The 478,029-nt window shown below is 37.8% G+C and overlaps 2 long non-coding RNA genes across 2 annotated transcripts; one reads left to right on the top strand and one right to left on the bottom strand.

Annotated features, from left to right (window-relative positions):
* Positions 1–28,276: 28,276 nt before the first annotated feature.
* Positions 28,277–328,588, top strand: LOC130683817 (uncharacterized). Its single transcript, XR_008997815.1, has 3 exons — positions 28,277–28,421; positions 103,919–103,990; positions 328,275–328,588. It is a non-coding gene; the product is annotated as an uncharacterized LOC130683817 (long non-coding RNA).
* LOC130683816 (uncharacterized) lies at positions 141,997–157,549 on the bottom strand. Its single transcript, XR_008997814.1, has 4 exons — positions 157,395–157,549; positions 151,099–151,183; positions 148,662–148,820; positions 141,997–142,121 (listed from the first exon to the last, which is right to left on the bottom strand). It is a non-coding gene; the product is annotated as an uncharacterized LOC130683816 (long non-coding RNA).
* Positions 328,589–478,029: the final 149,441 nt, after the last annotated feature.

Raw genomic sequence — 478,029 nt, 5'->3', positions numbered from 1 at the left:
CGGGGCGAGCGCGAAGAGGGAGGTGGCACTAGGATGCGGGACCCCAGGTTAACCTGCTCAACTTTTGGTGGGTGCCGCGCCCCGCCGCCCACTGGGAAAGGCCCCGCGCACCCCCTCCTTCCCGCACCTGCACCCCGCACCAAGCCCTTCCCGCCACCTCCTCGCAGGTATCCCGCGCGCACCCGCCGCCGCCGGCCCAGGCCCGCACCCCGACCCCCGGCCGGTCCACCCGCGCGCGCCCCGCCCTGCCTAGGCATCGTGTCCACGCTCCGCTTTAATCTCGCTCAGCAGCACTCCCCAGTTTCGCTGAGGGCATGCCCTTCGTGCTTTAGGGGCCTGTAGTTTTAAAGACTCGGCAAATTAGGAAATTGACCGAGTCCTGCTTCTCCCCGCCCCGGCCCACCTTCTGTTTACTTTGGCCACGTGGGCTGGGAAGGAGAGGGATTGTCACAAATCCTAGACGAATTTCTCACTAGTGACTACTTCTCGCTAGAGTCGGTTGTAAAAATTAAACCTGCGCTTTCGAATGCATGTTTCCTCCCGCTAGAGTCTGTATTTTGAAAACATTTCCACCCTTACAATTAAGTAACGGAGAAATCGACCCATACAGAACTGAATTCCGAATGACCGACGCTCGATTTTTCCTGACTTTAGGGATTCTGTAAACTACGCCCTTGCATTGACAGTTTTTCGTTCTATCGCCACATAGTTTTGCTTCTCCTTTTAATGCTCCTTTTTCTAATCATAAACTTTTTATTTGAAAATAAGATAAAGAGCAAAGTCCATATGAATCAGATCAGATAGTACCTTTGAGATTTGCCCTTTATCTTTAAGAAGTTCTCACCTTACTGATACTTTTAAGTAGATACTTGAGGCACGTCTTTCATGCGATCACTGTATTGTGATCGCAATATTCCTAGATCAACACACTTTTTGGCAACCCATTTTTCCTTGTGATTTCTTTAGAGGTGAAACCTTTCCCCAATTTTATGAAATCGGAATATTTCCTTCTTGAAAAGGATTAAAACGGGAACTCTTTCTATGGGTCACATTGTTACTAAGAAGAACTTTTAATGTATGTTCTGAGAAACATTGTTTATTCCATTTTGAAACAGAGTGGGCTCAGATTTCTGATTTTGCATAGGCTAAGCAAAAATCTCTGATTTTTCCTAAGCATTTTTTCATGTGACAATGAATTTCCCTCTTTTGTAACTATACACCAGTGTGTCATTGAGGACTTGACAATTGTTAATGTACTGTGAGCTGTTTGGGAGGTTCTTCCTAGTATTTCCCCCCCGCGCAAGTCCAGAAAATAAAGTTTTCCAAAGACGATCACATACATTTGGGTAGTGCACACACAGTACGCCAGAATTGTTGAAAGTATGGGCTTTGGAGCGGAACAGACATGAGTAAGTCCTGACGCCGACCCTTACTAACTGTGTGGCCTTGACCATGTTACTTAACTGTGTATCAGTTTCCTCACAGATAAACACCCTCTGAAACAATAGGGATGTTGTGAGGATTAATAATAGGTAAGCACCCAGGTAATAATTAATATTACCAATAATAAACCATCGACTTCCAGGAGTTTTTCTCGATGGACTAGAAATATGTAAGTAATAATGTCTTCTAACATTGAACAATATATGGAAAATATTGTATTCACATGTGTTTGATATAAATACCTGTGCTTTCCCTTAGTTATTTATATTGTAATTGGGAAATAATATTTAGGTCATGTCCTTCTTGCTTTATCTTTTAAACCTGTCTTTCTGTTGTAACAGGTGGCTCTTGTCTATCTGGAATCATACTTGGCTTGCAGTTGGTTTTCTAACAGGCCCTGATCCTTTTCTTGCCAACTTCTTTTTCTGCACCCCACCCCACCCTTAACCACCATGACATTTGTTCATTTAAAAGATAATACATTATTCCTCTTGGCTATTGTGACTTTTCAAGAGCAAAAGGAAGTAAAATTCTGAAGTGAAATATTTTAGTGAGATTCTGTATTGTTGGTTTTTAAAAACTCTCCTTAGCTGCTATTTCTGAGAAAAAATATGGTACACATAATCAGTTGTTTACTGGACATTAGTGCACACTCGTATGGGTAAGTCAGGGCCAGCTTTTACTGTGTGCATTATTGAGACTGTTTCTCCTATGGGTGTGGATAATTGTTTTTAAAAGAATTTGTTGTTTTAACAACAACTGTTATCAAATGCCTTACCACTTTTCTCAAATGAGAAATAGCACTGCTTCAACACAGAGAAATCCTTGTTTCCTTAAAGGAAAAAGAATCACAGAACAAATTCCATGACCTGCTCCTCTGTGTTAGCAAATGGACTTGGTTGGCCTGGGCACCTGCTGTCTAACTCAGTTGCTCAGTCCCTAAACCTCTTAGGGTGGAGGCAGCTTCCTGCCTGCTCTGTCGGTTAAAGAGCTTACAGCAGCAGCCTGCTTTACAATGCAAATACATTATCCTGTACTAACAACAACAGAGGGGATGCATTCTGAATTCCCTCCCCACCTGCAGAACAGGACGTTCTCTTTGAGGACTTGATTTTCTCTTTAACACAGAGAAATTGTTGTGAAACACACCGCTTTGAAAGAATTCTAGTAGTTTAACAAAACATTAAGTCATGGCCCATTATTTCCCATCTCCAAAAATGTATTTCTCAAGTATGACATGATAAAGAGTTTCTGCATGCTTAAAAGACAAGTGACCTTCAAACAGCACAACAGCCATGCTGGGAAGGGGCTTCTTTCTTTGGTCTGGTGACATTAAGGAACACCATACTCAAGTACCTATTTAACATAGGTGGAATGCTAATTTATAAAGAATCTCCAATATATGGAACATTGATTCATAACACATTAATTTATTGACAGCAATTATTAATATTTATCAAAACTATTGTCTAGAGCCAGGGATTATATTATTTGAGGTCTTGATAGATTATAGTATAAAGGTTTTGATTGATTTTTTTAATAGAAAATAGATTCCTAGTTACTTTTTTTTCTGACCTTATTTCATATGGTTAATTTCTCTTTCCAAAATTTGGAAATTTTTAAGAAGAGATACAAATAAGATACTCACGTGCTCAAATCAGGAATCACGGAGTGTATGTACTGATTTAAAGGGGGCAAAGTGAAATGTCAGATGCAACTCAAAGGTCTAATTGTGTTAAAATATTGCCAAAGGTATTATAAGAAGAGCATTAGGATCACTAGTGGGACAAACATCATGGAAATACCTCCAGAAGTACTGTGAATATGTTGCTAATATCAATCTCTTTTCTCCTCAGAAATTTTGACATTTATAATCTCGAAACTACTCTTCCTATTCTCATCCAAATTTGGTAACTCACTTAATATCCCAAAGTTTTTTTTTAAGAGAATGATTTTTCAACTTTAGTAATGAACTTCAATTATGAATACTTTTTAACTATTAGTAATTACCCCAGCACCATTTTACATTTATATAGGATTTTATAGTTTTTAAGGCATTTTTTGTATACTATTACATTGTTATGGTAAAGTTGTACTATTATGTTTAATATTCAAAATCATATCCCGTATTTGGAATGGGGTTTGATGTAATTCCCGTCTTGTAAATATGAAAAGTGAGGTTAAGTGACTTGTTCAAGGTAATACAGCCTGTAGAGATAGGAGCACCTCTTAAAACCAAGGTTTCTGAATACAAGTTCAGGCCTTTTCCATTACACTAAAACTGACATCTTTTCCTACTAGCTTCCTAAATTTTTCTGTCAGTACTGATTGATACAGGAATCTCCCCTTCAAAACTCACAATAATTCTCCTTTATTCTTTGTTATTGCAAACAATCTCAGCACCTACATTTACTTATTCTTAGCACTCCAAAGGATAGTGGCTATGCACCAAGCATTGGAATAATTGTTTTACATTTATTATCTCTTTTAATTAAATGCTTATTGCAACCAAATAAGGAAGTATTATTTTATTGAGAATTAAGGGTAGAATGACTTGGTTGAAATTAAAGAACAAAGAATCAGAATCAAGGTCTAAATAAAGGTTTGTCGGATTCTAAAGCACATGCCCTTGCAAACTACACTATGCTGTTACTCCAGTTTAGCAGATATGTACACTAGGCTTACACCATGATAAGTTTTTCACACTCTTTTTTTTAAGCAATAAAATCAGCACCCCCCATCTCTTCCATATTTATATCTCTACTTGATTTTTCCTGTCATTTGCTTTCTACCCTGTTTCTTTACTTTCCAATTTTATGCTGGGAAGTCGGCATGCCTGAACTCTTTGGAACAATGATTACACTTGTGTAATAAACAAATGTGATACCATAACTCTGTCCACCACCCCCACTACTTTAACACGTCTTGCCCTACTAACAAATTGTTTGCAAAGTAAGTTCTGTTATCTGTTTTCAATGTTAGTGTGATGAAAGAGAATTGCACCCTTGATCTGCTCCTGACTTCCTTGAATTATTTAGGGTGCAATGCCTGCCACCAAACGAGGAAGCTGGCAGGTGGCAAGAGCACCCCCTACTGAAATCATTACTAGAACATAGATCTTTGGGGATAAAACACTCACAGAACGGGAGAGCACTGCATCTTCCCACCGGGAAATGAATTAGAATCACTTGTGGAGGTTTTGAAAAATATACATAACTGGGTTCCCCTCCTCTACCCCCACGAGCCTCTTGGAGATTCTGATTAATGAGGTCTGGGATGGGGCTGGAGGAACAATATTTTTCAAAGATCATGGACAGATGCACAGCTTTGCTTAAAAAAAATCACTGGTGTGGTTTAATGTGTGAAAAGACAATGAATACAATTAATATTACACCTAAATTAATAGCCAGTAGGCATACAGTGTTGTCATTCACAGAAGTCCCATGACCAAAAGTAAATAATGGGTATCTTTCTATAGTCCGATGGAGACCTCACACATTTGCAAAGATCCAGCAGAGCTGTCTATGACTCCTTTGCTGAATTTCAGCTTGATTAAATTCTTCTAAGTTTTCTTGTAACAAGAAAATTCTCCTTTGAGAGAGAAATACATAAGTAGCAGTCAAATAATAACCCAGATTATCAATAGTGAAATAGAAAGATTAGGGGAAATTGTAAGAGATAGGACTGAAACCCTGATACAGTGAGGAGAAAGAAGTATTGGAAGTTGGCTGAGTTTGATATATGAAGACTATTTTTGGATTTTTGTTCTCATTGGAAAATTCTATTGGTTCAGTTCTGTCATATTTTCTTTAAAAATTTCAAACCATTCTTTAATCCAGGCAATTAGACAAATTGATTCTGATTTCTTTCTTCTTCCAAAATAATGGCTGTGCAATAGTTTATGAATGTGTTGTATAGCATCGTGCTGTTAGTGCAATGCTTCCTGGAGGAAGAGCTGTAGAGATTAAACTAATTTTAGGCACCTATGAGTTAAATTATTCCTTTTCTTATAGATACTCTGTGTGGAAAAGGAAGAAAAACAAAGGAAATATGGTAGCCACTATCTGACATCCAGTTGTCTTCAAATATTCTAAGGTGTGTTTTCATATTTTCTAGAGATGTATCAGAAAATCTAATGAGATTTGATTCAATGCCAACTCAGAACCTGTGGGAGCATGAGAGGCCAAGTAGCTTCCTGTTTGTTTTCATATATTTTAGAGTACAATATTATTACTATTGGGCAGAAAACCTCCCGTCACTAATTAGGCATGCCTCTAAATTGAACATGGTTGATTGCCAAGAAATTGTTATGCATTTTACAGTCACTTTTGTCTCCAAGAGAATAAATTATATCCAAGCAGGGACCACAAAATAGGGCTTTCTGAGAGAAAGGTTGGGGTAGAAGGTGAAAAGAACCACCACACACACATTAAATGAGAACATCAAAAACAAATCCTAAAGGAACATTTCACTAGAGGTCCTTAACTTTATTTCTCTGATCACTGACCCTGGTTAGACTTAACCTAGTCAGGGAGAAGTAAGGAAATGAGAACATTGGAGACAGGTGTGTTTAGCATGGGGCCATGTTTGTGAGGTGGGTATGATCTTAGTAGTAATACTGATACATTATAATGATGGAAACTTTCCTGATTCCTCTGAAGTCATAAGATGTCAATAGCCACTCTCTGCAACTGAGCAAGAACTAGAAGGGTCTCTCTAAATTTAAAACACAGGAAAGGGTAAAGTCATAATTTTGATGGGTGAGGGCTGCTGCTAAAGGTAAAAGTAGTATGGACTCATCAAATAAATGTTCAAAAAATTTAGAAAGGGAAACTAATAAGAGCATATTTCTTGGATGTATTAAACCCAGCTTGATACAAATGAATAACACAGCCCAGGACTGTAATCTAGACTCCACTACTGAGAACTTACCAAAATAACTTTAACATTATCTCATTTATGATTTACAATAATCTTGGAAATAAGACAATTATGACCCAATATCTTTTATTTTTTAACGCTAGAGAACATGTGTTTAACACATTAGGGGACATGTCAGAGAGATTAAGTAACTTGCCCAGGGTCACACAGCAGGTGATAAATTCTCAGATTTAAGTCTTCTTCCATTTTCTTTCCAAAGACCAAAGGGAAACAAACTTTCTGGGGGCAGAAAAGAAGCTCTGATCAACTTGCAACATTATATCTTAGGCCAATACATTTTTATTCCTTGCCCATGCTCACACAGAAAGAGGAGAAGGCTGTATTTAGGAGAAGTGTGTAAACTGTTTTGTTTATAAGGAGACCATCATTGTAGTAGGAATTCTGTTCATTCCAAATGTGAGGTGAAAGTTAACCTATTCCTAAAAACATATCTAAGGGAAAGAATAGGAAGTAACTCAAAAGTATAAAAGGTAAAACATAGGAGGTTTTCCTCAATTTTTCTCTTCCCAAGCCACAGAGAAAGATGTTTGATCATGAGCGTGTGGGAGCACACGTGTGCTTTTGAACATATTTAAAGAAACAAAATCTTTGGACAAGAAGACATAGACTCACGTTTTTATAAAAGGCAAATAAATCATTTAAAAGAAAATCCAAAATTAATTGAGACCATTCCCCTTTTATTGAGTAGGGCTGGAGAGGTTGGGGTTGTTGGATTTATTTTAAGTCAGAGTTTCAAACTCACAGATTTTCTAATGAAACCAAACCTCAGAATGAAATTTCATGCACACAATCTAGAATGAGTGAATGGTTTTGCTGTGAACTATTTCATGAAAAGACAAGTTTCATACAATTCTTGCAAAGAGCAATGCTCTCCAACAGGACTGCTTGCCAACCAATAACACTTTACCACATATCCTATATATTTAGGAAAAAAAGCTAATGTAGATTAAATGTAGTATAGAATTTCTAATTCTTGCTGATAATAAATATCTCCTTACATGGTAGCATATACTTTTACTTTTGAATTTTGTAGACTTTGTGCATGGCAGCCTATGTGGAGAGTGTGAATTTTGATAATAGGGCATAAAATTAAAAAGCATGGTTGTAGATGAGAGAAATAATTACAGGTCCGTTTTAGTTGGGACCTTTTGAATTGCTTTGGTCATGAAAGGGTTGTGCTGTGGGTTTGGAAGTTGGGGTGAAGCCTACCAAAGGATTTGTGATGAATGAAAACTGATTTGGTCAGGACACCTTCTCAAAAAATGTTTTCAAAACACTTTGGAAATGAAGAATTGTTAGTTTCACTTTCCATTGCATAAATGGTTGTACAAGTTTAAATTTCTCATTTAACAGAATTTATGGTCAGACTTGAGAGACTGACGTGTCATTGTGTTTCAGTTTTCACATTCTCCACAGGCAGTTTAATCAGGGCTCAACCATAACCGAAGGCATCATTGTGGGGTCTGCTCAGGAAATCCCTAAAACACAGAAGATGCCAACGTGGATGGAAATACCAGCATAGAAAAGAGTGTTATAATGATCACATGTCTGTTCATTCTTGTTTCACATTAGTAGTGGTATTTCCCATGCTCTGCTTTCTCAGCCTTATTCTGTTTAAAATTAAACTTTTGTGGTGATGGCTCACTGCATTATTCTCACTTCACTCTACTTCTTATTTATTCTCTCATTCTGCAATATAATGGTGAACAAGATGTGTCCCCTGCCCTCAACAGAATTTATAGTCAAGTGGGAAAACAGACATATAAGCAGGCAATTATAAAATATCGTAAAAATGTGTGAAGAAAAGTGTGCAGGGGAGCAATAGGAAGGGTGCTTAGCTCGTATTTGCAGGATCACAGAAAAGTTCTCATGAAAGTGACATTTAAACTGAGTTCTTAAGGATGAATAGGAATTATTCAAGCCAAGTAGAAAGTTAGAGAAGAGACTTGGTGGTGGAGAAAAAGACTATATAAAGAGGGACATGGCAAAACATGACATGTTTGAAGAAATAAAACACATTCCAAATGCGTCCTATAGAAAGTCAAGAGGGAGAGTGCCCACTCTCAGGCTGCAGGCCAGGACATGAAGGTTAGTGTAAATCTGGGAAGAAGTCTGGCTCATGGCCTAAGTGCAGTGGGAAATCAATAATGGGTTTTTTAAAAGAAAAAAACGATCAGATTTGGACTTTGGAAATAGTTCTGTGGCTTAGTGGGGAGAAAAGATTGGAAGAACACAAAAGCAGAGTCTAGGATGCCAGTGAGGAGCCAGGGGACATCACTGAGGAGAGATTAGAGTGGTCTGGGTCAGAGATTAGGTAGGAGGAAGGAGAGAAATGGAGAGGCCCATGGGTGTCACAGAGGTCAGAGAAATGGGGCAGAGTAACTGCTTTGAAGCAGAGGTATCTTTTGGCAGGGGCAGGGCTCAAGGAAGCCACCCAGGTTTCTGTCAGTTTGCCAGTGAGGTGGCTGTTGGTGGCTTTCACTGGAGATAGAAATAAACAGGGAGAGAAGAGGACCTGAAAGTAGGAGCATGGGAGTTGTGGGAGAAAAATCCATGATGACAGGGACACTGTGAGGAGAGGTGCAGCATGTGGTTGGGTATCTGAGCCCAGACTCAAGGAGAAAGATTAAGGAGAGTCATAGATCTGTGGATTGTCTGCATAAAGATGGCAGTTGGAGAAGATAACCTTATGCTCTGAGTGAGAAGAGTGGGGCTCTCAGGAAGAAACAGAGGAACACCACCCTTGAGTGGGGAGAGAAACCAGGGAGGTCCCCAAAGGAGGAAAGCAGAGTGTGCGGGGCTGTGAGCGCCAAGTTGCGGACAGGCTCCGTAGAGATCTGACCAGGTTATTCAGCAGGGCCACGTCCTGCTGGGCTGTCGCGTGAGACAAGTAGTGAGAAGTGTGCTGTGGGGGAGGCGCTGGTGTGGTCCGGGCAGAGAGCTTCAGTAAGAGAGTCATGGTGACAGAAGCCAGAGGGCCCGAGGCGGAGGGATAAACAGGAAGCGAGGATGTGTAGATAAGGAGTGCGATGACTATTTAAAGAAGGTCAGCTGAAGAGAGGAGGAAGGAGATAGCAAAGGAGCTCAGAAGGATGTGGGATGGAGGAAAGAATTTTTTGAGATGGGGAAGAGTCCTGCATGTTTACTGATGGGAGAGAGCGAGTTGAGGTGGGTGGTTAAGGGTACAGAGAAGAGAGACACCTTATTGAAAAGGTCCCTGAAGGATGAGGTCGTTTAAAAGATTTTGCTGACAAGCTGAGGTGGATAGGCCTTACAAAGGATTGCGACTACTTTGTTCTGTATAAAGTTTTCTTTACCTTTCTGTGGTTACTGACCCAGGCTAAAGGAGTTCATCGTGCCCTCCCTCCACCATTCCCTCTCCAGAGGGCCCTGTAGACTTCTTCACATGTTTTTTTCATTGATTTAGAGAGAGAGAGAAGAATGGAGTCTGTTAAATGCATTATGAATTAAATGCTGATGTTTTGGACAAGCTGAAGTGTTGTCTGTAAAATAATATAAAATTCTAGAAGTCTGAGTTCCCTTTAAAACACAGAAGGTATGGTAAAACACTACAGGTAGTAAATAAATGAAGGTCTCACAGGGGCAAGAGAATCTCCATGTGTGTGATGTGCAGTGAGGGCTGTGGTTTCTGATCTATGCTTCTTACTGCAGTGACAGTTCTGTGATCCAAGAGTAATCATAAGAATACATACCAAATATTGATTTGGTGCTGGGCACAAACTATATATTATTTTTATATTCTTTTATATTATTATAAGAACCCTGCAAGGTAGATATTATTTTCAGTTTACATAGGCTCAGAGGGAATAAATGAATTTCTACAAAGAGCTAGTAAATGGTTTAGCTAGCACCAGAACCCAGGTGTGTGTATTTCAGAAAGTGAGCCCTTTGCATTGAGTAACATGGTGTTTCTTGCAGAAATAACTAATTGAAAGTTAGTTTTGCTTTGACTTTCCCTCATAGTCATGTGCTGTTACACAACTAAAATATCTTCTCTGTTAGACAATGGTGAGCAGCCAACATAAGGAAAAATTGGCATTGGTGTACAAGGGGGAGAGAGTTGAAAGAAAGCCAGATCCAGAAATATAGGGATTAATGGGAGAAAAAAATCATTCTTTCCAGCCTTATATACTCCTTCATTTGTTCATGCATTTCATTTATTCATCCAATGAATAACATTTTTTAAATTTACAGGGATGTTTTGTCCTCATAGAGCTGCAAGTACACAATACTTATTTGCAATTATGAGAAGTACTACAAGGATAAATTTGGAGGCCATGGGAGAAGAGAAAAGGAAGGCCAAAACTCAGCTTAGAAGTCAACTTAAGGTTTCCTTGAGGAAGTGGCAATTGAGCTGACCTTTAAAAAAAACTAGAAACCAACCAATCAAATGGTGCCTGAGGAGAGGAGTCTTGTTCCAAGAAGAGATTGCACATGGGAAGGTCCAAAAGCAGAAAGGGATGTGGCATAAGGTCTGTGTGGCTGGAGCCCACAAAGCAGAAGAATACAATCCGATGAGGCTGGTAAGGACGGCAGGGACTGGAATGGAGAAGGCCTTGCAGGTCACAATATGTACTGAGTCTTTTTTGGTAATAATCTATTATTTTCACCTGCTTAGGATCCATACCCTCTTTATCAGGGGTCATCACACAAAGATTTATCCTTGAGGAGCCGATCTTCAAACCATGAGGCTCAGGGAGAGCTAGTCAACCTTTAGCTTCAAGGATGGGCACGTGTTACAGTAGCCTTGGCCAGTCAGAACTCCTCTTCCCACAGGAATTGTTAAGTGGTTGGGGGGCACACAACCCATGCCAGGCCAGTCAGAACCAACCAGGTTAACCCTGGATCTTTTGCTGGTATTTTTGGGCAAACATTCTCTCTGCTGGGACTGCTGACACTATGGGATATAAACCTAAAGCTATGGCAGCCAGAAGGGGAAAACTCACTTAATTCACAGGCAGTGCCTCTTCTACAGTGTAGCCCACTGTAGTGCTGGATTATAGCTCCAGGCAAGACTCACTCTGAATTTAGCCAGACTGAAAACTTTCTCCCCGCGGCCAGCAGAGTGCTTAGGTTTTATCCGCTGCATCAGCATGCAGCAAGCCTGCCATCCACAGTCCACCTAGAGCACTGGGTGGAGGTCTTTATATAGCAACACAGACAATAATGGCTTATCGCCACCACCAGCATAAGCATGCCCTGTGGAGTAGGCCAATTATCACATAAGCATGAGAGAGCATTGCACGTGAGCAGTAGGTCAGGCGAGCATCCCGGCAATAGTAACTCCATTTTCCCTGTACCCACATAGAGGAGAGAGAACCTGGGAGATGAAAAGGGGTATCTAGCTGATGTCATTGAACAGATCTACACCAAAACTTTCCAGTTTTGTGAACCAGTAAATTCCTCTTACCAAGCAAGCCTGTTTGGAATATATTGCAATTACTTAGATATGAAAGCCCTGATTATTTATTTATTTTTAATGGTATAAGAACTGAAGTGTGGTAAATAACTGACTCTAAAAATGTGGACTTAGCTGAATCCAGGTAGGAAAGAGGCAGAGAGGACCCCTCTTTTTTTAGCTGAGAAATTAACATAACAGTTGATTCACTTGTTATCTGTAGCATCTTGGGACGAAACACCAGCAATAAATTAGTTCCTTCATGTGAGGTTTAGTGAGGTCCTTTATGAAAGGGACAGCTGCAGTTAAGCTGGTTTGTCTAAGCAGTGAAAACATTCAGAGCAGCCCTTATCTTGAAATCCCAAACAACCAAGAGTCAAAAGCATGTTTAATTTTTTGGAGAAAAGTCAAGTCCTCTGCTCAAATCCAAATTTAGTGCTAGTAAAGGTGGGAAGGGTAAAATGAAACTGGAAAATAAGAACAAAACCAGGAGCCTCACACACCCCTGCTGACAGAACATCAAGGTCAGTTGTTGCCGAGTAAGATCCCTTTGGAATCTAGAATCAACGATTAGGCCTCAATACTAACTGGCTTTTGCTGTTAACTTGCTGAATTTACTGGAAACAAATAGATTGTAGTGTTTACTAAGATTTTAAGGAACTTGGGTTTCCAGAGAAACTCAAACACCCATAAACTCAGGGTTGTGATTGCTCAAGCCCCAGGGTAATACTCAGGATCCTACACCCACTTGGGTGTGATAACCAAAGAGTAAATACTGCTCAATGCCTTTCTCAGCTGGGGCCGAACTGGCCAAATTATAAGAAAAGTCATACTAGATGACAGGCCCAAGAGTAGAAGAGCTTCCCCAGAAATTCACTGGGATCCAGACAAGGAATTCCTGTACTCCAGTCTAGTAAGAGTATATTGCATGTTGCCCCTCCTCTCATTTCCCTTTTATAAGTAGAAGTTTTTATGGTAGTTATTTTCTTTCCTCCTTGTAAATGTATATTATGTTAGTTGGAGATGGTTTAATATATCATTTTACAATAGGTTTCTGAACCATGAGGAATGCACATTAACAAGAGTCTGGACTCAGGCTGGATACAGTAACTGGATAAAACTTGAATGGTGCTGGTACATATGTTTTTTATTCCATATGTATGATTGCTTAATGTAGGCTTGGGGAATTCTCAATTTTTAGGTATAAGAAAAAGATATGTGGCTATTGTACAGCCAAGAGGTGAACTGTAATAAATATCTGTATTTGGGCCTATCCAGAATCCATTTCTTCTAGGACCAAGCTTGGATTTTCCTGGGGAACTGCTTTTTCCCCAACTTTCATAACATGTGATTAGTTGAGTCAGACTTCACTTTCAGCTTCAGAAGGACAACATCAACACAGACCTGGCCAATTAAAACATTGTAAACCTCTGGCTTTAGTGAGTGATTATGGACATCTGAACCACATGTTCATATCTAGGCCAGTTAAATCCAAAGCATTGGGAGAATTCTCGGACTGAGGAAGGGGTATGTTTCTTTCTGATTGGGATTGCTGCAAATATAGAATGTAAGCCTGGAGTTTTTAGCACCATCATAAATGAAGACCCTACCTGACAACAGAGCCAAAACAGAATGAGAGCAGAGAGAGAGTGAGACTCAGTCCTGGTAATATTCTTTGAGCCACTTCATCTAGCTGAACTTAATGATAATCTATGTTTGAAATTTTTCATGATGTGAGTCAACCCTCCCATTCCCACTTCCCACTTTTTTTTGTAGCAATCTAATTTATGTTGGGTTTATTTCTTTCCCAACTGAAAGAGTCTTTAATCCAAGAGCAATAAGAAGTCATGAAATGGATTTAGTCAGGGGAAGGATGTGATCAAATTTGAGATTTTTGAAGAGCAAATTTTGATTGAATAACTCTTCTTGAAGGAAGACTCCTAAAACCTTTTCCCATTTCATTCCTAAAAGAAGTAAGAAGGAGAATCAGTCAGCTGACTGGTTGTACCTATATTTGAATCCAATGTTTCCAGTAAGACTGAACATAATTATGGTTAGGGATCATCGATAAAGGTAGATGAACATTGTATAGACATCATTTCATTTACTCTCCTTCACTATCTACTATTTGATCTCCCTTCACTTTGCATAGAATTCTATATATGTATACTTTTATACAGTTACCAAGCCAGTTAGTATTTCACAGATGAATTGACTAAATTTCTGGTTCATTCTCTGGTTATGAACTGAAAATTTGAGAAGACAGTTGGTAGGACTCCTTTTTCTTTACCAAGACAGAAATATAATAAGCATTTTTCATGAAAAGATGGAAGACAATAGATGCACCAATTGCAATAAATATCTATAACAAGATTAGGAATTATTTATTAGCATTATGTCCCATTCATGTATTTATTAAAACTAATAAGGAATGTTGGGAATTTTCTAATGAAGTTAGAAGTATTCTGTCTTCTGGTACTTTGTAGAAAGTAATATGTTTTTTGTTTTTAAAAAATTCTTCTAATTTTAGTCAATAGGTGAAAGTAAAATAGGTAACTTGTAGATCACATTTTTAAAGGAATTTCATTGCCCTCTACTTCATTTTCTTCCCCTGCTGTAAGCTGGATTGTGGATATGAAGCTATGAGCCAGTGTTCACCATGAGCCATACAAATGAGGCCAACACTTTAGAGGAGGCAGAGAAACAAGGTAGGAGTTGGATCTCCAAATGACCTCCTAGTTTAAAGCCACCTAGCTACCTTGGATCACACATGAGAAATAAATAAACTCTGATCTAAAGCATTGTATTTTGGTGGCTCTTTATTATATCAGTTTAGTATGTACCCTAAATATACACCCACCAAATACAATAATTATTTTTTCTAAATAGTTGTGTGTGTGTATTGTGTTTGCAGCAGATTAGGTGACTGAAAACTAAAGAAAATACAACTTTTCCTTTATTCTCATGATATGGAGGTAGCATCTTCTATGGAGTGGTTTATCAAACTTCAGAATAAATGACTTTCCTGGGAAGTTTATTTAAGAAGATGATTTCTGTTTCTACTCCCAGAGATTCTCATCTTTTAGGACAGGAGTGTGATCCAGGAGTCTGCATTTTTAAACAAGCATCCTGGATAATTGTGATATAAGTGCTCTAAGATCCTTTATGTGTAGAAAAACTGTCAACACTACCTGTGAAAAATTGTGTGTGCTTTATGAAAAGTAGGGATCTTAACAATATCAAGAGATGTTTTTAAATTCAGGATTTTTTGACAGAAAAATTTGAATTTGGCTAACATAAGTAATAATCTTATAAACAGTTATTCTTTTTAAATTAGTTTGAATTAAATTCTATGTAAGGTATACACAGAACTTGAAACATTTAATTCTGAATATTCTAAAAATGGTCTTGAAATATGGTAAAATTATACATAATCATTGAATTATAGGAAGTGACTGAGAACCTGAAATTTACATCAGAAGGATATAAAGCAAGAGATATAATTTTTGCTTCAATATTCATTTCTGTATGGAAGAAATAAGTCTTAAGCTTTAAATTAAGCAAACATAAATTTAAGAATAAAATGACAAGCTTGGTATTTGCTTTGTGGGTGTCTCCATAACTTTCTTGAGCACTAAGAGGTAAGAAAACAGATAAAAAATTTTAAAAAATTTTTTGAAAGAGAAAAAAAATACTAAACTTGGCCTCTTTTCATTTCAATTCCTGAAGTCTAAGAAAGATTTAAGAAAAAATTTTATTTGATCATGCCTTGGAGGAAACCAAAAATCCTCAAACTCTACACTTAGAAACCTTTTCCTCCATTTCTGTTGAATTGTCTTCTACCTCTAATATATACTTGCTTTGAAGAAAGAGCGCCTACTTTTCAGCTGAAGACTTAATCCACTTACTCAAAATTCAAGAAAAATACAAAAAGAGGAAAGTTATGACCTAACACAAATTTTCCTTCAAGGTAACTATGTTCATTTTATGGCAGGAAGCAGGTGACACAACTAGACCAGAGCTACAACAGAGAAACATACCTCTCTTCCAGATAAGTGTGGCTTTAAATACCTGTCTCACTCAAAGCAGGAAACGAGTTGCACTTCACATCTATGCAACCTGAAAATAAAGAGGTGAAACTTTTCACAAATTTTTTTCAGTGGGTTTTTCAGTTAAGCAGTTTACCTTTAATGAACATTAAGTGCTCGCCTCAGGTGTTTTTATTCTGGAGGAAAGAATGCACTTTACATTCTGACATGAACATTATTGCTGAGTATAAATCCTCTCCCCAGAGACTCAAGAATTACTTCGTATCAGTAGATTTCTAGGACCTGAAATCTTATTTAATATAAATATAAATTTTAAAAGTAATTGCCAGATCTGAGGGTGATCTGACCGGCTACGCAGTGTTCCCTTCTGCCCTCACCACTCCATGTGCGTCCCTCCCGAAGCTGCGTGCTGGGTGGGAGACGACGGCCTCCCCCACAGAGGAAGATCGTTCTTCTGGCAAGAGTATAGTAGACGTTGCGCTCCCTTGCTAGAATCTCCAAACAAAGTATCATGGTCCATTTGTAGGGGAACGTTGGGTAGTCAAGCTTCCAAGGTTCTAGATACATCCCAATCAGGCGCTGCATGTGGCAGTCTGCCTTTCTTTCAAAAAAAAAAAAAAGGTAACTACCAATCAACAATATCACATTTCTTGACAATCTGTTATCTATCTGAATTTGGGTAAAATACTATTATCTACTTTGCATAGCAAAGCAGAAATTGAAAAATTAGTATTTACACAAAGTCACAGTGTCACACCACTATGAAGATTAATTGTGTAACATAATGCCAATCATATATTTCTTATTGGTTGAAAACTTTTAGGAAAGATAACTTTGAGATCAGTGAGTCAGCTTTTTAAAGTGCTTTCTGTATGATTTTAAAATAAATGCCTTTGATATAATTTTTTGCTTCACAAGTAAGTAGGACTTTCCTCCCATTCTATGTTAGCACCAATTTCTACCTTCTAGTTGTGAAATCCCATGATGTTATTATCATCAGAAGAATTTAGAAAGTTCTAATGGTATAATACCTACCTTGGTTTCCCATTGCAGTCATCCTGTGTCAAGATACTACCTATACATATATTTTGGTTTGTTACTTACTCTCCATCCCACAATGCTTATGAGCTACAAGATTTCCTTCTTTATAACAGTGTTCTTTTTCTTCTATAATTCTCAACATATTTCACTGAGGAAGAATAACCTAAAAGTATAGATCATTGAATTTTGTAGGTGAAATTTTCTTAATGATTGACTAAGAGATATTTGTATTAACAATTTTGAGAATACTTTGGATTATCATTGGACCTATTCTCAGAAAAGAAATAATCTTCTCAAGACTATTTATTTAACAAGTTCATCTCTTAACATTTTAAACTAATGTTTCCCTTTGGGCAGAAGCAGAAATGGTAAGCATGAAACCTAATTTACTGTTTGACAGTTTGTTATTCAAAACCAGGCTTCTGTGGCCAATTCTAAGTGGCAGAGGTTTGGGGTAACTCTCTTGTGGTTCTATAAATGATTGTCCTAAATACTGAGTTTCTTCGGATGAATCCACATATGCTTCAGTGAAGACCACAGCTTAAAAGTAACCTCCCCACTCCCCATTCTCTTTTAACCAATATATAAGTTAAGTTTAGCCACAAGAAAATTGGCTGCACCCATAATGTCATGGTGCTAGGAACACTTGCCAACTATTTCAAAACATAGAGGGCATTGGCTGGCATAAGTGAGACAAATGGAGTTTAGCTTTGAAAGCTGATTTTGAAAGTGCTTTTGTGTCTACTATGCCTCCTGAAATATCATTCCTCCTGAAATATCCTGAAAACACATTTTGTAATAGTGTGGTTATTACCATGTTGATCTCTGAAAAAAAGACAATCACTCTACTTTTTCATTGAGAAAATGTTCTACTCACATTTGGTTAAGGTCAATGTATGAACCCCAAATACTTTTCATTTCAGCATAGAATTTTCCTATCTGTCCCATGAACAAATTCTTTGGCCAAGAACATCCAGAAAAGCAAATATTTTATGGAGATGTCTGGATTTCTCTAGAGAAGAAAAAATACTTGAAATTTCTGTTTCATAAAAATTTGAAATTATGATCATAGTTTGTGATAAAAGAGACATCCATTTCTGTAGGTCTAAAAGAGTATTCAGAAACTATTTCCAAACAGTTTACCTGAGGGATTACATTGTATAATTGGGTAGCCTTGTTTTCTTCCACAGAGGGGCAAAGAATAAGGTTTCGTATTACAAACACATGCCAAAGATTTTTTTTCTCCAAATCTATACATTATTTACTGCTTAGAAAGATACTTACATATAATTTCCTTCTTGGAACTGGTTAACAGTCCTCAATCAATCTAAGCCTTAGAAATCAATATAAAGCTAATAAAGTCAATACCTATGATATGTATATGGATCTTTTAATTTTGTTTCTAGCCTTCTTTTTGAAACAGGATATTTTGATAGATATATACTCAGAATCGATCATTCCTAGGATAATATTTCCAGAAACATAGCCCTGAAACATTTTAGACAAATCCTGATAAAACAGCTGTGAGTCAGAAAGGGCCCCAGCAGGAAACAGAGGCATACTCAAGTAGGGGTAATTGGAGAGGGGTTTAGTAAAGAGGTATTGTAAGTGTTTGGAGGTTTAATCACAAAGGAGAGCACTACTATCATCTCCACGCTTGAAGGGGCAAGGTGAGAAAAGGTCACCAGAACCCAGAAGGGAGCCATGTGTGGAGCAGGTCCCCTTGAGGGGGAGCTAAGACCTTAGGATGGACAAAGCCAGTCTGAGGTGACCCCCAGGAAAGGAGTCAGGGAAGAAATATCCCAGATTTCCTCTTTGCCCTCTCTCTGATCCATTGACTGCTTAATATGTATGGCAGCTCAGTCACAGAGGCTACTGAACACATGAAATGTGCTTGCAAGCATAAAACAGGCACCAAAGTTTGAAAACTTTGTATAAAAAAGGAATGTAAAAAATCACATTAAAATTTTACATTAATTAAAAACAGGAAGGATTATATTTTGGACATATATTCAATTAAATATTATTAACATTAACATATTAGATATATATGTATCAGTTTATGAATATATATATATCAGTATCTGGAATATATAAAAATAATATATAAAATATATTGTTAGTACTAATTTCACATTTTTCTTTTTGGTTTTTAAAATGTGCTAAAAAATTAAAAATATTTAGAAATTATTAAAATTTAAAAATATATACAGTATCACATTCATATCATATATCATATCATATCACTTATCATATCATATATTTTTCTCTTGCAGACACTGGGATGAAACCATTAAAAGTTAGAAGATACAAGAGTGTGTTGGTGCAGCTAATTACAGGCCCAGCATCTGATAGCAAATAGGATGGAGACAGGATCTGAAGGGACCAATAAAGATATCTGTATGAGGCTATAAATAAAGAAAATTAACGTAAAGAGATAACCTCAGTAAGAAGGTATTTTTCTTGGTGATTTCTATTTTTGGCCTGTGGAATAATTTTGTTAGCAGACTTGTTAGGACATTCCACAGTGAAGTCTAGTATTTATTTATTTTTAAACATCATTGGGGTGAGTCATGGATCAAATAATCTGCTAATTCTTTTAGAATTATGTTTTGACTTTTGTATATGTTCCGTCTTGTTGATAGAAGTATAAATTGAAATTCAATTATGGAAGTATCTTTAGGTCTTTAAGGGACAGTTGCAACAGTCCTGACAAGTAGAAGACATAATAAAAAATTGGTTTTCAGGTTGGTGTTTTGAAAAAAATTGATATAAATTTTGATAAAAAGATTTGGTAAATCTTTTTTTGAAGAACTTGTTTTATTTTAGGTATTCATCTGTTTATTCAACAAATATTATTTGAGCACCTTTTATATTTACCCATTGAGCTTACCGTCTAACATTAAGAGAGAGGTATTACCAGGTGAGCAAGCAAGCAAATAATATGAATTTCATAGAGTTTTGTATATTATGAAGGAAGAAAAACAGGCTAATGTATAAATGACTGAAGTGTAATATTTTTAGACTTTCTTTTTAGACTAGGATAATGAGTTAGTTTTCTATTTCTGTGTACCAAAGTACCACAAACTTAGCAGTTTAAGCATCACCCATTAATTGTCCTATGGCTTGGTAGACCCGATGCCTGACACAGAGCTCAAGATCTCACAAGGCAGAAACCAAGGTATTGGCTGGGATTCATTCTGGTTTTGGGGCTCTGTGGAAAAATATGCTTCCAAACTCATTGCTGTTGTTGGCAGAATTCAGTTTCTTGCAGCTGTAGTGTTACCGGTGTGTTTAGATGTTGGTTCTATCTTCAAAAGAAATAATTCAATCCAGAGACAGAACAATCTTAAGCGACAAGAGTTTATTAAGCAAAGCAAAGTACTCTCAGGAGAAGGGTGGAGAGTGGGCTGTCTGAAAATCAAAAGCAGCCCCACTTTTAGGGTTGGTTTTGATTTCCTCAAAATGGTGGAAAATCCTTCCCTGCATCTTACATCATTTAATCGACATGTTGATTGGCAGTTTCAGGTTATATAACTTTTGTCCTAGTGCACAAGTGCTTACCCGTAAGTGCCCAAGCAAGAAGGGGGTGGCAAAAACCACAATGTAAACTCATTATAATAATGGTATAATGAACCCTGAGGTAATCCCAGGTCACCTCCTGAGTCTTAGTGTGCCTACAGCCAATTTATGTAGGTGGCCTGGAAGCCCCATTGTACTTTTTAACATCTTGTTTGGCTTTGATAAGGCAGGAGGCTGAACCATAAACAGGTGGCGTTTGGGGCGTGTTCCCCACCATGGGTAGGTGCAGGGAGCAGACCTTGTCCAGGACAGGATGGGCCCCGCTCATGTCCACCTAGCTGCCTGACAGTAGGACTGAGGTCTTTGTTTCCTTGCAGGCTGCCAACTGGGGCTACTCTCTCACCCCTCATAGCTTGCCCACATTCTCTGACTTCTCCCATCTGCAGCAGCAATGGCATGTGAAATCCTTCTCACACTTTGAATTTCTGACTTCTGCTAACAGCCAGAGAAAATTACCTATTTTTAAAAGACATATGATTAGGTCAGGTGCACCCTGTTAATCTTCCTATTTTAAGGTAAACAGATTTGGGACCTTGATTCATCTCCAAAATTGCTTCATAGCAGGAGCTAGGTTAGTGTTAGATTGAATAACTGAGGGGAGGCATGTGTGTATACCAGGGCCAGGAATCTGGAGGGGCCTTCTTAGAATTCTGCCAACTGCAGTTGATTAGGAAAGAAAAACCTTCCTGAGGAGCTAAGGCCTGAATGATGGGAAAGAACCAGCCATAGAAAGATTTAAGGGGAAAGCATTATAGTTGGAAAAAATAGCCAGAGACTGTAAGGCAAAGCAGAAATTTACAAATTCAAGAAACAGGGAGCAGGGCTACTTTGCCCTGTGGGAAATTGTAAATAGAGGAGGTCAGAAAAGTAAGCAGCCTTCAGACTCAGAGAAGGAATTTAGAATTTATTCAATTGCAATGTGAAGCGAGGGACACTTTCAAATGACTGAAGTCTTCTGTAGCACCCTCACAAAAATGCACCCTTGGCCAAACTCTGGCGTACAGATTCTTTCCTGGTGATTTGTTATATGAAGTCAGATTCTCGTGTTTTTGTCTTGAGTACAAAAGTCGTCCTTAAAATACATTTCATTGAATTTGTTTTCAGTGTTATGATATGCTACTGATTATAGTTTTATAAAATAGATAAAAATAAACAAATATTGTAGAGAGAACATTAAAAATTAGTCTTTAATTTCCTAATGGTATAGACTTAGATTAAAATGAAGTTCAGTTCAATTAATACTATAAGGATTATTCTTTAGAATCTTTTATGCTAGCATGAGGGAACAAATTAGATTTTTCTCTTGCATGAGAAATGTATTTACTTTATCTAGATGTTGAAATTCATTAATTAAAGAGGCTACTTTATTTGACTTTTGCCACTTGGGTAATTTTCTCTTTTCTGCTCCAATGTGGTGGATCATCTGCATAGTATACCAACAGCCCTGGTATTTTGAGATGAACATTACAAATAGGAATTCCTCAAAAAATTATAAAGGAATACCATCTCAACAATTCTGAAAGCCTCTGGAAACTTATAGAACATCACATTCTAGAAGTCAATAATATCTATATGCATATATATATTATGCCAATGTTTATTTGAAGTGTTAGAGTTTATTTGATAAGGTTATACAGTGAATGCCCTCTTTAGGGCCTTATAGTTTCTATGCTGCCCAAAATTTCTACTCTCTTCCTTTTCTTCTAGGCTCCCACCTCCTGTTTACATTCTTCATGTGTCTTCTTGCTCCATCTTCCTCTTCCTTTTCTCTTATACAACCTCAATCATATCAGGCCTTCATATGATCTTTGAAGTGATCCCACATAGCTAGAAAAATCCTCCCTTTTATCAATACTCTCCCACTAAGCATAAGGCTTTACACTAGGCAAAACTAGGAAAGATTTTCCTTCATGCTCCTTGAATCTTTTGTTTAAGTCCTTGTTGGCTTCCTTTTAGCACCACTACTCTATTAAGTATCCATAGATCTCAGGCTTCCTCTTCCTTTTCCAAAATTAAAGCTCAGATTCAGCTAGATCATACTGGAAACTTCTCAGATATATATAATGTTTAAGCAACTAATGAGTAGTTTCTTATGTGCAGGGAGGGTTTGTATTTTAATATGTGGGTAACTGGTTAATTCAAAGGACAGTGAATGTAACTGTGAAATGTTCAGAGCAATCAGGTTAGATGCCCACCATGCCCAATGTCCCTGAGTTGCCTGCTCAGGAAAGCAGCACCAGGATCTTTGTGCTGAGTCAGACAATAATTTGACCAGGGTAGGCATCTGGTCAACTAAGGCCTACCCATGAAAATGTCAATAACCTGAAAGACTGATTGATACAAAAGGTTCTGCCCCAATCAGGGTGAGATAATTCACTAAGCCAATTAGCTTATTCCTGCCAGAGTTTGTCTGTAGATTTGAGGAAGATTTTTCCAGTGAGGATAAAGAACAGAGTGAACAGGCCAGTCAGGTAAAACAGAGATGCCATAGAAGAAAGACCATAAGGTAGAAAAAGAGAAAATAATTGGTCTTTAAGTGTTTGGGTTACCTATTGCTATATAACAAATTGTCCCCCAACTTAGTGCTTTCAATAACAATTTTTTTTGCTCATGGGTTAGGAATTAAAACGGAGTTTGGTTTTCTGCTCCACCTGGCGTTAGCTGTCTCATTCACTCATCTGCACTCACCTGGTGGTTGAGCTGGACTGTGGTTCCAAGCAAGCATTGCTACATGTGTGGCATGTGGGCACTCCTCCACATGGACTCTCTCCCTCCACATGGATACTTAGGCTTCCTCACAACATGGTAGTCTTTGGGTAGCCATGCTTCTTACATGTGGCTGCCTTCTAAAAGACAGGAGCTTCCCAAGGTGGGGAAAAATCCAGATATATATATAAATATATATATCTGTAAAAATCAGAATATACAGATCTCTGAAGACCAAACCTTGAAAGTTATACAGTCACTTCTACCACATTCTTTTTTGTCAAAGTGTGTGATAGGGCTAGTCTAGATTTAAGGGGAATGGAAATAGATCTCACCTCTTAATAAGAGGTGTGGTAAGAATTTTATGATATCTTTAAGTCACTGTATCAGGGTTATCTGAAAGCCATATGGCTTTCCAGTTCTGAGTCTTTGTACTGTGTAAACAAAAGCTACCAGAAGACAATAGAGTGGGTGTTGTTCAGAGCCACTGAAATCATAACTTGCTGATAATCACTATACTTATTAGTAATATTTGCTTGAATTGTGTCCCATACACTGTATCTCTTTAGTCTAGGGATATAAATACAGACTGTAACTTTCTTTAAATCTCTGCTAGCAATTCTTTCCTATAGGATCCCCTTTAAATGCTTTAAATGTACTAAAAAGCTCTTATTAAACTAATGGAACAATAAAAATATAAAACTAAGAAATATAAAACGGATCTTAATGGAAGATTTCTTTAAAAATTTATGCAGAAAAGAAAAAAGAAGACATCTGGACTGATGGTATGAGGTATAATAGGGTGAATATGTATTGAGAAGATATTACAAGGATTAGACATTTATTTTATTGTGCACCACTAATTGAGTAAGTGCACATGTAATACATATGAGTAAATTCTTTTTTGATCTGTCTGAAATGGTAAGAGCTTTGCAGAATAGTGTTTTTACATTTCATGGGTTACAAATATATTCAGAATGCATATAGCATATGTCTCAGGCACCTGGCCGAGTCAGAGAGGGTGGGAAAGGGCACAGGAGGCACATGCAGTGGCCAAACTGGAAAGGCCTAGGGTGGAAAAGATATCCCTGTTAATTTGTGGGAAATAAACTCCAAGGCATGTGAAGACAAAAGTGAAATTAGGGCTAGAAGACTTCTATCTTGGCCTTTTCTTTTTTACAAGTAATTCTAAAAGAGGTTAAGAAAGTTGCTCAAAGTTTTGAAATTATGTAGGTACAGCCATTTGACTTTATGTGTCTACCACACCGGACATGCAAGTAATAATTCGGACCTTCCAAACATCACCTCTGGTTTTGTCACCATTTATGAGACCTACCCTCTCTTGTGTTTCCTTTTAAGGCAGGCTTTGATGTTAGTTTTAAAACTTGTTCACCTGTATTGAGTCATCTTCCTTCAGACTTTAATATGAAGATCCTGTCTCATTAGGTCTAAGGTGCTGTGGTTCTCACAGGCTCTCAGGTAATACTGATGCTTGTCTAGGACCACACTCTGAATAACCAGGAAGTAGGTTATTGGGGTATCAAAATTTGTCCCTAAAATACCAGTGGAAATCACCAGAAAATTAATATTAGGTATAAATGTCAAATGAATCCTACTTTTCCAGGCTAGCCAAGGAATTATGGATTTATTCAATAAATATTTACCAAAAGCTTACCATAGGCTAGGCATCATTCTAGGAAGAGAAAAAAATGGTTTTTTGTTGTCATTTCAATTATAATAAAGCACCAAATTTGTGCTTATTTAGAAGTCATTTTTGATATGCCTGAGCGGAGTTGCTTTCCAATGCACTTTGGACATAGACTGTATATATTGAGATATATTTTCCAGGAATAGACTCTTTTACTCTATCAGTATATTGTTCAAGTAGGCAGAATTGATAAATACAACTTCAAGTGAAAGGCTGTTACAAAATAAAATATTTCACCAATTAAACAAGTGAAAAAACATATTTACATTCTGCCCACGGGGAAAAACCAGTTTACACTGTAGGGCCCTTGAACTACTTAACTGTGCACAGAGTGCTTTGTGTGGTCCTTTCGCTAGTATCGCTGATTTGCTTCCACAGCTGCCCCATGTGTCTTTTGTGACATAACCCAGGTCAGACTGACATGCTAAATAACTGACATTGCTGAGTGTCAACCCGAAAGAGTGAGCTGAATTATTTCGTACTGCCTTCCCTCACTGCAAGGGCACCAACCTCAACATTTATTAATCCAGTGAGATGCTCACGTTATAATTACTCTGGGGGCTACATCAATCGTCTAATTGTACCCCTGACAGTAAGAGGGTGAACTTGGCTGAGCTTGGAACTCTCTCAACACATCCTTAGGCGGTGCCGTTGGTGGCTTCGGGAGTGAGAAAAAATAGCTGTCATGCTGTTGCAACAGTGATTGCCCCAGCCTCTTTTTTTCAGTTAATGAAGTGTTGAAAGTTCAAGACCTAAGTTACTGGTGAAACTAACAAGAACCAAAAGAATACTACTTGCCAGAATGAAGCATTTAAGATTTAAAGCTTATCCACAACCATGCTATCAGGACTGTGTTTTGTTTGCATTTGCTGATTCATTATGATTCATTTATTCAGAATATCTTTTTATCACATAAAGCGTAAGCTACTTGCGAGCAAAGATAGCCACCCATTTCTCCACTGTGCCGGTGTACAGTCTTGTTTATTGTAAGTGCTCAGAACTGCTTGTGAATAATAACAGGATGCAGTCTTCATAATTCTCTTCTTTATTAGCATCAAATTAATTTATTCCAAAGAGGTTTTCTTGGCCCTCTTCTTGCCTTCCTGATAATGGCTAGATAGGAAAATTAGACCCGTCCCTCAAAGCAGTTTGGATGAATTTCCATCATTCCGCAATTAACTTTTCTACAAAAATAAAGAAGTGCAGGTTACTGAAGGTATTCTGAATGTCTTCTGAGGTAGTCCAAACTCTGAGTGTTGGTACTGGGAATACTGGGAAGGCATCAAAGAAGGGAATTCTTTACAGCATTGGTTTCAGGAGGACCAAAGTTTCCTCTTCAGTTTCCCCTCAATCACATATATTCTGTGGGACTCAAGGAGTAACATATACAGATATAACTTTGCAAAGTCTTTTCTGGAAAATTCTCCCACACCCTGGAATATTATTATATTACCTATTATAATACATTATATGATGATAGAACAATGGTGCCAGGGACGTCTTCAAGGAATATTACCCATGGATATTCCAGCTATAATGGAAATGATTCTAAATATAGAATCAAGCCCTGAAATACTGAAAGATGTGCCTTATTCTGATCACCCCTGGACCCAACTGCTTGTTGTGTAAAAGTGGCAGATTAAAGAGAATCAATAGCAATTTCTGATGTTCACCTAACATCACTGCATGCCATATTCTGTGCTAAGAATTTCATATGCATCAACCCATTTAATCTTCATGATAACTCTATAAGTAGATATCATTTTTGAACCCCTTTATAGATGGGAAAACAGAGGTACAGAGAGATATTAACAAGTTTGTCCAAGGATTCTCAACTAGTACACTAGTATGCACAAAAGAGATTCAAACCCAAATTTACCTAACTCTAGAGCCCTCTTTCTAACCCCTAGTATACTACATGGCCCTTCTAAATCAAGTGTCCTCTAAATGACAAATAGAAATTGAAGTGTTGCCAGTTCTACAATCACACTGTTAAGGTGAAAACCTAAAATAAATGCTCTCATCAAATTGGCATGAACAGTTTTTCTAATCTTGTAAATATTGTTTTCATGTCTTGAAAAGATGTTTTTATATCAGCATAGGCTGAGGAGTAATGAGGGTTTAACATAATTTCATATGGAAAGTCTGCAGCAGAGGTAAAGAAATAATTTATATATATTGACACCCCAAAAGATATATTTAATATATTAGACTCTGCTGCATTCATGCCCTATCTTATTTAGAGAGCAATTAACGTAAGTCTACTCTCATAGTAGTAATGGGAATTTTAAAAGGATCAAACCCAACATCCTGCCTGATTGCAGTCCAACAGATCAACTTCTCCTTGTGTTTCATGACTTTACATAGTTGACTCATAATGTAGATGTAATTTTTAATTCTGTATACTTCATTTGGCAGTATATGTTAGCATTTTTCCTTCTTATTTAGTCTTATGGTTTGCAAAATATTTTATGTACTTAATATTGTGCTTATGCAAACATTTCATCATTGTTGAGTGTTTTCTTTCATTTTCTCTCTTTTAGCATAGTCTCTCTTATGTTGTAAGAGAAGTTCATCTTTTAATTAAAAAAATGCTCTTTTTAGAGATAGACTACCAAATATCTGAAATGATTGTTTTGTTATACATAGCTTGACCTACTTTACTTCCTCCCTCCCTCCCTCCCTCCCTCTCTCCTCCCTCCCTCTCTCCCTTCCTTCCTTCCTTCCTTCCTTCCTTCTCTCCTTCCCTCCTGCCTTCCTGCCTGCCTGCCTTCCTGCCTTTCTCTTCCCTTCCTCTATTACTCCATTCTCTTTCTCCCTTTCTCGTTCTCTCTGTTTCTTTTAAGATAGATTGCAAGAGGTGATCAAAGAAAGAGAATATTTTTGCAACTCTTGAAACTGCCTTCCAAACTATTTACCAAAAATGTTGTACCAATTTATGCTGAAATTAGCAATGTATGTGCCATTCACTTTCATCCTTAACAGAATTGTTCATTATAATTTTAAATGGTAAAATGCTTCCTTATTGCAAAAATTTCACCTTTTTGGGAGGGTTCCTTTTAAAGCTTTTCATTTTTTTATGTTGTAAGAGAAGTTCATCTTTTGATAATTAAAAAAAATGCTCTTTTTAGAGATAAACTACCAAAATCATTCTGTTCTCCTCTGTCCAGATCAGCCCAAGGGATCTGAGACATATGGCGGTATCTGTCAAATTATCCCTCCTTATTTGTCCACTCATACTGCTACCTCAGTCTAGGAAAAGAAATTCCCCAGGGCTATAGCTTTTTTTTTTCCCTCCACCACAGGCTGAATTTGCATTTAGAGGTTCCCATTTCTCTCTCTATTTTACCCAACAGATACCACAAAGTAACTGGCAGTAGAGAACTCGTGTGGCTGTAATTACAAGAAGAACACTAACCTCCAAAGAACTATTGCAGAACTAATCAGTAACTAGTACTGATTTGTGCTTTGCTGAAGTTCAAAGGGAGGAAGAAGAATGAAAGGTGGAGCATAGTGGAACACTCATTTTTTTGTAAGTGATATTACAACTTATTTATTCAAGCTTATGTGTAAATAATGTTTCTTTTTTAATTTTGATAACCTTTTTTATTTTGAAAAATGTCAAAACTACAAATTATAAGAATAACATGATAACACTTATAGATTCTTAATCTACATTCACCAGTTGTCAACATTTTGCCACATTTCCTCTTTCCTTTATATCACATTTTTTTCGTGGACCAGTTGAGAGTAAGCTACATTTTGGTATTTTACTTTATCCCTAAATATTTTAGCATGTATCTCCTAATAGTAAGACATTCTCCTGCACAGCCACAACATTACCACTCAGAAAATTAATTTATCATTGACACAATACTGTTGTCTAATATACAATCCATGTCCAAATTGCCCTTAGTGTCCTAATACTTCAACTTAAAAAAAAATCGAAGATTCTATCAAGAATCATGTATTTTCTTTAGTCTCTAATTTGGAACAGGTTCTCAGTCTTTTTTTTTTTTTTAAAAATCTTTCATGCCATTAACATTTTTGAAGATTCTAGGCCTCTCCCTACTCTGTTTTTTGGAATATGGAAGATGTCTTTCTGACTGTCATACCAATCTGCTTTTGACATCATTTCTTACTGTGTGTCTTCCTTGTATGTCTTTTTTCCCCCCTCATGTCTCTGTACTACCCCTTTATTTATCTAGAAAGCCCCATTCTTCTTTTTCATCAGTGTTTGGGACTTTTTCTGTTCTACATTTATTATTTTTTTTCCTTTCCCCTGCTTAACTAACTTTTCCTTTTGCCTGTAGTCCTGTAGTCACTCACTCATCTGTTTCCTTGAGATAATACTATTTTTAACAATTGTAATTGGCTTGATGTTATTTTTCTGACTGTTTAGAGCTTTTCTTCAAGACAGTTTGCTTCCTGCAAAGACTACTCTGGTTTACAAATATTTTCTATAGTGCAATTTAAATTCTTCTTTAAGAATTACACTTGCTTTCTCTCATCTCCTTCAGCTCTCTTTCTTTTATGTAGGTTTGAACTGAAGACCTTATTTTCCAAGTTGCCTTAACCTAGAAGTTTACTTTTATTAAAATTATGTTCATCGACACAGACTATAGTTTACTATTCTTGACTCTTTGGTAAAAGATGCATTTTGTCATACTTCTGGTTCCAAATTCATAAGATGTTGTCTATTTTGGTTAATACACACTTCAGATTTAAAGTTCAAAGAAAGGAAAATGAGCTTAGTATACCTAAGCAAACATATCTGTTGAAAAATGACTATTATAAAATGTCATTCTGATTATTTCAAGATAATACTATCAAATACAGTCTCATTGGAGAGAATGTAAGACCTGAAGGGGTCTTAGAGGTCATGAATATACTTTACTCAGTTTTCAGATAAGGAAACTAAGAGCCTGAATCATTTCAGGTCCCAGTCGGTTTGTGGCAGAGACAGCCACCATAACTTCTCAGTTCAAAATAATTTTTCACTCCCATTGTGTTTCCACTTAATATTTTCCTAGAAATAATGTTCAGATATATAACAGAAATCATTGCAAAGCCCTTGGGAATGAGTGAGAATGAAATGCTAACAGGGCCAGTCAAAACCTCATTAGCTGATTCCTCTATTGCTTTAATAATATAGTCTTGCTTTGATGGCTGTAGCTACAATCCTAACGATTACTGAATTATTGCACATGCATTCATTCATTTAATCTTCACAATATTCCCCAAAGTTGGCATATTACTGTCATCATCATTAGCGTAACTTGGCTTAGGTTGTTTCTTGACTATGTCAGAATGGGCTGCAAACTCATTCAGTATGTTTTCAGGTTATGCACATAACCATTATCATATAGCACTCTTGGTCTTAAGAGCTTCAAACACAATGCTATTCATTCTCTTTCACAGATGTGGAAACTGAGGCACAGAGATGTTGAGTGATATATTTATTGTTACCCAGTCAATGAGATGCCAATAGCTACCTAAAATATATTTTACCTCAAATTGGAATTTTGTCAATATCACAAAAGTGCTGTATTCTCTATTTTAAGAGGATTGCTGGTGAGATGTCCCACAGGAGTTTTATTTGCCGTTATATTGATTTGTCACGTTGTTTCTCCTTGCCAATGTGAATTGGCAACATGGTTGTCTGTAGGTTACATTCTATCATCTCTGATTGTGGAATTTTCTTTCTTTTTTTAAAAATTTTTGCAGAACTACCAGATACTTGTAACTAATTAGCACTCTCCTTTTAAAATAGAAAACACTAAACTGCATTTATGATTTATTTAGTCATTTTCATTAAAGTGTTAATAATGGCCATATGGCTATTACTATATAAAGATTTTTAGAAAGGACATTAGGACTAGAAATAACCTAAATATGGCCAATAACTATGTGGATAATAGAAAATTGAATTTTGGCTAAGAGTATGATAAATGAACTAAATTGTCAATTGGAGTTGACCTAATAACAGATAAATTTTGAGCTGATGATCTAAGTTCTGAATGTTTCAGACCCCTCTGGAAAGACAAACTATACTATATGGTATTTGATATATGATAAATTACACCATAGTGATCTTCTATTACATTTAAGGCACCTAGGAAATGATACTTAAAAAGTTGAAAGAATTGAGCTGAACTTCATGGGGTTGTGCTTCTATTTGCTTCTTTATTGGTGCTGGTTGACAGAGGAATAATACCTCTACACGAGGAGGAGGGCCTCTTGAGACTAACTGGGGGTGGAGAACTTAAGGCTTGCCTTGAACAAGGTTTGACACCAACACAGACACATAATTTTTCCTGACAATCGCAGAATGGGGATGGTCACTAACATCTTGGAATTATTACTTATACAAAAACCACTTGTATCTCCAATAAAATTCCCCCTCCTGTTTTGGGGGGCAGCCTACACAACAGATAATTACAGCTAGGCCAGATTGTAAGTCAGCCAAAGCCTCATCGCAATAGCATGTCTTGTATGCAAAATAAGAGTCGAACTCAGTAAGTTGCAGAGCTGAGCAAGTTTCTGGGGAAAAAACTTGGATAGAGGGAGGAAGAGAGAGTAATAGGAAAGGGGAACACCAAATATAAACTTTTTTTTGGTGTTCCATATACTACCTAAAATTCCAAAATCTTATATTCCATGTCTATCATAAACCACATTCTATAGGGAGGCTTATGTATGAGTGTAAACATGTAAGGTGATACTGGGAAGATTTATTGTTTAAGAACATCATAATGTGAGTTTGTTATCTCTAGCAAAGACCAGAGATGCACCCTAACACAAGCATTAAGTAGTTTACTGAATTTGAATGAGTGGTGGCTTCAAGTTATCAGAAACTGTTTCCCAAGGGATAGATGATAAGAGACAGCAGTAAAAACCACAGTGACTTAGCACTCAGACTACCAGGGATGAAGGACTCAACATTTGGATGGTCCAGATTTTCAACTGCATGATTTTAACCAGAATTTCTCAGGTTCGCTTGGGAACCTGAACTATGGGTTTAGTGGGGGAAAAAAAGGTTTTAACTCCAATCACCAGATTTACAAATGCATTTGGAACACATTCCATTTTTAATCTGAGTATAAAACTCTTTTCTGTGCATTTATGAAAGACATGTAATATGTTGTTGTCTATCAAAAATAGATATTTTGGGGACTACAGATGCTGTGTCCATTTAGGCCTATGGAAGGGTGTTTATTTAAAAGCACAAGGCTTTCTCTCCTTCCTCTTGGCTAATGCCAAATAATTATATATCTCCCTCCTGACATTTGACTGAATATCTCCCTTTGGACAAAGGGAGACAATTTTCATATTTATGAATTTGCTAAAAGTACATTTTCCAGCTGCCAATAATTTCATGAGGCGACTGTTACTTCAATTTTTAAAAACTTTCCACGTAGAGTTCTGAAAGCCCTCTTAGCCATTCAGATCTCCCCAGACACTCCTTCACTTGACGTTACTACCATCTGGGGTCAGCACTGATTTCTCCAATGTCCTCCCAGAAAGGGGAATCAGTGATCTGCAGGCACACTGACGGAGAGGTGACACAAGATTTATTCCCTGTCATTGGTGACTTCAGTTAACTTCCTGGTATACCTCAATTTGTTTAGATTTTGCAAGTTTATGTCTTTACCCATTAGCTAGTATAAACCAGGTACTCTTATCACTGTTCTAATGGTGTGCCAATGAAGAGAAGGAAGTGGAGTCAGCCTCTGGCTAACTTTCAGGAAGCATCAACAAGTCCATATTCAGAATAAAATATTATTATTTTTTTTGGTGTCTCAAATGGGAACAAGGATTAAGAAACACAGATTACATGTATCACCCTGTAGAACAGGGGCCTAGGACAGGAAATAAGTTCTTGCTTCTTATATTTGGCAAGGAGCTTTTGCAAAATTTCTGAAGCAGAGGACTAGTACTATTTCCCTGATTGTATGAGTGCACCTAGAGCCAGGAAGAAAAGATGTGCCATTTTGGATATTCAGAAAATAAATTTCAGCCTGCACTTGAAACATGCTTATTGGACGACTGTATGCGGAATACAGATGACTTTTGTCATGAGATCCATCTTCCTGGACTACAATAAAAGCTGTTCTTTCTCTGGTTCCCTATTTTCAGAGTTCTCACTAACTTAAGATTCAAATGTATATGGGTCCTACAACTCCACTCTTTCCCATTTTACATATTGTTTTGAAGTATCATCTTGGTACTCATCCAACAAAAGGTGGAGTCTGTTTCTCTTCCCCTGAATCTTGGCTGGCTTGGGGCAGTTTTGTCAACAATTAGTAGGTTTTTAGCTATATTATGGGTTGATCAGAATTTCTTTGATTCACAGAACCTAACCATAGATGTTGTGAGCATATGCATGCCAAGCTCCAAATAGTTGCAGCCACAGATTTGACCACAGGAATTGGACCTGGTTTGATGGATCCAGGGCAGGTAATGGTTCATATAGTTGCTAATGTTTCTCAATCAAGGACATTGGGAACAGAGTATCTGTTATTATGCTGAAAGCTTGGTTTATGAGGAAAAACTAGGAGAAGCAAAAGGAATAGAAGGATCACGGTAGAAGCTGGAGTGGGAGGAAACTATCGCAAACAACAACTGGGGCAATTTATGAAGATACCCAGCAAACAGGTTGTGATGAAGTCTTGGAAACTCAAGTCAAAAGAGAAGTTAGATCAAACTCCAATAAATAGAGTAAGAGGAATAAGAGGAACTGTACTGAAAAAGACAAACCATAGAGATGTGTCCTCAGGAAATGACTAATTGAACCCAAAGCTGTCTGACTGGGGCCTTTTAGTCTTAAAAGAAATTCAATAGAAGGAATGGACTTGTGGGGACTTCAACAATGTTCCTGTATCTTCAATAATTGAGTGTTTTTACTGTTGGTGTGTTTCATTATACATTAAAAAATACAATGAAAAAAAATACATTTCTACATGACTAGTTGTAGTTGAAGACATAGAACTAGTAAATACACACACACACACACACACACACACACACACACACACACACACAGTCCCAAAATATAGACTTAAAAGACAGGTTGTTTTTTTATTCCAAGAGAATATGAGAGAAAAATTGTATAAACTAATCTAAGTCCTGATCCTATTAGTTTACAATTTTCATAGCTCTTAGTAAAAGAAGAGTCATCCAACAAGAGCACAGTGACAGCATGAAATCCTAAACAGAAAGGTGGTGGAATTGGAGGAGTGACGGAAATAAAGGATGACAATACTTCATTCATTCATTTTCTCATTCATCCATTCAGAAATTATTAAGTGGTGCAGTATATTGTCTTATTTTGTTTTTGAAGATGGCTGCAACAACATTTCCCATCTTATGTGTTGCTTTGCTATATAATCTTGCTACTCTTTCATCAAGAGGTGGAGTCTGCTTCTCTTCCCCTTGGATCTTGGCTGGTCTGTGGCAATTTTCTTCAACATATGGGCAGAAATGATACTGTGTAACACTGAGGCTGGGCTTTAAGCAATCCTCAACTGCTACCTTTGTTGCTCAGAACCCAGCCAACATGCTGTGAGGAAGCCCAGATAGCGCCATGGAGAGGCCCATGTGAAGGAGAACCAAATCCCCTGGCTGACAACTGAAGCTGACTCCTGCCTGTCAACTGATAGTCACGTGAATGACTCCATTTTGTATGTTCCAGCTGTCCTGCTAGATGACACTGCATGGAGCAGAAGAACTATCCAGTAAACCCAGAGAATCAAGAGAAATTATAATCTTTGTTGCTCTAACCCACTAAATTTGGGGAAGTCTTGTTATGTAGCAATATATAACCACAAATGCTTACTATGTGCCTATCATTGGGCTAGGTGAAAAAAAAACACTCATACTCTTTCAAGAAACTATTAGAATTAATAGTAGAGTGGAAGAGACCTATTTATTAACTATGATTGACATATATTATGGTGATAAATTCAATAGCGTATTTTATGTGTAGAGATAACACAATGAAGGAGGTGATGAATATATTCTGGGTAATTAGGGAAGTCTAGGAGAAGATAACATTTAGCCAAGGTATTTAACGAGACATTTTAGGTTGAGAGAATTGTATGCACAAGTGTATGGAGGCATGAAGCATATGTCTCTCAGGACACATTTGATGGCCAATAAAAGGAAATCTGAATCAAATTAGGTTAAGCTAAAAAGGAAGAAGTTGGTTCATAGACTAGTAGCATGGGGTAGCCTAGCAACAGGTTTGGCTATACATAGTGTCTCAGGTGAGGTAATCAGTATCCAATTCCTTTCTCTTTATCACTTTGCTTCCTTCGTGTTAACATTATTCTTAGGGCTATGCCCTGTGATCTCCATGTGGCTGCCAGGAGATCCAGAGGTTGCATAATACCTGAGTTTGTGTCTATTAAGAAAGCTTTAGAGTTTCTTTCCCAAGATTCCTGAAAAAATAATTTTATCACGAATCATCTGACTGGAGAGTACCCATTCCTAGAACAGTCACTCTAGCCTAATTGCAAGCACTTAGTCAGGAATGGGTGAGAGGGTGGTCTTCCAGAGAGAATTTAGAATATGGCTTCCAGAAAGGAGAACAGATAGTAGATGCCTACTACAGGGTATTTGGAAGTTTAAGCTACTTGATATTTCTAGAGAGTGAAGTGGCTTAAAGATGAAAAATGATGGGAAATGAGGTAGGAGACACAGGCAGAGAAAGACCGCCCAGGGCCTTATATCTCATGCTAAGGAATTTAGTCCTTAACCTGTAGTCCCATATGGAACCATTAAAAGATTTAAAGAACAGACAACACAACTTGCTTTTTAAAAGTCTGTCTTGGCATTGAAGAAGGTTTGAAAAGAATAAACCTGTAGTCAGGGGGACCTGCAAAGGACAGAGTTCAGTTGGTAGATTCAGTAGGTTTTTGGAAAGTACAGTCAGTTGGAAGTAGGGACTGATTGGATAAGTGGAGGTGAAGGAAGCATCCAGAAGTGTGAACTGTGCTGCAGTTCTGCCAGTCCTGGGAACTTCTGTTGTATTAGAGAAGGTCCGGGGACAGAAGGAAGGAAGATGCCAGGTTAATAATTACTATAAGTTGTAGTCTCTGTTGTTCAAAAGTCCTAGACTATAACTGATTTTTATCTTCGAGCTTTTCCACCACCAATTTTATAGTCCTCTTTAGGCTATATCTCTATAGTCTAAAGCTAGATCTTTATAATTCTCAGCCAACACTTAAGCTGGTCTATCTCTAAAAGCTAGATCTTTATAATTCTCAGCCAACACTTAAGCTGGTTTAGGTTGCTTACTTGGCTGGGTTAAGAGGTCTGGGTCCTTTTTTACTTTGCCCTTGGCTGTAATTTCTCCAATTGGATAAGACCTTTTTATCTCATATGAACACATTGAGCTGACTGTTAACAGGCCCAAGATTTTTCTTTTCTCTGTGAGGAGGAGGACTCAGCCAGGACATAGTTCTGTGTTGAAGGAGAGTCATTGGTACACTGGTACAATAGGAGTAAGTGGTAGATGGATCATATACATATTCATATTCATAAAATTTACTTGTATCTCTAGGCCTGTTGAGGCCTGACTCCCAATATACTATTTCCATTATATGATTGATTGGAGTTATGCAATCAACAGTCAGTTTTCACAAAATTTGATGGCTTTCACAATATCCAGCAAATGTTGTAGAGATTTGATTGTATAAGCACTTGTGCCATGGTAGAAGAGGACTTTAAAACCAGGGGACTCTGTGCTGAGAATCTCCTCTTGAGGTTTTATGAGAGATTCCACAAAACGTCCCTTTTTACCATGATGTTTAACTTTACCACCACTGGGTCTTCTGTGCCTTGTGACCTGAGTGGTGGGGAGGCTTGTAACATAGACTGGACTTACTGCTGTATCCTCTGTTACTCTGATTCCACTAAAAATTTCAGCCTTCTTAGGTACTTTAGTATGAGCTAGAGTAGTATTCTCAAGTGTGGTATATGCTTCCTCCAAAATTCAAGGAGGATTACTATCATAATTTTAATTCTCCCAAAAAATACACAATGAAGAAAAAGGATTCATGTGCAAGTTGTTTGTCTGGAAGATGATCCCAGGATACAATGAAAGGAGAATGGGAAAGTGAGACAAGAATAGGAAGGAATCCAATAAACGGTTTCTTTTCTTTTTTAAAAGCAGCATTATTGAGATATAATTTACACACCACAAAAGTCACCCATTTAAACATGTACTTCAATGGTTTTTAGTATATTTACAGAATTGTGCTATTATCACTATAATACAATATTAGAGCAGTTGCATTACCTAAGAAGAAACGATTCCCATTAGTAGTCACTCCCTATTCTCCACATTCCCCTTTCTACTGCCAAACATAATCCTAGTCAACCACTCAATTGACTTTCTGTCTTTACATATTTGACTGTTAGGGACATTTCATATAAATGAAATTATGCAATATCTGGTTGTTGCTGACTTCTTTTATTTAGCATAAAGTTTTCAAGGGCCATCTAAATTGTAGTATGTATCAGAATTTCATTCCTTTTTATGACAAACAATATTTTGTTGTATGGATATACCATGTATTTTTATCCATTCATTTAGTTGATAGACATTTAAATTGTTCTGCATTTTAACTAATATGAATAATGCTGCTGTGAACATTTGTGTACCAGTTTTTGTGTGGATATATGTTTTCATTTCTCATGGGTCCATACCTAGGAATGGAATTGCTGGGTTATATAGGAACTTTATGGTTAACATTGAACAGTTAACTGCCAAATTGTTTTCCAAAATGATTGCATCATTTTACATTCCTGCCAACAATGTATGAGGGTTACAATTTCTCTAGATTCTTACTGACACTTTTCTATTATCTGATTTCTTGGTTTTAGTCATCCTAGTGAATGTGAAGTGGTATCTTATGGTTTTTGGTTTGCGATTTCCCAATTCTAATGATAATACATGTCTTTTTATGTCCTTATTGACCATTCATGTATATTTTATGGGATGTTTTGCTCTTATTTCATTTATTTATTTTATTTATCTTCTTTACTTTCTTTCAATAACATTTTCTAGTTTTAGTGTATAAGTCTACTCTTCTGTTAAATTTAGTCCATGTATTTTGTTCATTTTGATGCTACTATAAATGGAATTGTTTTTAAATTTTACTTTCAGATCGTTTGTTGAAAGTATAAAGAATTATAACTGATTTTTGTATGTTGACCTTATATCGCACAACTTTCAACTTTATTATTCCTTACAGATTTTTGGTGTGAACTCCTTAGAATTTTCTATATACAAAATCATGTTACTTTCAATTAGAGATAGTTTTACTTCTTCCTATCCAATCTGGGTATGTTTTATTTCTTTTTCTTGTCTGGTTGTCTTGGCTAGAAACTACCAGTACAATGTTGAATGGAAGCAGCAAAAATGGGCATCCTCGTTGTGTTCTTGATTTTAAGGGGGGAAGGTGTCTGGTCTTTTAACACTGGGTATGATGCTAGCAGTAGTGTTTTCATAGATGCTCTTTATCAGGTTGAGGAATTTCTCTTCTATACCAACAACTAGTTTATTGAGTATTTTTATGATGACTGAGTGTTAAATTTTTGTTAAATACATTTTCTGGATCGATTGAGATGATCACAAGGATTTTTGTCTTTTGTTCTATTAATGTGTGTATTATATTAATTGATTTACTGATGTTTAAAAACCTCACACTCCTGGTATAAAACCCATTTGTTAATGATGTATAATCTCTTACTTTTCTTGTGTTTGGTTTGGTAGTATTTTGTTGATGGGAAGTGTTTTTCCTCTGGTATTTTTGAAAAACTTTGTAAAGGATTTGTATTAATTTCTTAAATATTTGGTAGAATTCTGCAGTGAAGCTATCTGGATATGGAATTTTCTCTATGGGCAGTTTTAAAATTACTAACTCAGTCTCTACTTGTTATGGTTCTGTTCAATCTATTTCTTGTTGAGGCACTTTCAGTAATTTGTGTACTTCTAGGAATTTGTTGTTGTAATTTAAGTTATCTAATTTGTTGGCTTACATTTGTTCACAGTATTTCTTTAAAATAATTTAAATTTCTCTAAGATTGGTAGTTATGTCCTCTCTTGCATTCTCCATTTTTGTAATTCTTTATTTTTCTAAGCTAAGTCTTGTCATTTTTATTGATCTTTCAAAGGAGTGACTTTTGGTTTAATTGATTTTCTCTAGTGTTTTTCTACTCTCTATTTCAATGATTACCTTTCTAATTTTTATTATTTCCTTCTTCTTGATTGCTTTAGGTTATTTTTCTCTTTTTCTAGTTTCTTGTGGTGGAAGTTAAGGTTACTGATTTGAGACCTTCCTCCTTTTGAAGTATGGGTGTTTGTAGTTATAAATTTCTTTCCAAGTACTATTTGAGTTTCATCCTATTAAGGTTTAATTTTCAAGCACGTTATCACTGAGGACAAGTGGAGCTTAATCCACTGGGGAACTCTTGGAGGCATTGTGAAACATAGTACTTAGAATTTATCTCACTTAAAGGCTGAGGGAGTCACTGGTTGACTCTTATCAGTCACTAGTTGAGGATTGTTCTTGGGCAGCATTAATTACCTGGTACTTCTGGCCTTCCTAACACTCTGGGAGCTATAAGGAGAGTCCTCAAGCAAAAATCTGTAATGCTGGCAATTAGAAGTCAGGTCTGTATGCACAAAAATGAAAAATAAGGTACCCAGTGTAAGGCACCAACAGCATTTCTTTCACCCATCAAATTTTGTGACTTTGTTAATGGCAGGTTTGTAAGGTGCAATATCTTGTCCTTTACCTTAGAATGTATGAGTACATGTTCCAATGCATGTCATATAATTTGCTTCTTAAAAATCTTCAAAATACATGGCCATGACAGCCCGTGAACTTTTATCTCCATCTTTCTAGCATGGAATGTTTTACTTTAGCAATCCAACTACTTAACTACTTACTGTTCATCATGTCATCATTGTGGTAGACCAGCAAATGTTCTTCAGAATGTTAAGATGGTCTGCCTCCCTTTGTACTACATTTTGACAGAAAACAGAAGAAATAATTTAGCCCTGGGACAAGGCAATTCAGACGTACTGCTGCCCTTTCCACACAAATGTGAATTGCACTGATCATCATTATTGATGGGGATTGAAAAGATAATTCACCAAAGTAGTAGTTACATACAAAGTGCCACCATTTGATCAAGAAGTAATGTTGATCTATTCCAGTAAAGGTACCTCATCTCATATAGACAAGCAACTGTGGCTCTCATTTAGTAATTTCGTGTGATTCAACTATCATCTGCAATACTATTAACTGAACAGAGATATGAGGACCATAATACTTGTGTCCTTTATGTCCTGACTGCAGCCTTAGCCTTGCATTCTCATATGGATTGTGATTATTGCTTCTGCTTGGCTGGGTAGGGGTAATTTCAAAGCCTCACCCTTGGTTTTTCATATAATAATTGTTCTTATTGCACAATTCAGGGAACCATATAAGTGCTTGTTAGCTGGTAAGTATATCCACCCCAGTTACACACTCAGAGATAAGGGAAATAACAGAATGGGTCTATAGACCTATTGTGAGATAACATTTGTTCAGGATTCATCTGATCCTCAAAAGCTCTACTCTAGGGTAGCAGGGCATGAGGTCATGTCACATCTCCTTGTGGTATTTGTGTCAGCCTAGAAGTGTATCTTATACTCTTTTACTCTGGTACACATTTACTCTGGTAAATGTCCAGAGGTCCTTTTGGTAATGAATTGGGGGATGTTTATTATATACAATTGTTGTAGCAACACATACAATATACTTTCCTTAAGGAGATCCTTAAGGATCTTTCTCTAAAGAGGGCCATTGTCCCCTTTAGTGACTGGCTCTTTGTCTGAGAATAGCATCTGATCTTAAAGCTGGTTGAATAATTGTGATTTTCCACTATGGAGGCTTTTACTGGCCTTCTGCTTGCCAACCTTTGATTTTTGTCTGCTGTCAACTGCCTATCTGTCTCACCCATAGGAACACCATGATCAAGGTACTGTAATTGCTATTCTGGATTTGATGCCCATTATAGTAATCACGTCAACCTTGCCTCTGACTATAAAATACTACTACCTGGTCTCTGATTTTTTTTTTTAATTCTATCATCCCCATTGACATATGGGAATGAATTCCACTGTGGCATCATTTCCTTCAATTTACCTTGGCCTACAGAGAAGACCTACCACTGAATTTCTCAAAGATATAATAAAATCTTATAAAAAGTTTATTCCTTATTGACTTGGTAAAGGGAGGGCTGAAAAACATGGTTAGAATGGTTTTATTTCCCACTTTCCTGAGGCTTCCAAGTCCTTCACCAATACTCTGCCAAGTTAGTTCCAGTATCTCCTCTACCTTTATTACTATAGGCCATAATTGTGACCAAACTTCAGGGAGCCAGTCCCAGTTTAGGACTGGGCCCAGATGTTCTTGCCAAGACATTAAATCCTGAGTCATGGAAGAGTATTTCAATGTTACCAAATCTCCTCTATTCAGGTGTATATACTGTCTCCCCAGCTTAACCCTCCCACGTATATTCTTTCAATTCCTGATGGTACACATAAGTCAGAACTTCATCTTCTGTAAAAAGCTATTTCCTTCTGGAGCTATTTCCCTACTCAGCTGAGTCATGACCTTACTTACTGGTTTGGAAACTATAACAGAGAAGCAATGGTGGGTCTTGAGGAAGCAACATTATCTTGCTAAGCATCTGCCTCAGGTGAGGCCTTTATAAAATCTTCAGGTAAGGGAGACTCCTCTCGATTAGCATTGAAGAGATCTGCTTCTGCCAATCTGTGGGATTCAGGAGAACTAGGGCCGGGTGGACAGTGTTCTTGAATGAATCTACCCAATGTTCCAATATTAGGTCTCAGGATTCCACAACTTTTCTAATATGGCCATGTGTTCAGCTTGGGAGACCTCTCAACACTGTACATCCAGTCTTTCCATAAGGTTTAGATATTTGGCCTGACTTTCAGCACACAGACTTCCCTCTGACTGCAGGAGTTGAATGTCTTCCTGAACCCATCTATGGAAGCTTCTGATCTTCACAGTGCACACCAAATTAATAGCTGACCTGAGTCTGGTATTTTATTTCTATCCATATTGTATTATATTATTTCAAGCCTTTTAAGTCATTTAACAACAGCCATTCAATTCCGTATCCTTATAATTACCATTGCCCCATATTGTTCAGTACGATGCCTTTCCCTCCCCTTATACTTCATCACATCCACTACGGGTACGAGCCTTAGTAATTGCATTCTGCAGCATGCTACTCTTACCACCATCTTGTTTATCACCAGTAATTCCATTACTGGAATCATCTAAATGGATACAATCCAGCTACAGAATTTTGAGGGTCCACTCTCCAGAACCATTTCTGGTGCCAAATGCCCTTGTGCTTCCCTAAAAGCAGTTCTGAGATAACAACATGGTATAGGTAGTTTACTCGGGAAGTGATTGCCCAACACATGAGTGGCCAGGTAAGGAGAGTGAGATGGCAAAGCAGGAAGATGCAGGGTAAAGGTACTTTGTTGCAGTCAGTGCTTAGGGAAATAGGGGACTTCTGAGAGGAACAAAGAATGCCTCCAAGAATTAGCCATCTGCAAGACGGTAGTCCGGAACATTTATCTACTGACTCCCCCACTGCAGGCTGCCCTTGTCTAAGTGGGCAAGTCAGCTCCTATGACACTATAGAAGGCCCTCAGGCCACAACACAGAGAGATACATGCAGCAGCAGGCACTTGAGGTGGGAGTTTGGCAACAGGAGCCGAGTTGAAATTGTCCATAATGACTATGGCTGGCTATAATCGAGATGGGCAGGTGAAGACGTAAGGACTTAGGAAGGAAGTGTAGGCTAGAGAAACAGATGTGAAAATTATGTAAAGGTGATATTAAAAACATAAGAGTGAATGAAATCACCAAAAAAGAGGTAGAGAACACAAAAGAACACCTATTTTTAAGAGGATGGGGAAGAGAACTTAGTATTGATCTGAGATGCAAGACAATCAGGAGAGCCTGGTATCATGGAAAAGAAAAGAGAAGAGAAGAGAAGAGAAGAAATTTCTTAAAGGTAAAGGTGGTCATCATTTTCAAATACCATAGAGAAATCCAGTAAAATAAACACTTAGAAGCATTCACAGTATTTATCAATAAGTAGGTGATTTGGACCACTGCCTTTCTAAGTTTCAGTACGTAGTAAGGACAGAAGTCAGATTACAGTGGGTTAATAAATCAGATGAGAGGGAATACAGACACTGACTATGAATTATTTGAAGGTGATTCACAGAGAAGTAGAGGTACAATATTCAGGATTAACAGAAAAGGGGGAAATTCTTTGGGTGGATATTCAGTTTACAAAGTTGTAAATTAGTCACCTTAAAGATGTCTTTTCTTCTTTAAACTAGTTCAGTTCGCTAAGTCTTTATTGAGGGGTTAGTTCTTTAGCCAGTTAATAGGAGTCTCAGCTGCTTTAGGAAATGTCACCCTTCTGTTTATCCCACCACTTCCTCTTGCAAAAGGAGACAGTTGGGTTATGACTTGGTTGTGCTCTACTCTAACCGCGAGAATTCAAGTGAGGACTGGGGTGCTTTAGAGCCTGGAAACAGGAGGAAAAAGTAATTAAAATAAACACAAAGCTTGTTTACATCTTCACAGGAAACTTCCCACGATATATTAAAATAGAAACAAAGAGATCAAATTCACGAAAGGGATGCAAATGTTGAAATTCTTTTAATCCACGGAGGCCAATTTTCTTTACAGTAAAAAGCCTTGAAAAAGAAAATGAGCCAAATGCACTACTGTTTTCCCCGGCCGCCAGCTTTCCAGCATCCGGTCACATTGTTGCACTGATTTTCCCCCTTATTATAGGCAGGCAGGAGCTTGAAATTCCCTGCTGAAGCAGAAGGCGTCTGTGCAGATGCATATCACAGGCAATCGCAGTGTGACTCATGCAGCGAGGCTGGGAATCTTGGGAGTTGAACTGAGGACAAAATGGGAGGGATTTCCCTTCCCTGGGCTGGTCTCCAAGAGCTCACTCTCTACACGCCGCATTTTTAATGTAAGCTTACTGCTTGGTTCGAAAGCCTCCTGGTGAAGGATTACGAGGCTTTTCGGGGAAGTTACTGTTTCTTGCTTCCTTTCTTCCTTAACTAGCTTTCTCAACTTTCATGTTACTGTGCTAGTACTGTGTTTTTTTCTGAGGTTCCCCAGCTTTATATATGAGTTTATGAAAACCTTTATAGCTAAGATTGGTGAGGATGGTAATACTACCTATTATTTGTAGAGCAATTATTATTGGGGAGTCCAAAGAACTACGTGGATCTTTTTGGAACACTTGTTAGGAGTAGGGTTAAAAGCCTGACGCCTGATTGCAGGCAGAGTTGGGTAGGCTGCTTTCCTTCTTCCCCATCCTCCCCCTTCCCTCTCTCCTTTTCTTTCTCTTCCATCCTTTTTCTTCTTAATGCTACTGTATCTGCTCTGATTGCCTACTTTTCTCGCAGGATTATTATGAGATTAAAAAAACACATAGGAAACTATTTTGAATCCCATAAAGCCCTATAGTATTGTTTTTATGATTTTAATGATCACTCCTGTGCTATTTTGGAATGAAGATCAAAGATGTTATCACTGATAGAAACACAGCAACTGACTCATGAATATGCAGCTGAAGTGGAAGTAGTAGTGACCTTGTCATACCATTTTTAACCTAATCTTTGGGTAACAGTAATCATACTTTTGCTTCAATTCTACCTGCATCAGGCCTTGGGTGTCTATCTGTATCTATATATTTGTATCTTTTTAGGATCATTAGTTGTAAATTATATCAAGTTTCTCAAACTGTTTGCTGATCCATTGCTACCATAACCATTTGTAGAGTCTGACTTACACATGACCTTTCTTCTTGGTCTCATTTTTCTTCCCAAACAATTCTCTGTGTATTTACAAAAAGATCTGCTTCTGCCCTGTTTCTGACAGAATGGGCTGGTCTAAAGTTGAGAATTATTCAAGCTTCCTTGAAGCTTTTCTGTGTCTGAGAGATCATAGTAGCTACTTTTATTTCTTTTCTTTTCTTTTCTTTTTTTTTCCCCACTGCCCATAGTATCTACTTTTAATATATTTCTAAACATTGAATGAGCAAGACATTAGTGCCTCAGTATATGATACAATATACTTTTAGAATATTAGGTACTATCAGATATTAGATATAAAGCTGACAATTAATACCCAGTGAGGCTTCTGGAAGATGCTAGAATAGCTCATGTGGACATCTGGGCCATCCATGGTAGGTTCACGCCTTAGGGCCATGTGGAATGTTGGCACATACTTGCTCACTCAGTCTTAGCTGAAGAGTCTGCAGGATGTACAGCCTGCTTTGGGGACGAAGTGCTACAAGAACCTGTTGGCTCTCCAATGGGGACAATATGTATAAACTGAAACAGAAAAGGTCTGCATCATCCCTGAGGCTTTGTGGATTTGTGATTGTCTAAAAACAGGATTACCCCTCCCAACCTCACCTTTATGCTACATAATAAACTATACCTGCAGGTGCTTCTAGATGTCACAGTCTTTACAAAGAAGTTAATTTGTTAACCATCGTGTCCCTTTGGGTTGCTCCTGAGCATGCGTGCTTCTGGTTCTGTGATCTCACTGGCTATGGAATTTTCTCAGTGGAATCAGTGTTTTCTTTGGGATGGAGATTTAAAAAGCCCTTTGGGACAGAGGTTTGATGTTAGAGGAAAAGAGAAAAGTGACTCTCTCTTTCCCCCAGTTTGGGCAGGACCATGACACTTTCTATGGGACTCTGTCACCCTACCCCACCTACATATTAGCTCAAGGTTGTGTTGTTTAATCTCTTTAGGCTCATTGCTAAAGGGATTACAATACCACTTTGAAAAAAATGCCTAAAGGCGTTTAAAGTTACAAATGCTAGATGATTTTATTAAGCTGGAACCGAATCATGGCACTCTTGGCTTTACAACAGAATTTCGTTCAAGGGGTTTTAGTTTCATTGCATGTTGCATGAAGATTATCAACCTTTAAATAATACTTCTTTCATGATTTAATTGTAGTTCAAGACTGATGGGTGTTCAAAATGACACATAGAACTGAACTCTTTATTCCTAGGACTGTAGCTACAGATGCTAATTTAAATCTACAGAGAGAAACAATGGCACATGGCAAACCAAGTTGAGCATCTGGGAGGCCACCTTCTGGGAAGACACTTCCTAATAAAGCTGTGCACCACTCTCTCCTACTCTCAAGACCTAGAGATTGTCGTTTATGACAATAACTTACCATTTATTATTGTTTTCACTTTCCTCCTTCACATTTTTGGATTTTTATTTCTGCTAGCAAAATTTGAAAATTATCTAATTCACTGGACAGCTCTACCCCTGAGGGAAGCATAAACTTGAATAAAAGCTCACTTTCACTTCTGGGCCCTAAAAGTATAGAAGTTTTATCCTTTTGTGGAGAGGTGACAGAAGCTTGTTATAGATTGCCTTTAATGCACTGGACCAGACTACTCTTGGGGATACACTGAGAATTACTAGGGAAGGAAGGAGAAATGGCAAACATAGCCCTATTATAGGAGAAACTTAAACTCTTACAGAACTCACTCCATCCTAGGTACCATTCTTAATTTCTTATTCTGGCTCTCTTTCTCCCTTGTCCTGCCCTTTTCCCTACCTCATCAGCACTAGTATATTTCTGTGCACTTCCCTAAGGTGGCCTTTTATAGCTGACTGTCTGGGTTCATGAAGTACCTACTTACTGTTGGCTAAAGATGTTGTCCGATTAGATATGGTCAGTGATTCTTAAGCAACTAAAGTGAACTGATTGAGCTGTTCACAGTTCTGTTTTCATGGAAAGGGCAAGAATGGTGGAGATAGCATGGTGAATGGAAGTATATGCTACCAGCTTTTCCCAGCAGCTCCTGTGGTGGCGGGAAGATAATACAAGTGATTAGTTCTTAGGCCTTCTGTTGTCACAGACTTGTGCTGTGGTCCTGTCTTTCCTTATCTCTTGCAAGATCTTATTTTTCCTTCTTCCTCTGCTTAAGTATAGTTTTCTTATTGATGGAATTGACACAACCTCACAGTTGAAGACCAATAGTGAGTATTGTGTCTTGTAAAAGTGTGGCTGAAAACCACTGAGGCGCTCTTAAATGTTTAACAACTGGCTCTGCGTAAAAAGCTCTGATCTGCAGTACTGCTGATTCCCTTGGTGTCAATACTCCAGCCGTGACTGATTTCAAGCTACCAATGTGAAGTCACAGAGTGCAGAGTTGGGAAGAGATGTGCATAATTCACTTTCACAAGCTGGTACTAGCTGACTCCAGCCACACACTGAATATATGTAGAACATTTAGAGCATTGTAAATTCTAAATTAATGTGTGTTTTTTTCAATCGTTACTAATTACTACTGAGATTATTATTGTCCTCTCTCTTCCCCTTCCTCTTCTTTTATGAATATATGTGTACATTCAGTATTGTGTTGGAAAACTCTTTTAAAAAAAGTCTAGATTTTCACTATGTGTCAATTTCCATATAAGTATTGATACAACAGGTAATTTCAAGAAACCAGTGAGATAATGCTTGGTTTGCATAATTTCTGAATATTTAACAATGTGCCCTCTCAAGCTGGTAGGAAGTTGCTCCAGCACACACATGTCTTAATTAAGAGCTGGTTTCCAGGGATGTCTGTATTGTCCTCAGGATTTTGTTCACATACATTGGAAGGGTAGGTTGTAATTTTTAGACTCTGTCTAAGTGAACTTTTTCTCTTCTGAATAATGACCTATGAATAAGTGTTTCCTATTTTTTTCCCCAATTCCTTCTTCTTTTCTCAATTTGAGTAATTTTACCTCTTAATTTACAGAAAAGATTTAATAACCAAGTCTTCTATTACATAACTCATCTGACATTTCCTAGAAAGCCTTGTCAGTTTAGGTCTTGCACTTTTAGAACTTAAATATATTTAAAAATTGGATTGCCGTTCTGGTTCTTAATAGTTTGTGACCTTGTAATTGTGGACAGATCTCAAATCAAGGATAATGAGAACTGTTTCAAAGGATAGCTATGAGATATGTGAAAGGATATTACAAATTATAATTTGTATTTAAATATATGGCATGTTCTTATTATCTCAAGAATTAATATTATGGCTGATTCCATATCCACTTGTGCATGGAGGCAGTGGGTGGATGGATGGTATGGATTTTTAGTGTCATAGAACTTGAATGAAGGAAGAGATCATTAAGCTTAGGACAGTTTGGAGAGAAGCTGAGAGTAGAGAAAATAGTTTGAATAAACAGAAAAGAATAGATAGGGCATCCTAGGTAGAAGAAATATATAAGTAAAGTAACAGAAGTGGAAATTAAAACAGTAGTACTCAAAGGGATCATTCATTCAGCACACACTCCCTGGTTGCCATATGCCTGGTACTGCTCTTGGTGCTAAAGCTGTAAAGCAATATGTCAGAATTCTTTATTCATAGGCTCTGAAACCAAGTAAGAGAAGATACGTGAGATTGGAGAAGGTGGTTTGGGAAAAGCATGAACTACATTTTGTTGGGTAAATTGAGGAAATCTGATGAAAGAATATCAAATTGGTAATGATTCAGATACATAATAAGAAGTCACTGTAGAATTGTTAGTTGGTGGGTGACAGAATTAAAATGGCATTTTGCAACCATCAATTTAGTTGAGCTATACAGAATAGATTAGGAGATTAGAGACTGAGGGAGAGAAGAGAATATTGAAATAATTTAAAAATGAGGAGAGCCTGAATAGAGATTGACAACTCTCGGTCCCTGATTGTACATAACAAAGAAAAAGAAGGAATCAGAGGTTTAGAACAGGGGTTTGGCAAATTTGGCAAAAATTCTGTAAAAAGCCAGATAGTAAATATTTTAACTTTGCAGGTCACTTGGTCTCTGTTGCAACCACTCAGTTCTGTCACTGTAGCATGACAGCGACTGTACATAGTACCAAAATAAATGAGCAGAGCTGTGTCCCAGTAAGACGTGCTGTGGCAGAACTTGGCCTACTGACTGTAGTTTTTTGACCTCTGGTTTAGAGGATAGAGAAAATGAGGGTGATTATCTAGGGGAGGCTATTATAAGAAGTTTTGTATATGATAGGTTTAGGTTATGAAGGAGAAATTTAGGTGGAAATATGGAAATTTAGGGTTGGATTTTGGATGAGAGGTCAGCTTGGATTCAGATTTGAGTTATCCATTGTTAAAGTAAGAAAGTAGAGATGCATTAGGGTCAAACCAGGAACACAGAAACCAGAACCAATCTAATGCAATGAATTGATTAAAAAGATAATGAAGGAGCTAGTAGGGATACAAATAGGGAACAGTCCAGAGATTAGAAATAGCATGTGACTAGCATCCTAAACTGTGGCTAGGATAGAGGTGGTGTGGAAACTGAAAAGGAGCCCAGGGGCTGAGTGAGGTAGATTGTTAACCATGATGGCCCCTAGTGAATGACATTTCCCTGTGCCAGGTCCTTTGCAACGTTATATTGCTGCTCTTCTCACCAAGAAACAAAATCTTTTTTTCTATCCCTTTGAATAAGTGTTGGCCTTGCCACTTGCTTTGACCGATAGAATGTGGTCAATGTGACATTTGTGTGAATTCTGCAGCCTACAGCCTTAAGAGGACTTCTGGTTCCAATTTTGCCCTCTTGAAACCCTCAGACCGCAATGCTGTAATGAAGCCCAGGCTGGGCTACTGTCTGAAAGATGAGAAGTCGCGTAGAGAACTCAGCTAACAGCCAAAACGAATTGCCCGACGTGAGAGGCGCCTTCTTGGACATCCAGCTCCAGCCAGGGCATCAGATGGCGTCCAAGGCAGAAGGAGGGAGAGAAATGCCCTGTCTCCTCCCTTCCTTTATCCTCCTGCCTCTCTCTGTGCCTCTTCTCAATCCTTCCAGGGCCTCCACTCCATCTGACTAACTGGAGCTAGCTGAGCTGGGACCCCAGGAAATGTGGCCTGACAAATGAAGTAGGACTAAGGAAACAAGCCCAGGATCAACACAGCAGTTTAAGAAAAGGAAAGTAAGCACAGATTGGGACAGAGAAGCAAAGGGTTTGATCCCCATGTGGCCCTGGAGATGAGAGAGGAACTTGTAAAGTAGCAGAGATGGGTCAGCCAGAGGGACTGGAGAAGCAATACTACAATGGTGGGCTGAAGTAAGAAATGAAAGGATTGTAAGGAGAAGAGGCCTGTTAAATGGTGCAAAATAATGCAGAAACTTCAAAAAGGGTGACTGGCAAAAGTCAATTTTATTTGGTGATACACATTCATTAGTGATCTGTGAGTGGCTTGTAAATGCTGATTAATTTTTCTTTCCCAAATTGTGATTTGAGAATCCTCAAAGGTTTGTGAAAATGTTGTAGGGGATTCATCATTAAAAATGGTAATTACATCTGTTTTGGTTCCTAGCATGTTTACAAAATTCCTTATTTAGATGGTAAGTTTATAAAAGATTAAAAAATATAATACATCTCCATAAAAAAAAACATACAGATTCATTAACAAATAAGTGAATGACCTTTAATTTTGGTTTTGGAAATGTCTAAATTAAATGGTGATATGATTATTTTTTCCTCGCAAAGCTGTTTTGAGAGTGTTTTAAAGCACATTGAGTAGCCATGCACACCAACCGTTGAATGTCAAATGATTCTATTTGTGATTTGGTCACCCAATTGAATACCTCTAGCCATTGTGTTGCTTTTGATTACTATGGAGCTAAACATTCCTTTTATTCTTAAGCACCTTTTAAGTTTAATGATTTGCATGATAATATCCTCTGATAAAGACAAGAAACAAAATGAATACTGAAGTTAAATATAAATTGAATAAAAATGACAATAATTCTCTAGTTTGCTTCAAGATGTCCTGTATAAGGTTCTTAAGTTCCATTAATGTATTGAAAATGTTTATACAACATATAAAAATCTCTAGTACTTCTAAAACCAGGGTTACAAAAAAAAGAAAGCAGAAAGAAAATATATCCAATTAAGCTTTGTTATTAATGCAAAAAAAAAAATAACCTATATTGCTAATGGGACATTTTTTAAAGAAGTGCTGTCTTGGATATTTTTGTCTTGTTATTTAAAAACAAAATGCAGAATACTACATGAATCCATTTATATGAAAAGTCAAATCTAACCATAACAACAGAAAACAGATCAGTGGATTCCTAGGACCAGGAGTGGAAGTGGATAGCAGCAAAAGAGCATTAGGGAATTTTTGGGGATGAGTGAAATGTTCTGTATCTTGATTGCGGAGGTAGTTACATTGCTAAATTCAATGTATTTTACATTTGCAATGGGTGCATTCTATTAAGTGTAGATTAACTCACAACATAGCAGATTTGAAAGAACAATATACAAATTTCACTGGTTTATTTTTTGAAATATTCAACTAGATAATTCCAAAGACAAGGTCACAAAAGCAGATTTTTGTCTGTAAGGGTTAGGACTAGGGTGAGGCAAGCAAGGCTCCCAGGACACTGTGTGAGGAGACCCTCCTGCCAGATGACCACCAGGGTCAGCCTGTGCCCGCACATCCCTGAAATTTTCCCTCCTTAAATTTTGTGTCCTGAGTGCCTCACTTGCCTCATCCTTTTTGATAACTTAATAGAAATTAAAATTTCATTTCATCTGTTTAAATATGCATTTAGTACTCAAATGAAATCTTGTAACATATGTTATAAAGAACCGTCCACCCTCCTTTTCTCTTACTAAAGCACCGACTGGATCCATGCTGGAGTTCCTCTACCTCTTCTCCCTGGTCTGCTGTCTCTGGCTCAGATCCTCCACATTCATCTCTTTGTGCTGCATTCTGGACAAAAACTCCAGTTCTTGCTTCATTGTTCTTAACCGGTGACTCCTCCTGTCCAGTGAGTTTCTAATTTCAGTGATCACTATTGTTTTATGTGCTCAAAATCTGTTTATCACATTTGCCTGGTAATTTTGACATCCTCTTGTATTTCTTTGAAAAAATTAGATAGACATTCTTTACATTTTAAACACAGATAAAAATGTCACCAAATGGCAAAACTTCAGATTTGCTCACTGATGCACCCAATCCCAGGCACTAAAGATAGTTTGACACCAACTAGGAACTCTATAAATGTTTGTTTTAAAACTCATTATTTGTAGTCTTTGCAGGTCAGATTAGGTGGTTTATTGTTTTTGCTTATTCTTGCTAATGGCAACTTGTTTCTGTGGGTATGTTGTGATTTTTTTTTATTTTGGGTGAGCTCATGTTTCTTGGAACTTTATTTGGGAAAACTTTGTGTCCTGGGTTTAAGGTACTTTCCTTTGGAAAGTTTCTGTATTTGCTCTTTCCAGATGCCTTAGAGGCACTTAAAACCATGGGCCACTTACACGGAATCCCCAGACAGGGATTTTTATTGCTTCCACAGGTGGGGTGTATGAGTCCCAAATCTATATGAAGATTAGTTTATGATTAAGAATTCTCATGGGAGAAGTTCTGTTTTTCTTCATACAGGATCTAGTCAGGATTTCTTACCATTTCTCCTAAAGGTAGAAATAGAGGCTTACAAGGGATAAAGTCTCACAGCCAGAAAAGGAGTGAGGATGACTACATAGATGTGTAGGACTCTGAAGCCCATGCCTTTCTATTATACTGCCTGTCTTCAGATGCCTTGGGTTGATGTATGAACCTGACTTCAGCCAACATTCAAGGGCATAAACAAGTTGGAGCTTGAGGGAAGCCAGTCATGTCCAACTGCTAGAGCATAATCAGAGATGGGGGACTGGGATACCAGTGGCAGAAGGTGGCAGGTTCTTTGTAGCTACTGCCTCTGCAAGTGCCCGTAATAGGTCTGGCTGTAGACTGGTGTTGCTTGTTGGTCAGCAGAACAAGCAGCAGGGAGCTAGACATCAGGGAGATCAGGACAACCTGGAACCTCTTTGTCCCTCTCTTCCTTAAGTGACCATGGTGTTCTGAGTATAGTAGCTGCTGCTTTACTTCACCTCCCAAATTGCAAATGTCGCTTATGGCTGACACTAACAGAGACTGTACAAGGAAGGTGATTCTAGGAAATGTAGTTTCAGCTTATCTCATAGAGACAGTAGACAACCACCACAGGATGGGGGAAGATCAGCCTCTTTCTCCATCTCTGACCAGAGGAATTACAGTGCTTACAGACTTTTCGTAAGTGACCACCAGCTGCCTTACCTTCTCACCACACCGCTTATTACCCTGACAGCAAGCATGATAAGTTGCATATCTCTTGCATCAGGTATTAAAAGTATATTTATTTTCTTGTGGTACTGGTTTCAGAAGCAAAAATATACAGTAGTTTTCCATCCAATATTCCTGCAACATTTTTAGGATGCTATTCAAAGATATTTAGTTCTTGTAACAATGGAAAGCTGTGAATTTTGGAGCAGAGATATGGTAATGAATGCTTGCCATTGACTGGTGACTTCATGTACAGCTACACAAACATGTGGGCAACTGATCTATGGAGGGAGAAACATTACTTTGGAAAGTTAATGTGACCACCCTCCCATTCTGTGGGCAAAGGTCATTTGAAACTCTGTAAGCTCTTTGCAGAATAGGCTCCCCTATCAGCCTACCCTCTGCTTTTGAAAAAGCCTCTCAGAGAGATGTGTCTTTAATTCAAAGTCAGCAGGGTTTTATTCAAAGAGCATGTTAATGTGTCTAGAGACTACTTCAGTCAGAGCAGACCTCACTTTCTAAAATGGGGTTATAGGGCCTGTGCATCTCCTTTTCCTCCAGTCCAGAGAATAAGAAGAACATAGCCTACGGTGCATCATCTACCAGTTTTTAGCAATTCTGGGTAAGATTCACTATTTTCAGTAATAACAATAATAGTCATTATTACATTTAATAATATTATGATTGTTATATAGTATAATTGTTACTGCTGGTACAATGATCATTTCTCTTGCTGCTTCTTTTCTTCCTGATGCTCTTAAAATGTTTTACCATTTGCCAAGCTTTTCACAAACATTTTCCCATTTCCTGTTCACAACAGCCCTGTAAGGGAACATTTGACCACTTTATGGGAGGGGAAAACGGAGCTCAGAGGCAGCACGTGACTGCCGGACCCTCAACCCTCAGTGTCAGAGGAGCTGGGCTCAGTGCTGCTGTTCTGCTCCTTCAGATTTTTATCGTTCTGTTTTCAACAAGGCTAATTATTCGTATTTCTGATGTTTGGTCACTTATAAAAGAAAACATGAGCCTTTTCCCAGTAGGAATTATGGCAAAAACACCCATTTTCTCAATATGACCTGCTTAAACAGTGACCGTGTGACAACGACGTCCTAGACAAATGGATGAATTTGTACCATTAGGTCCTCCTCCCTTGAAAGTGATGTTTCAGGATCAATCTTCTAAGTAAAATACATATTCTCAGGAAGCTGATTAAATATGGGAACATTATGACTTCTTCAAATGGCCATCGCACAGAAATGGGTAGGGTATATTTCCTTTTGCCCACACAGAACAGAATAAAAAAATGATTTGTCATGCACTGATAATTACAGTACAAAAGAAATGTGACTATTTTTAAAACATCATTTTTCTCTTTAAGACCCAAAGCTTCCCAACCTCTTATAAAAATCCATTCACCTGATATTAAAAGCTCCATTCCCTGCACCAAACCTCAATTTCTGACCTGAAACGTAATGGCAAGTTCCAAGAAAATGATGCAGCCGCTGCCACAGTCGAAGCCTTTGTTGTCTGCACTTATCCTCACACACAGACATCTCTGAATAGAGAGGCAGGTGCTGTTTGATAAAAACTGGTCCCCACAGTAAATGTGAACTGCAGTCAGAGCACATTTACATTTTTTTATTTTCTGAAGGAAATGTTTGATGAGTTTGGAATCTTGCAATAACCTTTCTCAGTTTAGCGCCCACCTCCCTTCAACATTGACCGATTCTCATATTTTCAAGCTGTTTTTTACTTATACATTCACACAAGTTGTTCAGATGCAAGCATCCCCGTAAATGGCAAAACAATGTCAAAGAAAAAAACCATCCTATGTTTCAAGGATCTAGAATTGAAGGCGATGCTTGCATATTCCCATTTCTTATCATGTGGAAAGATTCTTTGGAGTTGCTCTTTGCAGACACAGCAAATTCATTGACAGGATTAAAAAAATTAGGAGCTGGATTTTAAATGAAAGTGTTGCTGTCTGCATATCAATGCCAGCCACAAATCAGCACAAACAATTGTTCTGTCATTAGCAAAAGTCTGTGAACAGGAGAAGTCCCAATACTTAGCCTTCTGGCACTCTCACTGGATTTGTTTGACTTGATTGCATCCCGTTACATTTACAGTCTGTTTTGTGTTATCAGCACACAGACTGATAGACTTAAGTTCACATTTAGAGAATTTGAGAGCAGTTTTCAAAAAACAAACACTCCCCAAAAGAGTAATATATCAGCAGCATTGACGCACACTGGCAATAAATAATACTTAGCCACTGGAAACAAACAATTGATCCAGTCAGAGAGGAATCTTAGAAGATGGGAGACCTAGATTCTGCTAAGGGTTTTCTTGGTTTTACTTTGTCGCATGTGGAGTTAGCTCTCTTTATGACAGTCCTTTTCAGTAACTAGGCCGTTGTGCATGCTCTGCCCTGCTAGTATAAATGAAGTAGGCAAGAGTTAATATTTTCCAGGTCTTTGGTCCTCTGAGATGAAAGGTACCATAGAAAGGCAAAGACCTATTAAAATTAAAAGTGTGAGTTCCCCATGTTTTCATTTGGCTCAGACACACACAGCAGCTAGCTTTATGCATAGTAAAAGTAATGAGTATAAATTTCTGTTTACTTAGTATTTATCATGTGCTGGCCATGTGCTCAGTGCTTTACATTTGGTCTTCCTTTTCATCCTCACAACAACACTATTATTATTTCTGTTTTACACACAAAGGAACTGTGGTTAGAGAGGTTCAGCCACTTGTCCAAGGTCACACAGCTCCATGACACAGACAGGATTCAGACTAAGGCTGCTCGGTTTCCAAAGCCTGAGCTCTTCACCACATGTGGACGCAGGAAGCCACTGCCAAGGGCCTGTGCTCCCAAGTTACCTTTCATGGTCTGTTCCCCAAATCATGTGAGCTCTTTACTTTTATGCCTCTGATCGGTCATCTGCAGAATGGGGTCCTTGGGGGATGAGTTCCTGGGTTAACGACTCCCAGTTGATTTCTATAATGCACATCTATCTTTTAGCCCAGAAAAAGCTCATGAAACAACTTTGGGTGTTCCACAAACAGAGGAGTTATTAAGGCTTTTGAGAAGGCCCTTCCATTATGAGGTGGGGCCCAGAGAAGAAAGAAGAGGACATGTTTTCCTGGTACTCTACTTTGTTACATCAGTATACCTAGAGAACTAGAAAAGAAAATTGACTGAGTTGTTTGAGATTTCCTCTATGGTCTGACATACATAAATTAAGTACTTAAAATATTCAGGCCTTGTCCTAGTGGGCCAGGGATGGGATGAGTTAGTTACGCTAACTGCCTGCAAGGAGTTTATAATTTAAGTGAAAGAAATAAATCTATGAACAACTAACTATTTAAAACAATTTGTTGTTCACAGGGGTAGGGACAAAAATCATTATAAATTTTAAAATGTATAACATAGGAAGATATTGTTTTTTATGTTGGGAAATAAAATTATTTAAGTGAAAAGAATTCCACAATTTTTGCATGAAGTCCATTTCACAGATAAAGTTGATGATTCTGATAATTAACTGAGTTTCTATGGACAAGTTACTTAACTTCTATAAGCCTCAATTTTCATATAAGAGGTAGATAATAAACTCCTACTGCAGAGTGCTATTGTAAGAATGAAGTAAGAAAATATTTGTTAAGTGCCTAAAATAGTACCTGGCATAAGTCAGCGCTCAATGTATATTTGCCTTATCATAAGCCCTAATTTTCTTCTTTCTGATTAAACAATAGGAGAGATGCATTTTAGTTAGCAACAATGGTTATAAAACAAAATACACTTTGAGGTCTTGTCTGTAAGAGATAAGTGCATCCTGTTTTCTTCTTTGTGCTATTTAAAGTATATAGTGCTTTACACCAACTTTAATGAGAAATACAGGTTGTTACAAATGCAGCATAGAGGCACCCTCCATGTCTACTCCTGCACATGGAATTAGGGACACTACATTTCTCTAAAGAACACTCAGGGTCCCTGCTTATTATTCCCCTGATTTTTTTTCAGTGAACCCATAACAACAGGTAGTAAGAACCATCTCTGTATGGACTCTGAACTAGGTCTTTCCATTTACCTTCAGTTCTAACAATTTTGTGAGCAGAAGATACAGAAATGGAAGGGTTACAGAGTTAAAGGTCATCTGAGCCAGGATTACGAACTTCCAGTTTTTTTTTGTACAGGTGTCATTTCCTCATTGTGGTCTGAAGGCTCTCCCCACTTCTCCCTACTTCTCCCCCTTTATTGCTCACAAGAGTGTCTCCTAATGAATATCTTGCATGGGTAATCCTGTCTTGGTGTCTGCTTCTGAGATGACCAGAATTGGTACAGCTGACACCAAACATGTTCTGATAAATCAGGTGGTAAAATGAGTTTGGGCTCAGCCCACTCACTGACAGGCAGGTGAGAAGGACACCGTCCTGAGAAGACTGTAGGGCACAGACAGTCCCTGGCACAAGATGGCAGTCCGACGGCTGAGCATTTCACCAGTGGTGACTTGCAGAAACATCTCAAAGGAGAACACCCTTGCAGGTCTGGTGATTCAGGCATTTGAAAGATGTTGGTGTTGGGGTGTATAAGGACAGCAGAACTGGCTGGTTATGACTAAGCCATATAGTGATGCTCTACAGTGGGATAATGAGAAACTGAAGTCTGATAACAAACAAATGCTAAGAGTGAGAGTCAGAGAGCCTCTCTGATGGCTTACAAGGAGGCCCTATCTCCTTCAGTATGACAGCAAACAGCTGAAGAGCAGAATGAGAACTTGATAGAATCTTAGAAACTCCAGAGATATTTAGATGCTCAGCCAAGGTAGGTCTGTTCTGGCCCCTGTTTGGGAAAACCTGGGATCTTTACACCTGAGATGGAGACATCTGGATAGATACCTTCAGAGGATTTGGCTCTGTAGACCTCCTTGAATGTTTAAAGTTTACAGAGATAGTTCACTCCTCTGTAGTAGGAGTCAACCATCCCTGCGTGCAGGCTGTGAAGTTTCAGGGAGCTGCCACCAAATCTGTGGAGGCCCAGTGGTCAGAGAAATGGTGGAATATGCCTTCCTATGTAACAGTCAAATTGCTACACCTTACATTTCCCACCACGAGAAAGAAATCACTGCTCCTGAAGTTTCCTCAGGTTCTAGAGGCAGTGCTTAGCACAGCAGCATTCCTGCAGTCCATACCCATGGTCGCACAGAGGCTGTCAACTCTGAGTGGGCGTCAGAGTGGGAAAGGGCTCTGTGGCTAGCCTAGGCTGTGGTGGGGCCTGGGTCCTTGGGCTCCTGGTCCCTCAGACCCTGTGGCGTCAGAGGTGTCAGTGGTGGGAAAAGGTGTAGTTTGGAGTTTATGGCAACCTCTGTAGGGAGAGACTCAAGGCAGGCCTTTGGGTAAGCAGGGCCATGCCACCTGCTTGGAAAATGACATGGTTCTTGGAAAACAGCTCCTGGATGGTCTTAGACCCCATTACAGATGGAACTCTTGACCATGGGCTGCCAATCAAGCTGCTATTATGAACTAATTCTTTCAGACTGGGATAAATACAGATGGGCCTAGAAGTAGTCTGTCCTTAGAAATATATATCCAGAGATGTCACATGCCATGACAGAGCACAGGGAAGCTGCATGGGCCGCTAGCCCTGCCCCTCATGGCACTCACCACAGTCACACCAGTGTTACTCCCTTTGCATGCAGCTATGCCTGAAAGGGGACAGAGGGGCAGACGGAGTCTGAAACACCTGAGCTTGGTCTATAGATGGGCTTAGTATGTGAAAATGGGAAGTGACTGCATTACAAGTACACTTAGCAGAGCTACAACTTACAAATGAAAACTTGACTGTAAAAGTAGACACCTTTTTTACTTAAATATATGTCAAAATTTATAAACGTACCTTTCTTTGAAGTTTTTCCTCTTGACATAATATTTTTAAAACATCAGGAAATTATTTGGGTTGCAGTTATATTTTCTCATACTTTGTCTCTCTGACTACCTAATCTAGGATAATAAGATTTAAAAAAGTTTTTAGTTTTTTACTTAAACATTTCCATCTGCCCAACAACTGGAGTCCATCTGGGATAATGTATTTTTATCGAATTGTATGGGTAGCTCAAACCAGGATCGCTCATCTGCAGAGAAAATAGTTGTTATTTCATAGGTTTCACACATGACCAAATTGATCTGTAGCTGTGAAATGAATAATAGCGTTATCTGACTATAAACTTAAATGAAAGTCTTGGAAATTATGTAGTTGAATATTTTGCATTACTATTGCTATTTTCTCTGGATTTCTCTTTGGGAGGGCCATTATGCCTGAAATTTGTCTCCACTTTTCATCTTCCTATTGAACAATAAAAAGGGCTGTTTTTCAGCCCAGGGTTGGCAAACAGCTCTGGAATGCTCCACAGATGTGGCAGAGCTAGGACAAGTGTGGCACCTTTGAAGGCAGATTCATGAGCTTAAAGTCACCATAGTGCCTTTCCAATTAGTGACTGATTCTGTCCCCAGCAGGGATCATTTCACAAGACAGGACAGAGGATAAGTGGATCACTCTGGGATGCGGTTTTATTTCATCTCTGTCAGCGCAGAGACGTGAAGCAAGCTCTGGTATCTAGGTGACCTGGGTTTGGCTGGGCCTCTCCTCTGTATAAATGCTGTGATGTCTGCAAGTTACTTGATTTGGTGGTGCCTCCATTTCCTTATCTGTAAGAATAGATTTATTTTCTTCCAGCTTCAATTTGAAATTTTTAGAAAACAGATTTTTTATTACAATGAAGGGTGACTGAAAAGAATATTGAACTGCCCCCAAAGGACTTCCTCCTAAAACAGTCTCTTAAAATGGTGTTTGAAGGTTAAACAGATTAAAATATGCATTGTGACTTAATCTTCTGACTAACAATCAGTTGTGCAAAGTCCTCATTATTCTTTATTCTCCCTCCAACAAGATGACATTAAAATGTCCTACTGTAATATTTTTAATTCTTTTCTGGCAGTCAGACCTTGAGAGATATTGATTGTGCTTCAAAAAAGTCAGTTATCTGATCAGATGGCACATGATATCATTTGTACATGATATTTTATATAGAATTTTGCAAAAGATGGATGAAAAAACAGAACTTACCATGTCTGTGGTTCATTCTCTGCCCTTCCCCCATTCTATTGCCAGCTGTGGTCCTGCCTCAAAATTTATCCAACTATTTTTAATCCATTTATATTTCTGAAAATTTTAAAGTAATAAATGTCATAAACTCATACATACTAGTGAAGTAGTAATTCTGGTAGTTGTCTTCAAATTATCTAATTCATTTCACTCCATTTATTTGCCTACATTCCTCACATCCACTGATTTGAGGATACTTTTTAGTCTTTACAGTGGTGACAAATTATCTTCATTTTGAGAATTCACCATGGAAGAATAAGGTTACAGGAGGACTGATGTTTGGCAACCTTGAGAAATTCCAAGAAAAGTCTTGGTGTAAGGTGCAGAGGCTTGTAAGCCTCCAGGAAATACACTATGAATTTCACAACCCTAACACTTACTGCAGGATGTACTCTAGAGTAAGCACTCCATTGGTATTTGCTGAATAAATGAAGGGATTCAATTAGAACAGAAAAAAAGTTTATTTAAGTTTGATGTAGATGGTGACTGTCAGACAAATAATGCTATCTCAAATGTTTCCTAGCTAGCAAGTGTCGTCACACCCCTCTTTTAATTTTGGAGAGTTTTTCATCCCTAGGAACATTATTGTGGATTAAGACCTACAAGCCGTTTCATTGGTTATAAGTGCCTGAAAATATAGTAAGTAGAGCATTCTCAATGGTTACTCTTCCTGCTGGAATTATATTGATGTTATCATTTTATTTTTTGTTTGTTTCTCAGAACAGCATTCCTACCTTGGCACTTAAGCAGAAAGCTTCATGTGTTATGGTTGTTTCACAGTTGATTCCTTCCTTTGACTTCCTGTTTTCACAATTTGCCAGCCAATCAAAGATATCTGTGGTTTTGAAGCATGTGTCAACTGAACAGATATCAAGAATAAAATGCACGTATACATCCCAAAAGACTTGTGTCAGAATCAGTAAGATTGCACAAGGCAGGAACCTCAGATAGCATTTTAACAGAATTAAATTGTCAGAAATTAGTTCATTCATTCTAGTATCTGAGTTTTAATAAATTGTCTTATCTCCTTAGGCCAGTGAACGGTTTCTAATTGGTAAGGGTCCAAGGTAAGGCAAACCAATGCAAGGAAACCTGTATGCCTGGCTTTATACATCAGCAAGATAGCCCTATCGTACATCAACGGACAGGTTTCAGATTGACAACAGGAAAAATGTGACTCAGCTTATACAAAAGGGGAAGTCCCGGCGTTGGGCTCAAACAATGGGCCTGTCATTTTACTGCTTTGTTGAGCTGTCTTCCTTGTTTGAAGATATGCAGAGGCACAGGACTCAGTATTCTTTTCTGGGTCCTACACAGGGGCACTGAATTTGGTATGGAAGGAAAGGTGTTAGTCAATGGTGAGAGCAGAGCAGAGGGAACAATGTGGAACTTGTGGTCAGGCTCGCAAAATGATACCTTACATTCCAGGAATACTTCGCTGGGGTATTGACACAGGACAAGCCCAGCAAAAAACAAAAGCAGCATAAAATCCTTCTTCAACTGATGAGTTTCATGACTGAATAAAACAAAGCAAGCAGTCTGTGAGGGGTATGTTTATTTTCTCCCACATATCTGCAATTCCCACTGCAGAAGAGAAATTCCATTTCAGGTTGGGAACTACCTGCTCACGGATGCAAAAACATTCTATGACATGGTACCAGCCACCTTGTACATGTGATTTACATGTTGTGCTATTCGAATTTGGGAGGATTCCTTACCTAAGGCCAATAAGACTGATGAAAATTTCTTTTTTTCTGACAGCTGAGCTCCAGCACACCACCATAAATCACACTACCAACACCAAATGGGCAGATTGCATGGCAGTGTCAACAGCAGAAACAGCATGCTGTCCACAGAGGCCGCTCCGAGGGGTCTGCGGTCTCTGTGACCTGACCACCATTACCCTTTGTGCTTATAGCTTGTCCTTAGTCCCTGCCTCCAGGCTTCACCTCACTTCACTGTTTCCAGATCTTCTTTATTGACTTTGTGTAGCTCCCATCCGCTTCCTTTCTTGTGGTGCAGTGCTAATATGGTAAATGTGGGTGATCAGGCCTTTCAGTGCCACACAGACTTGCTAACAGGAACCAGTGGCTAGATGTTGCTGGGGTTTCAGAGTTTTATGGGAAAGACAGAGATAGGAACTAATCATAAGTAAGAACATGAGATTTCTTAAGTTTTACCCCTTTAGAAGTCATTGAAAAAATGTTTATTATTTCTACCTGAATTATTTCTAGTATGACAAGCACACTTTATTGTTTTCTTGTGACCTGCAGTCATTATGCTACAGGAACACCCCAACTGGTAATAAAGGATGGCTTCTCACTGCTGCTAGAATCATGTCTTCCTCATTTGTGTGTCCTTGGTACATAATCATGACCCGAAACTTATCAATCACTTAATAAACATATTTAATTGAATGGATATCTTTTCAACTATGTTTTGATTAGCTATGTTGAAAAAACTCCACAGAACAGAGAATTGATATGTTAAGACTGTTGGAAAGCAAGGATTAGAACAACAAAACTGGAATTCTCTCTCCTGGACCAGAAATTAATGTTTTGCCAGCTCTCCTTCAGTTGATACAGAAATTTAGGATGAAGGAAAAAGTGAGTTATAAGAAGTCTTTAGTGGTAGCAAAGAGACTGAATTTTAAATGTTGGATTTAGATGATTTAAACTCATTACAGGGAAGAACATTTAGGAAATAGGAAAAGTTTCGACTTTACACTACCCACAAGATTTCCAGAACCTTCCTTGATCTCAGTTTAGAGTGGAGTTCCCTCTCCTCCCCTGCCTCTACCCCATTCTTGGTCCCACACTGCTTCTCCTTTCTCTGTTCCTATTCTTGGTCTCCCATGTCACACCACAGTAACAACGTGACTAAACCCTTACTCACTGAATTTACTGTGTGAGCGGAAAACAAGTGTTCTGGCAGCTTGACAACTTACCACATCTTCTGAGTCCCAAGGCATCACTGGCTGAGAGTCTCCTATGGATTTGGGAGAAGAAAGTATGATACATCTTTGCTCACATATCTTCTTGGCTAAACCAACACCTCCTTCAAGTCTGGTCAAATTTCACCTTCTTAACAAGGTACACTCTGACTATTCTCTTTAGTGCTGCAAACCACACAACCTCCAACCCTTTATCCTCACACTCCTGGTCTTTCTTACTCTATTTTTCTCTTTTCTATGGCATTTATCATCTTCTAACAAACTAGCATATCTACTTATTATATTTGTTTTCTGTTTCTGCCTCCCACTTGAATGTAAACTCCACAAGGGCAGGGATTTTAGTTTGTTTACTAATGCATTCCAAGCCCCAAGAACTGTGTGTAGCACATAGTAGATACTCAACAAAGAATTGTGGAATGAATGAATGAATGGATGAATATCAATCTGCTGCCCCTTCTTTAGCTAAATTTTTGAGTGGGAAGCTAGAACCTCAATGGAATTTCATAGGGTTCTCTAGAAGAATTGTAACCAAAGTCCTATTATATACTCATACAGGATGACAAACCATAAATAAAACATCAAGGTGAGGTTCAGTTGAATTCAACTCATTAATATTTTTTAAATGCCTGTTCTGGTGCAGGAACTTTCCTGGGCACTGGAGAGACAGATAGGAATAAGCTATTACTTCTGCTTTCAAAGAGTTTACCATGTATTCGACATATTTACAAAAAATGTCCCATAGTACAGTGTGATCATGCTAAAATAGCAATGTCAACAAAGAGCAATGCAATGAGAAGTCCCTTTGAACATAGAACATTCCACAGAATGGTTCTCAGTCCTACTAAGGTAGCCAAAGAGGATCATGGGAGAGGACTGAGGGGCATGAAGCCATCAAGGAGATCTTACATGAACTACCAGCTCCTCACCCTTCATTGGAATGGAGTCTCCTCATTAGGGCCCTTCATGCCTCTGGTATTGCAAGTTGAGCCAGCAAATGGAGTTGGAAAATGAATTGGTTAACTGGAATTCACCTATTGAGTCTCTTGGCTTCTGATTCTCTGGCTGGCAAAAGTATAGGTAGGCCTCCTTCCCTTTTCCATATCAGCTATTATTGGTTTTAGGTCTTATCTGCTCAGCCTGCTCAGTGAGGTTCTAAACAGATCAGTCTCCTTCTGATAGCTTCTGTTACACTTCATCTTTCCTTCTATCATTCTAGAAAAACAGTCCGTTTTGCATTTTCTTGGTATTGCTTTCCTTTTGGTTATCTGTACCTTGATTTATCTTTTCTGAATGAGAAGCAGATGGCAGATGACTCATCAGTACAATCATTATGACTTTCTTTGCTGCTCATAATTTCAGATTCCTGGCCTAAATGTTATTTACCACTTCTGCTTTAGATGAGTCATATGACTTCAGGTGGTGGATTAGAATCACTGCTTTCTTTGCCCTCACCAGTTCTGAGTATCTGCTTTTAGGTCTGATAGGTGTTTAGAACTTATGCTGCTGAGCAGACCCCTCTCAGTGAGAAGCATGGGAGAAGTTTTGTTTTTGCCATATCTTATTTCTATTGCCATATTGATTGTTACCCTAAAATTTAAAAGCCATCCAAAGGCTTCAGGAATAAAAACTTAAAGTATATCTTAAGCACCTACCCCTATTTATTGTGTTTTCTGTGGCTTTGGAAAGTGAGAACCAAATGAGTTATGTCTCTTTGTGAAGCTTTTACTGATTTCTTAAGATAGAGGCTGGAAAACACAAGGGAAAGTACCTAACCATCTGCTTGCAATGTGCTAGTAAGTTCATGTGGTTTAAATTCATTACATACCCAGCTCCTAACACTGGACTACACATATGGTAGATAACTAATAGGTGTTGTGACTCAGTGAATAAAAGAAGACATGGATTGTCCTGCTGAATGACATGAGGAAAAATATGGAAACTGGCAATCCAATTTCTGTATCTGTAAGGAGGAAAAATGAATGCTGATTATCTACTAATGAGAAATATTGTAGGAAAAATTGAGCAACTGAGATTTTTAAGTTCAACAAAATGTGTAAATGTTACATTTCACCAGTTTTGCAAGAAGGGAAAATTGCCTTAGGAGTGCACTGCATAAGTATCATCTACTAAGTATGATTTGAGGGGCTCTGCTTGGATGCCTCCATAACACTGCCTTCTCTCTTAAATGGTCAGTAATTGCCTTCAATCACACTGGTCTTCAAAGTCAAGGAATATCTTCATAGAGGACACACATCAACTAGAGTGAAGAGAGAGTGTTGAGGATTTTCTCAAGTCTTCTATTTTTATAGATGTTTTTTTACCTTGATTAGCACATGGGTATAAAGCTAAGGCAGAATTTCCCAAATTATACTCTGTGGATTCCGGTGCCACCTATACTCTAGGCTCAGTTGTCATTGTTTATTACTATACCCTGCTTAATTTCTCTTCATGGTGTTTATTACTCTCAGAAATCACATATTATTTCAGCCTTTAGAAACTGCCTCCATCACTACAAGTATAAACTCCCAGAGGGCAGGGACTGAAAGATAACTTTATAGATATGAAAATAGTGTTTGATGTATACAAGATACTCCATAAATATTTGAGTAAATGAAGGAATGTCATTATGTGAAAAAAGACTCCTGTGAACAAATTCATTTTCAAAATGCTGGATGAACAAAGATAAATAGGTTTATCTACTGCAGGTCTCATTGGGCATTTTTTTTCCAGACTGTTATGTTTTTATTTTTATTTTTATTGATATACAATCATATTAGTTTCAAGTATACAAAAGTGTGATTCAACAGTTACCCATATTATTAAATCGTCACCCCCACTAGTACAGCTACTATCCAGCAACATAGGAAGATGTTACTCATTGGGCATTTCAATAAAGTAATGTGTATTATGAATCTGAAGAGGGGGGAATTATGCTGTGTTCCCCCTACTTCTTTGATCATAGAACTTCTTTCAGCAGTGTTGTCCTAATGTAATGAGATAAGTACATTCCAGTGGAGAGGCCAAATAGGGGAGATCTTAGAGAGGCTTACTCTGGTGGGAGAAAGGCATTCTGGAGTGCTGGCCTCTAGGCTGGCCCTGAGTAATTAAGATCTGGGGATGAGGGAGACTTGGGGGAAAAATGGTAAAAGTGGGGAAGATTTGGGAAGATAGATTTTGCCCACCTCATTATGCTTCCTATTGTGCCAGATGCAGCTTGGAAATTACAGTTACTGGCCATGAGCCAAATTATGGTTTTGTTTTCCCCATGTAAAGTTTTCCCACATAGAGAAAGGTGAACAGACCATTAATCTAGACTATGATGGCTTTTTCCACAAAGTGAACATACTCATATAACCAGCATTTAGAAAAAAACCAGTATTACCAGAAGCTACCTTTTATCAGTTTTCTTTTGGTATTGTCCTACACTTTTTAATTGTTACCTTATCTGTGTTAGTTTTTCCCATTTGATTTCTTTATATTTAATTAACTATTATTTTTCTATTATTTTGAGATAAACACTTAGAAAAATTGTTTGAAAAAATTAACTAAGGCACATTTTAAAAGTTTAAGAGTTCATTTGAGCAAAAAATTGATATGAAGGGGGCAGTGCCAAACGGGAAGTGGTTAGGAGGGCTCCAGTGACAGGAACTAGGGGAAAGGCTTTCATAGAGACAAACTGGAGGAAAAGCAAGGAAATTATTTGATTGGTTATAGCTCAAGTATTTGCCTTATTTGTGATTGGTTATGCTTAGGTTTTGATATCTTAACCTTGATGCATTTACAGGCTTAGGTTTGCCTTGCTTACATAAACTGCTAAGATATTAGAATCACGGCAGTCTAATGACCTTCTTGTTTAATTAATTTAACAATTGTTTTTTTTAACCCTTTCTTTCCTATTACACTAAGGCTATACATTTCTTTCTAAGTATTTCTAAATCATTATTCCTTAAGTTTTACTGTATCATATTTTTATTATCCTTAGCTAAAATATGTTTAAAATTTTAACTGTGATTTTTTTCTTTGAGCTATGTGTTATTTACTCACCAAAATTTTGGGATTATTAGCTGATAGATTTTTAGCTAAATTCAAGTTGTTAGAGGACATACTCTGAATTATTTCAGTCTTTTGAAATTTCTGACACTTGATTTATAGGGCCAATTTTGCTAAAGGTTACATGCACATATGGAAAGATTGTGTATCCTGAAATTCTTAGGCCCAGTGTTATGTATGTGTCAGTTAAATTTGTCTTTTTTTCTCCTATAAGGTTTTGAAATTAATTGTTGAAATCTCCAACAGTGATTGTGAATATGTCTCCTTCTCTATTTAGGTCTCCAACTCTTACGTTATGTTTATGTTATTAGGTGTATATAAATTAAAAATTTTTATATCTTTCATGAAATACATTTGTTATTTTGAAATGCTTCTCTGTGTATTTAATAACACGTTCACATGTTTACTTTTATGTCAGTATAGCTACATCCACTTTCTCTTATAAGTGTGGTATTATGTACATTTTTTCTATCCTTTTATATTTAATATTTTTTCTATTCTTCTATATTTTATATATTTCTATGTCCCTATAGTTAAGGTTTTTCTGTTTTCAGCAGAATATTTTTTTTCCATCAAGTCTATCAGTCTTTATCTATTTAATTAGAGTTTTTAATCTATTTGTGTTTTAAGTAATATTTTAGATTGTTATCTACCATCCTGCTGTTTGTTTTCTATTCCACATGTTTTATGTTTCTTTTCCTCTCCTTTATTACATTCTTTTTGACTGTTACAATTTGTAATATATATTATTCTTATAACATATTTTATATACCTCACATATATACATTATCTATATCTAACTGTATCTCTATAGCAGTGTCTCTATCTACTGTTCTTACAATAGTTACCTTATAGATTACATGTATTGTGCTTTTGTCACTTTCCAAACAATGTCAGGACAATAGAAAACTTTAATTCAATTTTACCCTTTTCTTGCTTTTTGTGTAATGTTACCATTTTAATTTTACATGTATTTAAAATGCCACAAGACATTATTATGGTTTTGTAAATCAATATACATTCAGATTTACCCATGTTTTCCCTGTGATTTGTTGCTCATCAGTCTTCTCTGCTTTTCTACATTTTCAGTGGGATATTTTTTCTTTTTTTCCTGAGAAATTCTCTTTAGTTTTCATTATAGTATTGGTCCACTGATAACTTTTCTCAGTAATTTTTCAAATTGAATGTATTTATTTCACCTTCACTTTTGAAGTACGTTTTCACTGTGTATGTAATTTTAGTTTGGTAGGTATTTTCTTTCAGTATCTTGAAAATATTGCAGTATTTACTAGCTTCCATAATTTCTGTTGAAAATTTAGCTACTATTCTTACTATTCCTTCTTTAAAGGAAATGTGTCTTTTTTCTCTGATCATTTTTTAGTTTTTTCTCCTTAGCTTTGGCTTTAGCATTTTTCACTCTGATACACTCAGGCATGATTTTATTTACATTTCTTCTGCTTAGTTCATAGAACTTTCTGAATCTGTATTTGATATCTTTCATTAGTTCTGGAAAGTTCTTTGCCATCATCTCTTAAAATATTGTTTCTGTCATATTATTTCTCCTCTGTTCTTATGAGACTCCAATTACATGTCATTCAGAACTTTTCAGTGTGTTCCATATGTCACTTCTGGCTCTCCCCAGACCCAACTGTTTTGCTTTCCATTCTTTGCATGGGTATTTTCTACTGACTTAATTTTCTGGTTTACTGTCTTCTGCTGAGTCTAACATTTCCTTCCCAATTCCTTCTGCAGTACAGGCTGTGATAGGATAGAGGTGGATGCAGAATGTCAGTTCTTTGTAGTTCTATTTTCCGATCCTGTTTGCCTAAGTTCTGGTTGCTTTGATAGCTCCTTAATGCCATCAGATATTATCTGGGGTTCTTAGTTTCTTTAAGCTGCAGGGTGAGTGAGCTAGAGCTACTCCATTAGATCTAGAAGCAGAAGTGTTACCAAATTGAATTTTGTTTACCACTTACTTATTGAACAATGAAGTGCCAGGAAGTATGAAAATGCTTCATATATCCATTCATTTGTTAAACAAATATTTATTGAACAGTAACTAAGTGCCCAATATTTTTTAAGCACATGGCCTACATCACTGAACATTACCATCCAAATGGCTATCCTCATACACCTTCATTTCTGGTGGGTGAGTTTGAAGATAACAAATATAATCATGTTCATTTACAGGGTAAAACCAAGACACAGAGAAGTTTTTTTTTAACTTGCTCAGGGACAAATAGTTAATGTGAGATAAAGCCAGAATTTGCACCCATGTAGCTCTCTCTGACATCCTATTCTGTAATGTTTACCTTTACTTGAGCTTTGCCAGGGTGAGAACATGGCTATTTATATATTTTGAGAATCTGGGGAGCATTGCCTTTATAGACTGAAGGTATTATTCATGAAATAGGAACACTCTTTTATGAAGAATTTGATGTAGATCAGTGTCTGCTCTATTTATGATCACTTTACATGGACCTACTCTGCTTTCAGCACCAAGTGAGGTGGGCAGAAGTTCATGTGGAGGAGTTGCCTCAGTTTGCAGAACTTGTCCTCACTGCTCTTCGGGTGCTCGAGGCAACTCATTATTTCTGACTCTTGTTTTCCCTGATGCTCAAGCTACACCAGAACCCCCAGTAATTGCTGATGACTGAACTTCTCTTTTGGACTCTTAATACACCCCTCAGAACATAATTTTGGCTTCTGCTTTTAGCTCGATATACAACAGGTAAATGTAATAAGTCCAATTCTACCCAGGTTCCCAGTATTATGACTGAATAGCATTGAGCTGGTATTCAAATATTTCAGCGGCTCACTTAGTCCGTAAGTCAAATTCTTTGCACTTGAGTTCCTTTTGGCTCTCTAGACACATGGAGTAAATTGTTTTTTAATCTGGCATTTATTTTCACTTGACTCATTTTTAAAGTCTTCATTTTCTTTCTGTTCATTTATAACTCTATTAGCTTCGAGACACCATTCATTTTCTAAGCAGTACTTCAAACACATTTCATCTATCAGGATTAATTTTGCTAAATGCACCACCAAATAAATACATTATAAACAACTGTAACACTTCATTAATCAAAATGTCAACTTGTGCAGATGTGAAATGTCCCCCCACCCTTAAAATTCTCTTCCTTTGCTTGTGAGTGTTTGTCTGTTTCACTAAAGTATAAAGGTGATATAAAATCCTTTCGTCCTATTAGAATATGCATGCACAATCTGAAGGTGCAATCCATTATAATTAAGGCTAATTAATTATTACATGGTCAAATGAGCAACAAATGCACATGCAAAATCTAAAAAGTTAATTATTTGAAAATTGGTTAATCAATTGTGCATTCAAATGCACATTTGTTTTAGCATGAAGACACTTTGCACTTTTACAAGGATCAGTCTAGATAAAAAACCATTAAAGTAACACATTTTTGGAATATGCTTGTTCTGTAGGGAAAGAAAATACATTAAGATAAAATAGATTAGATTCTTAAAAAAATGAAAACTCAGTAAAGAATCTTCAAAAGAAAGAAAAATATTAGTATGAACATTCATTTGCAGTGAGAAAAAGAAATCAGTCCAGATTACCTATTTTGTGGTACGCATTCAACCTGAACATAATTAAAAGGAAATCTCCACCATGTTAAGTGGCCTGTCACCTGCATAAAGTGCCCTCAAAGGCCAATATTGAGATGGAATTGCTCTCTTTAAAAAAAGAAAAAAAAAACAGAGCTATGTAAGGATATACAAATTCCCAATTAGCTAAATAGTTTAAAGCAAGCTCTTTTCATCTTCAAATGTCACTAACTGCATAACTTATAAAAGGGAGGTGATGGGGCATAGGAGATGGTCACAGTCTCAGTGACAACAAAAACCCTAACAAATGACAGGAAAGACATGAGCAGAATGGTTGCTGAAAAGAACCCATAGTACATGGTATCCATTCTTTTGTACATTCATCAAGGAATCAAATTTGCTGAAAGCAGAGAAAATGTATTGGCTCCTGAATATCAGAAATAAAATTCTGTTGTTCATTTAAGGTGATTTCTACAAGTCCTCTGTGAGAAAAGCAGGAACGAAGTCACTAAGCTGGGAAAGGGTGCATGGTGACATGGCAGAGTAAAAGCCCAGAGCTGAAAACGGGCTTATCCCACTATAGCAATTACTCATTTGGGGCCATAGACAATTAACTTGATATATCAAAGGCATTAGATTAGAGTTGGCTCTGAAAAGCAGTCTCATACTGGACTTTCATGTGATGGGGAATAGAGAGTAATTGAAGGTAACTGGCTCAGAATTATAACTTACTTTAGGCTAAATTTAAAAAAAAAGGATTAATCTGTTTAGGAGAGATTGAAGAGGCATTTGTGACAGGGAGAATTGTTCGAGGTTACTTAGTTAATTGAGGTAAGTATGTCTGAACTTTGATGGAGAAACAGTGAAGCAATAAATATTAGACCTTTCAAAGACTGAATCAACATGACAGGAACAGTAGTTAATGCTCTAAGACTGGAAAAGTGATAGTACCACTGAAAGAAACAGAAAAATTGGAATTAACAGTATATGTTGACTTAAGATGATGTTTAGTTTTGGAGATGATGTTTAGTTTTGGAAACTTTGAGCTTGAAACAACAACAAGGCAACAAGTATATATACAAAAACTAATAGAACTATTCTCATTGCTTTTGGGAGTCAGCTAGATCAGAGCAGATATGCTTAAAAGAAAACGATTGAGGAGGAGAAGTGGTCTAAATAGGAACACTCAGGATACAGAGGGCAGAAGAATGAGATGGAGAAGGTGAAAGAGGAACCGGTAAAAAAGGCAGGAGGAAGACAGAAACATAAGAAGATAATTGGAACAGCACAGAGTCACATCAGCTAGTGGTGGAGATGGTGACGTTTAACAAGTCATCATAATAGTAACGTGTGAGGAAGAACAGAGTGTCTATGTGAGAGTAGTTAATTAAGCTTAAAACCTTAAAAAAAGATCAGTAAGATTAAGGTATAAAATGAGGTCATGGGATTAGGGTTTAGGATAAGTGTCAAGATGTGTTGTCATTAAGCAGAAGGAATTATGGAGAACATAGTAATGAGAAAATTAATTAATTCTTCAGTAAACAATTAACATTGACTAAGCATGCAGTGTGCTCAAGGTACTAGATCAGGGGACATGAGGCATGATTCATATTCTCAAGAGTTTGCATTGTAGATTAGGATATGGAAAGAGTATCATAACATAACACAAGTGATAATACTCAGAAATGCCCTATAACCTCTGTTAACAGTTGATGTGTGGAAAGAGATCAATCCCAGTGAACAGAGAATCATGTCAAAAAGCTTACAAGGTAGCCCTGAGCCTGGACCTAAAAGACATGCACACTTATGTAAATAGATGAAGGGAGAAAAGAAGGCATTCTGGCAGGCAGAGCTGGGTACTGAGAAAGTGCTGTTATGGCAGACAAAATCTAAGGCCTATCCAGTGTTCATTCTCCAAATTCCTATTTTCTGCTTACAGAATATACATTTATCCAGGTAGCACTGGAGAATTCCTGAGCTCAAGTGGAGCAGGGCCTTGTCTCAGCTAAAGGGAATGGACTGTGACTGGTCTGAATGAGTCATATTGTTCTCATGTACCTCTGCCATCTCTTGGTCTGAGGTAGCCAGGTAATTCAGTTTTGCCAACTGGAAATCAGAGAAAATTCACTATATTTTTTAATAAAAAGATTGTCTATTTAGTTGGCCCAGGCTTTTTTCCTTCTGGCTTTTCCTCTCCGTTCTGCTTGAAAATGGACCAATTCCTTAGGAACAGTAGCTAACTTGTAGGCATGTTGACAAGCACTGAAGATAAAAGCCCAGACTACATTGGCCGAGGAGACAGGTAGCAGACAGCTTGAGTCTTTGTCACAGTCACTGAGCAGCTACTCTGGCCTGGAATATCTACCTCCAGATTTCTTGTTTCATGATAAAAGAACAACAACTATTTTTAGCAACTTTTTAATCATTTTTTTGTTACTTGCAGTCAGATAATCATAACAGATTTAGATTTTGAGCATTTATAACAACAGAGCACCGAGTAGAAAAAGGCCAGAAAAGATTTCTGGGAAAATGGCAGACTAGCTCTCTAGACTGACTGTCCTTCTAAAAACAAAATGCTGGGCAAAATGTGGAAAAATACTCTTGGATTGTATTTATTAATTGTAAGAAATAAGAACTTTGCAGGACAGAAACTGTGGTGTATCTAGCTACCCAGGTAAGTGCATAGGGAACACTCAAAACAGGCTTCTTATTTTTTTATTCTATTTTATTTGTTTGAGGGCATTAACCACACCATGAGAACTTGAGCACTGGTTTCTGTGAGACTGTGAATTCAAGGAAAGGAAAAAACATTCTGGAAGCCACCTAAAATGAGAGTCTAATAAGAAATTCCTCACATAAAACTGGGGTTACAAAGGACTCTACACCCAGAATATGTATTGACTAGAAATAAATCTGCTTCTTCCTTCTCTTTGGGAAACTGAGAAAAATGACTGGTCTCAAAAGTTTGTATTTAGTAGAAAAATTTTAAAAAGTTATCCTTTGATATTTGTAACCACACTTCAGTTTTGTGACCCAAATTCATGCTACCTGGACAGCCAAAAATCCTATTTGAGAATTCAGTTTAAAGTGCCCCTAGACACCTGAATAGGAAAAAGACAAATTCGCTCTGGAATAACCTACCTTCAAACCAGGCATTAAAACATTTCCACAGGTAGAGTTCTAAGCCATATGAGCAGTATAATAAAAAATAATCATTGCATGTAAGGAAATAATCTATCTGATGTAAGAATGGAAACAGAAACAGATACTCAAACTTCCTATTTTGGAACTTTCCAGAAATGATGAAAGATACCAATATCATTCAACAAATCCAACAAATTCCAAGCAAGGAAACTTACAAAATTCATATCAAAGTATGTGAATATATTTCAATACATAAAATAGAATTTGAGCAAATTTGAGGAAGTACAAAGCAGAATTTCTAGAAATAAGAAATATTATTAAAATGAAAGATTGGACTGGCTGAATAACAGATTATACATATCTAATAAAATAATTAATAATCAGATAAAACAAACAAACAACTGAAGAGATGGTCTTAGTAGCTCCAAAAGAGAGAGAGATGGAAAATATCAAAGGTAGGCCAAAATATAGAGAGAATAAACAGAAAAGGTCAAGCACATACATGTAGGTATATATATATTTAGTTGAAATTTCTGTTTGAGAAAAGGGAATGAAGCAGAGGAAATATGTGAAGATATTATGGATGAGAACTTTCCAGAAATGATGAAAGATACCAATATCATTCAACAAATTCAACAAATTCCAAGCAAGGAAACTTACAAAATTCACACCTACATGCATCATAGTAAAATTAAAAACATCAAAATCATCCAGAGAATTATTTGCCTTTTGAAAGCACTTTTTGCATGTTACTGATCAATGGTAGAAATGGAATGTGTAACTATATATCTGGAACTGCCCATTCCAAGCTGAGATCTGTCAGACTCTGAAACATGCAATTGGGTGGGCCAGGCAACAGTCCACTGTGAAATGGAGATAGTGCACTTGGACTCAAGGATGGGCTGATGGTAAAAAAGCAAGCTTGACTTCCATCTAAGCTGCCATTATTACACCAGCAACCAAGCCACTTAGCTCGGAGTTTTGGTTATACCCTAGTCATGATAAGATGAGGAGGGAAACAAAGCCCAAGCCTGATTTATGGGTGATTCAGCTTGCTGTGTTGGTGCCCGCCTGAATGAACAGCAACTTCCCCACAGCCGTCAGTGGCTTCAAAACACAGTGATGAGGGCAAGTCCCCCAGCCATCAGAGCTTCGATCATGTGCTTCAGATAAAAGAGTGTGTGGACCTCTGGACAGTGGCTTGTAAGGAGAAGGATTAGATGGTCTGAAACAAAAAGGTATGGATGGATATATAGGAATGGGCATCAAATTTTAAGACTTTTGTATTACTCATTAACCCCTGTCAGGGAGCAGCTACCACAGAAAAGACACTAAAGTAGATAAAATAACAAAGTAGATTAAATAACTTAGTTTATTGATTTCAACAGAATGTCATCAACTACCCATTGGTAGACAAAGTGTCCATGGTGAAAGGAATGGAGGTTCTGCATGGAGGATTCCCACTTAGTAAGACTAATCTTACTACTACCACCATCAAATTTCCAATCTGTCAACAAAATAAACCAACACTGAGTCTACAAAATGGTACCATTCCTTGAGGAGACCAAAAGGCTACATGGTGGCTTGAGAGGGTAAGGTGTGCACACCAAAACATTTCAGATCAGGGCAAGGCATTGGACATGCTAACCCCAGGCCAGCTGTCACACAGTATTTTCAACAAGTAACTCTGTTGGAGCTTCTCGCTCACACCTCATCAATATACTGAATGTTTCTTTTGGGGTTGTCCATCTGCCATGGGTTAGGGTGATTGGCTTGTGGGAAGGAGACATTGACCTCCCTGCTCCAGAAGAGCCCATATTTTAAATTTTAAACCTTCTTCTAATTTAAATTCTGTAAGTTTCCTACTAAGCACTGTTTTAGTTGCATTCCTTAAATTTTATTATCTTATGTTTAATTTTCACTGGATTTAAATATTTTATAATTTCCCTATGATTTCCTCTTCAACACTTAGGTTCTTTAAAATGTGATGCTTAATTTCCAAACAATTTGGGATTTTCTGGTTTCCATTATATTATTATTTATGAGAATAACCCCAGTATAGTAAAAAAGCATATTCTGCAAAATTTAAATGCATTAGAATTTATTTTTACCTGCTTTATTTATAATAAATATTTCTTGTGCACTTAAACATACTTTTCAGATATTGAATATAGTGTTCTATAAATGTAAATATTGGTTTCATAGTGTTTTGTAAGTTTTCTGTAACCTTACTCTTTTTTTTTGTCTTAATCTACCATCTTAATTATTGAGAGTTGTATTATAATCTACAACTATGATTGTATGTAGTGTCTATTTCTTTTAAATTTAAGAATTTTTTCATAAGTTTTAAAAGTATATTATTAGTGTACATTGTACATACACATAAATACTCATATTTAGTTTTTTCATGTGAATTATCTTTTTATCATTATGAAATATCCCTCTTTACATCTGGTAAGATTATTTATTCTGAGGCTACTCTATTTGATATTCATACAACCACAGTCGCTTTTATTTTTCCATTTAGTGTTTGTTTGCATGTTTCTCTCTCCATCCTGTAACTTTTTTGTGGTTTATAACTTTCCATTAAAATTGTGTCTTCTGTAAATAGCATATGATTGGGTCTTGTTTCTTTATATAGTCTGACAATATTTTTTGTTAGAATGTTTAGCCCATTTACATTTAATCCAATTACTCAGTTTGGGTTTCAGTATATCATTTTGCTTTTTTTTTTTTTTCTATTTGTTCCATCTGGGTTTTCTGGTCCCTTTGTCCTTCTTTCCTCCTCATTTTGGATTGAGTCATTTTTGTTAGTATACTTTCAACTTTCTATTGAATTATCATTTACATTATTTTTAGAGGCTAGTATACACACAATATATCTCATGGAAATATTATAGTTAATTGAATTCATATTGTACCATTTCACCAATAATGTAAGACTATTATAAGGAAAATGCCACCTATCCCACCTCCTATTCTTTGTGTGCTTTTTTTTGTCATTTGTCTTAAGTCCCTATGTTTAAAAGTCAAGAATACATCATCATTATTTTTATTTACTTATAACATTCAATAATTTTTTAAGTAAATTTTAATCATTTTTTGTATTGACTCACATATTTATTCTTTTCTGTTCTTTTTTCCTTTCCTGCATACTCAATTTTCCATCTAGGATACTTTCCCTTCAGCCTGAATAACTTCCTTTAATATTTTTTGTAGTGCTTGTCTGCTGGCTACACATTTTATCAGCTTCAGTTTGTCTGAAAATGACTTTATTTCACCTTCATTTTCTAAAGAAAACATTCACTGTGTATACATTTCTAGACTGAGAGGCTCTTTCTTCCCCTTCATGTGTGACTGTTTTTTTTCCCTTGATTGTGCATCATGTTCCTGCTTTGTCCAATGCCTCATAATTTTTTATGTATGTCAGTTATTTTGTATAAAAAATTAGTAGACATTGAAATAGACAATATGACCCCTCCAAAGGATATGGTCATTTTTCTTGTGGGCAACTCTTGTGATCTCTTTGATGTCACTAGTAGTTGGGTCATCTCAATAGTCTTTGCCTATTACATTAATAAGATCCCTATTTGACTTCTCACTTCTGAGAAAGTCTTTGATAGTCCAAGTTATTTTTAAAACCTGCCCAAAGAAATTTGCCTAATGAAATTTTGTTTTTTTCTTACCTGGTTCTATAGTAAAAATTACTCCATTATCCTAAAAACTGGACTCAAAAACATTAAAGCACCTTAAATGTATTCTGTTCATTGTTGCAGTTTGTGGTGACAACATGATAATATTTGGTAATGCTCATGGGCATTTATAATTTTTTTTAACTGTTTGGTGTATACTTTTCTCTCCTGTTTGGAGGGACTGCCCACGGGTGGGCTGTGAAGTCTGGTCCTCTTCGCACTCCCTATCACCACTGCCTGTGAGTCAAGGCATAGGTTCCTGAGCTAGGCTCAGCCAGCTGGATGCGTGCATCCAGATTTTTGAATGTGGAGGTAGTGGAACAAGGAACCAGACATAACATAAAGGTGTTGAGAGCTGAGTGGTGGCAGCACCGTGTCCCCGCAGCAGTGGTTTCCAGCCGGGACAGTCCCAGGGTCAAGACGCTAACTGGACTTCCTACAGCATGGCCTGAGTCTTGGGCCTGCTGCCCTGAATCCTTTGGCTCCTGCCCATTTTCTTCGAGCCTATTTCTCTCTCTAGCCTTCTCCTTAATTCTGTAACCTACCCAATATATTTATTAGTGCATTTCTTTTCAGATTAACTTAGCCATAGCCAGTATTAGTGGCCTACAAACACATTCTCACTGAACTAGGCACCTTCTAAATGCCAGTTGCTTTTCTAGAGGGTGAAATCATAGAGATAAAAAGATATGATTTCTGATCACAGAAAAGTACAGTAGAGTAAGGAGCCAGATATACTGAACAAAAACAATGTCCAATGGCATGTATAAATGTGTAATAGTATGTATAGGAGCTCTAATGGAAGCATGTGTGAGGCGTGGAGGAGAGAGAGGAGAGCCTATGCTTGCCTAGGGAGCTGGGCACTTTCACGCACATAGCAGACAGCAGGCAGGCAGAAGCCTCCCCACAGAACTGTGGGGAAGGGATTCCACGTAGAGGGAATGCATGGGTCTAACGGAGAACTGTGTCAGGCAATCCTGAGACATCACAAAGTGACAGGATAGACACATGGTGGGAGGACAGCAGGAGGGAAGACTGTATGTGTAAATCGATGTCGTGCCAAGGGATTTAAAATTTGGGGACAAGATTAGAATATTATCAGAAAGCTCTTTCTAGACAGGAGAGTGGATGAGAATGAGCCAAGAGGCAAAGAAACCTGTTAAGGTTGTGCTGTTCCAGTAAATTCCAGCTTTTGAAGGACTGGAATAATCTCTCTCTCCACATCTCCTTTGTTTCTTTTGAAAACTCATAAGTATAGTGTCTCAATAGCAGATCTGACTTTTTCAGCTTCCAAATATGAAGAGCTAACAAGTGAATCTTTTTGTCTTTCATGGTCTTTGTTTCATTTGTCACACATATTTCCATTCTATCTCACCCTTTCACATGTTATTGGAAAGCAATAAAAAATTATCTCCTGAATAAGAATGTTAAAACAGAACTTAGAAGTATCTCTCACCGAACTGAAGAGTCGGTGTGTTGATTGTGCCTATTGCTATCACATTGCTAAAGGAATGGGTGAAAGCAGAAATGAGGTAAGGGTAACAATTAGATGCAAATGAGTGAAGAGGTGAAATGTGCATGGGACAAGGAGTTAGAGATGAGATAGGGTATAACTGAAAGCAACAGGATGTCTCAAAAAATTTAATAGAAGATAATGATCAAAGCAGAGAGGTTCCTGCATGCAGAAGGTCACAGACTCAGGCCTAAACTCTGCAAGTAAAGGATTTTTTCTGCCTCCAGTTACCGTGTTCCCTTCCTGTCCTGGGCTAAGCTGTGGCCAGGAGGACAATGAGGAACAACTGTAATGATCTTTTGCTAAAGCCTCTAAGAGAAGCCATGGTATACACTGCGTTTTGATTTCCAGAACAATCCTCAAGTTCTGCTTTAGCACATATTGTAGCTGAAACTTTATGGAAAGAGGAAGTAAGGCTGGTGGTGAGAGTACAAGGGCCAGGAGTGGTAGGAAAGGAGAGAAGGGGAGAGACAAGGAGAGAGAGTGGGGAGGAAGCAGTGAACACAAAGGAGGAGGAAGAGGGAAATAAGGAGAGTCTCACAGGCAGTAAAGAAGAAATCAACTCAAAATAAAATAATAAGTTGACCAACTCGGGCTCCTGACTGGTTTAAGTGGCAGCTGTGGATCGGCCAGGAGTCTAAGCCCTCTTATAGCAATTGTCCTAATCATTGTTAAATGTTTGTTGAATTAAAATTATTTAAATAAACTTTTGGATTTTAAAGAGAGAGAGGAAGGGTAGAGATGTCGAGAAGGAAAAAAGAGAAAATGAGAAAAAGAAAATGTCATTGGTCTAAAATAAGGAAGCACATAACAGATGAGGTAAAAACCAGGAAGTCTGGAAGGCTCAGAGAGGCTGCCCCGCCTGTGCTGTCTGTGACATGTCAAATGTCACAGAAGAAGTGTAGAAATTAAACTTCTCTCTTTAGAAAGCAGAGCTGTATAAGCCTCCACTGTGATGTCAGTTCTTGGGAGTATGCTAGACCAGAGGCACAGTGAGCATTTTGGCTGTGGCTAGTTCTCTGTCTCATGAAATTTAAAAACTCCTGTTTAACTGTATCTTGGTTTAGTAAGAGCAGAGTTGGCTAAAGCTTTAAAATGAACACAGGTACATTTCTGAAATGATATATACCAGAGTGTTAACAGTGGCAACTTGTGGGAACGGGAATGCAGATGAGCAATGCTTTGACCTTTTACTTCACAGATTTTTGTAATTTATGGTGAAGTTAATTTCTAACATATTAAGTGATTTTTCTCTTCCTTTTCTTGCCCATCCTTCCATACTTGAAGATTTTTCTTGAAATTGCAAAATGGGTACATACTGGCTGTAAAAATTTATGGTAATTAATCATTCCCTACTGACAAATGTTTAGGTTTCTAATTATTTGCAATGACGAAACCCTGTTAAGTTTCATGTTTGTATGTTTCATATGCATCTGTATTACTGTAGGACAAATTCATAAAAGTAGAATTGCTGGGTCAAAGTGATTTGCACTTTAATTTCGAGAAGTACTGCCAAAGAGCTTATTGAAATAGTAATTTATACTTCCACAAAAGTGCATGACTGTGCTAATGTTTCCTTACATTCACCAATACTGGATATTATTATTCTTTTTGAATTTGGCCTGTTTTATAAGAAAAATTAATTATTGTTTAAATTGGAATTAATTTTTAGTGAGGTTGGGGATAGCGTCATATGCTTAATGATGGTTAAGTTATTCTTTTTAAAAAAACTGACTTGTAAGAGTTTTCTATCTCAAGTGATGTTTAGCCTCTACCGTACATGTTGAAAATATTTTCTCTTAATTTGTAGTGCCTTTTACCTTTGTTTATGGTATTGTGATTTTATGAAGTCAAATAACTCAGTCTTTTTTCTTTAGGGCTTCTGGGTTTCATATCACTATTAGAAAGAATTATAGAAATATTTTCATCTCACTGCTACCTTACTGATAAATGGTGGGGACTCCAAAACTGGTTCAAAAATTCTTAGGACTAATTTACAGTGCTACAGGTGGTCACATTGACAGAAAATATTAGCCATCTTATAATTATTTAAAACACCTCTCCTATAGAAAATCTTTAATGATTTTCTTTAACGTAAAGTTTCAGTCTAATATAGTCACTGTAAAGCAGGAAAAGATGGTTTGCATTAAAGCAAAATTTAATCTCCATAACAAAGAGCTAAAAATTTATGTTTTATATTTTCATTTTACTTGACCTATAGGGGTTGGCTTTGGGATTCTTTGAAATCCACACTGTAGTCACGTATCTCCTGGATCCAGCTTATACCAGTGCGTTGGATCAAAGCAATGTGATTTTCTTCAGTGGAGATACTGCTAATTAAGTTTCTATCATTCCTCAGTCATCAAAGGAGAATAGCCAATAATTGATTTGGGAAGGGAGGGAAAATCTTATATAAGCTGGCACTGATTTTATTTTATTTTTTATTTTATTGACTCTGTCTCCTGATGATTAACACAGAAATTCCTCTAGCAATTACGGACTCTCTTATAAATGACTGTCTCATAATTTACAGCTTGCCAGGAGCAGCTTCAACTCAAACACATGGGTAATTCACTCTTCTGGCTGATTTCCAGCACATCTCCCCCAACCAGTGCAGACTTTCTCACACGTGTGAAATGCTCCATGCTGAGAATATGTGTTCCGCTTTGCCAGAAAAATTGACCGGCCATGTAGAGAATACTATAAAGGAATTCCATGGGTCAGGTTTCACACTTCGTTTCTAACCACTCTTTTCAGCCCCTACCCCTTCTACTAGTTTTTTTCTCCCCTTCTTTATTTTTTTGAACTGCAGAGTTATAGACAAGCAACTCGGTTAATAAATTTGAATTTTAGTCCTTTTCTATTTGTATTTCCCCTCATCTAGTAGGGATGCTAATGATCTGTGAAATGTCCAAAATATGGGTATTGATAGATAAAAGAAAGAAGAAAAAAATGATTTGCAGACCATATAAATCAGAAATCCTTCCCTGAACAAATAAGCATTTGAACATAGAAACATATTAAAATTTCCCAGTTCTGTCAAGAATACATAATTTGGCTGTAATGTAGGTCTTATCTTTATTAGTAGAGACACTTGTATTATTATTAAATTGGCTTACTTCTTTTCTATTGTGCGTGGCAGCAGTGAGCTGAGGAAAGCAGATGTGCACACTAATACCACTGGGCCTGGGAGAGGGTGGGTTACATTTCCAGGAAGGTCCTATGTTCGTTCACACTGTCTGCACGCCAACCTTTTTCAATGCGTGGTACCTTGCCAAGTTTCCCAAAGTGGACTTGGGGACAGGGTATGGAATAAAGGTGGGAAAGGAGTATAATCAATAGGCAAACTGCAGAAGTTATTGTATCACAAGGGGCTAGCCAGGGAGCCATGGAAATGGGGCCAACGAAGCAGATCTGAAACCAACAGTCAGTTGCTATTCATTCAATTATCATTCATTCACCTATGATGGGCTCTGCTGTGGAGCAAGGTTCTCGGGATGGAGCAGTAAATACAAGAGTACCACTGTACTTCCTACTCTCTTTATAGTCCACTGGGCAGCTGGAGAGGCTAGGAGGAGTATCAGCAACAGCAGAGACAGTCATGGGGACAGAAGGAAGCGTGGTGAGGATTGGGAAAATATGCTTCGGGTAAACGTTCCTTTTATAATGCCCTAGTGTGGCTTTATAAGCTGAGGACACAGAGTCAATGGGCTGAAAGACATGGATTCTTTGAATGAGACACTTAAATTTAGGAGGTGCCACATGTAAATCACATGGATTCCTCTATGACAAGGCAGTATGTGACCCAAGCCATTAGAGATGGAGGAAGTAATTGAAAATTTGCTGAGTGCCACTATGCTGGCTATATCACACTGTCTTCAGTGCCCAGTGTTCCTCCTTTGATAAAGCTACCCTATCCTCAACTGCCAACTCAGAGGAGCAATAATGGGCTGTTTTTTGCATAGGTGTGGCCAGCATTTGGCCTGGCAGTGCACACCTGAACCAATTCAGCTAGTCTATAGCAGGGTAAATAACACAGGATGTAGTCTGGCCTGAAAAGATGGATTGGCCAGTTGGATCATTTTCCATTGGAATTGAGCTTAAAGCCCCCAAAAGAAGAAAGCACTTCGCATTGGGGAGGAACAAGGGAAGCACGATGCAGAGAGCTGAGAGGGACTGTGTGGTCCATGAAGGGAAGAGGAAGCGCAGAATCTGGTGAGCAGAGAAGCTGAGGGCTCGGCCCAGTCCTGGAGCTCAGGGGGTGCCCTGGGCCCCCCTCCTCCATCTAACTTACCAGAGGTGATTCACCATTGCGGGATGTAAGAGGAGGACAGGAGCAGATTTGGGAGAATAGTGCTGGTAAAAACCCGACTTGGTTCAGGCAAGAATGGAAGAAGGAAAATTCAAAGCAGTAAATAGAATCAACTATTCTGAGGAGTTTTGCTGTGAAGCAAAGGAGAGTAATGGGGCAGGGACTTGGGGAAAAAGGGGAGGTCAGGAGAGGATTTTTTTTAACATGGGCAAAACGACATATTTTCACATTGATGGGTAAGACTCAGTAGAGGAAAACGAGAAAGAGAGGATTCAGTACAGTGATAGAGGGGTTTAGAGCCGGGTGATAAATGAAGTCCATCCTTGTCATGGGAGGAAGGCAGAGTGTTTAGGCCACATGCATGTAAATAGGTGACTGTGGCAGTGAGAGCTCGTGGAAGTTCTTTTCTGATTGCCTTTGTTTTCGCAGAGACACTGGAAACAGGGTGAGCAACTTGAGCAGAAAGAAGGGGTAGGAGGTATAGCACCTGTGAGGAGGGAAGGTGTGTGAAATGGTTGAATAAGAAAAAGAAGGGGCCCTAGGGAAACAATGGCAGGGCAGCATGCAGAGCCCACTTGATGGTGAACGATCACGAATCTGTGGAACCAGGTAAGGTCAACAGTCCTCTGGGTCAGGAGTAGACCTAGGCTTGGATTTACTACTAATGGGTTTGGTCAAGAGGCATAGAGAAGGAGCTAGCTTTGGGGGTATGGGAATATGAAAGGGGATGATTACAGTAACTGATTTTAGAATTTAGCCTCATCAGAGTATGTGAGGGGGAGAAAGAAAGTGAGAAGGTAGTTTGGGGGGTGGGGTGGGCCCTGGTGTGGGAGTGAGCAGCTAAGGTAGGACAGAACATGAGATCCCTGGAAGACAGAAGGTCACTGAACAGTTCTCACATTCTATTAAGATCGTCTGTTTATATATATGTCTGTTTCTCCCACTAGATCAGGGCTTCTCAACCTTGGCACTATTGGCATTTTAGAATGGATAATTCTTTACTGGGGGCAGGCAGCTGTTCTGTTTATATTATAGGGTGTTCACCAACATTCCTGACTTCCACCCACTCAATGCCAGTAGCACCGTCCTAATGTGCTTTTGACAGTAGCGCCGTCAAAAGTAGCTCCAGACCTTACCGAATCAGGCTTGGGTGAGAAGCATACCTCTGGACCAGGGGATTCTTGATTGGGGCTCTAACCTTACTCATTATTATATTTCCAATTTTAAAAAAATACTTGGTCACATAGTGAAAACTCAATAGATGTGATAAACTGAAGATTTTTAGTAATAGTGAGTAAGGTGCTGTGTTGAAGCTTTCCAAGACCACCATAGGTTTGGTGATTTGCTAGGAGAATTCGTAAGACTCAGTATGTAGTGATACTCATGGCTATGATTCATTATAGCAAAAGGCACAAAATACAATCAGTGAGTGGAAAAGGCACATGGGGTGAACGGTGGGGGAGACCAGGTGTAAGCTTCAAAGGATCCTCTCCCTGGAGGGACACGGGACATGCTGAATTTCCCAGAAATGAATGTGACAATTCCTTGCTGCTTTTGCCAACAAGGGAAGCTTGTTAAAAACTCAATGCCCAGGGTGTTTAGGGGAGGCTGGTCAGGCAGGCACCCTCTGCCTGGCACCCAGATTCCAGATTCCCAGAAGCAAAGCAGGTGTCCAGTGTAAACCATATTGTATTTACAAGTAGGCACAGTGGATCACTTTTATCTGTCCTGGGAATGGTGGGAATCCCCTGAAATCTAAGTTTCCAAACACCAACCAAGGTCAGCCTTGTAAGCATGTCTTTCAAAGGGTAGAAGTAAGGCCTGCTGAGTTAATGCTTTTCTGCACAGGGGATTTTTATTACACATCACAGAAAGAAACAATACAATATCCACTTGGCCCCTGTTTTCAAAATTCTTAATCCCCTGCCCAAGTGCTTCATTTCCCATCTCTTTTTCTATCCAAATTTGCAAAAGAGAAATGTTTCCCATCCAGCACCACACAGTTCTGCATACTTGATTTCTTTAGAACACAGTTGAGGACTAATGATGCCAGGAGATCCAAATCTTTCTACCCCTCACTCCAAAATGCCAAGAAAAGAAACTATTTTCCATGTTAGTTCATATAGGAATAAAAAAGGGGCTTTTATTTGTGTAATACTTAAGAAACCTTTTATACCTCCTGTCATAGCTGCTTTAGCCTTAGGGCAAAATATACTTAATAAAATAACCTTATTCTTAAAAATAGGGTTTACTGCAGTAAAAACATTAACACTAATTGCCTGCTCTGTTGACAAGATAAGAAACATTGTCCAATTATTTATAGCCCTGGCTCAAAAGAGAATTCATATGGTAATTTACAATATTCATAACTATGAAGATGCGTCAGTAAATGTTATTCCCTATTGGCCATGGCAGAGAACAGAGAGGCTGCAGGAATGAGAAATTCTGAGCTGCTCTTTGAGACTTCACCCTTCATTCAATTAAAATCCCCTCTTAAAGAAGCTCTAATAAAAATAAGAGGGACTGCATCAAACTGCCAAGCTTCTGCATAGCAAAGGAAGTCATCAATGAAATAAAAAATGGCAACCTACCAAATGGGAGAAAATATTTTCAAATCATATTTTTGATAAGGGGATAATATCCAAAATATATACAGGACTCACACAATTCAATAGCAAAAAAACAACCTGATTTAAAAATGGGTAAAGGAAGGGGAGGGCTGTGCAACACAGAGAAGACAAGTAGTGATTCTACAACATCTTACTACGCTGATAGACAGTGACTGTAATGGGGTATGTGGGGGGGACTTGGTGAAGGGGAGAGCCTAGTAAACATAATGTTCTTCATGTAATTGTAGATTAATGATAACAAAAAAAAATGGGTAAAGGGTGAAGAGACTTATTTTTTCAAAGGAGACATACAGATGGCCAGCAGGTACATGAACAGATGTTCAACATAACTAATCATCAGGGAAATGCAAATCAAAGTCACAATGAGATATCACTTCGCACCTGTTGGAATGGCTTTATCAAAAAAGACAAGAAATAACAAGTGTTGACGAGAATGTGGAGAAAAGGGAACCTCTGTACACTATTAGTGGGAATATAAATTGGTGCAGTCACTATGGAAAATAGTATGGAGATTCCTCAAGAAATTAAAAATAGGACTGCCATATGATCTAGCAATACCACTTCTGGGTATTTATCCAAAGGAAGCAAAAACACTAATTAAAAAATATATGTGTCCTCTCCCCCACCATGTTCCTTACAGCATTATTACAATAGCTAAGATATGGAGACAACCTGTGTCCGTTGATGGCTGAATGGGTGAAGATCCTGTGGTATATGTACAGAATGGAATATTATTCAACCCTGAAAAAGAATAAAATCTTGCCATTTTTGACAGCATGGATAGACCTTTGTGGCATTGTAGTAAGTGAAATAAATCAGAGCAAGACATACTGCATGCTCTCAATTACATGTGAAATCTAAACAAACAGAAAATACAACACACCAAGCTTATAGATATAGCGAACAGATAGGTGGCTGTCAGAGGCAGTGGGTAGCAGTGGGCAAAATGGATTAAGGACATCAAAAGATATAAACTTCCAGTTATAAAATAAATAAGTCATGGTATGTAATGTACAACATGGTGATTGTAGTTAACAATGCCTTATTGCATATTTGAAAGTTGCTAAGAGTATATCTTAAAAGTTCTCATCAGAAGAAAAAACATTGCAACTATGTATGATGACAGATGTTAACTAGACTTGTGATCATTTTATAATATATACAAATATATAATCATTATGTTGTATACTTGAAGCTAATAAAATGTTATATGTGAATTATACCTCAATTAAGAAAGCTGAAAACTAAAAAAAAAAAAAAACAAAGACACTAATAAAGTGCAAGTGAGTGATGATGTGTATTTTAGGAAAATTTGGAAATATGCTCAAAATTATAAAAAGATAATTCCTTTGTTAGCTCCACAGTCATTAAGAACATGGAATCTGGTAGACCATGATTAAAGTCCTGGATCCTTCACATAATAGCCATGACCTCGGGGCTAGTGATAATTTCTCTAAGCTTCAATTCCCTTATTTGTAAATAGAGTAGAACCTACTTCCTAGGTTTTGAGTCATAAAGGAAATAATGCATGTAAGCACAGTAGTCCGTCCTTACAGCACTGACCACAGCTCATTCTTGGTAAATTTCAGCTCTTGTTTTAGCAGCACGTTATTTGCTATTGCTGTTTATTTATCCATGCATTCATTCAAAAAATTTTTATTAGATACTAGACCTTCCTCTAGGTCGTAGGAACATATTAGTGAACGCGGCAGTCATGGCTTCTGTCTTCACAGTGCTAATACTCTAACAGGCAATTAAGTATGTGGTTATAACAAGTGATAGCCTACTATAATCACCAAAAGTGCCAAATAATCAGAACTTAACCCACAAATTGCTGACATCAGTGTACTATATACTGAATTTAGGAATCTCTAAATCAGCATACAGGACATATGAATCAATCCCCCTTTGTAAAAAGAGCAGGAAAAAGAATCCTTGAAATGACTGATTATGTATGTTTCTTGGCCATACGAATGATGGATCAGTGGGACAGATGGACACCAGTTTCTTCACAGTGTGTGGCAGGAGAAAGAGTCGTGATACTTTGTACATTTTTCCCTAGGCTCAAAGGTTGGGTTTAATGTGCTACTTTTCGAGGTTTTTGAGAAAATTTCAATTTAAAAAATGTTTTAAGAAAAATCATTTTTCTATATAGGTAGATTATTTAAAAGATTACTATAGAAGTTATAGAAGTCCTCATACAAAATGATGCCTGTCTGACCAAGGTATTGGAGGTAGAGAAGAATAAATAAAAAGAAATTCTAAGGAAGCATTATTGGACCTTGTAACTGGTAAGATGTTGACAATGAGAAAGAGGAGGAGTTGAGGACAGCTCTGAGATTTCCAGCTGACATAATTGGATACACTTAGCTAACTAGAGAACATGAGAGGGATGGGGCGCTCAAAACTGAGGGATTAGGGTTCGACCACAGGCATGTTGACCAGGGCCCATCAGAATCCATCCTTAGGGTTGTCCTAATCAGAGTTGGAGGAGGAAGGCTGAACTCTGATCTGGTGCTGTGGAGCTGGGATGCTGTGAGTCACAGGCACTTAGTCATGTGAACCACGGTCTGGGTGCTCTGGAAGCAGACAGAAATGGAGTTTGGGGTGCAGGTGTTTATTAGGGGTTAACTCCTGGAAAAGGAATAGAGATGATATGTGGTTGGGCAGAAGGAAAAGTGGACTTGTGATTCAGGTTTGACAAAGCCTCAGGCAACCTGGCAGGAAGCTCTGGAGTGGGTAAAGCTCATCAGCATCCTGCATAGGCCCCAAGTGGCTGGCCAGCTTCCTTTAGTCACTATCACCAGGTGCGTGCTACCAGGGGCATGGTGTGACCTCGAGTGGGGCGGCTCTCTGCAGTGAAGGCAGAGCCTACAGGAGCTGACAGCTGGAGGCTGTTAGCTCACTGCATTCCCCATGGTTTGCAGCAAGTCCTTCCTGGAAGGGGGATTTGGCCACTGCATCTCCATGTCCACCACATCCACCATGTGAAAAGCTTGATGGTAATAGGTGAGAATGGGGCCAATACATAGACAAAACCAGAGCTGAGGGATGGCAAAAGAAACCTAATAATAAGCTTGAGTCTATAAACCCAGTTGCACCTAAAGCCAGAACTGCTCCTACCATTCTGAGTTGCTTCAGCCAACAAATTCCCTATTTTGGCTTAGTCATTTTGGCCATGTCAATCAGGGTTGAAAAAGGCCTATTTAAGGCAATCATCAATTCATTTAAAGGAACAGTAAGTGTTAGAGAGAGAGAGAGACCTTAGTTGGGGGAGAGTTGAAGAGGGACTAAGATAGCAGCAATGGTGATGAACAAATGTTCCATGGGAAGTGCTGGCACGCTAGAATGACTGAATTAACACAGGGCCCAAGGAGAGCAGGGATTCTCAAATAACTTCCCAGCATTTGCCTTAGGTCACATGGGAGGGTAGTAAAACTTCATATATAGATAGGGAATAAAGGAGCACTTGGAAAGGGGGGGATTTATGGGTTTAGATTTATAATATACCATTTTTTTCCAAATGCATACCATGAACTTATTAAAACTGCAATGCTAGCTAATAAACTTTCAATGGAAAATATCACAACTGACTGGTGGGAAAGCTTTAAACAGCTGGTCAGCTGAGGCATCTTTCTGATTAGAAGGGCCAATTTGCAAAACTAAATTTAAGTCAGAAATTTGCTTGAGTCAGGGTGAAACAAGTTAAATGATACTTTTTAACTGTCATGAAACTGTGATTCTCATCTTTACTACAAGGATAGATCTGCCAAGAGACATGAATGCTGTGTTAGTTGGCTGGGATACCTCGGCTACTGGACAGTAGTAGCAAAAACCTGGAAAATACTCAACACCTCCCTTTTGATCCCCAAGACGCAATACAGATTTCCTTTTCTGTTTACCATTATTGAGCTTATACTCAATGTTTTAAGAAAGTTACTGACAGTAACTAGCGGGTGGCATTTTTGCCTCATAAGATACATGAAATCACTTTACGAGATGGATTACTGTGAATCTTATTTATGTAAAACTTCATTTACAGACAATGGCTCTCATTGCCCCTTTCCTTGCATTTTGATGTACATCTTCCTCTAATGTCATTACTTTTGTTTTACTATCCAATACAGGTACATGAGTGGTGGAGACAAGCAAAAGGCAAAAATCAGGGAGGAGTCCTTGCTGGTCTAGTGTTTACTTTGTTGGATTCTAAAACCTAGAAAGGAAGCTATGAAAGACTATATACACTTTTTAACTTTCTTCTTTATCACAAATATAAAATTGGCATCTATCCATATGGGAGGAATTAATGTTATATACGATGTCTGTAATATTGGTGATATGTAGTTATTATACAATTGACATTTTTGTGGGTTAGGTGCAGTCCCAACATTGTTCCTGTCTAGAAAAATGCATAAGCCAAAGGCATAAACAAAGAAAAACTGCTGGATAGTTGTGGGCACTAATAATTCTTCATGCCCTGCATCAGATCCTCATTTTGTACCTCTGCTTCCTCCTACTTCAACCTAGTCCTTTCCCTCTTAACTCATAACCCTTTATTTATTATTTCCGCACACTGTCTGAAGGTACATTCTACCCTCACTAGGACTCCAGTCCCTTGACCCTACCTAATTCACCTAAAACATGAATTCTCAATGGGAGCAATGTCACCTCCAAAGGAACAAGTTATTAAATGCAGGCTGGACAAAATCATCTTAGATATTAGAATGGTTTGTGCGTCCCCACAGGATCACAGCATATAAGTGTATGCATATCTGTATATCTCTCATTCAAATTTCATGGGGAAGCAATTAAAAAAATGTCTGAAAAGGCAACTAAGGAATGACAACAAACAAACAAACAAACAAACAAAAGCCCTAAAAAAACTGACCCAGAACAAACAACCTGCCTGAAGGTTCAATCAAACCAGTACTGACTTCTCCACACCCTCCCCTCCCTAGTCCCTGTGATCTTCTGTAATATCTGGTCCAATGTTGTTTAACAGACATTATAGTAATTATTAATTAAATGTCTTACATTCTTTTCTTGTGTGGGCTAAATCTTCAAAATCCAGTTTTTGTTTTATATTTATGGCATATTCAATTTGCATATTCATCTTCATTGAAATTACCTGATCTATTTCTAGATTTCATAAAATTTACAGTTAAAAATCATGGCACCCAAGTGACTCTAAACATATTTTAACATTTCCAGTACCAAATGAAGTATCTGGTATTTTAAGTTTAAATTCCTTAAAATTAAGTGAAGTAAAAATTTCAGTTACTCAGTCACACTAGGCAGATTTTAAGTGCTCAAGAGCCACATGTAGCTAATGGCTACCATTAGGAATGCAGGTTTGTTTTATTATTCCCTAGTCTTCTTTCAATTTTTTTTTCTGGATTGTTGGGTACAGATATGGTGAGGATGTAGAATTGTATGGTGTTAGCTCAGGATGGGTTGGAATGATACCAAAATTCACTTGAGTCCTCACTGTGGTTAGGCCATCCCAGGGTTGATGTCCCATGGACCTCCTTGTGCAAGGATAGCTGCTAATATAGAGGGTCACAACCTCTCTATTCTGACTTCAGGGCAGACATCACAGTGTTCTTTCCACCTGAGCTCAAATGCAGCCTCAGAATATTTTTATAGGCTATTTCAACTACTGTAATTTATCTTGAGACAGTCTTTCAGTTAGCCACAATAAATTTATTGGAATTGCCATAAAAGATGAAAGCATTTTGCATTCCTTGTCTTTGTCATCCCATCATATTCCTTTACAGACATATTTTAAGTGAACATAATGGATTTTAGACTGGGATGTAAAATATTTCATGGGCATTAGAAGGCAAGCACCCATAGCATATGAGTGAAAACCAAATTTCCTGTGGTAAAACAGACTTGGGATCGAATCTACTTGTGCCATTTTCCATCTGTAGAGCCTTGGACAAGTCACCTAACTTCCTTGGCTCTTATTTCCTTATTTTAAAAGTTGGAATAATAACACCTGCTTCACAAGATTATTATATATTTAAAAAATATAGTGCATGGCATGAATTTGGCACAGAGCCTGGCCCATACTAATCATTCAAATTAAATTGTTATCTATCATCTTGACCGAATTAAATACCTTATATCATTAGCTAAATGTTCAGTGTTCATATTCTTTGGCTACTTGATTGGTTTAACTTCTTGGAAGGAAGAATTATGTGTCATTCAACAGTTTTTATCCTTTCAAGAGGTGAGCACAACTCTTAACTGTAGAATTTCAATGACTATGGAGTGAATGAATCAATGTACCTGTGAAGTTATAATTGCTCTCATAATATTTAAAAGATGAATTTGCCAATTCAGGTCAAATAGCTATTAAATGTAGGCTGAGAAAATTTCTGTGATGCCAGATCTCAGCCTAAAGACTAGGTCAGGACAGATTGAAAATTCTATGATCTATGTCAGATCATCTTAGAGTTTGTGCTATTGCTAGTGTTTTAATTGGAGTTCCAGTCAGAGGGAGAATAGGACAACATGGCAAAGACGGAGAGCAGACAGTTTCACAGAGGAATGGTGGCAGACTGAGAAGGCTCACCATCAGAAGATAGGAAAGAGTTAAGTAGGAGCTATTAGGGACAGGGCTGTAGTAGGCAAGGAATACATGTCCCAGTGGGAGAGTACAGCATGGCATGTTTGAGGAACATATGGTTAAAAGCTATCAGCTGGCAATCAATTACTTCCTAGTATATTTGGTATCATGTAGTAGAAATTCAGCTATTGAGATTAATTTGGAATATGACTTTAAATTCTAGAAAGAACTTTGAGGGGTAAGTGGGGAAACCAATTCTAAATTACATAAAATAGTCTGTATATCCAGAGAAAGACTCAATGCAATAGATTAAGCTACCATAAATTTTTATTTGAATTATGGCAAAAGTCTTCTGTATGGCTCCTCCTCTTCCTGTCTTCCCCTTCCTTTCCACTCTCCACATGTGGCCATAATGCAATTTTCAAAATGCAGAAATTTATCCTACTGTTCCCCTAGTTTACATCCTACAAAAGTTTCCAATTGCTCTTAAAGTTCTAACTCTGTGAACATAGCCTATCAGTTCCTGTAAAATCCATTACTTTTTAATTCTCTGACCTCATCTATTATATCACTCAACACTGTAATTTTAAATCCAACCTCCAGTATGACACCTGCCATAGTCTCTCTTACTTCCAGGTTTCTCAAGACTGTTCCTTCTGCCAGATTATTTTACCTCTTTTCTGTGCCAGGATAGCTTTCTTAGCATCCTTTAGTTTTTGGTTAGAAGGCATTTTTTTTCTGGGAAACTCTCTCAAATCTGTCACATTGGGATTAGTGCCCCTATACTTCCTTCCATGTATATCCCACCTCCTCCTTGTACTTGCAAACTCTGTCAAGTTAGGGATCAGGTATATTCTCTCCAGATATATCTCCAGGGCTAACACACACAGTGCTCAATAAATTTGTTGAATCAATAAATACTGGAAACCTGTGTATAAAAATAAAGCTGGTCTCTGGTTCTGGGCAATAATACCATGGGGCAAGCAACTATGCTGAGCTTCAAACTACTGGACAGAGGTTACAAGAGATCTCCTTGATTATTTTCAGAGGTTGGGAACAGGTAAGTTAAGAGGCCTATCTGTGAAGACTGAAGAGATATAAAGAACCAAGCAGATTTTTATAAACATTTTGTATGTTCTAGTTGTGGTTAGAATGGACCCTGAGGGTTGCCCACCCGTGAGTTTTCCTTTTGCAAGCGACTGATAGAATACTAATTACTGTTAACTATGTAAACACTAGCACTACTACTGAAAGAAAAAGGGCACATGATAATTATATCTTATAATTTTCATACTATTCACAATTTCTGAATAGTGAATATTGATGGTCTTTGTCCAATCTTGATTAGTTTATAAAATATTAACTGAATAAGCATTATTTTATCCATTGACTTACAAATGAATTAATGTTTAGAAAGAATATAAAAACCATCTTTTCTTGATCAGAATTACCCAGAGCAATGATCTCCTCTGCTGTACTTGATCCTGCTTCTCTAATGAATTTTACTCTAAAATTCCAATATTTGTATATATGCATATATATAAAGAAAGTGCATTTATAGCCAATTGTTTTTTTCATTTTACTGATGACCTGAATCTTTGAGTAATAGGGCTAATATGAAATATCTTGTCCTATTGCATAAAAACTGAGTAGGGCTTCTTGCATCTGGAAGATATTTATTGTGATCTTGACAAATTGTGTCCCTGTTGTTAAATGTCATATCACTACATTTCAGGGTCATTAAAGACATTTGATTAGTGATATGCTTCCAAGGATTTTGCCAAATTTCTTTCAACTAGTAACAAAGCATTGATTTACTCTTGATTTTCTTTCCTCTTCTAACTTGATGGAGATGATGGGAGTCAACCCATCCCAACTTGAAGAAAGTCTTCTTGTACTTTCTCACAGTACCCTATAGTGTCTCTTTAAAGCATTTGTTAGAATACATTTACTTATTGGTTTATTATATTTTATTAGGTGTTTCACACTGAGTTTTTAAAAAATAAATATAATGAAGGCAGAAACATGTTTGGCTGTCAAATTATACTTTCTGGCATGTAGAGTAGGACCTGGCATGTATCAGGCACTGAAAATCTGTTTTTTTTTTAATTACCAAAATGTGTACTGAACTTTTTAATTTTGTATGTGTTCAGGTTGTCAGAAAACAGAAAACACTCTAGTATTCTGGGTAGGAATAAAGTTAATTCAGAGCATGGGAATTGCTGTGAGAGGGATGTTTTGGAAGCTTGTTTTTCAGCAAATTTGAAAGTTCAGGATTGCCAGAGAGTCACTGTCAGGGATCCTAGCTGTAAGAAGTGCCACAGTGGGATATTCTCAGGAGGATGGCTGGAGCCCCTGGGAACTTCTGCTGATGACCTCAGCTGCCTGTTTGTAGCAGGTGGTTCCTGGGAGAGCACTAAAAGCCAAGGAGTGCTGCCAACAATGACCTCATCTGCTTGCAAACAGCTGCCACTGAGAAAACATGGTTTCTTTGCTTTAAAGTCTATATGACTGTCTCATTGGCAGAATCGAACCCTGAATAAAACCAGGAAAGGGCTTCTGGGTCATGTAGTTCCACAGAATAGATAAGAAGGAGGCCAAAGTTGATAAAAGGCAATTCAGCACACTGAGCCATTAGGAGGGAGTCTCTTATTAGAGTAAGGCTGAACTAGACTCTAAGCTCCGTGATGAGAGGAATTTTTATTTTGTTAAATCGGTCTATCCCCAGCACCTGGGTGCTGATGATAGGGATAGTTAGCTGAGAAATACAGAATCACACTCCCCTTCCACAGGGTAGAGTTGTTTCTGGTAAGTGGCTATGTAGCTACTTGTCCCAGCCTCCCTTGCATCTTGGTAGGACCATGTAACTAGTTCTTGCCAGCGCACTGTGGATAGAAGTGATGTATATCTCTTTTGAGCTGAAGTGGTTAAGCGTTAGGCATTCATTTTCCGTGGCCTTTTTTTATTTTTCCCTGTTGTCAGACTGAGGGTTAAGCATCCAGCAGAGATTTCTGAAAATATCCCAGGTCATGGCAGAGCTAATGTCTTGTCAAAGGGGTTCAGCCCCAAGCAAGTATGTTATGGATTCAATGTGACCAAAGAAATTAACAGCAAAATGTTCTTTGGGGTGAAAGGGTTTAATACCCGGCTTGTTCTCCCGGCAGTAGGTTGAGCACTAGCGTCCTGCCTCCGTGCAGAGCACTAAGCCGAGCTCTCTAGACAGCGTAATAATAGTTTATTGCCTAAAGGTGTGGAAGTGGTAGCCCAGCAACAGACCAGTTACATCATCAGGTGATTTAAGTTCAGTGGGGATCCTGGCCATAGGAACCCCAACTTCCCCACAGCTAATAATGGAAGTATCTGGGATTTTGACATCACATAGATGAGAGCTGATCAGGAATATCTGGTAGGATTTTGTGTTTGAGAACTAAATCATATAGTGTGAAACTAATGACATTTTGGTGGTGGTGATGTAACAGTTGGCCAGTTCTAAGCACTTAAGAAATATTTGATGAATGAATTAATAAAATGGAAAGGTTGCCATGCCCTTTTGTGGATAAAATGAGAGTTCCTGTGGCCAGGATTCTCACCTGGCCCTGGTTGACTAGCCCACTGCACACCTGTGGGCAGTTTGACTCTATATAAAGAGCTCTGCCCAGTGCTCTGGGCACAACATGGTGCCAGGGCTGCAAGGCTGCAGGAGAGCACAGCAGAAGCTGGAGTGGTGGCAGCACCGAGGACAGAGGCCCAGAGGAGGGCAGTGTGGGATGGCTGTGCAGACAGAGGGGCCCAGAGGATGGCTGTGTGGGACAGCTATGCAGACAGAGGGGCCCAGAGGCAGAGACCAGCTTGCTGCATCCAGACTCGCTCTGAGTGAATGGGATTCTAGTGACTGACCTGCCACCTGGAAATAAAGTTGGGTATAACCCTTTCACCCCAAGAATGTTTTACTATCATTATCTTTGGTCACATTGAATCCATAGTGAACTTGTCCAGGGCTGAAACCCATTGGCAAGACACCTTTGCAAAGTCTACTGTACACCCCAACTGATCAGCTTCAAAGTCTGGCAGAGGAACTAACATATGGCTTCTTAGAGCAGTGATTCTACACATTGGAATCACCTGGGAAACTTTAAGAATCCTGCCTTCTGGATTTCCTATCCAGAGATTCTGATTTAATTGGTCTGGGCATGGGGAGTCTTAAAACCTCCCCAAGCATTTCTAATGCTGAGCCAAGATTGAGAATTAGTGAGCAGTTAGGCCAGCCCAGCCCTGGAAGCCTGGGCCTCCCTGCTGAAAATCCTTGTAATTTGTAAGGTAGAATGCATTACCCAGCCACTCCTGCTACTTTCCTTTTACATAACTTCTTCAGTTTCTATTTCTTTCTTTTCTTTCTCTCTTTGAAGAACCCATATCTGTCCAATGAGAAAGAAAGTGGGCCTCAGAAAAGAGTTGTTCTGGGAAATTGGACCTTTTGAGACTGGCTGAACTAGGTAAGGATTCATTCTTTGGCTTGGCTGGCTGGCCAGCTAGGAAGTGAACAGATTAGAGATGTGGAAGATGAATTAGAGAATGAGGAAATATGGTGTAGTGGAAAAAATTAAGTTAAAACACTTGGATTTATTTCTGGCTTTGCCACTAACTATGTGTGACTGATTCTTCTCCCTTATTAGTTAACCTCATCAGCAGGAGAGTAGGGGAGGGAAACCACACTGGAAGGAAGGAAGCAATGCTTGGGTGGGCTCCAGCCTCTTCTTTGACATGTTGGTTTGCAGGAAGATGGAGGAAATCCAGCTTTTCCAACAATTTCCTAGTTTCAGGCAGTGTCATGAAACCTCAAAAAGAAGTCTCTCTGATCCCAGGTTGAAGCTGGGGCTTTCCCATTATCCTCTGACTCCTGACTGACTTTATCCTGGCTCACTTGATTTCCTCTTGTGTATGATTCTTTTACCTCATGGTGATTTACCCTCTAAAGGCACCCTAGCTCCCACCCCTGTGTCTGCTTGGAGTTTGTATAGTTTCTTTCCCACTTCCAGACACCTACACCTTCCTGCTCAACCATTGCTGGTGCTTGGCTGTGTCCAGTTTACCCCTGTGGGGTGCTTTGCCCTAGCTCCCGGGAGTGGAGAGGTCTGCTCCTTTGTCTAAGGTGAAGGGGTGCACTGGGATTGAGAGGGCAGTGGTGCTGTCTTTGTGAGATTTAGTCACCTTAACCATGCCCTACCCCCATCACCCATGGGGATAATTCAGCAAAGGCATAAACCTACTGTCTTGCCAATGGGTTTCAGTCCCAGGAAAGTTCACTATGGTTTCAGTGAGACCGAGGAATGACAATGGAATGTTCTTGGGGTAAAAGGGTTGTGGAGAAAGTGAAGGTTCCTATGGCCAGGATTCTCACCTGGCCCTGGTCGGCTAGCTCACTACGCACATGTGGAAAATATGTTGTTACTGACTCTATATAAAGAGCTCCACCCAGTGCTCTGGGCAACAGTGGCATGGCTGCAGGAAAGCAGACTGGAGTGGTGGCAGCACCAAGGACAGAGACTTGAAATGGCTGCCGGGGCAGAGAGGCCCAGAGGCAGAGATCGGCTTGCTGCTTGCAGATTCTCTCTGAGTGGACAGGATTCTAGTAATTGACCTGCCACTGTGGGAATAAAGTTGGGTATAAACCCTTTCACCCCAAGAATGTTCCATTGTCATTTCTTGGTCTGATTGAGTCCATAGTGAACTTGCCTGGGTCTGAAACCCATTGGTAAGACAAGGTTTATTACCCAACTTGTTCTCCTGGTGATAGGTCGAGCACCAAAATTATGTCTACATGTCCATAATCCTCCTCCATCTCTGCCTGGGTGGAGCTCTTTCCATAGTGACTCAATCAATAACAGCTCGTTGCCTACGGCTATGGAAGCAGTAGCCTAGCAGCAGGCCAGTTGCATCATAAAGTAGTTTAGGGTCAGGTGAGGATCCTGGCCATAGGAACTTCCACTGTCCCCATACCTGTTTTCTCCCTGTGTTTTCTGCACTGACTGGGAGGGGATTTCTCTGGGGAAATAACCCAGTTTGAAACCCCGGATCTCAGGGCACTATGAGAGCAGCAAAAGCATTTCAGAGATTTGGGCCCCTGTTGAGGTCGGCAGGGTGTGTTCCAGGTAAGCGATGGCTGAAGAGGCCTAATGGATCCTCTGTGTTCCCAGTTCCTAATGTTCCATATTGTGGTGGGTGCTCAAGGGCAGGCAGTGGCAGGGACTTTTTCTCACCTCAGCAGGTGGGAAATGATTACAGTTTACTAAGTGGTTCTGAAAATGTACACATTGGATAATCTGGGTGCCTTGCCAATGGGTTTAAGCTCCAGACAAGTTCACTGTGGATTGAGACCGAGGCATGACAATGGAACGTTCTTGGAGTGAAAGGGTTTATACCCAACTTTATTCCCATGGTGGCAGGTCAATCACTAGAATCTTGTCCACTCAGAGAGAGTCTGCATGCAGCAAGCTGATCTCTGCCTCTGGGCCTCTCTGCCTGCACAACCATCTCAGTCTGTCCTCGGCGCTGCCACTACTTCAACCTCTGCTCTCCTGAAGCCATGCAGCAGCCATGCCACTGTGTCGCCCAGAGCACTGGTTGGAGCTCTTTATATAGGGTCAATAACAATGTATTTCCCACTCATGTGTAGGGAGCTAGCTGACAAGGGCCAGGTGAGAATCCTGGCCATAGGAACCTTCATTTTATCTACACTTGGGATCTTCAAAAACTATACACTTGCCTAAGTCCAACAGGTCTGTCAGATTGCATGAGAGTACATGGTGAAGAGAAGCCTGAGAGGAGCATATTTTGTCTGAAAAGATTGCTTCAACAATAATGCTAATAACTAACAGTAAGGCCCACACTGTAGGTGGGGCACTGGGTAAAGGTCTTGGCCTGCAGAAGCTCAGAAGTAACTTGCTGAGATCATAATTTGTAAAGAGTAGAAGCAGAACTTGAATTCAGCTATCTTCAGGCCTTACGTATTCTTAACCACTTCACAAAACATCTTCCAAGAGTGGTGAGCAACTGTCTTATCACCTCCTGAAGATTTATAATGAGATGGAATGGGCAGAGAAAGGAGGTAAGGTCACTTCCTGCCAATGAAAGATGCTTAGACTCTGGAAGGAGGAAGATGGGAAGGCAAAGATGCCAGGGTGGGGCTGAGAGCAGTGGTCCTCCAGGCGTGCCTGCGCCAGTGTATCAGCATCATGTGGACCTTGTTAGAAATGTAAATTCTGGGGCCCCAACCAGAACTACGTCATCAAAATTACTTGGGGGTGGGCTCTGCAGCCAGTCTTAAGTCCTCCAGCTGATGCCCACTAAGGTCTGAGAGCCACGATCTTAGGTCAGCCTGCCTTGCCTGCCCCATCCAGATATGTGAGGAGAAGATTGCTGCCAGGCAGGCTCTGTGACAGGGGCTTAGGAAGAGGGCAAAGGGGCTGCTCTGACCTGGGGAAGGCTTATCAGGGTGTAGAAGACCAGGTCCTAGCTTCAGGGGGCAGGGGAAGATGGCATGCCTCCCACAACTGTCCTCCACACTTGAAGCAATCTCTTCAGACAAAATCGGCTCTCCTCAGGCTCGGGTCTAGCCCATGGGTCGCTTCCTCTTCATGGCCTCCTCAGACAGTTTCTACTCAGCGGTAAGTGCAGGGTTACTGAACTGAAGGGGAAGGAGAGGAGCTGGGGAGGCTCCGGGAGCAGGTGCGGAGGCTGCTGGGGGAAGCAAGCAGCTGGCAGTGGGGGCAGAGTCCCCAGGAGAAGGCCCCTTACCATGCAGGGCACCCGTGCCCCCTCCCTCTCCTCTCTCCCCACTCAGAGAACTGACCTGCTACCTGTGAAGTGGTCAGATGGGAAGCAGACCCGCACCCCCTGGGAAAACTGGCAAAGGTACCAGCAGGTGAAGGGGTAGAGAGGGGGGTGGGGAGCTTGACGAAGGCAGTTGGGATGATTCGGTGAGTTTTGGGCTCCTTGTTTCTCTCTCTCTCTCTCTCTCTCTCTCTCTCTCTCTCTCTCTCTCTCTCTCTCTCTTGTCCTGTTTGATCTGCAGAAAAGAGGGACAGTAGTGAGGCACCTGGAGAAGCAGGAGGAAGCAATTTCTAGGGAAAGTGGGAAACTCAAGCAGTTGCTGACTGTGCTAGACAGGGATGTGGCTGAACTCCTGGGCTGCCCTTTGGACAGTTCCACTGTGGTTGGAAGAGAGAGGAATAAATCTTGGGTCAAGTTCCTTATGGATAAGCAGGTGTTTTTCAAATGCTTATGGAAGGAGTAAGGAGCTGGAAGGGAGGTGGTGTTTTCTCTAGAAACTTAACCCTGTTTAACAGGAGCCTGCTAGGAGACAGGCACTATCTAGAAGGCTTCTGCTTGCGTCTCCAAAGCTGCAGGCTTGCGACTCCTCTTTACTGAAGGACGACCCAGTTTTCCCTTTTCTTTCCCCTGCAAATCACCCTTCCCTCCCCAGAAAGCGCAGGTGGCCATAGTTGTGGACTGTAGTGGCTTTGGGAAACAGTGGAGATGGAGAAAGTTAAGCTTTTATTTACCTTTCAGTGTGGGGAAAGCCCTGCTAACTTTTCTGGGCCGCAATAAAGAATATACTTTTTACTGAATAGTTATAGGCATTGAGGGTGGGTGTATCAGCTTTCAGGGAGGATGAGTCATGGGAGAAAATCTTTTGGGATTAAAAGAAAGTTAAAAGGCATGGGAAGAAGTTCTCTTTCTCTCAAAAAATAGGATGAAATATTTTACATTGGGCAAAGACTAAGAAATAACGGACAAAGTTCATGGACTCTCACCACGACTTCATTCCCTACTCCTCTTCCTTTAACTGCTTATCTTGACTGAGTGAAGAGGAGAAAATCAATGCCCCAGGCAAACGGGGGAGCCTTGAGGGATGAAGGCCTTGGGGAGTTGAGTGAGGAACGTGAATTTAAAGAATCTCTAACACCATCTCTCAGTTTTCACACTTGTAAAGAGAGGGGGATGGAGTGGGGTATGATTACCGAAGGACTTTCGGCAGTGAGTGCGCCGGGCCAGCTTGGCTTGAATGGTGCCCTCCTTTCCCTTCCTGGGTGGGTGGGTCTGTGTTGGTTCAGCTAGCTGGCTCCTTGTTTTCCCAAGGGACAGATCTGTAACTGAAGCTCTAACACTCATTTGAGTTCAGAAAGCTTTCTCCGGCCTCTGGTTTAGTCAGAACCTCTGAACCAGGCCTTTTTAAACTACTGCAGGTTTGTTTCTTTTTACCATCTCTCTGTCTCTGTCTCTGTCTCTCTCTCTCTAACACACACACACACACACACACAGCAGAATTTACTGAGCTGACTGTTCTTGGGCTTCTGCTCTGATTCTGTCCTTGTAGTTGGCCAAAGAGTTGTGCCCTGGACTTCTTCCCTTGCCTGTGGCATTTGTGAAGTTCATGGTACGCAGCATAAGCTCAATGCCTGCATTCTTCTTAAAGAAGTGATAGGTTCGTTTTGGTGCTGCCCGAGTGAGGAGTGAGGTAGGGAGTCAGGGAAATGTTGAAGCAACAGGAGGATTCTCAGTATATCTTCCAGAGAACTGTCCTGTCTCTTCGCCATTTCCAAGGTAAGGATTACACATCTTGATGTATACAGGTCTCTCCATCAATAAAGGAAAGAGACGGGGAGGGGGGAGGGACTATTTTACTCATATTAGTTTTAGTACGTATCATGACCTCCAGTCTTCCCACCTCCGCCCCATTGGGATTTATGTTGGTATATCCTGAGTTTTGTCTACATGTAACACATTTTTAAAAAGTGTATCTGTATCTTTCAAATACTAACATACAAATGTTTTGCAGAACTTTACAATAACTATAATGATATTTACTTGATGGTAGACATGACAACTCTTGGTTGGCAGCCCTGTTTCCGAGTCTGAGAGGCCGTCAGTCTGTGACAGAGCCACAGAGTGACAAATGCTCTGTCCTGCCCGTCATTGAGATGCACTTGGACTAGTTCTGGCCAGTGAGAGGCAGGGAGATATTGTTGGGGAATTCTTGGGAGAGAATTTTTTGGTTAGAAGAGAGATGGGTGTATCAGACTGCTCTCTTTCATCTACCCGTCACTCATGGACTCGTAGAATGATGCCTGTTCTGGTAGCAGCTGTGTAATCATGAGCAGCAGCTCTGAGGATGAAAGCCAGCCTGCCCAGGACACAGAATGGGTGGGTGGGAAATACCTTGAGGAAATTGTTGCAACAGATCACTGAAAACAATCAACTGTTGGATACCCTGTACTTATTATATGAGGCTACAAAACCTTCATATTTAGACCTAGTTTTGGATAAATGTTGTGTCTTGCCTCCTGACTGATAGTTTTTATATCACATCTTACCTATTTTTGAAATCTATATCTTGCTGTGTTGGTTAATTGATGGAAATATTTTTCAAGTAACTTTTTCTAAGAAGGTTGCAAGAGTGGTTGGCATGCAAAAATTTAAGGAAATAAAACTGAGAATATTTTTGCTTTTAAATGTGAGTAACTTGTTTCAGTATAGCATTCCTGGCTCACGATTTTCTCCTTGAAATTTTCATACAAATTGTTCCATTGTTTCCAGTATCTAATGTGCTCATTTAAAAGCACAGGAACAGCCTTAATTTTACCTTTCTCCCACCTAATATTTCACCATGATGAAACAAAGTGTTAATTTTTAATTATTTTTTCTAAGTATATGGTGAGCCTTTTTTATCTGCTTGAGTCTTTTCTCAGTTTAGGAAAATTTTCTTCCAGTATCTTCATATGCACTCTATTTTGCTTTAAGCCATGCACAAAGATGTCCAAAAACATTTATTGATTGAATATCTGTTACCCATATATTAAGCATCTGGTTTATTTTTCATATATTTTATCTATTGCACTTATTTTTTTATTCTAATTCTGAAAGATACCCTGCTGTTTATTTTCTGTGGTTGAATCAAATCTTTGCTGCTTCTAGTGCCATTTAAAATGCCTCTATTCCATTACTTGTTCTCTTATTTTTTTCTCTTAATATTAGTGGTCTTTCATCTCTGGTCTTGTGTACTCTGTCCCTCTCTGGCCTTATTAATTTTCTTTAATTTTCCTATGGGTGGTATAAGTGGCTGTTGACTCTATTTTTATTTTTTTTGCAGATGCGTGCTTGTCTCTATGTGTTCATTCCTGAACTGAAGCATGTCTGTCCTTGCCTCCAATATCCCCAAATAGTGAGTATTTACATGGCTATTGATCTCTTCCTTTTAGAACCTAAGGTGTTTAGCTGAATTAATTCAGTTAAATTTTCATTTATAAGTCTGAGGGGAGTGGGGAGGAAGATAAACACATCCACAGGAGAACATGGTCTCTACTATTTGATTGTTTGAAACTGCTGCCCTGGGGCCATATTTCTTATACTCCAAGTATGCAGTGCTACCAGGGCCAGCCCTACCTTGTTGGTAGAAACAGAATGCTTCCAGTTGAGAAAAGTCTGCTGCTTTGGAGAGAAGCCAGACAGAACATATCCCACTGCAGGCTTTTTCTCTGGTGTGGCCAGGATTCCCCTCCCAATGGGGTAGCCTAGCCTCGCATGTGTTGGTGATAGGACCCCAAGCTGAGTGGTACCCACCTCATCTCTAGCCATGTCCCCTCTAATACAGAGGTATATGGTTTTTTTCCCTTAGGATTTTGTTAGTTCGCTCCTGTGTCCTGGTACCCCTCTGGGGGAAGGGAAACTGTGTGCGTTGTTGATGAGTCCTTCAGGTTAATCTCCCCTTCGTTATGAGCTTTGTTGAGGAGGCAGCTGCACACTGGCAGGTGATCTGGGGGACTCGTGTCCAGGGTCTGTTTTCACCTAATGTGTCTTTCTGTATGTGAGAACTGAAATACTAAGCACTACATTTCCTAGACACTCAGCTAGAGTGCAAAATGTGACAGGTTTATCATTCAGATGCATTTCCATGACCTTCAAAAGAGAGAAGTGAGGTGCTGGCTGCACTGCTTCTGCTAGCAAACACCATCCTGGGGTCTCCAATTCTGTGGGGGTTTCCCAATTATGGGTAGCAGGTTCCAGGTTTTGTGGGTAGGTGCCTGATTTGACAGGTACCATTTTCTTCCTAGCTCAGTTCTGTAGTGTGGTTCTCAGTCATTTCTGTAAACTTAACTTGGAGTCTGTTTGTTCAGTTTCGTAATGACTCTGATCACTATATAATATCATGTAAAAAAAAATATTTCTGCTAAAATTAATCAGATGTGCCCCTGGGATTTGACCAATGTGAACTCTGATGCAGGATGCTTTCCCTATTCTTGTTTTTCCTGTGATTTGGCTCAGTTTCTAAGAAGGAATGTGGATATCTCTTACCATACCACCAACTTTTCTGAAAGTCTAATTATGATATATTTCAGATGAGTTATAAATTTTCAGATATTTATTTAATCAAAGCCATCTCTGTTTTTTCTCTCATTCCCAATTTTGGGAGTTTGCTTAGGAAGATAATATTTTGGAGATTTCATATGCACCCTACATCTTCAATGCCTTGTTGGTAGTATAAGTCCCAGTCATTTTACTATGAACCAGATAACATCATCTTTGTGAATCATTTTCTGCTGGTATAGTTTGCGAAAGGAGATTTAATTTATAACCATTCTGAGTTCTTGATGCTGTGTGTTTTTCTCCTAGTTTCCATTTGAACCTTGTTCATTGAATTTTGGTTCATCTTCCTACTGTAATGAAGTTCAGTGTAATGGCTGGGACAGAAGTAAACAGTCATGTGCTTTCTCTGCCACTATCAGATCTGAGACATAGAAGTGGTGGGAAGGAAGCCTTCCTGTAGGATAAATATTTATGCTGATTTTGAAGAAATTGTAAGCTTTGGCCTGGTGTAAAAGAAGGGGTGACAATGAGTGCTTTATGTACACAAGACAAGGTGTGACAAGTGCAAACTGAATAGAAAAACAGGATGGGCCCTGTAAACTGCAGGCAACACTTGGAGACAGAGTGAGTCGGTGGGGGAAGGGGCAAAAGTCATAGTGGCCAAATTTTAAAAAATGGTTTATGCATTTTATGTAATCTGAATAGAATCCAGCACCCAAGACAGTCCAGTTTCTTTATGGACTGGCCTGTAAGAAAGACAAGTCCGGTCACAAAGGTCACAAGTAGTTTTGATTTTTTTTTTTTTTTTTTTTTACTGAAGTGTGGTTGATATATAATATTATATTGGTTTCAAGTATATAACACAGTGATTTGACAGTTATCTACATAGTAGTTTTGATTTTTTACTTCAGTTTCTCAAAGAACATTAAAATCTCATCCCGTCATCCCTCCAAATCCTATTTTTTTAGCACTTCAAGACAGATCCTGCGTCCTTTCTTCTCCAGTATATTCTTGGCACCCAGCACTCTTCTGTCCCTCCTCTCCTCCCCCTTCCTTATCTCTTTATTAAGTTTATTTAAGGTCTCTAAGTTATTCTCCTTCTCTGGTCCCTTCTTTGCCTAACCTCCTGCTTCTACATCCCAAGAGATCCGTATCAGGCCCTGCCATAGATGGAACTTTCTTTAGAGGGCAGGGAGATGTGGGAACTATGTGTAGCCTTAACAACATGGACATTAGAACTTGGATATTTGGGAAACTGGACATTTTTCTTAAGCCAGTGGCAGGCAGGATGGACCTTTAGTCAAAGATGACATGTACTTGCATTTTAGAATGTTTACTTTCATAGAATTGTTGAGAATAAATAATTCAGTTATATAAACATGGTGAGTGCTTAGCATTTATTAAATTCACATATGCATTGACTCTATCTTAATATAGGATACAGAGGAACTTGGAATTACAGATAACTTTAAACAACCTAGCTAAATATGAGTAGAAAATTAGGAACAAAGAAGAAATGCTCTGCAAAAATAAATGTTATTTATGGTTTCTTTGTTTCAGCTTCAAATTTATCTCAGTTTCCAAGCTTCCAAAGTAGAAAGGGACTGTGAGGGGAGAAGGAATTCATTCCTCAGGAGAAGAAATCTCTTCTAGCCTCAAATCACATGAGAGCTTTTTATGGCTGGGGCACTGGGTAGTAGAGCTATCTGCCTTAGCACCATGCAGCAGTCATAGTAAGGGGTTTCAAAGGTTATTTCTTAGGGGTGCTTTTGAGAATTTGACCCAAAAATAAAGTGTTAAGCTCAATGTTAAAGGTTATAAGGATTAGTATATTGCTTTCTAGAGTGTAAGATTCAGGGACATGCCTTAGATTCCTAGAGCATGAATGGTTTGCCTATTCATTCACTGCCCTGTATCTGTTATTCTCTCAGATTTTTGATAAGAGCCACTATGGAGTAGGACAGACAATATTTTGATCTGAAAGGATTGTAAAGGAGGTGTTTTTTGTTCACTTTTGACATAGAAAAACAGATCTCTATAGAATGACTGGGGAAGCCTGATTCTAAGTCTCACTGCTGTTGAGACATGCTTACAATATGCATCTCGAGGTAGATGCTTTGCTATGTGTATGATCTTTCAGTAACCAATGGAATTTTGTGAAAGTTTGCCAATGACTATGATTTAGGGTATTTGACCCTTTCTCTCCTGAAGGATATCAGGGGCACCCTCTTGGTGTGTAAAGGAGTAGTCAGTAAGGCATAACAGAAAGATATCCTTAAATGGGTGGCATCTAGCAGACAGGTGTGTGGATTATGTATCATGTGTAAGAAGTGCCTGCACATAGTCAATGCACAAGAAATATGAATTCTCCTTTCCTTCTCAAAAAGGTACAAATACACTGAATATACCCATGAAGTCTCTTTCTCACTTTCCTTTCTCACGGGCTGTGTTTTTGTGTATCTACCAAGATCAAGAGAGAAGAAAAGCTTGATGGTTGGAAAGGAAGGATAGTTAGGTTTAGAGAAATAAGGGAAGAATCAGGTGAACTAGAGAAACACGAGCCAAACCTGAGCAATGTGTCCTGATCAAATTCCTGTGAGAAGAGGGTGAAATTAATCAAACCTACTTTTTTGGAAAGGTAACTAGGGATACACAAACTTCCAATCTATTTAGTGTAAAGTGAAGGATGGACAGTTTGGCGAAACTTAGTGATTCAGAAAACAATTACAAGTTTCACATTAATTCATTAGGCTGAAAATGTTTGCTATTTTTATCCACCAGTTCCATAACAGTTCCCCTTTTTCACTATATTACAAAGTTGAAATGTATTTATTTTTAACTTCTAGGTTAACATTCAGTATCAACTAATTAAAAATTCCTTCAGTTCTACACAGGGAGGTAGTGTTTCACAACTATAAAATGGAGAAATTTTCAAAACATATTTTTAATATAAGGATATAGAATGCCTGGTTGCTTTTGTCCCTTTCTTTTGAAATTGGGAATATTCTAAATAGAGTTTTATCTGTATCTTAGAATTGCAAATAGAAAGCCTTGATATTTAAATTTAAATGGTTTAGGAAAAAACAATTAATGAATTCTAGAGCATCGGCCCTGTGATAACAAAGGCATAATATTCTTGAAAAATCATATTCTTAGCAGGAACATTTTCAGGCAAAGCATCTTATTTTTCTCGGGAAGTCATGCTTTTCCCAGCAACCAGTAATTTCATATCAGTATTTTAATTAGTTTTTTTCTTTTTTCCCCACAACCTGTTCTTAGTGGTGGGAAACTTGAACTTGAGACTGTTTTGCAATGTAGATTTTGAAATTAGTATGTCTTTCTCAATGGGGACATCATTTGCATAGGGAATCAAAGTACTAATTCAGTATAGAATTACTGAAGGAGCATTTCACTGTGACATCATAAAAAATTCAAAACGAAAATTATAAGGAAATTGCAAGGGAAGGAAGATGTCTTCAAGTTCAAATCATCCAGAAAAATTAAATAAAGCTACAGAGGTAATTTTCCACCGGTCTAGTAATGACTCCCTGTTGAGTTAAGCTTTAAACTGAATAGATTCAAAAAGCAATGCTTTTTTTAAAAAATAATTTCACTTGCAAAGTTAAAAATCAACTAAAAAAGAAACCAAATGAAGAAAAATTAAACAATTTTTTAAAGTTTTCCGAACTATTCCAGTGTCCTGCCAAGCTTGAGAAATCCTGCTTTCTTCTTGGTAGATGACCTTCAGCTCACTTAGCCAGAGTTCCTGAAAGTGAAGCACTTCTTAATTTCATATTAAGCCAATATTAAACATGAAAAAATGCCTGTATCTTAAAAATTCTTCTGGGAAACAATAGTTTTTAGTTACTATGCCCTTGATTATTCAGTTCTACTCCAGCAATTTTTGGTGAATTACTCCATCTCTTCTGTAAAATCACCCTCTATTTTTCCTACTTCCAATCCCTTCCTAAGTCTTGACTCTGTAACTTTATCATTTTGACAACTATTATTTTCCTCACTCAATTTGCTACCTCACCTCCTTCTTACTTTTTTTTTTTTTTTTTACTTTTGGCCTCTATTTCAGTTTTGATTACCCTGACTCTCTCCATTAAGCACCGTGCTCCATCACAATCTCACAGGTTTTGTTCTGCCCCCTCATTCAAACAGTTGGAGCTGCTGTTCGAGATCATGAAGGTTTGGCTCCTGTTTGGAGAAACTCCCAGTCTTCTGTTCATCATGCCATATCCTTGTCTTTGTGTACATTGCAGTGTGAATTTTGCCTCCTGATAAAATGATAAAAATATCAGTTACTCTTCCCCCAATCAAATGAAAACTAGCCTTTCCAATAGAGGAGGTATTTCAAGAGACTATGGCTTGGTTTTATAAATTTTGCAAGGGCACCCCATAATGACTTCAGAAATCCTATAGGGAGATGAAAGAATCATTTGAAAGTATCCCTTTGGTATTAAAATAATAATATAAACTTTAGGAAGTTTCATATAGAATGAGCATTAAGGCTTAAGTGGTATTTTCTTTAGGGAGTTTTGTGTAGAGTTTGGTTCCATGTGTTTTTGTCCTGCCATATCTAGGTCACTCTGAAAGTGAGTTAGAAAAGAATGTTAACTAATGCCTATAAAAAGAAATAAGCAATTTACAAACATAAAAGTGGGCTGTGTGGCTTGGCCTCAGCACCTTTGGGAAAGACTTAAGGTCATTCACAGTATCAGCAGTGAAGCCAGAATAGGACTTAAATAAGAAAAATCCCAGTAGGAAATGCCCATTAGGAGAGAGGATCAAAAGCCAAGTGGGCAATATTTTCTCCCCTTCTGTTTTGATCGAACTTGATTTGAAATATCATGTTTGCTACTACAGAACACAGAGTTCAGAAAAAAAAATGTAGACCTCCTTAAGAGTTTAGGGGAGAGTAATCAGGAAGATAAGGAGGTCTCTGTGGGTAACAGGTCAACCAATACACCTGCTTGACCTGTAGATAGAGCTTACCAGGGGACCTAAACCTGTTTCCAAATATTTGAAGGGCTCTTGTGTGAAGGATACACATCACTTGTTCTGTAGAAATGAGGAGGGGAGAGGCTAGGGAAACACGGTGTATTTAAAAGGATGTGAAGAAGAAAACATTTATGATATAAAAATCTTGATCATCAAGAAAACATTTCTAATAGTCTAGGATTTTCAACACTTTTACACATGTTTATTTCTTAGTGAGTTGTCACCCAGTTAATTTAGAATTTAATCATGAGCTTTGTATTTCTTTATAGGAAGTTATATAATCTTAGGTTATTTAACCTCTTTTGGACTCAGTTTCCTCATCTTACCACATAGTAAGCCCATGTAAATGTAAGACATTATTTTTATTGTTACCAAGAAAAAACAGAGTGTTAAATCCCTAACATGATTTACTGAGTTTTAGAAAATAATGATTTTAACTATATGGGGGAAATTGTTCTGACAGGAGGATGAATGACTAAAGTAATTTTCCAATATCAAAGCCTTATCTGTACATATGATTATTTGAATGGATTGTCTCCACCCATTCAAATTCATATCTGAAAAAAATATTTCAGATGAAAGTCAGGGATCATTACTTAGGGAAAGGAGGAAGAGAGGCATCTTCTCTTGGAAGGTTATTCCTTTCCTTTCCAATGTGTGGAAATCAAGAAAAAAAAAACCTTTAAATGATTTTTCAGATTCTTTTAAAATGTTTTGTTGCTTTTTTTTATATTAGATTTTTAAAGCTTTGCAAATAATGAGATTTAATACTAAGATTTCCAAGTTAAGAACATCTCTAAAGATATTATGTACAGACTATAGCCAAATAGGTGTAAAAAATTTTAAGAAATAAAGGAAAAAACAAAATACCTTACTAGGTTCTGCAATTTTAGAAACATTGACAATTGTGATAAAACTTGGCAATGTGCACATAAAGAAGTAACTCTTTTTTTTCCTTTTAGAAGTGATTGTCCAAACTAGATATCTTGAATAGGCCTCCTAACTGAAACAACTAAAACACTGAATAAAATGGGGAAAAAGGGTTTTCATAAAAATGGAAATTTCAGAAAATAATAAAGGAAAATATCAGAAATGCTGTGATACAAAATCACTATTAATACATTCATGTACTTTATTTCATATATTATTTCTATGTAGAAAATGTTCTAGAAAGTGGAGTCTCTTCTCACTGTACTACAAGATTAAGACATCGGGCTTAAAGTTTTTAAGTGTTTAGAATTTTTTGTACTTCTCAGAATCTTAATTTGATAAAAATGTTAATGCCATGGTCCCAGAGATCCATATTTAATTGGTCAGGGGTGACACCCAGATTCATTTTTTTTTTTTTTTGTAGATAATCATTTTTTATTGAAGGGTAGTTGACACACAGTATTACATTACATTAGTTTCAGGTGTGCAACACAGTGATTCAACATTTATATATATGATAATTCTAGGTACCAGATATCACCATACCAAGTTGTTACAATATTTTGACTATATTCCTTATGCTATACATTACATCCCGGTTACTTATTTATTTTACAATTGGAAGTGTGTACATTTTTTTTTTTTTTTGTGAGGGCATCTCTCATATTTATTGATCAAATGGTTGTTAACAACAATAAAATTCTGTATAGGGGAGTCAATGCTCAATGCACAATCATTAATCCACCCCAAGCCTAATTTTCGTCAATCTCCAATTTTCTGAAGCATAGCAAACAAGTTCTTACATGGAGAACAAATTCTTACATAGTGAATAAATTACATGGTGAACAGTACAAGGGCAGTCATCACAGAAACTTTCGGTTTTGCTCATGCATTATGAACTATAAACAGTCAGTTCAAATATGAATACTCATTTGATTTTTATACTTGATTTATATGTGGATACCACATTTCTCTCTTTATTATTACTATTTTTAATAAAATGCTGAAGTGGTAGGTAGATACAAGATAAAGGTAGAAAACATAGTTTAGAGTTGTAAGAGAGCAAATGTAGATGATCAGGTGTGTGCCTGTAGACTATGTGTTAATCCAAGCTAGACAAGGGCAATAAAACATCCACGTATGCAGAAGATTTCTCTCAGAACAGGGGGGGTGAGGTTCTAAGCCTCACCTCTGTTGATCCCCAATTTCTCACCTGATGACCCCCCTGCGACTGTGCCTGTCTTAGGTTGTTCCTCTCTTGAGGAATCTTACCCGTCTCTGGCTAACCAGTCATCTTCCGGGGCCATACAGGGAAATGTAAAGTTGGTAAGTGAGAGAGAAGCCTTATTGTTTGAAAAGGTTAGCTTTTTATTTCTTTGCATAATAATGCCCTGTAGCTTCTATGCCCAGCATTTGTCTTGAGGTATCTTTACCACTTGGAAGAATTATGATACTCGGTAAATTTGATATGAGGCACGAATTCTATTTAAGGGTTGTAATTAGGAAGGAAGAAGAAAAGCTATAGAAGTAGCAGGTGGAAGAAAACATGGGAAGATTGATTATTTCTTTGACATATCTTCTTGTAGAGTAACTTCAGCATGTATAGGTTTTAAGCTACTACTTAAGTTGCGCACACACATTAACATAACAGGAGTATAGTTACATAACCAAAGCATATCTGTAATTACCAGCCATCTCCAGTGAAACCAAGAAAACCAGTTAGGCACCTTAGGCATTTGTGAAAACTTATGTATGATATGGTGGATATTGTCCAACTGAACTTGAACAGTCTGAGAGAAATCAGACAAATTAAAACAACCCATTCCTGGGGAATGTTCACATCCCTTATGTTCTTTTAACAGTAAATAGTCTGTAGTTGTAAGATTTTGGAGCACTACAATTTGCACTTCTCCTAATTCTTGGTTGAGTTCCAACAGTATAGATCCAGTCAAATTTGTTGTTTTACTGTATGCACAGGCCAGCTTAGATATCTCCTTCCTCATTCCCATGGCAAGTCCAGAAACTGGTGGGATGAGTGCATCTACACCTGTAGCAGTGCGTGGATCTTTGTTGGGGTTTTTTGATGATGATCTTCTGGCATGATTCTTCCAGAGAGTGCTGATGTTGGAAGTTCTTTTTCATATCGTACCTTAGTTCATTTTCGGGGTAGCCCAATTAGGCTTTGATCCTCTGTATAAACACAAAGAGACCCTTTGCCTACACTTTTATATGCCCTTTATACCCTTGTGTAGAAACTCATTGGAGGTTACCACACAGGAACTGCCTTTTTTTGTTTTTTTTTTGTATCACTAATCTACATTTACATGACGAATATTATGTTTACTAGGCTCTCGCCTATACCAGGTCCCCCCTATAAACCCCTTTACAGTCACTGTCCATCAGCATAGCAAAATGTTGTAGAATCACTACTTGCCTTCTCTGTGTTGTACAACCCTCCTCTTTCTCCCACCCCCCATGCATGCTAATCTTAATACCCCCCTACTTCTCCTCCCCCCTTATCCCTCCCTACCCACCCATCCTCCCAAGTCCCTTTCCCTTTGGTACCTGTTAGTCCATTCTTGAGTTCTGTGATTCTGCTGCTGTTTTGTTCCTTCAGTTTTTCCTTTGTAGTTATATTCCACAGATGAGTGAAATCATTTGGTATTTCTCTTTCTCCGCTTGGCTTGTTTCACTGAGCATAATACCCTCCAGCTCCATCCATGTTGCTGCAAATGATTGGATTTGCCCTTTTCTTATGGCTGAGTAGTATTCCATTGTGTATATGTACCACATCTTCTTTAGCCATTCATCTATCGATGGACATTTAGGTTGCTTCCAATTCTTGGCTATTGTAAATAGTGCTGCGATAAACATAGGGGTGCACTGAACTTTCTCATACTTGATTGCTGCATTCTTAGGGTAAATTCCTAGGAGTGCAATTCCTGGGTCAAATGGTAAGTCTGTTTTGAGCATTTTGATGTACCTCCATACTGCTTTCCACAATGGTTGAACTAACTTACATTCCCACCAGCAGTGTAGGAGGGTTCCCCTTTCTCCACAGCCTCGCCAACATTTGTTGTTGTTTGTCTTTTGGATGGCAGCCATCCTTACTGGTGTGAGGTGATACCTCATTGTAGTTTTAATTTGCATTTCTCTGATAATTAGCGATGTGGAGCATCTTTTCATGTGTCTGTTGGCCATCTGTATTTCTTTTTTGGAGAACTGTCTGTTCAGTTCCTCTGCCCATTTTTTAATTGGGTTATTTGTTTTTTGTTTGTTGAGGCATGTGAGCTCTTTATATATTCTGGACGTCAAGCCTTTATCGAATGTGTCATTTTCAAATATATTCTCCCATACTGTAGGGATCCTTATTGTTCTATTGATGGTGTCTTTTGCTGTACAGAAGCTTTTCAGCTTAATATAGTCCCACTTACTCATTTTTGCTGTTGTTTTCCTTGCCCGGGGAGATATGTTCAAGAAGAGGTCACTCATGTTTATGTCTAAGAGGTTTTTGCCTATGTTTTCTTCCAAGAGTTTAATGGTTTCATGGCTTACATTCAGGTGTTTGATCCATTTTGAGTTTACTTTTGTATATGGGGTTAGACAATGGTCCAGTTTCATTCTCCTACATGTAGCTGTCCAGTTTTGCCAGCACCACCTGTTGAAGAGACTGTCATTTCGCCATTGTATGTCCATGGCTCCTTTATCAAATATTGATTGACCATATATGTCTGGGTTAATGTCTGGATTGTCTAGTCTGTTCCATTGGTCTGTGGCTCTGTTCTTGTGCCAGTAGCAAATTGTCTTGATTACTATGGCTTTATAGTAGAGCTTGAAGTTTTGGGAGTGAGATCCCCCCTACTTTATTCTTCTTTCTCAGCATTGCTTTGGCTATTCGGGGTCTTTGGAGTTTCCATATGAATTTTTGAATTATTTGTTCCATTTCATTGAAGAATGTTGCTGGTAGTTTCATAAGGATTGCATCAAATCTGTATATTGCTTTGGGCAGGATGGCCATTTTGACGATATTAATTCTTCTTGGCCACGAGCATGGGATGAGTTTCCATCTGTTAGTGTCCCCTTTAATTTCTCTTAAGAGTGACTTGTAGTTTTCAGAGTATAAGTCTTTCACTTCTTTGGTTAGGTTTATTCCTAGGTATTTTATTTTTTTTTGTTGCTATTGTGAATGGAGTTGTTTTCCTGATTTCTCTTTCTGTTGGTTCATTGTTAGTGTATAAGAAAGCCACAGATTTCTGTGTATTGATTTTGTATCCTGCAACTTTGCTGTATTCCGATATCAGCTCTAGTAGTTTTGGGGTGGAGTCTTTAGGGATTTTATGTACAGTATCATGTCATCTGCAAATAGTGACAGTTTAACTTCTTCTTTACCAATCTGGATTCCTTGTATTTCTTTGTTTTGTCTGATTGCCGTGGCTAGGACCTCCAGTACTATGTTAAATAACAGTGGGGAGAGTGGGCATCCCTGTCTAGTTCCCGATCTCAGAGGAAATGCTTTCAGCTTCTCACTGTTCAATATAATGTTGGCTGTGGGTTTATCATAGTTGGCCTTTATTATGTTGAGGTACTTGCCCTCTATTCCCATTTCGCTGAGAGTTTTTATCATGAATGGATGTTGAACTTTGTCAAATGCTTTTTCAGCATCTATGGAGATGATCATGTGGTTTTTGTCTTTCTTTTTGTTGATGTGGTGGACGATGTTGATGGACTTTCGAATGTTGTACCATCCTTGCATCCCTGGGATGAATCCCACTTGGTCATGGTGTATGATCCTTTTGATGTATTTTTGAATTCAGTTTGCTAATATTTTGTTGAGTATTTTTGCATCTACGTTCATCAGGGATATTGGTCTGTAGTTTTCTTTTTTGGTGCGGTCTTTGCCTGGTTTTGGTATTAGGGTGATGTTAGCTTCATAGAATGAGTTTGGGAGTACCCCTAGTCCTCTATTTTTTGGAAAACTTTAAGGAGAATGGGTATTATGTCTTCCCTGTATGTCTGATAAAATTACGAGGTAAATCCATCTGGCCCAGGGGTTTTGTTCATTGGTAGTGTTTTGATTACCACTTCAATTTCGTTGCTGGTAATTGGTCTGTTTAGATTTTCTGTTTCTTTCTGGGTCAGTCTTGGAAGGTTGTATTTTTCTAGGAAGTTGTCCATTTCTCCTAGGTTTCCCAGCTTGTTAGCATATAGGTTTTCATAGTACTCTCTAATAATTCTTTGTATTTCTGTGGGGTCCGTCGTGATTTTTCCTTTCTCGTTTCTGATACTGTTGATTTGTGTTGACTCTCTTTTCTTCTTAATAAGTCTGGCTAGAGGATTATCTATGTTGTTTATTTTCTCGAAGAACCAACTCTTGGTTTCTTTGATTTTTGCTATTGTTTTATTCTTCTCAATTTTATCTATTTCTTCTCTGATCTTTATTATGTCCCTCCTTCTGCTGATCTTAGGCTTCATTTGTTCTTCTTTTTCCAATTTCGATAATTGTGACATTAGACCATTCATTTGGGATTGTTCTTCCTTTTTTAAATATGCTTGGATTGCTATATACTTTCCTCTTAAGACTGCTTTTGCTGTGTCCCACAGACGTTGGGGCTTAGTGTTGTTGTTGTCATTTGTTTCCATATATTGCTGGATCTCCATTTTGATTTGGTCATTGATCCCTTGATTATTTAGGAGCATGTTGTTAAGCCTCCATGTGTTTGTGAGTGTCTTTGCTTTCTTTGTACAGTTTATTTCTAGTTTTATTCCTTTGTGGTCTGAAAAGTTGGTTGGTAGGATTTCAATCTTTTGGAATTTTCTGAGGCTCTTTTTGTGGCATAGTATGTGGTCTATTCTGGAGAATGTTCCATGTGCACTTGAGAAGAATGTTTATCCTGTTGCTTTTGGATGTAGAGTTCTATAGATGTCTGTTAGGTCCATCTTCTCTACTGTGTTGTTCAGTGCTTCCATGTCCTTACTTATTTTCTGCCCGGTGGATCTATCCATTGGGGTGAGTGTTGTGTTGAAGTCTCCTAGAATGAATGCATTGCAGTCTATTTCCCCCTTTAGTTCTGTTAGTATTTGTTTCACATATGCTGGTGCTCCTGTGTTGGGTGCATATATATTTAGAATGGTTATATCCTCTTGTTGGACTGAGCCCTTTATCATTATGTAGTGTCCTTCTTTATCTCTTGTTACTTTCTTTGTTTTGAAGTCTATTTTGTCTGATATTAGTACTGCAATCCCTGCTTTCTTCTCGCTGTTGTTTGCCTGAAATATGTTTTTCCATCCCTTACCTTTTAGTCTGTACATGTCTTTGGGTTTGAGGTGAGTTTCTTGTAAGCAGCATATAGATGGGTTTTGCTTTTTTATCCATTCTATTACTCTGTGTCTTTTGATTGGTGCATTCAGCCCATTAACATTTAGGGTGACTATTGAAAGATATGTACTTATTGCCATTGCAGGCTTTAAATTCGTGGTTACCAAAGGTTCAAGGTTAGCCTCTTTAGTATCTTACTGCCTAACTTAGCTCGCTTATTGAGCTGTTCTATACACTGTCTGGAGATTCTTTTCTTCTCTCCCTTCTTGTTCCTCCTCCTCGATTCTTCATATGTTGGGTGTTTTGTGCTGTGCTCTTTCTAGGAGTGCTCCCATCTAGAGCAGTCCCTGTAAGATGTTCTGTAGAGGTGGTTTGTGGGAAGCAAATTCCCTCAGCTTTTGTTTGTCTGGGAATTGTTTAATCCCACCATCATATTTGAATGATAGTCATGCTGGATACAGTATCCTTGGTTCAAGGCCCTTCTGTTTCATTGTATTAAATATATCATGCAATTCTCTTCTTGCCTGTAGGGTTTCTGTGGAGAAGTCTGATGTTAGCCTGATGGGTTTTCCTTTCTAGGTGACCTTTTTCTCTCTAGCTGCCTTTAAAACTCTTTCCTTGTCCTTGATCTCTGCCATTTTAATTATTATGTGTCTTGGTGTTGGCCTCCTTGGATCCTTTCTGTTGGGGGTTCTGTGTATTTTCATGGTCTGTTCGATTATTTCCTCCCCCAGTTTGGGGAAGTTTTCTGCAATTATTTCTTCCAAGATACTTTCCATCCCTTTTCCTCTCTCTTCTTCTTCTGGTACCCCTGTAATATGGATATTGTTCCTTTTGGATTGGTCACACAGTTCTCTTAATATTGTTTCATTCCTGGAGATCCTTTTATCTCTCTCTATTTCAGTTTCTATGCGTTCCTGTTCCCTGGTTTCAATTCCATCAATGGCCTCTTCCATCCTATCCATTCTGCTTATAAACCCTTCCGGAGTTTGTTTCATTTCTGCGATCTCCTTTCTGGCATCTGTGATCTCCCTCCGGACTTCATCCCATATCTCTTGCGTATTTCTCTGCATCTCCGTCAGCATGTTTATGATTCTTATTTTGAATTCTTTGTCAGGAAGACTGGTTAGGTCTGTCTCCTTCTCTTGTGTTGTCTCTGTGATCTTTTTCTGCCTGTAGCTTTGCCTTTTCATGGTGATAGGAATAGTTTGCAGAGCTGGGACGAGTGACGGCTGGGAGAACTTCCCTGCTTGTTGGTTTGTGGCCCTCCTCTCCTGGGAGAACAGCGACCTCTAGTGGCTTGTGCTGCGCAGCTGCACGTAGACAGGGCTTCTGCTTCCTGCCCGGCTGCTATGGAGTTTATCTCCGCTGTTGCTGTGGGTGTGGCCTGGTTCGGGCTGCTGCTCCAAGATGGTGGAGTTGCGTTGGAGGGAGAGCAGCCTGGAGGCTATTTATCTCCGTAAGGGGCCTCCCTGCTCCCTGCATCCCATGGGATTAGGGTGCCCAGAGATCCCCGGATTCCCTACCTCTGGATTAAGTGTCCCGCCCTGCCCCTTTAAGACTTCTGAAAAGCACCTGCCAAAACAAAACAACGACCACAAAAAAAGAAAAACAATTTTAAATTAAAAAAAAAAAAAAAAAGTGGCCGCTCGTTTTTCTTTATTTTCCCGTGCCATCCTCAGGCATCTGCTCATGGTCTTGCTGCCCTGTTTCCCTAGTATTGGGGTCCCTATCCCTTTAAGACTTCCAAAAAGTGCTCGCCAAACCAAAACAGAAAAAAAAAAAAACGTGGTCGCTCTCTTTTCTTATGTCCTCCATCGCCAGGCCTCTGGTGCCCCCTCACTGTTCTTGCTGCCCTGTTTCCCTAGTATCCAGGGCCCCCCACGCACGCACTATGTCTGCACTCTGGTCCAGATGGCTGGGGCTGGGTGTTCGGCAGTCCTGGGCTCCGTCTCCCTCCCGCTCTGCCTATTCTTCTCCCGCCGGGAGCTGGGGGGAGGGGTGCTCAGCTCCCGCCGGGCCTGAGCTTGTATCTTACCCCCTTTGCAAGGTGCTGGGTTCTCTCAGGTGTGAATGTGGTCTGGATATTGTCCTGTGTCCTCTGGTCTTTATTCTAGGAAGAGTTGTCTTTGTTATATTTTCATAGATATATGTGGTTTGGGGAGATTTCTGCTGCTCTAATCATGCTGCCATCTTGGCTCCCCCCTCCCCAGATTCATTTTTAAAGTCCCCCAATCTCTCTAATGTCCTATCAGGGTTGAGAGACATAGCTCAGTAGATTTTGTTGTATTGATAAATGAGCTCCTGTTCAGCTCATTCAGCCTGGATTCCTGAACAGAACTGTACTTCGCTTTCTTATTTGCTATCTTGGGGACTGTATCCATCCCATGAATTTATGTGTCCAATCTCTGCTTATGACTCCCACATCACTGTAGCCCTGTCCTCTCATCCATGCTCGAACCATGTCACTAAATGCTTATTGGGCATTTTCATTTAAATCTTTATCTCCAGTTCCCCCCATATCATCTACCAGTAGCATTAGCAGCCACTCACAGGAAAGCCTGTATTCGCCTTTGACCTTGTCTCCTCCTTCAGCTTTCTTCTCCTCTCTCTGAACATCCCTGCCAGTTTTTTCCTACTATAATGGAACTCTCCAGGCTGTGCCCTATCTTGGGCCTGCCAGTTTAGTCCCAGCTCTTACTAGCTGGCATGGCGATTTTATATGTAACAGATTTCTGGCTTTCTCAAATCCAGGCCTCCTAACCTCCAGTGCATCCGGTTTATGTCCCGTAGGTGAATTTCTTTTAAACATGCTCTAATTTCATTCCCCACCTTCCATTGCTTCCTGTTTTTTTGCCAAATCAAAAGTCTGCATAATTTGGCCCATGCCTTTCCACCCAACATTATTTAATACCATTTGTGCTCTTTTTCTGGCAAGTCTGTCATGTATGCTCCACTGCATGCTTTAATTTGATTAATTCAGTATTTTCCAAAATTGCTGCTTCCTACTGATGACACTTGAGATGCTTTTTGGTGATACATGAATAAACTTTAAATATGCTATTTGTTTAAGTTTAATGAAAACTAGAAAAAAACACATGTACTTCACATCCATGATTTGACAGATATTTAGTGCTTAGACTGAGACTAAAGTAAATACTACTATTTAAATATTTAGAATATATAACATGGAAAAACTGAAGGTGATACCTGAATAACTGACATCCATAAAAGGTTTATGTTATGTTATAAAAGATTTATGTTAGGTTCACCTCCTGGAATATAATGGAATGGATTCTACCCATCCTTTCAAGCCTAATTTAACTTCAAAATTCCCATAAAGTCAACCATGCCAAGTCTGCTGGAGAGATGCAGGAAGATGAAGAAAGAAAACAAAGCCATTGGCTTTGATGCAGAACACAGGGGCAGTGTGAATGCAAGGTTTTAGGGGGTGGTGACAGTGGGACTGATGTGGCTCCAGACACACAGCACTGTTTTGAAGGGTAAAAGGAAAATGCAAGGGTGAGTACTAAAGGTGACCAGATGAACACAAAGGTTGCTCCCAACTGCCATCCAGGCAGGCGGCTCTGTCCTACACGTTGGGCAGGCGCAGGCTGAGGGGACACACCAGAGCTATGGTCTTGCCACCTGTTTTGTCTTCTGAGCTGCCACTGCTCCTTCCTCCTCTCCTGCCATCCTGTACTGGTCTGCATGCTGCTAATGGAGACCAGGCACCAGGAGCTGGTCTGGGGCGGAAAGGGTGTTAGGCACAGAAGGGAGGTGAGAAAATGTGCCCTGGGTTGTTGTAGCTTGTCTGGGCCCTTTTTCTAATGCTTGAAAAACCAGTCTCTACAATACTGTGGGGAGGAAGCCCAAAGCGGCAATTAATATTATTCATCCTCCCCCACTTGGTAAACAGAGGCCTTTCCCATAGTTAAATCATAGGATATTTGTTTTTGGTCCTTGTACTTTCTCCCACAGGAACCTCCTGCAGCCCACACCCCTGGTGAGTGTGCCTGGCTGGGTGTTAATCCCGTAAGCACAGTGCCTTTGAGGCATCCTTCCCTCTCCCTCTGGAATTAGTCAACTGTGAAACAAGGTTTTCACAATAATGTTTGGTGGTTTCACTCTTTATCAAACAAGTGGAAGAAATTCAAGTAGAATTGAGGGTGTGTGTGTGTGTGTGCGTGTGCACATGTATGTGTGTATTAGTGAAAACTGAACCAGGGGTTGGTGTCAGGTTTTACTCTCAACTCCACTTTAATGAGCTGGGTGGTGGTGTGCAGCTCAGGTCTTCATCAGTCACGTGAAGGGTGGACTCGAATACCTCTAGTTCACTCCCAACTCGATGAAAGTGAGGAATGCCCTTCTCTTAACTTTCATTAGTGTTTCTCCTTACTTCTTTTAAAATTCTGTGGACCCACTGCCAGATACACTGGCAGCAAGTGTATCAACTGACTTAAACCTTTCATTTAAGATCAGATCATAGATTTAAACTGCTTACAATATGTGGGATATGGAGGGGAGAAAAGTGACTAGCTTTATCAGCTCCTTGTTTAAGAAGTGGCAACTGTTTTGAGGAGATAGGATTAGAAGGAGGTAAACTGGTGTTTTGAAAAGTGAAGGTAGGCCGCCTGTTTACCAAAGCAGGCACAGCTAACTTAATAATAGTCATCTACAGATGAGCTTTGGAAAAATCTAAACAACCAATTGGACATTTTAAACTGCAATCTGAAGAAATCTGGTGGTTTATCCTTCTGCCTCTGGGAAACTTTATATTTCAACATCTGAAGTTCTACCTCCTGCTGAATACTTCCAGTGTTAGAGTAGTCAGACCTATAATGTGAGCTATTTCTGGACATGTCAGCAGTGATTTCCAGGGAGTTAAAAAGCTCTCTGATTATGTACTATCTGGTGTGAGTGTGTGTGTGTGTGTGAGATGGGAAAAGTTTGCAACTCTCTATTTTCTTTCTCGGGGAAAGCTTATTTAACAAAAGGATTCTCTGGGTGGTCATTCTGCTTGTGCATCTGACAGGTTAGAGTTATGAGATTTTAATGTGTCTCTAATTTCTTCCTGTATTTTCAATCTTGACATGGCATCCTTTATTATAAATCCTTGTCTTCAGGAACCTAAAAGTTGCAAGAGCTCTAAAAATGATCAATCCTGAGACCTCTTTGCCACAGGCCATTTCTGTGTTGATATTCAGAACACACATTATCTTCCCAGGAACATGAGTCAAAAGGGTTAATTTCAAGAATTAGTAGTAACACAGTCTAACATTCTGGCTGAAAAGAAGGGTTTTTCCCTCCTGTAGCAGGCCTCCATTCCCAAGGAAGCTCTTTAATGAAAAATTCTCCAAAAGAAAAATAATCTTAGCATGAGTCCAGGATTATAATTCTTCTTTCCAGATATTCAATATTTCCTCAATATATAAAAACAAATTCGCATCACAAGATGTTTATTTTATTCTCTATTTATCAGAACAACAGCAGTAACCATAGATGCTACTTACTGGGCAGCCACTGAACCCTAAGGGTTTAGCACATTAACCCACGTACACAGAAACCTACGGGATGGTGATCCTTGCTCAGCAGGTGATAAAACTGAGACACCAAGGGGTTAAGCATCCTTTCCAAGGTCATAGAGCTAGTGTGCTCCAGCCTCCCTCATTACAAAGCTTATGCACCTTTCCTTTAATACATGGGATTTTTTAAAAAGCTATTCCAACTTTTCTCCATTTATAAAGAATTCTACAATTATTTAAGGAAGAAATCTGCTTTCTAGTTCTCATTAGAAATGACTTTTTGGAATTGATTTAGCACAATTAGAACAAACTACACACATGCATCCATGATTTGAAAAAAACAGTGTATAGGTTTGGAGCAATGATTTGGTTCTGGTATGATCACTTTTTGGTGTTGAAAGGGACTTTTGAAGTCTCACTGAAACGTCCAGGGTAGGGATTCCTTCTGCCACCGCCTGCAGGGGAACTACCTGAGCTCATTTAGTGATAGACATGCAGAACTTTTCAGGCAGAACTTTCCATTTTTGGACAGCTTGAACAATTAGTAATAATACTTCACATATATATGCTTTTTGCACTTGATGTGTTACTCAGCTTTTTTACACATCTTGCTTCGTTTGTGAAAGAGAGCTTGTTCTTATTGTAAATCCAAGTCTGTTCTCCCATTTATTTCAACTCATAGAAGCAATGGAAACTTACTTTCTTCTTCTTTTTTTTTGTATAAAATATAACTGAGGTAGGGGACAGTGTTGGGTTGAATAATTTCTAATTTAATATTCATGATGTATCTTTTGGCTAAGGTTGTTTTGGTGAACACTTTTTGTAGATTTGACAAAAATAACTGATTTCATCTTGCATGAACCCCTTCTAAAGCTGTTAAACTAAGAACTTTGCTGATGTCACTCTGTATTTCCTCCTCTTTCTTTCCTCCAGCATGAAAAAACAGTAACCTGGAGGCCAGACTCTTTCTGCCCAAAAGCAATAACTCACCACCTTTAGCATCGATGGGTCTGTCTGCAGAGTAAACCTTTGGTAGCTAAGACTGTTGCTTTAGTTTTAGAAACTGAAATTTTGACTTTCAATTTACTTGTTAATGCTAATGTGGGAAAACACACTAAAGAACTTCACAATAGACAGCCTTAATTGCACTTTTTGTGCCCTTTAAAAAATGCACTCTGAGAGCTCGATGACTGGAAAAAACAAACTTTTTTCCCTTCTGATTTTAAAGAGTGCTGTAATTTTTAACTTGGGACTTCTGTGTATAGATAAGATATATCCTTGTTTTTTCCACTTTCTTCATTCTTCTGCATAAGGCGTAAGTGTACAAAAGGGAGTGCACAATCAGATTTCGTTCAGAGAAGGCATATGCAAGATTCACATGGATAAACTCACCTAATTTCACTAGGCTCAGTTCTAATTCTGCATAACTTGAGTCTGTGGAACATGATGTGTGTTCCTCAGTTAAGGAAAAAATCAGCCACACTATTGGTGCACCTTTCTAATTAGGTATCAGTTCCCATATTTGTTATTTGATAGGTGTATTTTACCTCTTGATATGTGGGTAAGTCTGCTCATCACTATTTAACCTTATTTTTTACTGTGCCAGAGAAGATTAGAAGAGTCCTATAGGACTTTATTCAACCAGGTTCATTTCTTCTAAGAATCTCCTCAAAGGGTTTGCAAATTCACATATTTTCTTAAGTATTTTTCTCATTTAGAAATATTGGTTATTCAATACCCATGGATACTCCTTTCTCTTTAAGATAGGTTAACATCAGATCAACTCTGTTTTCTATCCCTTCTTCTAATGATCATGTCCTCTCCAAAATGATTGCTTGTGGCTTGTCTCTGAGAGGAACTTTTAAAAATTACAAAGGGATTCAAGACACTTTTTGTGCATGTTTTTGTGTATTGAATTTGTGTGATAACCACAATTCATTGAGCAATCCTCACTGATCACTGCGTTTTAATCCTCACATCTGAGTTAAATGGCACTATCCTCATTTTACAGATGATAAGACTGGTTAAGTAACATGCCAGTGTTACAAGTTAAGTAATAGCATTGTATTCCAGTGGTGGAGGTATATGTTAAAAGAAAAGGGAATGGTGATGGGGGGTGGGGAGAAGTTCATGTGAGGGGCTGTGAAAAGATTTAACTGTGTTTAGTCTGAACCGTACTGGGTTGGAGGCATATTACTTATCTTCAATTAATTGAATATCAAGGGCAAATCTTTAGTTATTCTTATACAGTTCCAAAGGGAAGAAAAAATGGTGAGTTCTAGTTTTGTTGAAATAAAATGACATGGAGAAAATATGTTGCTAGGAAGCAGAATTCTACCCTCATCCCCACCCCACCCGTAAGGCCCATACATCTGACTGTCCTTAAGAAGGATTTGTCAGTTAGAATTTGCAGAAGATGGATGGATGAGACCATCTCAAAAACTTCCTCCCTGTAAGTAAGTGTTCAATACACACAGAATCATTGTCATTGATGTTATAGACTTTCTTAGTGTTGGACACTGTGCCCGACAAAGAGCTAGACTTTCAAAGAGCAAGACCTTCTCCTTCCAGAGCTTATACTGAGAGTAACATTGGGAGGAGCTAGAAAGTAGAAGAGATAGAAAAGGAGTCATCAGAGAAGCTGCTCAGAAAAAGGACAAGGTTAGAGGGGAAGAGAAGATGTTTCTGACTGTGGCTGGGAGGTGACAGCTTGATTCAGGTTGTATGTGTGCAGTGGTGAATGACACTCCATCCTGCTCACAAGGAGCTTCCAGTCTAGGTGGGTGACGCACAGTTCAGAGGGGAGGAAGGAGCACTGATTAATCCCACCTGGGATTCCCCCCTTGGGAGCTGACACTTCTCTGTGGTGGTTACATTGTGGACTATGAGTTCTTCGGGTCTGTCTGTCTGAGGATGGGGTCCTCAAGCCTGGGATGTGTACAGTGTGGCCATTCTTAGGCAGGTCAGCACTTCATTCAAAATGCTACCATTTTTTGTGAAAATAATAAACCAGGGTCTTTCAGTACATCCTTTCCAAAGTGTAACAACTCAATATTCATATTTTTATTCAGTAGAGACAACAGAGGCACGTATAATAAATGTGACACGTATTCAGTTCATATATTTGCAGTAGACATGCACCTATTTTTTAAAATTATGATAACGAAAAAAATGTAATTTGGCCTCTTTTCAACATTTTCTACCTTTTTGCTTATACACTAACTTAAATATTTCCAATTTTAATTTCCAGTGCTCTGGAATGTGTGACAAATGTACAATGGAGCACGAAAGCAGTACATTTCCCTTTGCTGTTATTTAGTGTTGAGACATGCTTCAGTCAACAGTCCCTGTCTCGTTCCTGAAACAACTTAATATGGTTTTGCACAGTTAATGGTTTTCATCAGCATTCAGCATTGCATTGTTTTCCACCTAAGAAATGGGTTTGGTATTCTGTTTATTCTAGGGTGGGGAATCTTATTATCAAAAAGGTACATACTAAGTTTTAGGAAGAAACTAATTTAAGCCAATCAATAAATTGTTCTCTGTACTTAAAACACTGCACTGCCTCTCCTTTTGTTTAGGAGGTTTTATATCTAATTTCTTAGCTACTGGCCAAGCAGAAAGAAATGACATGTAAGTTTTGGCCCACAGTGGTTAGACTGGCAGGTCTGTGCAGGAACAAGACCTGATGCAGGCGCAGCATGGCCTTGCTGAGCTGGGCCCTCTCTCTGGTCCTCAGTGGCCTCATCGGTGAGCTGGAGGGCTGCTATTAGTTTTCTCTCATTTGCTTCAAGTTCTGATGTTTTATGGTTATCACATTATCTACTTGCCATCATGAAATAGTCTTCACATGTTTGTGAAGGAATGAAGACATACATAGTATCAGCTTGTGAGGAAAGCACCAGAAGGAAGCCTAGTGTAATGGAAAGAGAGCCCAGCCAGAATTAAAAGACCTGGGTCCTAGTTTATCTCTGTTAACAGCTTGCTTTGTGATCTTGGACAAGATGCTTAGTAATCCCTATAATAATTTTCAGTTCTTAGCTTCCATGAGCTCAGTAATGCAGTAAAAGTCAGAATGAAGGCATACAGCTATACCTGATATTATCAGGAAGTAAACTTTGGGCTTGGGGAGACTTAGGGAAACTTGGATTTGATTAGTTTATTTCCCCCCTTTAGTACAAGGTAGGTGTTAAAAATTTTATAGTTTTTTTGGTTACCTTTAACAGGATCTTGAAGTTTGAAAAAGTGGAGGATTATTACTTCTACCCCATAAACCTCTGAGTTTGGAGGTAAGTGAGAAATAGAGCCAGATAGATCAGGATCAAATGATCGACTAATAAGGCTAGATTTGGGTCTGTGTCTTAGATGTTCCCTTAGCAGTGGAAAATTTGATTGTTTCCAACTATTTTACCACAAGTGTGTGCATTAGGATGATCTGCCAGAATTAGGTAAATAAGACATACTCAGAATTACTATCCCATCTTTGAAAAACTTTAGTAGTTGACACAGAGGGAGATGGTTCTCCAAGAAGGTGTTCTGGGCCTGACCCAGGAGTGTTTACCCATGAAATTTAGGATCTGGAGGAGAAGGCCAGTGGCAGTGAGAGGAGGAGGAAGCCAGTACAGATAGATGGCTGGGACCCATGGTCTGGAAAGGGTGGGAGTCTAAATACATAGGCCCACCTCCCCAATTATCTGTGGCTTTCCTCCATGTTTGGGAAGCACAAAGGGGCATGTGGGGAAGCTGGAGAAAGTGTTCTAGAAGCTCTTTCTCATAAAGACCAGACAAGGCAATTTTCCCTTATAGGCCTTTTTTTCTATTTCTGCTTGTGGTGGCAAGTATTTATTAGAAATATGTTTTTTTCTTATTAACACTAATGCTGAATATACACAAGGCAAAACTGGTGTTTATAAACCATTTTACATTCTTTAGTCTGAAACCTTCCTTTCCCGCTCTGTGTCCTGATACAGGGCAAGCAGTTGAATTCTTGTCTAAGAATTCTGTATCAGTGTTTTGGTCTTTTTCCAGTGTCCTTCGGAGAATGAATTAATATGAGGTGTACTCATGGAGGTCAAGGGGCTCTGTAGGTTCCTTGGGATCATACCAAGATCTGTTTCTAGGGGGAAATAACCTAATATATTGTCAATTGCTTTTGCTCTGGTTTTCTCTTTACCAAAGCTTGGAACTGTCATATCTGGTTTTGTATCAGATCATGCAAGATTAACTTACTTGGGTATAGAAGAAATCCCAGGAGCTCTGTTGGTGGTGGTGAAATACATCAGCTTGATGCAGAGGTGACTTAGATAGGGTGTAGCCTAGAAAAGAGAACTGCCCTCATCCTTCCAAGTGCCACTTTACCTGTCTTTGTAATATACCTCCTTACAATCTCCTTAACTCTGTCTTCCTTCCCCTATTAATCTATCAGAAACAATGGGACTAAACTTGTATTAGAGCTGGGCAAGAACACGGAGAGATGTGTATGGCCAGAAAACTATGGAGACAATGGAATAGAAGGGTATCTACAAAAATGAGCAAATTTTGTAAAACTAAAAAAACAAGCAAACTAGGATTCATCACAGCACATTAGACTACAATTCCAGTGCTAAATCTATAGCTCTTAATTTTTGAGACACTGTGAAAATGCACAAGTGGCCTTGTATCATATCAACCGAATGCAAAGGAAAAGCATAAAGCCAGGAGCTTTTCCATGTACGAGAAGAGAAACAGAGAAGACAAAGCCCTGATTTATTGCTATCTTGAGCCTGCCTGCCTGCCGGGCCTAGAATCCTGGCTCATCATGTTATTTTAGGCAAACTGTTTATACACTCAGCCTCAGTTTCATCTCTAAAATGAGGTTAAAAATGATACCTACTGCTCCAACAAACAATGTCCATGGTGGTGTGATTTGGTAAAGTTGGTACAGCCAGAGGAGGGAGGCTTGGAAGGAAGAAGTTTACATGCTCACAGGTCCCAGAGAGGGAATCACTGAGTGCCACCCAGGGCCCCGGGGGATGCGACGGGTCTCGGTCATGTGGCAGAAGACAGGAGGGGGAGGGGAAAACCTGGGTAGAGGTTTCTTGGGGTTTCCATGGGAAAGGTAAGACAGGGCAAGGTACACAGTTCAGGATGGGCCAGTTTGAATAATTTCCATGGACTTCAGGCTATAGGAGTGGTTTCTTTTGATTGGTACCTGACCCTGGGGCCAGAGCAGGGGCTGTACTAGCTTGGGGTGTGAATGTTAGATAAAGAGGTGGTTGTGTCATAGACTCGGGATTGCTCGGTGTGTATATGACACAGGTGCTCCCAGCTGAATCTTTTACTCTCTCTAAGAACTGGGTAGCTCTGGGAGGGGCATCTCTCCCCAGGTCTCTGAGGTCCCCAAACACCAGAGCATGAAAAATACAAAAATATTGAAAATATAGTTAATATAACTGGCCCTATGATCAATGGATGCCAAATAGATACACACAGAGTCTAAGAAAACAATACCTATCTTTTTATGTCATTTAATGGTTCAGTGCTGATGTAGTCATCAGCTCAAGCTGGCCCCATATCCCCAGTGTTACTCTGTGGGTTACTGGGGCATGGAGGAAGGCCCAGCTTTCTCTGCCATAAATAGGCAGGGCCCAGAACAAGTATGGCCTTCTAGAGTACACTGAAGGCTTTGGAAAGTAATTGGGGAGTTTTAAAAATGGCCCAGGGTGAGTGGCATATTGGAGTTGTACAGAATAATTAAACTGAAACAATTCATATATGTACATGATTTTCAAGGAGCTAATTTTATAAAATGTAGGTCAAACTGTATAGAACATTAAATGGACTAAAATTATTTATGAATTTTAACTTTTGGTTGGCACTTTGTTGATATTCACAGAGGAAAACTGGATATAAAAAGGAAATTACTAGTATGATGTTTCCTCTTCCATAAAGACAGAGATCAGTAGTTACTTTGATTGACATGTTTGAGGCAGCCACAGTGTCTGCAATGAGGGTGATATGAACCTTTAGGATGCCATGGGTGTGACACTGAGGGACACATTATACCATCCCTTTCACCCTATCTGTGAACCTGAATTAAATGTTGGGAGTGTTGAACTTGGATCTAGAAGACATTGGTGTGGATTGGTCTCTGCCATGTCATAACTATGTTGACTTTGAGTTATTCCCATTCTGTAAATGGGAGCAACAATGATTTAATAGGATCGTAGTTTTAGGGAGATAGGGTTTCAGGGAGATAATTTTTTTGAAAGTACTGTATTTCCAGGGAGGGCTCATTCTCACTTTCCTAGTTTCTGTTTCTAATCATAAGAGCTGCTTCAAAGACATCTCCTGATTTCTTAGAGTTCACTGGGAAGGTAGATAATTCACGCCTGCCATTAATGGGGACTCAGTTCTTAGATTCTTTCACTGTGTGTGTAAATGGATAAGAGTTCAGGCTTTGCATTCCAACTTCCTCCTCTAAGCCTTAGTTTTCTCACCATTAAAATGAGGATATAATAATAGCATCAACCTCATGGACTGTCATAATAAATGAATTTACACATGTAGAACATTTAGTTCAGTATCTGACACAGAATAATTGCTCAATAAATGGTTGCTATTATTGGTCTCATTTCATGTGCACATGAAATTTGAGCTACATTTTGGGGATTCAGATACAAAAGAATCTATGTCTCATTAGCAGAATCAGAGAGAAAAAAGTAGAAGAATTTAACTGTTAATAAGTAATTATTGTTTGAAAGGGCTGTTCCAAAAACACAAATGAATGCTTTACATCTTTCAGCAAAGCTCTGCTATAGCTAGGGTACTTCTTGAGAAAATATAACACTAATAAAAACCTATTGGCTCTTTGTAATTAATCAAGGAATGTAAGCATTTTTTTTTTTTTAGCAATGAACTTCAATTGTAATAATGGCAACTTCAAGTAATGATAATGAAAATAAGGAAACTATTGTTTCACTGAGATGGAAATTATTTAAGAAAGAAATACTATGATGACTGTTTAGTAATATAAGAACACATCTTTTGTTCACTGTTCACTGGAGAGCTAACAGTTACTAAGAACCAATATTTATACCATGATAAAATGTAGTGAAAACAGTTAGACCATCCTGGCATTTAGTGGTGCTCAAAAATTATTTCTCTCAAGGAGCTTTTAAGTGGTATAAAGAAATAAGACATATGGAGAATAAAATTTAGCACAACAAAGGTTTTTTTTTTTTTTTTTTACAAAACTGTCACATTGGTAGTACCTACAATGAATGCTGGAGAAATCCCATTGGTTCATCATCAAAGAAAGTTTCTAGGGGGAGGTGATTTTAATGTTTGTGTGTGTCACAGAAGTTATGAGATAAAGCCTGGTAATTAGTATAAGCTTGAAGCCAAATAGCTGGAAAAACATGTTCTAGGACATTGCAGATCAAATCATATTTCTATAAAAAGAAACTGCTAGATGTTCAGCTGACAGATCATCAACTATAAAAGGATATTTTAATGGATTTCAACCATTATCTAAACACAGAATCACAGAGCCCAGTGGCATTGTTAATCATCTGTTGTGAACCTGGTGAAAGAAAATTATGCAGAAACATCAGATGAGATGTTTTTCCTTTTCTGGTTTTTAAATTGCAATGTTTGATTTTTTGAGAATTGCTGAAAAAAGAGTAGTTTCTTGGAACAATTGCTTTAAGGAATGTTCGTGCTCTTATTGGAGAAACAAAATGGTGGATGTCCCATTCCAGAGGATGTATATGTATGTGAGGGTGTGTGTGTGTGTGTGTGTGTGTGTGTGTGCATTTTAAAAAAACAGTCTACTTTTTCATTTTAAATTATACTAATCAGTCGATTGTTTCCTGAACTATTTTAAATCAACTGATCTTTTACAAAAATATCGACAAACTGTTATCTTAAAGGCTTTTGAAAGTTTTAAGAAATTGTGGCTATTCATTATAATGTGGATGGTTACAAAGTAAATAAAATCAGCTTTCCAATATGCCACATTCTTATAAAGAAAATAAAAAGAGAAAATATTCTATTTACATATACAAAATAGCATCTAATATCTAGAATTATCTGAACAACAAATGTTAAGGAACTGGATTAATAAAATTACAACATTCCACTCAGTAGTTTGACAAAAAGATTTGAGATCATGACAGAAGATTTGAATAAATTGAGAGACATATCTTAGAAAGAGTAGACTTAATTTTTAAAAAGGTCAATTTGGTTTAAATTTATTCTATGCACAGGGTGTTATCAATCAAAATCCCCTATTTTTGTGGGGAGAGAGTGGTGACAAAAAGATTCTAAATTTCATTTTGTATAGCTGAAGGAATTCTTAAAAAAAACAAAAATACTAATGAGGAACATTGCCTAGCTGGGTGTTAAAAGTATCATAAAATTGCTGAAATTAAAACAGTGTGGTACTGGCTGATAAATAGATGCTTAAGAGACAAATTAAAATGTCCATCCTTAGACACAAATGTATATATAGAAATTTAGCATTTGAGAAAACTAGAATCTTGAATCAATGAGGAAAATAAGCATTAATGAAAAATGTACAAAATGTAACATTTGGCGAAAAAATTCCTCTCCTACAGTGTTCTTTACATTATTTATACTTATTTTTAAAAAACCTATAAAAGTAAAAGAAGAAAATATGAGCGGATTTTAGAGATAATAATGGGGTAGAAAAATCCTTTCTAATTATGACATGAAAGCCAGAGACAATAAAAAATAAGATTGATAAACTTTATAAAAAATTATGTGCTGCCATATGGAATAAACACTCCAAGGAGACCAAAAGATAGCTGGCTAGTAGGATAAGTATTTTCCACATACATGGTAGACAAAGTTGTATGCTCCTTCATACAAAAAATCTCTTACAAATTAATAAGAATGGATACGCCAATAGAAAAAATGGGCAAAATACAAAAATTTAGCATACACCAGAAACTCTTTGTTCAAGAAAATTAGTGGAAGACCTGTATCAAAAGAGTAGGAGAACCGACATTAAACTTAAGAGATAAATGTACAAAAAGAATTCTCACTAGTGGAATAACAAAACTTCTGCCAAGGGGCAAACGTATTTCGAACTTTCTACATTGTTTACGTAAATACCTGTGCTATGCACAGAATGTGATCTTCACTAAAGCTCTTTTGAAATTAAAATTTTTTTACAACTTAAAAGGGGTATTTATTGGTTCCCATAATTGGAAATCCCAGAGAGTGTCCTAGCTTCAGGGTGGTTGGATTCAGGGGCACCAAGCTGATCATCAGGACTCAAGTCTCTTGTTTTTTGGCTCGGCTTTCCTTGGCTCTGGCTCCATTCTCTTATCGACTTGTTGTGGGACCTGTTGGTTCAGGATTTTCATCCTACAAAATTAAGCAGCCTCAGTAAAGAGAGCCTCTCCTCCTCCACAGTTGAGCTGAGTATCCCTACATTGACTTGACTCACATGACCATTCCTAAATCGATCGCTAGCGTGAAGGAGATGGACTCTGCTGATTGATGAGTTTGACTTACATGTCTACTCATGAAGCCAAAATTGGGATTAGACCATCTGAACCACATGGACTGAAAATAGAAACAGCTGGTTCTAAGAGACATCAGGCAGTTGTTATAAGGAGATGGAATGGATGCTGGGCAAATTATTAAACTTTATTTTGAGATAATTGTACATCCATATGCAGTTGTAAGAAATAAGATGTAGAGATCTCTCAACCCAATTTTCCCAAATACTCCCATATTGCAAAATTATAGTACAATATCAAAACTAGGATATTGACATGAATAGTGAAAATACAAAATGTTTCCATCACCCCAGGGATTCCTTACTTGTCCTTTTATACCCATACCCAGTTCCCCTCTGCCCTTCCCCCATCCTAAACACTGGCAACCCACCAATCTGTTCTCCATTCCTGTAATTCTGTCACTTCAAGAATGTTTTTAAACAGAATCATATGGCTTGTAACCTTTTGGGACTGGCTTTTTCGTTCAGTACAGTTTTCTGGTTCAGGTGTTGTATCAATACTGTTCTTGTTGCTCAGTGGTATTTCATGGTGGGAATGTACTGCTGTTTGTTTAATCATTTACCTGTTTAAGGACATCTGGATTGTTGCCAGTTTTTGGCTCCTAGACATAAAGCTTCTATGAACATTAGTATATAGGTTTTGTGTGACCATATGTTTTAATTTCTCTTAGATAAATGCTGAGGAATAAAAGTAGTTTCAAATGAAGACTATACCATCCAAAAGGGCTTCTACACACCTTTAAAAAGAGTTGCTTAAGGGTGTTCTTCCATTGTCTTAGCTGAAGGTTTGTTTATGAAAATAGTAAGTGAGCAAAAAGATGAAGTATTTGGTATAGTTGCAGATAGAGTGGAAGAACAGGTAAAAAGACAATGGGGGATCATTGTGCTTTAATAATTCCTTAGGTGAAAAAGCAGAGGCAATTTCAAGCAAAAGTCCATGAAGCATAAATACTTCTTTTGAAGTTTTGAAATATGACAAATTTCCTCTGGACTACCTCTGGACTTTTGACTGTACTATTTAAAATAATAGTTCTGTGAATGAGTTTGAAATTCCTTTTTCTTTAATAATTATATGTTCCTTCTAAAAGCAATAGTTTCAAGAATTATGAAAACAACACCTCCTAGGAATTCTTTAAGTAGAAAGATGACATAAGCTTACTTTTATATTTAAAAAATCTTTTATGCCCTACTTTGGTTTTCCTGTAGCAAAGAATGATTCCTTTTTTCTATATTTGAGAATTGTTGTAGTCTGATAATAAATGTTTCTGAGTAGTAATTTATTATAGTAAATTAAGAAACTTACACATCTGCAATTGAGTCATACCATCAAAGAATTTTAAAATACATCTTTATTTGAGCCTAACACTTCCTTAATGTGATCTGACTAAGCTGACTGACAAAGTATATGTAGTGTGCATTTACTTCCATAAAACATTTTTATTATAGGATCTCACACACTTCAAAGACAGAGTAGAAAGTTGTAACAATGTCAGAGAACTTGAATGATACCCATAGCAGTGTTATTATAATTTAATATTCATTGATTGCCAGCAGTGAACCAGGCTTTCTGTAAAACACAGTAGGAGAGCTGGTTCCTGTCCTATGGACAACCACCCTGTATATCAAACTAGTATTGAGGCCTTTTGTTTCTTTGTAAAAACAAAGTACAAAAGTTGTCTTTTGGAATGGATAGAATGATTCAGATTAAATGAAAGGTCAAAATTTAAATTAATTGTAGCACTGTGACTTACAAAGCATAAAGAAAAAGTTTTGATTGATTTGTCTAGTCATGGACCATTTATTTGAATTTAAAAATTCAACCCATTCACATAATTCATTTTATAGTATTTATTAAATGCTATATGCAAAGCTGAGTGGAGAAAAGATAATACAAAGGTAGGAAAGTGTTTGATGTTGGAGACAATGATATATTGCCCTATGGGACTGAACCACAGGCATGAAGCAGGTGTTATCAGAAAGGCTGCTTTTGGCTGCAAGTAACAGAGAATAAGACTAATAGTGGCTTAAATAAAGAAGGGTTATTTTTTCTCACATAACAAGAAGATAGGCAATTGTTGACATTATTTCCATACTCACAATGCTGTCAAAGATATAGGCTCTTTCTAGCTTTCCATTCTGTCGTCCTTCATTTGCTGGCTTCTTCCTCTTCTACTTGGCCCTGTGGTTTTTAATATGGCTACCACAACACCAGGCCTCATATCCATGGCGGAAGAAGAGGGGAGAGGAGAGTCCAGCCACATCTGTCCCTTTTATCAGGAAATGTGATCATTTCTGGTTGCAAAGGAGGGTGGAAAAATAACTATCTGGCAAAGTGAAACAATAGGATGATATTGCCTTAGAATGATCATGACATGGAGATGATCCCCCTGGAGACCAGCACTTACAGGCTGGAGTTCTGAAAACAGAAACAGGGCAAACTGACTGCTGGTGGGCAACTTACAATATCCCACAGGAGAGTTGGAAAATAAAATCAGTGGCAAAAATTCAGAGGCCTTTAAGGTAAGTTTAAGAGTCCAGCTTTATCAGCACAATATTTAATATGACTCTCCAATTAATAGATTGGGTGCTTGTCATAGCCATGGAATGCTTCTAGAGCTTCTAGAGTTAGGTTGTATTGAAATTTTGAGAATTTTCTGGGTATTCTGGTTTTATGTCCTAGAAAAAAAAAATTGTCCAATAGATTTTCAAGAGGGAGACTTTTGAAACCTACTTAGCAAAATAATCAGGAAAATATAGGAAAAGATGAACCCATTATTCATCCACCAGAAGGCAGATTTATCCCAAAGCAGCCTATGTGGCTTCAGAATTCCATTATGATTTGAGGGAGAGAGATGCCAGTGTCCCCTACACCCAAGTGCTGTCAGGTGACTGGCAGGCTGTTTCCCCTCCAGCCCATGTGCTGCCTGCCCTTAGGAGGATTTGTAAATGCTCAGTTGACACATACAGACTCAGTACCTCAAGTCTCAGTCTGGCACAGAAAGAACAATGGTATGTTTTGGGAATGCCATCTGTATATAGAGAATTTGCCTGACTATGTGTCATCATGTTAGGCTTAAAGTGTGCATTTAGTAGCTCTCTTTTAAAATCTAATTTACCATTAAAATACGGATAATCTTTGACCTAATATGGCAGATACGAGGAGATCTTGGTATATAAAATTTTGGAAAAAAAATACCTCTAAAGGAAAGTGTTACAAAGAAAACCTCCTTGAGAGTTTAACCAGGGATGGTAAATGAATGGAGAGGGAGTTACAGATTTTGTGCTGAGGTTGGTTTGGTCTTTGTCTGCATCACTTGGTGCTAATTTTTATTGATTATATAAATTTAAGCTCTGACCTTTTGGAAGCTTGTTTCCTTTTTTGTTGTTGTTGGTTTTAATGAGTTTATAGTAAGTTCTAGAACTTGGTAAGAAATGTAACCACTATTGGCATCATTTTTTTCAAAGCTGAAATCCATAGTGGTTTCCTTATTCACAAATGAAAGGATCTAGGGATGTACAAAGAGAAGAATCAGAGACTTGTTCAAGAAAGAAGCGAGGAGAGATCACTGTGCCTTAACTTGTTGCTATTATACAATGTTCCTTTCCTGTGGGAATATATGAAAATGTGGTGATTCATTAAAACATGTTAACCAGGAAGAAGATTTGTATGGCTACTTCATATCTAGAAGCAAAATTATATAACTGCTGCTAAGACAGATTTAATCAACAGGAACCAAGACTTGAGGCAATGACAGATAACCAGAGATATAAGTACTGGTGACAATGTAGTTAAAAACTAACCTTCAAGGCCATCTAAAAGCATTGTGTCAGGGTGTCTGTATTGTCATTCTCACACAGGGATTTCTGGGAGTGCTGTTCTGCTATATCCATTGGAGATAAGGAACGTCAATAGCTGGGGGCTCATTGCTAATGCAGCAGAGGTCCATAATGTACATTTTTGGAGCAATCATGCAAAGATCTACCTATAAAAATTGTAGCTTGAGGTGAAATCTGTAGGTCATCTCAAAATGTCTGCATATCTAAATTGCATGTTTAAAAACTTTATTTCTTAGACCGAGTTTTTTTTTACTATTACATATATATATATATATATTAAACCTTTTACACACATATATAAACATATACTCTACAGGTATAGGTTGCATTTCCTCTTTGGGTTGACACTTTCAGAAACTGTTTAAGCCCCTAGAATTATATAGTATTTGGCCAAACAGAAAAGGGGTCAGGTCTTCCTACTTCTGACTCTGTGTGCTTTGCAGTACTGCATTCTTTTGGGTACTAGGTGACAAAATAACACAATTCAGCCTTGTTTTACTGACAGACGTGGTTTCAGAAAGTATTGAACTGAATTGCAGAATGTAACCTAGGTGATTAAGACAATTTTGTCCGTGGAAGAACATTTGCATGTGTTCTTTATCTTGTGAGTGGCTTTAATGAGTCTGTCCAGAGGACAGCTTCATGTGATGATACTGCCCACAGGTTTTTCGTGGGGCTGAGTAAGCTGGTTCCATCTTGAAGAGCCCTGGATTGTGTACGATGGGTGTTGGCCCTTTAGAATTATATAACAAACACTGCAAGAATTTTTCAAGTCGCCTTGCACTTGAAACCATGCACAAGAATCAATTCTTACCCTGTGGGAAGGGCTGGGGAAGAGCCTTGTTAGGAATAATGGGTTACAGAGGAACTTGGCTCTCTGGAGTCCATGTGTTGTGCAGGGCAAAGAAGACACGCTTTGCTTATAGATGGAAGAATCTTATGCTAGGATTTCATAATGTGCTAGGGGGACACATGAAATTTCCACCAGGAATAATGAATGTGAAATCTACATTCAGGGAAAAAGTAAGATCAGTTATGGGAGTCTTACATTGCTTGACATGACATGTTCTAATTTATACTTTAGCTCGTCTTCCTTCAAATATGTCTTAAATAGTAAAGCTGTATATAAATGAACCCGTTTATTTTAGATGACAGGTTACAGGAATCCTACCTGCCATTTGCATCATTTTATATGTCTAATTTAGCAGGACAGAAGTGATGTTAGTTTCTGTGATGGGATTAACATTTGGAGGCTCTGCCAGTTACCTGGGGGCAGGCATGCTGTAGCTTCCAGAGCCCTCAGAACTCTCTCCTATCTAAGGGGAGTCAGGCTGGATTTACAGCAGCAGCAGCCAGATCCAAAAAGGAAAACAAACTCCAGACCTGGCTCTCTCTCCATTACAATCTGCCAACCAATGTTATGGTAAAAGAGATGGTTGAAAAGGTGTGTGTGTGTGTAGGGGTGGTTTTGGCTGTCACAGGTGGTATCTTGTATTGGGTGTGTTGACTCTACTTACAGAAAACAGCCATGTCCTGTTTATCAGGTTTCTTTAAAATCCTTTGTCTCTGGGCTGCCTGAAATGGGTTAGCTGTTCTCCTCCTGTGAGTCAACACGTCTCCTTCCTTGAGCATAGCCGACAAGGCAGCCTCCCTTCAAATGTAATCCAACCCCTTAAGGGCAAATATTTTTGCCCTTATTTATGTGGGGAATTACTGGTACTCCTGCTGTAATTTATACAATTATAGGAAGTTTAATGTTATACTTAGCTGTGGGTTTCCATCACAGGAAGTTGTTTGACTAGTTCTAATGCTTCACTCTCAAGTCTGTGGTAATATATTAATTTTTGACTTTAAATTGCAGCTCTCTTGTTTGCTACCACTGTGCTGGGGGCAGATGGCAGATGAGGTAGAAAAATTTTAAGTTGAAAAAAGAATGAGAGCCCTTCAGGCAATTCTGATTTTAGTCTAGCTGAAGTGTGTTATTTCTGTTGTACTTATTTATTTACCTAGCCACTGGGATTCAGCAACTAGCATAGTTTACCAGAAGCCTTAAAAAATATGCGCTGTAAGAATAAAGGTTAGTTTATTTCTCCCTCTCTCCTCTCAGTGTATTAGTTTATAAACAGGCATTTTCAAACACAATTAAAATATAAGTAAAGAAGTAAGTGGCAAATTTTTGTCATACTTTGTTTCAGAATAAAGATCTTTTTTAAATCATAGTAACATGATTTCCTCTTCTGAAGCAATTGATCCACTTTGTTACCAGAATGTCTTCTGCCTAAAAGTGGTTAAAATAAATCATTACATAGTTTCAAGAAAATACAAATAAAATTGAATGTACTATTTGAAGCTTAATCTAAGTGAAAATTCTGCATATGTATGTGTTTGAAGTTCCCATTGATTATTTCACATAAGAGCCATCTGAGTCCTTGGCATTAAACTTTTTGAGTGGACTAAAATGTGGCTACTCTCCAAAGAGCAAAAGTAAATTGAAATTTAAAACCTACACAGGTTTCACCTAGATTTTGTTCTGACCAACTTAGATAAGAAGCTATAGGATAAAGTTCACAAGAATATTCTTTTCTTCATTGAAAAAAAAAAGAACTTCTCTTTGGCACAAATATAAATGACATGTATCTCCAAAGTGATCCAAGGAGAGAGAAGGGAGGGGTTTGTTATTATTATTGTTATTATTATTAATGTTCTCAGGAAGAAATGTTCAGAAATACTTTAAACAGAACCAGTCTGTTTACTACACCAAATATACTTACCTTTTCCCTGCTTAAACCTCTCCTGTAGAGATCAGGAAATGTGTGACATTACCAGGTCCAAACCTTTGTTTGGAGGGGTTTCTGCCTTTTTCTCTGTATGTTCTAACAGCGTATCTCAGCTCTTCTGCCACGCTGAAGTAGAAGTTCCTATGTGATATCTTTGTGGACTGAAAGTATTCGTGTGTTTTTTTCTTTAAACCATAGTATGTTCTGTAATTACTAACTGATATATATAAATTAATAATACCAAATTAACATAATTAGTCATGTTAATAATTATAAGCCAACAATGTTAATTTTTAAAGTAGTAATGCATGCCCAATGCAGATATCTTATAAAGAGAGGTATAGAGAAGCAATGGCTGTGAATAGTCACATGCCTCTTCTTTTTCCAAATTAAATTAAAAGAGGATCAATAATCCAGTATCTGGATTATTGCTCTAGTATCTAACATCTCTTCCTTAGGGTTTTCTCTCTCCTGGGTGTCCATTAGGTTTCCAGATCCAGGCAGGAGAGCCGTGGTGTGAATCCTTTCGCAGTTGGTTTTGCTGCCGTTATTTCCTGCCATAGCTCTGTGGCTATGAGAACTGAACTTCCTCTTTGGGATTATCACCACCCAGTGGTGGGAGACGCTTGCCCTTGTTGCCCTTGTTCCAGGCATGGGCCCATGAGGTAACTGAGTGCTAACTGTGCCTCTTACTGAAGGGTAAGGTTTACTGTTCTTAGTGTCCAGTGACTTGACTGACCCCCGTATTGATTTTCTTTGAAAGGACTCTTGGATAAGATTGTGCTGGAATAAGATTGGTATGGTGTCTGCCTGGTAGGGCCTAAGCCACACCCATCTTTCAACCCTGTGGAATCCACATAGCCATCAGAGGTGTTTCCTTATTAACCTTCCAAGTATAAAAGGCTTCCTCAGGTAACTTGTTCTCCACGGGCAGATATTTTTTTCATGAGGGAAGAGAAGAATGAAACAGGTGGAAGCATGGCATCCCACCTATCTAAGCAAATAAAAATCACCTGATACCATCCATCCCACTCAGGGATAACTGCCATCAGAGTCACTGGGAGAGGCAACACTGGGGGGTGGTCTTCTCAGTGGAGCCCATGTAACTGGCTCCTCTTGAGTTGTACGCTGGACAGCCTTCATGGCTCTGTCCCCTTATTTTCATCCCAAGCAGGGGAACAGGGTGATACCAATCACATTATTCAAGGAAATAAATGAATTATTTCCTTCTAGTCAATTTTTCTATGCACATTTGTAAATATATGCAAGTTTGTGACAGTATTTTTATACAGGTGTCCTGGGCTCAGGTACCCGAGACAAAGGCAGTCAAATGACCCTCCCTAGCATCTCTCTTAGGACACACAGCTTTAGATTCTGCCAAAGGAAAGATGGGCAGCCTTTTTACATAAATGTTACATAGGGACAGGGGGACAGGAGGAAATCTTGGCCTTTAGATACTTGCCCTGTTAAGTTTACAAGTTGCTAAAATCTGGAGGATGGGCTGCGATAATGCTGACCAAGTTCAGATGTCCATGGAGTACAAAGAAATGCAGGTGTATGATCAAGGATACATCAAGAGGGTGTGACTATGTTCTACTAGTGAATAGGAAAATGCATCAAAGGGATGTTGGTTCTGTTTCTGTGAGGAGCTTGACTCAGAATCTCTAAGAGCCCTATATTTTTGGAATGGAAGTGGGTGTGTGAATGGACCTAAAGAATTGCAACTTTGCAACTTCAAGATGGGTTTGACATATGGTATCCTCCCTCATGGTTAAGGACTCCTTTTCCTGGGCCAGAGTCGGAGCTGAAAGTTCTGGCAAAGGTCAGAGTAGATGTCCCATTCAAGCCCATCTCTGTGGGCTATGCTGGCTCAATTGCTAGCCATACTGGTGAGCAAGGACCCCAGGAACACCCAGCATGTGATTCATTTGGGAGGTACCTTCAGATTGTATCAGGCATGGCTGCCAAGCCTTCAGCATTGAAGAGGAAACAGCAGTACAGAAGGAGGTTCTGGAACACGCACTGAGAGAACAGTCATCATGGGGGGCCTCCAGCCTGAGAAGGATCTAGGGCAAAATGAGAGCAAATAAGGGAATCCTTTGGGCAGAATAAGCACTGTAGGAATAATTACACCTATTGGGAAGAAGAATTCAAAAATAGACTGGGAGATTTGGAGCTGTACTTTGAAATTTTACTGCTCAGTTCCCTGTTTTCATACCAAGCAGGGGAACAGGATGATACCAATAACATATTCAGACTCATTTGTCATATGCAAAACTTTATGTTGTATTTCCCAAATCATTTAAAGTTCTCAGAATCATGACTTCATGATAGTGCATCCTATGGAAGTGAGGAGATACAATTTCAAAAGTGCTCAATATGCAACAAATGAGGAGAATAGCCACATCATAGAATCTAGTCCCAAAGGTATGGCTTCAATATACACAGTGAACAAAACATGAGCCTAGAGTCAGAAAGACCTTTGTTCAGATCCTGATTCTCTGGCTGTGTGATTTTGCTCAAATTATTTAAACTTTCAAATCCTCAATTTCTTAATCTCTAAAATGGGGATAATCATACAGGCTTTGAAGGGTGGCCATGAGGATGAAATAGGATAGTATACCTAAATAACAGAATCTAAATAATAATAGGCAGCCAATTCAAGGTAGCTGTTGTTGCGATGTTTTCTGTGTGGATAAGTTAATTCTTTTCATCAGGGTCTGAATGTACTGCACTGATGTAGCAGTTAAATAAAGCACACATTTTGATGATTTTTTAGAAGTCCTTTCTCTTAAATGAAAAGAACTGAAAACAATCTCCTCTTGGGCTACCATCTCTCTCCAAATATCATTGCACAACTGTTGGTTTGCAACACTGCATTGGCTTAAAAAAATAAAATAGAAATGCAACATGTTAAGACAAATATTCTAAGTGAACACATTGCTTTTATAGCTCTAGGGAGTCCATGTGGATGATACCAGAATGGAAAATGTTGCAAGATAAATAACACATTTTAATAATTTTGCTTTTTAAAAATTTAAGTTTGTACATACAGTATTCCCTTTAAGCTGGATTTCTAAATTTGGAAGCAGAGAGAAGAAAAGACAATTATTTGAAAAACCTCTTAGGATAAGGGTATTCATGGTTCTCAGAGCAGAGATGGCCCTTGGCTTGACATCTGCAATCTAGTTCAGGACATGGAGCAGGCTTGTCTTTTATCTAGGTTTTTATTTGTTTTTTTGTTCTTGTTTGCTTGTTCTTAAAAAGACAAATGAATTTAGCATTTGAAATACTGAACAGTATATTTTTATCGATTGAGATATATTAGCATTTGTTTCCAAATTTCACTTAATATATTTAAAAATTATTATTAAAGTGCATATATTCCTGGTAAAAAAAAAATCTGGAAAATGTAGATAAATAAAAAGAAAATACCATAATTCCTTAATCCTGTCAGTCAGAGACAATTACTGCATATATCTGAGTCTTTGTAAGAATGCACTTATACCTGTCTAGTCAGTTTGGGCTGCTTTGGCAAAGGGCCATTGACCAGGTGGCTTATGAACAAATATTTGTTTCTCACAGTTCTGGAGACCAGGCATCTGAGATCAAGGTGCTGGCACTGTCAGGTTCTGGCGAGGGCTGTCTTCTGGGGTGCACATGGTTGACTCTTGTTCTCTTGCATGGTAGAAAGTGAGTGAGCTTCCTCTTAGAAAAGCATTAATCCTATTCACAAGGACACTACTCTCATGACCTAATTACCTCCCAAATACCATCACATTGGGAATCAACATGAGTTTTGGGGCACCCAAACAGTCCGTAGTAACACCTGTACATACATATATTTAATGCAAAAACACAATCACACCTTTGTAATTAACATTTTTCAACCTAGCAATGTACTTTGAACATTTGCCCATATCATTTGATTATTTTTCATTTCATTTTTAATATTGGCAGACTTCCATTGTATGAAGATTTATTTAATTTTTTATCATTAACTTTTTAGCTTTTTTTCCAACTAATTTTCATCAATTATTAATAGTATTTTCACAAACATCATTGTGACGAACTCTTTGCACACATCTGTGATTTTTGTTTAGAAGGCAATTATGGGCAAAAGGTGATATGTAAGAATATTACATGTATTGGATGCATGTTGCAAATTATGCTCCAAAAGAAAGTTACAAAGTGACATTCCTCCCTCTAGTCCTTCAGTTTGTATTTCTCCAAATCCTCAACACTGTTGATTATTTTTAAATGTTTCTAATGAAATACAGTTGATAAAAAATATTATATTGGTTTCAGATGTACAACATAGTGATTTGACAGTTATATACATTACTAAATGCTCATCACAAGTGTTATCATCTGTTGACATACAAAGAAATTACAGTTTTTTTGGCTATATTCCCTATGCTGCACTTCCATCCCTGTGACTAATTTATTTTATAACTTGAAGTTTGTACCTCGTCATCCCCTTCACTTACTTCACTCATCCCCCACCCTCCTCCCTTAGAGTAACCAGCAGCCCTTTCACTGTGTTTGCATATCTTGCTGTTTTGTTTGTTTGCTTTGTTTTTTTAGACTCCACAGATAAGTGAAATCACATGGCATTTGTTTTTCTCTGTCTGACTTACTTCACTAGGTCCATCCATGTTGCCACAAATAGGATTTCTTTGTTTTTTTTGACTGAATAATAAAATAGACCATTGTGTATATGTACCACATCTTTATCCATTCATCTATTGATGGACATTGAGGTTGCTCATAACTTGGCTGTTGTAAATAGTGCTGCCATAAGCCTAGGAGTGCATGTACCTTTTCAAATTAGTGATTTTGTTTTCTTCACTTAAATTCCCGGAAGTGGAATTTTTGGGTTGTATATTATTACAGTTTTTAGTTTTTTTGGGGGGAAACCTCCAGGCTGTTCCATAAAGGCTGCACCAATCTGCAGTCTCCCAGCAGTGTAGGAGTGTTCCCTTTGTCTACATCCTCACCAATACTTGTTATTTCTTTTTTTGGGTATTAGCCATTCTGATTGGTGTGAGGTGGTATCTCGTCAACAAAGCTGATTACTATTTCTCTTAAAAATTTAGATTGATAAGACTAAAATGCATTCATCCTTATTTAATTATTTGTGTGATTGATTCTATTTGTCTATTGCCAGTTTGTGAAGGTATCCTGCATTAATATATGAACGTTAAAGGGTTAAAGTTGAAGCTGAATTAAAAAAAAGGGATTTGCTTTCTTTCCTACTTTCATTATCAAGGCTTCACTTTTCTCAGCCCTTTTTTGTAAAGGCTCACAATTCCTGAAGTGAAGTAGTCATATTTTAAATTGCAAGAAACTGAAAACTGATTCAACTTGGAAGTTCAAAAAGTAGATCATATTTATGACTTGTGCGTTTAGAAAAGGACTTGCTCAAATTTGAAACTCCATAAACATATATTACCTGTACCTTTCATCTACAGGTCAGGTGGAATTTAAAAAGAGGAACTGTAAATATTTTAATTCACTGTTCAGAGTCTTGGAACAGTATGAATGGAAAGGGACTTTAAAGTTCCAGTTCAACAATCTAGTTAGTTCACAAAGGAGGAACTTAAAACTTGGTGTAATCGAAAACCTTTAAACTTCAGAGTTAGAATGTAGGTTCAAATCCTGGTTCTGTCACTTATCAGATGTAAGTAGGAAAATGTACTCAATCTGGAGCTTCAGTTCTGCCATCTCTCAAGCACAGGTAATGTTAACTGGTTCACTGGACTATTGTGATGTCAGTTTTTTCCTGTTCTTTAATGACCTACCTGTGGTCACTGAACTAGTTAATTGTACAGAGGAGATGAGAGCCCTTATCCCTTGATAATTCCTCATATGCTCTGTTCACTATGTTCTTTCCTAGTTAAGGATTTTGAAGCTTGATGTATTAAGGTACATGCTTTTAATTAAAAATAGACTAGAATGCAAAAAAGGTTTGGCAAACACTCTTGTTTAGTTGACCCAAACTTCTGTCAGTGCCTTCCAGCTAAAGACGAACAATAATTCACCTGCAGCTGAACAGGCTGGATTGACTACTGAGTGCAAGGAAGGAGACCACATATCATGGGGGAAACTGGGGTGTTTGAGAGGATTATCATAAGATCAGGACTCATATGAGGTAGATTTTTTGGAAGGGAGGGGAATTAAGGAAGTGGCTTTGTTCTGGATTGGATGCTGTCAGGAACTAGGGATAATTCTATGATTGGATGTTTAAAAAAATCACAGGATAGGGCGTAGTAAATAGAGTGAGATTAAAGCTGTGATTGGGAAAGGAGCGGCAGCATAGGCTTCATCCCATATTCGCCAGTATATGGAAAGAGTATTTTTGTGGTTTGCACAATACTTTTGCTCCTTGTGCCTAGGGAAGATTATGGAGTTAACCTTGTTTTGGGGGGGTTTTGTTTGTTTTTTGCTTCTGCGTGGTCCTTGGTGGTGATCTGGAAGCTTGATTATGGTCAACAGGGAAGACCAAGGTCCATCTGCCAGTACTGCTTCATGTCCTAACAATGTAAGGGCCTATGAGTGTCACGACAGTTTTTGGATGTCAGAAGCTGCTTTCCTTTTCTCTCTGCATCTTCCTTCTCTCTTGCCACCTTTAAGCCAGCAGTGACACTGGGACAAAATGCTAGCTGACCTGGCACAAACATTTTCTGGGAACTTCCTGTTAAAACATTTACTTTCCGATATTGGCACCATCGATCCTCACTGGTCCATCTTCCTCGTCCCCAGTGGAAAAGTGGTACAGCTGTAGGAGCTGCAGCAGCTTTTTTGCAATTATGAGGGAAAGATCAAGGAAATCTCAGAGTCTTTGGCATGATTGATGTACTGAACCAATCCAGCATTAGTAACTCCAGTAATTAGTGAGTAATTTCTCAATATGGGAAAAAAAATGCTCCTTAATTAAACAAAAAAGCCACTCTACCCAGGCTGGTATCTGTAGCTGAAATCATTCCTAAAACATTAGGTATTTACGTTCATTGTTTACTAAACGAAACACTCATCTAGCAGCCAGATTTTTATGGTGGCTCAGAGCATATTCCATTTGGAAACAGAGCTTCACAATACCCTATTTTCTAAAAAATTAGGATTACATTAGGTGGATAAATTATTGTTCTTTCTGCTTCACAAGGTTTGTCATTATTACTTCATTCGGATGCAATTACTCCCTTGGTTTCAGAAACCTGTGTGAAAATGAAAGCTTTAAAAATCTTCCAGAGTAAGCTCAGCAGAAAGAAGTGTGGGCACATTTTTGTAGACTTGATTCTTGAAAGAGTGAATACAACTATAAACATAATTGCTAGATAATTGTGACTTCACCATTGTAATTTCTCTGCTTAGAAAAATGGGTCTCTATAGCCATTGTGATTTGTTAAGCTTAACAATGTATTGGCTGGTTTTAATGATTATTGACTTAAAGGTAGAAAGAACTCTTGTCTTTCCAGGGGGATAATTTCTTGATTACTCTGTACTGCTGTGGTTAGCAGGTTAGACTCCATAGTACAGAATCAGTATCCACTGGAGAACTGATCATGTGTTGGGAGGAGAGGATGAGGACCTGAACTAATTGCTAATTGTATTCAGTGTGCAGGAAAACCAAACCACAAGGCCAGGAGGCATCCAATGCCTGCTAGAAGCTGGATGAGTGTTTTTTAAATAAAAGATATGCAAAATATAATTTGGTTACGGAAATGGTAGCACAGCATGGAAAATATAGTCAATGATTCTGTAACATTTTTCTACATTGATAGATAGTGACCACACTGGACGAGGTGAGGATTTAACAATATGAGTAACTGTTGAAGCACTGTGTTGTACATTTGAAACTAATATAAGATTGTATATCTACCATACTTCAAGAAAAAATTTTTTAAAGGGTAAGCAAAAAGACTCAGGTAAGTTTTATGCATTGACATTTCAGATTTATATATTGAAAATTATGTGCCTATGGTCAGAATAAATTTTAGTCTATTCACCAACTGGTAATTATGTCCAGGTGTTTCTATTCTTATCTCTCTTTTTACCCACATATAGTAGGTGCAAAATAGTTGTTCAAGAAATGGTTGAAAAGTATTCAAATTTGGCTCTGCAATAGTGATAGTAAATTTTTTATCAAAATATTCTCCATAGACAGTAAATTATTTAGCAGGTTACAATTCATATATTACAGATATATAACCGAGTAAAATATATTAATGTCCACTTTGGTGAACATAAAATACACAGATACAGGGAAATTTAATAATTAATGAGGAAGATTCTTGTCCATTTAATTAAATAGAATGTGAATCTTGCATATACTGCTTGACTGTACCAGGAAATACGTCAGTGCATGAAACTGACCAGTGCCTCTCTTTTCCAAGAAAAAACTTAACAGTAAATTACAACAAAACAGTCTTACAATGTAAGTTTAATGTTTTGTACTTGAAATGTTTATAAAAGGACAGATGTTTTCTCTCCAGATCCTATAGGCAGATGAAAAAAATCCATTCAAATGAAATGATTCATATAAATTTAATCCACTGGTGGGTTATTTGCTGCAGGTATATGTTGAAATTATAGGTACTACTCACCTTCAGAATTTTTAGTGAATTTCTGTGATTTACTAAAAGAGGGATATGCAGAATCCTAGTTTTATAGTAGTCATATTCAGCATTATGTAGGCTACTCAGGGTTCCTCTTCACTTTGTATTTTTCCAGGAAAGATGCTCTTTGAAATGAATAGATCCATGCTGGGAAAGATATTGCAAAAGAGGTTTTGAAGCTTATCTGTTTTTTTCTATTTTGGGGTTTTTACAGTGCTATTTTCCTGCAGAATTAAGTTCTGGTGAACTATGTATTTTGAGAGAATGAATGAATGAAAGACCTCTCAGCCTTTATTTAAAACTAAATTTACTAGGAAGGGGCAATTGCAGTTCAGTGAATTAAATACTAACTTGGATGTATCAACTGCAGTAAATAGAGGAGGGAGCCTATAGGGAGTGACCTTATTTTCTGCAGTGATATCTGAGATAACTCTTAAGGGAGAGGTAGGAGTTTTCCAGGTAGACAAGTAATAGAGCAGAGCAGGTAGTTTCATACTGAAGCTGTGATTGGATGGGCCTAAAGTGGATCATGGAGTACTATGGAATCTTGGGAGGAGTTTACTTAGTACATTATGCTAGGGCTCTCAAGGCTTTTGTGTTCCTGCAGAGGGAAATGTCAAGCGATGTTATGTAGGTCATACAGAGTTGGATCATGCAGGCATTGAATGACATGCTGAAGAGTATAGTTTGTGTCCTGGAGTTGCTGTACCTACGCTTCACGGAGTCAGCAGTCCTGGTGACTGGGGGGCGGTGCCTGAGACAGTGTACTTGCTTAATGTGAATTCGTTAGTCAGTGAATGAGGCACCATTAAAGAATTTTGAGAAAAGGAGCAGCCAGTTAAAATGTAAATTTGGGGAACATTACGGACAGCAGTGAGAACAGGGAAGAGAAGGTAATAATTATTTTCTGTTGCTGCTGTTACAAATTACCACAAATTTAGTGGCTTAAAACTACACAAATTTATCATCTTACGGTTCTTTGGATCAAACATCTGATGCAGATCTCAGTGGACTAAAACCAAGACGTTTGCAGGGCCTTCTTCCTTTCTGGAGGCTTTAGAGGAGACCGTTCCTCTCCTTTCCCAGCTTGTAGAGCCTCCTGGCATTCTCAGTTTAAGCCTGTGTCCTCCACCTCCTTCAGCTGCACTGAATCTCCTGGATTCGTCTACCGTCTCTGTATTTCTCTCTAGTTATCATCAGAAAGGTTCTCCAATTTTAAGGGCTCTTGTGATAATATTGAGCCCACGTGGAGAATCCAAGAGAATCTCCCCTGTTGGGGTTCTTGACCTTAATCACATCTGCAAAAGTCAGATAACATATTCACAGGCTCTGGGGAATAGGAGCCTGTTGTTTTGCATGCAAAGGGCCTGGAGTCACTTCGTGGAACTCAGTATAGAAACTAATAAATGAAGCAGTTGTGACAGGGATAAAGCTAGTTCAGGAAACTGTTTTGCTTTCCTTCTTTGGCAAAAAGGTAGGCTACATTTTGTATCTTCTTTGCACTTAGTTGTGACCAATATAACTAAGTTCTGACCAGAGAGAATTATATGGGCTTTTTCCAGGCCTGGCCCGTGCAACACCTCCATTCAATCTTCCCTGTTCTTTTTCCTTCTGCAGGCTGGCTGTAGAGGTATAGGGCAGTGTACTAAAAGGCCCTAAGGGAGTGCAGAGTCTTCAGCTAGAAGCAGCTGGGTTCCTTTGTGGAGTAGAAGAGCCCCATACCAAAGCAAATTGTGCCATGATTTGCATGAGAAATAAACCTTTATTGTGTCAGTGCTGAAATTTGGGAAGTGTTTGCTATAGCAGACAGGCTATGCTAATATTTAAATGTTACCTAGCAGCGGGGTACTGCTGTAAGGACAGGGGGTCACTGACTTAGTGTCTGGCCCTGGGGCGGTGAGGATCCTCCTACAGCGGCTTGGAACACAGCTACTCATGTTATGAAGGGGAAAGTCCTTGGAAAAACTGTTGTCTAGAATAACCTGGAACTCAGGATTTATGTCTAAAAGTCTTACAGCTTTAGAATAGTGATTGTTAACCCTCACTACATATCAAAATCATTCAGAGAATTTTTAAAACTGTCCAAGGTCTGACCCTGCTCCCAGATAATCTAACCTCATTGCTCTATGTGCATGTAGTGGGGGAAGGGGAAGGGGTATTAGTATTAGTCTAACAGTTTTCCAGATGATTCTAATGTTCAGCTAAGCTTGAGAACCAAAGCTGTAGGAGGAAGTCAGCAATTTGTTTTTCTAAAAGGGGCCAAATTAGTGAATATTTTGGTCTTTGGGAGCAATACCGTCTCTGTTGCAAATATTTAGCTCTGCTGTTACAGCATAAAAGCAGCCATAACAACATGTGAACAAACGGATGGAACTGCTCTCCAATACAACTTTATTTACAAAATAAGAAAGCAGCTGAATTTTACCTGCAGACAGGAGTTGGCTGACACCTTCTCTAGGACAACGATTTCAAGCGTTTTTCTTCTCAGGGTGTCTTACCCCTTTTACAAACTGTTCAGGATCACAAAAACTTTTGTTTAGAGGTTATATCTAGCAAGAATTACCATGTTAAAATTAAACCTGGAGAAATACTATTAATTGAAAATAACCATTCATAAATCCATCTTGTTGACCTAAACAGCACATTTTTATAATATTTCAAAAAAATGTGTAGTGAAAAAAATGTTTAGGTTTTTGCAAAACTGTACTGTCTAGCTTGATAGAAGACATCTAGATTCTCATTTGCTTCTTCATTCACTCGGTGTGATATGTTGTTTTAGCTGAAGTATATGAAGTAGGTCTGGCCTCACACATATGCATAGGTATTGTTAGAAGGCCAATCTCCTTCTTTTGAAGGTGTATTTTAATAGCCTTTAGATAATTATGGGTATTCTTTGATACTAAAGAATAACTCAACAAGTGATAATTTCCTGAAAGTTGATTGCAAGGTGGAATTTGAAACCACATCGATGAACTTTTCACATGCTATTACATTAAAATCTATTGGTTTAATTGCACTTTAAAAGAGATCTTATGCCTATGCATGATTTTGTAACTATCTTACATTAGTTAATTAGAAAATAGTATTTCATTGAGTTGTATCATTGGCACACTTCATTATATAAAAAATTTTTTTAAATCACATTTGTAAATATCACCACCGATCTCTTCAGAAAAGTATGGGATTCGGAAGCTGTCAGGCTTATGGTGGTAGATACAAATTCTCCAAAATTCGCATTTTTACTTGAAAACTTAAGTTTTATCATTGGCAACAAATACTGTCAGGGTGTTTGCCTTCAAGTGACAGGCTCACTTCATTTATTTTCAAGAAAGTGACTGCCAAATACCTAAGTCTGAATAACCATATTTTGTTTATCACTTGTTCTCTCAAGTAAAAATGGTGTTCCATGAAAAAGAGACGAGTTCAGTTTGCAATTCAAACAGCCATATATCACTTCTGTTTGAGATAACCATTGCATCCAGGTACACAGCTGAAGGGCTGTGTGTGTTCTGTCCTTCTGGCTCCAGGGAATATTGAAAAGACTTGTACTCAAGGGTTGAGATTTAATGAAGTGAATATTTTTTACTGTTTCATCAAGGGTATTCCTAAGTGGAACTGACTGTTTAAAAAACTGAGTACAAGATGACATGATACAATGTCTAACGATTCCATAAATTATCACAGTTTGGAGATATTTCCTTGATTTGTGCTAAAGTACCAACAGTTTGACCCACCATTGCCTTTCTAGCATCAGTGGAAGTGTCAACCCAGTGAAAAAGGCAGATAAGATCTTAGTATCATTATGAAAGTATTTTTGACCTTGTGGATCCACTCAAAGGGTCTTTGGGGTTCTCAGGTTTGTGCAGACCACATTCGGAGAACCACTGCTTTAGGGAATATGTTTAAAAAGAATCAGTGTTAGTGTGTAATAGCTATTATGGGCTTCCTTGGTAAGGTGTTTCAAGAAGGAGATGAGTTCAGAAAGAACTGGCCAGTTTTCAAACTGAATAGAAAACAATAGAAAGAGTCCAAAGACTTGGGGTGAAAAATGGTTGGAAAGCCCACTGTTTCCAGATCCCAGATGGAGTCACAAGGCATCAATAACATTTCTTAGTTGGACAACATGATTTCGTTCTATGGGAAAGATCAGATTAAGGCTGTGGCTTAACCAATAATCAAAGTAGCTGCCCTTAAAAAGAGACGGAGAGGAAAGACAGACCTGAGAATTACAGATAGGAGCAAATTCAACAGAAGCCTACCCAGTGTTTGAGTAACTTGAATTGTCAAGAAATTCAAAATATTAGGCTAAAAAACCTTTGACAATTTGATCTATCAAATCATCTTTGGACTTTCAAACTTTTGGTAACACTAATTTCAGTTGTGCTGCAAGGGAATAAATAGACAAAACAAACTAAGAGCTGAGGGCCAAGGAGGAAAAGGACAGGGTAATTATTCCCAGAGAGCAGAATTAAAGTTTAATCAAATAATTCATCCCCTGGCTGGAGATCTTCATAAAGCCTGCCAAGCAGGATTTCAGAATAATAATGGACTATGAACACTGTGTCTCCCATTCTTCTCCTCTTTGAATGGAAGTTTTAATTGCATTTACCCATTCCTGGTCTGTTGTATGTAGACCAGGCTCATAACAAAACTCTACCCTCTCTCTCTCTCCCCTCACTTGCCTGCCAGGTACAAGGGGTCCCAAACCACTAGGGGGTAGTGAGGCCACTAGATGGAAGAAGCCTGGTTACCTGAATGGAGCGGATCCTGGGCAGCGACCTGTAGTGGACTGTGACAGGAGCAAGGGAAAAAATTCTGTATTGTGCTACACCACTGAGATTTTTGTTACAACATTTGTACAAATGTACTTTGTTACAGCATTTAGACTACCCTGAGTAATGTAGAGGCTAAACATGAGGAACTGAACTTAGACTGTGACAGAATAAGAAGAAACATATGGTTTAGAGGTAGAATCGATACACTTCTGCAGACTGGGGGGATGTGAGAGCAGAATAAGGAAGAACAAGGAATCTGGAATGAGTCCTAGCTTTTGGTCTGGTCAAAATGGGTGGAAGTTTTGAATGATACTAATAGAACAACCCAATGAAGTCCGACAGGTAGTAGCAATATTGGGGGTAAGAGCTTGGGACAGAGGTCTAGAAAGAAGGCACGCACAGTGCAGTCGGCAGGGTACAGGTGACAATAAGAGCCATGGGAAAGAGCAGTGGTGATGGAGTATGTTGGAAAGACATTCAGAGGGAGAAGAGTGAAGAAGTCATTTAATTAACAGCAGAGAGAGTCGAGTCTGCAGAAGAGAGAGAAAGTGAACACCCAGAAAGGAAGAAAACTGGCAGAAAAGGGTAGGTCACAGCAAGAAAACAGTTTGAAGAATTACAAAATGGCAAAGGGTCAAATACTGCAAAGAGGTCAAATATGATGAGCTAAATATTTATTAGATTTTAAAATTAAGAGGTTATTGGTGATCTTCATGAAGATAATTTCAATGGAGTATTGATATAAAATTCAGATTGTGGTAGGATAAATGTCTTATGGTTTTATGGATGGAAAACAGACTTAAGGTAATAAATTTGGACCGAGGTCCAAGTAAGTGTTAGAGCTCTGCTTTGAACTCTCGCCTATCCATTACCACAACCATGCTTCTCCACTCTTCCAAACTGAATCTGAAAAGTGCACTTAACTAAGATGTTGATGCAGACATGATTTTGATGATACTGCTGCTAAAGAAGCATAAAATAGAAGGCTAATAGAAATCATAAAGATCAGTATTTATTTTCAGAAAGCTGTAGAGAGGCTGCTACTTTTGGACAACATTTTCTGAGAGAGAAGTCCTCCTCATTCCCCCCCCACCAAACTTTCTTTCTCTTAAACTGATTGTATTGATTTTATTAACTAGGAGTTACATTTCATAACACGTATGGGTAATCAGTGTCATATTTTTTAAAGCAGGGTTATTTTGGTTTTAGAACACAGGTTGCATCAACTTACTAAAGTAACTTCTTTCTAAAACTGTGATGTCTCAGTAAGATGACTGATAGAATTTTTTCTCTCTGAAGTCTTATAAAATTTAATTAGCAAGATCAAAGTTGGCAAGAGTTTAGTAGCCACCTTCTTCACGTTTGCCGGATGCCTTGTTTGTAATTTGGTATTTAAAGTATAATCCCCAAACAAGCCCAAAAGAGCCAAATGTTTTTTAGGACATTTAAATTACCTTTTTTTTTCTTTAATAAACATCATGGAAAAACCCTAAATGCTGCCATGGAGTGCCATTTCAAAATAAGCTCCTTAGCAAAATAGATGTAAGCCATGTAGAAATCTGAGGAAGCTCTTATTCTTGAGAGCCAAGGCATCTGCAAATCTTGTGTAGGAAGTCTCACTTACATCCATTTCCTATAAAGAAATTTTGTATGAAATAAAGGAAAGTAATTGGCATCATGTGAATCCATTCATTAAATTTTACTATTTTTGTACAAAGGAACCTTTCTTGGCATGTGCTGATTTCCTCACTGGGAATGCCTGCTAAAATATTTTCATTAAGATGTGTTATTTTTAGTATAAAGAACCTTCAAATCTGGGTCTCAGAACATTCAATTTGGAGTATATGTAAGGTCAAGAATAAATACAGTGAGCATTATTACACATGAACCTTGATACTACCCTTCTTCAGTTACAATTTTTCATAGCATAACTCATTATTATTTATTCCCTTTGCATTTCTATGGCAACTATTTCTGTGGAGTTTATGTATTTGGTATTTGGTTGAAATGCCTCAATAGAACAGAAAATAATTTTTAACTTTTTTGAAGGCTGTGATGAAGAATTGAGAAATGACATGCCTTCTGTGTAAAGCAATTAAAAAATATATCTCTTTATATCTGGACAAATGTATGTACACACACTTTGATGCATGTCCTATTTTAAAGACATTAAGCCCCAACTGATTGCCTATATTCTCTTAAAACAGGGTGGCAGATGATAATCTCTTGAAAATTAGTTAATTGAGAAGAGACAATTTAAAAAGAAAGAAGAAACACCCAGCCCCAGTTGAAAAATCCATGTTTTTTTAAGTTGCACGTGTGGATTTTTGTAAAAAAAAAAATAGAAAAATGTAGCTATGGCATATACCAAGTCCACATGTTACATAAAGGATAGGGTATTAGATATGCTCCATATTTCCAGAGACACTATTTTGTAGTGCACACTGCCCCATAGGAAATTTAAAGAAAACAAAGTCACCTTATGAAAAAAAAAACACCCACTAAACTAAGCTTATTTTTGTTTCCAAACCAAGTTTACTTCTTTGCAGCTTTAAAATATTTTGTTTGCTTGTTCTCATCGAAACTTAAATTGATCTTATTCTAACAAGTAATTCAAAAGATACAGAACTTTCTGCTGATAAAACTGAATATCTGAAGAGTATAGATTGCTAGTAAATGTTTTGCAGAATCCATGATATGCTGGAAGGATAGCATTGCAACTTCTGAAGCCTTTATTAAATATCAAGACAAAAAGTTCATCACATTTTATAAAGACAATAGAAACAAAAACTATGAATTTTAAGTTATGCAGTTCTTAAGTTTTTAAACAATAAACATGTTAGTTTTGTATGCAGATGAAGCAATAAGGCTAAAGCTTTGGTTTTTAAAATTAGAACAGCTATCTTTTATGGTATTATATATAATAAAGGCAAATGAAACAAATATTTGGTAATTTGATGATAACTAATTTTTATTCATTCAGTCATTGAACAAATATAAATTAATTATTTACTCTAAGATATTATAAACTATATCCCTGGATGCAAAATGAAAGTTTAGCCACTCAGTACTTTCTGGGACTTAAGGACTAATTCTTACAGTTATTGAGAAGTAAGGCCATTTGGTGCATATGCTGAATAAAAGAAAAATAGACAAACAAAAAATGTGTCAATGAATTATAGAGACTACTATTTAACAGGGTTGGGACCAAAGGTCATAAGTGCTGTTGGCCACAACTATCTGAAAAGAACCCAGAGTGTTAGGCTGGCCTCTGAATGGTGACTGGGTGCATACCAAGGTTCGGTGGCTTGTTCTTGAGGCGCATCCAAACATCGGAATGCCTGTCTGATGTTATTAGTTAGAGCTTTTTTGTCTATTAACATAGTTTAGAAAAGTGTGACTTGCTATGGAACATTCATGGTTCTGGTTTTATCATTAGAAAAAATAAAGGAAAACCGGCCACATTTTGGATGCACTCCCTTCAGTTCATACGGGGCTAAAGTAACATGACATTAGTTATTTATGAATCATTGTTGACAGCAAGAATTCAGAAATTGAGAGAGAAAATAAGATCATTACAGGCTGTGACATATGAATGATAGTCACTGGGCCAGAGGGGGTGGGAAGAGGCCAAAGAGGACCTCTCTGTGGAGGTAACAGATAAAATATGGTCTGAAGGACCAGAAGTCCTGGGAAGAACCAGGAAAAGAGTCCTGTAGGTAGAGAGAACTGAAAGTGTAGAAATAGGTAAAAGGAGCTTGTTGGTTACGAGCAGGAAAGAAGTTAAGTTTATGAGCTTAAACTCCATTCGAAAGGATTTGCCTTAGGTGATTTCGTATCTCCTGGAGAGTGTCCTGCTATCAGGCAGGAGAGCCTGGGGGATGCTACCAAAACCAACCATCCCAATCTTAGCCACTCCAAACAACTAGATTTATTTCTTACTCACTGTAGGTCCATTGCAGGCTGGACAGGTGTTCTGCTCTGTGTTCTTCTCCCTCTAGGACTCATGCTGGTCACTATCTGGAACACGTCAGTTAACGGTGGCAGAGGAAAAAGAGAATGCATGGCACATCCAATATAGGCTCCTCAAGCATCCACACACATCACTTACGTTGGCATTTCTTTGGCCAAGCAGTGACTCACCTTAGGTCAGCAAGGAAGTGTAACTCTCCAGCGTGTTGGGAGAGGAGTAGAACTGTAAGTGTCACAGCTGAGTGGCAGCAGTGCCTCCTCGGGGGGGGGGGGGGGGGGGCGGGTCAGTGAACAACCTGGAATTGTCTGTACAAGTCGTGAGTGTGTGTGTGTGTGTGTGTGTGTATATGTGCATGTCTCCAGGGAAAAGCTCCATTGCTTTAATCAGATTTTCAAAGAGATCTGTGACACAACAATTAAAAACCACTGGACCAGTTGAAAACTGTCATGTAAACAGATAATTGCTATACAAGGCAATTTGCAGCATGAGCGAGAGGCTGAAACAATTAAGAACTGTGTGTGGGAATGCACACAAGTGCGTGCATGGTGATGAGGAAAAAGTTGAGCAAATGTGTAGCCCAAAGGGGAGAAGCCAGAGAACAGAGAGCAATGGATTTAAAGACACCAAAGGGCTAGGGGAAATGGCTGATGTAATTAGGTGCTGGAAGATGCCAAAGGAGATGGTGTCCAATATTCTCTAGAAGCATCCACTTCAGGAGTTAGATAATTCTTCTCTGATGTAGGAGGGAGCAATGGAAAAGGTGGGTGTCCCTGTGGGTGAGGCTGCAGGTGGAGGGGACAGACAGGACCTCTATTTTGTCTGTGATATAGGGACAACGGCAGGTGTTTAGAATGAGAGGCTAGTAGAACACGCTGGCAGCTTGGAACTGCTGTGAAGTAAATCTGAAACAGAGCCGAAGGGACAGACAAAAGGACCGCCAGTAGCACTGAGGGCCCCACTGATGCTGGAGGACCATAGGTCTGTCACAGCGCCAGTATACAAAGTTAAGGGATTTTTCCTTATCCGTGCTCAGCTGCCTGGAAGTCTTTGGGCTCCTGCCTGGAAGCAGGAGCTGAGCTGAGAAAGTTACCTGTTGGCCTGATCTGGGCAGAGCAGGGGTAGCACCATGTTTTACCCATAATAGGAGGTGCAAGAATGTCTGAACAAGCAAAAGGGACTAATTTTGCTTTTAATTTTTAAAATTAAGTCAGTAATGATGAGAAGCAGCTTTACAAGCACCTAGAGTTCTCCTTTGCAGGTTGTAGTTCTTGCTCCCTATACAACTTGTCTTTGTTTTGAGCTCATAACTGGTATAACCAATAGAACCAGTCTGCTGAGGGGTCAGTGGCATAGCTTACTTACTTCTCATTGCTGCAGTAAAATTAATCATGCCACAGCCATATAAGATTTTATGTGTTCCTAATACTCCCTTATTCCACTAGTAAAATTTGACAGAAGAAAGGTAAAAGAAAAAAATTAGAGCTTTAAAAATATAACGACATACTCAGAGACAGAATTGCTTAGCTAAGCATCTTGCTATTAATTAGTACGTTGTAAATTTTGCTGCCTTGGCTGATACTAAGGCATTGTATTTAGAGGAACCATTAAATGAAGACAAAAGAAAAACATCTGGAGTAGCTTAGTTCCCATGCATACTGCGGTCTGAAATGGCATTGTATTGCATTTCTCACATCCCGGTTGCTGGCCATAGCCCTGAATTTCCCTGATTTCAGCAAGGTTACATCATAAGCACTTAATAAAAATGCTGTCGTTGTTCATAAAGGATGCATATGCATATTGAAGGCAAACACAGCCGTGATAATAATTCTTCTGGTTTACATGTATGACTTTCCTTGAAATCTGTCATGTTACTTTCTGTTTCCTCAGAAAGGAGGTTTTGTCTCTTAATTATCTATTGATGACTGACGGGTGAGGCGAGCATGCCAAGTCTGATCATTTAGAATTATGTTTGAGACTGAAATCAAATGTGACTTTTCACATCCTTCCTCAACAGAAAGAAGTCAGCAGGAGGCAAGCAAGTTAAAATTCTAAAAAGAGATTGTTGCTACAAATGGCTCTTCCCCAAAAGATCCTCTCTCAGAATCTCGGCTGTGGATAACTAGCAGGTTTTATCTCCAGGAACTAAGATAAGTTTCTCTTCACTGCTGGCCTGCCAACATGTAGACTGTCTTCAGCTGAGGCAGTGCTGCCAGAATGAATAGCTGGAGGAGAATCTACTCGACTCTGTATTTATTTTAGAGTATGATAATTTGAGGGAAAGTTAAAATTGTCAGTTTTCCATTACACCCTGAAGCTCCCAGCGCTGGTTATTTCATCAGACCTCGTGGATGTACTTCTGCAGAAAATTGTGTAAACAGATGGAAAAGCCAAGAAGAGGGGGATTAATGTCTTGCCAAAGGCCACACAGTGTGTTCAGAGCAGGACTGGGTGCTTGGATCTCCTGACGTGTCTGGCCGAGGTCTTTGGGCTCCAGTGGGACAGGATGGCCTGGGGATGCTGAGATCACCAAGGGAACATGAACGGAGGGCTGGTCATGCAGAGGGCAAGGACAGCAGATTTTAAATATACACATATTGGTCTGCACCTAGCTGTCCAGAAGCCCAGAGACGGTGAGCACTCTGTGGCCAAGGGCTGTATGTTCATCCCCACAGATGGGACACCCCCACAGGGCCTGGTATAGCAGCAGAAACCCAGTCACTGGGGAATCAATTCTGCTGAGTAAATTCACCTTTAGCTTATTCAGATAATCTCATTTCTCTGCTCAAAATAGAGTGATGCTTCTCATTTCCCTTGAGTAAAAGTCAAGGCCCTGCCTGGGCAGTCTGCTCTTGGCTTCCCGGGCATTTCTGTCTCTGCCTTCCCTCTGCTCTCCCCCACACGCCCTCCTTCCGCTCCTTCTCCACATGTCGCCTTTGTATTGGCTGTTATGATACTTAGACTCTTACTCTACAAACCTAAAAGGCCACCTCCCTTATTTCCTTCAGACTTGGCCCAAACATTGCTATCCATTAAGTCCTATTCCCACGGCCCTTTTCAAAACCACAGCCCTTTTCCCAGCTCCCTGCCCACCCATACTCCTCATCTGCCTTAGCTGCTTTCTTACTTTTATAACACCACCTTCGAAGTCTAATTTGCTATGTTGTTTACTTATTTAGTATGTTCATGTTTTGTTGTCTGTCCTCCTCTTGCTAGGACATTAGCCTACGAGGGCAAGGATCTTTGTCTCTTCTTTGCACTGATATCTCTAGTGTTTCATCCAGTGTCCGACACACAGACGGTGATTTGTAAATAATCATTGAATGAATAAATTAATAAAGCTGATTAGTGAAGCAAGTGAGTGGGTGAGTTGGAGAGTAAAGGCTATGCCACAAAAGCTGGGGCAAAGGTGACTGACTGGATCATCAGTTCTGGCAAATTGATAGAGCTGAGCATACATTTTCATATTCAAAAAGCTCTCACAATTCATGGTGAACTTGGCCAACTTTCAGAGTTAAAGCTACAGACATACACCTGTAACTGTCAACAATGTGTAGTTTACTCCCTGATGAGTTCAGACAAACACATGTGTGCGTTTGTATATCCCAATGTGGGGTATGAGGCCCTCTGCATTAGGATTGCTTGGTAAGTATTAAGGTTCCTGAGCCTTACCCAGTTTACTGAATAACCTCTAAGCATTCCCCAGTTGATTCGAGTGTATCTAAAATTTAGAATTAGCATATAGAAAATCTGTAGAAAATGATCAGACTGTAGTAGAACAGGATCACTCCTACTGTAGTATAATTGTTCCACAGGATGTTGGTAAGACTGCAGTTTAAAAAGTGTTCCTTGAATTAATAAATTAGGATAACATTAAGCTATATTTTTTTGTAATAGGAACTCTCAGAACCTTTAATAAGCTGACATCATTGTGAATTCCCAATAGTAGGATATAGTATGAAGCATCCCCATTTTATTTCATCATAGGTATCTCTTTAGGCATCTCTTATTAACTTTAGGAGGAGGAGAGGTTTTTCTTTAAAGAAAAGGTCTGGGCATTTCTCTTACAGATAATTGCTAAGATTCATTCCTGATTCTAACAATCTATAATTCTCTGTCAGTCTGTTGTCTCTCTTGTTAATCCCCTCCCCACCTCGTTTGTATCTAATTGGGGCTTTTTACACCCTTGAGAAAAAAATATGAATTAGGGTATCTGCATTTCATAGTTCCCAGGACTCGCCCTTGCAAATGAACAAGGTCTTTTGTATTTGTGCTTGTGTGTGTGTTTGTATATTCACACAAGAGAGAATCTATGAAAGCCAGTTCAGAGGGGTTACACAGAGTACCCTACATATGTATAACACCTCAATGATGCCTCTGCTTGTTAAAGTAGAAATCTGGTAGGATAGTAAGTAGGGGTTCTGTCCTTTGTGGATGGGTAATATGTTAGCAGCATGCATGCATACAATATCTCAGTGGGCAGAAGCACATGTGGGGCCCAGGTCTCCAGTATTGATCACCAGTAATCTATTCCTTACATCGCTTTCCATTCCGTTGGCATAGCCCCTGGAAACAAGACAGGAGTGTGCCTGGAATAAACAGCCTTTTCCCCCTTTGAAAGCCACCGAGGTCTACAGCACATTACTTCCTTCTGTGTAATGGAAGTATCCACACATGGGCAATCGCTGTCTACAGACGTAATGAGCCAAGTGGGAGGTAATGAGAAGTGACTGTCACGCCTTCTCTAGAGCCCTGTTCCTCTTGCCACACAATTACACTGTGACCCTAGAGAAACTGAGAAGACTGTAACATTCTCCCCCTTCTTAATGGTCTTGAAATCAGCCCTAGCTTACCAGGGGGAGCTGCAGGGCAGCATTATTCATTTGACAGTACAGAGGATGTCCAAGGAAATATATGATTGCAATATGGCAGGCACTTCTACATGCAATCATACATGGTTCCTCAGTGCTGACTGGGCCTCCTGCCTGAAAGATGCCAGCAGACTGAGATGGTCCTTTCCTGCTTTGCCCTAGCATGTGTTTTTGGGGTGAGAACTGTTACTTGTCTCATAAAAGAGAGTCCAGGGAGTGAGCTGGTGGGCAGAGCTGCATTCTGTTAGAAGAATACATGCTGAGGCTTACAAGAAAAGCTCTTTTAAATTAAAGATGATAAATGCAGTGATAACAGCCCTGGGATGCTGTATTTCTGAGTTTTCTTTCACAGAGAGCACTGATTACAGTGACCATTTCCACTGCCTTGTTCTTGTGGGGGGAGGGAGATGGCAGGGTTGTGGAAAAGGTGGAGGGCTGCCCACAGAGTGAACTTTTAGAGAAAGAGCATACAGAAAGTGCAAAAAGGTGGAAGCCTTTTAAAATTCCTTGCATTGTCTTCATTGTGCTCTTGTAGCTGAGGCTTGCCCTGCTTTGAGGGAAGTCTGCCAGCTGCTTGCTGAATGGTGAATGCGAAGAAGCTGGGCTGCTGTGTTGCTTGGCAGAGAGAGAATAGCAGTGCAGGCTGGCTGCCGGCTGGAGGACCCCATTCTCCTCTCCTTTGCATCTCTGCCTGCAGGAAGCCCCCAGGTGGCATTAGGGAGAATTAGCCTGTAAATCACAGTGCCTGCTAATTTCTCACCACTTCATTAGCTGAGAGTTCTGTGAAAGCGCTCTCCTGCCTTTCACCTCACGTCTGAGGCACTGATGCTTCTCATCAGTAGAAACAGAGATCAGTCGTGTTGTGTGGACATGCCTGTGGCTTTGTGGCTCCCCCGCTCAGAGCATGCTAGTTTATTCTCTGACTCTGCTACTAACAATTACCTCGTGGGATGGCCCTGAAATATCTACTGCAAATCTCCTTTTGGTTTAGACTTAGTTAGCCTTACCAGGAAAAGGTAGAAATCATTCCCTATCCCATCTGTGTCCCAGAATGGGTTTAAAGATATGCCACAAAGAAAGGAAAAATACAATAATACACTATATTTTAAAGAACACTCCCTAAAGGCATTTATAGTAGCTGATACGTTTTGAGACTTACTTTGTGCCAGGTGTGGTTCTCAGCAATGTACAGGTCAATAAGTCCTGTTATTTCTATTTTAAGCAGGAGGGAATTAAGGCACAGAGAGGTTAAGTTTGTTGCCTAGGATACATGGCATTTGGATCCAGGAAGTCTGGATCCAGAGCCCACACTCTAAGTACTAAGGCATTTTGTCTTAATTAGTTAATTGGTTAATTTGTGGATTAATTCAACAAACATTAATGAACACCAGCTATGTGTCATTGTGCCATGTCGAGAGGATTAGAATTTGGCTCTCAATCCTTTGATTTTCATTTCATTGAGTCAGAAGTTACTTGTTGAGCACAGTCTATATCTCCAGGGTTGTGCTCATGTAGATACAAGAGAAATGCAGGCTTGTGAGCTTGCCATTGAGACACATATGGACATCTAGAGCAGGGGCTGATAAACTTTTGTCTATAAAGGGTCAGAGAGTAGATATTTTTGGCAATGAAGTTTCCATGGTTTCTGTCCCAATGAATGCAATAGCATCCATAGACAATATGTAAATGAACAAACATGTCTGTAGTCTAATAAAACTTTTCAAAAATAAGCAACAGGCCGTACAGGTTTACCTGCTATCTGAAAGTTTGCTTTATGCCACTTCACTTCTGCAAAAAGACCTATGTTGGTTAGCACCTGTTTTTGCTAACTGAGAAAGTAGGAAGAAGGGGATTTCCGCTAATACAAAATGGTAATCACTTACATACCTTACACTGTTTTGGCTTATGAAAAGTTTCAAAGGAATGCTCTACTTTCGGATAGTGGGAGGTGCCTGTATTCAGCTTACAGGCTCTCTGCCAAAGAAAATAAAATAGGCCCTAAGAGAACCAGATAGAGTGGTCAGTGTAAGTAGTAGACAGCAGTAGTGTGACTGACAGCAGAACTGGGTGGCATTCCCTGTTCCTGCCTGTGAGGTGCATAAATGAAACTGTCAAGGAGAAAGGAGATCTGTGTAAATTTTACTGATTAGCCAAATGGTCTCTAGAGCATGAACCTTCCATGAAGGACAGGGAACCTATTTCATATGCATCTGTGGAGTTGTTGAGTGGGTTTTATGAACCAGTCTATAGCTCTTACTGTGTGTAGCAGGCAGGCTGGTTGCCTGATGCCCTTTGTCCCTTCTCTCCTTGATGACAGAGTGCCAACTGTGGTCCCAGCATGTGTTCATCTTCAAGCAATTGAGATAATCGCCTTCCCTGATTTCCCCTCCTATGACCCGATCCTGATCAGAAGTTGGGGCTGCCTGCTAGGTGAAGGGAGAAGGGACTTTTGAGAAACCTTTTGCTTTTCTGATCAAAGGGACAGACAAAGCTAGTGCCACACATCTCAAATGTTTTCCTGTCACAGTGTGAGCATGAGGATGCATTGGGAAGCCATCACAGGTCCTTGAAGGAGCAAGCCAACATGCTCTGCATGGGGAACAGAGGGGGGCAGGGAGAAGGGGCTCGAGGCCGCAGAGCTGCTGCACAGGTGCTCGGCTTCTTGCCTCCCATCTCCTTGTTAAGCATTAACTAAGTGTGTTTACTGCTTGAAGTAACTTTTAGTTGAATAACAAATGTGTGTTTTAAAATATTCCAGGAGAACTAACTAGAAGTTACTTCCAGAAGATTCTCATTTTCCTAGATATTTCAGAAAATTGTGCTACTGAGATGAGCATTATTTCTAATACTTTTCACCTTCTTGGTCATCTCCTTTTCCACAATATACTAATTAGAAAACAAAGCATATTATGGAAGAGAATTGGCACATTTTAACTTAAATATGAGAGCAAATATCTTAAGATATGTACAACAAGGGGTTAACAGTAGTTGTCCCTGGGCAGGGTGTTTTTTTGTTTTGCTTTATTTTTCTAACTCTTCTATAAAAAGTATAAACTGAATTTTAAATGGCACACACAAAAGCCAAACTATTTTATTTTTAAGGCAAGCTTCTTTTTTGGCTTACACTATTTTCCTATCCTTACTTTTCCTTTGGCTTTCTAAGCTTATCAATTTTCTTTCATATATTATTTGTTTGTTTTATAAATTCTGTCTTTCTACACCTTTCCATTTTGATGTAGTCTGTAGTAAGATGTTGCAAGTATGAAGTATGTTCTTGAACTATGACTTTTATGTTACTAAGTTTCACCCAACCTTCTTATATACTCATTCATTTAATAAATGTTGAATGGCTATAATGGACCAGCCACTATTCTATATGCTATAGAATTAGGAACAAACATTTGAAGCTTTGTATCCTTCCTTCTTACCCCTTTTTCCTTTGGACTGTCACACTTCTACTCCTTCTGTAGGACCCTATATAAATACTGTTTCCTCCATGAAACCTGAAGTGACCCATTCACTGACCTATTAACTCTTCTGTGTTTCCACGGCACTATTATTTCTACCAATCTTTGGTTATTTTCATATTGATGGTATATTTATTGGTATACTTCCTTGTCCAGACTGTGAATTCCTTAGGGTAAGACTGTGTCATTTTAACCTAGTGTCCAACCCTGTGTCGCTCTTTTAAACAACCATACCACTATCTATAGTTAAGGCCACAGGTGACATAAATTGCATGCTCAGATACATATTCTCTGTGGAGGATGTCCTACACTTGACCTATATCTTATCTTGACTGCCAGTCAATTCTCCCAGACAGCTAAAGCCACTTATTTTTGTCCATCTTATCTTCTCTCCATTCTATAGGGATGCCTCACCCCTGTCTTTTCTAGACCTTCTCAGCTGTGACCACTCTCCAATTTTCTTTTACAAGGAGGCTCAGGTTATGGAGAGGGACCTACAGGCTGATTATATTTTACCCTCAGCAAGCCTTCAATTAATAATATATTTAATAAGTGGTAGATAGGCAAGTGAATGTTCGTAGAAATATACATTAAAAAACTTGACGCTTTTTATAGTAAGCTTGGAGTGAAAGAAAATAAAAAACAACACCACTGTCTTCTGGTGTTATTTACTGAAATGTGGGGAGGCACACAAATGTTGGCCTGAAGAGTCCACGGTGGTGCACGACACCAGTATTCTCCTGGTCACCCAGTCCTGCTGGTCACCCACATTCTTGCTGGGATAGTAACCCTTTGTAAATAACAGGGGAAATAAGGAAAATAAGGAAACACAACTCTTTTTCAACTCAAGTTAGATCAGGAAACTGCAGCGATTTCTGGAATGTCAAGAGTAAAATAAGAAAGGAAGCATTAATCATGCTAGCCCAAAATGAGACTCTGTCACCACCAAAGCTATAACTCTCTAAATGAATTTAACACCTCAGAAAACTTGCACAACTGTGCCAAGTATTTACATGTTCTCCGTGAATGTGGCACCTACCAGCAAGTGGTTTTGGTTGTGAAGCACACCATCTGTGTGATTGCCTACCCCTTGCTAGAGTACTCTGAACTCAGCAGTTGTACAACAGATGCATTTAAATATACAGTATTCCTCCTTGCCTAGTTCAGAATGGGTGTTAGAAACTGAGGGAAAACAACCAGCTTCCTTGAAACTCAAGACTCCGTCTGACATCTTTCCAGGCACCATGCATACCCATACTATATGCAATCCTATATGCATTATCATCACACATTTACAGATACTTAAACAGGTCAGCTTGACCCAGAATATTAGCAGCTGCCTTCACAATCATTAATGAGTCACTCAGTCTGGAAGGTAAACCCAGATCACTGTTTGGTTTTCTTTAAATTGGAGTCTCTGTAGTCATGGGAAAAACAAGTCTCCAGAAGTCAGATTATATGCACTATAGATAGATGGATAAGAATGGTTTCACCATAAATTGTCATTCCCGCATGAGTAGATGTGTCTCTTTGGAAAAATAACACTAAACTAGATAGTTTTTGATGAAAATATGAGATCAATGATGGCAGATTGAATTTCATCCTATCCTTTACATTTTGTTTATTTATATATTCCACAGGCATTCACCAAGTTATTTTAATTGTGGATTAGTTCATCCTAATTGCAGGAATGAGATCCAAAGTTGCATATTAATAAAGACTGTTAAGCCCCACTGAATTAGTCCTCATTCACCTCCAGTCAATGAGGTGACATGCTTTTTCAGGCTGGTCATGAACCATGCTGGGCAAGGGATGGTGTCTTGCCAGTGGGTTTCAGCCCCAGGCAAATTCACTGTAGATTCAATGAGACCAAGGAATGGCAATGGAACCTTCTTGGGGTGAAAGGGTTTACACTTAACTTTATTCCCATGGTGGCAGGTCAATCACTAGAATCCCATCCACTCAGAGCAAGTCTGTATGCAGCAAGCCAGTCTCTGCTCCTGGGCCTCTCTGCCCCTGCAGCCATCTCAGTCCCTGTCCTCAGTGCTGCCACCACTCCAGTCTCATCTCTGCTCTCCTGCAGCCTTGCAGCTGTGCCACTGTGTCGCCCAGAGCACTGGGCAGAGCTCTTTATATAGAGTCAATAACAACATATTGCCCACCCATAGTGAGCTATCTGACCAGGACCAGGTGAGAATCCTGGCTAAGAACCTTCACTTTATCCACAGATGGACATTCCTTTCATAAAAAGACAGCCTTTTCTCTTCGCCCTCTGGCCCCTCTACTGTTTTTCTGGTGGTAATGGTATAAGGAAGGTCTGGTCAACACTGGAAAATAGCATGTTTTAGGAATGAAGTAATATAACCAGAATAATTTTAAGAGGAGAAATTTGTTATTCTATATTTATGTGATAAAATTCCAAGCAGTAAATTTTAACATGACCAGATGAATTGTCATTAATATTCCCCTGCAAACTATGGGTAAGACCTGTATTGTGGCCATGATGATGGAGGACAGTAATGACCTGTGAGTCACTGGAAACCAGTATTTATGGGCAAACTGATGGCTGAGGAAGCCATTCAAGATGAAACCAGCATTATATAAATAAGAAACTGTAGGGGCGGGAAGATCTGTATTATATCACTACCAGCAAATCCCAGCCCACCCTGGCATAATGAGTCATAACGGGGTTGCTACTCTTTTGTCTAGTGGGAAAGATAAGAAAAGCATAATTATTTCTGAATTCAAATTAGGAACTGGCAACAATTTCTAGCATGTCAAGAGTAAAAATAAGAAATGGAAAATTAATCCTGTTAGCAGAAAATGAGGCATTGTCACTATCAAAAGATAATGACTAGATGGTTACCAGGCCTGAACAGGAAGAGATGGAGCCTGGGCACTATATGAAGGATCTTTACCAGCCCCAACTAGACAACAAACAAATATGTAAGTCCATTGTCTCTCTCTGTGATTTTAAATTTTCATCAGCAAATTACTATACCTTCCATGGGACTATGGATTCTTAATAGTTTTAATCAGATTGTTTATATATTCAGTACCTCTGCAAAAAAATATTCTCCCAGGATCTTACACACCCAACAGAGAAGGAGACCTGACCCAAGAGCTAGATGAAGGGCTTTGAGCTCATGCGATAGTCAGTAGGTGAACTGAAAGGATATTTAACAAAATGCAGTAACCAAATTTTGTTGCAGAATTGTAACAGGCAGAGAAGCCAGGTCAGATGACTTATTGGGAATGAAGGAGTGCTCAGAGGCTGGGGATGGTTGGACACTAGTGCAGTTGTCCACAGGAGGTTGCCTCACAAGGGCAAGAAGAGGCTTCAGACCTAGAGGCAAGTGAGAATGCGCTATCTTTAACAGAATTAGTAATATCTGAAGATGTCTTTTTGGGGGGGGGAGAAAAAAATGCATTTGGAATTTTATACTTTGGAATACTTGTTATTTAATTTGAAGTTTAAGAATGATGACACTAGTGAAATGTCTAAAATTTTGCTTACCCTGAAATGCAAAGGTCTTTTGGCTTCAGTTTCTCAGAAACATTAACTAAATTTGAATAATAAGAAACCTTCTTTAGACATTCAGCAGAGTTCTCTCAATCTGCCATTATCTAAGTATTTCCAAATAAGTTAAATCAGTTTCCCAAAACAAATAGGAGAGAAATAGTCTGGCTTTTCTGTAGTTACAGCTGCATCCATTTTCATCTATATTCAGCACAACTTTGAGATCCAACAGAGGACTATTGGTTAAAAGAAAAAACAAAAAAAACAAGGAGTTTTGATGTTTCTAGCTTGTTTCTGCTAAGGAATAAAAAATTCAGACCACAACACCAAGTGATTATTCAGATAGCGCTCCTTCACCCTCGCACTCCCCCAGAATGGAAACGGGCCCAATCAATACTCACACGTGGGTAAAGGAACATTGCTAAGAGTGAAAGAAAGGCATCTTGGGCTGTGTGTATGTGTTGGTGTGTGAGCACAATGCTCCAGGCTCTTACTGAGTGGAAGATGCTGACAGTGGCAAACAGCTCAATATAAAACAAGGGCATAGGAAAAAAAAAGTTATCAGTAGTTACCAAAATGTGACTAATAGTTATGCGGTCATAATGAAGATCCCAGACAGTCTTGGTAATTATAGAATCTCATAGTGATATACAGATATCCTCTCAGTGACATAGATTCTTATAGAATGTTTGTTTTCTTACCATGTTGTGAGTTTTCATATGTGATGACTGATTTAGCAAAATACTAAGTACTGCATGCTGATCAATGTGGCTTAGAGGGCTGGCAGTGAAAGAATTCTCAGGAAGAATCATAATATATTAGGTCATTTTGGATGTTTTTAATTTAGTAATAGACTGACATCAAAATTACAAATTTAATGTTTTGGGGAGAATCCACAATAATAAACTAACTCTTTTTGGAGTGCATGGAGCCTTTTTTCCCAACATTTTTATGTGTCCCCCATGACATGGTTATTAAAAGTAATAAGGCTTTGATGATGAAGAAGTGGAAATACCGAATTTAAGAAATTTTCATAGTTATTTAATGTCAGAGTCAGAAATAATAAGTGGAGCCTCCAGGATCTTTCTACCAGATCCGACTTTCACTCTATTCACTCTGATTCTCAATTAAACTAAAAAAAAATCTTATGTAGTAGGTTACAGTTAACAGATGTAAAATCAAACTCATTTGAACTAAATATAGGGACCCTCGAAAAGATGCAGGCATCCTGCAGTCTAATGTCTATGATCAGCACGCACAGAACATTAGCTTGGGTTCCTCTTCAGTCTTCCTCTTGGACCCAGAGGGAAGCACTCTTCGAGTAGGCTTAAAACAAGAATAAACAAATACTTGAAAACTGAACTCTGCTTACTAAAGACTAATAGCTAACTACGCTGTATCATGGGGAGCTCTGTGGACTAGATACCAGAGGTAATTCTAGACCCATTCTCCCATTATCTATTGTTTCAGGAAAGTCTTCCTTCCTTTACTCCTTCCCTCCTCCCTGTTCTCCTTCCTCTTTTTCTTTGTGAATCTCTTTGTTCTCATCTGACAAAAGATTGGGGATAATAAGGCCTATCACATAGCTAACTCAGAGAGCTAAAGGAGACCTGTAAATACTTTTATACCTTTCCTTCTCTCTCAGCAAATAGTACCATCATCCGCCAGCTCCTCAGCAAAATCTCTGGAGTATTCTAGTTCTTCTCTTCTCGCCGAGCCCCGACTATCTGCTCCCCTCCTCCTCCACTGCCCCCATCCCCATCACAGGCTGTCCAGACTGGTGTCATAACCTCTAACTGGCCTCCCTGCTTGTCTCTTGTCCTTATCCAATATATTCTCTCTCTCGCTAGCAGCTCAAATGGCTTCTTTTAAAAAACAAAAGTAAAATCATGTCATTTCCATATCTTAAAGTGGCTTCCCATTATACTCAGAGTAAGATACAGAATGCTTACCAAGGACTTCAGGCCAGATTGGAGGTGTCCACAAATCCTTGGACACTCCTTAGAAAGGAGGTGTCAGATTGTCCCCACTCTGAATCTGGGCCACAGCCTTAGTGCCTTGTTTGATTAAACAAACAAACAAAAATGGCAGAAGTGGGGTTCTGAGGCTTTCAAGAGACATTTTAAAGAAGGCTTGAAGAGTGAGTCAAGACTTTCTCCAGGGAGAAGCCAGTTTTCATGGGAAGACTACCAGGAGATAGCCACGATGTCACCTTGTGAGGGGAACAGGCCCCTTGGAGAGGCACTTGAATGTGAGATGCCATGTAGAAAAAGAGGCCAGGGAATCCCAGGGCACCAGGCATGAATGAAGAAGTCACCTGGAAAATGTGTTCTCCAGCTTTACGCGTCCCAGCTCATATCATGTGGAAGAACTAATCTCCAAATTTTAAGTAGACTTTAACCTCTGTTTTTTGTTTGGGGGATAATTTCACAGAAATACATACCCCAATAGCTCCTAATGACCTAAAGATGTGGTCTCTGCCTCTTTCCCTAAGCCTACCCCCTTTCCCTTCCCTCTTGCTTTCTGCCCAGCAGCCACCCTAGCTTCCCTGAATGTCAAGCACCTTGGCTCTTGTTGTTCCCTCCTCTCAAACTCTGACCCCCCCATCTTTTCATTATTGTCATTGTCTCCTTGCTGTGGAGCTCAAGACTTGTGTTTTCAGTTAGACCTTCCAGATCACTTAATTTAAATCAGCTTCACTTCCCCAACATCATTTCAGTTTATTATTTCTTTACATTTTTCATAGCATTTAAAACTATCTGAAATTATTTTGTTCATATATTTATTTCCTATTTACTGACTTCTTGCTAACTAGAATGTAAACTTTTGAGACAAGGGGTCTTATCTGTGCTTTTCCCAAATGTATCTTGAGTTCCTTTTATATTCAGTATTTTAAAAATGAAATCATGAAAAATACTTCAACCTGAATGGCTTCATAGTAATGCACAGCACAAACTAATAGCTGAAACTATTGAGTGCTAGAAAAATACAAACTTGGATGTACTCAGACATAAACCAATAAGATACAGAAAATTAGAATTCTCTAGAATTGCCAAGAATTCAAAGTATCCTACAGCATCAGTACCTTTAAATCCACTTGAGTCAATCATCACAATACATCTCCATGCTAATATCTCCTTTAGAAAACTGACAGTTCAGTTGTATGATTTTTTTCTATTTTCCGTTGGCACCTGGCTCAATCTTCAGTTTTTCAGCCTCTGTCCTTTGGTAGTAAAGTGAAAAACAATTCTTTTTGGTTTTCCCACCCTAAAGTCATTGACCACAGAGTCCACAAGAAGGTCAAGTGGATTAATAATTTAGTAGGGCATTGATCCCTTTCAAAGAAGTGAGGATAAGCTACAATCCAATCACGAACATTTGTTTTGCTTTGAGTTGCGTTTAACACCCAGGGATCACTGAAGAAAGCTGCTGCTCATCCATGGTATTCAGGCGAAGCAAGGTGAAAGATAGCATAAAAACCTTAACAAATTTGTAGAGCATATCTACAGGGATTTAAGAGACAAGTTTGATCTGATTTCAATAATCTTATTGGAGTGATAAACTATGTAATTATCGGCATGTATTAGGAGAGCAAGTTTAATATTACTAGAGTATACGTTTTAATGCAGTGAGCTAGAGAAACTCACTGACTAGCAAAGAACTGAAATGTTGAAATGGAAATCCAGGCTTTGAGATTCCTAGAATCTCTGGAACCATCTTGCATCTTTCTCTCCATCTGCCTGTCAACATGACTTTCTGAAATAACTAATCTCAAAGGAATATTTTAGAAAAAAAAATCATGTGGATTTGGTTTTTTATTTTGGTATCAATACATAATTACATGAGCAACATTTGTGGTTACTAGACTCCCCCCATTATCAAGTCCCCCTCATGCCCCATTACAGTCTCTGTTCATCAGCGTGGATTTCTTTTTTACCCCCTAATAAATGCCAATCTTAGGCAGTGTTTTTGTCGGGAGTTTCTTCCAGCTTTAAAAGCCAAAGGAAAGATGAAAATGAGTGTTCAAAAATGTAATTTAAAATGCAAATGGAGATTCTGCAGAAAAGCAGCAAAAGCTAATTGTAGTTTTTCTTCATGCTTGGCTCTGTACATGGTCACCTTCCTCCTGATGGGAATGTCCAGACCACAGCTGCCCCTCCACTCTTTGACCTCTCAAGTAAAATACATTTAACTTAAAAAAAAAAAATCCCAAACCCCAGGTGCAGAAATCAATAGGAACTTAACGCTGTACAGTACTACGTGGAAAGGCAACCGTATGTGACAGTGTGGCTGTTAACTCATGAGAAATCCCCAGAATAGAAACAGTAGTTGCATATTATAAAGAAAGGGCCATGAATCTATATTCTCCCACAGTTTACATAGTATAGATTAAAAAGAAAAATCAACCCCTGAATTAAAGATGCCATTTATTTTTAATGTATCAAGGCTACAAAAATATTCCCTATCTAGATTAACCTGGAGTTCACTCTAAAATATTCAGTTTTAGCTTCATTCTGCATTTATTCTTGTCATACCTGAATACTAGTAGGCTACATGTAATACTGCCTGGGTAAATGTGGTATCTGCAGCAAAACTTTGTTCACTTCTAAACCTTAGGACTTGTTTATGAAAAAGTACAAAGCTGTGGGTCCCAATTTTTTACTGTATCCCCCTGTCTCTTGAGTGGATAGGTGTTATTATTCAATCAGCCTGCTGGTGCAGAACGTGTGGTCTTGCACATGCACATGGGAGAGTCTGCTCCACAGTGTTAGTCCCAGCGAAAAACAATTTATCAAGTAACTCCTAGTAATAGCTTGAGTTAGCCACAGAATTAGGACTTTGAATTTTAAAAAATGATTTTGGGACTCAAGTGGGATCCATTCTCCTTCTGGTAGGTTAATTAGAACCGCAGACCCTATCAACAAAAGAAATTCTATCTTAATCCTTACCCTTCAAGATCAAAACTTCATGAACTCAGTTAATAGAGTTGGTTTGGTTCTCCGTGCCCTTTCCTGCCCCCTAGTGGGAGTGCTGCTGTGCTAGACGACGGTCAGCTTGGATAACTGCATTAACCACACCAGGGCATAACGTGATCCCTGGTGTCCACACATGAGACAAAGACCCGAGGTGTCAGGACTTCTCAGGAAGGGAGGGGTGCACAGCTTCCCCCTGTGCAGGCTTGGCACTTGGGACCCGCAGCGATTGTATTATGTTGCTTTATGCTTTCCTCTATTTCTCCTTCCAAGCTTTACCATCTGGTGTTATCCTGATGGATAGCTCCCGACTCCTTCCAGTAATACATATACTTTATGGCGAAAGGCAGAATCCTTTGTTCAACTCCTCGTTTCTTTGCGTGAAGAATCACATCTACCTGTTCGCATGTCTGTTGTGCTGGGCTTAAGGCACAAAGCACATGAAGAGGAGCAAAAGAAGTTAAAATTCCCTTCTGAACTTTGTGGAAATATCAGTTTAGCCACTCAAAGAATAAGTTTTAAAGCAAGTTTTGCAGTTATCAGTTATATACATATGCCAGTCTTAAAGTTTTACCAACTGAGTCAAACTACCCCCAGGGTTCCGCATGCATAACTACTTCTATTGTCTCTGCACTTTCTTGCTTTTAGTTCTAAATATATTTTTATTAAGGTATCATTGATACAAAATCTTATGAAGGTTTCACATGAGCAACATTGTGGTTACTACATTCACTCATATTATCAAGTTCTCACCCCCCACATACCCCATTGCAGTCACTGTCCATCAGCATAGTAAGATGTTATAGAGTCATTACTTGTCGTCTCTGCTATACTGCCTTCTCTGTGACCTCCCTACATTGTGTGTGCTGATCATAATACACCTTAATCCCCTTCTCCTTCCTTCCCCACCCCCTTTCCCTTTGGTAACCGCTAGTCCCTTCTTGGAGTCTGTGAGTCTGCTGCTATTTTGTTCCTTCAGTTTTGCTTTGTTGTTAGACTCCTCAATTGAGTGAAATCATTTGGTACTTGTCTTTCTCCGCCTGGCTTATTTCACTGAGCATAATACCATCTAGCTTCATCCATATTGTTGCAAATGGTAGGATTTGTTTTCTTCTTATGGCTGAATAATATTCCATTGTGTATATGTACCACATCTTCTTTATCCATTCAACTACTGATGGACACTTAGGTTGCTTCCATGTCTTGGCTATTGTAAGTAGTGCTGCAATAAATATAGGGGTGTATATGTCTTTTTGAATCACAGATCTTGTTTTCTTTGGGTAACTTCCTAGGAGTGGAATGACTAGGTCAAATGGTATTTCTATTTTTAGTTTTTTGAGGAACCTCCATATTGCTTTGCACAATGGTTGAACTAATTTACATTCCCACCAACAGTGTAGGAGGGTTCCCCTTTCTCCGCATCCTTACCAAAGATCTTTTTTTCTCCATTTTTTTCTTTGGGGGAGTGGAGGAAGTGACTCTGAGGTCCCCTCTCCAGAAACCTATGCCAGAGTTCATCTGTGTGATAATAGGGGGAAGAAAATACTTTTATAATACCACTCAAATATATTTCTTTGATAGTTTTTGCATGAATACTACACTTTGTTTTATAAAGTGAAGACTGTAGCCATCCTTTACTGCCTGTCATACAGAAAAGGGGGATATATTCAAACATGATACAGTGACATCAAATTGAAAAAAGAAATTTCAGGTAAATTGGGAGGTAAGGGAAATCAAGATACAGGAGGGTGAGAAGGTCAATAACACAGGAAAATGCTCAGGAAAGTCTAACTCAGGGCTTACGATGTCAGTCCTCTGTCTCTGAAGTGTAGTTTAGTCCCTCTGTCTGATCTTCCTTACCAGTGCTCTGCATTGTCAGTCCCTACCTTTCCCTGATGTATGGGTGCTCCTCCCATCCCCGACCCAGATCTAGAGGTTTGCTCCTTCCTTTCCGCTGGTAGCCAGTCGTCATCATTCCTCATGTGAGCCTAGCAGCTTGAATTTTAAAAAAAGGATCAGTTATTTTGCTAAGCTCCAGGATAGATAAATTAAAAAAAAAAAAAGACCAATTTCCTTTTCTCTATTGCCAGCTAAGGACAAATTTCTATCCAAAGTAAATAATGGATCTCAGATCTTACTTGACTTAGTGTCTCCGTGATTCTCAAGTGCATTTGCATTTCTACGGTTCTCTGAATTCCTTCTTCTTTATCACCCTTGCATTAGATTATTCCCATTTATAGGAAATTGCCTCCTGCTGCTGCCTCTATAGAATGACTATAATAATACTACTAATACAACTACTCCTAATAATGATAGCAAGCAGTACAATATTTCTGTGTGAGACACTATTTCATGTGCTACATATTAACTCATTTATCCTCAAACAACTGTTATTATCAACATTTTACAGGTGAGGAAACTAAAGCACTATTAGATAAACTTGATGAAAATCACATAGCCAGCAAGTTTGGAACTGTGATTTCAGAATGAAGTGGTGTGGGTCCAGAATTAATTTCTTAACCACAGGACATGCCATTTTCTATAATAATTGCTGAAGAAGCTTTTATGTTTACCATTAATAATGTAAAACAATACATTTGCATCAATGTAACTGGGAGAACAGCCTTTATTTACTTTGTGATGCCTTGAAACTGAGATGCCAAGAAAAACACATTCTTTTAAGCCACTAGGATATTGGTATAGGATTGCTGGCCATGCAAGGTGTTAAATAGATAGCTACGTCTGAGGAAATGACTGTATACCACAGGAGCTCTGCTCAGATGTTTCAATCTTCACGAGGATCACGAGGAAACCTGAGGAGGCACACAACCCCTGCAGTGGACCGGGCCCTGCCTTTAGTTGCATGGCCTCTAAGCTCTCTAAGTCTCAGATTCTTTGTCTATAAAAAAGATAATTCTGATTCCTTAGATTGCTGGAGGCTGCATTTGAAACTGAAAGCTGTTACTGCATGCTGTATGAACGAAGGTTTTGCTAGAGTTTTAGAAGAGAAAAATAATGGTAGAGCTGAGTGGTCACTTCACATATAAGCAAATAGAACAAAAAGCATCTGTACTGTAGAGGGATTACCATTTTCATATTGTAAGTAGATGCATACAGTGTATAGGAACAACACTCCTGTGTGTCTCCCATACTCACACAATACTTCTGACATTAATCTGTGGTTTTTTTCACCACAGACCAAACAGGTCTGCCATACTATCTGGGTGTTGTACGATTAAATTTGGTTCTGACAGTCTACCTGGATTTAGCATCGCACACTGTAGGTGGAGGGCTCAGTCCCCCAACAATGCCCCCACTTCAGATGCCGATCGCAAGTCACAGGTGGTCTTTGGTACTTCTGACTGAATGGCTATGAATTAGGTTTCCCATGACCCCCTCTTGAGGTTTGGTAATTTGCTAGAATGACTCATGGAACACAGGGAAAGACTTATATTTACCAGTTTATTATATAAGAATACAGGTGAGTAACCAGTTGAAGAGATGCATAGGGTGAGGCCCAGCTGGGTCCTCAGTGCAGGAGCTTCTGTCCCCATGGATTGGGGTGTGCCATCCTGGCATGTGGATTCCACAACCCAGAAACTCGAAACCCCATACTTTCAGGATTTTTATTAAGCTTCATTTCATAGGCATGATCAATTGTAGTCAGTTTCCAGCCCATTTCCCCTTCTCAAAGGGTGGGGGTGAGGCTGAAAGTCCCAAGCTTCTGATCATGACTTGATCTTTCTGGAGACCAGTACCCATCCTGAAGCCACACAGGAGCCCACCAAGAGCAGACTCATTAGAACAAAAAACATTCCTGTCACTCAGGAGATTCCAAGGGATTTAGGACCACTCTCAGGAACTGGAGTCAAAAACCAAATATTATATCAAAAGATACTCTTATCACCTAGGAAACTGCAAGAGTTTTAGGAACTCAGAACCAAAGTCAGAACCAAAGAAGTGTAGTAATAGGCAGCCCGTGACTCACACAGGGAAGCCATGATGCCATAAAGAACCCAGGCTCACAGATATTTCTGCTCCCGAATCACAGAACCAGTCAGAGACCAATATATGTTTTCAGTTATTTCACACATACCCAGAAGATGTCATCTTTTGTATGTACCAAATGACAATAGTTTCTTGACAGTGGGTGTAAGTGTTCCTGATTATATTTAGAACTGCATTGCATTTTTGAAATGCAGCCTTTAAAAATATAACATGTAACAAAGATTAATAATTACCCACTCCAATATCTGTTTTCCTCTCTCACTTTAGTGACAAACACAGGCATATTGCTGCCTGGAAACCAAAACACACAAATCCGTATTTCTCATCTTCCTTTGCAACTAGGCATGGACATACGATTAAGTTTAGGCAAACGAGATGAAAGTGAAAATACTGTGTTGAAATTATGGCAAGACCATAGAGGGAACCAACTCAAACGGGAGGAGTCCTCTTTGTCCCTCTGTCCTTGCTCTCTTGCCTGCAGTGTGGGTATGACTGGGCTTCCAGCGTGAGCTCCGCGGACTCCGGGCTAACTCAACAATGATTACAGTGACGTGATTCAGGAGCAGAAATATCTGCGAGCCTGGGTTCTTTATGGCATCATGGCTTCCCTGTGTGAGTCACGGGCTGCCTATTATTACACTTCTTTGATGATGAGAATATTAAATGAAAAAAAAAAAAACCAAAGAAATTTAAATCACTGGTGTTTTTAATCTCTATTACCAAACTAATCTTAGATTGTGTACCATAATAATAATTGTCAGTGAAACTAGTCATTTTATGGAGTTTACATTGGATTCAATAAAAGGCCTTATTATCTTGAAGTTATTCCATTAGATGCTGCATGCTTAAGTTTAAAAAAGGCACTGTTCTGCCTTAATATTACTGAAATCAACACAAAGAAATAGTTAAAATATATAGAGTCAGACCTGAGGTTATGTCATCTAACATTTATACCACCAACACTTTGATTTCAGTAAAATAAGCATCATCTATCAAATTAAATTAACTTGCTAACTTAATTTGAATATATCCACAGTTTGGACTGTATCTAATGCATAAATTAATTTTGTTATTAACTTTTTTCCAAGCATAGGAAGTTTGTATGTAAGTAATATTAAATGGAGGCTTCACAATTACTGTTTTCCTTTAAAAGGGAAGAAATGTACTTGTTTGACAAAAAACACTTTTGAGTATAGCAAAAATTACATATTACCTGTAAATTTTTTTCTGGTAAGAAACAAAAAGTCTGAAGACAACAGTTAAAGAAAATAAATCCAGAATCCAGCTTCAAGAGTCTTTAAAAATTTCTGCAGTTATCCAAACCTCTGTACTTTTCCTCCTGCTCCAAATTTAGTTTCTTTTGTCTAACTTACTAAGAAATCTACATTACCACTTTAGTTTAAGCAAAACTACACCTGAGATATGTTTCCTTCATAGTAGTAATGACTTTCGAAATTGTCTCCTTTATCGTCATTGAACTGTCCTTCTTTCCAACTACACCTGGGTTCTTCAAGTCTATGTTCTTAATTCCAGAGCCATTTCTTAGGTAAGAAGAAGAAACACATATTGATTAGTCGTGCGTAGGTGGGGTATTATTATTATTATTATTACTATTAACAAACATAACCATATCGAAACAACTAGGATTCATAGTCAGTGGTGGGGAAGGGCTACTTGTTTCACTAAAGCAAGAGGTGACAGGAGTGGAGGAAATACTCTGATGGAAAGCTTGACAGTCTTTATAACTTTTCTAGAAGGCATAATATAAATCATAGTAGAATAAACACTGGCTTTAGAGACAGAGAGTCTGTGTTTGAAGACTTTGCTGCCTAGTATTGTATGTCTCCTGGTAAGCAATTTGCCCTCCTTGAATCTTAGATGACTTGGGTATGTGGTGGGGATCGCACTGCTTTGGAAAACTGCCAGTATGGGGCTCGTAGTAGGTGTAGAGTTCATGGTAGCTGCTGTTATTACCAGCCTAGATTGTGACTTTTTTATGTTGTGATGAAGACAGGCAATGCGGGCCTACAGGTCTCAAAATGTGAGCGAAACAAAAAGTCAAGAAATGGAGGCAAAGTTAATACCTCAGATGCTGTGCTCTGAATGTTTGTGTACCATCAAAATTCATGTGTGAAATTGTTGAAACCCTTATGCCCAAAGTGATGGTATTAGGATGTAGGTTCTTTGGGAGGTGATTAGGTCACGAGGGTATGGCCTTTAGGAATGAAATGATTGCCCTTAGAAAAGAGACCCCGCAGAGCTCCCTAGTCCCTCACACAGCAAGGGCACAGCAAAAAGGAGGCTGTTTGTGCACCAACACACTTCACGAGGCACTAGATCAGCTGACACCTTGATGTGGACTTCGCAGCCTCTAGAACGGTGAGAAAGGAATTTCTGTTGTGTATAAGCCAACCAGTCTCTGGTACTTGGTCACAGCAGCCTGAACAGACTAAGTCAGCAGGGAATCAACTTAATGTCCTCGTTCCTGTTCCCTGTTTCCAAGAAAGGATTCCAGCCCTGCTCTCCCGTTTATAATCGAGCCCGAGCCAATGCATTCACTGGAAAGGCTGTTTATAACACATAACTATGGCATAAAAAAAAGTGGTATTAACTTCCAATTACAGCTTATAACCTGGGGTGATACTAAAAACATTTAATAGCCAAATAGCTGGGGCACCTGTGTCCCACATTCCAACTAATAGCCCACATCAATCCCTACTTCCTTCCATGAATAGTCACAATGGATTCAGACAATGCCAATGTGTACTTTCTAACTACACAGATGTTTTTTTTATATCAGGAAATGCATGAATAAGAAGGACTGTGATTTGTATGACTTGACTGCTCAATGTGAGCTGCTTGGAGAAATATACCTTGTGAATGTACACACTTCTGCTTGGTTCGTGTTCAAACATTGCTTTCCCTTTTCCTGTCAGCAAGGAAACATTCCCCGTCCCTTAACAAATGGGATAAGAAGTGAAGCTTTAATCCAATACCTCAAAGAGTAATAGCATAGTAATTGGAGCTCTCTCAGCATTTGCACCAAGTATTTTTCAAAGGTACTTAGCAACTTTTACTTTGGAAAATCTTTAATTAAAACATCACAGGGGAGAAGCGAAGGTCGGCACTATGCCCCGGGTCCCTCTAGGCCCTCTGGCCTCGTGCCGGCAGGTGAGCTGGGGGGCCCGGGGACAAGTCGCGGGGGTCTGTCCTGCAGAGACCTAGAACCTTGGCCGGAGCTGCTCTCTGGCCGAACCCAGGCCTTGCCGCAGCGGCGAACCTTTCCCTCCAGCCCCTTCACCCCCATCCTCACCCCCACCAACCTGCGCGACCTCATGGCGGCGGCCGCTCCGAGCCTGGACCCAGCGCGACTGCCCGCGCTCTTGGCCCAACCCCGCGGGGCCTAGGCGAAACCCCTGCCAAGGCGCCGGGTCGTTGGGCGTGGCAGGGCGAGAAGAATGGCGGCCTTTCGAACGCAGCAGAGGTCCGTTAGAGCCTTTGAAGGCCCTCAGAGGCTGGTCTACGTGGACGCAGGCTGCGCCGTCCTTAGGCCTTGGAGCCGCGCAGATCCGGGAACTGGGTGACTGATCCGTCCCAACTGGACGAGATCTCACCTTGTCCAGACAATGACGAACAAAGGCATTAATGGGCCCAGAAGGTGAGCGGAGGCCCCGATCGAAGACCCGTGGAATGGTTAACCAGGACATCGGGCCGTTGGTCCTCGTTCTACTAGACCTTGTTAATGGAAAGACAAAAATGGTAGATTTACGTACCACATTTGGCTAATAGGAAGTGCTCAGCATCCTTTGAGAAGATTTACTGGCCATTTATAGGAGGCCTGTGTATATAATATGAAAAGGCTGCTCTCAACTTTCCCCCCAACCTTTTAAAAGAAAACTTACTACATCTAGGCCGTCTAGGTGTTAAAGAGGTTGCCGACGTATGATAAAGTAGAGTTCGAAAACTACACGTCTTGTAAATGCCCATTTGTTTTTTAAAAAATAATAAAAATGCCTTCTGGAAATGACTTTTTGAAATGCAAGTTAGACCACTTCCAGGAGCTACATCTGGAGCAACACACGTCTGGGTTAGAGGACGTGGAGTAGAAGACTTTGAGGAGGAAGAAAAGAAGGTTCTGTGCCAGACTTCATATTTAGAAGATATTTTTCATATTATAACCATTGTTTTGTGTGTGCATTTTATTCCTCACTACTGTGTATATAGTTGACAATGCTAAATACTCAAAAAGATTTTTCTAAAAATATCTAGTCTTTCTAGATATTCTGAAGTGCCTGATATATGTTAAAAGATAGTAAAAAGAAATTTTGTAAATATTTTTGTTAAAATTCATAGCAAATATGTTTGTTTTGGGGGGAATGGCCAAACCACCTCTTTGAACAGTACACATTGTGTTTATGCACTGGTTCAAGGGAGGAGGGAGAAGTAAGTGCAAAGAGCTCTATTGCCAGTTTGTTTATAGTGAGAATTAACCATTGTTCTTTATGTTTGTGCATTTTGTTTTATTTTACCATGTATATAGTGTATATAATGGACAGATGAGTCCAAATTTTCAACGTCTAGTCTTTCTAGATGTTAAAGAGGTTGCCAAGTGTATGACAAAACATAGAGTTAGTAAACTGATAACATTTTGTACATTTTGTGTTAAAATTCCTAGGAAAGATTGTCTTCTGAAAATTTGAGCATTTTAGCCTGTTGGGTTTGGTGGAGAGAAGGAAATGGTGGCTCCTTGGCTAGAATGTTCATATTTTTAAGACACTTTCAGATTATAACTTAAATGTGTGCAGTTTATTCAAGACTGCTGTGTATATAGTGGACAAACTGAGTCCGTATTTGAAACATCTAGTTCATCTAGATGTTTAGAAGTGCCCGACGTATGTTAAATCTAGAGGTAGTAAAATATCACTTTGTAAATAACCTTTTCTGGTAATATTTATAGGAAATATTGCCCTTTGGGAATGGAACTGTTAAAACGCACCTCTGTGAACAGTCTTGTTCCCTATATTTGTCCAGTGGTTTGGAAGAAGTGGTGGGAGGGGAAAGAACTGCAAAAGGTAATATGCTCACATGTTCATACTTGGACATTTTCAGACAAAATCATTTTTTTGATGTGCATTTTGTTTTCCTTTGTATATAGTGTATATAATTGGACAAATGAGTCCTTTACTTTTGCAACATCTAGTCTCTAGATGTTAAAGAGGTTGCCAGTGTATGACAAAGTAGTTAGTAAAACTAGCACATTTTGTATACTTTGTGTTGAAATTCATAGCAAAGCTTTTTCATAAATGACTTTTAGATAGGAATTTATTCAACCACCTCTAAGCATTACACATGCCTGTACTTGGATTGGTGGTAGAAGGAAGTGAGGTAGGGAAGGGTCCAGGCCAAAATGGTGATACTTAGAAGATACCTCAGATTATAGCCTTTGTTACACATGTGCAATTTTATTTAACAGTGCTGTGTACATAGTGGACAAGTAAGTTCTTACATGACAATATCTAGTCTTTCTAGATATTTAGAAGTGCTTAATATATGTAAAAGTATTAGTAGAATAACACTTATTGTAAATAGCTTTTAAAAACTGATGGGAAATACTGTCTTTGGAAGTGGAATTGTTAAACCACCTCTCTGAACAGTATATTCTCTGTACTTGTTCATCGGGTTGAGGGAGATGGGAGGGAAGAAATTGCAAAACATGTTTTGCTAGTGTGTACTAGAAATTTCAGCTTATCCATTGCCCTGTGTGTGATGTGCATTTCATTTAACTTTACTGTATATATTGTGTATATATTGGACAAATGGGGCCTAATTTTATAGTATCTAGTCTCTAGATATTAAAAAGGTTGCCAATATATGACAAAAGTAGAGTTAGTAAACTAACACATTTTGTATACTTTGTTAAAATTCATTGAAAGGCTGTCTTCCGAAAAGGACTTTTAGAGATGAAATTGTAAAATCATGTCTAAATGATATGTGCCTGTACTCACCCATTGGTGATGGAGAGGAGGAGTTAGGAGAAGTGAAGGGTTCTAGACTAGAATGTTCCTACATAGAAGACACTTTTCAGATATAACCATTGTACACATGTGTAGTTTATTCAACACTACTGTGTATATAGTGGACAAACAAGTCCTTATTTGAAACATCTAGTCATTCTAGATGTTTAGAAGTGCACAAAGTATGTTAAAAGTAGAGGTAGGAAAATAACACATTTTGTAGATACCCTTTTGTTAAAATTCATATGAAATACTGTCTAAATAACACATTTTGTAGATACCCTTTTGTTAAAATTCATATGAAATACTGTGTTTTAGAAATGGAATGATAGAAATTATCAAGCCACCTCTGAGCAGTACACATTGTATCTGGTGGTTTAGGAAGGAAGAAGAATGTGCAAAGGGCTTTATACGAGTATGTTTATAGTTATGCAAGATTAACCCTTGTCCCATATGTCTGCATTTTGTTTTACTAAGTTGTATATATATTGTATATAAAGGACAAAAGTCCTAATTTACAACGTAGTTTTTCTAGACGTTTAAGAGGTTGCCAGTGTATGACAAAAGTAGAGTTAGTAAACATATATGTGTACACTTTGTATTAAAATTCATAGGACTGTTCTGAAAACAGCTTGAGGAAATGTAGTTGTTCACATTCCCTCTAAGCATTACAGGTGCTTGTTATACTTGTCTCTCGGGTTAATAGAGATGAGAAGGGGAAGTTTCAGGCTGGAATGTTCTTATTTAGAAGGTACTTGCAGATTATATGTAGCCTTTGTGTGTAGTTTATTCAAGTTACTACTATGTGTATAGTGGAAAAACTTAAACCCTTATTTGAAACATCTAGTCTTTCTGGATGTTTAGAAGTACACAACATATGTTAAAGTAGGGAATTAAAGTAACACCCTTACAGTAATTTTTCTGTTAATTCATAAGGAATGGTTGTATTGAGGGAATGGAATTGTTAAAGTAGGAGATTGTTAAAAGTGTTAAACAATGGAAACAAACAAACAAACAAACATCACAGGAGGCAAGAGTAACGAAATATCCAACATTCTAAATTAGTTTCAAGATCAGAAGTAATTTAATTAAACATGAACTGGGCAGTTTTTAAAAATATGAAGATGTAGATTTGTGTCTAAAGTTTAGGTTGGAGACAAGCTGATCTGGAAAGTTTCTAAGAGTCTTTCACTCTCAGGCTGAAAAAAGATTTTTAACAAACTCAAACTGTCAGGCCTGGAATGGGAAGAAGTACAGGAAGGTAGAGCCCATTTGCTGAGTAGCACAATCCTCATGGCATTTCTGAAGACAGATCAGTTCCGTCCAAGTCCCTGGGTGGGTAGGACTCCTGGGGGATTGTCTCATGGTGGGCATCATGTTCCCTGTGGTATGTCTCTACACTGAAAATCCACGGAGGCTAGGAGCCTGGGTGGGCTGTGTATTTGAAACCTTTCAAGGGGCTTCAGACCACAAAAGAATAACCTGAAAGTCCACGGAGGGTGTGCCATTCTAGGAAGAGCCAGTACTGGTATGGATGCTGTCTTTGCATTTCATGAATATCGGAAATGCCTTAAAGGCTTTCAAAACCTCTGGGGTCACTGTCCATTGGCTGGATCCTTGCAGAAAAGCTCTCAATGGTAGAGCTGATTCTCAGCCAGAACCCAAGGGTGCAGCCAGAGCTGCCTTTTCTCTGCCAGAGTAGTGAATTAATCACAGGAACTGGCAGAATTCAGCTCTGGGTCAATTGTCAGTACAAACTCTATTACCATGCCCGTCCAGGGTCCTGTGAACTCCCTATTTATATATGCGGTAAATACTGCATATGGACAGCACAAACTGGAAGAAACTGAAGTGCACTTGTGCCAAGAAAATAGCTACACACGCTGCAGAGGTCTCAGCTTTCTGTTACTGCTTCTCCGGTGGTGTGAGCTCTGGCAGGAGCTAAACTCTAAGATGAAGATGGGGTTCTCTGGCCCATGCTGGGCCGCTTCACAGGCCATGTGAGGAAGTTCCAACTGGCAGAAAGCCCACTCCTTTTAATAAAGCCATTGGCACCTTCCTTAGGGGCAAACAGAAATGGGAAAAAGCTGGTCTTCACTGTGCACCAAGGATGTAAAAACTGACATTTGCATAAAAATCTTGAGCTGAATTTATCTGAGCATATCAACCATATATTGCAGAAAAAGTCTAAAGCTTCTTCATCATCATCATCATCAGGAGGGTACAGAGGGCAGAATTAAATAGTACCCTGAAGACTCCTGGGCTCCCGGAGTGGAACCATTATGACTTGGCACCTGTATTGCTAGAACATCTTGCAAGCTGGTACAGTGCCAAAAGAACACATGTGAACAAGAATACCAGCAAGGAGGAAATGTCTGTTTTATCAGTGAGCATCAGATCTATTAGAAGTAGGAAAGAACTGTTCCACCTGCTCTACCAGCAGAGCCATCCAGGCTGCAAGACAGCAGATCACTGGTGCAGAAGTCGGGGGAAAAGGAAAAGATGTACATCTGGCCCTTTAGTAAAGCCTGGTAAATAAGCTTTTACAATGGTAACATGTTTTACCAGCCCACTCTCACAGAGGAGGAAAGCATTGTAAATCAAATCTGTATGCTTTGTTCCTCATCAGACATTGGTTATTATTCTCCTGGGCAAGCAGGGAGAGTGGCTAATTGTGTGGCTGCCTTTTGCATGGATAATTATCCATGCATGGATATTATCCATGAAGGTGGCATACTTTATTTGATAGTTCATAAATTTGCAGATAATAGGTGGAAAAGGAAGTTCAGTGTGTGGCAAGAGAAGACAACTTAGTTTATTTTCACTTATGTGGGATCTTACCATTGTCTCTGGAGAATCTTTTCCTTTCTTTCTTTTTTTTTTTAACATATTTAACATATTCACCACCCCCAAGAGTTTCCTGTTGTGTTCCTTGAGCTCCTTCCCTCCTCCTGTGCCCCATTCACTCCACCCCCTTTCCCTCTTTCCAGGGCAGCCATTCATCTGCCTTTGGTTACTATGGATTACTTTGCATTTTCTGGGATTTTACGTATCTAGAATCACACAATATATACTTCTTTTGTTTAATTTTTTTCACTCATACTGATTTTGGGATTCGTCTGCATGTGTCAATAGCTCGTTCTTTTGTGTTGCACAGTGGTATTCTATTCTATGCATAAAAGACTGTTCATTCACATGGTGGTATTTGGATTGTGTCCAGTTTATTGGCTATTACAGATAGAGCTGTATGAACATTTGTGAACAAGTCTTTATGTGAATAGATGCTTTCATTTAATTTAGGTACATATCTAGGAGTGGAATGACTGAATCATATGGTATGTGTATGTTAAGAAAGTGTCATGTGGTTTTCCAAAGTGGTTGTACCATTTTACCTTTCCATCAGCAGTATATGGGGGTTCCAGTTCTTCCACATTCTTACAGATGTTTGATATACAGTTTTAAATTGTATTAATTTCAAAGATGTGTAGTGGTATCTCACTGTGGTTTTAATTTAAATTTTTTTGTTGACTAATACTGAACATGTTTGTTTTCATCTGTTTATTTGCAATCTGTATGACTTCTTTGGGGGAAGGCAGACTTTTAGCCTATTAAAGTTTTTCTCTTATTACTGAGTTTTGAGAGTTCTCCCCGTATTCTTTGCACAAGTTCTTCATCAAATATATAATTTGTAAGTATGTGTTCCCAGTCTGTGGCTTGCCCTTTTGCACTTTTAATAGCATTTTAAAAGAGCTTTTTAATTTCAATGAAGTCCAATTTATTAATTTGTTCTTGTATGGATCTTGCTTTTGGTATAACACCTAAGAAATCTTTGCCTAAGCCAGGGTCACAAAGATTTTCTCCTACATTTCTTCTTTTTCTTTTCATTGCTTGGTGCCAGGAACAGAAGTGGTAGAGCTGGTTCCTAGTTGTCAAGACACTCGTATTTTTTTGCACTGGGCAGCTCTGAGCATCTGGCTACTCGTAGTTTGGATTTGAAGCATTAGAAAGAAGACAGGAGCAGGAACCTTGAAAACATGTTTAACCTCACATTCTAATGAAGAAAAAAGCCGCTAATTGCTTTTAGAGAACTTGTCAATGAAGGTTTCAGAATACTTAGTAGGTTTTTCCAAGAAACAATAAAAATTTTTTTTTACAGTATTTTGAAATGTTAGCCAGTGGTATTTATTATTTGGGGCAAATGGGAAGAATGTTTTTGGCATCTTATTTATTTATTTTTCCTTTAAGTATAGTTGACACATAACATATTAGCTTCAGGTATACAACATAATATTTGGGGATTTAAATATAGTGCAAAATGATCACCATAATAAGTCTAGTGAACACGTATCACCACACATGGTTAGAATTCTTTTTTTCTTCTGGTGAGGACTTTTAGGGTTTACTCTTTTAGCACTTTCAACTATGCAGCACAGTGTCACTGGCTGTAGTTGCCATAATGTACATTCCCTCCCTGGGATTTATGTAGTTTATAACTGGAAGTTTGTACCTTTCTCCCATTTCTCCCACCCCCTACTCTAGACCTCCAGTGTCCACCAAACTATTCTCTTTATCTATGAGCTTGGTTATTGATTTTTTTTGTTTTTAAATTCCACATGTAAATGAAACTATAGTTTTGTCATTCTCATTTATTTCACTAAGCATAATGATCTCAAGTTCCATCCGTGTTGTCACAAATGGCAAAACTTCACTGTTTTTAGGGCTGAACAGTACTCTAGTGTGTGTATGTGTGTTTCCATTTATCCATTCATCCATTGATGGGCACTTAGGTTGTTTATTCATCCATCAATGATACATAGGTTATTTCCATATCTTAGCTATTGAAAATAATGTTGCAATGACATGGGGGTGCATATATATTTTTTGAGTTAGTGTTCTGTTTTCTTTGGATAAATACCCAGAAGTAGAATTTCTGGACCATGTGTTATTTCTATTTTTTTTTGTGAGGAACGTCCATATTCTTTTCCATGGTGGCTGCACCATTCCTACTAACAGTGCACAGAGTTCCCTTGACTCAAAATCCTCATGAACGCTCATTATTTCTTGTCTTTAGGATAGTAGCCATTCTGACTAGTGTGAGGTGACAACTCATTGTTGTTTTGATTTGCATTTCCCTGATGATTAGTGATATTGAATATCTTTTCATGTGCCTGTTAGCAGGTCTGTGTGTCTTCTTTGGAAAAATGTCTGTTCAGATCCTCTGCCCATTTTTAAGTTGGATTATTTATTTGTTATTGAATTGTTTGAACTCTTTATATATTTTGATTATTAACCCCTTATCAGATATATGGTTTGTAAATATTTTCTCCCATTAAGTAGATTACCTTTTTATTTTGTTGATGGTGTCCTTTGCTGTGCAGAAGCTTTTTAGTTTGATGTAGTCCCACTTACTTATTTTTGCTTTTGTTGCTTTTGCTTTTTGAATCAGGTCTAAAATCTTATGGCCAAGACCAGTGTCAAGTAGTTTACTGCCAATGTTGTCTTCTAGGGGTTTTATGGATTCAGGTATAATGTTCAAGTCTTAAATCTATTTTAAGTTACTTTTTGTGTATGGTGTCAGATAGCAATCTACTTTCATTCTTTTGCTTATGAATGTCTAAGTTTCCCAACACCATTTATTGGAGAGACTGACCATATAAGCATAAATTAACTGACCATATAAGCATCCATTTATTTCTGGGCTTTCTATTCTGTTCCACTGACCTATTACTGATGTTGCTTATTAATTTTGAGACTTTTGGAATCATTTTTCAAAAGACATAGACATTCGGCGTTCTAATGTTTAGGTTTAAATTGATTTTTCTTCACTGAGGAGGATGTCTATCACTAAAACTCATTAAAATAGCTTAAAATGCAGTCAAGAAAGTTGTTTTGCAGAGGTACTATGAAAGCTAGCTGAAGGGTTTGGAATTGCTCACACAGGAGGGAGGGAGAGGGGGCTGAAGTTCTTGCCATAGGCCACTACTAGAGCAGCAGGCAAAGGACATGGCTGGGCTCATACATTTTTAGCAGCTGATATGTTAATGAGACTATTTCCCTTGAAATGAGCTAAATTCTATTAGCATTTGTGGACTTCCAACTGATATCTGGAGCACTTATTGAACTTAAAAAAATGTTTACAGAATCAATTAAAGATAATTTTTAGATTCAACATACATGCTCCCCAAGGACAGTCAACAGTTATATTTATTTGACTTGGGTCATATTATGTCCAAAATGCCAAGAGTTGGCATTTTGATGTCTAAACAATGAGAGAAATGAAATATGGAAAAAGTTGTAATCAAATTCTGTGAAATTTCAAAATTTAAATTTTCCTAATTTTGGGGAAAATAACCTCAACATTCACTGACCAAAAATCCATTCATTAGTTATCAGCAGGTAGCCTGCAAAACTAGGGAAAATAATGTGTTTGGCATATTTGGAAAGTTGGAAAGTAACAACATCATAACCAGGGGGAGGAAATGGAGCTGTTCTTTAGTTTTTGAATCTAAAGTAGCATTATTATCAGAAGAGAATTATAATTTTGGAGTAAAATAGTGAATTTATTAAAGCACTTATCTATTTTGGTTTTGCTTATAACAAAATGCTTATGGCAAGTGGTTTTTCTTTTCCAAATTACTTTTATGTAAATTATCATCTTAAGTTCTCACAACTAATATTACTGCACATAGTAGAGAAATCAGAAACACAGAAAAGTTAACTATTCTCTGCAAGGTAACATTGTCAGCAGAGAAACCAGGATAAGAACACTGTCTTTCTCTAAAAGTATTTCCTCTAGAAGTTGCTGCCACTTTTTAAAAAAAGCACTTCTTTCTGTGAATCAAATATCCAACTGTATCTAATTCTGCTTCCATCAATACCTATCAGTAGATGAAGGTAAAAAATGAATGTCAGTGAACTTGGTGGCAGAAGAATGGGAACATTAAGGAAGCCCCATGTGCTCTCCAGATACCCTATCCTATTTGCAGAAAACAAGATTGTTCTGCATCCCGATGTTTAGGTTTAAGGTTGACCCTCCACTGAGAAGGGTGCCTCCTGCCACAGCTTCTTTCAAGTGAGTTTTCCAAGAGATTCCATGAGGGGAGGCCTATCTGTGACCGCCCCACTGTAGGATGGGCACGTCCCGTGGTCTGTTTCTGAGCCAAGCTGTGTCTTTGAGTATTCTATCTCTTGCAAATGGGAGCTCATGTCCTGATTTAAGAAATACAACTAAATGCCTGTGACACGTGGAGGGTGGCAGGGACAGGAGCTGAGGAAGAAATACAGCTGATGTCTGCTGATGTTGAGAGCCTACCTGTGCTACAGGAGTCTGTACCATGTAACTTCTACAAGGCACCCGAGAAGAACCAGAGCTAATAGAAAGATGGTCGTTATTCCTCAAGAAAAGGAGTGTAGCCTTCTACTTATTCTCTAGGACCTAAAACTACAGAAAAGATATTAATCTAACCTAGAAATTTCCTCATCCATGATAAAACTCTTAAAAGTAATATCATTTTTTCTTTTTGCACAAAATGCCGTTTTTAAACTTTCAGTCTGTTTCAGATGACAAGAGAAACAGCCCTGATTTGGCCTGCAGCACATTTTAATGAATGGCTGATTTATTAGGACATTGTTATAATGAAATACCAACTTTCCTTGAAAACAAGACAGCTCAAAGCCACCCTAATTTTCACCAGTGTGTTACTACATTCTAGGGACGGAGTATATTTCTGACACGTCAAGTCAAATGACATACTTGTTCAAGGCTGTAGCAGATATTGTTGTTTCGAACTCTCCCATTTTTGGAGCAGCATGGTTATTTCAGGATGGTGTGTTACCTTCTCCCTATGTGAATAGCGATGGTAAGAATGTATATCAAAATACCCTCCCTTAGCTGAGTGGTCATCATGTGACTCAAGCCAAACCAATCAGATTCTCTCCTGGGACTGTGAATCATGAATGACACAAGGATGAAAAGTAAGATTTGTGTAAATTTGTTCCGGTGGTGGCATCCTGACAGTAATGTTAGGAGATTCTGCTACCAAACTCCAGCACTCCCCTGCTTTTCTTTTTTTTTTACAAGCCTAGTTTCTCAGTCTTTAATCAATTCTGTGACCTTTTATGCATAATGGTTCACATTGGAGGAGCTCCTAAATGAACTTTGCAGATGTCAGGGACCGATTTCTGAAAGAGGTGATATATAAATTGAGTCTTGAGGGCCAGGATAACTTATCTGGGTAAAGGAGGGTGGAATTGCTCAAATGTAGAGGGATGGAACACATGAGAGAACAGATGACATATTTAGGGAAAGGCAAAATTTTCATGTGACTTGGGAGGGATGTTGACACTGGGGACATGGTCAAGAGTGAGATTATTCCAGGAGTGAGGGATTTCTATATCCTGAGAAAACAGGGAGCTACTGGAGGATTTTCAGCAGGTCAGTGCCAAGAGCTGTATTGCATGTAAAATAGCCTATTGGAAACAATATGGGGAATGGAGTGGGGAGGGTCAAGAATGCATGTGGGAGAATATTATTTTCATCTTGCAGAGATGAGGGTGATTTTGGAAATGCCAGTGGACGTGGGAGAAGTGGATGAACTTAAGAGGCATAAGGAAGTAGAACTGACAAATTTTGATAAAAATTTTTTGTGAAGAGAAGAGTGAGAGGAAGGAAGAGACATTGTTAATCCCTGGGTGTCTACCTCAGGCAGCTATGTTCTTGGAGGTATCCTGAGCTGGAAGTAAAGACACAGCAGGAAGAGCAAGTTTATGGGAGAAGATTCATTTCATTTAGGACATAACAAATTTGATGAACTTATGTGACATTCAACTGGAAACATCCCATTAGCTGTTGCAAACGTGGGTCTTGACTCAGGAGTAAGATTTGAAGAGAAATTAGACATAAATAGATAGAGACAGTCTCCTTGGCAGGTCACTGTTTCTGCATCTTCTCTCTGAGTGAGTATTCTCAAGGTCTCTGCCTTAGGAATTCTTTACTTCTCATGCCACTATAAACACTCTCTGGAAAATCTCCTTGCTTATGGCTTCCACTATGACATGCACATTGATTAAAAACAAGGCAAAACTACAAAATTTACTCATTTTTCCCCTGATATTTCTATCCAACTATATAATAAACACTTCCATTTGGTTATCCTTATTGGTGCCTTCACTCTTACAGATTTCAAAATCGAACTCATTATCTTTTCCTGAATACCTCCCTGAATAACAAGTTAGGAAACTCTTATTTCTTCTACCTCCAGCAGTGGTATCACCACTTGTCATTCAAGTGATCACTGAGAGATGGAGCTCCAGCTCTTATATTAGGGTCCTGTTGCTGCTGTAACATGTTACTACAGACTTAGTGGCTTCAATATTACAAATTTATTATCTTATGGATATGGAGCTCAGAAGTCTGCTACAGTTCTTTTCTGGCTGACGTCAGGTGTCTGCAAGGCTGCCTTCCTTTCTGGGGATGGGAAGAGAGAACCCTTTTCTTTGCCACCTAGAGCTTCTAGAGGTCACTCCCATTCCTTGGGTCATGGCCTCTCCTTCATCTTCAAAGTCAACAACATCAATTCTTCTTAGACTGCTGTCTCTTTTTTCTTCTGGTTTCCTTTCACTTTTAAGAACCCTTGTGATTACATTGGACTCACCCAGATAATCTAGAATAATTGCCCCATTTTACAGTTCACAGATTAGTGCCCTTAATTCCATGTACAAACTGAAGTCCCCTTTGTCATGTGCCATAACATCTTCATAGGTTCTGGAGTTTCATATGTAGACATCTGTGGGGGATCTTTACTCTGCTTACCACTCTCCCCTTCTCTCCCATAGTCCCACACACCCACCCCATCAGCATACCATATCCTGCTCAGTTCTTGATTGCATTTATTATTACCTAATAGGTTATCATAGATTTACTTGTTTACTTTCTGCTTCCCATTGGAATACACATAAAGCATCATAAGGCAGAGACTCTGCATCTAGAGCCATGCCAAAAACATGTTAGGAGCTCCACAAATTTACTTTGAATAAAGAATAATAATTAATTTGTCACTAAAGATTGTAAATTTGATAGCATTTTTCACATACCTATTCCCCTTTATTCAAACCCACTGTCATTTGTGTTATTTCACTCCATGCTCATTTTTTCTTGGGAAGTTTTATGACTTCAGTAATTCCTAGTTTGTGTACACCTTCAGTTTCTGCTCCTCTTTCTAAGTCACAAATTGTTCATGTTAATTCTCTTCTTAAAATGTCAGTGGTTCTTTGGCAAAAGTCATGAGAAGAGGCACAGCCTGCCTCTGCTTGTCTCCTCAGCACATCTCTCTCTACTCTCCATGTTTGTGTTCTAGAGATTCTGGAATACTCATCCCTGTTGTTCCCCCAGCCTAGAATACCTTTCCTTCTCTGACCACCTAGAAAAATTCCTCCCCTTCCTCAAGGATCTGCAGTGAGCACATCTTTCTCCACAAAGCTTTCAGTGGAAAAAAACATCTAAATGAAGTTTTTTACTCCTCCTTTGAGGCCATGCTGTCAGGATCAGCAGAGGACTGCAAGGAGGGGGCCAATAAAACTCAGGCCGTGAACACACATACATAAGGGACATCTGGCATACTTCTTGACCCTAAAGAAAGGTTTAGAGGCTAGGTTTCCCAAGTCTGCTAGTAGGATTAGTCAAAACATTATCCTATTAATGTGACTTTTAAAATGAACCTTATCCCTCCCCAAACCTACACATATACACAGTCTGCATGGATCTTTCAGGTCAGAGGCTTAGAGCATTTCAGATTACATTGTTGATATGCAATATGCATCATTTTATTGCACTAGACATTATGTATAATATAGATAAATAATTTATAAATCACACGTGTCTTTATGGATATTTTTAATACTCTGCTCTGGAGTCAGTTTTTTTTTGGGTTCAAATTTTGGCTTTGTCACTTACTGGCTATATAACCTTGAACAAGTTACCTAGGCTCTTTCAGTCTTAGTTTTGCCATCTGAAAAATGGAAATAATTATAATCCTATTTTACAAAATTTATTGGCAGGATTAAATTAATATGTGTAACATAGCTGAAACAGTATTGAGCCCATGTGTCTGATGAATGTTAGCTATTACTATTCTAGAAGCTGAGTTTTCTGAAGGAAAGTAACCCATTCACTTTGTATCCCCAGAACCAGATTCAAGTTTGACACATAGCATGTGCCCAATAAATAGTTTTTGAGCAATGAATATACACTAGCAGTTCTCAGAAGGTCAGAACATAGTTAATGTATAAACACTGATCTAGACACAAGCCTGGTTGTGAATAGGTTTTGAAAATTTGGATAGCTTACCTCTTTCCCTCTTCCTTTTCCCCCCTCACTCTGTGAATTAGAATTTTGATTTACTTCTCAGATGGAATGTACTCATTATATAAACAAACAAATGAATATTTAGATGGTATTAATTAACTTGAGATTTAATAAACAAGAACTAATTTGTTGAGAATTATCTATTCGGTAAACAATTATTTTATTTGGTAAACATATACGGACTAGTCTGTGTGGGGTCTTCTCCGTGCTGAAGCTTCAATGTTGTGGTCTCCAGAATTAGAACCAGGCACAGTTCTCTGTCTTCAGTGAAGGGCAGAAGCTGGCAGAGGCCGGGCATGGCTGTGTTTCCTCCCCACCACACCTCCAGGGACAGCCTTTCACCAGTCAGTAAAGAGGCACCCGAGTCCGTCGTCCTCTGCCGGGCCCCGCCCTCTCGTCCGCACTGGGACAAACGCCCTCGCCCTTGGGCTTGGTTTCTTCTGGACTCCCCTGCTCGGCTTTCTGACCTTAGTTTGTTGCAGGTCTGGTGTGTCCTCTCTCCCTTGTTTCTTCTGGGTTCTTCACTCTCTTAGATTCCCTTTTCTCCCCCAACAGAAAAGTCCTTGAACAGACATTCAAAGTGACCCTCATAATGTTCCTAAGTTTCAGGCTTTTTCATAAGGTTTTAGAGAAATTTTGGTTCTTGAACCACGATTCTCATGGCCCACTAGTCCTCTTATTGCGTTCATTTCCAAACCTCTGGCATAGAGTCAACATTCATAAGTAAAACCTGGCTTACATGGACCCTGGTTCATCTGTAAGTACTGAATCCTCAGATCCCCAGGACTGAAGTTACCACCAGGCGCCCATTACCGACTTGTATATATTCTTCTGTTGTGCAGAAGATCCACGCAAAGCCTAGGGTAAGGGATCTGATTATATTATTTTCTGTTAGTAATAACTTGTCCTATTATTTAGCACCTTCTAAGTGAAATAATCCCTCTAATATTTAAGTTTGGATGTCTAATATAAGAAATGTCATATATATGGTACCACTTCCGTTGCTTGAGCAGCCCCTCCCTGGTTGGCAAGGTTCAGTAGTTCAACCATCAGTCCATGATGTAACTTCCTTTGCCTCAGTTTCCTCATGTGTAAAAGGGGTGTGATATTAGTACCTAGCTCATAGGCTTACTGCGTGTGTGAAATGAGTTAATAGCATGTGCCGTCCTTAGCACAGTGCTGGCATTTTGTGAGTGAGCAATAAATGATAGTTACTGTTATTCTTCTAATGAATTTTATTATGCTTAGGCTCCAAGTGATAAAAATATTTTAGCTGTATTTCTAATGTATTCCTTTATATAATCTGGATATTACAAGTTCATTATTTTTTTTACCTTAAAATAGTTCTAGATATACAGAAAAGATGCACAGTATGAAGAGTTTCACAGCCAGTTTCCCCCATTGTTAACATCTTACATTTCTAGGGAACCTTTGTTACCTCCAATAAACCAACATTGAGGCGTTACTATTAACTAAGCTATTTATTTCATTATCACTAGTTTTCTCTCAAATCTTTCTTTTTCTGTTTCAAGACCCCATCTGGGAAATGATATTACACTCAATTACCATGTCTCCTTAGGTTCCTCTTGGCTGTGAAGTTTCCCAGATTTTCTTTGTGTTTGATGACCTTGACAGTCTTGAGGGTATTCTGTAGAATGTCCCTCATTTGGGATTTGTCTGATGTTTTTTCTAAGATTAGACTAGAGATTCGTGTTTTGAGAGGAAGACCAGAGGAGTGAGGTGCCTTTCTCATCACACATATTTAGAGCACTTATTATCAACCTGACTTACATCATCATTGATGTTAACCATGATTATCTGGCTTAGATAATGATTGTCATGTTTCACCACCACCAAGTTACTTTTTACAAAATCTTTCCATACTCTGCTCTTTAGAATCAAGTCACTAAGTGCAGCCAACACTCAAGAAATGAGGAGTTCAAGTTCACCTACTTTTGGGGGAGTATCCACATAAAATATGTGGCTGCTTCTGCATGGGAAATTTGTCTTTCTCCCTAATTATTTATTCAATCATTTATTGATGTCAGTATGAACTCATGAATATTTATTTTATAGTTTCAGTTATAAACCATACTGTATTATTTCATTTTTTGCTTAGAATTGTCCAGTTCTGGCCATTGAGAGCTCTTTCAGACTGGCTTCTCTGTCCCTTTGGCAGTCCCCATCCCTTTATTTCTTGAGAGCTTCCTTACTTTCTAGTCCTGCAAGATACCTGGCTTGCCTTGTATTTTTCCTGCCCTAGCCCTACTATTAGCTATTTCTCCCTGGAGCCCTGGCTCCTTTATTGGAGAATGTATTGGAAGCCAACGTCGGGGCTCTGGGTAATTAACTTTTAATTATTTATTTTGCTAATGGTAGCAGGCTTCACTTAAATTTTTTATGTATCTCTTTGCAGTAGTCTATGGGTTCAGTTCTATTTTACAAACTGCCAGAAAAATGTTTTATCCTCAGTGCTTTTTACCTCAAAACAATTTAATAAACACTTGGTTTATATTGTTTGCAATAGTTAAATTCTCTTCTATTTCCTTCTGTTTGGACACCCTGATAATTTTTATATAATACCATGGAATATATCTTTTCCTCCTTCCTCAGTCCTACTCTTCCAAGAGTACCAATTATATAGTCAATTATTTTACAATGCTTCTGTGGTATCCCACCATATCATTGGAATTCACAAATCTTTATAAAAGGCCCTTAAATTTTGATACCTGTATGAAATTTAATGTACAAAATGGAGCCACAATAGATGCAGTGGACACTTCTTAAACAGAAAAGAAATATATCCTGACACACTAAAAATCCTCCAATTTTAAATACCCCAGTGTGGATAAAGTGAAGGTTCCTATGGCCAGGATTCTCAAATGGCCCTGGTTGGCTAGCTCACTACACACATGTGGGCAATATGTTGCTATTGACTCTACATAAAGAGCTCTGCCCAGTGCTCTGGGCGAGACAGTGGCATGGCTGCTGAGGACAGAGATTGAGATGGCTGCGGGGGCAGAGAGGCCCAGAGGCAGAGACCAGCTTGTTGCATGCAGACTCTCTCTGAGTGGGTGGGATTCTAGTGATTGACCTGCCACTGTGGGAATAAAATTGAGTATAAACCCTTTCACCCCAAGAACTTTCCATTGTCATTTCTTTGGCCTCATTGAATCCATAGTGAACTTGTCTGGGGCTGAAACCCACTGGCAAGACACCCAGTAACAAAATGTACCCTCTAAACAATTACTAGTGGAAGACAGTAAAGCCAGTTGAGAGCCCATAGTTGACTAAATGACTCATCAAAGACTCAGAGTCAAAACTCAGAAAAAATAGAATTTAGTACATATCCCAAGCTTTTAGGGTATGTGCAAAATTTTAAAATCACATATGCCAAATCTAAGAATGCCAGTCTTAATTAAATAGAGAAGCAGAACCCTACATCTCATTTGGAGTATATTTAAAAGACAGAAAACACAACCCCTTGTTATTGCCTCCACCTTGATTTTGTCCCCATTTTCCCACAGTTACTAGGAAGTTAAACTGAATGTGACATTGGTAGAGATGGGAGTGAAACAAGATATTGTTTGGAAAATGTCAATAATGTAAATGAGTAGGGATAAAAATTGTGCGTCTTGGGAACATCTAGTTAGAGAGTCTCTCCAAGAAATTTAGCCTAGTTCTGAGGTCTGAGTCTGAGGAGTCATGCAGATGCTCTTCATTCAGGATGTTGTCATATTTTCTTGATTTTAAACAGGTACTCATTTTTTTCTTTCTTCGAGGTTTTTCCAGAAAAGTCTTAGGAAGTATGGAGAGAAAATTAATACAGTAAGAATTTAACTTCATTGCCTGCTCCTGGGAATTCTTTAATTCCTCAGAAAAATCTGAGAGATTTTCCTCTAAAATATACAGCTCTCTATAATGTTTTTTAACAGTTTTCAGAGGCTAACTCTTGCCATTAGCATGTCCAGGGAATCTTTTGTTAAGCTTGTTTATTTTAACAGGTGTTAGAATTTAACATTTGATTCAATATATCTACATTTTTTGAGACTGTAAATTAAGAAAGCATCTGAAATATGCATAAACTTGTTATGTAGAAAGATACAGATACATGGGTAAAATAAAAAAAAGCTTTACAATAAAATTCTCCTTTTTACTTTAGGTTTGAAAGGCTTGATACTTTTCTAATGGTTTTCAGCCAGCTGACTTCAGTCCAGGAGGCTAAAAGCAATATAATAAGAAACCTGCTCTTGTAAAATGTTCAGTCTGTCTGAAACAGGTTTGAGCAGGAAGTGTCTGAGAGAAGCCTGCTCTCCCAGTCTCCCCCCTTGTTCTTTCCAGGAAACTTTCTCAACTGAATATCTGAAACTTCAGTGATTTTTTTTTTCTATTTCCTAAGACTATTAATGGAAAATAGGCAAGAAAGCTTCTCAATACAGCCTCATATATAGCAATTCTTATCTGCTAGCAGCTGCTGATACTGTCAGCATCAGTTCAACACAGCTTTGTCATTCTTTAGAGCCAAGGTTTGATCCTCAAAACTGAGGGATACCAAAAGTATTTTATGCCTTTCTCACTGCTGCAGACCCTATGCACTGGCACTATGCTCGGAGGTATACGGGAAGGACCACATCTATGTCACTCTCGTATCCAGAACCCGAAAAAAATGCCTGTCGTATAGAATGTGTTCATTGAATATGCATTAAATATCTGAATGACTGGCACACAACAAATGTCTGTTTGTGGCATCCAGTTTGGAGAATTCAAACACAAGCCAGGCTTTAGGAACTCTTTACTATCTCATGCCTCCAGGATTTATTCAGTTTTTATCCCAGGAATAACTCAAAGTATTTATTTTTATTAATCTTCAAAATACAGGAAACAGGTAATTCTATAAAAAAATTATTTAGTATCAGATAAAAATAGTAAAGTAGAAGAAAGTCGCATTACATTTTTGAAATGATTATTATAGTATTCTATGGTCATAAAAATTATACTGACAAAAATAATTCTGGTAGTAGTAGTAATAAATAATTTATGTCCTTATTCAAAACTATACATACTGAGGACCATAGTAGATGAGTATGTATGAATATAGAATAATCCAAGGAAATAGGTATCTAATTTGGAGGAATTTAAAAACAAGTGGTTAATTGAAATAGTGTGTGTCAGCTACTGAGCTAAATCTATACATAATATAATGTGATCCTAGTAACAGACCTGGCAGCTAGGATCTACTGGTTCCTGCATTTTGCAATAAGAAATTAAGGATGACTGAACCTTGCCTATGGTCAAGCTAGCAGGAAATAAGGGAAATAGGATCTGCACTTACTATTTTTTGTCATTTTTCTTTGAACTTGTTATCTTTCTTTGAACACTCAACTTTATTATTTGTCCTTCAAGTTTACATTCTAGTTGAGAGTTCAGGGCATACACACAAAGTAATATTGGCCAAACGATACATAAATGACCATAAGTAACTATAACCTAGATTACAAAACTAACAGGAGTGTATGCCCAAATGAAGAGGTAATTCACATTAGAAGTATTTCTTACAGAAAGGTAATTTGAATCCATATGGGCGTCTGTGAAGAATATATTTTGGGGAAGATAAGAGATAGAATGCAACTAGTTATGCTAAGAAGATAAAACTTTACTTTCTGTTTTTATAATCATTTTTTATCAAGATATAATTGACATAATGTATTAGTTTCAGGTATATACCAAAACAGTTCAATATCAGAACAATTAGCACAATGTCTAGTTAATATCCATCACTATATATAGTTTCAAAATTTGTTTTTCTTGTGATGAGAACATTTAAGATCTACTTTCTCAAAAATTTTCAGATATTCAATACATATTCTTTATTTTTAAGTATACTTGACATGCAATATTACATTAGATTCAGATATACACCATAGTGATTTGACAGTTATATACATTATGAAATGTATATTTCATTTCACTTACCATAGTAAGTATAGTTACCATTTGTCAACATACAAAGTTTTTATAATATTCCCTATGCTGTCCTTTTCATCCCTGTGACTTACTTATTTTATAACTGGAATTTTGTACCTCTTTATCCCCTTCACCTATTTCAACTGTCTTTCCACCCTTTCCCCTATGGCAATCACCCATTTGTTCTATGATGGTTGATTTCTGTTTTGTTTATACATTTGTTTTATTTTTTAGATTCCACATATAGGTGAAAACTGATGGTATTTTCTTTTTCTGTCTGACCTATTTCACTTATCATAATGCCCTCTAGGTCCATCCATGTTGTCACAAATGGCAAGATTTTATTCATTTTTATTGCTGAGTAATAGTCCATTGTATATATGTACCACATCTTCTTTATCCATTCACTTATTGATGGACAATTAGGTTGTTGCCATACCTTGCCTATTGTAAATAATGTTGCAATAAACATAAGGGTGCATATATCTTTTTGAAGTAGTTTTTCTGTTTCTTCAGGTAAATACCCATAAATGGAATTACTAGGTCCTATACTATTTCTGTTTTTAATTTTTTGAAGAACCTCCATGCTGTTTTTCATAGCAAGTGTACCATTTTACATTCCTTCCAACAGTGACTGAGGGTTCCCTCTTCTCTACATCCCCGTAAATACTTGTTATTTCTTGACTTTTGGATAGTGGCCATTCTAACTGGCATGAGGTGATACCTCATTTTTGAAATCAGATTATTTGGGTTTTTTTGGTGTTGACTTCTATGAGCTCTTTATATATTTACCCCTTATCAGATGTACCATTTGCAAATACATTCTTCCATTCAGTAGGTTGCCTTTGTTTTGTTGATGGTTTCCTTCACTTTGCAGACCTTTTCAGTTTGTATAGTCCCACTTATTTTTGATTTTGTTTCCCTTGCCTGGGGATACATATCTAGAAAGACATTGTTAATGCTGATGTTCAAGTGTTTACTGCCTATATTTCCTTTCAGAAGTTTTATGTTTTCACATCTTATATTTAAGGCTTTAATCCATTTTGAGTTTATTTTTACATATGGTATGAGACAGCTGCTCCAGTTTCATTCTTTTGCATGCATCTGTTTAGTTTTCCCAACACCATTTATTGAAGCCTATCTTTTCCTCATTGTACGTTAATATTAATTGACCATATTAATTGAACATTTAAGAGTACATTTACTTCTGGGCTCTCTATTCTCTTCCATTGAGCTGTGTGTCTAGTTGTATGCCAGTACCATACTGTTTTGATTATGAGAGCTTTGTAGTATAGCTTGAAATCAGGAAGCATGATGCCTCCAGCTTTGTTGTTCTTTCTTACAATTGCTTTGGCTATTTGGGGTCTTCTGTGGTTCCATACAAATTTTAGGATTATTTGTTCTAGTTCTGTGAAAAATGCCATTGGTATTTTCATAGGGATTGTATTGAATCTGTAGATTGCTTTAAGAAGTATGGACATTTTAAAACAGTATTAGCTCTTCCAATCCATGAACATGGAATATCTTTCCATTATTTGTTTCTTCTTCATCGTCTTTCATCAATATCTTATAATTTCAAAGTATGGGTTTTTTCTTCTTCTTGGTTAAATTGTTTTCCTAGGTATTTTATTCTCTTTGATGCAGTTGTAAATGGGATTGCTTCTTTCTGCTAGTTCATTATTTGCATATAGAAATGCAACAGATTCTGTATATTGATTTTGTATCTTGCAACTTTACTGAATCCATATATTAGTTCTAATTGTTTTTTGGTGGAGTCTTTAGGGTCTTCTATATATAGTATTATGTCATTTGCAAAAGTGACCATTTTAGTTCTTCCTTACCAATTCGGATGTATTTTATTTCTTATTGGTGTGGCTAGATGTCCAGTAAATGTTGAATACAAATGATGAGAGTGGGAAGCTTTGTCTAGTTCCTGACTTTAGAGGAAAAGCTTTCAGCTTTTGCCATTGAATATGATGTTAGCTCTGTGGGTTTGTCATATATGGCCTTTATTATGATGAAGTATGTTCCCTGTATACTCACTTTGTTGAGAGTTTTTTTTATCATGTATGGATACTGAATTTTGTCAAATGCTTTACCTGCATCTCTTGAGATTATCATATGATTTTATCCTTTCTTTTGTTATTGTGGTATGTAACATTAGTTGATTTGTAGATGTGCAACCACCTTGCATCCGTGGAATAAACCCCACTTAGTCATGGTGAATGATCCTTTTAATGTATTTTTTAATTCAGTTTGCTAATATTTTGGTGAGGATTTTTGCATTTATGTTCATCACAGATATTGGTCTATAATTTTCTTTTTCTTAATGTCTTTGTCTGGTTCTGATATTAGGGCAATGCTGGGTGTGAATGAATTTGGAAGCATTCCATCCTCTTCTGGTTCTATTTTGTATGTTTCTTTTTTTTGTTTGTTTTTTGGTGTAGCTTAAGAAGGATAGGTATTAACTGTTCTTTAAAAATGTTTGGTAGAATTCACCTGTGAAACCATCAGGTTTGGATTTGTTGGGAGTTTTTTGATTCCTGATTCAATTTTGTTACTAGTAATTGGTCTGTTCAATTTTCTACTTCTTTTTCCCTTCTTGGCAGATTGCATGTTTCTACAAATTTATTCATTTCTTTTAGGTTGTCCAAGTTGTTGGCATAAAATTTTTCATAGTAATCTCTTATAATTTTTGTATGCCTGTGGTGTTGGTTTTAAATTCTTCTCTTTCATTTCTGATATAATTTATCTAAGTCCTTTCTCTTTTTTTCTTAATTAATCTAACTAAAAGTTTATCAATTTTGTTTATCTTTTCAAAGAATGAGCTCTTAGTTCATTGATGTTTTCTATTGTTTTTTAGTCTTCATTTCATTTCTCCTCTGATTTTTACTATTCCCCTTCTTCTACTAAATTCGGGCTTTTTGTTTTTCTAGTTCTTTTAGGTATAAAATAAGATTGTTTATTTGAGATTTTTCTTGTTTACTGAGATAAGCCTGTTTGATTGTAAACTTCCTTCTTAGTTTTTTCTGTATTGAAAAGATATCAAACCAGTGTGTTTCTATTTTCATTCATCTCCAGGTATTTATTTATTTTTTATTTGATTTGTTCATTGACCCACTGGTTATTCAGTAGAATGTTGTTTAGCTTCCATGTGTTTGGATTTTTTCCAGGTTTTTTTTCTTGTAATTGATTTCTGGTTTCATACAGTTGTGGTTAGGTAAGATGCTTGATAGATTTCAATCTTCTTAAATTTATCTGCTTGTTTTGTGGCTTAATTTGTGATCCATCCTGGAGAATGTTCCCTGTGTACTTGAAAAAAAAATGTGTCTTCTGTCTTTTTTGGGATATATTGTTTTGTCTATATCTATGAAGTCCATTTGGTCTAATATGTCAATAAAAGCCACTGTTTCCTTATTGATTTTCTGCCTAGATGATCTATGTATTGACGTAAGTGAGGCTTTAAAGTCCCCTACTATTACTGGAAATTTATCCCTTTATATCTGTTCATATATGCATTGTAGATTTAGGTTCTTCTATTTTGGGTGCATAGACATTTATAGTTGCTATATGCTCTTGCTGGATTGAACCCTTTGTCATTATTTAACACCCTTACTTGTTACAGTCTTTATTTTACAGCCTATTTTGTCTAAGCATTACTGCCCCAGCTTTTTTTTCCTTCCATTTACATAGATTATTGTTTCCCATCTTTTCACTTTCAGTCTACATGTTTCTTTAGGCCTGAAGTGAGTCTTTTTCAGCAGCATGTAGATGGGTCCTGTTTGTCAATCCATTCAGTCACCCTGTTTCTTTTGTTGCAGCATTTAGACCATTTACATTTACAATAATTACTGGTACATATGTACTTTTTGCCTTTTTGTTAATTATTTTCTGGTTGATTTTATAGTTCTTCTATGTTCCTTCTTACTCTCTTTCTTATGAGTGATGACTTCCTTTAGTGTTATGCTTGGAGTACTTTCTCTTTATTTTTGTATATCTTTATAGATTTTTTTTGTTTGTGGTTGCCATGACATTCATCTACAACATCCTAAGTATATAGCAGTCTATATTAAGTTGATGGTCATTTAAGCTGAATGCATCCTAACAGCACTATATTTTTACTCTCCATCTTCCACAGTTTATGTTTATGATATCAATTTTATACCTTTTTATTCTGTGATTCCCTTAACCAATTTTTTATATATAATAGATTTTATTAATTTTGTCTTTTAACCTTCATATTAACTTTAATGTGATTGACTTCTTTTCTACTACTGCATGTTTGTTTTTACTAGTGAAAATTTTCCTTTCATAATTTTCTTACTTTTAGTTATGGCCTTTCTTTTTCATTTTTGATCATGGGAATGGTAGTACAGCATGAAGAATATAGCCAATGGTTCTGTAGCATCTTTCTGTGTTGAAAGATAGTAATCACACTAGTGGGGTGAGGATTTAATAATAGGAGTAACTGTTGAACCACTGCAGTATATTTGAAACCAATATGAGATTGTATATTAATGATACTTCAATAGAATAAAAAAGTCCCTTTAATATTTGTTGTAAGGCTGGTTTAGAGGTGGTGAACTCTTTTAACTTTTGTTTTTCTGGAAAACTCTAACTGTCCTTCAATTCTGAATGATAACTTTGTTGGGTAGAGTATTCTAGGTTGTGCTTTTTTTTTTTTCCTTTCAGCACTTTGAATATGTCATGCTCTTTATGTCATGCCTTTACTCCCTTCTGTCCTATAGAGTTTCTGCTGTAAGGTGATAGCCTTATAGAGTTCCTCTTGTATATAACTAATTGCTTTTCTCTTGCTGCCTTAAAATTTTTCAGTATCTTTAATCTTTGACATTTAAAATAATCTTTAATAATCTTTTTATAATTTTAATAGTCTTTTAATAATCTTTAATTACTATGTGTCTTGGTATGAACTTCTTTGGTTCATCTTGTTTGGAGTTCTCTGTGCTTCCTGGATAATGACATCTGTTTCCTTCCACAGGTTATGGATGTTTTCAGCTGTTATTTGTTCAAATAAGTTTTCCATCCCTTTTTTCCTCTTTTCTCCTTGGTCTCCTATAATGCAAATGTTAGTACATTTGATGTTGTCTCAGAACTCCCTTACCTATCCTCATTATTTTTTTTCTTTTCACAGTTCAGTTGAGTGCTTTCCATTATTACCCTGTCTTCCAGGTTGCTGATCTGTTCTTCCTGCTTTTGATGGCTTTTGGCTGGAGCTATAATGGGTATGGGTCTTTGGGTCCTACAGTAGTCCATGTATGGGCCACCCTGGCAGGATGTCTGGAGCTGAAGTGGGTGTGGGCCAGGGGATCCTGGGCTACTCTGATCAGTGTGCACCCTGGTGGGATGACTGGAGCCCAGATAGGGACCCAGGAAATCCCTGAGTGCTCCATGCAGGGGATGCTCTGTTGAGCCTACTGTAGTTGAAGCAGGCATGGGCTGGGGAGTCATGGGGCATTTTGCCCAGGGGTCACTGGCAGGACTGCTGGAGCCCAAGCAAGTGTGGACTGAGGGGGCTTCCCAGGGTGCTCTGTGAACTAGGTGCTTTGGTAGGATTGCTGTAGTTAATTGGGAATGGACCAGGCCATTCCAAGGTGCTCCATATAGGGGGGAAGCCTCATCGGGCTGCTGGAAGAGAAGCAGGTGTAGGCCCAGGGGCCCTGGTGTACACTGTAGTGTTGCCACATTGGTGGACTTCTGGAGCTTGGCAGGTTCATTCAGACAGGGAGTCCATACTGGGGGGATGTCTGGAGCTGGTGTAGGCTAGTAGCCCAAGGCTTCTTGAGGTGGCAGGCAGAGTAGTGCCTCTGGACCTTACTCCCATCCATGCTGTCACGTTGGAGGAGGAATGTAAAGAACATACTTGCTAGCACCTTCAATCCCAGAGAGAGTTCCAGCAGTTCCCCCACTGTTTGTAAGACATTTCAGTGTTAATAAATGACCTTTCACTGTCACTGTATTTGCTCTTTAAACCACATTTTTCCACTGTTCTCCAGGGCATGTAAATCTGCATGCTCCTCCCTACCATAGTTCCTAGTGTTGGGGGTGGGGTTCCAATCATTACCACATCTCCATCTCCCAGCCATTCTCTGTGTGATCTCTCCATATTTTGTTTTGCAGAAGTTATTCACTCAGCCATCAGTTCTTCTTCAGGAAGAATCGCTCTATATGCAGGTATAGGTTCAGCGTGTATGCGGGAGGGGTGGAGTCCAGGCTCTTCCTCTGCTGCCATCTTGGCCCCCTCTTGCACTCCCAGTACTGTTTTACTAACTGTAGTTGCCACGCTGCACATTATATCCCTGTGACATATTTACTTTATGACTAGAAGTTTGTACCATCTGACTCCCAAATCTTTACCTTCTCAATTTATAATTCTAGATTTCTGGTCAGATAAGAGTACTAACAACAAAAATAATACCATCTTTTATCTGTATGATATGCAAGAGTTAAGAAAACATAATCCGATTTCAGTTGTAGATTAATAGTCCAAAGTGAGAAAAGATTGGCTCTAATATAAATGAAAAGGAACTAGAAGAATCTTCATCATAAAGGCTTGGAAAATGTAACAGTGAAAAGTACAACATTTAATATATGCTAAAGTAATGGACACTCCACAGTTTTGCCATAAATTCCTTTAGATTTATGAAATTGTGAGAGCCCACAACTCCTTCTCTACCCTACCCCCACCTCACCCAATTCTCACCACATGTACAGTGCTCCTTGTGCCAGAAAGAAAGAAAAAAATATGCCCGCGTTTTAAGTGTGGTTTCCGTAATCGTGGACAGAACTGTGTAGGACATCCACCAACTAACTCCATTACATGGGAATGTATCTTAATTGACTGGCTTCAAGTTAAATCTTTTTCAGTAGGGATTCCTAGTATTTTCAATTTCTATCACTGTCAAAGATGAAACTTCCACTTCCTTATTTTACTATTGTATCTTTCATATTTAAGAATTCAAATTTTATATTTATTTCAGAGGAAGTTAGTATGTTTGTAATAAGGAAAGAAAGTTTCCATTTCATGAGGATTTCTCTTGTCTACTTTTCCCCTTTTCAGAAAAGTATATTAATATTCTAGGCAAAGAATAAAATGAAAAATTTTTTTTAAAGAAAAAAAGCATATGGTGAAGGTATACAGACAGGAACAGAAAAGGCAACAGGGATGTGCTTTTACAATGATGTAAAATGCTACCAAAGCTTCAATAATAGCATTCAGGGATTAATGAATTTGAGTGACCATATAAACTGTGAGTCATAGATTTCTGTATTTCTCTGTAGTAAGTCTTAGCATTTTTATATATTTTGCAATAAAGAGGGGGAAATAAATGTAATCTCTTAAAAGAGCCTCCTGAATTTACAAAATAAGAAGAACAACAAAAATATTAAAAAAGCAATTGTCTAGCCATGTCCTCTGTTAGAGGTAATGAATAAGAAGAGCCTTGTCAAGGCACAAAGCAAGCCATCATTAGAGAGAGGTGATGAGAGAAGAGTAGATCTAAGCCAGGAGAAAATAGTGAATGAGAAGACCAAGGTTTGCCAAGGAATAGACTAGATTTATACTAGGGAAATTATTTGTTTTAATGCATATATCCTGTCTCTGAGTCAACTCTTCTCCTAGTAATCTGGACTAATGTAACAGTGTTTTGTAAGATATTTTAGTGTTCTTCATAGGTGCTAAAAAACAAGTGTGTACTTACATACTTGCTAGTGTGTGGTCCCACGGGATGAGAAGAAAATAAATGAAAGGATTATAAGTCACTTTTGGGCCTGTGTTTTCCAGTAACATTTTATTCCTGACTCTACATACCTAGTGTTATTTACAGAAGAATACAAAACGAAGGCACAGAATCCCTTTTAAACATTAGAATAATTTTTACTTCAGATATGTGGCACATTTAATAAATTTAAATCACACATATTCCATGCTTTACATTTCTTTAAATTTGAGAATGCATAATTAGGTGGCCCTTTCATTGTTGTTACCTATTTAAAAGTAAATAATAAAGTTGAATAACAAGCAAACACAGAAAATAACTTGAATATTTGTTCCTCTCTTGAATTAACTTAAAAACAAAGCTATGCCATGCTTTTGGTCATATTTGTGTTAAACATTTAGGATTTTTTCTAAAAACAGAAAACAAGAAGTAGGATGACAAGTCTCCTTTACCAGAATCTTAAAATATTATCTTTATATTTGGAGAGATTTGGAATCCACGATCAAGATTTCTCTATATTTTGGAATGGAGCCTAGTTTTTCTTAACTGTCAAAACCTTATGGTGAGACTCCACAAATTAGGACAGGCTTGATGGTGAATGGATAAGTCTTCACCTATAATAATAGTACATAATCTGAATTCATTCATTTATTAAAAAAAAATTTAATAGGAATTTTCTAAGTTCCAGACCTTTTTGTCAAGTGCCGAGGACGGAGCAGTCAACAAAGCCAGACTTTGTCCCTGCCCTCTTGGAGCTCGCTGTGTCTGAGGAAAGGCATCCGTTCACCAACAAGTACATGTGACACTATGACTGTGAGAAGTGCTCTGAAGGAGAGCCTCCAGGACAGTCTGTGATGAGGGGGTGTGTGAGAGCTGGGAGTCACGGGCAGCTTCCTCAAGGAAGACGCCTCGCTGGGATCTGCGTCGATTAAGCAGGTAGGTGAGGAGCGGAAACAGGAGAGATGAGAGTACAGAGAGAGGTGGGGCCCAGGTGGGGAAGGTCGGTAGGAGCTCACCACCGAGGTCCTTGAAGGCTACTTGAAAAGTTCATCTTTAGCCCAAGAATGTCTTATAAAACATGGGAAGTCTTATAAAAGTGAGAAGCAGGTAGATGACTTAACTAGACTTTTCATCTTGCATTTGGACAGATTCTCTGGTTGCCCTGTGGAGAATTGGCTGGAGCTAGTCGCGGGGTGGGGTGGGGTGGGGGGTGGGGAAATTGGGTTAGAACATGACAGTTGCAGAAGGAAATTATTTGAGGAAGTCCAGGCAAGACTGGTGTCACCTGTATATGCTAGGTGGCAGAAATGGAAAATGAAGGGATTCAAAAAATCTGTGGGAGACAAAGTTGACATGGCCTGATAATAGAATGGTTCTGTTTGTCTCTCTTGCTGTGTGTGTGTATGTGTATTTCAAAGTAGTCCTTTATAAAACATGCTCAAATAGAGCATTTTTTAGACTAATATTTCCTTTTAAAGCAAATCTTCACTCTTATTTTCCTTACTAGATCTGATGGTCAGGGTTTTCATGTAAATAGAGAATATGGGATGATTGTTTAAAAATGGAAGAGGAATTTTCTCTTTAATGAAATGATTTTGAGTACTAGTTTAAGATAATTATAGAACATGTATTATACTTTTTTTAAACTGAATTATGCCAAGCTTCCCCAAACTGCTAATCAAATAAAACCCCTGAAATAATGACTACGTTATAATAATATATTACAGTTAAAGTGACAATAGAGAAGAATTGGAGTGAAGAATGCTGAATAATGGTCACTTGTGTCTTCCCAGGTGAAGCATGAATGATTCAGGGTCAGCCTGAAGATTGGAAAAGTGAGTGGGTTTAGGAATTGAGGCTTAATGCTACTGGAAGCCTTTGGCTTATTGATTTTTTTTTTCTGTCATAGCATACCATTCTTTTTTTTTTATTTTTTTATTCTTTTTAATGAATTTTACAACTTCTATGATTCTGACATGTGGAGTAGTTAAAAATGTGTCGATTTTAATGACAATTTCTACATATTTTTCACACTCTTAAGTTTTATTCATCCAGCAGTTAAGTGAAAACCCTACAAATATGACATTAATAGCCTGGGCACCCATCTGATGTCTGCCACTGAACACTTCATCTAAGAGAAAAAAATCTTGGGAATTTATATTTGTGCAGTATGGGGCTTATTTATTTAAATAATTGGTGATGGGTTATTTCTGTAGGAGACGGAAGTTATGGAACATGAACATTTAGACTTTTTGGATGACATTTGGATGGAGATTAAATTTCCTTTTGAAAGTAATGGACATTGGGACATGGCAGTGTTTTAAAGGGTGCACCCAGTGGCCACAAAGCGCTGAGACATGTTAAGATTTTGTGGAATGATCGGTGGGGCTTCGGTGGGCTCAGATGACCAGCTCTCATCCCGACCCCTGCTAGGTGTCTGGACACTTCCTAGTGGGCGTGTGTGTGCTGAAGTGTGCCCCTGAGGTGCCAGGCCTCTAACTGCAGCCGGGCTACTGTGCATGACTGCAGAACCTCAACCTGCTCACAGCAGGAGCACATTTTTAAAACACATTAGGAGAGCTTTCCCACTCAGTCTTTCATCCTCTACATCTTTTTTTTTTTTTAATTATATGTCTTTCATTGAAAATGAGCTACAGGAGATCGCATGGCAACCTAGGAAGGTTCCGAGAAATATTTAGCTTTGACTTTAAGTCTGTATAATTTTCCTTTTATTTAAGCAAGCATTTCAGTTGATGTTTTCCATCCTAAATGATAAATTTGGCTTGGGATGTCTTTCTATTACTGTTAAAATATTATGTTTCTTGAACAAATAGGAAACGTAGACGTCATGGCTTGGGGCATTTTGAAATGGCTACCACTGTGACTCAGCCATTTGAGTGAGGCTTCCTATTTGTGTCACCTTTCGGACAGCAGTATTTCTGGGAAACCCAGCTAATTCCTGTTTCCCCTTCCCCTGTTGAAAGGATTACTCATACTTCTTCCCCACTCCTGTGTCCTTGTCTCTGATTAGGTTAATCATAATAATAATCCATGTCATTCATTTCTCTAACAAATGGTATCAGCTTTCCCCCACCTCTTTTATTTCCATATATTGATGTTTGGCCCAGATTCTATTTTTTTTCTAATTCTTCCTTTACCTTGGAATTTTTCTTGCCTCTAAGGAAATAAATATTTATTCAAGACTTTACAAATATATAGTATTACTTATAATGCAATTTGTGTTATGTTTTTAAATTCACAAAGTTTTTAAATTCACAAACACAATTTGTGTAATGTTTTTAAATTCACAAAGTATGGTTGCAGAAATCAGGGTTTAGAGAAATTCAGTAAATAATTTGCCCATGGTTATATTTTTGGAAAATAAAGTGTCAGTATAAAGCTGGGTAATATTGTTATTTAAAAAATATATAGTTCACAAATTTAAAAATTAATAAATGCCTGTTACATATAAGTCAATGTCCTTGGTGTTGGGGATACAGCAGTGAATAAAATGATGAAGTCCTTGATTTCATAGAGTTCACATGCCACAATTGGGTATTTTGATTCAGTGTTTTTTTCAAAACCTGGGTGGACCTCACTTACATAATCAGTTATAAATTCAAAACCTGGGTGGACCTCACTTACATAATCAGTTTATTATGAGTTACTTAATTTATCCTAATCATGGGTATCCCTTTTTTCTTTTTAAGAAAAGGGCTGTCATATTAAGGTGACCACTGAACCATTGTAAATAAAATATGCCCTTTAAATAGTCTTTATATGGAACTAGCACGGAGGTTGCAATTTTTCCATTTGACTGATAGTGTGCATTTTCAGGACGGTTGGTTGAGCTGAGGGGTGCCGTGGCAACCACTAAACAGAGCCAAGCTAAGTGATCTGTACATAGAATGGCCTCCTGGGCTTGGCTAAGCACTGAACCTCATGTGTAGGCCAACTAATAGAGCATGCCAGGAGAACATTACCTAGGTGTTGCTGGAAAGCTTATACCAACTTTGCTGACATTGATACAATTGTTCTGTTAACTTATTCAAGAAATCCTTCTTCTTTTTAACCCCCAACACAGAGCAAGAAGTCCAAGATCTGTGTCATTTTAATATACCCTCAAAATAGCATGACATGTATTCTATGAATTCACTGTTTCATGTCCTGTGATCATTTAGTTGGAAAACAACTTGGTTACTCTAAATATTCTGGGAAAGGTCTTTTGCCCTGAACTGTTTGCTAAGAATTCTTGAGGCTAAGTTTCTCAGTAACGTTCTACTATAAAAAGTTTATGACCCTTATTCATAGTAGAAAATAGCTTAGAAGGAAATCGTCACCAACCTTCAAATTCTTAAAACAAATTTAAGTTTTTTGTATTTTGAAAATAATACTATAGTTTGGGGACTGTCAGTCTATGAAATCTAAGAAATAATAGGGAGGGCCCAAATTTGATGCTAGCTGGATGTTGCCCACAATTTGAACCAAGACAGTGAAAGAAATGCCATGCAGAAAATATGTAAGGTTGTATCATTAGAAGCTTTGATTATCTTGGATTCATGGAGTATTCTGAAAGTATATTTGCAGCTAGTAAGTTATTTTGACACTGGCATTGTCAGATAGAGGTTTCTTTAAAACAAAACCTTAGGCTTGACACATGCAGATGATAAAGGAAGCCTTCCTCTCAGGTCGATTTTGTCAAGAGGGGAAAAAGCTGCAGTTCTACCCAGTTCCAGCAGGGGTCAATATGTTTTCATCATTCTGTACCGAAGGCACAGTGAGCAAGCCGCCAGTGTTGATCCTAATTGGAGTCGACACAAGGATCTCCTATAATCCTCTGACATCCTTTTCAAATAATAATTCTTAGGTGGGTGGTGGGCTGGCGACTGCAATGCCAGAGCAGGCTTCTCTACAATGAAACCTAACTATTGTCAATTATTTTTGATGTATGCTAACTTAAGTCTCCTTCTTACTGGCTTTTCCAACCCACAGAAGGGTATTGCTCCTCCTAATTATTGAGCCACAGTACCCAGGATGGTCAGGACAAGTGTGTTATTTTGGCTTAATGCACCCTCTAAAACCCATTCCCTTCTTTTTCAACGTCCCTGTGCTCTTCCTATACAGCACGAAGAGAGGGCCTATACCTTCAAATACCCTAAGAGTATTTTACTTATAGCCCTAATTGCCATAGTCATTTGACTTTAACTCATTAAATGCCCGCACCTGGAGGCAACTGGAGCTATAATAATGAATGTATGTGATCATAGTTGCACACATATAGCTTCCAATACGTTAATAATTGCGACTAAATCCTCCCCCCATCCCACACACTTACTAATAATTTGTTCAGGGTCTCTGCTGGCCAGTAGGATTCAGGAACAAATTGTCATCCTTCACATACATTTTAAAGACTGGTGGTTGCCTGAGTCTCAAACTGTCATGCAGAAGCTTGAATTCCCTGAGTCAAAGGAAAAAAAACCAACAACGCATGTCCTGCCCCACATTTGTAAGCTCATTTTTTTTTTTTTTAACTCTCCTTGGCCCTGACTGCAGCCCTTTCTGTTGAGCAGGGGGGTGAAGATCTCCATGTAGAGACATTTTCGGAAATCCGGCTCTGGAGAGCTGGGAGGGCGGCGGCAGGAATGCATTAGCGGCTCGGCTGAGGCGGTTAACTGCTTGAGTGCTGCCGTCTGCCCAGGAGAGCGGCGACAACCGCACATCCCGCAGAGCGCGGCCCAAAGCGGGCCTGGAGTGGGATTTTAAAGGGACGCCTCACATCCCTGTGGGCAAGGGAGATGTCTTCTGGCAGGTGAAAAACAGGTTGTAAAGGTGACTGCAGAGGCAGCCAGGCAAAAGCAGCAGGACTGATCTGTCTAGGTTCACAGGGTCTGGGGGGATTTTCCACTTACCCCATAGAGCTCAGAGGTGCCTAACGCCAGATACTCTCTCACGGCCTGAAGCCCCAGGGTCAGATAGCAAGGAATATATTATTCATATATGTAGGTGCATTTTAAATATCTTTTCTGAAAATGTGGAGTTTTTAGTTTTTCCTTGCAGGGATGACCAGTATGCTTTAACGCACCAATAATAAAATAAATCCAGTCATCTCTCTTATTCTTGGCAAATCTTTCTCTAAAGAATATGTTGACATAAGGTAAAACAGGTAAAATTCTTTGATGGGACTGTGTTTATCTCTTTCACTTTAATTCGGTATTTGCTGGAAAAGACAATTTACATCCCTCAAATTCAGGGGACGGTGTGAGGAATAAATGTTGTAAGTTGATGAACGAGGGGGCAGCAGTGATTTCAGCCTGGGCCTGACAGCCACCTGACAGGTGATCTTATGGCTCTGGCAGGTAGTCAGGTAAGCTGGGAGGAATTTTGAGCTCATTCTTGGCTGTTGCAGCAGACAGATTATTTTTTTAAAGGTCATGGTTAGCATGAATGGCAAAATGGTTTAGAAGCATAATAACGTATCTCTTAAAAGGAACATATATTTATTTATTCACGGAATGTTTATTGAGTGTCTACTATATGCCAGGCTCTGATATAAGTCTTGGGGCTATATTGATGAATAAGATAGGCAAGGGCTGTATTCTCATGGAGGTTGCTTACTTCTTGTTAAAATATGCATGCTTTGAAAGTATGTAAGTATACGTTCTAAAAAAACCCTCAGTGTATTTTTATTTCCTCACTTCACACATTTGCTTCTTCATATTTAAAATGTAGGCTGAAACACTCCTTGTATTCTTTGAAGGTGAAAAAAATATATATCTACAGGGTGAACTACAGAGTTTCAGTGACTGCAGAATTGCTTCAAAACCTAAATTGGGAACAGAGTGGATGTAAAATGGTTTACAAATAATTAGCAGATTAGGATGCTTTTTAGTGAGTGCATCCATTCATAAAACTGAGCAAAATGTGTCTGGAGCAGCTGACATCAGAGTTCAAGGTTGCTGGTCTCCTCTGTAGGAGGTCGTGACAACTAAACACAGCCATTTCTTGTTCTCACAGCATGGCTTCAGGCAAACCAAATGGTCTCTGCCCTTGGAATCTGATCTCATGAATTAGGGTAAGTGAGAGGAGGTGTTTTCCAAATTGTGTTTTAAGACTTGTAAGGATTTTAAATCTAACCATAAATTTATAATTAAGCACCAGAGCAAACTTGAAACAGAATCAATAGGTATCTGTCTCATGTATTTATTCAAACATAACACTATGGTCAAAGAATGATCCCCTACCTCCAGTGATGTTTAAAAAATGTTTAAAAACCTGTAATTTTGAAACCTTAATTAAAACCCATAATTTGTAGCTCTACCATATCTTGATTATTATTAGCATGGTACATTTTCTCAAGGCAGCTAAGAAGCAGGGCCACAGACACCTACCAACCCTCTATGAAATGGTCATGCAGCTCTCTTACAAGCTCACCTCGCAGCCTTTATTACCTACTGATCTTGAGAAGAAAACTCCAAGACCAAGATAAGAGCTAGTCTTTTCCCTTCCCCGTTGCTTTGGTTTTGACATTCATTCCCTCTTTGCTTTTCCCTCCAAAATATGTGGTGGCAGATATGTTCCTGTTTATATTTACCTTGAATTAATGAGTAATCATAAACTATTGGGTCTTCCTGCCTTGCAGACTTCCTGAATACAAGAAACACCCCAACATTTCTAGAAGATGCTGAAATTTTCTATTGAACAGTATCGGAAAATCTAGATTTATCTTTGCTTTTGAGAGTTCTGAACTCTTGCAAGAGACTACTGTTTTCCTAAAGCAAATTTTCTGTTTCCAGACTTACTTAAAGCTCCTTGTTACACACTATACCCTTCACATCAAATAGGGTACACACCAATAGAGAAAATGTTATTCCTGCTCTTCAGAGTCCTTCCTGCCACCCTTTCTCTCAGATTGCCTCAACATTTGGGTATTTACTATTCATGAGTGGTTCTCTGTGATTTTCTTGGTTACTGCAAGGGTATTAAAAATCACAAATAGATTTGAAAATAATAGCAGTTGGGTATGTTAGAGGCTTTCAGAAATTACCCAGGCTGATTTTTTTTTCAGAATGCCAATATAAATGTTTAAGGAAATAATCATTGCCGGAAATTATCATGGTAGACAATTTTTAAGATGTTTTTGGTTATCGACTTGGAGCAGGTACATTTTATTCCCCTGTAAGGAAACTCATTTTTATCACACTTAATTCTTTCCTTTTCTCCTAGGTGTGGGATAAAGGTGTTATATGAAAACTGGGTAACCTATTACATCTCATTAACTTTGCAATTACTGCAGTGGGCAATAACTCAGAAGCTTAGGTCGCACCTTGGAATTTCAGTATCTTTGAGGTCTAATTCCTTTCTTACATTGTGCTGTTACTTGACCTTGAGGAAAAAAATTTCATCTTAATTCTTAATACCAAGTGACTTGTTTCCTTTTTTCCTTTAACTGCTAGGAAACTCAAGTTAAATTTAGAAACTGCATATAGTATTTATATGTATCTTTAGGAATGTGTTTTGTGTTTTAACTTTTATAACTCTACTTTGTATCTTTTTTTCTATTTTTTTCCCTGTTGGATTGTGTATGTTTATATAAGCATTCCTAAGTAATTTTAGAAGGAAGTTAGATCATAAATAAGTACATGAAAATTATAGTTTAATTTATCGATTGCTCACTATGCGTTGTACTCTTAGCTAAGCATTTTACATACACTACCATCATGATATTAAAAAATTCAATCTTATGAAGTCGTGGTGTATCATTCAGTAGTAGGAATGCAATAGGCTGCAAGTAGTTGAATATCTAGTGAAGAGTAGCCTAAGTAAAGAGGGGAGTATCTATCTTCATATCCCAAGAAGTCGAGAACTCACTGGTGTTAGGACTAGCATCGCTGAAATTCTATTGTTCTTTCTTTCATGGCTAAAATGGCTATGCTAGCCCTGAATATTATGCCTGTAGTTAATACAGGAGTAGGATGGAAGGGATGGGCCAGTCATGCTAGCTCCTTTCATCATCCTGAAACCTTCAGTCAACTGTACTTATGTCACCTAGTTGTAAGAAATAGATGATAATGAAAGAGAAGGTTTGGCAGTGGATATAGAAAGTATAAATTTAAAAATATTTAACAAGTGTTACTGTACAGACATTGATAAATTAGAATGGACACTGGCTGCAAACAATTGATACAACCTTACCAGTGAGTATCTGTAGAATATCAGCCCTGAGTGCAGAGTTAACCTACACAAAGGGAAATAGTTTATTGTTTGTTTGTTTTAAAAGAAGAAACTAAAATTTAGAAAATCTGAATAGCCCAGAGTCAGAGTGAGTAAATTGGTAAGACCTAGATGTTTATCTAGGGTGATTATTTTAGTTTTTGTTTTTAGCCAATGTGTTACACTGTGTATCTGAAAATAAACACATTTAAAATTGTACATTTGCATGCTTATCAATACCGTTGTAACACTACTCAAACTGGGCTCCCATGGTATTCTCTGAAGTCAGCTTCTAACAGTAGCAGAGTAGCTTGTATTGGACTAGCCCTCTGACAGGTAACAATTGTAAACTTTGGGCAAAACGCACAACAGCATTAACAACAAATATCTGAAGGCCGAAACTGGGGGAGAGTCAACTTTTGAAGATAGTATGCTTCATAAATAAATGTGATACTTAAGTTTGTATAGCTTTAGGTTTGACAAAATTCTCCACTCTGTGAGGCTTGGAAAAGCTGGAACTTAAGCAATAAATTGCATGTTAATGGTTTGAGCAGTCAGATGATGGAATCAGGGCTGCTGGAGCAGGTCAAAAGAAACAAGGAAATCCCAAAGGAGCCACATAAATGGGAAGCCCCCAAATCTGCAAATAAGTCCACTCAAAGTCTTGCCTGACCCTGAGCTGCACATTAGAAGGTAGGGTGAGGGGGTTGTAAAGAATCTGGCAAGAAATAATAGATTGAAGGCTGTAATAATTAGGCAGAGATTTCAGCTGCTGTGCACCACAGTGGCAATATGTTTTGAATTTGAATGCAGCTAAGTCAACTCCCTACTCGAAGTAAAATAAATACTCCTCAAGGAATATTTGGCCAGGTAAATGAGGAATTTTTGAGCCAAACTTGCCTTTTGGAATAGTCCCTTGCCTTGCCAGAAAGGTGCTTTGTGGTACTCTCACTGTCCTCAGTCATGGGCTGAAAGGAGCCTGTGGGAAGCACGGCCTTGTGTGATTGTGGTAGTGGACCAAACAGCAGCCACAGGGCCATCAGCTAATTTGGTCCTTGAAGCAGGTGATCGCAGTGATGCACTGTCATGGTTTCTCAAACCTTCTCTTAATTAATGATAGACCAACTAGATAAATCTCATAAGAATGGAAAGACCAAACCAGTACTAGTAAACAGCTTGACTATTTGATATTTACCACTGTACCCAAAAAATGCAAAAATGTGCATTTTTTTCACATACACATGAAATATTCATAAAAAAAGTATGTGTTGGAACATGAATGTATCTCAATACATTTCAAAGTTTGAAATATTACAGAATAGATTGTGTTTCTGACAATGAAAACATTAAATTAGAAATAATAAGATATCTAGATAGCTCCATTTATTTAGAAATTAAGCAAAAAACTTTTAAAGAATATATAAAGAAATAAATTCACAAATTGGTTCTAAAATTTACATGGCAAGACAAGAGAAGGAGAACAGTTAAAACAGTTTTGAAAAATATGAACAAAATTGGAAGATATACCTGGCCTCAATGTATACATATAATTATAGTATTTAAGAAAGTGTGGTATTGCAATGGAATATTATTCAACCATAAGAAGAAAACAAATTCTACCATTTGCAACAACATGGATGGAGCTAGAGGGTATTATGCTCAGTGAAATAAGCCAGGCAGAGAAAGACAAGTACCAAATGATTTCACTCATTTGTGGAACAATGAAGCAAAACTGAAGGAACAAAACAGCAGCAGACTCACAGACTCCAAGAAGGGACAGCGGTTACCAAAAGGAAGGGGATGGGGAGGGTAAGAGGGGAAGGAGGGAGAAGGGGTTTAAGGGGCATTACGATTAGCACACATTAGATAGGTGGCTCACAGGGAAGGCAGTATAGCATGGAGAAGACAAATAGTAACTCTATAGCATCTTAACTACACTGATGGACAGTGACTGCAATGGGGTGTGCTGGGGGACTTGATAATATGGGTGAATATTGTAACTACAATGTTGCTCATATGAAACCTTCATAAGATTGTATATCGATAATACTTTAATAAAAAAATGTGGTATTAGCATAAGAATAGATAAATCATTAGAAATAACAGAAAGTTCAGAAATAGATCCACACTTTAATGGTTGGTTTTTTTTTTTATTTTTTATTTTTTTGTAGATAATTATTTTTTAGTGAAGGGTAGTTGACACACAGTATTACATTAGTTTCAGGTGTACAACACAGTGATTCAACATTTATATACATGATAATTCTAGGTACCAGCTATCACCATACCAAGCTGTTACAATATTTTGACTATATTCCTTATGCTATACATTACATCCCAGTTACTTATATATTCCACAATTGGAAGTGTGCACTGTTTTTTTTTTTTTGTGAGGGCATCTCTCATATTTATTGATCAAATGGTTGTTAACAACAATAAAATTCTATATAGGGGAGTCAATGCTCAATGCACAATCATTAATCCACCCCAAGCCTAATTTTCTTCAGTCTCCAAACTTCTGAAGGATAATGAACAAGTTCTTACATGGAGAACAAATTCTTACATAGTGAATAAGTTACATTCACTATGAACAGTACAAGGGCAGTCATCACAGAAACTTTCAGTTTTGCTCATGCATTATGAACTATAAACAGTCAGTTCAAATATGAATACTCATTTGATTTTTATACTTGATTTATATGTGGATACCACATTTCTCTCTTTATTATTACTATTTTTAATAAAATGCTGAAGTGGTAGGTAGATACAAGATAAAGGTAGAAAACATAGTTTAGGGTTGTAAGAGAGCAAATGTAGATGATCAGGTGTGTGCCTGTAGACTATGTGTTAATCCAAGCTAGACAAGGGCAATAAAACATCCACATATGCAGAAGATTTCTCTCAGAACAGGGGGGGTGAGGTTCTAAGCCTCACCTCTGTTGATCCCCAGTTTCTCACCTGATGGCCCCCCTGCGACTGTGCCTGTCTTAGGTTGTTCCTCCCTTGCGGAATCTTACCCGTCTCTGGCTAACCAGTCATCTTCCGGGGCCATACAGGGAAATGTAAAGTTGGTAAGTGAGAGAGAAGCCTTACTGTTTGAAATGGTTAGCTTTTTATTTCTTTGCATATTTATGCCCTGTGGTTTCTATGCCCAGCATTTGTCTTGAGGTATCTTTACCACTTGGAAGAATTATGATACTCGGTAAATTTGATATGAGGCACGAATTCTATTTAAGGGTTGTAATTAGGAAGGAAGAAGAAAAGCTATAGAAGTAGCAGGTGGAAGAAAACATGGGAAGATTGATTATTTCTTTGACATATCTTCTTGTAGAGTAACTTCAGCATGGATAGGTTTTAAACTACTAATTAAATTGAGCACACACATTAACATAATAGGAGTATAGTTACATAACCAAAGCATATCTGTAATTACCAGCCATCTCCAGTGAAACCAAGAAAACCAGTTAGGCACCTTAGGCATTTGTGAAAACTTATCTATGATATTGTGGATATTGTCCAACTGAACTTGAACAGTCTGAGAGAATTCAGATATATTAAAACAACCCATTCCTGGGGAATGTTCACATCCCATATGTTCTTTTAACAGTAAATAGTCTGTAGTTGTAAGATTTTGGAGCGCTACAATTTGCACTTCTCCTAATTCTTGGTTGAGTTCCAACAGTATAGATCCAGCCAAATTTGTTGTTTTACTGTCTGCACAGGCCAGCTTAGATATCTCCTTCCTCATTCCCATGGCAAGTCCAGGAACTGGTGGGATGAGTGCATCTGCACCTGTAGCAGTGCGTGGATCTTTGTTGGGGTTTTTTGATGATCATCTTCTGGCATGAGTCTTCCAGAGAGTGCTGATGTTGGAAGTTCTTTTTCATATCATATCTTAGTTCATTTTCAGGGTAGCCCAATTAGGCTTTGATCCTCTGTATAAACACAAACAGACCCTTTGCCTACACTTTTATATGCCCTTTATAGACTGTGGAGAACTCATTGGAGGTCACCACACAGGAACTGCCTTTTTTTTTTTTTTTGTATCATTAATCTACACTTACATGATGAATATTATGTTTACTAGGCTCTACCCTATACCAGGTCCCCCCTATAAACCCCTTTACAGTCACTGTCCATCAGCATAGCAAAATGTTGTAGAATCACTACTTGCCTTCTCTGTGTTGTACAGCCCTCCCCTTTCTCCCACCCCCCCATGCATGCTGATCTTAATACCCCCCCTCTTCTTCCCCCCCCTTATCCCTCACTACCCACCCATCCTCCCCAGTCCCTTTCCCTTTGGTACCTGTTAGACCATTCTTGAGTTCTGTGATTCTGCTGCTGTTTTGTTCCTGCAGTTTTTCCTTTGTACTTATATTCCACAGATGAGTGAAATCATTTGGTATTTCTCTTTCTCCACTTGGCTTGTTTCACTGAGCATAATACTCTCCAGCTCCATCCATGTTGCTGCAAATGGAAGGATTTTCCCTTTTCCTATGGCTGAGTAGTATTCCATTGTGTATATGTACCACATCTTCTTTATCCATTCATCTATCGATGGACATTTAGGTTGCTTCCAATTCTTGGCTATTGTAAATAGTGCTGCGATAAACAGAGGGGTGCATTGGTCTTTCTCAAACTTGATCGCTGCATTCCTAGGGTAAATTAGTAGGAGTGCAATTCCTAGGAAAAATGGTATGTCTGTTTTAAGCATTTTGATGTACCTCCATACTGCTTTCCACAATGGTTGAACTAATTTACATTCCCACCAGCAGTGTAGGAGGGTTCCCCTTTCTCCACAGCATCACCAACATTTGTTGTTTGTCTTTTGGATGGCAGCCATCCTTACTGGTGTGATGTGATACCTCATTGTAGTTTTAATTTGCATTTCTCTGATAATTAGCGATGTGGAGCATCTTTTCATGTGTCTGTTGGCCATCTGTATTTCTTTTTTGGAGAACTGTCTGTTCAGTTCCTCTGCCCATTTTTTAATTGGGTTATTTGTTTTTTGTTTGTTGAGGCGTGTGAGCTCTTTATATATTCTGGATGTCAAGCCTTTATTGGATGTGTCATTTCAAATATATTCTCCCATACTGTAGGGTTCCTTTTTGTTCTATTGATGGTGTCTTTTGCTGTACAGAAGCTTTTCAGCTTAATATAGTCCCACTTGTTCATTTTTGCTGTTGTTTTCCTTGCCCGGGGAGATATGTTCAAGAAGAGGTCACTCATGTTTATGTCTAAGAGGTTTTTGCCTATGTTTTCTTCCAAGAGTTTAATGGTTTCATGACTTACATTCAGGTCTTGATCCATTTTGAGTTTACTTTTGTATATGGGGTTAGACAATGGTCCAGTTTCATTCTCCTACATGTAGCTGTCCAGTTTTGCCAGCACCATCTGTTGAAGAGACTGTCATTTCCCCATTGTATGTCCATGGCTCCTTTATCAAATATTAATTGACCATATATGTCTGGGTTAATGTCTGGATTCTCTAGTCTGTTCCATTGGTCTGTGGCTCTGTTCTTGTGCCAGTACCAAATTGTCTTGATTACTATGGCTTTATAGTAGAGCTTGAAGTTGGGGAGTGAGATCCCCCCTACTTTCTTCTTCTTTCTCAGGATTGCTTTGATTATTCATGGTCTTTGGAGTTTCCATATGAATTTTTGAATTATTTTTCTCCAGTTCATTGAAGAATGTTGCTGATAGTTTCATAGGGATTGCATCAAATCTGTATATTGCTTTGGGCAGGATGGCCATTTTGACGATATTAATTCTTCCTAGCCACGAGCATGGGATTAGTTTCCATCTGTTAGTGTCCCCTTTAATTTCTCTTAAGAGTGACTTGTAGTTTTCAGAGTATAAGTCTTTCACTTCTTTGGTTAGGTTTATTCCTAGGTATTTTATTTTTTTGATGCAATTGTGAATGGAGTTGTTTTCCTGATTCCTCTTTCTGTTGGTTCATTGTTAGTGTATAGGAAAGCTACAGATTTCTGTGTGTTGATTTTGTATCCTGCAACTTTGCTGTATTCTGATATCAGTTCTAGTAGTTTTGGGGTGGAGTCTTTAGGGTTTTTTATGTACAGTATCATGTCATCTGCAAATAGTGACAGTTTAACTTCTTCTTTACCAATCTGGATTCCTTGTATTTCTTTGTTTTGTCTGATTGCCGTGGCTAGGACCTCCAGTACTATGTTAAATAACAGTGGGAAGAGTGGGCATCCCTGTCTAGTTCCCGATCTCAGAGGAAATGCTTTCAGCTTCTCGCTGTTCAATATAATGTTGGCTGTGGGTTTATCATAGATGGCCTTTATTATGTTGAGGTATTTGCCCTCTATTCTATTGCTGAGAGTTTGTATCATGAGTGGGTGTTGAACTTTGTCAAATGCTTTTTCAGCATCTATGGAGATGATCATGTGGTTTTTGTCTTTCTTTTTGTTGATGTGGTGGATGACGTTGATTGACTTTCGAATGTTGTACCATCCTTGCATCCCTGGGATGAATCCCCCTTGGTCATGGTGTATGATCCTCTTGATGTATTTTTGAATTCAGTTTGCTAATATTTTGTTGAGTATTTTTGCATCTACGTTCATCAGGGATATTGGTCTGTAGTTTTCTTTTTTGGTGAGGTCTTTGCCTGGTTTTGGTATTAGGGTGATGTTAGCTTCATAGAATGAGTTTGGGAGTATTCCCTCCTCCTTTATTTTTTGGAAAACTTTAAGGGGAATGGGTATTATGTCTTCCCTGTGTGTCTGATAAAATTCCGAGGTAAATCCATCTGGCCCGGGGGTTTTGTTCTTTGGTAGTTTTTTGATTACTGCTTCAATTTCATTGCTGGTAATTGGTCTGTTTAGATTTTCTGTTTCTTCCTTGGTCAGTCTTGGAAGGTTGTATTTTTCTAGGAAGTTGTCCATTTCTCCTAGGTTTCCCAGCTTGTTAGCATATAGATTTTCATAGTATTCTCTAATAATTCTTTGTATTTCTGTGGGGTCCGTCGTGATTTTTCCTTTCTCATTTCTGATACTGTTGATTTGTGTTGACTCTCTTTTCCTCTTAGTAAGTCTGGCTAGAGGCTTATCTATTTTGTTTATTTTCTCGAAGAACCAGCTCTTGGTTTCATTGATTTTTGCTATTGTTTTATTCTTCTCAATTTTTTTTATTTCTTCTCTGACCTTGATTATGTCCCTCCTTCTGCTGACCTTAGGCCTCATTTGTTCTTCTTTTTCCAATTTCGATAATTGTGACATTAGAACATTCATTTGGGATTGTTCTTCCTTTTTTAAGTATGCTTGGATTGCTATATACTTTCCTCTTAAGACTGCTTTTGCTATGTCCCACAGAAGTTGGGGCTTAGTGTTGTTGTTGTCATTTGTTTCCATATATTGCTGGATCTCCATTTTGATTTGGTCATTCATCCATTGATTATTTAGGTGCATGTTGTTAAGCCTCCATGTGTTTGTGAGCCTCTTTGCTTTCTTTGTACAGTTTATTTCTAGTTTTATGCCTTTGTGGTCTGAAAATTTGGTTGGTAGGATTTCAATCTTTTGGAATTTACTGAGGCTCTTTTTGTGGCCTAGTATGTGGTCTATTCTGGAGAATGTTCCATGTGCACTTGAGAAGAATGTGTATCTTGTTGCTTTTGGATGTAGAGTTCTGTAGATGTCTATTAGGTCCATCTGCTCTTCTGTGTTGTTCAGTGCTTCTGTGTCCTTACTTATTTTCTGACCGGTGGATCTATCCTTTGGGGTGAGTGGTGTGTTGAATTCTCCTAGAATGAATGCATTGCAGTCTATTTCCCCCTTTAGTTCTGTTAGTATTTGTTTCACATTGCTGGGGCTCCTGTGTTGGGTGCATATATATTTAGAATGGTTATATCCTCTTGTTGGACTGAGCCCTTTATCATTATGTAGTGTCCTTCTTTATCTCTTGTTACTTTCTTTGTTTTGAAGTCTATTTTGTCTGATATTACTACTGCAACCCCTGCTTTCTTCTTGCTGTTTTTTGCCTGAAATATGTTTTTCCATCCCTTGACTTTTAGTCTGTACATGTCTTTGGGTTTGAGGTGAGTTTCTTGTAAGCAGCATATAGATGGGTCTTGCTTTTTTATCCATTCTGTTACTCTGTGTCTTTTGATTGGTGCATTCAACCCATTAACATTTAGGGTGACTATTGAAAGATATGTACTTATTGCCATTGCAGGCTTTAGATTCGTGGTTACCAAAGGTTCAAGGTTAGCCTCTTTAGTATCTTACTGCCTAACTTAGCTCGCTTATTGAGCTGTTATATACACTGTCTGGAGATTCTTTTCTTCTCTCCCTTCTTGTTCCTCCTCCTCGATTCTTCATATGTTGGGTGTTTTGTGCTGTGCTCTTTCTAGGAGTGCTCCCATCTAGAGCATTCCCTGTAAGATGTCCTGTAGAGGTGGTTTGTGGGAAGCAAATTCCCTCAGCTTTTGTTTGTCTGGGGATTGTTTAATCCCACCATCATATTTAAATGATAGTCATGCTGGATACAGTATCTTTGGTTCAAGGCCCTTCTGTTTCATTGCATTATATATATCATGCCATCCTCTTCTGGCCTGTAGGGTTTCTGTCGAGAAGTCTGATGTTAGCCTGATGGGTTTTCCTTTCTAGGTGACCTTTTTCTCTCTAGCTGCCTTTAACACTCTTTCCTTGTCCTTGATCTTTGCCATTTTAATTATTATGTGTCTTGGTGTTGTCCTCCTTGGATCCTTTCTGTTGGGGGTTCTGTGTATTTCCTTGTTCTGTTCGATTATTTCCTCCCCCAGTTTGGGGAAGTTTTCAGCAATTATTTCTTCCAAGATACTTTCCATCCCTTTTCCTCTCTCTTCTTCTTCTGGCACCCCTATAATACGGATATTGTTCCTTTTAGATTGGTCACACAGTTCTCTTAATATTGTTTCATTCCTGGAGATCCTTTTATCTCTCTCTCTGTCAGCTTCTATGCATTCCTGTTCTCTGGTTTCAATTCCATCAATGGCCTCTTGCATCCTATCCATTCTGCTTATAAACCCTTCCAGACTTTGTTTCATTTCTGTGATCTCCTTTCTGGCATCTGTGATCTCCCTCCAGACTTCATCCCATTTCTCTTGTGTATTTCTCTGCATCTCTGTCAGCATGTTTATGATTTTTATTCTGAATTCTTTGTCAGCAAGACTGGTTAGGTTTGTCTCCTTCTCTGGTGTTGTCTCTGTGATCGTTGTCTGCCTGTAGTTTTGCCTTTTCATGGTGGTAGGAATAGTTTGCAGAGCTGGAACGAGTGATGGCTGGAAGAACTTCCCTTCTTGTTGGTTTGTGGCCCTCCTCTCCTGGGAGAACAGCGACCTCTAGTGGCTTGTGCTGCGCAGCTGTGCGCAGACAGGGTTTCTGCTTCCTGCCCGGCTGCTATGGAGTTAATCTCCGCTGTTGCTGTGGGCGTGGCCTGGCTCGGGCAGCTGCTCCAAAGTGGTGGAGTTGCGTTGGAGCAGGAGCTGCTGGGAGGCTATTTATCTCCGTAAGGGGCCTCCCTGATCCCTGCAGCCCAGGGGTTAGGGTGCCCAGAGATCCCCGGATTCCCTACCTCTGGATTAAGTGTCCCACCCTGCCCCTTTAAGACTTCCAAAAAGTACATGCCAAAACAAAACAATGACCACAAAAAAAAAAAAATTTTTTTTTAATTAAAAAAATAAAAATAAAAAAATAAAAAATGGCCACTCGTTTTTCTTTATTCTCTGGCACCAGCTTCAGGCATCTGCTCACCCATCTTGCTGCCCTGTTTCCCTAGTATTGGGGTCCCTATCCTTGTAAGACTTCCAAGAAGCACTTGCCAAAACAAAACAGCAAAAAAAAAAAAAATTGGCCGCTCACTTTTCTTTTGTTCTCCAACGCCAGCCTCTGATACCCGCTTGCCGGTCTTGCTGCCCTGTTTCCCTAGTATTGGGTTCCTTGTCCCTTTAAACTTCCACAAAGTGCTCGCCACAACAAAACAGCAAAAAAAAAAAAAGAAAAAAATGGCCGCTCTCTTTTCTTATGTCCTCTGGTACCAGGCCTCAGGCACCCGCTCACCGGTCTTACTGCCCTGTTTCCCTAGTATCCAGGGCCCCCTGGGCATATACTGTGTCTGCGCTCTGGCCCAGATGGTTGGGGCTGGGTGTTCGGCAGTCCTGGGCTCTGTCTCCCTCCCGCTCTGCCTGCTCTTCTCCCGCCGGGAGCTGGGGGGAGGGGCGCTCGGCTCCCGCGGGGCCGGGGCTTGTATCTTACCCCCTTCGCGAGGCGCTGGGTTCTCTCAGGTGCGGATGTGGTCTGGATATTGTCCTGTGTCCTCTGGTCTTTATTCTAGGAAGAGTTGTCTTTGTTATATTTTCATAGATATATGTGGTTTTGGGAGGAGATTTCTGCTGCTCTACTCACACCGCCATCTTGGCTCCACCGGTTGGTTATTTTTTTTAACCAAGGTGCCAAAGAAATTTTATGGTAAAATTGGAAAATATATTCAATGTATGGTCCTTGAACAATTAATAAATGTATAGAAAAAGTGTTGATTACCACCTCATATCATGCATGAGTATTTAGATCAAGCATGGAGTGAAAGAAAGTTCAGGCTTCTACAATTATAGGAGAATAGCCTTAATCTGAAGATAAAGATTTCTTTAAAAGATACAGAAAACACCAATCATAAAAACATTAAAATTTAGACCTCATTAAGTTAGAATTTCTGTTTATCAAAGGATATTATTAAGGAAATTCATAAACCACCAAGTGGAGGAAAATATTTGCAAAACATATTTGCAAAGTATGTGTAGAAGGAATACATAAAGAATTACAAAGTACAGAGCCTTCCCTACTCTGTTACAGCAACCCCATATAACATTGTGGATGAATTTTATGGATGTTATTTAGAATAATAGAAGCCAGAAGCAAAAGACTGAAAAATGAATGATTAGATTTCTGTGAAGTTTTGGAAAAGATAAGACTAATTTAACTTGTAAAAATATCAGGTTGTGATCTCTTGTGGGACAGATGCAGCACTGGTTGGAAAGTCTCATGAGGGAAATTTCTGAGGTAATAGGAATGATAGAGATATGGGTTATGTAGGTGAAAACATTTGTCAAAACATTAAATTGTACATTTAAGGTGTGTGCATTTCATTCTATGTAAATTTTACTTCATGTGAAAAAATACTGCCACAAATATTTTTTCACAGTGTTATGGTAATCAGATCTGAAATTACTGTCTATTTATTCTAAGACTAAGCAAATAAATAAATGTATTGAGGATAATGGAAGCCAGATTTCTTACTATTAAAGAAATTAAAAATATGCAAGGGGAAAAGTCTAGAAGGAACCCTGTAGTGTTGAATTGAATTGGAGGTATTAAACTCATGGTTTTAAATATATGTATATTTAATATATGTGTAAATATGGAGATAGAAATACAGATAAATATGTAGGTACATTATATGTAAATATAATATGTTTATTTCTGATTTCTATCAGCTAGAAGTCTTAGAAGTAAAGAACTTGCTTCAAGACATTTGAAACAATGAGCAAATCTAGCACTAAGATCTTGATTTCTAGATACTGTTCTCCACTAAAAGGGACCAGTGTTCCTTTAAGAAGGCTATTTCTACATGGTTTCTTTGACAGTGTCAGAGTAAATATAAGAATGGCCTCGTAGAGCCAGAGTATAAGGAAATGCTCGAAGAATTATGAAGACATGTGAAGAAGACATAACAACAATTTCAGCTCTGACATGTAAAGACTTCAGAGGTTGTTACTCCTATCCTCATGGCAAAAAAAGCCTGGGAAAACTGAAAATTCAGTGAGTTTTCTTGAACTCATCAGAGAATTTAGGTAACAGGGCAAGCCATTATCCTGAAACCTGCAGAGACCAGGACATCGAGAAAGATATAGCAACCAAGGTCTGTTTATTTGGAATAGAAGCCACTAGAACCATAAATAAGTGCACTTAATCATAATAGGGACACTTAAGTGGCAATTTTGACAAACTGCTGGAGGCTGAGTGTGCACCCTAATGAAAGTAAAAAGCTCCGGGGGCCACACACTTCCCTGAAATTCCCTATCAAGAACCCTGCCCAGTTTTCATGGAGAAAATCAGAGAGAAACTTTAATGGCTCTAGCAGAGAGAAGGGGTGGAATAAACATTATGAAATATGCCAGTGACTTCTTTATAAAGACAAGGTCTATGGAATAGACTTTGCCAGAGTGCAATTATGAATTTTCTTTCAATTGGAGCAAAACAATATTTCATAATCTCATGCTCTCCTGCTTTCTTGTTTCACCATTGTGAAAAGAAACAGCAGAACATACTCAACAGAGGTCAGGCCTAAAAAAAAAGATTAGTAACACTGAAACCAGGCAAGGAGGGCTACACAGGCAGAAAAAGAAACAATACACTGGAGAGACACTTAAGGTTACAGCCCCAAGACAGACCCGCGAGGACACTGAACTTTTACTGGAATATTAGATAATGATTTCCCTCCTCCGTGCCTTACCACCACACCAAAATGTCTCCACCATAAGAACAGTGGATTGCAGTTGAAAGAGTTGCTAAAACCAGTTGCTAAATTCTCTGATGAGTTCAAGGAAACCCAAAGTCAAGAGGGGAGACAAAAACAAACACACTGTAAGAATTGAAGTGTTTGGTACCTGTAGGTATGGCAAACATTAAAAATAGCCCAACTTCTAGGTAGATTAATGTACACTTTCAAACTAAAGAAATATTTACCTCAGTTACTATTACCCAACACAACGTTTAAGTTAAAAAAAAAACAACAACACAAAGCATGCCAAAGTTTTAAGTGACAAAATAGTAATCAGAACCAAAATAAAAAATCAAAATAAGGGGCTAAAAATTAAAAAGTATATTAATAGATTAAGTAAAGAATGACTTTGACAGATTAGTAGACTTCACGTGGCTGAGAAAAGAATAACTGATCAAGAAGATAGGTCAATAGAAACTTCCAAAGTCTAAATGCAATGAGAGAAAAGGAAAAAAAAAGAAAAAGATCTTTCATATACTTAATAAACAATATTAAGTTGTGTAATAAGGAATACTAGAAGGGGAAGAAAGAATGAAGCAGAAAAAACCATTGATGTAATAATGGCTGAGAGTTTTTTGAAAATAATTACAGACACCAAACTACAGATCCAAGAAGCTCAGAGAATGCCAAGTAGTATAATTTATCAAAGCCAAAACCAAAATTTAATAAGCCCCAAACACACTTAGGTATGTCATAAAGTATAGAAAAATAAATACAATATTGGAGGAAGCCAGATGAGCAAAATAATCTTACCTATAGAACAGTATAAAAATTACAGCAGACTTTTGGTCAGAAACCATGCAAGGATAGAAGAGTGGAGTAAAAAATTCTCAGCAACCTAAAATAACATAGACAGTACAATTGTTCTTTGAAAGTGAAGGACATGAAAGACTTTCTCAGAAAAACAGAAACTGAGGGACTTCATATCCAGTAGGTCTAAGCAGTAAGAAATGGTAAAAGGAGTTCTTCAGGCAAAAGAAAAAGGATATAGGAATAAACTTGGATTTACATAAAGAACAAACATCAGAAGGGGAAAAAAAGTAAACTAAAATCTTTTATTAATTTTTTCCTTATTCTTAATTGATCTAAAATAATACAATAATAGTAATGTATTGTTGATAATAACATGGATAATTGAAATGAATGGCAGCAATATCATAAGGGGCAGGAAAGATAAATTGGGAATACTCTGTTTTATCTATGTTACATATGCAATGTTATAGTATTACTTGTGGATTTATATTAGTTTAAAATAGATATTATACATTCTCTGGCAACCATTACATTTTGAAAAATTTATAATTGATATATATTAAGACAGTAGACAAAATGTTCAATTAAAGCTTAGAAGGCAGAACTAGAGGAGGTGAGGGAGGGACAAAGACTAAATTTAATGAATAGAAAACAGCTACTAACATGGTAGATATTAATCCAAGTACACGTATAATCTCTAAATATGAATGTCCTAAATATATCAATTAAAATATATTGTCAGAATGGGTTAAAAAAAAATAAGACCCAACTATGTTGTCTACAACAAACCAATTTTAAATGTAAAGAAACCCAAGTACATTAGAAGTAAAGAAGTAAAGGGATAAAGCTATACCATGCTTACTAAAACCAAAAAGAAAAAGCTTTCAAAAGAAAGTTGGGATAAAAAGCTGGAGTAACTTCTCAACTTTAAACAAATTTGACCTTAGAACAAAGAGGATCATCAAAAATAAAGAGGGAGATGATAGAATAATGAAGGAGTCAATTCTCTAAGAAGACATAACAATCCTAAACATACATGCACCTAGTATCAAGGTACAGGAAGCAAGAATTGGGAAGAGAAATAGACAAATCATACCCATTATTATATTTGGAAAACCAAACACCCTGCTGTCAACGTTCAGTAGATCAAATAGGAAGAAAATCAGCAAGGGTATAATTGACCTAGGCATCACTATCAAGCAACTAGATCTATTTGACATTAATAGAGTATTCCATCCAACAAGACAGAACGAACTTTCTTCTAAGCCCACATAAAGTATTCGTCAAGAGAGACTGCATTCTGGATCATGAAATACACTTTAACAAATTTAAAATAATATAAATCATATCAAGTACATTTTCCAACCACAATGGAATTAAACTAGAAATTATTAAAAGAAAGTTATCTGAAAATCCAAAAATATTAAACCACATGCTTCTAAGCACCACATAGGTCCAAGAAGTATCAAGAAAAAATATAAAAATATTTTCAACTAAATGTGAAAATACTGCTTATTAAAATTTGTATGATGCAATCAAAGCAGTGCTTAGATGGAAAGTTATGGCATGAAATGCATATATTAGAAAATAAGAAAGGTCTACAATCAGTAACTTAAACTTCCACTTAGCAGATTAGAAACGGAAGAGTAAATGAAAAACAAAATGGAAGACAATCATAAAGATTAGGGAAACACCTAAAAATTAAAATGCAAATTAAAATATCATGTAGGATGTTGAATACTCCCAGGATCTAAAACAAACTGTGAGAAAAAGAATCTAACTGCATTAAAAATGTATGAACCAACTTCTCTGAAAGAGCGGAAGAGAAAGGTGCTCACCTAAGAAAATTTGGAACAGAGCAGAGATTGTAAACCTAAAGGAAAAGGGGATGTACTCTAGTTGATAAGGCTGTTTCTCTTGGAGATACAAGTCAACAAATTTAAAGCACTATGCATGTATACTCAAACAGTTAAGTAAATGAATTTTGGATGGTGGGAGATTACATACCTGTAAGGGAAAAAGTTTACCTTGATCCAAGAAACTGTGACACTTTCTCAGACTTTTTTGTTTTTAGTGAACTTGAAAATTGTTGGGATTATTAGTTAGGTATTTTGTAAAATGTCCATCAATTGGGATTCATCCGATATGCACATATGTGTTTACACACAGGCTTTACATACACAAATATTTTGTTTTTTCAGTGGAGACAGTCTAGAAGCAATGATGTCCTCATAGCATGAGCACATCTAACATCAATTTCTTGTCTTCCAATACCATTTTCTAAAAAAAAAAAATCAAGTCTCCTTTGGGAAATAGCAGATCTAGAATTGGGGCAGGAAATGTAGAAAATAAGCCTGGTAAATATTATAGTGTCAGAAAGCAAGGAAATGTTCAAAAGTAAATCCAAACAATAAGGAAGGTGTGTTAAAGAGACATAGGAGTTAAGTGAAAGGGTTTCATTGACCAAAGCTGAACCATTTTTAAACAAAATGTATTCATAGGTTCATATTTACATAAATAAATGGAGCAAATAGACGAATCAGTGTAGAACAAGTTCAAATAATTCATGCACATACTCCATCCTCAAGGAAGTAGAACATTACTCCTATTCTTGAAGTGTGTGCTGAACATAGAGACTTCCTTCCAAAAAGTAAAGTATGGGAAAGGGAAAAAAGAATAACTTTACAGGCAGAAGTCTGACAAACACTACTGCAGCTAGGTGACCAGTTACCAGTACAGTGCTGCCGTGTTGACTGTGGGCACCCTTGATGTGATATGACAGTAATGCTGCTTTCTGTGGTCATCCTCCTAAAAGCTCACAACCTCAGAGTAATATTACAAAAACGTTAGACAAATGCCAATTAATGGATATTTAACAAATACCTGACCAATACTCCTCAAAATTGCCAAGATCATTAAAAACAAGAGAAGTCTGAGAAATTGTCACAGACAACAGGAGCTTAAGTATAGACATGATGACTAAATGTAATGTGTTATCCTGCATGGGGTCCTGGGATATAAAAAAGAACATTAGGCAATAACTAACAAAATCTGGATGAAGTATGAAATTTAGTCAATCTTTAGTTTTGACAAATGCATCATATTGATATTAAATACTAGAGAAACTAGGTATGGGTTATTTGGAAACTCAGTATCTGCACAACTTTTAATTAAAGTTATTTAAAATAATCAGAAAAATAAAAAGGAGTCAGTTTGAAAGTCTTCCCATTGGCCAAGAACAGAACAACTTATTATTAATATAAAAATGATATAGTGGATTATAATCCATTGAATGAAATAAAATCCATGAGTCTTATTGATATAAATGAACAAATAAATCATTGGAAGAAAGGATCTCTTCTTTATAATACCAACTAATAATGCATAAAGAATTATGGAATTAGAATATTATCATGTATTCTGAAATTAGTGATTGGATAAGGAAAATAAAATTTACATAGTCTTAAATATTGCTCCACAAATTATCAGTTAACTACACTGGGGAAATTGTTAACTTTATAATAATTTATAAGTTGAGAAACTATCAGAAATCACCTTAATCAAAGGACCAAAGTTAACATCAGCAGTACTGAGATGAGCACTATCATGTGCCTACTGATATGATGTCATGGGAAGTACTCAGCGTCATGTCTGTGAAATTCTTCCCCAAAATGAATAATGTGAATTTACATAGGAGGAAACATCAGACAAATCAAAACTGAGAGAGATTCTGTAGGAAATTAGTCAGTACTCTTAATAATATCAGAGTAAAAAAACAAACAGGGAAAGGTCAAAGAGCAGTTATAAAGGACACTAAGAAGATATGACAACTAATTGCAGTATAGGGTCCTAGATTGGACCCTGGTCTGGAAAAAAATAGCAATTAGATATGTAATCATGATAAAAGATGAAATTTGAATATAGACTATGAATTAGGTGATAGTATTATATGTTAAATATTCTGATTTTGATTTGTACTGTAGTTATATAAGAGAATGCTCATATTTTTAGGAAACACATGCTGAAGTATTTTCAGATGAAGAGTTACAATGTCTTCAATCTACTCGCAAATGGATCCAAAATATTGTCCATATTTCTGCCTGTCTCTCACTTTCCCATTCTTTCTATCATCCATCCATTCATCCATCCATCCTTCTGGAGGGTGATAAAATGAAAGATGCTAAAATAATAATGAATCCAAGTAAAGAATATATGGAAGTTCACTGTCCATTCTTGAAATCCTTCTGTAAATTTGAAATTAATTCAGAATAAAAAGTCACAAAATAAGGCCTATAGAGACTATGAGCTCTATGTACTTGGTACTTAAAATGTGGTCCACGCCCCAGCAGTATTGTCCTCACCTGTGAGCTTCTTAGGAATGCCCCACCCCTGACCAACTGTGCCAGAATCTTATTATAACATGTCCAGGTGATTTTAATCATGTTGAAGACTAAGCAGCCTGTTCTTTAGAGCTTTGTTTTTGTGAAAGTATTCAGCTCCATCTGCAGGTGCTATAGAAATTTATAGTAGTTGGTTATTCTTTTATTTTAGTAGGCAGGCCCCATGGATATGCCACTCCCATTCCCATATCTTCCCATAACTCAGGTTACTCTAGTGTGCATGGTGGAATGATATATTCAGAAACTTCTCCTTCAACAAAAAACCTGCTTAATATATCTCTTGCCTGTATCCTACCTATTCTCATTCAAGGCTCAGTTTGAATCCACAAATACTTTCCTAGACTCCTTGAACTTCTATAATACTGTCAGCCTTAAAAAGAATATTTTACTTTTTATAAGATGCTATTTTCTTGTTCTGTTCATGAGTTCCAAATAGATTATATGTTTTCTTCTATTACAGAAAGATTTTATGGACTAGTACCTATCCTCAGGTTCTCTGATACAACTCTTTCCCAAGTACGGTGTTTATCCTCTAGCATATATGGAAAAGGACTCATTAGGAATGAGAAAAAATATATTAGAACTTTTGATTATTTATCAAAAATCAAAGAAAGATAATACATTTGATTAATATTTGATAAATAAACAATGTGTATAATTTTTAATTCTATAAAACATATATTGGAGATGCATGCTTCAACATTTTGCTGATGTGAATATGCAATCAAACATGTTTGGAAACCATTGCTTTAGAGACCTATAGAGAATCCTCATTTGATTGATATATTGGGCATCCTAGAACAATCTGACACTGAGTTAAATAAACAGAGATTTTTATGGCTTGGAAAATATAACTGTATTTTTCTCTAAAATCTCTAATCTATTTTTGTATTCATTTTTTAAAATGCTAGCTATTAAAAATAATATCCTAAGTTTAAAATACTGTGAAACCTTATTTGATGAGGTCTTTATTTGTATAGTTCTCTTTAACTAATAAGTATAAAGCAAAACTTCCATGTAAGTATCAAGCCTGAATTCTAAACATCTTTATTAGAAGAAATGGAAATAGCTAATCTTTCAAATATTTGATATTTTACTGTTTTAAAGACATAAACTAACATTCTAGCTCTAATTGTGAGAAGAGAAGTAGTTGGAAAACTGCTAATCCACAATGATGACACACTAATAGGACCTATTTTTCAAAATGTGTGCTATTTAAGTAATTTTCTATGTGGTAAAATACTTGCAAGTCATATTACAGATGAGGGGTTGATCTTCCTACTATATAAAGGATTCCCAAAAATTAATAAAAAGAAGAAAGACCAATTATTCCATTGAGTAAAATGGACAATGATAGGAAAAACCATTCACAGATAAGGAAGTACAAATGACTTAAAAACACGCAGTAGGAGATATATAAATTAAAACCATACTGAAACACTATAAACTATAAAATCTGTAAAAGTTCAAATGCTCAGAACCATTCTGTTGTTGCGTACATTGTATAGAATGTAAATTGGCATGGTCTGTATGAAGGACAACTTGGTTATGGATGTTAACATTAACAGTTTACTTACACATTTTGATCTAGCAATTTCACTTTTGGAAATTTATTCTGGACATGCTTACACATCTTGAAAATCATATACATGTTAGATCACTGAAGTAAGTGTTGAGATTTTCACTGTATAATTTAATATTTTAAAAATCTAATCACATTAAGAAAACTCAAATATGTTATCTATTTTAAGAGATAGCTATTAAAAATGAAAGTATAATATTGTGCTTTTGTGCATCCGTCATTCCAAATAGCTCACGTCTTATTACAAGTGATAGGTTCCTTGAGCTTATGAGTTAAGTTAGTATATCTCAGATGTCTCCACTGCAAAGTTATTATTTTTTCTTTTATAGTTAATAGTCTTTAGTTTGAGAGATACTTTAAGACTAAGCAAATCCTGTCTCCCTTAAACTTTTGCCCTCTAATTTTAGTATCCATTGGTAGATCTTGTTTGCACTAATTCTTAGTGTTATGTTTGACTAATGTTGATTCTCTATTTCTTCTAATTCACTAAGTGGAATGTTATTTTAAGAGCTATATTCTTCCCTATTTATTTACTCAGTTATATTACTACATACTCATGAATATTTAATTCTATGTGTCAAAATCCAATACCATTATTATTTATTTTGTTGCTCAAATTGACCCAAAGTTGGTCCTTATCATTATTTGGTCATTATATTCTAAGTCCTGTTGGCTCTTCTGTTCTCTCAAAAGCCCCATCTTTTTGTGCATTTTCTCACCTTCTTACACTGCCAGCTAGTCTAGGTTTACCTTGTGTTACCTCTGTCCCAGCCTTGAAATCAACCACTTCTTGAAGCATCCCTAGAAGAATGATTTTTGTGGTATTTATGCCAGAAATACATAGTGTTATGCTGACTATGAGAAAACATTAGACAAAGCCATTTTGAGAGAAATTTTTTGAAATAACTGATTAGTATTGCTCAAGTGTCAAGGTCATGAAAGACAAGGAAAGACTGAGGAAAACTCTTACAGACTGGAAGGAAGGCCAGTAAAACATAACTTCATGCAATGTGGGATTCTGGGTAGGATCATGGAACAGAGAAAGAATATTAGTGGAAATATTGCTGAAATTAGAATAAGGTCTGTGTTTAAGTGATGATATTGTAACAATGCTTTTTTTCTGTTTTTGATAATTCCACTTAGTTATGTAAGATGTCAACATTATAAGAAGCATAGTGAGAGATATAAGGAAACCTGTAATATTTTTGAAACTTTTCTGTAAGTCTAAAATTACTTCAAAATAAAAAGTTATAAATATTAAATTAAAAAAAATAAGTTGAATTAGTCTGGAATGCTCTTCAAAATATATTCTCAAGTTTGGAAAACAAAAGTTCACCAATCGTGTATGTGTGGAAATACATGTGTTTGTGGATTATAGTATCTTTGGAAGGACACAAGAAAACTATTAATATTTGTAACCTCAGGAGTTTTGGGAAATAGGGAGTAAAATAATTTTTATTCTTTTTCTTTTTTTTATCATGTACATGCATTAGCTATACAAAATCAGTAACAAAAAATCTAAAGGGCATTATATTGCTAACTAAATTTAGTGATTTACAGGGTTAACATAAAATGTGTAGATTATTACTTAAATATATAATTAAATATATATATAAACATTTTTACCTTATTGAGAATAATTCATGTATTTGAATATCAAAAGTTTACTCATATTTATTTCATCCCTTTAATTTTTAAAATCACCTTTTTACTAGGGATTGGAAATAGCTGTCTTCAGAGGGCTGTAGGTCTTGGACTACACTCAAATGTACTGTAATTTTTAAAAATGCTTGATCACCACTGCTGTAAAATTCTTCTCTCTCTCAATAATTGATCCTTTCTCACATCTGCTATTTTGCCTGGAATATCTTTCTGATTTTTCCCTTACTCGGATATAGCTTTTTTGAAACTCAGTTTAGGTGTAATCTTTTCCAGAAAACTTTTCCTGATCCCTAATCCCAAAATTTGTGTTTGACATCAAATTGTATTTGTATTGTATATGTTGTTTGTATTATATATACCTGTATGTTTGTATTTTATCACATGCTTATCTTTGCCATAACCTCCATTTTATTATAATTATTTATTTTTTAGACTGTATTAGATTATGTGCAATATAAAGGAAGAGACTAGATGTTTTTTCTTTGACCTATTTATAATTCAGAGATTGGCAAACCTTGGTCTAAAATAAGATACTTCTTTTAAAGGATGCAGTTAAAATAAGTCTAAAATATTAATATAGAAATCATATGCTTCCTGCATTGAGCGGATCCACACAGTATTAAGTAGTCTGTATAAAAACAGAGTTAGACCACAAAGTCTGAATTCTGAAAAAATTTCACTAACTTCAAAGGAAACATAGATAATAGCAATTGAAGGAAATTAGAGATGAACTATAAGAACCCACTTTTCTTCCTCCTTCCTTTCATGTTTCTTTTTTTATTGACATATAGTCAATATACAACCTTATATTGGTTTCAGGTATACAACATAATGATTGGGTAGATTATATATTGTGAATGATTACTACAATAAATCTAGTTAGCATCTATAACCATATAGTTACAAATATTCTTTTTGTTTTGATAAGAACTTTTAAGATCTACTCTTTAGTAACTTTCAGATATATACTATGGTGTTTATTACCTATAGTCATCATGCTATATGTTACATTCCCAGGACTTATTTATTTTATAACTAGAAGTTTATGCCTTTTGGCTCCCTTTACCCATTTTGCCCACTCCCCTCACCCCACCTCTGGCAACCACCAATCTGTTCTCTGTATCTGTGAGTTTGTTTGTTTTTTATAAAGATTACACATATTAGTGAGACCCTATGGAATTTGTCTTTCTCTAGGTTGTCTTTCTCTGCCATGTTGTTGCAAATGGCAGGATTTCCTTCTTTTTTATGGCTGAATAATACTTCATAGTGTGTGTGTGTGTATACACACACAATTAAATATTATTTTATAAAAAATATGAAATATACCCACCACATCTTCTTTATATCTGCATTGTTGGTGGGGTTTAAATTCATACATCTATGGAAAACAGTATGTATATATATATGCACACACAATGAAATATTTTATGAAATATGAAATATACACATTGTGTGTGTGTGCATACACACATCTTTATACATTCACCCATTGATGTCGCCCAGGTTGTTTCCATGTCTTTGCTATTATAAATAATGCAGCAATGAACATGGGGTTGCAGATATCTTTTTGAACTAATGCTTTTGTTTTCTTCAGATAAATACCCAAAAGTGGAATTGCTGGATCATATGCTGGTTTTTCATTTCTTGAGGAACCTCCATACTGTTTTCCTTAGTAGATACACAAATTTGCAATGCACCAACAGTGCGCAGGGTTCCCTTTTCTCCACATCCTTGCCAATACTTGTTATGCTTGTCTTTTTGGTAATAGCCATTCCAATAGGTGTTAGGTGATAGCTCATTGTGAAAACCCACTTTATATGCACATGAGGAAAAGACAGAGTTACTTGCTATTTAAGTTGGGTTCTTTTGACTTCAGAAAGCAGATTCAATCAGTAAATAGTTTATTCTCACACATCACTTGGGGTGGTAGGGTTGGGCCCCAGCACACAAATTAGAAGTCACTGGCTGGATGTCTGAACTGCAGCTCTGAATGTAGGTTGGATACCCAGTGTTCTTCCATCTTGGGCTTGACATTTTTATTAAAGCCCAATCCTTACAAACATTCACTGCAGTCCTAGACAAGAGAAACAAACCCTTTCGGAAGTCCCAGGACCATCATATATCTAGAAGGTTAGTTCTAGATTCACTGTAGCACTGGTATCCCAGGTAGATGAAATTTCTGGACATCCTTCCTATGGCTTTGCCATTAACATGACTCAGTGGCTGTCCCGTGTCTTCTTGCTCTTTGTGTCTGTTTCCACTCTCTATTAGCAATAAGTTCCTCCTACTCCGCTCATATGAAAAACAAAAAAACAGAACAAAAACACAACTGTAACTTCTAACTAAACTGCATGATTTACCATAACTCTGGGTTTTAGGATCCCTGTGGCCTCCCTCATGGCTTCTCTTTAGGTATTTTTTAAATCTGTTTCTTAGTACCTCAGTCTTTTTATTTTGGCTGTGCTCATTTAGTGGGTATGGGTGTGGGTGGGTGGTTGGGTCATAAGATGTTTATCTTATGAAATGGTTTCCTTTGGATGGGTTAGAAGTCTGCACTTGATGGGCTCAGCTATGACTGAGAAGGGGGTTGGCAGGTGGAATGGGGCTCCTTGAGTTCTAAGTGTGACTTCCCAAAAGTGACCATCAACACTCTGAAAAGAATTAAGATCACTTAATATAATGGGCACCACTTAGAGAGTAGTTCTTCAGACATTGTTGGTCTTAAAAAGAAAACACCAAAATATGAGTTGGAAATAAGACCAAAATATAATAATTAGATTTTAAAAAGTCAATTTATGTAGATGTTTCACTTGTTTATTCTTATACACACTAAACTGAAAGTTCTGGGGATCAAAAACTGCTTTGGATGTGTTAAGTTTAATATTTTATACTCTATGGACATTCCATCAATACTAAACCAATGTGCTAACAGCTGGAGATATTTCACAAGATGCATTTTTTTCTCTTTTTCTGTTAGTGTTCTCGAGCTTTGCTTAGAATAATTGTTTGACTGAATGTTCTACATTACTCTCTAGAACTCTAAATTTAGTGTCTATGAGAACTTCTGGATATTTAAACATCTGGGCCTCATTTCAAACATTTTTGGATAGTTCTTCATTAATTTTTCTTTGCAATAAAGTGATTTATTATTTTTTAAAGTTATTGTTATTTGAAGAATCATATCTAAAGAGGAAAACCAGGATATTGGTGTTATTTTTCTCTTAATCTTAAGATTTTATTTTTACAATTATTGAAATAATATGTTAAATCATTCCTTTTCCTTCTGCTTTTTCCAAGATCTGGGACATAATTCTTTTTGACAGACCTCACTGTTTCAATGACCTCTCCTTTTTCCCCTCAGTCTGATTTGTCACAAGAAGCATAGATATTGTTTAGGTTGGGTTCACATCTGTAATACAGGATAATTAAGACATTATACAAAAAAACCCTCCATTTTTGTCGAGTCTATACACGTGGCCATGTAGAAGGGGGTTGGATTGGGTGGGTGAAATAGGTAAAGGGAATAGAGGCATAAAACCTCAGTCATAATATATGTTAGTCACAGGGATGAAAGTATAGCATAAAGAATATAGCCAATGGTTCTGTAACATTTTTCTACATCGACGGATAGTAACTACACTATTTGGGGTGAGCATTTAATAATGTAGATCACTATGTTGTATACTTGAAACCCATACAATATTATATATCAATTATACTTCAATAGAAAAAATAAACCTAATTACCTGCCAAAGGGACCACTTTCAAATACCATCACACTGGGGACCAGGGCTTCAACATATGAGCTGGGTGGGGAGGATACAAACATTCAGTTCATAGCATCTTCCATTCACTTTTCTATCTTTCTTGCTTTATAACTGGTTCAAAAAAAAAAGGGAAATGGAGCACTCTTTATTGGACCCCACTGAGCCCAGGAACTGTAGCATTGTAGCATTGTTTCTCTAGGCTATTTCCTCCATTCATCTGTGTAGACAACAAATACTTATTGTCTGTTATATGCCAGGTAATCCCTATGATGATTAACTCTTCAATCTAAGCTTTGCATACTAAAATACAGGCATCAGAGAATTCATGGTTCTGTTCCCACCAGGTTGTAAGATCATGTTGAAGTTGGATTGGGTGGTATTTGGAGTTCATACTATCCTAAATGGATTTCAAAGGGTGCACAGTTATTTTGAAACTACTGTATATGTGTTTTTCATTATAGGGGACCAGTTTATGTATTCTCTTTTCCACCACTCTTTTTAATTCTTCTAGATAAGTAGAATAAATTGTTCTTTAAGCTTCTAATTATTTCCAACATTGTACCCTTGCTTTCAATTAATTTAATTTGTACTTAAAGAATATCTGTAACTACATTTAAGTGAAACAGTTTCCATAGTAACATCATAGATTTTCTAAATTCAAGCTATGATGCAATCAACTAAAATGACTATCATACCCAAATTCTTTCATATTTCATCTGCAGCATTCCTTATTTAAAGCAATTGTATTACACATGGATTTTCCACATCTGAGTTAAACTTGGAAGTAGAGGATGTTTTCCAATTGCTTCTAATTTAGAAATTATTCTTTGATTTCATAGTATTGTGGAATTCACATTGTTGCTGGAGTTGAGATATTAACAGAATAGGTCAGATTATGTACAGTATATCTGTTGTACAGTATATGATGTTGACCTAGTTTTCAATAAAATTATGGAAATTTTCTACCAATGCTGACAGCTTGTGGAATATCACTGTAGTCAAAATATTATGGAAGAATGCATCTCTCACAAGAGATTGACTGTTACTGTGGGATCTATTAACATTACATTATGAAGTAGTTGAGGATCTTGCTCTTGATTTCCTAAAAGAAGCACCCAATCTAACAAGATTGGTTTTTGTATGCATATAAATTTTTGACTTAATTTTTTTTTCCATTAGTAGTTGTGAATGCCTATTCTATATATTTGTATACAATTGATGTTACTCTCTAAAGGGCTCTAATGGTGAAAAACATCCAGATCTTTGCTATTATATTTAGATAAGATATCTATTTGAAAAATTCTAGCCTTTTGACAAGTAAACTCTGGACAGAGCATTTTGTAAATGGATTTTCATTTCTCATATTAAAACCTTTTTTTTTTTAAGCTCACTTTTTCCTTTGTTTCTTACATATGGCCATAGTTAGAAACAAACATGTACAGGATAGAAAATCAAGAGCATCTCTTTGTGGACATAGTTGAGTTATATCCTTGAGGATAAAAGAAAAAGGGAGAGAGGAATAGGAGTCATTTAATCTGTGAACTGCCCAAGATGTGCCATATACTGCTTGGAGGGCCCAGAAAGGTTCAGTATAATCGGAATTTTAGAGGCAATCCTTCATGACATTGCCCAAGATAGATCCAGCTGCTTTTTCCTCTTTACAGTCATTGAAGTTTGTTCCAAGTAATATGAACAGAAGACACATGTCTTCTACTTGTCTCTAATTTCCATAAGGATAGGAAGTTCCAAGAGAGCAGTTGCCACATTTTCAGAGACATCAAGTAAAGAAGGAAATATGCTGGGTTTGGGAAACTTGGAGATTATTGGTGATAGAAGAGATTCAGGTGGGTGGGGGTTGGTGTATTTGTCAGCATTCACTGGAGTAATACATGCCAGTCTATGTATTCTGTGAATAGAGGGTTTAATGTAGCATTAAGGGTCCACAGAATTTATTGGAAGAATTAAAGGGGTGAAGCACAGGGACATTGCCACTGAGGAACCTACTGCTGTTGCCCAGGGGTCAGGAAATTGACACCAAAGATCTCAGCCTGAAACACTGATGTAAATATCATTCTCAAAAGCTTGTCAGATGCTGTTACATGTTTCAACAATCTGTGGAAAGGCCTAGAAATGATCTTATTCTGAAGGGGGTACTGAGAATTTCCCCAAAAACCACGGTGACTGTCTCATCTCTTTACATCTCTTTTATATGTCAACTGCTTCCAGAGAACAGCTGCTTTGGCTTCATTCCAGCCTATTTCTCACCTAAATTTCTCACCTTGATAAACTCTAACCTGGAACCATAGAGAGGAAGGGATTCTGGGAAATGAATTTCACAGGCTTAGATAGGAGAGATAGTGGTGCTGAATTGGCAACAAGCAGTTCAGGACAGAAGTCTATATGAGATGGGTTCCCGTGGCTTAAGAAGTAGGCTACAAAGCAAAGAATTTTTTCTTTCTTTTTTTTTTTTTAACTGAAGAATCATTCATATACAATCTTATGTCAGTTTCAAATATACAACAAGGTGGTTCAACAGTTACCCATATAATTAAATCCTCAGCCCTTCTAGTGCAGTTGGTTATTATCTATCAACGTAGAAATCATTATAGATTCATAGATTCATATAGAAATGTCATAGAATAATTGACTATGAGAATTTTATCTTTTTGAAAGGAAATTGAGGTAGCATGAAGTTAGGTAGTGTTTATTAAAGGCAGACAAAGGATTTAGAGGTTTTCCTCCTTTTAGAGAGGTAATACTTGGCTAGATTTTCAGCAGAAGGGAAGAAGATAATAGAGAAGACAGATTGTAGTATGATAAAGGCAGATGATTGTTAATGAAGTGAGGTCTCTGAGGGAGATGAGAAAGTTGAGACCAAAGCATGGTGAGAGAATTTAGGAAGGACAGGGCTTTTCTATAACTGAAAATAAGACACATGATGCAAAAATAGACAAGTTTCAGAGTGGTGAATTGAGGAAATTGATGGGTGACGATCTATTTTCTCTGTGAAGTAGGAAGTAATTATTGCTGCTGAGAGGGGTCTGATGCAGGTTGCTTTTGAGGAGAGCACATTGGTTTGGAGTGATGCTGAGGGTAATGGGGGCAAGAGTGTCCATGAACAAACGCCTGCTGAGCTGGCGGGGAGCTCAGAGGAGTCCCAGTGCCAATCTGCATGGTTTCTGGATTTTCTCTACTTGCTCTTAACCATCTCTGATGAATTTATAGCTCACTTGAGTTATTTCCTATAATTTCAGTGAGTGCCCTGTACTTACCTTGCCCTTGATACTTACCTGGATGCAGCAGAAATCATCTATCTGTGCCTAGCTTATAGCAGGCATTCAGTAGAATGTGTGTTGAATGGAACTGAACCAAACTGGCCATTAGCAGGAGAGATTTGATCCAGGGTTAGTAATACGAAAAGATTTAGAACTATGGAGATGGTGGGGAGTATCTGTGATAACGTCCCTGAAGTGATTGCTACGAAGTCTAGTTTGGCTAGAAAAGAAGGTGAGGCCAGGAAGGGGGCTAATAGAAGGTATAAAATTGAAGGGAACAAGGGGGAAAAGACTTGAGAGGCTGAAAAACAAATTAGTAGGAATAAAGGAATGAGAAAACTAGAAATATCACTTAACAATAATTGTGGTCAAAGAAAGGATTATTGAAGATATGTTCAGAAGTGTAATACTTCATGATGACAAAGAAAAAGGGTTCAATGATAGCTGTGGAATGGGTAACAGACACTGAAACTGACAATATGAAAAGTAAGAATATGGTACTGGGCAGGGCCACTGCATACAGCTGGCTACTACACTACTCTAGCTCACCTCAGACTCCGCACAGATGGTGACCACTGCGCGGCTCACCAGTGTGACTACCCTCAGGGGCCCAGACCGGAGATTATTTATGTGGACCATGTATTCACACACAGCCTTGGTGAGTATTGCCTCATGGTTCTTAGAGTTACCTAAATGGGAAATTAGGTCACTGTGTAATGGAAGGCTCTCTGGACAGAGCAAAAAGAGAGGTGAAATCCACCTTAGGCAGGTTTTGCAAGAAATAGGAATGTTATCTTGAGAATCAAGGAACATTTTGATTCACAGGAAGGGATAGATGCTTCACAAATGGAGAGAGCATCTGGAACAAAGGCCTAAAAGGAAGAAAATGCTCTGATTGTGTAGAGAATACATTTTGTGCTTTTCAGAGCTGTTCAGAAGATGGACCTTGCCCTGATACACATCATGAAGGTGGCAATGGCAGCATGATGAAAATGGAAATCCTGAGCATGGGAGTCTGTTGACCTCAGGAGAATATATTCCAGCAAAAGGAAGCAATTTTAAGTCTGGAAGGGAGGGTCAGGACATGAAGTTATCTACTTTAAATGGATGAGGAGAAGGTACAAATTAGAGCTAGAAGTTCTCTGCTGTATGTAAGTAAAACTGGTTAAATTAAGAAAGGAAAATGATTAGTTTTCTTAGTTACTAGAGATAATCATTTATCCTTTCCATACATTTTAGCTTTATAACTATGAAAATGTAAGAGAAAAAAATGGGTAGATTGTACCAAATGCTCTCTTAATTTGTTCCATGAAATTATTCTGATATATTCACAAACAGTGTTTACTTCACAGAGACAGTTTTTCCTGCCAATAGTTGTTTTGTATGTATTATGTAATATTATTCATTAAAATTAAAGTATGTAATAAAATTAGCTTTATTACTTTGCTTTACATGGAGTCTTTACTCCAATGACTCCTGAGAGATTAATGAAGTACCACACTAATCCCTATAACATTAAAAAATTCTGTTGGTAGTGATTCTCAGAAACAGTGAACTAGTCACCCACATAAAAGCAGTATTAGTAGAGAAAAGAAGGTGGGTAGCACTCAATGTATAGGGTCTTTTAAATTTCTACCATTGTAGTGATAATTGGCTGCTACAATAAATAAATCTGATAACTTTGACTGAGCACAACAGAAATTTATTTTTAGCTTTTAACCAAAGTCCAGTTGATATGGGAGTGAAGAAGGCCATCATATAAGTGTAGAAATTTCAGAAACCTTTACCATTTCCAATCTATGGCTTCCAAAATTTGATCTGGACCTTGTCATATAGACTATGGATGGTAGAAGTGAGAGAGAGAGAGAGAGAGAGAGAGGGAGAGAGAGAGGGAGAGAACTATGTAGTAGATTTTTATTGGCCTCCACTTTCTGAAGGCCAGAGCATAATCACATGACAACACCTAACTGCAAGAAAGGAAATGTCACCTGCACTAGGAAGAAAGAGAAATGAGTTTCATTAACAGTTTCTGACATAATCACCAATCAGCAGTTCACAAACATCCATGTTTTCTGATGTGAGATTATAAAATATGTCCTGAGTTTCTTTGGCAAATATTGGTATCTTGACATAGGCTACTGTATAACAAAATTTTCTAGGAAATAGGTTCCACAATAGTACTATAGAGGCTCAGCAATATAACCCTCAAGCAAAAATTCCTGATAGCATATATAACTTTGGGCCAAGCATATATGAGTGGGTGTTGCAACTTTAAATCAATCCACAATAATGTGAAAAGAGGAGCAAAAAAGCACCCCCTCTCACTCATCACACATCCATTCAGAACCACATGCAAAAATCCTGAGTACAGAAATAATGTTGGTTCATTGAAGTAGAAGGGGCAGGGCAACTCAGATGTGTTTGGTAGCCCAAGATGAAAGTGGGCTTGGGTTTTTCTTTTATAGACGTATAGTTGACACACAATATCATATTGGTTTCAAATATACAACACAGTGGCTTAACAGGTACACAAGTTATTAAACCCTCACCCCCACTAGTTCAGTTACTGTCAACATAGGAAGAGGTTACAGAACCATTGACTATATTCTCCACGCTGCACTTCCATTCTCATGACCAACTTACATTATGACTGAGAATTTTTGTGCTCCTTTATCCCCTTCATCCTCCCAACCACCCACCTTAACCCCTCCCCAAGGTAACCACCAGTTACTTCTCAGTGTAGTTTATTTAAAATATTTTTTTAATTGTATTTTTTTAATGGAAGTATAATTTATATACAATATCATATTAGTTTCAAGTGTACATTGGTATTTGACATTTATATACATTATAAAATGCTGACTATGATAAGTCTAATTAACATGTTACCATACGAAGCTATTACAGTATTATTGCCTATATTCCCTATGATGTACTTTACATTCCCATGAATTGTGTATAACTGGAAGTTTGTACTTCTTTACAACCTTCACCTATTTTACCCATCCCCACACCCAGCCCTCTGACAAACACCAATTCTCTGTAATTATGAATCTGTTTTCTGTTTTATTTTGTTCATTGATTTTTTTTAGATTCTACACATGTGCAATCATACAAAAACAAAATCAAAATGGATGAAAGACTTAAATGTAAAATTGGAAACCATAAAACTCCTAGAAAGAGAACTCAAGTAGTACACTCTTGGACCCAAGTCTTAGCAAGACCGTTTGAGATTTGTCTCCTCTGCCAAGGGCAACAAAAGCAAAAATAAACAATTGAGACCACATCAAACTAAAAATGGGCTTGGCTTTGATCCAGGAAAGTAGAGACGAGTACATTTTGATTATGAGGAACAAGGAAGTCCTTGGGAGTTATTCCTATGTCTTGGAAGCAGTGATCTCTTAAGGAAAGACACAGCGCCTGGAAGAACTTGTATTAAAACACTATAACAATTTCCAGCTTGCATCATATGGGGGACTGAGTTGTCATGGACTCCCCTTCCATTGTCAAGACCTAGAAAGCATGAGATGAGAGATACAGAATGCAAACACTGATTTTTAAGATATCTGGCTATACGGGTATTTTCAAAACAGCCAGCTTAAGATAGAAACAAAATAAAAATTAAATGCAAAGTACTCTTGCATATGCTCTTCAGGTAGCTTAATACTTGACCTTCAATGCCAGTTCCACATTCATTTCTTACACAAAGCCTTCAAGACAGCCCTCACTTAATTTCAATTGTGTACCTTCAATTTATAGACTTTACTTTTCCTTTTCCTGAAAAAAATAAATAGCAACTAATAAGTGGTGGGTACATATGTTTAAACAAGTATATAATTAATAGCAAACGATCTGCCAAGCCAGTTTACATAGAACAGGGAGTAGCTTTTAAAAATTAATTTATTAAGGTTCTATTTTTGTTTCCATTAGAAAATATAAACTTCTGTTAGATTAAGAAAACCTTATAACAACTGTCCTTTTTTTTTTGTAAAATTTGATGAGATGGACTTGGCTACTGAGCAATTCAATAAAAGTAAAAAATGTCAAGGACATTCATTCACAAGGGTTAAATGATATCAGTAAAATCAGGACAACTTTAGAAAACTAACACAGTGGTATAGAAGTATAAAATAACTCTAATAAAAACATTTTATAATAGCTTCCCCAATTTATTAGCTCAGATTTTAGATGGCAATATTATATGAGTACTTTGGAGATAGAGTGCTCCTCTTGGGGATAACTGAGAACACTCATGCCATGCAGTTGGCATCATTAGTAGATGCTGTTGAGTGGCATTTAGTTCTTTCCCTCACCTAATCCACAAATAAATACTTCTATTGGCTTTTATCTTGTCCGTTTCTTTTCCTAGTCTAATTTTGAATAATATCTTAAAAATGACAAATATTCCAAATGAAAATAACATAAATAAAATATTGGCTTTCACTTTTGATATTTTGATATTTTCAAATTTGATATTTTGCATATTGCCCATCTTATAGGACCATTCTTTTCCAATTATGTTTCCACATTTCCTAGTGAAGTTCACATGAGGGGAAGAAACCTCCTCAATTATCTTTTGAAATTCTGGGAGTAAAATATCTCCTTTAGTATATTCTGTGGCAATTGCTTCCAGCTAGCGCTCTCTATTATTTCTCTATTTATTCTCTCTTGTGCTTGGAAATTTACCGTCTTTAATACTTATTACCATTAACTCTTTAAACATTCCATCTAAATATGAAGCTTCTGTAATTCCAAAAAAAATTTCCCAAATTAAGTCAATGTACTTTAATTAAAATAATATTTATTGGCTTCCAATTTGTGTGGGATATTTAAAATATACGCAAATGAATAAGACATTTGCTGATCCCAAAGAATTTACAGTCTCACTGGAGCTATTTCTAGTTTTTGCTTGCTTTTATACATATCCTTGTAGTTGTTAATGGTTTTATTACCTTAGAATTCCGCATATATGCTTTGCTGCAAAATCTTGTAAATGTTCTTCATGTGGTAATGGCAGAGTTTTTAAAAGCCCATTGCTTTTGGTGGGAAACAGCATACCTTAACACAGATGCTATCAGGGGTCTTTTCCTGCATTTTAGAACGATCTTTACATGATGTTTACTGCCTGTGTCATATTATCAATTTCTGTGCTGCTTTCAGCAGCTAAGGTTAAACACTATTCATTTTCTGTTTCACTGTGGTTTGGCTGTTTAACTCTATCATGCTTTGTATGTGTGCATTATAAGGAATCTACAATACTAAAGAATCTTGAAAATGTGTAGACAGCCTAGAGTTATAGTTTGATAAACATATTGTAATTTATTTTGCTTCTTTTCCCTCTAATTAAGCTTCACTTTTTGGGTTACCCTTCATCAGGTGTACATTCATGTAGTTGTCTGCCTGAAATCCTGTGTGATAGGCAAAAAATACAGAAAGTAAGAGGAAGAGAGGCAAGGAACACAGGGAGAGTGGTCCCTGTGCTAGAGAGGAAATAAAATTAAATTAGATAAACTAGTTTGAATGATAGAACTGAGCACATATTTACACAGAGTTAAAAATACAATATTGCTTTTAACATTTTGAGAAACCCAGACAACTGATCTGGCCATGAGGGAGTAAGATGGTGTAGAATTAGTCTGCTACAAACAAAAAAAAAATGAGACAAAAATAGAAAAAACAAATATTTCAGGAACTGGACAATAGGGAACATAGGACTGAGAAAAGAGGAGCCCAATGAACTCTGTAACTACCCAGGTTTTATAACTTGTAGTTATTTCTAGATTATGGAGCATGAAGGAAAACCCAAGTATGGTCTTCCTAAATTGAGAAGACAGAGGTTGGTATTCAGGAAGACTGAGATGGCTAGAATTCATGGAAGAGAAACCTTGAGATTATGGAACTACACAGAAAAAGAATGTAGAGGAACTTAACTAGCTGCCATGTCTACAGTTCTTAAGGGAATAAAACAAAACTCACTCTTCAAAAATGTAAAATTCATAATATCCAATGTCCAATAAAAACCACTAGATCTATAAATAGGCAGAAAATAGAGACCCATAGAGGACAGTGTTAATTATGGAAGACATGAAAATGTACTACTCAGCTATCTTGTAGCAGGAAATATGATTGAATGACCTTCCCAGTTGCTGTCATTCTATATTGATTAACTCTTGCTTTTGTTCTGAGTGCACCTGGCCCACAGGTTGCTCACAGCCCAGGTGTTTGCATGGTGAGGACACTAATGTGGATCTATTACAGCCATTGGCCTTACCAGACCTTATTATAGAAATATGTTGCATCCAGGGTTTTTCTACCTTCTTATCTTCTCTCCCTACATAGATGTCAAAGCTGCACCATGGTCTAAAGGCTCTCCATACCTTCTATTGCTCTTTTCACCATTAAGTATCTTGCATACCTAGATCCCATCATAGCCTTTGCTTCTCAGTAGATACAAATTAGCATAAGTGGTACAGGAATTGTCCAAATAAACAAATTATAAGATAGGGATTTGGAACTGGCTCATTCACTGAAGCTCAGGCAAAAGGGAAACCATCCTAAATGGTAGGTCGGGCCTACACAGTCCCTGGCACATTGTAGTAGCATTGTCAATTAAGATTTCACCATTGTTGAACTGAGAAAATGTACTGGTGGAGGGAAATGCCCTTGCAGTTCAGTGAGTCATTTAAAGATAGGGAAAGTAATTCCTACAAAGATAGTGAAGTAGGCGGTTCACTGATGAGTTGTATTTGTGCAACAGAGAGGGATAATGAGAAACGGAGGATTGTAAATAAGCAGTTAAATGCTAAGTGTTGAGAGCAGGACTCATTTGTAGCTTTCAAAGAGATCCTTCTCTCCTTCAGTGGAAGAGCAGATTTAACTGAGTAGCAAGACAAAGATTTGATACATACAATTGTAGACTTCCAGAGTTATTGGTTGTTCAGCCAAGGCTGATGTATTGTGCTGATGTCAGGGTCCTGATTGGGAAAGCCTGGGACCCTGAGGCATGGGAGGGGGACAAATGGTTGGCTATCCCTGAGGATAAATTGTGCCCTCTCCATCCTCCCTCAGCCCCTCAGAACTTTAACCCTCCCTCTTCCTAGGAGAAGCTAGTACTTCTGAGATGGATATTGCTGCAGAGGTCTCTCTCCCATAAGGCAGCAGGTGCCCCAGGAAAGGCTGTCCCAGGTTCTCTCTTGCTTTCCATACTGATAGGTACTTTATCAAAAGGGCTGAAGTGAAAGACTGAATAAGTAAAAAATAATTCATTGGGAGCACTTTCTCAGCACATGGGATTTATTACCCTGGCAATGATCTTAGGGGAAAGGGGTAACCTCTTGGGTAGGGCTGCTCTTAAGAAAAGCAATGATCAACATTGAATGAACTGAAAATGTCTGAATTGTCCTGACTTGTTTAAGGGAGGAATAAAGATGCTGAGGTAGTGAGTGTGCTGGATTGGATATGTGAGGCCAGAAGACCATCAAAGGATTAGTTCCTCAGGAGGGCTTTGAGGACACAACCATTCACGAAGGCTACCTGGGATGCGCTGGTGAGAGAGGCACCAGCATCCTTAAGTTCATCAGTGTCCTTTGCAGGACAGGAGTGAAGATAGAAGAGGTAGTCACAGACCTGGGCTCATTACCATGAAGTAATGGAGGCCAGGCCTTGGCACTTAATCGTCAGAAACAAGGAAGTTGCCATTGCCTAAAGCAGCAATCAGCAAGATCAAAGGGGCAGCCAAGAGGACTTCTCCCTGAGGAAATTACAGAGGCAGCTAGTAGAGCATGGTATTCCTTGGGGCAAAATAGTTCTGTAACCAACAAGCATGCCAGCTAACATCTATGACCCAAAAGTCGCAAGAGTGGAGGAACAGTACACTGAGGATGGTCAGCCCAATGAAAAGTTACTACTACTTGCTCAGTTTCTGAACCTGAGCCTATTTTCAGATCCAGAACCTGTTGACTGTAAAGAGTCAATATCAAGAAATACTCTAACTCCACAGCACATGTATGCTGTAATATTCTCACATTCCTTCTCCAGAGGGACCTATGACCATTTACTTGGGTGACCACAGATTAGGGAAAAGGGATGTGCCAGTTTCCTTTTGCTGGCATAACTCACCACAACAAACAGTAACTTAAAATGACATTATGACATTCAGTCATTATTTGACAGTTCTGTAGGTCAGAAGTCCAGCACAGTGTGGCTTTGTTGATTCTGTTTAAGGTCTCATAAGGCCAAAATAGTGTAATACTCCTTTCTGGGAGCTTTCTGGAAAAAAATTATGCTTCATATCATTTAAACTGTTTGAAGAATTGAGTTCTTAATGGTGATAACACTGAGGTCCCCATTTTCTTGATGACTGTCACATAGGAGCCTCTCTCCAGTCTCTAAGGCCACATTTATTCCCCATTACATTGCCCCCTCCATCCTCAATTCAGCAACAGAGTACTGAGTTATTCTCACACTTAAAATGTCTCTTTATCTTCCGATGGATCTCTCTGATGCTAGTGGGGTAAAGGTCTCTGCTTTTAAGGGCTCACATGATTAGATTGGGTCCACCTGGGTAAACCAGACTACTCTCAAAGTCTGTAGCCTTAATTAAATCTACAAAGCCTCTTTTGCCATGTAATGAAATATATTCACAGTTTCTAGGCACTAGAACATGGGTATCTTTGGGGTCCATTCTGCTTACAGTGGAACACACAGATTTTTGAGGACCTGTGGACACAAGGTCTGAGTTGATATTGATGCCTAGATAACTAATGAATCATTATTTCTCTGTTGGAATGGGAGCTCATGGATTCCAGGTATTAAATGGAGTCCTGAGTAAAAATGGCTCATGGTATCTATGCTCCTTGGGTCCACAATGCACCCTGTCTACCAATACATAATTGGAACTGATGCTTGTTAGTTGGAGCAACCCTCACATTGTCTGTAAACTAAGAGTTATCATAATGGGAAACACCAAGTGGGAACTTCTAAAATATAGTTACTGCCCCTTCCCTGTTCCCCTTATTAAGACAGTAAATACAAATAATATAACATCTTAAGGGAATGGCAGAGATTAGTGAGGCCATTAAAGGCCTAAAGACAGAAGGAATAGGGGTCTCGATCATATCTCCTTCAATTTTCCAGTCTTGTACTTACAGACACTGGATGATCCTGGCAAGGGACTGTAGACCAATGTCAACTAAGCAGTAGCCCTTATAACATGTATTCTTCTACTTTGTTTGCTTTTTGCTACCAGAGATTAATAAGATCTTAGGTCCATGGTATATAGCCATTGATTTAGCAGATTCGTTATTTTACATTCCAAGTTGAAAAGTGGGTCTAAAATAGTTTGCATTAATGTATGATTTACAAAAATATTAATTTATAGTTTTGCACTGTGCTATTTTAACACTCTCCACTCCATTACATTCTAGCCTGAAGAGATCTGAACTGTTTGAACAACCTACCAATCTTCATACTGATCCATTAAATTTATGGTATCACACTGATAAGATAGAAGGGGTAAGATGTGGCTAGTGAATTGGAGATCTTGGAAAGATACACATGTACCAGAGATTGGGAAAGAAATCCTCTGTAGTTTCAGGGACCTGCTTCTTCAGTGACAATGTTAAGGGTTCAGTGGTTAGGGTGAAATGATATCCCATCCAAAATAAAAGTCAAATTGCTGTATCTTGAATCATCTCTACCAAAAAGCAAATACAATCCTTGGTACACCTCTCTGTGTCCTATAAGCATCCCAAATATCCTGTAGACACTAAAAGAATAACAATGAATATTTCAAACAATGTTATAACAATAAATTTGAATATCTATATATAATGAGAAAATTCCATGAAAGATCAAAATTATCAAAACTGAATCAGGAAGAAATTGAAAATTCAAATAGTCCTATATCACTTAAAGAAAAATGTATTATTATTCCTATGAAAATCCTCCAGGCCCAGATAGCTTTATTAGCAGTTATAACATCTAGAAGACATTCATGAAGAATTGATGCCATTTCTACACAAAATCATCCTTCCTTGACTCCTTCAGCTGCTGGTAGCTCCAGACATTCTTTGGCTTTCAGCTGAAAATTCAGTCTCTGCCTCTATTGTCACATGGTGTTCTCCCCATGTGCCTGTGCCAAAATTTCTGTCTTCTTAAAGGACACTGGGAGTATTGGATTAGGGCCCCCTCTAATGACCTCGCCTTAACTTGACTAGTTGTGTTATTGACCTTGGGGAAACACAAAGGCTTCTTAGGTGTGATACAGAAAGAATGGACCATAAAGAAAACTTTTTAAATTAGACTTCATGAAAATTAAAAGGTTCTGAAAAGCCAAGTCATAGATGAAGGTAAAATCTTTGCAACAAACATAGCTACAGAGTATTTGCATTCACAATATGTAAAGAATTCTTACAGTTCAATAAGACGAAAAATAATTCAGTAATAGTGGGTAATGTATTTTAAGTCACTTTAAAATAGAGGATATGCAAATAGCCAGAAAACCCATGAAAAGATGTTCAATATCATTCATGTCAAGGAAATGTAATTTAAAAACAATTATGAGTTACCAAAATATTTCTATTAGAGAGACTAAACTTAATAAGGCTGACATTATCTAGTCTTGTAGAGGATGTAATGCAACTGAGACACTCACACACTGCTTGTGGATAACCAAAGTGATACAACTTCTAAGGCACAAATTCACTCGAGAAATGAAAATACAGGTTCACACAAACACCTATACACAGTATTCTTTGCAGCTTTATTCACAGTAGCCCTAAACTGGGTAGAACCCAAATCTATATTATCAGGTTAATGGACAAATAGGGTTATATCCATATAATGGGATGTTATTTTACACTGTCAGTATGTATTGTACAATAACTACCTTATTTAGCTATGAAAGGAATAAATTGCTGGTCTACTCAATACCAAGGATGAAGCTCAAAAACTTTATGCTAAGTCACAGAGCCAGTCCAAAATGGTACATAATTCTTGATTTCATTTTAGGAAATAGAAAGGCACTATACACCATTGTGACATAAACCAGACCAGTGATTGTGTGTGGCCTGGGTGGAGACGGGTCCTGACTGCAAAGAATGTTAGGGAAATTTTTGAAGCAACAAAAAAATTTTATATTTTTATCATTTTGGCAGTTATTTCAGAGTATGCATTTGTCAGAATTCACCACCATGTAAACTTAAAGTGGGATTTTTAAAAAATTTAAACTATGTCTAAGTGAAATTGTTTTTCTAAAACTCTTACAAATCTAATACAAAAATATTCAAGTAACAGTATTAGACTAATGTGGTCAGAGCTGTCTTCCCCATTTTGTCCCAGTAATGAAATGCATAAGGGTATTTTCTCATTATGATTGGGTATAGGCCCTGACAACAATAGATATGGCTTGTTCCTATGGAATATTTTAAAATGTGCCTTTAGTAAAACAAATGTATGTATAACTTCAAAATGTATATATACTTATCTACTTTTTAAAAGTGTGAGCAAAGATTGTCAATATTCTTCAGGTTAGTTCAGTTTTAGTAAACTGAATGAACATGTGTGGAAACAGTTTGTCTCCTGTGAGATTGGGCACAGCTGGTGGTATGAACTGGGAACTGTAGGGTCAATAAGCAAGTCTCTGCTTACATCTGCTGGCAATTATAGCCTTTGGACGTCAGTTTTAGAGCCCTTGCATTGTCATAATGCACCAAGTCCCATCAGTAAGTTAGTCTAAATGGTCATACTTTGATGTCATCTCCTGGCAACCTTATCTTCCCAGGAATCACTCTCTCCCTCTCCTCTTTGTTCTCCCTCTCTACTTCCATTCCCAGGATGTCTGGTCAGTCCATCTAGATGTCTAATTAGTCAAGGACACAGTGGTCGTTCTCTATTTTTACTTCCAACTCATTCTCACTTTTCATTAAAGTACTTTCTTAATGACTGAAAGGCAACTAATACAAAAAATGATCTTCCATGATCATGCACAGTATTTCCAAACACCCACATCTGGACCTTTTCTATAAGCCTTAATGTTTTGTAGCATCACCTCTCATTTATCTGATATGTTTGACTGCTCTCCCTATATTAAGCAAATGAAGAATGCAGAATGAAAAGAATTTAGAAGAACCATGTTAGACGTTGTTATTTCTCCTTTTTGCTTCTTCTCATGTGCCCCACCTTCCAGCCAGCGTTTTATACCTTCTGTTCTTTTTAGGTTCCAAAGTAGACCCCATCAATTTTTTTGTTTCTTCAGTACTCCTCATCTTTGACCCTACCTCACTGCTCTTGCAAATCTTCTGACAACCACCTATGCAATCTGGTTTCCTGGGAAACAAGCTTGCTTATTCCTTGAAAGCTTGAGTTACTCAAATTTACAGTGACTATCATTCTCACCTCTTATAGTCTCTATATATACATTAGATCCAAAAAGGCAAACAATAATTCAAAGTAGTTTCTCCTTACTATACTCCACACACCCATAATTCTAGTTAAAAGCATTTAGAAACAACCATAACCTGTCCTAATATCTTTTTCTTTCTGTTAATGCTTTAAAATCAGAAATGCAGAGTTAGTTACCATTTCTACTTTTTCATTTCTTTCCAAGACAGTTTTCTTTCTTTACATCTGTATCCTCTGAGGAACTGATGATTTGCTTGTGTTCCCTCTTTGCTTCATGAATTTGTTTTCATTAGAGTTTCTTTTTGTTCTCATTAATTCCAGTTTTATTGTCACACAGGGTCTAAAAATATTCTGAGGAAACTATCTCTTTAACCAGATTTCAGGGTTCAGAGTTGATGTCCAATTACATCTTATGCTTCCTGGTTCTATTTTATCAGATCAATACAGCTTATTCTACCTGCTGTTTAGAAAAACTCTAGTTACAGAAGTTGAGAGGGGAAGTCCTTAATTAGCTAACATTTTGTGTTATAATGTGAAAGTGTATCAATCTTTGGCCTGTGGACAGAAAGTCAGATTATAGCACAGTATCTAAACCATTCTGGGAGCTCAGTAATATTTCTTGAGTTGTCATTAGATAGTTTCACTGTGCTCCGTATATTACCTTACTGGTCAGAATAGGGATGCTCTCTAATTTGAAAGAAAGGTCTGTATTGAATAGCTGTTATGTGAGGAAAATTACAGCACACACTTGGGTTTCTATCATGTATCACTGGTCCAAAGATCTAAAAGAGTCCCTTAGCCTGATTTCACCAGGAAACAGAACCAAAGCAAAAGGCTAAAGTGCTGTTATTTTATAAGGAAGAAAATTCCAGGGAAGAGGAGCGAGGAAAGAAAGGAATAATTCAGGGAAGGAGGTAGAACCCAAACAGGGCTGTGGTATGGAGCTGACTAATATCACACCCTTAAGATGCCTATAAATTATATCTCTTGAATATTCCCGGGGACAGAAGGTAGAAAGTAGAAGTACTTTATCCATTACTGGCTCTTGTGAGCCACTGGTAAATTTCATCCCATGACATATTAGCTCCCTCATACTTCCAGGTTGTGCTTGGAGGGTCTGGGAAGCTGAGCAGTCCTGTGGTACCCCCAGCAAGGCAGACTTGGGTTGGGAAACTGGAGCTCCATGGAAGGGGAGGCAGATGGGGTACCTTCCAGGTGCATTTATGTGAATTTGGTCAGATCGTATGGAGTGGGGGAACAAGGATGCCAAGAGGATCTGGAGAGAAGGATTATTGGTGTCTGATACAAGAGGCCTTTATTTCCTTCTGCAAACAGGTTTGATCTAACCGTATTCTCATGGATATGAGGCCTTGTAAACTCAATCTCTGCCCGGCAGATAACTTTTCTTATTGGAATTATCTCCCTATTGGATGCAGCTCATGGAATTTCTGCTACCAATGGCTCATGCATAGGGGACATTCTAAGATGGATGGAGGGTTTGTGGTCCATACCTGTACAGGGGAAAATGTGAGAGCATGCTTGGAAATACAATTCTTTTCTCCTTTGACTGCTTTCTTGGGAGTAATCTTTATAGAGAATTTCTGCCTTGTGACAAAGAGAACTCACAAATGTGAGGGCTGTGTATTGCACACTTGGGAATGGCCAAGAACAACTGGTCATATAGCTGCCAACATTGTAGCTGACAAAAAGGGGACACTCTGAATCAGCACCCCAGAGAGGGTATGTGGAACACTCCAAGAGGGTTAGATACAGGGTGAAAACAATGCTAAGAGACAAGTCCCGGTTCATGGGTCAATAATGATTTCAATTTCTTTTAAAACCTTCAGACATAGATAGAAATTAATTTATTTACTTAAGGTTGCTATATGGTTACCTCATTTTCAGAAAGGAAACATAAGGAACAGAAAAGTTAAACAGGTGAGTTTTCTATTTACTTTACTTTTATCCCAGCACTAGAATAGTTAGTTTCTACCTTTTGGGGGGAGGTAGAACTCCATTCCATAAATGCTTTTTCCAGAAAAATGTACTTTGCACATATAATATGCATATGGATGCACATATACAGATTTACATAAAATTTCAGACCCTTGAAATCTCTTTCTTTAATAAAGGCAGAAACAAAAAGATACTCTTACATGGTGTTGATGAAACTGTGAATAAGAATTAACTAGAAGCAAACCTATTTCCCAAATAGAATTTCATGCTTGCTTTCTAACACATTAGGTAAATTATACATAGCACTATTTATTTTTTCTCATTTTCAAGAAATTACTGAATTTTCAATGCATTTTTTTCTCTTTATGGACAAATTAATGTAGCTCAGAGGAAAACCACAAAATATGAGAAATTCAGGAAAGGCACAAGGTATGATAAAAGGTCAGTAGAGCTGGGAATTTCCCAATCTGGAGAAAAGAAAGCTAAGAGGAGACATCATAGCTTCTGAAAATATGTTAATTTTTCATGAGGTAACCATATAGCAACCTTAAGGGATATTATCCGGAGGACAGAGACCAATTCTCATTAGTCAATGAGAGTAGAACAGGAAGTAATGAGATTAAACTGGAGCTGGGAAATTTAAGTGAAATACAAGAAAACTTTTTAACCATGAACAATTTAGCAATGGTGCAAATTGTCATGGAATATAATGAATTCACCTTTATTAATAATATTCCAAGTAGATCTTGGCAGTCATCCATCAGGAATAAGATAGGAATAACAAAAATCAATCCTACCAACATCCTGGGAATTGATTAGATGATCCAAGTGGGAATACTTCTTAAAAATCCCCACCATGTACAAAAATAGACTCAATGGAAAAGAGTTTTAAAAATATGTAAGAGAAACAAAATATTAATTCTACAAATAATTGTCAGTTTTCTACTGCATTACCAAACTCAATGTTAGTCTCTATGGAGGCAATAGAGATAAATCCTAAAAGCCTTCAAGTTGTTTATTTGCTAGTAAAATTGGTAGCCTCAATTTTTAAAAATTACATATCCTTATCAGGAAAAAATATTTTGAGTACCCAACCCTAATAAAAATACATTAATTTATTTATAAATGTAAATATGTTATATACATTATGAAACAAATGCAATGTAAATTAAAAGGGGTGAAATAAGATGAAAGAAACTTATTTTTTTAATATTTGGTTTATTGTGGTACCTTCATCTATCATTAGCTTACTATTGAAAGCCACAGTCATCAGGCCAGTTTCATATTTAACAATGGCAATTGTTACTTTTCATATCAACTCAAATCATTTCCCCGATAATTTTAAGGCTCTTGGATGACTTCTTGGCACATTGGATTAGACTGTCTTTAGTTTTCCTTGCAGAGTATCCATCAAAGTGTCCACCCTAGCTAGGAGAATTGTCAGCTTTGCTACCTTAGATTGTTTTCTGTGCTTCTATTGTTGGTGTTACTTTCAGTCTGTGATTATTTTACGAGAATACTTTTAAGGCTCCAGACCTTTTGATGAGGTTTGTTTCATTGGGACTAGATAACACAAACAGTAAAGCTGCTTAATTGACCCTTACTGACTATAATATGTATCAGTATTACACAGCAACTGAATGCTTGGAGTTGGGCAGGTCCCTTTCCTCAGGACTGCATGGTCTATAGATAGCTTCTCGCCTTCAAGTCCATGCAATGAGTAATGGTACATCCATCAATCCATATACTGAATAGTGGCAAGGTTTAATTATGCTTATAGGTAAAGTAATAGAAATAGATGGCTGCTTCCAGAATCACAGCAGATGAGATTATTCTAAAAGCCCTTTATTGCAAATCAATAGAGATTTTAAATGAACATACTTTCAGATGCATTGATAAACTTAAAGGAAAATTTTTAAAATCTCTAAGAATTCCCCCATTAATAAATTTAAATCTAGAAAAATGTATTTAGAGAATATGGGTGATAGATAGCTTCTAGTAATAACAGAGTTCATTGCAAACTTACCCTTGTTAAAAGAACTTCTAAAGGACATATGTAATCAAAAAGAAAAATGATCCTAGATGACCTGAAGTGTAAGAAATAATGGCAAGCAAAGATATTGGTAAGTATGTCAACAAACATACACATACATTGTATAGAAATGTAATGATGACACCTAATTGTGAGGTGAGATTAAGGTCAGATAAAAAGCAGGAGAGAGCTAAAATACTGGATCATAACATAAAGCAAATTTGGATGGAGGCAATTAGAGTTAAACTATTAAAGTTGAAAAACTCTAAGATCTTTATATTGTTTGGTGGAGGAATAATAAGGGGGTTTCTTAAATGTTAAGAAAAGAGGTGAGTTTTCAGAAATAATCACCAAGAATATATTACTACCAACAGAGCAAATAGTGTCATGGACTGAAAAGAAAATGAATACAACCAATGTAAAAGAAGAAATGAGAAACGGGTAGTATAAAGAAAGTGGGACAGGTAGAAAACCCAAAATAAGAATAGAAAAATAAAATGGATCAGCAATCACAATAAATGTAAGTGAAAAAACTAAAATCAACTAAAATCACCAATTAAAATACTGATATTTCTAGGTTGCATAAAATGCCAACATCCAGCAAGAGCTGTTTGCCAAGGACCCACCTAAAATATAAAAGTAAGCAAAATATTTTAGTGTTAAAGACAGGAAAAGAGACATATCAGGAGGATGCCCTAAAAAAAAGAAAGAAGAATTTCAGATATTTAAGTCAAAAGCAACATCAAGGATGAAAGGAATGACTAGACAATGATAAATTTTCAATTCACTGGGAACACACGACAATTCTAAATCAGTATAGACCTGATGAAATAGCCTTGAATCTATAAGGCAGAAAACACGCCAGAACTATAAGAAATGGACAAATCCACTCTTAGAATGGGAGATTTAAACACCTCTCACATCATCTGATATCATTTAATCTGAACAACATAATTAACTGTTTCTGTGAATTTATAAGGAGCTCTTCCCTCAACAATTACAGAATATCCAATTCTTCAAACACTGTGAAAAAATAAAGATTTCAAAAGATGCATTCTGTGGACACAAGAAATTAAGTGAGGGGATAAAAGACCTTTCAAATATTTGAGGGAAAAAAAACCTTTATTTATAAATAGCACATGAGATAAGGGATCTTAATGTAAATTTGGAAACACTTAAAACTGGATAACAAAAATACTGTGTGAGTTTGTTGCTTCGTGTCCTCTGCGAAGCAGACCCCAGTAGTTAGATGTCTGAGAGCTGCCATGGCGGGATGCCATTAAAGGGGAAGAGGAAGGGGGCAGCAGAAGGCCACAGCAACCTTCAGACTGTATTGCAGGGCTGATACCTGTAAAAAGAAAAAGAGGAAGGGGGTGGTCAGGGGGGAAGAACTTGAGACTCTTGTACAATTCTGAGAAAGCCTCCACCATGCTGATGGGAATTCCCACACCAAGGCTGTCCATCGGAGCCCCACGTCCCTGCTCTGGTGCTCAGTCATTGACCAGGAGCAGCCTGGGCATATGTGGCCTTGTGAACGCCACAGTGGATCAGAAGTTGAAGCAACTGGAGCTGTCAGTCAACTATGTCCCCACAGCTCATTCTTTTGAAGATCTAAGCAGTGCACCGCATGGCCATCACAATACAAAACACACACACACACCCTTGTGGAAGAGTTAAACAATATTTTGAGGGAAATGTATGGCAGTACATACTCATATATAGAATAAAAACTTAGAATTTATCATCTTCTCATTTACCATAAGAAGTTAGAAAAAAACCAATGAAATAAACCCAAAGAAAATAGAAACAAGGAAATGATAAAGATAGCATAAATTAATGTGACATAAATCCCCAGATCATGGAATACACATGTTAAAAATAATTTATTGAAGGCTTGTAAAATATACAAACCATTGCCAAAATGGATCCAGGAAAAGGAAGGCGTGAAATATTAAGCATAAAAAGGGACATAATCATAGTTACAGTGAACAGTTAAAATGATAAAGGAATAAGATGAACAGTATGAATGATAATAAATATGAAAATAGATAAAATGGATAAAATCACAGAAAAATATGACATACCATTGTGGCTCAAGAAGAATGAGAAAACTAAATAACCCTGACGAGTCTGGAAGTTATATCATTATTTTTAAATCTTCCTGCCAAGAAAACACAAAGTCCAACTAATTTTTAGGTTAGTTCTGCCAAACATTTAAGAGTATGATAATTCCAAATAAATAAAAATTCTAGAAAATATAAGGTGGCAAACATGAAAGTATAAATTATGTAATATGTAACATATATAATACTTACATATAAATATATTGCATGTTTATGAATAGTATAAGCTTTGATACCCAAACCAGACAAAGAATGCCATAGAAAATTACAGTGATCTCTCTCATGCATAAAGATGTTAAAAAATTCTATCATAAGTGTACATCTAAATTAAGAATCTCATAAGTAAAAACAATTCAGAAATTGCATACAGCATGTTATAATTTTAGAAAGTTCAAACTATAAAAGTAATATATTGCTTAGAAATGCCTTCATTCAGTCCTGAATACCTTTAGAATCATGGATTCTTCTGTATGGAAGGGAGGAGAATATAGTCTGGTGGCACATGGCAGAGATTCATGTTATTAGCATCTGTCTTAAGCTGGATGGGGGACTATTTGCAATTATTTTTGTAACATCAAATACTCTGAGAGTTGGAAGGGATCTTTGAAATAAACAAACCTGTTTTCTCATTTTACTCATGAATAAATCAGGCTCAAGATTTCTAAATGTTTTACATATGGTCACAGAAAATCACCTCTCTTACTAATGTTCTCTTTTCATCAAAACACTGATAGAAGCTGAATGATTCTTCTGTCTGAATTTTTCTTTTGGCCCATTTAAACTGTCCTTAGGTGTTAAATCCTTATGCCAAACATTATATAACAATGTTCATTACTTGGCATTCACATTTTAATATTTGTTTCAATCATTTATTTCTAATATAGTATCAGAAATTATTTTTAAATAATAAATTATTAATAACTATCATTTATTAAAAGCTCCTCATGTTTATCACTATGATAACTTCTTTCCACATATTATTGGCTAACTTGATGTATTTTTTTATTAAATTGAGAGTTAAAGTTTAGTCTCAGGGAGTATTTCCCTAACTGTATCATTATCAGCTGTAATAGAGTGATATAATTTGCAGAAAAACTTAGGCAGGGGGTGATCATGAAAGTTTTCCTAGAGGAATAGGATGAGAAGTCAGTTAGATGAGAAAAGAAATTGAAGGTGGCAGAGAAACATGTAGGGCAGAGGCAAGTGAGAGACAGAGAGACAGAGAGATGCTGTATGAGTAATTTGACCCTACAAGTAAGAATAGATTTACCATAGATGTCTAGTGTCCTAAGTAAAATGCAGAAAGAGCAGAAAAGCTGTTGACCTTGAACATAAAATGTAGGTTAGGCTGGGGGAGATCTTTTTGGAAATTTTTGAGGTCCAGTGGTATCAGAAATGCTACTCAGCTCCCCATTCCAAGCCCAGTGCCTTAGTACTTGCTACTACCCCAGAGCTGCAGCATTACTCGAAGGGACCCCTAGAAGGACTAAAGTTTCTTCTATCAGTCTACAGACCAATGTATCTGAGACAGAAATTAAAATGAGTTATAATTCTAACTGCCTGCCTCTGTGGATGGAGTTTCATACCGAGGAAGAGAGTGATTAGCATATGATAGGAAACTGAAGCCATGGAAGACAATGAACGCATGACACATGCGGCAGAGAGTGCCACTGGCAGAAGCCTGAGGGACACCAGCATTTAAAGGAACAGAGGAAGCAAAGCCTGCAACTGAGGTTGGAAGAATATGCGTGGCGTTAAGGGGGAAACCTGGAGAATGGAGTTACCCAAACTAAGGAGAGGCAGAGGATTTCCAGAAGGTGGGGTGAGGTCAGCAGCGTTAAATATTGCTGATAATTTAATGAAGATGAAAATTGCAAAAAGTATCTGGATTTAGTAACTATGAGTTCACCAGTTTCTTTGGAGCTGTTGGGAATAAACACATGCCAGTGTGTAAAGGTGACAACTGAGGGATGAGGAGAAGAGACCAGGGAGCACCATAGTTTCAAGATTTTTGCTTCTGCACAGGTACTAGAGATAAGGTAGCAACTGGAAGCAAATGTGAACAGGAGGAAGAGTTTCCTTTGAAATGAGAGTGGAACATGTGCAGTTCTGATGGGCAGCAGAGAGGGAAGGGCTGAGAGTCACTGATGGAGTGGAGTCTCGGAGAAGGCAGGAAGGGCAGAGACAGAGAGTAAGTGAAGAGACTAACCAGAGACAGGAGGTCTGACTGTAACTGATGACATAATGGAAGGATGAGAGAGCTACTTGCTGATAGAACCTATTTTCTCTGTGAAGAAGGCAAGGTCATCATTGGCTGGGAGCTGGGAGGGGAGGGGAGGGACAGTGGTTCTAACCAGAGGGTCTCCCTTTGCACACTGGAATCAGCTGGAGAGCTGTCACAATTTCCAGTCTCTACCTCAGGCAAATTAAACCAGAATATGAGGGCAGATCCCAGAATCAGCACTTGGAACGACTTTCCAGGTGATTATTACCTGCTACCAAGGCTGAAAACATGGCTCTAAACCCGGCTTTGCCTTAGAATCATTTGGGAGCACATTGAAAATTAGTGGTGACTGGGTCCCACCACCAGAGGATCTGACTTTCTTGGCCCAGGATGAGGTCCAGGTATCAGGATTTTCAGAAAGCTCTCCAGGGTTGAGTCTTACTGTTGTAAATGGTGACCACACAGTGTTGCGGACTCAGTAGAGATGGGATGCCACAGGTTTGTCCCAACACCTGCTGGAGGAACTAAGGCCCTGTGGCCTGCAGCAGGCCCGGTATACAATTGGAAAGCAGGGATAGTTGGATTTGTCCGAGCTCGGGGTTACATTATTTGTTACTCTCTCAGAAGGCAAATGGAGAGATGTGCAGATTCTGACAATAGAAGAATTTGAATGATGGATTAAGAAATGAAAGCTTAACAGGAAAGGAGGTAAAGATACTAGGGTGTCCTTAGGGGAGAAATAAAGGGATCCTGAGGCTGGAGCTTCCTGAGAGGTCAAAGAACAAATGTAGAATAAGCAACTGCATGAAAGAAACTGGTAATGTTTGTGGAGGAAAATCTAAGATCTGTTTTTTAACTTGTCCTTTTTTGTTTGTTGACATCACTGACAGGCTACTACTACTGTTAGTAGTTATGCAAAAATGAATGAACAGATGAGTGTTAGAGATGATCCTCACATAAAATACTATGCCATTTTAGGATCATATGGAATAACCATGGAGTCTTAACATTTCTGGGTGTACTTGGGAAGTGTTGGCTCATACCTGGCCTTGGCAGTTAGAAATGGCTGTTATGACAGGCGCTTGATTCTGATGCTGTTTTAAGAGGTTGGCCTCCTTTAAGATCCTGCCATTTGTGACAGTGAGGATGAACCTAGAGGACATTATGCTAAGTGAAATAAGCCAGACAAAGAAAGAAAGAAAGAAACAAGATCTCACTTATGTGTAGAATCTAAAAATGTTGAAACAGAGAGTAGAACAGCAGTTACTATCAGGGGTGGGGAGGTGGGAGCCATGGGGAGGTGTGGGTGAAAAGGCACAAAGTTGAAGTTATGTAGGATAAATAAGTCTAGGGGTCTCAGGTGCAGCCTGATATAGTTAATAATACTGTGCTAGGTGCTGGAAATCTGCTGAGAATAGATTTCAGGTGCTCTCATCATGCAAAAAACGGTCACTGAGTGAGAAGATGCATTATTTGTCTTGAAGGTAATGATCCTTTCACTGTGAATATGTATGTCAAATCATCATGAGGCCTTAAATATATACAACTCTTTTTTTAAAAATAAAATTTTAAGCAAAAGGAAACAAAACCAAAGTCTCATAGAAATCCCCAAGGCTTGAAATCTCTCTGCAGAGGTCTCGGTGTGCCCTTACACAAGACATTGAGCTGGGCCACACCTCCACTGTGTACCCTGAAATTGACCTTCCTCTTAGGGGTGCCTTACCTTGATGAACTGTCTATGCCGTGCCTGGCTCATGGAAGTATATGGCTGTCTTGTTTACACTTCAGCTCAGATGGTGACACTATTTTTCTCAAAGGCTAACAAAACACACAAAAGTGTGCAAATAATAACAAAGGAAAAAAAACTGCAGAAAATAAAAAAAGTTGCAGTTTCCAAAGCCCAGGTCTCTGATTCTACAATTCAATTCTAAAACTTTGAAGGCATTTGCTGGTCTTGATTCCCACCCTGCCTCTTCCAGGTATTACAGGGTGTATTTAACTTTACTTCCTGCCACCTGGAGAAGTTTATATGGAACTTGAACCTTTTAAAGCACGTCTTAAGCATTTGATGTAATTTCATCTACCATTCTGGGGCTCCCCTGTTTCAGGGGTGTTTCTACTCTTATGGCATCAACGGCAGGGCTATAGTGAGAGGTACCCAAATTTGGAGTAGATACTTCTAATGCCCAGTCACTGGAAAGTATCTTTATCCATTATAGATCAACTGAACATATGTATTATGTAACATTGACTTATATATATTAATAATAACAGCTAATGTTTATTGAGCATGACTATGTGTCAAACATTCTTTTAGGTATTATCACGTAATCTTTATAACAAACAATTATTTTACAGATGAGGACATTGAGGTACATAAATTTCTCAAGGTCATATAGACAGCACATGTTTACATTTTATTTTTGATGTAAAAGTAAAGTATCTATCTTCCTGATAACATGGGTCATTAACCCAGCCTGTTGGCTCCCTCTTCAAACTCAATATGGGAAATAACAAGGTGGTATGAGAAGAGTGGAATTCCCTCATTAACAGAGAAACCTTAAGATGCCTCTGACAAATGTAATGTGGATTCACCCAAGTATAAGCTTAGAAACCAGTGTAGAATGGAGAAGGGTCAAGCATTATAGATCGTGACAGGCTGGGGAAGTGCTTTCTAGATGGGTCCTTTATCCTTTCCCTCATACTTCCCTGAGGAATTTCCCCTGCCCATCATCACAGAAAAGCAGACACAGCAAATCTCTTGGCTGAGGTGCAAAGATACTAGCAAGAGGGAGTGGTATTTGGGGTTTAATACCATTTCTTGTATTCAGTCTGCACATTTGTGAATTATCAACTGTCAGCGCCAGGTCTTCAGTTAAGGGGCTGTCTTCCTATTCTGACCTCTCTGGTCTAACTTACCTTCCCTAGCAGGAAAAGAATCTGCAACAAGGGCTTGGTTGGAAGTAGTTTGTTTGGGGAAGTGATTTCCTGGGGCGCTAACATTCTTGCACTTCAAGCTGTGATTACATTAATACCTAGTGGGTCTCTTTAAACACCACCTTGGAAGTCTTCTGACCCGCCCAGCATGACTTAAATTGATAATTGGCTAATCCGAGGTTGCTTTTTCTTTTTTTAAGAAGTTAACATAAGGGTTGTTAATGAAACATTATCTCCCTTTGACTCCCTGGCTGCTGGCTTCTGAGTGCCTGGCAGCTGCTGTGGAGTCACTGAAGCCCCAGAGCATAAAGCAAGTGTTGTTTGGAGTAGCTGAGATGAGGTGCAGTCAGGATTCATCCTGTATTTCTGGTTACTGTAGTGAAGGCTGGAATACAAAATAGGCCAAGAGAGGCCAGTATGCCCTCCTTTCAAGTGCTCCTTAAATAGAGCCATCCACTCTGCATGCTGCAACAGGTGCCCCAATATACCTGTTCTGTCCCAGAGCATCAGAGCAGAGAAGAACTCGGGGATTTCCCTTCACCTCTGCCTGAGGAGCACCTGGAATGGGGCCGTAGGGCATCAGGCATAGTCCATTTGACTAGTACTAATACATCAAAATAATCCATTGGTCCACATTTTTTTCTCTCCTGCCATTTGGGTTATACCATTGGCAACATCGGCCTAAGTCCTTAGGTGGCAGTTGAGGGAAAGCATGGGCGCATCAAAGGCAAAATAAATGAGATTCTGAGTGTGGATAAAATTGCAGTATTTCCAGAATCTCTCACCTGGCTTTAGTGCATCTCCATATCAACAGGTGTTCCTAAGGAGTGGAGAGAAGTATTTCATCTCCATATCAGTGGGTGATTACCTGGGCGACCAAGGGTTTATCTGAACCTGAGAGGTTGAGGGGAGAATTCACTGGCTTCTGCCAGAGCAGGAGAAAGACAGCCCCTGCACTGCAGTTTGTAAGCAATAAATGGGTTTTAAACTTTATTTCTCCCTTTGACTGATTTAGGTTTTAGAGGTATTTTGTTCCGGGTTTCCTCTCTCCAGAGTTACACTGAGCTAATGTGTTCATAGAATTTCCTTGTTCTCCCTGGACCTGCTTGCACACAATTCATCATACAGTGGGTCACAGCCATTAATACCCAAACTTATGGCTCAGTGGTTGGTATAACATTCAGCTCAGGATGGGCAGCTTTGGTGGTATTTTCACTATGCCTAACAGTCAAGGCCTTCTTCTGCAACTGAGGCTTAGAAGCCAACCAGAAACTGCTTCAAATGGAGAATAGTTCTCTACACTAAGACTCATCTGTTAGAACTTGCCAGATCCCGCATTCAGCATCTGACACAACGAGACTGCCTCTTGTGGTGTGAATCATTGGATCCACTGTGTCCTGTGGCCCACTGGCCAGGGCAGTTCACACTGAAGTTAGAAACTGCTGCCATGCTATCCCTTGCTCTGAAAGCTACTCAAAACTGGCAACCTTTTGTGTCTTCAGATAAATGGTCTTGAGAAGTATTCCCAAGTGCACTGTACATGTCTCCAAAATCCAAATAGGCTTCCTACATGCTGTACTTCTATCTTAGTCATGTTGGTGTAAGGTTCAACAACTTATCTTTTATCTTACAGGATTAGGTTAGGGTTTGGGAATGTCTTGGCTTCCTCCCAACCTTTTGATCCCTAGAATTTTATTGATGTGGCAGGCCCTTAGGTGTATATTTCTCTGGTCTCACGTTAAACAATAATTCATCCTATTACTTCCCTTTCTGAGGCTCCTTCCTCAGTCTTCTGCTAAGGCAGCTCTGACATCTCTATAGTACTTCTTGTAGACCAAGCTTCAAGATGCCATCCCAGAAGCATATGAGGACTGGTTTTAAGTTTGTTTCTAGCATGTTAAATCCTGAAAAATGCATGCTTTGATGTCAATAGATTTTCTCTTATGCAGCTTTATAGTGTAACCTCCTGGTACAAAATGCTACCTCAGGTCTTGGAACGTCACTGATTTTTTTATATCACATTTTTGCCATTGGTATATAAAAGTTATTTAACCCATGTATTCAGTCTCTTTTATAATTCTGTCCTTACAATTAAATCTAGGGCTTAAATTTCAGCAAGTCTGCTCTGTAGACTCAGGAGACAAGAGCTTCTCTAAGTGCTTCCTTGGGATTCTTATGAGTTCATAGCCTCCCCACTGAACTCTGATGCTACCTCAGTGACTGTGATGGTGCAACATGCCAAGGGTTAGCAGGACCTCACTGCGACTGCAGTGATGTGGGGTTTGTTACATCCAGTTACAAAATCCCATCCTGAGGGTCTGATTTCCCAGGCCACTTGTTTCTTAGTCTGTGATCCACCAGCAGAATATAGCTTGAGACAAAGGCTTGTGTTCAGGTGGTTTATTTTGAGAAGTAGTTCCAAGGGACAAGAGTGGTGCATCAGGAAGCATGAAACAAGGAAAAGGGAAAGCCAATAAAGGTTGCCTTCTTGAGCTGGTCACCTCTGATGGAAAATGGGGTTCCTACCAGGACCCTCTGAGAAGCCCTGTGGCATTGCCTCCGAAACATCTACCTGAAGGATGGAAGAGGGGAGCTCATCCATTGGATCTTGTCCTCTGTTGATGGAAGATTTACTCCAGGGCTTTGACTTCCTTGCACTCCCGGGCTACATGTGGGTTTCCTGAGGAGTCCATGTGGTGCAGTGAGAGTGCCCCCGAGCTGCTGATGTGATGACTGGGATGAAAGCTAGGCCAAGACGCACAAAACATGACCCTACTTTTTTCTAACTTTCCTCAATTCTGGTGTTGCATTTTAGATTCTGCTCCAAGGGCCTCACTACTCTGTGTCAGCCATAGAATCATAAAGGAACAGCAGGGAATTTGATAAGGGTTCCATTACACAGATAGTAATACTGATGTACAAAAAGCCTCAAGAATTCTAGCAAAAATTGTTGAGACTTTCAACTTCTTGGAGGTCAGGAGGTCATATAAGTGCTATTATGTGAATGATCTTTACATTCATCCATGTTTTTTGTTCTCTGAGAATAACTTCAGTAATGCTACTGACAGCTATCCAGTACTTCACATTCTGCCAAGCAATTTTGTGCACATCAGTCCATTTAATCCTCGCATGAACCCTATGAAAGCTGTGTTATTGTCACTTCATAGACTAAGCAATAGAAGTTCAGAGATTCAGTCATTGGTCTGCCTATGGTGTCAAAAAATAGAACTCTGTCTTCTGAAATACTGAGATTCTACCTTCTGAATGCATTTATTACAAGCCATGGAAAAATGCTTTATAAATGCTAAAGGAACACACACAAATAAAATCATGTCATTATTGAGCAATCTTTAATCTTTCATGGAAATATGCAGAGCTGAGAGTTTCCCTTCTCACTGATACCACTTTCACTTAAGTCAAATTGTCATCCCTCATCTCCATTCCTTAGACCAAGTTCCCCAATTCTGCTCAGCCACCAGTAAAAGCATTGTCCTCATTTCTAACTTGAAACACTTGCCCACTATTTTTGCCAGCTTGTGGTTACCTATGGAAGGCATTTTATGGACTGAAAATGCCTGGCTTAAGAAACTTTTTCCCCCCAAATATGCATAGCAAAACTGATGGTAACATATGGCCCTATATTTTTTCCTTCTTGCCAGTTCACTAAAATAAATTTACTTTCAATTTACATATTCTTGTCTACATTTCAGAGCTTTAAAATATATTTGTAAGGTCTGTCCTGTCTATCTTTTTCTGAGATTATGCAACAGCTCTGCATGCTGTTTAGGAAATAACAGGAACTTTTGTGATTTTCAGAATCTTTCATCTCCTGAGAAATGTAGAAAAGTTTATGAGATCAGAAAAAGAAAGGCCAGAATGTCCTTCAAAATGTCAAATTGTGCAAAATATATAATTCCCTTTTTCTACAAGTAGATAGTAATATACCTTTGAAGTTTAAAAATAAGCCTACTGCCTATAAAACTAATAAAATTTTGTTAGATATATTTTACCATCCTTATACAATTCCATTTGGACTCTAAACAAAGGCCATGTTATTAAGAATCAAAAATATGAAGGGACTCATGGTGGGAATTTTTAAATGAAGGAGAAACTTATCATGGGTCTTTGAATTTGCTAAAATGGAAATCATATCTTCATTCGGAGACAAGACTACTGTGTCGTTCTGTGAGAAAAGCTGACAGGCGCTAAAAGCGTGTCTCAAACGGCTGGCTTTACTCTTCTGGGTTTCAACCTGAACCATTCTTGAGATTTCTGTCAAAGGAGTGTTAAATATGAGATGAAATATCCTGTAGGCAAGGGTGTTCATGTGCCTGTTGAGTGTGACATGCAGGCTCTCGCCTGCTTTGCCATCCCGCCCCCAAGGTGGAGAGCAGACCTGTGACACCGGGTGTTTAGGAGTGTGACAGGGCTGGGCCATCCACTTCCTGTCCTCAGCATGAGGCTAACCAAGCACCCCTTGCCCATTACTAATGGGTTGTGGGTATGGGGTATGTAAACTTTAAGCATGCTTTGCCCTAAAAAACTTGTAACAGGTAACATAAGGAAGGCTTCTGAAGTCAGGAGTGAAGTGAGACACTAAGACTTTTAGGACAGTGATTCTCCAATGGGAAGTTTTGCCTTTTGCTGGGAGGGGACATTGGCTGTGCTTGGAGACTTTTTTGGTTGTTCTAACTGGGTGAAATGGAAATTATATCTTCATTCAGAGACAAGACTACTGTGTCGTTCTATGAGACTATACATTACTTTCATCTGGTGGTAGAGGCAATGGGTGTTGCTAAACTGCACAGGATAGCCAACCACACCAGAGACCTTGGTTTAGAGATTTGTTTTCTTTTGTTTCTGACAGTTATTTTAAATGTCCCAAAGAGCCATGTTAAAATATAAACACAGTTTGTGACCAAGTAGTATGTACAAAGGCACTCCTTATTTTGGACCATCCCAGAGTTTATCCCATTCCTCCCTTCTTTTGTTAAGTCTCACATCAGTCCTCATATATCCCTGAATCTCTCTCCCTTCCACACACCCATCATATCTCATGCCTGACCCCATCACTAAGCATCATCTCATACTTGACTTGACTTTTAACTGAGGGATTTAAATAGTTGTTTTTTTTTTTTTTTTAAAGAAGCCTAGTTCTTTCCAAAGTGAAATGGCCTCATTAGTGTGCCCACACAGGAGGACTCCTCTGGGCATTTTACCTACGACACCCAGGTGACTTCTGACTTCTTTTCATTCAAGGTATTTTGCATTACAGGGTAAGATAAGTATTCTCTGGCAGGAAATGCATATTGCCATCCTCAAATGTGCTGCAAACATTCATGTCAATATAGGCCATGAGAAGGAGATATAAAAATCATTAATAATGAAAATTATGAGTGATCATTTTAGTTAGAAAGCAAAAGGATATGACAAACCATCCCATATTCCTTTTCTGTAAAATGGAGTAGATTATAATGCTATCAGAGAAGAGAAGTGGAGTGGGATTTAGTCTGAATTTTCAGAAAGGTAGATATCTCTTACATTGGTAAGAACTATGAGAGAGTCATGGTCAAAAAAGGTAGAATTGGTACAAAGAAGAAGAAAAATTATAAGGCTGGATGGTGATCTAAAATTTTACATTCAAATTTAGAGACATGGAAAGACAAGATTAAAGACACAGTGAGGGAGCCGTATTCCTGCATGTGTGCCCAATCATGAAGGTTTAAAAACAGTGTAATTAAGCTTGAGATCTCAAAGACTGTAGCGTGTCTGATTATGGGGAGGAGTCTTATTGTGAAAGATGGAGCAGATGTTCATGCTTATGAGACACGGTGACAGAGATGTCTGACTTTGAGAGATCAATACTCTCTGATTGTAGAGTTTGACATTCCTAGTCTGATAATGAAAAAAGTCCCTCACATGGTATACAGCAGTTTCTGCTCCTCTTGGAAGTAAGCTGCTTTTAGAATGTTATTTCTTTTTAAGGTAGGGAGATAATAAATGGTGACCATATAAAACTATTCCTTTTTAGGCATTTTCACTAGAATATATCATAAAAGAGCTGAGAGAAAGAAAAGAATAATGGGACCTAAGGGTCCATTTTGCTCTGCAAATTCCTTTGGAACGATGTCCTCACCTTCCGATCTCCATGGCAGATCACACACTTTTTTTTTCCTTCCCAAATGAGAGTGTATTACCTATGTTAGGTCTTTTTGATTACCTCCAACTCTACTCCAAACACTTTCCCTCAAGAGGGACAGATAATACATGCATGGTAGCTAATAGAGTCTTTTTTAAATTTTATTTTAAAATTTCTCCAAGCCACTTTTTTTGTAATTATTTACTTCAAACAAATGAGCCCAGCCAATTTGCCAGGGGAGACAAGAAACGCTTCATGTCCTGAGGACTGTCTGTCTTCCACAGAGAGTTGAAATTTGGCATCCCACAGCCCCATCATAGCCAAGAAATTAAAGGATTTTCTATTCCAATAGCTAGCTGCATTCAGAGATATGGTAGCCTAATTGGAATGTGTGTGTACAATCAATAGCACCTAAGACTGATAAGAAATGAGATGTGTCAGAAAATGCTTTCAAAAATTGCTGCAGCTGCTGGGCATCTGCTAGAAAGTAAATAACAAATATATTGACATGCATTTTCCTTAGAAGAGCAGCTGCACTGATCAATACCCTTAGAGGGGCTGCCTGGCCAAGTCAGGAGTTGCATGTGACAGTCTGAGTTGATGCCACATACACTGATGTCCTTGCTGGTCTAATTTGCCAAAGGAGAGCTTGATTTTCCCAAGCTGAATTCACCAGATACCCTTCTAATCTGACACTAAAATTATATGCCACTTGGGGAGTGAAAACGTGTTCCTCTTCTGTATTTTTCATCATGGACATTTCCTGAGTTGAACCATGAGGGTGGCACAAGACTTCTCTGCCCGCACTCTCCCTTTCTGCAAACAGGCAATGAAAATATTTCACAAACAAATTCCCAATCCTAATGAATCATATGAAAGCTGACAAAAGTATGTCATCTTACACTTTGAAAACACAAATCAAAGCAGCTTGTCAATTGTTAAAGTTAATGATTTAGATGTGCAACGCTCTGCTGATATTTTAGTACAGAATTCCATAATTAAACACAGGTTAACACAATCAAAAATAGCAATTGCCTCCTCAGTCTTTAGACCCCATCCTGGAAATGGCTGCTCATCCCATGGTGTTTGGGAACATGGGTATGGCACAACTACAACTATTTTAGACTTAGGAAGGATTTCCCTAGAAGTTCAAGAGGAGATATGTCTGTTAGCACTCAATAAAATTTGCTGTTAAAAACACCGTGTTTATGTTTCTACCTCTTCTGTAGGATGAGCAGGTACTTGCTGTTAGTTATACAGTGATCCCTTCTAATTCATGGTGTCCCTTTTCCCTAATTCAAGCTTTAGGATTTACATAAAAATATCTATTAGTTTATAGATCTAAAGTGTTTCAGGATAATTTTCCTCAAAACAGATTTCCAGAAAGCAAAACCTTTTCTTCATTGATTTTTACTGTACTATTGAAACCATATTTTGATGGGAAAAAAGAAGTCTCCAGAGACTGACTTAAAATATTTTGTAATAGAGAGCATTGATGTGCTGGGATGTTTCCTAGGATGTTTTCAGAGATAGGTAGTTATTTTAACTTTGGACTCTTCTTCAAATCCAGAACCCGGAAGAAAGGCAGAATGGATGGAGACCTGATCGTGGATGTTCTTAATGTTCTTACCCCGTTTTCTCCTCTTGGTCCTTCTTCACCTCCACCCCTTTTCCTTTGCTCCCTTTTAGTGAGGCCTGATCATGCCTCAGGAGTCATAAGGCATATTGGGGGATATAAAGATAAAAGCTATACATCCTGAAAGTGTAGGAAATTCCCAGTATAGTTGAAAAGGCAAGTAGATGAGTAGGTGCTGTCTGTGAGCTTGGTGCTGGATAGCAGTACAAATAGGAGACCATGAGAGTGGAGGCAGGGACACTTAATTTTGCAAGGAGAAAAAGGGACAATTGGGGAAGCTCACAAAAAAGAATGTCTTTGTCTGAATCATCAGTCTTCAAGGTGGAAAGTGTGTGTGTGTGTGTGTGGCAGGGGGGCTTCAGGCAGATTAAGTAGCCTGGACACAGACATGGAGATCTGAGAGCTTTATAGCATTGTTTGGAGAATTTGATGTATCTAGAATTTGCACGTAGGAGTACTAAAGATTCAGGAAAATCTCTTATGGGGCCTAATACTTCTGGGACCACAATGTAACAACTGTTTGTTCTCCATCTCACATGAACATTTAGGATCAATAAGCAGTGACCGTGTTTCGGAATCAAGGCGTGTCCAGGTCCTCTCAACCTTTCCTAAAGATAAAAAGTCAGCATAGCTTCCTTACCATCTGTAAACCCCCCACTAGAAACCTTTTGTTTGTGCTGCTTTCTCCCTTTATGTTCCTACAAAAGAATAGGGGTGCATTTGTTCTGTGGTGTTCTAAATGGGCTAAGGGCTTGTGGCTGCATATGATTACGGGCCAATCGTTTCTGCTCATAATGGCATTCAATCAAAATAATGAAATTTATCAGGCACCCTATCTTAGAAAACAGAATAAATCTGAGGCAAAATTTATATGCTAATGCTTTGGTGTAAAGTATAATTTAGGAGCAGTAAGAATGAAGGGAAAAAAGAAGTGAGGAAGGGACAAAAGGAAAGCAGATGTAATGTGATGTGTTATTGAAGTGGCCACAGCTTCAAAACAAAACACAGACATTTACTTAGTCTTTTGAGATGGCTCCTGAGGACCATATGGAGCTGTGGTTTCTTGTACAGTCTGCACAGGGGAGGGAGAGAGAGGTATTTGTTTTCTGGATCCTTCTGTTTACTGCTCAAAGTGCGTCCCCTAGAGCACTGACCTCTTCCCCCTTCCAGGCTGTGTTGCCAGCATGGGCAGTATGTGGCCATGCTACAGCCCCCAGCTCCAAAAGGAGAGGAATGGGAAACTTAGTAAAACCCAATGTGCCTGGGGAAGAGAGTTTGCTGAGAGGGGAGGAGGAATCTGTGGCATTTTAGAAATGATTGTTTCAGCTGGGAGTAGGATGCTTAAAATGGACAGGAAGGACTGACTGCTCACCTTGCATGATTTACTTAAGTTACCAACCACATGTGACACATATTCAGAACATTTCAAATTTAGTCCTTGGCGAGTAATTGTAAATGAAAATAGCTGGGAGGGATGCAATGCTTCTGGACAGACCTGCTCACAGTAGAACACTGAGAAGACCTGAACCACAGCTCAGTTTCTCTGCTTGTTGTATGGCAAGAGGTCACTTTCGGTTTGATAACTAACGGCAAAACTGTTTATCAGAATTACATTCCCCCTCGTTAGCAGAGGTTCTTCCCACCATCTCATCATAATATGGCCTCTGCTTTTAAATCCCTGTGTACAAATGTTAAAACTTTTAAAACCTAATTCTGAGTTTCAGAAAAGACAGTAACTTTGTAAATGTCATTATAAAAATAGGGTGTTTTCAATGCAGGCTGATCAGTTTCTTCTAGGCATAATTCCTGCAATGTAAGTAGCCAACCCTAAGTATACAGGCTTGGCTATATATTGTGGAACTCAGACTGAACGAGTTATTCTTTTCCTAGTATGACTACTTGAGATAAATAAAAAAAAATATCACTCTTTCATACAAGAATATGAGTTCTTTCAGAATATATATATATACACATACGCATATATGTATATGCGTATGTATACATATATATACATGTATATGAAAGATGTATTTTGAAGTCACCTTTCATTAATATTTTAGTTTTGATTTAGATAGCAAGAATATAATTTCTGCTTTGCAAATTACATTTAAAAGTTCGCTTTTGGGAGACAAGACTGAAAGAAATACCAATACAGACGTGTTTTTAATCTATTTTTAATTTCTGTTTCATTCAAACTTGAAATGTTGATCTATTGTCCTTCTTTGCATTGCATTGAACCTGTTCACTGCTCTGCTCACAAATGCTAATATTTCCCTGACATGCAGAGCCCGGCTTCTGCAGCTTTGGCGCCAGGCATCATCACCTCATTATTCTCTTTGGCTCTGCATTAGAGAAAAGCCACTGACCTCTTACCTGCACCTCCCCATCCAGTTAGTACTTGTGAAAGGGCAACTCATCTCATGGCTTCTGTATACCTGCTGTGTTTCTAAATCACCTGATATTCTTATCTTTTCCATTGCCATCCCAAAATAGAAATATATACATAAAGTACCTTCTTTCGGCTCATTTTCCCCTAGTTATCAAAGTGTCTGTGGTATCTTACCTCCATTTTAAAAATGGCTTCTTTCACAATGTTACTGCTGATGAAGAGAAAATTCTTGGTCTTTATCTTTTAAAAAAAATCTCCCAATTCTGTTTTTTCTTGTTAATAACTACTACTTAGTACTACTTAGAAAATACAGCTATGATATTATATTTTCTATGTGCCTTCAAGGAGGCCTGGTTTTATTCACCCCATTTGCAGTTTTAAATCTGAGTTCTTTGCATGACCAAACTTTTTCTTTTTACATTTAGACAAATTTTGAATATAACATGTCAGAACTGTTTTTAAATGAAGTGTTTGGTCACAGCAACAAATACTGAAGTCTTTCTATTAATGGAAATCTTTCCCAGGGCCCTCACCTTCAGGGACTTTAAAACTGATGGAGGCAAAACATCATTCTAGAACCTGTATTTCCATACAACTTCAAACCAAACAGTTTCCACAGATGATACCAAATTTTACACTTTTTTTGTTGTTGCTCCTCTGAGACTGATTTATATAAGACATTTGCTTTGACCAATGACCCTGAATGAGGATCCTCCTTCCATTTGTCGTCCATACCTCTGACCAGGTTGGAAGATAGGGTCAGAGGGCTGGGTTCCATGGGAAGTGAAAACACCAGTGTGTATAGGTGGCAGGTTTACAGTGTGGGCTCTGTCAGAAGCCAAGCCAAGTAATGATTTTTCTCCATCACAGATAATTATTCTGAGTTCCATTGATCAAAGCAAAGGAGGAACACCAAGAGATTTACATAGCGTTGGCTTTAGGAAACAGCAAAAAGGTCTTTGACCAGTAAGAAGGAAAAGATGCTTTATAAGTGATTCCAAAAGAATTATTTTTGGATGCTGTAATGTTTCTCAAATCAACATATCTCCACATTTGTCATTGAATAACAGGGTAAAGGCAAGCATTAAAGCAGGATTGGGGAGAGCCTGCGGCTTACACGGCAGGAAGGTGTTGTGCACATACACCAGGGGCTTCTACTTCCGATGTCCTTTTGTCCTTAGGTTTCTTCCTCATTCTGCAAAATGCTGGGAAAGATGGAGAGGAGGCAATATCTCTGTGTAAATGAAGTTTTAAAAGATACATATTCAAGTTAAAAAAACTTTAAATTTTAATAAATTAATATCCATTTGTTATGCGTAAAAAAGGGCTAGAGTGTTGGAAAAAAACTCTCCATACAATAGCATATTTTTATTAAGGGCACTGATAGAATCCTTGTATTTGTGTTTGGAGGAGTGTTGGTCATCAAGTAAATTCTCCAGCAAATGACATTATAGAAGAATGGAGGGTCATGTCTATGTTAAACATGAATGAAATAAGAAATGGAAAAAACGCAAAACCGTGCATAATCTAGATTGAAGGGTAGCATTCCAATATTTATCACAGGTTTCCAGGCATTATCTTGTGAAAATGTGAGGGACACTTACTTTCCAAGTGTAAGAGGTATCAGAATTATTTCTTAGGTACTGAGTCATGAACAGTTCTGGAAAAGCCAAGGAAATGGAAAAATGATCTCAGATCTCTTCCTCTCCTTCACCACCTAAAAATTCAAGCCAGCCATCCCCCATCCCCCATTCTGCCATAAGATTTGTCAATTGTATGTTACTTGCCTACTGAAAACCCTTCAGTGGACACCCATTATCTGTCAGATAAAGTATAATTTCTTGATTGGTATATAAGTTATTTTATTATTCATCTCTGAAGGAAATAAATGTTCAGTTTTATCAAGCCACTGTCCCAGTTACACCATGAACTACAAAAATCTGTGTGTTTTAGATGTCCTGAATGTGACTTTCACTAAATTGTTCCCTTAGCTTGAATGGCTTATCACCCTGCTTACTCTTTGTAGGTTTGTGGGACTCCTACTTAGTTTTTGAAAATCAGTTCAGTATCACTCAACCTCTGATAAAGCTGTATGTATTTATCATTGTATATAACCCTGTAGGTACCCATTGTATATATAGTTTCTGTTCTCTGTATCTTCTCATTGTTTTGTTCTCCTCAATCTTGCCATTCTACTTCTTTATGTCTCACACTGTAAACACTTTGAGAGCACACCAAGATTTTATTCATCTTGCACACTAGCATATACCTTGATGTTTGGTGCACAAGAGTTACAAGATGGAAATTGCTATAGGAAGAATGAATGGATGAATTTAGGAAATATAATTAAGCCATAATGGCTTCTGGACACAATTTAAGTTCCTCACACTCAGTGTGGGATCTAGGTCCCAGCCTAAAGGCCAGTTTTGGATTTAGGAACATCTCCAAAGCAGGCTTAGAAGTCTGTTCTTCAGAGGGAAGAGCAAGCTTTACACAAATCTGGAACTGCCTCAGTCGTCAGTGATAGGGACAATAAAGTGGATATTGCTGAGTAAAGTAAAAGTCCTATGTCCCAAACCACTGGTGTTGTCTGCTGTGTTTTTTAAAAGAAATCACTGAATAAATATTTTAAAAGATTACATAATTTTGACTTGGTTAAGTGTTTTAAAGATATATGCATTAAAGTATAAAAGATTGACACTTCAAGGTAGTACTTCTGCAAAATGCTAAACTAACTTTTAAATCTCTGACCTAAATAGATAGTAAGTATAAACTGAGAAGATGGAATAAGTGTGGCTTTAAAATGAAGACAGAGTTTGTAATGAGAAGAACCGAGGAGCATTAGGAGATGACTTATTCATCTTGCATTTTCAGCACCTAGAGCAGGGCTTGATACTTGGTAGATGCTCGATATAGTTTTGTTGAATAATTGAATGACTGAGTGAATGAACAAGCCAGGCAGACAGAAGGAGGGAGACATGAAGAGCTGCTATATTTGGGTGAGTTTTTAGTTGAAGATCACAGAATGAAAAATGCTCTATTCTGATCATGAATAAACAAGAAATACATGAAGTATTAGCAGAAGGAGAGGAGAACAAGCCTAGATTTTTAAAAGCTCTATGTATATGTAATTTACCTTAAAATCTACTGATTTTATTTGGACACTTTGATGGCATTTTATTAAATTTAGAGTTGTTCAGTCAGCAATACAATCTAGTTTTACAACATTTTCATCACCCCCAAAAATTCCCTAATGCCCATTTCAGGCAATTCTCAATCCTATAACCAGCCTCAGACAAACTGTGATCTGCTCTCTGTCTCTATAGTTTTGCTGTTTCTGGAAATTCCACATAAATGTAATCATACCATATATAGTTCTTTGTAGCTCCCTTCGCTTGGTGCAGTGTTTCTGAGGTTTCATGTTGCATGTATTAATGATTCATTCCATGTCCATTGTTGAGTAGCTTTCCATCACATGAACATACCACACTTTGTTTTGCCATTCACTTGTTGATGGACATTTGAACTGTCTCCATTTAAAAAAAAATTTTGAATAATGCTGCTATGAACATTCACATTAAGTCTTTTATTTTGGGAGTAATTACACATACATAGAGCTTTTAGTAAATACGTATTTAACTTTTTAGGAAACTACAATCTGCTTCCCAAAGTACAAAACTCCATCTAACATGAGGTTTCTTTTTGTTGCTGTTATTATTTTTGAAGTTTTTTTTCTTAATATATATTGGTTAAGTAATTAAACTTAACAACTAGAGTCAATTGAATCACTATTTCCAAACTTGTAAATAGGGATGTAAGAGCCACAGTTTTTTTAATTTTTGTTTTTTGCTATTTTTTTACCAAAACAAAAGAGCAAAAATATAAGAAGTCTGAAGTAGCTATAAGTGTGCAAAACTTAAAACCAGAGTCTGTTTTCATTTAATAAGTCTGATAATTTTTACAGTATGAAAATATACCTTGTTTGTATCTTATGTATCTTTTCTTTAAATTGCATTTCAAATATTTTTATATTATTCACATTGTGCACTTAAATTATACTGCCAAAATGTAATTTTTAGAGAAAGGGGATACATGACTATGTAGTCTAATTTATATTAAATTTTAATTATTTGTGATGGAGAAAAATCATTACTAGTAGGACACAGAATCAAGTGCTAAATGATAGTAGTTTTCTCAACCACAAGTAATAATCTATATGAGATGCTCAAAAACATAACAGCATTTTATTGGTAGAATAAGTTTAAGCTTGTGAAACTAGACAATTTTATTATTTCTACTTAATAAGGCTTTAGGTTTAAATAATAGTAGCATAAAGTCACTTTCGAACATTCAATGTAAATGACTTGGGCCAGGGTTTGCAACAAGTAAAGATGAAAATGATTAAACTGCAAAGGAATATTTTTTGGTTAGTCACACAAACTGCACATGATTCATTGTGAGCACTGCATATATAAGGGTACACAAATGGACATACGTCTGAAAAAGAACCATTCATGTTTTCCAGATTTTGAAATCTCTTAATTATATGAAAGTAAAAGCATTGTCGGAGAAAGATATGTTAAAAGCTTCCTGAATAGAATGGCTGCTTTCTGTTTGAGAATCTATTCAGTTACTCGTTGCAGAAGGTTTGCATTTCATTTCTTGTAGTCTTAGTACACATGGTATGAGACAAAAGGGGCTGAAGATAAAAATCAGGCACAAGAAACTAAAAAAGAATAAAAGGAAATGGCTTCTTTGTTTCAATCCCTGGACCACTTTCTTTAAAGCACGTTTTGCCCTGGGAAGCAGAGAGGTGGTGCAAGTGGAGGTGTGAGCCACCCAGCCACCCCTGACCCTGACAGTAAGGAAGGATTAGCCTCCTGTCCTCAGGGTCAAATTCCACCTTGATGTGTGTGAGGCTGCAGCGTCTCTGCAGTGAGTCATTGGACGTCCGGGCTCCGGTGGCCCTCAGAACGTCACATTTGTTCTTTTGTTCTGCTTGTCTTCCGTGTTCCCTTGCTGAGCAGTACAAGTACCAGGAGATGGGTTTTTAACTCTATGCTTCCATTAGACATTCATGTTTCTCTTTACAACCGGAGAACAAACTTCTCCATCCTCAAAGTGCTTTAAGGTGAGTCAGCTAGTTAAAGGAATGAAATCACCACTATTCAAAATGGAACTCACTTATTAAAAAAAAAATAATGGACTACACTATGCATTATGTAAAGCAAGGTCTTTGCTATTTTTAAACCCAGTGATTTAACACTAGGACCAAAATAAACATGGCTCAAAGACTTGGGCAAGAAACTTTACAAAAGAAAGAAGAGAGGCTTAGGGAGATTAATGGAGGTGATTGTCTGCTCCTATCTATAAACATTTCTGAGACTTCTTTGGCATCCCAATATTATGTGAATTATCCCTTCTAAGTGTGCTTACTATATCCTTGTTTATACCTGTATCTGATTCATAACACTTATAGCTATAGCTTTTAATAGTTCCAACCCTACTGGAGTTACAAAGAAGATAGTTTTATTATTTCTCAAATGACCGCCTTCAAATGGTTTTCCCACCCAGTAACATCTTGGGAAAATCCCATGAGCATCTGATCACTTTCCAGTATTACAAAAAGATTAGTTCAAATTTAAAATTAGAACCTCCTATCCAGCCCAGGTGTGGGCAATAATTTGTGTCAGGGTTACAACTTCCTGGCTACTTAGCTCCTCCTCTCACCATTTGGTTTTGTGTTGAAACAGGGAGGAGGGATTTGACACGTGGGGCTGGCGGGGGTGGGGTAGGGGGTGGTGCGAAGGTATTTAGTTTCTCTAAGGGATACTGCTGTAGACCACTGCCAGTCACTGCTCTCTGCTGGCAATCCTCAACTGGTCACAGACAGCATCTGTGTGGCAAAGTGCCCAAATGATTGCACTTCTTTGAAGCCCACATGCGGACTCTTCAGGAGTGTGCTTACATGAGAATCTACTCTGGCTTGATTTCTGACCCCTCTTCAGTATAGTATCCCAGCCCAGTTGCTGGTCTTCTTAGGGTGGTGCCAGCATGAGGGTTAAGCCCAGCTACTTCTTAGGCCATAGGAAAAGTGTGAATTCTTGTTGATCTACCCCTGAGGCAACTGATATAGCACCATGCATCGTTCTAATCACACATCCTATTTCAATTGCCTGATGGATGGCTTCTACCTCACTATGCTGAAATGAGGACAGGAGGGGGAGGGGATTATGGTCATCAGAATTTTCAGAACATTGCTAGTGCCTGGTACAAAGTAGAGTTTCATTAAATAGCTGCCAAATTAGTAGATGAATTAACAAATGCACTTATTTACAATGAAGAAAAATCCCAGGATATTGATGATGTTATTGATAAGGAAAAATTCTAAAATATCCTGAACATTAAATAAGGGCCAGAGAATGAGGGAGAGAGACAAGGGAAGGTCATTAGTCAATAGCCACAGATCATAGCTGACCAGAAACTCCATGTTCCTGGATGAAGTCATTTTAACTATCATCTAGAAGTTCCGCAGAACCACCACAGCCCTCTTGCATGTGACCATTGTCTGATCATCGTCAACAGCCAGTCCACCAGCCTTCTCTATGGACTAACTACACATCCCCAGACTTACCCCACTTCATGTTAGCCAACCTTCCTGACTTGTAGCCAATGTGAATTTAAAGAGCTTTCTGTCCTGGAGTCACCTCATAAATCCTGTTACTTAGTCTGATGGACAAGTTGTTTCTGTGAACTCACCTTGCTGCTGGGGAAGCAGAAACTTCCTGTCCCAGGACTCAGTCTTTTTTCTGGCTAGCCTTCTGTAAAGGCTCAATAAACCCTTTCATTTCAGAGATCTCTTGGTCTCTAGAGTTTTTAATTTCTCATTACAAAGGAAAAATATAAAACAAAATCATTTAGTTGGAGATTGTTAACCAACTCTTTTCCTACTATTTAATCTTTGAAATTCCACCTATGAGATCCTATGCTACTTCAGATGAATTAAGCATTATTTGTGCTCCATTTATAATACTCATCAAATTTTGGAGCAAGTTGCAAGTCATGGAGTCTGTGCGACAGACAGACTTAAGGAAACATCAGCCAAGCAACCGCTTCATTGAAATGTCTTGAGTCAGATAAAAGCAGTCCTCTAGCTCTGGAGAAGCACAAATTGTCCCTGTCAATGGGGTGAGTGGCATTTCTATGGGCCATAGTCCACACCCCATTTTATCTCCTTAATTATTTGAATACAGATTTTTACATGTGAGCTTCCACGCTGTCAGAGCAACCTGTGGTTTTGTTGTGGTTGTTGTGTATTATTTCTTTGTTTTGTCTAGACAAGGGCATATGTAAACATTTAGTAGTAGCAATTTAACTTGATTAGTCACAAAAATTCGTTATTATAATTCCTAACCCTAGTGGTTTAATCTTATTTTTTTAAATAAAAGAAAAACTAGTAAAAATTCATTTCTGTCATATTTTTGCTTTAAGTTTATGTCAATTTTCCCTAATGATCCCTAAATCCTACTCTCCATCCCCAAATTCTTTCTTTGTTAATAAAAAAAACTTACAGACAACCCTTTTTGTGATCAACAACAAACCTTATCAGAAGCCACTCAAATGTCAATGAAAACATCGACAAGGGCTTTGTGGGACCTTACAACATGGTGATTAGCACCACCCAGATTCAAGGCCACACACTCTTATCAGTTCTCACTAGGGGCCTGAGAATGGTAACCAAATCTCACTGCATCTTGGTTTCCTTTATCAAAAAAGTGAGGAAAATAATATAACTTAACACCTGGTTTCATTAAACAGAGCCAAGGACTAAACTAGTTTATCAACAGGTGAGAAGCTTTGGATTATTGACATTTTAGAAAAGATGTATGATTGCTTTAAGCACTGAGTGTTCAAAACCATGAGAAACATCAGTTTCAATTTCATGACCCCAGTTATTTCTTTGTTAGATATCTGAGGCATAAAGAGAGGTTTGCTGACAGACAGATGTGACTCCTCTGCTCAGTCCAAAGATCGTGAATGTGGGAAGTGTCTGCAGGACCCCTGCTGGCTATGCCTTCAGCAGGATACTCCTGGAGGGCTTCTGCTTGCTGAATTTTCTTCTTAGGAAAGCTTTTACAGGTATACCACATTTTTCAAAGAAAAATGAAAATGTGCTATGAGTTTTACTAAAACTCTGAAAAGTTGTCAGACCAGGGATTACTGTCCCCATTTTACAGATAAAGAAAATGAAGCTGAAAGAGGTCAACTGAGGCGTACAATGTCACATAACTATTTCCTAGCCAACTTAGAATTAGAACCCTGTTCTTCTGATTTTCAACCCCACATTTTATTTGCTATGTGTTGGCAGAGAGCCTGAAAGGTTATCATCATGGCAGAAAGAAAGTTAATTCAGCTGCAGATTGATTAACCTAAGGGGAATCCAATCAGTGTTGGTAGAGAGCCAGGAGAAGCACTTTTTCTTCTACACTGATAGTGTTACCAGGACAGCACAGTCTCTCCCATCTGGATCAAAATCAGAATTTCAAATATCAAAGCAAGCTAAATTACTCTTTTCTCTCTGCATTATTATACTGATTTTTGTGGTCATCCCCAGCATCTTTCTGGATTTGTGATTGTGGCTGATGCATCTAATAAAAAGAGTAAATAGTCACATGGTCCAAAACGAAAATGTAAAAGCAGCTTAGAATTTCTGTTAAGTCAATTACCATTCAGGAGGATACTTCTGCTGCAAAACTTCTTCCTTTGAGTGGAATACTGGCTCACATTCAGGAAATGGTATTTTAAGTGTGGCCTTGCCGACTTGAACTGAGAGCTGGTTTTGCTTAACAACCCAAGGGAATCAAAACTGGGAGGGTGAGATTGCATGATTACTCTAAGACTATGAAATATATGTCTTCCTTTCAATGTCCGTAACAAATAAATAGTCGTCAGTTAAAGCCATCTCTCTGCTGCAATTTTGCTCTGTGTTGCCATGATGCCCTTTAAAATTTTTGTTTATGTTCAGTTTTTCTTTGTGAAGAGAAAAGGTTGAGTATTTGTCTTGTATTTGTTGGAAAACATGCGCTACTTTTAGCATAAATATCTGTATTTTTAATTTATTATGATAGGCTATTTTTTTCTCATTATAGCTGAATACCACCCCACATCACTACCCTACATTTCTAAGGCACTTTACAGTCTGCACTTGCACAGTCATGATCGCGACTGAGTCTCACAATGTCCCGTGAAGTAGAACTTGACAAAAGACATTGTTTGCTATTGCAAACCCATATATGAGAAGTGACATTTTACTTTGGGGGAAATCTTATTTTGACATGAGGGTTATATAGTTTATGAATGTGAAAACAACTGGGATAGTCTGTTTATTCATAACTTCCTACTTTTAGGGGGTTTTCCAGAAATGTTTACACTGTCAAAGTTTAGCTAAATTCTATTTCTGAAAAGCAATAAAAAAATGAGTAACAATGACAACTTTATTTAAAGGAATAATTGGGTCAACTTTGTTTTTTCATCGGTATCCTAGAATATTACTCACTTTTTATTTAAAGAAATTACCCCTTATATTTTCTTGCTATGCAAAATAGATTCAAGTGCTATTTTCATTTGGAAATTACCTGTTTATCAACTGGTGCCTTCTTTTCATAGTGATTTTACATAAATAACAGAAAAATGAAGTAATTCTGCAATCTAACCTGTCTCTTTAAGATGTACAAGGGCTGGGAGCAAAGAATCTGCAATATTCTTTATAATTTCATGGGGTCTTCTGAGGAAATGTGCCAATTTTATGGGGACTCACAGGGAAAAATTTTGATTTCATGTGGATCTGAGTGAAAAGGTAAATTTCATGGGATTTCTAAAAATGGCTGGATTTCTCAGGATCCATGAAATCTATGACAGCCATGGAAAAAAATGCACTGCTCTTGTCATGGAATAAATTTTAATGCAGTTTGGCAAAACTTTCTTATACACCTGCTGCGATGTACATGACACATTTTGGGTCTTTTTCACCATTTACCTTTTTGTAGATGGGTGTGAACACTAAAGTAGTACTTTTGTACATAATAACAATGTGATTACTTTGTCAGTTGGTTAGAGCATATGTTGTATGGCTAGTGACACACAAGTGGCTCATGTGGCCACTTCGTGGGGGTCAGGGTCAGGATGGAGGTGCATGGAGTTTGGTGGTCTGAGAGAACTGGGAATCTTGACATCACCTTAGATATCATCCCATGCAGTGGTTCTCCAATGGTGCTCCAAGCTCTAAACATCTGCAACAGAGCCCCCTGGGGAGCTTGTTAAAAGCACAGGCTCCTTGGCCTTACCGCAGCCCAGCTGACCCAAATTCTCAGAGGATAGAGCTTGAGAATCTGCCCTTTAAATTCAGCTCCCTAGGTAATTCTGACCCTGAAGCACACTCTCCTTTGAGAGCCACTGCTCAGATCCAGTCCTCTCCCCAGTTCAGAGCTATCTACTACATTGTTGCTCATGACATCCAGATCTTCTCTAAGACTCCTGCTGTAAGGAGTTGGGGCCTGACAATGTGCTGTTAGCTGGAACTGGGGCTGGGCCATAGGTAAAGCTGTTGGGGAAGATGTCAAAGCCCAAGTCTAGAAGTGTGGCCTATGGAAGCTCAGTAAATACAGCAGCTGTAAATTACTAACTGACTCAGGTGTTCTGTGTTGGTGACAGGCAGTGTTTTCTTGATGAAATCTTTCATTTGCCTTTGTATGTGTTTTCTGAAATTGTAAACAACTCTTGACAAAGTCCCAAAGTAAATAAAATAAAAGACTACTCCAATCTGTGTGGTACCTGCATATATGGTATTATATCATGCAAAATGATGTTAGATTCAAATTCAGATAATTAGGAAAAGATTTTTCACACACTTGAATGTCTAATGAAATGAATACTAGAAAGTAGTGCTGGGCACAGGAACAACCTTCCTTATTCAGAACTATGGTCATTAAAAAATCTCTGGCAACCCTGTACTTTTGTGTTCTAACTACTCCTCATGCCTCCTAATTCTCATGACAGCAAAGCTAGCCAAAATTTCCAAAATGATTTATGGGGTGGTATTGTCTCTTTGAGAACCATTTCACTGTGTTTCTTACTTTTCAGCCACACCGTACACAGATCTTTCTAACATGGAAATCTACTCTTGTAATTCTATTGCTTAAAGTCTTTCCACGTTTCCCCATTCCTTTCAGGGTAAAGTTTAACAATTTAGTTAGGCATGCAGAAACCATTATGATCTGGACACTTCCATCACATGACTCCAGGCATAATAGACTGTTGAAACACCATGCTACTTTATGCCCCACATCTTCAGACATGCAGTTTGTTTTTCTGAGAATATGTTCTGTCTTCATTGTGCTCATCCAAAGCTCAAGGGTCACATTTCTGGTAGGACCTCTTGGGCATATATCATGGATTATATTGCCTCTCCTCTCTATTCTCATAGCAGTAATGTAGGCATAGATTATACTGGGATTATTGGGTTATTCAACCTCTAAATATGAGAACATTGATGTTTCTCTGTACACTATTTATATTTCTTAGCATGACCTACAAAAATCTTCAAGATATGCCTCTACATATCTATCTAGCCATATCATTCTTGATTTTCCACCAACCCTTAGTATTTCAGCCATGTATAAATTTGCCTTATAGTTCCTAGAATTTACCTCATCATAAAGCCTCTACTCTTGGACATGCTGGACTAGCCATTTCTATTCTCGGTATCTGTAAAAACCACTCTCGTTCATTCTATAAGACTCAGCTGAGATTGTCACATTGTTCTCTGAGAATCTATAAAGAGGCATGTGTAATGTTTGGTATGGAGGTTATAGAATTGATGAAGACACAGCCTTTGTTTATAGGGAGCTAGTAGTCCATTTGTAAATCTTCCCTCTCTCCTGAGGCCAGATCAAGAGTCCCGCCTCCGCCTGCTTTCTTGCACAGCACTTATCTCACAGCCTTGCATTAATGGCATGTAAGCTTCTCGAAGAAGGACAATGAGTTACTTTTATTTTTTGTAGGATCGGCACCTGGCAGTGCTTGATAATAGGCACATAAAGATTAGATGAAAACCTGGGATATTTATTAAGTATCAAGACAATCAATACAATATTTTTTAAAAAGTTACTGAGTGGCTGTTTTGAGGATACCTCCTCCATATTTTGAGTCCTGATCCTTATCGAGTACAGTATTTGATCTTCACATAGTTTTCCTTTCCTTCTTACTCATTTCTCAGTAGACTTTTCCTTAGTAACAGCCTAGAGCTCTGACATGCCAGCTCTATAAAGGAGAGGTCAGGGAGAGGAGGTTAACATCTGTACAAATCGCCTTTTGTGGATCCTGGGTGCAAGTGATGGGGGTCAGCTGTAGACTCTCTCCCAAAATTAAATAGCAAAAGGAAATGTTACTTCTTAAAACCCTCCTTCATCCTAGTTACAAAAATTGAAACAGATTGGCAGGACTGGATCCCATGGACTGTATGTTTTCTTAATCTTTCATGGAATGCTTGTTTTTTGGGAAAACATCTGATTTTTTTTTTCTGTATTTGAGTAGGTTTCTGCTAAATATGAAATAAATATATAAATGCTGAAAAAAATGCATATTTATAGTCAATTTCTAAAGCACAAGATCACAAGACAAGCAGATGCCCCTTTCTAAAATAACAAACTAAAAAATGGAATTTCTTATATATTATTAGCTTATTTAGAATGAAATGAAAAAAATCAAGGTCCTTTCTAGCATAACAAATGGCATTGGGAAAAATTGAAGAACTTTTCATTCTGGATTCAGAGGTAAATTGTGCAAAACAGAAACTCATCACCTTCTGTGCAGAAATACACTGAGTATATATTTTGAAAAATATTGCTTTAAGTAGTTATTTTAAATATAAAAGTCCAATACAGTGAAAAATATTTTAAGTTATAATATGTTTACACAATGATTTTTAAACAATCTTATCAAATTTCCTGCCACTAAATATTTTTGTCTCTGAATCATAATATAAATTTGACACATCTTTTACTTTTATAGTAGAAAGCAAGAAAAAAAACTTGCTCAGGTAAGAGATACACAAACACACACAATACCTTAAAACAAAGAAAGAAATGAAAAATGTACCTTGTATCTTGGGCCCATCCTCCTTGCCCACTGGTCTAGACCACTATTCAGAGAGCCAAGAGGAATCGACTTCTGGTCCTGGCTGTACTTTCTTTTAGCCACGCTTGGCAAAGAAATCCTTAATTCTCTGAGCCCAAATTTCCTCATTTATATAAAAGAGAATTTTATTTTGTAAAGTTGTTATTATATCGAAGCAACAAAATGTACTCTGTGTGAAAAAAATAGTCAAAGAGCTGTAAAATACTATATAATAGGAAATTGGATTATAATTATTGTGAATGTCCTATTCTTTACTAATATAACCCCTAATCTTTATTATATCCTTTATCAACACATAACTATTTCTCTTCCAAAAGGACCATGGCATGATTTTTAAGAAAACATTTATTTCACACAGCTTCATAGTTTTGTGTTGTTAATTGTTTTTCTTTCTTGTATGTTTACATCCATTTTATTTTTTCTTCTTAGAATCAGAGTTTCTATTTTACTAACTCCTGGTACAGATTTCACTACTGAATTCTGGGAATATCATCCTAGGCAATCAAAGGAGTTCATTTATGGGCTCCTAACCTCTTGAGCCATGAGCAGAACACAGGGCTAAATTTGGGGTTAAGGCTTAATGAAAACTGCATTTACCTTCTAAACATTGAGTAAAGCATTTAAGATTCAGTGGATGATGGATGTCCTTGTAGTGTCCATCCCTTAAATTCGGTAAGAAAAGAAGAACTCAAATCTCTGGCTTGTAGGAAGAGATAGAAGATACAATGCAAGAAGAACTTTGATTTAAAGAGGAGCTGAAAACACGATTTGCCCGTAGGGAACGTCAGCTCTCCTCTGTCTGATGCTCTTTTCACTCACACACACACAAAATACTGAGAAATTTCAAAGTCACTGGGTTAAAAGAAAACTTTAAAACATCCAGGGTACCTACAAAGCCATCCTTATTCTGCCCTGAGTTATGTAGGGAGCAGCTCGGATCGTCACATACCTAACACAGCCTCAGAGCCCAGCTAGTGCCTGGATTGTCAGGCATCTTGGGTGAAGGCTGAGTGTGCCTTCCGACCACAGCCCTTTGAGGGTAGTAATTGGAACCCCTTTGTATTAGCACCCCTATATTCCCAAATCCCAGACATTTCTGGAGAAACATTTGAAATCTTCATTTCAAGAAAGCAAATGATAAAATGATATTTTCATCATTGGATTCTTTACCACAAATTAGCTGAAAGTATTTTTTTTTTTCTGTGAAGACAGAACATAATGGACTTTCATGTCCCAAGACCACTTGGGTGTGTTACCACATCGTTTAACTGAATTTTCACCAGTGCTAGTGAGTGAGCATCGTAAATGTATTCTACATGGGTAGGAACAGACTCTGGGTGGTTAGATGGCATACTGAAATCACAGAGCTAATATGTAGTAGATCCAAAATTTAAAACCAATTTTGTCTGATTTCAAAGCCCATGCTTTCTCCACTGACTCCTAATGTTTCATAGAAAGGAAAGAAATTGAGATACCTGACCTGGCCAGGGAACAGGGAACATATATGTTCCAGTTCCCTGGTTTCTGAGCAATTCTTCCATAAAATGGTGATAACACCACCATATTACATTTCAGGGTTGTTGAATACAGAGGACACTAATAAATTTCTATCTAACACCAATACAAAACTTAGCATCTCTACCTCTTGCCTATTCACAGTCTTTCTAAAACTTCTGTAAACTCTCCCTCTCAGGATTTCCCTTCCCCTCCACCCATGCTTTGCTCTATGTTAGCATTTCCTTATTGAGACACCTATTTTCCTACCTCATTTGCTGCATGACAATGTGAAATAAATAAAAAGAAGATAAGTAGTTTTAGAGAAAAACAGAGGGAATAATGATAGGTCAGTTTGGGCCTACCTTCTCCTGGATGAAGGTATTTTGGTAATATGACTTCTAATTAAACAAAAACTTCTCATAAAATAGATCAGAAATGAAAAGAAACATCTTGAGCATGCCTCATCACTACTTCCTGGTACACAATTGGCTTCAGTCAGGTTAATTTTAATTCTTTATATTGCTCCTAACAATAAAGTACAGTATTATCTGGCTGTAAGTAAAAGGTAGGCACTTCTGTGGGGGACAGCTACATTTAGACATTCATTTGGTAATATTTACTCAACCTTGTTTTATAACAGAGGACGGTTTGGGGTGCCTGAAAGGTTCAAAGAAATGGAGTAAAAATTACATACCACCAAAGATTTTCCTGTCACTGTCAGCTGTTTCCGAGGAATCTTCAATTAAGCTCCTTTGCCTTTTCATCAGATTTTAAACTCTGTGAAGGCACAGAATCATTTATTAACACAACATGTAAGTTTGAGGCTTTTGCTACCTGTCAGCCTTGTCCTTGGTAATGGCGCTAACAGCAGAAAACAAAACTGATGACTTTTGGTAAGTGGTTAGTATTTGTGTGTGGTGGGGTGTAGGGAGTGCTTGTGCATGTTTATGTGTATATGGAGGAGGGAAACACATAATAAAATACTTATAATGTACAAAATCTATTGGGTGCCATAAATGGATGCCAATGATGATGAGTGTGATAAAGGAAAATAAAACCAAGGTAAGGAGTTAGAGAGTGGCTGACGGGGATGGTAATTCCAATCTTACACTGAATAATCAAAAGAACCTCTGATATTTTATCTTTTGAGCAGAAACTTGAATAAAGCAGAGGAATGAGCCCTGTGGTTACCTGAGTAAGAACATTCCACGCAGACAGAACAGTAGAGACAGGGGCCCTGAAGCCAGAGCATGTCTGACATTTCACAGCAATAGCACAAAGACCAGTTAGCTGGAAAGGAGGAATGCGGGAAGTGATGGCACAGGAGGGAAAGGATTGGACTATATGGGGCCTTCTGGGCCACAGCAAAGGTTTTGGGTGTTACTTTGAATGAAATGGGATGCAGGACACATTAGTGGGTTTTGAGCAGAGGCCTTGCCCTAGATGCTGTGTGCAGAATAGACTGGAGGAGCAAGCATGGAACTTGGTTGCATTTATTTACTGCCTCTGGATAAACTTAGAGGCAACTGAGTGAGATAATACACATAAAGGATAATTAAGTGAGTTAACATACCCTAAGATGAACAAGCAAATCCTCAAGTGTGTTAGCTTGAGAGCCAGCATAATTATGTGGCTTAGAGGAGAGCTTGGGCATTTCACTGTCTGGGTTTAGCCCTAGTTATGTTTCATTCTTGTGTGATTTTGGAAAAGTTTCTTAACACCTGCATGCCTTGAATTTCTCATCTATAAAGTGAGAATAATAATGATGTCTACTTCAGAGAATCATTGTGAGATTAAAACGAGCCTTTGTCAGTAAAATACTTAGAGTACCACCTTGTACACAGTGAACGCTCAATAAAGGTTCTCTGTATCATTGTATAGAATTTATAATTTACAAAGTATTTTCATGTGCACTGTGTCCTGAGTCATGTGGTAAATTATGTAAGTATTGTTAATACCATTTTGTAGACAAGAGGCTTAAGGTTCAGGCAAGGGAAGTGACTTGCCTAGGATCAGCTAACGGAAAGAAGGGGGCTGAGCCTGAGCCTGGATCTCCCACCTCCAAGTACTCTTTTCATTATGCTCTGCAGCATTTGAGTTTTGTCAATCCTCCTAACTCTGAATATTTTATTTTATATATCTCTTAATAAAATCTTTGTATAATGAATGCATATATGCATTAATAAAAGAAATGGTGTGAGAAAGAAGGACCTTTCAGAAAGAAGACAACAAATCTAGGTTGCTAGAACATGAAACATGGATTTAGGAGACTGGATACCGATCAGTTGATGACACATTGCATAATTCTGAGAAAATCTCCTAACATCTTGAGTCCTTGGTTTCTTCATATGCTAAATGAAATCTCAGTATATTCTCATATCTGCTGGCTAGATTCATGAAAATATATGCCAAGATAAAGATGGAAACATTTAGGAAAAATGCTGCATATACCACATGTGTTGTTACTATTAAACTTCTCTAAGAAAATTCAGACCCAGATACTTCTAATATACCTTCTGGGGTGGTTAGTAAGCATTTGCTCAAAGATCTGAATTCTTTCACTTTTCTGGGGGGATGGGTGAGTGTAGATTAAACACTTTTTCTACTGGCTTAAACTCATGGGATTATTTCCAGCTACTCAGAGAAAGTTGTCCAGTCTCACCTTCTCTTTGACTTTTCATAGTAGAAGAAATCACCTGGAATTCCTTCCCAACCATCAGTACTGTGGGAACCTGAACATCCCACCCCAGTGGGAAACAGGTTTTTTAACAAAACTCTTCATCGATTTCACTGAACAACTATTGAATATCTATTATGTACCAGTCACTCCACTAGGGGAGGCAAGAGAAGAGAAGACACCATCCCTAACCTCATGGAGCTCACAATCAAACTGGCAATACAGCGAGATAAGTCATGCAGAGACAGCATGTGATGTAAACTGTAATAGAGACTTTTACAAAGTGCTTTGGGAGAGCAGTTCAAAGTGTGCCTGAGTCTGGTGTCAGGTCGGGAGGATCAAGGAAGATGTGCTGTAAATGATGCTTAAAGAAAGCACTGAAGCATAAGAAAAGGTTTTCCAAGTACATAATTGGAGTGGGAGAAAAAGTATTCCAGCAGAGGAGGGCCTTTGCACTGTTATCAAGGCATAAGAAGGTGTATTGTCCTCAAGGACATCAGAGACTCAGGAAAGGTTGGGTGGAGGTATGAGCTAATAGCCGAGGATAAGACTGAATGTGGAAGCAGACTTTAGAGAACTTGTTTTCTGGTGCTGATGTAGTAAATGGCTTGGTAGAAGCAGAGCAGTAATGTGATCAGATTTGATTTATACAAAACTTTGCTAACAGATGGGCTGGAGAGGAGCAGGAGTGGGTCTGAAATACCAGTGAGGATGCTATTTCAATAGGTCAAGTGAAATATGATCGAAGGAGGAACTAAGGCTGTGAAACTGAGAGACGGAAACTGAATCTAAAAACAAAATTGCAGTAGAATGTATAGAACTGTTGACCAATTGGATAGGGATACTGAAGAACAAAGAAAATCCAAGACTCTCTCCATTTAGGAGTTCTCATTCACAGAGGCAAAACAGACAGAGGAGGAAGTTGGGCAGGTGCTCAAAGGGATTGAAGGTCGTAAGTTACAGTTATGCACATAGTAAGTTTGGAGTGTGTGAGGGACAGTCAGACAATGTATTGTAGAAAATTTCATGGAGGGTTTTAGAACTCAAGCAAAGAGGTGGATTGGAAATACAGATTTGGGGAATTTGGAATGTGTGTGATAAATGATATTTAGAAATCAGAAAAGGAAGCTCAAGGGAACTAGAGTAAAGAGAAAGAATAATGAGAGAATCTTGGAAACACCAGCCTGGAGGTTGAAACACCGACATAGAGCAGGAGAAACCCACGGAGAAAGAAACAAGAAAGAGCACACAGAGATGTGGAAGGCCAGGGAGGAGGCACTAATGTCTCTGAAGCCCAAGAAAGCAACAGTTTGAAGGACAGTGTAAACTCTGCAAGAACACCCCACACTGCAATGTTTGTTGGGGCTCTTAGCAGGTCACCAGTGAGCACTGCCAAAGCAGTTTTAGTGTAAGGCTGAGGCCTGAAGCCCAACTGCAGAGGCTGGGGAGTTACTGAGCAGTGGGGCTATGAAGAAGCAGAGCCCAGGAGTTTGGGCCTTTCCCTCCACCAACCCCACCCCAGTGAGAATTTCTTGGCATAGAGTGACAGGACACAGTTGCAACTAGAGGGGGCACTTTTGGGGAAGATATTTGAGCGTATATATAGACTAAAAGGAAAGAAAGAGATTGACATTTTAGAAGAGAAGAAATGTTGAAGAGACCGGTGTCCTGTGGGTGCAAGAGGGTCAAATGAATCTGAAAGAAGCTTCTTCCTGTGACACTGTGAACTTCCTGGACTGAGGTGACTCAGGCTTACCCTCTCGTGAGGCTTTTTTCTGGATTTTGACAACTTTTAGTATTCAAAGAGAGTGTGATCTAGGGAATATATGCTCCCAGAGAAAAGAAGTACTGGTTTGCCCATTATTACAACACATCTGAACATCAAAATACTTTGTAACAATAATCAAATTATGGAAAAAGTGGTTTGTATGGGTTGCTTTTTGATTTTCTACCCTCCCTCCAGAGGATAAAAGCTAATCAGGTGATTGGAGAAAGGTCAGAGGCTCTATGGGACTGACCAGTTTAGGTAAGCCTTCAATATTATCTGATGTTTATCAAGACTGAACTGAATTCCAGACCTGGAGGTTTGCCCAGTTGCACACCCTGTCTGGTTCATGCTTTTTCCAATAGGCACGTAAGTCAGGATCAGACGGTGGCAGATATCAGGCCATATGCATGTTTATGATATTGCAAACTTGCCATCAAGCTGACTAAGCCACATTAAGCATATAAGAAATGAAAAGTTTAGATGGAAGCTGATGTGTTTAAGATTCCAGGATGTGGCTCTGCCAGATCAGTGTGTTAACTTAATGATGGAGAGTAGCTTGCATTTCAGGAAGGAAGGCAGGCAGCCACGTTGTCCTGACTAATGCATCAATCCCTCCTTGCAGGCACTGACCCTTGTAGGGTGCCCTCCCTAGCCTACCCCCAGAGAGCATTCTTCTGGCTCAGTGTAAAAACACTCAAGATTTGTATATTGCCTTCTGATATCAGTAGCCTTTTCTGCAGGCTGATAGGGTAATTGCTCTACAAATGCGTTGCTTCTGAATTCCCTTTGACACACTGTTCTTTGTTCCTTTCTGTTCATGTCCTCTTTTGCTTTTGAGCCATTTCCTGTCCTTCCATTCTCAATACTCATCAGAGTTTTAGACACCTCACTAATTATGCCTTCTAATCTCTTCCTTTCTAATGAGCATAAAGCTGATTTTTTCCCTTTCTTTACAGTTAAAAACATTGACACCATTTATCACTTTGTTACCATTTCTGTGCCTTTCCAAGTCTCTGATATTTTTGCTTCTAATAATATATGTGAAGCATTGCACAGTATTTCAGTGGTCTACTGTACTGTGATTAGTGTCCTTTGCTAATTTTTGTCAGATCTTTGGTTTCATGTCACCCTTTGTTTTGGATGTTTCAGGTGACATGAGGCAACGGTTTCAAATTTCTGCTCCCTCTTGGCTCTGGAGCTCTCTCTTGGTCTATATACGCTGTCTTAATCTGTCCAGGCTGCTTGAACAAAAATACCATAGACTGAGGAGCTTAAACAAGAAACGTTTATTCCTCACAGTTGTGGAGGCTGAGACGTCCAAGAGTAAGGCACGGGCAGATGCCGCAGCGGGTGAGAGCTCGTCTTTCCGCCGTGTCCTCACATGGCAGACGGGGTGAGAGAGCTCTCTGGGGACTCTTCCGCAAAGGCGCTAATCCCGGTCGTGAGGCACCATCCTTACGGCCCAGTCACCTCCCAAAGGGGAATTCTGGGGGCCACATAATCATTCAGTCCATAACATACAGTTAACAGCTTGTGAGCATTTGAGGCTTGACTCTCTGTAGCTTTTACATGTAATAACTCCTCTCCCTGTATTAACATGTTTCTAGTCTGGCCTCTTACCTAAATCATTCATATTCTCATTTTTAGAACACTTGAGCCATTAATTGTCCCAGACTCAGTGTCCCAGACTCTACCATATGTATCCCATTTGCTCTTTTCCTACACAGCCATCTCTTTATCTAGGCCCCAGGCTGAAAATAAAAGAGGACTTCACTTACCAACATGTGGAGTGTAAGAAAAAAATGTCGAAGCTCTTCTAAAGAGAATTTATAGTTGGAGTGCATTATATCAGTGTTTTTCAAATTGAAGTGCTGTGTCTTTTAATCAGTTTCCCTCTACCCACTAAGTTTACAGGTCCTGCCTACTCTTGTTTCCTTTCTACCTTTATTATCATCCAAGACAATGTGCTAGATGGAAGAGATCTCTAAGGGTTCCAGGTGGTAATCTGGCATAACCAGGGGTCTGTGAGTTCTTCACTCCTGCTGTCCCACCAAGCCTAGCAGACACTAAGAGACTTCGATTTCACCAAGGAATGAGGAAATGTACACAGCAGTTAACCCCAAAGAGATTTACTTCCTGTCAAAAGTATCATGTATTGCAATGCCCTTGGGTCTGGGAGTGGAAGTTTTCTGTGGGGCTTCCTGCTGGAAACACTTGATAAAACCAGGCTCCCTGGGAGGCAGTAACATTTTGCCTTTGTCTCATTTGGGTGAGACAGGAAAAGAAAGAGGTCCAACAAAGGAATATTCTGGGAAGGAAGTCTATTCTCTAATAGTTCCAATTTATATATAGAACCTCGAGGAACCTCATGAATTTTAAAAAGGATATAATTTGGAAGTATGTACATTTTTTATCTTCCAGAGATGTGGTGGTGTCTTTATGTAAAAACTCAAATAAGAACATACTTCTAGGGCAGTAGCTGTAGGGATCTGCTGAAATTATATCTTTCACACTGCAGCAAGCCGCCACAACAGAAGGGGCTGAAGCGGCTGCAGGAAAACTGGGCGGGGCCTGGGGCACCAATTTGTCCATTTAGCCTGTGGGACAGTGAAGGGTTGGTACTATTAATTTGCAAGGCAGAGAAAGTCTGGAGTAGGTAAAGGAAGTTTTTGCAGTGCTGCCCAAAGAAATCCAAGAAACCCATTGTTGCAGGAAAGGAAAATTTCCTCCATAAGTCAGGCCTTTAGGAGGAGTGGAAAGGGACAGAAGATGAGGTGACTTACGCTGCAGTTTGTCCAGGACACCCGAGTACGGCATCCGGAGGATTCCCCTGTGATGGCACCCAGGCTGTGGTCTGGGCCGTGCACCGTGGCAGGATGACAGGATGGTCGCTAATGGGGCAGTGTCAGCCTCAACTAGGAAAGTGGACGTGAAGGAACTGACGCTGGTCCTTACCCATTCATTTCTCCCTAACTGAGGAAATATTATTGTACAGTGATGAAGAGAAACTTAAACTCATTCACATCAATTTAACAAACACTTATTTGGCCCCCTATGTATTTCAAACACTTTGCTAGACACTGGAAATACAGAGGAGCAGCACATGGTTCTACCACCCAGTTTTGGGATGTTTTGCCGATGTGAGGAGATTCTTGATTTTCATGAGGTGATGTGTAAGCCCTCACACAAAAGCCCTCTAATTAAAATGACAAGTTTATCCAAGCTGCTGGTGAAGTGCCATGCGTTCTATTTCCTGTCCAAACACTGTCCACAGATGGTGATCATATGTGATAGAATATATTCAGCCTGTTTAAACCCTTAGAGAAAATTGAGACCCCGAGGCATGTACACTCTGGTTCCTGAATTAGTTGTCTCTTAAGACTGTGTAACTGCATGCCATTGTAGTACAAGAATGAAGGGTCAGCCTGTTTGACTTAGGGGTTTCCAGTGACTTCCTTATGTGTGGGAAGCATTCAAGTTCCAAGGGTACAGAGACAAAACAATTGGAATGACAGCAGCACAAACAGAGACAGTGTCAAGCAGGTGGCAGAAACTGATTGAAATAAAATTGTCAAAGGTAAGGGGGGAATCTTGCTATAGATAATACTGGAATATTTGTCATGTTTTCAGCCACTCTCCTCTATTTCTACTACAAAGAGGTTTTCTTTCTTTCTTTTTTTTTTTTTTTCTTAAAGTTCTTCTTTTTTATTTTTCGTTGAGGAGAAAGGAACATATCCAAGGACATAGAACCCTGTACTGGAGCCAAGGTTGGAGCTCAGATATTTTTGGCTCCTAATTCTCTGCTGAGTCCATTAGGCTATGTCTCCTCTTAGTTCTATTATTTGATTTTCTGTTCTCTGCGTGTTTGTATACTCAAAGTGATAAAACACATTTTTGTTCTTATGTTACTAATGCAGTAGATGTATTTTTCAATTTTGCTGAACTACAGCACTCTAAACATGGCAAATAACTGCTTTCAACAAAATGTTTTCAAGGCATGTCTTGAAATGGGAGTTAAAAATAGGAATGCAAATGCTAATAACAGTATTGATAAAAGAAACTCAGGCTTCAAAAGTGAGAAATTCAATTATAAAAAAAAAAGCAAAAGTATTTAAGGAAAATACAATGTATGAGAGTACTAATGGAAAATTCAGTTCCATGGCATTATAACAAATTAGATAAAGTTTTTTGTAACATAGTTACCTGTAGATCAGCTAAAATAATAGGGGAGTGTTTTCTGTGACTGCCAATTCTCACTGACTCTGCAGCTTACATGCTGAAACTTAGATCACTTTGATATTTGTAAATGACGGAAAATAGGACTAACGAAGTCAAAGGTTTACCTACTGGACTTAGCCTAGGTAGCTTCTTAATATCTGAACACTCGATCATAAACTTTGTCTTCATCTCAAAGCAGTTAATGCTTCACTGATGATGAATTTTAAGCTTACTTAATATACAAATATTTAGCTGCTGGGACAAAGGCAATATTATGTGAAAATATTTTATGTTTCATATGGTCTTTCCCAAAGAAGCTTAAAGCACATATCAGACTGCTGTCATTAATTTTCATAGCCCCTCTGTGGGAAAGAGCAAAAATTAGTCTGTTCATTGTATCATCTACATTGTCAGATCATATACTCTTAAGAAACTCTGTAAAACTTAAGAAAGTTGTTGTGCCCATTTGCATGCTGCTTACAACCTAGGGAAGCCTTATAAGGTAAACCTCATGGATGTCAAAACCATTTATAGCAGAGAAAAGTTAAATTACCTCCAGAGCCAAAAATTCTGTGTTCTCTCTTCTGAACAAATTCCAATGAATAACTGGAATCTTCATATTTTATATTTTGATATAAAGTTGCTTACTCTGGGTCTTTTCACAATGAACAGAGAGCTCAGACCATCCCAAACTTTGTTAAAAATATCTGCACTTTTATCCCTGAAGATTTTGAGTGAGAAGGAGTTTGCATATAGGAGTTTTCATATAGCCTGAACAACTGCCCACATCTGGGGTAGGATGCTCAGGAGAAAGACTAGCCGTTTGAATACATGTAGGTATTTGGAATTATTTTACATGCTGCATATAAATAATATGTATTTAGAAAGACAGTTGGGTGAGGACTAGATCTGAAGCCAGCCTTTTCAAAAATACATATTCTGGAACAGTAGTTACATAAGATGCTCTTAAAATAAAAGGCCAATAAATTTGGTAAACCCTTCATTATTATTCCCTTTTAGATATTAATCATATACAGTAGTATATTAAAGTGTCTGAGACATCTTAAGGAAATATATTTTAACTTTACAAAAACTTCTCAAACTTATTTTAAAACCAAATCATTATTCCTATGGTACCCATGAGGAACATAAGGTTTCTCATGTCCCCAGGAACATAAGGATTTTGTTAAAATAACCAGAATTCATTTCATCTGAATATTTCACAGGTTCAGTGCATCCCCTCTACATTAGGGAGGTATGTAAACTATGGCACTTGAACTCAACAGCATCACAATCTAGAAGAGACCAGGGGGATACCTGAAAGTGTGACAATCAAGGAGCAGTACAAGGAAGAGAATAAACTTCAGAGGATTATGAAAGGCTCTTTTTTTTAGCAAGGAACTCTATTGGTCCCTATATTTTGTTATTATTTTTTATTAAGGTATCATTGATATACATTCTTATGAAAGTTTCATATGAAAAACAATATGGTTACTACATTCACCCATATTATTGAGTCCCCTCTCCCATATCCCATTGAAGTCACTGTCCATCAGTGTAGTAAGATGCCACAGAGTCACTACTTGTCTTCTCTGTGCTACACTGTCTTCCTCATGAACCCCCCCCAACATCATGTGTACTGGTCATAATACCCCTCAATCCCCTTCTCCCTCCCTCCCCACCCACCTTCCCTTGCCCCTCCCCTTTGGTAACTGCTAGTCACTTCTTGGAGTTTGTGAGTCTGCTGCTGTTTTGTTCCTTCAGTTTTGCTTCGTTGATGAGTGGATTAAAAAGATGTGGTACATATACACAATGGAATACTATTCAGCCATAAGAAAGAAACAAATCCTACCATTTGCAACAACATGGATGGAGTTAGAGGGTATTATGATCAGCGAAATAATCCAGGCAGAGAAAGACAAATACCAAATGATTTCCCTCATTTGTGGAGTTTATCTTGTTATTTTTACTACTTTGATATCTCTAGAATCTTCTTGCCTACCCTAATCCCATGATTACCTAACTAAATGGCATCATTTATTACTTTGAGTTATTGAAATAGTCTCTCTGCCTCCCAACTTGAATGAGTTTCTTTAATTTACTCTTTACCTGGAATGGCCCTAAAGCCATTTAATGATATTAAATGGGATCACATCATTTCCTCATTCAATATGTTTCGAAGGTTTTTCATTAACCAAGAATAAGGTGTAAACATCCTTACTTGGCTTGCCCAGCTTTTTGTGGCCTGGCCCCTGTTCAGCTCACCAGACTCAATTCCACCAATTTCCTTCTCACCTGCCCTGATCCAGCTGCTCTAATGATCCTGAGACTTTGGAAAGAACACAGACTGTAGGGCTCACTGGGCTTGGGTTCAAGCCAGACTTCGACATACCATATATGGTAGGTTACTCAAAACTTTCTTGGACTCCATTTTCTCTTTCTCCAATGTTTGCCTGTTATAAAACAGGCTTTAAATCCTTCTTTAGAATTCAGCACAGATATAACTTCCTCTGAGATTTTTCTTAAACTTACAGGAATTAAGTTCCAAGTTTGTTAGAACTGGGTTCAAACTTACTTTCATTATATTTCATTTGTATAACTTTCAGCAAGTAATTTATCAGTTCTTTGGTTTTCTCCTTTGTACAATGAGAATAAATCCCTATCTTGTGAATTTCTGTATTGGGTTATTTTTAAAAAGGACAAATAAATCTACCCCTCCTTTCCCAACACATAAAGGTTCTTTCATTTCTAATTTATCTCTCCATCTCTGTGGTGCTTTTATATTTTCAATGTTAATGGAAAGCTGATCCTTTATTCCTAAATTATGGTTTTATTATTTGTCCCTTTAAGCTCTCCTTGAAAGCTGCGGCCAATGAGCCTGAATCATTTTAATTACTTCTTCCTATATTCCTTTCAGAATAAGAAGACCTTTGTTATGTTAGGTAGAACCAGGACATGAATCAATGTGCATTTGTTTGTTTGTATTTTTCAAATGCAAATGCATGATGCTGTGTAAAACCTGCACCATCAGAGCCCACCTCCCTCAGAAATATCCATGTATAGCAGATGATCTAGTTTTATGTTGGGTATTAGAAAATGAAGTACAAGTCCTGTCTGTATAGAGTGAGAAACACCTCATTTTCTTCTGAAAAATTATTTATTGTGATATAAAAGGTCCTTTTAAGACAAGCTGGCTGGCACTGAAAAAATGCATGGGCATGAGCAGAGTAAATTTCAAAGAGGCACCTTTAAAAAATTACTTCATGATTATTTCTATAAACATGCATAAAATATACATTGATCATTTCCTCTTAAATAATAACAGATATAATGGTATAATGTAGAATTTGCAATCTGTGCTGTTTATATGCTTAATTTTTGTTTTTACCATCCCTCTTCAATATTGCAAACACATCCCTCTACAAAACTCTCCTGACAGAACTTCAAACTCTCTGCATACCATGTGCTTTGAATAATACTATTTGAATGATCATATCAAAAGATGAAAAAATTGATAGCAGCATCTTCCTGGATTTTTAATAATGAGAGGAGTACTTATATTGCCTGGCACAGGCATTTCTTATAACATTTAACAATTGGTCACTAAATGAAATCTACAGTAGGCAATCCACAGTCTCATTTCCATTTGCCTCTCTCTTTTTAAACAGAATTACATTCAATCAGCTTTCATTCTATGGGTTTTAAAATTGTGTAAAAGTGCCTTCTTTTGTTGATACAATATGGGATAGGTCAGCCTTATTCCTCATGGGTTGAGGTGTGGCTGTAACAACCTTTCAGGTTTCCAAGTGTTATACTAGCAACTGATTGCTGATAAGCTGCTATGTCCTGCATAGCCTTATAAAACGGTTAGCTTTCTTTCAAGATTTTTGCAAACCATTTGGACCATGCTCAATGAATTCCTCACTCATCTTGGCTGTTTCACACACACATAGTCCTGAAAGAAATGAGTCACTAATAAGAGTGAACCTTGAACACAGAGTAAAGCTCTGTCGAGGTAGGTATCAAGCCAAATAAATCAGCATTTCCTTGAGCTGGATTGCCTGTGGATGAGGAAGAATAGGCCACACATACACAGAGGCCCTCAAATCTCACTGAACAGAGAGTAGAGGGAAGCTCCAGGGATGGGGAAGTCCTGACACAGTCAATCAAATCGTTCTGGATTGGAAAGGCTGAGAGAAGCTAGGGAGACAGAAAATGCTGTAAAAATGTGTCAAGTTAATTTCACGCTTTTCCACCTTCAACTTTTGCACAAATTAAATTTAATGCTCCTCAGCCTAAGTGGTCTGCATGCAAAATGGTACCACAGTGGTTGGGGCTGATGGAGATAAAAAGGGTTCAGTGTTACTTACAAAATAGTAAGAAAATATTTGTTCTGGGATCATAGTAATTAAAATGTCCCCTCTGCTTCTCTTTAAATATACTGAAACTCTTGCAATTCACACAGCATTAATTTTAAACTATGTTCTTTGATATGATATATCAAGTTAAGGTAACCAACTATTTCAACCTCTCAGTTTTAATTTCAACATAACAGTGAGGGATTTTGCTCTTTAGATAGTTATCTCTGGCACTTTCCTGTTCTTTCGGCTTAAAATCTAAATAGGGCTCATCTTTAGTGAGCATCTCAACATAAATGTTTGAATAAACCTCTGCAGGACAGGGAAATGTGTGTGCATAGCTTACACCACATTGTGGTGATCATTTTGCAATACATACAAATATCAAATCATTTTGCTGTATGCCAGAAATTAATGTTATGTCAGTTATACCTTAAGTAAAAAAGAAATAAAACTTCACATGATAGGGAAATAAATATATTGTGTGTTTGTGTGTGTGTGTGTGTGTGCAACCTGTACTATATTTGGAAAACAGATGCATTTCTAATACTCACTAGAATTGCTGACACCAGTCTTCATCCAGGATGAAACAGATCTAAACAAATCATGCCCACACAAGGCGACCTTCAGCAGCAGCCAATAATTAGTGTTTGACTTGTAAATATTTGTGAGAAAATCATACACAAGTGTCTTTTGCCTCTCCTCTCTTCTTTCCCTGGTCTGGAATATAACATCAATTTACTGAGGAGCTCTGAAGAGGTTTTGGGTTTAAGGAAAAGTCCATTTTCTTCCGGATTCCTCAGGAATGAGGAAACACTAGAAACCCACAGGAAATGTGTAGGTTCTGAGAGCTCTGGGAGAATTTAGGAACAAGGAAGGGACCTGGCAGAGTCATCAGAAATGCATTTTTGCTCATCTTTTGTCTGAGTTACAACTCCTCTTGCACTTTAGCACTCCCAGAACATTGTTTCTCTATTTTACATATTGTATAGGGAATATATATTCTCTCTTTTACATGTGGTCATGCTCCTAATAACTCTTGAGGAAAGCTTTCCCAGCAGCAATCCTGGGTAACAGTTGGGTCATGTGACAGTGACTTAAAGCAAAAGTCAGGAAGTTGCATGTTTGCTGGTTGCCCCCATGGGTTAGGCTCACTTTGCTATGTTACTCTGTTGAGGCAGAAGAGGTGGTGAGAGCTTTTTTTATTTTTTTTATTTTTTCCCAGTCTGGGAATGGATAGAAGGGCATTGGAGGTGCCAGTGGACACTTTGGGCTTCCTGTCATGGTCCCTTCTTCCTGTCACAAGGACACTCCCGGAAGGAGGTGAGAGTCCCTGACACCTGCTGACCCGACTGCAAGGAGGAGGTGGGGGAAGGCGCCACAAGCAGTTAACTTCGGACTGAATGAGACCTCTGTCCCAGATGATGCTTGAAGGCACCTTGATCACTTTTCTTTACCACAGTGTCAGGTACAAGGTCCTCCTGGACAAGATCCTCCCCCTCTCCACCTACTCCCTTGTCACCAGATGGCAGAGCATGCCCCAAACTCCTGTTTGTGGTTCAGCCTCCTGCCTTATCAGAGCCAAACAGGATGTAAAGAGCTTCGTGGGGTTTCTAGGCCACCAACACAGGTTGACCGCAGACACACAAAGACCCAGGAGGTGACCTGGAGCTACCTCAGGCTTCATTATACCATAATTATAATAAATCACATTGTGTTTTGTACCCCCCACCCCCACCGCACTCTGTGGGTTTCTCTTGGGTACTACTTACTGGTAAGTATCTGCATACTAGGAAGGAGGTTATACGACCTGAAACTGTCAATCAACATGTCAATTAAACGTAAGATGTGGGGAGGGACTTTCCACTGTTTTAGAGGAAATGAAAACCATCCCTAACCCTAATAGTAGGGCTGCTTCTGATTTCCAGGCAGCCTGCTCTCCACCTTCCTGGAGTGGGTACTTTTGCTTTGTTTAATAAACTCCTGCAACTTAAGACTCTTCTAAGTCTGTCTCTTGACTGAATTCTTTCGTTCAAGAAGACAGGGACGGGGAAAACACAATGCACTCAACCAGTAACAACAGCATCTCTGTAAAGTATGACATAAATTGCAAAGATTTCATCTTTTCAGTAGGAATTAGAATGAACACACATGCTCTTGCCTTGAGCAATCTTGGGCATTTGTGGAAAATTTTTTTTAATCCAAACAAAATATCTGAGAAATTTTTTTTCCCCTGAATTTCACTTTTTTTCTTTCTTTTTCCCTAAACCACCTTTAAAATCTGCCAGCTAAGTCAATGTCCATGCTTTTCTCTGGTAGACTCCCTCCCCGCATCTACACAACCACTTGGTTTGTGTGATAATTCTCCTTTTTGCTGTCTTCCTTCTCCATCCTCACTGCCGCCTCATGGACTGGTGGCCCCTTAAATCATCTTTTTAAAATGTGCCCAGATACCCCTGTGAAACCTCCTCTGCCTGTCCCAGAGGAGTGACTTGTCTCATCACCTGAGTTCCCGATGCACCATGGAAACCCTTCATTACCACCTGTCTCATCACCCTGTGGTTACCTCTCACATCTGTTTCTCCCATGGGACTGTGATATCCTCCAGGGCATGGCTGTGTCTTCGTCCACTTTGTGTCCAACTAGTACCTGGGCATTCAGTAAATGTTTGATAAGTGAATGATCAAGAGCAGGATTAAAGAGCAGAGAGCAGAAAGCAGCATGAAAGAATTAGAGCAAGCATACAAAGGACAGTATAAAAGCTGTCTGATGTCCTGCAGTCCCTCCCCTCATCCCCTGGGGAAGACAGTGGGCAGTGTCAGTGTGGACAACATGAGGCAGCTTTGAAGAGGAAGCTGGAACTAGTCAACAGGATGCGGTAAAGCAAGTAAAATCACTGATCTGGTGGACTCTGGCTAAGAGGTGGAGGCTGTCATGCACCTGTGTGACAGATGACTGGGGATTTTGAAAGCACTTAGGTGTGCTTGTAACTTGTAGGTACAGTGGTGATCTGCAGTAAGTCACAATAATGATGAGTTACTATCTGTGAAGTACCTGTGATGTGGCAGAAGCCTACTGTGCTGGACACTTTTCTACTTTGCTGCTAGTTGTCTCAAGTACCCTGTATCATTTTCACAATTTTATATATGAAGAAAAAAAAGCTGAGAAAGTTTAAGTACTCCGACCTCAGCCACACAACTAAGTGTTGGAACAATCCAACTGGGCCCCAGTTGTTGAGGCCAGAAGTGACTTCTGCCAGAGATCCACCCCAGCAAATGTTCCTAGAACCCAATTACGCCGTCACCTATGCAGCAGGGGCAGGTTTCCTGATGTGTGGCCAAATCAGGCTCCAGCTGATTCTGAGTCAGTGGACTCCAATGATTTGCTGCTTTTTGCCAGAGCTTCAGAAAGTTCTTAATCATTCGTTAACAGTATTTTACTAGAATTGTGGCCAAAGATTTTATTTTGCCAGATCACCAAGCTTATAACATTCTAGGAGCTTTAGCCTGCAGCATTAATACAATATTCCTGCAGAATTTCATTTAAAATCTTAAGGAGGGACCATTTCTCATGCCTCACATTCTCCTTTTCTTGATGAAAGTCCACTCGAACATCTCTGCGGCCTGTTCCTCTCATGTGAATTCATTCTCAGACTGCCATGTGGCTCTTCCCAGGTTCTTCTCCCACTTCTTTCCTGCCTCCCCACCATTGTTTTTTCTTCTTCTGGTACTTAGGTATCATGGTAAACAAAGCAATACAAAAAAGGAAAAAAAAAAGCTTCCCAAACCCTCAGTCTCTTTTTGGAAAGCTTCCACCACCTTCTTACGTATCTGAAGCTTGAATCTCCCTTCCGGACACATCCTTTCTCCCGGACCCCTCTCTGGAGGCCAGAGTTGATTGCTTCTCAGAGTGAAGAGCCACCGGAGGGAGCTGCCCTCCCTCAAGCTCCTGTCACCACGATTGGGCTCTGCCTCTTCCAGCTTTGTTTACAAATCTCTGTTCCTACTGGCTAATCCTTATTTTTCTTTGTGATTTATATCATCTTCCTTGAAGGCAGGGGCAGGTTTTCTTATCTTTAATGTCTCTTCAGAATTGGCAATTCTATAGATACTCAGCATTTTTTACAAATAGTAAAAATAGTGACAAAATCATTGTTGATTGAGATTCCTTCTTTCTCTCCCACCACCTACGTCTGCTCATTACTTATCTAGTTGTGTTCTGTTATCTTACTTTTTAAAACAGTTTTTATGCTAATTAATTATAGCTTCATGCAGTTAGACCACTTAAAGACCAAAACTTCCCTCAAATTTCTACTTGCACTGAATCTCAGTTTTGGTAGGAAATACTGTCATTATTGTTCAGTTCAAAATTATTACTTCAGTTTCGATTTCTTCTTTAATCAATGAATTTTAGAAGTGTTTTTTTTAATATGTATGTTTTAAAATATATCATTGTTTTTGTTTTATAACGATTCCATTGTAGTCACAGTACACTTTCTCTATGATATATATTCTTTGAAATGGGTACAGAATTACCTAGCATTTTCCGCTCTGCCACTTTTAAAATATGGTTCATGTGTGAATTAATATAAAAATATTCATTCCTTGTCTCCAAGTTTTGGGTCTTCTTTACCTAAGAATAATATGGAAAAGTATGTTGAAACCTCCCATGATGGTGGTATGGTATCTGCTTCTCTCTGTAGTTCTGGTATGTTTCTGTTTTGTATTTTTAAGCTATTTTATGATATGCTACAAGTTTTGAGAACATAGGTCTCAATGTTGAACCTTTTATCATTAAGTTGTATCTCCCTCTTATCTCTCCTAATTCTTTCTTTGGCATAAAATTGAGATAGATACCCTAGCTTTATTTTGGTCAATGTTTGATTTGTATATCTCTTTGCATCTTTTTCCTTTCAACCTCTTAACAGCTTATATTTTAGGTTTGTCTCTTTGGAAACAGCATTAGGCTGAATTTATTCCCCAAGCTGAAAATCCTTCATTCATTTTTTGAAAGGGAGTCAATTCATTCATGTTTTATGTTTGTTGATATTTTACCACAAATGGATGTTGAAATTTATGAAAATTCTTTTTCTCCATGTTCATATGGTTTTCCTTATTTAGTCTCTTCTGTGGTTAATTATATTGTTTGATTATTGAATATTGTACCAGGCTTGAATTCCTGAAAAAAATCTACCTGGTCAGTAAGTATTAAACTTTTATGTATTATTGGATTTAATATGCTCATATTTTGTTGATAATTTTTTAGTCTATGTTCTTGAGGGATATTGACTTATAGTTTTCTTTTCCCATAATACCTGTGTGGTTTGGGAATTAAGATATGCTTGCCTCATAAAATGAGTTGTGAGTTATCATCTCCTCTTCTATTTTCTGGAAGAGATTGTACAGAATTTTTATTGTTCGTTCCTCAAATGCTTAGTAGAATCAACAGTGAATGCATGTTCTGGGTCTTGCTTTTGTTTTGTATTTTTTTTCCAAAGATTTTTAACTACAAGTTCAATTGAATAGGTACAGGTCATCTGTTTCTTCTCTAGCAACTTTTGGTAGCTTGTATCTTTAAAGAAATCTGCTGGTTTCACATTTGTTTTAGAATGTATGCACACAAATTGTTTCTAGTATTTCCTTATATTTTTAAGGAATCTGTAATGATATCACCTCTTTTATTCCTGATATTTGTAATTTTAGTCTTCTCTCTTTTTTATTCTTTTGTTAATCTGGTTAGAGGTTTATCAGTTCTTTTGAATTTTGAAAGTACCAGTTTTTGTTTTCATTGTTTTCTTTCTGTATTTTGTTTTTAATTTCATTGACTTCTGCTATTATCTTTATTATTTACTTGCTTTTGCTTAATTTGTGTTCAGCAAGTTCTTCTTTCTCTAATTAAAGTAGAAAGTTAGACTAACCCCATACACAAAAGTAAACTCAAAATGGATTAAATACCTAAATGTAAGATATGAAACCATAAAACTCTTAGAAGAAAACATAGGCAAAAATATGTTGAACATAAACATGAGCAAGTTTTTCCTGGGAATATCTCCCTGGGCAAGGGAAACAAAATAAAAAATGAACACATGGGACTACATCAAACTAAAAAGCTTCAGTACAGCAAAGGACACCACCAACAAAACAAAAAGGCATCCTACAGTATGGGAGAATATATTCATAAATTATTTATCCACTAAGGGTTAACATCTAAAATATATAAAGAACTCATACAACTCAACACCAAATAAATAAATAAATAAATAGATTACCTGGTTAAAAAACAGGCAGAGGTCCTGAATAGACAGTTTTCCAAAGAAAATCAGATGGCTAATAGGCACATGAAAAGATGCTCCACACAGCTAATCATCAAGGAAATGCAAATAAAAACCACAATGAGAGAGCATCTCACACCTGTTAGAATGGCCACTATCCAGAAGACAGGAAATTACAAGTGCTGGTGAGGATATGGAGAAATGAAAGCCCTTCTACACTATTGGTGGGAATGCAAATTGGTACAACCACTATGAAAAGCAGTATGGAGGTTCCTCAAAAAACTAAGAATAGAAATACCATCTGACCTAGTAACTGCACTTCTAGGAATTTATCCGAAGCAAACAAAATCACTGACTTGAGGAGACATATGCACCCCTATGTTTATTCCCTCATTATTTACAATAGCAAAGATATGGAAGCAAACAAAATGCCCATCAATAGATGAATGGATAAAGAAGATGTGGTACATACACAATGGCATATTATTCTGCTGTATAAAGAAAGTAATCCTTCCATTTGCAACAACATGGATGGCCCTACAGGGTTTTAGGCTAAGTGAAATTAGCCAGACAGAAAAAGACAAATATATATGATTTCACTTTCTTGTAGACTATAAAAACAAAACAAAACAAAATGAACAAAAGAGCACTAGACTCATAGACACTGAGAAGTGACTGGTGGTTATAATAGGATAGAGGTCAGGGCAGGTGGGTGGGGAGGGAGAGGAGAATAAAAGAGCACAAAAATTCTCAATTACAATATAAGCTGGTCATAGGGACAGTAGTACAACATGGAGAATATAGTCAATGATTCTGTAACATCTTCCTATGTTGACAGGTAATTACTCCAGTAGTGGGAATGATTTAATAATATGTATAAATGTTGAACCACTGTATTGTATGCTTGAAACAAATATAAGATTGTATATTAACTATCCTTCAACAGAAAAGTAGAAACTTTGATTGTTGATTGAGAACTTCTTACTTTTCTAATATAGCATTTAATACTATAAATTTCCCTCTAAATATTGCTTTAGCTGTATTCTAAAAATTTTCCTATTTTTATCTTCAGTCAGTTCAAAATATTTTCCAATTTTCCTTGAAATATTCTCTTTGACCCATGGGTTGCTTAGAAGTCCATTATTTGATTTCCAAATACTTGACATTTTTTGTAGTTTTCTGTTATTGACTGCTTCTTTAAATCCCATTATGATCTGAGAAAATACTTTGTATGAATTTCCAATGTGGAACTGAAAAAAAACGAGTGTGTATACCTATTTTTATCCATAATATTGTGCTATTGTTGGTAGAGTACTGAGAACTCTCAAGGTTCCATCACTAGACAAGCTTCTTGTCTCAAATTTCTTTTCAGACTCCTTGCTACAACTATCATATACATTTTAAGAACTCTAAAATCTGTGTCTGCAGCATAGATATCTATTTTTATGTTGGCTTTTGTATCCATTCAAATATTTATTGAACTTCTTTTCTTTGAGGTCACAAATGCTCTTTAAAAAATCATTTGGCACCCAAATAATTAATAAGGAACCCATTCTTCTTATTTAGTGAGTAGTTTTTCCTAATATACCCAGTTGCCCAACCCTTTGAAACATGTGGTCCATCCTTGATGCCTTCCTTACTTATCTCCCATTCCAAAAGGTCATCAAATCTTGCTCATACTGTCTTCATCTCCATAAAAAATTCCTTCTTATTTCTTACTGAAATTTTTTAGTAGTATCCTAATTTTTCCTTTGTCTCCAGACTTGCATGTCATCCAATTTATTTCCATACTAGTATTAATCTATTTGAAACATAAATTTAACAATTGCCATTGTCCATCCCTCCTGAAATTTTTCTATGACTTTTAATTGCCTTAAGGAAGCTAAAAAAGCTAACACCTTAGCCTAGCCCAGTAAGCTTCTTAAAATCCAGCTCCTCTTTTTTTTATCTCAGCTTTATCAGCACCCTTCCATTCTTCTTGCACCTTACATTTTGACCACACTTAACTACTAGCAAAAATATCTCCTACCCTCATCTGAAATAGTTTCATTTCTTATGCATTACTTCTGTTCCATAGATTTATATTTAATCACTGAATATATTGTATTGTAATTGTTTGCTATTTTGTGTATCTCCCCTATTCGATTATGATATCTTTTAGGGTAAGGCATGTAATTTCATCATTTATACATCCCTGCCTACACCCAGCAGAGTATCTGACTCTTAATAAATACTCAATAAATCTTGTTTTGAATGAATGATTTACTGAATGAAAGAAGAAGCAATTGAACCAGGACTGGAAACCGCATATTCTTCTTTTAAATAACACATTCGCTTTTTTTTTAGTAGAACACTAGTTAGCTACTTCTTTACACACCATTTCAATAAAGGACAAGTCTTATTTTATAAATGGCTAAAATGGTGTTTGCTCCTTGGTTTTGCTTTTTTAAACTTTTTGGCTATGGAAGCAATTGTTCCAGTCTTGACTAAGTATTCTACAAAGATACTCAGGTCTAGTCTTTTTCTAGGGTGTACCAGACAGCTACACGCATTGCTCTGCCCTTGCTCCCACAGGAGGTCAACTACCACTTTCATGCCATCTCACAGTCTCATGTTACCCTTGCTATGACATACTCCCATCAGTTTCTCTCTCACCAACTAGAAGAGCTTAGTGTTATTTGCAACTCATGAGGTCCCTCTAGTTCATTTATGAAAGGTCAACTAAAAACTGTCCCCATCAAGGTTAAATAACAAAAGTCTTAATTAACTGATTTGTACTCTTTATTTTGTACATTTCAACTAGATTCTGACTTCTACAACAGTACTTCTAATGTTTGGGGCAGAACTTTGCCAAAAATATTTGAACTATTTTACTACCTTAAATTCAATGTTTCTTCCTTATGTAAGAACATATTTTCACCCTCAAACATCTTTAAGGCATTAGCCAAAATTAAAATCTCCTTATAAGACATTGAATTGATATGGCATGGTGAAGCTATAGAATTTAACATACAGATATCATAGGTTACTCAGGAAGTACAACAAAGTGTGGTTAAATATTCCTTATGTAAGCACAATTAAATATAGTTATATATTCCTCATATATCCTATTAAGGAATTTAGATGATGATTTTATGATATCAAAATTTTGAAATGCTGCCTGTTTAGGTGTACCGGCAAGCATGACTAATGGTAGTTTGTAAAGCATCAGGTAATCCATTAAACATAGAGGTTAGCACATAGTAAGCTATTAACAGATGCTAGCCTTTATAATTATTCTTTCTTATTTAAATTTACTCTTTAGGAAGCTGTAGGAATGAATGCATTAATTTGTGTAAAATTCTTACTTATCTTAGAAAATACTAAAAAAATGAGATTTTGCTGTTGTTTTGCTTCTTGTTAATGATATACTTCTTAGGTTTCTGGATTGTAATCCACTATAATCTAGATTGTGAATATCAAAGGATTATTTGGTCTCAAAAAAGGACTGTTGTGGAAGCCCTGTTTGGAAACTTCCTATTTATTTCTACCTACAACTCAACATTTTCAGCACAAATGTTAGGAAGGATGAGAGTTAAATATTAACTATTGCAATTTCATTTTTTTCCTTCTGTTCCCTTTTCTTATTGAGAAGAGAACTGTGTGCATAATGCCCCCTTCCTGAATGAGGAGGATAAATGGAATAATATATTTTCATTCATTGAACATGTCACATTTCCTCATAGGGATTAAGTTAATTTCTTCTTCAGAATGTCCTCTCCACTGTCACATGGTCCTCCTCTAATTTCAGATGCTCATTCACAGAATAGGGCAATATTCTGCATGGAGTAATAAAAACGAAATGTAACAAAGATGAAAAATCAGATCTGGCATTTAGGAGACAGTTTTAATATGCCACAAATTCTCACATCTTAAGACTGCTGCAGAGTTAATAGGCTTATTGTATGTCCTGTGGAACCATGGTACAGAAATAACTGATAAGGAAACAAATTAGCTAAAAAATATTTAAGACACTGACTTCGTAGTGATTGATTAAAATTTGGTTCACAGAATATTATTTATGACTGATGCAAAACAAGGAGTCAAACCAGTTAAGGTTATTAAAAAGTCCAGAGACATTTACTCCGAAAATCTTGTTTACCATTGCTTTGAACTTAAAATAATTGTTTTCTGTTCACCTGAATTTTCCACTTCATTCACCCTATTCCTCAAACAGAGCACTTCTCATTGTTAACCTTGCTTTGCTCTCTCTTACTCCTGTCCTGCTTCTTTACCCTCTGCTCACTGCATACCCTTTTAGCTGCAGCTTTATTTAATTATCAGTTTAGCACCTTAACTCTTAAGATGGTCATCTGCCCAGAAAACCATCACCTCTCCAGCTCCCTTTACCTAAGGGAATCGCTTTTGCAGATATTCTGTAAACAATTGGATGACAAGTGATAATCCTGGTTCTGACCCTTCAGACTCAATCCCCCACATCTTTTCTTCACCAGGCATGTAATTGACACACCCTGGGCTGTCAGGAGCAATGTAGTACACCAGGGTGAGAGGGCTCGCTAGCTTGTAGGGTGGTCAGGGAACGCCCAGAGCACTTCAGTCAGTGCTGACACTAGTATTTGAAAGGGGCATTGAGAAACAGGAAAGTCATCGGTAAAAGATGTTTGGGATATTCAGGAGTGTTAAGAAAGGTATCATAAGATAGTTGGAAGGAAGTAGGTCCCTTCAATAGGGAAATGAGAAGAGTTCAGAGAGGCCAGGTGTGATGTTTTTCAGTCCTCGCTTGAAGGGATTCAGTCCCTTCTGCATTTCCTCAGAGGTCCAGCACAAGTCAGCAGGTGATTATGCAGCAACCATTGTAACTCAGTACAAGGGAGCAAATCCTATTGATTCTACTTCTGCAATATAGTCTGATCTTTCAACTGCCCTTCTCTAGTCCAAGACACCATCATTATACCAACTGCTTCAGTGACCTTCCATCTGGTGTCTCTGTTCCACTTTCTGCCTCTCGAAACCCTCCTCTAAAGAGCAGCCGGAGAGAGTTTTAAAACATAAATCAGGTTCGGCATTCCCTGCCTAAACCCATTCTAGTGTCCTACTTAAAAGCATAAAATTCAAATGCCTTTCAGTTGTGTATAAGGCCCTTAAAGATCCAGTCCTGGCCTCCCTTTTGCCTTCCTGTTCCCTGTTGCTCCACGTGCTCCAACCATACTGGCCATCTTTCTTCTGTGGGAAGATGCCAAACTCCTTCCCAGTGTCACACCTTGCATTGGCTGTTGACGCTGAAGGATGTCCGCCCTCACATGCTCCCACCGCTGATGCCTTGTTATTCAGCACCAACCCAAATGCCGCCCTCTGAGAGGCTTTACCTTGTTCCTCCTGCTAACGGAACCCTCCCTTGTCATTATATCTTAATTTTTCCCCATAACCCTATTACTCTCTGAAGTTGTCCATTCTACTTATTTCTTTGTTTTCCAACTGCAACATTAGATCCATCTACTATATCCACCATGCCTAAGACAATGGCTAACCTATAAAAGAAAATCACTATAATTTTGTGAGATTTGGTTACTTATCTAGAGTACCTTATACTCTAAGAGTCCATGTTTGTAGGTCTCATTGTTCTTAATTTCATCATATCCAAATCCAACTTCAGTGTGGCTTGTTCCTTAAGTGAATGCTTATTTACATTTAAATATTGTATCTGCAACATATTTAATCTACCACATGATAGCGCAGTAGTTCAAAGTATGATCCTGGAGAGTCTCAGATTGTGTGAATTTCAAATTAGATACTGTTGAACAACATTGTGCTAGTTATTTATACTCTTTATTTTAAACATTTTTATATCCTAATTGGGGATAATAACAGTGCCTCCTCACAGTGTGCTTGGCTGAGTAAGTGAGAAGATATGTGTGTGTGTATATATAGTACTTAACATAGTGCCTGACATATGTTCTCAAATATTAGCTATTAGTGATAGTAGCACTGTTAATGTTTTGTACAATTGTGCAACTGTCAAGCAAGTCCTGTTCATATCAGAATAATTCAATACCAAGGTGAATTGAATAATGACCAAGAATTTAAGTATTTCTTTAAAGTTGTTTAGTCCAGGAAAATAAATGTATACCATTTTTCAGTGCTATCCTTTCTAACCTTACATGTTTACTTTGTTTACTTTGACAAGTGATAAGTTTTCTGATTACTTCAGAGGAGAGGGGAAAAAGAAATATTTGATAAAAAAAGTATTTCCATCTTTTACCTTTAAATAACTCAGAAATTTTCTTGTTCTAAGAGACCTTGGTGCAAAATTAGAATTAGTTGTAATGGTAAACAACTACATTCATATTGTATATATATTCTAAGTTGTTTCACTTGTGTGTATTGTTTTATGATAGAAGAAAGAAAAAAAATTACATTGAAGCTCAATATAAAAGTGAAATAGACAAATTTAAAATACCAGTAACTATGTAATAAACATTATTTAGCAAAAGAAATTAACTCTATATGTTCTTATCTGTATTCATCAGAGCATATAGAAGTCAATATTATTGACATGGAATTATGCATATTCACTAACTGCTACAGTTATTCCTCATTCATATGAATAATTAGAATTAGCCTTTCTTAGAATTAGCTTTATTTTAAGATTTTTAAAAGAGTTTTTGAGAACTAGCACATTTCTAAGGACTAAATACCTTTGATCTATGCTTTTTGATCATGATTCAATGAGACTATGTCTCTTCCTTTTTTTCTTTGTACAGCATATAAAATAGCCAGCCCACAGTTCACAGTTCATGAGTACCCTAACTCTTTTCAAGGACAGCAAAAGTATAGTCCTGTCAAAACGTATCAGTAGCTGTAGACACTCTTCAGCTACCTACAGTTTCATGAATATTCACATTCTCAGTATGTAAATATAATGCTTGGTTGAAACATACATTGGTCTGATCCTATTTAGAAAAGCTCTTTCCTTTAAAGAATGGATGATTAGGAATAGATGACCCTGTACATTGTACTTCTTTAGCAAAATAAGTATGACTTCCCTAGTTAAATTTTCTCTGACTGGTGAAAAAGTAAATCGGAAAATGAACCAAATTATTTCAATATGAACTCAAGGAAACATGTTTTCAGGAATTTCAGCAAGTGCCTATTAGTTAAAAGAAAATGATGTATGGACTGCTAATTTAACTAGGCTGTTAATTCCTCTATGTATAAATATCATTAATTTATCTATAAACGTAGTTACTTATTTTCACATCTGTGTATACATAGTGCTTATTATTACAGAAGCAGGTATGTCACAAAACATACTCTTTCAGTTCAAAGCAAATAAAGCGTGTCTACATCTTTCATTCAACTCTCAGCAACTAAAGCTTAAGTCAAGTATACATTTTCCATAATTTAATGAAACCTTCATCAAAGTGGAATGTCAAGGTGCCAACTGTCTCCTGTTTGGCTTTCTGAAGCTTTATTTATTGATTAAGTGGCTTGCATCTCTACAAGGCCACCATTCACTTTTCTAAGGCCTTGACCAAAGACCATTCAATTGCTTGGCTGTTAAATTTTCAGCCAACAGTGGCTATTTGAATATAATCTATGAAAAGTCCAACCTTCTGATAAATCAGAGGATAGATACTTGACCCTCCCAGAACTCAACCTGGGGGAAACAATTCTTCTCATGCTCAAGGAGTCAAAACAATATCTGAAAAATCCTGCAGGGAGAACAGAATATGCCTCCGTATCGATTATTTAAGCTTTGACTATGGAGTTTTATGTTGAAGATACTGATGAACCATGATTTGCATACAAAATAACACCAATAACCCATCCCAATGGTATCCTGTCAGGTACCAGTCTTTCTAGCAGAAGATATTGCATATATGATGATCCAACCACCCTGGAAGTTTCCTAGATTTGTGAAGGAGTCTGGCAGTGACACCTACCACTTTTGATAAACAGGAAGCTCTTGATGAAATGACTGCTAAGAGGATGTCCCATCGCTCCTTCTTGGCTCCATAGGCATTGCTCCTCTGTCTGTACACTCACTTTGTAGTGTCTTTATTTTGAATAGTGGCAAGATTTGGGATATAATAAACTGAGGCTACAGGATTAGGAAAAAGGAACTGAAGTGTTTTGAGAGTTGATGAGGAGGCCCCAGGGAGGAACATACATCCTGGTCCCTTGTACTAATGATGTAAGCAACAGGCTGAGTCATTTCTTCTAACCCAAGGATCTCAGTGATGCCATTTCAACGTCATACCAGGTAATAAAAGGTATGGGAATGGAACAGAACAGGGAGAACTCAGAAAGAAACAAAAGGATAAAGACTATGGTGTATGCAAAACCCTGAGAAGAAACTTTGGGAATTTTTATTATGATTTCAAACGAATAACATTTATGATTTAGCAAGAACACAACTTACCATGGCTGAAATATTGTAAGAAAGTAAGAAATTTGTATGCTAAGCAATATAAAGGTATACAAATGACAACATAAACAAATTTATGGGAACAGGCAGATAGGGAAGTAGATAGTGGTGGCATAATGACAATGTCATCCATGATAAATAATAATATTAAAGTGCTTATTTGGTAATTTTTTTCATATTGAGAAAACAATTGTCATTTTCTACTGAATTACAGTTAAGAGGTGCAGTCTGGAATGATGAAGCAAGGTGAAACAACTGGTCATAGCTACATGATCCAAACTGGGTGAATAGACACAGATGGCATCAGACACCACTGGCATTTGAATATTTGGGACATCTGTGTCATTAATCATGATTCCTTTTTCTACTAATGCATTATGAAGAAATAAGACTTATTTTCTTTCTAAAAGAAGGCAATCCAAATGGAGATTGTAATTATCTATTGACATTCACATGGAATGTCTGGCATACAACTGGAGAAAAGTAATAGTACATTCAGCTAACTATAAATCTGTGAGCAGATGTATATGCATTAATTTTGATACTTTAGAAACACAATGACAGTCAGATCATGTAGAAGTAATATAGTCAAATACTGGCTTAGGGGTAATCAGAATGATGTATCACCCACCTACCTAAAGCGGTAGAGAGCAATGGTAACCACTGTGCCCAGCAGCTGACTTAGGAAAGGACATGTACATATCGGTAAAGGAAATGCAGGTACCTACTGAGGTACCATGTTCAGGGATAATGGCCAGGATCCAAGTCTGAACTCCCTGTTAACCAATTCTCTTTTAGGGTTTCCAGGGCCTAATCCTGGAGGGTTTTATATATATACCCCACTGTGCTGAAAGTCCCTAGAATATTTTCCTCTGTGATTTTGAGCATATTGATACATATACCAAAAAAAAACAAAACAAAGCATTTTAATCCCACCATCACCAATTAGCATCACCAAACAGAGTGCAATTCTGAACATTGTGTTATATTGGTTGACTAGATCTGGTACCGCCTTATATATATCTTGGTACAGGACTATGTTTGGGAGTGGAAAGGTAGGAGGTATGGGGAGAGGGCCAATGAAACAGTGAGGGTTCTGGATTAAGCTGGAAGAAATTGATTAGTAAAAAGAATTGATATGTAATCAATGTATGTTGCATACTTTGTATACTAGATACTTTGTCACATACTTTACATATTCTATCTCATCAAATAATGAAGCCACTTTAGTCATTTATTCTTATACTACTCTTAAAGCTTCTTTCAAGTCTCTACTGATAATGTCTTCTCTACCCTTTAAGCTGTGGTGAAGGTCACTGGAATTTTTATGTCTGTTGTTTTGAGCATAAAAAAATATTTAATGACCATCATCATCAATTAGTTTTTCCCAAATATTCACAGAAAGAATTAAAGTGATTGAATAGATTCTGTTAAAGTAGTTGAATAGATCAGCACTGTCTTATACGCAGTTATAAATAAAGTTTAATCCTATGCTCTAATTAAGAAAGTAATATATAATAGCATAAAAAAGTGAAATATATAGAAAAGCATAAAGAAGAGAGTAAAAGTCATCCAACTGGTTGACGCTCCCCATGTTTCCCTATTCAGATTCCAAAGAGCATGGCCGGTTCATTTTTATATGCCATATCTCAGTCTAGTTACTGGTTACTCCATGGATTGTTCTTAAATTGCGTTCCACTCTTTGACCACCCAGGTGGGACAAACAGGAAAGGGGTGGTGATGCAGTAAGTCATGTTGAACTCAATGGACTGTGGGTGGTGGAAGTCCTGTGATGAACATTGCTGTCAAAAACAGTTGCACATAAGAATGTAATTGAGCACTAGGGAGACTATAATACTAATCTCACCTCTGCTGCCAACCAGCTCTGGGTCTTCATACAAATCCCTTAACCCTTCTTAAAGCACAGTTCACGCATTTGATAGGGTGATGATTGTATGTCTTTAAGGTTCATTCCAGTTCAAAATATCTACAATTTTTTTACATAGCATTTGATCATCTGAACAAAAAGTAAACTAGTTCTCTGTTTTGTAAAGCTGCTGGCTCTGATGAGTAGTCAGGGAGTATTTTCACCACTTAGCTGGGAACTACCTGAAGCAACATATTTCAAAATATTTAAGTCCTGATGTAGTTTAAAGAACTGATATCAGGAGAAAAAAATATGCAGATGACAGTTCTTTGTTGATTACAAGGTTGTTCAGTTAATAATGTGGTGTAAGAAACCCATTTATTATTTCAGTTATTTCTTTTGAACTCAATAATCAAATGTGCAAGATTCCTCAGGAGAATAATCAGGACAAAATGCTCCTCAAGCTACCAAACTTAATATTTAACTCCAAAATTGGTAATGTCAACAAAAAACTTTTAAGGGCAACTTTTGTATCTGGGGGTGATTAATGCCAGCTGCCATAAAAACAATGCTACTTCTCAGTAATTTAGCAAAGCAAGTGTTTATTGCCAGATCATATCACAGTTTGGATATTTGATGTGTGGGTTTTGAATGATGATGGAAGGATCCTAGCTCTTTCTATCTGTGGCATTACTGTCTTCTAGGCCTTCTTGAAATTTCTCTTCAAGTCTTTTTGCTGTTAACTGGTAACAAGCAAAGAGTGAGAGTGAGTGAGTCCCTACCCTTGGACGGTCTGAAAAAGGTATAGAATACTCTCGCTCACCACAGAACCTGGGAACAAGGGCCTACCCTGACTGCAAGGGAGTCTGGGAAATGAAGTCTTGTTATGTGCCAAGAAGAAGAAGCAGGATTGATAACACCTAGCCAGTTTGCCATAATGGGTGAAATGTGAAATATATGCTAAAATGAAAAGTCAATGGACCTCACAAAATGAAGTTTCTATCTTATGGCTGCACCAATAATAATGAAATTGTCAAAAATAATTTTACTTCTAGAAACAAATTTACTTCATATAGAAATAAAAAATATTTTTAGGGTAGTTTTGGGTAATTCTTACTAATCATGAGAAAACATTAATCAAATTTGCCCCTCATGATTACATTTAGCAGCAGATTTTGGTGATATTTTTCCCAAAGTCATTTTTTTTTTTTTTTAGAAAGTCTTTACAACTGAATTTTATATTTCAGGTAAATTGATTTAAGGAGACTACTAACAACATTGCAATGTCCACAAGGAAGGGAGTTTAAACAGTAGAGATACATATCATAACAAAGGGCTCAGTAAGACAGCCAGGACTTTTACATGCTATTCTGTACACTGAAGTCAGTCACCCTTTTATGGATTTCTCTCCTAGTTTCACAAAAGAAAACTAATAACACACAGCACTTCTTTTATCTTCTGGCTTCATTGATCTTAGTATCATGGCTTATTTCTCAAGGTTCATTTTTCCCTCCTTTACTCCTTTCAGCTCATCCTCCATTCAAAACCCTAGATAGAGTAAAATAGTTGTTTTCTTATTTCTACTTTCCTTTCTGCTTAATGAATTTTTTTCTTAGGGTTTCCAATAGACTGTTTAACATCTTTTCCTTAAGCTATACCTCTGTTCCTAGCATCATTGTGACTTATCAGTTATACTAATCCAATAATTCAGAGTATATTAAAAAATAGAACTTTAATTACTATTCATCAGATGACCTGTACATGTCTTTTCATTCACAGAAAAATCATATTGCTGTTTTGAATACAAAAGCAGTTTATGATCCCATTCAGTTGAGTCATGCTATTCAATGTTAACCAACCGAAGAAACTGGTATCAAAATTCTACTAATTTGCAATGATTTTGATATCTTACAGTGTTTTATTTTGTGGCTGATTGACCAATAGATATATTCAAATTCCTTTACTTTCCTAGATTCAATTATTTGGGGCTTGAAGGTAACATTCTTTTTACTTCAAATGCTTGACAGAATTCTTTTTCTTCAAATGGATAGCAGAAACAGTATCCTGTGTCTTTTTTCCTTCAGAAAACAACCATTGCCTTGTCAGAAAAGCAGAATATAAAGCTGATCCTCCATCATCTTGGTTAGAAAGCCATTTATCAATAAATAGTCCTCTTTGAGTTGTTTTCATTTTGTCACAATAAACTATCAGTAATTCCAAAGAATGTTGCAATTAAAATATCTTCAAAGTCATGGTTGTTATGGATACTGCTAAATACTCTTCATTGTAGAATGGTGCATTATTGTGAGATCTAGTATTTATCAACCTTTGTCCCTATTAAGACCCTATGAGGAAAGACTATTATGAAATTTGCATTTTAAATCTGAGTTCCACAATTCTGAATAATATTAGAATAATTTTCTGATAACAGTTATAGTTCCTAATGAAGTCATTAGAAAACAGTTCCTAATGAAGTCATTTTGAATTTAACTTTTGGTAAAAGAGAAAATCAGTATAATATTTACAAAGTTTCGTGGCACCAGTAAATAGAGCTACCAGCTTATCCCCTCTTGTGTTGGAAATCACTAATGTAACCATTTTTATACTTGATCTACATTAATTGAATACCTGCTAAGTACAAAGCATTATTTATTTTGCCTATAAGAAAGTACTAGGCAATAACACACGCATGCCCACTGTATTTATTTATATTATATCTGTAAATAAGTATGGACAGCCATATGATGAAATGCTAATTAACCATTAAATGATTTTTCAGATTGATACTTCTTAATTTGGTAAATATACACCATACGATTTTAAGTGAAAAACAAACAGGTTCAAATTAATATGCAAAATACGATTTTTAAAAAGTATGATTTAAAGATATATTGGAAGGGTATATATCAAATGTGTATAATAATTATCTCTGGGTGATGGTAATATAGGCAATTATTTGTGGTTTTGGTCTTTTCTTGATTTCTGTTTTAAGCATTTCACATGTAATAAGAGGAAATGATAAATGTAATTTGAAAACAATCTAATCTCAGAAATGGCATGAATAAAAATAAGTATAATACTTTCAAGAACTACAGATCCATTCATTTGTTTAATTCAGCAATTTTATTTAATATTTACTATTTCAACCTTTGGGCAAAATACTGGGGATGCAACCTCTACATTCAAGGAGCCTTTTGATTTGTAGCAAAGTATTAGGGCAATTCAGAGAAAAGACAGAATGGTTGGTTGAAATCCCAGACACCAGGATCTTAACGATACCAGAGAACCATGAGGGTCATTATTCACATGAAAAACTTCATCTCCTTAGAAATGACATCAAAAAAGCATCTGAAAGGCATCACACTGCAAGGCCTAATTTGGGATATTTTTAAAATGATGACTAGACTAATAGAATATCCACTTTTCTGTTTCATAAATAAAATATTTGAAGAGGGGAAAACAATGCATGGAAATATAACTCAAACATTTGCTGTTAATAATGGTGAGTTGTAGTTTATAAACATTGAATTTCTTCTATACTTTAGTACAGCTTCTTGCTTATGGACTATGCCCCCAAGCTTTCAATTTCATTATAAGCTAAAATGACTTCCTTTATTCTAGGCACTGTCCCAGATCAAGAAGGTAATGGAAGCTGGATCAGTTTTAGCTGTCATTGACTCCTCTTTGTGATGGTGTGGATCATAAGAACATTTCCTCCTCAGTGGCCACTGGTAGGCTGGGACGTGCATGAAGAACTGTCTGCTTTATTCCCTTGGTGCAATATTAGGATGCTAATGGAACTTCTAAGCTTTAAAAGTGAAATTTGTTTTCACAGAATAATAATTTATTGTATATCGGCTGATCTTCTATTATTCAAATCCAGTTTATTATCCAGTAGGTGGGAGTTTATCTTTTAAATTTAATCCATAATTTAAAATGTTTCTTGCAGACCTAGAAACTTCTTTGTGTACTTTCTCGAAATAGATTTCTGTATGTCTGCTATGGTGAATGCTTTTAAACAATGCAATTAAGATGTCAAATAAAGTGATTCAAAACTGTAGATGACTTAACTTGAAAACAATTATCATCCCATCCACCTGGATGTTGGCTTGCCAAAAGTTAGGGCCATCCCTAGCTTAGATTATTTTGAATTTCAATGATTTACTAAAATTAATTTCATTTATTTAGTGATTTTTTAAATTGCAATTCAGTTTTGATCTGGGAAGTCTTATTTACACCTTGTCTTGCATGTGATATGATCTGAATTTACTCTTTTGATTCAGATGCATAATCAATATAATTTCCAGGTGCAAATGGATTGTCTTTTGGCCTATCTGCCTAACATGCAGGTCAACAAATTTCTGTCAAAACACACGCAGTTCAATACAAATTGCTACATGTTGCTGTGTGAATAAGGCAGTGATTCATTTAATTTGATACTAAATGCTCTGCAACTGGGCTATTTCTCTATGTTTTTTAAGGTCTACAAAGAACCAGTTAATCAGGTGCCTTAATAAGAACTTCATAAAGGTTATAGTCTTCAGAGGAGATGGTGGAATATGGCTGTGGATAGAAAGAAAAAGACTTGCAAAATTATACCAGAAGATACATGTCTCCAACAGCTAAACAAAAAATTATAAAAATGAATAATCTAGCACATCTGATAGTAGTTCACAAAAATCTCAAAAGTAATGCAGACCTGGTATGCAGAACCTTTATGGATAATAAGGTGTGATGGGGCATGGTTACAAAACAACTCCAAATGAGAAGTGCCACCATGTCAGCATCTTTGGGATTTACCAAGAGTGTTCAGTCAGGCCTGCTATTTTCAGGCTGCTAAAAACATTTCTGCCCTAACTCCTTCAGGCCTTTATCTAACTCTGGTTAAAAATCTAAGTAGAAAAACAATATGATTAGACATTTTGCCATTAGAATGATGGCAAACAAATATTCTGATCAAACATCTTTGCAGCCTGAGAGAATGATAAATTCTATAGTACCACAGTCCATTTTAGGTGATGCTTACAATGCATGTGTGTGAATGTGTGTGTGTGTTTGTATGTGAGTATGTTGTGAAATAGAGATAAAAAAATGTATATCTATCATCTGTCTATCTATCTATCTATCTATCGAGAGAGGGAGGGAGGGAGCGTGGAAAGAAAGTCTAACTGTAAACAATGTGGACTAGGACTAGATTTCTATATTTAAGAATAAACAGAATAACTATCATAACTATCATTCATCTGGGTTTCGAGGAAGGTTTCCATGCAAAGTCAAATTATATTCCTAACTTCTCAGGTTCTGAAAATTCATATTTTAGGGGTTTATTGCTCAGACATAAAATATGGTCTTATATACCAGCAATTTCTACCTCAGTGTGAAGCAATTTGCTCTTTTTCTGCTTTTGAACATTCAGTTAATTTTCATGGAACACTCTTACCTCTACTCTTTTCCCCCATGTCTGCTGATTCCAGCCTGACTCAAGTATCTTTTCCAATTCAAAATCTTCCCTGAATTTTCTAAGTGAAGTTGGTAACTTTCTTCTATGAATCAATTTATACATAGTACCTAACAATAGTTATTGTATTTATCTCATTGGATTGCATTTATTTTGTATCTTTCCCCCATTAGACTATGAGTTACAAAGGGTATACTTTATGCCTTCTGTATCTTAATAATTCTAGCATCTGGCACTTGAGCTTATCAATTGTTCATTGAATGAATACATGACTAAATGAGTTTGTTGTCAGAGAAGGGGAAAGCTTCAAGTACTGAGGGAGCATTCAGAAGCAGAGCAGTGAAAGAAAAAGATACTGCTGTGTGCGCTGAGATAAATTTCACCCACTTCACAACTTGGTTTAAGGCTGACGCTTTGTTCCAGTTACCACCTGGGCTAAGCTTTGTGTACTTAAAGTCAGGCCCTTGATTTGCAACTGGGGCTGCTATTTGTAAAACCCATAGGAGATTCTGACATGTAGAGTCTGCTGAAAGCCTTTTCTTAAGAGCTTTCTGCTTGTTGCAATCACCTATTCTTTTAAGTATAGTGATTCAGCAGTGACATACATTATTAAATGCTCACCAAAACTAATATAGTTGCTATCTGCTCACGTAATAGTACAGAACTATTAACTATATTCTTTATGCTGTACTTTCATCCCCATGACTAATTTATATTATGATTGAGGTTTTGAGCCTCTTTATGCCCTTCGCCTGCCTCGCCCACCCACCCTGGCCCCTCCCCATGGTGACCGTAAGCCACGTCTCAGTGTCCATGAGTCTACTGTGATCACCTGTTCTGATCTGTTTTTCATGGTAATTTCCCAGAAGTCTTCACCAAATTGTGTAGTTATTCCTTGAAAAATTTCTTCTTCAGTGGCCAAATAGAGGGTTTCAAAGTACTGGAGGAGCTAAAAGAAATAATGTTTCATGTAAGAAGAAAAAAAATCTCATTTTAGACTTGTAGACTTCAGAATTTCTGGAGAGAAGTCATTTTCAAGAGCTGTTCCAGTAAATGGCTGTCAGTGTCAATAGCCGCAACTCCTCCATGACATTGACACCACTAGGGTAAAAGTTTCAGGGTTAATTTTAAAATGGGTATTTATAAACATATGAAAATAAACCTGATTTTATTTCTACAAGAATACTTTTTCTGTAATTAAAAACCTGCCTGAGAGAGAGAAGCAATTTCAGCCTACTTGGGTACATTTTATAATGTGCTCTAGAGAACTAAAGAGCAGTTCAAGGTCAGTGTTGGGTTGTCCTTCACTCTCAAAGACACTGCCAAATGCAGACTCCTTCACAGCCCTTGTGTGAAATAAAGTTGTGTGAAATCAGCTCATGATGCTAGATCTTCCTCATTTATCTGCTTTTATTTAGTCAAAGGATGCATTGGTTGAGCCCTTTCCTTAATTTTTGTCTTCTATTGCCCCAGTGTGTGATATTGAGGGGTTTTATCATGGTAAGTTTAGGACTTTTTAACTTATAACTTTAATAGCTTTGTTACTTCTCAGAGATTCATGTAAGTAAATTGGCCTCCCCAGGCAAAATAGAAAGTACTTCTAGACATTTTGCATCATAGCATATACTTTTGCCCAATGCACTGTGTTGGATACACAGAAACCTATAGAACTGGATTAGTTTATAATAGAATGCCAAAAATGTAGTGTTGAAGAGGGAGATGCAGCAGCAAAGTGGAACTTTGTTACCAGGGTAAAATTAAAAAATTGGGAAACCTCCCCCAGTTTTTGACAGATTAATGGATACTGCTGGTTTCTTCCTCTGCATATAATTCTGTAGATGTGACTGAAGTGATGGTATGGTTGATTCTGAGAAAGTAAAGCGAAAATACTGAGAATTTTAAGGAAAACAGAAGCTGGTTGATCTTACTGTATAGAGAGAAAGAACCTAGGGATGAAAGAGTTAGGCACGGGACAACAGAAGCTTGGGGAGGGAATTTTAAATTGTAATTCCTGCTTTTCTTCACATTGCCCTGCATGGATTATTGCCTACATTACAGAGAAAAAAATAGTTCTGCCAGCCCAGCACCAGACAGATGGTGGGAAAATGGCAGAATGTGCTCTTGCCTACTTGGGATGAAGGGTGGATAACAACAGATTCTCAGGCATTTTGGCTGGCTCCTGAGAATTCCCTTCTTCCTGCCATCCCCTCCAGACTAGTAAAGGGAAAGGAGGCTCTTCAAAAGGTGGATTTGCTTACTGTGGGAAGTGGTACAAAGAGTGGCTCATCCCAACTAAAGAGTTAAAAAATCTCAACCTAGAGGTGAATCCCTCCACCCTATACCAGATAAAGGTGAATTTGTGGACCAGAACATAAATATAAACAAAACCTTAAATATAAGACAAGCATAATCAATATTCTCAAAGAGATAAAGGATGAAAATAAGCAGAATAATAAGTTTTAAAGAAAAAAATGAAATTAATAGATGGATCAAAATATGAGAATGAGTACAACTAGGTAACAAATTGGTGTGTTTAAAGATGAAGTTGAATGATTCAGAAAGGTTATAAGGAAGGGATAGAGAAAAAAATGGTAAAACAAGAGTTTAAAGATATGGAGGATGAATGTACAGTGTTAGCCTTCACATTAAAGGTTTTCCAGAAAACCAATCAGAAGTAAAATTTCAGGAAGGAAATATTTGAAGAAATAATGACCTAGAATTTCTAAGAATTAAAGAAAGATAAACGTTGAAAAGTTTCATAGTGCCAAACCCTATAGAGAATTAAAAAATACAAACACATTAGAGTGAATTTTAAATTATCAAAGATCTTTTTTTAAAGTTCCCCAATAGAAAAAGCAGATTATTCAAGAAACAAGAAATGGATCAAAAATGTACTTCTCAATGTTAGTATCTCATATGAAAAATACATATAACATTGTTGCATATATATATTCAACTAACAGTGATTTAATGGCAAAGGAAATATACTTATATATTAGACAAACTAGAACTCAGAAGTTTCATCAAGAAAATTGTTTTTTTTGAAAACAGTCTTTCAGAAATACACCAGTAAATTGTCAAATAAACCTCATATCTAAGAAATATATGGAGTAATGACATGTGGAAATAAGCCAGTTAAGTATTTATGTTGGTAAAACAAGCCTAAAATTCATAAAAGATCTATAAATATCAGAGTTAAAAATGTAGAAAATGCAAATGTGATGGTGGAATAAGAGATGACAGAGTTTAGATGAGATGGGTATTGATAAGCATAGGAAATGAATATAAAGGAAAAAATAATGGCAGATATATATCATTTTATTGGTAAGCCAAAGAAGTAAAATATGTTAATTTTAATGCAAGAAGAAGAAACTTGATATGTCCAAAGAAATAAAATATGTATAGAAACTATATAATAGGAAAAAATATATGAAGATAGAATTAGGTGTAAGCAATAATTGCAATAAATGTAAATGTGTTAAACTTGCTGACAAAACAGACATCCTTAGAATGGATTAGGAAAAACATAATCCAGCACCATCATCTGTTGTTTCTATTGGACCCCAGTGATTCCTTGTGAGTATTGTTTCATAAATTTTTGACTGTGAATTCAAATTCATATTGAAACTTTTTCTGTAGGAATTCTTTGAAGCTTTGGTGGAAGATATATTCAACCAAAGAGATTTGCCTAGGCTCATCTCAGTGCCTGGAGGCACTACTAATTGGGACTGCTTTAAATAGATTGTACTTAAGTTTGTTGGGTCACAAAATCAGTATGGATTTAAGCTACACATCAGAATGAGATGTGTTGTTTGGCTATGAATACGAATACTCAAGGGAGGTTTTTTTGTTTGTTTGTTTTCCAAAACTTTGCACAATGTCATGGCAGAGAATTTCTTTGCTGTTTCATGCTATGGCGTGGTTTTATCTCTGGTACACCCACACTCAGGGTAAGATTTTTTAGGGTCCTAGGATTATGTAGAGATGTCCTATCAGATTTCTCACATTTGGTAAGCCCTAGACTTTGTTTTCTGTGCCTTCTGTACTATGAGGCAGAAAAAAAGAAAGGAAACTAAGATTAAACAAGATTAAGTATATACCCCAAGGTAAACGGTTCCAGTGCTTTCTTAACTATTTAGATAACAATTTTAATTTAGCTTTTGACTTCGAAAAGTTCTTTATGTCTTGAAAGAACAGGGATATATTTATGATTTTAAAAATATTTAACATTTTAGTTGTTTTTTATTTCCAGTATATCTGAGCTACTGTTTTTCTCAGAAATATAAGTCAATTCCTCTAATTTTTTTGTTATAATGTCTAGCATACATGTGTTTCTACAAATTTAATGTTGACATACCATACTATTATTTATTTATTTATTTACTCACTTATTGACGGGATTATAAGAGTTGTCCATGTATATCAAGCATGCTGCTAATTATTAGTCAGGAAGCAGAACTAAAATTCAGTCTAGTTCATTTAATTTTATAAAATTTGTATTAAAAAATTATTGACTGATCATCAACAATGTAATAGTGTCTCTATTAAACTTTCAGAGATGCTCTGATGAATGAGACAGTGTTCACCTTCAAAGAGTGCAAACATTAGCAAAAGAGAGAGACTTCCAGAGATGACATTATATTAAAGAATAAGTAAGATCTTCCCAACTTAGAATGAGTGATGGGAAGAAAAGAGAACTGAAGTTTTTCCCAGGAAATACAAATGTGCAAGACATGTGTGAGGTTTACAGTGAGTAAGTTCTTTATGCCTAACACAGCACGGTATGTATTTCGTGGTATATTTGGGAAGTGAGGCAACAGAGAGAGTATAGGGATTATTGAAAAAACAATTGTATATAAGACTGAGAAAAAAAGCTGAAACTGAGTTTTGCAGCATCATTAATACACTGATATTTAATATATATATATAAACTAACATGTAATTGGTGCTCTGAAAAAGTACACCAGCTGATTCTAAAATACATATGTAAATGCAAGAGACCAAGAATACCAAAGCAATCTTGAAACAGAAGAAAAAAGTTGTAGGACTCATATTTCTCAATTCCAAAAGTTACTACAAAGCTACAGCAACCACATAGTGTGATACTGACATAAAGATAGACATACAGACCAAAGAAATAGAATTGAGGGTCCAGAAATAAATCCTTACATTTATGGTCATTTGATTCCAATAAAGATGTTAAGGCAATTCCATGGGGAAGAGTAGTCTTTACAATAAATAGTGGTGGGAAAACTTGGGTATCAACATGCAAAAGTATGATCTGGACACTTACTTTTACATCATACGCAAAGATTAACTCACAATGGGTCAAAGACCTACATTTAAGTGCTAAAACTATAAAATTCTTAGAAGGAAACAAATGAGTAAAATATTGTGATTTTGGATTACACAAATTTCTTAGCTATGACACCAAAAGCACAAGCAAGAAAAGAAAAAAGTGATAGGTTACACTACATAAAAATGTTAAAATTTGTGCTCAAATGACTATAAAAAGTTGAAAAGAAGATGTTTTCCAAATGCTGTTTCTGAAAAAATAACTGTATATATCAAAACCAGTTACAGCTCAGTTACAAAAAGACAGGTAACCCAATTAACACCAAGCTAAAGGATTTGAATGGATATTTCCTTAAGAAGATAGAACATCCAATGAGCACATTAAAGATACTCAACATTATTCGTCATCACAGAAATATAAATCAAAACTATAATGAGACACCACTCATAACCTACTATAATAGTATAATAAAAAATACCGACAATGAAAAGTTGGTGAGGATGTGAAGAAATTGCAACCCTTATTCATCGCTGGTGGAAATGTTAATTCATGCAGCTACATGGGAAAAGAGTTTGGCAATTCCTTAGGATGTTAAATTTAGTTAACATATTCTACTCTTAAGTATTTACTCAAAAGAGACAGAAACATATGTGTATATCAAAAGTTGAACACAGGTATTCATAGAATTATTCATAATAGCCAAAAGTGGAAACAATCCAAATTCTCAACAACTGACAGAGGATTAAATAACAGATGACCGATCTATACAATGGAATATTATTAGGCAATGAAAAAGAATGAAGTACTGATATGCTACAACATAAAAGGACGTCATAAAACAATATGCTAAGTAAAGGAAACCAGTCATAAAATACCTAGACTAGGTAATTCTACAAAGACAGAAAGTAGATTAGATTAGTGGTTGCCTAGGACTTGGGGTGGGGAGGTTGGGTGAGGATAAATTGGAGGAGAATTATAGTGGGTACAGATTTTTTTTGAGATAATGAAAATATTGTAAAATTAGATTATAGTGATGGTTGTACAACACAGTAAATGTACTAAAAACCACTGAGCTTTGAGTGAATATTATGCTATGTAAATTATATCTCATTAAACTGTTTAAAAGGAGTGCACCCTATTAATTCTTATCACAGATGTGCTGTTGAGATTTAAACAGAAAGGCTTTAAAGGCTTTTAATTTTGTAGAATGTTTCCTAAGGCTGCTCTCAGTTTGAACTTCATACTATTGGGACTTTAATACTATTGTTTAGAAAGATTGGATATGCTGTGTGTCTAGGTTGTTGCTACACTGTACTACAACTCTATCTTCATTCTCAGAACAGTAAAACAAAGGCAATGAATCCATATAAATGAACTTTAAATATATTGACTTGATGGTTATTATTGATTGGACTTTCTTTTGTACTTGAATTTTATTTCTGCTTTTCCTCTAAGATTATGAATGAAAATTAATGACATTTTCCAACTTGACTCTTAAAGAAAAATTGGCCTGCAAAGATTTAAGTTTTGTGACCGATTAGTGCACTGGTCAATCTGGCTTGGAGTGTTTATTGCTAGACAATAGAAAATTTAGATGATAAGTTCATGATAATATAATATACTTAAGTGGTTAAATTAATATTCTTTGTCAAAGACACTAAATTCTCAGTTTTAATTATAGACTAAGATGACAGTTTTATATTGAATAGTCTTTTTATTTTTCTGTTTTAATGCATGCATTTCTAAACAAACAATTTAAAAAATAATTTTAAACTAGGATTTATGATTTCTTTTTTATTATTTTTTATTGAAGTATAGTTGATACACAAGCTTATGTTGGCTTCAAATATGAAACAGCGGTTCAACAGTGACATATATTATTAAATCCTCACCTCAACTAGTGCAGTTACTAGATATCTGTGAACAGAGAAAGATGTTACAGAATCATTGGTTATATTCTCCATGCTGTACTTCCATCTCAGTGACCAAATTACATTATAATTGAGATTTTTGTACCCCTTTACCCGACTTACCCTTCTACCCATCCATCCCAACCCCTTCCCCATGGTAGCCACCAATCATTTCTCAGTGTCTATGATCTCTTCTGTTTCATTTATTTTTTGCATATTGTTTTTTTAATAAGCTCTTACTAATATTGGGTTTCATTTGTTCTTCTTTTCCTAGTTTATTTAGTTGTGAGTTTAAATGTTTTATGTGGAATTGTTCTTGTTTCTTGAGGTTGGCCTATATTGCTATGCTCTTCCCTCTTAGAACCACTTTTGCAGATTCCCACATATTTTGAACTGTTGTATTTTTGTTTTCAATTGTCACCATTTATTGCTTGATTTCTTCATATGTATTGATTATTTAGAAGCTTGTTAGATTCCAAGTGTTTGTGGGGTTTTTTGTTTTCTTTGTGTAACTGATTTCTAGTTTCATACAATTGTGATCTGAAAAGGTGCTTGATACAGTTTCAGTCCTTTTGAATTTATTGAGGCTCTTTTGTATCTAAAATGTGATCTGTTCTGGAAAATGTTCCATGTGCATTTGAGAAAAAATGTTTATCCTGCTGCTTTTTGGTGTAATGTTCTATGTGTATCTCTTAAGTCCATCTGATCTAATGTTGTGCATTGCCTCTGTTTCCTTAATTTTCTGTCTGGATAATCTGTCCATTGATGTAAGTATGGCCTTAAAGTCCCCTAATATGATTGAGTTGTAGTTTATTTCTCCCTTTAGTTCTGTTAGTATTTGTTTTACATATTTCGGTGCTCCTATGTTAGGTGTGTAGATATTTATAATTGTTATATCCTCTTGTTGGACTGACTCCTTTATCACTATGTAATGTCCTTTTTCTCTTGTTATTTTCTTTTTTTTTAAAGTCTATTTTGTCTGATATAGTACTGTTACTTCTGCCTTTTTTTTCTCCCTTTCATTTGCATGAAATATCTTTGAAGCTTAAATTCCATGGCACTCAGATTCTTAAAACAGGACCACTGTCCTAGTTGTTATAAACTGAATGTTTTTGTACCCCCAAATTCATATGTAAAATCCTAACTTCCAATATAACTGGAGAGAAATTAGGTCATGAGGGTGAAACCCTTATAATGAGGTTAGTGCCCTTATGAGAGACCTCAGTGAGCTTTCTAGTCCTCTTTTGGCCATTTGCTGATACAAGGAGAAGTCAGTTGTCTGCAACCCAGTGGAGGATTCTCATTATAACCTGACCATGCAGGCATCCTGATCTCAGAGTTCCAGTCTCCAAAACTGTGAGAAATAATTTTCATTATTTGTAAGCTATCCTGTCTTGATACATAGACAATTTACGATAGCAGCCTGAACTCACTAGGACACTAATCAGTTGCCTTTTACAGAAGTAAAAAATCAGTTTGTAGTTTATGCACACATACACCGAAAGGAATCTACTTAAGGTCAAATAACATGCAAAACCCCTTGTTTCTGAATAGGGTTTGTTCATTTGGAGTGGAAGACTTAAAATAAGATTCTTTTGCCCCAACTGCATTTGATTACTCCAGAAAATGACAATCTTGCTTATAAGATGTTCAGGAAATAAAGCACTCAAAAGGAAAGCTTGAAACTCTTACAAGATTCAGCATGAAATAGAAAACTGTATCCAAAGCGAGCTGCAATTTCCAAGTGCCACATCTCAGGGTGAGAGTCATTGGAATAATACAGCCCATAGTAAATCATACCTCAGATCATGTGTTGTTTATGTAATCTCTTGTCTTGAACTGGTTGTACCCCTAAGCAAACAGAAGCCTTTCTTGGAGGAACATGCGATTATTTTAGTCCTTCAAATATTTCCCAGATAATTTTTCAAATATGATGTCTAGCATGTAGTGAAAAATATCCAGATGAACAAGGAAATACATTCTATGAGTGAAAATCAGAAAACAAACAAATGGAAAACAGATCAATGATGGCCTTAGAACAGAGAATGCCAGTGAGGTACAGTGGTAATAGTGGAGCCTATTCCTCAGCTATAATGAAAATAAAGAGTGAACAAAGTTATGGATTTAGCAACATACTCAGGAGCATGTTAGAAGAAATAGCACTAATTTTTCATACTTATCTTCCAAACCCTAAAAAATGGTTTTTTTCCCCTTTATAGCAAGTGAGGGACTAATTAATTTGACCTAAGTCAAAAAGGGATAAAAAGCTTTCCACCTTTTCTCATTTGACCAGGTCCTCTTTCCTGGAGGCAAGAATTATGCTTCACTCATGAATTCTATCATTGTGAATAAATACAATTTTGAAGCAAATGTTGATTTAAATGAAGTAAAATTGAACTTACATGAGATATTAGTTGAAACCAGTATATAAATAATAATTTTTTTCTTTTCTTCAAGGGTTAGTAGAGATTTTAGGCTAAGGGAGACTCTCAGATAGGATCAAAGCCCACAAGTGATGAAAATAGTTGACAATGATCCCTTTGAAAAAGTTCAAGAACTCCTCATAAATGTAATCGAGACCATGAAAAGGATTAATAGTATTTGTATAGGCGGAAATATTTCCTCTTTCAGTGACTTCTAACATTATTGCTACCAGGGATCATTTTTATTATTATACCCATGACTTTGGGTAGTAAAAATATTTTACTCCTCAAATTGCATTTAAGAAGTAACCCAATTCACTTGTTCATAGTTAAAATAATATATAATTAGACATCAGATTGGCAAAATATAACCAGTAGCCTACAGGGTTGATACAGGTGTAGACATAAGCTTACATTCTAATTTTTCATTCATTCATTCATTTACTTTTTTTCATTCGTTAATTATTTAGTGGTTTTCATGTATTTGAACCTAAACTGGGCTTGTGAATCTATTGTAGTTAAGTACAAGATTCCTAAGAGTGTTTTGATATATTAAAAATAACTCAAAGACTCTACTACAAACTTTGTAGAATGCAATTTTTGGTGAGCCTAATTTTTTCTTTTTCTTTCCTTTTTATAAATTTGAGGTACACACAATAAAATGCACAAATCTTAGTGTACAGCTTGATAAATTTTGCCATGTGTAGATATTCATATAGCCATTGCCTTGACCAAGATACCAAACTCCCTCACAATTTTTTTTCCCTTTACCTATTTCACCCATCTCCCCACTCCCCTCCTCTATGGCAACCACCACTTTGTTCTCTGTATTTATGAGTCAATTTTAGTATAGTTTTTTTTCTTAGATTCCACATATAAATGAAAGCATATAGTATTCATCTTTCTTTGGATGACTTACTTCACTTAGCATACCCTCTAGGTCTGCCCATGTTGTTACTAATGACAAGATCTCATTCTTTTTTTTGTGTGTGTGTGTGTGACTGAGTAATAAGTGCCTAATATTTTATATGGAAAAATAGAGACCTACAGAGGTTAAGTGATTTGTCCCAGATTGTACAGATAACTCATGGCTGTATTAGCACTAGGTACAAGATGAATTATACATATATTAACAATATTTTTAAAAAATTAAAGACAACTTATTTTTAAGCCTATTCTCTTAGAATCTGTCATTACACTGGCTAAAGAATTGCTGCAGAATAGTTAGTACCATGACTTTTAATTGTACCAATCAACAACAGTTTTCTCTCTAAACCCTAATCAGAGAAACACTCCTGGGATTTACTTTCCTTTTTTTTTTATTTGAGGTAGTTGTAGTTGCTTATAAACAGCCTTTGATTGATTGAAAAGATGGGCAGGTAACTCTGTCATCAAGCATGTAGACATAGCCCAAAATAGTTTGAGAAAATACTGAGCAGCTCATCTTTGGCAAGAGATTAAGATGATTGCTGCACAGCCAGTGCTGAACAGAAAAACAAATAAAAGTGACAAAACAGCATTTTTGTTACCTGTTCACAAACCAACCTGAATCATATCTACTTAAAATTTAAAATCAGATGAAATCAGGAATATTCCCTATCCCTGTATGTAGATTACTTTGTAAACATTCAGACACTACACTTTTAATAGACATTGATGGTGTCTTCATTATTTTTTCATCCCAAGATGCACTTATAAATATAAAAACATCATTATTTGAGTTTATAATTACATTAGTTTTAAAATTTTATAAACCACTGAACAGGTGACAAATTGAATAAGTTAAGGAGCTCTGTTGTTAAGAAAAGTATATCGTTGTTATATAACAAAGTATATATATCATAAGAAAATTAGGAAATATCCTTGGTAAAACAAATACTAAAGACTCTGTAAAATTTACCTAGTGTACTTGATAAAAAATGTACTTTTCAGTCTTTCAAAATAGTAAAGTTGTCTTCATAACTGAAATGTGTTTCAAAAAATCCTAAACCAGGAAATTTGTTTCATTTTGTCTTTGCAAAAACGGTCACCTCACTTTTTTTTTTCATATGGTCCATTCATAGGAATATATTCCACATGTCTTAAAAAGGTGAACTTATGGTGAACCATGGTTTTCTAATTGAGCATATATGGGTACAAGAAGATTTTTTTCTTTTCTGTTTTCATAACAAACATTAATGAACATCTTAGGAGTCCAACAAGTAACCTTTTTCTCTTGGGAAAGCTTTGAAGAAATTGTTACTCTAGATTTAGTTTTGACCACCAAGGAAACTTGTTCAGTGATGTGGCAGTAAAAGATATCTTGGGGAAAAAAATATAAGAATTGGAAAAATGCTATAATTAATAGAAAGGGCCTTTGTGGTTTTAATTCATTTAATTATTTAATTCATCTAATTATTTAATATTGATTAAGCACACCTTCAGTACCAAGCCCTATGAAAATTTCTGCAGAAAAAAATAAGGTCCTCACCTTCTAATTTCTTATAGTTAAATGGGGGGTGGTGCATACATAATAATAGGCAGTAACAATATAGTGTGCTGAATTCCACATAGGCTATCATGAGATATCTAGGAGAGGTGCCTAATTTAGGTTTGGAGGATCAGTGAAAGCTTCTCACGGAGATTGTCTCTAAGATCTGATAGACGAATAGAAGTTAGGTAGCAAAAACAGTTAAGAACAGGGAGAGTGTTGCCAATGGAGAGGACTTAAGTGAAAGCTAGGAATCATTATTGTGAGTATATATTAGATCTCCCTACTGCATAGAACAGATGGTGAAATGCAAGCAAATACAGTCAGGAAGCAGATTCATTTACTCCTATTTTGAGTCTGTCCTTGCCATATAGAAAAGTTATTATCAAAGTAGGATGGAGAGAAAAACACCATTAAGAGTGAAGTCCCAGATACAAAATAGTAAGAAGAGATTATAAAAAGTCACCTGGACGTTTTAAATGAATTCTACTTTGCAGCCGTAGACAAACTACCTTCCAAGGTGTTGAAAGGACTTACAGATGTAATTGCAGAATGATTGGCAGCAATATACAGAAATCATAGAAAGGGAGTGGTACCAGGAGATGTGATCTGAGTGAATATCATCCCAATTCTCTCAAAGCATAAAAAGGAAGATTCTAGGGACTATTAGATCAGCATTGTTGATCTATAAAATAGCATTCTACAGTGAATTACTCTAACAAGGAATCAAGCATACCTAGAGAATAGTGAATCTACTGATGGAATCAAATCTAAAAGCAATAAAAACATTCCTGTCAAATTAGCCTTGTTTAGTTTTGTATAGGTTGCAGGAAGGGTGCAATATTTGTATATAGGCAAGGATGTTAATGAGACCACTCAGCATGTCCCTGGGGAATAGTGTAGAAATATGCCTGGATGACAGCAGGGGTCGGTGGATATGTAGTTGGTTCAACAACTACGTGTACTGTGTAATTTGCTGTAAGTTCACAGGGAGGTTTCTCATGGTATGTCTCATGAGTATGTCCTTGGCCACATTTTAAAATTTAATCTGGATGAAGAAACATCAGGCTGGAAGGAGTAAGCTAATATATTGATAGAAACAGAATTCAAAAATGTCTTGGAAGATAGAACAATGTTGAGATACAGCAACAGAAATGCACGTGAAGTTGTGGCCTTTAAAATCAGTTACATAGGAGTTTTCAAAAGTCCATCTCAAAGCAGAATAAAATTCACTTTAGGTTCTTTTTGTTAACCACAAATTCCAAATGTTGCACCTGCTTTAAAAAAAAACATGTGAATTTAAGTTAAGACTGCATTAACAGAGAACAGTTTCCAAAATGCAGGAAGTGGAACTAAGACTAATTTCTAATATTTCAGTGGATTTGGGCTCTAGTCAGACCTATTCTGACTATTACATACAGCTATAGATGCATGCTTTTGCATAGGAGACACAATATTTCCACATCTATCTCACATGCCTTGCTGAGGCCAGCAATAAGGGTTGAGTGGATTTGACTTACCCAAGTTCAAGGGTATACCCAGCCAAGGCCAATCAGGAAATTTCCATCTTCCTTTGCACTGTAATTGGTTTAATTAATCGAGGCCCAAGTTCATCAGTGTGTGGAAGTCACCTGGTTTTAGGGACTGGTTCAGGGATGGCCAATTGATGTAAATCTCGTGTTTTCTTTTTCCCAGAAGTTAATGGGAGGCAGCCTGCCTCTCCTGCTGAATGAGGCATCCTGCAGCACTAATTGATGCTGGCAGGCATCCAGCAACTATGAGGGAAGTCAGTCTGTGGTGAAAGTTAAGAGAGAGAAAGGAGAACAGCAAGCAAGGCAAATGGACTCAGTGCTCTGACCAAACTCTGTCTGAGCTGCCCTGGGCTGGAGTTTTTCGTTATACTTTAAGCCAAATTGAGTTTGGTTTCTTACCACCTTTAACTGAGAGCATTCTAACAGATTCAAGAGCAAAATTCTAAGACTGTTGTCAAAACATAGGGTGGGCCATGCCATGAGAAGGAAGTGTGGAAGACCTGGGGAAGAGGGAAATAGGGGTCATGTGTATTGTTTAGAACTATCTGCCCCAAGGAAGAGAGTGTGCATCCTTGTTATTCCTTGAGATTTCAATGCTAGTACTGTTTCTATGAAGTTGTGGGAAGGCAAATTTTGAGTCAATATGAGACACTGAGAATTACTCTTTCAAAGAACATTTCTAATTTTTAGAGGCATTCCATTGTAGAAAGAGCTGTTTGCCAATTACTGGAAGTGCTAAAGCAAAGAATAATGAACCATCTGTAAGTTCTATTCAGCCCCGGGATTTGATGGTATTTTGTCATTCTTTATTATTTGAATGGGGCTAAGGTAATTACTGGATTAAAGGGGCTTGATTCCTGCCTTGGCTTCCCTACATAACCTGATCGGTGTTTTCTCTGAGTCTGTATCCTCATCTAAAGAGTGAATGGATTAGAACAAATGGTTTCTAAAACTGTTTCTAGCTCTAAAAATTTTGCCACCCAAAGAAAATTACTGGAAGCATGACAGCAAGGCTCTCGGCCTGTTACCTATGAAGGTAACAGTAAAATCTAAAAATGGGAAATTAGAATGCCAACTTCCTATTAATCACATCACTTCTCAAAGTTAGAATGAGGGATTGTCTTGGAAAATACCACCTAGATCTAATTCCTAAAGACATTATAAGCATATTTCAGAAATGAAATCTTCTATTGAGTGAATTATCAAAAATTCAATCAATTAACAAAAATTACAGAGTACTTGTATCTCCAGGCCTGTGCTGGGCACTGTGATAGAGAAAACCTTGCCTGTCTGCTTTGTCTAAGATACAAAGCAAATCATGAGTTTTCAGTGCAGTATATTCTCTGTTATCCAGAGGCAACCTTCCTTAGCTTTTGCTCTTAGTCCTGAATCCAGGATATTGCTAAGATTCTCAAAACAGAAAGAAAAGAGAAGAGAAAAAATAGAATCATTTCAAGTGCTTATTAGGTTCATTTGAAAGTTATAGAATAATCCTTTAAATAAAGGCTGTAAACCTATTTTATACTGCATATACACCCATATGTAATATTATATGGAAATTATATTAAATAGATAAATGGTTTTATACTAACTTTAAAATGTATGAATTTTAGAAAATAAAAATCAGCAAAGAGAAGGTTCATGAACACCCTGGGTGTCGTGTACATCCTACCATGTAAGCGTTTCTGTGCAGGTGCCATGGCATCTGTATAAAATGCAGTTCCTGACTCCTAGGACTTAATGATTGGAAGGACCAAAATGGATGAAGGAGGTTTTGAGTAAGTTTGATGGACATGTATTAATCTACGTGGTACATGCCACGGGTGTCACAGGGACATAGAAAAGAGGGGTAAAAAGGGATGCAGCTTGGAAAGCTAACATGGGGATAGTGGGTCATAGCTGGGCCTTGAAGGATAGGCTAAAATTTAAGGGCAGAAATGGTGAACAATGTTGCTTAGGGAAAGAAAGAGACAGTTGTGAAGACTCTGAAACAATAGATTTTCATTTGGCTGTGAGGACACTGGTACCTTGTTAGAGGAGTGGGGGGCCTCATGGGAAATAAGGATGTGACCAGATTCTGGCATGTCTTAAAAGTCAAAGTAACTAAGACAACACAGGGTATAAAATAGGGAGCTCTAGAATATTCTTGAGCAGGGAGAATGCTTAGGGAGTTATATATTGGCAGTGAACTTTAGCATGATCTGGAAGGTGAAGAGTCTTGCTGGGAAGCTTCTGTAATCCCTCTGTGAGTGATAATGTCAACACATGGGTAGTTAAAATATTAATAACAAGATTAAACTTGTGTAGAAGATATTTTGAAGAATAGAGGAAAAGGAGTTTGATAACTGATTGCACACAGGAAATTCACACCCATTCTCAGTTTGGAATATACACATTTCCCACAGTATAAATGATATCAAGCCATCATCTGAGCTCTTATGTCTATAGCTTGTCTCCCCATAGACTGTAAGCTTCTCGTAAGCTTCTTAGGGACAGCATGCCTTACATCACTAGGGCTCCATTCTGGTAAGGGGATGAGAGGTGGAAAGAGAAAAGAATAAACACTAATACCAAATTTTCCAACCCAAGTAATGAAGGTGTCTCATTTACCTCTCCAATACTTTCACAAGATATGGATGATTGATTTTGTAAGCAAGTGTTATATTTGAACACTAAGTTGTTAAGCTGATGTTAATATTAACTTAAACAGCCCTAAATCAATATTCCAGGACTCAACTAGCATTTTGTAAGAATGGGGTGGGAAGTACAAGAAATTATTTGTTGTTGAGCATACCAAATTATGCAAAAGGTATGTGCATGAAAGTTTGCTTAAGGTACCTTTACCTTTTAAATGTTGTTTCATCTTGTTATCTTGGACAACATGTGCGAACAGCTCAAGCTTACCTCTTTTGGTTTGTACTGTCACCAGAAACATTGGACACCAGGGTATAGTTTGCTCTTTTTATATTATATGTTGCATGTTATGGATGTGGCTTTGGACTAGGTACATGATTAATAATACAAAAGCTCGATATGCTGAGAAATGCAGAATTCATTACAAGAATCCAATAAGAAAGTGAAGATGCTACATCTATTACTTATTTCTACAATCAATCGTGTTGATAGGTGCACAATTACTTTGGGGAGAATAAAATTACTGGGATAGATCCCAGGAGAAAAATGGTGGCTAGGCTGAAAGTTTTTTTAAGAATCAAAACATTGGGTATAGGTTCATTTGGTTTCATTTTCAGAATATATAGTTGGATATCTAAATCATACTGAGAATTATTTGTATTGTAAAATTAAAAAAAAAAGACTAGTTGGAAGTGGGCTTATACTGCCGTCCCTTCTGAAAGGAGGAGAGGCAGAGGACATGTGCCCCAATGCAGGAAGCTGGAGCTTTGGGTGGGCAGAGGATGATCATCTCCCTTTGTGGATTCTTACTGCTCAGGAAACAAAAGGCGAGCTTATCACTTCTGCAGAATTAGGGAGGTGATACTTCAAGTTTGTGAAAGGAGGAGCATAAGGGAAATAGTTGTTTTGAACTGGTAAAGAGAACTGACTAGTGAAATACAGATCATTAGGCGGGGCTGAGGTTTGCCTTCGTAAATTCAAGGTAAGCCTGCCAGCATCCTTCTTCAGGTCTAGTTGCACAGGCTTGCAAGTGTAGGGGAAAAACTAGATTCACCTAGGATTTAAACTGAGTCAGGCCAGAAAGATTGAGGAAGAAAGTGGATAGGAAATAGAGGGTGGATGCAAGGGAGTGATTGAAATAATAATGTCCAGAATCCAAGTGAGTAAGAAAAATATAAGGACATGGTACAGTAGAAAAATTGTAGGAATAGAGGCACTAGAGGTTTGAAGAGGAAATACGGGAAGTGTTGATCACACTGTGGGATATTTGAAACTGAGTTTTGGAATAAAGAGCAATCATTGGCAATCTACTGGGCAATTCCTATTGGTATTCCTATTGGTAATCCTACAGGAAAATGGTAATTACATAATTCATTGGTGGAGGGGATGGCATCTGAGAACCGCGAGGCCTTGGTGTTGAAGGGATCTTCCCCATGTCTATTGAAATCACAGGATTGATGACAGAACTAGTAATGGAAAGAAAAGCCAGTGATATAAGAGCTGAAACCTTCACTGCATGAGATGTGGTGGCTGGAAAGAGTAAAGATAATGGCAAAATGGTGGGAGGCAATATTACATAGTCTTTAAGAGAATGGGCACTGGAGTCCCAACTGCCAGAATTCAAATTCAGACTCTAATATTTTCTAGCTGTTTAACTGTGGACAACTAACCTAACATCTTAATAGCTTAAGTGCATCTGTAAATTGAGGGTAAAAGCATACATAACTCATTGCACTGTGAAGATTAAATCAGGTCAGTGCCTGGCACAGAGTAATCATATCTAAATGCTTATTAGCTTGTGGTATAAACTGAAAGCTGGGGTTATCAAATTGTGTGTGTGTGCATGTGCAGATGTGTGCCCATGAGTAAGCATGTTTTCTATCAGGGAACATATAGGAATCAGCAGTGAAGAGCAAGGCCCAGCAAGACATGAGGTGCTTGAGAGAAAAGAGCTGCCACTTGGGAAGCCTTCAGGGAAGCTGTGACCTTGTGAGGTCAAGTTTCATTGGAGCACAAAGGTATTGAGGATGCTCAACAGTAGCTGAAGATGTGGGGATTAGCTGAAAGTGGACAGTGAGTTCTGGAAGTAAGGATTTAGGGTGAGGTGGAGGAGAGGAGGATGGGGTCAGCATGTAGAGGATGTACAGAGCCATGTAGAGGTAGGGGTCCTCATCATGAAGGATAACTTGGAAGGTCTGAGCTGGTCCTGATGAATAATAACTTTGGTCCTGACTATTCCTTGTGGTGATTGGTCTCACAGAGTTTTTCAGAAGAAGAAAGGTAAAAGTCCTGCAGAAGACTGGCAGAGCTCCTCAGTGGCCCGTGCAGAGGCCAGAGGAGCCATGGCCTAGTAGGGAGGCCAGAATGTTGCCAAGTGTTCCGACAGCTAATTCAGGGCCCCAAGACCAGATCAGAACGTCACCATACATTTCAAAGCACTGTATTTCTCCTTCAAGATATAATGGTAATTACATAATTCATTGCATGTTTATTTACTTAATGCCTGGTCACATTAAGGGATCACAGGGTGGGCAGGAAGTGTGCCTCTTCTACTCAAAGTTTTGCATGTAGTAGACACACTGTATCTAATCCATATCTATGCGTCTATATCTATACCTCTATTTGTATCTATCTCTGTATCACCTGTCTTTGTAAGGAGGTTAATTAAAAACTAAGTTGCCCATATAGATTTATTGGCAATGATTGTATCTAATTTCCAAGTTTTGCTCCCTATGCCAGCTCCTCTCATGTCCATTTAACCCCTGGTGAATCAAGGTTGTTTCTGGAAGAGCAGCCCACTGAGCTGTGGAGCCCCAGTCTGAAAGGGCTTTACTAGCAGCCCCTTTCTGGACTCTCCTCAAGGGAGAAAAAAGACTTGGCCTAAGGAATGAAACAGTCTTGGAAATGTTTTACCTTGATGAGCAGCGTATGATGAGACTAGCAAGAATAAGAGTTCACTTGAGACATCCTTCTCATAGCCTACATCCATGAACAGAGATCTTATTTTTATGTTTCCTGGAATTGAGCAGTGATTATTTCATGGAAGTAGACTTGTTTGTTCCCCAGCTAGATCGTAATGCCCTGGCCACAAGAAGGAGTATCGCTTAGGCTGAGGGCAGTTGAACCTCTTCAAGCCCAAGCCAGTGTTTTCTTACTGTACTATGCGAGCATGTTTAGGAAGTCAGGGTGGTGTCATGTAATCCTACAGGAAAAAGGCCTTCTTGTGCTCAGGGCGCTGTGGCTAATGGGTGAGGAAACAAGGGTGCAGAGCACTGCCACCCTTTAATGGGGCTTTCCTGAATTAATGAGGCCATGTTCTCAGGTCATACGGGATGCGAGCACACACCAGATCATTTACTGCTGCGTCCCGCATAGTGAGTGGTGTTGTTAACGATGGCTAGGGTGTACACTTTAATAATTATTTTTCTCAGTGAGTGGAAATAGTATTTATTTTCTCCTGTCACACTCTCGTAGCTGTGGTAGCATTTACTCTTTTGCATGTGTCTTAGCACAGTTGGCTGAAGCTGACAACGTTCTAGGGCTGAGAAAGCTATGGAGACTTTGCTGAAATGAGCCAGCTTGGTGTATTGTTTTCCTCCTGCTTCATTCACAACCTCTAATTGAATTAACACCCAGTTTAACAGAAGTGTCTGCATTCAAGCTGAAGAAAAGGTAAAAGAGAAGGCCCCACACGTGGAATTCTGTGGGACTGTGAAAGTGCTTTGCAGAGTTGGAGCCCAGTGAAGCTGAAGTAGTGAGGCAGGCTGGACCAGGCTAGAGCAGACACGAGCACAGTTCCAGAGCAAAAGACAGGAAGCCGGGTAAAAAGGGAGGAGGGGACATGGGCAGTAAATGAAGAAGGGGCATTAGCATGAGCTAGAGCTGAAACAACTGTGCACTTGACTCAGTGTCCTGTTCTTTTCATCCTAGACTTGTCTGTTTGTCTGGATGGAGTCTGTGTCCCAAAGTAGTCATTTTTGATGGGGTTAAAAGTGGGATCCTAGGAGCTCTTTACATAAAGAGTTGGTTTAATCCACTCAACTCACCTATTCTTATCCATTTAATACTGTTGCTTCTACAGCTGACAAGACATATGGCAGAGGCTGAAAAAGAAAGCTGATATGTTCTTGGTCTTTCCTCCCACATCTGCCTTTTACCTGCACAAACTGTGCACAAACATAATTCCAAAATGCTTGTGGGGATTTTTTAAATCTGCCATTCAAATGGTTAACATTCCAAAAAATGGTGAGTCGGGCTTAGTCACTTAGACTCATGGATAAATTGTGCTTTAGTTTCTGTGATGACATTGATTCTCATCCCTCTAGGATTCTTGATAGCTTCTGGTCCTCCTGCAGCCATCTTTACCTTTCTCCACATAGCAGAGTGATCTGTCAAAAATGTAAATCACAACTTGGCACTCTCCTACCTAAAAGGCTTTAAAGACTTCTTATTTCTCCTGGAATAGAATCCAAATCCTTACCATGCTCTCCAAAGTGTTGAATAGTCCTGCTTCCAACCTCATCTCTTACTGTTGCATGAAAAACCATTTCCTACCAAAGACCTTCGCACCTACTTGTCCCTGCCTGAAATGTTCATTTTCCCCTGATTATTTTAGTTATCACACTTAGTAATGTTTCTAATTACTTCAATTATACACATGACTACCTTTTGCCTACTTTTTAAATGTTTGTCTCTCCCACTAGAACATAAGCTCAGAAAGACAGGAACTTAGTCCTATCCATTCATTAATATATGCCTAGTGCCTAGTATAGCATTTGAGATATAATAGATACTTATAAAACATTCATAGAATGAGTGGAATCTAGCTTAGAATTTTCAAAGCATTTTCATTGCCATGGAAGAGCCACTTTCTTCTTCAATTCTCTTATTCACAGTTTTTCTTTAGCTTATGATTCCTTATGAAATATACTTTGCCTTTCTAACTCTACATTTATAATTAAATACGGGCCACCTGACATTGTCCTCTTCCTGGTGGGCAATACTCCTGTTTGTATCATTTATTCTCTCACATGTATCCAATAGGCTTCTCTACAGCCTGTACCTTTGTCCTGGAACACTCAGACCAGCCCCAAGACCTGCCTCTGCAGTGGGATCCATGGGATCAGAAGTTCATGGGCCCAAGGGGATGTTCTCGCCCACAGCTTGAGCACTGCTCTCTTGACTTCATTTCTCTACATTAAGACCCTGGAATTCCCTGCTAAGATTGCCCAAACCGGATTCCAACTTCCACAAGACCTCTTTCTTTAAGACCTGATTTAGTGTGTACCATACCTCTTGGCCTGAAGAGTGGCTATTGCCATAAGTGTGGACAGAGCTTCATCAAGCAGGCTGGGTGTCCACATGATTGTATGCAGGGCCAGAAAGACCAAGGGCTAGAGTTGGGACAAGAAGCAGATCTGGCAGTCAGTAATTCTGGAATTGGTCAGACAGATTTGTTCCCTAGAGTAAAGAGGTGCTTGCTTTAGGCATTTATTCCAAGATTTTGGCTGATTTGGTCTATAAACTTAGGATTGGAGTATGGAAGGTGACTAGTCATAGAAAATTGAGATAAAAGAAAAATGAAGAAATTCTGCTATTAATAAGAGGATCTGAAGAGTTACAGAAGCCCTAAAGTAAAAATTAGGTTATCAGGAAGGAGAATACATTATTGTTTGTTTGGACAGAGCATAAGAGTTTTTAGAACACTCCAAGTCTTATATGTTACCTTTTCTCATAAGCCAGGTCTTGAGAAAGTTAAGTCACTTCTTCCTGTTTCTTCAAAGTATTCTCACAGAATTTAATACAGACAAAGAAAGTGAGTTTTAAAATGCTTTATGCCGACCTTCCCAAAGCCCTGCTCAGTTGTACTGATTGCCTCTGTAGCTATAAAATGGCAAAATTTGTGACTTGAAAGCAAAATATAAACATGTTCTGATCATTCCTGAACTTACCTTAGCATTTCATGTTCAGGGAGGGATATTGGCTATGGATCAGTTTTCATGGAACAACCCTTGCTCCCTGCCTGAAGAGACATGAAACTAGTTTTTACTCTGGTCTATAAGAACAGCTACCTAGATTTATATCCACTTCCTCATTTTCTTCTGGTTTATGTCTATGTGCACAGGATTTAAGCAGTATGAAATATATTGTTTCCCTGAAAAAACAAGAATCACAGAAAAATTGAGGACATATAAATAAACTATTAATACATTTACATTTTTCAGAGGGCCATAAAGTGATAAGTCTTATGATTTGGTTATATAGTTAACAGCTATCATTGCATATAACTTTAAATCATCTGACTAGAGATGCAAATATTAATGTATTTCCTTTAACAATTGGATTTGATACTATACAGTTGTAGTTAGAAGTCCTTAGAAGTCTTTTAAGCATAGAGAGAGAAGGTAATCTTAAAAACCTGAATGAAATAAGAAAGGGCAGGACAAATAAGAAAAATAAAAGGGCCAAACAGAGACACATTTGGATTTACTGATAAGGTAATAAAACTAAATAATGTGAATTGTCTTTACCAAGCTGAAGGGATTTGGAGTGTTAAAAGGCCTCCTTCCCATATTAAAACAAAATAAAGCAAACACCTTCCTTTCTCTGTCTGCAAATTCTTAAGAATACCATTGACCTCAGTAGGTTGTATGATCAAGTAGAAAGATACATTTGATAGCCCAAATATAGATTGGGGCAAGGATAATAATGTAGGTCATAGATTTTGCTGATGGAATAAAAATACATAAAAATCTTTAAAATGCATTCATGCACATTCATCTTCAAGTTGAGTGAACTATGAAAATAGTGTATGTGATTTGTAACTTACCTATATCATTTCTTCTAATTTGAGCAATTTTTCAAATTATGAATTATTATTTGTTTATATCATTTTCTTGTAAGATATAGTATTTAACTGCCTTATCTTCAATTAATAAATATAGAGTTCATACAAGTATAGTGAATTCTGTTTATGGCAGGCACATAAATTTAAATATTAAAACCCTGAACATGGGAGAGTTTGGAGAAAAAAGAGATGGTAATGAAAGAGTATCTCTGATAGTATTTCATAAGAAGCATCATAGAGTCCAAAAGTTTTCAGGGAGAGGAGTTATTTTCAGGTGCTATATGTCAATCTGGTACCATGTCTCTACCAAAAATTCAGGTACTTCTGTGAACATAAACATGACAACATAGCACAGATTAGAAAATGTACAAGTGATATCATCCCCAGGAAATAAGCAGCTTCAGCCAGCATTTTGCAGAGCATATTGAAATAAAATACACCTTAAATTTCCGCATTACATGGACCAGGCATAGAACTATAGTAATATACCATTGGTGAAATCAAAAGTTTGAGTACTTCCTGCCAAAGACACTGAAATCAGGCACCATTCAGTATAGACTGACATGACATACACATATAGACTCAGAATGTAAATATTCAGACGAGAGTAATTTTGAGATGCCAGTTCCCTAATGTGTATGGACTGGAAGTTAACGTCAGAATCTTCTACATGTTATTTTTTTTAATACTGAATTTTGAATTCAAAATACTGGCTTTGAGAATCCAGCCAGATAGTTTTTGAAAATCTATCACTCCTGATGAATTGTATATAGTTTTTATAGCTTGTATTTTATGTTAAGACATTATTCACTCTCATGTAGTGTTAATGATTATTTTTATAAACCCTGAAAAAGGTCTAAAAATAGGTATTTATAAAGAGAGCTATTTAAATTTGGTGACCTCACACTAAAAATTGAAGTTAGAGTTCAGGCGCTCAGATCTGAAATACGGGTAAGAATTACTCCAGCTGAATGGTGCTTAAATAGCATAAAATTTATTATTTTCTGGGAAGGTTTTATATAATTCTTGAATGCGTATGATTAAATAGGCTGCAGTCTATGGTTTTTGTACCTAAAATCATTCAGACTTTCCCAGGATGAAATTGCTTTTGCATTCTTAATGAAAATGCATCAAATACAGAGTCACAGAACAAGATAATGACAGACATAACTTGTCCCTAGGCCCGCTCTTCAACCCTTCCTTCCAACCATACCATCTTTTGAGAGGACAGAATTAAAAGTTCTATAGGATACCACTTTGACAGACTGGGTCTAAGAGCTAATTGCTGTATTTCCTAAAGTGCAGTATAAATATTCCTTACCTAGCCTCCTAGGATAGCTCAGTTGATTACGATTGTGGGTACCAGGCAAAATGCAAAGTAAGGCTTAAAAACACTCCATTTCCTGTTCACAATGGAATTTAGTTGCTCAGATAAATCATGTATGTGCTATCAACTCTCTTTTTTGTTGATAATGTGTCAGTAAGAACATATGCAGTTTGAACTCTACAAATGAACATACAATACTATGGATGTAAGATATTAAATTTGAAAAAATCTAAGTGCCAGTCATTCAAAATGCAAGTAGACAGCCTTGTTAAAACACTCGCATTTCGGAGGCGGAGCCAACATGGCGGCGTGAGTAGGACAGTGGGAATCTCCTCCCAAAAACATATATACTTTTGAAAATACAACAAACACAACTAGCCCTAAAAGAGAGACCAGAAGACGCAGGACAGTGGCCAGACTGCAGCTACACCAGCGAGAACCCAGCGACTGGTGAAAGGGGTAAGATACAAGCCCCGGCCCGGCGGGACCCGAGCGCCCCTCCCCCCAGCTCCCGGCGGGAGAACAATAGGCAGAGCGGGAGGGAGACGGAGCCCAGGACTGCCGAACACCCAGCCCCAGCCATCCGGGCCAGAGCGCAGACACAGTACATGCCCAGGGGGCCCTGGATACTGGGGGAACAGGGAGTAAGACCTCTGAGCGGGTGCTGAAGCTGATGCCCCTGTGACAAAGAAAAGCGGGGGCTTTTTGAAAGTCTTAAAGGGACAGGGACTTAACAGCTTGACGGAAACAACCCAGGTCACAGTACAGCAGATGGAAATTACAGGGAAAACCGGGTGCACTAACCCCCTGGGCAACAGCTCTGAGACCCCTCACGGAGGCAAACAGTCAAGCAGCCCCCCCATCCATCACCCCACCGGGCGCTGCGAAAGCAGAGAAGCAGCCTGAGACAAATTCCGCCCACAGAAAGGGAAATTTCTCCCTCCCGGCCAGGCAAGACACAAAGACCCACTCTACACGCAATTACCCAACACAAGCCACTAGGGGTCGCAGTTGCCCCAGTAAAGAAAGGCCAGTAGTAAGTGAAAATTTTGGCCCTCCCAGCTGACAGTCAATAGCACCTGTCAACATGAAAAGGCAAAAAAATATGATCCAGACAAGACTAACCCAGACAGCTTCGGCATCTGCTACATCTTCCCCTGAGAAGGAATCTGGGGAGATAGATTTAGCCAGTCTACCTGAAAAAGAATTCAAAACAAAAGTCATAACCATGCTGATGGACTTGCAGAGAAATATGCAAGAACTAAGGAAGGAGAATTCAGAAATAAAACAAGCTCTGGAAGGACTTCAAAACAGAATGGACGAGATGCAAGAGACCATTAATGGACTAGAAAACAGAGAACAGGAACGCAGAGAAGCTGATGCAGAGAGAGATAAAAGGATCTCCAGGAATGAAAGAATTTTAAGAGAGCTGAGTGATCAATATAAAAGGAATAATATAAGAATCATAGGCATTCCAGAAGAAGTAGAGAGAGAAAAGGGGATAGAAAATGTCTTTGAAGAAATAATTGCTGAAAATTTCCCCAAACTAGGGGAAGAAATGGCCTCTCAGACCACAGAGGTACACAGAACTCCCATGACAAGGGATCCAAGGAGGGCAACACCAAGACACATAATAATTAAAATGGCAAAGATCAAAGACAAGGACAAAGTATTACAAGCAGCCAGAGAGAAAAAAAAGGTTACCTACAAAGGAAAACCCATCAGGCTATCATCAGACTTCTCAACAGAAACCCTACAGGCCAGAAGAGAATGGCATGATATACTTAATGCAATGAAACAGAAGGGCCTCGAACCAAGACTACTATATCCAGCACGAATATCATTTAAATATGAAGGAGGGATTAAACAATTCCCAGACAAGCAAAAGTTGAGGGAATTTGCCTCCCACAAACCACCTCTACAGGGCATCCTACAGGGACTGCTCTAGATGGGAGCACTCCTAAAAAGAGCACACAACAAAACACCCAACATATGAAGAAGGGAGGAGGAGGAATAAGAAGGGAGAGAAATAAAGAATCATCAGATTGTGTTTATAATAGCTCAACAAGCGAGTTAAGTTAGACAGTAAGACAGTAAAGAAGCTAACCCTAAACCTTTGGTAACCACAAACTTAAAGCCTGCAATGGCAATAAATTCATACCTTTCAAAACACTCGCATTTCGCTAAATGCAACATGTTCTCTCATTAACCACTTTGCCTCTGCACAAACTCCCTTGACTTTTCTCCTTGTTCTAATCGCTAATTTCTTCTCACTTGTTAAAACTCAGCTTGGCCATCACATTCTCCAGGCATCCTTCACCCAAATCAGGTAGTCTGGTTTAGATAGTCTGTCTTCCTCTGTGCTTCCATAAATTCCTAAATTTTTGTCTGTCATAAACTATTATCATCCAATATCACATTCATCTCTTAGTTTATCTGCCTTACCAGATAATACTAAGTTTATCTTTTAACTCTGAATTATCAGGGCTTAATGCAGTGCCTAGTAGAAAACAGGTGCTTAATACAATTTTTAGTTGCCTAAAAAGATAATGTTAGTAGAAAAAATGCTACAGCATATGCAAGGATGTTCAAAATGCAGGGGATCAGACTTTTGGTAAAGTTTCTGATGTGTTAAAGGATTATTGTTGGTTAAAATGTCTTATCACTGGTTACCTGGAACAGGTCATTTTTTATGAAACTAATGAATATACAGGCCTACTAAAGAGATATTAAGTGAGCTTGAGGGTTCTCTTAACCAGCAAAGTACTATTGGCCTTAGGACTAAGTTAGCTTAAAAGGGCCTTAAAATGGAAGGCAGTTGATGCAGCTTTGCTGTAACATCATCATCCCAGTAACATGTACTGAGTGCCTACTCTACAGCAGGCCCAGTAAGCATTGTATGTGAATAATTTTTACTTCATCTTCACAATAATCTTATGAAACAAGCACTGTTATTTTACACATACTACAGATGAGAAGACAGAGGCTTTGGGAGAATAAATAACTTTCCCCAAACCACACAGTTAGTAAATGGGTGAGACAGAATTCAAATGGTAGTCTGTCTTCAATGCCCATGACCTTCACGATGGGCTGTCCTGCCTCTGTTACCTGCATCCCGGATGTGTTCATTTCCTTACTCATTGCCACGACCAGGAATTTCTTTCTTCCCCTTCACAACAATGGATCCTATAACTGATAGACTCCCCAAACCCAAATCCAACTTCTTAACCTTTCCCAATGTTCCTCTAGCAAAGAATAATTGATCAAGTTCAGGAAGAATAAGAGGAAAACTTGGTCTTCCTACCTTATGTTCCTACTTGCAATCCTCCAGCTCCTTCAGCTCTGGTATTAAATGTGCAGAAGGGATTGTAGAATTGAAATGGGAGGGAATGGGTGAAGAGGGGAAGTAAACTCCATTCTGGTTCTCCTATCTTCCACCCTAATGCCATCAGGGACACCTCTGCTGAAACACTTCCACTATAAAGTTCAAAAAGAGAGGAGAAAGGATGAGAAAAGGGAATAATAGTACAGAGAATATGAAGTACCATTCACCGTTTTTCTTCCACCTCTACCAAATTCCCCTAATTACCACACTCACTTAACCACTGTGTAAATAAACATATCTACTAAAATATAAGTACATACAAAAGTGCACAAATCATAAATGTAGAACTTGATGAATTTTCACAAAATGAACACACATGTGTAATCACTACTGTCAATAAATAGAATGTTATCAACACATTGTGGTTTTAAATTGCATCTTCCTGACAACTAATGAAAGAATTGCTTCTCATGTTTAAGAGCCAATTTCAATATCTTATTTAGTAAGATGACTCCTCAAGCTTTGCTTCCTTTTTATTGTGTTGTCTTTTCCTTATTAATTTGTAAATTTAAAAAAATAATCTGAGTATAATCCTTTATTAGTTGTATGTATTACAAATACTTTATCCCCCTTATTTTCTTGCCTTTGAATGAGCAGTGTCTCTGATGAACTGAATATTTCTACTTTAATGTTTATTTTTAACTAATTTTAAAAATAATTTTATGTAATCCATTAAATTTTAATGAAATACAGTTTATCAATAATTTTCCTAATAGTTAGTGTATTTTGTGTTTGTTGAAGAAATCTTTGGCTGTTAATAAATTATGAAGGTGATTCTCTTATGTCATCTTCCAGTAGCTGTATTTTCTCTCATGTACACTTAGCTCCCAACATCCTTACTGTCTGATTAGTAAATCAAAAAATGTCATGGAAATCCAACAAATTTTCCAAAGAGATCTATTAGTAATGTATAATTTTCATTTGTTAAATTTTCCCATGATTAATGTCAAATTCATAGTTGTAACATTTATTTATATATCTCTGGATAGGAAGTCCACATGAGGTCACCCTCGATGCTGGGATCTTTAGTTCTGACTTGGAATAATGTATGTTCTTCCCTCCCAAGGGTTCTCAGGCTTCAGAGAGCTTCTTTAAGATGTCCTTCAATGGAAATGTCATTCTTCCTGTAAAATACAGAAATATGTTCTTTCTTCTTTAATAATTTTAGGTGATGATCATCATAGCATTTATGCATGTTATTTGCTAGTTTACTCCAATGAAGTCCACATTCTTGAGTTCCCCTGGGTTAAGTATTCTCTTGGAAAAAATGGAAGAGAAGGGACATCCAGAAAATACTTTTCCCCACCCCCTGTGCATTACTATTGCATATAATTATTGAGCTAAATTTGTGAAAGCTTGGATATATGTTTTTAAAATTAAGACTTTTCAAAAATTTTTATTACATTTTTCTAGAACTGTAACAAAATATTTTACATCTATTTTTTAAGAGTTCAGATTATATGAACTGAAAGAGAAAAGTATTACTTGAAAGAAAATCTCCCCATCTACATCCTCTTCTGCCACAGACAGTCCAGCCTTTGCTATGTTTCAGGTCTGAGGGATTCTTTTCAATTCCAAAACAGAAGATAAAGAAGGAGATAAGAGATCAGATTCTAAAATGTGAAATATTTATTTAAATGTTTAACAGATAACATCAAGTTTCAGTATCACATTATAGTCATTAAAGACAAAAACCAAACACAACTAACTTGTATGTTGCCAGTTGTGCAGGGAAAGGGCTCGTTGATTTAAGATTCTCACACAGGAAGTCAAATGCGCAGAAGTGAAATGGAGAAGGGGATCATTTGTGAAGAAGACTATTGAGCTAACTGTGTTTATATTTAATAGTCAATCTTGAAAGCTGACCCACCAATCCCTTCTCTCCATAAACCACATTTCACATCAAGAAGAGCATTTAATTTCCCCTCCCCTTGAAGCTGGGCTGGGCTTTGATCGATAGAGTGCAGCAGAAAACTAATGACAGCATCTGTTTCTTTACTCTTGAAATGTTCACTTTTGGGGTACTCCCTTTCAGAGACCAGCCATGTAGGACAGTCATATGGAGAAAAACTTAGAGTCCCACTTTTCAGTAATTCTCTACCAGCAGCTAGCAACAGCTGTGAGTCACATGGAGGAGCCACCTTGGACGTTGTAGCCCAGTCAAGCCCCCAAATGACTACAGCCCTGTTTGACGTCATGTGAAGCAGACAGACCATCCAGCTAAGATGAGTTTACTCATAATGGCGACAGACTGTTAAGTTGCTAAGTTTTGGGGTAGGTGGCTATGCAGCAGGGGCTAACTAAAACTGGTATGTGATGGAAATAGTTGACCAGTGTGTGCAACTGGAAAATAAAGTTCAATATAAAAGTAAACATCTTAGGTTGAGGAAGACAAAGGGAAATTAAGATAAATACTGGCCAATATATTTATGATAGTTAAACAAAATAGACTCTTTCTTTTTTTAATATATTTGAAAGCAAAGGAGACGAATTTTGCAAAGAAGCTCCTCATAGTGCAGTTTTATACTGAAGATAGAAAGAAAAATAGAAGAATTTAGTGATACTTCATAAAATTCAAAGTTTCCTTGAAAAGTTTATGTTATTTAAAAAGAGGAAAAGAAAAAAAGAAAAAAAACCTTTAAATGTAGGTTATTAAAAATTGTCAAAACTTATTGAAAAATATTGAAGAGTTGGGGAATAAAAAGGAAAGTAATTCTAGAGAAAAAAGTAACTTTTAGTAATAAGTGAAACAAACTTTTAAGATGTCACCATGTTCTTTTGCTCTCATAATCCTTTTTCACATATAGTGTGGAAGTTACTACATTCAATTTTAACTTATTTGGTTACATGTCTGCCTCATATCACTGAACTATAAAATTTTCAAGCAAGAGACTTGTCCTATTTACTTTTAATTACTGGGCTAATGTGGATATTAATGGATGTTTGTTTAGTGGATGAATGAATGATTTAACATAAACTGATAAACATGCAATTATTTATGAAATGCAAAATCAACCGAGTTAACAGAAACATGCTTTTTGTCAGGAAAGCCTGTTATTTTATACGATGTTCTAGTTGCCTTGTCCTGAGAATCATAGACAGTTGGAAAGCCCTCTTCTAGAGATCCCAAGAGGTTGACTATAATATGGAAGAAAGAATACATATTTTAAAAATTCAATAAATACATACTCTGAAACAAAGTTTTACAACAGTTTTTAGAGTTACAAATGAAGTAATTTTCAATGTCTTCCAATCATTTCAGGTCATTGAGCACCAAGTATATGCTAAGCATTGTGTCTAGAGATGAGAATGTGGATGCTCTATAGTCTCTCTGAAGAGGCTATGGGACATTGGACAAGACTGAAATATAAGGAGGAGAGGGTCAATAAAAGAAGCAAAGTTTTCTAAGTGCCTTCATGTACAAAGGATTATTCTAAAGTCCTTGGATTTTATTATCATTTTAAAAGCTTATACATTGAGTAGTTTATCCCCACTTAGATATAAAAAATTAGCCTGTGATATATTCAGTAACTTTTTCAAGGCAGGCAGAGAATATCTGGAAATCCATTCAATATTTAATATTCAAATCCATTCAGTATTCAATTCATTTAATATTTAGATTTAGATATCCATTTAATATTCAATATTTATAAATTGATTATTTAAAAATTTTTTTTACTTTCTCTTTGGCTCCCAAATTTCAAATCCCAGTACAATGAATTGAAAGTATTGTCCCCTCCTGGTGTGATCCAGGAGTTCTTTCCTCTCACTTTATTTCTATCTTCCCAAAATCAAATTCAAAAGGTGCTTTTGCGGGAGGAGCCAAGATGGCAGCGTGAGTAGGGCAGCAGAAATCTCCCAAAACCATATATATTTTTGAAAATAAAACAAATACAACTATTCCTAAAAGAAAGGCCAGAAGATACAGTACAACAGTCAGACTACATCTACATCTGCGAGAACTCAGCACCTAACGAAGAGGGTAAGATACAAGCCGTGGCCCAGCGGGACCCGAGCCCTCCTGCTACTCCAGCCCACTGGCAGGAGGAGAGAAGTCAGAGCCGGGAGGGAGTGGGAGCCGAGGACTGCTAAATACCCAGCCCTAGTCATCCACACCGGGAGTGCAGACACACAGTGCATGGTGTGCAGGATATTAGGAAAACAGAACAGTAAAACCTGTGAACAGGTCCCTGCAGCCAGTGTCCCAGGGACAAAAGAAAAGTGAGTGCTTTTTGAAAGTCTTAAAGGGACAGGGACTTCACAGCTGGATGGAACTGTCCCAGCACACTCAGCCCAGCAGCTGGGTATCCCAGGGAATTTCAGGTGCCCCAGCCCCCCGGGAGGCAATGCATCTCTGAAGCCCCTCACAGCCATAAACAGCCTCCTGTCAATTCCCCTTCCCACGCAGCCCCACGACAGCAGGGGAGAAGCCTGAGAGCAGCCATGCCCACAGCGGCCACCCAGAGTCTCCTCTGCAGCTGCCCGGGCCAGACTCAGAGGTCCACCTGCGTGCGGCAGCCCAGCACAGACAGAAGAAGACAGGACAGGGCATGAAGGGTTGCCATTCTCGCAGGAGAGCACACCTGGTGCATCTTCCTCTCCCTGCGGGGCACTGGGCTACCCTGACGGCTGCCCCACCTGCAGTAGCTCAGGAAATAAAACCAGAAGCTGCTCCCCATGTGTGGGTAACTGGCACAGGAAGCAGAGAAGGACAAGCCACAGGAAGGGACATTGTTCTCCCAGCTGACACAGGCTCCAACTGCCTACGACTACCTCTATCACCATGAAAAAGCAGAATTTGATCCAGTCCAGAATTACCCAGACAATCCCCAAGAGAGAGCCTGGGTAGATAGATTTAACCAATCATCCTGAAAAAGAATTCAAAATAAAGGTCATAACCATGCTGATGGACCTGCAGAGAAATATGCAAGAGCTAAAGGATCAAGTTAGGAGGGAAAATACAGAAATAAAACAATCTCTGGAAGGACTTAAGAGTAGACTGGATGAGGTGCAAGAGGCCATTAATGGAATAGAAATCAGAGAACAGGAACACAGAGAAGCTGATGCAGAGAGAGATAAAAGGATCTCCAGAAATGAAAGAATATTAAGAGAACTGTGTGACCAAGACAAATGGAATAATATTTGCATTATAGGGGTACCAGAAGAAGAGAGAGAAAAAGGGAAAGAAAGTGTCTTTGAAGAAATAATTGCTGAAAACATCCCCAAACTGGGGGAGGAAACAGTCTCTCAGACCATGGTAGTCCACAGATCTTCTAACACAAGGGACCCAAGGAGGACAACACCAAGACACATAATAATTAAAATGGCAAAGATCAAGGACAAGACAGAGTATTAAAGGCAGCTAGAGAGAGGAAAAAGGTCACCTATAAAGGAAAACCCATCAGACTATCATAAGACTTCTCAACAGAAACTTTACAGGCTAGAAGAAAATGGCAGGATATATTTAATGCAATGAAACAGAAGGGCCTTGAACCAAGAATACTGTATCCATCTCATTTACCATTTATATACCCAGACAAGCAAAAGTTGAGGGAATTTGCCTCCCACAAACCACCTTTATAGGATATTTTAAAGGGCCTGCTCTAGATGGAAGCACTCCTAAGGCTAAATAGATGTCACCAGAGAAAATAAAATCACAGCAAAGAAAGCAGACCAACCAAATACTAACTAAAGGAAAAACATAAAAACAACTACTCACAAAAGCAGTTAAAGGAAAAACAAAAGAGCACAAAATAAAACACCCAACATATAAAGAATGGAGGAGGAGTAATAAGAAGGGAGAGAAATAAAGAATCATCAGACTGTGTTTATAATAGCTTAATAAGTGAGTTAAGTTAGACAGTTAAACAGTAAAGAAGCTACCCTTCAACCTTTGGTAACCATGAATCTAAAGCCTGCAATGGCAATAAGTAAAAATCTTTCAGTAATCACCCTAAATGTAAATGGATGGAATGCACCAATCGAAAGACACAGAGTAATAGAATGGATAAAAAAGCAAGGCCCATCTACATGCGCCTTGCAAGAGATGCACCTCAAACCCAAATACATACACAGACTAAAAGTGAAGGGATGGAAAAAGATATTTCATGCAAACAATAGGGAGAAAAAAGCGGGTGTTGCAGTACTAGTATCAGACAAAATAGACTTCAAAATAAAGAAAGTAACAAGAGATAAAGAAGGACATTACATAATGATAAAGGGGTCAGTCCAACAAGAGGATATAACCATTATAAATATATATGCACCCAATACAGGAGCACCAACATTTGTGAAACAAATATTAACAGAATTAAAGGAGGAAATAGAATGCAATGCATTCATTTTAGGAGACTCCAACACATCACTCACTCCAAAGGATACATACACCAGACAGAAAATAAGTAAGGACACAGAGGCAATGAACAACACACTAGAACAGCTGGACCTAATAGACATCTACAGAACTCTATACCCAAAAGCAGCAGGATACACATTCTTCTCAAGTGCACATGGAACATTTTCCAGAATAGACCACATACTAGGCCACAAAAAACGTCTCAGTAAATTCAAAAAGATTGAAATTTTACCAACCAACTTCTCAGACAACAAAGGTATAAAACTAGAAATAAATTGTACAAAGAAAACAAAAAGGCTCACAAACACATTGAGACTTAACAATGTGCTCCTAAATAATCAATGGATCAATGACCAAATTAAAATGAAGATCCAGCAATATATGGAAACAAATGACAACAACAACACAAAGCCCCAACTTCTGTGGGATGCAGTGAAAGCAGTTTTAAGAGGAAAGTATATAGCAATCCAGGCCTATTTAAAGAAGGAAGAACAATCCCAAATGAATAGTCTAATGTCACAATTATCGAACTTGGAAAAAGAAGAACAAATGAGGCCTAAGGTCAGCAGACGGAGGGACATAATAAAGATCAGAGAAGAAATAAATAAAATTCAGAAGAATAAAACAACAGAAAAAATCAATGAAACCAAGAGCTGTTTCTTTGAGAAAATAAACAAAATAGATAAGCCTCTAGCCAGACTTATTAAGAGAAAAAGAGAATCAACACACATCAACAGAATCAGAAACGAGAAAGGAAAAATCATGATGGACCCCATAGAAATACAAAGAATTATTAGAGAATACTATGAAAACCTATATGCTAACAAGCTGGAACACCTAGAAGAAATGGACAACTTCTTAGAAAAATACAACCTTCCAAGACTGACCAAGGAAGAAACACAAAATCTAAACAAACCAATTACCAGCAAAGAAATTGAAGCAGTAATCAAAAAACTACCCAGGAACAAAACCCCCGGGCCAGATGGATTTATCTCAGAATTTTATCAGACATACAGAGAAGACATAATACCCATTCTCCTTAAAGTTTTCTGAAAAATAGAAGAGGAGGGAGTACTTCCAGACTCATTCTATGAAGCCAGCCATCACCCTAATACCAAAACCAGGCAAGGACCCCACAAAAAATTATAGACCAATATCCCTGATGAAGATATATGCAAAAATACTCAACAAAATATTAGCAAAGTGAATTCAAAAATACCTCGAGGATCATACACCATGACCAAGTGGGGTTCATCTCAGGGATGCAAGGGTGGTACAACATTTGAAAATCCATTAACATCACACACCACATCAACAAAAAGGACAAAAACCACATGATCATCTCCATAGATGCTTAAAAAGCATTCAACAAAATTCAACATCCATTCATGATAAAAACTTTAAACAAAATGGGTATAGAGGGCAAGTATCTCAACATAATAAAGGCCATATATGACAAACCCACAGCCAACATCATACTGAACAGCAAGAAGTGAAAGCTTTTACTCTAAGATTGGGTACAAGACAGGGATGCCCACTCTCCCTACTGTTATTCAACATAGTACTGGAGGTCCTAGCCACGGCAATCAGACAAAACAAAGAAATACAAAGCATCCAGATTGGTAAAGGAGAAGTCAAACTGTCACTATTTGCAGAAGACATGATATTGTACATAAAAAAACGCTAAAGACTCCACTCCAAAACTACTAGAACTAATATTGGAATTCAGCAAAGTTGCAGGATACAAAATTAATACACAGAAATCTGTTGCTTTCCTATACAGTAACGATGAACTAGCAGAAAGAGAAATCAGGAAAACAATTCCATTCACAATTGCATCAAAAAGAATAAAATACCTAGGAATAAACCTAACCAAGAAAGTGAAAGACCTATACCCTGAAAACTACAAGACACTCATAAGAGAAATTAAAGAGGACACTAACAAATGGAAACTCATCGCATGCTCTTGGCTAGGAAGAATTGATATTGTCAAAATGGCCATTCTGCCTAAAGCAATTTGCAGATTCAATGCAGTCCCCATCAAAATACCAACAGCATTCTTCAACGAACTGGAACAAATAGTTCTAAAATTCATATGGAACCACCAAAGACCCCGAATAGCCAAAGCAATCCTGAGAAGGAAGAATGAAGTGTGGAGGATCTCGCTCCCCAACTTCAAGCTCTACTACAAAGCCACAGTAATCAAGATAATTTGGTACTGGCACAAGAGCAGACCCACAGACCAGTGGAACAGAATAGAGACTCCAGATATTATCTCAAACATATATGGTCAATTAATATGTGATAAGGAGCCATGGACATACAATGGTGAACTGACAGCCTCTTCAACAGCTGGTGTTGGCAAAACTGGACAGCTACATGTAAGAGAATGAAACTGGATTATTGTCTAACCCCATACACAAAAGTAAATTCAAAATGGGTCAAAGATCTGAATGTAATTCATGAAACCATAAAACTCTTAGGAAAAAACATTGGCAAAAATCTCTTGGACATAAACATGAGTGACTTCTTCATGAACATATCTCCCCAGGCAAGGGAAACAAAAGCAAAAATGAAAAAGTGGGACTGTATCAAGCTGAAAAGCTTCTGTACAGCAAAGGACACCATCAATAGAACAAAAAGGCATCCCACAGTATGGGAGAATATATTTGTAAATGACAGATCCGATAAAGGGTTGACATCCAAAATATATAAAGAGCTCATGCACCTCAACAAACAAAAAGCAAATAATCCAATTTGAACAGACACTTCTCCAAGGAAGAAATTTAGATGGACAACAGACACATGAAAATATGCTCCACATCGCTAGTCATCAAAGAAATGCAAATTAAAACCACAATGAGATATCACCTCACACCAGTAAGGATGTCTACCATCCAAAAGACAAACAACAACAAATGTTGGCGAGGCTGTGGAGAAAGGGGAACCCTCCTACACTGCTGGTGGGAATGTAAGTTAGTTCAACCATTGTGGAAAGCAGTATGGAGGTTCCTCAAAAGCTCAAAATAGAAATACCATTTGACCCAGGAGTCACTTCTAGGAACTTACCTTAAGAATGCAAGAGCCCAGTTTCAAAAAGACATATACACCCCTATGTTTATTGCAGCACTATTTACAATAGCCAATAAATGGAAGCAACCTAAGTGTTCATCAGTAGATGGATGAATGGATAAAGAAGATGTGGTACATATATACAATGGAATATTATTCAGCCAAAAGAAGAAAACAGATCCTACCATTTGCAACAACATGGATGGAACGAGAGGGTATTATGCTCAGTGAAATAAGCCAGGTGGAGAAAGACAAGTACCAAATGATTTCACTCATCTGTGGAGTATAAGAACAAAGAAAAAAACTGAAGGAACCAAACAGCAGCAGACTCACAGAACCCAAGAATGGACTAACAGTTACCAAAGGGAAAGGGAGTGGGGTGGAAGGGTGGGAAGGGCAGGATAAGGGGGGGAAATAAAAAAAGGGGGCATTATGATTAGCATGTATAATGTGGGGGGTGGCACGGGGAGGGCTGTGCAACACAGAGAAGACAAGTAGTGATTCTGCAGCATCTTACTATGCTGATGGACAGTGACTGTAATGGGGTTTGTAGGGGGGGCTTGGTGGTGGGGGGAGTCTAGTAAACATAATGTTTCTCATGTAATTGTAGATTAATGATACCAAAAAAAGAAAATAAGGTGCTTTTATAAATCCTGTAGACAACACACCACCCCAGGCTCTCTTGTCCCCTCCTGGCATGAGCCAAGAGCTCTTTCCTCTCATTTTATTTCTAAATAAAAGTCTGTACCTTGCTCTCCTAAAAAAAGAAAAATAAAAAGAAAGTATTGACACAAGTCTGTGCAAGGTACTGTGAGGGCAAAGCTCTCCTGGAATGAGGAACCTCTGCATGTAGAGGATGCTGTGGTAAAGTGCCTTCACCCCTGTTCTCTACTGCTCTCTGTTAGTGTGGCTCTTCTGCAGTAGCACAGAATGGCTGAGTTTTTGAAGTCAAGCAGATTTGGGTTATAATTCTGGTAAATGTGGTAGATGTGTGACTTTGGAGAAGTTACCTAATCTACCAAAGCATCTTATTTTCTGTCCATAAACTAGAAAGAGAAAATGGACCTGACAGAATTGTTGTAAGGATCTCACAATGAGGTGTGTAAGTACGTAGTACAGTGCCTGCTAGAAATACACATCTTCTTAGCAAAGGTAGGAGTTAGTCTAATCAATCTGTCAGTATAGCTATTCTAATTCATGGTTGACTGATCTGGTTCAGTGAGTCTGGATAGGTTGTTTTCCCAGGCATCCAAGATTTTAGCATCCAAGTGTATCCAAAATACTCTTGCTAAAATAAAGGGAATCTTGGAGTACTTTTTATGACTTGACCAATGATTACAGCTGTTAGCTTTTGGACACCATCTCTAGAAATGCAGTTTTAGCTGCCCTTTAGAGACCCTGCCCCACGTTCTCTGATGTGTCTCTTTGGCATTTGGAGAGAGGAAATCATTCAGGAATACAGGCTTTGCTTCACTAATGGAGCAGTTTCTCCTCAGCCTTCTCTGCTAGTCACCTTTTGCCTGTGGCTCTAGGGAAGCAAGCAGCACTGGCTCTATTTGCAGTTATGAAAACTAATCCCTGAACAAGTATGTTTCATAACATTAAAAAATAGAGCTGTTGATCAGGGATTTTTAGGCATATCTATTGGTTCATACTTTCACTAAGTGTCTGAGTCTGAACAGAAAAAGTTGATTTTCAGGAGCATGTAAATAAATTTTAAAAAATCAGTGCTTATTTGAACCCCAAACCTGGCCTCATCACAGCCAAAGATGGATCTTCAAAATCGACACATGTGAAGTGTTTACCTTCCATTCTTCTCAGGCAGCAGGACCCTCTAAGGAGGGAGGTCAGAGCTCAGAATTCAACTCCAGATAACAAGGGAGGAATAGGACTGCAGGAGAAAAGACATGAATTCATAAAGAGTAACAGCCAGAGAAGGCCCTTACTAAGTGAGTCGGTAAGGGCATTTCTTAGAAGGCCTTAAGAATATGGAGGAAAAGGAGCAGTTAATCTGAAATACAAAATTGAAAGGCATGGCAGATGCATGATTCTAGTCCTCCAGATAAGATTCCTTCTGAAATTCAAAAGCATCTAAAAGAAGCAGAACAATTGGCTGCTGGGCTCAATATGTAAACATAGTGCTGGTTGACACAGTGAAGATGTTTATTAGAAAAGCTGATGCAATGTCAGGGTGGAAGATCAATGTTTAACCTGATTTCATTGCAATCTATTGGTCTGCCTTGGAATACAGAACGGGAAATTAGCCAACCAGAAAAAGGAACATGTCAGGGGCTTTTTCCAAATCATAGACACTGATACTTGTTCTAATAAAAGAGCCAAGAATTACCTGCATTTCAGTTAATGTATGCTTCTTACATTGTATAGTCACATAATTTTATCAATTTGAAGACTACACTAAAATTTGTATTTCTTTTGATATCCAGGTAAAATAAAAGAATTTTAGAGATTCACTGTGTTCAGTCCTCTGATTTTAGAGCTTAAACCCTAAGTAGCAGAGTTGTTGGTGCATGACTTTCCTGAGGGTATGCAGAAGTGTGTACCTCCTGCCAGAGGTACAATCAGTGCCACCCCTCAGGGCAGCTGTCCACAGAGGTGACCAACTTAAAAACAAGGAGTCAGCCAATTAATGCCCTGGCTCCCATTTTCAGGTGAAGAAAGAGGGGCACAAGCCCATCAAGCCTGCGCTTGATGTCTGAGGTATTCTCCCTCTAAGGATACTTTTATAATTCTTTGAGGTAAAGTATCTTGCAAGCATTATTTAACTAATCCTCATCATACTGTAAAAATAAAGATCATTCTCCATGGTATAGAAATAAAAATTTATCATTGATTGCTGGGCTCAGAGATGAGATAAAACAGCTTTTAGATGCCCCCATATAGTCCCTCTAGCTTCCCTTTTAATTTGGTGATTTGGGAAGCATCTAATGCCGTCATTGTGATCTTTTTCTACAGTAATTATTCAAAGTGATATTTCAGTCTGTATTTAAGAAATTCTCCCTGGAAAAAGAAACTAAGAAAGGATTTTTTCTTCACTGCATTTCAGGAAGAGAAGTACTCAGAAAAAAATGCTGCATGTTTCCTGGGTGTGGGGAAGCCTGTTTGTGGCCCTGGGGAGCGAGGGTGAAGGGTGAGTGATGAATGGGGCGCTGCACAGCAGCAAAGGCGTGGCCTTGTGAAGGCTCTGCAGTGGTGCTGGGCCTGTGGAGCTCAGTCCTGCCTGAGGTACAATCAGTGCCACACCTCAGCGCAGCTGTCCACAGAGGGGACCAACTTCAAAACAAGGAGTCAGCCAATTAATTACATTTTCAGCAATAACCCTAACAATGGGCTGTGGGGGCAGTCCAATCCCGTGATGCTTTCAGGCTGCCACCTGTACATCTGTCTTCCCCATCCACCTGGCACTTGTCGCAGCAGAATTGGTTTAGGCAAGTGGCTCAGTCAGGTAGCAGACAGTAACTGTCTGTCCTTTGTGAGGCTGTCCTCATCACATCTTACTCCTTTTACAGGAATCAACTTACAGTGCAAATTGGGGATTCAGCAATAGCTCTGGCCCTTAGGATAAATAAACAGACCATTCATTCAGTCTTGGGGTTATTCATTTACTAACACTTATTGAGAGACTTCTGTATGCCAGACACACACCAGAGAAGTAAGTATATGAGGAGGACCGAATACATCTATTTATGGTAGAAATTAATGTACATTAATATAGCAACACTGGTGATTATCTGTGTATTTTGGGGCCAATCTACTGGACAGTTTTCTCTTAGACAAAACCATTTTTATGTGGAAAATTAATATTGCTGAGTTCTATTTTCTCCCCAATTGCTTTTGCTACTCCTTCTTCTTTGAATTCTTCAAATTAGTGTTGAATGTGTTTATTTAAAAAAGTCAAACAGAAAGGCAGCACAGAAAACTTATGTAATACCTAAGAGCAGTGAGGGCTGTTACTTTGTGCTGTTGACTAACATCTGACCTATTATTCCTTTAACCAAAGATGGTGAGTTGCTGGTTTGACAAGCATACCTTGATTTCAACTAGATTTCATCAGATTGCAGAGGGCTGTCACTGGGTTCTGCTCCTCAGGATCTTTTGGGGTCTTTTGCCCGTTCATGCTCAGAGGGGAGCATTTAGAGTTTCAGATGAAAACAGCTGAAAAGCACTGAACACTAACTACTCCGAGACCTCTTCTTCTATTTCTTACTCCCTTCATATCATTTTGCTTCTTTTTCTATTGCTCTATTTTTATCTTTTTCCCCCATTGCTATCCTGATGTAGTCTTCTCATCTCTAATTCATATCCATAAATACAAAGCACAAGTAAGTATTTTAAGTGAATGGTGCTTAAAGTTTGTTGTTCTTAATTTTAAAAAGCAGTTGAGATAAATGGTCTGTATTTGTCTCTTGCCCTAGCCTTTTTCTACAAAGAGCAATAAGGAGAACCAGGCGGAGAAGAATGGGAATGTTCGTCAAGTCTACCTGACTCCATGTGTTCGTTTTGCTTCAAATACATTTTATGATGAGTTGGCGTTTTAAAATAAATATCCTCTTACTCTGATGAGAGGAGGAGAACACACTGAAATGTGATTTGAAGCTAACTGTAGATTTGGATGGAGAATGAGTTTCGATGATATAGTAACTTTTTTATTCTTCAAATATTCTTTTCCTAGAAGAAAGAAAATAAAAATAGCCTTTCCTTGCTTCTTTGCTTCCTTCTCTTTCTCCCTCTTCATCCTTTTTCCCCTTCCTTACTTCCTTTTTCTCTTTTCTCTTACATCTTCCAGTGCTGAGTATGTGTCCAGACTGAGCGAGGTCCTGGTGTAAAGTGATGAGCATAACCTATGCCTTCAAAGACCTTATCATGTTGATGGGAAGATCAACAAGGCAAATGCAATTTAAATTCCTAGTTTAAGTGCCCTCAACTAGGATTTCATGAAAGCTCTTTCATAAGAGCAATGCCTAACCTAGACTTGGCAGTGTCCTCTAAATAGAAGTCTGAAGATTGATTAAGCATTAGTTGCGTAAATAGAGATGTGAATTATTGTGATGCATTGGGAACATCCGGAATGAGGCCACAGAGCAATGAGAGAACACAGGACTTTCCAAATGACTTTTCCTGTCAACTTTGCCTCAGCCTAACTATGGAAAATCTTATGAGTTATAGGGGTGTATGTGTGTGTGGGTAGGTGTGTTTTTCTGTCTGGTAGACTATGACGAGACTGATACTTGTCTGGAGAACATAGGATTGTCTGAGAATTTTACTTAGACATGACATTTCTGGAAAGGAGAAAGAAACATTTAGTATATGGATAACATAATAAAAGCTACTGTTTATTGGAAACTTTAAGATGTGATGATCACAGTGCTAAATGATTTATTCTAATTTTAACTTAATTTAGAAAGGCATGATTATTATTATTATTATTTGATTTATATTGGGAGAAGATAAGGCTTTGAAGGCTCAAGCAACCAGTTATTGAATGAACTCAGTAGCCCTGATATAAGGTCATGATAATTCAGACCAAACGGAAGAGAATGGACCACAGGAGTAGGTATTAGAGCTGCCATGAGAGGAGAGCACGCAACACCCAGCTGGGAATGTAGAAAGGCAAATGGATATATGGGCCTGGAGCTCAGTGAGAGGTCCATGTCAGAAGCATGAATTTGACAGTTTAAAAGTCACACTTCCATGCAGCAGTGAGTAACCACTCCTCCAAAAAATGTTAGCTATGATTATTCATTTGTACATTAAGCAAACACTTAATTGCTGCTATGTTATTGGCACTAGAATATTTTCTCTGAGAAATACAATGTTCATTACAAATAGGTCTACTCTTAGGAGCTTAGGGTTCAGTAGGAGAGATGTACTTAATAAGCCAAAATATACAAGACACAGGCACACTATTGAATTTTGGGGTGGGAGTGATTTCTAGCTGTGAAATAATTTATAGAGGGGGAAGCAAATGAGTTTTGGGCCTGCCTAAATGCTAGTATTAGGGGAAGAACATTTTTAGCAGAAGGACCAATGTAATAATAACTTCTAACTTCCAACTTTATATCCTAAGAAATAATAACCTAGTGGTTCAGTTTAGCTTGTCTTGTGGTTATATGAAGATAATCCATGAGAAATATGCTTGAGAGTGAGGTCATGGAGGATATCGATACTTTAAATGGTAGGCAGAGCCACACTGAGAGGTTTGGAGGAAAAAGAAGGAATGACAATAGTAGAGAAGTGCTTATTTAGAAATATTTGGACTATATTTTAAGTGAGTTAGTGTAAAAGGAGACTTCAGTAAGGAAATCCTCATAATAACTTAAAAAGAAATAATAAGGGCCTGACCTGGAATATAGCCAATGAGACTGGAGAGAAGAGGGCATTGAGGGAAATATTAAAAATGTAGATTCAGAAGGTCTAAAAATGTGTCTGGACTGAAAATGGGGTACATGGAGCAATGGGAACAAAACAGTCATCAAGAGCCCCAAAGTTTCAATCTAAGAAAAATAGTCACAGCATTGGCAGAAATAGTGATGATTGGATTCATGTAGAAAAATGCTAAGTTCTGTTTGGTTTATTGGGTTTGAGGTGTAAGTGGATAACCAAGTTGTAGAATTTATTTAACAGATAATTGGAAATATGGGGCAAAAACTTAAGAAGTCAAACATGAAGATATTAACCTAAGTATCAACTATATAAACTGAAGTAATTAGATTTCTGGAATGTCAAGAAAGGAAGTATAAAGAGAAGATAAATAAATTTAAGGACAGAGATGAAGAATAATAATCTTGAGGGGTTAAGAAGGGGTCAAGAAGACAGAAAAGAAATTGGGAAGTAGAAGGAAAGCATTCAAGAGGTAGCACCAGGTGATGAAGGAAGGATAGGGGCACCTTCTAAGGAAATCACGCAGGGAGCTGCTCTGGGAGAGGGGAGTTCACCATTTTGGTATTTGTAGGATACATTAAATTTGATTTGATAATGGAATGACCAGAGATAGGTGCCGAACATCATCAGAAAGAGACTGGCATTGTAGAGGCAGACATGTGAGGCTTGTTTGCAGAAGGATCAGATAATGGTGGGGAAACAGGGTGATAATGAAGGGAGTTAAACTAATTATAGCAGAACATTGAGGCCTGAGCTTACAGACAAAAGGAGGATATGAGTGAATCTTTCTGTGATTGTTTCAGGGATAAATAGGTTTAAAATATAACAGCCTATCTATTGGAGTTCACCAGGCTTATAAGGAACCCATAACAGATATTTAATCTTAAAGACATTTCTGGATCTGTGGATGGTGCTCTGGATCAATAACTATTTAATAAGTATATCTGTTTGCCTCCACTTTTTTTTCCCAATGAATGTTTTCACTCAAGCTTTATTTTCTGGAAAAGTTTTTCTGAGGTCAGCATTCGAGTGCATTGATAGTTCTTCACAATTTTCTATTTTTATTTAATTCACCCCAAACTAGGGTCATTTCCCTGCAGATGAACCAGCCTTGGTTTTTTGAAGCCTGCAGTTATTGAAAATTCAGCTTTCATTTAGTGATGAGGGTACAGAACCTGCACCAATTCCACTGGACAGGTATGGGAAAGACAAGGAATCTACCATATGACAGTGTGAAGTGAAATGGCCACAGAAACAGGAATTTACCTACCCACTCTGGGGACACTTTTCCTCAGTTAATATGAACCACTGGGAATTTTATGGCTTAGAAAAAAACCTGTTCTTTGCTCCCAAGGGATCTTTGAAGGGATCTAAAACCACCTATAAGAATACATAATATTCTATCATACTATATAAGAAGGCTCTGGTTTCATTATACAAATATTTAACAAGATATCTTATAAAAGATACTGGACTGTCTCAAGAAGAGAAAAGCAGAGAGTAGTACCCCTAGACTAGAGGGATATTATTGTCTACTGCTTTGTTAGAACTATGTAAGATGTCAAGCACAGTTGTACCTTCTTCCTGGTTAGGTATGTTCCTTTGGAGCTGTATCAATTGATTTCTGCCCTGTCCCTTTCTACCCCTAACATAAATCTCTTTCCCAAACCCAAAGCTTACCTTGGGACGTGGCATCTGCAGGTCTTAGTCTAAAGCTCCATCTAAATGTCCAACATTCCTGTGAAGGATGGCATGATATTGTGGATGTCTTTATGCATGTATAACTTCTCTGTTTTCTTCAGTCTCCTGCTTCTTTCTTAAGTGACACACATTCCTAAATTTCAACTCTGATCCTCCTGTTGGTTCAGACTCTCCCATTCCCCACATGCAGAGGAAAATTTAAGGTAGGACACATAAAATAGTGAAAAGAGTCAGGAGTGATACATCAGACTGGGATACTTGATTTAGTTTTTTTACTTTGGACAAATTTCAGTCTTCTGAGTCTTAGTTTTTCCCATCTATAAGATAAAAAGGTTGAGTTAGATAATCTCTAAGGACCAAGGCCAGACCGAGACTTGGTGTCACTCATTGCCAAATCATTTGGCAGTGTTTCAGACTGATAATCTTCAAACAATTGTTCAACGTGTATTTAGTAGAGCCAGGGTCAATAAGGTCCATGGCTGCAAAGATCTGTTTTCCCTGCCTGTGGTCCCGGTTTACACTGGAAGCAATGAGATCAATTTACATTTTCCCAGTTTTACAAAGACTCTTGCTCTTGTGAACAGGCCTTTTGCTTCTGTTTTTCATGAACCCTCCCTTTCTCAGCAACCTTACATAGATCTATGCTTAAAAGAGCCCCTTAATATAGCTCTGATGTGGTCCCTTGGTTCTCTGTCATCTACATGAGCCTAATTTAACCAGTGGTGCCCTGTCTTGCCCATATTCTCCTGCCTAAAATACCCTCACTGTTCTCTTCCCTCTTTATCTCAATGTTCCAATGTTTTTTTCACCTATGGACAACTTTCCTCCAACCTCTCAAGACAGAATGAGGTATTCTCAATACTGCTTCCATTTGCTTCTTCAAACTTCTTTGTAAAATTTATATTATGATGTATGTTATTTGTTTGTTCATCTACCTTTATTAAGAAACTATGAGCCTACAGAGGTTAAAAACACTGTATTTGGTTTTGGTGGCCCATAAAACCTGTATTATTCTAGTTTAAAGCCTATATTAGTCAGCTAGTGAGAAAATGATGCTGTGCCTTGTAATAAACCACCTCCAAACTCAGTGGTTTTAATAACAAGTGTTTTCTTTTCATTTGCACATCTGTGGCTCAGCTGGAAAGTGCTGCTTCAGTCTACAGGCTGTGGGTTGGCTTGGGCAGCTCTGGACATTATACCAATCTCTGAATCCCATTGGTTGGAGGGAAAGTGGTTGTTCTTTTTATGCCAATGGCAGGAGAATAGGCACAATTCAAGGCCCTACTTAAGTCATGAGCACTACATCCCATTGTCCCAAGTAAGACAATGGCCAAGTTTAAGGTCAAGGGGCAAAAAATACACTCCCCTCACCCTGAGACCATGAAAAAGATGAGGATGCATAATATACTACAGTCATATAAAAACTTAAGACCAGAATTCAATCAACCATATAGTATTTGACAATATGTTTGTTGTTGAATGTCATTGAATAAATGCATATGCATAATACATTTCAAAATTACAAAAAGGATATAGTTCAATAAGTGGGGAAAGATCAGGGAAAACTGCTCATCTGAGCTGCAAGTTGTACTTTTTGAGGCTCTTCACTGATTAATAAAAGAGAAGTCAAATGACGTGGCCTAGCCATGCCCAGTGGCACCACAAGGCCCTAGAAAACTGCAGTGTCTGTGATGATTCATACCTTAGTCTAGACCTAAGCTCAGACATAAAAGTAGCCTTTTTCAATTCTGAGAACAACTGTCTATGAGGGATGAAAAGAAAGGAGAGGAAACCCCCATATTCTGTGTCAGCCTCTGATGCTAAGTATGGAAGCGATTCCTCTCTATTGTCGCTGTGCTCTGTAGTTTCCCAAGAGCCTTCCCGGCCAAACACACGTTTCCACGGGGGTTCATTAACAAGAAATGATTCTTCCTTTTCTATTAAAGAAAACCTGATGTCTATCTTAAAATGCACAATTCTTTTTATTCTAAAGTGGGAGGGAAGATAGCAGGTCAGTAGGTAAACTGTGAGTTTGGATGGTGGGATAATCTCAGATATAGGACAGCCTATTCATGAGGAAAAATGGCCAAATTAGGGCCTTAATATTTTACATTTATAGAAAGAACATGGGAACCTCCCCAGCAAGGAGTCACGTCACAGATACACGAGGGTCACAGTAAAGTGCTTGTGAGCTTTCCAGGGAGTCAGGGTTCAAGAGAAAGAGCGAGCAGGACCGTAGAGATCTGAGGGAGGCCAGGAAGGCAGCGGCCAGGGGAATCTGGATCAAAGGCAGAAGAGGGGCGCTAAGAAGGAACGCAGAGCTTCCCGAAGTGCTCGCAGGCATCCTGCCAAGTCGGTGTGAGGAGGCAGGTGACAGAGCAGCAGCTGCTTCAGCCGGAAGCCAAGGAGGGCCGCTTATGAAGGAGCAGTTTTTTTCCAGAGAGTAAACGGAGGTGGGAGGCCTTGAACCTGGACAGTGCAGAAAGGCTGGGTGAGAGACTCCGCAGCACCCAGGGCTCCCAGTGCCTGTGCTTTAGAGGGAGGAGAGGACCCGGCAGGTGAGGACGTGCCGCTTTGCAGCCTGTGCTGCTCTGAGCAGTTGGGAGACACACTGGTGATTTTTCCTTCCCTGTGTGTAATCTGCATGTCAACATGTACTGATGTTCTCAAAAGTCATGAACCAAGTGGTTCAAAGTCATAAAAGCCAGAAAAGAAAGAAATGAGGAATGTAATAGACCCCCTTTCTTTCTACCTTCCTTCTTCTTTTCTTATTTGGCCATTATAAAAAAATAAAATAACCATAGTACTTCTTCCTTTCCCTCAGGATTTTTTTGAAAAGTGATTTATAAATTATTTCAAAGCACTTGGAAAGGGTAAATTGCTTAATAACATTCCAAACCAAGCCAGGCACAGCAAACCTGTTGAGAGTTGTGGGAAGTTTCTTTGGTTTTTAAGTCTCAATGAAAATGTGAACCAACTGATACTTTTTCTTTATGTGAACTTTAAGTCAGTATGTGCATAAGTAAATAAAGTCAGGCTATTAGACTTTTTTCCAGACAGAGGAATAGGAATGCTGAATTTCATCTCTATACATTTTGATGTCCTTACTTGCACATCTCTCTCAGCCTCTATATTTAAGTGTTTACTGTTGGGGATGGGGAAGAAAAAATAACAAAAGCAAAACAATAAAAAAGTAAAAAAGCAAAACTGCCCAAAGAAATCTGTAGATCAGCTCTGCTTACCTTCGCTTGTATTCATTTGTTAAATAAAAACGAAAGACATGACAAATGGGTAAGCATCAAACAATCAGTCTGCATACCCATTCTGAATGCTGCCACGTCTGTTCAGTACTGTTGTTCTAGGCATCCTGGAACTGATTCAAGTAAAGCAAGACTGGTCCTTGCACAGCTAACCACTCAGTGGTAAAGACAGAATGAGTATAAGTGGGAGAAAATGAAAAATACCAGAAAGTATGGTATGGTGCTGCTGCATGTGTGTGTGTGTGTGTGTGTGTGTGTGTGTGTAAGCAAATTTCTGATAGAAAACAGACACATAGCTGTTAGTCTTTTCTAACAGTTACATGAGCATAGAATGAAAGGCAAGAGATTCTTATATCAGGACATTATTTTCTAACCATTTCAGCCATGATATTTGAAGTGAAGGTGGCCTAGATTATGGAGATGGGAATATGTGTGTTAAGTGGCAATGGAAATGGAAACATCATATCAAAACAAAAATTGGTAAGATTTTATACATTACTCAGTGGTTTTCAACAGTGACCAGGTTTCGAGAGTATGATGCTTTCCCACATTAATAGCTGAGGAAGTCCAAGTAAAATGTTTTGTCTGCTTTGCTAGACTTCTAGAAATGCCAATTGAGGAAGTATGGTTTGGCTTAAACAATTTTAAACTAGGCATTCCTCTACCTAGAATTTGTCATCTCTTTCAATATATGGACAATGAGAAATAAATGTTAGATATGAAGCTTAAAGTAATTTTGGACCCAGCATTCTGCCTCTCTTGCCCAGTATTTTCTCATTCATCTGCCATGCCACTTCTGCTGTGTCTGGCTTACAGAAATGTCCTTTTTCATCAACATCTCCTGTACATATGGATCTCTATGTTCATGCCCTTCCATTTTTGCTTATGCAAATTGTTATGCCTGGAATGTCCTCTCTTCCCAGCCACAACTAAGTCTGTCAATCCATTTTCAAGGACCAGCTCAGAAACCAACTTCTTATGATCCTTTCTTGATGCATCCTTGCCACTCATTATTTTGGGCAGAAGTGAACATGCTCCTTTCTGGGGACCTAGCACTTTGAACTTATTTCTAGTGCATCACCTACCAGACTCTGCTAAGTCAATATGATCAGTTGTTTATAGAGATTTACCTATTCCCTAGACTTCAGTTCTTTGAGGGCAGGCACTCTTGTTTTTTCAGATTGTATTTCCAGAGCATGGTATTGTTAACTAGGTCTCAGTAAACAATAAAGGACTGCAAATTGAAGAAAATATTTAAAAGTGAGGCATTGCAGTGTAGAGAGGAAAAAAGAGAGACAGGTCATCTCTGATTAGTATTCATACCAGTTTGGAAATTCACTTTCTATTTTAATCTCTCTCTCCTCTTTGAAACTTCAAGATAAAAAAAAAAGAATCTTTCTAGGTCATAGGATGGCAGAGTGGCTGTGACTGCCTTGATGTTTCTTAGAAGAGAATTGATAGGCATGTACCTATAAAAACATTAAAGAAAGGGCATGGGAAGATGGTTTTTCCATTACGTGAATGTTAAAATATAAATCTGTAGAACATGTATCAGTGCATATCTACATTTGGAAAAATAAAAGCACAAAATAAATTTGTACTCAAAAATTGCATTTGTTTCAATATTTAAGCTACCAATTACTTTTCATTCACCCAGATTAATCATTTCCTAGGTCTTTGGATGCCATATCTTCCACCTTACAGCTGCCCAGAGTTTGATAGTTTCACTACTTTTTATACATTAGAATATAAGTGTTGCTAGAAAAATAAATCCAGGAAAATTTGGAATTAGTCAATAAGGGTTTTTCTCAAGAATTTAGTCTGAAAAGATTTGTGGATATAAATGTATTGATTAAACATGATATCCATGGGTTCATCATCTCTTTGGTAATGGCTATAATTTAAATAGCATTTAAGTGCTGTTTTTGCTTTTGAAAATTTTTAAGTTGAGCACTTTTATTTTTCATAATTTTTCATTTCTGGTATGCTAGAAATACTGCATCGCTTGTTTTCTTTTCTTTGTTTTAGTATTTAAAAAATATTTCAAATTCAATTTCTGCTGCTCTGGTGGGCTATTTAGTTCCCAGTAGCAATAACCTTGGGGCGTCATCATAATTGTATCGAACTCTTACACTGTGACAACATATTAGCAGTTTCGGGGGGGACAGCCTTCTATACTTGTATCTGGTCTTACAGTTTATCATGCACACATCCACTTGCCTGCTGACACGGGCCATTCAGTTTCCATGTCTGCTGCCTCTGTGCCATCCAGACTCTTGGTATTGGCTAGAGACCACTGACCACCACAGCTCTTCCTCTCTGGGCCTTGCTGCCTGTCCGGGTGCAGCCAGGAAGCCCCCTGAGGCACTAGGCAGCCAGTCCAGGCCAATAGACTCCTCCTGTCCCCTCCTCCTCCCAACCAGGAGACACCCTTTTTAGTTTGAAAGAATGTTTTCTCTTTTAAGCTTCTTAAAGATATTTACCTCTCCCCATAACTCTCTTTTCCCTCCTGGGCCTAATGTTTGGGAAACAAATGCCAAGAATTATTTTGCAGAAAGTTACCTTTGCTGCTTTCCATTCTGCCATGTTCGTGCCTCCCTGTCGTAAGCAGAGGGTCTCACCTGTTTGCATGAGGAGAAAGAAAAGGTGAAAATAGAAAGAAAAAAATTTATCTCAAAACACTATCTAGCTATAATATATATGAGTTGCTAAGTGGAAGACTGAGTTTATCTTGTTCTCAGAACCACTGATCGCCAGTTGCAGACTCTCCGACACAACCTATATTTCTCTGAAAATGCAACCATTTGGCTCCCATGAAGAAGTTAAGGAAACAAGGAACTGAAATTGCATTAACTTCATTACCTACATTTCTTTAAAATACAACCAATGATGTATGAAAGTATGTAATTATTATGTGAATATAATTTGTTAATTAATATCTCCACTGAGAGCTAATTGGAAAGTTGTTGCTTGGAAAATTTTTATATTACTTTTCACTTTCTTAGGCAACCTATACCTCTCACTATGGAGCATGATTTGGGCCAAAATTATGATGCCTAACTTGGCAAATAGAAAGTTATAAACCTCATGGTCAGTTTTTCATTATGATCGCTTCTCTCTTTCAGGAACTTTAGACTTTGGAAATAAATTATTTTTTTAAAAAAGAAGAAACAAGGCATCACAATTTTGATACCTAAAAGGATGATCATAGTGAAAGTATCTGCCTTAAAAGTATCTCAGAAAAGTACAAGTGATCTCATCATTTACAGACAAGGAAACTCAGCCTGAAAAAGGTTAAATAAATTTTGAGTCATATAATTGTTTGATGTGAATGGAAAAGGAACAAACCCTTCTTATTTGCTAACATTATTAACATTTTAAGGATTATAAAGCACTTCCCCATGCCTTGCATTTTCCACTTAAACTTTGTAATTCTCTAAATTATGCCTTATTTTATCCTCATTCTATATATTAAGACACTGAAAGTCGATAACTAAATAAGCATCTAAAACCCGCCTAGCTATAAAGAGCTACATAGGTCTCTGACTTCAAATACTGTGTTATTTGCAGTAAACCCATCAGGACTTTTCTAGATTATAGATTTTTACCAGACTGTGTAACTGTCCATTTCAAATGCTACTATATAAAATAACAATTATTGGTTTAGACAGTACCTACTTTGGTAACTTCATCTTATACCACATCTACTCTCACACCTCCTTCTTCAGTGAGGCACACAGGATAAGATGGCATGCTCATGCATGACTGGGGTTATGTACAAAACACAGTCTGACTTTACCCTTTTCCGTTCCAATCAAAAAAGTAGCCAGAGTTAGCCACACTGTGGGATTAAACGGTCCAGTGCTCCAGATCTTGGGTCTGCCCAAGCCTTCTGACACTGATTGCGAGAAGCTAGATTCTAATTACAAAGTTAGAGGGAGGACTGCCTACAAGACCACATTAGTACAGTGACTGTACTCAATATTTGTTAAACAGACTTGTAATAATAGTCTTAATGTGGTAGGCATTAAATAACCATTATAGGTTCTTGAAGGGCAGAGTGATACAATGAAAATAGAGTTTAGGGAGGTCCATCTGAGACAGTATGCAAGATGAATTTGAGGAGAATGGTACTAAAGGTCAACAAAGTAAGGAGGCTTTATCAGGAATTGGGGAAAATAGTCCTGACCAGTGACATTTCAAAGGAAGATCTTTATGTAACTTGTACAAACTGGCAATGGTAATTCAGTAGATCAGTATCATCAGTCAGTCACTGGCCAACATCTGCCCTCCCTTGTTTGGGGCATAATTTCAGGATGTGGTAGCTTCTGTTTGACCAAACACCACTCCCTCAACAAAGGGACAGCTATGACTTGTTATCAGCCAACAATCTCAGGAGCTGTCAGACTATATCACATCTGGAAGAGGAGCAGTGGCTGGTCGTGAAGGGCGAGTCACCAATAGCATTTACTACAGTCACCCCTTGAAACACTCACATCCACTTGCTTTTCAGATTTACTCAATCAAGGCAGAACTTCTGACATTTTCGTGTTAGTGACAATTTCTGGGGAAACTTACTATAAGAAGAGTTGGTAGAAAAACTGAAGTTCTCACTACACTGTTTGTTCTGAGTCTAGGACTGACTCTTATCTTCCTCATTCTGCTGGTCTAGGCAGCTTGCCTGGTAGGTTGACCCAGAACCTTGACCCCGAGAGGTCTGATCTTTGGCTGTCTTCTCAGATTATAACTGAGTATGCTTTCCAACTGATGACTTGGGTGTCAAATACAGTCCTTCCTATCCCTACTATGTAACAACAGTCCTACTTCCTCATAATGATCAGCGTCAGTTCTGACTGCCAGAGGTAATGCTTTCTTTTCTTACTAGTTTCCTAGCGCAAGGAGTCCAAAGTGTTCAGATGGTAGTTACAGCATGAATTTCAGTGGACTCTTATTGAGTTCCTTGGTGGAAGCTTCCTTCCCTTGGAGTCAGGAAGAGACAGGAAGCACAAATTCCCTAAGTAGGTACATAGGAAGAATGGTAAGCAGGACCACTCCTACTTCCACTCATTTCCTGGACTTACATATTCAATATATTGGGTATATAGTATCATATAATCACCGCTGATTTGAGGTATATACCACATACCACCTCAACCTTGTCTGATGTCACCTCTAAGCTGTGCCTTACTCAGATAAGTCTTCAGGAGACACTTTCAGCACTTTATCAGAATGGCAGCTTCTGAATATTGTGCTATGTGATGAGAACCAGTATATTCATGATCATGTGACTATTGACATATTTCCTTTGCCATAAAATGAGTCCCTCAGTCCAAACAGTGTTTTGAGAGATCCCATGTCAGTTGCTCAGACATTCTGTGAGTCCTTGGTGGATACTGGTTGTTGCACTCTAGGCAAGAAGACAAACCCATGCCCAGATACATATGGATCAAGGCATTGACACCATACTGCCTCTCTAGAATATAAAGGGCCTGATTTAATCAGATTGCCACAGATTTCTGGTTGGTACCACATGGGGGTTCAGGACTGAATTCTGTTACTGGCAGACTGGATGATTATGAGCAGCAGTAGCTAGATCAGCCTTTGTGAGAAGAAGCCTGTGCTCTTGACCCCGTACATATCTTCCAGTTCTTCCACCATGCTGATTCTATTCATAAGTCTATTGTACAAGCAGTGAGACGGCCAAGGAGAGAGGCTGAGTGACACCTACTGGCCGTCCTGTGGCTCAGTTACTACATGCCTCATCTTCAGCAAATGTTTATTCTGAATATGAGTATGTGGCACAGAGGTCCTAACGCTTTTGCTTTTAACGAAAGGTCCAGCCACTTGCTTCTTTCCTTGAACTGCCTTTTCCTGATCTTGGAATCTTGCTCCTTCTATTGTCCTGACCAGCAAGCTGAGTCATCCACCATTGCCCATGAGACTGTAACCTCAGGGAAGTTTTCTTTCCACTCAAAGTAGATGAACAGACACAATGGCCAAAGATCTGCTTTGTTGGGAGCATATTCCCTCATTGCCGTCATTTGGGGTTATTCTTAAATAGGGCCTATAATGCAACAGCAATGCATTTCTGCTTGTACCCACACAGCAATGCCATTTAGGAACCAAGCTCAGGTGCTTTCCTCTGTGTATGGATACTTGAGTAAATGATCGTAGACCCCTTTAAGAAAGAAAGGAGAAAACACTTCTGAATACATGCTGTAGTATTTCAGGATCCTCCTTCATGAAGGCCTCACCTCTCCTTTGGTTTGTAGGTTTTGGTTTTAGAACTGGCATAAATCTGGAAACTCAGTGAGGGATGATGACTTTCCATTAGGGCAGTGGATCTCAGGCTTTTGCTCATTTATTCTTGATCTCTTTTGATTATATATTAAGCAGCTCTCTTATTGGTGGTCCAGGGGCAGGCAGTCTCTTATCTTTCCTGCCCCTGGAAACACCACTTTCTATAAGCCACCTCAGGAAATTCCTGAAGGTTCACCCACACACCCCACTCCCACTCCCAGTCTAGGTACTGCCCTTCCAATCATGCTGCCATTTAAAGTAATTCTGTTCACTTGCTTCTGAAGTTAAGTGCTCCCACCTAGTCTCTGGTATTCCAGGTTCTATCATCCCACTTGCTACTAGGGAGCCCAGTTCTGTAACAGCATTTCCAACTGTCAGTTTCAGCCTGCAAAAGACAGCCTCTCCTGAGTGTTCCAGTATCCCTGCTCACCAGCATAGTCTTTATCACCTGGCAAAATTTTGTCTGGCATGAAGTGATAGATTGGGTAGCTAATAAAACTGGTTATTTGGAAATTAGATTGAATTTATTCAGCATTTTTCCAGAAAGGGGAAGAGAGAAACCTTGTATATTCCAGTTATTAGAAATGTTTTTTCTGTAGTTAGACAGGAATAATTTATAAAGCTTTTCCCATGACTTGAGGGAAAAATTTCATAATAATATGTAATTTTATTTTCTGTTATTCTAAGTATAGAAAGCATCTTTCTCTTTATTAACTTTGTTTCCAGATACAGGGTAATAAAAGTTAGTGCCCAGAATAGCAGGCATGTGGTTCTATTTTCTGAAGCTCCATGGTGACCCGACAAATTCAGATTTCTAGGCCTGAAAAACTTACTGCCAGCAGCAAAAGGAAGCTATTCAATATAAGATAGAACAGAGCTCTCCATTCCTGACAGTGTTCAGGCAGAGGTAAAGAACCATCTGTTATGGGTGTTATTGAGCAGATTTTTGCATTGGGTGGAAGGAGATGATGCCTTACAAATCACATTTGCCTTACTAGTGGGGCCTATGTTTGACAGGGCTAATTTTAAAGCCACCATAATTGCAACTAGTCTTTGCAAAATTGCATGCTACTGCTAAGTGTTCTGTTTTCTGTTGCTAAATATCTTGATTCCTCTGAAACCTCTTGCCATGGATTCCTGAAATTCAACTTTGACACCCCAGCAGCTTCCTGAGATGTTATGTCTGCATTTTCTGTAGATAATGGTGAATATGAGGGATATCCAGCTATGAGAACCTGCAGCCCAGCTGCTCTCTCCAGCACTGAAGAGCAGCTTGGTGCACTGTTTTCTATAGGAAGAGATCTGTGCAAAAGGTAGATAATAGCTGTAAAACTAAATGATTATTTGCTATGTGGATGTAAGCAGTTGGACAGCATAAATGCCTTGTGCACATACTGAAATTACACATCAAGAAATAGAGTAGCTATTGGTGGCTGAGAAGCAATAGTGAAAGGCTAGGATATAGTGATCAGAGAAGATGCAAAAGTATCAGTAAGCTGGGAGGCAGTCGCTAAGAGCAGGGATTTTAAAGTCAGACAGGTCTTGGTTCCATCCCAGATTCTATCACCAGTCAGCTCTGCAAAGTTAGACAACATAGGTAATAGCTTCAAGGCTGTGTCTTCATCTATTAATGAGGAAAATAAACTTAATATGTTGCTGTGATGATTAAATTAGGTAATAGGCACTTAACAGCATAATAACTATATTGTTATGATTATTAATATATGATTATAACAACTATATTATATATACATACATATATATATATATAAATTCAGAAATATCAGTAATTACAAAGCCTTGAAAATACTAGTTACATCTAAAGTCAGGGGTCTGATTGTACTTTTTAAAGTAAGTGTCAGTAGGTAATCTAGCAGCTTTATTGTTATTATTTATAATCTATACTGTCTTCTTGTAAGTTTATCTCACTAATAATTTTAAATAGAATGTATTATATATATACCACATATATCATATGTATCACATGTCATGTATCATATATATAGATATTTCATATTAGTAGAGATATATACCACAGAAATAAATATATATGGTTAAGTTTATAAAAATAATGACTTTTATCACTTTGAAATCAGCTTCTCAATTATATACATGTCACAACAGACATAAAAAAATGTCATTTGTGCAGCCCACTGGAATCAGTTCGAGTTAACCAAGTTGACTGAGGATACACAGGGGTGGGGAGCTCTGGCTGTTTCAGGCCCCTGGAGGTATTTCATTCTTTTTTAATTTCATTTTGTGGAAAGTATCTTATTATGTTTAAATCTGCAATCCCTACTCATCTTTTTCCCCTGTACATAACTTACTAGTCCTGCTTTCTATTGTAGCAACTCAGAATAACTCTGCTCCCTCTTCTACTTTCATAGTGGATATTTTGTTTGTTTCCCTGGCTGCCCAACTTTTGAACCCTTCCTGAGTTTAGAGAATTCATTGATTTGTGAATCTTGCATGTGGGGTGGGAAGAGACGAGGGCAGAAATATTTATTGTCAGTCTCCCTTAGTTCAACTTTAAATCTGGTGCTAGTGACCCAAGAAAAGATGGACCATGGAGGATGCACGGTAGCAGCAAGCAGTGGTGAGAGAGCTTGCAGGGCTGTTTCCAGGGGCAGCAGTGCAGGAGAGCAGCAGCGGAGTCCAGGGTTCAGAGCTGGGGTGACAACAGTACAGGCCGTGAGGTCGCATGTCCAGGGGGATAGCAGCAGGGTGTGCTCACTGGACCACTTTTGTGGGATGATTTGCAATGGGATTCCAGCTGTACTAAACTTTCCTTGTTCTGACTCATTTTCCAAGCCTGTTTGTAGCATTAGCGGTGGTGTTGTGAGCTACCTAAGACCTTCTTCATAATTCGCTTTCTGCTTAAACCATTCAAAGTCTATTTCTATTGCTCACAACTGGCAGTCCCAGCTAATAGAGCATGACAGCCATTCAAATATATGGAGATGGCTGCTGTGTCTTTCTTAGTCTGCTGGTCTCTCTTTTCCAGAGATAAAAGCAGTTAACACCTATGTCATCAGCAACATGCATTGTTTGCATTCATGTGAAGTCTGATGACTAACAATACACTTTTAAGAAACCTTACAGATTGAGAATTTTGGAATCATTCACAGTCTGGTTGTCTCTGCACAAGGAAGAAAATGGCTGAACTTCTTAAATATAAAATACATACCATATCCTATTTCTGAATGGAGGAGAGCAGATTTTACCTGGAATCTATTCTTTCATGGTTTGCATGCTGTGAATAAGATTAGACTGTAACCTATTGTCATAACAGTGAACAATCAGTTGAGTATGAATGGGAGGAAATTATGGATTAATTGCAGCTCAGAAAGGACATTGCTCATGCATTCTTTACGTAAACTCTAATTTAAAAATAAGGTGCAATATACTGAATGTTTTCTATGTGCCATTCAATAATCTGGGTGCTTTACATAAGATTTCTTACCATTCAAAAGATAATTTTTGTTTATTTAAATCCTATTTTCAGGTAAGAAATCAGGCTCAGAGGGTTTAACTAATTTACCTCAAGGTCTGAATGTTGGTAGGTAGATTGGAACTCCATGTGTTTAAGACTCCAAAGCCCTTCCCTTCTGCCATACTGCTTCCTAAATATTATCAATATTTTCAGTTATTCCTCATATGAAACATCCACTAAAATAGATTATTAGTTCAATATCATATTATCAAACTGAGCTAACTATATGGTTGTGACTACCGTATGCATATGTGGGTATGTATGGGGTATTTTTGTATGTATGCCTATGTGTAACACTAAGATTTTTTAGCCATTCATATGTATGACTGTCAGACATATGTGAGTTCACACTTGTAACTCTTGACCTTTAAACTGAAAATTTTTAAATTGCTCTTGAAAATTCAACAAATCAGTAAAATGGAGCCAGAACATAAGAGCAAAACATTTTTAAAGCCATAGCTTTATACTTAATGTATATTTTTGCAACCACAAGTGCCTTAAATTGCTTCAAAGGAAACCACACTTATTAAGATTGAAAGACATATCTTGAAAGGATAAATTAAGTACTTTAAATAAAGACAGCTTCAGAATTTCAAACAGAGTAAAGCAAAGAATTTCAGAGGAAACAAGTCAATTCTATCTGGCTCTTTTGTATACACCATGACCTTAAATGGACTCAACATCAGAAGACTTGGTCATAATACTGCCATGAATTAAATAAGTGACCTTGGGTAACTTCTTAGGTTCTTTGAACTTCAGCATCCTTATCTGTAAAACTAATAGGTTAAGCTGAATGATTTCTTTCAGCCCTAAATAATTTTATGACTCTCAGAGTCTCTGCATGGAATTAGAGAAACAAACCAATAACTGCTAGTTTTTATATGACCCTATTTGATTTATAAGTCAAAAATACATTGCTGTTATTAGCATGTAATAAAATTAACTTAAAGGTCTCAGCAAAATTTGTTACTATTGAATAGTTAGAGTAAAAGATTTAGTTAATTTTATACAAACAAATCTTTCATTAGCTACTAAATACACTTATTTATGTAATTTATAGATTAAATGTAGACATGCATGTAACATGAAAGATAATTTATAAATAAATATAAATATAAATGTAAATGTAAATATAAATATAAATATACATATACATATAAAATCTACCTGTTAAAAGAATATCTCAGAGAAGAAACTAAAATTTGATCTTTGTTTCTAAAGTCAAAAATTCCATTTCTTTTTGGACAAAATAATATTTGTTCTTTGTAGTAATATTAGAAATACAATTAAAGCAAAATAAAACTTCCGCAGTTCCGTCACTTAGAGATAATCATTACTAATCCATGCTTTCATCTATTTAAAAAATTTTTAAATTCTTTGCTCACAAAAATGGTGAGTGTTGTACATACCATTTCATAATCAACCATATCCATTTTAACAATGTATTTAAATGTCCTCCCATATTAATAAAGTTTATTAGTAAAATCCTCTATCTTGTTTTCAAAATCAGTTGCTAATTCTGTTACTTTGTCCAGGGTCATTCAATCTAAGAGAGCTCTGATCCATTAAGTCAAGTAGAGACATAGACCTAGAGCAAGAAAATGTGCCATGTTTCCTACAACTTACCTTGGCCTCTCTCCAGAGCTTCCTCCTATTGGGGTTATTTTGAGACTGGACAAATGTGAAAATTAAACTTTCCATGTGATTGTGCATTTTTATGGACTTTAGACATCAAATATGACAGTTACATAGTTTGGAAAATCTGATGTAAGTTTTTTAAATTTGGAGTTTACAAAGCCAGTCCCATGGAGCCTTACAAAGTACCCACAGGTATTATATCTAAACACATATCTATATGTGTTCTATATTAGTAAATATGCTTTGTTTAATTTGAAAGGTGTTCTTACAGCAAAACTACATACAAATTAAAATGAGGTTTAAAATAGTATAACAATTATACTATTTTAAATATTGTAATAGCGCCCAATCCAAATTACCTTTGTATGTGAGGTGGTGGGAAGTGACTTTAAACTCAACTGTTGTCCACATTAATGGGCTTAATCTCAAATCTGGATTTTATTAAAAATCCTCTCCCAGACTATTCCTAACTATTTGTTAGATTATGGTTATGAATTATTTCTCTGCTACTATTCTTTGAATTCTCAGAAGTATCTGTAAATTGTATAGGAATTTTCATAGACAATCTTTGATATTTGGAGCTATAGCTTGGAAATGGACTATATATATCCAGATGACAAAAATTTTGGAGCATTTGTAAAACTGGTTTTAGAGTATTCATAAAGTGCCTTTTATTTAACTGCTTTTAGGCTTTTAATAAATCACTTCTCTTCTTTACAATTTACACATATGCAATATCAAAAATAAATTATTTTTTCTTGATAAAATTAGAGTAAAATACAATCCCACCTAAAGCAATCTACAGATTAAATGCAATCCCTATCAAAATACCAACAGCATTCTTCAATTAACTAGAGCAAATAGTTCTAAAATTCATATGGAACCACAAAAGACCCTGAATAGCCAAAGCAATCCTGAGAAGAAAGAATAAAGAGGGGGGAATTGCACTCCCTGACTTCAAGCTCTAAAACAAAGCCACAGTAATCAAGACAATTTGGTACTGGCACAAGAACAGACACACAGACCAGTGGAACAGAAGAGAGCCCAGATATTAACTCAAACATATATGGTCAATTAATATATGATAAAGGAGCCATGGATATACAATGGGGAAATGACTGCCTCTTCAACAGCTGGTGTTGGCAAAACTGGACAGCTACATGTAAGAGAATGAAACTGGATTATTGTTTAACCCCATACACAAAAGTAAACTCAAAATGGATCAAAGACCTGAATGTAAGTCATGAAACCATAAAACTCTTAGGAAAAAACATAGGCAAAAATCTCTTGGACATAAACATGAGCAACTTCTTCATGAACATATCTCCCTGGGCAAGGGAAACAAAAGCAAAAATGAACAAATGGGACTATATCAAACAAAAAAGCTTCTGTACAGCAAAGGATACCATCAGTAGAACAAAAAGACATACAGTATGGGAGAATATATTCATAAATGACATATCCGATAAGGGGTTAACATCCAAATTATATAAAGAGCTCATGCACCTCAACAAACAAAAAGCGAATAATCCAATTAAAAAATGGGAAGAGGATATGAACAGACACTTCTCCAAAGAAGAAATTCAGATAGCCAACAGGCACATGAAAAAATGCTGCACATCACTAATCATCAGAGAAATGCAAATTAAAACCACAATGAGATATCACCTCACACCAGTTATGATGGCCAGCATCAAAAAGACAAACAACAACAAATGTTGGTGAGGATGTGGAGAAAGGGGAACCCTCCTACACTGCTGGTGGGAATGTAAATTAGTTCAACCATTGTGGAAAGCAGTATGGAGATTCCTCAAAAAACTAAAACTAGAAACACCATTTGACCCAGGAATTCCACTCCTAGCAATTTACCCTAAGAATGCAGGAGCCCAGTTTCAAAAAGACATATGTACCCCTATGTTTATTGCAGCACTATTTACAATAGCCAAGAAATGGAAACAACCTAAGTGTCCATCAGTAGATGGATGAATGGATAAAGAAGATGTGGTACATATACACAATGGAATATTATTCAGCCATGAGAAGAAAACAAATCCTACCATTTGCAACAACATGGATGGAGCTAGAGGGTATTATGCTCTGTGAAATAAGCCAGGCAGAGAAAGGCAAGTGTCAAATGATTTCTCTCATCTGTAGAGTATGAGAAAAAAGAAAAAATTGAAGAACAAAACAGCAGCAGACTCACAGAACCCAAGAACGGACTAACAGTTACCAAAGGGAAAGGGACTGGGGAGAATGGGTGGGAAGGGAGGGATAAGGGGGAAAAGGGGCATAATGATTAGCATGCATAATGTAGAGGGGGGAGGATGCAGGGAAGGCAGTATAACACAGAGAAGACAAATAGTGATTCTATAGCATCTTAGTAAGCTGATGGACAGTGACTGCAATGGGGTATGTGGTGGGGACTTGATAATAGAGGGAGTCAAGTAACCATAATGTTGTTCATGTAATTATACATTAATGATAGCAAAATAAAATAATAAAATAAAAGTTTTAAAGCTTTTTTAAAAAATCAGAGTAAAATATGTCCAGTATCTATAAGAAAGAAAGTGTACATTAAATTTGGAAGAGATACGAGGAGGGGGTGGAAGATGGCGGCGTGAGTAGAGCAGCGGAAATCTCCTCCCAAAACAACATATATCTATGAAAATATAACAAAGACAACCCTTACTAGAATAAAGACCAGAGGACACAGGACAATATCCACACCACATCAGCACCTGAGAGAACCCAGCGCCTCGCGAAGGGGGTAAGATACAAGCCCCGGCCCAGCGGGAGCTGAGCACCCCTCCCCCCAGCTCTCGGCGGGAGAAGAATAGGCAGAGCGGGAGGGAGACGGAGCCCAGGACTGCCGAACACCCAGCCCCAGCCATCCGGGCCAGAGCGCAGACACAGTACATGCCCAGGGGGCCCTGGATGCTAGGGAAACAGGGCAGCAAGAACAGTGAGCAGGCACCGGAGGCTGGGTGCCGGAGGACATAAGAAAAGCGCACGACCATTTTTTTTTTTTTTCTTTGGCAAGCGCTTTTTGGAAGTCTTAAAGGGATAGGGACCCCAATACTAGGGAAACAGGGCAGCAAGACCGGTGAGCAGAGGCCTGAGGCTGGAACCGGAGAATAAAGAAAAACGAGTGACCACCTTTTTTTTTTAATTAAAAAAAAAATTTTTTTTTTAAATTTAAATTTTTTTTTTTTTTTTTTTTTTTGTGGTCGTTGTTTTGTTTTGGCGGGTGCTTTTTGGAAGTCTTAGAGGGGCAGGGCGGGACACTTGATCCAGAGGTAGGGAATCTGGGAATCCCTGGGCGCCCTAACCCCTGGGCTGCAGGGAGCAGGGAGGTCCCTTACGGAGATAAATAGCCTCCCAGCCGCTCCTGCACCAACGCAACTCCACCACTTTGGAGTAGCTGACCGAGCCAGGCCACGCCCACAGCAACAGCGGAGATAAACTCCATAGCAGCTGGGCAGGAAGCAGAAACACTGTCTGCACGCAGCTGCGCAGCACAAGCCACTAGAGGTCGCTGTTCTCCCAGGAGAGGAGGGCCACAAACCAACAAGAAAGGAAGTCCTTCCAGCTGTCACTCATCCCAGCTCTGCAAACTATTCCTATCACCATGAAAAGGCAAAGCTACAGGCAAAGATCACAGAGACAACACCAGAGAAGGAGACAGACCTAACCAGTCTTCCTGAAAAATAATTCAAAATAAGAATCATAAACATGCTGACAGAGATGCAGAGAAATACACAAGAGAAATGGGATGAAGTCCGGAGGGAGATCACAGATGCCAGAAAGGAGATCGCAGAAATGAAACAAACTCTGGAAGGGTTTATAAGCAGAATGGATAGAATGCAAGAGGCCATTGATGGAATTGAAATCAGAGAACAGGAACGCATAGAAGCTGACATAGAGAGAGGCAAAAGGATTTCCAGGAATGAAACAATATTAAGAGAACTGTGTGACCAATCTAAAAGGAACAATATCCGTATTATAGGGGTCCCAGAAGAAGAAGAGAGAGGAAAAGAGATGGAAAGTATCTTAGAAGAAATAATTGCTGAAAACTTCCCCAAACTGGGAGAGGAAATAATCGAACAGACCACGGAAATACACAGAACCCCCAACAGAAAGGATCCAAGAAGGACAACACCAAGACACATAATAATTAAAATGGCAAAGATCAAGGACAAGGAAAGAGTGTTAAAGGCATCTAGAGAGAAAAAGGTCACCTATGAAGGGAAACCCATCAGGCTAACATCAGATTTCTCAACAGAAACCCTACAGGCCAGAAGAGAATGGCATGATATATTTAATGCAATGAAACAGAAGAGCCTTGAACCAAGGATACTGTATCCAGCACGACTATCATTCAAATATGACGGTGGGATTAAAAAATTCCCAGACAAACAAAAGCTGAGGGAATTTGCTTTCCACAAACCACCTCTACAGAACATCTTACAGGGACTGCTCTAGATGGGAGCACTCCTAGAAAGAGCACAGCACAAAACACCCAACATATGAAGAATTGAGGAGGAGGAACAAGAAGGGAGAGAAGAAAGAATATCCAGACAGTGTATATAACAGCTCAGTAAGCGAGCTAAGTTAGGCAGTAAGATAATAAAGAGGCTAACCTTGAACCTTTGGTAACCACGAATTCAAAGCCTGCAATGGCAATAAGTACATATCTTTCAATAGTCACCCTAAATGATAATGGGTTGAATGCACCAATCAAAAGACACAGAGTAACAGAATGGATAAAAAAGCAAGACCCATCTATATGCTGCTTACAAGAAACTCACCTCAAACCCAAAGACATGTACAGACTACAAGTCAAGGGATGGAAAAACATATTTCAGGCAAACAACAGTGAGAAGAAAGCAGGGGTTGCAGTACTAATATCAGACAAAATAGACTTCAAAACAAAGAAAGTAACAAGAGATAAAGAAGGACACTACATAATGATAAAGGGCTCAGTCCAACAAGAGGATATAACCATTCTAAATATATATGCACCCAGCACAGGAGCACCAGCACATGTGAAACAAATACTAACAGAACTAAAGGGGGATATAGACTGCAATGCATTCATTCTAGGAGACTTCAATACACCACTCACCCCAAAGGATAGATCCACTGGGCAGAAAATAAGTAAGGACACGGAAGCACTGAACAACACAGTAGAGCAGATGGACCTAATAGACATCTATAGAACTCTACATCCAAAAGCAACAGGATATACATTCTTCTCAAGTGCACATGGAACATTCTCCAGAATAGACCACATACTAGGCCACAAAAAGAGCCTCAGAAAATTCCAAAAGATTGAAATCCTACCAACCAACTTTTCAGACCACAAAGGCATAAAACTAGAAATAAACTGTACAAAGAAAGCAAAGAGGTTCACAAACACATGGAGGCTTAACAACACGCTCCTAAATAATCAATGGATCAATGACCAAATCAAAATGGAGATCTAGCAATATATGGAAACAAATGACAACAACAACACGAAGCCCCAACTTCTGTGGGACACAGCAAAAGCAGTCTTAAGAGGAAAGTATATAGCAATCCAAGCATATTTAAAAAAGGAAGAGCAATCCCAAATGAATGGTCTAATGTCACAATTATCGAAATTGGAAAAAGAAGAACAGATGAGGCCTAAGGTTAGCAGAAGGAGGGACATAAGAAAGATCAGAGAAGAAATAAATAAAATTGAGAAGAATAAAACAATAGCAAAAATCAATGAAACCAAGAGCTGGTTCTTTGAGAAAATAAACAAAATAGATAAGCCTCTAGCCAGATTTATTAAGAAGAAAAGAGAGTCAACACAAATCAACAGTATCAGAAACGAGAAAGGAAAAATCACGACGGACCCCACAGAAATACAAAGAATTATTAGAGAATACTATGTAAACCTATATGCTAACAAGCTGGGAAACCTAGGAGAAATGGACAACTTCCTAGAAAAATACGACCTTCAAAGATTGACCCAGAAAGAAACAGAAAATCTAAACAGACCAATTACCAGCAACGAAATTGAAGCGGTAATCAAAAAACTACCAAAGAACAAAACCCCCGGGCCAGATGGATTTACCTCGGAATTTTATCAGACATACAGGGAAGACATAATACCCATTCTCCTTAAAGTTTTCCAAAAAATAGAGGAGGAGGGGATACTCCCAAACTCATTCAATGAAGCTAACATCACCCTAATACCAAAACCAGGCAAAGACGCCACCAAAAAAGAAAACTACAGACCAATATCCCTGATGAACGTAGATGCAAAAATACTCAACAAAATATTAGCAAACCGAATTTAAAAATACATCAAAAGGATCATACACCACGACCAAGTGGGATTCATCCCAGGGATGCAAGGATGGTACAACATTCGAAAGTCCATCAACATCATCCACCACATCAACAAAAAGAAAGACAAAAACCACATGATCATCTCCATAGATGCTGAAAAAGCATTTGACAAAGTTCAACATCCATTCATGATAAAAATTCTCAGCAAAATGGGAATAGAGGGCAAGTACCTCAACATAATAAAGGCCATCTATGATAAACCCACAGCCAACATTATATTGAACAGCGAGAAGCTGAAAGCATTTCCTCTGAGATCCGGCACTAGACAGGGATGCCCACTCTCTCCACTGTTATTTAGCATAGTACTGGAGGTCCTAGCCATGGCAATTAGACAAAACAAAGAAATACAAGGAATCCAGATTGGTAAAGAAGAAGTTAAACTGTCACTATTTGCAGATGACATGATACTGTACATAAAAAACCCTAAAGACTCCACCCCAAATCTACTAGAACTGATATCGGAATACAGCAAAGTTGCAGGATACAAAATCAACACACAGAAATCTGTGGCTTTCCTATATACTAACAATGAACCAACAGAAAGAGAAATCAGGAAAACAACTCCATTCACAATTGCATCAAAAAAAATAAAATACCTAGGAATAAATCTAACCAAAGAAGTGAAAGACTTATACTCTGAAAACTACAAGTCACTCTTAAGAGAAATTAAAGGGGAAACTAACAGATGGAAACTCATCCCATGCTCGTGGCTAGGAAGAATTAATATCGTCAAAATGGCCATCCTGCCCAAAGCAATATACAGATTTGGTGCAATCCCTATGAAACTACCAGCAACATTCTTCAATGAACTGGAACAAATAATTCAAAAATTCATATGGAAACACCAAAGACCCCGAATAGCCAAAGCAATTCTGAGAAGGAAGAATAAAGTAGGGGGAATCTCACTCCCCAACTTCAAGCTCTACGATAAAGCCATAGTAATCAAGACAATTTCGTACTGGCACAAGAGTAGAGCCACAGACCAATGGAACAGGCTAGAGAATCCAGACATTAACCCAGACATATATGGTCAATTAATATTTGATAAAGGAGCCATGGACATACAATGGCGAAATGACAGTCTCTTCAACAGGTGGTGCTGGCAAAACTGACAGCTACATGTAGGAGAATGAAACTGGACCATTGTCTAACCCCATATACAAAAGTAAACTCAAAATGGATCAAAGACCTGAATGTAAGTCATAAAATCATTAAACTCTTGGAAGAAAACATAGGCAAAAACCTCTTAGACATAAACATGAGTGACCTCTTCTTGAACATATCTCCCCGGGCAAGGAAAACAACAGCAAAAATGAGTAAGTGGGACTATATTAAGCTGAAAAGCTTCTGTACAGCAAAAGACACCATCAATAGAACAAAAAGGATCCCTACAGTATGGGAGAATATATTTGAAAATGACACATCCGATAAAGGCTTGACGTCCAGAATATATAAAGAGCTCACATGCCTCAACAAACAAAAAACAAATAATCCAATTAAAAAATGGGCAGAGGAACTGAACAGAGAGTTCTCCATAAAAGAAATACAGATGGCCAACAGACACATGAAAAGATGCTCCACATCGCTAATTACCAGAGAAATGCAAATTAAAACTACAATGAGGTATCACCTCACACCAGTAAGGATGGCTGCCATCCAAAAGACAAACAACAACAAATGTTGGCGAGGCTGTGGAGAAAGGGGAACCCTCCTACACTGCTGGTGGGAATGTAAGTTAGTTCAACCATTGTGGAAAGCAGTATGGAGGTACATCAAAATGCTCAAAACAGACTTACCATTTGACCCAGGAACTGCACTCCTAGGAATTTACCCTAAGAACGCAGCAATCAAGTATGAGAAAGATGAGTGCACCCCTATGTTTATCGCAGCACTATTTACAATAGCCAAGAATTGGAAGCAACCTAAGTGTCCATCGATAGATGAATGGATAAAGAAGATGTGGTACATATACACAATGGAATACTACTCAGCCATAGGAAAAGGGCAAATCCAATCATTTGCAGCAACATGGATGGAGCTGGAGGGTATTATGCTCAGTGAAACAAGCCAAGCGGAGAAAGAGAAATAACAAATGATTTCACTTATCTGTGGAATATAAGAACAAAGGAAAAACTGAAGGAACAAAACAGCAGCAGAATCACAGAACTCAAGAATGGACTAACAGGTACCAAAGGGAAAGGGACTAGGGAGGATGGGTGGGTAGGGAGGGATAAGGAGGGGGAGAAGTAGGGGGGTATTAAGATTAACATGCATGGGGGGGTAGGAGAAAAGGGAGGGCTGTACAACACAGAGAAGGCAAGTAGTGATTCTACCACATTTTGCTATGCTGATGGACAGTGACTGTAAAGGGGTTTATAGGGGAGACCTGGTATAGGGGAGAGCCTAGTAAACATAATAATCTTCATATAAGTGTAGATTAGTGTTACCAAAAACAAAACAAAACAATATAAAACAAAAAAAAAAGGGCAGTTCCTGTGTGGTAACCTCCAATGATTTCTACACAAGGGTATAAAGGACATATAAAAGTGTAGGCAAAGGGTCTGTTTGCGTTTATACAGAAGATCAAAGCCTAATTGGGCTACCCCGAAAATGAACTAAGATACGATATGAAAGAGAACTTCCAACATCAGCACTCTCTGGAAGACTCATGCCAGAAGATGATCATCAAAAAACCCCAACAAAGATCCACGCACTGCTACAGCTGTAGATGCACTCATCCCACCAGCTCCTGGACTTGCCATGGGAATGAAGGAGATATCTAAGCTGGCCTGTGCATACAGTAAAACAACAAATTTGACTGGATCTATACTGTTGGAACTCAACCAAGAATTAGGAGAAGTGCAAATTGTAGCGCTCCAAAATCTTACAACTACAGACTATTTACTGTTAAAAGAACATAAGGGATGTGAACATTCCCCAGGAATGGGTTGTTTTAATTTGTCTGATTTCTCTCAGACTGTTCAAGTTCAGTTGGACAATATCCACCATATCATAGATAAGTTTTCACAAATGCCTAAGGTGCCTAACTGGTTTTCTTGGTTTCACTGGAGATGGCTGGTAATTACAGATATGCTTTGGTTATGTAACTCTACTCCTATTATGTTAATCTGTGTGCGCAATTTAAGTTGTAGCTTAAAACCTATACATGCTGAAGTTACTCTACAAGAAGATATGTCAAAGAAATAATCAATCTTCCCATGTTTTCTTCCGCCTGCTACTTCTATAGCTTTTCTTCTTCCTTCCTAATTACAACCCTTAAATAGAATTCATGCCTCATATCAAATTTACCGAGTATCATAATTCTTCCAAGTGGTAAAGATACCTCAAGACAAATGCTGGGCATAGAAGCTACAGGGCATAAATATGCAAAGAAATAAAAAGCTAACCATTTCAAACAATAAGGCTTCTCTCTCACTTACCAACTTTACATTTCCCTGTATGGCCCCAGAAGATGACTGGTTAGCCAGAGATGGGTAAGATTCCTCAAGGGAGGAACAACCTAAGACAGGCACAGTCGCAGGGTGGTCATCAGGTGAGAAATTGGGGATCAACAGAGGTGAGGCTTAGAACCTCACCCCCCCATTCTGAGAGAAATCTTCTGCATACGTGGATGCTTTATTGCCCTTGTCTAGCTTGGATTAACACATAGTCTACAGGCACACACCTGATCATCTTACAACACTAAACTATGTTTTCTACCTTTATCTTGTATCTACCTACCACTTCAGCATTTTATTAAAAATAATAATAATAAAGAGAGAAATGTGGTATCCACATATAAATCAAGTATAAAAACCAAATGAGTATTCATATTTGAATTGACTGTTCATAGTTCATAATGCATGAGCAAAACCGAAAGTTTCTGTGATGACTGCCCTTGTACTGTTCACCATGTAACTTATTCACTATGTAAGAATTTGTTCTCCATGTAAGAACTTGTTTGTTATGCCTCAGAAGATTGGAGACTGACGAAAATTAGGCTTGGGGTGGATTAATGATTGTGCATTGAGAATTGACTCCCCTATACAGAATTTTATTGTTGTTAACAACCATTTGATCAATAAATATGAGAGATGCCCTCACAAAAAAAAAAAAAAAAAAAAATGGACAGACTTCCAATGGTAAAATAAATAAGTAACCGGGATGTAATGTATAGCATAAGGAATATAGTCAAGATATTGTAACAGCTTGGTAGGGTGATAGCTGGAACCCAGATTTATGTATATAAATGTTTTATCACTGTGTTGTACACTTGAAACTAATGTAATGTAATACTGTGCGTCACATACCCTTCAATAAAAAATAATTATCTAAAAAAAAAAAAAGTAAACTCGAAATGGATCAAAGACCTGAATCTAAGTCATGAAACCATAAAACTCTTAGAGGAAAACATAGGCAAAAATCTCCATGTTGCAACAACGTGGATGGAGCTGGAGGATATATTGCTCAATGAAATAAGCCAGACAGAGAAAGACAAATATCAAATGATTTCCCTCATTTGTGGAGTATAACAATGAAGCAAAACTGAAGGAACAAAACAGCAGCAGACTCACAGACTCCAAGAAGGGACTAAGCAAAGGGGAGGGGTATGGAGGGGTGGGTGGGGAGCGTGGAGAAGGGGATTGAGGGGTATTATGATTGGCACACATGGTGTGGGGGGATCATGGGGAAGACAGTGTAGCACAAAGAAGGCAAATAGTTACTCTGTGGCATCTTACTACACTGATGGACAGTGATTGCAGTGGGGTATGGGGGGAATTCGATAGTATGGGTGAATGTAGTAACCACATGGTTTTTCATGTGAAACCTTCATAAGAGTGTATATCAATAATACCGTAATAAAAAAACCAATATGTTGAAAGAAAAAAAAAATTTGGAAGAGATACTGGAATGACAAAAGCCTGTGCTGCTTGCTGGAAAGCCAGATTTTGAAGAAGCCAACATACAACTATGAAAGTATCTTTCTAGATTTTGCCTTTTCAGCAGCATTGATAGCCAGGGTTGCAAACAAGAGAGGGATATAACAGAGATGTTGACAATAAGTGAAAAGTGTTCCCTCATAATGGAAACTTTCTATCAGAAACCATGCCTAGATATGTGTCAATATGCCAAATATTTTCATTCCACTAGTTTGGCTTTAGGCTTCCATTCCTTCCATGAGAGACTCTTTTAATTTATCCAAGTATGGTTTTCAAGAATTTTCCTTTGTTTCACAGATATTTATAGGGCTCTGTCATATGTATCACCGCTTTGAAGTAATGCTCATCACATGATCCTTAACCCACTTATTTTTAAGGTTCATCTCTTACATTTCAATAATTGGGTGGGTAGGGAGAGTATTATTTCTATTTCTGTTTTTACATATGTAAGTAGAAATGAATTTTTATTGATTTCCCAAAACTCAGAAAGCAAGTCAAAAGTAGTTCTTGGCCCAGAGTTCCAATTTGTTGAAATCAGCTTGGTGTTCTTAATCATCTGTATGTATTGATCAATTAATATTTTTATTACTGAACTACCTCTTTGAGAATCAAAGTGACACATACACCCTATTTTTATTTTTGTTTGCAAATGGTTAATCAGTTAAGTGTTCAATACATATCATTTTTAAAAATTTAGTATTATTTGATATAATGCACTTCTGGCTTTGAAATCAAACACATAAACTAAGAAATAACATGGCTGACATGAAATATTTTTTTCTTTTCAGTAGAGATCCTACTTTTTGAGTTTAGTAGATGAAATAAGTTGTATTCATATATTTTGATGTTGGGTAGGAAAAACTTTCCTCTGCCCTTCAAGGGTTCTTCCTGCTGGTCTAAGAATTAAATTGACATGAGACAGATAGATAGGAGAAAATCAAATTTAATTTCATACATACAGGAACCCCACATATACGAGGGGTGCAAAGCAGAAAAGCAAAATGAGGTAAATGTGCCATCCTGAGAGGAGCCTAGGCCTGCAAAGAGGAGGAAGGCAAGGCCAGGGCAGTAAGAAGAGCAGGTGTTTGATGATCAGATGTTTGTCCTGCCATACAGATGGGTCATTCAGATAAACTTTATCTCTGGTAAATACTCATTCTGGGAAAGACCCCAATGTAGATTCTTTTCTGTAGTTAAGGGAGGGGCAAAAGTTTCTCTTGAGCCCACAGAATCTGTGTTACCTTCAGCAGTGGCACATTTTAGGGAGTCTCACCCTGAACCTCTGCACAAGCATGGATACCCTGTGATCCAGCAACTAAAATATAAACACTGGCCAGTTTGTGCAGGACTCCATTCCAGCAGCATGGCCAATGAGGTGCTATACATTCAATATTTTTAATGTCATGTTTCCAAGGCCTTTGATAAGTCCCATAGCAGCCCCTTCCTGGCCCCCACCTCCTTATAGACAAATTTCTGTCATGTGCTTTTACTTTTAAAATTGCTTTATTTAGGGATAAAGGTTTGTCTTCTATAATTAGTGATGACTTACTTAATAGGAAATGAACCGGGGACAGGTGGCCTGCCATACACGATGGATCAATGATTTTCAGAAAGGCATGTTTCTCCAAAACGCAGGGCTTGACACATTGTAGGAGGGAAACTAGAAAGACGCTGGGCAAAATTGTGGCAGAGGGAAGGATGGGGAGACTTTGTGATACTAAAAAGCTTCCCATTTCCTGAGAATTCGTCTTGCTGACGGTCACGGGGGTCGAGGGCTGTGAGGACTTACTGTCACTCCACTGAGGACTCAGGTGAGGGTGTGGTGAGTGCAGAAGAAAGTTAAGTAGATGAACGCAGAGCCAGCTTCCTGGCTGGGGCTCTGCTGGAGGTACAGGAAGAGGGGAAATGGGTGTGGATTCGCGTCTTGAACCTCAGTGTAGCTTTAGAACTGGAAGGGAATGATTTTCAGTACTTCTGAAAAAAGGATTTCACTAGTTTCTAATGGGATGACTTAGAAAAATTAGGAAGTATTATTTTCACATTGACCTTCATATGACAACCCCCATGGTGCATTACTCCAGTTCATATTTCCCACTGTGCTCTTTTTTTCTCAATATGATTATAGCTAGATTATAATGTGATTTTTCTCTTTCTTGAATGAACTATTCATACTCCTTTTAGGTCCACAGAGCATCATTTGTTCACTCATGTCCATATTGCTACCATCCTTATTTTTTTAGTAAGCCACAAAAATTTCAGTTCTGTATTATGCCTGTCCAGGTCACTAATGAAAAGGCCAAACAAAAGTGCATATACTTATGAAATTTATGAATACTATTATTATATATTTTTAAAATCACCCAGCTTTCCATTTGCTTTGTTCCATTTCCAGCTTTTTCTCTTTGCCTTATAAGAAAATATAAGAAATTAAATTCCTTAATAAATGCAGTTAGTGTGGTATTGTTTGGTAGAAGAGAAATATTGAAATTCAGAATGAGAGAAAATCTAGCCATGTCTTTTTTCAGTTCACTGTGCTGTCTCATCTCCAAGCCTTTGTAAATATACTCTTAATGTTTATAATATCTTTTCTCACTTCTCCTTCACTTCCCTAACTCCTATAGTTTCCTTCTATACCCTGTCCTCTCCTTGTCTAGCCTGTGGCTATATTATGTAAATGGCTCTGGATACTCAGCTTTCTACTATTTTAGTCCCCATCATGCTGTTGCCACTGCACTGGAAATTATTTGAGGCAGTAATACTTTTTGCATGTACTATTATTAAATCTTACAGTCTGGGTTAGGGAATTCAATAAATATTTGCAGGTAGGAAGGAAGGAAGGAAGGGAGGAAGGAAGGACAGAAAGCAAAGAAAATACAGTTTTTAAGTGATTAATGAACATTAGCTATGTAATGCCATTTGTCCTACAGAATTAACTCTACAGTTCTGTGACTATTTTTATTGGTTCATAGAAACATAGCTGGAGGCTGGTGGATGGAGCAATTGCCTACTCTAAGCACATCCTTAGAAGATGCAACACTCTTACTTTTGATTTTTAAAATACTATGGTGGCAACTGTTAGTCCATTCTTGGGTTCTGTGATTCTGCTGCTGTTTTGTTCCTTCAGTTTTTCTTTGTCTTACAGAGGGGGCATGGGGAGGGCTGTGCAACACAGAGAAGACAAGTAGTGATTCTACAACATCTTACTATGCTGATGGACAGTGACTGTCATGGGGTTTGTGGGGGGGACTTGGTGAAGGGGGGACCCTAGTAAACATAATGTTCTTCATGTAATTGTAGATTAATGATAACAAAATAAAATAGATAAAAATACTATGGTGGCAATGATAGTTCATAAGGCAGTGATGAGAGGCATGGGATGGATCAGTGTGAAATCCAGACTGTGTAACAGGGAGAGAATGACCCCTCTGCCAAATCCCTTCCTTGCTCTACTGTTGTACAAGAGCATGTGTTTAATAATCACAGCTGGGTGATGATGGTGGTGATGAAAGTAGCAATGGGCAATTTCCTACGCCTCTCCTTCCATTTCACATATACACATTCACTTGAGTCTAAGAGTGGTTTGGATTTACTCTCATACTACCTCATTTACTGCTGGATTACAGATGAAATTCCTTATGATAATTAACTTCAGAAATTTAGAAGCAGAATTTATTTCCATTTTTACCTGTGTAGCTTAGCAAGCAAATGCCCTATTTCTGTGAAAATGTCAGTTGTGATTCATTAAGCTAATGTTAATCCTTCACCAGATTTTGTGTTTCTGTACATTACAAGATTAGGATCGGTACTATCTGCTTCACCACCATGATTCAGATTATTGGTAGGTAGATTTCTAAAGATCCCAAGGATTTCTTTTTAGACAACTAGTCCTAGAACAGTTTCCAGCTCGACCGATTTTTCAGTTTCCTGAGCAAGCTACCAGAAACGCTGCTGAAGGCATTTCCTGTTTCCATTGCACTTCCTTCAGATTTCTATGACATACTTAATCTGGGTCTTGTGCCCTGTCAACTTTTAATAGTTCTAATTACCCAACTGTCTGCTCTTGTGTGATCATAAAATCCTTTTAACATTTCACTTTTCCCCTCCAGAAAATGTATCCCGGTCTCCAGGACGTGACCTTCAGCTTCTTTCGTAAATAGGCAGGCAGAGGATTCAACAGGCTCTCAGCAACGCAGCCTCATCTGTCACTGACTTCCCACTCATCCTCTTAATGGCCCTATGGATGCCTTGCTGGGTTGTGTGCTTGTAAAGTCATAAAAGAAGTTTATCCTCTGATTTGGTAATTTCTTGGCCTCTTTTTCTCCCCTGGGTCCTTTTAGACTTCACTTCCAAATGGAAGGGATTTGATTTTTCTATTCCTGTTAAAATTTTGGACCTTGAAAAAGGGAGAGAGTGACTTTTCTTTGCTGCATCATTCTAGAAACATTAGTTTTCCACTTTGATCTTGTAAAATGCTAAACAAATTTACTGCTTATTCATGGGACTGGCATTCTGGGTGATGCTGTGTTTTTAAAAAGCACTTCCCTGCTATTTACCCTGACCTTAATTCAGTGGCTTGTCTCTTTCTGAATTAATGACTATATGCTGTATTTTATTTTCTGTCTTCCTAAATTTCTCTCTTGTCTTTAAACACCTCTGGCTTCTCTTTGGGATTAAATCATACACTTAATGAGATTTAAGTCACTGCTTTCCATATTCTCTCTTCCCTTTGAGTCCTAAATATTATTTAATCCTAAACCTGGCATTCTTTCCTCCCTTTTCAGGTTGATGTACACATTAAATTAGAATGCAGCTTTATACCAGATTCAGCTCTACTTCCTTCATTTGATTTAGTCCTGTCCTATGCATAGGTAATTAAAATTTTCCACTATTACTACCCTGTCCTTTCCTTGCTCTGTGTGTGTGTGTGTGTGTGTGTGCGTGATATTTCATAGCTCATTTCTGCCAAGACAGCCTGTAACATTACTGTTATCACATTTTCAACCATTTATAATACGTAACTCCTGTCCTTCACAGCTTGTTTCAGAGAACTATCATTCAGGAATTATCAAATTTCCCTATAAACAAAGCAAAGATATATAAATAAATTTTTTTATTTCCGCGGATTCTTCCAAACATGAGTGCCTAATACAGAGCAGTCACTAAAGGCTTACAAAAACTCCAGGATTAATCTACTAATATTAACAAGGTTTTGTTAAACAATAATTGGCCACGTTAGGTGTGCAATTACACATGGTGGCCAGGAAATTATTAGGATACACGCACACGCCGACGGTGTGCCGACGACCTTATAAAATGGCCGCATATGTTAAAAGAAGCAGAGTCCTGCGTAAAAAGGAAATTTTGAAAACCTAGGAGCAGTCTGGACTGTTTGCAGCCATCGCTTCCAGGCAACAGGCAAGAGATGTTTACAATCTGGGCTTTCCCCTGCCCCCTCCCCTAGAAGCTTTTCATCTGCCGCTGCCGACAGACCTGGAGCCTGATAATGCCCCTCCTCCCCTCGCTTCCAGCTCCGGAGCCCAGCTGCTAAGGCCTATCTAGCTAATCACCCCTTTACCACCAGGCTCATTTGTGGAAGTTAATGTCATGTTCAGAGAGGACAGTGCTGCAGGGAGAGGAGAGGATTCGATTTCTCCTTTTACCTGGGAGAAAAACAGCATCAGGAATAAGGTGCCTCTTTTGTCCTTGACGCTTGACTCCATTGTCACTCACCTGCTGCTGCTTCAGCGCAGCCCAGGGAAGTGGGAGCACGTCCTCCAGCTGAGAGTAGAACTTAGAATCGGCACCCTTGACCTGAGTCTCACAACAACAGTTTTTCTCAAAGGGTATGCCTGTGTTTTCTGAAATGATAACCAAGCAGAAGTGAACATGATTATAATTTACTTGTTAAAAGCATGCAACCTACATCTGTTTAAGAAATGGTGGGGTGGAAAATTTTAAAGAACAGCAATAATAGACCATCGAATTCTAAAGATAACTCATTTCTCAGGAAACAAGCCCCAATTCTTTTATCTTGTGGTAAGTGAAAGGAAGATATTTGAAAAAGGAAGGACATGGATAAGGAAATCGAGGGAAAGAAACACTGAGGACGGAGGCTGTTAGGTCCAGGTTACCGTTCTAGTTGCCGGGAGACTCCCTCCACCCAGAGCAGGTTTCTGCCGACCAAGAAGAGCAGCTGAATTTTGAACGTGTCAGGTCCGCAGAGGCTGGGTGCCGATCTTTCAGGGATGATGTAGGTGGCCTCCATTTGTCCACCTGAGGGAAAGGTAGAATAGATAATCTCTTAGCATCTTTTCATTCCAACTTTCACTGATTAACAATTCACTCAGTGGACAGTGCACAACCAAATGGAGAGGTCTTACAGTCCACTCGTTATGAATCCACACTCTGAGGGCTGTTGTATTCCACCCCTGGAGCTGTTGCTTCTCAGTCAGGTAAATGCCCTTCTGTGCTTCAGTTTCCTTAACAGTAAAGTGAGGATGATCCCATTTAGACTATGAGGATGATTTCATAGGACAATACGTGCCAGTCCCTTAGAACACAGCAGCCTGGAATAGAGTAAGCAGTCAATACATGTTGACTATTAGAACTAATATCCTTTTGATAAAATTAGGAAAAATCTGGTAATTAAAAAGCATCTTCATGCTATTTGCTATCATAGCGTCACCAAAACAAATTTATTCAGTATTCACTATCACTGGCCCTGACATTTTCCAAATTCTATCAAAATTAGAAGGTGCCATTCGTATGCCAGTGAATCCTTCTTTCCTTCAAATTTGATGAAGAATATTAATAACTAACACTTGTTTAGTGCAAAATGCCTTAGTGAATATGATATTTGATCCTTAAGCCATCTCTTACAATAGTATGATTATTCCCATTTTATAGAATGGGAATTAGGCTCACAGGAGCTCAATAATGCTTCTGATTTTTACAGCTATCAAGTGATAAAGCTGGAGACTCATAAGTCTTCTGATTTTAAATTCAGTGCTTGCCTGACTGCCTATGTGGTGGGTGCATGGGTGGGGATAGATTAAAAGATGATGAAAATGAATGACAAGATGAGAAAAAGAATTGTGTAGAATAAGTTATTTTTGTTTGTATCCTGCATAGCAAGGAAAACGTTGCTGGGAAGAAACCACCACAGACGTTGACATCTCTGAAGTGTTTAGCATCAGGGCCTTAGTTCTATTTAAAGATGCATCAGAAAAAGGCATGACTCTGACTCCTGCCCTTCACCCTCTGCGCCCCCCAGACCAGGGATAAACAGAAGTCTATTCCTTGAAGACTTTTTGTCTTTCTGTCTATCTGAATTTCTCTTGTATTTCAAACATCTACTTACATAATTTCAAGCAAAGCTTTATCAGGAGAACAAAGTAAGAGTCTGGCTAGAAGTTTTCAGCTATGATATTCCAAATACAATGATTTGGTTAAGGCTGTTGGTCATAGAGGGTATGAGACACCTGTACTTTAGAGCCACTTCAGAAAACCATTTCATTTTAATTTCAGAGTATTGACTTTAATCTATAAGGCTTTATTTGACATGTACCCTTGTTACCTTAGAGATAGCTATCTTCCTTTATACCCTCATAGCAACTGTGAGTTACTGAGAAGCATTTGGTCATAATTTTTAACTGCCAAAGGCAGGTGTGCAAGAGAGACTGAGACAGAGATGAGGAGAGAGAAAAATTCCTGTTTTCTTTCTCAGGCAGTCCTCTGTAATACATTTATGAGTTGTTTATCTCTATTTAAGGGGGCTGAACTCAGAGTCTTTCTTAAGGGGGCACTCCAAATGGCCTGAGAGGATCCCAGAAGTCATGGTATATGTTGGCAGTCATCTGACACATACTCTGGACCTTTCACTGGGTCTCGAGGGTAGAGATTTTAGGAGGAGAGGTGGGTTAAAGTTTGGCCCACCACTCTGCTTGAAGACTTCTAAGAACTGGGAGCTTTAGATGATTATGAAACATATCTAGCCTCACCAGGAAAGGTAACTGCAGTGATCTGGGTTAAATGTTGTCCTGTCTTGAAGTTGAGAGGAATTTGTGTCTTCTGTTTCTAAGAATACTGTTAAATTTTTCATTAAAGGAACAATTCCTCATTAAGATGGAAGTTATGAGAGAAAGGGCAGGTTGACATTGCCTGGGGTTTAAGAAGAGGCAGTATCTGGGATAGACACCAGTGGACTTAGCAGGAAAGAAACACTATAAAGCTCTGAAACCAGTGAAGTGATGGAAGCTGAGTAGGACAACAGAGATGATGTAGGATGACAGAGATCATGGAGACAGAATTAGGAGGAATTAGGAGGTATTTAGGATATTTTTATTGTTATTTTTGTAACTGATGTCCATTGCATTGTATAGCTCTAGAATTTACTGGTATTGTTTTATATTAATTTAACAACTAAAATGTTGTTCTGTCAGAACTTGCTATTGGATATGTTGAGCTATTCAAGGACATTGTTTTCTCAGTTGGTAGACTGACTCAAGTGTAATTCTGCTGAAAAATACCTTGCTTCTAAGTGGACAAGGTGTTTCTGCTCCAAGGGTTATAGCACATTTTACCTTCCAATGACTAGAAACCTGGACTGGTTGAAAACCAAAGGTTTAATTTCTGATGTGTCTGTACCAAAGAGACAAATAGCTGAAGGTGGAGAGTACTATGCTGAAAACAGATTAAGTAAAAAGCTCCATTCTGAATGGTAAGACTCCTTTCCTACTTGAATCTAAGAACAGTGGCAACCAGGTTCTCTCTCTCAAATGGGAAAGTAAACCATTTCTTTTGGTGGAAGTTATCCTAGACATAGTGAGTGTTTTAGGTCTTCTGGCAAACGGCCCTTCTGTTGCAAGTCCCTAGTAAATAGCCCAGCCCCTGGATGCAGAGCATCCAAGCAGCTTCTTAGCCCTCAACTGAAGTATGAATGGACAACCAAGCATCCCAGAAATTCAAAGGGGAAAAAAATCCCATAACAGGGAAGATAGAGCACAAATAAACCAATGACAAGAGAGCTTTGAAGAATCATTAAACAGTTCAGAGAGCAGAAAAACTATTTTAATTTTATAAGTAATATCTTCAGATAAGTAGTGAAGCAGCTGCAACCTTGAAATAAGAGGAAGCTGTAAAAAGAAAAAAAGATCTAGAGCCCTCTTGGAAATAACAGCAGAGACAAAGCCTTCATCTGAAGGACTAAATTATGACATTGAGCAAATCTCTCCAAAAGTGGCAAAGGATATAGAAAACCTAGGAAGATAATAAAATTAGGAATTCACTATAGATTAACATTAAAAATGAGTTTAGAGAAAAGACAACCAAAAAAAGTTAAGGAAAGAAAATTTCCAAAAAATTATTTTAAACTATCTTCAAGAATTTAAGGAGGTAGTTTTCAGATTGAAAAAGATTATTAAGAAGATCCCAGAGCATAACCAGGCCAAAAAAGATGATTCTAAAACTTTACAAGGAAAAACAAAAAACAGATTTCATAAAAGGTTTGGGAATCCTAATATAGCACCAGACTTCTCAAAACTAACTCTGGAAAGTAGAAAAAAAAGTAGATATATCTTCAATGTTCTGAGATAATATATGGAATTCTTATACCCAGTTGAAATCTCAATCATTAATATAAGTGTAATAAAGGCAACAGCAGATAGGTAAGGTCTCAAGAAATTTGCCTCCCATTTTCTCTCTCTCAGGAAGTTACTAGAATCTGTGTTTACCAAAAGAAGGGTGTAAATAAAGTAGGAGGCAGATCTGGAGTCCATAAAACTAGGAATTCTTAATAAAAGAGAAGTATGTAGAGAAAAAATATAAATTAAAAAATGAAAAAGAAGACTGGAAAAAGATGTAGATGTAAAAGAAAGAAAAGATTCATAGCTGAACTATGATGCTATTTGCATGGTTTTTATTTTAAAATTGAATATTATTGTAACCAAAAATTATTATATGGCTATTGAGAAGCTGAAGTGAAAAGAGATGTGTGTGTGTGTGTATGTGTACACATAGAAGAGCTGGACGCCCTATAAAGGAGAGAGATTTTCATCATCCAAACTAAGAGGTCAATAGATAATATCTACAACCTCAAAATCAAGACATTCCTGTTTACATTTAGGCATATGCATATGGAAGAAAATACCAAAACAAATAGGTAAAATGATTAAAACCAGTTTCCTTTAAGAAGCTGAGAGTGATTTTTTTGTTTTTTGTTTTTTTTCATGTTGTTATAAACCTTGTGCAATTTTTTGTCTTTTTGTATTCATAAATTCGATGGGAAAAATTCGAAGCAGGAGATTTCCATCGTATTGGAATGAATAGTGAGAAAATAAATCATAGGAAAGGGGAAGACATATACAACTAGTTAGTCCTCAATGTAGACTTAGAGATGTGCCAGAAAGTTGTTAAAGCTGAGAGGCAATGCTAATTAGTAACTAAAGTATGTGGAATATGGCAGGCACTTGGCTTACTATTTGCACATACCTAGGAAGGTGAAAAAGGGGTTAAAAGGGTGAAAAATAATATAAAATGGTCATGAATGCCTCTGCATGGACTGTTCATAATTATTTCATAAAACCTGACTGCTACATTTTGCTTCAACAGAAAATGTAAAAACTAATTAGTAGCTGATTGCTCATCAAAGCGTTTGAGATATTTACTAAGAAAAGTAAGTTTCTGAATTGTCTCCATATTGTTGAAAATGTTCTTTCTATGAATAATTTTCTAATAATTCAATATTGTGGTAGCCAAGTTTTGATCCATATAGAATCCACATTTGCAGCCAACAATATAGAAACTAACCATAAATTTATGAAAATTACTTATAGAAAACAGATATGTTATTTATAAAGGAAGAGGAAGTATCACATTACTTCCTCTTATTGTTCTGATAGAACAAATACCAAGTAAACAACAGTGATTCAGCAGTTATCTACATTATTAGATGCTCACCCCAACTAGTGTAGTTATTCTGTCAACATAGAATGATGTTACAGAATCATTGACTATATTCTCTATGCTATACTTTCATTCTCATGACTGATTAGATTATGACTGAGATTTTGTAAGCTATGTTGTACACTTGAAACCAATATAATATTCAGTATGAACTTCAATAAAAATATTAAAAGATCATAAAAAACAACATAACAAAAAAGCAATATAATAAAACTAATATAATATTCAGTAAAAAAATAGAAAAGATCATTAAAAAACACAAATATCAGTGTGGCAGACTGATAAATGTATTTGGTGTGTATCAGGAAGGGATTTTTATATTCTATTCCTGAAACCCAGGTAGTCCAGTCTTACATGTTTTGACATCTAGCCAACACTTGGTATATGGTGGACACTCAATATCTTCTGAATGAATGCTTAAATAAGTAAGTGAAACAATTTTAGAAGATATTATGAGAAGTCTACAATCACAATTAAAGCAAATCAGAGAGAAAATACCTATATTCTGTTTGAAAAGAGGTCAGACAGATTCTCTGGTCCTCATTTGGTCTCTTAAAAGTCTCACTATCACAAAATATCTTTTAATGTCTCAATTGGACTTCTAATTTTAGAATTTAAGATCATTGCCTCTTGTATACCCACTCATTTTTCTATATAGAAACTGAGCAGAATGGGTCACAGACAGCCCAAAGCCTGGGCAAGCTAGGGGTGGGCATGTCTGGAAAAATTCAGCTGAGATGTGTGCTGTGCTGAGGTTTTACAAACTTCTTGAATCTGGTGAAAAGTCAAGCACACAGCCAGAGTCTCCATAAGACCAAGCCTGTTTCAAAGATGAGACAGAATTCTTGCCCAGGTTAGGCAATACCCAAGTAGAAAGCCTGTTTAATGAGGACTCAAAGGGTCAGGGGCTTGGTTTGTATCTCTGATTTGGTGTGCAGTGTTCTGCTTGGCTTGTATAGCTGTCTTTGTGCAGTAAATTATGTATTCTTTGCCTACATTAAGAGACTTCCATCCTTCGCCTCTGTGTGTTAGTGTCTTCCTAAAATCACAGAATCATCATCTTTTTGACAACCAGGCAATCCTACAAGTAAGAATCTTTAATATATGTGAAGACCCTTCTGTTTAACTTTCTCTTCTCTGGATGGGACGCCTTTTATTAATGAGTTATTTTCAAGCCATCTAGTCATCATTGCTTTCACATACCTGTTACTAACATGTTCAAACTTGTAAAAAGATTCTCGGTATTTTTTCTTAATATTTTTAACCACAACGTTTTCTTCTTTCTCACTATAATCCAGCAGAAAATGCATGACCTTTGACATCAAAGACCTATGTTTAGATTGAAATTTTGCCATATATTCTGGGTTCTTTGGAACTTATTTCACCTCTGAGCCTAATTTTTAAATGAAAATCTTAGTAAATTGGAGAAAAACTTAAAGTGCAGTTATGAGGATTGTTACAATGATGTGAAATGTGTTAAAAAATGTACCTGATACATAATAAGCATTCAATGGAAGTTAATTCTCTTTTATATATCTGTTTATCAATATATGCTAGTTTTAGTATCTAAAGTTCATGCAAAGCATTTATTTTCTTAAATTTTTACCTCAGGATTTAATGTTCAATGATAGAAATAAGACATGATACTTTACCACAGGGGTAGAAAAATGGTCTTATTGAAAAGTATTCAAAAGCACCCTGATGCTCTCTTTCCATTTGTGATGGTTTTGTTTGTGACAATTCAGCTAAGTTGAAATATGTTTCCCAGAATTCTCTTTCCCATGTGGTTCTAAGTTAGAAAATTTATGCAAGAGTTGAAAGACAGAAGTGAAGCAGCAGTTCATATGCTTGAAAGGTCAGCCCAGGACCCCAAAGAGGGCTGCACCTTATACATACACATCACACTCATCTTCAGACCCACTGTCGATGTGCAGCAGCTGCTGGGTCTGCATCTCCTTTTGCCCTTCCCGATGTTCTCCTTCGGTGCTCTGACACCCAAGCTAGGCACATGTGCAACTGCGAGGTCAAGCATGCCTGCTTTATATGGTAATCATGTGGAAAAATTTTCAAGTTAGTTAGCTCTTCTACAAACCCATTATGGTACTATAAATATGGTAATATAATTATTGACCAAAATGTAGATAAACTTAGATCATTGATTTAAATGCAATGAGAGATAGCTGCAGGCTGGGTGAAGTTTGTCTTCTGGCCTCTTCTTTATTCTTTCAGATTCCAATTTGCCTTTGTTTTCATCTACCTCATGCCTAGCTTTTTATCTTAAATGTATAACCTGCTTACATTCCATGACTTCAGCCAATCACCAGACACAGAGACAAAAGTTTATCACAGATGTGATTACCAGCTTCCACAATTCAGTAAGTTCTGTAGTAAATCCCTTACTCCTTATCAGCCACTCCTCATTGCCTAGTTGAATCCTAGCAGATATGCCATAGGTAAGTGGCTCACTTTTCCCCCAAATAGACATTGTTTTGTATTTGCCCAGATGAACTTTTCTATATCCTGAAGCCAGGGAACTCATCATGTTTAATTATTTCATAGCCAATTTTGTGTGAGTTACAAAACATTGTTTGTGTCCAAGTCCCATTCACATCGATTGTCCTTTTTCTCCCTTTCGTAGTCCAGATTCATTGAATCTTTATTATATGCCAGGAACTGTGCTGATTAGCATGAATTATCTAATTTGATTTTCACAGAAATTCTCTGAAGTAGATTACTCTCACTATCTTCTTTAAATATGAAGAAAGAAAATTCAGAGATGGCTGAGTTTGATATTATCTCCATATCACTGGAACATAGTTGGTGGATCATATGAAAAACTACCAATACCTCAGTTAACAGAAAATAAAAAATGTTATTTCTAAAGTTAAGGGACATAGCAAATTGCAGAAGGAACAAATATTAGTAGTTAGGAAGAATATTAGTGAGTTGTGAAATTGTATTGGGTCACACATCACCCATAGAGATAGTAAAGGTTGAGCCAAGAGTCTGAGTCTAGAATCTTGAGTGCTGAACCAATACTCTATACTACCATACATTTTAGCTTTATACTCTTTGAATTAGTTTGCCATTTTCCACAAAAGCCTTCTAGAATTTTGACTGGAATTACATTGAATATATTGATCTATTTGGGGAAAATTGACGTCTTAAAAATATTGAGTCATTCAGTCTATAAATCTATTGTATTTTTCCATTTGATCCCATTTTCTTTACTTTTTCTCACAAACTTTTGTACTTTTAAAGTATAGAGGATTTATGTATCTTTTATTAATTTATTCTAAGTATTCTTGTCATTTAAATTACCCTTCCAAGCCTAAGGAATTAGATATCTTGAATAAAGTTAACGAAACACATGGTGATAGTTGGAATTGAAAAGAGTTACTTTTGAATGGCAAAATTTTCAAGTTGGGTGTGTCCTTTGCAATACTCTTATGGTAATACAAACATAAAGCCCAAAATACAGATAAAATAGATAATTATACCTAATTATACCTTGAATGAGTACACTAAAATACATTATTAGATGATACACCAAACTGAGAATGTTTTGAATTATTTCTTAGTAAGTCACTGGATTTTGGTGCTAAAAGGAAGAGTAAAAATTATCAAATATTACTGGGGACAATGAGAAAAATTCATTCTATAGGCCAATCAATTAAGATTATCAAGATTGCCAACCCAGTGAATGGCCTAAATGGGGTTCTCAGATCAAGGGTGGTGAAGTTTCAAGAGCAATAGGAATAAAGGGTGTTTCATCCTCTCAAAATCTGGAAGGCATTTATGAAGGGTTACCTAGGACATAATACAAACATCTGTCTAAGTGATTGCAAATAAGATAAGTGTTGTGAGGATCTGGTGGCAATTCCAATATAATGACAGGAGTATTATGAGAAGAAAGGAGGTGGTAACTTTCATCATGAGCCTTAATATTCTGTTCATCCAAATTAGTTCCAGCTTAAAAATGGGTAGCTAATGAAAGATATTTTCCAAATTGAATTAAGAACAGCATATACTTGTTCACCAGTATTAAACTAAAAGCTACAGAATAATGATGCACAGTCTTATTATAATTCTAGTATTAAGGAATTAGCACTAAAGAAACAGATGCTCTTCCCATCAGTACCACTTATAAATTCTTGGAACTATCTGTAGGTTGTCTATTTGGGACTCTCAAAATGTGGTATTTTAAATTACTAGACCCAATCTTTCCCTATATGGATGTTTTGCCTTTATTTCATCAAGGGTGGTATATCCTCTTTGCTACTGGACTTTGGGCTTAGCTAGGGACCTGTTTGGTCAACAACATTTAGGAAAAGAAGTGACAAAAGTGCCAGTTCTAGACTAGGGCTTAAGAATCTCAAGCATTTCCATTATTCTCTTTGCACCTCTGTGATAAAAAAAAAAAATCAAAAAAGCTTCCCTATGTAGTTAATTATTCCAAAACTCAGTAGTTTAAAACAACAATAATCTGTTCTCATAGATCTGCAGGTTTGCTGTGGATCAACTAACTACTCTAGACTGGACTCAGCTAGGTGACTCTGCTTCAAGCTGTAGGTATGGTTGGGCTTGGTTCATTCCACTCATTCTGGTTGAAGGGGCAGCAGGAGCCCTATTCTCATGGAAATGGCTAATATACAAAGAGGGCAAGAATAAAAGTAATGCCACTTCAAGTCTAGGCTTAGAATTGGCTCACTGAGCAATGTGAGATACAAGACTGGGGCAGGACCATTTTAGGCAGGACCGCTTTCTCTTGCTCCTGGGTTTCAGTAGTTTTGTCAATCAAATCTCTCAATAATATTGTGGGCCTTATTTATTTTATTTTTTCAGTATACTTCAAGGGCCAAAACACAGTGCCACAATTTTCTCTAATGTGTGCTTCTCTTTCTAATCTTGGACATGATAGGTTTGGTGGGACTATGTCGGTGAACTTTTTCAATGTGACTATCTTCCTATATAAGAAATATTTATTTTTGTGTTAAAAATATTGCTCCAGAGGGTCAAAAACTATTCTACCAAAAAATAGTAATATTCTAAAATATATAACCTGATTCTTTTGTATAATTCAAAATTACTATGTTAAAAATTAAGCTTGCCAGATTTGTATAACTTGTTATCAAAGTTGGTGTTTTATATATCATAAACAGTTTTTAAAAACACAGGCTCTTTTATCTGAAAAGGCTTTTTTTAGATGCCCTCTTTTTATAGTTGGAAGAGATCTCCTAGACACCACCTTCCTTAATATTTTCAGAGATCTTAACAAATGGCATGAGAACCAAACTCTGATTTGTTCTATGCCCCCAGGCTATATACTAATATTGACTTAATCTTTCACACATCCTGTATCTTAATCTGAGAATATTTTACTGGCTGGAGAAGCTGAAGATGAGGAATAATTTAATTTTCAAAGCCAGCAATTTCTGGATTCATAGCATTTTGCTTATAAACTGGTAAATTCTTTTCTGATCTCATCTCTTCCTTATAAAAATAGATTATATGCAACTAAAAGAGACCAGCTCACACTTTTCATATTTTGCTTAGAAACCGTCTTGCCCAAATCTACAAGTTGATGAGATACAACTTTTGTCTTCCAAATTATTAGCAGGTGAAAGTTTAACTAAATATTTTGCCTCTTCATAATATGAGTCATTGTTTTTCCAGATATAATTTTCCAGAAATTTTTCGATTTCCTTACCATTCCCCCAGTCTTCACCCACTTCTCAGTCCTAAATCCAGTGACATGTATTTTCTGTTTTTGTTACAGCTGCACTTCAGGTCCAGTACCAAGTTTGCATCAGTTAGTCATTGCTACTATCAGCTACTATGGGCTGAACAAATAGCCCCAAAGCTCAGAAATTTAAAACAAAATAACCATTTATTCTCAGAGATTTGAGGTTGATATTCTAGCTTGGGCTGGGTGATCCACAGCAAACCTGCAGATCTATGAGAACAGATTATTGTTGTTTTAAACTACTGAGTTTTGGAATAGTCTATTAAACAATGTTGATGTGGCAATATGTATGAGATACATAATGTATCAGGGTTACAAAGGAACAGGAACAAATAGCACCAACAGGAAGGAGTGTATCTGCTAGTGCACCCATCCACTTGCCAGTGAGACTGCCGCTTTATTTTCCAACTCCTTCCCGCTCATCCTAATTCTGCTAAATCCTTTCTGATATTCATATGACCTTAGTTAGAAGTGTCATGTGCCATAGAGGTCTAGAATGAAATAGACCAACAAAGTCCCCTGGGTAAGAAGACACTGTCTATTTTCTATGGCGCATTCTGAATGAATGGTGATGATAGATGTTTTTTCCTATGGACTGAATATTTGTGTCCCCACAAAATTCGTATGTTAAAGTACTAATCTGCAGAGAGATGGTGTTTGCTGCTGGGGCCTTTGGGAAGTAATTAGGTTTGGATGAGGTCATGAGGGCATAACTCCCATGTAAAATTAGTGCTTTTATAAGAAGAGGTAAAGATCAGAGCCCTCTCAGTCTCAAACTTGTAAGAATATATTGAAAAGGTTGCCTTCTACAAACCAGGAATTAGATTCTCACCAGTCAGAAAATTTGCCAGCACCTGATCAATTGCCCAGAAATGTGAGAAATAAATATTTGTTGTTTATATCACCCAGTCTATGGTACTTTGTTATAGTAGTACAGACTAAGACATCCTGTTATTTGGAAATTATTTTAAAATAAGGCAGTAAGGGAGTAGTATCAGCAACATGGCTGAGCAAGAGGTCCCTTATTGTTCTCATCCTCAACAAGTACTTGATATCTATCCATGGATGAAAGTTCCTTTGTGAGAGCTGTGGGATCCGGCACCCACAAGGGAACTGGGGGGGAGTCTTACCCACCCATGCATTGGATGACAGACAAACACTTCAGTCATGGCTGTGGCACCAAAGTGGCCCATGAACTGGCTCCAGCAACTCTTGGCCATGGCCTGGGAATCTCTGGAGAACATTGTCTTAAGCAGTCACCCACAGATGAGAGATCATTTATGGAAGTCCAGGTTTCCAGGGAAGAAGTTCTAGCATACCACTAGAGCAAAACAAAACAAAACAAAAAACAAATTTGGACTTATTGGGGAGGGTAAGAGGAACAGTTTCATTTTACTGACATCACCCCTCCCCTAAGGTACACATCTGTGTCAAGAGAAGTCTTCTCAGACCTTGGTTTCTCCCACATAGGTAAGTAAAACTATATAAATGAAGGCTAGGTTTTCCCAGCTGTGGGATGCTGTCAGTCACTATTTCTTTCCCGACCCAGAATACTGAATTGTAGATGAGTAGATGCTGGGAGAGCTACAGATAAGGCTCTTGAAGAACATTAAAGGAACATAGATCAGACTAGTGCATCACTGGCCTCATCAAGAAAATTATCCAAGAGTTGATGGGATGCCTTGTCTATGGTTCCTCCAATTGTCCAATAGGGACCCCAGCATTCTGCAGGCTTTATTAACATCCCCTTCCCACCCAATGTCAGCTGTCTGTGCCCACTTCTGAAAGCATAAATAATGAACCTAGGCAGATGACTAATGAGGTAGGCACATGAAGAAAACCAGCCTGTATGTGGAGACCAAAGAGATCAAAAAAGTGAGCTGTATCTCTGCCCCTGGGAAAGCAACAAGGAGGCTGTCAGCTGTGTCCTGGTGTGCTACAGGATCCAGAGATGGCATACAAGCTAAAAAATTATGTCACAAGAGGGAGCAAGAAGCATGGAGCAGGCATATCCATAGAAGGTCTGAGAATCCTTGGAAAGGCTGATGGAAGGTATTTCTCTCCAAAGTCAGTGAACAAAGACTAGAGGAAGTGAAACACAACATATTAAAGCTTATGAGATGCAGCAAAAGCAGTACTAAGAGTGAATTTTACAGCAATAAACACATACAGAGAGAAAAAAGAAAGATCTCAAATACACAAGCTAACTTTACACTTCAAGGAAACTTTTCCTTAAAAGAAGAACAAACTAAGCCCAAGGTTAGCATTAGAAAGGAAATAAATATCAAGACAGAAATTAATGAAATAAATACCAGAAAAACAATAGAAAAGACCAACAAAAATTAAGAGCTGTCCTTTGAAAAGATAAACAAAATTGACAAACCCTTAACTAGAAAAAAAGAAGACTCAAAACTAGAAATGAAGGAAAAGACATTATAATTCATTAAAAAAAACAAGGGATCATGAAGACTACAAGGAATAATTATATGCCAACAAACTGGATAACCTAGAAGAAATGGATGTTCCTAGAAACACCCAATCTTCTAAAACTGAATCATGAAGAAATAGAAAATCTAGATTAATTACTAGTAAGGAGATTGCCAGTAATCAAAAATCTCCCAACAAAGAAAAGTCCATATCCAGATGGCTTCACTGATAAATTCTACTAAACATTTAAAGAAGACTTAATACTAATTCTTCTCAAACTCTTCCAATATATTGAAAAGGAAGGAACATTCCCAAACTTGGTTTATGAGATCAGAATTACCCTGATATCAAAGCCAGATAAGGACACTGTAAGAAAAGGAAACTGCAGGCCAATATCCCTGATGAATACAGGTGCAAACATTCTCAAAAAAATATTAGCTACCTAATTCAACAGCACATTAAAATAAGTAAAGTGATCCTGCACCATGACCAAGTAGGATTTATCCTTGGGATGCAAGGTTTTTAACATATGCAAATCAGTAAATATGAGATGCCATACTAATACACTGGAAGATAAAATTCTTATCATCTCAATAGATGTAGAGAATCATTTGACAAAGTATAACATTTTTCATGATAAAAGCTCTCAACAAATTGCACATACCAAGAAAGTACCTGAACATACTAAAGGTCACAAGCCCCCAGCTGTCATCAACTATGAAAAGATGGAAGTTATTCCTCTAAAATCAGGAATACTCAAATACTAAAATACAGCAACCATGTTGCTGATACTACTGCCTTAATGCCTTATTAACAAGGGAACCTACTCTCATCACTGTTATTTAGCATAATAATGGAAATCCTAGCCAGAGCAATCAGGAAAGCAAAAGAAAGACATCCAAATCAGAAAGCTAGAAGTAAAATTGTCTTTGTTTCCAAATGTTATGATCATAGAAAAACGCTCCACCAAACAAACTGTTATAACTAATCAGTGAATTCAGTAAAGTTGCATGATACAATATAAATGTATAGAAATCAGCTATATGCTAACAATGAACAATTTAAAAAAGAAATAAAGAAAATGATTCCACTCAGTGCATCAAAAACAATAGGATACCTAGAAATAAATTTAATGAAGGAGGTGAAAGACCTGTACACTAACAAAAATAAGCTTTGATTTAAAAAATTAAAACACAAATAGATGGAAAGATATACTTGTTCATGGATTGGAAGAAATAATGTAGTTAAAATATCCATTCCACCCAAAGCCATCAGTAGATTCAGTGCATTCCCTAGCAAAATTCCAATCCATTTTTCATAAATTGAAAAAAGAATCCTCAAATTCATATGGAACACAAAAGACCCCAAAAAACCAAAGTAATCATGAGAAAGAAGAACAATGCTGGAGACATCATAGTTCTTGATTTAAAATTACTACAAATCTATTGTAATCAGAACATTGTGGTTTTGGCATAAATTTAGACACAGACCAATGAAACAGAACTGAGAACCCAGAAATAAGTCTTCACTTATATAACCAACTAATATTGGCAAGGGAACCAAGAATACTCAGTGGGGAAAGGATAATCACTTCAGTAAATTACTTGGGGGAAAAACTGGATAATGATATGCAGAAGAATGAAACTGGACCTCTTTCTTACACCGTGCATCTTACACCACTATAACATCAAACACACAAGCAACAAAAGCAAAAAAAAAAAAAAAGGTGTGACTACACCAAATTAAAAACTTATACATAGCAAAGGCAATAATCACCAAAATGAGAAAACAACCTATATAATGGGAGAAAATATTTGTAAGTCAGATATATGATAAAGGGTTTATACCCAAAATAAAAGAGTTTATATCCACAATGAAAGGAACTTATCCAATTCAATAGATAAACAACAACAACACAATGTGATTAAAAAAATAGAGGAACTGAACAGGCATTTTTCCAAAGAAGACATACAATTGAACAACAGGTATATGCAAGCATGTTCAACATCATTAATCATCAGGGAAAAGCAAATCAAAATCACAAGATTTCACTTCATGCCTGTTAAAGTGCTTTTATCAGAAAGACAAGATCACAAGTAATCAGATCCACACAATGTATATTATGGCTGCTCAATTTCATCTGAAATAATCAGAAAACAATACTGTGTAAAGAAAATAAGTTCTTAAAAATTGTGACTACTCAGTATTTGCATGCATACTGTTATGACATATCTATTAATTAGACATACTTGCCATGTCATTTTAATTTATGATATGTAAAACTCTAATACTGATAAGAGTTTTATAAAAATTAGGCACATTTAAGCTCGACACAATTTAAATTATACAAAAGCAATCAAGTCATACATTGTAGAGCATTAATATTGTTATTTGTGATAGCATGCTTTGATTTTGGACCTTCAGGGGCAATTCTTCCTTTTATCACACAACAAAAGCATTTCTTGTGTAAAAATTTAGTCATATTATCTGGAAATCGGTATAAGTTTAGCAAGCATGCACTAAAACACTACCAAAATTCATCCATTTAGGAGTAGGACATATAAGTTCTTCATTACTAATAAGTCAGACTTTTTAAGAGAATTTGATAAAGCTAATACTGGTAAAGTGTCATTGTTATCGCCAGAAGACTGTGCCTTAAATTGAAGCTATGGCAATCTGGCCACATTAGAGCATGTAGCTGGCTGTGCACCACTGAAATGGATCCCTCTAACTTTTTAAAGGAGTGGAAATTCCCTTAGGGTGTCCTTAAAAAATGTAAATTCACTGATGTAAAGACCTCAGAATAAAACCCTTTATTTTACTCTATGGCCTTTTAACACCATCCTTTCCTATACTAAACAAAAGAATAAAGCAAAATGAAACTAAACTGATAGCTTTAGAAAGGAAGAAATGTTTATAGATAATGTAGTGTCATTTTAAGGTCTACTGATGACTACTTGTCCTTTAGAATCATAGAAATTTTTTATGCTTCCATTTGAGAAAAAGAAGCCAAAATATTTATGCTGAGTAAGCTGGTTGTACACACACGTGTGCAAGCACAGGATTACAAGACATACGCAATTCTGTCCTTCACATGAAATGTTTGGTTAAGTTTACTTCAGAGGCCTGGACTACAGTTCTTATTTCATAGCTGTCCATAAGATGATACGTTCGGGGCAAATGAAGCGTTCATTTCAACAGTCTAAGACAGAAGAGAACGGCAGAAGTGAAAAACCACAAAGCATGAGATGGGAGATGAGGCGAACTCATCTTATTCCCTTTCCCAGTCCTTCATGGAAAGTCTGACTCAGAGGGGTCACTGTTTCAGCCAGACGTCAGGGCAAAACCAGATCCTGTATCTCAGGACCACATCATAGCCTCATCCTGGAAAAGTGATTTGGATCCAAATCACTGAAAACAAGGCCTGTGCTGTAATAAAAGTGTCTCAAGGTACAAAAGTATACATAGGAAGTGACAAAAGAATCTTGTATGGATCATGTAGGTTACCATTCATAAAGCAAACCCACAGTTTAGATTAGACATGAGGGTAAAATTCAAAGTAATGCAGTTTTCCCAAGAACAAAGCTTTCAAACCATCATCACCTCCTTTTCTTTGTTGCTGGTCCATCAGTCATCAGAGCTAACAGTTTTAGCAGCCTGAATGCCTCAACAAATTATCACTTCCATTTCATTTCCATGACTACTCTGCCTTTTGGCCAAGTACATAGCTACGGGATAATAAGCTCCTAAATTAATCTGCCCCCCAACACACACACGGATCCTGGTATTTCCTCTCTCTAAAATAAACTAATTTAAATTAGTTATTGCTAAATTTTTGACTTGTCACCACCTTGCTCTAAATCTTTAAGGATACTAGAAAGTATAGTCCAAACTATTTTACTAGCTGTTCAAATCCAGTACAACTTAAAATTTTAAACCTTATGGAGCATGAATAAAAATAATGTCATTATGACCCGTAAAATCAAGGCCTATTTAACAATTTACAAATTGTGTTTATGCACGTAATCTCATTATATCCTCTAAACACTGTAGAAGGGTGGTATTTGCTATAAATATCATTATTACCACGTTTAGGTACCTCAGCATGAGTGGTTTGTGTCTTTCTGTATGTTATGCTGGGATGAGGGAGGAAATGCCATAGGATTGACAAAGAAAAGGAGCAGAGGCAGGCTTTGCAAAGTAGCCTGAGGTCTAGGGCAGAGCTGTACCTGTACTATGTGGTTGAAGGACCCAAGTTCTTGGCATCTCTGAAGGGTGAGAGAAGCAAGTGGTTGGATTCCTCAGGATGAGTTGGCCTCTTCAGAGAAGAAAGTGCCTTTGCTACTGGGGGTGAATAATTTGCTGGAATGAAGTTGATCCTATAAGGTTTTAATGCTTGTGGCTTGGTACTGCTAGCAAGTGGTAGGAGCTGATAATTAAAAGAAGTGGAATTTAAAGGAAGTACAGAAGTACAGAAGTGACTCCCCAGTCTAAGAACCTTTTGTCATTCTCCTGAACCTCCACCAGCCCCGTCTCCTGTTGCATCCTGAGGAAAACACTGCCTGTTCAGATTGGGCCCCATAGCTATCCCTTCCAAACGTCCTGCTCCTTCAAGTCCTCTGACCTTTTTCTTCTGTTACGTAAAGGATTATGATTAGTCTTAGATTATACTTACTCAGGATGCCTAGAGGAGTTTAAGAATACTCTTTAATAGAAATAAGAAAGGATAAAAAAAAAAAAGAAAAGAAAAAGAAAGATGGATAGAAGATATAGGGAAAAGCTTATCTTTTTGTTTTTCATAGGTTATGTCTGCCTTCCCCTGCATGTCTGGCCATTCTTGAAACACACTGATGATTCCTCCCTTAGTCCATAGTCCCAATCCAACTAATTGACTTAATGAACAATATTAATCACTACAAAGCCTCTCCATGGATTAAGGACAAGATTGCAGATGAACCACCTTTGTATCAACTATCCACCTTTGGTCCAATAAATAAGCCCAAACAAGAGCTTTGGCTGAAGGAGAAGATGGCACATGGTAGCCATCATGGCCATCATGAGTGACACGTCCAGTAAATGGCCCCTCCCATATGCCTCTTCTATCCTGTCTATTGGCCCATCTTTCAAGAATCCTTCAAAGAACAGCTGTTTATTTCCTTCATGAGATCTGCTCAAGTCAGCCAGGTCACATCATGGTTCAGTGGCAAGAATATGAGGTTTGACATCACATCTCACAATCATAACAGAAGTCCTATCTAAACTAGGTGCTTCCCAAACTTACGTGTGCACATGTAACCATCACCGAGGAAGCTGCTTTAAACACAAACGTCTGGGCCAGTCCCAGAGACCTGATTCAACAGGCCTGGGGAGGGCTTGGGAATTTGCATTTATGACCAACTCCCAGGTAATGCTCTTGCTGCTTGTCCATGGAGCACTTTTTGCATACATCTACCTTACTTCACTCACCTCCTAGCTATGGGGATTGGACATGTTGTTTAGTTTGGGTGTCTGTAAAATAGGAATGCTGGTAGAATTTCACTGGACTATCATGCAATTTATATGAATCAAAATATATCCCATGTTTGTATACACTGGCAATAAAAATTAATTGGCCCACCTTCCCTTTCTCTAATCTTTCTTACTTATTCAGTCAACAATAATAATTCAGTGTCTACAATATGCACTTCGTTTAAATTAACACTGATTAAAAATAATTTAGATGGTGGTATATTGTGGCCAGCCAGTTAGACTCCAAGTCACTCAGGAGAGGTGGCACACCACCGTCATACTTTGTGCACAGTATGTGCTTCTGGCCCTCTGTGGGGATGCAGTGGGTTGGCCACCAGGGGAGCGAACACCTGAACCAGGAATCACTCTGCAACTTAGACACTACGGGACCGTAGGCAAGTTTTTTAGCCTCTTTCTTCTTCAGTCCCTTCCTCTGTAAATTAGCAATTACAATATTAGCTTCCTCTGAGGTGTGTTGTATTAAATGAGGCAATATGAATAAAGCACTTGGGAAAAGTGTTTTACACATAGTAAGAGCTATATAAGTATTAGTTTTTCTTACTGAGTTCATTTTGCAATGTTTCCCAGGTGAAAAACTGACCATTTTAAAAATTGAATAAAAACTGAATGTTAATATAGTATAGAATGCATTTTTTAAGTTACAATTACTTGTATTTTCCAGTCTTACAAAGTAAAGTTCAGTTTCGAGGTTGACTGGGTTCTTCGTTCACAGACATAAGTTCACAACTTATAAGTTCACATAAGAACGTTTACAACTCATATGCTAACTACTGCTGCATCTTAGAAGTAGTTAAAATATTTAATTCTCCTTCATATTTATGTTAGCTGCACTATCAAAGATGATCTCATCAACCTTATTTTACCCATGGTACACAGCTCCTTTGTTGAACACCTTTTATGAACACATGCTTTCTACAAATTATAAAAAGTAACCTTGGGCTACAACCAAGCAAGAAAACTTGTGTGCGAAGCTCTGAACTATTGAACCAGCTATTACATAAATGTGAGTGGGGCATTCAAATATACCAGCTCAATAAACTTTCCTTCATTGCATTATAACTGTTCACATGTTTCTTCTCCCTGCTAAAATGTAACTCATTTGATCATAAATGTTTACATTTTCCATAAGCCAGGAAGATCATGGATATCACAACAGAAAGAGGACACGTTCTAGGGTCAGACTACTGTGGCTGCTATGGCTGCCAGTCAAGTCTCCTTCAAATCAGCTATGCAAAAGTGGGAAAGCTCCAAGAATGGAAGTAAAATAAACTTGTGAATAGTATCACTTACTGTGAAGTATCATAATAAAGATGACATTTGATAATGTTTGTAAAAGCACTTGGCTCAGAGTAGCTATTCAATTAATAGTAGTTACTATCCTTTTTTGTATTCTTGGCATCTACCATGGTGAGTAATGCAGCGTAGGCACTCGGAAATGTTTCCAGAAATAATCAATGTATAAATTCAGCAGCTTGGTGGTGCTTCGTTCTCAAAGTTGATTCATTCCAGGTCACAATTCCGCGAGTTCAGTAGCAACAAGTTATGAAATCTTGGCTCTCCCAACTTTTCCCTGGAAAATTATGGCAATTTCAGTTCATTAAATAAACAACCTAATTACTCTGTGGGTTAATTTAACCCAAGGACTCAACCACAATGATAAGAAATTCTAACTATACTCTCTTGCCTCTCCCCAAGGTATTTCTCCTGTTCTCTTTTACTTGTCTGTATGGAAGGCAATACTAGATAGTTTGTTTCAGTAGGATAAACATCTGAGGGATCTGAGGGAAACATCTGAGGGAAATCTAAAATAGCAGGAGCTGAAATGAGTACAATTATTGGCTGTGATTCTTTGGAAAATTATTTGAAATATTCCCAGGCCTCAGAATGCCTGTTTATCTAATAGGAATGATAATATTAAACTGTGCTCTCATGAGATTTGTAAGTCTGTCTAACCCTTTTCCTGCCTCTTTCTCTTTAGTCACTACAGCTCATTATTGAAGACATCTTGATTATCCTCATTGCTTCTGTTTAGATAGTCAAAACATCAGCATGATTTCCTCTTTTGTGAGGCTCCCGGTCGGACAGTTTCATATACCTAATGCCTTGCAGATAGACAATGTAAATGGGAGAGAGTCAGCTAAGTGTATGTTAAAGTCTCACACACACACACACACACACACACACACACACACACCTCTTATAGTATGGTACCAGGACTGGAAAACAGCCCCTCCAAGGCAAAATTCATTTGGCCCTAGTCATGTGACTGTGTCCCTCCAAAGGAATGTATGCCAAGATGGCTGAACAAAGAGCTGGCCTTCTCTGCTCTTCCTTCCACATCTGCCGGTTGGATGCAGAGGACTTCAAGGTCCCAGCAGGTGACAGAGTCATTTCCTGGATCACGGTGTAGGAAAACCCTCTGGTCAAAAGTTTACAATTGCACTAAACTATTACATGAATAAGATGTTTCTGTTGTGTTAAGCCACTAAAATTTGGGAGTTTATTTGTTGGAGCACTTAGCATTACCTTAACAAATACAGTAGAGAAACATAGTTTTTCGTGGAATAACTGTGGGCTTCTCTGTACATAACGCTTGAAGAGGCATTATACTAAGAAAGAAGTAATGAACTGTTACATAAGTAGTAGAATTTCTACATTTCCAGCCTTCCAGTTACATGGGGCCTGTAGAGGTGTTTAATTTTGCCTGCAGTCTTTACAATGATTGAATTTGCTGCCAATGTTTTCTAAATAGTAGATTTTACATAAAAATCTGAATACTCAGCTTCTTTTGAAGTTTTGAAGAATTTGACCACACCGTGCGCATATTCCCCCAATGCACCAACTGGCACAGGTGAGCAGCAGGTGAGCAGCACGTTCCCACCATTTCCTGAAACCTTGTCAGTTATTCTTGTATCTCCACTTACAGATTGCATTAGTCAGTCCAACCAGAAATATAGAAACCAAAACTGTCACATGGAAACGAGTGACACAAGTGATGGGGGAGCAGAGAGAATCACAAGGGCGGGTGAAATAAACCAGAGATTGCCACACCAAGAAGTCACTACCATCACTTGGCCAGAGAGTAAAAGGAGATACTGTGATAGGAGCTGAGGGGCCATGGCTTCCTGAAGGACCCTGGAGCCCATAGGCCAGGAGCTGTTGCTGGAGAAGCTGTTAGAGGTAGAGAAATAGCAGGGCAGGAATAACTTGGCTCCCCTCTTTACCTGCCCTCCAGCCCCCTACTGTTGACCTCACCCTGGGCAAAGCCAGCTGGCTCAGAAGCCCCGGAAACAGGTCTTGCAGGAGTGAAGCCCTCTGTGACACAGAGCAGAGCAAGGAAAGGAAGACACAGGTAGCTGAAGGCAAGCAGCCCAGACCTGGATACTCATCTGCTTGATCGTTCCTGTGGTCTGCCTGATCCCTGCCAATCTTTCAGTCGTCGTGTCTGTTACAGCGGAATGGAACACTCTTCAGTTTCTTTCTGGAAGAGTAACAACTTTCCCACTTCTTTTTCTTTCTTATTTCAGTGCAGTAGTATTAATGAAATCACTTTATTAGATTCTTACTTTAAAATGTGTTTTTATGAGGTGAGAATATATTCTCTAACCTTCAGAGTTATGTCAGAGTATGATCAATAACATGTATGATAATGTAGCTACCATTTACTGAATTCTCATTTACTGGATCACACCCTGTATTGTGTGGCTAATTATAACAACAGTATTGCAAATTCAGTATTAGTCCCCTCATTTTATTAAAGAGAAACCTGGATCCCAGGTAAATTAAGGAAATTTCCAAGGCCACATAGCTGACAAATGACAGAATAGATTTCCAACCAAGGTCTACTGGACTACTTCAGACACTGTTTAATTATTTCTGTTATTCAATCTACCTCTCAGAATAATCTTCTTATATTTTCTTCCTGTGGAATTCTGGGTGTATGGTTGTCCTGAATACCCAACAACCACCTGTCTTATTGTTTAGATGTCAGAGTGAAGTAATTGTATAACACAGCTCTTTGGTTATATACTCAGTGGCAAACAAATGGTTGGCTAACAACCTTCCCTAATAGGGTCGAACCACTTTTATGAAAGAAAAATTTGGCTGGAACATTTTGTTAAGGGAAATTTGGTTTCCAATTCAGGATATATTGATAGATTCCTTCCAACACGTTTATTGTTATTGCATAGACATATTATATATCTGGATACTGAGAGATGTAGGAAGCTTCCAAGAGGACATCCCGTTTTGGAGAGAACATAGGCAAGATCTGGGGATGAGACAGATTCCCTATTAGGATTGTAATGTAGCTAAAATAATAGCAGTTTTAATTACCTCAGAAATTAAATATGTGTTACTTTTGCTTTTAACCTCTTCTTATCTATTATTTAAATCACCACTTCAGTGAATGCTAGAGTACCTGGCTTCTCAAAACTCATGAATTCAATAAAGGCTTTGTTTTAGTTCTTCCTGTATTTGATTTTTATATTGTGTTTCACTGTGATGACCATTCTTTCTGGAACTCTTTCCTCTCATTTTTTTCAAACACTATCTGCTTTTGGTTCTCCTCCATCTTGAACACACTTGTTAAAATTCTCTGAAGAGTCTTTTCTCATTCTGCTGGGAGGCAGTACAGTGTAGTGGTTCAGACCACGGGCTCTGGAGTCAAACACCTGGGCATGAATCCTGACCCTCACTTACTAGCTCTCTGACTTTGGGCTGGTTAAAAAACATCCATTTACTAGGCATTTGTTGTATAGAATATGCTAAAAAGTTTAATTTTGATGTCTAAACAGGGGTCTAGATAGCAAATCTATACAAAATTTTAGCACATGCTTAACTTAAGCTTACAAAGCATTTACTTAATGTCTACTTGGGATGCTTTTGGCCCTGTGTAATAGAGATCCTCTTCTGGTAGACTTATAACAGAGGAGGGGCATTTGTGTGTTTGCAAGTCAGCAAGCTCAGGGGTAGCTATGCTGTGCATCAGGGTAGGACCAAGGTTTCTCTGCCGGCTCAGTGGGGTTCCAAGGACCAGGTTCTTTCTGTCTGCTTGGCTGCCCACACTCCTATTCCATTCTCAGATGGCTCCCCAGAACGGCAAGCTTGTTGCCAGTGGTAAGCTGGGCTTTGTGCCTATTCATGTGGCTGGAGGTAGAGAAAGTCAGGAGGAGGTGATGAGAGGTTAGGGAGTAAAGAGAGAAGATACAGAATTCTGGAAGGGATGCCTTTTCCAGAACCCCTGAAAGTCTCTCCTACCCCATCATGGCCCACATTGCCCTAGTATTCCCCACCACTAAAAAGGGGGGAAATTAGCATGATTAGTTACCCTAATCAGTTTGGGAAGTGGGCATGAGATATAGGAAAATTACGATGGTACTGAATTTCTTCATGTATAATGGTAAAAACTTCTGAGGAAACTAGAGATTTGGTTAAATAAATAAATTTTGTGATGGGAATTACTTCATAACCTTATGATTCAGGTTATGTGTTGGGAACTTGTTAGCAGATATTTAGGGTATATTTTCATTTAAGTGATCACTTTTATATGGCCAATGATTGGATTATTTTAATTTTTGGACTGCAGGGGAGATAGACAAAAGCATTGCTCAATTCCCACTCCATGTGTGACTATTCAGAATGGAGGTCAACTTCAAAAAAAAAATAAAAGTATCCAGAACAAAGCTACATCTAGTGTTTACTGTCTGAATATAGAAAGCCCTAGGAAAACTTTGAAGACCTTTAAACCCCTCCAATTGTTGCATCATATTTCAAAAATAATTTGGATTTATAAATTAATTTTATCAGACAATGGGATTGTCAACAATTTTTAAAGAATTATTAATGAATGTGAGAAATGCAGCAGGCAGAATGTATTTGATTTTAGTAATCTGAGACAGACTCTCAAAAGTTAAAATTAGGTTGCATTGAACATTTTCATGCCACCAGAAAACAAAATTGATAGAACTACAAATGAGAAATAATGATGACTAATGATATTCTATTTGAAAGAAATCCCAACCAAGTCACAGGAAATTGATGTTAGGTATAGTCATGTTTAATATCTACATTAATCACCTGGAAATGGGAGTAAGTAATATGCTAATGAAGATACTAATTTGAAGGGTGCTGTTAGCATGCTTAATGACAAGATGGAAAAATGATTTTGGAAGGGTACATGTAAACAAAGATGACCTTTTACTTTAAAATAATCAGATGAATAAAATGGATGTATTTTTTTTAAAGAGTCACTCTATGGAAGAAAAAACAAGGCACAAATAATGTGCAGAAAGAATTTGTCATCTATTTGTAGAAGATATAATTTTAGTATTAATATAATGGAGCCAAAAACTAATACAGTATTTGAAGACTAGCTATGTTAAATTTTCATTTTATAATGAGAGGTAAACATTGTTTCTTTACATAGTTCTGGTAAGACTAACACTTAAATATCGAAACCAACTTGTGTTTATCAATGCACCCACATATAGAAAAAAGGGATTAAATATATCTGAAATGAGATGGACAATAAAGATGATTAAGGAGAGAGATATTTTAAAACATATGTACATGGTTCCGTAACACAGGTTATGATTAAAATCATAAGAAAGGATTATAAAAGAAAGATTAAAATAATTAATCTTACAGTCTGCAAATCCAAGAAAAGGAAGCAAAAGGGACAGTATGTAATCTTCACTGAGGAAAAGTCCAGTTAACCTCCATTCATTCAAAGCTCTAGGCATTCCTTTGAATAATCCAGATTAAGGTTTTCTGGTATTTCATTAAAATAACAACTACAAATGATATCTCTGGTAGAATGGTAAACAAGCAGTTGTATCAAGTTATACAACTATCTACTATGTAATTATTCAGTATATTCTAGGGGCCACTTGAGAAAAGGAAGGTGATGAAATAAGAATCAGTTGTAACAGCATTAACTGCTGAATAGTCGTAGTTGTCCAACAGCAGTCTTGACAATACCACCCTGGCGATATGAGCAGATGGGAGTTTTCCTTGCTGGTTTTTAGGCATGGCTACTGGTTTTTAGGTGGCTACTCCACCGCAGTGTAGATTATCCCTTGGAGTAAAGCCCAAAGGAAACAATAGCATTTTATTTTTCCACTTCTACTCCTATGCTTATTTTACTCTGTAACTGTTTCAAAAAATAATTTTTATTTGGGAGATAGGTATATTTTACATGCTTTTGTTTCATTTTAGTACCGGGAAATATGGGCATCAAATGATGTCAAACAAGTCTGTGCAGTAGTTATACAAGTGAGTCTTGTCCTGTATACATAGGCTACTCACCCTTCTCAGGAAGAATTAATTTGAACAACAACCAAAAACTGGATTCTTATCCAATTTTGGGACAATGAGGTTTTGACATGTTAAGTCTGGGTCAAAAGTAGAATGATCAGTTAAGAAAATAGCTCCAAGTAACTGAAGGGATTACAACATTTATTCTTCTTCACCTACCTCTGTACCCCAGCTGACTTGCTCATGAGCTTTAGATAGATAGAGGGGAACACATGTTAACTCTAGGGTAAAATGGAACTAAATTTGGGCAGCTATAGAACATTGAATACCTGTGTTAAGGAACCGGGTTCATGGGTTTTTAAATATTTAAAAGGAAGAAAAGACAATATTTACTTATTTTTTAATTTAAATATCATTGATAAACAATCTTATGGTTTCACATAAACAACACTGTGGTTTCAACATTCACCCATATTATCAAGTACTCACCCCCCACCATCACAGTCACTGTCTATCAGTGTAGTAAGATGCTACATAGAGTTATTACTTGTCTTCTCTGTGCTGTACTGCCTTCCCTGTGACCTACCTATATTGTGATTGCCAATTATAGTGCCCCTTAATTCCCTTCTCCCTTCCCATACACCCTCCCCAACACCTTCCCTTTGGTAACCAATAGTCCCCTTCTTGGTATCTGTGAGTCTGCTACTGTCCCTTCAGTTTTGCTTTGTTTTTAAACTCCACAAATGAGTGAAGTCATTTGGTATCTGTCTTTCTCCACCTGGCTTATTTTACTGAGCATAATACCCTCTAGATCCATCCATGTTGTTGTAAATGGTAGGATTTATTTTCTTTTTATGGATGAATAATATTCCATTGTGTACATGTACCACCTCTTCTTTATCCATTCATCTATTGATGGACACTTAGGTTGCTTCCATATCTTTGCTATTGTAAATAGTGCTGCAATAAACATAGGGATGCATATGTCTTTTAGAATCATGGATCTTGTTTTCTTTGAGTAAATTCCTAGGACTGGAATTCCTAAGTCAAACAGTATTTCTATTTTTAGTTTTTGGAGTAACCTCCATATTGCTTTCCTCAGAGGTTAAACCAATTTACATTCCTGCCAACAGTGTAGAAGGGTTCCCCTTTCTCTGCATCCTTGCCTGCAATCGTTTCTTGTTTTTTGGATGTTTACCATCCTAACTGGTGTGAGGTGATCTCATTGTGGTTTTAATTTGTGTTTCCCTGATAATTAGCGATGTGGAACAATCTTTTCATGTGCCTGTTGGCCATCTGAATTTCTTCTTTGGAGAAGTGTCTGTTCAGATCCTTCACACATTTTTAATCACATTATTTGTGTTTTGGGTGTTGAGGTGTGTGAGTTCTTTATATATTTGGATGTTAATGCCTTACATGATGAATCATTGATGAATATATTCTCCCATACTGTAAGATGCCTTTTTGTTCTGCTGATGGTGTCCTTTGCTGTACAGAAGCTTTTTAGCTTGATGTAGTCCCACTTGTTCTTTTATGAGTTTATTTCCCTTGCCTGAGGAGATATGTTCAGGAAAAAGTTGCTCATGTTTATATTCAAGAGATTTTTGCCTATGTTTCCTTCTGTGAGTTTTATGGTTTCATGACTTACACTCAGATCTTTGATCCATTTCCAGTTTACTTTTGTGTATGGGGTAAAACGATAATCCAGTTTCATTCTCTTGCATGTAGCTGTCCAGTTTTGCCAACACCAGCTGTTGAAGAGGCTGTCATTTCACCATTGTATGTCCATGGCCCCTTTATCATATATTAATTGACCGTATGTGTGGCTTTATATCTTGGCTCTCTCTTCTATTCCATTGATCTATGGGTCTGTTTTTGTGCCAGTATCAAGTTGTCTTGATTACTATGGCTTTGTAGTAGGGCTTTATTCTTCCTTCTCAGAATTGCTTTGGCTATTTGGGGTCTTTTGTGGTTCCATATGAATTTTAGAACTATTTGTTTGAGTGTGTTGAAGAATGCTGTTGGTATTTTGATAGGGATTGCATTGAATCTGTAGATTGCTTTAGGCAGGATGGCCATTTTGACATTTTAATTCTTCCTATCCATGAGCAAGGGATAGGTTTACATTTACTGGTGTCTTTTTTAATTTCTCTCATGAGTGTCTTATAGTTTTCATGTTTATTCCTTGGTATTTTATTCTTTTTTGATGCAATTGTAAATGGAGTTGTTTTCCTGATTACTCTTTCTGCTAATTAGTTGTTAGTATAAGGGAATGCAAGATTTCTGTTTATTAATTTTGTATCCTAAAGTTTGGTGAATTCAGTTATTCTAACAGATTTTTGGTGGAGTCTTTAGGGTTTTCTATGTATAACATCATATCATCTGCAAATAGTGATTGTTTAACTTCTTCCTTACCAACTTGGATGACTGTTATTTCTTTGTGTTATCTGATAACCATGGCTAGGACCTCCAGTACTATATTGAATGAAAGTGGTGAGAGTGGGCATCCTTGTCTTGTTCCTGAACCTAGAGGAAAAGCTTTTAGCTTTTCACTGTTAAGAGTGATGTTGGCTGTGGGTTTGTCATGTATGACCTTTATTATATTGAGGTACTTGCCCTCTATACCCATTTTGTTGAGAGTTTTTATCATGAATGGATGTTGAATTTTGTCAAATGCTTTCTCAACATCTATGGAGATGATCATGTGATTTTTGTTCTGATTTTTGTTGATATAGTAGATGATGTTGAATATTATACTATCCTTGCATCCCTGCAATAAATCCCACTTGGTCATGATGGATGATCTTTTTGATGTATTTTTGAGTTTAGTTTGCTAATATTTTATTGAGTGTTTTTGCATCTATTTTTATCAGGGATATTGATATGTAATTTTATTTTTTTGTGGTGTTTTTTGCCTGGTTTTGTTATTAGAGTGATGCTGGCTTCATAGAATGAGTTTGAAAGTATTCCTTCCTCTTCTACTTTTTGGAGAACTCTAAGGAGGATGGGTATTAGATCTTCTCTTATTGTCTGATAAAATTCAGCAGTGAAGCCATCTGGTCTAGGAGTTTTGTTCTTGGGTAGTTTTTTGATTACCAATTCAATTTCATTGCTCGTCATTGCTCTGTTTAGATTTTATGTTACTCCCTTGGCCAGTCTTGGAAGGTTGTATTTTTTCTAGAAAGTTGTCCATTTATTCTAGATTATCCAATTTTTTAGCATATAATTTTGCATAGTATTCTCTGATAATTCTTTGTATTTCTGTGGTATCCATAGTAATTTTTCCTTTCTCATTTTTTATTCTGTTTCTGTGTGTAGACTCTCTTTTTTTCTTTATAAGTCTGGCTAGGGGTTTATCTATTTTGTTTATTTACTCAAAGAACCAGTTCCTGGTTTTATTGATTCTTTCTATTGTTTTATTCTTCTCAATTTTATTTATTTCTGCTCTGATCTTTATTATGTCCCTCTTTTTACTGACTTTGGGACTCATTTGTTCTCCTTCCCCTAATTTCATTGTGTGTTTAGGCTCTTCATTTGGAATTGTTCTTGTTTCTTGAGATAAGCCTGTGTTGCAATAAACTTTATTTTTAGAACTGCCTTTGCTGCATCCCACAGGTTTTGGGCTGTTGAGTTGTTGTTTTCTCCTGTCCCATATATTGTTTGATCTCTGTTTTTATTTAGTCCTTGATCCATTGAATATTTAGGAGCATATTGTTAAGCCTCCAGTTAAGTGTTTGTAGGCTTTTTTGTTTTCTTTGCATAGTTACATATTTTTATGGTCTAAGAAGCTGGATGGTACAATTTCAATCTTTTTTAATTTATTGAAGCTCTTTTTATTGCCTACTATGTAATCTATTCTGGAAAATGTTCCATGTACTCTTGAGAAGAATGTGTACCTGCTGCTTTTGGGTGGATTGTTTTGTAGATGTCTGTTAAGTCCATCTGTTCTAATGTATTGTTAAATGCCTCTGTCTCCTTACTTATTTTCTGTCTGGGAGATCTATCTTTTGGTGTGAGTGGTGTGTTAAAGTCCCTTCAAATGATTGTATTGCATTCTATTTTCCCCTTTAATTCTGTTAGTATTTGTTTCACATATGTAGGTGTTTCTGTTTTGGGTGCATAGATGTTTACATGGTTATATCCTCTTGTTGGACTGACCCCTTTATCATTATGTAATAAGACAGTACTGTACTTAAAAACTAGTTTAGAAGATTTCACGAAACTGCTGTGTTAGTTGTCATATAACATTTAGTGACTTATAGTAACCCCTTTAGGGCTGAGTATAATGACTTACAAGGCCTTCCATGGTTTGTCTCTTCCAAATCTTATAGTATCATCCTCTGCCATTCTCTCTCAACACATGCACACACACACACACACACACACACACACACACACACACAATTATCCATGCTAGAAAACTTAGTATTTCCCAAACACATTATTCACATGTTCCCTTTAATCAAAAAAGTTTTCTTCCATTTATCCACCTAGAAAATGTCTGTTGATTCTTCATGATGTATTTCAAATGCCATGTCCTTTGACAAGCCTCAGAGTACCTTTTCTTAACCACCTTCCTTGCTCTCAGAATCAGTCATTATTTCCTTTGCATCCCTACAACACTTACACACATCATTACATTGATAGCAAAATGGCAACCACCACCACCACCCCCACTCCAAGCATCATTTATTAGGTACCTAATATGTGCCTGGCACTATGGTAGGTACTTTCAATGTCTTATCTTTACAATAACACCTGAAAGTAGGTATTATTTTCTCCACGAATAACTAGAGATCTGAAAAAATGGGGAATGTAGCCACAGTCTTATGACAGTTGACAGAACCCCACTTACTCCACTCACTCCAAATTCACATGTTTCCTGTCATTGCTTGCCTCTCTGTGGGTCTCAATTCTTGATCTTATACTTATACTCAGTAATTTTTTTGTTTTTGATATGGCAGTATGTCATTATCTTTAAAAACCAGGCTCTGGAGCCATATTGTTCGGTTTTAATTCCTGGTTCTGACTCTTACTAGTTGAGTGGCCCTGATTGGCTTATTTAGCCCCACAGTGTCTGATTTCATCATCTGTAAAGTGAAGATAAGGCAACACATACTCCATTAGATGGTTTTGAGCATTAGGTGAGTAAATAGATATAATAAATATGATAGCACCTGCCCTGGTATAAATGTACCATACCTCATTACAGTACTCCATACCTGTTAGCTATAATTACTGTTTATATACCTCTCTTTCACATAGACTGAACTCCTCAAAGACAGGAATAATATCTCATTCATCTTTTCATATCTGCCATTTACCACAGTGTCTTACAAATACCAGAAACTCACAATGTAGAATTACACTCGATTTATGCCAATGATGGGTAGGTGTGTGTTGAGGGGGCGAGTCAGAGAAGCAGGGAGGAGAGAGCCATGTACATGACACCAATATATGATTGCTCTGAGTCATTTTTTCCTGATGGGGGAAAAAAAAGAAAGAGCCTGTCAGCCGTGGTGGACTCCAGCAATCCATAATTGCACTCTTCCAGCTGGGAAGCTACAATATATGCTGCAGAACCAATTTCCCCTTGCAAAAGGTACTGAACAGATAGTGAAAATGCTCAAGAGTTAAGAAGGCATGCTAAGGTGTCAGGATCTGCTCACACAGCTGCTACTGATCCCCTGCCCCCTTAACCCAGACCTGCCAGTTCTGTTTTTCATGTTGTGCCTAGACCTGTAGTCCAGAATTGGTGCCTGCAATGTGCAATGGTTAAAAAAAAAAATGCCAGAGGAGGAATATGCTTCAGTGATTGAGGCCGAAGGACACTATAACACTATAATGTGTTCTGCTTTCTTGTTTGCTATTGTTCTGACCCTTTCTATTCTGATATATTCCCTGATTTCTGCCCACTTGTCCAGGATTTCAAACTGCCGGCCTTCTCAGTTCTTCCAAAAATGCCCTGAGTTGTTAGTTCCTGTTGTCTGTCCTCTTGCCTTGGGGCTGACTCCTAAACACACTGACGTGGGATATTTATCTGGGCCTTGTTTCATGCTCAGTAGAACTTCCTTGTCCAAATCCTATGTCCATCCCAGCAACACTGACCAGCCTTGCTGTAATCAAACAAATGTGTGCCTCTTCTCAAGTAATGGACAATTCATACAAAAGCCTTTCCTACAAAAGAAGCTGTATAGAATAAGAGATAACAGTTAAGGGCATAGGAATCAGAATTAGACAGATCTGATCCAGAGTTGCAGTGTTCTCATGTCCTTTTCTATGACCTTGAGAAAATTATATACTTGTCTAAACCTCAGTTCCCTCATCTGTATAATGAGTCACGTAATAACTTTTACCTTGCGGATTGTTAATTTTAAATATTGAATTAATGCATAAAGTAAGTTAGAATTATTATTGTTATTATTAAAAATAGATTCCCAAATCACTGGTTCAGAACTGAGCCCTGGATGAATATAAGCCTCAAAAAATTAAAAATCAAGGTTATTGTCAAAGAAACTTATTTAGACCTAGAAATGACCTGAAATATCCAATCATCTTTAAGAAATGAGGAAATTGTGAACCAGAAGGCAAGATTCATAGTTCTGTCACTAACCAGTTAAAGAAAAATGAATCCCTTTCGCATATTCCAAATGAAGATTTTTTAGCCTAGATTTCATGATTGCAGTTTTGAATGACATCATTCAGTTTATTCACATCTCCATCCATCCACCCATCTACTCACCCATCTGTCCATCCATTCTTTCAGGAAATATTTACTATAGAGCACCTGCTCCAATATCAATGACATGCTTCAGTCTCCTTCCTGAGTCCTGGGAATTTGCCATCATAGTCCCTACCTTCACTGTGCTCTCATTCTTCTTCCTTCCACTGCTTCTCATATCACTCTGAGCTTTTGTTTCTGCCATTAGAAAATGCATTCATGTCTTTGCTACATATCAGAAATAACCCCTTTAGAAAGACATAAGCTGCAGCAAATTTTGAGAAAACAAAGTTCTCTTTGATAGAACTGGATCTCACAGGTAAACCATTTTTATCAAAACATCACTTAGAAGCCTTTAGGTAAACATACTCTTCATGCAAACATAGTGAACTATCTATTATTTCATCTGTTTGTCCTCTCCTGCCTCTCCATCTGTTTGGCTTCATCTCTCTCCCCTTAGTACAGTTAGGTACACACTAGAACCTTCAGCAAATGTAGAAACCTGAAAAGTGTATGTGTGTGTTTTAATGGATTGTAAGCCAGGCAACAGCAGTGGCTATATTTTACACCACTCTTTGACCCTTAGCATTCTGTAGGCTCTCCATAAATATACTGATAATAACAATAAAGGTTCATTGAATAGTTTTAGAAGCTCTTCTGCACAATGGATAATTAATTGTTAACAGCTGAAACAGTGAGCCTTTTGAATTTCACCTTTCATCTAGGATAAGTGGGCTTTGGGATCAGCGGGTGGGTAAGTGCTGTCTGACTGGCAACTGACAGTAACCAGTGTGATTAGAGGAGTTGTCCCTTTCAGCATTTATGCCTCCAAGTGCCCCATTTATGACAACGCTATGCTCACCCAGAAAGCTTTTTGACATCTTGTCTTGCCAATGGGTTTCAGCTCTGGGCAAGTTCACTATGGATTTATTGTGACCAAAGGAATGACAGTAGAATGTTCTTGGAGTGAAAGGGTTATACCCAACTTTATTTCCACGGTGGCAGGTCAGTCACTAAAATCCCATCCACTCAGAACAAGTCTGCATGCAGCAAGCTGGTCTCTGTTTCTGGGCCTCTTTGCCCACACAGCCATCCTCTGGGGCTCTGTCCTCGGCGCTGCCACCACTCCAGCCTCTGCTCTGCTCTCCTGCAGCCTTACAGCTGTGCCACCATGTCGCCCAAAGCACTGGGTGGAGCTCTTTATATAGAGTCAGTAGCAACGTATTGCCCACACGTGTGTAGCGAGCTAGCCAACCAGGGCCAGGTGAGAATCCTGGCCACAGGAACCTTCATTTTATCCACACATCTTAAGAATCCTACCTATTTGGAAGCTGAAAACCTTCAAGGTAAAAATGATGGGGACCTCAGTGGACATTCTAGCTGTGTGGAATCCATTCCCAAGGGACCTGTGGAAGTGTTGGAGAGACAAGCTGCCTGAATCACTTCTGAGCAGCCTTATTTGATACAGTACTGGATAATGAAAAGGTTTCCCCTTTTCTCACAGGATAAAATTAATTTATCTATGCCTTTGTTAAACAAACAAGCAACCCACAGGTATTCTTGGTCTGGCAAAGAATCAATTTGTGAATCAGATGTTCCTCTTAAGCCTCAGCAGAATATTCAGGTGCCTAGCTGCCTTCCTCTCTTCATACTTTCCCAGCATCATCTCTCCAGTAAATCCACCCCATTTTTCAAACCAAAAATTTTGGCATTATCCTTGACTTTTTTCTTATCACCACACCCACTGCAACATCAGATCCTTTTGCCCCTACCTTTAAAATATTTACAGGATCAGACAACTTCTCATCACCACTGCTACCACCTTAGCCAATTATTCTGTGTTAATTCCATAGTTACCTAACCAATTTCCCTGCTCTCTCCTTACCTCCTTCAGTCTATTCTCAACGAAAGAGCTGGAGTGATTCTGTTGAAATGCTGTTAGCTCATTTCATTCACGAGTTAAAAAATCAATTATTGTTTCCCATATCCCCCAGAGTAAATGTCTAATTACTTCTATGGCCAATAGATCCCTACATGATCTGGCCCATGTTACCATTTTGACCTCATTTTCTAGAACTTGCTCTCTCTATTGTTATTCCTTTGACATGTACCAGGCACACTGCTGCCTTAGGAACTTTGCACCTACTGTGTCTTCTACCTGGAGTCCTCTACCCCCAACAACTGTATGGCTCATTCCCTTATCTTCTTTGAGTCTTTACTCAGATATTATCTGAAAGTGAGGCCTTCCCTCCTAATACTATCTGAACTTGTAATCCACTCCATGTAGTTTACCTATCTTCCCGTGTTTTTTCTTTCTTGCACATATCACTATCTACTATGTATTATGCTTATTACCATCTGACCTCTGATGAGAATGTAAAGAACTATGAAAATAGAATATCTGTTTAGTTTGTTGTTTTTTACCTAATGCCAAGAACTGTACCTAAAACATAGAACATACTCTATAAATATTTGTCCAAAAATGGATGAATCACATTATAGGAGCAGTCTGGTTGATTAATTACATTGATATCTCATCCAGTTCATGGCCTTCTGGTATCGCTCTTGTGGCCGGTTATGTTTTCTGAAGATAGTTGCAACATAGCTCTTCTATCATATGTTCTGCAACATAATCTTGCCACTCTCCCATCAAGAGGTAGAATGGGCTCATAACTGTTTCGACTGATGCGGTAAAGAAAAACCCATAGGCTGACAATATATCCCTTTGTTAGGACCTCAGAAAGAGTAACAGATGACTGGAACATATCTCCTGCAGCACACAGTCATCTACAATGTGGCCCTAGCACTCTCCTATGAAGAAATGGAAGCTAATTCCTCTCCCCCTATAAATCTGGGAAGACTTATGTTTTCCTTGACTAATAAAGCATAATGGGATTTTTGCCAAATGACTTCCAAGGCTGTATCCTAACAGGCAATGCAGTTTCCACTTTGGAGCTCTAGGCCTGCAGCCAAACACAGAGACTTGGAAAAGCCACATGTAGGCTCCCAATTTAGCACTTCTAGTCTTTGAACCACCTGAGCCCAGGTCCCAGCTATGTGAATGAATGAGACTTCAGATGATTCTAGCCCTCAGCTGCCAAGTCACTCCCAGATTTCAAGTCTTCCCAGACATGGTAGAGTAGAGACAAACCACTGCATTCTGTCTAAATTCCTGACTCACAGAATCTGCAAGAAACATAAAATGGTTGTTTTAAGCCACTATATTTTGGGATACGTTTGCCACAATAATACCTGGAGCGCTATGGCTTTTTGCACTATAGCTGTGAAGCTCTTCCATTAACAAGAGGAGTCTGTCTTTCAGCCCTCGGATCTGGGCCATGAAAGAAGCAGAAGTGAAGGTGTGCCTGTTCTGAGCCTAAACTTCGAGAGGTGTTGTGCTCTTGGAACCCTCCCTTACAATTTAAGTTTGGGCTGCCTGATGATCATGACCTAGACCAGCTTAGAACCAATCAATCATGTGGGAGAGCCCAGATGAGATCACCAGAGCTACATATCAATCTGCAGCTAACCACAGGTGCACAGATGAGCCCAGCTAAGACCAAAACAATACCTGACTGACTTGTAGACTCAGGAGATATAACATATGCTCATTATTTTAAGCCACCGAGTTTCTTTTTTGGGAGGTGGGGAGTTAAGGGAGGAAAGGAGATGGGTGGAGTAAGGAAGTTCATTACACAGCAATAGCTAAATGATACAAGAAGAGATAGATTTTCCAGGTAACTGAACTCTTGCATATTTTTGAGTGGGAAAAACTGTAGTTGGAATTCTGGAAATAAGGACCACTGTTTATTTATGGTCAACAAATTATTCCATTTATCCCCAGTCTTCTCAGACTATGCTTTCAAGCTCATAGTACAGGCCAATAGAACACACAGAAGGGACTGTTTCCTCTGTTTTTCATGAATGGGATAAAAGAATTGTTCTCACTCCATCATTCTATTCCTTGCATCAAATCCAATGACTATACCTTGGCTGACTTTAGAACAGCCCATATCCTCTGCAGGATCAGACTTAACACATAAAATCACATAAAGTACTAAATAAACAAACAGTGTTATGCTCCTAAGCTTAGAAAGAGAAAAAAAGAATAACTTTTAAAGCACAGTTGAAGAATTCAAATTTCTTCAAAGCCAAATTGGAATATGGAGAGATTTTTTTTGAAATTCTAAATTTAGGTGCAATGGTTTTCATGTGTTTAGAATCTGGCAAACCAGCTTCTTCTCTGCCTTACTTTATAAAGGTCACATTCAAGAAGGAAAAGGAAGTTTTGTTTAGTTGTGTATGAACCCTTTATGGTCAGCCCGAAGTAATAATGTATGTATGTTTATATCATCCAAATGTCAGGAGCAAGAATTAAATATATCATTTTTAAGAACCTCTATTTTAAAATTATGATATATTGTTTCCTTTGAAAGACTAAAGGTATGATTTTTTACATACAAGTAATCAGTATCTTCCTAATATAGGGAGGTGTATTCTGCAGGACACAAACTTTCTATCCTTGGGATAAGAATTATGCAATGGAAAAAGTTAAGTTTGTGAATTTTATGGGATAATGAAAGTGAGAGTAATACAATTTAAGGGAAGTAATTTAATAAATGAACACTAAGAGTTCAAAATGGGAGTTTTTATGTTTCTTTGAAAGGATATTTTAATGGTGACTTTATAAGAATAAAAGTAACCTGCAGTCACATTGCCTTCCTTTTTCCTACACACACTATAAATAGTTAAGCCTATAGTCAACCAAATTGCTGGACATAGAACATGAGGCTAGGAAGGTATTTATAACCTAGGATAGCTGACTGTATGCTTCTGGTTCTATTTTCTGAGCCCATGCCTTCTGGAAGAGAAAGGGCAGGAGTGGAAGGAAATTATTAGTTTCTTTGAATTCATTTTATTAAATTCTAATTTCCTCTAGAACATTCAGGAGAAGATACCTAGTTTGGGACTCGGAAGTACCTGACTGCTGCAGATATTTGTTTAAATCGTGAACATATGTGAGATCACCCTAAAAGGCAGCAGAAAATGAGAAGATGAACGAAAAGGAATTCTAGTATTTTAAAGGGATTGGACGGAATGGACCCAAAGGAGATGACTGAGAATATACCAAGGATGAATTTGTTAGAAGAGGAGAGACTGATAAGGTAAGATCTGAGACAAGTCCATTGCATTTGACACCTAGGGCATGTTATAAGGACATTAGGAAGGACAGCTCTGGTGGGGTGGTAGGGGTGGTAGCCAATTTTTAGAGGTCTGAGATATGAATATTATTGAGGAAATATAGTCATGGGTATAAAAAATTGCTAAGAAATTTAGGAAAAGAAAGGAGAAGTGCAGGGAAATCAAGACCAATAGTGAGAGAAAATTGAGGGACCATTTGAAAAACTGGAAAATTGATAAACCAGTCCCTGGGAGCATTGTCAACTTTGTTCTTATTGCCAATGTACCAGCTTGTCCTCCATGGCCTTATCCAAGTCACTGACAAAAGTATCCATCAGAACAGACAATAAATGTCCTGGAACATGCCACTGAAGGCCTCTGCCCAAAGGTTCTCCATAATTAATTAAAATATTTTTATGTATCTTGTCTCAACACTTTTTTTTTGCTCTGTGAAATTTTCTAGGCTCTGGTGAAAAAAACAGGTGACCTATAGTATACTTACCTTTATGTCTCCTTTGTTTGTCATTTAAATTCCCCACTCTATCCTCATGGGCTTCCTCACAGTTACAGAAGTATTCTTCTCTGTATTCTGTGCTACTTTGCTCCCCACCCCAATCTTGTCTTTTAAACCAAGACTCATTCCACTCCTACTTTCCACATATGGCCTTGTCTCACAAAAGTTCAGTCTGTGTAGAGGGTTCATTTACTTCCCTAGTTTAAAAATCTCAACTAAGTTTACTTTATAAAACAGACATATGTGATGAGGCTGCAAATTTTGTTTCTTACATCACCCACAGCATACTTTCCAGTAAATTGTAATTCACCTTCATCACTGAAAGTCTGCCTGTCCTTTAGCCAACAAAGGCTGTAGTACATAGAGATTATATTTGGAAAGCTTCCTCTGTCTTCCTCAAGTCTTAAATTAAAATTTCCCTCTTCTCCCTCTCTTGATTTTTTAAAATATTACCTGAGTTCTTAGAGCTGTATCACTAATAGATAATTAACTCTGATTTTTTTTTGCTTAATCAAGAAAATTGGTTATATTTCTGGCAAGCAATGGGACGTGGAACAGGAGGGACAGTAGGCAGGAGCCTGGGAGCAGGTCTCTAGCACAAGAATTGGTCAAGAACCAGTATTCAGCATGTCCCCACAGTCACCAGATTGAGCTGGCACTATTTTGACCTCTGCATACTCTTGTGAAAAAAATCTCTCTGGAAATGGCTTAACAAGTATAAGCCATCAAAAACTAAGCCTTGCCTAATCAGTTCTGAGCCCTTCTATAATAGGGCCTTTATCCTCATGATTTCCAGATAATTTAAAATTACTCTGCTTACCTCATTCCCAAATTTGGCTTCTCCATAGTTTTCTACAGAAATATCGTAATTCAACTGAAAGACTGTCATAAGATTCTGATTTATTTGCTTCTTTGCGTATTAAAATCAGTAAAGTTCATAGAATTTTGTGATTTTTTTCCTATACAAATATGTCTCCAGATTTTTTAAATGTCTTTACTCATTACATAGTTGAAGAAGGCCATGAATTTTTACACACCTTGGAGTTTGTCCTATAGCAGATGAATTGCCAGGCCCTTCTTGCTCTCATTTGTTTGAGCTTTGAAATTTTAAATCACATTTGTTTCATTGAGCACTGAAGTGAATGATATTACTTTAACAGAAACCTCTGAGACATAGAATTATGTCTCAGTAAAACTGGGAAGGTTGCTGTATTGACTGAAAGAAGAAACTTGGAAAAGGCTAAAGTTTGGAAAGATTTCTGAATAATTAGGAAGAATGACTGCTAAGCCAAGTACTATATTCTTAGTTGTACGGTCTATAGAAATTGAGAGTGGGCAACAGATGGAAGTTGAGGTATAGACTCAATATCGTTGGGAATGTCAGATAAGAAATTATTTTTGGAAATGTAAAAGGAGCTTTGTGTGTGGGAGGCGCCCAAGAGGTGGGATACATATCCTGGGAGTACTAGATAAAGAATGGAAAATTGAGTCGGGTGGTAAGTCAGGCTTATCTGCTTTGCAGAGGAGCTATGTGATATTTCTCTAAGTGCTGATGGCACAGATTTTCAACTCCCATAGCTTTCGGATTTTTAAATTCAAGTGCAAACCCAGATGATTTATGACTATTTTATAGCAAGAGCGGGGAGTTTTTATGTGATTTTCTCCACTCATGCTTTTCCTCCCTTCCACTCTGGTGTTCTAGAGGTGTCACATTTATCTAGATTTAATTCTCATGTGGATTTTTTGCTCCCAGAGATCACAAAGTAGATGGAACAGCTATACAGGTAAGACAAAATAATGAAAGGATTTACCAGACTTAAGGACCCCAGGAAGAGACTGAATGCAAGACAGGCTGCGGTGCATGCATGCTTGACAGGCCTCCCAGTGCTCAGTTGCTCCTGGGGAGGAACAAAGAGCTGGCAGGTGAAAGGGAGCTGCAAACGCTGTCAGGCCAGGTGTTCGGCATTAAAACTCGGCTGTACCAGGGGTCCCAGCTGGCTTGAAAGAGAGGTGTGAATGAAATGACCCAGAGAAGGCAGGAGATGGGAGAGGAAGGCAATAAGCTACATTTAGGGCCCTTGCAATTAGAGGGATTTCAATTGCTTGGCAGTTATTTGAGCGATAATGAATGTTTGAATCATTCTTGAATAGTGGATAGATCCATTTTGGGAAGAAGTATTGTCTGGCCTCTTTGGTCTTCCACTCGCTCCAGCCTCCTCTCAAGTGTTTTCATTTTAAAGGAGCATGAATACATTTAAGGACTTACACAACCCGAATGAAAAGCAGGAATTTTTTATTAAACATATGCTACATAATCATATGTATTATGAAGATATATGAATCTAAAAGACTAAAAATAAGTTGTCTATATTGAAATATCATATATAATCTAAATATTATATGTAACATATATATCTGATAGGTATTGTATGTGTAATATACATGTTATATGTGTTATGTCTATTATACACACAATATAATATATATTAATAGACTGCTTATTATGCTACACATAATATACTGTTTTTAATATACTATGTATATTACATATATATATAAAGTATATTGATGGGCCACATTTGTTTTATAGTAGAACACTGTAGGGTTTTCTTTTCCGGACATTAAATATTCTAAATATCCATTATATGGGTGTGTATGTATCAATAGCAAGTTGATTTATTTATTGCATGTGAATTTAATTTTGCCTAACAAACAATATTCTCCATGATTTTCAAAACTATCATAAAATAATATTGTGTACATTTTCATATAATAATGATAATATGTGAATTTCAAAAGAAATTTTACATGTGTGTATATAAATATACATGAATTTAATACTGATTCTTCAAAGCGCTATTCGCTTATCCTGACTTTTTCTGGATTTTGATTGAGATAGATGCTAGCAATATTTATTTGAAGATTTATTTTTTAAAAACATTGAGCTATTTTTTATAAGAGTCAGTGGCAAGATAACAACATAGTCACAAGTCAACTCTAAAAATAACAAAAACTGATAAAGGTTTCACAAACCTGTGTACTTTGTGCAGTTGAGAAACTGAAGAACAGTTTCTCAGCCTTGAAACAGATACAGGTATTGTCCCTAGACATAAAATACTGAAGCTGTAAAAGAAAGGAAAGGTCCTATATTCCAATAAGGTTAATGTGAATATGTAGCTCAATGTTTATTTTATATGGTCAGAAATTATCACAAAGTACTACACATATTGCAAATGATTGTTTTGGAGGAAATTCTCCATGGATGCCTTGCATTTCTGCACATGATACTAACTGCCCTTTGTCCTGAACTGGCTTTAAGGATTTTTTTTTATAGCAAACATTCTTGGGGAATAGAGATAGTGTCTTCCTCCAGAGTAGAGGGCAAACGTGATATCTGCCCATTATAAAGGATTCAGCATCTCTAAGTTCACAATTCTTCTTTTGTATTGCAACCTATTGGGTGGGAAGTTGTCACCTGGCCCCCTTAGTGTTACTACAGAAAATGGCAAATGGAGCTTGAGGAACCAGCACAAGTGCTGACATTCTAACTATCACTGTTACTGTGAGCAGTAAAGTCCTTTATCTCTGAACCAGGAATCTCAAGGGTCTGGGACAGCATTCATGAAACTAGACAAACCATCTTGTTATCTGGAAAGTGGGGTAGAATCTCAGATCCTTCAAAGTCCTTGACAATGATTATTAGTGGGAAAACAGTGCAAGTAAAGTACCCAGAAAGTAAAGAAACCCTTTACTACAAGACTATTTAAGCATAATGTGTACCTTGCAGTAATCAAATTTCCAATGTATCAACTTTCATATGGTATAAAACTTACACAGTTGTTAAAATATAATGTGTTCTATTTTTTTAAATTTGAAAATTCTAAAAAATGTGTAGACTCTATGATACATATATATATTCTAATCTTTAACAATGCTACAAAACATTAAAAAATCTACTGAAATGTGTATTATAGGGGTTTATTATTATACTGCCTATCAAATTCAAAATATGTTTAATTTAAATGATGAAGGACCTACCTCATATTAGTTGGCAATTCAAAACATGTGAGTAATGGGGTATGTAGAATATTGCTGTACTTTCAAGTAGAAGTGAAATTAGGTTATACAATGAAATAAAGTATATTAGTCTATTTTCTTTTATTGAATACCTCTTCCCTTTTCCCCTTGATCATCATACATCTCTCACACTTGTTTTTTTTTTATTTTCCTGCATACTTCCTGAGACATGCTCAAGTTTTCCCTTATGGAAAAATATGACTTAATTTTTCCTGGGAAATTATTATTTTAAGCAGGCTTTCTAAAGAACTGAAAAAAAATTTCTTTAAGAGCCTGTTTAACCAATCCAGGATGGTGGAATTTGGGGTGACTAAAATGAAACTTCTCAGCATTTATTTCAACTAACACCTGTTCTTAATTCAGACTACAGAGGCTGTTCCTCTGTCTTTTGGGCTCATAATTGCACAAATTATGTAAAAAAAATTTTCAACATGATAGGTATAACAATATTTGGAATCAGAAGACCTGGCTACATATTTTACTCCAAGACTGAGTAGTTGGATGAACTGAGGAAAGTCAGTGAAAGACTCAGAGCATCTCTTCTTTAATTCATAAAATAGGGAAACAATAACCAAACTTCTTTCTCATAGTTTTGATGAGGATCAAATTTAATGATGTGCTTGAATGTTTTTATAAGCATTAAGTTGTGTACAAATATTATAACTAGGAAACATAGAAAGGAGCAAATAACTCGGGGCAGAATGGAATGATGCATATATCTTATACTTGCCAAAATCTCTATAAATTAATATACTACATAAGTTGTATCAGAATCTCTCATTTAATACTACTACTATTGATAGTTGGCCAGTTCTGTGCTAAGATACATGTTGAAATTTCTTGTTTTATGACTTAAGAAAAAATGTCAATAGCTGATTACTCTTCATTGATGGCCCGTGATGGAGTTATTCTACTAAAGCTCCTTTTGCACAATCAATCCTAGACATAGTTTAGTATAAGTTGCTAAGTTTGTGGGTGAAGAAAAGTCCTTATCAACAGTAGGGAAAAAAGAGACACCTATAAAAACAGAAACATGGTAGCTAGATACTTCTGCTTCACAATAATAAATTCCAGAACATAATATGAAATAATCAAATTTTCATAAATCAAAAATATGACCTAAGAACTCTATGGCCAGCCATATATTTGTGAGGATTATAGGAATTACACATTCTCTAATTATGTAAGTGCTTGGAAAAACCACCCTCTTACCTTTACTGAAGAAGAAAGGGAAATGCTATTACTGAAGACAATGACTGTGAATAAATTAAAATCTACATTTCAAAATATAAAATTATTATTTTGAGTTGAAAACATATTTATATGAAGAAGCAAGTAGAAGCAAGTAAAATGTCCAGTACGAGAGGACACAGAACACTTTAAATAAACTGCCACAAAGCCATATAACTTAATGTTATCCAAAAATAAAACTATCATTTTCAGAAAATATTTACTGATGCTGGTTGGAAGATATATGACAATATTTATTGAAAAAAAGTAAGAAACAAAACTAAATATGAATATCATTTAAATTAAATATATTGGGTGTAGAGAAGGCAGGGAAAATAGCAGGATGATGGCTGTGGTAATTGCTAGGTGGCATGAATAGGCGCGATTATACATTTTATGTTACTTTCAAGGTAATGTTTAATATCCAATGTTCTATAATAGCCATATTTTATTTTAATAGTCAGAAACTAAAGAAAAGAATATGAGAGACATTAACAAATCCTGCAACAAGCAAGCCTATGAAGAGCAGGGCTGCAAAAGAGATTGAGAAAAAACAAAGGTGGGAGAGGCATTGTAAAGAAGGGAATGATGTGAAGATGAAGGAAACAGCTAACAGTCTCAAATACTGCAGTGAGATCAAATAAGACAGGGATTAAAAGAATCCCCTGGGACTGTCTAACTGAAGGAGTCATGGCCAGGCTTCCCAGGCCTTGCCAGAAGAGTTTGCCAGACTTGTAGCTGCTACAGCTTACAGAGTGCATTGCAGGAAGGTTATAATAGTTCTTTGGAGGAACTTACCTTTTAAAGGAGAAAATTGGGTTTTAGCAAGAGGACAATATAAAACTAAAGGTTTTTGTTGTTCTTTGTTTGTTTAAAGGTACAAAAAGTTAGGTGAGAATTGAATAATGTTACCATAGGTTGAAAACAAAGGATTTGGAATCAGGTGAACCAGATTTGAATTTGGGTTTCAAAAAGATTTTAGTATAGAAGGAAACACACAGTAGATGCTATCCTATCTAAAGCTATAGGAAATTTCAGGTGATTTGTTCATATAAAACATAGATTTAAATGGGGAATCATAAAGTAAAAAACATTTTTTTTTATTTTGGTATCATTAATCTACAATTACATGAGGAACATTATGTTTACTAGACTCCCTCCTTCACCAAGTCCCCCCCACAAACCCCATTACAGTCACAATCCATCAGCACAGCAAGATGCTGTAGAATCATTGCTTGTCTTCTCTGTATTGCACAGTCCTCCCCATTTCCCTCCACATTATACAGGCTATTCATAATGCCTCCTTCCTTCCCCCTCCTTATCCCTCCCTTCCCACCCATCCTCCCCGGTCCCTTTCCCTTTGGTAACTGTTAGTCTATTCTTGGGTTCTGTGATTCTGCTGCTGTTTTGTTCCTTCAGTTTTTTTTCTTTGTTTTTATACTCCACATATGAGTGAAATCATTTGGTACTTGTCTTTCTCCACCTGGCTTATTTTACTGAGCATAATACCCTCTAGCTCCATCCATGTTGTTGCAAATGGTAGGATCTGTTTTCTTCTCATGGCTGAGTAATACTCCATTGTGTATATGTACCACTTCTTCTTTATCCATTCATCTACTGATAGACACTTCATTTGCTTTCATTTCTTGGCTATTGTTAATAGTGCTGTGATAAACATAGGGGTGCATCTGTCTTTTTCAAACTGGGCTGCTGTATTCTTAGGGCAAATTCCTAGAAGTGGAATTCCTGGGTGAAATGGTATTTGTATTTTGAGTTTTTGAGGAACCTCCATACTGTTTTCCATGATGATTGAACTAATTTACATTCCCACCAGCAGTGTAGGAGGGTTCCCCTTTCTCCACAACATCGCCAACATTTGTTGCTGTTTGTCTTTTGGATGGTAACCATCCTTACTGGTGTGAGGTGATAGCTCATTGTGGTTTTAATTTGCATTTCTCTGATGACTAGCGATGTGGAGCATTTTTTCATGTGTTTGTTGGCCATCTGAATTTCTTCTTTGGAGAACTGTCTGTTCAGCTCCTCTGCCCATTTTTTAACTGGATTATTTGCTTTTTGTTTGTTGAGGTGCATGAGCTCTTTATATATTTTGGATGTCAACCCTTTATCAGATGTGTCATTTATGAATATATTCTCCCCTACTGTAGGATGCCTGTTTGTTCTATTGATGGTGTCCTATGCTGTACAGAAGCTTTTCAGCTTGATATAGTCCCACTTGTTCATTCTTGCTTTTGTTTCCCTTGCCCAGGGAGATATGTTCATGAAGAAGTCACTCATGTTTATGTCCAAGAGATTTTTGCCTATGTTTTTTCTAAGAGTTTTATGGTTTCATGACTTACATTCAGGTCTTTGATCCATTTCGAATTTACTTTTGTGTATGGGGTTAGACAGTGACCCAGTTTCATTCTCTTACATGTAGCTGTCCAGTTTTGTCAACACCATCTGTTAAAGAGACTGTCATTTCCATGGCATGTCATTCCACTGCCATTGTATGTCCATGGCTCCTTTATCAAATATTAGTTGACCATATATGTTTGGGTTAATGTCTGGAGTCTCTAATCTGTTCCACTGGTCTGTGGCTCTGTTCTTGTGCCAGTACCAAATTGTCTTGTTTACTATGGCTTTGTAGTAGAGTTTGAAATTGGGGAGTGAGATCTCCCCCCACTTTATTCAGGACTGCTTTGGCTTTTCGGGGTCTTAGGTGGTTCCATATGAATTTTTGAACTATTTGTTCCAGTTCATTGAAGAATGCTGTTGGTAATTTGATAGGGATTGCATCAAATCTGTATATTGCTTTGGGCAGGATGGCCATTTTGATGATATTAATTCTTCCTAGACAGGAGCATGGGATGAGTTTCCATTTGTTAGTGTCATCTTTAATTTCTGTTAAGAGTGTCTTGTAGTTTTCAGGGTATAGGTCTTTCACTTCTTTGGTTAGGTTTATTCCTAGGTATTTTATTCTTTTTGATGCAATTGTGAATGGAATTGTTTTCCTGATTTCTCTTTCTATTAGTTCCTTGTTAGTGTATAGAAAAGCCACAGATTTCTGTGTGTTAATTTTGTATCCTGCAACTTTGCTGAATTCCGATATTAGTTCTGGTAGTTTTGGAGTGGAGTCTTTAGGGTTTTTTATGTACAATATCATGTCATCTGCAAATAGTGACAGTTTGACTTCTTTACCAATCTGGATTCCTTGTATTTCTTTGTTTTGTCTAATTGCCATGGCTAGGACCTTCAGTACTATGTTGAATAACAGTGGGGAGAGTGGGCATCCCTGTCTTGTTCCTGATCTTAGAGAAAAAGCTTTCAGCTTCTTGCTGTTAAGTATAATGTTGGCTGTGGGTTTATCATATATGGCCTTTATTATGTTGAGTTACTTGCCCTCTATGCATATTTTGTTGAGAGTTTTTTTCATGAATGGATGTTGAATTTTGTTGAATGCTTTTGCATCATCTATGGAGATGATCATGTGATTTTTGTCCTTCTTTTTGTTTATGTGGTGGATGATGTTGATGGATTTTCGAATGTTGTACCATCCTTGCATCCCTGAGATGAATCTCACTTGGTCATGATGTATGATCCTCTTGGTGTATTTTTGAATTCGGTTTGCTAATATTTTGTTAAGTATTTTTGCATCTATGTTCATGAGGGATATTGGTCTATAATTTTCTTTTTTGGTGGGGTCCTTGCCTGGTTTTGGTATTAGGGTGATGTTGGCTTCATAGAATGAGTTTGGGAGTATTCCCTCCTCTTCTATTTTTTGGAAAACTTTAAGGAGAATGGGAATTATATCTTCTCTGTGTGTCTGATAAAATTCTGTGGTAAATTCATCTGGCCCAGGGGTTTTGCTCTTGGGTAGTTTTTTGATTACCACTTCAATTTTGCTGCTGGTAATTGGTCTGCTTAGATTTTGTGTTTCTTCCTTGGTCAGTCTTGGAAGGTTGTATTTTTCTAGGAAGTTGTCCATTTCTTCTAGGTTTTCTAGCTTGTTAGCATATAGGTCTTCATAGTATTCTGTAATAATCCTTTGTATTGCTGTGGGGTCCGTCGTGATTTTTCCTTTCTTGTTTCTGATTCTGTTAATGTGTGTTGATTCTCTTTTTCTCTTAATAAGTCTGGCAAGGGCCTTATCTATTTTGTTTATTTTCTCAAAGAACCAGCTCTTGGTTTCATTGATTTTTTCTATTGTTTTATTCTTCTCAATTTTATTTATTTCTTTCTGATCTTTATTATGTCCCTCCTTCTGCTGACTTTGGGCCCCATTTGTTCTTCTTTTTCCAATTTCAATAATTGTGACTTTAGACTATTCAGTTGGGATTGTTCTTCCTTCTTTAAATAGCCTAGATTGCTATGTACTTTCCTCTTAGAACTGCTTTCACTGCATCCCACAGAAGTTGGGACTTTGTATTGTTGTTGTCATTTGTCTCCATATATTACTTGATCTCTATTTTAATTTGGTCATTGATCCACTGATTATTTAGGAGCGTGTTGTTAAGCCTCCATGTGTTTGTGAGCCTTTTTGCTTTCTTTGTACAATTTATTTCTAGTTTTATACCTTTGTGGTCTGAGAAGTTGGTTGGCAGAATTTCAATCTTTTTGAATTTACTGAGGCCCTTTTTGTGGCCTAGTATGTGGTCTATTCTGGAAAATGTTCCATATGCACTTGAGAAGAATGTGTATCCTGCTGCTTTTGGGTGTAGAGTTCTGTAGATGTCTATTAGGTCCATCTGTTCTAGTGTGTTGTTCAGTGCCTCTGTGTCCTTACTTATTTTCTGTCTGGTGGATGTATCCTTTGGAGTGAGTGATGTGTTGGAGTCTCCTAAAATGAATGCATTGCATTCTATTTCCTCCTTTAATTCTGTTAGTATTTGTTTCACATATGTTGGTGCTCCTGTATTGGGTGCATATATATTTATAATGGTAATATCCTCTTGTTGGACTGACCCCTTTATCATTATGTAATGTCCTTCTTTATCTCTTGTTACTCTCTTTGTTTTGAAGTCTGTTTTGTCTGACACTAGTACTGCAATACCTGCTTTTTTCTCCCCGTTTTTTGCTTGAAATATCTTTTTCCATCCCTTGACTTTTAGTCTGTGCATGTCTTTGAGTTTGAGGTGGGTCTCTTGTAAGCAGCAAATAGATGGGTCTTGCTTTTTTATCCATTCTATTACTCTGTGTCTTTTGATTGATGCATTCAGTCCATTTACATTTAGGGTGACTATTGAAAGATATGTACTTATTGCCATTGCAGGTTTTAGATTCGTGGTTACCAAAGGTTCAAGGTTAGCTTCTTTACTATCTAACTGTCTAACTTAACTTGCTTATTGAGCTATTATAAACACAGTCTGATGATTCTTTATCTCTCTCCCTTCTTATTCCTCCTCCTCTATTCTTTATATGTTAGGTGTTTTATTCTGTACTCTTTTGTGTTTCCGTCAACTGCTTTTGTGAATAGTTGATTTTATTTTTTGCCTTTAGTTAGTATTTGATTGGTCTGCTTTCTTTGCTGTGATTTTATTTCATCTGGTGACATCTATTTAGTCTTAGGAGTACTTCCATCTAGAGCAGTCCCTCTAAAATACCCTGTAGTGGTGGTTTGTGGGAGGCAAATTCCCTCAATTTTTGCTTGTCTGGGAATTGTTTAATCCCTCCTTCATATTTAAATGATAATCATGCTGGATACAGTATCCTTGGTTCAAGGCCATTCTGTTTCATTTCATTAAATATATCATGCCATTCTCTTCTGGCCTGTAAGGTTTCTGTTGAGAAGTCTGATGATAGCCTGATGGGTTTTCCTTTGTAGGTGACCTTTTTTCTCCATCTGGCTGCCTTTAATACTCTGTCCTTGTCCTTGATCTTTGCCATTTTAATAATTATGTGTCTTGGTGTTGTTCTCCGTGTGTCCCTTCTGTTGGGAGTTCTGTGGGCTTCCATGGTCTGAGTGACTATTCCCCCCCCAGTTTGGGGAAGTTTTCAGCAATTATTTCTTCAAAGACACTTTCTATCACTTTTTCTCTCTGCTTCTTTTGTACCCCATAATGCGGATATTGTTCCGTTTGGATTGGTCACATAGTTCTCTGAATATTCTTTCATTCCTGGAGATCCTTTTTTCTCTCTCTGCCTTGGCTTCTCTGTGTTCCTGTTCCCTGATTTCTATTCCATTAACAGCCTCTTGCACCTCATCTAGTCTGCTTTTACGTCCTTCCAGAGATTGTTTTATTTCTATATTGTCCCTCCCAACTTTATCCATTAGCTCTTGCATATTTCTCTGCAGCTCCATCAGCATGGTTATGCCTTTATTTTGAATTCTTTTTCGGGAAGATTGATTAAGTCTATCTCCCCAGGCTCATTTTCAGAGTTTGTCTGTGTGATTCTGGTATGGATCAAATTCTTCTGCCTTTTCATGGCGATAGAGGTATTCATGGGCAGTTGGTGAGAGTGCCAGCTGGGAGAACAAAGTCCCTTCTGGCTTGCTCATTGCCTTCCTCTCCTGTGAGAACGTTGACCCCTAGCAGCTTGTGTTGGGCAGCTACGCACCAACAGGGCCTCTGAGTCTGGCCCAGGTGCCTGTGGAGGAGGTTCCGGGTGGTTGCTGTGGGCGGGGCTGCTCTCAGGCTGCTCCCCTGCTGCGGCGGGGCCCCACAGGAGGGGAAATGGATGGGAGGCTGTTTATCACTGTGAGGGGCCTCAGAGCTGCGCTGCCTCCCAGAGGGTTAGTGTGCCCAGAGTTCCCGGGATTCCCAGCTGCTGGGCTGAGTGTGCCAGGATGTTTCCGTCCAGCTGTGGGGTCCCTGTCCCTTTAAGACTTTCTAAAAGCACTCACTTTTCTTTTGTCCCAGGGTCGCCAGCTGTGGGGACCCACTCGCAGATTTTATTGTTCTATTTCCCTAATATCCAGCACACCACACACTGTGTGTCTGCACTCCCAGTGTGGATGACTAGGGCTGGGTACTTAGCAGGTCTGGGCTTCCTCTCCTTCTCCACTCCAACTCCTTTCCTCCCGCCGGGGAGCTGGAGTGGGGGGTGCACTTGGGTCCTGCCAGGCCACGGCTTGTATCTTACCCCCTTCATGAGGTGCTGAGTTCTCGCAGATGTAGATGTAGCCTGGCTGTTGTGCTGTATCTTCTGGTCTCTCTTTTAGGAATAGTTGTATTTTCAAAAATATATATGGTTTTGGGAGGAGATTTCCACTGCCCTACTCACTGCCATCTTGGCTCCTCTCTAAAACATTTTTAAAGTTTATTTTAACTTAAAGCATTTCTACACCAAACTTCATATAACTCAAAGCATGTATTTAGTTCTTCAGTGGCTTTCTGGCATAAATTACACTCATAATACATCATATATAATTTCCAGTTTTGAATTATTTCAAGTGGAGTCAAAATTTAAAGCCCTTATTAAACAAAAGCTTTCTCAAACTTTTACAGATTGTTTCTGTCCACAACTAATTCAACTACATTTATAATTTAAATTTGCCATGACTTTTCAAAGCATTCCATTTAATTTTCATAGAAAAAAATTGGGTTTGTTTATTTCTCTCACATATACATAAATTTCTTACAGAACACTTGTTTTCATTTAAAATGACAAGTGAAAATGAATGAAATAACATTGGGGGCAAACTCAAGTAACTGTTGGTATACCTGCAGCTCAACTGGAGACCAGAGGACGGTGACCAGCCAAGAGTGTTTGGTGTATTTTACAGAGGAATAGAATGTTGGTTACCAGTGGTTTAGGTAAATGGAGGTAGGTTAAGAGAGTCTACTGTACAGAAACTAAAGTGAAGAAACAATGGAGCAAGGTCTTAATCCTAAAAAAAAAAAAAAAGAAAGAAAGAAAGAAAAAGCCGTACTCTATTTACTGGAATGTACATGACAAAGAAAGTGTGTTTCTTATCATGAGCCCAATAGTAAAAAAAAAAAAAAAACAGCACTATAACTACCTACCAATCATATATAAGTGAAATTTCAAAAAGTATAAAATGATTTAAAAAGAAAACTGAAAGCACATTAGTCCGGTGTTGAAATAGTATTTGCAATAAATATCTATTTTACAATAAATAAAATTTTGAATGCTTTCTGAGACTAGAAATTAAAAGTATATAATTGCGGTAAGAATCTTTAAAGAGATAAATTGAGGATCAGTCTTTGGTGATTTTTATTTTTAAAAACTGATAGAAATTTAGTTTTTTGCTCATTTCAATACTCATTGTAAATTTCCAAAATGGAAAATGGACAGTACATTGAGTTATATAATTTTCTGCTGTGACTGAATTCAAATCATTTGTTAAAAATTAGCCCGTTAGTGTGCTTTCTTGCTATAAGTGTTTAGGCAAAGGAAGAGAGGTACAACCCATGAATCCTGTAGGCACCCCGCTAGACTGACTACTAAGGCACATACACGAGGCAGGTCTCTGAGCAGAGACAAAGAGATCAGTTACCAGAAGCAAGACCAGTTCCCAAAACAGGTGGTGGGCAAGGGAGGAAATTAAGCCATCAGTTGGGAAATGAAGAGAAACAGTAGAAAGCTAAAGGAGCTGAACGATTGGTTTGCCAAACTGGGAAATCTGGAGCAGGCAGCAGATTACTGAACCAAAAAGAGATGGGGCTGAGACAGATGGACAGATGGGAGCTCAAGGGCCAGTTTCCAGTCCCTGAACACTGAGCACCATTACCCTACTTCTGTCTTCTACGGGCTGTCCTTCCTGTCTCCAGATCATGCTCCTGGGTCTGAAGGTAGAGTTCATGTTTATTGCTGCTTTCAAACAAATCTCCCTTTCTTCTTCCTGAAGTGAAGTGTCTCATGTCATCGCAGCACATTATCTTCTACTCCTCATTTTTAATGTCATTTGCTGTTCTTGAGAACATTCTTTCCCAAATTTCTACAAGTTATTTCTTTATTATTCTATCCCATAATCTTTCTTTAGACTATTTCAGTATTGCAGCAGGGATGAGGTTAGGGTAAGGCAAGTACACATTTAAGGAGACATTCACTGTCATGCCAGTTTTTGTCATTACCAAAAACTTTAACCCCTTGATGACTTCAATGTCCTATCTTTCCAACTGAACTCTTCTAGTACCCCTATTCCAATAATTCTTCAACTCCACTGATTGTGCTACTAATTTAATTGCCCCTTATTCCCGTGGTCCCTTCCCTCTCCTTGTTATTTCTCACAGAATCTTCAGTTCTGTGCACCGTCATCATTTCCCTCAGCATTCCCTTGCATATACCCCTCTAGTCCCTTGCGCCTTTCTGGCTTCCTTGTTCTCACTTGCAAAAACACAACCCCAAATAAATTCAATTCTGCTCACTTCACACCTGCGGCCATGCAGCTGACTGTGGTTAGAGAAAAGCATCCAACCATGCTGAGTGTTTTGCTCCCCATGAATGATTACTAAGCTCGAGTAGAATCTCAGGCTGCTAGGAAATCATACTGCCCTTCCTTGGTTTCTTTGTCACTATCTTACATGACGATTTTTCTACCTTCTGCTGTCCCTTCAAATACCTAGCCCATCCTCCTCCTCTAACACCAGTTGTTGATTTTGTTTCCTAATTCATCATAAACAATAAACACTGAGGGAAAAGAAGAAAAATGTATGTGTATATATATCCCCCTGGCCAGAATGTAACCTCCCTTAGGGCAAAGATCTTAGTCTGTTTTGTTCACTGACATCTTAAGAGCTTTTTAGAGAACCCAGTAAGTTCAAATAAATATTTCTTAAGTAAATGAATGAATAGGAGATATGAAAAGTAGTTGAGAATTATGCCTTACTAATAAACTCTGACATATTATGCCTTACATTATAAACTCTAGTGGTATATAGTTAAATATTTTTTTTAAACCAAAGTATTGAGATCCATGAGAAAATACATGTGCATATGTTTTGGTGTAGGTCTCGGTGATAATTTCTAAACTCAAAATTTTTAAATTTAAGAACAATGGGAATATCACAAGGAAAACAGAGTAGATTACATAAAAAATATAAATTTCTAAATAGCATAAAACATTATAAATACAGTTTACAAACAATCATTCAGGGTAAATATTATTTATTACAAGTAGAGCAGTAAGGAATTAATGTCCTTACCATGTAATCATAAAGTAACTGAACAGACATGGCACAAAAAAGCTTATAAATTTAGAGAAAATGTTAAATTCTATTAATTAAAGAATAGAGCTTTATACATTAGAATCTTCTTTCAAATTTATCAAAGTACAATAAGATTTAAATTTTAAGTAATTTTATTAATTTAATAGTTAAACAATAAAGCTATTAATAGATTTAATTTAGTGAATTTTGAATAATAATTTTAAAACTAGGGCTGGAGTGAACTGGAAACTCATTTTTCCCCCTGAAAAATTTGAAATATAAATAAATTTTCAAACTTGTGTATTTTTTAATGCAATAATTTAACATCTAGGAATCTTTGGATTTCAAAATAAAGTAGCAGTTTGAAATTATTGTTCAATGGTAATATCCCTAAAAGAAAAAATTGACGAGGGCAAATGTAACTTTCTAGAAATTGAATTTTAAAAAAGAAAAATTCTGTGTATTCATAGCATAGAGAATCACACATCCATTAGAAGTAGTATTGGTAAAAAGAGGCTTTAACAACATCAGAAATAAATTACATAATAATCTTTAAAAGAGAGAATATAAATTTGTAACCAGTATGCCCTTAATTCAGGAAAATAATTTGTATAAAAAAAGACAGGAAAGAAATATAGCAAAATGTATACAGCAGTTATATCTGACTAGTATCACAATTCTACAGGTGATTTTTATTTTTTAAAGTGTTTATATATTTTTTAAAGTTTCTCCAATAAGCATATTTTACTTTTATAATTAGAGACTTAGTTTTTTTTAATAAGGAGAAGAACATAGATATAATTAGCAGGATACCATAAACAAAATCACCATACCTTGGGCATATCCTATAAAGAACTGAGTAAATTTATATATATAGTCTCAGGTTAATCAATTCTGTTGACCTAGGTTTATTAAATATACTCCAGACTCTCTTTCCTTATTTTATTGCTCTTTCCTTCTAATTTACTTTACTTCTATTTCTAGACCCAGTCTGACAACCGCCCTCCTTCCCTCACTTCCTTTGTAATAAATGATATGGGGAAATTGCTTGTAAAGGCTGTGGCGGCCTCTTCTTTCTGTCTACTCTTGAATCTCCTTTCCTCATGAATTCAGCTTTTAGCCTGTGGGTTATCTGGTTCTTGCACTGCGTGTCCCATATTTCTGCCTCTGTCCAATCCCTGTCATGGGGGTGTAAGAGCCCTCTTTGGAGAGAGATTGGTAAGTCAGGATAGACTTGCCTCACTTCTATTCAGTCTGGGTACTAAATGCTCCCCCTTACTACCACTTCAGGTCTATAATGATCTGTTTCTAACCACTTAACATCTGAGCCATTGCAATTTTCAGGGCTTTGCCAGCTGAATGTCTGATTAGCTTCACTTACACTCCTGAGTGTCTTCCTCAGTCCCCTTCAGTAGAACACCCAGCACAGTCAGCTTCTGGATGCTTCCCCCTTCCCCTCCTTCCCCCTTCCTCCTTTCAGCCTACCAGTTCTCTTTAGGGGATCCTTCTGTCACTTATGATTACCAGCCTACCTGCATGGTCTGGAGCCTCCAACCCCAATGGGCATCTCTTTCCTTAGATACACCCTCATCCTAGGTATGATGACATTTACATAAATCACAGAAACATTAAGACGTAATTATAGGTCAATTCTGCTTTTTCTTCAAGCCAGAGGATGACTTTTGAGGCTTTGAGGCAGGTAAGAGTTATCTCAGGAGCATTTCTATATTAACACTGCATTTGTATGTTAATATGAAATTATGTTATAATCAAGCATTCAAAGATCATTGGGAAAAAATGATGATAGGGAACTGTGTTACTATTACTGTTGTTATATTTGCAACTCAAACTAGCTTTTATCTCCATACTTTTAATAAGTTGTATTAATTAATTGTATGAACAGCAATACTAATTTTTGAATTGATGTCATGGCCAACAAAACCTCCATTGCTTGTGTATGTAGAATTTAATCATCAGAAGTATAAATAGCTTTACTATACTTCCCTCAAACTAAATTTGTTTCATTCCTCTGCTAGTCCCAAATACTTGTTTATATTCTGTATGCACATCCTTGAGATATTTCTGTTTAATGGCATAGCAGTATTAATAAGCTCTTCCACTCTATTGAGTTCACCCAACAGCAGTATATCTAATAAATCAACAATATGCTGGTTGTTCTCAAAATTCTGCCAGTATATCTTATAGCTGCTATTTAAACAATTCTAAGTTTGTACCAGTATCATACTTATACATATTTTTATACCAACTCTCAGTTAGGACACAACCATATAACCTTAGTAAAATCATCTAAATTCACCAGTGCTTTTAGTTTCTGCCATCCAGTTATATATATTAGTAGCTAATTTGTATTTTATTTACTTCAGCTGCGCTTGCTGTCATTTACCTTTGCAAACAACCTACCCTGAATTGACACACTCTCTCTCCAACAAGGACTCTTACATCCTTCATAATAGGGGAACAGGACAGAGACAGAAATCTGGGTGGTATAACATAAGAAACAAATGAGCCACAGGCAGAAGAGCTGAGTTCATGACCCAAGGAGAGTCGAGAGGAGGCAGGAAGAAGAGGCTGCCAGAGCCTCTGTAGAGCAGTTTCCCCACACCATTTCACACAAAAGAAAAAAATAAGATCAGTGGCAGTAGATGAAAATAATTATCAGTAGATAGGTTTTAAATATTATTCTCATCCTCACACAGCATTTTTTTTTTCCTGCTCTGGCTTTTTAAAGACACACTCTGCTTCTGAGCCTATTCCTGCTCTCTCCTGATCATCAGGTGGCAGCGCTGTAAGTAAATGTTACATAAGGGATGGTACCCACAACTATAGCCAGATGCCAGATCCACCTGTTGACAAGCATATCCCTTAGTTCACTAGGTTCTGGAGGAATCTGCCCAGCATTGGCTGCCGTAAACCATGGTATCTAGGTATATGAAACCTTGTCAAATCATTTTTGGAACAAGATAGAAAACACTTTTCCCTTGAGGATACTCTATCCAAGGTAACATCTGATGCTCCTAGGTGTTGGGCAAACAGCTCCCCATGGAGGACAGGATCCTTCCTGGTCCTACTGAGAACACTGGGGAAAAAAGTCTCTCCAGATGGCAGGAAATGTAGAGGAAAGCCACGAAATGAATAACTTTCTGCCATCAGGGTTTCTAAGATAGCTAAGCAAACTAGAGGAGATATAAGAAAATTTCGTACTAAGAAGAGCTCTCCAGGAGTTCAACTCTTATTAATGGTGGCTTTAAAATAGTCTTCAGTGTGATCTGACAGTTGGTCTGAACCATATTCCTACAGATAATTATTTTTAGTAAAATCACAGATGTGGGTAGGGTGAATTATATGACCTGAAAACTTGAGAAACAATAGAATGGGATATTTTTTGAGTTGAGGTATAGACTGTGTTGATAATATGAAACCATGGTAGTTGGCAAAGTAGCCTGGCTATAGTGTCATTATGAAATATACCACCATAGGGGCCACTCCTGCATGCTAGCCTTTAGATGGGGATTGCTATTCAAACAGCAGAATTACCTGGCTATCAGGGTTATTAAAACATAAAGATCACTAGTGGTCTAAGATCCAGGATACTTGGTCTCATCAGCTGAGGGGTTGGGTGTACCAGTTTTTTTAGAGTGATATTCTTAAGGGTGTCTTAGACAGTGTTTAAACTGCCTTGCTCTGCCGTGGGCTGCTCTTGTCTGCAAAGTTTCAACAGAGCCTCACCTCCACCTCTTCCACTTCTTCCTCTTTATCTTCATCCTCCAATCATCAACTTTGTTCCTGTTAAACCTCTGCCTTATTTTTCAAATTCATTGCTTTCTATTTCTTTGCCCAAAAGAAGGAACTAAAGTAGCTTTTTAGTGATAGAAAAAAAGACACTGGTGAGAAAGAGGATGGCGATGGCGCTCCACTGCTCACTGCAGCCCTGGGAGGGAAGAGCTGTTACCAGAGCTCTAACAGCAATGGCAGGTGGGAAAATCAAAGTAGTGGACAAATGTGTGAGTAGGAAACTCAGTACTGGCTCAAAATCATTTCTAACAATATCTAGTCAGCTAGCTAGCTATATGAATATATATATATATATATAGCTATATATATATAGCTCAGTGTTTCTTATTCTTATTCATCACATTTATTTCCCATAAATTAATGTAATAAATTACATTTATTTCTATCTATCAAGATAGATAAAGATAGGAATGGTATATATAGACACAGACATAGACACTGCTGTCTACTGTACTGGGTTGAAACTTTAAGCATCAAAATTTGTTCAGTAAACGAAAAATCACCATTGGCTTTATAATGTGTAACTGATCATATTTTCCAAAATAAAAGTTGTTCTACTGGGATTCTTCCATATAAAAAAGTTTTTACATTTCAAAAAGCACCTTCATACATTTGTTTTCATACCGTTCAAGTTTTTCACCAATATGCTGAGTTTTGAAGTATTCCAATTGAAGTCAATTTGGAAAAATCTGAGCACTTTGGTTAAGTTGGTACCAAGGTATCTTCCAGATGAATTTTCTCAATGTTCACTTGCCAGAAAGAATTTAGAGTTCTTTTTCCTCAGTTCAGACTCAACTTAATCTAAATATTTGGCAGAGCAATTTAATTTGGACCCAGAAATTATTATCTCTTCCCTGCCTTAATTGTTGCTCATTTATAATTTAAGAGTAATACATGTCTATAACTTAATGAATTCTGGAAAAACAATTTTATATCATTTAAGAGTAATAAAAGGAGAGTATCCAAGATGCTTAAAGAATAAAATCTGGTACTAAAGTTACATTGTTTCAGTGTTTTCTAGGATATGAAGTATGAGTATGCATATGCATGGCCCTCAACCAAGTAATAAGATGAAACAGCACTTCCAAAACAGGTTAACTAAAAATGAGTAATTTCACACGAAGTCAGGAATGATTAAAAACTCCCTGCCAACACATTATGACCCTACACTTAGAGGTACAGTACAGCCTGCAAAGACTGTGAGCATCAGGCCAGCTGAACAATGTAAAAGATTTGCTGAAAACACAGCTTTCCAAGGGATGTTTGAAGATATAAGCACAAAAATCCCTGCTCCACTAGGGAGCACTAATGACCAAACCCTTACCTCTGAAACTTTGGCAGAAACAATTTCTCCTTTGATAAATCTCCTAAATACAATGTAACCATTTCAACTAACGCTCCAGAAGGAGCAGAAGTTCTACTAATACATGCCATAATAAAAATAGCATTTCAACAGAGAAGAGCTTCTGTGTTATGAGGCTGAGTGCACAGAGAAGAGTGTTCTGTGTCATGATAATACCTGACCAAAATAAAAATATAGAAGTAGATTGAAAAATCATTCATATTACTCCTCCCCCTTTTCATTTTTAAGTTCCCAACAGAGCACCATAGGTTTAAAGCTGCAAACAACGTCAACACCAAGAGAGGGCAAGTGACAAACGTAGCTGAGTGCAATGTGGTGTCATTCCACTGCCCCAAATGCTGACATGGTATCAGCCAGTTACATCATGCTCTCTCCTTTACCAAATAGCAAGTGTGTGTTTCCTGAAGTTCACAAGCAATTTTACAAGACTCTCCTGGTTTTTAAATACCAAAGAAATCCAGAAAGCAATATCCAGACTATCGTGTCATTATACAACAGCAAAACCATTGCATAGAAGTGATGCTGGTGGGTATTAAATACATGACATTTCAGCAACAAAACTAAAATAAAATAGCAATTGAAAAGTTTCTTTTGAGCTAAAATGAATTTTTTCCTTTATTTGCATTTATTTTATGCTGGGATATAAGTTCTTTCTTCAGTTTCTTCAGGGATATCTTCTGTGCAACCTCCGCTTGTGATTTAGGGCAACTTTTTTTTTTTCCAGTAAGATCATCTCAGTGTGGTAGGGTCAGCTCATGGATGGGTTAATCCATCCATGAGCTCTCTGAGTAGCCAGAGCTTCCTGAGGGCTTGTTCACCTGGACGTGTTCAGTGATCAGAGAATCTATATCTAACCCATTAAGTTCAGTATCACTCTGCAGTTTTAAGACGCAAAGCAAAAATTCAGCACTCTTTTTTGGGTCACTGACCCTGTGTCCAGCCCCACTGTTCGGCCTGGACCCACCTACCCACTCCATCATTATAAACAATGGAATGGCATGCATTCACTTCTGTAAGGTGACCTTTTCACATGCTTGGTGGCTTTTGATATGCATACCTCGATGGCCCAGGCAGTCACACAGGTGTTCTTAAAGTGGACACAAAGAATTAAATCTCTTGGTTTGTATGATTTTGTGGAATTTTCTACAGTCAAGTGGATAGCAAACTGTTTTCAGAGATAAACTTGAGTCACTGAAAGGAAGAACAAAATATTTTTGAAGAATGTATTATTATTTTGTTATGGAAAACTTTGAGAAACAGTAGTCTGTTGAGAAGTCTTCTATAAAAATTTGATTGGTTGCCAAACACTGAGCCAAAATCCATAGATAATAATTAGGAACTAAAACTTCCTATAGATGAAATGAGTATTGGTTGCAGAATTTCTCATCCTGTAAGCATACCGACTCGGGATCTCTCTGTGTGGTCTCTTTCCCTCTCCTCCACGTCTCACACATTTCATAGTTGGCTCCACACTTCCTCCTCAAATCTGTTCTCTCTCCTATATTTCCATTTTCATTGAGATAATCAATCCGTTCAATCCATTCAGCTAGAAAACTGTGTCATCACTATCTCCCCATCCAACTGGCCAAGTCCTAGTGATTCTGCTTCCTAAACCTCACTCAGTTCTTTTCCTCACTTCCAGCCTCTCTAGGACACCTTTAGTTAGGCCCTCATTTCTCTCACTTGGATTTAGAAATTATTAGTCAATCTGTCTCTTTGCTTCTAGTCTCTTCCTTTCAAATTCACCCTCCTTATTAGCCTCAGTGTTTCCTCTGACAAATATCCAGGTGATATGTCGGTCCCAACTTAAAGAGTCAAATACACGTATGACTCCTTGATGAGTGTGAGAGTGCTCTTTATATTTTTACATTACAGTATGTTGTAGTAAGTGCTAGAGTTGACATATACAAAACATGTCAGTGTTGCAGAGGTGAATAAGATCAACATGATTCTGTTCTGATATAAGATCTCCTGTGTCTGCCACACTGCTTATAGGAGAAACCTTGGGATAGGGGAGGCTAAGTTGGTACTTAATTAAACTTAAATAAGACTAGAACACAGGCTTTGGGATCACACAACCATAAATTCAAATTTCTGACCTACTATGTACAAGATGTGTATTTGGGCAAGTCATTATATCTCAGTCCAGTTTTTCACCTGTAAAATGGGGATAATTCTGCCTATATTACAGAGTTGCTGTGACAGTTCCTTGAGACAACTGATTTAATGCCCTGAACACAATGTCTAGCACATAGTAGGTAACCACACATGTTAGTACTTGTCCCTGTAAAGACATTACAGGAATACAAGAGAATGCCTTACTATGGAAAGCTATTTGAGCAGGAAAAAGTACATGGAATAGCTTGTCCAAGTGAAAGAACATGGTGCATTTGAGGAACTCCAAGTGACTAAGGAGCTTAAAGGGAAAAAAAAACAGGACGTGAGAATGGCTTGTTCATAGAGGGCCTTATGTTCTATTTTACCTTCTGTCCCATTCTCTCTATTGATCTCTTTTCAGCTCTCTTGTCATTTTTCAATCCCTTCATCACTAGGCTTGGGAGCTCAGGAAACCGCATTCACCATTTCTACTTCCCAGCCCACTTTGGTCCAGTGTCTGACCCCTCCACAGCACTGACATCACCATCAACATTACTAGCAATGTCTTGATGGCCACATCAAGTGGCCACTTGTCAATCCACAGTCCTCTTGAACTCTCTGCCGGAGTTCGGTATATTACTCACCTTCTGGAAAGTCATGTCTTTTTTATCTCAGTTACTTCTTTCACTCTCATAGTTTTATTTTTATCTCTCTGGACCTTCTTTTTCCATCTTTTTCAAGAGATCTTAATCCTTTGCTATCTTTTAGATTTGTGATTTGTTTTTGGATCTTTTCTGTTTCCATCCTGATTCTCTCTTGTAATCTCTCATCCTCAAGAGTGATTTCAGGTATCCACTAAATACTTAAGATTCTCAAGTCTAATGTGTATCTGTAGCCCACACCTCTCTACTTATAATTTCTACCTCCTCACTACTAATTTCCAAGAGAGCCAAAACCATGTCATTCTTCTTCATTCCTTTGAACAACCAACTGTGGTAGACTGCACTTTTGTTCTCAATTCTTTGCCCCTTGCTATACTCACACCCTTTACCATGTGACTTTATACTCCTTCCTTTAATGAGAGCATGCTTTCCCCCATATATTGATATTAGATTTGGCCAAATGCTTGGGCCAATGCAATATGGGCAGAAGTGTCAGTGTGTCAGTTCCAAAACTAATCATAGAAGGTATAGTGTGTTCCTGTCCTCGCCTCTGGAAGCTTTCAGACTCTGTTGTGAGAAGTTTCTGCTGAGAAACTGATGCCCCTTCAGCCTTAGGCCCAGAATAAATCTGATGGTGCAGGGCCATCCCAGCCATCCTATGGATGCGCGGAGTGTGTCAGAACAGTTCAGCCAACCTTCAGTCTTGTGTAAATGAGTATATTTTTAAGTTGCTGGATTTCAGGGTGATTTGCCATACAGTGTCTTGGTAACTATAGCAAACAGAGATACCAGCTACATTTCAACCCATGTGATCTGAGAATAAACTGAGAAAATAGGAACAAATGCAGATTAATTTCTGGCCTTGATGCTGTGGTGTTGAGGGAGTTTTTGCCTGATTACTTCTATCTCCTCTGGGGAGAGTAAGGGGACATACTTACCTGAGAAGTGGACTAGGTACAGGAGGAAATGTGAAAAGTGATTGAAATTATAAAAGCCTTGAAACACAGGGAACTGGAGTATGAGAGAAGGAAAATAGGTGTTTTATCAGGTAGTCTAGTACATTTATAAGTTTATTAGCATATGAACTTTTACTTTTGTGATTAGTTTTTTATGTTATCTACTTATTTTTTAAAGTGTGAATCATAATTTTCTTTTGAACTTGTGTGAGTTCTTTTGTATATGAAGATATTATGCTTTGGCATGTTCTGTATAAATATTTTTCCATTTGGGAAGTTGCCTTATCCTTTTGTTCATAATTTTTGGCATAGGGAATATTTTATCTATATGGCATAATGTTTTATATTATTTACAGGTTAACTCTATCAGTCTGTTTTATTTTCCATGTTTCAAGTTACATTAGAACTTCCATAGAAAGTTCAGGAAGATAAAATAAAGTTCAGTTAGCACCCCAGAACTTTGGAGCTACACATCGTCATTTTCACATGGTGAATTTCCTGAGGCAGGCGAGGTTTAGAGAAGTTAGAACATGAACTCAGCAAGTGGTACAGCCTAGGGTAGTGAGCAGTTCTGCCTAACTCCCAGGCAGGTTAAGATGTTAACTGATAGTCCCAATCCCATATCTTTTGATAATATTTAATATTTGAAAACTAGGGACACCCAAATTTCTCTTATGCTTCATATGGCATAAAGATGAGGAGAACAGAAAGACACCTGTGCCCTTCGGCTACTACAGAGGGTCAGAATTTTTGGGTCAGTACCTCCCTCCAGTTGCTGCTAGACTACAGTTTCTATCTGTGACACCTGCCCCTTGTCACCATCTGTAGTGTCTCTACAATAGGAGTCTTATGGTCTCTTTTTCAAGTGAACATCAAACTGGACCAAATATATTAGCTTTTCTTTAAACATGGGATAGACTTCAAATATCCTTAAAAGTTTCAAGCATAACAGTAAGAATGGGATTCTCTGCTATGAACATGATTTTAATATTTTGGCTGTGTTCACAAAATTCTACACAGTTTTTTCTTTTGGAGGGAATCCTCTCCATATTCTCCCTTAGTTGTTACCACAAAGAGGAAAATAATTTTTGAGAATTTTAGCATGAAGAAACTAGCACACAGAGGTTAGAACATGGTCCTAGAAGCAAGGATGGCACTTTTATCTATTTATATAGATTTTGAAATAAAAATTGTCCCCCAAAATCTTTCCTTGATGAAAACTATTTAGATATTAGGTAAGATTTCTAATTAACCAGTCATTTTTTGCAATAAGAGCTTTAAGAGAACTGTTGCATCAGATGTTGTAAAGAAAAACTTTTGTACTCATTCAAATATGCACATCAAAAAGAAGAGAGGATGATTCTAATTGTCTTCAATTGTTGTATTCCACAAATCCACCAATTGCTAGTTAGAAAAATTATGTTGTAGGTGTTAATTCAGGCAGGTATAACTTTTCCCATGTGATGATGTAAATGTCTAAACCTCTATTCCACAAACAAGAGCACAGTAGCATTTTACAAGTAGCTAAAAACATTTTCAGCTGGCAGAAATTCTAACCAGGTTGGAACATTTTCACTAGTCTGCTATTTACATTGGGATGACTATTATGCATCTCTTAGGCATCAGCGTCTATACCTTGAGGATGTCCAATATCATTCCTATGGATCATCATTTACATTTTTATTAAAATTCTCCTTCTCAGAGAATTTTTCTTTTAGTAAACATGGCCTAACTGTCTTGGTCATTGCTAATGTGCATACTGAGTTGTGAGGATATCTGTGTTTGTATTCACGTGTATCTCTGTGCATTTAAAAACCTTTAGCCTAGGTGAGTTTTATTCTCTGAGTATGAGCACCTTGTCTTACTTAAGTGTATTTTTTTAAAAATAAGAGTCCTCAGCTGATGTGAAATACATTGTAGAAAGGAACAAGACCATATCTGTAAAGCTTTTTTTTTCTAATTTTTCTACAGCAAGGGACTATTTTGACTTTTCCTTCTTAGATGTTGAATTGACCAGCTTGAACACTATAGAATGTATTTATGTAGCCAGTTATAGGTGTTGCATGCAGGAATAATTGCTATGCTATAGATTGAGTCCTACAGGTGATATGTAAAACAGTGAGTTTACAATTAGCTTAGCAGCATATCTGTATTTATATTGATCTTGAGAATCAGTTGGAATATCAATGACATTTTCGGTAAAACAATTCTTTATTGGGCTGGATTTCTAGGTATACCAACAGGGTGTTTACATCCTTGGCCACTGCCAACAATATGCAAGTAATTAATAATCCCTCAAAAATTCTGCGGATCTGAAATGCCCCCACATATATGCTCAGATGCTTTAAAAGGGGTCAGATAATATCTCACATTGAAAACCACTAAATAAAATATTTCATAAAGAATGTTATAAAGGCATTCAATACTTTTTCTAAGTGGACACTTGTTTTACCATTAGGTCTTCTTTAGCCATGTAAAAATGTTACTTGTTATACTAGCTAAAGTTTAGGACAGTTTCTGCTCTGTAGTGTTTCACAAAGTACTATATCAAAGCGGGGTTTGAGCCTTTTCTCAGTGCTGGCTCCATCTTCAATTCATTCTCTGCTACCACAAACTTAGGGTAAAGATTTAGAGATTTCTCTGAAAGAGAATTCTTTGCCCTTCTTGTGTTTTCTTCCAGACGTTGTCTGCCGCTTCCACTCTGTCCTGCTCTCCGACTCCTATAAGTAAGTACCTAGCCTCCAACAGCTGAGAACCTCTGGGCTGAGCTGAATCGCCTTTCACCTGAAGAAGAGAGAAAAGGTGGTGAGCAATGTTTCTAAGATTAGTAGAGTTGCTAAACAGGATGGAAGAAATCATCCAAAAAGAAAGCCAGGAAGTCAAAGGGGAAAAAAAAACAAGAGGAGTATGTTGCCAAACAGGAGAGAAAATTTGAACTACTGATGCTATAAAACAAGGCTGCGTTATTACCTTATAAGGTAAATCAGGGTCGTCTGGGATAAAAAAGCAGCAGCCTGTTCCCTGTACAACACTAAGGAGGGCTCATGGTTTCCCAGCCAAGGAAACCAGCTCCTGATGCAGAAAATGCAGAGACAAAATGACACTGGTTGGCTTCATGCAGGTACTTCCGCAGTGTGCCTAGTTTAGATCTGACCTGGATTCTTGAACTTACTGTGTTTTTATTGTTTCTCTGTTTTGAAACTGAGTCTGACTCAGTTTATAAACTTGTTCTCTCCATTTCCACTTTTTCATATGCTCAAGGAACTATATATACTCTGATGATTTGGGAAATACAGTGAACCTGAAATTGTGTAGGGAGATAAATGATCTAATTAGATATCACAAAGGCCACATGAGATAGTGTTCTTTAGTTTCATTCAGCACAACAAAGGTGGATTTCTTTCAAAATAAATGAGTTTTATAAAAATTGGGAGTTTATAGCCTTTATATGCATACACACACCCCTGCATAGAAATCCAAGAATATGAAGAAATAATTTATAGACCATCTTCTTTATATAAGCACTTTGCCAGACAATGAACCAATAGAATCTTTATTTCAGCAAAGATTACAGCTCACTAAAACCCAGCAAGGTGGGCACATTTTACAAATAAGGAAACTGAAGTTGAAAGAGTTTGAGTAACTTAGATATTGGACATGCAATATTTTGTATACTTAGGATTCCAACCTCATCTGTGATTTCAAAATTTATAGGTTTTAATATTTTTTTCAGTGCATGTGGATTAGCTATGACAGGGGTAAAGGTGGCATTATTACTTTTAAGGGAATGATTTATCTCAGCTAAAGATTAATATTAATGTTACTGTTCTCAAACATTTCACAAAACTAAGAAAAGAAGAATGAGAAGTTGTGGAAGACTTTATCAGCCATGAATTCCTTCAATGATTGACCTATGTTGATTATATTGCAACTCTCATAAAGTAAACCAAGATAGATTTGGACTACTGTGGAATTCATTGAAGAAATAAAGAAAAGCTGATTAGTGAGGGGAGAAAAAAGGAACTTCATGAATAATCATATAATTTGGGGTTTAAATTGGTCTGTGACAGGGACATTTATTTCAGAACTTTTTGTATGGTTAAAAATAAAATTTGGAAACTACTAGAATGTTCCTTTGAATGGGAAGTTAGACAAATTGTGGTACATGAAAACCCTGGAAAATTACATAGTCCTTCAAAGGGAAAGCATTAGATCTATGTCAATTGTCTGGGACAGAGTCCATGATTTAGTGAGGGAGAAAAGCAGGTTACAGAGATGAATACATTATGATGTGTTACTCAGATTGGGTTCTCCAGGAAGCAGAATTTGAGGTGAAATTTAGACCTTAAATATTCATGGGGGAGGGTTTCAGAATTAATACCTGTGGAAGGGAGGAGAAAAAGGCAAGACTGGGTAAAGGGTGAAACTGAACTGTGAAATAGGCCTGATGAGACTGTTGGCTGACTCGGTGAGAAGGTCTAGAATGAAAATGAGCCATCAAAATGTCACTGTACTGGACCAAAATGGCCAGTAAGTCATACTCTGACCTATATCGGTCACTTTGATGTGGGCTGCTCAGCAAATGGGGTGACCTTGAGTGAAGCAACTTTCTGTGGCTGAGGCAGTTCCTTCCTGAAGGAAGTGAGAGCCAGTGATACCTGCTAATAGTTCTCACAACTCCCAGGCCCTCATTGAGGGGGGATCTGGATGGCTCCTCTACCTAACACAATACTGAAACAAAGTATGCCGAAGGGTGCAAATATATTTGTAAATGACTACATGTGCATGGAGAAAAGCAGAACATAAACCTTGGTGATGGAGAAAGTAATTGGGCTGGCCATAGTTCAAGTAATAAAAAAAGAAAAGGATAAAATTATTAATAAAATAAGATTTATATAGGTAAAATTAAAAAATATATTTATGTAATACTTAGAGAGAAGTATTAAAAGATAGTCATTTAAGAGTATTTATCTGTCTTGCCAATGGGTTTCAGCCCCAGGCAAGTTCACTATGGATTCAATGTGACCAAAGAAAATTGACAGCAGAACGCTCTTTGGGGTGAAAGGGTTATACCCAACTTTATTTCCAGGTGGCAGGTCAGTCACTAGAATCCCATTCACTCAGAGTGAGTCTGTATGCAGCAAGCCGGTCTCTGCCTCTGGGCCTCTCTGTCCACACAGTCATCCCGCACAGCCGTCCTCTGGGCCTCTGTCGCCGGCGCTGCCACCACTCCAGCCTCTGCTCTGCTCTCCTGCAGCCTTGCAGCCCTGCCACTGTGTCACGCCCAGAGCACTGGGAGGAGCTCTTTTTACAGAGTCAACAGCCATATATTGCCCACAGGTGTGCAGTGAGCTAGTCAACCACAGGCAAGTGTGAATCCTGGCCACAGAAACTCTCATTTTATCCATATTATCCCTGGTTTGTGACATCACCTTTCGATTGTGCTTTTCAATATTATTTGAGTAAAAGTAAATGATTATTTGGATAATTTGAAAATTACAAAGCTATTTCAAAGAGCAAACAATGTGATCACTAGATATACTTAAAATAAGGCCTTAATTTCTCAGAAAGTAGATTTCAAAAAGCTTAGGTCACACATCAAGATGCTCTAAAAGATAAGATGTTTTTAGAGGTGCAGGAGCTGCAAAACCAGTCATAACCAACAAAGGTTAAAGTCAATAAATTAAGCCTTCATATGTGACATGAATTTATTCAAATATTTCTTGAGTGCTTTCAGTGAACCAGGATATGCTCTAGGATGTTGGATTACATCTGGAAAGAAAGCAAACAAAAATTTCTGCCCTCTGGATCTCATATTCTATAGGGAGGAAAGAGAAAATAAACAATAAAAACAATAAATGAGTATATTCTATGGTAGGTTACAAGTTGTTGAAGGCCAGTTCCTGGGGAAACAGAGTGTCAGGCTCCGTGATCTGCGTCCAGGGGTATTATGGAGAATGCTCTTGGGAAGAACAGCTAAGAGGAGGGAATGAAGTAGATACAGTAGCCCAGAGACCTGCTGGCAGCTACAGCTCAAAGATAGAGAGACACCCACCATGAATCCTGTTGGAAGCGTTCTCCCTCTGAGAACATGTCCACTAGGTGAGTCGAATCTATGGTTAAGATGCCTTCAGACTGGATCTTGACTCAGGGCAGGAGAGTTAGCACAGTGCTGAATGGAGACTGTGACAGTAGATTGTTGCCTGTTTGAAGTGAATACAAATGCCCTCTTTTCTGAAGATGTGGGAAAGAACACTGGCCAGATTACTTACTGTACACCACACACCTGAGTTGTTTTGTAACCAGCTCAGGCCGAGATATCACATCTAACAGAACAGCTGCCCTTGGAATTTCTTCTAGCTTGAGTTTTCAATAAGGAATCCACTGCCTTTGTCTTGCCCTCTATGAGGCTTCTCAGCCTACAAGCCAAGCATACTTTGTGGGGGGTATTCAAAAGCTGTGTATGTCTATTTCAGTTCAGAAACCAAGTGAGCACACAGACTTGGTAGTTCCAATGAGCCCACTGTGCCCATACCTGGAGACCGACCCCACTGATTCAGGACCCTACCGCTGCTCCAAGGAGGAGGACTGTAACAATGCTCTGGGCTTCCAGTAGCTATGTCAGTGTATCAAGAGATCTTAAAAGGTTTGGGGTTTTTTCCTCTCACTCCAGTGAAAAATTACCCATACAAATGGCAAGGTTCACTTGGGAAGGCCAGGGAGAACCATTACTCTGTGCCCTTGCTGAGGTGTTGAAGGTTTGTTCCTTCTGAGAAACGAGTCTTTCCTTCAGTCAATAATTTCTAGTTCTGGAAACTGGCTCAGGTGTGGAATCTGGGTAAGACACTGAAACTAGGATAACTGCCTTCAGGCTCCAGACCATCCGTCCTTAACTTTGGTTGTACAAATTGAGCAGAACCTTTCATGGCTGCCCATACGTCTTACCCTTCAACCACCTCTGTGGCTCTCTGCAGGTTCTATGCTGGCTGCCACTCTGATGTTGCTTGCTGTTGATTATAATAATTGTCCCAACTAGCTTCTGACAGTTCACTGCCTTGCCTCTATTAACAGAGATCCTATGAGTCCGTTGCTGTCAGTGAGCCCAGTTATTAGCAGCATCTCCTACTGCCATCCCTGCCTCTGGAGGACAGCCACCCCTGCACACCTCGGTAGTGCTCATGCTCCTCTCACCAGCTCATGCCTTATTCCTTTAATAAGTGGAATTGTCTCTCATGGATCATATGGTCTGCCAGATTGTCTGACGTCTTGTGATGCTCTCCAGCATGTCTACTTCCATGTGCTCTTTGATCAATCTCTGCAAGCTACTACAGATCTAGTCCTTCTACTGCACAGAGTGCAGTCCATCACTTTCTCCAAGCATCTCAGAGCCATCCCAGCACCTTGTGTGCCCTCCTCCTCAGGACTTTGCAGGGATTTTAGATCCTGTTACCCAAGGAAGAGTTCTTAGATTAATAAACTCTCTTCCATGCAGCTTCCTCAGAAGGCAAGGTCATGTGGACTGTCCTGGATCCAGTCCCTTTGCTACTTAAGGAGACTCAGCACTTTCCCAGATGGGGAAAGTTGTGACTTATTCCTAGTTATTGGCTTAGTGATAGGGTGAGGGAGAAGTGGGGTATATCCTGAAAAGAACACATCTGGCCTTGCAGGGAAGACACCTTAAGCAAAGGTATCCTAGCCTGGTAATTACTAAGAAGGAATGTAACATTTTGACAGTCTCAAAGGGTTCAAGAGTATTTGGAGATGGGAAGTTCTACAACCCCGATGCCTGCATCCCAGGTTTCAGAGTTCTACTCCTTCCCAGTCTGGGACCTGACCTTGGGATAGAGGATTCCACTTTCTAAAGAACTCTATTTCTCTTTTATTAAATACTGAATCTTTAGTGTTTGCTCT

Source organism: Manis pentadactyla, chromosome 5 (genome assembly GCF_030020395.1).
Source record: "Manis pentadactyla isolate mManPen7 chromosome 5, mManPen7.hap1, whole genome shotgun sequence".
Taxonomy (NCBI): Eukaryota; Metazoa; Chordata; class Mammalia; order Pholidota; family Manidae; genus Manis; species Manis pentadactyla.
Note: the sequence above shows the minus strand (reverse complement) of the source record. Positions and strands in the feature narration are given on the sequence as shown.